The sequence below is a fragment of the Capra hircus genome, chromosome 2 (assembly GCF_001704415.2).
Source record: "Capra hircus breed San Clemente chromosome 2, ASM170441v1, whole genome shotgun sequence".
Lineage (NCBI taxonomy): Eukaryota > Metazoa > Chordata > Mammalia > Artiodactyla > Bovidae > Capra > Capra hircus.
In genome coordinates, this window is record NC_030809.1 from 50787958 (window position 1) to 51353320 (window position 565363).

The following is a 565363-nucleotide window of genomic DNA, read 5'->3' on the forward strand; positions in this document are numbered from 1 at the left end:
GGCCTCCCTGTCCATCACCAACTCCATTCAGCTCCATGGACTCACATCCATCAAGTCAGTGATGCCATCTAGCCATCTCATCCTCTCGTCGCCTTCTCCTCCTGCCCCCAATACCTCCCAGCATCAGAGTCTTTTCCAATGAGTCAACTCTTCGAGTGAGGTGGCCAAAGTACTGGAGTATATGTAAAATAGATGGCCAATGGGAATTTGCTGTATGACTCAGGGAAATCAAAGTGGGGCATAGCATAGTAAATAAATCACAGCCACTATGATGAGTCAATTTGGTTTGGTATATTAATACTTTCTTTAAAAAGACAAAAATTTTTTTAAAAAGAAAATTGTAATACATTTAAGAAAGCTTTTTTTTTTCATTCAAATGGACATTTTTCAGTCATGCCCTAAATCCCCTAGTTGTAACTAGTCCTTCATTCATCTATAATGGTTGATAGATAAAATAGGACAGTAATGGCTGTCTCAGCTATTTTTGTGCGTAATTTGTCATTTCTTCTATTGGAAGCTCCCACTCCCTGAATGCTGCATTGATTAGACTACATTCAGAGTACCAGGTTCATTAGAAGATAGATGCACATTTTGTGAAGTCTGAAGACTACACATTCCAAAGGCTTTTTAAAGAAAAAAACAAAACAAAACAAAACTCACCAGTATGAAAAAAGTTTCAAAAAAATATTTATTCAGAATAAAAATCACAACAAATTACAGATGAAAAAAGTTACAAGCAACAGACATCACCAAATTGAGAAAAATATCATGATGTTTTAAATTAATTGCTTAGCATATCTTTACAATACTTTATCCTACATATCTTGACTGTATACTCTTTTTTCTTCATATGAAAATGATTTTGTCACATTTTGTTCTATAGACTTAAAAGATAGTTCAGTCTTTTCACTAGCAGAGTTGATTGAAATTTATTTTTTATTATTGATAGTTTAGAAGAGCTTCTTTCCAGTCAACAACTCATTATTGGGAAAGCCACATTCATTTTTAAGACAGTGAACAAATTTGGGAAAATCTCTATCAAATTTGTTTAACATATACAGAACAAGATGTGGGACTTTTCAATTCTAGTTCTGGATCCATACATTTCAAACATCATCTACTCCATCAACTGCACACTTCTGTGCTGGGACCCAAAGTATCCATTTGCTGATTGGTCTCTGTCTATCCACCTTTGTGTCACAATATCAAGTGACCCAGGTGATGGTAGGCCTTCGAACAGCTGGAATAGATGCTACTGTTACAATGGGTTGCAATACCTATGAACCACATAAACTTATTCCAGTTAATTAACTCAACTTCCCCTGAGCCAGGGGGCTCCCCTGACAGCTCAGTTGGTAAAGAATCCACCTGCAATGCAGGAAACACTGGTTTGATTCCTGTTTGGGGAAGATCTCCTGGAGAAGGGATAGGCTACCCACTCTAGTATTCTTGGACTTCCCTGTGGCTCAGCTGGTAAAGAATCCATCTGCAATGTGGGAGACCTGGATTTGATCCCTGGGTTGGGAAGATCCCCTGGAGAAGGGAAAGGCTACCCACTCCAGTATTCTGGCCTGGAGAATTCGATGGACCAGTCCATGGGGTTCACAAAGAGTTGGATGAGACTGAAGGACTTTCACTTTCACTTTTCCCCTTAGCCAGATTCCCAAAATGCTTGTAATCACTTCAGTGCTGTTGGACGCAATGAAAATTATGACGGAAGGAAAGTTAGAATAAAAAGACAGCAATCTTTTGAGATAAAAATATTTTATATTTGAAACTGACAGAAACATAATAGCAAGTGAACATACTTCTAGGACCCCTCTTGTGCTGGAAGAGGCTCCAAGTTTGTTTCCTGGTGTTATGCCCACGGTCCAAATCCCCGGAACTGAGAGAACAAGACATCCACAGCAATGCAAACGCAAAAAGGGAATTTATTGCTAGCTCGAGCCAGGGCCCCGGCCATATCCAACACAGTGGAATAGAGCCCGAGCCCCGAGCCCTGGATTACAGCAGTATTTATAGGTTTAGGACAAAGGGAACTGGCAAGGTTGGATTGGTTATAAGGGTTTCTTTGCATCTACTAATTGGCTAGATTTTCGCATGCACGGGCTTTCTTAGGAGATTTCTATCCTTGTCCGGATTGGCACAGACCAGGCTACGGGGAGCATGCTGACAGGCTAAGTCCTCCCGTCACTGGCGGGAGGTAATTTTGATCCCGCCTGGGCAGTGTCTCAGCTGTTTCCGGGATGCTTGCTCCAGCCTATTTTAGTCATGGCCTCTATCAGGCCTCAACATTCCCTCCTTGTCCTTTGATCATGAAGAGGAATCCTCCTCTCCATTCACTGCCTGGTATTGTTGTCTTAATACCATTACCTGAACTGTACTGATACGTTCTCTTACGAAGGTTATTAATCTGTTTAAAATACATGGGCCGAAGGTAAGAATGAGTAGGAGTATAATGAGCGGTCTGAGCAAGGTAGAAATTAGTGTTGTTAGCCAAGGAGATTGATGGAACCAGGACTCGAACCATCCCTGTTGGGCTTCTTGCTCTCTCTTGCGCAGTGCTAATCTTTCTCTCACTTTTGCCATAGACTCTTTTACCACCCTAGTGTGGTCTGCATATAAGCAACATTTTTTTCTTAAGGCCGCACATAATCCGCCTTGTTGCAGGAAGATCAAATCTAGGCCCCTCCTGTTCTGCAAAACCACTTCTGATAGTGAAGTAAGGGACTTTTCAAGGTGGCTGATTGAGCTTTTTAATCTTTCGATATCAAGATCAATGGCTGCTCTTAGGCTAGAATAGTGTTGATTCTTCATTATTAAAGAGGATATCCCAGTTCCTGCCCCGGCTGCCCCTAACACCAGTAGGACTGTGAGGGTTAAGGCTGAGACTGGCTCTCTCTTAGACCGGTGTGAAGCCTCTAGTTTCGGGAGGATTTCATTATTGGAGTGATAGAACAGTCGGGGGACTAATAGTACCAATACACAGAAATCTTTGGAATTATTTAACACCCGCCCATGAACACAAGGGGCTAAGCCTGTGGAGCAGGCCCACCAGTTGTCCTGGGGAGGCACCAGGTACCTGTTTGTCACTGTAGAATTTATAGACTTGCAGAGGTGTTGATAGGTTTGGGGGACATTTTCTATGCAAAGGCCCCCCGCCGGTTACTTGTTGGAGGGTTAATCTGGCGTTTCCTTGAATGCGAAGATCTCCTGACTCTGGGGAGCCAGAGGCAAACTGAAAAAGGCATCTTTCAAGTCCAAGATTGTATACCAAACATAGTCTGGTGACAAGCTGCTCAGGAGGGTATATAGGTTAGGGACAGTGGGATGAATGTCACCACCCGTTTGTTGACTTCACGAAGATCCTGGTCTGGTCTAAAGTCTGTTCCCCCCGGGCTTTTTCACAGGTAATAGGGGAGTATTCCATGGGGACCGGCACTTTTTGAGAATTCCTGCCTTTAGGAGGCGCTGTATGTGTGGCATAATTCCTTGCCGGGCCTCCTGGCTCATGGGATACTGTTTCACCCTCACAGGAGTAGCATTTGCTTTTAATTCAACAACAATGGGAGGTCTTTGTTTAGCCAGTCCTACTCCCACTATCTCTGCCCAGGCCAGAGGGTATTTCTGAATCCACTGTTGTATAGCAGGATCCACAGCTGCAGGGGGCTTTGGTGAATATAGTCTGTATTTATCTCTCAGTGCCAGGGATAAAACATGAATTGGTTGTCCAAGCCTGTCTGTGACTGATATCCCCCCAGAGTCAAAGTGAATTGGCGCACTGACTTTGGCCAATAGGTCTCTTCTTAATAAAGGGGCCGGACATTCCTGGATCACCAGAAATGAGTGGGACACCCGTTGGGCTCCCAAGTCCACTTTTCGTTTAGTAGTCCAGTAATATCTCTTTGTCCCGGTGGCTCTCTGGACCAAGCTAGTCTTTTTTGGACATCGGCCCAAATTTTTGATTGAGAACTGAGTACTGGGCTCCCGTATCCACCATGAAGCTGACCAGTTTCCCCTCCACGTTAATAGCTACTGCCCTGACCCCCCTAGTCGCTATCTTTTCCTGCATATAAGACGCGAGTCCCCGATGGAGATTTTTCCTTTCTGGTAGTCTTTCTCCTCAGGTCTCTTTTGGGGCACTCATTTTTCTAATGTCCCTGCTCTTTGCAGTAGGCGCATTGGTCTCTCTTTAGGGCCTGTCTATCTGGTTTCTCCCCTCCTCCTGACTGGGTGTCTCTAGTTCTCTGGGAATCGGGCCACGTTCTCGTCCCCGCAAAAAGGATTTGAGCCAGTTCTTTTTGATTCCTCCGGTTCTCCTCAGCTCTATATTCCCTCTCTTCCCGTCTGATCTTTTCTGCATATTCCCTTTCCTCCCGTCTAATTCGTTCCTCCCTTTCCTCAGGGGTCTCTCTGTTATTGAACACCTTTTCAGCTGCCCTTACCAGATCCTGTATTGTCTGTTCTCCCAGCCTCTCTATCTTCTGCAACTTCCTCCTGGAATCCGGAGCTGCCTGATTAACAAAGGCTAGTAAAACTGCTGCACGTGACTCGTCAGCCTGAGGGTCCACGGGCATATACTGCCTGAAAGCCTCCATTAACCTCTCTAAAAAGGCTGCCGGGCTCTCATTTGGCTCCTGCCTTACTTGATTTACTTTAGCCAAATTAGGTGGTCTCCTGGTGGCTGCCCAGAGGCCATCCATCAGAGTCCGGCGGTACACTCGGAGATGCTCCCTACCTTCAGCGCGTTCAAAATCCCAGTTCGGTCGCAATAAGGGGAACTTCTTTGACCAGGTGGGGCTGCATTGTGGGGCTTCCATCCACTCCTAAGACATGTTTTCATGCCTCCGACAAAATTCGTTTCTGCTCCTCCATAGTAAAAAGCACCTGCAACAGCTGCTGACCATCATCCCAAGTAGGGTTATGAGTAAACAGGATAGAATCTAAAAGATCAATAAGGCCTTGGGGTTTTTCAGAAAAAGAGGGGTTTTGAGCTTTTCAGTTATATAAGTCGCTCGTAGAGAAGGGCCAGTATTGGTAGGTCCATTCCCCGTCAGGATTTGCCAGCCCAACATGGACAGGAAGCGCCCAAACGGTGGACGAAGGTGCCTCTCGGCTCCCATAGTCGGACGAGTCTCCGCCCCCTCAGGTCCTTCAGCGTGTTCCCTGGGCTGGCCCCGCCTCCTGCTGCGGAGCCGAGGGTTCTGGGTTCCCCCTTTGTTCTCCGGAGGACACCTGAGGTACCTGTGGGAGCAAGGGTGGCGGGATATATGGGGGAGGCGAGATTTCAGTGTCTAAATCAATCAGACTAGGGTATAGAGAAGATTGCTGGAGTGTCGGTTTTTTGCAGCTCTCCCGTGCCTCACAGTCTTCTTCCTGGGGGGCCTCCACGACCAGGACCTGTGGAACAGAAGCACTGGGGGGGGGGGTTGTGACTAAAGAGTTTCAGCCAAACTGGAGGGTCTTCTACTAAATTTTCCCAGACCAGGACGTAAGGAGCTTGGTCTGGATGGCCCCAAGGGTCAGGAGCCATTATTCTTTCTTTAACAGCCTGGATGACCAGCAGGCTGAAAGTTCCCTCTGGCGGCCAGCCAACCTGAAATGTCAGCCACTCGGATGAGCATAGGGTTCTTAGCTTCCTCTTCTTTACTAGCATTGATAGATTCTGAGCCTTGGATTTAAAATCGGAAAAATGGTCAGTCATTACAGATAGTGCTGTAGAATAACTCTGACCCATGACGGCAACACCCACAATAAGCACACAAAAAGCAAGCATGGCGCCGGCACACAGATTCAAACGACAGACAGTAGACGAACAAATATCAGCCGAAAACACTGAACTAGGTTTATCCCAGGTTGTTGTTGTCCTGTTCCCCAAAGTTACCTTACCGAAGGGTGTTCACTGCCCACCAGACTCAGGATCGGGAGAAACGTTTTCCCCCGTTCCTTTACAGAATGGCTCACAGAACCAGCTGCCTTCCAGCTCGAATGCTGGGCCTCGGACTTATGCTGCCCGGGCGACTCTTTCGCCCCCTGACCTGATGCCGGCGTCCAGATATACTTCCTCCTAGTGAGGCTTCCCTTATGCCTGGAAGATGTTGTTCTTCTCAGTCAGGGGATCCTGGATGAGCCCCCAAATGTTATGCCCAAGGTCCAAATCCCCAGAACTGAGAGAACAAGACATCCACGGCAATGCAAACACAAAAAGGGAATTTATTGCTAGCTCGAGCTAGGGCTCTGGCCACATCCAACACAGTGGAATAGAGCCAGAGCCCCGAGCCCTGGATTACAGTAGTATTTATAGGTTTAGGACAAAGACAGGGAACTGGCAAGGTTGGATTGGTTACAAGGGTTTCTTTGCATCTACTAATTGGCTAGATTTTCGAGCGTGTGGGCTTTCTTAGGAGATTTCTATCCTTGTCCGGATTGGCACAGACCAGGCTATGGGGAGCATGCTGACAGGCTGAGTCCTCCTGTCACCGGTGGGAGGTAATTTTGATTCTGCCTGGGCAGTGTCTCAGCTGTTTCTGGGATGCTTGCTCCGGCCTATTTTAGCCATGGCCTCTATCAGGCCTCAACACTGGGATCTGGCTTTGGGTTTAGATTTGAATGCTATGCTTCAGGAGGAGTACATTCACTGAAAGGAGGTAACAGAGGATGGTGAAGAGTCAGGACACCTTGCCTTATGATAAGCAGCTGTTGCAGCTAGGGGTCATGTTAAAATCTTGGAATAGACAATTCAAGTGGTTTCCGAGTCTGTCTTTAGTCCTTGTAGTTTTGTTGAGGTGAAAGAAGTATTTCAACTCAATATAAGGAATCACTATCTAATGTTAGGCCAGTTTCAACACAGAATCGACCAACTTGTGAAAAAAATGAGCTCAAGAAGGGGCTAAATGAGAACCAGTCAGAAATCCTCTGAAGGGGAGACCCCAGTTTGGGGCTGGTGACAAGCATAGGGAGTGCAGTATGAAAGAAGCTAACCTTTACACACTTATCTGAGATTTTAGGATGACTTTGCTGTTAATTCTATTTGAATCCTCAGCCTCAGGTTTAATGCCTGATATATACAGAGTTTTAAAGATAGATGGGACTGCTTTTAAGGTCAGAGAAAAACGTTTGGCCTTTTTTTTTTTTTTTTCAAACCTAAGGGCAGCAAGAATGATCCATTTAGCTCTTTCTATGCTTTTTTGTTTAAAGTTAGATTGTAAGATGGTGGTTAATTAATACAGGATATTAAATGTTGCAGATATGTGATTGCTGGGTATAGAGCAAGTTATACAAAGAGAACATCATGTGGGATCCTTTGGGATCCCTGTTCTTCCAGTAGGTACAAGAATAGGAACTTGTTTCTTTTGTGGTGTATGTGTGGGGTTATCAGTTCTTTGGAGCAGCTGAGCAACGGTGTGTGTGATGGGTCAGAGGAACAATGAGTCAGGGCTTTTTGTGACCCCTGACAGAACACAACTGAAACTGCCTTGAGGAAAAGGGGGAGGGGGTGGATTCATTGCTTTCAAGGGTAGAGTTTACTTAGACATATTTGCCTCCTAACTCTCGAAAGATAGCATCCCCGCCCCCTCAGGTTTCCTTCCTTAAAGTTGACTTTGTCCAAATGCATTGGTGGTACTTATATCTACATTTGGTGGCTTATATCCTTCTAAATTAGTTATCCTAGTTGGAAGGACTTCTTTTTCTGAACTGATTCAGCAAAAGTTCCAGATTGAATTTCTGGACCAATAAGCCCATTGCAGTACCAACCACTGTGGTCTGGAATATGATGACTGGCCAGTTCTGGGGAGTGAGGGTGGGAGGTGTCAGTATTCTGGAACCACCACAAAGACTCCTGGGCCCGGGGGGTAGGGCGGAGGGAAATGAATAACTGTTATCAGAGAAGGGGAAAAAATGGATAATACTGACAGTACACACTCAAAAATCCCTCAATAAAGATATCTGTTATTTGGGGAAAAAATGTTTTGGGTTGTAGTTTAACTGTAAAAGCGTGCAAATCTTTCCCTTATCTGGATAGATTTCATGCATGGGGGATAAGAGTCTTAACATTTCCGCATTTTTACTCTTTCCTTTAAGCGGGACTGAGTCACTGAAGACGCTGCAAAAAAAGTAAACAGAAAGCTTAAAGTATTAATACGGTAATTTTTAATTTGAGTGCCCTCTTTAGACAAAGTAGCTGGGAGCGCTTTCATCAATCCATTTTAAATCGTGACCACACCCCGTGTAGGTGACATGACTATTACCGTCTTGCCCTTGCGGTTGGGGAAATCGAGGCATGACATTCCTCCATTTAGCCTTCCGGGGGCATTTCGGAAGAGTCCAGCCTGCCTGATATCAGAGGGTCTCCTTCCTCCGCTGCGCCTCTCGGAACCCTCATGTCCTCCGGCGTCGCACAAGGAGAGCAGCTCAGGCTCCGCCGCAGCCTCGGGATTCGTCCTTCTCCTGGCTGCACCCGCCCCGCTCTCCTGCACCTTCCCCGGGAACGTCCAACTGGACAAGGTCTGGAGTCTCTCCCGTCCTCTCCCCTCACCCCTCCCGTTGCCCTCCCTCTGGTCCACGACGTGCAGGAAGCCCCCAGCCCAGTGCCCTGCAGGGAGGTGCGGGCACATGTCGCCCAGGCGTCCAGCGGGAGGGGCGCCGGCGACGCCGGAGGTGAGCGGCCCGCACCCTTCGTCCCCGAGGGCCCGGGCGCCGGGGCAGGGAAGGGCACCGGGCACGCCGGGCGCGAGGAAGGTGGCGGCGCGAGGGAGGCTGGGCGAGCCCGCCGGGAGCGGCGAGAGGGGGCCACGCGGGCGGGCCGGCGCGCGGCTCGCGGGCGACGCCTGGAGAGCGAGCGGCGGGGAGCCGGGCGCTGCTGGGCCGCTCGGGGACGCGCCGCGCCCGGGCCGCGGAGCTCGGCGTGAACCTCCCCGGGATGCCCGGACCCCCGGGTGCCCTCCCGAGAGCGGGCGGAAGACATGGCTTCGCGCGTCCCCGCCGCCGCTGACTCGACAGAATCGGCGGGCCGCGCGAGGGGCGCGGCGTAACCCGGGGGTGGGCGGTGGCGCGGAGCCTCCCGGGGAGCTCGGGGCGTCGCTGGGAGCGAAGGAGGATGCCAACACAAAGGCAAGCCGAGACCCAGCCCGTTGCGCAGGGCGGCGGGAAGAGCCGCTGAGGGGCGCGCCGGGCGCGCTCGGCACCGCGCTGCGTCTCTCGTCGCTGCCTCTGCTTGCCGGGTCGGAGACGGCCGCGCAGGGTCCCTCGGTCCCGTGGCAGCGGCCGCCGCAGCCGGGAGCTGCATGCGACGCGCGGCGGCGCCCGCGGCCGCCTGCTTTCCCCGCGGCGCGCGCGGACCGGCTGGAGGGCGCTGGGGCCGCGGGTCCGGGCATCTGCCGGGGCGCCCAGTCGCCCGGCGGCCCCATCCCCACCCGCAGCCGGCGGCGGTAGGCGCCGAGCTCCAGGTGAGTGTGCGGCCCTCGCCCGGCCTTTGCTCCGCAAGCCGGACGACGGGAGGTGGCTTTGTTTTCCTCCCTTGCGCCCCGGCGCGGTCATTCATTTGACATTTCGGCTTCCGCTGCCCCGAGACGCGGGTGAGAGGCACCGGGACGTGTTTCAGGTTTGATCCTCCCAGGGAGCTGAGACTTTTGGGTCCATCTGAGCATCTCTTGAGGGAGCAGAGGCTTCATTTTCTTCTGGTTTGGAATGTGTTGTGAACATCCTCTGCCGCGGCTTGGGGCCTGGAGGAAACTGGGGCTACAGATTTAGACGTAGACGTTTTGGAGGACGTGCAGCTGCAGAGGTCTGGCTCTTACATGCCTTGTGTTTTTCTCTATTAGCAGAGCTCAGGTGTTTTCCCTTGCTTATCATTATTAATTTAGGAACATCTTTACAGGCACTTTTGTTTCTTTTAGAGTTGGAAGTCTTTGGAGACAATACAGAGCTCACAGTTACAGGGGATCAAGCGCTGTTGAACTTGGAGAAGGCAGGCATCGTCAACCGTTGTAGGTAGAGGGTAGAAGTGGACCTTAGGCAAACTTCTCTGGGGTCCTTTAGCCCTCTCAGTACGATTTCTGCTTTCACTGTCTTGGAGTCAAGCAAAATGAATTCTCATTGCACGTATACCTTTGTCAAAGTGTGAAACTTGTCTTTTTTTTTTTTTTTAATAGTTTTCTATAGTTTTTAATTTGGAGGAAAAAGATTTAAACATAATTAGTAGAGTGAACCTGGTGAAATTTCATGATTTCGTATTGTCTCATAAGTATGGTTTTCATTTTACTATTTCTCCTATTCCCTCAAGGGCTCATTTCTTCTGTTGCCTAGAGAGAGCTCCACTGCACCCCTCCCCACCCCCCAACAGATGGCTGTATGTTCTGAGAGGTTATCTTTAAAATGACACTCACATTACCTATAAACAAGAAAGGAGCAGTTGTTAGGCTTATCCTTGGAGTTATTAAAGCAAGAACCCTAATCTGGATGGGGATGCTATTGATGGTGTGAAAATCTGGAGTTTGCTAATCTGTTTGGGCCTCAGAAGATTCCTGCAGGGATTGTTTATACAGTGTGGGAGACAGATGGCATTCCCAGCAGACAAGAGAAGCCCAGCATAAAGAGTCATTGTATTCTTCAAAAATTATCCACTTCCCTGTTGGGAGATGGGGTACAGTGGGGAAGACATAGTTTTCATCTCCCAAAGAAGACATTATAACCGTATCATCCAGCAGCTTGACTAGTGAGTTTCTTTTTTTTAACATTTAAAAAGTCTTTATTGAGCTTTTTGTTTTGATTATTCCTTTGGCACATTTTGGCCTCAATTTTTGTTATGTGAAGCAGTTTAAACAGTTATATTAACAAAAATGTCTTTGAATTTAAGATTATCGTACTGCTTGGAAAAACAGTAGTTCTTGAGTACAAATGGCCCCTTGTACTTATAGTGTCCCCTACCCGGAAGGACTTTAGTCCAACCTGCATGAATTCAAAAGGAATTTCTTCTACTACCTCCATGACAGGTGGTTTCCTGACTGCCAGCGTTTGTCCCCAGATTCTCAGCTGTGGGTAGTACTCTACTTTTATAAGACTTAACAGCCTAAGACTGTTGGGTCATCAGTCTTTTGCTTAGTCCCCTACACTTAGCCAAAGCCTAAGATTTTTGCTTTAGCAGTGAGCTCTATCACAGCATTGAACAACCTTGGGCAGTGAATCATTCTGAGTGACTGTGAAGTCTGTGAAGAAGTTAAAGTCATTCTGAACATTTGTGATAAGCCATCTGGAGCATCTCTGCTCCTACCATCATTATAGATTCTTTACGGGCTGTAGATTCCAGCTAGATTGCAAAATTGGTCTGCCCTTTGTATGCATGTGAGGGAAAATATTCCAATAAATTCATAGTCACTAGCTACAGGACTAAATTTTATGAAGAACATGAGCGATGTTTGACTCTTTGAAACAGGAAGTATGGGGTAAAAGTAAGCATTGGCTCTGTTTAGCCTGGAAACTGATCTTGGGGAAAAAAATATATATATTTCTTTACTTTTTTCCAAAGCCTTCTGCACCACTGATTTCAGCAAAAGGCAAAGGAACTAAGGTTGTTACCTGTAGCTGAGGACAGATACCCTAGCTATTTTTTCTGGATGAATGTGTGTTGCTGGAGAGGTGGCTTTTGGGCTCTGCATGTGCCTTGGCATCAAAAAAGGGTCTAACATTCAAATTTGGATTGTTAAATGTGCGGTTGATATCTGTGTACCTTCTCAGTAGGTTGCTTCCTCTCTTGTGAAGTATTCCTTTATGAGAAACCCAAGGCACCAGGCCTGGGATTTGCTGGGCCCCTGGCCTGCATCCACATTCTTGTGTGTTACTGCGTTCTTTCCTGAGTAAAAATGGAACCAGTTTTACACAAATAGGGAATGCAGGGTGGAGTGAAAACCTTTCCAGCTCCATTGTGGAAAGGCAGGCCTGGCCTGGAGAGAGGACTGCATTTGAAGTGTATTTGGTTGACATAGCATAGGCAGAATTGCTTCCTTACACACAGGATGGCCTTTGTGTGGGAAAATGAATGAGAGATTAGACGTGTGACCACACCTTCTCAGTTGGTTTATTCCTATTGCCCCATCTGAATCATCAAATGCATCCCCTTTCATATTTAAAAGTGCCCTGGTTTGGATGATAAATTGTATGGTCACCCTGGATTTTCAGGAATCTTCACTATTTTCTTCACCACCTTCTTCTGACTTCAGATTTTGAGTCCGGCTTTATTTCAGTCTTTAATTTGTTAAATGCAAAGATTAAAAAAAGTAAAAAAAATTAAACAAAAAAATGCTTGAAGAAAAAAAGAAATAATAAAAATGATGAAAGATGAAGGAATGAGGTATTCGGTTGCCTGTCATCTATTTACACATACAAGAAACAAAAGTTTTATGCTTGAGGTGTTAAGTGTCTACTTTGGCTCTGCTGCTGCTGGTGCTGCTAAGTCGCTTCAGTCGTGTCCGACTCTGTGCGACCCCATAGACGGCAGCCCACCAGGCTCCCCCGTCCCTGGGATTCTCCAGGCAAGAACACTGGAGTGGGTTGCCATTTCCTTCTCCAGTGCATGAAAGTGAAAAGTGAAATTGAAGTCGCTCAGTCATGTCTGACTCTTCGCGACCCCATGGACTGCAGCCTACTAGGCTCCTCTGTCCATGGGATTTTCCAGGCAAGAGTACTGGAGTGGGGTGCCATCGCCTTCTCTGACTTTGGGTCTAAGCCCATGCTATTATTGTCTTTGAGCACAATGAGAATTAACACCTGTTTACCTAGGGCTGACACGAATTGGGACAACTCCTATGATTCGGGACAGCAGCTTCAACAAAACCTGTTTGCAGACCTAATGGCTGCATGGCTTTTGCAGATTGGAATGCAAGTTTCAAGGGCGTCCCAGGTGGCATTAATGATAAAGAACCCACCTGCCAATGCAGGAGGCTTAAGAGACTCAGCTTCTATCCCTGAGTTGGGAAGATCCCCTGGAGGGGAGCATAGCAACCTATTCCACTTGCCTGGAGAATCCCATGGATAGAGGAGCTTGGTGGGCTACAGTCTATAGGACCACAGAGTTGTCATGACTGAAACGACTTAGCACGTGTGCAAATTTCAAGATATGGTGTTTGGTCAACTTCTTGGAATTCACTGAGAGACCAAAACACATGTGTTGTTGTGAAGACTTTGACTCCACATTCTCCTAGTTTCCAAGCCCTCTGGGCCATGAGAATAATAGAAGAGCCTTTGTTTTCTGCCCTCTCTTCTGACAAGAGTCTTGGGTTTGGGTCTCAGCTTTTCAGACAAAAGGCTTGCAGAGAAGAATGTGATGTGCCCTCTCACCACATGAACATTCTCACAGGACTGGAGATTGTGCAGGTGACCTGATGGGGCTTTGAGTTTGAACACTAGATATATGGAGCTTGTGGCATGTAATTTTACAATAATGGCTGTGCTTCTTTGCTAAAGAATTGCCTGTTTGAAAGAGTTCGTTCGCAGTGCTGGCCAGTAGGTGTTACAAATAATTATGGCTGTCACTTTTTCCACACCCACTCCACTGAAATCCTCAAAAGCTTGGTCAGCATGCTTGAATAAGAAGAAATGTATGTATCTTCTTTATAAGTGGTAAGACTGTATAGTTATTTTTGTTCAGACAAGGACACTCTTGAGAGTAAAGTGAAAAGTGAAGTCACCCAGTCGTGTCTGACTCTTCGCAACCCCATGGACTATAGCCTGCCAGGTTCCTCCGTCCATGGGATTTTCCAGGCAAGAACACTGGAGTGGGTTGCCATTTCCTTCTCCAGGGGATCTTCCCAACCCAGGGATCGAACCTGGGTCTCCCACACTGCAGGCAGACTTTTTACCGTCTGAGCTACCAAGGAAGCCCCTTGAGAGTGAAAAGAGGTACTAACTGGAAGGGGCACCATATCAAACAGTTTATACTGTTGTGTCAGGAAAGTTATGTTGGATGATTGTTTTAACTATTACCTAAGTCATTAGCTTTTCTATGAAGAATATCTATATGGTAGAAGAATGTCCTTAACTTCTAGATTCGTTCAACATATGTTTAATGTGTGCATTTGTATACGTATATGTGTATATACACAGACATTGCCCATATATCTATAGATATTGTATTATGGGATTGAAATTAACTGCTTAAGAAGACCTAGTCATTTGGAAAACTGTGACTTTCATCATTCCTTTCATAGACTGACTTTTAACTAAAAAAAAGAAGTCCAGCCTCTCCACACTTTAAGTCATCTTCTGACCTTGTGCAGTTCTCTTGCTTAAATCATTTGATGGTTCTCCATTTTCTGTTTAATTCTCAAGTAAGATCCACAGACAGATTGGTGGTTAGAGAGGAAAAGCAATGAAAAAATTTTACTTACTCCCTCATTCATTTATTCATTCAACTATTAATACTGTTTATTGAGCACCTTCCATGAATCTAGATGCTGAATGGATAAAACAAAGATCCCTGCCCTTATGAAGTTTTCATTTTATTGAGGATGAAGACGTGGGAGTGGGAGATGCACAATAAGCCAAATAAGTAAGTGAATTATATAGCATTCTAGAAGGAGGTAATGCTTTGGAAGAAAGTAGAATAGATAAATTAGTTGAGTAGCCTTCATGAAGAAACCTTCAGCAAAGACTTAAAGGAAGTGAAAGAAGTTGCTCATACAGATACCAGAGGGGAGTGTTTCAGGCAGAGAGAACAGTCAGTGTGAAGGAGTGAAGGTGAGAATATGTTTGGATGTGTTCAAAGATTAGTGAGAAAACCAACACAAGAGGGTGGAGTGATGGGGGGGACGTGGAAATGTGAATCAGAAAGATGATGTAGGAGTAGCAGAGCATGTAGGATCTTGAGATGTGAGAGTGACTATAAATCCAGCAGAGATCCCATTAGGTTCTTAAAAGGTATTCTGGTATTAATTGTGTTTGTGCTCTGAAGACTTGCATTTCATATATGGTGCACTTCATCTTAGGTATTATACTTTTTATGTCATTTGCTCATTGTTTACTTGTTAAAATAGCATAGTTTATTGTTGCTGGTCTTAAGTTGTATCTCCATTGCGCAAAAATAGATCAGAGGCTCAAAAGTGGCTCATTGCAGTGTGAAAATAGTGATGAAAACAGTAATGAAAATGCTTCAGTTCAAAATGTCACAAACATACTTAGAGAACTAAATCCCATTCCAAATATAAAACGTGAATCTGTATGTGTAAAAACAAGGGAGTTTGTGACAGGAATGATTTCAAAACAGTAGCTGAAATGGAAAATTATAAAAAAAGCGAAGGGAAATAAGATGATGACTATTTCAAAACTGCTTTTTTATTGGGTTTGCCATCCATTTGCTCCTAGTCCTCAGTCATCGCCTGTTGTGAAACTTTTTCTGTGAAGCCATGGATGTTTTGGTGTCATTTTCAAACAAAGCACAGTGGCTTCTCTGTTAGACCATTCAAGTTTCCCAGGACAAGAACCCAATGATATTTTCCATTACAAAATTAATGTGTTAAACTTCTAACAGTAGGAAAGAGATTAAAACTTTAGTAGCATCATTAAGTGATCCTTGTAACAAAAGTAAGTATAAGTCATTTTATTGAAGAGATACTTGGAAAACAGTTGGAAAGTTAAAGACAAACATTATCCGCAGAGAGAAACCAGAAGTTATTGTCAGAATTCCTTTGTCAAATGACACAGTTGGCTGTTGCATATTATCAGTGGAGTAGAGTGTGAAAGAGTGATTACTATCAAGTACACACTAGCAGATATTTCACTTTATGGATGGATGAAACCACTGATGTCATGCAGAGAATGAATCAGCTTTTGGCATTTGTTCAGGGAGGAACACTTGGTGATGCTTTGTTCATTTATCACTGAAAACTCGTGGTATAGAGGAAGAGGTTTTTCTTTTGGTTAACCATTATATATGAGAGAGAAAAAGTCCTCAGGAAGCAGAACTGACAGAGCATTAGGTTCATGTACAGAGAAGAAGGTTGTGACTTCATGAAGAAAAGAAGTTGTACCTAGAACCCAATCTACATGTTCTTCCATTCACAGTGAAGATGTAGTACCTTCTGATCTTGAGGAACTACTGAAAGAAAGTGAAAACTGGGTAAATTATGGCCCATGTGTATCTGTGTGTGCTGTGCAAAGTGATGGACAAGGAGTATAAAGCTGCTTCTCTGCACTAATGTACTCTGGCTGTTTAGGGGAAAGGTGCTCATATGGTATTTTACCTGTGCTCTAAGATATCTGCAGAGCAAGAAAGATGTTTCTTTATGACATCACAATTAGAAATGATTTCTCTTATATCAAGTGTCACGCCTCAGTACTCTGCTCTGCCCACATGGAACCATGTCAGGGACAGGGAAGAAAGGGAGAATTGCTAACAAAACAATCTGCTACAATCATGGGGACTAAGACATATTTTTTTCATTAGAAAGAGTTAGAAGTCCACATTGGCTATAAAGAGTTAAGAAAGTAATATTTTCAGTAATGGACAGTCCTTTAAATCAGAAGCGTATTACCTTTCGGTGACCTATTAGAAGAATAAGAGCACAAAGAAATAGAACTTAGCTCCAATAAAGTTGATGGGGTGAGAATACAAGTGTATATGTATATAACTTTTGAGAGCATGTAGAGAACCACAGTGGGAGGAACCCAGGCTTTAAGGATTTTGTTAAGATGCTGGATGGCCAGGAGTGCAGGTAAAAGGAGGTGGAGAAGCCTGACAGTTGCACTTGACCTTTCTTATACTTTTGCCTTTAGGCTTGGCTTCATTTCAGACAGATGGACTTGATACTTGACTTCATTTTTAGAACAGGATTTGTATTGCCCCTGATGTAACCTAGAAAAAAAATTAATGTTCTCTAGTGTTTTAGGATTCTTTGCATAGGACTCCACTCATTCCTCCCCTCCTCCCTCCCTGCCTCTTCCCAACCCTCCTGTCGTCTCCCTTCTCTTCTCCTCTACCTCTGTCTCTTCTTTTGTTCTTTCCCTCTTCAAGCTGTTGAGTTGGTGTCTTGAAACTGGGAGATGCTTTGAGGGCTTATGTTCTTTCCATGTCTTTGGGCAGATATGTGTGCTATCCAGGGCAAGAAGGATCAGGGCTCTAGGGCAGTTCTATTCCTTGTTCAGCTAACCCACTCTAATATGGAGTATCCAGTTATAGCACACACTTAAATTTGAACCCGCTTCCTTAAGTAAAGATCTGTTTCCCAGGGAGTTCCCTGATGGCCCAGTGGTTAGGGTTCTAGGCGTTCACTGCCTTGGCTAGAGTTCAGTCCCTGGTTGGGGAACTGAGATCCTGCAAGCCTGGTGGCAAGGCCAAAAAAAAAAAAAGCAATTCTTTTCTTTATTTATTTGGATTTTAATAAAGATGGAGTCATTGTCTTTTGTCTGATAACTCTTCTATAGTGATGGCCATTATTTCATTCTAGGACAGAAGTCATTCATGCATTATTCATTGAATAAACATTGAGAGCCTTATATGCACCAGGCTGTCTTCTGAGGGATAGGTTAAAAGAGGTCAATACTCAGACATGGCCCTGACCAGATAAGACAGAGAACTGAGTTAGGAAATAGGCAACAGCAACAGAGATATGAATAAACAAAGGACCATGTAATTGCAAAGCAAATGTGGCAGAAATTGTAAAGGTGAACATTTTTACCTTCAGTTCAGTTCAGTTCAGTCGCTCAGTCGTGTCAGACTCTTTGCAGCCCCATGAATCGCAGCACGCCAGGCCTCCTTGTCCATCACCAACTCCCGGAGTTCACTCAAACTCACGTCCATCGAGTCGGTGATGCCATCCAGCCATCTCATCCTCTGTCGTCCCCTTCTCCTCCTGCCCCCAATCCCTCCCAGCATCAGAGTCTTTTCCAGTGAGTCAGCTCTTCTCATGAGGTGGCCAAAGTACTGGAGTTTTAGCTTTAGCATCATTCCTCCCAAAGAACACCCAGGGCTGATCTTCTTTAGAATGGACTAGTTGGATCTCCTTGTAGTCCAAGGGACTCTCAAGAGTCTTCTCCAACACCACAGTTCAAAAGCATCAATTCTTTGGTGCTCAGTTTTCTTTATAGTCCAACTCTCACATCCATACATGACCACAGGAAAAACCATAGCTTTGACTAGATGGACCTTTGTTGGCAAAGTAATATCTCTGCTTTTCAATTTTTACCTTAGGGTGGTGGTATTTGGGCTACTTTTATGTTAACTTCTGAACTTTATGGTCTTCTGAATGTATTTTTGAAATATTTTGTAAGTAGAAAATGAAAAAAAAAAACACATTGTTGGAAGGGTCTTAAATGCTTTGTAGAGGAGGAGCTGGCTAGAGAAGGAGGTGTAAGTGGGACTTCTTTTCTAGGCAGGCAAGACCTGGAGTGTAATTCATCACTTGTCTGTGTGAGAGGGATGAGGCTAATTTGGACAGGGCTCAGAGAAGAGTTGTACAGCTGATTGACTGATCGACGGCTGAGTTGAAAATAAGACCTACGAGACGTCTCAAAGAACCAGGGATGTAGAACAGCTGTGGAATTTAACCCCATGCCATGACTTAGGATCTCTTTTTCTTGCGTTTATACACCATCCACTTCTACATTTCCACATTCTCTCCACTCATTTCTCTTGTTCAGCATCAGGCAAGGGCACGATGCAGGTTAGAATTACGTGTTAGCGGAAAATTGGAATTTTGTTCTCTAGTTGAAGAAACATGGGAAAGGACCTGAAGGGCAAATGAGTTCAACCTTCTTCCAAAGAGGTATCTCTTCAGTGTTGTTAATAGGTGGTCATCAAATTCTTACAGACCATTTTCATACTTGTTCCACCTAGAATGGGGTGGTGGCAGGTGGGGCACTCTTGTCTGCTTCAGTTAGGCAGGTCTTCTTTCCATTCCATAGATGCCCTAGCTCATCTCCACCTCAGTACTTTTACCACAGGAAGTACTTCCCATCTGGAACACCCACCAATTCTACCTGCTTTTCTGCGTGTCGTTTAAAAATTGTGTTTTGCATCATTGCTTCCTCCCCACCCCCTGTCTTACCCTTATGAAGAATATGGCATTTCTGGAAGTAAATGTAGCTTCCTTTGTTGTGACTGGGAGTAAGACTGGGAGTAGAGTGAGTATCCTACTCTGGGAGGGGATTGAGGACAGTGTGTTTAGTTTAATATCTATGCCCTAGATGCTGATATGCCCCACTCTTGGCAATCACTCTCTTATAGCAATTAAGATCTTAATCATCTGCTGTTTTAAGTGATGCACTACTTACTTTGTTTGCTATTAATGTTTTTGCTAACTAGATTTAAGTACTTTGAAGATATGAGAACTTGGCTGATACCTCTGTATAGTGCCCAGTATTGATCATGAAATGAATACATATACAATAATCAATGGCTAATGGCTGAAGAGACCATGTGTTGTTTTTTTTTCATGAACCATTATGGAAACCTGTCATTTATATAAATCAGATATTAAATTGGTACAGACACTAAAAGATGAGCATTTTTGTAGTTCTAAAATGGCAGAAAGTCAAGTCTTGGAGGTCGGTTCATTGAGATAATTCCCATCTCAGAAAACTCTTCCTTTGTAAGCCTTCTAACTCCTTGCTATTCAGAGTGTAGTCTACAGACTACACTGGTGCAGTGACATCAGCATCACCCAGAAGCCAGGCCTACTGAGTCAGAATCTGCATTTTAACAAGATCTTCAGATATGTTCTATACACAGTAAGATTTGAGAAGCATTTTATTTTTAACACAAACTTCAGAAATTTAAGAGGAGCATTTATCTTCAAACAGATGTGAGTCTGGAAATGACGATTTCATTGGTCTGTGGATGAGGTCCTCAGTGTTTTCTGTCATGTGGCTTGGAATTACACTGCTTCTTGCCAGGCCGGAAAATGCCTCTGCAGGAATGCCCCAGGGTAATTTAAGTATGAGAGTGGTTCTTAGATGTTAGATGTGATGATTACAGGAACTTGAAGCATTTTGGAGTGAGAAACTCGGAGAGCTTGGCAAAGGTAGAGGAACATGGCCATGAAACCTGAAACCAATGGTGAGGGAAGAGGTCTTCCCTTTATGATTAGAAAGTGAAAGTGAAAGTGAAGTTGCTCAGTCGTGTCCGACTCTTTGCGACCCCATGGACTGTAGCCCACCAGGCTCCTCTGTCCATGGGATTTTCCAGGCAAGAATACTGGAGTGGGTTGCCATTTCCTTCTCCTTATGATTAGAAGCAACTTCCAACTCTCTGGACTTCAGGTCTGTTCTTCCCCTCCCACCCCTCCAGAGCCAGGCGGGCACGAATGAAATGGCTTAAAGTGCTGTGCATGGAAACCTTGTGGAATGGAGAGGTATTCTTCATCAGAGGAGAAGGAGGTGTCACTACTCAGCTTACCCAGTTGTTGCCACATGGGAATTTGTGTTCAGCAAATAAAGCTAAAAATCTAAGTTTGTATATACAAAACCTCTTTGAGTGTAATATGTTGGTAATTAAAATGTTTTTAGAACAGCTCAGTCCAAACAAAATTCATATGCTGCCTGCATCTGTTTTGTAACCCCTCTTCTAGAGCAACAAAACATATGTGGTGATGTGAATATCTGACCTTTTTAGTTTAGGACACCAAACATGGTAGAGGCATTTTGGTTCTAGTAAGGACCACTTTGGATCTTTACTAAGTAAAAGCAATAAAAAGACATGAAGAAGGGAGTTGTACTTGCTTTGATGACCTGGTTTATCAATAAAATACATGTCTAGAGAACACAAGGGGGCTTCCCTTGTGGCTCAGGTGGGTAAAGTGTCTGCCTACAATGTGGGAGACCCAGATTTGATCCCTGGGTCAGGAAGTTTCCCTGGAGAAGGAAATGGCAACCCACTCCAGTATTCTTGCCTGGAAAATCCCATGGACGGAGGAGCCCAGTTGGCTGCACTCCATGGTGTCTCAAAGAGTCGGACACTACTGAGCAACTTCACTTCACTTCAAAGGATATCAGTAACTAATGGTGTTTGGAGGAAAGTGATGCAAGTTATGACCAACCTAGACAGCATACTAAAAAGCAGAGATATTACTTTGCTAACAAAGGTCAAGGCTATGATTTTTCCAGTAGTCACGTGTGGATGTGAGAGTTGGACTATAAAGAAAGCTGAGTACCGAAAAATTGATGCTTTTTAACCGTGGTGTTGGAGGACTCTTGAGAGTCCCCTGGACTGTAAGGAGATTTAACCAGTCCATCCTAAAGGAAATCAGTCCTGAATATTCATTAGAAGGACTGATGTTGAAGCTAAAACTCCAATACTTTGGCCACCTGATGCGAAGAGCTGACTCATTTGAAAAGACCCTGATGCTGGGAAAGACTGAAGGTGGGAGAAGGGGACGACAGGATGAGACGGTTAGGATGGCATCACTGACTCAATGGACATGAATTTGAGCAAGCTCTGGGAGTTGGTGATGGACAGGGAGGCCTGGCGTGCTACAGTCCATGGGTTACAAGGAGCTGGACACGAGTGAGCGACTGAACTGAACTGATGCTTAAAGGCATATAACTTAGGTTCTATAAAATCTGAAGGAGAAGTGAACATGGGACAGTGGTGAAGATATGAGGTCATGGAGATTTCTTGGCACCCTCAACCTAGGATCACACAGTGCAACAGAGCTGGGAGACTGGACCACAACTTGGAACTTTTTGTGCTAGAGAGAAGTGTGACTGGAGATAGAATTAGAGTTAATTTATCTTTAGCATTTGGTTGTTGAATATGGGTGGTGGCTAATATTTAGTTTGCTGGAATTGAGTTTTCAAATAAAGTTCATGTTAAAATTAGCAGTTTATGTATTTTGACAGTAAAAATAGGTGTGAGAATCAAAATTCTTTCAAAGATTTATTAATTCTGTTTCTTGTTAAAAATTAAATTTCTTAACGATTAGTACTATTTATTATTTATCTTTACATTATTATCATCTTTACATGTAGTACAGTCTAGGTCAATGATCTGTAGTGATTATAAGACAAAATATGGTTTATTTTCTGTCTTGGAGAATCATTCTGGAGGTATTCATTTTCCTCACTGATTAAAAAAAATAATGGCTTTGTTTGAGATACAATTCACATACCATGAAATCCGTCATTTGAAATTGTACCATATAGTGGGTTTAGTGTATTTACAAAGTTATGCAATCAACACCACCCTATAATATCAGAACCTGTTACCCTCAGAAGAAGACAAGTATCCTTAGCAGTCACTCCTCATCTCACCTGCCTCCAGCCCCTGGCAACCATCTCTCCAGTTTTCATGTGTTTAGATTTGCCTCTTGTAGACATTTCATAAAAGTGGAATTATATAATATGTAGCCTTTTGAGACTAGCATCTTTAACATAGCATAATATTTTCAAAATTTATTCATATTGTAGCATGTGTTAGCATGCTTTTCTTATGTATAGCCAAAAAAAATTGTGTTGTATGGATATACCACATTTTGTTTATCCATTTATCAGTTGATGGGTGTTTGAGATGTCCTCAATTTTTGGCTATTATGAATAATTCTGCTATGAATGTTTGTGTAAAAGTTTTTGTGTGGATTGTTGTTGTTGTTGTTCAGTCGTTCAGTTATGTCTGACTCTTTGTGATCCCATGGACTGCAGTATGCCAGGCTTTGCTGTCCTTCACCATTTCCTGGAGTTTGCTCAAATTCATATCCATTGAGTCTATGTTGCCATTCCAACCATCTCATCCTCTGCCGTCCCCTTCTCCTCTTACCTTCAGTCTTTCCCAGCATCAGTGCCTCTTCCAATGAGTTGGCTTTTTGCATCAGGTGGCCAAAATATTGGAGCTTCAGTTTTAGCATCAGTCCTTCCAATGACTATTCAGGATTGGTTTCCTTTCAGATTGACTGGTTTGATCTCCTTGTAGTCCAAGGGACTCTCAAAAGTTTTCTCCAACACCACAGTTCAAAAGCAAGTTCTTTGGGGGTCAGCCTTGTTTATGGTCCAACTCTCACATAAATACATGACTGCTGGAAAAACCACAGCTTTGACTAGGTGGATTTTGTTGGCAAAGTAATATCTCTGCTTTTTAATATGCTGTCTAGGTTTGTCATAGCTTTTCTTTCAAGGAGCAAGCGTCTTTTAATTTCATGGCTGCAGTCACCATCTGCAGTGATTTTGGAGCCCAAGAAAATAAAGTCTGTCACTGTTTTCATACTTTTCACATCTATTTGCCATGAATTGATGGGACCGGATGCCACGATCTTTGTTTTTTGAATGTTGAATTTTAAGCCAGCTTTTTGACTCTCCTCTTTCACCTTCATCAAGAAGCTCTTTAGTTCCTCTTCACTTTCTGCCTTTAGGGTGGTGTCATCTGCATATCTGAGGTTATTGATATTTCTCCCAGCAATCTTGATTCCAGCTTGTGCTTCATCCAGCCCGGCATTTCTCATGATGTACTCTGCATATAAGTTAAATAAGCAGGGTAACAATATACAGCCTTGATGTATATTGTGTGGATATATGTTTTCAATTCTCTTGAGTGTACACCTTGGAGTGGAATTACTGGGTCATATGGTAGCTCTATATGTTTATCATTTTAGGATCTGCCAAACAGTTTTCCAAAGTGAATGTACCATTTTACATTTTAAGCAGCAATGTCTGAGGGTTCCAATTTTTCTATATAATCACCAACACTTATTATTACTTTTTTAATTTAGCCACTCTGGTGGGTATGAAATGGTATTTCATTGTGGTTTTGATTTGCTTTTCTGTATGACTCACAATGTTGAGCATCTTTTTGTGTGATTTTTGGCCATTTGTGTATATTCCTTGGAGAAGGATCTATTCACATCCTTTGTAATTTTATAATAAGGTTATTTATTTGTAAATTTTTGTGTTGTATAATTTCTTTTTTTTTTTTGACATTCTGGATTCTAGAGCCTAGTGAGATGTACGACTTGAAAAATTTTTTCTATTCTGTGGATTGCCTTTTCACTCTTTTGATAGTGTCATTTGAAGCACAAACTTTGTAATTTTGATAAAGCTCTATTATCTTTTATTTTTCTTTTGGTACATGTCTATCCTTGTTGATTTCCTAATTGTTCTATCCAGTATGGAAAATGGAGTATTGACATCTTCAACTATTGTTGTTAAATTGTTTATTTCTCCCTTCAGCTCTGTCAGTTTCTGCCTATGTATTTTGTAGCCCCTTATAACATATATGTTCATAATCTTTCTTTATGTCCTCCTTTTGAATTGACTTACTTATCATTATAAAATATGCTTTCTCTCTGGTTACCATTTTTGTTTTAGAGTCTGTTTTGCCTGTTATCAACATTGTCACAGTAATTCTTGTTTGTTATGTTTCCACGATATATCTTTTTTTCATCCTTTTACTTTTACCTACTTGTGTCTTTGAATCTAAATTTTAAAACAGCATATAGCTGAATCATTTGAAAAATTTTTTCTGCTAATTTCTGCCTTTTGTAAGTGTTTAACTAGAATGTTTGACTTGAGTGTTTATTTACATTGAATGTAATTGCTGTTTATCAGATGGATATATTCACCTTGTTTGCTATTGGGTTTCTTTGTGTTAGGTCTTTTTTGTTCCTCAATTCCTCTGTTACCTGTCTATATTAAATATGTATGTTTTCTAGTGTACCATTTAAATTTTCTTGTTGTTGCTTTTCTGGAGAAGATAATTTTCATAGACTTTTATTCTGTCATTCCTGATGATATTGTTGATTATTTTTGAATTATTGTCTTAGTTGTTGCCTGGGGTTTACAGTGAAATTCTTAATTTAAACAATTTGATTAATTTAAAACAAGCTGATCAATTTCAACTTAATTTCGAAAGTATATGAAAGCTTTACTTCAGTATGGGTCAATTCCTTGCTTTATACGTTTTAAGCCCATCATTACCATTTCTATAATTATTGTCTTATGCAGTTGTTTTTAAATAGAAAAGGATTATTAAAAAATACATTCATTCTGTATTTTGTATTTAACTATGTGGTTAGCTTTACCAGTTCTCTTTGTGTCTTCAGATGGATTTGATTTAATATTTAGCGATTTTTCATTTCAGCCTAAGAGCTCCATTTAATATTTCTTATAAGACAGATTTGATAGTGACAGATTCTTTCTGGTTTTGCTTATCTTAATTTTTGAAGGATAATTATGTGGGCTATAGAAGTCTTGGTTAACTTAAAAAAAATTCCCTGCTTTGAATATGTCATTTTGATGCCCTCTGGCCTTCATAGTGTTTGATGAGAAGTCAACCGTTAATCTTATTGAGAATTCTTTGCTTGTGATGAGATTTTTTCTGGCTGTCCTCAGATTTCTCTGTCTTCTGACATTTTGACTATGATGTGTCTTGATGTGGATTCTTTTTAGTTATCCTACTCGAGTTTATTGAGCTTCTTGGATGTATAAAAAAATGTTTTCATCAAATTTGGGGAGTCTTTGGCCATTGTTTCTTCAGATATTCTTTCTGTTTCTTTCCTTTCCTTCTGGAATTCCCAGAATGCATGGATTGATACAGTATCTGAAGTTTCACAGGCCTCTGAAGCTCTGTTAGTTTTTTTTCACTCTTTTTCTGTTCCTAAATCTGGATAATCTTAATAAACATATCTTGAAGGTCACTAATTCTTTCTTCTCCCAATTAAAATCTGCTATTGAACCCCTCTATTGAATTTTCCATTTCCAATATTGTACTTTTAAACACCAGAATTTTAATCTAGTTCTTTTTAAAAATAATTTTTATCTCTATATTGATATTCTTTGTTTGGTGAAACATTGTTTTAAAATTATCCATTAATTCGTTAAATATGGTTTCCTTTAATTATTTGAACATAGTTTTAGTAATTTAAAATCATTGTCTAGGATGTCCCAAATTTGGGCTTCTTAGGGACATATTTTTTTTAATCTGCTTTATTTCATGTGTATTGACCATGCTTTTCTGTTTACTTGTGTATGTTTTCAGTTTTTGTTGAAAAATGGGAATTTCGAATAATATCACATGACAACACTGAAGATCAAAATTTCCTCCCTCTCTAAGATTTGGTGTTTTTGCTTTTTGTTGCTGTTGTTGGTTTGCTTACTGACGTTCCTGAATGAATTCTGTAGTATACATTCTTTGTCACATGTGGCTACTGAAACTTTTGCTTGATTCCCTTAGTGGTTGATTAATGATTAGAAAGGTTTTCCTCAAATACCTGAAACCAGTGAGTGTCCTGTGAGTGAGTACCTGTGAGTGTCCAGGAGTCTCTGCCAGAGATGTGGGTCGGTGGTTGCCTGCTGGGCACCACCAGTCGGGGTACTGAGTGCAGCAGTGTGTGCATGGGACCTTTTGAAGGAGGTCGCCATTATCGTCATTACCTCCACCATAGTTCAGTCTCAGCTCAACAACAGGGAGGGAACACAGCCCCGCCCATTAAAAGAAAATTGGGTTAGATTTGCTGAGCATGGCCCCACCCTTTAGAACAAGACTCAGTTTCCCTCAGAGTCAGTCTCTCCCATTAGGAAGTTTCTATGAGCCTCTTATCCTTATCCCTTATAAGGCAGACAGAATGAAAATCATAGTCACAGAAAACTAACCAATGTGATCACATGGACCACAGCCTTATCTAACTCAATGAAACTATGAGCCATGCTGTGTGGGGTCACCCAAGAAGGACGGGTCATGGTGGAGAGTTCTGACAAAACGTGGTCCACTGTATAAGGGGATGGCAAACCACTTCAGTATTCTTGCCTTGAGAACCCCATGAACAGTATGAAAAGGCAAAAGATACACCACTGAAAGATGAACTCCCCAGGTCAGTAGGTGCCCAATATTCTACTGGAGAAGAGTGGAGAAATATATCCAGAAAGAATGACAAGACAGAGCCAAAGCAACATCCAGTTGTGGATGTGACTGGTGATGGAAGTGAAGTCCAGTGTGGTCAAGAGCAATATGGCATAGGAACCTGTAATGTTAGGTCCATGTATCAAGGCAAATTGGAAGTGGTAAAACAGGAGATGACAAGAGTGAACATTGACATTTTAGGAATCAGTGAACTAAAATGGACTGGAATGGGCAAATTTAACTCAGATGACCATTATATCTACTACTGCGGGCAGGAATTCCTTAGAAGAAATGGAGTAGCCATCATAATCAACAAAAGGGTCAGAAATGCAGCACTTGGATGCAGTCTCAAAAATGACAGAATGATCTCTGTTCATTTCCAAGGCAAACCTTTCAGTATCACAGTAATCCAAGTCTATGCCCAACCAGTAACGCTGAAGAAGCTGAAGTTGAGCGGTTCTGAGAAGACCTATAAGACCTTCTAGGACTAACTCCCAAAAAAGATGTCCTTTTCGTCATAGGGGACTGGAAAGCAAAAGTAGGAAGTCAAGAGATACCGGGAGTAACAGGCAAATTTGGTCTTGGAGTACAAAATGAAGCAGGGCAAAGGCTAACAGAATTTTCCCAAGAGAACGGCACTGATCATAGCAACGCCCTCTTCCAATGACACAAGAGAAGACTACACATGGACATCACCTGATTGTCAATACTGATATCAAATTGATTATTTTATTTGTAGCCAGAGGTAGAGAAGTTCTATACGGCTAGCATAAATAAGATCGGGAGCTGACCATGGCTCAGATCATGAACTCCTTATTGCAAAATTCAGACTTAAATTGAAGAAAGTACAGAAAACCACTAGACCATCCAGGTATGACTTAAATCAAATCCCTTACAATTATACAGTGGAAGTGACAAATAGATTCACGGGATTAGATCTGATAAACAGAGTGCCTGATGAACTATGGACAGAGGTTCGTGACATTGTACAGGAGACAGGGAGCAAGACCATCCCCAAGAAAAAGAAATGCAAAGAAGCAAAATGGCTGTCTGAGGATGCCTTACAAATAGCTATGAAAAGAAGAGAGGCAAAAGGCGAAAGAGGAAAGGAAAATTATACCTATGTGAATGCAGAGTTCCAAAGAATAGCAAGGAGAGATAAGAAAGCCTTTCTCAGTGATCAATGCAGAGAAATAGAGGAAAATGACAGAATGGGAAAGACTAGAGATCTCTTCAAGAAAATGAGAGATACCAAGGGAACATTTCATGCAAAGATGGGCTCGATAAAGGACAGAAATGGTCTGGACCTAACAGAAGCAGAAGATATTAAGAAGAGATGGCAAGAAAACACAGAAGAACTATACAAAAAAGATCTTCATGACCCAGATAACCACAATGGTGTGATCACTCACCTAGAACCAGACATCCTGGAATGTGAAGTCAAGTGGGCCTTAGGAAGCATCATTACGAAGAAAGCTAGTAGAGGTGATGGAATTCCAGTTGAGCTATTTCAAATCCTAAAAGATGATGCTTTGAAAGTGCTACACTCAATATGCCAGAAAATTTGGAAAACTCAGCAGTGGCCACAGGATTGGAAAGGTCAGTTTACATTCCAGTCCCAAAGAAGGGCAATGCCAAAGAATGTTCAAACTACTGCACAATTGCATTCATATGACAGGTTAGCAAATTAATGCTCAAAATTCTCCAAGCAAGGCTTCAACAGTACGTGAACTGTGAACTTGCAGATGTTCAAGCTGGTTTTAGAAAAGGCAGAGGAACCAGAGATCAGATTGCCAACATCCATTGGACCATCAAAAAAGCAGGAGAGTTCCAGAAAAACATCTACTACTGCTTTATTGACTATGCCAAAATCTTTGACTGTGTGCATCACAATAAACTGTGGAAAATTCTACATGAGATGGGAATACCAGGCCATCTTACCTGCCTCCTGAGAAATCTGTATGCAGGTCAAGAAACAACAGTTAGAACTGGGCATGGAACAATGGACTAGTTCCACATCAGGAAAGGAGCATGTCAAGCCTGTATATTGTCACCCTGCTTATTTAACTTATATGCAGTGTATATCATGTGAAATGCTGCGCTGGATGAAGCACAAGCTGGAATCAAGATTGCTGGGAGAAATATCAATAACCTCAGATATGCAGATAACACTACCCCAATGGCAGAAAGTGAAGAAGAGCTATAAAGCCTCTTGATGAAAGTGAAAGAGGAGAGTGAAGAAGCTGGCTTAAAACTCAACATTCAGAAAACTAAGATCATGGCATCCAGGCCTATCACTTCATGGCAAATAGATGGGGAAACAATGGAAACTGTGAAAGACTATTTTTTTGTGCTCCAAAATCACTGCAGATGGTGACTGCAGCCATGAGACTAAATGGCTCCTTGGGAGAAAAGCTATAATCAACATAGACAGCATATTAAAAAGCAGGGACATTACTTTTCCAAGAAAGGTCTGTCTAGTCAAAGCTATGGTTTTTCCAGTGATCATGTATGGATGTGAGTGTTGGACCATAAAGAAAGCTGAGCACCAAAAAATTGATGCTTTTGAACTGTGGTGTCGGAGAAGACTCTTGAGAGTCCCTTGTACTGTACAGAGATCCAACCAGTCAGTCTTAAGGGAAATCCATCCTGAATATTCATTGGAAGGACTGATGCTGAAGCTGAAACTCCAATACTTTGGCCACCTGATGTGAAGAGCTGACCCATTGGAAAAGACCCTAATGCTGGGAAAGATTGAAGGCAGGAGAAGAAGGGAACGATAGAGGATGAGATTGGATGAGCTTGGATGAGATTGGATGGCATCACCAATTGAATGCACATCAGTCTGGTGGGAGTTGGTGACGCACAGGGAGGTCTGGTGTGCTGCAATCCATGGTGTTGCAGAGTCGGACATGATGAGTGACTGAACTGAACTGAACTGAATAAGTATCTCTGTCTTTGCTAAGAGCTCTATGTGCATGTAGGGGCACACCTTCAGTAAGTAGCCAAGTAGTTGACAACTCTGCCTTAGCCTTCACTTCCTGTATGCACAGAGCCTCAAGGTCAGCCAGAGAAAGAATGGGGTCTTTTCAGGTGTTTCTTGGCCATGTGTATAGTGCTACACATGAATGTGGCCTTTTCAATCATAAACAGTATGTTGGAGCTTTTCAGATTCTTCTCTGGACATTTAATTCTCCAAATCTCTCTTTTAAGTTTTTAAGCCAGCTTCTCTTTTCCTCCAGCTGGTATTGCTGCCATAGACATCTGCATTATCAAACAATTGCAGCTATCGTTTTCAACAAATGCTGTGGTGCTAGAGTTTTTTCCATTTAGTGAGCTCTGAATTACATCCAGTAAACACAAGCCTTGGGAATAGGGCTTTTCAACATAACTTCCAGGTCAAGTAGTGACAGGTTACTGGCATAGAGCCATTTCATGGAACTCCAAACACAATTTGCCCTCCCCGTTGCCTGCTAGAGTACTGTTTTTTGCAGTCACTGTGACTGCAAGGATGCTGATTTTAAAGTATATTGCGATGCTGGGGAGAGAGTGATGGAAATAGGGAAAATGAAAATGCCACTAAGTTCTCTGTTTTTATTGTGACACAACCATTTTTTGTGACTTAATCATTCTCATAGTGTGGTAATCCTATTGTTGATTTCCAGAATTGTGAAAAAATGGAGTTTTACAATTTTTTTTTGCCAGTGTTCTCATTGTTTTTATGGAGGATTAGGTTTTTGGAGGTCCTTACTTAGCCATTCTGGAAGTGAATTTTACAGCTGCCTGCTACTCTTCTGATGTTATTTGATTGGCTTCTTTCTTACTTTCAAGATTGTCAAACTTAATTTTTGTTATCTTTTTTTCTTTGTTATCTTTGTTTTGCTCACTTCTCCCTTAGGTACACACTTTAAAAAAATCCATGTGTAGATTAAAGGAATTCAGTTCAGTTCAGTCACTCAGTCGTGTCCAACTTTTTGCGACCCCGTGGACTGCAGCATGCCAGGTCTCCCTGTCCATCGCCGACTCCTGGAGTTTAGTGAAGCTTGTGTGCGTTGAGTCGGTGATATCATCCAACCATCTCATCCTCTCCCCTTCTTCTCCTGCCTTCAATCTTTCCCAGCATCCAGAAATTACTTGAGGTTAAATACACATAACAATTTTCCATCTTAATTAATCATTCTTAAGTGAAAACTCAGTAATATAAAGTACATTGACATTTTTATGCAAACAATCTCCAGAGTGCTTTTCATTTTGAAAAACTGAAAATCTATATCCATTAAACAAAGCTCCCTATTTCTCCCTCTCCACCTAGCTCCTGACAAACACCATTCCATTTGTCTGTATGAATTTGATTATTCCAGGTATCTCATATAAGTGGAGTTATATAGTATTTATGTTTTTGTGGCTGGCTTATTTCATCTATCTTAATGTTTTCAAGGCTCATCCACATTGTACATGTGTCAGAATTTCTTTACTTTCTGAGGTTGAATAATATTCTGTTGTATGGATATATTTTGTTTGTACATTCATCCATCAATAAACACTTGAGTTGTTTATACCTTTTTGCTATTATGAATAGTGCTGCTGTGTATATAGGTGTACAGACATCCCTTTTGAGACCCTGGCTTCAATTCTCTTGAGTGTGTAATTTTATTTTTTCTTTTGAATGGAAGCATCTATAGAGATATCCAAATTAATAGTTTTTTACTGACTATCTCAAATTTTGCTATATAATACAGTTTCATTAGGCACAGCTAAATATTATTTTCTGATTCTACTCAGACACCACTATCTCCCATTTTTAAGCTGCTCAGTTAAAAAAATTTTAAATGACCTGAAGCCATGTCAGGGGCTAGGATCTAAACTGCAAACTTAAATGGAATCCAACTTCTAATTCCTAGTTGAAATCTAGAATTTCTGTGTTTTTAAATTATTATATGTTTAAAGAAAGAAGGATGTAGGGATAAGAATCACTGTATTTTCTTTTGAATAAGCAAACAACACAGCATCGTGGTCTGAATTTCACTGATAAATAAGTAAGCTCTTGGGAAAATATGTTTAGGGATAGAAAGTATCAGACGATTCTTAGACAAAGTTTATTTCCGTAATTTTTCTTGGTTTTTCCACTAGTGTTTTTTTGGACTCTTTTGTTTTCTTCCAGTTGATTTTATTCATAGATCTAGTCTCCATTTTTCTATAGGTGGAGGTACATGAAACTAAGTACTGTGAGTCTTTAAATTGGCTAATTGAAACTTCTAGGAACCAATGTTTCATATAATAACTAACATAACACTGCATTTATATATATATAGGGGAGATTTAGTTGCTCAGTTATGTCTGACTCTTTGTGACCCCATGGACTGTAGCCCACCAGGCTCCTCTGTCCATGGGATTTCCCTGGCAAGAATACTGAAGTGAGTTGCCATTTCCTTCTCCTTCTCCATGTATAAGGATTCCCAGTTTTTGAAGAAACACATGATTTGACCTTGAATGAAATTCTAACAAATCCTTAGATAAATTTCGAAATGAAAGCTAATAAGAGAGAGAGAGAACAAGTGAAGTAAAATATCAAAATCTCCAATTAAAATAATTAAACATTTCTAAAGGAAGTGTGTTTTAAAATGATACATCTTACTAATTGTTTTATTTTTAGATATGTGTAATATTAAAGTGAAATGAAAGATTTACTGGGTGACTGTGGTATATAAGATTTAAAATTTGTTTTTCTCAAATAAATTTTGGGGGAAATGAAATATTCCATTTCTCAGTTTTCCGAATGTGAGAAGATTTTGTTTAGTGTTTTCTGTTCAATTCTCATTGAAGGAGGGATGAAACTAATTTAGAAATAGACTTATTGAGGCATCTTACCACTGATAATTTTATTGTATAAGGTAAGAAAATCTTTCACTTTTTTGCTAAAGAATGTATGCAGTTAGTTCCAGGAGATCTTTCTGACAATAGCCCTATCAAAGTTAGAGAATTAATCCTGGTTGAATATGTAGAAATTACAGAAATATCCCATTTCTGAACTTTCCATCTGCTTTTCTTACAGAAGTGGATTCTGTAGCCTTGTTGCTCAGCTGCCCTACAGGTTGTCTCAGATGCTGCTATTGCTGCTGCTAAGTCGTGTCCAACTCTGTGCCACCCCATAGACGGCAGCCTACCAGGCTTCCCCATCCCTGGGATTCTCTAGGCAAGAATACTGGAGTGCGTTGCCATTTCCTTCTCCAGTGCATGAAAGTGAAAAGTCAAAGTGAAGTTGCTCAGTCGTGTCCGACTCTTCGTGACCCCATGGACTGCAGCCTACCAGCTCCTCCGTCCATGGGATTTTCCAGGCAAGAGTACTGGAGTGGGGTGCCATTGCCTTCTCCAGATGACAGAAGACCAACTATTTTACTGTGACAAACAAGGATCACTAGTTTACAACTTTTTTCAGTTAGCAGTATCCTCTTTCTTAATCCCTAGCTCCCAATTGCTAAGCCACTGCCTCATCTTTTATATAATATCAGCATCTCACTTCTGTTACCAGTTTCTAAGATAGAGTATGAGCTAAGCTGTTGTAAAGGACACTTCCCCAAAACAAAGGCTCTAAAGCTAGAAGCTCGTTGCTGGTAACATTTTCTTTAATATTTCTCTTTTATTTTGACTTGAGGTAGTGTTTTGGAAAAACTTCATTCCTTTCCCTCCATGTGTCTCCTTTTCTTTCACACATAACACTTTGGACACCTCTACTTACTAAATATTTGGAGGTTCCCCCTCCCCAACAAGCAATTCTCTGGGACACCAGTGGGGTGTCTTATGGCTTAAGTCAGTTCTCACACTATGTACCTGGAGACAGCATCAGATCCCACAGGCTAAGGGCTCAGTCCCATGACTCTGCTCCTCAGTTTGCATTCTAAGGGCAAGAAGTAGGTCCCCAAGTTACTCACAACTTCTGTTCAACTTGGCTACAAATCAGAGGTTCCTATTAACCTCCTTCCACCTTGGATTAGATTAATTTGCTAGGGCAGCTCACAGAACTCAGGGAAATAGTTACTTTTGTTTGCCAGTTTATTAGAAGATGTGGAAAAAGATACAGATGAACAGGGGCTTCTCAGGTGCCACTAGAGGTAAAGAACCCACCTGTCAATGCAGGAGACTTAAGAGATGCGGGTTCGATCCCTGGGTTGGGAAGATCCCCTGGAGAAGGAAATGGCAATCTACTCCAGTATTCTTGCCTAGAGAATCCCATGGACAGAAGAGCCTGGTCAGCTACAGTCCATGGGGTCACACAGAATCAGACACGACTGAAAAGACTTAGCATGGATGAGCATTCAGATGAAGAGATATATAGGGTGAGGGCTAGGAGGGTCCTGAGGGCAGATTTTTATGGAGGCTTTATCATGTAGGTGTGATAGGTCATTAACTCCATTTTTAGCCATTCTGCCTTCTCAAAAGAATGGGAAGCAGAGCTGATAATTTCAAGCTTCTAATCATGGCTGTTCTTTCTGGTGACCAGCCCTCACCCTGGAGCTCACCCAGAGTCACCTCATTAGAACAAAAGGTGGACTTCCCTGGTGGCTCAGACGGTAAAGTGTCTGTCTACAATGCGGGAGACCTGGGTTCAAGCCCTGGGTTGGGAAGATCCCCTGGAGATGAAATGGAAATCCACTCCAGTAGTATTGCCTGGAAAATCCCGTGGACAGAGGAGCATGGTAGGCTACAGTCTATGGGGTCGCAAAGAGTCAGACACGACTGAGCGACTTCACTTCACCTCACACCTGGAAATTATTAGGGTTCAGGAGCCCTATGTCAGGAACCAGGGCCAGAGACTACTGTATATGTGTTTTCTATTATTTCACAGGTAGATAGTGGTCTAGGATGGATAGGCACTTTGAACATTGCTCATTTATTTTGGTAGCCTGCCATCCCTTAGGGAAATGGCAGCCCACTCCAGTGTTCTTGCTGGGAGAATCCCAGGGACGGGGGCACCTGGTGGACTGCCGTCTCTGGGGTCGCACAGAGTCGGACATGACTGAAGTGACTTAACAGCAGCAGCATCCCTTAAGGTGCTGTCATCATCTGCATGGTTGAAGCTGCCTCAGTTCCACACTTGTGTTCCAGCCTGAGAGAAGGCAGAGAAGCTCATGACATGGAAAGTGCGTGTATCACCTCCACTCATGAGGAAACTTAGCTCACCAGTGAGAACCACTGGTGAGAGCTTGGTCCATGACTGTGCCAAACTAAATGGGGGCTGGATGGCTATGTGCCCAGCTACACTTTTGTTACAGGGTTTGGGGCAGTGCCTGGCAATCTGCCACAGTTACTTAACTTCTCTGAGTCTTAGTTTTCACACCTCTAAAATGGTGACAGTAATTGTATCTACCTCAGAGGGTTGTCTTAGGGTTAGGTAAGGTGTAATACATATAAATTATTTTTTCAGTTTCTAGTACATAAAATATATTCGGTAAACATTAATTACGAAGATATTTTTAAAATAAGAGTAAGTGTTGCTTTCTTGTTTTTCAGTGGTTTTGGTGGTGGTTTAGTTGCTGAGTTGTGTCCGACTCTTGCGATCCCATGAACTGTAGTCTGCCAGGCTCCTCTGTCCTTGGGATTCTCTAGGCAAGAATACTGGAGTGGGTTACCATTTCCTTCTCCAAGGGATCTTCCTGACCCAGAAATCGAACCTGGGTCTCCTGCATTGCAGGCAGATGATTTACCAACTGAGCTATGAGGGAAGCCAGAACTCTTAAGCAATGATTATTTTACTTCAGGAAAATACACTATTTTATCTGAAATGATAAAAGATACTTAGCTAAATAGATGAAGACCACAGGTATTTTAGCTTATTTTTTAAAGTATTATTATTTTAAAAAAAGTTATGTATTTGGTTGCATCAGGATCTTTGCTGTAGCATGAGGGATCTTTTGTCCCTGGGCACGGGCTTCTCTGCAGTTGTGGCGTGTAGGCTTGGTTGCCCCTCAGCATGTGGGGTCTTAGTTCCCCGACCAGGGATCGAACCTGCATCCCCTGCACTAGCAAGCAGATTCTTAACCACTGGACCACCAGGGAAGTCCCCTAAAAAGTATTATTTATGGAATAGTATTTCATGCTATTTCTTAGAATAGCTTTAATGTAGATAACACGTAAGTAGGTTTTGAGGTAAGTAGTCCATTAGAGTCCACTTAATTTTGCTTGCACAAATTTTAGTTAGATTTTTCTTTTAAAATGGGTCATCGCTAGAAGCAGTTCATTTATTTGGCAGGATATTCTTAGCATATGGATTTACTGCAAAAGTGAGAATTCTAAAACGCTTCTTTAATTTTAAAACTTGTTTTCCTGATATTTGCTGGGGGAAATAAACTATAAAACTGCTTAAATTTTATTTAAAGAAAATAAATTTTATTTATTATTAATATTTTGAAATATATATAAAAGTAGTTTTTAAACAGCTTGATTTTGAAAGTAGGGAATGTAATTCAACATATCACAGTATAATATAGTATTGTGACTATTGGAATGTACTATGTATCATTTGCCCTTGCTAGCTTGAAAGAAATGTTTAATTCTATAACAGATTTATCTTTAATTGTTCACAGCCAGTTGTTACTATTTTTGAATAAAGAAAGTAAACTTTATTTTGAATTTTGGTTTCCTTATTATTAATTTTACCCTGTCAGTTGTTGAAGATCATTCATTAACATATTTGAAGCTGTTCTTAGCAGGAAGCAGTTTTTGGTCAGAAAATAAAGATTAAAAAGTGAGGAGTCAGTTTTTGAGGGATTTTCCTTAGTTTTGTGAAATCAAATGTTAATTTGGTTACAGTAATGTCTGTTTCCATTGGAAGTGAGTTTTAAAGTTGAGAAAGCTGACCTTTAATTCTCTTTGCTCGTTTAATCCTCTACTTTCTTTGATGATAAGGACATAAGAAATAAAAAAAGTGAAGAACTTTTTTTTGAAAATCTCTAAAATGTGTTCATTTGTTCCCTAAGAATTCTTGCTTGGTTTGCTATTTCTTGGGGCCGAGTGCCAAAAGAGAATATGTGTGCCATCTGCTTTGTCATCATCAATGTAGATTAAATTCCTCCAATTTAGGTTGTGTTCCCAGTGATTTAACAGGAAGCTTTGGTGCTTTTTATTCTTGGTCTTTGGATTCACTGGCTTATTTTGTGGGTGAGTTGAAGATGACCTTTACATGCAGGAAGATGCATGAGGTTACGCAGCTATCCGTCTTGTAAACACTTAGGCTGGACTTTGTTATTAACTGGGTGGGAAGCACTGGACTAAAGGCAGCTTTGAATTTTACTGCAGGATTTCCCTAACTTTCTCTGAAGAAACAGTTGAAATCTTGCTTTGAAACAAATTGAAAGCACAGAAATTACCACATAGCTCTTAATGTATTTGCTACTGAATGACTCTGTTCATTAAACTTTTGATGCTTTATTTTATTTTTAAGTATACCTTTTATTATGACCTATATACATTTGGAATATTGAATGCATAGGTCAGAGATAACTGTAATTATTACGAGCCTCCAAGGAGAAGTTTATACTGGAAATTTCTATCGTAAGGGACATGAAGAGGTTAAGGAACATAAACTTATGGAGAAAATAAGACTGAGGGGGAATAAAAAAAATTAATAATGTTTAAATTAAAATTTTTTTTCTTTTTCCTTCAACCTTTAACTTTTTGAAAATTACTAACTATAAAAACTTGAAATAAAAAGCAAGACACTCATATACTCTTTGTCATCAGTTAACGTCCTATCTCGTTCTATTCTCTCTGTGTGTGTATGTGTGTATGTGTTAGTTGCTCAGTTGTGTCTGATTCTTTGCGACTCCATGGACTGTAGCCCACGAGGCTCCTTTGTCCATGGAATTCTCCAGGCTAGAATACTGGAGTGGGTTGCCATTCGCTTCTCTAGGAGATCTTCCCCACCCAGGGATCAAACCTGAGTCTTCTGCATTGCAGGCATGAGCCACCAGGGAAGCCCATTCTCTTTCTACATTTGTGTATATTTTTCTGAACTTTTCAAAGATAAGTTGTAGATACCATGACACATCACTCTAAATACTTTCTTGTTTCCTAAGAATAAAGACATTCTCTTACGACCTCTAATATTATCATCACTGTTTTACCTAAGAGACTTAACCTTTATGTTGAAATTATCCACAACTTTTAAAATATTCAGGATGCAATAAAGTTTCATGTATTACATTTGATTGTTATGTCCCTTCCTTTTGTTTTGTTTTATGATTTGATTGTTTTGAAGAGCTTAGACCAGTTGTAGAATATTCCACATTCTGTATTTGTCTGCTTGTTTCCCAGTTTTTAGATTCAGGTTAAGCATTTTTAGCAAGAAGACAGCTGAGGCGATGCCATTTACTCATCTTGCCAGGAGGCAGCTGAGGTCTGATCATTCTTCTGCTGGCTATTGTGGAATGGAGTCACTTGGGTAGGTGGTGCCCACCATAGCTGTTCATGTGTAAGTGCGTTTATGGTTAGTTACTTGGGCTTGCTCTTCTCCCTTTCTCCTCTCCCAGCAGCAGGCCCAGGCTGTGGGGCCAGAGAGGCCTGAGCTGGGCAGTGGGTACCAGTCTTTCCAGAGGCCAGAGCAGGGCCCAAGGGGAGTAGGGCAGGATGCAGGGCTGATGGTGATTCCAAAACAGCCTGCCTAGCTTCTTAATGTGTGCAGAGCTGCCCTATCAAAATCTGAAGACATTTTATGCTAGGTCTTCGTTTGCTTTTAAAACAAGAACTAGAAGGAAATAAGGGCTTCCCTGGTGGCTCAGACAGTAGAGAATCCGCCAGCAATGCGAGAGACCTGGGTTGGGAAGATTCCTGGGAGGAGGGCATGGCAATCCACTCCAGTATTCTTGCCTGGAGAATCCCCATAGACAGAGGAGCCTGGCAGGCTACAGTCCATGGGGTCACAAAGAATCAAACACGACTGAGCAGCTAAGCACATATTTTATATAAAGTACATTTATGATTAGTACATAATTCGTGAGATCATTCTTGGTATCATGCGAATATCCTATTTCTTTTTTTTAACCTTTTATTTTATATTGGAGTATAGATGATTAACAATGTTGTGCAAATATCCTGTTTCTAAAAATTTTCTCCGAATTGCGTGTAACATTCATAGGTCATTCTTGCCTGAATCAATTACACTGGGGAGTGCAAAGGGATTATTTTCTAATTCTATTGTTCTCATTCATCTAGCAGCTGACATTCTTCAAGAAGAACTTCTCTCACAACCTTCCCCCCATTTATATGTATTTATGGATTTTTAGAAGTAAATGTTTTATGATTGATTATACTTTTAGATGCACCAGTTGTTCTAAATCTGGTGCCCCTTCAGACTGGCTTCTTTGTTCTTTACACATGACTCCTGTACTATTTGAGCACTTCTCTGCTTTGGGGAATGAATATTTTAAGTGAGTAAAATAAAGTTAATACTGTTTATTTTATAATAAAGTAAATAAAAATATCCTGGATATTTAAAATGATTTCCTCTATTTGAGTTCTCCCATGGAATGTTCTGCTTCCCTGTAGTTTAGTGATGTGTGCATAACTTTGATTTGTTGAAGATTGTAAAGGATATCAAGAAACAAGTTTTTGGTGTATTTGGCAAAGCTGGTCCCTTTCTAATTTATGATTCTGAATGAAAACTTCTGAGTGCTACCTCCTGGGACCCTCTGTGGTCCCATAGATGCAAAATAATGTGGATACTTAAAGGGGACAGCCCTCCTCATATGTATATCTGCTCTTTCACCCCCCACCCCATATACTTTGGAAATATACTGTTGCCCGTTTTCCATTATCTTCATTTCAGTTATGTCTGACTCTTTGTGACTCCATGAACTATAGCGTGCCAGGCTTCCTTGTCCATCCCCAACTCTGGGAGCTTGCTAAAACTCGTGTCCGTTGAGTTGGTGATGCCATCCAACCATCTCATCCTCTGTCATCTCCTTCTCCTCGTGTCTTCAATCTTTCCCAGCATCAGGGTCTTTTCCAGTGAGTCAGTTCTTCACATCAGGCGGCCAAAGTATTGGAGTTTCAGCTTCAGCATCAGTCCTTCCAATAAATGTTCAGGATGGATTTCCTTTAGGATTGACTGGTTGGATCTCCTTGCAGTCCAGGGGACTCTCAAGAGTCTTCTATGCTTTTAACCATAGTTCAAAAGCATCAATTCTTCTGCACTCAGCTTTCTTTATATTCCAACTCTCACATCCATACCTGACTACTGGAAAAACCATAGCTTTGACTAGATGGACCTTTCTTGGAAAAGTAATGTCTGTGCTTTTTAATATGCTGTCTAGGTTGGTCATAGCTTTTCTTCCAAGGAGTAAGCTTCTTTTAATTTCATGGCTGCAGTCACCATCTGCAGTGATTTTGGAGCACAAGAAAATAAAGTCTGTCACTGTTTTCATTGTTTCGCCATCTATTTGCCATGAAGTGATGGGAGCAGATACCATGATCTTCGTTTTTTGAATGTTGAGTTTAAGCCAGCTTTTTGACTCTCCTCTTTCACCCTCATCAAGAAGCTCTTTAGTTTCTCTTCGCTTTCTGCCTTTGGGGTGGTGTCATCTGCATATCTAAGGTTATTGATATTTCTCCTGGAAATCTTGATTCCAGCTTGTGCTTCATCCAGTCCAGCGTTTCTCATCATGTACTCTGCATAGAAGTTAAATAAGCAGGGTGACAATATACAGCACTGACATACTCCTTTCCCAATTTGGAATCAGTCTGTTGTTCCATGTCCAGTTCTAACTGTTGCTTCTTAACCTGATAATGCATCCATTATCTTACCCATATTTTGATTGGAAAAACCTCTACTGCTTCTGTGCCATCCACTTTACCTCCTTTTTCTATTTCCAACCTCTCTTTATGCATGACCACTGAATTTGCCATTGAAAACAGTTGAAATAAATAATTAACTCATACAGAGAAAATATCATTAAATTTTAAGTACTAGGACTTTATCAATGGTGGTTTTTCAAAGTATAGTGAAATTGAATCTTTATATAAAGTTCTGATGTAAGTGACTTTACTTCTATATACTTTTAAAGTATGTAGACTTTAAAGTACTTGTTGGAGAAGACTCTTGAGAGTGCCTTGGACTGCAAGGAGATCAAACCAGTCAATCCTAAAGGAAATAAACCCTGAATAGTCCTTAGAAGGACTGATGCTGTAGCTGAAGCTCCAGTACTTTGGCCACCTGATGTGAAGAACTGACTTATTGGAAAAGTTCCTGATGCTGAGAAAAATTGAAAGCAAAAGAGGTGGCAAAGGATGAGATTGTTAGATAGCATCATCAACTGAATGAACATGAATTTGAGCAAACTCTAGCAGATAGTGGAGGACAGAGGAGCCTGGTGTGCTGCAGTCCATGGGGTCTCAAAGAGTCAGACACAATTTTGTGACTAAACAACAGCAACAATAAATACTTTCTGTAAAGCTCAGTTCTCCAGGTCAGGGTTGGGTAGCAGAGGCATATGGGATCTCATTGAAGCAACAGTTGCTGAGACCTATGCTCCAACAGGATGGGCCCTGCACTTCAGCACCATCTGGATGCTTGGTAGAACTGCAGACCCATAGATTTCGTTATGGTCTTGTTTGCTCAGGATCTGCATTCTGACACTATCTCAAGTGGTTCATATGCAAATTAGGTTTGGGAAGCACTGGGAATCATTTTTGTGAGACTTATCCTCTGTACCTTAACTGGTTGAGTGATCAAGACTCATATTGTGAAGTACGCCTGCAGATACTCGATAGCATATTTAGGAAAGTTATCTTACAGTGAAAGCGTTTTGGATATTTATTGTAAACTCTTGCATTGGTACAGTTTTTAGATAGTAACTTTTCCACACTGTTCTTTCTGGGAAGACTGAAAGAGATGTTTGTTTCCCAAAGACCAAGAAAATTATTTTTTAAAACTGATGTTTTTAAAAGGTGATTTTCTTAGTCATGGGCTAGAATGCTCGAATACTTCCCTCCCTTTTTCTGCTTTATATATATTTTTTGTACTGTATTACTAGGTGCTTACATTTTTTAATTCATGCTTCAAAGTGAAGGGAAAGCTCAATGAAGAAAGGCTTTAGGATGCCTTGGTGTATGCCTCCTAACTTTGCTGGGCTCTCTAAGCAGTGTGGGATGGCCTGTTGGTTCTATGACACTGGAGGGTTGGGGCTGAGGGGTCCACTTACTGCATATCCCCATGGGAAGTAATCAGCTGAATACGAGATGTAGATAACTCTCCATAGACCAGCATTAGCTTTAGTAATGTTGATGACAACTTGATATAAGTATTTTTATATAATTTTCTTAGATGTCCAGATCTTTCACTGTATCTGGGGTGACAGTGAAGGAGTTGACCCTCTTCTACTTGTACGAGGCTCCCTCACATCCCTAGATATTTCTGAGTGATGGATGAGTCAGATGTGACTCTGATAAGCTAATAAATGTTCTGTTGAAACGAATACCTCAAGCCAATGGTAGACTGCAGGTACATCTTACTGGCCCCTCAGGTGGACGGTCCACTGGGAACTGCTGGATGGAGGGCGGCAGTATGGTGCAATGAAGAGGCATTGGATTTGGGATTAGGGGGATGTAGGTTTGAATCTCAGTTTATTAGTTTTATGAACTAGAACCAGTTATTTAATCTCTGATTTTTGAGTTCCATAATTATAAAAGTAGGGTTGACTCATACCCCCTAAGGTTGTTGTGAGGCCCTTCTGAGATATATTATGAGCCTAATACCATGTCCCATGCCCATTGAATGGTATTTATGCATTATAGTATACATTTGGAATATTAGGTAGATGTTTCAGTTTTTTTCATGCCAGTCTCAGCTAAACTGTATAGCTTATGGTAATTTTGTCCATCAAATATATTTCCAAGTGATTCTGGAAATATATTTGAGCGTTCGTCATCTTTTGTTATTACCACCATTGCAGATGTTGGCTTTCAGAGGCACAGTGTTTTCAGCCTGGCAGGTTCATTAGATGGATCATAGCTAGCAGGGATTACATGTCCAGAGAGCTGAGAATCTTCCATTTTACATGCAGGATACACTAGCATGTAGTCAGAGTTGGGAAGAAAAGAGGATGTGTATAAAGCAATTTCATTGACTTGGGATGAAAAGAGCTTTGGTGAATTAGACATGTTTGGATGTGGAGTTCTTTTTCATGAGGAACACTGTGAAATGTGACGCTTGATTGCAGAAAGTGTGCTCATGTAACCCCTGGAAAGGCAAGATTTCTTTACAGTTTGGAAAGGATGTAAGGTTCAATATAAAGCTCTATAACTGAATTCAGAACTCTGCTTACATTAGGAAGCTAGAAAAAGTGGCACAAAATCCCTGATTCTTCTGTGTTCTCACTGTGGCTGACTGTATAGCCTCTTCCTTCTCTCCTCTCTCTCTCCCTGAGTCTGAGCCCACGCTCCAAGTTTGATGATTTTAATATTGATGTAGTGTCTTGATTGTTTTTGAGTAGTTGCTGTTTGGAAAATGTTAGTTTTCTTAATCAGATTTAAGAAAATTAGCAACAAATAGCTGTTGTTTCATTTAAATTACTTTTATTTTTCTGTAAAATGGGGATAAGAATAGTAGCTGTTTTCACACCATTACTATCTTCCCCATAGGATAAGTGTTAATCGCTCAGTCGTGTCCTACTCTGTGACCTCCATGAACTTGTCCAGCTCTTTGTGACCCCACGGACTGTAGCCCATCAGGCTTCTTTGTCCACAGGATTCTCCAGGCAAGAATACTGGAGTGGGTTGCCATTTCCTTCTCCAGGGGATCTTCCCTACCCAGGGATTGAACCCAGACCTCCCGCATTGTGGGCAGATTCTTTACCATTTGAGCTTCCCCAGGAAGCCCTCCTCATAGGATAAATGAGGTAATATATAAAGTGCTTAGAATAGTACTTGGCACACAGTAAGCAATTTTATAATAATGTTGCTGCTGCTGCTGCTGCGAAGTCGCTTCAGTTGTGTCCGACTCGGTGCGACCCCATGGACTGCAGCCCACCAGGCTCCTCTGTCCATGGGATTTTCCAGGCAAGAGTTCTGGAGTGGGGTGCCATTGCCTTCTCTGTATAATAATGTTCAGTTCAGTTCAGTCGCTCAGTCGTGTCTGACTCCTTGCAACCCCATGAATCACAGCATGCCAGGCCTCCTTGTCCATCACCAACTCCCGGAGTTCACTCAGACTCACGTCCATCGAGTCAGTGATGCCATCCGGCCATCTCATCCTCTGTTGTCCCCTTCTCCTCCTGCCCCCAATCCCTGCCAGCTTCAGAGTCTTTTCCAATGAGTCAACTCTTCGCATGAGGTGGCCAAAGTACTGGAGTTTCAGCTTTAGCATCATTCCCTCCAAGGAAATCCCAGGGCTGATCTCCTTCAGAATGGACCGGTTGGATCTCCTTGCAGTCCAAGGGACTCTCAAGAGTCTTCTCCAACACTACAGTTCAAAAGCATCAATTCTTCGGCTCTCGGCCTTCTTCACAGTCCAACTCTCACATCTATACATGACCACAGGAAAAACCATAGCCTTGACTAGACAGACATTAGTTGGCAAATATTATTATTAATTTTTGTTACTAGTTTCTCTCTAGTTACAGAATGGAAATGTTCATTGTGAAAAATGTAAAATTAAACAATGAAAGTCACCATAAATTCTTCACTTAATGAAAACTAATGTTGACATTTTAGTATATCTTCCCAGTCTTAATTTTTCCCTATATACATGTTTTACATGGGAAACCAAAACTACTTTGGCTTGAAACCCATCTTTTTAAAAAATTATTTTATTGAAATATAGTTGATTTATAATATTGTGTTAACTTTTACTGCATAGCAAAGTGATTCAGTTATACATATTTATGTGTATGTATATATGGCTTCCCATGTGGTGCTAGTGGTAAAGAACCCGCCTGCCAGTGCAGAAGATGTAAGAGACATGGGTTCAATCCCTGGGTCGGGAAGATCCCCTGAAGGAGGTTATGGCAACCCACTCCGGTCTTCTTGTCTGGAGAATCCCATGGAGAGAGGGGCCTTGTGGGCTGTAGTCCATAGGATTGCAAGGAGTTGGACATTACTGAAGTGACTTAGAATGCATACATATGTGTGTATATATATATGTATATATATATATGTATATATATATATACACACACACACATATTTTTGGGTATTCTTTTCCATTATGGTTTATCAAAAGATACTAAATATAAATCCAAGACCTTGTTTGAAACCCACCTTTTTTCTTATTATATTATTAATATTTTTTCATGTTGTTGAATATTCTTCTATTACATGATTTTATTGGCATTTTTTTTGTCCTAAAATTTGTTTCTTCTACTGTTTTCAATTTTTCATTTACTAAGACAAATATTTTAGCGCATATTTTAGCTACAGTAAAATTGAGAGGAAAGCACAGAGGTTCCTCTTATAGCTCCTGCTCTCACATGTGCTTAGCTTTGTCCATAATCAACATCACTGTTGGTATTGTATATTCGTGTGCTTGGGCAAATGTATAATGATGTATATCCATCATTATAATATCACTGCCCTAAAAATCCTCTGTGTTCCACTTGTTCATCTGCCCCCCTCCCACAACCATTGATCTCTTTGTCTCCATAATTGTGCCTTTCGAGAATGTCACATAGACTTTCATTTTATATATATATAAAGTTGCACTGGGTCTTAGTTGTGGCCTGCAAACTCTTAGTTGTAGTATGTGGGATCTAGTTTCCTGACTGGGGTTTGAACCCAGGCCCCCTGCATTGGGAGCATGGAGTCTTAGCCACTGGACCACCGAGGAAGTCCCCCTCCATGACTTTTCATGGGTTACTAGCTCATTTCTTTTTAGCACAAAATGATATTCCGTTGTCTGGATGTACCACAGTCTATCCATTCACCTACTAAAGGACAACTTGGTTGCTTCCAAGTTTGGGCAGTCATGAATAAAACTGCTATGAGGATCCTTGTCCAGGTTTTTATGTAGATACCAGTTCTCAACTCCTTTGGATAAATACCAAGGAGCATGATTGTTCAGTCATATAAAGAGCTGTTTAGTTTTATAAGAAACCACCAAACTTTTGTATAGCACATGGAACTCTACTCAATGTTATGTGCCACCCTGGATGGGAGGGGTGTTTGGAGGAGAATGGGTACATGAATGTGTATGGGGGAGTCCCTTCCCTGTTCACCTGAAGCTACCACAACATTGTTAGTTGGCTATGCTGCTGCTGCTAAGTCACGTCAGTCGTGTCCGACTCTGTGTGACCCCATAGATGGTACCCAACAGGCTCCTCTGTCCCTGGGATTCTCCAGGCAAGAATGCTAGAGTGGGTTGCTATTTCCTTCTCCAATGCATGAAAGTGAAAAGTGAAAGTGAAGTCGCTCAGTCATGTCCCACTCTTAGCAACCCCATGGACTGTAGCATACCCTCCTCCTCCATCCATGTGATTCTCCAGGCGAGAGTACTGGAGTGGGTTGCCATATACCCCAATACAAAATAAAAAGTTTGAAGTTTGAAGGAAAAAAAGGAACCACCAAACTGTTTCTAAAGTGACTGTACCATTTTACATTTCAGCCAGCATTGAATGAGAGTTTTGGTTGCCCCATATCCTCAAGGCATTCAGTATTGTCAGTGTTCTGGATTTTGGCCATTTTAATAGATGTGTAGTGGTATCTCATTATTGTAGTCTTTCATTATTTATAAATAATTCTCTAGTGAATTTTTTTTCCTTGGACTAAGTCCTTGAAAGAAGAATTGCTGCATCAAAGGCTATATAAAGCTGACTTCCAAGGAAGTTCCACAACTTTATATTCCCACTTAGAATATATGAAACCTGGTTTTCATTTCTTTAAATGATGAAAATTGAATTTAAAAAATTGTCAATTTGGTAGATAAATATCATTTTTGTATAAAATTCTGAAGGATTTTATGTGGATACTAAACTTTTTTATGTTTAGAGACTATTATTCTGATACTGCTTGTCTGTGTCTTTTGCACATTTTTTTGGGGGGGGTTATTGATTTGTAAATAGCTTTTTGTTTTTTAAGGCTATCAACTTCTAGTCAGTGATATTGCCAATATTTCCCCCAGTTTTTAATTTGACTTTTAAGTTTGTTCAAAATGTTTTGATAGAGATTTTCATTTTTTTGTTAGTCAAATTGATCATTTTTTTTCCTTTACGGTTTCTGCCTCTGAGTTATGCTCAGGATGTCTGCTTCCACACCAAGGTTATTTATATAATCATCAATGTTTTAGTTCAGTTCTTTATTCACATTTGTTTCACAGATCTTTACTGAATATCTTACATGATGGTTATAAGTCAATTGTGTGGAAAAAAAAAATCCTCACCCTTGTGAAGTTTCAGTCTAGTAGATAATAGACCTTAATTTATGAAGGAGAGGTACGTGGTAATATAGAAATGTCTGGTGAAGGTAACTGACCTGCTTGGGAAGGTCCAGGATGGCTTTTCTTAGGAAGTGACCTCAAGCTAAACTCTGAAGTAAGATTAGAGTTAAATCACAATAAGGAGGTGATGGAGGAAGGCATTTTGGGCCCTGGCTGAGGCCATTGTTGCTGAAGCACAGAGATCAAGAGGAAGTGTGATTGTGTCAAGTTTATGGTTGGAGAGGAAACCAGACTCTGAAGCCAGACTGTGTATAGACTTCCAAGTCTTTTTGTGGATTTGGGTCTTTTATTGGAAGAGCAGTGGAAAGCTACTAATGCAATTTACACAGAATGTTTAAAGTAAATGACATGATGATTTCTTTTTTTTTTTAATTAACTTTTGAGTCCTTTTGGAGTTTATAGGCGTACCTTAAAGATACTGCATGTTAGCTTCCAGAACACCAGAGTAAATCAAATCCTGCTATAAAGCAAGTCACATGAATTTTTAAAATTTCTCAGTGCATATAAAAGTAATGTTTACACTATAGCATAGTCTATTAAGTGTGTAGTAGTAGTATGTCTAAAATAATAATGCACATACCTTAATTAAAAATACTTCATTGCTAAAAATGCTAACAATCATCTGAGCTTTCAGCAAATTGTAATCTTTTTGTTAGAGGGTCTTACTTTGATGCTGATGGCTGCTGACTGATCAGGGTGGTGGTTGCTGAAGGTTGGAGTGTCTGTGGCAATTTCTTCTTATTTTTCCCCTCTTAATTTTTGGTTGCACTGAGACTTTGTTGTTGCTCATGGGCTTTCTCTAGTTGCAGAGAGCAGGAGCTACTCTCTAGCTGTGGTTCATGGGCTTTTCATTGTGCTGCCTCCTCTTGTTGTGAAGTGCGGGCTGTGAGACTTGTGGGCTCCACGTACAGGCCCAGGAGTTGTGGTGCACAAGCTTAGTTGCCCTGCGGTATACGGAATTTTCCTGGACCACAGACTGAACCATTGTCCCCTCCATTGCAAGGCAGATTCTTAACCACTGGACTACCAAGTGCTCAGCCATTCAGTCATGCATGACTCTTGGCGGCCACATGGACTGTAACCTGCCAGGCTCCTCTGTCCATGGGATTTTCCAGGCGAGAGTACTGGACCACCAAGGAAGCCCAATTTCTTAAATTAAGACAACAGTGAACTCTGCCACATCGACTGCCTCTTCCTTTCACAGACAGTTTCTCTGTAGCATGCACTGCTGTTCGATAGCATTTTACCCACACCAGAACTTCTTTCAAAACTGGAGCTAATCCTCTCAAACCCTGCTACTGCTTTATCAACTAAGTTTTTATAATATTCTGAATCTGTTGTCATTTCGCCAGTCTTCATAGCATCTTCATGAGGAGTGGATTCCATCTTAATAAACTGCTCTCTGCTCATCCATAAGAAGCAACTCTTTATTCAAATCTTTTCATGAGATTGTAGCAGTTCTGTTGCATCGTCAAGCTCCACTACTAATTCTAGCTCTCTTGCTGTTTCCACTGTATCTGCAGTTACTTCCTTCCCTGAGTCTTGAACTCTTCAAAGTCATCTGTCACAGTTGGAGTCAGCTTCTTCCAAACTCCTGTTAATGTTGATATTTTGTCCTTTTCCTGTGACTCACAAATTTTCTTAATGCCACCTGGAATGGGAAATCCATTCCAGGGGTTTTGAATTTAGTTCGCCTTGATCTGACACAGGAAGAGCACTATCTGTGGCAGCTACAGCCTTATGAAATGTATTTCTTAAGTTATAAGACTTGAAAGTCAGAATTACTCCTTGTCCATTGGCTGCAGAATGGCTGTTGCATTTGTGTAGTTGCTAAGTCATGTCCAACTCTTTTGTGACCCCATGGACTGTAGCCTGGCAGGCTCTTCTGTCCATGGGATTTCCCAGGCAAGAATACTGAGATGGGTTGCCATTTCCTTCTCTAGGGGATCTTCCTGACCCAGGGATCGAACCCAAATCTCCCGTGTCTCCTGCATTGGTAGGTGGTGTCTTTACCACTAAGCCACCTGGGAAGCCCTGGAATGTTGCATTAGCAGGCATGAAAACATTTAATTTCACTGTACAGTTCCATCAGAGCTCTTGGGGGACCAGGTTCATTGTCAATAAGCAGTAATATTTTGGAAAGAATCTTTCTTTCTTTTTTTGGGTGGGTAGTAAGTCTCAACAGTGGGCTTAATATAGTCAGTAAACCATGTTGTGAACAGATGTGCTGTCATCTAGACTTTCTTGTTTCATTTGCAGAGCACTGGCAGGGTAGTCTTAGCCTAACTCCTAAGGGCCCTAGGATTTTCAGAATAGTAAATAAGCATTGGCTTCAACTTCAGCTGCATTAGCCCTTAATAGGAGAGTCAGCCTGTTTATTGAAGCTTTGAAGCCAGAAATTGACTTCTCCTCTTTAGCTATGAATATTCTAGATGGTATCTTCTTCCAATGTAAGGCTAGTTTGTCTACACTGAAAATCTGTTGCTTATTGTAGCCACTTTCGTTCATTATCTAAGCTAGATCTTCTGGATAACTTGCTTCAGATTCTACATCATCACTTGCTGCTTTACCTTGCACTCTTATATTATAGACATGGCTTTTCCCCTTAAATTTCATGAACCAACCTCTGCTAACTTCAGCTCTTTTTCTGCAGCTTCCTCCCCTCTGTTGTTCTTCATAGACTTGAAGAGAGTTAGGGCTTTGTTCTGAATTAGGCTTTGGATTAAGGGAGTGTGGTGGCTGGTTTGGTCTTCTATCCAGACCACTGAAACTTTATATCAGCAATAACACTGCTTTGCTTTTTCATCATTTGTGTGTTCAGTGGAGTAGCACTTGTAATCTCCTTCAAGAACTTTGTCTTTGTGTTCACAACTTGCCTAGCTGTTTGGCACAAGAGGCCTAGCTTTTGGCCTGTCTCAGCTTTTGACACATCTTCCTCATTAAGTTTTATCATTACTAGTTTCTGATTTAAAATAAGAGACACGTGACTCTTATTGTCACTTGAACACTTAGGGACCATTGAAACGTTGTTAAGTGGTCTAATTTCATATTGTTGTGTCTCAGAAAAGAGGTTTGCCCAGGGAGAGGGAGTGAGACAGAGGAATGGCCCATCAGTGGAGCAGTCAGAACACACACGTATTTATCGATTAAGTTCACCATGTCTTTTATGGGCATAGTTCATGGTTCCCCCAAACAATTACAATAGTGGCATCAAATATCACTGATCACAGATCACGATAACAAATACAGTAATAACGGAAATCTTTGAAAAATTGTTAGGACTATTAAAGTGTGACACAGACACAAAGTGAACAAATGCTGTTGGAAAAATGGTGCCAATAGACTTGCTCAAGGCAGGGTTGCCACAAATCTTCAATTTGTAAAAAATGCAATATCTACTAAGTGCAATAAAGCAAGATGTGCCTGTATTTTTATGGAGTCTGTGAATTTTCTTTCCAAGTAGTTAATCATAATCTCTGTGCCTATTATTATTATTATTGTTATTATTTTATTATCCCATTCTTCCTTTTCCCATTGATCTGAACTGTATTGTATCCTCTAATCAAATTTTATTTATAACTTGTGCCTTTTATGCTGTGAGATGTTTTGATAGAACCATATTGGTTTTTCTCCTTTATTTAGTCTTATATGAGAGGAAGTCAGTTCATTCTTAATGTAAGCCTTATTTATCTTTATTCTTGGTATTCTTATTCTGGGTTTACCTTTTAGGTTTTATAATCTCCTTTTGGGCTTTAAGCTAGAGGGTTGAATGCTATGTGCTGTGTTACCATGGTCTCTATTTTTTGTGGATCTGTTGTCCAAAACAGGAATTTTCTGATTCTTTGTCCTTGTTATCTTTTTATATGGCTGAGAATTTATTCTTGGATGATCTGAAAACATTGCAAATAATTTCCAAGCAAGAAGTTTTGTATACCAGAGACTACTTGGTTATTGTTCTACTGAACTTCTACAATGATTGACTTCCTTTTTATGGATCAAAGTTCCTCTCAACCTCACTGCATTCTGGGAAGTGTAGTTTGTGAGCATTAAAGTGGAATTGGTATGAAAAAAGAAGTATTGGTGTAAGAGAGTAGCTTCCAGCTCCTTAGAAAGCAGTTTGAGGGAGAAGTTTGTTCCCTTCATGTGCAAAGCCCAGATTGGAGTTGCAGGGGGCAAATGTATTTGGAGATGAAATTCTGATTATTCCCTCTTTCTTCAGTTTAGATTGCAAATCAAATGGGGGTTAGTTAGGAGATGTTTCTCCAGTTTAAAAAAATTAATTAATTAACTTTTGACTGAGCTAGGTCTTCATTGCTGCACTCAGGCTTTCTCTAGTTGTCTAGTTGGGGCAAGCAGGGGCTACTCTCTAGCTGCGGTGTGCAGGCTTCTTATTGAAGTGGCTTCTCTTATTGTGGAGCATTGGCTCTGGGGTGTGGGGGCTTCAGTTGTTGTGGACATATGCTCAGTAGTTGTGGCTCCTGGACTTAAGAGCTCAGTTTCAATAGTTGTGGTACACAGGCTGAGCTGTCCTGAGGCACGTGGAATCTTCCTGGATCAGGGGTCAACCCATGTCCCCTGCATTAGCAGGCAGAGTCTTATCCACTGTCTCACCAGGAAAGTCCTCTGCCATTGTTTTGATAAGCCACTGAGAACATTTGTAGAGCTTCCAGGACCATAAAAATGTCATTGAGAAGACAGTGAGACAAGGAGTGTAGATCAAGAGTTGCTTAATTTTTGCCATGGTAATTAAGAAGTCTTTTAAAAAATCTTCCCACCTCCCTCTGAGATGTCTGCGAGGTACCCTTCCTAGTGAACCACTCTGTGGCTTCTGTCCATTTGGGGCTGGGTCATTTGAGTGAGATGTTGCGGTTACTACTGAAGAGATTTTACTGGAAATTACAACTGTCATGTAAATGTGTTCTGAAGCTTGTGTGGGTTGGATATTGTTCGGGGCTCAAGTTAAAGGTGCATGCATATGTGCTCAGTGGTGTCCGACTCTTTGTGACCCCATGGACTGTAGCCTGCCAGGTTCCTCTGTCCGTGGAGTTTTCCAGGCAAGATACTGGAGTGGGTTGCCATTTCCTACTCCAGGGTGTCTTCCTGACCCAGGGATTGAACTCACGTCTCTTGCATATGCTGCACTGATAGGTGGATTCTTTACCACTGTGCCACATAGAAAGCCTTTCATGTTAAGGGTACCTTTGTTTAAAAACGCATGTGTATATGGGGCATCAATTTGGTTCTCTTTGGTCCAGTGAGTCATCAGCCTGTAGACTTCTCCAGACTGTTGTTTTGCAAATCAGAGTTAAATGCAGATGTCTTCTAGACCAACAATTTGGAACAATTTTCTGCCACTTTTTCTTGGTCACTGTTTTACCCTGCTGAAGAGCCTGATGGCAGTTGTGTTGTGCCTTGGAGTATAATATTGTGGCAGGGTGTAATGCAAACATTTATTACCATTTGTGATGCTCTATTTACTTGTTTTTTATCTAGCTCCTCCTTTGTCTTTAAACAGTGGACACATCTGTTTTGTTCTCCATTGTGTGCCCAGAGCCTAGTGTAGTATCAGACATGAGTCTGATGCTTCATTCATATTTGCTGGGTGAATGAAGAACTTGAGTGAGTTTCAGTACCTTCAGTTATGGGGGAGTTATAAACTTGTTTCTGACTTTCTTTGGCTAACCCACAACTTCAATTAACTGGATCTCAAAACTCTTTTAGGTATAGTAGAATTACTGTATGTAATCCATACTGTTGAGCAGAATTTGAACAAAATGGTGTTCCTGAAGAAGAATCATTATTTGCATGTGAAATACATTTTCTGATGACTTACAAAAACAATTGTTAGCTTCTAGCTTACCTAAATTTGATTCCTAGAAAGCAGCTATATTGTTGTCATTCAGTTGCTAAGTCTTGTCTGACTCTGTGACCCCGTGGACTGCAGCACACCAGGCTTCCCTGTCCTTCACTATCTACTAGCGTTTGCTCAAACTCATGACCCTTGAGTCAGTGATGCCATCCAGTCATCTCATCCTCTGTCAGCCCCTTCTCCTCCTGCCCTCACTTTTTTGCAGCATCAGGGTCTTTTCCAGTGAGTTGACTCTTCACATTAGGTGGTCATATTGTTGGAGCTTCGGCTTCAGCATCAGTCCTCCCAATGAATATTCAGGACTGATTTCCTTTAGGATTGACTGGTTTGATCTCCTTGCAGTCCAAGGGACTCTCAAGAGTCTTCTCCAGCACCAGTGTTCAAAAGCATTGATTTAAAGAAACTGTTGGCTCAGATGGTAAAGAAACTGCCTGCAATGCAGGAGACCCAGGTTTGATTCCTGGGTCAGGAAGATCCTCTGGAAAAGGGCATGGTGAACCAGTCCAGTATTCTTGCCTGGAGAACTCTGGTACCGAGTAGCCTGGTGGGCTATATAGTCCATGGGGTCACAAAGAATTGGACACAGCTGAGAGACTTCACTTCATAGAAAACATAAAAGCCCATGAGAAGGAATGGGATTTTCATCCCTTTGGCCCTACCACATTTAACCTTCCTGGGACTTGGAGCATAACCATCTCCCGTCTGGGACCTTGACCAAGCTAGGTTAATAGGATGTTTTGGTAAGGTGGGATGGAGATTTGGAGTTTTAGGTCTGGCATTATGTTGAGAGGGTCCCAGAGACTTCAGTCTCAGCTGAATCTGGAAATTCCTTTTCCCTGATTCTCTGAAATGGAAAGAATATCCCCTTCACTACCATTCTGGCCTCTAATCTGCTCCTCCTGAAGGAGAAATGGAATGGAATGGAATGGTGGAGACTCTGGGCCCGCAGCAGAGGAGGGTGAGAGGGAGTCTGGGGCTCTGACCGAGGAGTGAAGACACTTCAAAAACCACAAGGAAGCAGAAGAGAGGAAGGACTTCCCTGTGCCTCTGAAAGTGGTCATGTCTGGAAATGGTGATTTAGGGAATAATAAAATAACTCTTTGTACCAGCCTTTGAACTCTGTGCTTCATTTTTTAGTACTAAGAATTCTCTGCTAATAGGCTGTATTTCTGTTTTCTCTGAAGCTGTGGGTTTTCTCTGACTTTCTCTGTCTGAGTGAGACAGTAGAGGCTATCTGGACATTTTGAGGAGAGTGAAGAAAATAAGAAAGAAATAGCTATCATGGAAGTAGACCAGAGAGCTGCCTAGGGAGCACTTAGGAGGATTTCCAGGCAGCTGAGGGCCTGATGGCTACTTTGGGGAATACAAATGTGTCTGGCACAAATCCGGTTGGTCAGCATCACATTCTCCAAGAAGCCTTCTTTGACCATAAATCTTCAAGTCTGATTTATGGCTTAAATATCTCTTCCTGGTACTGTTCCATCAGTCTGGCCATATTTTATAATTCCTATCATTTTTTGGCTGAAATATTAGTTTCTTGTATCTCTCCTTAAGGATAGGTCATGCCTTGTTCTGTCTTTGCCTGTAGGACATTTTTTTTATAATAATCATTCATTATTTTTCAATATGTATTTATTTTTGTCTCTGTTGGGTCTTTGTTGCTGTGCATGAAGTTTCTCTAGTTATGGCGAGCAGGGGCTACTCTTCATTGTGATGCCCGGGTTTCTCATCATGGTGGCTTCTCTCTAGGTGCATGGGCTTCAGTAGTTGCAGCACGTGGGCTCAGTAGTTGTGGTGTATGGCCTTAGTTGCCACCTGCATGCGGGATCTTCCTGAATCAGGGATCTAACCGGTGTCCCCTGCATTGCAAGACAGATTTTTAACCACTGGACCACCAGGGAAGCCCACCTATAGGACTTTTTTCTATGTCCATCTCATGAGGCTCTGGGTAATATTTGAATTAACTCAGATAAGTAAGAGAAGGGTTAGGAGTGGTTCAGAATGGTATATGGTTATGAAAGCTGGAGAGTAATGTCAAATGGAAAAAATAATACACTTCAGTAATGAGTTTGCTGTCCATTGTTCAAGGGAAATAACTCATGGATGGTGGGAGTTCCCCGCAAGTTGTTGAGCACTGTTCCTGAGGGATTTGGGGCAGGAGGTAGTTTTATAGAGAGTTAGAGGAGGTAGCAGAGAAGCAAGGAATGATTGGCTGGGAGGTTGAGTATTTCCTTATAAGGCTGGTAGATTCAATTTTCTAAGGTAAGGGAAGCTAGTTAAAGCTAAGTTGGAGAATTGTGATTGATGTATGTTAGGGTTTCTTGACAGATGTTTTCTGTAAGTGCAGGCTGACTTAGGTTTAGATTTGTGATGTGGGCAGGACCTCTGAGTTGATCTCTGTTTTCAGTATATGAATTAACTTTACAGTGAAGCATGTCAAGAAAGAGTGATAGTCAACAGTAAAAAAATTTTATGAAAAAGAAATTCAAGAATGAGAGTTATTGCTTATACATTGAGGGAGGTCACCAGTGACCATGGAGAAGAGGGTTTCCGGCAGGCTTTGAATCCTGAAGTCAGATTGCAGAAGTTTATGAAAGGAATACACGAATGTGAGCTAAGTGACTTCAGTCGTGTCTGACTCTTCGTGACCCTGTGAACTGTAGCCCGCCAGGCTGCTCTGTCCATGGAATTCTCCAGGCGAGAATACTGGAGTGGGTTGCCATGCCCTCCTCTAGGGGATCTTCCCAACCCAGGGATCAAACCCGCTTCTGTCTCCTACATTGGCAGGCAGGTTCTTTACCACTAGCACCATCTGGGAAGCCCAAGGAATTTTTCCTCAGAATTTAGTGTAATTTTCAATTCATATTGGTTCTCTTACAAAGCAGGAAATAATTATTATATATCTAAGTTTAAGAGAAATTCATTATCATGCTTACCATTTAAACAAAATTACTGGATACTCTGTTTAGTATAGTACTGCGGAAATGTAAATCTTTATATAGTGTGGGGAAAATGTACACACATATAAAAAAGCATATTGAATTCAAGCATTTGTGTATTCTGATTCATCATCTGAAATAGTTTTAGCAATAAACAGAAGCCAACTTTTGTTAGGTGGAGTCCACAAATATCAGTCTTTTTAATTCCTAGCGTGAATTGATTCAAAATAGTTGTGTTTTCTGTAGTCTGTCACTTTTTAACAATAGCTTGAACATTTTTGATCTTTTAAGATCTTATATAAATGTTTGTAAAAAATAGCATCTAATTATAAAAATTGTAAAAAAAAAAAAAAAAAAAGAAAAGCATCTAACTTCCTGCCCCTGCCCTTGGCTATACGAGTTATTGTGTTTCTTCCTAGTAAAATGAAGTGGGTGTGTCTCTTGGTTGTTTTCATGGTGAGACTTATGTTTTTGGTCTCTGTGGTATTGCATTTCTTTGACTCTTGCTTAACTTACTCAGTGGATAGAGTAAGTTAACTTAACTCTTCATCTTAACTTACCCAGAAGATAGAGCTGGTCTGCTGTGATGGAGATGAGAACATTTGGGTTTTATTGGATTTCCTAGTTGCCCTTGCAGACAATGGACTTTTCACTGGGCAGAAAGCCAAATACTTAGATTTTATCCTAATTGAATATTTTGATGTTGAGCACTGTCTTGCTTATGTGCAAGCAATAAGGCATGACAGATTTAAAATCTTTATTGATTTTACTAGAAATTCTTTTTAGTCATTAATTTTCTTGGTTGTAAATAAAGTTCCTTTAGCATCTTGTTGTAATTGACTGTATTTGGTCTTAAGGTGTAACAGATTACCAAGGCAGAAGGTAAGAACTGGGTGTTCTTGATCAAGCATACACGTTCATGAAAAAGATTGTTTAAATATTAGATAACTAATAAATAATGGTACATTCTTACAGTGGAATTCTGTCTTGCAGTTAAAAGTCATGCTGTGGAGAAAAACTTACTGTCACAAAATGGTCTCTACAATATATTTTTAAAGCAAGAAAAGTAGTAACAACATAGTAGTATAAATTATATCATGATCTCATTTTTATGCCTATTTACCTGTGTATTTATGAATAGAAAAGAACAGTCTGGAAGGATATATGCCAGAACAATAGTGATTATCTCTGATTGCTAGAAATAAGAGTGGCTTGCCAGCTAATAACATTTATAGAGACTAAAAATTAGTGATACATGAAAGGAAAAGCTATTTTATTATTTAAAGAACTTAAACATGAAAACTTCATGTCTGTAGTATTCTTAATTTCCTTTTTTATTTAGCTCACTTCTACTTCATAGAGATACATCTAGAGTGACAGAAAGCAACTTCCCAATTGTGATTCAGTTTAGAGAGGAGTTACGTCACTGTTAGAACTGGAATTTAAGTGGGATCGAACAATAAAACTGATGATAAGGACCAGGAAGTGAAGTCTAGATGGAGAATGCTAAGCAAGAGTTTGCATCTTAGCAGTCTGTCTACCTCTGCACGGCCAGGGTGCTAACCCAGAGGTGAGTAAATCAGACTAGAGTCAGAGTCCAGCCTGAGATTACGAATGAGATACAGTTCAGATAGGTAAGCAGGGAGGGAAGGTCAGAATACTGCACCTCTCAAATAGAACTGACAAATCTTTTACTACTGAAAACTCAAGCATTGGGCAAGCCTCAGAGGTCAGTGTAGCCCAGCAGGTTACATTGTCATCATTCCTTTAAGGTTCTTCGCTCACTAGGGAAGCCTGTCAACTAAACCCTGACAAATGACTGTCCCTTCAAACTGCTGAATCATGCCTTCTCTTGCCTTTCCTTGGCAGCTAATGTACCTTGTGAGAAATAGCCCATGGGCTGGTTCAAACTACAGTAGTATAATATTGCCTGAAACAAAGCAGGTCATCTGGTAAATATGTTTTACTTATCATTTCTTGTTCAGTCTTACTGGGAAAGTGTCTGTAGAAGCAACATTTAAGAAAATTGCTTGTGTTATAATCTGCCTGCATAGATAGAACATTTAACCAGTGTTTTTTTTTTTTTTTTTCCTTTTGTAAGGAAAAAACTATAAAAGTAAGTTTTAGTCAGAGTAGTTTTCTATCTACAGGTATGACTTTGATGTATACATTGAAAGATGTGGAGATGTTAAAAATATGTGAAAGTGGTAAAAAGCAGAGAATAGAGTTTTAATGGGCAAAATTGAGTTTAGGTTAATGAAGTATTCTCTGAAACCATTGAAATGTACAATATGAGGATAAATATTACAAATATGTTAAGGGATAGAAGAAATAACATTGTTTATGTTCAGTCACTAAGTTGAGTCCGACTCTGTGATGTCATGGATGCCAGGCTTCCCTGTCCTTCACTGTGTCCTGGAGTTTGCTCAAATTCATGTCTATTGAGACAGTGATGCTAACCAGCCATCTTACCCTCTGCAACCCCCTTCTCCTTCTGCCCTCAGTCTTTCCCACTATCAGGATCTATTCCAATGAGTCGGCTCTTTGCATCAGGTGGCCAAAGTATTGGAGCTTCAGCTTTAGCATCAGTCCTTTCAATGAATATTCAGGGTGATTTCCTTTAGGATTGATTGGTTTGATCTCCTTGAAATCTAAAGGACTCTCAAGAGTCTTCCCCAGCACCACAGTTCAAAAGCATCAGTTCTTCGGCACTCAGCCTTCTTTATGATGCAGCTCTCATATCCATACGTGACTACTGGAAAAATCATTGCTTTGACTATATGCACCTTTGTTTGCAAAGTGATGTCTCTGTTTTTAATATCCTGTCTACGTTTGTTGTGCTATAGTCCATGGGGTCACAAATAGTCAGATACAAGTGGGCAACTGAACAATAGCAACAACTAGGTTTGTCATTGCTTTCCTTCCAAGGAGCAAGCATCTTCTAATTTCAGGGCCACAGTGATTTTGGAGCCCAAGAACATAAAAGCTGTCCCTGCTTTCATTTTTTTCCCTTCTATTTGCCCTGAAGTGATGGAACCGGATGCCATGATCTTCATCTTCTTTTTTTGAATGTGGAGGTTTAAGCCAGCTTTTTTACTCTCATCTTTCACCCTCATCAAAGGATCTTTAATTCTTCCTCGTTTTCTGCCATTAGAGTGATATCATCTGCATACCTGAGGTTCTTAATATTTCTCCCAGCAAACTTGATTCCAGCTTGTGCTTCATCCAGCTGGGTATTTTGCATGATGTACTCTGCGAAATGTACTCTGTACTCAACTTATAGAAGTTAAATAAGCAGGATGACAATATACAGTCTTGTCATACTGCTTTCCCAATTTTGAACCAGTCAGTTGTTCCATGTCCTGTTCTAACTGTTGTTTCTTGACTCACATACAGGTTTATCAGGAGACAGATAAGATGGTCTGATACTCCTGTCTCTAAGAATTTCCCCCAGTTTGTTGTGATTCACATAGTCAAAAGCTTTAGTGTAGTCAATGAAGCAGCTCAGTTCATTTTAGTGGCTCAGTCACGTCCGACTTTTTGCAACCCCATGAACTGCAGCATGCCAGGCCTCCCTGTCCATCACCAACTCCCAGAGTCCACCCAAACCCATGTCCATTGTGTTGGTGATGCCATCCAATCATCCCATCCTCTGTCGTCCCGTTTTCCTCCTGCCCTCAGTCTTTCCCAGCATCAGGGTCTTTTCAAATGAGTCAGCTCTTCGCATCAGGTGGCCAAAGTATTGGAGTTTCAGCTTCTACATTAGTCCTTCCAATGAACACCCAGGACTGATCTCCTTTAGGATGGACTGGTTGGATCTTCTTGCAGTCCAAGGGACTCTCAAGAGTCTTCTCCCACACCACAGTTCAAAAGCATTAATTCTTCGACGCTCAGCTTTCTTTATAATCCAACTCTCACATCCATACATGACCACTGGAAAAACAATAGCCTTGACTAGACGAATCTTTGTTGATAAAGTAATGTCTCTGCTTTTTAATAAGCTGTCTAGGTTGGTCATAACTTTCCTTCCAAGGAGTATGTGTCTTTTAATTTCATGGCTGCAGTCACCATCTGCAGTGATTTTGGAGCCCAGAAAAATAAAGTCAGCCACTGTTTCCCCATCTATTTACCATGAAGTGATGGGACCGGATGCCATGAAGCAGAAGTAGATGTTTTTCTGGAATTCTCTTGCTTTTTCTATGATCCAGTGAATGTCAGCAATTTGATCTCTAGTACTTGTGCTTTTTCTAAACCCAGATTGCACATCTGGAAGTTCTTGGTTCATGTACTGCTGAAGCTTACTTAGCTTTAAGGATTTTGAACATAGCCTTATTAGCATGTGAAATGAGTACAATTGTATGGGAACTTTGAGCATTTGTTGGGATTGCCCCTCTTTGGGACTGGAATGAAAACTGACCTTTTCCAGTCCTGTGGCCACTGCTGAGTTTTCCAAATTTGCTGACATTTGGAGTGTAGCACTTTAACAGCATCGTCTTTTAGATTTTAAATAGCTCAGCTGGAATTACTGTTACATGTGGTTCAAAAACAGGTAAAACCAAACTATATTGTTTGGGGATGTATTCAGAAGTATAAAAACAATAAAGAAAAAAAGGACATCTTTTTCCTAAAACTAATGCTAATGACACTTGGAAGAAGGAAAGATTTGTGATCAGTAAGAGGTTCCTGGCTACTGACATTGCTCTTTTTGACTCAAATGGCAATTACACAGGTGCTTGTTTTATAATTATTTGTTATGGTGCATATTTATATCTTATGCGTTTTCTGTATCTGTTATGTTTTCCAATAGAAAGACTTTAAAAAGCATGTAATCACTACTGTAGTAAGTATGGTCTCAGATTTAAAGGGCTTTTGTGTTTGTGTTATGAATTGAATCAATCATGTCTCCACCCTTAAATGCATATATTGAAGTCCTAACCCCCAGTTGTGCTGTCCTTAGTCACTCAGTCATGTCCGACTCTTTGCTACCTCGTGAGCTGTGGCCTGTCAGACACCTCTGTCCATGGGGATTCTCCAGGCAAGAATTCTGGAGTAGGTTGCCATTTCCTCCTCCAGGGGATCATCCCAACACAGGGATTGAGCCCATGTCTCCTGTGTCTCCTGTATTGGCAAGCAGATTCTTTACCTCCGAAGCACCTGGGTAGCCCTGTACAGCAATATAATTCCACTCAGTTGGCCTTCAGTTGCTGGTGTAGAGATTAGTTTCCTCGCAGCCCTCAGAGCTAGGCATGATCACGTGACAAAATCTGGCCAGTGGGGAAAGGGTGTGCTCTCCATTTCTTTTTCTCCTTCTTGCTGACTGGGATATGCTGAGAATCGAAATTAACCGTTTGGAATTAGAAGCAGAAGCTCTTCCTGCCTGGCCTGGTTACCTCTGGACTGTTAAATGTTAAGCCACAGATATGGCTCTTATTTAAGCCACTTTCCTTTTCAGTTTCTGTGTAATAGCACCTGACTCTATATCCCGAGCTAACATACTCCAGTAGATAGAGGTAGGTGAGGGCCCTAGGTCTCTCACCAGTGCCCCCTACTCCCAGATATGGACACAAATGTTGATTTGTAAGAGGGCATAAAAATACACCTAGCACCTATTTTGTAAGTTTAATAGAGTCTATGTCTCTGCCTTTTCAGGTGTTGCTCCCTTTGCTTACGAGGTTCCCTTGAGGAAAATATGATAATATTGTACAGGCAGAATTCAGTTAAACTGAGAGTTAGCATTGGGCAACCAAAATCTTCCAGGAAACTGTCGCTGAGTGCAGAATCCAGCCTGAGGCTGGGTTTCTGAGTCCAGCCTTGTGAATGTGCTAGGTTATACTCCTTCATGGAATTGTGGGGTACCCTGGAAATATTTATAGACAGTGCACAAGTCTTGAACATCTCAAATTTCAAGAATAAAAACTGATGTCTTATGTCCACTTTGATAGCAGACAATCTCAGCTCGTGAGTAGAGGTAAAGATTATTGGAAAACTTACTGTCTTTTAATGAGGCCCTTTGATAAATTGGCTCTTCCTATTATATTGTAAAGGAAATTTCAGACCACATAATAGTAGCTATCGTACTTTCCTGATACTTAGCTTCTTGCTGTGTTGTCTCCTGCTCATTCTCTGAAGTCATAGATATTTCCTTCTCCCTAGAATCCTCATAGATTTGGATTTTTCTTGGCATCTCCTGTTTTAGAGTTTGTTTTTATTTTTTGTTGATTTTTTTTTTGGTGTATGTCTTTCTACTGTATGACAACTTCTGCTGTACAGGATGCATTCAAACACCCAGAGAAAGCATTTTATTTAGGTGCTTAATCAATGTTCAGTACATTTTATCCCTTCTCAGGTTGAACTTTCATAGCTGGCTACCTTGAAGGTCAATGGCCTTTCTCATGTCCAGTCTGGAGCTGACACCTTTAAATCAGGCACCAAACCCTGGTCCAGATAGTTTTAGGCAGATTGCAGCATACATTTTACAAAGGTTGAAAGCTTGTGTGGAAGAAACTCTATCTCTACCCTGTCCTTGAATGGAGAGCAGACACCAAGCGTCTGTGACTCTTGTCCAGTCTTTCCTTGATGCCTGAAACAGAACAGTGACATAAAGGTTGTAAACCAGATATTCTGGTAAAAGCCTGACAAATGTAGTTAATTAAATCCGCTCAACTAATGTTTATAGAGCATCTGCTAGACACAGTGCTAGACTAGTCATGAAGTCTTCCAAAGAGCTGAATTTAGTGGAGAGACGTAGAAACAAACGATGACAACAGCCGGATGAGAAAACAGCTGTTTGCTTCTCTGCAAGGCGTTGGTTAATGAGGACAAAGAACTGGCAAGTGGCACTGGGGGGAGGCCATCAACAAATCTAACCACAGACAGAGTTTGTATCTGAGTTGAAGTAGTATTCTACAGCCTTTATTTGCACAAAAAATAACTATAATAGGAGTTTAACTTACAAAGATATACAATTCTGTCTTGTCCTTGAACTTCTTATAGAATTACACATGAAAAACTCCTTGTAATCAAGATAATGTGGATTTAAAGAGCCCACCTTAACTAGAGTATAAGAACTATGTGTTTATGTTAGTTGAAAATATCATTGATATAGCCTAATAGTTGGAAACTTTTGTCTCTGTAGTTTTGCTTCAGTAAATGATTTTTTGATGCTAGAGTTCCCTGGGAGGAGTCTGTAGCATTTAACTTGGAGGATTTAGTAGCTCTCTTGGGTGCCATAGGATTAACAATTTATTAAGTGGTTTTTGATTACCCTCAATTCTTAGGATTCAGTGATGCATCCAGTTAAGGACTTGGGAACAAGGGATTGTGGAACTCTCAGGATTGCCCTCTGAGAGTTAAATGGAGCAGAGACAGAATGACTGCAGACCTGCCAGGTGGATTGGCTGTATGAGCATGGTTGAAAAGAATGTGTCAGGGCAGGTGGGGTTGGTCAGGTGTCAAAGAACAGAAGAATGGCCAAGGATGAGCTGCCCTGGCATAGACACAGATGCATTAAACTACTTTAAATGAATGTTGATTAAACATTCAAGTCATAAATTCTTCTTAGTCCAACTCCATTTTCTTTGTCAAAACTCTTATGTGTTAATCAGGACTTTCTTTTGTTTGTAAGAGAGAGAAATCCACCTCAAAATGGCTCAAGAAAAGGAGGGAATTCACTGTCTCTCCTAAATGAAAAGTTCAAGGAGGCTCCTGGTTGACTCTCATGTTTAACGATATTGTCAGACAGTGTCTCTCTCCATCTCTTTGTTCTGCTCACCGTTTGGTTTCATCTTCAGTCAGTGCTCTCTCCTTCAGGTGGCTTTCTGCGTCTCCCAGCTCATATTCTCATGGTTTAGCACTCTCACTAGTTACTGGGGCAGTTTGAGCCCCATGACTGGCCAGACCTAAGACATGTGCCCACCCAGCCATCCAAACCTTAGATTCTCTTAATAGGAATGAAGTGTTCCCAGAAGTAATCAAGAGTAAAGAGGAATACATTTGGATTGGTAGAGATGGCAGTTTTCCTCTGTTGCTCTATTATTTTATTTCCGTGGGATGTGCCTGTAGAAAGAAATGCGTTTGCCTCTGTGTTAATTGTTGACAGTTTTCCCCCATAAATTAATACAGTGACTTTTTTGTGTGTGTGTATGTGTTTACACTCATGCACCCCCTCCACCACACACACAACACATAGGGATCTTATGAATTACAATAAGGTGAATTTACCCCTGAGAGAAGGGTCTACTCTGAATGTGGCAACCAGGCAATCAGACTCCAGAGTTTTCCAGACTGATGTAGTAAGTCTGGTCCTGGACAAATGAAGTCTGAGGTCTGAAACCCTGTGGAGGTCTCCTTTCCCTTGCTGTTTTCCCTTACTTTTTCCTTTTGAATTCCCACACCATTTACCACTTTGCGTGTGTGGTATGCCAGTTTTTAAAAAGGGCACGATAACAGAAAGATGGGAATTGCCACAACAGGTCAGGCCTGCCGTGCAGCCAACTTTGTATTTAATGTAAATATTCTCTAGAGACCTCTGATTTGACTTGCTCTTTGAGAAGCAGTACTATTATTTTTCCTGTTTCTACTTCATGCCTTGCAAATATGACTCAGGATGGAAATCATTTCCAGAAATGGTACCTGTGGAATCAGGAAGTAATTTTGCAACAGTGGGCTGAGACTTTCTGGGTGTTTGTTAGCCGGAGTTGTTAGAGGGGAGAGTGGGGGTGAGGCTGAGGGGGAGTTGGTGTGCAAGCTGGGAGAGAAGGGGGTGGTGACTGTTCATCCCTAGCATCTCCCTGTTTCTCCCCTTCCTGTCCCTGTGACAGTGGAGAACTCCTGTTTCTCAGCTCAAGAACAAACGGGACTTCACTAACCACTCTTGCCTGCCCCAGATGGTAAACATCTTCACCTGGTCTTTCAAGGTCCCACGAGGCTTAGGATGGAGGCCAGCTATAGGTGGGTGATTCATCCTTCTGGGGACTGAGTGGAGGATTGCCCTGTGTTAGGGCTTGGGTGAGGGGCAGGTTGTGCTTCTGGTCATTCTTGGTGGAGCTGTGCATTCTTTTGAGGGAAACCACTGTCTTTCCTTTCAGGCTGGCTTCAGTGTCTTGTGCCTGCTCTGAATGCTCTTGAGGTAGCAGCTTTGCCCCCTTCATATCTGTTTCCCTTCCGCCTAGTAGCATCTAGCATCCTGAAATCTGGGGGCATGGAGCTGCTGGGGTGACGGATGACAGGAATGCTAAGGCTTTCCAGGTATTTTATTATCAATTTACCTGGCTTTCTGAAGAAACGTCACTAACAGCATCTTAGAATATGAAGAGTAGCACACAAAGGTCAAATTAAATACTGAGGAGAGCAACATAAAAGCGAAATTTCTGTCATCATGTGTGCTATCAATAGAAATATTAATAGTTTACCTATGTGTAGAGCATTTAATTTGGGTAATTCCTTTTTATGTACATTTTACATGAATATGTATGATAACATTTCTAGATTTATCTTTTGGGGCTGATCATTAACATGTATCTTGAGTGTTTTATGTAGGAAATAATTTTTTTTGAGACTTGGATTTGATCCCTGGGTCAGAAAGATCCCCTGGAGGAGGGCATGGCAACTCACTCCAGTATTCTTGCCTGGAAAATCCCATGGACAGAGGAGCCTGGTGGGCTCTAGTCAATGGGGTGGGCCACAACTAACGCTTTCACACTTTCATGTGCATCTTAATTTGTAACACTCTTCACTTGTAGATTTGTATTTAACCCTTAATGTCTAAAATAGTTTCTGACTCTAGCAATATTTGATTACCAGAATTTGGGAAACATGGACTGATGCAAAAATAATAATAAAACTCTCTGAAATACTACCTTCCAGTATATTCAGTTCCTCATAGGCTTTCTTGCATAAGCTGTACCTACAATGAGTCCTCCATGCTTTCCAATTCCAGTTTCTTCTCTGGAGAAAGTACTTAAAGACTCTTGTGAGGCAGTTGGACTGACAAATTCTAGAATTTTAAGATTTCCCCCAATCCTTTGCTCTTTTTTTTCTTTTTCTTTTTTTATTGAAGGGTAATTGCTTTACGGAATTTTGTTGTTTTCTGTCAAACCTCAACATGAATCAGCCATGGATATACATATATTCCCTCCCTTTTGAACCTCCCTCCCATCTCCCTCCCCATCCCACCTCTCTAGGTGGAAACAGAGCCCCTGTTTGAGTTTTCTGAGCCATACAGCAAATTCCTGTTGGCTATCTATTTTACATATGATAGTGTAAGGTTCCATGTTACTCTTTCCATACAGCTTAGGCTCTCCTCCCCTCTCCCCATGTCCATAAATCTATTCTCTATGTCTGTTTCTCCATTGCTTCCCTGTAAATAAATTCTTCAGTACAATTTTTCTAGATTCTGTATATGTACTTTAGAATATGATATTTATTTCTCTTTCTGATGCGCTTCACTCTGTATAATAGGTTCTAGGTTCATCCACCTCATCAGAACTGACTCAAATGCATTCTTTTTTATCGCTGAGTAATATTCCATTGTGTATATGCACCACAGCTTCTTTATCCATTCGTCTGTCGATGGACATCTAAGTTGCTTCCATGTTATAGCTATTGTAAATAGTGCTGCAATGAAAAGCGGAATACCTGTGTCTTTTTCAGTTTTGGTTTCCTCAGGGTATATGCCTAGGAGTGGGATTGCTGGGTCATATGGTGGTTTTATTCCTAGTTTTTTTAAGGAATCTCCATACCATCTTCCATAGTGGCTGTATCAATTTACATTCCCACCAACAGTGCAAGAGGGTTCCCTTTTCTCCACACCCTCTCCAGCATTTATTGTTTGTAGACTTTTTGTTGATGGCCATTCTGACCACTGTGAGGTGATATCTCGTTGTGGTTTTGATTTGCATTTCTCTAATAATGAGTGATGTTGAGCATCTTTCTGTATGTCTGCTTTGGAGAAATGTCTGTTTAGGTCTTTTTCCCACTTTTTGATTGGGTTGTTTGTTTTTCTGGCATTGAGTTGTATGAGCTGCTTGTATATTTTGGAAATTACTCCTTTTTCTGTTGATTTGCTTTGATTTTCTCCCATTCTGAGGGTTGTATTTTCACCTTACTTGTAGTTTCCTTTGCTGTGCAAAAGCTTTTAAGTTTAATCAGATCCCACTTGTTTACTTTTATTTTTATTTCCGTTTACTCTAGGAGGTGAGTCATAGAGGATCTTGCTTTGACTTATGTCACTGAGTGTTCTGCCTACGTTTTCCTATAAGAGTTTTATAGTTTCTGGTCTTACATTTAGGTCTTTAATCCATTTTGAGTTTATCTTTGTGTATGGTGTTTAAGAAGTGTTCTAATTTCATAGTTTTACATGTAGCTGTCCAGTTTTCCCAGCAGCATTTATTGAAGAGGCTGTCTTTGCCCCTTTGTATATTCTTGCCTCCTTTGCCAAAAATAAGGTACCCATAGATGCATGAGTTTATGTCTAGGCTGTCTATTTTGTTCCATTGGTCTGTATTTCTGTTTTTGTGCCAGCACCATACTCTCTAGATGACTGTAGCTTTGTAGTATAATCTGAAGTCAGGAAGGTTGATTCCTCCAGCTCCATTTTTATTTCTCAAGACCGCTTTGGCTATTCAGGGTCTTTTGTGTTTCCATATGAATTGTGAAATTTTTTGTTGTAGTTCTGTGAAAAATGCCATTGGTAATTTGATAGGGATTACATTGAATCTGTAGATTGCATTTGATAGTATAGTCATTTTCACAATATTGATTCTTCCTGCCCAAGACATGGATTATCTCTCCATCTGTTTATGTTGTCTTTGATTTCTTTCATCAGTGTCTTATAATTTTCAGTGTACAGTTCTTTTGCCTCCTTCAGTTCAGTTCAGTTCAGTCGCTCAGTTGTGTCCGACTCTTTGTGACCCCATGAATCGCAGCATGCCAGGCCTCTCTGTTCATCACCATCTCCCGGAGTTCACTCAGACTCACGTCCATCGAGTCAGTGATGCCATCCAGCCCTCTCATCCTGGGTTGTCCCATTCTCCTCCTGCCCCCAATCTCTCCCAGCATCAGAGTCTTTTCCAGTGAGTCAGTTCTTCGCATGAGGTGTCCAAAGTACTGGGACTTCAGCTTTAGCATCATTCCCTCCAAAGAAATCCCAGGGTTGATCTCACTCAGAATGGACTGGTTGGATCTCCTTGCAGTCCAAGGGACCCTCAAGAGTCTTCTCCAACACCACAGTTCAAACACATCAATTTTTCGGTGCTCAGCCTTCTTCACAGTCCAACTCTCACATCCATGCATGACCACAGGAAAAACCATAGCCTTGACTAGACGGACAGGTAAGTTTATTCATAGATATTTAATTCTTTTTGTTGTAGTGGTGAATGGGATTGATTCCTTCATTTCTCTTTCTGATTTTTCATGGTCATTATATAGAAATGCAAGTGATTTCTGTGTATTGATTTTTTATCCTGAAACTTTGCTAAATTCACTGATTAGTAATTTTCTGATACTTTCTTTAGGGTTTTTTATGTACAGTATCATGTCATCTGCAAACAGTGAGAGCTTACTTCTTCTTTTCCCATATGTATTCTTTTATTTCTTTTTCTTCTCTGATTGCTGTAGCTAGGACTTCCAGAACTAAGTTGAGTAATAGTAGTGAAAGTGGACACCCTTGTCTTGTTCCTGATCTTAGGGGGAATGCTTTCAGTTTTTCACTGTTGAGAATAATGTTTGCTGTAAGCTTATCATACATGGTCTTTACTATGTTGAGGTAGGTTCCTTCTGTGTCCATTTTTTGGAAGAGTTCTAATCATAAATGAGTGTTGAATTTTGTTAAAGGCTTTTTCTGCATCTATTGAGATTATCATATGATTTTTATCCTTCAATTTGTTAATATGATATATCACATTGACTAATTTGTGTATATTGAAGAATCCTTGCGTTCCTGGAATAAACCCAACTTGATCATGGTATATGAGCTTTTTGATGTGTTGCTGAATTCTGTTTGCTAAAATTTTGTTGAGGATTTTTGCATCTGTGTTTACCAGTGCTGTTGGCCTGTAGTTTTCCTTTTTTTGTTGTCTTTGTCTGGTTTTTGGTATCAGGGTGATGGTGGCCTCAGAATGAGTTTGGAAGTGTTCCTTTCTCTGCAATTTTTTGAAAGAGTTTTAGAAGGATAGGCATTAGCTCTTCTCTAAATGTTTGCTAGAATTCTCCTGTGAAGCCACCTGGTCCTGGGCTTTTGTTTTTTGGGAAATTTTTTTTTTTAAAATCACAATTTCTATTTCAGTGCTTGTTAATTGGGTTGTTCATAATTTCTATTTCTTCCTGGTTCAGTCTTGGAAGATTGAACTTTTCTAAGAATCTGTCCATTTCTTCCAGGTTATCCATTTTATTGCCATGTAGTTGTTCATAACAGTCTCTTATAATCCTTTGTAGTTCTGCATTGTCTATTGTAACCTCTCCTTTTTCATTTCTAATTTTGTTGATTTGATTCTTCTTTCTTTTTTTCTTGATGAGTGGCTAAAGACTCATCAATTTTGTCAATTTTGACAAAAGATTGTCAATTTTGTTTATCTTCTCAAAGAACCAGCATTTAGTTTTGTTAAGCTTTACTATTGTTTCTTTCAGTTCTTTTTCATTTATTTCTACTTGGATCTTTATGATTTATTTCCTTCTTCTAATTTTGGGGTTTTTTTGTTCTTCCTTTTCCAGTTGTTTTAGGTGCAAAATTAGGTTGTCTGATGTTTTCCTTGTTTCTTGAGGTAGGATTGTAGTGCTGTAAACTTTCCTCTTAGAACTGCTTTTGCTGCATCCCATAGTTTTTGAGTTGTCGTGTTTTCATTGTCATTTGTTTCTAGAAATTTTTTTATTTCCCTTTTGATTTCTTCAGTAACATATTGGTTATTTAGAAACGTGTTGTTTAATCTCCATGTGTTTGTGTTTCGTACAGTTTTTTTCTTGTAATTGATACCTAATCTCATAGCATTGTGGTCAGAGAAGACGTTTGATATGATTTCAGTTTTTTTAAATTTACTGAGGTTTGATTTGTGACCCAGGATATGGTCTATCCTGGAGAATGTTCCATGTGCACTTGAGAAGAAGATGTGTTCTGCATTTGGATAGAATGTTCTGAAGATATCAATGAAACCCATCTCATCTAATGTATCATTTAATTAAGACTTGTGTTTACTTATTAATTTTCTGTTTTGATCATCTGTCCATTGGTGTGAGTGGGGTGTTAAAGTCTCCTACTATAATTGTGTTACTGTCAATTTCTCCTTTTATATCAGTTAGTGTTTGTCATACTGAGGTGCTGCTATGTTAGGTGCATAGATATTTATAATTGCTATGTCTTCCTCTTGGATTGGCCCCTTGATCATTATGTAGTGTCTTTCCTTATCTCTTGTAATCTTTATTTTAAGGTCTATTTTGTCTGATATGAGGATTGCTATTCCAGCTTTCTTTTGCTTCCCATTTGCATGGAGTATGTTTTTCCATCCACTCACTTTCAGTCTATATGTATCTTTAGGTCTGAAGTGGATTTCTTGTAGACAGGATATATATGGGTGTTGTGTTTGTATCCATTCAGCCAGTCTGTGTCTCTTGGTTGGAGCATTTAATCTATTTACATTTAAAGTAATTATTGATATATATGTTCCTATTGCCATTTTCTTAATTGCTTGGGGTTGATTTTGTAGATCTTTTTCTTCTCTTGTATTTCTTGACTATATAAGTCCCTTTAATATTTGTTGTAAAACTGGTTTGGTGGTACTGGATTCTCTTAACTTATGCTTGTCTGAAAAGTTCTTTCTTTCTCCATCAATTTTGAATGAGATCCTTGCTGGGTACAGTAATCTTGGTTGTAGATTTTTTCCTTTCAGAACTTTAAATATATCCTGCCATTCCCTTCTGGCCTGCAGAGTTTCTGCTGAAACATGAGCTGTTAAATGTATGCAGTTTCCCTTGTATGTTACATGTTGTTTTTCCCTTGCTGCTTTTAATATTCTTTCTTTGTGTTTAGTCTTTGTTAGTTTGATTAATATGTGTCTTGGCATCTTTCTCCTTGGGCTTATCCTGTACTGGACTCTTTGTGCCTCTTGGACTTGATTGACTACTTCCGTTTCCATGTTGGGGAAATTTTCAACTATAATCCCTTCAAAAAGTTTCTCATACTCTTTCTCTTTCTCTTCCTCTTCTGGGACCCCTATAATTTGAATGTTGGTGCATTTGATATTTTCCCAGATGTCTCTGAGACTGTCCTCAGCTCTTTTCATTCTTTTTACTTTATTCTGTTGTTCAGAAGTTATTTCCACCATTTTATCTTCCAGCTCACTGATTCGTTCTTCTGCTTCAGATATTCTGCTATTGATTCCTTCTGGAGTGTTTTTAATTTCTGTAATTGTATTGTTTGTCTTTGCATGTTTATTCTCTAGTTCTTTTAGGTCTTTGTTAATTGATTCTTGCATTTTCTTCATTTTGTTTTCAAGGTTTTTGATTATCTTTACTATCATTATTCTGAATTCTTTTTCAGGTAGTTTGCCTATTTCATCATTTATTTGGACATCTGTGTTTCTAGTTTGTTCCTTCATTTGTGTAGTATTTCTCTGCTTTTTCATTATTATTTTTATTTTTTAAAATTTTGTTTGAGGTCTCCTTTTCCCAGGCTTCAAGGTTGAATTCTTTCTTCTTTTTGCTTTCTGCCCTCCTAAGGTTGGTCTAGTGGTTTGTATAAGCTTTGTATAGGGTGAGATTTGTGCTGAGTTTTTGTTTGTTTTTCCTCTGATGGGCAAGGCTGAGTGAGGTGGTAATCCTGTCTGCTGATGATTGGGTTTGTATTTTTGTTTTGTTTGTTGTTTAGATGAAGCATCCTGCACAGGGTGGTTGGGTGATGTTGTGTCTTGTATTCCAGTGGTTTCCTTTGTGTGAGTTCTCACTATTTGATGCCCTCTTGGGTTACTTCTCTGGTAGTCTAGGGTGTCGGAGTCAGTGCTCCCACTCCAAAGGCTCAGGACTTGATCTCTGGTCAGGAAGGAAGATTCCACAAATGGTTTGTTATGGTATTAAGTGAGATTAAAACAAATATCCAAAAATGAGAAACCAAAGATGAACCTCAGACAAATAGCAGTTATAAAATCAGTTAAATAATAATTAAAATAATGGAATATATTAAAAAAATATAGTCAAATGTATAGCAAAGTCAAAACAGTCCAACAAAAATAAAGTACAATAGATTGACCCAGAAAACAAAGGAAATTAAAAATTATATATACCAGTTTAGAACAAAACTACCTAAAGCACAAACTGGAAAACAAAACCAAAGCAAGGTGCCAAGTAGGGGATAAAGCAATGAAAACCAAACTAACAAATATGTTGAGAGGAAAGGAAAGAAAGAACAGTTATGCAAAGCTAAAAAAAGTTAGATGAAGAAGATTTATATACATTAAGGATTAACTGCAAGGGGAAAAGAATAGTAGGAAAGGCAAACAAAGGAATAAATGTAGAAAAAAATATAATAGATTCTAAAACTTTAAAGGTTAAAATTATAAAAAATAGAAAAGAGAAAAAAAATGGAAGAAGGAAGAAAGAAAAAAGGAATAAAAAGGAAAACTCTACAGAACTGCAAAAGCCCAATGTAGATGCAGAGGTTTATAACAACAATAAAAAGTGTGACTTAATATACAGATATACATATATACCCATAAACAAAATCAAAAGAGTCCAACATAAATAATGTACAATAGATTGACTCGGTGAACAAAGGGCACCAAAAATTATGTCTACCAGAATAAAACTATCTAAAGCACAAACTGGAAAACAAAACTAAAGCAAGGTGCCAATTGGGCAATAAAGCAATGAAAATAAAACTAACAAATATGTTTAGAGGAAAGGAATGAAAGAAAAGAAGGAAAGAAAACATATGCAAAGTTAAATAGAGATGGTTAAAGAAAATTTATATACATTAAAGATTAACTGCAAGGGGAAAAGAAGAATAGGAAAAGCAAACAAAGGAATTCGCTCAGTCGTGTAAACGACTCTTTGCGACCCCATGGACTGTAGACTACCAGGCTTTTCCCTGTGGGATTTTCCAGGCAAGAATATTGGAGTACGTTGCCATTTCCTTCTCCAGGAGATTTTCCCAACCCAGGGATTGAACCTGGGTCTTCTGCATTGTAGGCAGACGCTTTACTGTCTGAGCCACCAGGGAAGTCAAACAAGGGAATAAATGTAGAAAACAAATAATAGGTTTAAAAAATTGAGAATTAAAATTTAAAAAAAGAGAGAAAAAAAAGGAAAACTCCCCAGAACTGCAAAAGCCCAACGTAGAGGCAGAGGTTTATAACAACAATAAAAAATGTGGCTGAGGAAAAAAGGAAAAAAAAAAAAAAAGCTCGAAAGCTTAATTAGATTTTATAGTGCCAATAAAATTGACAACTACAACAGAGGGGGAAAAAAGGAGAAAAAAAATCCAAAAGAATCTACCAGCTGAGCCACCAGGGAAGCCCAAAGAATCTACCGAACACGTCGAAACATAAGGATAATAAATGTTTTTCTTGAGTCACTGCTGTCACAGTCCTTTCCCTCTGGGAGTCACATTCCACCTCACCTCCCTAGGATGTCCTCTAACACTGTGCTCATCTCTGGACCTGCTGTGGGGGCAGCTTAGATTCTAATTTGGTCCTACTCCTCTGTGTTTTTGCCTCCAATGTCCACAGCTATCAGAAGTAGTGAGTTTTCTTTTGTGGGAGCTCTCAATGATCGTTTATATGTACTATAGTCACAGAGTCTGCCTAGTTGATTATGTGTATTTAATCTGCAGCTTGTATAGCTGGTGAGAGGGTTTTGGGTCTTCCTTTGTCGTACTGCCTCAGGGTTTCAATTGTGGTTTTATTTCCACCTCTGCATGGGGGTCATCCATTGGGGTTTGCTCCTGAGGCTGCCCTGGAGGACTTGGATTTGCCTCTGTGAGGGCCAGGTGTGGAGGTGGTGCAGCTGCTTGGATCACAGGGGTTCTGGCAGCACCAGGTACTCAGGGAAGTTGACGGCTAGGGCAGCAGGAAATACAGTGCTCTAGAAGGGTGTGGCAACCAGTATTGGCCATTACGCTCCAGAATTCTTCCCTGCAGAACCCCCTACTCATTCTTAATTTGACAGAAATATTTTTAGTTACTTGCCTTTACCAAATATTTCTAAAGCATTTAACTTGGTTTCCATGGATACAACCAGTCTTTCTTTATGGGCTTGAATTTCTATGGTTTACATAATATTAAATTAAATTATATAATTATAATGACAAGTAGAACTGGCGTAAGCAGGTCAGGAACAAACACAGTTGGCTTTTAGGGGCACACAACTTAACTGGTCAAAGCAGAGGCAAAGAGGAAGGCTGGAGGGCAGCCCCCTGGGAGGTCCAAGGGCATTAGTGTGTTTCACGGAGGAAATGAAGAGCATTGGCTATGTGAGATGATTGGTTAAGTGAAGCCTGGGTTAGAGGAGGTTGGTAAGAGAGATTTTAATGTAAAGATACTGATGGATGGAAGAACACAGATGAGCTGAGGGTAGTTTTATGTAGTTTCTTTGTTTTTTCCTTCCTGGTTCCTGGTACCCTCTGTTATATAATTAGGGTGACCAATCATTTCTTTGTGGGATCATCCCAAGTGTAATGGTTAAAAATATTGTACTTCCTCGTAGTTGTTTCTATTTTTTGTTTCAGGAATACGTATGATAAAAGAAGATGATATTTGAGATTTAGTTACCTCGTTGTTGTTGTTCAGTTACTAAATCATGCCTGACTCTTGCAACACCATAGACTGTGGCCTGCCAGGCTCCTCTGTCCACAGGATTTCCCAGGCAAGAATACTGAAGTGGGTTGCCATTTCCTTCTCCAGGGGATCTTCCCAACCCAAGGACTGAAGCTGCCTCTCCTACTTTGGCAGGTGGGTTATTTACCACTGAGCCACCAAGGAAGCTTACTAATCTCTACAAGCCATTTAAAAATTGTAAAATATGATAATTTAATATACATATACCTAGTGAATTAATTACTACAGTCAAGCTAGTTAATATACCACCTCCTCACATAGCTCTTTTTTTGTGATGAGAGCACCTGAAATACTCTCTTAGCACATGTCCAATATTCAGCACAGTGTTAGCAACTATAGTCATCATGCTGTACATAAGATCTCTAGATTTATTCATCCTAAATAACTGGAGCTTTATACCCTTTGACTAACATTTCCTTATTTCTCCTCTTCATCCCCACGACCCTAACCCCTGGTAACCACCATTCTATACTCTGCTCCTACGAATTTGTTCTACATTCCACAAAAGTGAGATCATGGAGTATTTGTCTTTCTGTGCCTGGCTTATTTCATTCAGCATAATGTCCTTTCCGTTCAGTTCAGTTCAGTCGTTCAGTCGTGTCCAACTCTTTGCAACCCCATGAATCACAGCATGCCAGGCCTCCCTGTCCATCACCACCTCCCAGAATTCACTCAAACTCATGTCCATTGAGTCGGTGATGCCATCCAGCCCTCTCATCCTCTGTCGTCTCCTTCTCCTCCTGCCCCCAATTCCTCCCAGCATCAGGGACTTTTCCAGTGAGTCAGCTCTTCGCATGAGGTGGCCAAAGTACTGGAGATTCATCTTCAGCATCAGTCCTTCCAATGAACACCCAGGACTAATCTCCTTTAGGATGGACTGTCTGGATCTCCTTGCAGTCCAAGGGACTCTCAAGAGTCTTCTCCAACACCACAGTTGAAAAGCATCAATTCTTCAGTGCTCAGCTTTCTTTCCAGTCCAACTCTCACATCCATACATGACCACTGGAAAAACCATAGCCTTGACTAGACAGACCTTTGTTGGCAAAATAATGTCTCTGCTTTTGAATATGCTATCTAGTTTGGTCATAACTTTCCTTCCAAGGAGTAAGCATCTTTTAATTTCATGGCTGCAATCACCATCTGCAGTGATTTTGGATAAAGTCTGACACTGTTTCCACTATTTCCCCATCTATTTGCCATGAAGTGATGGGACCAGATGCCATGATCTTAGTTTTCTGAATGTTGAGCTTTAAGCCAACTTTTTCATTCTCCTCTTTCACTTTCATCAAGAGGCTTTTTAGTTCTCTTCATTTTCTTCCATAAGGGTGGTGTCATCTGCATATCTGAGGTTATTGATATTTCTTCCATCAGTCTTGACCAGCTTGTGCTTCTTCCAGCTCAGCATTTCTCATGATGTACTCTGCATATAAGTTAAATAAGCAGGGTGACAATATACAGCCTTGACGTACTCCTTTTCCTATTTGGAACCAGTCTGTTGTTCCATGTCTAGTTCTAACTGTTGCTTCCTGACCTGCATATAGGTTTCTCAGGAGGCAAGTCAGGTGGTCTGGTATTCCCATCTCTTTCAGAATTTTCCACAGTTTATTGTGATCCACACAGTCAAAGGCTTTCGCATAGTCAATAAAGCAGAAATAGATGTTTTTCTGGAACTCTCTTGCTTTTTCCATGATCTAGTGGATGTTGGCAATTTGATCTCTGGTTCCTCTGCCTTTTCTAAAACCAGCTTGAACATCTGGAAGTTCACAGTTCACGTACTGCTGAAGCCTGTCTTGGAGAATTTTGAGCATTACTTTACTAGCGTGAGAGATGAGGGCAATTGTGTGGTAGTTTGAACATTCTTTGGCATTGTCTTTCTTTGGGATTGGAATGAAAACTGACCTTTTCCAGTCCTATGGCCACTGCTGAGTTTTCCAAATTTGCTGGCATATTGAGTGTAGTACTTTCACAGCATCATCTTCCAGGATTTGAAATAGTTCAATTGGAATTCCATCACCTCCTCTAGCTTTGTTCATAATGATGCTTTCTAAGGCCTATTTGACTTCACATTCCAGGATGTCTGGCTCTAGGTGAGTGATCATACCATCATGATTATCTGGGTCGTGAAGCTCTTTTTTGTACAGTTCTTCTGTGCATTCTTGCCACCTCTTCTTAATATCTTCTGCTTCTGTTAGGTCCATACCATTTCTGTTCTTATCGAGCCCATCTTTGCATGAAATGTTCCCTTGATATCTCTAATTTTCTTGAAGAGATCTCTAATGTTTCCCATTCTGTTGTTTTCCTCTATTTCTTTGCATTGATCGCTGAAGAAGGCTTTCTTATCTCTCTTTGCTATTCTTTGGAACTCTGCATTCAGATGCTTATATCTTTCCTTTTCTCCTTTGCTTTTCACTTCTCTTCTTTCACAGCTATTTGTAAGGCCTCCCCAGATAGCCATTTTGCTTTTTTGCATTTCTTTTCCATGGGGATGGTCTTGATCCGTCTCCCGTATAATGTCACAAACCTCCCTCCGTAGTTCATCCGGCACTCTTATCAATCTAGTCCTGTAAATCTATTTCTCACTTCCACTGTATAATCATAAGGAATTTGATTTAGGTCATACCTGAATGGTCTAGTAGTTTCCCCCACTTTCTTTAATTTAAGTCTGAATTTGGCAATAAGGAGTTCATGATCTGAGCCATAGTCAGCTTCCAGTCTTGTTTTTACTGACTGTATAGAGCTTCTCCATCTTTGGCTGCAAAGAATATAATTAGATTTTGGTGTTGACCATCTGGTCATGTCCATTTGTAGAGTCTTCTCTTGTATTGTTGGAAGAGGGTGTTTTCTATGACCAGTGCTTTCTCTTGGCAAAACTCTATTAGCCTTTGCCCTGCTTCATTCCGTACTTCAGGGCCAAATGTGCCTGTTACTCCAGGTGTTTCTTGACTTCCTCCTTTTGCATTCCAGCCCCCTATAATGAAAAGGACATCTTTTTTGGGTGGTAGTTCTAAAAGGTCTTGTAGGTCTTCATAGAACCGTTCAACTTCAGCTTCTTCAGCGTTACTGGTTGGGGCATAGCCTTGGATTACCATGATATTGAATGGTTTGCCTTGGAGACGAACAGAGATCATTCTATCGTTTTTGAGATTGCATCCAAGTACTGCATTTTGGACTCTTTTGTTCACGATGATGGCTACTCCATTTCTTCTAAGGGATTCCTGCCCGCAGTAGTAGATATAATGGTCATCTGAGTTAAATTCACCCATTCCAGTCCATTTTAGTTTGCTGATTCCTAGAATTTCAATGTTCACTCTTGCCATCTCCTGTTTGACCGCTTCCAATTTGCCTTGATTCATGGACCTGACATTCGAGGTTTCTATGCAGTATTGCTCTTTACAGCATTGGACTTTGCTTCTGTCACCAGTCATACCCATAACTGGGTATTGTTTTTGCTTTGGCTCCATCCCTTCATTCTTTCTGGAGTTATTTCTCCACTGACCTCCAGTAGCATATTGGACACCTACTAACCTGGGGAGTTCCTCTTTCAGTATCCTATCATTTTGCCTTTTCATTCTGTTCATGGGGTTCTCAAGGCAAGAAAACCGAAGTGGTTTGCCATTCCCTTCTCCAGTGGCCCACATTCTGTCAGACCACTGCACCATGACTTGCCCGTCTTGGGTGGCCCCACACAGCATGGCTTAGTTTCATTGAGTTAGACAAGGCTGTGGTCAAATTGGCTAGTTTTCTGTGATTATGGTTTCAGTGTGTCTGCCCTCTGATGCCCTTTAGCAACACCTACTGTCTTACTTGGGTTTCTCTTACCTTGGACGTGGAGTATCTTGGCTGCTCCAGCTAAGTGCTGCCACTGTTTGTTACTTTGGACGAGGGCTATCTCCTCATGGCCACCCCATGAAACTAATGTCCTTTAGTTTCATCCGTATCATAAATGACAGATTTCCTTCATTTTAAATTCTGTGGTAATATTCCATTATACATATCCTGTTTTTACTGTTTTCTATAATGGCTGTAGCAATTTACATTCCCACCAACAATGTGCAAGGGTTCCCTTTTCTCAACATCCTCACCAATGTTTATCTTTTATCTCTTTGATAAGAGATATTCACTCAGGTGTGAGGGATCTCATTGTGGTTATAATTTACATTTTGCTGATGATTAGTGATGTTGAGCCTCTTTATAAACGTATTGGCCATTTTTACGTCATCTGAGAAATGTCTCTTCAGATCCTTTGTCAAATTTCAAACCAGGTTTCTTTCTATCAAGTTGAGTTCCTTATGTATATATATTTTAGATATTAAGTCCTTATCAGATGTGTTATTTGGAAATATTTTCTCCCATTCTGTAGGTTGTCTCTTTACTCTGTTGTTTCCTTTGCTGCACAGAAAACTTTTAGTTTGATGCAGTCCTCTATCAGCCACTTAAGGACTGAAGCTGCCTCTCCTACTTTGGCACGTGGGTTCTTTACCACTGAGCCACCAAAGAAGCTCACTAGTCTCTTCAAGAGTAGGATGCTCAGTTGCATCCCACTCTTTGCAACCGCATGAACTGTAGTCTGCCAGGCTCATCTGTCCATGGAGTTTTCAGGCAAGGATACTGGAGTGGATTACCATTTCCTACTTTAGAAGATCTTTCCCACCCAGGGATTGAACCCAGAAGTTCCTTAGGCACAAATATATTCCTTCTCTCCTATACTTGATTATTACTATGTTCTGAACAATTTCATTCATGGTTACAGATTAGCATCATAACTTAAAGATTAATGAGTAGATCATTAATGTTGTTCCTGTGAAAGTCGCTCAGTTGTGTCTGACTCTTTGCAACCTCATGGACTGTAGCCTGCCAGGTTCCCCTGTCTGTGGGGATTCCCAGGCAAGAATACTAGAGTGGGTTGTTATTCCCTTCTCCAGGGGATCTTCCTGACACAGGGATTGAACTCTGGTCTCTTGCTTTGCAGGCAGATTCTTTACCATCTGAGTCACCAGGGAAGCCCCAGGTCATTAATGGATAGAGCAAATAGTTGCTTTTTCAATTTTTTGAAGTCTTAAAGACATAGCAATTATGGTGATAAAAATATGTTAAAATATTTGTTGACTAACATTTTACACAAAATTCTTGCATGTTTTCTGCCATCCAAGCGGTAAGACTTCCTATGAGGAGGGATGGCAGGGGATGTGACCCCTACTTTGCATGTTTATAGAATGAGCCTCAGAGGTTAAGTGATTCACCTAAGGTCCTACAGTGGTTGAGTTCCTCAGACAAGAACTTAGGAGTGTTCAGAGTTTCTGTAACAATCCATTTCGTTCCAGCTTGAGACTCTAGGGTACTTCTAGACTTGTGCTGATATTCATGCCATTTGGACAATAGTTCCTTGCTTTTAGGACAAAAAATAAAAATAAAAAAATGAGTAGGCTCTTCCTTTTCAGACTACTACTTCTCATTGTTGGAAGGACTTGGTTTCTTTGTTCAGAGATATATTTTCCACTTTCAAAGAACACTTTGGCACTAAGGAACCTGTTGTGGCAGTGGGCTGATTTGGTGCAGAGCAACAGCTGTTACCCAGGCAGGTTACTCAGCTTTTCTTTCTGGTAAGCTTTGATTAGAAGCTTGCAAGCTGGTTTCTGTTCTTTCTCACATTGCCAGGCTTTTCTTCATATAAAAGCGAAGGGACCTGAGAGTAAAACTGACACAAGCAAAAAGAAAAGTGTCAGAACATGTTTGCTCATGATTCCTTTGTGTAGTTTTACAAACTCAAAGTTTTCAACAAGACAAAAGTCTTTTTCTCTTTTTTAATGCTCAAGGTTGGGGGTGGAGGGGCACTGACTAACTCTGGATTAACTGTGCTATGAGGTGATTGCCTAATAGAATGTGATCCAAGTTGGAGCCACAACTTTCCCCTAAAGGTAATGTGGGTAATCCTGTAGAACTTCTTTGCAGTAACTTCTCTGAGAATTATGGAATGTGTGGGTACCTTCTTCGCTGCCAGAATGAATCTGAGGCTGCTGTGCTGGCTTTTTTTATTGACTATAACTAGAACTTCTTAGAACTGCCTGTGTCAGATTCTCTTGGGGTGGGGCCTAGGATTCTTAATTTTTAACGAGCTCAAGTGTTCATAGATATTCTAAAATTTGACAACTGCTTGCTCCTTTCTCACCCCCCTTGTTAGTCATTATCACGAGCAGTTGAGATACACTCAGACAGGTCACTTTGTGGAAGTGGCATGGAGGACGCCAGGGAGGGACCTCTATATGGTAGAGAAGAAACAAATGAAACTCTTGGCCATCTCTTTCGGACTCCTCAGTCTTTCTACTGAGTGCCATTCAGCCACACCTCAGCTGGGCTGTTCTCCACCCTGGCTCTGGCCGTCCCTGGTTTTATGAGAAATCTTTTCATAATTATATTTATCTGTGTCCTGTCTTGTCTGCTTGGTAGGCCAAGAACTCTGCCACGTCCTGATCCTAGATTTGGTCAGTTTTTCCATCTTTGCATCGAGCTAGCTGTCTTTAGGTTGGGTGTTTGAATTCCTCCGGAATCTATTGCCTTCCACTCACAGCCTTTCAGTCTTCCCACCTCCAACCCTGACTGCATAAATACATAGCACATTCTCCATTCCCAGCAGATTTTCCCAGTATCTTTCCTTGTTTTTGTTTATGTCTAGGAGTACAGTCTCCTGGAAATTCTATAATGGTGTTAAGGTGTTCAGGTTCTTCCACTGAAGCTGATTTATGGTGTGTGGTAACTCAGCTTTTTCCTAGGAGCAGGAAGCCTGTGATATGGAGAGAGAAAGCAGAATAGTTTTCTTCTTTCTTCTTAGATAGGAATGACTTTAGGCAAAATTAAATAGGAATTGATTTTTGTCCTCTCCCTCCTTTTCACTAGTTCCATTTTCTTGGCTTCTGTGTTTGGAGTTAGATGATCTAGCTATGAGATGAGTGTTGTGTGTCCCACACATTAGATGGATGATTTGTGGGGAGTTCTGGGCCTGTTCAATTATAGGCCATCAAAGACCCAGTGAGTTTCAGAAGCTTCTGTCTTGGTTAAATCAATGCTCAGTTTATTCATGTAGTATGATAGCCACTTGGCAGACTAATACTGGAGGTAACGACTTGCAGCTCTCAGTTTCTATCCAGAAGATTGGATTTTGTGCCTCTTGAAAATCATTTGCCATGTAACTGCTTTTCCCTCTTCAAGATGAGGTTAGTCCTGGGTTGGGGTAAAGGCACCAAATGACAAACTCTAGTAGATATCAAGAAATTATTTTTTCTCATTGTTCCTTTTTTTGCCTATCAATAGAAAAATTCTGGAAATTGATGCGGACATAGATGCAGAGACAGTAGGAGTTTTGTGAGGCTGAGCATGCTAGCTTTTAAAATTTATGAATTTAGACACATTCTCTGGAAAGTGAGTGCCTAGTGACATTTCTGATCTTTCTAGTCTAGCTCTCTCATGTAGTCCTGTGACCCCCAACAGTCGTCCCTTATGCAGAATGCTGCCACAGCTGTCACAGTTCAGAGTGGCAAACCATGCAGCTAGGTGAACCAAGAAGACTGATGGGCTCAGAATTGGACAAAGCCAGAGGTTTTGCATACATTTTATAGAAGCATCAAAGTGGTGTCATATTGTAATAGAGTGTAGCTGAGTGCAGCCTCCTTAGCACTCAGTGGTTCCTGTGTGTCATTCCACACCCCAACCCTATTACCAGGCAAAGGTTACCTCCTGCAGGACCATTAGTGGTCTTGCTCAGCCATTGGTCGGTGCTGCAGTGGGTCCTGCCCACAAGCAACCAGCTGTCAGTGAGCGACTGAGTGAGTACATTCAATCAGTGTAGGTGGAGTGGTGGTCTGTGGAGTGGTGGTCATCAGGAGGAGAGTGAGGTAAGAGGCGGATTCCAGCCTTCTCCCCTTCCAGCTTACCCCGTCTTGGGCCAGGGAGTGAACTGAGAGGCCCAGGGAACAGGCTCAGGGCTCTGTCCTGCAGGGCTCCAGAGCCCTCACCAAAGCCACCCACTGGCTGGGCCCAGGCCTTGAGGCAGTGGTGAAACTCTCACTCATCCCTGTCTCTACCACCTAATAGCAGCAGCAGTCTGCATAGGACACAGTCTGCAGGACCTCTTCAGGGTTTGGGTCCTGCTTGGGTCCTGAGCACCTGGCTCCCTCAGTGATGACAGCTGGCCAGGGCCTGGGGACCTGGTCCTAAAGGGACCACCAACTGAGATCTGCCTCCTCTTAGCCAGGACCTGGACTTTGGAGGGTGAAAGCTGAGCCTTGGGACTTTGCCCTTTCATGTCAGAACAGAGAATAACATTTGGTGGAGATTTACAGGAACATTATTACCTGACTATGACCTGATCACAAGAACAAAGGCTCTGACACCAAGAAGTCTGCAATAACTGACTTAACCGCACCCCTCCTTCACCTTTGCTATAAAAGGGCTTTACGGAAAGCTTTTGGGGAGTTTGGGGTTTTTAAGGTATGAGTCACCCGTTTCCTCTCATGGCCCTGCAGTAAACCTTTCTCTGTTCCAAACGTCATCATTTTGATATTGTTTGGCCTCAGTGTGCATCGGGCACAGAAACTTGTGTTTTGGTAACAATATCAGGTTACTATTCCATGAGCTCTGTTAATCACTGACTTATTCAATGCGTCCTCTGTATCCAACCCTGGCCACTTAGAAAAATAGAGCTTGAGCTTTTAGAATGTCATACAGTTCCTAAGGGTTTACTTTACCTTTCCAGATTGTTCTAAAGTGCTCCCAAATTATGAATTAGCAATCATCCATTTTTTCCCCTCTGAAATTATTCTTCGAGAGGTGTTAGAGTGGAAAGAAATTGGATTAAAATTTTCATAGTCTAGTGATTCCCCTGGAGGTAGTTGGATCTTTCTTTTAACAAACAATGCTTGTTAACTCAAATCTCTAATTGATGACGTGAATCATAATGAAATGACCAATTTCTGGCATTCTGGACAAAAGCAGAGTGACAACATAATTTATGACTGTTTGTCTTTAAGGTCCTATTTTCCAAGCTGTTTCTGCTTCTTGAACTTTTCTTCTGCTCTTTCAAACTTATGTCATCTCTGCATTTCCAAAGTGACTACTGATTAGGAACAGGTGAGGTGGGAGAGGGGATGAATAGCCACAAATAGGGTTGATTTTTCCACAGGAATTGGACCTACAAAGGTTGATGGTAAGGGGGTGTACAGTATACTCACGTGTAGGCTCTAAGTGCAGTGTGCCTGAGACTTTAATTAGATTGCCCTGGAATTTGCCTTTAGCCAGTCTCTTTTATCTTTCAGTGTGTCACAAAAGGCATTACACCAAACTCAACCAACCTCTGCCATGACAGGTAAATTTGATGTCAGACAGTATAAAATTTCTAAACACTGATATATTTGAAATTTTGTCCTTCCTGTGCATAGGGAAGTACTGTTGGCAGTACTGTTCCAAAGTACCATTGGAAGCAGTACTTAAGATAATAACAAAACCAGCATGGTAAACAGTCTGTTTCTCACAGTGGTGGCAAGGACCAACCCATGTTTGTTTTAGTACTGATCCTGATTTTGTGTTTCTTCAATTGGAGTCATTACCCATGTTCTGAAAGCAGCCCTGATTTTTACAGACTGGAATATCTATTTTTCCTGTTCTGGGAGTACTGTGAAAAATTAAGCCTTAAATGTGGCTTTTTAGAAGCTAGTTTGTTTAGCAGTTGAAGAAGCGTGTTTTTAGTTATATTGACAGTTTGTTTTCTTTTTAGTCATTTTGTTGTACAAATCTGTGTAGATTGAAGGAGACGGTATTACTTGGGAGTTAGTGGCTTTGTTAAGTTAGTATTTGCCATTTCAAAAATTCCCCCATTTAGTTGTGAGGAGCTTTGTGGCAGTTGAAATAGAATTTGATTTTGGTATCTTGCTTGTAGCAAGATGGTTTTCCCCTAAAACGATCTGAAGCAAGAAGAGCACAAAAAGTGCCCTGTTCATCCCGGTTAACCCTACCCAGCCAGGTGGAGCCACCAGGGGAGGCAGTGAGCACCATCTTGTTTCAAAGTAGGGACTGACGATGGAAATGCTGTCTGAAGCTGAGGCAGGGGGTTGTGTTAGTAGGCTCTTGGGAGCTACTTTTAGCTCTTTGAAAAATTTATATCTCCGAGCCCCAAATCTCCCTCCTACGTCACAGCAGCTGGCCTACATTCCCCAGAATATGCAGCCTCTCTTCTGATATTTTATGGGAGGTGGAGTGAGGCATAGGAGAATAGGAGAGGATTTAGCCATCATTTCAACCCCTGTTCCATTTCTAACGCTGCAAAGATTCTTCTGTGGTCTTTGAGAGTATTATTTAAAGAAAAGAAAAATAACAGATGCTCCCATGATGTTTCACACTCCCTGAACTGAGATCTCAGAATATGTTGCCACTAATAATTTATTCCCGTTTATTAATACTGACATATGAGTGGTTAGTGTGTGTGGTAGGGAAGAGCTGAATAATTTAAGAACAAAGCAGAGTAAAGATTTTTTATGGCACAAGGACAGGAGGCTCTGACACATATTAAAGACTCATTTATAGCCAGACTGAACCTTTCCTGTGGTCAGGAAATACACCTGGGAAGTAGGAGAATAACTAGCTGGATATTAACGTTTGTATGTACTACTTTTCAATTGTCTGATCTCGTTTAGTCTAGGACACAGAGAAGGGACTTGTTAGCAGGTTCATATTATCAGTGAAAGCAAATGAAATCAGAATTCTGGGAATAGTGTGTGATAGTAAATTGAAGAGCAAGAATAAAAAAATAAATAAAATCCCCTAACCAGCTGATAACTCATGAACAGTATCAAGATAGAAGATGCACTGGGTTAGACAGTTCATGGGAATAAGGATATAAATTATGTACAATAATCGTTTTGCACAAGGCTAGTGTTATATTTCAGCCTAAAGCAAAATTTGGTTTCTTGTTCTTCATGCAAAGTAAAAATGGAAGAGACTGTAAAGGTTTCATCTGAGGCATTTCATCAATTTCTGGAATCTAAGTATTGACATTATACTGTTTGATAGTAGGGTGAGCTGAGCCAGAAACAAGGCAGCCTAATTTAAGGTGACAGTAACGACTACCTGGGCTTCCCTGGTGGCTCAGTGGTAACAAATTCGCCTGCCAAGGCAGGAGATGTGGGTTTGATCCCTGGGTTGTTGGGAAGATCTGGAGAATGCAATGGCAACCCACTCCAGTATTCTTGCCTGGGAAATCCCTTGGACTTGGCAATTTAACTTTTCTCAAAATATGTGGTGGTTGAACAAAGTTATATAACATGTATTTTCCTCCAAGGGGAGCCTGGTAGGCTACAGTACACGGGGTCACAAAAGAGTCAGACACAACATGACAACTGAAAACAAAGCAGACTAACTTGCCTAATTAAACACATTACTGATGGAGAATCAAGAATGAAATTACATCTATATGTTCCTTTTCTGGTGCCAGGACAAGGATACATACGATCTTGCTGAAATTAAGGAATAGGAGCCTTTCTGTCTCATAGTGAAGTGAAGTCTCTCAGTCGTGTCCGACTCTTTGTGACCCCATGGACTGTAGCCTACTAGGCTCCTCCATCCATGGGATTTTCCAGGCAATAGTCCTGGAGTGGGTTGCCATTTCCTTCTCCAGGGGATCTTCCCAACCCAGGGATCGAACCCGGATCTACCACATTGTAGACAGACGCTTTACTGTCTGAGCCACCAGGGAAGCTCTTCTGTCTCATAACCTGCACATTAAAGGTGGAAAGGGAAGTGAGATACATACAAGGTGAGAAAAAAGAAGAGAGACAAATTGTCTCTTGGGTGCTGTGATTCAAAATAATTTAAAAAGCAATTTTTATCTCTGGTGGTTGAGGCTGCTTCATATTATGGCAGGGCCATGTCAGTGATAGACACGAGTGTGCTAGAAACAGTATTTTGGAAGCAAATAGAGGCCATTGATTGGTAATTCCCAACCAGTGTAGGGAGCTTGCTCACAGTTTCTCTAGGGAGGGGTAGGTGGCATCAGTTTGCACATTTTCACAACATTACCATTTATTTGTTTACCAAAAGATTGGCCAGCCTCCCAGTTCCTGGTTTCCAGGAAGAATTAACACACACTAGTGAAGCATCATATCTTAGTCTCCAGACTAACATGGTTAAGATGCAGTTGAAGTTTTATCCAAGGTAAAAAAAAAAATAGTAAGAAGGCATCCAGTTGGGTTTGTCTCCACACCAGATATGCTATGGGCCTGTTAAAGTTATAGCTAGAGAAAATATATGTTATCCACCTTTTTTCAACCTCTACATATTTTGAATGTATTTCTTTTTAAACAAGATGTTTTGGGGAGTAGCCTAGACAGGAGGGTTCACTAAGCTGTGCCAAGTTTACCAAACTCATCTCTGCTTCTTCCTCTCTCTCTTGTTTTCCTCCTGTTTGTCCTCCTATCTTTCCTTCTCTTTATTAGTGTTACTATAAGTAAAATAAAGTGTGGAGATATATGTAGATTATAGCAAGATAATGGCATTGTGGCCAAAATGGAGGGATGTGACCTGGGTCTTCATGATAGGTGCCTGACACAGTACTGGGTGTTGCCAGTATAGTAATAGATACGTCAGAAGTGGCCCCTCCACAAGGAGCTTATAATGTATCTAAGGAAGGAGACTATTACAAAACAAAGGTCAGTAAATATGATGTAATGATGAGAGGGCTATGGTGTCTTCTGTTGGATCTGATGGACACACAGGGAGGATTTCTCCAAAAAGATGATCTTAAGCTGCTATCTGGAGGCTAATAGTTAGCTAGGTTATTGTTAGGAAGCTATCGAGTGTGCCAGGTACAAGGCTTAGCATGTGTATAGACTCAGAATTGAGAGAGAATGTGTTTTCTTCATAGACTCAAAAAACATTAAACACAGTAAGGCATTTCTAAGGTAGAAGCTAAGCTGCTATAACAGAATCAGCCCATGTTATGGTAGCTCAGACAAGCTCTGCTCTGAAGGTCATTCTGGAACTCAGGTTTTTTTTTTTCTTGATCAGTCACTTCACAATGAAAAAATATTTTTGGTGTCCCTTCTATTTAGTGAACCACTCTGTACAGAGTTTCTCAGAGTTAGAAAGAAGTCTGCTATTGGAATACATGTCAAGGGGAATGGAAGCTGGTCTTAAGATCCAGGGATAATCTCTCAAAGGAAGTGAGAACTGAAATAAAAGTTGGCCATATGAAGGTTAGAAGTTGGAAAAGTTCCAGGGAGAGGGAAGAACATATGCACAGAACTCATGGTAAGAGGGAATATGGTGTATTTAAGGAACTGAAAAACGCTGGCTATAGTTAGTTAGCAAATAGTTTCAGGTGTTTACAACAGAGAGGCCACTAATTATAATAACTCAAGCAAGGTTGAAGTTTATATACCTCCCATAGAATGGTCAGGATTTGGTACAGTAGCTTCTAGAGGAGGGTGGATACCTGAATAGGATCTTGGTAATGCTAAGAGGGGTGAGTTCTTGATTTCGGGAACTTGAACTATTAACTATATATCTCATCATCTCACTGTATTTTAAAGTAAATTACAGGACAGCTTCACAAACTATGGTAAGGAATTCAGGATTTATCCAAAGGTAATTGTGAAACCCATGGAAAGAAGGGAATTAAGTTTGTAATTTGAAAAGGTGGCTCTTGTTTTAATGCTCTGAATGAATATGTGGGCAAGATGGAAGGCTGCAAGTCTGGTAGGCTATTGCTGTAATTCAGGTGAGAAAGGATGTGGTGATATGGACTCTGTAAGGATAGATATCTATTAGGCATAATGTAGTTAGTAGGCAGGATATCATGGAGGAGAGTTTAGCAGAAGTTATTTTAATCTGTTGCTATCCACACCTGAAATTCATAGCATTATATAAATCCCCCAAAGTTTAAATGTTCATCAGTTTAGTTCAGTTGCTCAGTCGTGTCCGACTCTTTGTGACTCCATGAATCGCAGCACACCAGGCCTCCCTGTCCATCACCAACTCCCGGAGTTCACTCAGACTCACATCCATTGAGTCAGTGATGCCATCCGGCCATCTCATCCTCTGTTGTCCCCTTCTCCTCCTGCCCCCAATCCCTCCCAGCATCACAGTCTTTTCCAGTGAGTCAACTCTTCACATGAGGTGGCCAAAGTACTGGAGTTTCAGCTTTAGCATCAGTCCTTCCAAAGAAATCCCAGGGCTGATCTCCTTCAGAATGGACCGGTTGGATCTCCTTGCAGTCCAAGGGACTCTCAAGAGTCTTCTCCAACACCACAGTTCAAAAGCATCAATTCTTCGGCGCTCAGCCTTCTTCACAGTCCAACTCTCACATCCATACATGACCACAGGAAAAACCATAGCCTTGACTAGACAGACCTTAGTTGGCAAAGTAATGTCTCTACTTTTGAATATGCTATCTAGGTTCATAATTTTATTTAATGAGAAGTTGCAAAGTCCAATATTTACTCAGGCTTGAGAATAGGACAACGAATTGAATAAAACAGGCCTGTTATAGTGGTTGGAGGTTATGGGAATAGCACATGTCCTCTCTGAAGGAGACATGTCTGTTCAGTTCCAAGTGTTGCCATTTGTCATTGTTGCCAGATCTTCTAATTTTTTCCCTTTTCTCTAAAGACTTTTGGATCATTATACAAAATTGTCTCTTTTTTAAATGTTGACATCTAAGTAAAAATTAAACAAACATACAAGCAAAGTACTGTGCAGACTAAGATGGTAAGGACCAAGCAGAAAATATCTGTCAACAGGATTTGGTTTGTACTGATTCGTTTTTGTGCTTAGTTCTTCTTGTTTTTTTTTTCCCTTAAAAATTATATTAGTTGGTGTAGGGTAGGCTGCTGTAACAAAGAAATCCAGTAAAATAGTGCCCAAAAGAACAGAGACGTTTGTTTCTCATTTGACAGTTCCAGTTTGTTTGGACAGGTGGCTGGACATTATTGCTCTTCATGATCATTTAGGTTCTTCCCAAATTGTTGTTTCGCCATCCCCAAGTGTAGTGTTGTTCATCTACATGGTTAAAATTGGGTCATCATGCCTGGATTCCAGTCCTCATAAAGAGAGAAAGAGAGCATGAATGAGGCATGCCCATTGTCTTAAATCTGGCTATGTGTTCATAAAAACTCTTAGTGTATGTGTGTGTGTATATATATATATATATATATATATATATTCCTAGCGTACTTCCCTATTAATTTTGTAATCCTTTTAAACTTTTGAACCTAGCATATAGGTTATTATTTTTATTTGACAGATATAGAAATGAGGTTCAAATAGGTTGTTACTTGCCCAAGATCATAAAGAGAATTAGTGGCAGGACTAGAATAGATCTTGGCTGAGTTTTTAGTAATAATAAAATGCCTTTTAGATGGATTTATAATAAATATTTAAAATATAACTCAACTTGTTTGAGTTCCTATTACCAAATAAAATTTAGTCATTTGTCAAAGTGTGATGAGAAATGGCAAAAATACATAATTTTCCTTCTGGATGTGTTATCATATTCCCTTTCCAAATTACCATCCTTAATCACTCCTGGCATCAGATGAGGGGAATCTACAAAAGCCAACAGCCAGTTGAGTGCTTAGAGGGATGGTTTTGCTTTGGCAGTACCAGAAAATTCTTTTGTCTTAAATGTTACAATTTAATTATGTGCAGGAACATTGATTCCTTATGGTGTGATTTCTGCATGTGGTTATAACCCTCAACCTCATTCAATTTTTATTTCTGAGAAAACTCTTAAGAGAGTGTCTTCACTAGAGTTGTTCTCGTTAGTCAAATCAGTCTTCTAGTTCTGGGTAACCATAGCTGCCTGCACAGATAAGTAATATCTTATCCCACAGTTTTTGAGGCATTTCACTAATACAGATCAGAGACACAACAGAGTTTCTAGATACTTGACCGTCCTCTTTCATTTTTACTCAAGTCATTGAATGAAACATTTAAATAGTGAATTTGGAGTTCCAGAGAAGAATGAAAAGTTGTTGGAATATGAAATTCTCTCTTTTCTGACTTATTAGAATTAGGAAAAGAACCAGGCATGACCACATAATTGTGACTGCTCTGATGAAGAGTGGGCAGAACAATGAAGCAGTGATGTGTTGACAATGCCTTGGATGTGCACAATAGAAAAGCCTTCTTTTTTGTTTTGTTTTGTTGTGCTTTTTGAAGGAGCATCGTGTTCTGGTCAGTGGAGCCTAGGATTATAATGCTAGGATACCAGGGTTCTAGTCTTAGTGTTTTTTCCACTGACTCTCCACACTAACTTATGGAAATCTATTAGCTTTTGGTTGCCTCAGGCAACAGGTTGTTTTTAAATGGGGGAGGCTGAGTGTGTTCTGCCTCCCATAGAGGACAAAATGGTGGTAATTAAAAAGTAATATGCTTAACTTTGTTTTCCATTAATTAGTCAATTTCCAATCATGTAGGCACCAATATTGCCTTAATATTTAATTAATTGCTTGGTAATACATTGGATCATTTAAAGTGATTTATTTAAAAGTCTTATGTCATTTTTATTAGGGAAGATTTGGCATATACATCTCCTTAAGATGTAGGTGAACATTAATCAAAGATACCATCAGTTTCATCATCAACATCTATTGAGCCCTTGCTGTGGGACTCATTTTTTAAAAGAGGAAAATGAAACTTTGAGAGGAAGGTAATTCACTCAACCTTTTATGGTCTCTATAAACAAAAAATTAAGGAATCTTTATCAATATCTTTTTTAAAAAAATGTTGAAATACTAAAAAGTGGAAGCCTAAGAGTCGTCACGTCCTTGAACTTTCTTTAAGCATTAAATTAGAGGACTGCCTGTGAAATTTTAACCTGGACATAAAAATCATTTGATGTTTCTTAAAAATTTCCACTGAAATACTTCTATGAGAATTGTAAACTCCCGGAAGCTTGAAATACAGTTCAAAAGTGTGTTGAGAGTGTGAAGTTTCTCTGAAAGGCCTTGGTTTTAATAGTCACGCAGATGTGGCATTCTAGCTTACACATACTTCTCACTTTTAACATAGAAACGCTATTTCACATCACTTCACTTCAAGTAGACTTGGAAATTCTGAGAGCGTTTTCCTGGCATTCACAGTGTTCTTAGCATTGCCTCAACCCTTCTAGGTGAGCTTCCACGTTTGGTGAGAACGGCTTCACACTGTGGACAGTGCCTGGGTTAAAAATGAAAGGGTTGAAATAGTTCACTGATGTTCACAGAGACATCTCTGAAGCATTGTGAAGAGAATATTTTACAATTATCTCCGTTAGACGTTTTCTGCATAAAGTCAGTCGTGAGTTGGCAGCTAATCATGGGTGTTTCTTTCTGGTGCTCACTTTTCACAGTAGTGGTCGGATAGAAGGGAGACTGTGCAGGATTGGAGGAAGTGCTTGGAAATGACAGGCTTGGGTCTCATTCTGTCCCACTGCTTTCTAGCTTTGTGAGCTTGGGCCAGTTAATATTTTACCTGCAAGAGAATGTCAGTTCTCCACATGTAAAATGGAATGGTAACATCTAATCTACTGCATGAGATTGCTGAGAAGATGGAATCCGGCTTTTCTTCTTGCCCTTGTTCCTGTCCAGTGTGTTCATTTGCCCCATGTTCGTTGGATTTTGGCAGGAGTATGAGCAGCATTAAGGAATGGTTGAGAAACTTGCTTTAATTTTAAACTCTCAACTGTACATCCTAAATCCATACTGTTCTATGTTTTAGCTAGTTTTGTGCTGCTCTAGGTGTGTTTTTCTGACCTTGTAATTTTTTCTAATCTATGGTGAATTATTACTCATGTATTTCCTCCTGTGAGACCTGGTTGAATTTCCTCAGACCTACCTTGTCTCCTTGTCTTTGTTCTGCTTTCTTATGGGGCATGGATGCACATCCACCATTAAAAGCTACAGTTGAAAAACCTGTTTTGAGTATTGTATTACAAAACAACCTAAGCCATTCTGGTTATGTACAACTATTAGACTTATTTGTAAAACATCACTAACCTCCAATACTTAGGAGTAGCTTTCTTACTGGGTAATAATGAAAGCAAGTTTCAGACTTCATTTCATTGCACATAAAGATGTTTGTTAGCGAGACTATACAAAAGAGCTGCACCACCTGTTCTGTAAGCTCTGTGAATCCCCAGCAGTCTCTCATTTTTTGGTGATTTTCAGTTGTACTTTGCACGATAGGTTTTCCTGGGGTCTATCGCAACAATATTCTAGCAAGAATACTTTGTTAGCTAGCTACCTACTGTTGGTATGGACAGGAATCCGGTGAAACAGAGGCTGTCCATAGGGCCTTGAAGAATCAAGCCTAAGGTGCTAGTCTTAATGTCATGGTCTAATGGACAGGGAGGCCTGGCATGCTGCGATTCATGGGGTCACAAAGAGTCAGACACAACTGAGCGAATGAACTGAACTGAACTGATAAGCTCATAGGTTTTTATTTTTGGTAATGTTAATAATTTGACATCTACAGGAAAATTGCAAAGATAATACAGAGTTTTCATATTCCCCTTATCTGATTTCTCCTTTTGTTAAACCTTCCACATTACCATGATCTAGTCGTTGAAGAAGTGAAGTCAAGTGAAAGTTGCTTAATCGTGTCCAACTCTTTGCAACCCCATGGACTATACAGTCCAGTCCATGGAATTCTCTAGGCCAGAATATTGGCGTGGGCAGCCTTTGCCTTCTCCAGGGGATCTTCCCAACCCAGAATCAAACCCAGGTCTCCTGCATTGCAGGTGGATTCTTTACCAGCTGAGCTATCAGGGACTGAGTATGAACACTGGCATACCAATGTTAACTAAACTCCAGACTTTCTCCCACTGATATCCTGTTCTAATTCTAGAATCCAATCCAGAATACCACACTGCACTTAATTGTTATATTTTTGAGCTCATCTTCAGCACCACTAACTTGACAGTGGAATCTTGTCTCTAACATCTAAAGACCTACGATCAAAATTACTGATTTTGATTGAAGAGGAAGGTAGAGTGCTTCTTTTGAGTCAGTGTCAGTTGACTGCCGTAAGAATGTACAGTACCAATTAAGATGGGAGATTAAACTTAACACACACATACACTTCATATTGTTTTGCTATAATATTTAAAAGTAAATTCTAGATAATATAACACTTAGCTTATGCTCAAGTTTGGTTTAAGTTAATACATGTCATAAGTTATTGGCAAGAAGAAATCTTTGGTTCTTTTAAAAATTATAACATTTTCCACCCTAATATAAAAAGTAGTATCTTTGTTCACTTGTAAGACTTACAGAAAATATAGAAGAGCATAAAAAAGTAAATATGCCTAATTCACATAATTCTCATCATTCTGACTTTCTTGGCTTGAATGTAAAATGTTTCCCTTCAATCCGATTACTCCCGACACTGGTGAAAAACAAGGAAACTGGCAGAATACCCGTGGCCTGTGAATCTGCATCTCTCTTTCTCTGAGTGTTTCAGGGAAGCTTTTGCCTTTTTGCCATCAGGAGTGGGCTGGGTTGATCTCAAGAACTGAGGAACAATCAGACAAAATGCTTCCTAGCATGAATTACTCCTTTTTTAAAGCAGAGTTTATTGTGGGATTTTACACTCATGTGTTTTCAAGAAATAAGAAGGTGCATAAATGTTCTTCAGAACATAGACTGATTAAGATGCTGATATCACAGCTGAACCAAACTGCCGATGATCTTTCTTTCCTGTTTGTTTGGTTTTGGAGGGAAGGTGGTACAGTTGTTGAGTTACTGACAGGGTTGTGGGAGAAATTGTTGATAGTGATTTTGCATGTCTGCTATACTGGTGAACCTGTGAAAGTGGACCTGGGTGGCAGAGAAAAATCAGTTTCACATGAAGTGGGAGTTTTAATCCTGAATCCACCACCTGCTAAGGGTTTGAGAACAGACAGGAACTTAGCCTCTTCCCACCTTATTTCCTCTCCCTACTCTGGTATTCTTGCCCATAGAATCCCATGGACAGAGGAGCCTGGTGGACTACACAGCCCAAGGGGTCGCAAAGAGTAGGCCATGACTGGGCATCTGAGCATAGCACAGGGATGATGATAAATGCCTCAGAAGACTGAAGGCTGCATTAACTGAGATGGTGTATAAAGCACTTATGTAAATTATTGATATTAAATATGTTTTCTGTTTCTTTTTGATGGTTGTAAATGGAATCAGTCCTAGTTCGGAGGCAGACATCTACTGGGCTCCTTCTCTGTGCCTAAGATAGGGGCATGGCACTAGGGACACAGAGAAATGACATATCCTGGTATTCAGGGTGCTGCAGGTAGTAGTGGAGACATAAGCTGACACATGGGATGCTATGGGACAGGCAGAGTGGGAAGACTGGGGAGCCAGAGAGGCATGACCAGGAGAGGCAGAAATACAGAGAGGACAAGAGGTAGACACGCAGGCAGCAGGCAACAAGCCAAGGCTCGTCTGACATTACTAAATGAGAACTCTCTAAGGGACTTCTCTGAGATGATACGCAGAAGCCTTTTGTTTTAAAGTAAGGCATTACCATTTCGGTCTTAAATTTGGTTTTAATTTAACTTAAGGAAATTTAATTTAAAAGGTAGCACTATATCATTATTACATGATTAAGAGAAAGTAACTGTAGCAATGAAACAAGGTAATTAACAAATGAAATGAAAACAAAACAATGAATGAAATTGTTTTGAAAACAAATGAAAGGTAAAACAAAACAAGGCAATTAACTTCTAGTCTGATACGATACTTGCCAAAGATTCTAAAGCCAAATTTATGCTCCTTGTTGAAATGGGAGATGAGCAAGTGTTGATTTATTCACAGCATCAAAGAGAGACTTTATTTCAGTAGAACTATTGGAATTTGCTGTCGTTGTTCAGTTGTTCACTTGTGTCTGACTCTCTGCAACCCCGTGGACTGCAGCACACCAGGCTTCCCTGTCCTTCACCGTCTCCCGGAGCTTGCTCAAACTCATGTCTATTGAGTCAGGGATGCCATGCAACCATCTCATCCTCTGTTGTCCCCTTCTCCTCCTGCCTTCAACCGTTCCAGCATCAGGGCCTTTTAAATGAGCTGGCTCTTCACATCTGGTGGCTGAAGTATTGGAGCTTCAGCTACAGCATCAGTCCTTCCAATGAGTATCCAGGATTGATTTCCTTCCGGATTGACTTTATCTCCTTGTAGTCCTAGGGACTCTCAAGAGTCTTCTCCAACACCACAGTTAAAAAGCATCAATTCTTTGGTGCTCAGCTTTCCTTATGGTCCAACTCTCACGTCCATACATGACTACTGAAAAAACCATAGCTTTGACTAAATGGGCCTTTAAAATCCTTCTGTTGTATGTGTGTCAATGTAGTTCAAAAGTGCTTCAGAATAAATAGCATGATCCCTGCCTAATTTTCTTCTTAGAGCCTATTGTTTCAGGTGGGGCTTCCCTGTAGCTCAGATGGTAAAGAATCTTCCTGCAGTGCAGGAGACCTGGGTTCAATCCCCAGGTTGGGAAGATCCCCTGGAGAAGGGAATGGCAACCCACTCCAGTATTCTTGCTTGGAGAATCCCACAGACAGAGGAGCCTGGTGGGCTACATACAGTCCACGGGGTCATAGGAGTTGGATACAACTGAGTGACTAACACTTCTACATAAGGAATAAACACCTCTGTATTAGTTATTTAGAACTTCAAGTATTACTATAGAAATCCACACCAGAGAATTTCATTACCCTAAGGGATGCTGGGTATAAGTTTTCATCCATGAAATGAATGCCTCTTGTATAAATGAGCTATGGGAAGCCTGGGAGTCACCACTGGGTCAGCGACCCCAGAGTGCTGGTTTGTCCTGCCATCAGGATGCCCTGATGTCTTTCTGGGAGTGTCTCTTGTCTTAGTAGGAAATACCACAGGGAGAATGTGGGACTTCCTTGAATTGCAAAACAAGTCTGGTGACTGCTCAGTAATAAGTGTACCTCTGGCCTAATTTAGTTTGTAACTTGATTTTATAACATATTCCCTGTAAAGAAGCTCATGAGGAATGGAATATATAGCTGGTACCTAGCTTAACTGATTCTTACTAAAAGACTCCAGCCTTTTCCAAACAGGGCATCTTGCAGAAACTTTCTTACTCTCTGGTTCAGTGTGATTTGATACCGAATCTATTACCAAGCAGCACATTCCGAATTTTAGAAAAGACAGCCCTTGGGAAAGCTATATTTGCATAGTTCTGGCTTATTTTTCTAACAGTCTGGGGTTAGGTCAGTATTTCTCAAATTATCTGTGCAGAAGGGCCAGTTTTTCTTTTTTTAAAATTTTAATTGTCAATACATTATGGGCTGATACTATGAATTACTAACTAGCAAAATAAAACAGGAACCATACATATAAAATATAAGCCCAAACTTTTTATTATTAGATTCAACAGACAAAATGACATTTCAGTAAACAATAGTAAATGTAACATAGGAAAAAAAGAAAATTACAAAAATTACAGGGCTGATGACATGCTACTCATAAGGCATAATGTCTACCTAAAGTGTTTTAGGTTTTGATTTGATAACACTCATAGTAGAGAAACCATTCTTGTAAAGCCTATGTCGACAGGAAAGGAAGACTAGATTTTTAAAGCAATTTTAGCAAGCTCAGGATATTTATTTAAATCTTTTATCCAAGGTGAAGCAAGTCATCCTATTATTTTCAAACTGATCTTGCATTCTTTTATCCGTCGCTGATTTCAGCAATTCTGTAGTAAATAATTGGCCTCTTGAAGAAAGAAATGATTTCTGAGTTTTATACACTGTTGGGTTATAGTTGATCACAAGTGTGAAAGTGTTAACATGTTGTGATGTAGACCTAGTGTATGTTCCTGGCATGCAGCTTGTGCCACATGTGACCCTTCCTGTTAGTTTAATGGTGCTCTAACTGGTCTATGAGTTGTCCAGCGAGAAAAGTCCACTGACTACAAGCTTGGATTTCAGGGCAGTGTCAAGATGCTAGCAGTTTCTGACTGCTTACTTCCATTTCTGTGCTTATTTCATAGACCAGTAGCAAACCATTGACCAATAGTCTTCAAGTATTATTCTTGAATAATACACATTCTTCAAGTATTATTCTATCTCTCTATTGTATGATTTATTTTTTCTCTTCTTCTGTGCCTATCCAAATCCTCCTTGGTAAGCCAGACTCTCAGAATCTCGTTTTTGTGGCTTCTTACTATGTTCATTTGTTCTATACATTCAGATTTAATTATATACTGGTTTTCATTGTCTTCTAGTTGTTTTTTTGCTACTATTTTCTCATTAACAGTATTATAAGCACTCTGAGAATGGAGATTTAGCATTGTGCTGAAAATGCTTATTAAATATTCTTTAGGTGGACTGCTGTAACGGGTAAAAAACAACCATTTGGTAGACTTGAACATTTAAAGACGGCAAAGTTTACGTATAAAGTATAGAATGATATGTGATATGCTCTTATATCTTCACCGTTATCTATGCTTAAAATATGTATGCAGTGTTTAGATTTAAAGAACAAAGGTGAAATGGGTAAAAGGGGACAAAAGGTACAGACCTGCACGTACAAGTCCTGGGTGTGTAATGTACAGCATGATGACTATAGTTAATAGTACTGTAATGTGGATTTGGAAGTTGCTAAGAGAGTATATCTGAAAATTCGTGGAACAAAAATTTGTAACTATGTATAGTGATGGATGTTAATTAGACTTATAGTGATCATTTTGCAATAAATACAGACCTTGAGTCATTATGCTGTACACCTGAAACTAATGCCAGTTTTTATGTCAGTTATGTGCCAGTTAAAAAAAGAGAATGAAGGACAATAATAGTGGAATGGATTGTCTTATAGGTTTTGGTTTGTTTTCTTGGTCTGAGACACTGTTAATTATAGATTAAAAAGTAAAAACAGTTGAAGATTTAGGAATTTTGTATCTAAGTAACATAAAATACTGCAAGAAGGTTACAGAGTGGTGGTCCTCAAACTTACTTTATTTGGCCCATATTATCTTTAAAAACTGGGATATGTCACATGAAAAAAAAATCTATATTTCTAGCATCTTTTTAAAAAAATTCCTAATGTTTGGCCCCATGGGTAAGACTGGCAGTTGCTGGCTGCTTGTTTTCTAGGTTTCTACCAGTGTCTTCACAATCCCCATCTTTCTCATGAGGTGTGTTTCTAGCTGGCTCAATTTTCCTTACCTGCCTAGCCCTTTGGGGGTATGGAAGCTTGTACATACAGAATAATGTATCAGAACCTCTCCTGCTTCACAGATTGTCTAGTGAGCAGCCTGTGGTGAGGGAACCAATCAGGTTGCTGTATTAGTGATGTCATAACCCATGTTACCCTGATTTTCAGGGCCTGCTCTGAATGATTGCTGTTCTCTTTACCCTGCCTTTCACGCTCCTTCCCCTCTATTCCCCTACTGACCTTTCTAGAAACCTTCATGTATCATCCTCTGTCTACTTGCCTCTTACAGCTTTATTCTTTGAAGTATACAGTTTTCTCATGCAATGCTAACCTTACGAAACAGTGACTTCCTTATTCTGGCATCGTCTTTCCCGTTTGTTTCTTCAGTTGCACTTATACTCTGTAATCATAAACTTCTGTATGTGTTTACTTATTTAATACCGAGCTGTAAGCTCTATGACTGGCCGTCTCTGCTTGTTCATCATGGGGTTTTCAACCATTGCTATTGTGTGTGGCATGTATCAGGCACTCACGTATTTGTTGGATAAATGAAATGAAGGTATTGGCGCAGTAGGCTTGAGGGTGGGTTGTGGAATTAATTTGCACCTCTGCAATGTGCAATATGGCAGCCAGTCCTGCTTTAAAAACCCATTTCTTTTGAATTATTTCAGAAAATGAATGGAAGTATTGATTGATGTTTTAATAAGCTTATTAATTACAGTCTGGTACTTGTGATTTCACATTTGGGAATGCAGTAATACTTTAAATTCTAAAAATAATTTATTTATTGTACCTGTATTATCACAGATCAGAGTCTAATTTTTTGAGATTTTCAGGAGGATAGGAGAGAAGTTCTTACTATTAATTGCTTGTGGTTATAATTCTGAGGGGAAAAATAAGTCACTATTAAATTAGTTTCATAATAATTAAAACTGCAGTGCTACATAATTACTGCAACTGCTTGTCCATAAGCTCTTTGGGGTTTTTTAGTCACACAATTAAAAAAAATAGATGCCTAAGTTTTAAAAATATCTCCATATTTGTGGAAAGTACTACTAAAATCCCACTTAAAAATATTTAAAAGTCTTTAGTGTGGAGGGCTGGAAGGGTTTTTTAAAAAATATATTATAAAGTACTGTGTAACAAAGAGAATCTTTTAAAAGAAAATGTTAAAATTCTGTTTAACCCTTTAACATTTTCTATATTTATTTTTATATTTATTAAGCCAGAAACTAATTTAAACATTTAACAGTTTATTTTTTGTCCTGATTTTGGTAGAAATATGTCTTACAGGTAATAACTGGTTATTTGAAAACTCAAGATAAAAATATTCATAAAAATAAATCCTTAGGAAATCATGGAGTTCTCTTCGGAGATGGGGAAGATGGAGGAAAAGTGAAAGAAGCAAGTGCTCCTTCTCTGATAAGATGTCTTTAGGGGATGAGGGGATGGAGGGCAAAGAGGCAGAAGGAGGAAGATGGAGAGGCTCATTCTGGGGTAATTTGCATACCCTCATATACCAGTGGGAGGCTGGGATGAAGGAATTAAATCTGCTGAAGAACCAAAATACTGTTTCTTATTATACCCCCACCTACTCATCCTACACATAACCCTCCACACACACTGATGCTTTTTATAATCCATGAATTTTGAAAGTCAAAACACTTCACACTCGTCAGCTGCAGCAAGAATCCAGTAGCTTTCTTTTTCAGGCTCTTCAATTGTGATCTTATAGAAAATGTTTACTGGTTTAGTTTTATAGTTTGTATTTTAGCTGCATCACAGGGAAGGGTGGAGATATTTAGCTTGTTTGTCTTGAATATCCCCGGAGACTGATGGATGCAAGTTTCTATGTTTGACACAGGGTGGCTTATTAACTGTTCTTTTCTCCCCTCTGCACTTGTAGTTAAAGAGTCGAAAGCAGGTTAGAAAAAGGAGGTCAGGAGATTTAACAGAAGAAAAGTCAGGTAACATATTTATGTCTCTTTCCATTTTTCAGAAAGCAGTACTCTTTCAGTTGCAGAGGGATAAAAAAAAAATACCTGCTTGTTTAAAGGAGTCCATCTTTTTTCTCCCTAATACTCAAACTGTATAAATGGTGTAAGCAAACAGTACTTAAACCACACTAGCCTATTATAAAATCTCCCAGGAGAGTTTAAAATGATGGACCCAGGGCTCCAGGGCATGTTGCAGTCAAAGAGGAATGTTAATGTCACAGGAGAAAAGTAGCTGGATGCACATTTTGGTTGACTTTTCTTAAACCATCTGACCATTCCCTGGTGGTGGACCATTCCTTATTTGTAGTTCCACTGGGGGAAGACAAATCTTCATGTCCTTTCTCTTGACTGTGAGTCTTCAGGTATGTTTAATGTTTAGGTAAGTTTTAGAATTGGTTGTTTAGAATTCAAAATGTGTTTTTTCCATAGGAATAATATTTTAATTCAGTGATGGAAATGCAGTGCAGTGGAAAGAGTCCTGGAACGTGCAGCCAGATTTTGGAGTTAGACGTTGTATGTCCTCTAAGCCAAGGTTTCTCAACCTCGCTACTGTTGATATTTTGGACTGCTTAATTATTTGTCATGGGAGTTGTCCTGTGTGTTCATTATTGACTGTTTATCCCTGGCTTCTACCCACTATATATCAGTATCAGTCACTCCAGTCATGACAATCGAAAATGTTCCCAGACATTGCCAAATGTACCCTGGAGGGCAAAGTCACCTCTGGTTGAGAACCACTGCTCTAAATGTATGAGCTAGACCTTGGTCAGATTTTATAAGACCCTCTGAGCCTGTTTTTCTCTCTAAGTCAGGTATGACTTATTTCAAGAGTGATAGTGAATGGTTTTGAATGTAGTCTATCCATGTGTGTCTCTCTATGCGTATATAAACCCATGCACATATATTAAATTTAATGTATGCACACATAAATAGATTTCCTAGTGTTGAGCCATTGTTTTATTTCTGGAATAAAATTTATTGATACATTGTTATTTAAAACAATCTCTGTATTAGATTTTTTAATATGATATTTAAAATGTTTTATACCTGGAGTCATAGGGAGTTTGACCTGTGGCAATGTTTCTCAAAATATGGTTTATGTGCCAGCACCAAGTACTGGCAGAATGTGACTTCCTCTTAGGTAGTTTGCAGATGAATATTTAAAAAATTGTAATAGGCATGGAATTATTTTAATTAGTTTTGACAAATGATACTAGTTTTCCATTTATGTATGATAGTGGTGGAAATTTATCTTTTAGAGTAGCCAATCAGTTTAAATGAATGTTAAGTGATACTTAAATGTACTATAGGTGATATCTGAATATGTTAAAAGTTGTGAAGATGGTACTGGAGTGATTGAGGTTTGGGAAACACTGGCCTGTGAAGTAGTGTGTATATGTGTATGTGTGTATGTTGTAGGGGATGGTGCTAGAGAAGAGGGGAGGGGTGGCAAGAAGAGCTCTAGATGTAGCCTTGTCTGCTATGTTTTGCAGGTCCTGTGAGCCTTGTAAATGCTCAGAAGCTTCCCATATAGGGGTTATCAGTTCTTCAAAGGCTAAATAGAGTTTACTTATAAAGCTATTAGAAGCATCCCATTTTTTAGAGGTAGTATTTTTTTTAAATGACTTTTCAAATTTCTACCAGAATTATTGGTCTCTGCAGTAGTGCTTATTTTAAAGTGACATCAGATCATGTTACCTCTTTGTTCTCCTCACAGAACGTGAACAAGTCAAGTAGTTTCAGTTTTTTTCCCCTTTGACCCATGTGACTCTGTCCTTTCCTGACCACTTCATTAAAAGTTGAACCTCTTTCCTTGTCTCTCTCCACGAGTCATGTTTATTTTTCTTTTGGTCCCTATCACTGCGTGACATACTACATATTGATTTCTCTTTATCCCTCAACATCCCCCCTCCCTCTGCTCAGAGAGCTCTACAGTGGGAGGGACTTCATTTATTTGTTGACTGTGATACACCCAGGGCTTGGCATATAGAAGATCCTCCATAAGTATTTGTTGAATGATTGGTATATTTATATTTTCCCAGATTGGGTTAGAGTTTCAAATTTATTGGTAAAAATCCAAAACAGTCTCTTTCTCTTTTTTAGTGTTGCTTATTTCTGTTTTTCTTCTTTTTAAAAACCAGGCTAACCTGTGGTTTTGTGGTCTATTGGTCTCTTCAATGTATCATCTTTTGCTTTATTAAACAAGTTAGGTTGTTTTTTCTTTCCTTAATTGCTATTTAGTCCATATTCTTTCTTTTTGTTATCTTGGTGTTTAAAAATTATTTTAAAAGTTCTTTTTAAACTATAAAGCCTTGTTAATGTAATATTTTATTCTTTATTTTAATATTTATTGTGGATCAGTCTTTTATAGCCTATCTAAGGCAAAATGTAGCCAAACACCAATACATAAGTCTCTACAGTCAGCAGCCATTCATCAGGCAGCAGTGTAAAGAGAGTGACTGAACTTTCACAGGTACTGGTAGAACTCTGCTATGTTCACACTTATTCTAACTTTGTCATCTTGAATAACTTGTTTAATCTCTCTGAACTCAGTGGATAAAACTGTGGATAGCAATAATAGTTGCGAAATCTTGTGAAGAGTAAATGAGAATATATATATAAGAAGCATGGTTCCTAAATGTAAAACATATGTTCAAAACCTCCTCCAGTATTTGAGTGCAGATACATAAAGCAAGAGAGTTCCAGAAAAACATCTATTTCTGCTTTATTGACTATGCCGAAGCCTTTGACTGTGTGGATCACAATAAACTGTGGAAAATTCTGAAAGAGATGGGAATACCAGACCACCTGACCTGCCTCCTGAGAAACCTGTATGCAGGTCAGAAAGCAACAGTTAGAACTGGACATGGAACAACAGACTGGTTCCAAATAGGAAAAGGAGTACGTTAAGGCTGTCTATTGTCACCCTGCTTATTTAACTTATATGCAGAGTACATCATGAGAAATGCTGGGCTGGAAGAAGCACAAGCTGGAATCAAGATTGCCAGGAGAAATATCAATAACCTCAGATATGTGGATGACACCACCCTTATAGCAGAAAGTGAAGAAGAACTAAAGAGCCTCTTGATGAAAGTGAAAGAGGAGAGTGAAAAAGTTGGCTTAAAGCTCAACATTCAGAAAACAAAGATCATGGCATCCTGTCCCATCACTTCTTGGCAAATAGATGGGGAAACAGTGGAAACAGTGTCAGACTTTATTTTTTTGGGCTCCAAAATCACTGCAGATGGTGACTGCAGCCATGAAATTAAAAGACGCTTACTTCTTGGAAGGAAAGTTATGACTAACCTAGACAACATATTAAAAAGCAGAGACATTACTTTGTCATCAAATATCCATCAGTCAAAGCTATGGTTTTTCCAGTGGTCATGTATGGATGTGAGAGTTGGACTATAAAGAAAGCTGAGCACCAAAAAATTGATGCTTTTGAACTGTGGTGTTGGAGAAGACTCTTAAGAGTCCCTTTGACTGCAAGGAGATCCAACCAGTCCATCCTAAAGGAAATCAGTCCGGAATGTTCGTTGAAAGGACTGATGCTGAAGCTGAAACTGCAATACTTTGGCCACCTGTTGAGAAGAGTTGACTCATTTGAAAAGACCCTGATGCTGGGAAAGATTGAAGGCAGGAGGAGAAGGGGACGACAGAGGATGAGATGGTTGGATGGTATCACCTACTCAATGGACATGAGTTTGAGTAAACTCCGGTAGTTGGTGATGGACAGGGAAGCCTGGCGTGGTGTGATTCATGGGGTCACAAAGAGTCGGACACAACTGAGTGACTGAACTGAACTGAACATAATGTTTGATCATATACTCCATCCCAAAGAACTCACAAATAAATAATTCAAGTCAAGTAAAAGAGATATGTCAGAGAGAAAAGAGAGTGAACTTGAATTCTTATAAGGTGAAGGCTGGTGTGGAGGAAGAAAGGGAGAATTATGCTCTTGGTGGAAGGATAACACAATATAGACTGTAATGTGATGCAGAGGTTTGTGGACCCATGGGCATGGATCTATAAGCATTCCCCTGAAGCCCATGCATTTGCCTGGTGGGTAGACAGAGGAAGAGGAAGGGGCATTAACTGCTAAGATGATCATGTGAGACAGCCTTGCTGCCAGGAGTCTCTGGCCTGGAGGGACTGAATGAATTAGTCAGGTAGAAGAAGCATCCAGTAGGTGAGCCCAGGAGAGTGTAGACTGCATCTCTGTGATTGGGGGGTGGCCATACCAGAGTACCGGCACACTGCTTAGCCAGGCATAGCATGGGCTCTGACATTTTGAATCAAACAAGCATGGGCTACTCCCAAATTAGAAACATCTGTGATTGGTTTGCCAGCAGGAATCATTGGGTTTGCTCTGCTATGGAAGGCTCACGAAGAGCAGAGCAAAGCCTAAGGAGGGAAAAGTACTTAAAATTATTGGGTATAATTTAATAAACTTACTAAACACTGCTTATGGTGAAATCTTTGTGTTGTATTTCTGTCCCTATGAGATGGGCAGAATTAGTCTTCAGCAGAGGCTTGGTTGGTAATATCAGTTCCCTTACTTACCCTTTCTTTCTTTTTTTCCCTCCCAGTTCTTCTGGGCTGTGCTCTCAATGTAACTATTACAGGAGACAGCCTCCTGCAGTAGCAGAATACTGGCTTTCTTCTTTCCCTGCTTCCCCTTCCTTCTGCTGTTTGCCACCTGGATGGAGGAGAACACCATGGTGGGAAGTGGTGGGATCACTTGGTGGCATTAGGATAGTAGGTTTTTTTCCCCTTGCCCCTGACTCCTCTGCTCCTCTTCCTCTCTTTCAGCTCTTAAATGATACTGAAGACACTGAACAGTTTAATCTCCTGCCCTCTGTACTTCAGGAACACACTTGTGCCCTGAGAACTGGGCAAGAGGCCCTTCCTTCCCACGGGGCAAGGAGTCCACAGGGTCAAGCAATATATCTACCTGGACCCCATGCCTGAACTTGCCCTGCCTTCTGAAATACCCTCTGGGAACTCTGGGTACTGAATTTCCTGCTTCAAAGCCTCAAACCTGCTTCTAGAGCCTGTTTGACCTCTGTGGATTTCCTACTATGGGCAGACTGGGAAGTCACTGTGCATACACTTAGGCTCAAGGGGTGTCTAGGATGTCTTTGCAGAAGGTGTGAATAGAGGCTGATGAACTGGCTCAGTGCCCACAAGTATGCCTGAGTGAGTCCACTTATGTTGGATTGAGCTGGTGTCCTGTTTGACACCACATTCTGGCTGGAATTCTCAATTCAGACCTGTCCTTTCAAGCCATTATGAGGGTTAAGGTAGGAGAATAAAACATATTCATTAGCTTAATTTATAGCCTTTAAATATTTAGACAGATGTAAGGAGGTGAGCCAGCCTCCATTTGTAGTTTTGCTCTGAACCCTGCAGCTGTTAACAGTGGACCTGCATAAGAGCGTGGCTCCAGCCCGCATACCACTGCCTGTTGGTGTTGGCAGCATCAAGGCTGTGTAAAGATCATGCCCCCTCCACCCAACATAAGCTCCACTAGGCAGGGACCATCACTGCTCCAGCTCTCCATTGTTTCTTAGAACAATGCCTGGCACATACTTGTTGAATGAAAGAAGGAATAGTCATGAGATCTGAGCAGCAGTGGAAGGGAGGGAGTTATTCAGCAGTGAAAGGGATGAGAAGGGAAGTTCCCTTCATTGTCTCCCTTCATCATAGGGGTGAAGTTATGTGTAACAGACAAAAGAATCAGCTGTTGCTCTTCAGTATCCTCTTCCTCTTCCTCTTCCTCTTGGAACATAAAAAGTTTCAGTATTTTTTGTATCATTTAGGGAGCCTCAGTTAAGTGAATTTGATGATGTGTTCTTGTAACATATTCAGTTCAGTTCAGTTTAGTTGCTCAGTTGTGTCCGACTCTTTGCGACCCTATGAATCGCAGCATGCCCGGCCTCCCTGTCCATCACCAACTCCCAGAGTTCACTCAAACTCACGTCCATTGAGTCGGTGATGCCACCAGCCATCTCATCCTCTGTCATCCCCTTCTCCTCCTGCCCCCAATCCCTCCCAGCATCACAGTCTTTTCCAATGAGTCAACTCTTCTCATGAGGTAGCCAAAGTACTGGAGTTTCAGCTTTAGCATCAGTCCTTCCAAAGAAATCCCAGGGCTGATCTCCTTCAGAATGGACAGGTTGGATCTCCTTGCAGTCCAAGGGACTCTCAAGAGTCTTCTCCAACACCACAGTTCAAAAGCATCAATTCTTTGGCGCTCAGCTTTCTTCACAGTCCAACTCTCGCATCCATACATGACTACCGGAAAAACCATAGTCTTAACTAGATGGACCTTTGTTGGCAAAGTAACGTTTCTGCTTTTCAATATGCTGTCTAGGTTGGTCATAACTTTCCTTCCAAGGAGTAAGCGTCTTTTAATTTCATGGCTGCAATCACCATCACTATAGCATATTTTCTCTCTGAGAGAAGGAAACTTCACAATAACGTCCGGATTCACGTTTTCACTGTAAATATCCATTATAGAATGGTATGTAGTTCAGTTAATTTGGAAGGAAGGAAGGGTGGAAGTGAGGAAAGAAGGAAGGAAGGAGCAAAACAAACATAGACAATCCCTCTGACTACCAGAGTTCGTTAATGAAGACAAATAGATAGGGCATATTATAAAACCACTGTGTTTTTACTGATCTTTGAGACTAAATTTTAAAGCAAAATAGGAATATTATATTTTTTGACTATTTTTAAATGTAAGTCCTAATGCTCATTTTGAACGTATTTTCAAGATCAATAAACCTGTGGAAGTTAGATTCAAGGAAAACTATGTGAAGGTTGCTTGTTCAGGGTGACTTGAGTGAGTAAGTTTGCTTGTAATCTAAATCGTTTGTGGGGTTGAGGGGTTGAGGGAGTGCTAGAAGAGAATGGGAAGTGGGATTCATCCTGTGTGATGGTCTTTATTGAGGAAAGTACAGTAGCTGAAACTTAGTAAGATGGTATATATACTAATCTTACTTCTGGCTTCAGAAAATTATGCAACAACTCTTTCTATGTAATACTCAAGAAATGTGGAAGAATTCACATTTCCAAACCAGAAGATATCATTTTCCTTTTATATTTAATTAGAAGTAAGCATAAGTCACTTAATGTTTTGACCTATGATGGTACTTGTGTGTTTAAATATTGAGAATCTTTTACATTTTAAAGGAACATTAAAAAAAAATCTAAAGCAGGAGAAATCCTGTGCTCTTATGAATATAAATACAAAACACATGGAGGATTTAGACTGCTAGTGCTAATTTGAGAATTGGTAGTTTGTTCCTAAAAAATGATTTTTTTCTACTGTTCTGGCATCGCTTCCAACTATCTCTTTAATGCCATGCAAAATTTGAAAGGAGAGTTTCACAGAAAAGAAAACATAAGTTAGTCACCTTTTATAACTTATAATTTTAAAAAGTTATTCTATTTTATGGTTTTCTTAAAAGAGATTAAAAAAATGTGTTTCTGCCCCTGCTGGATTATTTTTTATTACAGGAAAATCTGTATAGTGTTACTTTAATTACCGATTTCTGCACAAGGATATCAAAATAAGTAGGTGGTTTCATTATACTGTTGTTTGTGCTCATTTTATCTTTCCTCCTTATCCATCTCTACATTTATATTTCAAAGAGAAAAATCTTTACTTTTGGAAAATGGCTTAACTGAACCCATTAGGGCAGGAAAATGAAGGATTTTCTTGCTATTGGAAATTTGCCCCCATCTGTGGGCATTGTGTCCTTCAAGCCAAGTGTGCCTTGACCTTAGTTTCTGAAGTGTTGGGTCCAGGGTAGGTGACTGTCCTGTTGACAGAGAAAGGGTGGAGGACAGAAAGAAGTAGCAGCCGGGGATGTGGACAAGAAATGGAGGTGTGGAGGGGACAGTGGCCATCCTTCATTTGGGTACAGTCCAGGTAAGTCATTCCCAGTTCTTCTGAGACAACACTTTTTTGGGTTTAGAAAAGCATGTATTTCTACTATTGAGTATTTATTAAAGCTGAGATTATTTAACCTAAGGAACTAAATGGTATAGTGATAAAATGGTGTTAAGTATGCTTTTTTTTTCTTTTAAATATCTTTGTTTGACAAAATATAAAGGTACTTTATGTCAGTATGCAGGATGTTTTTGGAATTTTATTGTTCTGTGAAACACAAAGTCTACTGTTCACTCTTCTAATAGCAGCAATAATACTTTATTATTTTCTTAGCCATGGAAATTGTTTCTATTATTTGAAATGCTCACATATTTTAATTAATTTTGGAATATTTCATGTATGTATTTGTATGTATGTTATTTATGTATCTATATATTAAGGAGGTCAAACTGCTTCTAATGCCTGTGTTGTCTTTAGGGTATGGGATGGGGAATTGGGTTTTCAGGTTGCTTTATCTTGAGTTATATCAAGTTATGTGCTGTTTTTTCTTCTTTCTAAAAGTTGGTAATTTAAAGTGCTGGATCTTAGTTAAAAAACTTGAAGAAAGGAAGTTTTATAGTTCTTTAGATGGTTTTCACATGTAATTTTCACTGTTTGGAATCATTTGAGAATTTCAGATGACTTTCTCATTCCATTATGAGCAAGGAGTTTACTGTATCTGTTTTGTTTTTGAGGAAGGACTTTTTATTTTTATTTTTAAAAAATTTTTATTTTTACTTTATTTTACTTTACACTACTGTATTGGTTTTGCCATACATTGACATGAATCCACCACGAGTGTACATGTGTTCCCAAACATGAACCCCCCCTCCCACCTCCCTCCCCATAACATCTCTCTGGGTCATCACCGTGCACCAGCCCCAAGCATGCTGTATCCTGCGTCGGACATAGACTGGCGATTCGATTCTTACATGATAGTATACATGTTACAATGCCATTCTCCCAAATCATCCCACCCTCTCCCTCTCCCTCTGACATTTTAAAAAATGCTTAAGGTTTAAATAAAACATACAGTAGAACTTGAAATAAAATGGAATCTTAGAAATAATATAAATTGGCAAGTTATCCTGTCTGTTGTCATACAATTATAGAAAATAGTAGAAATGTAATTAACACACAGGTGAACTTCATTGTAACAATGTCAGGTCTCTCTGAAAGGGTATGCAGCTTAATCCTTAACTCAGAATGATTAAGAATAATGAAGTTAAGGGAAATAAAACCTTTGAGAAAAGGAATTTTTTGGATTTCCTTGAGTTCTTTAGAGGTGTTGGGCATTTTGTTAACACTGATGTTTAGTGTATATCGACTACTTAAAAAAATTTAATTCTTGTCCATTTAAAAGAATACATGCTTTTTAATATCTTGTTGAGTCTAAGATTGAGAAATAAGCCCTAGAATTCAGTGGAATGTGAAAAGTTAGAGTGAAGGACTCTCAATTTGACTTTGAGAAGGTTTTGCCCTTATTTCTAGCAGTAAAGATAAAAGATGTCTGAAACTGCCTGTGGATTCTAATAATAAACCCAGAATCATTTTCCAAGTTAAGCCCCTATCAAAATAGGTTATTTTCTTCTGCATTCCCAAGTATTTTCAGGATCTCTTGCTTTGAAACCTTTAAATGCAAATAGCATTATTTGCATTTATTTGTCTAATGTGTTTAAATTAGCAAACTAGGATTGATTTAAAAAATTAAGACTGCCTAATGCTGGCAAAGGTGCAGTGAAATATCCTTCAGTCAGAATGAATTCAAGCTTTTTCTTGAAAGCGGTTTGTCAGTACAGCATCAGAACTTTAACTGTGACCTTTAAATTCTACTTCTGGGTTCCTATTCTAAGAAATAATCAGAAATACATACAAACTTTATGCAGAAAGATGTTCACCGTAATATTATTCATAAAAATGAACAAAAAGAGGACCTTTGGGCTATTCCAGTAAATGGGAATGGCTAGAAAAATTATGTAGTCATGCAATAATTATTTGTATATCTAAACTGACACATGCTGAAAAGTTTGCATTAAATGAGAAAACACTTATGCTAAACCGTTGAGGAGAAAAACGCAGGTTGTAAGATTAATACAACTTCCCTTTATTAGGGAGTGACAGTAGCTCTTGACGTTCCCAGTATGTCTACCTTCTTGATGAGTTGAGGCACTGTCATTGCTGAATAATGGCTTTGTGATTCACTCAGTCAAGTCAGGAACCACTCATTTCCAATTTATGCTGCCAGATATTAAGCTGGTCCTTGAGATACAAATGAAGAGCCTAAAATCTCTAGTGTCTGAATGCAAACTTGATATTCACTCATAAATGTTTACTAATAATCAGCGGTTGTTCGTTGTTGTTTAGTCACTCAGTTGTACCTGACTCTTTGTGACCCCATGAACTGCAGCATGCCAGGCTTTCTGTCCTTCGCTCTTTCCCACAGTTTGCTCAAATGCATGTCCATTGAGTTGGTGATGCCATCCAGTCATCTCATCCTCTGTCACCTGCTTCTCCTCCTGCCCTCGGTCTTTCCCAGCATCAGGGTCTTTTCCATTGAGTTGGCTCTTCACATCAGGTGGCCGAAGTATTGGAACTTCAACTTCAGCATCAGTCCTTCCAATGTGTACTCAGACTTGATTTCCTCTAGGCTTCACTGGTTTGATCTCCTCGCTCTCCAAGGGACTCTCAAGAGTCTTCTCCATAACCACAGTTCAAAAGCATCAATTCTTCGGTGCTCAGCCTTCTTTATGGTCCAGCTCTCACATCCATGCATGACCGCTGGAAAAACCATAGCTTTCAGTATACTGACCTTTGTTGGCAAAGTAATGTCTCTGCTTTTTAATATGCTGTCTAGATTTGTCATAGCTTTTTTTCCAAGGAGCAAGTGTGTTTTAATTTCATGGCTGCAGTCACCATCTGCAGTGATTTTGGAGCCCAAGAAAATAAAATCTGCCACTGTTTCAATTTTCCCCCATTTATTTGCCGTGAAGTGATGGGACCGGATGCCATGTTCTTCGTTTCTTGAATGTTGCATTTTAAGCCAGCTTTTTCACTCCCCTCTTTCACCCTCATCAAGAGGCTCTTTAGTTCTTCTTCACTTTTTGCCATGAGGGAGGTGTCATCTGCATATCTGAGGTTATTGATATTTCTCCTGGCAGTCTTGATTCCAGCTTGTGCTTCATCCAGCCTGACATTTCGCATGATGTACTTTGCATATAAGGATGTTCTCAGGTGGCTCAGTGGTAAAGAATCCGCCTGCAATGCTGAAGACCCCAGAGATGTGGGTTCGATCCCTGGATCTGGAAGATCTTCTGGAGCAGGAAATGGCAGCCTACTCCAGTATTCTTGCCTGGAGAATCCCATGGGCAGAGGAGCCTGGCAGGCTGCAGTCCATAGGGTTGCAAAGAGTTGGACAGAACTAAGCATGCATGCACACACTCTGCGTGTCAGTTAGATAAGCATGATGACAGTATACAGCCTTGACATACTCCTTTCCCCATTTTGAACCAGTCTGTTGTTCCATGTGTGGTTCTAACTGTTGCTTCCTGACCTGCATACAGGTTTCTCAGGAGGCAGGAAAGGTGGTCTGGTATTCCCATCTCTTGAAGAATTTCCCACAGTTTGTTGTGATCCACACAGTCAAAGGCTTTGGCATAGTCAATGAAGCAGAAGTAGATGTTTTTTTTTCTGGAACTCCATTGCTATTTCTATAGTCCAACGGATGTTGGCAATTTGATCTCTGGTTCAGCCTTTCATAATGTCTGGCAAATGGCAGGTACTCAATAAATGCTTGGAAAAAATGAGTTACTGTGATACAGAATAGTTGAAGAAACATCATCCAAATGTTAACATCAGGTTAACATTTGAGTGACATACAAAACACATGGCCTTCTCAGTGCCATAGCTCTTGAGGGGGTAAATTTTAGGGAGAATACTTACTCTGTCTTACAGGCCAGTTAGGTTACATATTATTTCATACCTACTGTCTTGCAAGGACTTAATAAATTTGAGACTAATTATAAAGCAAAATAAGCTCCTTGGAGGAAAAGTCAAGGCATATCTGGGTTGGAAATTTGATGATTTTTAACTCCAGTGGGAGTTCAGGGGCAAATGAAGAGTGACTAAGGACTTAAGATTTGGGGGCAAACATGCTATAAAAGGAGAAGGCAATGGCACCCCACTCCAGTACTCTTGCCTGGAAAATCCCATGGATGGAGGAGCCTGGTAGGCTGCAGTGCGTGGGGTCACTAAGAGTCAGGAACAACTGAGCGACTTCATTTTCACTTTTCACTTTCATGCACTGGAGAAGGAAATGGCAACCCACTCCAGTGTTCTTGCCTGGAGAATCCCAGGGACGGGGGAGCCTGGTGGGCTGCCGTCTATGGGGCTGCACAGTCGGACACGACTGAAGTGACTTAGCAGTAGCAGTAATGCTATGAAAAGAATATGAGTGTGACAAGTATAAAAAATACTTGATATACTTGATACACTATATTAGTCATACTGATAGAGTGTAAATGTATGAGAATTACTATATATGTACATGTGTGTATGTAAAAATGTATTCCATATATGTATATGTAAACATATATATGTATGTATGGAAAAGTTAATCAGCATTTCTCATAATCATCACCAGTATATTGCAGTGGTCATTGATTAAAAAGAAAAATTATTCAAAACATCAATAAATATTCTCTGAGTTTTATGTTTCAGAACTGTACTAGTTTCTGGGGCTGTCATGGCCCATGGGGTTTGTATTTTTTTAGTGATTCAGGACATACACATACACACTCACACATAATTAAAGTTAAAAAAAAATATGTGCAAGCACCTGCTATTTCAGCTAGTTTTTTTGTTTTTAAGTTAGTCTAGAATTAGTCTTTTAAATCTGTAGATGCTGCCATTGAGAATTCCTGTGTGCCCTCAAGCATGGGTGGTGGAAGGCACATGATTTTATAATTAAAATTTCCTTGTATTATAAATAAAAAGTCATATTGGGAAAGGTAGAGGACATACATCTTCCTTTCCTGCTGTAAAACCTTCAGTGGCTTTTCTTGCCTGAGGAATAAAGTCCCAAATCCTCTTTCTCTCTTTTTTTAAGCTCTATAGTCTATTTCCACTTTATGCAAACTATTTAGCATTGTGAACTGTGTGCTGTAGCCAAACTGGCCTTCCCTCGATCTCCTGTCCCTGTGTTTCTGCTAAATATGATGCTAGCTGCCATGTGTCTCTTAGTCTCCTGCTCTAAGAGACTTAACCTGTTTTATCTTGTAAAATCCTAAGGTGACTAAAAGATAGTCGCTATTGCCCTCATTTGGGTTGAGTATTTTGTCCAAAGTCATGCAGCTAGTGTCAGAGCCTTAATATAAAGCCAGCTTCTTGGATCACAGTTGCCTGGGCTGGTGCCATCCTGCCTTTGCCCAGCACCTGGAAAGGACTGCCCTTCTCTCTCTGTCTCTGCATGTCTAAATCCTACTTGTTCTTCAGGTCCAGTTTATATGAATGTTCTTCCTTAAATATTTTTCATAAGTGGCCTCTCCCTCCTTTGACCAGCTGTCACTCTTTTTATCTCCTTAGAGGCATACATCATCTTTTACATTATATCATTGTTACTATACACATCTTATCTTCCCACCAACTCACAAACTGAGTATATAGAATGATATATGTTGTATTCTGTCAACTTTTATTGGTCATCTACAGTGTGCCTGGTATCATGCTGCACCTTTCCATGCATTTACCTTATTTAACCCTCCCAGTAGTGCTGAGCAGAAAGCATCTACATTTTACAGAAGATTAAAGTGGGCAAGCACTGGAGGTCGCAGAGCATGTGCAAAGCCAATATTTGTAACCTGAGTGTTGACTTTGAATCTAGAGTTATTTCCTCCACATACAGAAGCCTTATGGAATCTTCAGTAGAGAGACTTGCATCTTGGAAACATGCACCAGAATATATGGAATGAATAAACATGAGTCACTTTAGCTGTCACCTGAAGGAAGTTTTGCATACAAAGATATACTGGGAAGTTGTAGTAACATTAAACTTTTGGATTTCATATATTCAGTTCTGTACTGGATATCTTAAATGTCCAAGACTATCTTGGACTTGCTCCTATCCACCACTCTGTTGGCATGCCCTTCCCTCATGTGCTTGGTTTCTGTAAATGGCAACACCATCTACCCAGTTGGACCAAGACATCTGGGAACTTGTTCCTAAACTTGTCCCTTCCGTAACTGCCCTCGTTCTCTCTCCTATCTAACAGAATATTGAATTCTGGAAATTCTGCCTTTTAAATATCTATACTGTCTTTTCTGTCGTTTGGGGTCATTACGACTGTCTTCAGGTTTTCTTCCCTCAATACCATCCTCCACACTTCTACTAGAATGCTATTTCTAATATGGAAATCTGATCACCTCATCAGTGGAAAATTCCTATTTTGGTAGCCCCCTGCTGCCAACTTGTCACCATGGCATATGTATTTTTTTTATGATCGGGATGCCAATTCTCTGTCCAGCCTCAGCTTGGCTTACTCAGGCCATTTTCCAGGACAAGTCTTGCTCTCAGATGTCCATGACTTTGGGCTTGGAATGTCTCTCCCTACCTGATGAATTCCTAAACATCCTTAAGGACTGAACACAAAAGCAATGACTTTTGTGAGGCATCGCTGAAGCCATGGACTGGGGAAAAGAGGGGTGTTATGGGAGGATTAGTCCCTACCTCCTCTAACCAACTCAATTCTAACTTAGAGTTTAATTGTAATATATTTGCTTACATGCTTGTTTTCCTTTGTTAGATAATGAGCAGCTGGTCTTTGTACTCTAGGTCTAGGTATATAACCACTGAACAGTCATAAATGCTTATAGAGGGAAACTAATTCTGAATAATAAGTTAATAACCTTCTCCCCCACCCTTCCCATATTTAGGAGCTAATGTTGGCTATTGTATAAATCTGCTTGTAATCTCACTGACTTAAAAGTATTGAAAGCACCAAGAAAATGCTCTTCCTCTAGTCTCTCGCCTGAATTATGGCCAATTAGACCTTTGAATTGGAGAAGGAAATGGCAGTACACTCCAGTATTCTTGCCTGGAGAATCCATGGACAGAGAAGCCGGATGGCTACAGTCCATGGGGTCACAAAGAGTTAGACATGACTGGGTGACTGAGCAACAGACCTTTGAATATTCATCGGAAGGACTGAAGCTCAAGCTCCAGTATTTTGGCCACCTGATGCGAAGAGCCAACTCATTTGAAAAGCCCCTGAGGCAGTGAAAGACTGAAAGCAAAAGGAGAAGCAGATGATAGAGGATGAGACAGTTTGATAGTATAACCAACTCAGTGGATGTGAATTGAAGCAAACTCCAGGAGATAGTGAAGGACAGGGAAGCCTGGCATGCTGCAGTTCATGGGGTCACAAAGAGTCGGGCATAACTTAGCGACTGAACAAGACCTTTGACAGGCAAAAGAAACATATATTTTTAAAAAGGAAATGGACAGTACCTAGTACACTGACTTCCCTGATTGACTCTTTGAAAGATAATTGGATTGAGAACTCAGATACTCAGAGACCCAATGTTTAAAAATAAAGTATTTCTATTAGTAGCAAAGACATAGCTGAATTTTTATTTATTATCTTATCTATTTCTGAACTTATTAGAAACATTCAAGCAGATTTTTCTGAAATATCTTGAATGTACTTATTTTAATCTACCATCTCTATTTCTGCTTCAACTTTACGGCAGAGTTTCTGTCATTTTTCTTTTTTTTTTTTTTGAAGAGTCAAGATCTTTGTCAAGGTCATAGCTCTGCTCTCTAGCATCACAAATTTGAAAAGTTTTTGTTGTTTGTGTCAGTAAAATGTATCTATTGAATTTTTTAACTGAAATTTTGTTCCAGAAGGGCAGTTTCTCTGACACCTTCAAAAATAAGTAATACAAGATTAAAGATGATGAGGATCCAAAAAGTGTGGCAACATTAAATTGCTGCTATTGATGTTAATTGCTTTTGAATGCATTTTTTTCCACCCAAATTTTCTTTCAAAGAGAATACTTTGGTAACACCCTTAAATTACCACATCAGAAAGAAAAATACACTTCATCTCTGTTCCCCCTACCCCTCATCCCCACCCTTTCATCCTCAATCCTTTGTCTTCTGGCTGAGGATGAAGTTGCTGTAGAGTTTAATAATCTCAGTTTGATAATGCAGTCTTTAACAGGCCTGACGCCTAATGGACTATTTAGTCTTCTGTAAACTGTTCTCAGGTTTGGCCATATCTCTGGACATCTTCCTCAGTGGTTTGTGGGAGTAATTTACTTACATTGGAGCTTTTTAGTGAGGGGCAGGAAAGTCACCATAGTTCTGTCCAATGGCCTTGCATCATGGAAACTGGTAGTCTGGGAAAACGCCAGCCCGTCTGCTGCCTGCCAGGTAACAAAGGCACAATGGCTTTCTGACCAGTGTGTACCAGTGTGTACCTGTTGTTTCTGGGACATTCTGTGCTCATCCTCACATTTTGTAACAAATATTACTCTCAAACACAAACATTTGTTTTACTGTATTTACATTGCAACATTTTTGGTTGTTAGTTTTTCTTAAGAGATTTGCATCTTTATTTTAAGCATTAAATCATAGTGTATATCATTTCAAATGGTCATGTATGTTTTGAAATCACGATTTTATTTTAGGCTTGAAATTTAAAATTTCCACCTAGATTCCGATATTTAACCTCTACCTATTTGAAAAAGTTATTCATGAAATTGTCTCTCAGTTCTATTTGGATCATATTAACTTTATTTTTTTTCCACTTTATTTATTTTTTTGAAGGCTAATTACTTTATAATATTGTATTGGTTTTGTCATACATTGACATGAATCCACCACGGGTGTACATGTGTTCCCCATCCTGAACCCCGCTCCATCTCCCTCCCCATTCCATCCCTCCAGTGCGCCAGCCCTGAGCACCCTGTATTACGCATTGAACCTGGACTGGTGATCCATTTCACATGTGATAATATACATGTTTCGATGCCATTCTCCCAAAGCATCCCACCCTCACCCTATCCCATAGAGTACAAAAGACTGTTCTATACATCTGTGTCTCTTTTGCTGTCTCGCATAAAGGGTTATCATTACCATCTTTCTAAATTCCATATATATGCATTAGTATACTATATTGGTGTTTTTCTTTCTGGATCATATTAACTTTAAGTGAAATCTTAGAAGAGCTAATCCGGAATCATAGTGCATTTATTTCTTGTAATTATGTTTACCTTGGAAGCCAGTTGTACACTTGGAGTAAATTTGTTTTATTTATTGTACCAATATATGGACAGTTAGCATACTAAAGAGTTTGGAATTGAGACAATTTGCAAATGGTATTTAGATGATTTACTATGTGAAGTAATATCAGCTGTCTGATAACATCTTGAGAATTAGTCTTGGTTGATTGTGGTTGGTTTTCTTGCATTATAGACACAGTTCTTGGTTAATAAACAAATCAGTCAGAAGGCTAAAGCTTTTCTCTCTCTTTTTCTTTGGCTGCACAACGTGGCTTGTGGGTTCTTAGTTTCCCAGCCAGGGATGGAACCCAGGCCTCAACAATGAAAGTGAGTCTTAACAACTGGACTGCTAAGGAATTCCCTAAAGCTTCTCTTTTTTTAAAAAAACTTTGTGTAATATTCCATTGTATTTTAAATTTATTAAGTATAGGGATTACCTAGGCTTGGAGTGCAGTAGGAGTAGAATAAACCCTGTTTTTTTTGGTAGTCTAGGCACTGTGCACTTTTCTTACAGCTGTATTGAGGTATAGTTTATCATAAAACTCATTCTATATAATTCAATAGTCTTTAGTTAATTTACAGAGCTGTACAGGCATCACCACAATCTAGTTTTAGAACATTTTCATCACCATAAAACTCCTCATGCCCATTTGTAGTTAATCATTTCCCCTATCTTCAGCCCTTGGCAGCAAATATTCTACTTTCTGTATTTCTAGATTTGCTTTTTTTGACTATCTCATGTGAGTGGAATCATACAATATGTGTTGGTTTGGTTTGGGCTTTTTTCCCTTAGCGTATTTCTGAGGTTCATTCATGTTGCAGTACCAACTCCAGTGTTCTTGCCTGGAGAATCCCACGGACAGAGGAGCCTGGTGGGCTGCCGTCTATGGGGTCGCCCAGAGTCGGACACAACTGAAGCGACTTAGCAGCAGCAGCAGCATGTTGCAGTAATAATCAGTACTTTATTCCTTATATTGCTGAATAGTATTCTATTGTGTGGCATATCATATATTAACTATTCACCAGCATGGACATTTGAGTTGTTTTCCACTTTTTGGCTATTATGAATAATGCTGTTATGAACATTCCTATACAGCTTTTATATGCACATATATTTTAATTTCTGTTGAGTTGACACCCAGGTGTGCTCTTGCTGGGTTATATAGTAAATGAATACTTATATTTAAAATTTGGACTATTTGTCAAAGTGGTTGCACCATTTTGCATTCCCACCAGCTGCATATGGAGGTTCTTATTGGAATAAATTGTTAACAAATGCTTTGAAGGAATTCTCTGCATTGAATGAGAGCAGATTTGTGAATAAATTTTGTTTGTGGGCACGTTTATCACCTGTCATTGCTGGGCAACAGGTGCGTGTGTCATGCACCTCAGTCATGTCTGACTCTTTGCAACCCCATGAACTGTAGCCCATCAGGCTCCTCTGTCCATGGGACTTTCCAGGCAAGAATACTGGAGTGGGTTTGCCATTTCCTCCACTAGAAAATCTTCCTGACCCAGGGATCAAACGTGTGTCTCTTAGATTGGCGGGTGGATTCTTTACCACTGAGCCCCTTGGGAAGCCTGGACAACAGGTGAGGGAGTATGAAACAGGGAAGAAAGAGCAAAAATAATAAAGAGAGAGAGGAATGCCCCCATCCTTCAGCCTTTGAACAAATACTGTTTAATTTTGTTTGTTTGTTTTATTTGGTTTTGGCTGAGATGTTCTTAGAGCTTATCAAGAGTAGTTAAATAAAATCCTTGCAAGGAGGGCCTAGTCTAGAGAGTGAATGGGATGTTCCAGGCAGTTGGATACCTATGTCTTTTGTGTGTTTGTGTGTCTTTTTTCTTCAGTTTTATGGAGATATAATTGATATACAACACTGTGTACATTTAAGATGTACAACATAAAGGTTTGACAATCATGAAATTATTACCGTAATAAGTTCAATAAATTTAGTGAACATCCATCATCTCATGTAGATAAAAAATAAAAGAACAAGAAAAAAAATTTTTTTCCTTGTAATGGGAACTCCTAGGATTTATTCTCTTTGTTGTTGTTCAGTCACTCAGTCGTGTCCTACTCTTTGCGACCCCATGGACTGCAGCACGCCAGGCTTCCCTGTCCTTCACCATCTCCCTGAGTTTGCTCAAACTCAGGTTCATTGAGTCTATGATGTCATCCAACCATCTCATTCTCTGTCACCCCCTTGTCCTCCTGCCTTCAGTCTTTCTCAGCATCAGAGTCTTTTCCCAATGAGTTGGGTCTTCACATCAGGTGGCCAAAGTATTGGAGCTTCAGCTCCAGCATCAGTCCTTCCAGTGAATATTCAGGGTTGATTTGCCTTAGGATTGACTGGTTTGATTAGCTTGATTTATTCTCTTAACAACTTTCATATATACCATACAGCAGTGTTAATTATATTAATCATGTTGGACATTATATCCATGGTACTTTCTTATCTTATATCTGGAAGTTTATACGTTTTGACCATCTTCATCTACCTGTATTTATTTCCTTATTTATTTGGCATCTTCCTCAGTGGGCTGAGTGTGAGAAAGAAGGGCTGCTGCTAACTCCTCCTTCTCTGCTGTGGTTGTAGTGGAGTCTGGAGGCGACAGAATGAGAGAAAGAGCTATTGTGTGGAGTCAGCCCTGGCTGTGAAGTGTGTCTCTGCCCTTACTTGTAAGTCCTTTGGCTCTCTTAATTCTCAGCCACCTCCTTCCCCTGGACTGCCTCGCTCTTCTTTCCTTGTAATCTTCTCTGCAGATGAACTTCAGTTACAGTAACAAAGGTTAGAGTATCACTCAACTATTAGAAGAAGGAAACAGTACATTTCTGTTCTTTACCTTTTGCTCTGCCATCTCTCCAGTGTTTCTGTGGATTATTTGCTAGTTTACAAGACCTACTTCCCAAGGTTGGGGGCCAAGTGTGTGGGCCCTCCTGGATTCCTGAAAGGGCAGTGGCAAGCTCGAGTGTGTAAAGTGTTCACTGGCTTTTTGGTCTATTCCTTCCACATCCCAAGGCTATTTTCTTTTGAAATTTTTTTAGTTTAATGGTTTGAAAGAAAGGATTTGGATTAAATATGTTGATTCTATGGAACTTTCTTTACTGTGTGATTCCATGAAGTGGGTTCTTTTGCTCTCTCTCCTGATCACGTATTAGTCCCTCTTGAAATTAGCTGTATACTTCTGCTGCTGCTGCTGCTGCCAAGTCACTTCAGTCGTGTCCGACTCTGTGCGACGCCATAGATGGCAGCCCACCAGGCTCCCCCATCCCTGGGATTCTCCAGGCAAGAACGCTGGAATGGGTTGCCATTTCCTTCTCCAGTGCATCAAAGTGAAAAGTGAAAGTGAAGTCGCTCAGTCGTGTCCAACTCTTACACCACTGAATTATAAGTGTCTTTGAGAATAAATAGCTTTGAGGACCATAGATGATAGGATGGTTATATCTCCCTCTTTGAGCCCTTGAGAAACCTTCTTATAGCTTCTCACAAAGCATGAAAACAAAGCACCGTTTTGAAAAGTATGTTTAGTATACCCTTCTAGGAGCCTACTAGTTTATAATATTATACTGTCTTTTGATTAACAAAGCAACACAATATCAGGGACTCACTGTCTCTGTAAATTTCATGTTTCTTGAGGACAACTCCCAGTATAATTACACCTTAAAAAAAAAAGAATTTAAATAAAATTACAAGAATAGAAGTTACTACCTTTATTTTACATAAAATTCTAAACTAATGTTTCAGTTCAGTGCTGTTCAGTTGCTTAGTAGTGTCTGACTCTTTGCGACCCTGTGGACTTCAGCATGCCAGGCTTCCCTGTCCATCACCAACTCCCAGAGCCTACTCAAACTCCTGTCCATCGCGTCAGTGATGCCATCCAACCATTTATCCTCTGTTGTCCCCTTCTCCTCCTGCCTTCAATCTTTCCCAGCATCAGGGCCTTTTCCAATGAGTTGGTTCTTCACATCAGGTGGCCAACATATTGGAGTTTCAGCTTCAGCATCAGTCCTTTCAACGAACATTCTGGACTGATTTCCTTTAGGATTGACAGGTTGGATCTCCTTGGAGTCCAAGGGACTCTCAAGAATCTTCTCCAGCACTGAAGTTCAAAAGCTTCAATTTTTTGGTGCTCAGCTTACTTACTATGTGTAGGTACTAAGTTTTGTACTGTACCTCGAGAATGATATCATTTAGTTTTCACAACATTCGAAATGGATTAGATGCTACTTTGACTTTAAATGTCATGGTTATTGTAGAAAATAGGAAAATCTTGAAAAATAAAGAGGCAAAATGTATTAGCAATCCAGCCATTTAGAGGTAACATATTAGAAAAATTAACTTTGCTCCTTTTTCCTCTGGGGTTTATATGGATGCAGGAGTTTTTTAATGTGGTGTGTGTATGTGTATTCTCTGTGATAAACTTAGGACCTTAATGTATGTGTTGTCTTGAAATAAGCGTTTTATTATTTTAACTATCTGTAGTGTTATGAACACTTCCCCATGCCATTACATTCTTCTATAATATCATTTTAATAGTTTCCCCTGCTTATTGTAAAGGGAATAAAGCTCATTGTTATTTAGTCCATCAATTCAGAAATATAAAGAAACAGAATAATGGTTTTGTATTTATGTTTTGAGACTTTTTTCCTTTCTTGATCTCCTTTAAAAGAGCTATTTTTACATTTGGCTTTTTTTTTTTTTTTGAATGTGGGAGGAGATATTTGTCAGAATTATGATCTGACATGCCTTAACTCTTCCTGGTGTTTATTCTAAGCAGGGAATTGGGTGTTTTGTTATTTTGAATGTAAGAAGGGATTTGATTCTGTTCCTTATAATACACCCTTGAGAGATGGGATTATATTAGAGAACATGAGCAAACTGACTTTCATGCATATACTATTGCTCAATGTGGTAATGGTAGTCTTAGTGGATATTTCCCAATCTTAGAATGTGTACGTGCACGTTCCCATTTTAAAGACGAAACATAGTAAATGGGGTTTCACAAACATTATGGTCCTTGAAACTATTCCATTTGTTAATTTGTAGTTCTCAGACTATACCTTTTTTAAAAAAACAAAACGAAACAAAAACTAAGTCTTATTTACATTTTACTAGCCAGCTAATATAAAAATACAAGTGTCGTGAAAGATCCAAGGATTTCAGTTAAAGCTGGTGCATTTTGGATAGATGTTACTGCTCTGTACTCCTGAGAATACCACCTAGTAAATACACTGATCTAATAGAATTGTGGTTTTATATGGAAATTTTTATCTCCTAACAGTATCAAATTATTTAAGTCATGCATTTATAGTTATACTACAGTTTTGAGGTGACTAAATTCGTCCAACATTTGGTCCGTATCTTAGAAGACATTTATGTCAAATTCCCTGACAAGATGTTGCCTAGCGTGGGATTGTAATTTTAAGACAATTATTTGGAGACCATTTCTGCAGGTGTGGTGATGGAATAAGCCACTTTCTTTCCCTGGCGGGTGGCATGCAATTCTACTTCAGGGCTAAGGTCTCAACATCAGCATATTGGTACATTAATGAGCAAAATCTGTATAGTGTTAAATTTTTCTAAGAATAAACACGTGGCCTTTGTTCATGAGCTAATCTGAACATTATCATCAGAGACTGATGATGTAATAATAGTTACCTTTCATGGCACCACTTCGGCAATAATAGCTGTTTATTTAAATTTTCTGTTTGAGGATTTAATATTAGCTCTACTTTCCTAATGAGGATACAAGTAGAAGTAAAGCTGCTAAATTTTTCTGAACTTATATTTGGAATCACATGAACCAGGGTGGACACTGAGTTTTCTATTCTTGTTTAATAGTTACTTTGGATGCTGGGTCCCAGTCTTTGTTACCAAGTTAAAATATCATTCCATTCATTAAACCTGTCTAAAAATAGGGCAGAGTATGCATTAATAATTAAGGGTGCTTCATCCCACGTGTTTTCTTCCCCTTTCTGTCCCTTCCAGAAGAAGGCTGCCACCCACACCCTGGGCCCTGAGAGGATGCTCAGTGTTGCTGCTGAGTTTATTTTTCTGTTATGAACACTCATTTGTGTAACGCTGGCAGAGTGCACAGGCTTGAGGCTTTTCCAGAATCATAGTTTTTCTCTGAGCCTAGGGGGATTGCATCTGCAGTGTATGATGGTGCGAAGCTTGGCCACCCTCCCTGTACTCTGACATAATGAGAAGCTCTGTCTGATTGCTCAATCCTGCTGGCCAACATTAAAGTCGGGAAACAGGCAAGCAACTCAGAGGGAGGCTCTGGAGAGCTCTGAAAATACCATTTAGTTTGCTAACAGAAATGTTTGATCCCGTGTGAGGTCTTCTGGTAGAGCTTCAAGAGCATTTTCTCACTTTCTGAATTGCTCTTTGCCCTTCTTTTTAAGTTGTTTCTTTCTCTTTCTTTCTCTCCTTTCTTTTCCTGCTCCCTCCCTCCTCTTTCATTTTTCTTTCTCTTTTTTGCTCTCTCCCTTCTTTTCTTTTTCTCTTCCTTCCTTCCTTCATTCTTTCCTTCCCCTTCCCTTCTTTTCCTTTCTTCCCTCTTTCTCCCCCTACCCTCCCCTTTACAAGATGACAAAAGGCTGCAGTAACTGAGATCTGAGTGGATTCTGCCCATCAAAGAAGTCAAATCATCACAGGGACAATGGTGCCAGAATCTGAATCTAGAATACAAGCGCACCTTCTATGAAATTTACAAGTTTTGTCATGTTTTGTGTGATATAGGTGGGGAAATTATAGATGCTGTATTCGGTATTGCTAAGAGACAGGATAGAGTGGTATGATGGAAGACATCCAGTTCTTAAGTGATTCAGGGATTTGTCTTCCCTGTGTTTAGAGAGTTTCTACTTTCTACTCTTTTTACTGACCTTGTAGTTTCTTCTTTTTCTAAGTATCTTCCTCTGTCATATTGTTTTAATCACCTTTTTCTTCCTAAAACTCCTTTTTTCTTTTTAAGATTAGTTTTTACAACCTCTGCTGTTATGGTAGTGAGCCGTCCGTCTCCTTCCTTTCCTGAATATCGCTCCATGGCCACTTCCCTTCCCAGTCTGTTTCCCAGACACATCTTCCTCATTCCCCTGTCTCGTGCTCATGTTCTCTGCTCTTTGTCCTTGGCCTCATCTCTTTTTCCTCCCTGCTCTCAACTCTGTGCTCTGCTCCCAGTTCAGTTTCTCTATGCCTCCTCTTCTGGAGCCCTCCCCTTCCTCGCATCACAGATATCTCAGACTCCACATGTACCCAGTGGAACTCAACATTTTTTTGTTTTTCAAATGCTTTTTCTCTTGTGACCCTGCTTTTTAGAAAACTGGGGGTTGTCTGGACTCTTCCTCTTCATAGTAACCAAAGCTAATTATTCACTATGCCCTAATGACTCTTCCTCCTAATAACTGATAGCTGATCTCTGTCCTCTCCTTTCCCCTCTCACCCTTCTGTGCTGGGTGAGTCAGACCCACATCACTTTTTACTTAGAATCATGCAGTAGAACTGCTCACAGCTTCCAGTCTTGTCGTCCACCCGAAGAACAGCCAGAGAACTGTGTACCACACTGAGTGTATAACTTTCATTCTTGAATGCCTTAGTTGTTCCCATAGTTTTCAAGATGAAGTTGAAATTCTTGAGGATACATTGAAAGCCCTCTATGATATGCCTTCCTCATGCTTTATCAGCTTCCTGAGTTGGTATTCTGCCACACACTTCTTAGTCCCTCAAACATGATCACACATGCACACACATATGGACACAAACAGAGGTGCACAAATATACACTCGTCTTATCTTCCCTTGGAGATGAACTCTGCTCTGTCCTCCTTATGCTGTTCTCTTACTCCTTTCCTTTGCTTGTTGCTTTGGTGCCCTTCCTGCTTGTTCTTCCTCTGCTTGTTCACCTGCATGTCTTCTTGTGGTCCTTCTCTAAGACCCAAAGTAGGCACCATCTCTTTTGGAGGAAGTGACCTAACATTTTGAGTAGTATTCTGTGCTTTGGTGCACCTATCACAGCTCTGATGTAACATTTACCATTCTGCCCTGTAGTTATTTTTGTGCTTGTTTGCTTCTTAACTGGACTAACTAAATTAATTGAGGTCACACATCTCTTCATTCATTCCATTCATTCAACAAGGATTTGAGTGCCCTCTGTGTGTGAGGCACTGGTCTAGATGCAGCTTCATTTGTAGCTCTAGGTCAGGTACCAAAAGTGTAGTGGGTGGAAAATAGTAGGGTATGGGACTGCCATCTGGAAAAATGATTTTCATTTTCAAAATATAAAATGTTCTGGGTAAATGTACTAAACTGTTAGCAGTGGTTAACTTTGGCTGTGGGATTACTGATTACTTATACTTTTTTCTTTACCTTTCTTATTTGCATTGAGCATGTGTTACTTTCAGAGTAAAGCCTTTAAAATAATAGGAAAAAACAATATTACAAGGGAAAGTATTCATCAATTATCTATTTTAAATGAAGGAAGTAGATTACAAAATAATATATACAAAAGGAGCACAGCTTTGCTTTATGTATGTTGGAAAAGAGGCCTTAGTAATAAATCATAAGTATTTAGTCAGATGATCTTCAACATGGGTGCCAAGGCTACTCATTAGGGAAAGGACAGTCTTTTTTTTTAATGAACAGTGTTGAGAAAACTAGATATTCGCATGCGAAAAGATGAAGATGGATGGTCACCTTATACCATATACCAAAATTAACTCAAAATGGATTAAAGTCTTAAATGTAAAGTCCTAAAACTATGAAGCTCCTAGAAGAAAACATAGAGGAAAATCTTCCTGACATTGGATTTGGCAATGATTTTTTTTTTTTTTTTTTTTGGGTAGGACACCAAAAGCACAGACAACAGAAGCAAAAATAGACAAGTGGGATGACACCAAACTTAGAAACGTATGTGCAGCAAAGAAAACAGCAGAGTGAAAAGGCCATCTACAAAATGGGGTAAAATGGCCTGATCGCTTTTTCCAGAATTTTCTTGCCTGCTTCTCTTGTTTCTCCTCACACATATGGTTGTCAGTCGTCACTGTGTATTAGAATTATCTGGGCAACTTTAAAACAAAACACTACAGATGCTGAGGCCCCATTCCAGGACCCAGTTTTTATTGGCTTGAGTTTCTTCAGGGAATCGCCTTCCTTGGGATCACCTGTTCCTCAATCCCCCAGCTGATTTTTATATGCAGCCAGGATAAGAACCACTGCCTTACACACATCCTGTGCTTTGTATATGAAGGAATGTCTTATACTTCTTTGAACTCAAGCATTGATCCTAACAAACATCAAATAATCACCACTCCAAAATTTGGAGGTTAGTTGCAAGTGTCTGTTAGGGAAATGCAAAGCCTCCAAATGCCATTTCAAAGTTATAATGTGATTGGCCTTCTTACCGGAATCCCTGTGCTATTTTATCCAGAAGGAGTACAGGTTTGTTGCTAAGAAATATTGATAACTTGCTTAACAGTGATATCTATAATTCTTCATAATCATTACCCAGTTGAGGATTTGTGCTTTCCACAATTGCATAGACTACCAGATGTGAACAGTTGGTCTCTGCTATTCAATTTATAAAGAAAGATTTATAAAATTAATGAATAACTGCTATGCCCAGCAAGTGCTTTCTGTATACTGTTTAAAAGCATTACATGAAGCACCTTAGGATGTCTCATGTAATAGCCACAAGACCCTATGACCCATGCTATTACCTTGTTACAGGTGAGAGGCTGAGTCCCAGGCTCTCAGTGTGTGTGCAGTCGAATGTAGGATGATGACAATAGGAAACTGTAGAGTCAAAAATTAGAACAGTAGGATTTTCAAAAGTTAAAATTTGTGTATATTTTTTGAAAAACTAGGTTAACAAGAGCAACAGGCCTAGTATCTCATTTTTGCTTCAAAGAAAAAATTATCTTTTGAGGTTAAAATTAGCCTACCTTAAAAAATATCTTCTAGTTAAGCACTTACTGATTTCAGAAGAGTAATTAGTAGCATTCTGCATTTTGCTGCCTAATAGGTAATTCTGAAGGGGTTTGTAGTTGAAGGGCTTTTTATAATGAACTCTTGATTTGCATACAAGGCCTATTTTGTGAAACTAAACATCTGGCTGAATGCTGAATTGGCATGAAACTTTATAAATGTTAAGAACATCTATTAAGAGTTTACTAAGTGACAGGTACTGTGTACTTCACATGTGTTATTTAATTCATCCTTACAAAGACTCAGAGGTTGTGGGTACAGTTACTTCTGTTTGGCCAGTAAGAAAGCTGGGACTCAGCGAGGTGGGAGCTTTGCTTACAGCCACAGAGCTCATAAATTGCTGAGTTGGAACTCAAACCAGGGCTGCCAGTCTTCAAAACACATGTTTTAAACCATTATATTAATTCAACATATATTCATATGTTAAGAAAGCCTTGAGTGTGGGAATGGAGAACAGAATTGTAAACTCACTGGGTCTCTTCCTTTTTGAAACAAGTGGTTAATTTTTATAATGTGAAAAGTGGAAATTATCTATTATTTACAAAAGGGTTTGACTCTATGACTGAGATAGCTTTGAAGGTCTTTATGATTGCTAAGATTTTATGAAAATTGAGTCCTAGTGAATATACAAGATTACTATTTGCACAATGATAAGAAAATTTGGGCAGATCATTTTCTTTAAAAGTACCTCGCTTACTCTGAGGCCAGTTATCTGATAACGTATCTGTGAGAGGCAGCATGCCTGGGTTTATACCCTGAATCCACGCTGTAAAATGGGGGTTCTTTTCCTTACCCCTTAAGGCTGTTGTGAGAGTTCAAAGGGTTAGTCTTGTAGAGCACTAGGGCAGTTCGAGGCACATAGTTTATCCTCAACACACTCAACTTTTAAAGAATGTGGAGGACAAAGAAGGCCTTTGTGAAAGGAAAGTGTATGTCCGAGTTTATGCATTAAAATAAAAGCACGTGTGTTGAGGCAATAGGTGCGATGTTAAACCCCATCCATTGGCACGTCTAAATTTGGAACAGTGATGACATAATTATCTAGTTTCTCACTAAAAAGCAGATAGAAACAGCATGCTAGAAGAGGGAGTGGCTGGTTGACTGAAAACAGGTTCAGAGGCAGCAGACCAGAAAACTAAAAAGTGAAGGAATTCCAGAAGCAAAATAATTTGAGGTTATCTAATGTATGGACAAGCAATTCTGAGTAGGCCTCTTAAGAGAGACAGGAATTAACACCCGCTGTGGTTGAAGGACCGAATTTTAGGTAGAGTGGTTCTGGATCATTAACTTGGGAAATGCTAGATAAGAGACATTGTTTTTTTTGATTTCCTTGTAACATGATCAGGTATGTGGGAAAGGAAGAGAAAAAGCCTTGTCTGTTATCTTCTTGAAATAGTAATACTTTCTTCTGATTGCAGATGAATGAAAAGTACGAGAATAACAAATTAACCTACCAGTTCTATCACTGTTCTGGTGTATATCCAGATAGTCCATTTTTAAGGAACACACACTCACACAGATAAGCGCATACACATATGTGCTATATGTGTGTGTGTATATAAAATGTACATGAAGGATATATGTACACATATCCACATATATTATACATATAAAATATATTTAAATTATAAAATATATTTTATGGATATATATACATACTAATGTATGTATAGAAAATACACATTTTCAGAAACATACATACATATATAATTTAAAAATATATAATATATATATAATTAAGGAACATACACTCCTATATTTTATATGCATACATATAAAATATTCATTTTTAAAGAAATATATATATACATATGTATATACATATAGTAGTCCCTGGAGGTTAAAGTCAAAGCACCCATAAAAAAATCCTTTGACTCAATCATAAAGAAGAGTGTAGAAGAGTTTTGTGTGTTACATGGGGCAGAGGCTTTTATGTAGATGAAATCTGGAGAACTACTGAGTTGGATGAAAGGAAGGTATGTATCTGCTGTGGCATCAGGTGCTCTTGTATGGAGAATTTTAAAATGTTCTAGTTGACCTCCAGGATTCACTCTTTTTTTTTTTTTTTTTTTTTTACTACCAATATTGTGTTGCTTTTGTATATTTTAACAGATTTATTGTGTGTAATTTTATCTTAAGAAAAAATTGAATTCTAAAATCAGGATATAAATAAATTCATATGTAGTGCATTCCCAAAATAAATGTGGTATAGTTGAAAACTCTGGGGTCATGGTATAGCACTGTTTTGCACAGTTTAAAAATTTTGAACTTAATTATAGTTGAAACATTTTCCATATCCATAAATATTTTTAGCAGACATTTTTAGTATTCTGTCTTGAATGTTCCATAATTTCTTTACTTTAAGTGTTAAGGTTGTTTCCAGATTTTGATTCTATATATCATGTAATGAATATAAAGGCACTCACATTTTAATGTACATCTTTGGGGAAATTTTCTATTTATGGAATTATGGGTCAAAAATATATAATTTTAAGGCAAAGAATTTGACATTTATTTCTAAATTCCCTTTCTGTAGGGTGTACTGTTTTCCTGCCCTTCATTCCTGCTGTTACTGATATTTTAAAACTACTTAACTCATTGTTTTCATGGAGTTAATTTAAGCTCTGGCCAGAAATAAGTTATTTTTTTTCTATTCTGATCCTGCAATTAATACAACTCATGCTCCAAAATGGAGGAACCAAAGAAATGAAGAAGATCAAGGCTTTGGATTGCAAGTCTGGGAGGATGATTGGAAGCTACCTAACATGATTTTTATGATCTGGACAGACTGGTAATGTGGTGATTACTGATATGACTCTTCCTGGATCCTGGAAATCTATACTTGGGTAAAGATAATTGCAGGACCAAGAAGTTAAAGAGAGGGGAACAGCAATATTACAGTAGATTTAAAGTACAGAAAGCCTGCTTGGATTGATTTAAATTGTATGTGTTCAGTGCTGTTCAACAACATTGCTGCAGTTAAAGCAAATGAGCTTCTGGGTGGGCACCTGGGAACCTGTAGTCACTGTGACTGGAATGAAGGTCACGCATTCTCTGTGCTGTACGAAAGCTCCAGCGTCTAGTCGTGGAAAGTAGCTCATTCCTTTTTCTGTACCTCTCATTTCATTCCAGTTTCCTACTCTTTCTTTCGGTATGGTTGTATGATTTATCAGTTATAGTCCATGGTTCATTAGGTTTGATGCCTGTTAATTATCGGCCCTTAAATTACTACTTATGTGTAGCTAACATGTGAAAGATACTAATGAAAAATTAAGTACCGTCAAGATGGGTGAAACACTGATGTTCTGCTCTTGTTTTTGTTTTTTTTCCAATATGAGTCGGCCATAGATATACATGTGTCCCCCTGATCCTGAACCCCCTCATCCCAAATCCCTCCCCACCCTATCCCTCTATGTTGTCCCAGAGCACTGACTTCAGGTGCCCTGCTTCATGCATCACTGGCCTTCTGTTTTACATATGGTAACATACATGTTTCAATGCTGTTCTCTTAGGCACAGATTAGGTATGTTATGGACTGAATTATGCCCCTTCAAAATTTACAGGTGAAGTTCTAACCTTCATTACCTCAGAATGGAATGTATTTGGAGATAGGGTTTTAAAACAGATAATTAAATTCAAATGAGGTTATTAAGGTGGGCCTTGACCCATATGAAAAGCGTCCTTATAATAAGAGGAGATTAGGACACAGGCACGCAAAGGAAAGACTGTGTGAAGACGGAGAAGGTGACCGTCTATAAGCCAAGGAGGCTGGCCTGCAAGAGCGAATGCTCCTGCTCTTGATCTCAGTTTTCTGCCCTCCAAAACTGTGAGAAGATAAATTTCTGTTGTTTAAGACACTTCGTCTGTGGCATTTTGTTGTGGCAGCCAAGCAAACTAATACAGTATATCATAAACATTTGTTGAATTAATGATAGTCTTTTTTTTTTAATGATAGTCTTTTGAATTCCTCTGCTGACTTTAAAAAATAATAACTGTTAATGAATGACTTCGACTGGGTTGTGACATTTTCTTGATAAAACTTTTCAATATGGTGAGGCAATGACCTTCCTTATTCTACAGAAGTTTAAATAAACCTTACAAGTGGGGATCCAATTAGGAAGCGGTAGATAAGCTGATGCTTTCTCACAGAAGGGCCCTTACGTAGCTTTAGGTTACTGAACTTTGTGCTTCAAAGACCCTCCCCTCTGTTCAAGTTCAATATATGTTTCATTAATATGTTTGTACTTTTTTCCTCCCTGAATTTCTTCTGGCTACTAGCCTGCTTTTATTTATGAATCTGTTTTCCTAAGTTAGTGGCTTCAACTTGGAAACCTTAAATTGAAATGTAATGAGAATTAATTTTATTCTTAAAGGCATTGACTTACGTTTTAGATCATTGACTTTACGTTTTAGATTGTTTAGGTACCTAGACAAAGGAAATGATAAGCATTTGAAATAACATGTGAAAGCACTGATTTCTTTTCCTGACTTTGTTTATGAATTTTTTCTATCTTCACTTCCAAAAGATCAGAGTGATATGAGAGTGTTTTGCATATCCTCACCAGTGTGTTTGAATGTTTTTTCAGTTGGTGTTGGGCTCTGAGACTGTGCTGTCCTCTTCTGCTTCAGGGAGCATCTCCATGGTGGGCACTTACCTGATGTGCTCATGTGTCTGATACACTGGCCTGTGGACTCCCTGATGGTGAGGATGCTGTCCTGTTGAAATTGCAGATCTCCCTTGACTCTGCCAAGTGCCTTGCATGTAATACGTACTTGCTGTGCACTTGAATGAGTGAATGATATACTTGCCAGATGTGAAAATACTTCTGGGTCACCAAAGTGAGTCACTTGTAAATTGCTTCTTAAAGATTCTATAGACTAGCCAAGTTGCCTGAAATTGTTTAGAAGTGTTATACAACTGCATATGCTCAGAATAATTTCAGGTTCAGATAAAAATGAGGTGCTTTAAACTTGGAAGGTTTAGGGCTTCTTTGGTAGCTCAACTGGTAGAGAATCTGCCTGCAATGCAGGAGACCCTGGTTTGATTCCTGGGTCAGGAAGATTCCCCTGGAGAAAGGATAGGCTACCCACTCCAGTATTCTTGGCTTCCCTGGTGGCTCAGATGGTAAAGAATCTGCCTGCTTGCGGGAGACCTGGGTTCGATCCCTGGGTAGGGAAGATCCCCTGGAAGAGGGCATGGCAACCCACTCCAGTATTTTTGCCTGGAGTGTTTTTGCCACGGACAGAGGAGCCTAGTGGGTACAGTCCATGGGGTTGCAAAGAGTCGGACATGGCTGAGCAACTAAGCACAGCACACAAACTTGGAAGGTTAAGCAACCAACCTAAAGACATTTTGTAAACTTACCTGGATTGGGATTTATGAAGAACATGCAAGATAATGCTATACTTACAATGAAATATTTTAAGAATGAAAAAAATTTAGCTCAGTGCTCGTAAGATCATCTTTCATATTCTCTAATAGCAGCTATACTTTCTGTCAATTTTGATCCTCATTTTAGTGGTTGGTTGGCTCTTGTGGCTGGCTCTTGCACCCAAGTGTCTAGATTTCTTTTCTGCTTCATCATTCAGTAGCAAAAACTTTAAGAAAGACTGAAATGATGATTTGACCTCCATCACTAAAATACTACTTCTTTAAGTTACACCTATCCCCTCCTTTCTAATATAATGTTTCCATAGCCAGTGAGGAAAAATGATGACATGATTATGTTTGTTTTCTTCTGAGACCACCCTTTTGCCCATAATACAGTTGGGGCAGCTTTTTGCTGTGGCTGCTAACAAACCCTTGCCTTTATGTACTGTGGCTGTTAGATTCATTGTAATGGAGTTTCCAGGACAGGTGAAAATATGGGCCCCAAACAGATTCCAGCTGGCAGGATACTTAGCTGAAATCCTACTTCTGTGCTGACTGTGAGTCTGTGATTTTATTTACAAATGTTTATTTCAGTCTTGTTCAATTTCTTGGAAATATGTCTGTCTCTAGATATATTTTTATAGTATTGGCTGCATTCCAACATGGTGGTTAAGGTGGGTCAGCCTTGAACAAAAGTGGTTGATAGCTCAATTTTATACCTAAATTCCAGAGAAAAAAGGGGAGCAAGGAAGAGAAACCAAAGAATTATTCTAGCTCAACCTGGGCAAACTCACCTTAGCATGCAGTCTCTAAAGCTTGAACAGAACATCATCTAGGGCAAAATTCTTAATTAAATGAATGAACTCTGCAGCTGTCAGACTGGCTACCTGTATCGAGCATTTGAAAATACACTGGACTCTGTGCCAGTAAGTTATTAATATTAACATTATGATTCTATTTCCCAAGGTGTTAGACTAATACTCTGTGACTCTAGTAATGCAACTTAAGGCAACTGATATATGTTATACTATTATTAGAATTTATAACGCTGTTAATAGTTCTTTTACTGTTCATTTTCAGTTCAGTTCAGTCGCTAGTCATGTCCGACTCTTTGAGACCCCATAAATAGCAGCATGCCAGGCCTCCCTGTCCATCAACAACTCCCGGAGTTCACTCAGACTCACATCCATCAAATCAGTGATGCCATCTAGCCATCTCATCCTCGGTCATCCCCATCTTCTCCTGCCCCCAATCCCTCCCAGCATCAAAGTCTTTTCCAATGAGTCAACTCTTCTCATGATGTGGCCAAAGTACTGGAGTTTCAGCTTTAGCATCATTCCTTCCAAAGAAATCCCAGGGCTGATCTCCTTCAGAATGGACTGGTTGGATCTCCTTGCAGTCCAAGGGACTCTCAAGAGTCTTCTCCAACACCACAGTTCAAAAGCATCAATTCTTCATCGCTCAGCCTTCTTCATAGTCCAACTCTCACATCCATACATGACCACTGGAAAAACCATAGCCTTGACTAGATGGACCTTAGTCTGCAAAGTAATGTCTCTGCTTTTGAATATGCTATCTAGGTTGCTCATAACTTTTCTTCCAAGGAGTAAATGTCTTTTAATTTCATGGCTGCAATCACCATCTGCAGTGATTTTGGAGCCCCCAAAATTAAAGTCTGACACTGTTTCTCCATCTATTTCCCATGGAGTGATGGGACCAGATGCCATGATCTTCATTTTCTGGATGTTGAGCTTTAAGCCAACTTTTTCACTCTCTTCTTTTACTTTCATCAAGAGGCTTTTTAGTGTCTCTTCACTTTCTGCCATAAGGGTGGTGTCATCTGCATATCTGAGGTTATTGATATTTCTCCCGGCAATCTTGGTTCCAGCTTGTGTTTCTTCCAGTCCTCATGATGTACTCAGCGTTTCTCATGATGTACTCTGCATATAAATTAAATAAACAGGGTGACAACATACAGCCTTGACGTACTACTTTTCCTATTTGGAACCAGTCTGTTGTTCCATGTCCAGTTCTAACTGTTGCTTCCTGGCCTGCATACAGATTTCTCAAGAGGCAGGTTAGGTGGTCTGGTATTTCCATCTCTTTCAGAATTTTCCACAGTTTACTGTGATCCACACAGTCAAAGGCTTTGGCATAGTCAATAAAGCAGAAATAGATGTTTTTCTGGAACTCTCTTGCTTTTTCCATGATCCAGCGGATGTTGGCAATTTGATTTCTGGTTCCTCTGCCTTTTCTAAAACCAGCTTGAACATCAGGGAGTTCATGGTTCACGTATTGCTGAAGCCTGGCTTGGATAATTTTGGGCATTACTTTACTAGCGTGTGAGATGAGTGCAGTTGGGCGGTAGTTTGAGCATTCTTTGGCTTTGCCTTTCTTTGAAATTGGAATGAAAACTGACCTTTCCAGTCCTGTGGCCGCTGCTGAGTTTTCCAAATTTGCTGGCATATTGAGTGCAGCACTTTCACAGCATCATCTTTCAGGATTTGAAATAGCTCGATTGGAATTCCATCACCTCCACTAGCTTTGTTTGTAGTGATGCTTTCTAAGGCCCACTTGACTTCACATTCCAAGATGTCTGGTTCTAGATGAGTGATCACACCATCATGATTATCTGGGTCATGAAGATCCCTTTTTGTACAGTTCTGTGTATTCTTCCCATTTCTTCTTAATATCTTCTGCTTCTGTTAGGTCCATACCATTTCTGTCCTTTATTGAACTCATTTTGCATGAAATATTCCCTTGATATCTCTCATTTTCTTGAAGAGGTCTCTAGTCTTTCCCATTCTGTTGTTTTTCTCTATTTCTTTGCATTGATTGCTGAAGAAGGCTTTCTTATCTCTTCTTGCTATTCTTTGGAACTCTGCATTCAGATGCTTATATCTTTCCTTTTCTTCTTTGCTTTTCGCTTCTCTTCTTTTCACAGCTATTTGTAAGGCCTCTGCAGACAGCCATTTTGCTTTTTTGCATTTCTTTTCCATGGGGATGGTCTTGATCCCTGTCTCCTGTACAATGTTACGAACCTCATTCCATAGTTCATCAGGCAGTCTATCTATCAGATCTAGGCCCTTAAATCTATTTCTCACTTCCACTGTAGAATCATAAAGGATTTGATTTAGGTCATACCTGAATGGTCTAACAGTTTTCCCTGCTTTCTTCAATTTAAGTCTGAATTTGGCAATAAGGAGTTCATGATCTGAGCCACAGTCAGCTCCCGGTCTTGTTTTTGTTGACCGTATAGAGCTTCTCCATCTTTGGCTGCAGAGAATATAATCAGTCTGATTTCGATGTTGACCATCTGTTGATGTCCATGTGTAGAGTCTTTTCTTGTGTTGTTGGAAGAGGGTGTTTGCTATGACCAGTGCGTTATCTTGGCAAAACTCTATTAGTCTTTGCCCTACTTCATTCTGTATTCCAAGGCCAAATTTGCCTGTTACCCCAGGTGTTTCTTGAATTCCTACTTTTGCATTCCAGTCCCCTGTAATGAAAGGACATCTTTTTTGGGTGTTAGTTCTAAAAGGTCTTGTAGGTCTTTATAGAACTGTTCAACTTCAGCTTCTTCAGTGTTACTGGTTGGGGCATAGACTTGGATAACTGTGATGTTGAATGGTTTGGCTTGGAAATGAACAGAGATCATTATGTCGTTTTTGAGATTGCATCCAAGTACTGCATTTCAGACTCTTCTGTTGACGATGATGGCTACTCCATTTCTTCTGAAGCATTCCTGCCTGCAGTAGTAGATATAATGGTCATCTGAGTTAAATTCACCCATTCCAGTCCATTTTAGTTCGCTGATTCCTAGAATGTCACGGGTCATGGTGGAGAGGTCTGACAGAATGTGGTCCACTGGAGAAGGGAATGGCAAACCACTTCAGTATTCTTGCCTTGAGAACCCCATGAACAGTATGAAAAGGCAAAATGATAGGATACTGAAAGAGGTACTCCCCAGGTCAGTAGGTGCCCAATATCCTACTGAAGGTCAGTGGAGAAATAAATCCAGAAAGAATGAAGGGATGGAGCCAAAGCAAAAATAATACCCAGCTATGGATGTGACTGGTGATAGAAGCAAGGTCCAATGCTGTAAAGAGCAATATTGCATAGGAACCTGGAATGTCAGGTCTATGAATCAAAGCAAATTGGAAGTGTTCATTTTAGTCATCATGAGACATTTTTGGTTAATAGTTATTGAGAAAATAGTGTCAGTGACCATGGGTCCACCTGCTTCCAACACTGTATCAACATTTCCATCTGGGACTTTTATTTCTAATATTTAAAATCATACCTTTAGAGTTGAGAGTATTTTAAGAGCTCCTATAATCCAACATCCTCATATTATAGATGAAAAAGCTGGAGCCTAGAGAGGTTAAGTCATCTACCAGCAGTCCTGAACAGCTAATTAGCAGCATAACTATGATAGAAAGCCCAGGTATATTCCTAAGAAGTCAGGAAGAATTGAGGTTTGTTTTTTTTTTTTTCCTTTTGGAATGGGAAATTTTAAGAACACTATCACTTTCTCTACACTGGTTTCCCAATAGCATCCCATCTTTGTATGCTATTTTCTCCAGACTCTGACATATAAACTAGCTTTATTTCTTTCTTCTAAGTATTATAAAAAACAGGAGGGAATTTTGGGGTGTCTACATGTACGAAGCACCAAGTAAGTAGCCTTGGAGGAATGGGTTACGTGTAAGGCAACCCTGGTCTTAAGGATTTACCAGGAGGCTTGCCCTTCTCTACTCTGAAGTGGAGAAAGGGTCACAATTGCAGCAGAGGGTGAAAACTTTCAGACTTGGTTCTGTAGCCTAAAGGCAGTGATAAGCAGCAAACAGTGAAATTGTTCGTTGAATCCAGGACACACAACATAAGCCTGGAGTGGAGGAAGAAGCATGAGCTTGCCACTGCCAGGGATGGGAGGACCCTGCCTGGATCCCACTATGGTGAATTAGGGCATGAATGGATGAATTGAAAGAGATTTTATCCAAAGAGATTTAACCAAGGAGATGAACCAGAGCCATTTTCAGGAGAATCCTTGATTTCTGGGACTACACTTTTCAAGCCCATTGGGCAGTAAAGAAAAGGAATATGGTTTGTGAGTTTGGCAGCTGGGAGGGGAGGCATAGAATAGAGAGGAGCACAGATGTGAATGGCGAACTCCCTTTAAGTGATGTCCTGCAGGCATTTGGGTGGGCAGAAGAAGGAATCTAGTCCAGAGCAACTGAGCTGAGGGCAATCAATAGAAAGATTTTTAGAAGGTTCTTCATCACCTCAGTGGTAATAAAAACAGAATGGATGATTATCGTGAACCAGAAGCTGTACTGAATGCTTTTTCATGGTATATCTCATAATCCTCCAACAACTTAATGAAGCAACTGCCATTATTATTTCCTGTGTTAGAGATGAGGACATGCAACCATTGAGTAAGCCATCTTATTCAAAGTTTTGTTGCCCTGTCTCTGAAGAGATATCTGAAACCGGGAAATGTGATCCCAAAGCTTGGAGCCCTAACCATTATACTTTCCTGCCTGTTTAACTGTAACTACAGTGTTACGATCACATCTGGACAATGAACAGATCCTTAATTTCATTAAATATCTTGGTCTCATAAATGTTATAATGTTTTCCCCTACGAGGATTCAACAACTTCCACACAAGGCCCACATATTACAGTTAGTGGATATGTCCTGCTCTCCTACCTATTTTTTCTTGTAGTTTATTTTTTGAAGAAATCGAGGTATTTGTTCTATTAAGAGTTTCTCACAGGATTTTGCTGACTGCATTCCTTGCGACCAGTTTAATATGGTCCCCTGTGCCCTGTATCACTTGTAAATTGGTAGTTGGTTCTGAAGTCTTGAACAGATCTAGGGTGATTTATTTTTTGGGGGGGTGGGGAGGGAGGGGCAGGACTACTTGGTACTTTGGAGGAGGTGGTGTGTTCTCATGTGACAGATTCTGAGGAAAAAGGAATGTGTTAACTCCAAGGTCGGAGAAGGCAATGGCGAACTGTGGAGTGGCGAACCCACTCCACTGTTCTTGCCTGGAGAATCCCAGGGATGGTGGAACCTTGCCGGGAGCCAGCGTGGAGAATCCCACCCATGGCAAAGGTCATGAGGAAGAGGCCTGACAGGGCAAAGGCGAGATCAGGCCTCGAGGAACCCCTGCCTCCCAGACTTTCTCGAGCATCTACCCCAAAACCAGGGTCTGTCTGCCTTATTGTATTATGCCTTTTACCAACTCTTCTGACATTAACAGGGGGCTATCCCCTGCCACCTTTCTCTGGAAAAAGTTAACTTAGAGCTCCAGTTAATAAGTCTCCTGGGCGTAACAAGAGTGTTTCTGTCCAAAAACTCCTCTGATGGCTCTCTAGCCAGCCTGACAAGTTTATCCGGACTCTCACAACCACACGTGTGATTGTTCACAGCCTCCCAACCGTGAGAGGCACGAGATGCTCTAAACTTTCTAAATACGGAGCCTTTCGAGAAGTTAGAAGTTATTAGTGTAGTATTAGTGGATTGTTAGAATAGTACTGGTGGAGGGTTTCATTGTTGAGCCAATATTTGCTGCTAAGTCTCCATATCCCTTGTCCCTTATATATATTAATTGATATAACTGCCATATGGAAAAAATGAGTAATAACCTTTGATATTAATCGTGTTAAACCTTAGGCTAGTAAATTCTTTTCTTGATTATAGCCCACTACACCCTTATCCTATAGGAATGTAACCTTATCTAGTGCTTTCAGAGAGTGGCACCTGACTTAAGAAAAATCACCTTTGGAGAAAATAAGTTTTCTGGTTGACTAATCATCATCAGAAAGGGTCATAAAATGTTAGCAGGCCTCTTGGCCAGAAGATGATGTAAATCACCTGAGAACTTTGTATATCGGAAGGAATGCAGAAAGAAAGTGTGGTCTCAGTAAGGTTCAGGACTGCTGACCCTGCATAACTTTGTATTATCCGTTGATCTCTATGTACAACTTAAAGTATAAAAGCTTCCCTGGAAAGAAAAGAGAGGGACCAGTTTCTTGGAAATCTGGCTCCCCCTGTGTCTTCTTTCCTTTCTCTCCTTTTCAGGCTAATTCCTGTCTGGAGCACAGAGGCTTGCCGCGTCTACTTATTTGCCTGGGCTTCTAAGACCTGAACGGGAAGGCACTCTGCATCTTTACTCCCTCGGGAGACCGGGAAGGCGCCTGCGGCCTATGTAGATGGTGCAAGTCCCTTGTCTCAGGGCTTTATTAGCTTCCTGTGTGAACCAAGGAATTTCAGGCTCTTTTCTCCTCTATTTTCTCCACTACACTATTCTTTCCTAATCTCTCTTTCTATCTCTAAATAAATAATCTTATCTAATTGCCAACGCCATCCATGCTTCGGATACCTGGATCCAACCGGGGCTGGACCCTGGCAGAACTTGGTGGGCTGCCATCTGTGGCGTCGCACAGAATCAGACAAGACTGATGTGACTTAGCAGCAGCAGCAGCATCAGCAGCAACTCCAAGGTGGAATGTGTATCTCCAAGGTGCTATCCGTATTCTTGGGGAAAATGTTCTCACTCCTTGGTGGAAAATCTGGAAAACCTTCATCTTACTCCACCAGGCTGGGTTGAATACCCTGCCGTTGTGCTTCCATGACAAATGGTCTCATAGCGCTTATCAAATGAAATTGTCCACCTCTGTGTCTGTCTTCTCTGTTTCATTGTGTGCTCTTCAAGGGACTGTGTGTTTCTTGAACTTTGTAACACAGAGCATAATGCCTGATATGTAAGCACACAAGATTTGTTAAGTCCATTGAATAAATAAATGAATGGGGATAAATGCATTCTTGAGGCAGTTTCAGCCTGTGGTTATTGCTGCAGTTGGCCAGTGGTCAATATTATCAGTGTTTGGGCCTATAGAAGGGCTTGGAAATAAGGAAAATAAGAATGCTTCTTTTAGTTCAATTATGAAATCAATACTGTGTCTTGTGGAAGTTGCTTACCCTTTAAAATACCAGTCTAAAAAGTAATTGGTTAATTAAAGAGGAACCTTTATTTTCTTGAAGTAAGTTATCAAGTTGTAGCTATAGGCAAAATCAGACTATGTTTGCTAGTTGAAGCTGTGGCATACCCAGTGACATTTAACAGAAAATGGAAGTTAGGAAAAGCAGGCTGGCTTTACAGTCATATAAGATGGTCCCACCAGAAGGGCTCCATGATTGGGGTGAAGTGCTCTGTAGCTGCTGTCTTGAAATTCTGGATGATTTTACATTTGAGTGTGTGTTTTTGTAAGTGAAGTCTGATGGGACAACTGAGCATGACCAAGAGCATGGAGCCCAACCTCCCTGGGACAGGTGCTTGGGTGTCTACTTCACCTCCTGGTACCGTGGTCCAGGCCTGCTTCTGTCTTGATTGGGTGAGAGTGTAGATGCAGAGAGGGTCAGGGTCCAAATATACACATGCCTTGGTGTCTTGGTATAAAGCATGGTGGCGGACATTCCCACCCTGGGCTGGCAGAACCATAGTGACTCATTGGGGTTTTGAACCCCTTCAGTCAGTTCAGTTGCTTAGTCGTGTCTGACTCTGCAAATCCATGACTGCAGCACACCAGGTTTCCCTGTCCATTACCAACTCTTGGAGCTTGCTCAAACTCATGTCCATTGAGTCAGTAATGCCATCCAGCCATTTCATTCTCTGTTGTCCCTTTCTCCTCCTGCCTTCAATCTTTCCCAGCATCAGGGTCTTTTCCAGTGAGTTAGTTCTTTGCATCAGGTGGCCAAAATATTGGAGTTTCAGCTTCAGCATCAGTCCTTCCAGTGAATATTCAGGACTGATTTCCATAGGATTGACTGGTTGGATCTCCTTGCAGTCCAAGGACTCTTAAGAGTCTTCTCCAGCACCGCAGTTCAAAAGCATCAATTCTTCGGTGCTCAGCTTTCATATAGTCCAACTCTCACATGACTACTGGAAGAAGCATAGCTCTGACTAGATGGACCTTTGTTGGCAAAGTAACGTCTCTGCTTTTTAATATGCTGTCTAGGTTGGTCATAACTTTTCTTCCAAGGAGTAAGTTTCTTTTAATTTCATGGCTGCAGTCACTGTATGCAATGATTTTGGAGCCCCAAAAATAAAGTCTCTCGCTGCTCCACTGTTTCCCCATCTATTTGCCATGAAGTGATGCGGCCAGATGCCATGATCTTAGTTTTCTGAATATTGAGCTTTAAGCCAATTTTTTCACTCTCCTCTTTCACTTTCATCAAGAGGCTCTTTAGTTCCTCTTCACTTTCTGCCATAAGGGTGGTGCTATCTGCATATCCGAGGTTATTGATATTTCTCTCACCAATCTTGATTCCATCTTATGTTTCATCCAGCCTGGCATTTCGTATGATGTACTCTGCAGATAAGTAAATAAGCAGGGTGACAATATACTGGAACCAGTCTGTTGTTCCATGTCCAGTTCTAACTGTTGCTTCTTAACCTGCATACAGATTTCTAGGAGCCAGGTCAGGAGGTCTGGTAGAAGAAGAAGTTTCTTCTCTTGGAAGAAGTTTCCACAGTTTGTTGTGATCCACACAGTTAAAGGCTTTCAGTTCAGTTCAGTTCAGTCACTCAGTCATGTCCGACTCTGCGACCCCATGAATCGCAGCACTCCAGGTCTCCCTGTCCATCACCATCTCCCGGAGTTCACTCCGACTCACGTCCATCGAGTCCATGATGCCATCCAGCCATCTCATCCTCTGTCGTCCCCTTCTCCTCCTGCCCCTAATCCCTCCCAGCATCAAAGTCTTTTCCAATGAGTCAACTCTTCTCATGAGGTGTCCAAAGTACTGGAGCTTCAGCTTTAGCATCATTCCTTCCAAAGAAATCCCAGGGTTGATCTCCTTGTAAATAAAGCAGAACTAGATGTTTTTCTGGAACTCTCTTGCTTTTTGGATAATCCAGCAGATGTTGACAATTTGATCTCTGGTTCCTCTGCCTTTTCAAAATCCAGCTTGAACATCTAGAAGTTCATGGTTCACATACTGTTGAAGCCTGGCTTGGAGAATTTTGAGCGTTCCTTTGCTAGCGTGTGAGATGAGTGCAATTGTGTGGTAGTTTGAACATTTTTTGGCATTGCCTTTCTTTGGGATTGGAATGAAAATTGACCTTTTCCAGTCCTGTGGCCACTGCTGAGTTTTCCAAATTTGCTGGCATATTGAGTGCAACAAGAGTGAACCCCTTGCCCAGTCCCAATCCAGGTACTGAGTGTGCTCAGACTCAGGGGTTGCAGTTCTTTGGGATGGCCTATCCACCGTGGGTTGGGCACATGCCCCACTGCAAGGGCAGATGCCTGTTTGACTTCACTTCACTTCACTTCACAGCCCTGGCTCCAACCTTTTCAGTCCAGCTAGGGAGGGACCTGGTAGCAGAGGGAACCTGCCATCTGGTGGGGTGCACACTTATGCCAAGTTATGGGACCAAGGCTCTTGTGTGCCTGTGATGATCTGTACTGGCCCTGTTAATATCTCTTTACTGATGGAAGCAGATTTTAAGTGGCAAATTAAATAACACCATGATGGGTTGAGGAGGAAAAGAGGGAAGGAGGGAGGGAAAAAGAGAGACTGGAAGAGGGGGAGATTTTGTATTTTGGAATGTTCCTGGCACTTTTATCCCACTTTTTGAACTATGAACTGCACATTTTCCTTTTGGATTGAGCTCTGCGAATTATGTAGCTAAGCCTGAAAGGGCAGTTAGAAGCCATGTGGAATGAGGGGGGCTTCGACATGGCACAGCTAGCTCTCCATGGGGATGGAGTGTGGCCAGCTGATGTGGATTCTTGTAGGAATGACATTTCCTTAGCTGTCTTGTCTGAGGTACATTTTGTAAGGACATCTAAGTCCCCTTTGCTTTGATTTCAGTGCTTACCAAAGCAATCTTATGACTACGATTTGTCTTTCATGAGCTTAGCTATGGGAGAGAATAGAGTGCTCAGGTGAACTTTAAATGTTTTAGTACCTAATATCCAACAGTTTTCTAATATCTAATAAAGATAGTTATTATTATCATTATTATTTGTTAATCATACTTACTGGCATTTTAATTTTCTGTATTGGTCCAGAAGCTTGTTTTATGAAAGCTCATCTTTGAAAATGCATCCAGCTTGGTGGAGTGCCGCCTGTGTTTTTGAGTTTGTAAGCCTGAGGGCTGGGACTTGAAACTGAGGGTCAGTTAATCCTGGAAAGGAGCAAGATACTGGGATGTCTTTTAGGAGATATTCTCCTGAGTTTGAGGACTTTCCAGGTGGCTCAGTGGGAAAGAATCTACATGCCAATGTAGAAGCTGCAGGAGCTGTGGGTTCTGTCCTTGAGTTGGAAAGATCCCCTGGAGGAGAAAATGGCAACCCACTCCAGTATTCTTGCCAGGATAATCCCATGGACAGAGGAACCTGGCAGGCTACAGTCCAGGGGTTTGCAGAATGTCGGACATGACTGAAGCAACTCAGCACTGCTCCTGATTTCCACTGTAAGTGAGTCCACAATATCCCAATGTGGCTGGGCACATATGTGCTTATTTTTCCAGAGCATATATATTCTTGGCATAAATCATGTCTGTGAAGCTTACTCAGGTATTGAAGAAAACCAGCATAACTGCACCTCTTGTGGCAGCACCTAATCAGCTTGTGCCTTCTTTAATAGGATGAAATTAATATGTAATTGGAAGGGTCAGGGAATCCAAGCTAAAATCGTAATGTTCTAATTTTAGAAGGAGAAACCAGTTTGTGGTCTTCAAAAGATCTTTTAAAAAACATTTGCTGGCAAACACCTGCTTTACCATATGCCACGAGTACTTAAGAAATCCTGAAAACAGAGATGGGTTTTTACAGAAGAGTTTAATTATGAATGCAAAACCTTCCTGAAACTTGTTAATAAAAGCTTTTCAGTGTCTACTGACTACAGGTGATAAGGTGATGACTGGAAAGGCTGCAAAGGGCTAAAATTAAATCCTTTATTTCCTTCTAATTAAAATGTTGCCTCTCCAATCCATATGGAAAAGATTTCTTGAGTACAGGTACTAAAGTAGTACAATGTACATTTGTCTTTGTACAAATTTATAATGTGCAGAGTCATGGTTGAGCTAAGAATGGAGGGGAAGCGTGACGAAGGGTTAGACGTTTTGCTTATGTAGCCAACAGACAGTAGAAAGGATGTTTTAGGTTGGATTTATGGTGGTGAGGGACCTCAAACTTGCTTAAGCAAGAGAAGAGTATTTTTTACTCATAACTGAAAACTTCAGGCATACGACTAGGCACGGCATGATGCATTGCAGATGTCGAGTGATGTGTCTCACCTTTCAGTTCTGTCCTATCCAGCTTTCCATCCTCCCTATTCAGTGATTCCTGCTCCCTGAGGAAAAGCTGGGGGCTGGATTCTGACTGAGTACTATTGCCAAGCCTTGTATGATGTGCACGTACATCCCAGAACCCCTCACTGTGGCTGGCAGATGGGATGTGTTAACGACCTCTGGAATCCTTGGCCCCACCCTTGGGACCTGGGGGAGATCTCATCCAATTCTGGTGGATTGAGACAGTGGGTCACTAAACAGAAATTAAGCTTTTATCATACATGGAATAGTCCAGAACCAACATTTATTCCTCACTTCAGTGGATCTGTACCAGGATACGTGTATGAGGATAATAAAATACAAAGTACTGTGTGGAGGAGGGAGGGTGGAAGGAGAAAGAAATCTTATGTTGGGGAAGTTGGGAAAGCTTTGTGAGCAGGATCTCCAGACTGATTTGGCTAGAAACATGGAAAGATGTTTCAAAAAGAGCCCTCTCTCTCACTGGGAGGAATACAGAAAGCACATGGCTGAGGTGAGGACTGGGTTGGGGAAGAATGCACAGACTGGAAGATAGGTATTTTGAGGGGAGTAATAGTTGGTGTGGCAGGAAAATTTTGGGGGGGTCGTATTAAGAAAGGTTCTCAATGCTGGGTCGTTGCATTTCATTTAGTAGGCAGTTGGGAGAGTCCTTCAGGTATTTCTAAGCATGAATGATGAGCAAATAGAGTTGTGTTAAGACAGACTAGGAGGAGATCAGGTTGTCCAGTGACAGGGAGATGAGATGGGAGAATATCTTAGTCCTTTAGGAAAGAGGAATGGAAAGCCAGGGCAAGATTGAGAAGAAAATAATGGAGTGGGAGAAAGAGTCAAAGATAACTCAGAGCTCTTAAGGCAGTTTCTATTTAAAGAAATAAGGTTGTCTAGAGAGTGAGCTCAGAGAAGGCAATGGCAACCCACTCCAGTACTCTTGCCTGGAAAATCCCATGGACGGAGGAGGCTGCAGTCCATGGGGTTGCTAAGAGTTGGACACGACTCAGTGACTTCACTTTCACTTTTCACTTTCATGCATTGGAGAAGGTAATGGCAACCCACTCCAGCGCTCTTGCCTGGAGAATCCCAGGGATGGCAGCGCCTGGTGGGCTGCCGTCTATGGGTTCGCACAGAGTTGGACACAACTGAAGCGACTTAGCAGCAGCAGCAGCAGCAGAGAGTGAGCTGGTGGAGGAAGAAGAGACAGACTCTGAGTTTGCCCTTGGAAATACTGAGTGCAGTGTTAATACAGTGTAATGTACTTGGCTATGCATTGTATGGAGACTTGCCAGTGGAGCAGAATGAGTAGCTATGGCTCAGTGACCCAGTGAATTTTTTTTCCTCTTAGGCCACTCTGTTTGGCATCTGGGATCTTAGTTCGCCAACAAGGGATTGACCCTATGCCCCCTACATTGGGAATGCAGAGTCTTAACCACTGGACCGCTGGGAAAGTCCTGACTCAGTGACTATCAATCGGAGGTAGTCTGATAAATATATTGGGGCAATTTCAATTGTGATTGTGCTACTGACATTTGAGACGTCCCTGCGCTAGCAAGAGCTTTTCCACCTGGTTGTCAGTTGCACTTCTTGTTGAGAAGATTGAGAACTTACTGATGATTGTAGTCAGTGCGCATGCAATCCTGTTGGCAAGCATGAATTATTTCTCACGGTTTTGTCTGTAACAGAGGGCCAAATAGTATGCCAAGGGGTGCTGGTACTTTGGGAATTTTATTCCCGGTTTCCTTTTGAGAGATATGAGGGAGACATATGGCTGAGATGGAGCTGGAAGTGACCTGAAAAGCTCCGGGTTTACTTCCTTATTCTATCACCAACTTGTATGCACTTTTTTCCCCCTTAGGCCCACAGTGGTCAGTTTTTTGCACTGTTGCTTCTTTATTCACTACATACGAAAAGGAGAAGGTGGCTTTGTACTTGAGTAATAGTGGCCTAGTGGAATGAGTTTATGCTCTACTGTTGTGGCCAATTCTCAGTATTTGAGGCTTGTATGTACCCTTCTTTTTGCTCTGATACTGGCTGTGTTGCTTCTCACCAACTGGGGTTCCAACATGTGTTCTAATAGGTGTTGCTTGACTCCACCTTTCCCTAGGAATGAAATTTATTAACCATCAAGTTTGTTATAAAAGAGCCTCTCTTCTATATAGTACAGTTTAGGGGTCATCTTTGCCATAGCCTTGGCTGCGAGCTGTTCTTACAGGATGCTATGAATGAGTCTCTATTTGGCAATACAGATCATTACAGAATTTTCCAAATATGGAGCAAGTGGCAACAAAGCCTGCTTTCTAATATCTTAGACGGCCCTGTTCCCCTTGCAGGGCTGGGTTACTTCTTTTGTTATGAATTGGCTCTCCTCTGGTACTTCTGGCATAATTTTTTTCATACTATTCTTCTATGAAAATGTTTATGGAAATTATGTGTAAAAAGCAACTGTTGAGAGTAAAGTTAAAACAGATAGTGATAATAACAAAAACAATAATTATTTCCCCTTGACATACCTTTTTTACCCATTCTGGTTATTGGGTATAAGCAACAGGATATTCAGTCTTACTTTAAAGAACTTTATGGCCAGACCACAGTGTCTGCAAAACTACGGGGCAATGTAAGATCTTTGTGCATGATTGAACAATAGGAAACATGAGGATGTTATATACCAGCAGCAAGCAGACGTGTCTTTGGAAATGCATCCATTTTCACGGGAGCCATAGTGTGTTGCCCAGGGATTGCAGTGGGATGTTTTGTCCTCCCGCTTCTGTCTGTCTAAATCTGACTCCTCTTCAGAGCCTAGCCTAGGTCAGGTGTTCCCTTTGTCTGGAACCTCTCTGTCACCAAGGAAACGCTGATTTCACTGTTTTAAACTTCTTTATGTTTCTTGCAGATTAGTGACTGAGTCACTGGAGACTTGTGTGCTCTGTGAAGTGCTCAGCTCCTGCAAGACAGGGGTGGTCCTCAGCTCCCCACCCTTCCAAACTGTCAGGGCATGCAGTGGGAGCTTAGCATCTTTCTGTCAGTTTTACTCAAATTTCACTTCAAAGAGTATGAAGCATTCATTCAGATTTCTTCTTTCTGCAACAAGCATTTGAAAAGAATTAAAGAAAAATCAATTAATTGCATATATAGACTTTATTTTAAAATATGGCACTATTGAAAATGAAATTTCCTGGAACATTTTAGAGGATTTTGATGATAAATGCATTCTGCATGCCATTTAGAATTTTCCTCCTGAAACACTTGAAAGCTGAGAAAGCAGAGCAGGGTTTTCTTTATTTTAAAAGATGCTTACTCCTTGGAAGAAAAGTTATGACCAACCTAGATAGCATATTCAAAAGCAGAGACATTATTTTGCCGACTAAGGTCCGTCTAGTCAAGGCTATTGTTTTTCCTGTGGTCATGTATGGATGTGAGAGTTGGACTGTGAAGAAGGCTGAGTGCCAAAGAATTGATGCTTTTGAACTGTGGTGTTGGAGAAGACTCTTGAGAGTCCCTTGGACTGCAAGGAGATCCAACCAGTCCAGTCTGAAGGAGATCAGCCCTGGGATTTCTTTGGAAGGAATGATGCTAAAGCTGAAACTCCACTATTTTGGCCACCTCATGCGAAGAGTTGACTCATTGGAAAAGACTCTGATGCTGGGAGGGATTAGGGGCAGGAGGAGAAGGGGACGACAGAGGATGAGATGACTGGATGGCATCACTGACTTGATGGATGTGAGTCTGAGTGAACTCCGGGAGTTGTTGATGGACAGGGAGGCCTGGCGTGCTGCGATTCATGGGGTTGCAAAGAGTCGGACACAACTGAGCGACTGAACTGAACTGAACTGAAAAGGCATATAAAATTTCCTGTAAATGGCCTATTAATTTTTAACTTTAATAAGGAAATTGAGTTTGATTTTTTTAATAGTAGCAATTTGATGATTTGAATGGATTAAAATGCCTATTAGATAACTGTTGGAAAAATATTCATTACAACTTTCTTCCACACATTAAAGTTGACTAATTTCTTCTTTTCATGTATCCACTTAGCTTTTGCTTTTAATGAGCTGAGGACATGATATAATTTCTAACTAGATTTTTTGTATTTCTTTTAGGGTGAAAAAGCTCAGTCTTCTTCGGTTCAGAATTCCAGTTTCCTAAACACTCAAATTTTAGGCTATTGTTCCTTCTTTTCTGAGTTTATCAGTAATCAAATTAGATAATAGACACAATATGAAATCAATGAGAGCTTTGGATGAAATGTAGAGTAATTAATGTATTTTTAGACATTTTAGGTGTTTATAGTGTCTTGTGGTATAAAAATAGATCTAATTGATAGTTATTAAGAAATTTTTTCATAATGGCTCTGAGAAGGATTAGAAAATAATACCCAGTTTGGCACAAGGATGCACTGAAATGCTTCCATTCATACATTGATGGTGAGAAGATAAATTAGGAAATATAATTTTAGAAAACACTCTTCAGATATGTGCCCTGCTTATCTTACGTGTGTTCTTCAGTGGTACCTTTTTATAAATTGCATTTATAAGATGTCTCAAATATAAGCAAAAATGAGGCAGTGTTAGTGAAATGTTAACCAATCATTGAATATTAATACCTAACATATTTTGAGAGAGAACTTCATGCGAGGAACTCTTTTGCCTGGATCATCTTATTTATTTGTCCCATCAACCTAATGGTAGATGTGCTACTCTTGCCTGCCTCTCCCCCCCCCCCCCCGCCTTTTTTTCCTCCCTCTGATGAAGAAGCAGAGGCACAGAGACATTATGCAACTTGCTGAAGTGATAGGGCCAGAACTGGAAGTCAGGTTGTTTGACTTTAGGGTCATTATACCACATGGGGTTTCCTGTGTTAGGAAAATATGTTGAGAGGTCCTATCCTGGACAGACATGGTGAGGGATGAAGGGTCCTAGGTTGGGAGAATGTGGGATGGAGTGTGAAGACCAGGGCAGAATGAGGAGGGTCCTGAGATCCACTGTGGGTTTACTTAAATACTTTTTTCTATAGTAGCACCTGGGTTTGCTTTCTGAAACCATGCTTCTTCCAGTTGCAGGGTGGGCGTATGACCAAGTCTGGGTCAATTACGGAAGGTCTTGCACCTCTCAGACCACAGTGATTGGCTCAGGGATGAGCAGAGAACCCAACTGAGGCTGATTGGAACTGATAAGTGTTCATTCTGGAAATTTTATTGGGAATCTTTAGAAAGAATAAAACTTGGAAGATATAAGCCTGGAGCAGCCAGAAGGCATTAGACCCTGGTAGAAAATGAGGATCAGAGAGAAAAGCAGAGGTGAGAGATGGAGAAAAAGAGATCAAGCTCTAATGCTGTCTTGTGGATCCAACTATGTCTGAAGATATGACGTATGACATATCCATCCATAGAGTTTTCAGTTACGTGAGCCTCCTTTCTTCCCCCTTCCCTCTCATCTCCCTTCTCCTTCCCCCTCATTTCTCTGCTCCCCTCTGATAGTTATTAAGTATCCTCCCCTCTGCTCCCATTATTTACTGCTGAAAGAGTTATAGCACAAAAGGTGAATAGAGTTAGGACCTCTCCAACCTGGACAGCCCCTCAGTGAAGTCCCTTGTCTGAAGGAGGAACTGTTCAACTGCATCAGGGGTAGCAAACTAGGTGGGTAGAGGCTGTGTTGCCCAGGGTCTTCTGAGCCTCTCAGAGAAAACCACTGAGAAGAGACTTAGGTCATTGAGGCTCTTCAGAAGGCAGAACTATGGGGCAATGGACCCCGAGTGGACTGCTGTGCATCAGAGAACTTTGTTAAGCTGTGAGATGCATTAGTGATAAGTCCCTTCTCCCTATGCCATGGGGTTGAGGCTATGGGGCAGGAGTATGATACATACCATGTTTTTTATTGTATACTAAATACACTCTGAAAAAAGGGCCACTGCTTCAAAAGCCTGGATATTAGATTGATTACTTTGTCTTATGAACTTGTGGGAAGAAATAAGAAATCATAGCAAATGCTTTCATCAAAACTTATCTGTCTTGGCCTGATCTATTTCATCCTGTGATGCATCTTAACAAATAGTCAGCAATGGAAACAGGGTGAGAAATTTTTGATACTTCTTTCTATTCTCAGATGTGAAATGACAGATAGTTTTCTGTATAAACTTTGTCTCTTTTTAAGAGATGTGTACCTCCTTTACAAGTCATGAAGTAGATGTTGGTATAAATTGGTACCACTAAAGACCTCTTCCCTTTAGTGAGATTTTCCAAATTAGTATCCAAAGATGAGAAGGCTTTTCTTGACTTGGTATGAAAACAATATTATTAGAGTAAAATGCACACTAATCCTAGTAAATAGGTTAATTTCCCTCAATTTGTGGCTTAATGATAGATTTAGTATCTACCTACCTGTGTTTCTGCTTCTGCCCAAAGTCAAGCCTTTGTCATAGCTAATGTGTCTGTTCTTAAATTTTTCTGTTATTGTTAAATTGATAAATGATACATGTCAATAAATAGTCATCTCATTTTTATTAAGAGGTAAATGTAGAGTCTTTATTATACATTGAGTGAAACTATATCTTTTAAATTATGAATTCAGTTGTCAATAACCAGAATCACTAGCTTAAAGGCCCAAAAGATTTTTAAGATGCATCCTCAATGAATGACTATTTATAGTGAGATGATATTACTCAATTTTATATAGTTTATTTTATAGGAGGATTACACTCCAATGTAAAGGTTTTATGCAACAAATTTATTTCTCTGGCTCTTGAAGTTGGTTCTGGAAAGATTCTGGCTGCATTGTAATAGGCAAAATTACATACCCTCACCCACACTTTCTGGTGATGTGCCATTTTCTAAAAGTGTCCTGCCTGTTCTGAAATGAATATCAATAGCTGAAAGTAGTTGGAGAATGTTAACTTAGCTTGTGTTTTTTTTTTTTTTAAATTTTAAAATCTTTAATTCTTACATGCGTTCCCAAACATGAACCCCCTCCCACCTCCCTCCCCATAACATCTCTCTGGGTCATCCCCATGCACCAGCCCCAAGCATGCTGTATCCTGCGTCAGACATAGACTGGCGATTTGATTCTTACATGATAGTATACATGTTAGAATGCCATTCCCCCAAATCATCCCACCCTCTCCCTCACCCTCTGAGTCCAAAAGTACGTTATACACATCTGTGTCTTTTTTGCTGTCTTGCATACAGGGTCGTCATTGCCATCTTTCTAAATTCCATATATATGTGTTAGTATACTGTATTGGTGTTTTTCTTTCTGGCTTACTTCACTCTGTATAATCGGCTCCAGTTTCATCCATCTCATCAGAACTGATTCAAATGAATTCTTTTTAACGGCTGAGTAATACTCCATTGTGTATATGTACCACAGCTTTCTTATCCATTCATCTGCTGATGGACATCTAGGTTGCTTCCATGTCCTGGCTATTATAAACAGTGCTGCGATGAACATTGGGGTACATGTGTCTCTTTCAATTCTGGTTTCCTTGGTGTGTATGCCCAGAAGTGGGATTGCTGGGTCATAAGGTAGTTCTATTTGCAATTTTTTAAGGAATCTCCACACTGTTCTCCATAATGGCTGTACTAGTTTGCATTCCCACCAACAGTGTAAGAGGGTTCCCTTTTCTCCACACCCTCTCCAGCATTTATTGCTTGCAGATTTTTGGATCACAGCCATTCTGACTGGTGTGAAGTGGTACCTCATTGTGGTTTTGATTTGCATTTCTCTAATAATGAGTGATGTTGAGCATCTTTTCATGTGTTTGTTAGCCATCCGTATGTCTTCTTTGGAGAAATGTCTATTTAGTTCTTTGGCCCATTTTTTGATTGGGTCGTTTATTTTTCTGGAATTGAGCTGCATAAGTTGCTTGTATATTTTTGAGATTAGTTGTTTGTCAGTTGCTTCATTTGCTATTATTTTCTCCCATTCAGAAGGCTGTCTTTTCACCTTGCTTATATTTTCCTTTGTTGTGCAGAAGCTTTTAATTTTAATTAGATCCCATTTGTTTATTTTTGCTTTTATTTCCAGAATTCTGGGAGGTGGATCATAGAGGATCCTGCTGTGACTTATGTCGGAGAGTGTTTTGCCTATGTTCTCCTCTAGGAGTTTTATAGTTTCTGATCTTACATTTAGATCTTTAATCCATTTTGAGTTTATTTTTGTGTGGGGTGTTAGAAAGTGATCTAGTTTCATTCTTTTACAAGTGGTTAACCAGTTTTCCCAGCACCACTTGTTAAAGAGATTGTCTTTACTCCATTGTATATTCTTGCCTCCTTTGTCAAAGATAAGGTGTCCATATGTGTGTGGATTTATCTCTGGGCTTTCTATTTTGTTCCATTGATCTATATGTCTGTCTTTGTGCCAGTACCATACTGTTTTGATGACTGTGGCTTTGTAGTAGAGCCTGAAGTCAGGCAAGTTGATTCCTCCAGTTCCATTCTTCTTTCTCAAGATTGCTTTGGCAATTCGAGGTTTTTTGTATTTCCATACAAATCTTGAAATTATTTGTTCTAGTTCTGTGAAAAATCTTGCTGGTAGCTTGATAGGGATTGCATTGAATTTGTAAATTGCTTTGGGTAGTATACTCATTTTCACTATATTGATTCTTCCGATCCATGAACATGGTATATTCCTCCATCTATTAGTGTCCTCTTTGATTTCTTTCATCAGTGTTTTATAGTTTTCTATATATAGGTCTTTAGTTTCTTTAGGTAGATATATTCCTAAGTATTTTATTCTTTTCGTTGCAATGGTGAATGGAATTGTTTCCTTAATTTCTTTTTCTACTTTCTCATTATTCGTGTATAGGAATGCAAGGGATTTCTGTGTGTTGATTTTATATCCTGCAACTTTACTATATTCATTGATTAGCTCTAGTAATTTTCTGGTGGAGTCTTTAGGGTTTTCTATGTAGAGGATCATGTCATCTGCAAACAGTGAAAGTTTTACTTCTTCTTTTCCAATTTGGATTCCTGTTATTTCTTTTTCTGCTCTGATTGCTGTGGCCAAAACTTCCAGAACTATGTTGAATAGTAGCAGTGAAAGTGGGCACCCTTGTCTTGTTCCTGACTTTAGGGGAAATGCTTTCAATTTTTCACCATTGAGGATAATGTTTGCTGTGGGTTTGTCATATATAGCTTATATTATGTTGAGGTATGTTCCTTCTATTCCTGCTTTCTGGAGAGTTTTTATCATAAATGAATGTTGAATTTTGTCAAAGGCCTTCTCTGCATCTATTGAGATAATCATATGGCTTTTATTTTTCAATTTGTTAATGTGGTGAATTACATTGATTGATTTGCGGATATTGAAGAATCCTTGCATCCCTGGGGTAAAGCCCACTTGGTCATGGTGTATGATCTTTTTAATGTGTTGTTGGATTCTGATTGCTATAATTTTGTTGAGGATTTTTGCATCTATGTTCATCAGTGATATTGGCCTGTAGTTTTCTTTTTTTGTGACATCTTTGTCAGGTTTTGGTATTAGGGTGATGGTGGCCTCATAGAATGAGTTTGGAAGTTTACCTTCCTCTGCAATTTTCTGGAAGAGTTTGAGTAGGATAGGTGTTAGCTCTTCTGTAAATTTTTGGTAGAATTCAGCTGTGAAGCCGTCTGGACCTGGGCTTTTGTTTGCTGGAAGATTTCTGATTACAGTTTCAATTTCTGTGCTTGTGATGGGTCTGTTAAGATTTTCTATTTCTTCCTGGTTCAGTTTTGGAAAATTGTACTTTTCTAAGAATTTGTCCATTTATTCCACGTTGTCCATTTTATTGGCATACAACTGCTGATAGTAGTCTCTTATGATCCTTTGTATTTCTGTGTTGTCCGTTGTGATCTCTCCATTTTCATTTCTAATTTTATTGATTTGATTTTTCTCTCTTTGCTTCTTGATGAGTCTGGCTAATGGCTTGTCAATTTTATTTATCCTTTCAAAGAACCAGGTTTTGGTTTTGTTGAGTTTTGCTATGGTCTCTTTTGTTTCTTTTGCATTTATTTCTGCCCTAATTTTTTAAGATTTCTTTCCTTCTACCAACTCTGGGGTTCTCCAATTCTTCCTTTTCTAGTTGCTTTAGTTGTAGAGTTAGGTTATTTATTTGACTTTTTTCTTGTTTCTTGAGGTATGCCTGTATTGCTATGAACTTTCCTCTTAGCACTGCGTTTATAGTGTCCCACAGGTTTTGGGTTGTTGTGTTTTCATTTTCATTAGTTTCTATGCATATTTTGACTTCTTTTTTTATTTATTCTGTGATTTGTTGGTTATTCAGAAGTGTGTTGTTCAACCTCCATATGTTGGAATTTTTAATAGTTTTTCTCCTGTAATTGAGATCTAATCTTACTGCATTATGGTCAGAAAAGATGCTTGGAATGATTTTGATTTTTTTGGATTTATCAAGTTTAGATTTATGGCCCAGGATGTGATCTATCCTGGAGAACGTTCCATGAGCACTTGAAAAAAAGGTGAAATTCATTGTTTTGGGGTGAAATGTCCTATAGATATCAATTAGGTCTAACTGATCAAATGTATCATTTAAAGTTTGCGTTTCTTTGTTAATTTTCTGTTTAGTTGATCTGTCCATAGGTGTGAGTGGGGTATTAAAGTCTCCCACTATTATTGTTATTGTTGATTTCCCCTTTCATACTTGTTAGCATTTGTCTTACATATTGCGGTGCTCCTATATTGGGTGCATATATATTTATAATTGTTATATCTTCTTCTTGGATTGATCCTTTGATCATTATGTAGTGGCCTTCTTTGTCTCTTTTCACAGCGTTTGTTTTAAAGTCTATTTTATCGGATATGAATATTGCCACTCCTGCTTTCTTTTGGTCTCTGTTTGCGTGGTATATCTTTTTCCAGCCCTTCACTTTCAGTCTGTATGTGTCCCTTGTTTTGAGGTGGGTCTCTTGTAAGCAGCATAAAGAGGGGTCTTGTTTTTGTATCCATTTGGCCAGTCTTTGCCTTTTGGGTGGGGCGTTAAACCCATTTATGTTTAAGGTAATTATTGATAAGTATGATCCCATTACCATTTACTTTATTGTTTTGGGTTCGGGTTTATACACCCTTTTCGTGTTTCCTGTCTAGAGAATATCCTTTAGAATTTGTTGGAGAGCTGGTTTGGTGGTGCTGAATTCTCTCAGCTTTTGCTTGTCTTTAAAGCTTTTGATTTCTCCTTCGTATTTGAATGAGATCCTTGCTGGGTACAGTAATCTGGGCTGTAGGTTGTCTTTCATCACTTTAAGTATGTCTTGCCATTCCCTCCTGGCCTGAAGAGTTTCTATTGAAAGATCAGCTGTTATCCTTATGGGAATCCCCTTGTGTGTTATTTGTTATTTTTCCCTTGCTGCTTTTAATATTTGTTCTTTGTGTTTGATATTTGTTAATTTGTTAATATGTGCCTTGGGGTGTTTCGTCTTGGGTTTATCCTATTTGGAACTCTCTGTGTTTCTTGGACTTGGGTGATTATTTCCTTCCCCATTTTAGGGAAGTTTTCAACTATTATCTTCTCAAGGATTTTCTCATGATCTTTCTTTCTGTCTTCTTCTCCTGGGACTCCTATAATTCGAATGTTGGAGCGTTTCATATTGTCCTGGAGGTCTCTGAGATTGTCCTCATTTCTTTTAATTCATTTTTTTTTTGTTTCCTCTCTGATTCATTTATTTCTACCATTCTATCTTCTGTTTTACTAATCCTATCTTCTGCCTCCGTTATTCTACTATTTGTTGCCTCCAGAGTGTTTCTGATCTCATTTATTGCGTTATTCATTATATTTTGACTCTTTTTTATTTCTTCTAGGTCCTTGTTAAACCTTTCTTGTATCTTCTCAATCCTTGTCTCTAGGCTATTTATCTGTGATTCCATTTTGATTTCAAGATTTTGGATCATTTTCACTATCAATATTCGGAATTCCTTCTCAGGTAGATTCCCTATCTCTTCCTCTTTTGTTTGGTTTGGTGGGCAACTCTCCTGTTCCTTTACCTGCTGAGTATTCCTCTCTCTTCATCTTGGTTATATTGCTGCGTTTGGGGTGGCCTTTTTATATTCTGGTAATTTGTGGAGTTCTCTTTATTATGGAGCTTCCTCACTGTGGGTGGGGTTCTATCAGTGGCTTGTCAAGGTTTCCTGGTTAGGGAGGCTTGTGTTGGAGTTCTGGTGGGTGGAGCTGGGTTTCTTCTCTCTGGAGTGCAGTGGAGTGACCAGTAATGGGTTATGAGACATCAAAGGTTTTGGAATAATTTTGAGCTGCCTGTATATTGAAGCTCAGGGGAGTGTTCCTGTGTTGCTGGAGAATTTGCGTGGTATGTCTTGTTTTGGAACTTGTTGGCCCTTGGGTGGAGCTTGGTTTTTGGTGTAGGTATGAAGGCATTTGATGAGCTCCTATTGCTTAATGTTCCCTGAATTCAAGAGTTCTCTAATGTTTTCAGGCTTTGGATTTAAGCCACCTGCTTCTGGTTTTCAGTTTTATTTTTACAGTAGCCTCTGGGCTTCTCCATCTATACAGCACCGATGATAAAACATCTAGGTTAAAGATGAAAAGTTTCTCCACATTGAGGGACACTCAGAGAGGTTCACTGAGTTACAAGGAGAAGAGAAGATGGAGGGGGTAGTTAGAGGTAACTGGAATGAGATGCAGTGAGATCAAAAGAGGCGAGAGCAAGCTAGCCAGTAGTCACTTCCTTATGTGCGCTCTATAGTCTGGACCGCTCAGAGGTATTTATGGAGTTATACGGGAAAGAGGAGAGGGAGGAAGTAGACAGAGGTGACCAGGAGGATAAGAGAGAGGAATGAGAAGGAGAGAGACAAATCCTGCCAGTAACCAGTTCCTTAGGTGTTCTCCACCGTCTGGAACACACAGAGATTCACAGAGTTGGATTGAGAAGAGATAGGGGAGAAAAGAGGCAGAGGCCACCTGGTGGAGAAAGGAGGAGAGAGTGGTCAAGCCAGTAATCTCGCTCTCAGGTAAACTTGGGTAGTGAAGTTTGGGTTTTTAAATGTACAAAATTGACAACAAAAACCTAAGAGCAAAGATTAAAAATCTAGAGTAGAGGTTGGATTTTCAAAAATACAATATTAAAGAAAAGAAGCAGAAGGAAAAAGGAAGAAAGAAAAAAAAGAGAGAGAGAGGAAAAAAAAAACAAGAATTATTAAAAAAAAAAAAACAAACCACCAACAACCATCCAAAGACTATATATGGTGTTTGCCTTAAAAAAAAAAAAAAAGTCTTTTTTTTTTCTAAATAGTAATAGTAGGTTATAGAAATAAAAATTAGAGGAGAATTAGAAGACTTAACAATTTTAAAAAGTTAGAAAAAAAAGAAAGAAAAAAAAAAAAGGAATGATTTTAAAAATAGTAAAAATATATCTGGCCCTTCTCTGATGTTGTGAGCCGTGTGGGATCACTTCCAAGGTGGTTCCCTCTGTTTAACTTCTTCTGTTTGCTGGTTTTTTAGGCTCACTAGTTCAGTCGCGCTGTGGGGAGGGGGGATGCTGCAAACAAATAGCACTGTCGTGTCACACAGTGTCTCAGCTCCGCTTGACCTGTCCCTTCTCGCGGCGCACAAACCGCTCCGGCTCTACGATGCTCAGCCGGGAACCGTCTGGGGCCGGCCCTAGGCTGCGTGCACTTCCCCGGTCCAAGCCGCTCAGGTTCGGCGCTCAGGCAGCCCTCAGAGGCACAGATTCAGCTGGGACTGTGCTTTGTGCCCTTCCCAGGTCCGAGTAGCTCAGGAGTTTTGCGAGCGCGATCGCCGCGACTTGTCACCTTTTCTGCCGCTGCTGCTCAGCTTTCTGGGTGGACCGCTGGCGCCCCCCATAAGGCAGATGGTGACTGTCCAGCACCGCCAGAAGTCTTAGCAAAGAAGCCTGCTTGCAGTTAGGTAAGTAAAGTCTCTCCGGGTCTGCAATTGCCTCTTTCCAGTCCTTATGGCTCTGGCTGCCTGTCCCCGGCGGGGGATGGTCTGCAGCCGGCTTTTTCCGTTCCGTCCTTTGTTCTGTGCTCGGTCCTGGCGGTGTCTTATGTTTGAGCTTTTCGGGCGGTAGCTATCCCACAGTCTGGTTTGCTAGCCCAAGTTAGATCGTTCTGGTTGCGTGGAGCGTTCCTGACCGATTCTTACAAAGCACTGCAGCCCGCGCGTCCCTGCCCTGCCCCCACTAGCTTGTGGTGGATGCAGGCGTCTGTGCTGCTTTTCCGCTGGGGGAGTTACTGTTGGGCTTGTAATCTGTTGGTTTTAATTATTTATTTATTTTTCCCTTCCTGTTATGTTGCCCTCTGTGTTTCCAAGGCTTGCCACAGACTCGGCAGGGAGAGTGTTTCCTGGTGTTTGGAAACCTCTCTTCTTAAAATTCCCTTCCCGGGACGGGCTTCCCTTCGTGGGATGGAGCTCCTTCCCCACCTTTGTCTCCTTTTTCGTCTTTTATATTTTTTCCTTCCTGTTTTTGAAGACAATGGTCTGCTTTTCTGGTTGCCTGATGTCCTCTGCCAGCCTACAGAAGTTGTTTTGTGGAGTTTGCTCAGCGTTGAAATGTTCTTTTGAGGAATTTGTGAGGGAGAAAGTGGTCTTCCCATCCTATTCCTCCGCCATCTTTACAGTTCCCTATCTAGCTTGTGTTAATGAGAGGCAATTGGTTTCCTAGATTGTGTCTTGTTTCCACGTGAATTTTCCAAATGATTTCTGTTTTTTTTCTTTTTTAAACAGAATATTCTACACTAACACATCCAGACTTGATACTGCACTGGTTGACATTGGTATCAATATTTATTTTAAAGCCTGATGTAAAATTTGATCTATAGAAAGTTTTCAGACATGGTTTGATACCAGGTTGTAGTTTTAATCATCTACTTCAGGGTATTTTTCACTAATAAAACTCTTTGTGAATGTGGTCCTCTTCCAAAATTTCTATTTTTAAACTTCAGGGTTTGGGTATAGGTTACCTGGATGGGTGATTTTAAAAGTCAGTGGTCATCTTGAATACTGGCTTCTAAACTTTTAAAATTTTGAACATGGATCAATTAAAATTTTATATGTGATATACTGTTACCACTGTGTAACCACATATATAAATTAATTTATGCTTGTTTCTGTTATGTACATTCTCTTTCATGGATCACAGTCTTGTTGTGAAGGGCCTTGTGTAACTCAGTGAAGCTATGAGCCATGCTGTGCAGGGCTACCCAAGATAGAAAGGTCAGAGTGAAGAGTTCTGACAAAATGTGGTCCACTGGAGGAGAAAATGGCAACCCACTCCAGTATTCTTGCCTGGAGAATCCCGTAGACAATATGAAAATGCAAAAAGATATGACGCCAGAGGATGAGCCCCCCAGGTCAGAAGGTGTCCATTATGCTCCTGGGCAAGAGTGGAGGGCAAGTACTAATAGCTCTAGAAAGAGTGATGTGGCTGGGCCAAAGGTGAAATGACAGTTGTGGATGTGTTAGGGATGAAACTAAAGTCTGATGCTGTAAAGAACAATATTGCATAGGAACCTGGAATGTTAAGTCTGTGAATCAAGGTAAATTGAGCATAGTCAACCAGGAGATGGCAAGATTGAACATCAACATCTTAGGAATCAGTGAACTAAAATGGACAGGATTGGGTGAATTTAATTCAGATAACCATTATATCTACTACTGTGGGCAAGAATCCCTTAGAAGCAATACAATCAACAAGAGGCTGAAATGCAGTACTTGATTGCAACCTCTATATTGATAGAATGATCTTGCTTCATTTCCAAGGCAAACCATTTAACATTACAGTTATCCAAGTGTATGCCCCAATCACTGATGTCAAAGAAGCTGAAGTTGACCAATTCTGTAAAGACCTACAACACCTAGAACTAACACCAAAAAATATGTCCTTTTCAACATAGGGGATTGGAATGCAAAAGTAGGAAGTCAAGAGATAACCTGGAGTAACAGGTAAGTTTGGGCTTAGAGTCCAAAATGAAACAGGGCAAAGGCTAACAGAGGTTTGGCAAGAGCTCTTTTCCAACAACCTAAGAGACGGCTCTACACTTGGACATTACCAGATGGTCAATACTGACATAAGATTGACTATATTCTTTGCAGCTAAAGATGGAGAAGCTCTATAGAGTCAGCAAAAACAAGACCTGGAGCTCACTGGCTCAGATCAAGAACCCCTTATTGCAAAATTCAGACTTAAATTGAAGAAAGTAGGGAAAACCACTAGGCCGTTCAGGTATGACCTAAGTAAAATCCCTTATGATTATACAGTGGAGGTGACAAATTTCAAGGGATTAGATCTGGGAGAGCGCCAAAGAACCATAGATGGAGGTTTCTAACATTGTACAAGTGGTGGTGACCAAAACCATCCTCAAGAAAAAGAAATGCAAAAAGGCAAAGTGGTTGTCTGAGGAGGCCTTACAAATAGCTGAAGAAAGAAGAGAAGTGAAAGGCAAGAGAGAAAGCCAAAGATATACCCAACTGAATGCAGAGTTCAAGAGAATATCAAGGAGAGATGAGAAAGCCTTGTTAAATGAACAATGCAAAGAAATAGAGGAAAACAATATAATTAGAAGGACTAGAGATTTCTTCAAGAAAATCAGAGATATCAAAGGAACATTTCATGGAAGGATGGGCACGATAAAGGACAGAAATGGTAAGGACCTAACAGAAGCAGAAGATTTTAAGAATGGGTGACAAGAATACACAGAAGGACTATACAAAAAAGATCTTAATGACTTGCTTTAGGAAGCATTACAGCGAATAAAGCTAGTGGAGGTGATGGAATTCCAGCTGAACTATTTCAAATCCTAAAAGATGATGGTGTTAAAGTGCTGCACTCAATATGTCAACAAATTTGGACAACTCATAAGTGGCCACAGGATTGGAAAAGGTCAGTTTTCACTCTAATCTCAAGGAAAGGCAATGCCGATGAATGTTCAAACTATCATAGAGATGTATTCATTTCACATGCTAGTAAGCTTATGCTCAAAATCCTTCAAGTTAGGCTTCAGCAGTACATGAACTGAGAACTTCCTGGTGTACAAGCTGGGTTTAAAAAAGGCAGAGGTACTAGAGATCAAATTGCCAACATTCATTGGATCATGAAGAAAGCAAAAGAGTTACGGAAAAACATCTACGTCTGCTTCATTGATTGCGCCAAAGCCGTTGGCTGTGTAGATCACAACAAACTGGAAAATTCTGAAAGAGATGGGAGTATCAGACCCTTTACTTGTCTCTTGAGAAACCTGTCAATGGGTCAAGAACCAACAGTTAGAACTAGACCTGGAAGAACTCCTGGTTCAGAATTGGGAAAGGAGTATGACAATGTTGTATATTGTCACCCTGCTTACTTAGCTTCTATGCAGAATACATTGTGCAAAATGCTGGACTGGATGACTCAGAAGCTGGAATCAAGATTGCAGGGATAAATATCAACAACCTCAGATATGCAGATGATACTACTCTAATGGCGGAAAGTGAAGAGGAACTACAGAGCCTCTTGATGAGGCTGAAAGAGGAGAGTGAAAAAGCTGACTTGAAAAACATTAAAAAAACTAAGATCATGGCATCCGGTCCCATCACTTCATGGCAAATAGAAGGGGAAAAGTGGAAGCAGTGACAGATTTTATATTCTTATATTCAGTGACAGATTTTATATTCCAAAATGACTATGGATGATGACTGCAGCCATGAACTTAAGAGACACTTGCTCCTTGGAAGGAAACCTATGACCAACCTAGTAGTAGTAGTTTAGTCGCTAAGTCATGTCTGACTCTTGCGACCCCATGGACTTTAGCCTGCCAGGCTCCTCTGTCAATGGGATTCTCCAGGCAAGAACACTGGAGTAGGTTGCCATTTCCTTCTCCAGGGGATCTTCACGACCCAGGAATCGAATCTGTGACTCCTGCATTGCAGGCAGATTCTTTACTGACTGAGCTATGAGGGAAGCCCCATGACCAACCTAGATAGCATGAAAAACAGACATCACTTTGCCGACAAAAGTCTGTATAGTTAAAGCTATGATTTTTCCAGTAGTCACTTTCAGTATGAGAGTTGGACCATGAGGAAGGCTGAGTGCCAAAAAATTCATGCTTTTGAATTGTGATGCTGGAGAAGACTCTTGCGAGTCCCTTGGACTACAAAGAGACTAAAGGAAATCAACTATGAGTATTCATTGGAAGGACTGATGCTGAAACTGAAGCTCCAGTACTTTGGCCACCTAATATGAATAGTTGCCTGTTGACTCATCAGGAAAAGTCCCTGATGCTGGGAAAGATTGAAGGCAAATGGAGAAGGGGACAGCAGAGGATGAGATAGTTAGATAGCATCACCAATTCAATGGACATGAATTTCAGCAAATTCCAGGAGATAGTGGAGGACAGAGGAATCAGTCATGCTACAGTCCATGACTGTAGTCCGTGGGATTGTAAAGCGTCGGACCCGACCTAGCAACTGAAGAAAAACAACAAGATTATGTATATTATGTAATGGACAAGAGCTAGAAATCAGAGGGATTTTTACGAATAAAGATAAATTTGAATATTTTATTCTTGAGCCCAGTGTACCCCACTTTGGAGACCACTGATTTAGAAAGCAGAAGATTATTCAGTGTACTCACATGGCTCCTTTTGAGTCATAGCCTAATTCGAGTGATTTTTAGTAAACTTTAGAATGATATGACTTGAATTTCACTTTTGTTTGCAGTCACTTGCTATCAGTTATCTATTAAGGGGATATGGTTACCAGTTTATGAAGACAAGGTCCTAAATTTTTATTATAAAATATGTGAGACATACAAAAAGTATAACCAAGGCCCATATTTTTATTGAATACCTGGGAAAATAAAACACTACCTTCTTCCTGCAGAACCATCCACTCTTTTGAATTTGTTATTTCTTTTTTTCCATGAAACTGTAGACCTATGTTTGGTCCTAAACAATGAGTTATTGTTTGGCTTGTTTTTAATTTTCTGCAATACATACTTATAATATGTTGCATGTATTTCTCTATAGCCTCCCCCATACATGTTGATTTTGGATAACTAGTTTGTTCATTCCCACAGCTGTATGATATTTTAAAGTTTGAAAATGCCACAGTTTATTCTTCTATAAGTGACATTTAGTTTGTTTCTTTTTTTCCCCCATTACAAATAATCCTGGTGGGATTTTTAAAATGAAAATCCACTAGTATTTTTTGGAATATACCTAGGAGTAGAATTGCTATGTTGCAAAGCATGCACCCCTTCATATTTATAATACTCAAAACCAGAGTATATGGGAATTCTTCTTGCTCCTTATACTTGTTAACACTTGGTATCATTAGACTATTTAAGTTTTGCCAATTTGATGGATGTGAAATAATATTTATCTTTTTATCATATGTTTATTGGCTATTTACATTTTATTTTTGTAAAGTACTTACATATTTTATTCAGTTTTCTATTTTTTTTCTTACCAAGTTTTCTCTGCTAGTGTCATATTTGTATACACCCCCCACCCCCCCCCCACACACAGTGATTCAATGACCGTCAATAAAAATAAAAGATCTTTGCTTTTGCTCTCACATCTGGCCCTGGTTTGGTATCAAATCAGACCCCTCCCATTTAGAAAATTCATTTCTTCTTCTGTAAAGTAACATTACAGTGCAAGTAAGCTGTCATTCACTTACTAAAAGACATTTCAGGCAACCAAAAGGCTCTCTAGGCGATAACTCAGATAAATGCAGGAAAACCCAAAGTCTAGCCTTTTTGTGATTCTCTTTTGAATACCTGCAGGCTTGGTCTAGACATGTGTGTCTTGATTTGTGCATGTCATCCTCTCCCTTGTTTCTTTCCTCCCCAAGTCCAGTTCCCAGTGTTACAGACCTTGCCTTCCTGAGATTTAGATTGAAAAAAGACCTTATGCCTTCATACAGTTTGCAAGTCTGGGTGTCGAAGTGGAGGCATTCAGAACAAGCAGTGAAGTGGAATAGCTTCAAGCAGTGCTACTCTAAGTGCGGTGTGCAGCCAGGCAGCTCCTCTAACACTTGGGGATTGATAAGAAATGCAGACTCTGGCTCCACCCTAATCCTACTGAATCAGAAATTGTGTCTTGACAAGTGAAGTTTGAGAAGTTTTGCTTTCAACAATAGAGTTTCAGTAAAGGCTGATCTGCCTCAGAAGGAACCCTCTCCTCTCCTAGTTTTCTTTCAGAGTAACTGAAGCTTGGGAATGGGTGGGTGTTGATAAAGCTGTACACATGCCAAACAACTTGAGGCTCTACCAATGAGATATTCCTTTTAGTTCATTTGCTTAATTCAAATGTTCTTCTTTAAAGAAACAACTAGGAGAATGAAGGGGTTACCAGTCATTTGTATGTTGATAATTATTTGACTTTGTTGCTATCTGCTATTTTATAAGGAAATGAAAGTTGTTTCTTTTTTTAGCAAGAGAAGAATAGGGGATAGTCTTAGGCCTGGACTGGAAGTCTAGGGAAGCATGAAATTTATTCAGTAAGAAGAAGACATAGGAGGTGGGATAAAAGGAGCATCAAGGATTTTGCTCACAAATGGAAAGGACCTTCTCTTTTCTTGCTTCTGTGTTGTAATAATTTGTATTGCCAAAACCCAATATTATTATTTAAAAATTTTCAAGTTTAACCTAGAAAGTTAATTACCATTTCTGACATTATTTCTATTCATCAGTTTCATATTGACTACCCTTATGGGCATATAGCAGACTGGAGATACATATACACCACAGGCATTTCCTCACTTTGAGCCCATAGGACCTAGGAAGAGAGTGGTCACTTATTGAAATCAAATTTTAACAAGCATCAGTTCAGTTCAGTTCAGTCACTCAGTCGTGTCCGACTCTTCGCGACCCTCGCAACACGCCAGGCCTCCCTGTCCATCACCATCTCCCGGAGTTCACTCAGACTCACGTCCATTGAGTTAGTAATGCCATCCAGCCATCTCATCCTCTGTCATCCCCTTCTCCTCCTGCCCCCAATCCCTCCCAGCATCAGAGTCTTTTCCAATGAGTCAACTCTTCGCATGAGGTGGCCAAAGTACTGGAGTTTCAGCTTTAGCATCATTCCTTCCAAAGAAATCCCAGGGCTGATCTCCTTCAGACTGGACTGGTTGGATCTCCTTGCAGTCCAAGGGACTCTCAAGAGTCTTCTCCAACACCACAGTTCAAAAGTATCAATTCTTTGGCGCTCAGCTTTCTTCACAGTCCAACTCTCACATTCATACATGACCATAGGAAAAACCATAGCCTTGACTAGATGGACCTTAGTCGGCAAAGTAATGTCTCTGCTTTTGAATATGCTATCTAGGTTGGTCATAACGTGGGAAGTCCAATAATAAAAGTATTCAACTGAGCCTCAGTGTCTTCCTATCTCACAAGATTGCTGTGAGGATTTAATGGGATCTGCAAAAAGGCCCAGAGAAAGGTCTTGATAAATAGTAGGTCCTCCTCCCGTCCTCTCCCTGCCACATCCCATATCGCTCATCCTTCCCTTTCACCTCATTCCAGGCAGTTTGATTCCAGAGTCTATAGAAGTTATACTAACAGGTTAGTACTAAGAATAGTAGTTATGGTATAATATTTATAGTGTGCAGAGATAAGGAGGGGAGAGACATTTGAAACTCCAAGTGAATGGCTTAAAGAATACATATGCATAGTTTTTCTAAATCTTGAAGATGAGCATCACCTTCATTTAAATTCTAATAATTTGCAACTTGCTGAAGACAAGAGCTAGGCTGAAATTTAGCCTAAACCATTGCCTTAGGAAGCCCTAATGTGAGCTTTATGAAGCCAAGCTGACTTTATGAGGTCAAGCTGGCATCAGCTATAATTTGTTATGTCCCAGCAGGAGGCTCAGAGTTACCAGGTGACACAACAGTGTGCTGTGTTCAGTACTAGTGTGAGTGCTAGTCTAACCAGACTGAAAACCAACGGACTTGGCATCATCAGAGATCAGAAAGACGTTAAAGATCAGAAAAAAAACATGTCAAGCAAAATTGGAAAGACTCTTCCTAGTAGCTCCCTCTACCTCTAGCTTTCCAGATCAAAGCATACAGGCCCACAGTACTTTTCTGGCTCACCGTACTCTTCTGTGTGTGTGTGTGTGTGTGTTTTGTGGACGTGCCGCCCGACATGTGGGATCTTAATTCTCCAACCAGAGATGGAACCGGTTCCCCCTGCAGTGGAAACTTGGAGCCTTAACCACTGGGTCACCAGGGAAGTCCTTCACCTTACTCTTTTACCTCTTTTCCTCTGGCCATTCAGTTATCTCACCAGGATGACTGTTTGCCCTCTTTCCGGCTGACCAAATCATAGCCATCAATTAAGCGCTCTATCAGATCCATCTTCCCTTTACTCTGTGAGCTCTTCCTGACAGTTTCAAATGTTCACCCCCCTTGCAAACTTCAGAAGTGTTTTGTGTTGGGTCCTCAAGTTCCCTGAGGGCTGAGGATCTTATAATTTCCTGTTTTTAGTTTTTTCTTTCTCACAAGTGATGGTTTCCTAATGTAAAAGGTAACCCTTGGTAGCTAAACTCCTACCATCTGAATCCAGGGGCAGAATAGATTTGGACAACTTTCAGGAGAAGGAAATACTTGGAGGATAGTCACAGGGGTGTAAATATTTTCTTCTTGGTTATCTTGGGCTGCCAACTTGAGGTCTCCAGAGGTTGGGAAGAAATGCATGCAGTCAGCTCCTGAGAGCCTGCTCCAGTGAGAGCCAGCTCCTTTTAGCACACAACTTAAATCATTAAGCCAACTCATTATCCAGATTTCAGGAGCCAAATATTGGCAGATATGAATAACATGCTTCCTTTCACTGTCCAATTTATGGACAAGGTAGGGCATCATTTGTTCTTGTTCATTGGATTCTTTTAGTGTGTAGGTGTGGTGAAGATAATTCTTATCCTTTAGATGAAATTTCTAGTTACTAAAAAATATTTTTACAGGCTTCTATGTTAGAGAGCCAATGAAGAGGTTATGGGATTGGATCTTAGCAAAATTTATAGCTGTTTGGACAGCCTGTGAAAGTGATTCTTTGAAAAACTGTGTGCATAGCAGATGTTCAATAAATATTGGCCAGATGATTGATCTAAGGAAGAAGCCAAAGAAACAGGAATAATTCCTTTGTATCCAGTAGAATATTTAGTAGAGTTACACAGATAAAGTAATGTAAATCAAGAAATTGCAAAGCTTCATTTTTATTTAGTGTCCTCTTAGATCAGTGGTCAACCTGAATGGCCGTGGATTTGCCTGACACAGGAAACATGAGTTTGTTCAAGCTTAATATAAATATAGGTGTTTGTAAAGAAAGTGTTCTAATCTTTGTCGTGGAAAGATAAAAGATAAGGCAGGTTCCTGAAGACAAGGTTAGGTTTAAAAGCAGAGGAATAAATAGTGAATTTAAGAGCACCCTGAAAATCATGGCATCAGTTTGGGCCCATTTTGTCCTGTGCACATGGTTATTTTTTTAACCTTTCCTTATTTTGAAAGAATAAAGTCACCAAATCCAGCATTATTTTGACCATGTGAATTTGCCTTCCTAATTAAAGCTAATTACTGCTTCACTGATAATCCAGATAAGAAAGTTAGAGCTTGGTGCCTTTAATAAACACTACTGAATTTAGAAAAAGACTAGATTAGCCAAAATCTTATTTTATAACTTGAAATTCTAAAAAGCAATAGAAAATCAGCCCCTTAGCATTTCCCGAAATATTCCAATCCATCTGCTTAAAAAAATTACTGCCAACTACTTTAATGTGTTAGTTAGAAATAAAACATGTTCACTCTTAAAGCTGTGAACTCCTTTACCTTCCATTGAGGTGTATATAGAACCACCTCTGCAGGAGGGTGTTAGGATTCCAGGCAAATGCGTGCATTACCACCCCCTCCTTTAAGTGAACGTTTTAGAAATGTGTAATCTTATCTTATTTTTGGAGGTTTCTCATCCCCTTGCCTAACTGGCGCATAAACAATAGTTGTGGCATTAACCTTTTGCCCTCCTAGAATGCTTATGGCTTTGAGCTTGGCCAACGAGATAATTACAGACTGTGTGTTTTCCTCTTGTTTGTAAAATCTTGGGAATAATACTTCAGGTTTTCCTTTGGCTTTTTCCATTTCTTGATTGTTGGGTAATTTTATAATGGAAAGTGGATTAAATCTTGAGGTTAGTTATCAATAACCCATCATTTGATGTCTTGCAAGGAAATAAGATCTGCTTTAGTTTTGGTGGAGCCCTCACTGTTAAAACTTAACACAGCTGAAACACTGATGGTACTTAGGCTGTAACTCTAAGTCCCAGCAATGTTATTTTACTGTGGCTCTAAACTAAAAATTTTTCTTTTCTATATAATGTATGCAATTTTTCAGGTGGGAGTACTGAAGTATGTTTAAAAGTGAAAAATGAGGCAATAACAGCTGGGGCTACCGTGGCAGCATATGCTTTCTTGGGTGCCATTTTCTTAATGTTTCATGTTGGAAGATCCAACATGAAATTGGAAGCAGCAGAGAAGATAAGGGCCCCCAAAGTGGGTGGCAATTTTAATGTACCCCTCTCCTGAAGTATTGGTAAAAGAGCTTCTGGAAAAAAAGAAAAAGGAAGGACTGGAGAGAGGAAGGGAGGAAAGAAGGAAGGAAGGGAGATAGATTTCAAGGCAAAATAAAAGGACCTGACTTCTCATAGGTGGAGGAGGGAGGAAGGGGAAGTACTCTGTTTCTTTACATGAAACTACCAGCACAGTTTGATTGTATTTTTGGGGTCAAAATGAAGTGCAGATAATGAATATTGCTAGTTGGTTCCCTGGGCCTCCCTGGTATCTCAGATGGTAAAGAATCTGCCTGCAATTGAGAGAGACCTGGGTTCGATCCCTGGCTTGGGACAATCTTCTGGAGGAGGGCATGGCAACCCACTTCAGTAGTCTTGCCCGGGGAATCTCCATGGACACAGGAGCCTGGTAGGCTACAGTCCATGGGGTTGTAGAGTCGGATACAACTGAGCCACTAAGCAGGGTACAGGTAGCTCAGTTGCCTCTGGATTTTCAGAGGAAGAGGGTCACTGGACAAGAACTACCGCCTAATTGCAGCAGTATAAAATGTACAGTGTCTTATGGTGAGGCGAATTGTTGCAAAGAACCATTGTCTAGTAGAATTCAGAGGAGATCAGGTTGAAAGCTCAATTAAGTCACCTTGGAAATGATTTCACCTTATACAATAGGATATTATATAAGCAAGTTTAAAACAGTGGTAAACAATATTAGCTATTTCTTTACAAATTATTTCCGCTATAGTCATAACATAGACTGGTATCAGTCTATATTAGTATTCTGGAGAAGCCCAGCCTCAGTTTTGAACTTTCATTTCTATTAAAATTTCTATCTTACATTTTGCTTTTTTTCCTGTCAGGGTGGTGGTTGTGAAGGAGAGGAGCATACGGCCTGACTTGCATGAAGAATCTACTTCGGATTCATTTCAGTCTATTGCCAAACATCCCAGGCACTCAGGCATCGCTGTTAGTTTTTAGAGACTTTGCCTCTTAGTTAGTAACCCATGCTAACAATTGTAATTAATAGAACAGATGTCTTTTACAAGAACCACTGCTGCTTTTCTTATGTTCTAATCTCACAAGAGAGGTGAGACACCCTTTCTGTACACACAGGGCTACTGGTGTGATTGCTGGTGATCAACTATGGAAGGCAGAATTGTGTTATTACATACCCTTGTGACTAACTGCTACTTGGCGACTATAGAACTTCCAAGTTGAACTTCTTCCAGGGCTCAGAAGCCTTGGACTTAGTATCACTGGAAGAATGGGAGAATTTGCATTTTTTTCTTGTGCTAGTGTGAGTAGGGGGCATCGCTCTTTTGTTTGGAAGTCTCCCGGGAACAGGGGATAGAGAGCAGTGAGACAGTGAGAGCTGCTTTCCCCCATCTGCTGCTCTTACCTATTTGTTTCGTCTGTTTGCATCACTCCCGTAAGGCTTTCCCTTTCATTTTATTTCCTAATCTTTTCATTCGTTCACTTGGGGGTCTCCTTAGAGTCTACATTTCTAATGTTGTTGAGATAAGGAATACAGTTGTTTTGACCTGACTTACTTCCAGTAATACTCAGGATTGTTAAGCATAATGAATGATCATTTTATTTTGTTCAGTGCCTCTTTTTCTTTCTCGTGGTGGTGGTGGTTTGGAGATATATTAATTTGATGGTGGTGGTAATAGTTTAGTTACTAAGTTGTGTCTGACTCTTGTGACCCCATGGATGGTAGCCGACCAGGCTCCACTGTCCGGGCAAGGATACTGGAGTGGGTTGCCATTTCCTTGTCCAGGGGATCTTCCCAGTCCAGGGATTGAACCTTCATTTCCTGTATTGCAAGCAGATTGTTTACTACTGAGCCACCAGGAAAGCCCATATAAATTTATCACTTACTTAAAAATTCAGTACATTCTTCTCCAGGGTGTCTTCCTAACCCAGGGACTGAACCCAGGTCTCCTGCATTGCAGGCAGTGTTCTGCATTGCAGGCAAATTCTTTACCAACTGAGCCACCAGGTATGCCATTTTATAAATAAATGGTCTTAAAGGAAGACCTGTTAATAAATAAGAACCTGTTCTGGTTATATTTCTGGGACATAGTGAAAACTTAAAATCTTAAGTTTTATGATTCTCTTCAGCTAAGACCTGATTAAAGCATAACCAGGAATTGGCCATCTGGAAAGCACTATTAATGGAGCCAGAAATGTCATTGTCATCTTGAATTATATAATAGAATTTGCCCTGAAGAAAAATATAGTGGGTTGAGTAGAATCCAAAGTTTATGAAAAAGTCTGGTGTCCCTCATTCTATTCTTTCTTTGGGCATTTTGCATATCATTTCTAATTATCAATAATTCTTCAGTCACTCATGTGCAGAATTTATCATTTAATTTCTGTAGTTCTGTGCTGCTTGTTATTTATTTAATATTGTTTGCTTAACTGGATTGTAAGCTTCTAGAGAATATGAACCAAGTTTTCTATTTTTTTCTTCTGTATATTCTACAGTGCCTAACATGGTATACTGGACATAAAATAAATGCTTAATGAACGCCTAGTACTTAGTCACCTGGATATATGGTTATTAGGTCAACATGTTTCCATTCTTGTCTTCTTCATCATCTGGTTTCATAATTTTCACTCTGGAGTTTTTAAAAGGCATGTATCATTTATTTTAGTACCTAACAATATAGGTCACAGATTTTCATCCATTGTTGGTGCCATGAAGTATTGATGTAACAGATATTCCTAGCATTAAAATACCTTTACTTCAGAGATTGGGTAACTCAGTTATATAATATAATATAATATAATAGAACTTGTAGAGGACATGGGAAAGGGAAACAGTTCCCCGTATGTTAAGGCTTTAAAGATTTGGGAGTACTATCCCTTTTGATTCTTTGGGTCAAATACTCTGTGTTTTATTGATAAACAATTTGGCTTATTGTGGCATGCTTCTTAAGCATAGACTCTTGTTCTTGGCCTTTTCAGATTTTGTGGTAGTAGTGCTTTTTAAAAGTTCGTTGTGAGGGAAAGGAAAACGCAGTGGGAGACAGACATGGTTATTCTGATTTATAAATGAGACACAGATATAAATTTATAGAGTTAGGAGATGTCTTAGCTTTTATAGGTAAGATAAATCAAGGACCAGTGTGGTTAAGTGACTTAGGTAAGGTTACTGGCTCAGAGGGTAAAGCATCTGCCTGTGATGCGAAATACCCCAGTTCCCGATCCCTGGGTTGGGAAGATCCCCTGGAGAAGGAAATGGCAACCCACTCCAGTATTCTTGCCTGGAGAATCCCATGGACAGAGGAGCCTGGTGGCCTACAGTCCATGGGGTCGCAAATAGTCGGACATGACTGAGCAACTACACTTACTTACAGTTAGTGCAAGTCAACATAGGTCAGGGTAGGTTAAGATACTCAATTTAGTTCTGACTCTCCAATGCAGTTTATTCTGGAGATAGATAACTGAGAAACTAATATATTCTTAAAAGTGTACTTTTTTTTTAATGAAGTGTTTGAGAAGATCTTTCATATGCTAGTATTATATACAAAGTGAAAGTGAAGTCGCTCAGTCCGACTCTTTGCGACCCCATGGACTGTAGCCCACCAGGCTCCTCCATGGGATTCTCCAGGCAAGAGTACTGGAGTGGGTTGCCATTTCCTTCTCCAGGGGATCTTCCTGACCCAGGGATCGAACCCAGGTCTCCCGCATTGCAGGCAGACGCTTTAACCTCTGAGCCACCAGGGAAGCAAGGTGACCTCAAATAGAACATAGTTGAGAGGTAGAAATACTATGCACTGGGGCTTGTAGTTGAAAAACCTGGGTCCTAATTCTAGGTCTATTAATTACAAACAGTGACCTTGGATCAGAAATCACACAGCACTCAGAAAATCTACTGGTGTTATTTAAAAATGATAGAATTGGATGAGGTTTTCTCTGAGAGCCCTTTCAATTCTAAAGTGAAGTGAAAGTGTTAGTCACTCAGTCATGTCTGACTCTTTGCAATCCTATGGGTTGTAGCCTGCAAGGCTCCTCTGTCCATGGAATTCTCCAGGCAAGAATAGTGGAGTGGCTAGCCATTCTCTTCTCCAGAGGGTGTTCCCAACCCAGGAATTGAATTCAGGTCTCCTGAATTGCAGGCAGATTCTTTACCTTCTGAGCCATCAAGGAAGCCCTTTATTTCTAAATTTCTGTGTAAAAATGAAGCAAAAACAAGCACTTGGAACTTGACATGATCAAAGCTTTATGAAATCAGAGTAAAGACTGACATTTCTAGTGTCTTACCCAACGTGTCAGTAGCTCAACATTAGAATTTATTTCTTGATTCTATACCAAATCTATTCATTAGGCACGGTTGATGCTTTTCCAGATGATTTCTATTTCTTTGGCTTAATTTGGATCTCTGGTTTTGAGCTTGTTGCCAGAATAGGAATACTGTGAATAGACACAAAGGAACCAATGAACTTATTGTTTAGAAATCGTTTGGCTCTTCCAAATGAACAGTCCGTGTACATGGTAGGTGCGTTGTTATATTAAAGAATAAAGAAAACTTAGGTTGTTTAAATTTGAAGCATCTTTTATTGAAAGGGCTATAACTTATCCATGGGTTTTGCTTGATTGAATTAGTGTGTTTTTCCTGGTAAACTTCCCTTGTTTTACATTCTGTAGGACAGCAAATCCAGTGTTTCTTAGCCATGCTCACTCTTATTCAAAGATAGTATTCCAGGAGGGGAACAGGAAGGTCGTCTGGCCATATTTAAGTGTCATTTTACCTTGTCCTGTGCCCTGGGATATGGTCACTCTTACTTGCTGGTTGTCGTAATCTCCAGTAATCAGTCTTTCACCACTCCAAGCTCCAAGTGTGTCTGCAGTGCCTGTGGCCCTGATAGTTCCTCTTCTTTCCTCAGAGAACAGCTGGTCAGTCATGACTCCCAAAGAACAATTTGTAGTCTGTGTTCAGGGTGCTTTGGAAAGACTCTGTGGCAAAGCCAATGTGAAGCCAGTGGGATGACAATATTTTCCTTACTAGGTGAAGGAGATAATGACTGTAGTATAAGCTCATAGCATAAGGTCTGGCGCATTTTAAGTGCTCAGTAAATAATGCTTTTATTCTGTTTCATAATTTTGCTTCTAGGTTTGTAGCTCTCAGGCTATCAGAAAGCGTCTGTGTGAAGTCGCTTCAGTCGTGTCCGACTCTTGCGACCCTATGGACTGTAGCCCACCAGGCTCCTTAGTCCTTGGGATATTCCAGGCAAGAATACTGGCGTGGGTTGCCATGCCCTTCTCCGGGGGATCTTCCTGACCCAGGGATTGAAACTGAACCTCCTGCAACTCCTGCATTGCAGGCAGAGTCTTCACCATTGAGCCACCGGGGAAGTCTAAACAGAAAGCAGGCCCATGCATTTTGTTAAGACCTGGGGAAGAGCTTTCAGAATATTTGACTTAGATTGAGTTTTAATAGAGTGTCTTCTGTTATTTGACTTAAAAAAAGAAAACTAACATGTTCTGTGACTTTAGTAGCCCTAAATTGGGGATTAGCAATTAAGGGGCTTAATTTGTACTGAAGGCTTTGATATCTAGAGATAATTCAGGCTCCTTCTCAAAATGTGGGTGTATGTGTGAACTGTGAGAAATGAAGTCTTTCTTTTGAAATTTACATGATGTTTTAGGATGAGAAAACACTGGGAGTCAAAAATACTAGATCCAAATGCACATACTTAAAGTTAAATGGCTCAATATTTTTTGGTTACAAATGGTGGTTTAAAATTTTTGTGTTATTTATATATTTATTTAACAAAATATAGTTGATTTGGGATAATTGGGCAAGCTACATTATTGTTTTTTGAATTTCTTTTACTTCTCTAATTTGAGTAATATAACAATTTTTTAATTTTATATTTCAAGTTCCTAGTGTTAAATATTACTGTGATCTTCATTAAAGGTGTATTCAAATTTAGTTAATAAAGATTTGTTTTTAAATATCAAAGAAGACATTTTTCCCAAAGGAATGCCATGATTAAATGCCACAATTTATAAACAATGCAGAATTTATATTTAACAGTTACTTTATAGGATCCTATATTTAAAAAGCTATCTATACCATCACTTTTTTATACTTTTGAATTTTGGAATACTTTAAAAATGCTTTTGTTACCATAAAGTCATGAAGGATATAATGACGTATATATACAAATATATAAGCGTATGTAAGACCGCAACTTTTACTGAACTTTGTTTTACAAATTCTAACCAATGCAATTATCCCAGGAAAATAAAATAGGAAGATATCAGAAGTCACCATTATTTGTAAATGATATGATTGACTACTTAAAAAAATGACCAATAAAGTAAAAATAATTTATTAAAATTAAAGGGCCTATGTTTAATCCCAATAAGAATCAAATAAATGCAAATTTAAAAAATGAACTTTGACAGAAATATAGATCAATGGAACAAAATAGAAAGCCCAGGGATAAATCCATGCACCTATGGACACCTTATCTTTGACAAAGGAGGTGAGAATATACAATGGAGAAAAGACAATCTCTTTAACAAATGGTGCTGGGAAAACTGGTCAACCACTTGTAAAAGAATGAAACTAGAACACTTTCTAACACCATACACAAAAATAAACTCAAAATGGAGTAAAGATCTAAACATAAGGCCAGAAACTATAAAACTCCTAGAGGAAAACATAGGCAAAACATCTCTGACATAAATCACAGCAGGATCCTCTATGACCCACCTCCCAGAATAATGGAAATAAAAAAAATAAACAAATGGGACCTATTAAACTTAAAAGTTTTTGCACCACAGAGGAAACTATAAGCAGTGAAAAGATAACCTTCAGAATGGGAGAAAATAACAACAAATGAAGCAACTGATAAAGAATTAACCTCAAAAATGTACAAAGCAGCTCCTGCAGCTCAATGCCAGAAAATAAACGGCCCAATCAAAAAAATGGGCCAAAGAACTAAACAGACATTTCTCCAAAGAAGACATACAGATGGCTAACAAACACATGAAAAGATGTTCAACATCACTCATTATCAGAGAAATGCAAATCAAATCACAATGAGGTATCATCTCACGCCAGTCAGAATGGCTGCTATCAAAAAAGTCTACAAATAGTGAGTGCTGGAGAGGGTGCAGAGAAAAAGGAACCCTCTTACACTGTTGGTGGGAATGCAAACTAGTACAGCCAGTATGGAGAACAGTGTGGAGATTCCTTAAGAAACCGAAAATAGAACTGCCCATATGACCCAGCAATCCCACTGTTGGGCATACACACCGAGGAAACCAGAATTGAAAGAGACACGCATACCCCAATATTCATCGCAGCACTGTTTACAATAGCCAGAACATGGACGCAACCTAGATGTCCATTAGCAGACGAATGGATAAGAAAGCTGTGGTACGTATGCACAATAGAATATTACTCAGCCATTAAAAAGAACATATTTAAATTAGTTCTAATGAGGTGGATGAACTGGAGCCTATTATACAGAGTGAAGTAAGTCAGAAAGAAAAACACCAATACAGTATGCTAACGCGTATATATGGAATTTAGAAAGATGGTAACGATGACACTATAGGCGAGATAGCAAAAGAGACACAGATATATAGAACTCTGTGGGACCCTGTGGGAGAAGGCGAGGGTGGGATGATTTGAGAGGGTAGTGTTGAAACGTGTCTATTATCATATGTGAAGCAGATTGCCGGTCCGTGTTTGATGCATGAGACAGGGTGCTCAGGGCTGGTGCACTGGGATGACGCTGGAGGATGGGATGGGGAGGGAGGTGGGAGGGGATCTCTAGATGGGGAACACATGTGCTCCCGTGGCTGATTCATGTTGATGTTTGGCAAAAACCAGTACAATATGGTAAAGTAATTAACCTCCAATTAAAGTAAATGAATTAATTAAAAAATGAACTTTGTTTTCACTTTCAGATGGGCACTATCTAATATAATGAGTGAATATTTATTTTGTCCTTATTGTGTATCAGGTGTTGTAGCGACTCATTTAATCCTTAAAAATAACCCTTTGTTGTAGGTATAATGATACAGTCTCTGTTTCACAGAAATCTGCAGAGATGTTCACTTTCCAGAGGTCATAGAGTTAGTCCACGGCAGAGCTAAAATTTGAACCTGGCTGTAGAACTCTTCCTCTGAACTGTTCCCTTACTCACTAAACTATTGCCATGGTTGATGACATTCAGTATCGGTGAAGGTTTCTGGAAGGAAAATAGTCACCTCAACTGCATTTCAAGTGTGAGGAATGTTTATTGCAACCTCTTTTTGGAAAAAAAAAAAAAAGCACTCTTCAACACCTTAGAATCCAAAAGTTCTATTTTTAATAATTTATCCTAATAGTCAGTTAAGTGTGTGTTAATGAATGTGAGAAGATGTATTTACACTGTGGTTTACAGCAATGAGAAAACGACCATCTCAAGTGAATTATTTAACAAAATTATGAAATATTACATGATAGAATGTTATATGGCTATTAAAAAAGATGATATAGTGCTGTGTTTATTAACATGAATGTCCACATTAGAATTTGTATGAAAAGAACATATTGCAAAACAGTTTGTGCTCTACAGTATGATCTCATCTCATCTATATATTTAAATAGCTATTCATGTGTTTACAGACTAGAATATTAGTGGGCTGGCATCATTGGGTGCTGGCATTATAGATGATATTTATCTTTTTCTTTTCTCATCTTTTTTGAAATTTTATATTGAGCATGTGTCATTTATATGATTGGGAAAAAAAGCCCTAAAAAGTATTTCTTTTCCTTATTCCCTTAACTCTTATTTTCTTGTGATAAAATTAGGTTGGCACGTTTTACTTTGGTGTCGTACTTTCTGAATGCGAGGCAGTATTTTATGTGAGCTTTTCCTGAAGCTCCATGTCACAGTTTGGTTTTTGAAGTTTCGACTTCCAAGGTTCTCTATTCCTTACTCTAAAACTGCCACCAAGGTCTAGATGTGCTGTCGTTAGGTGGGGCTAATGAGCTCTGGATGTGCACTAAACTCGGGAGCCCACCCTAGTTGACTTGAGCTTCCTGATTTAAATGTAGCTTTTCCATAACAATTTATATAAAGATAGAACTCTGTTAAAATAACTAAATATAAGCTATTACTAAACATTAAAGCAGATAATATCTTAAAGCTGCATTTAAAGTAAATTAATGTCATTAATAATCCTGAATCTTTTGTCAAACAGTCAAACATTTCCTTTGTGATCATATATGCAGATCCTGATTAGAATGTTCTTAAATTTTAGCTTGGTGTAAAAACATCACAGAACGTGTATTCTATTGCATACCCCACACTGGGTTTGGACTTGGCTAGTAATGCCCTGCTTTTGAACAATTTTTTTTTTTTACTTAGACTTTGGGTATATATGATTAAAACTAATTTAATTGGCTATACTCTTTCAAAATCTTCTTTTGAAGTAATTGATTATCCAGTAGATTGTAGCATCACACCAGTTGGATATCCTAAAATTTTATGATGTAATAGAAAAAAGAATTCATGACTAGTTTCTTACAGGTAGTCTTAGTGATTTGGTGTTGTCAGTCATAAAAGTCTGTTTTCTTAAAGGGGAATGGAGTCTACCCTCACCTCTCTTGCGTGAGTGAATTCATTTGCTTATAAATTGTGGTTTCTGTGGGCAGAGTAATATAAATTAAAGTCTTCCTGACTTCCCTAAACATATTGCTTAGAATAGAACTAATTACTGTTAAAAGCAAATTTACCAGAAAATAGGCTCATTATTGGAGGTCACAATTTTATCATGGATCCTCACTGGTCTCGTGGATGAGGCTTAGTTGTGTTTTTATATTCCCTCTCCAGGAACTGACTTACTGCAGTCATAGGATTATCTCATTGGCCTGTGGCCCACTGGTAAGCCCTGCTCTGAAAATATACCAGGATGTGTTTATTGGCCCATGTTTTTTTCCTTAGAGCTTTGGGGTCATCAGTGTGGATTAGGCTTTTGACTTTGTGAATCTTTGGTTGCGATGCTATTAATGGGAAATTTAGAAACAAATCAATGGCCTATTTCTAGTATCTGAGTTGTGCTGAATGACAAGAGTTCTGGGCGTAAACGTTATCCCTGGCTTGCTTCCCTTGGCTTTTCTTCACTGACTTCTTTTTAGCATGTTGAATTGTACTACAACATGCCATGAAGAACTTTGGGAATAAGAATAAGAATGAACATGAATAAAAAAGGTTTTGTGTTATTTTTTTATTGTTTAAATGATTATGTTGCTCTAAATTTTATGGGAAGTAAAATTAAATTTTAGAAAGACTATAATCTCTCATTTGACTTCTGGTTCTTTTAAAATTAGTTTAATAAACTTGGATATACTTGGAGAGAGAGCATCTCAGTTATTAAACTTGGAACTGTATAGAGATGAGCTGGCACTTTCTTACATCAGTTCAGTTCAGTTCAGTCGCTCAGTCGTGTCCGACTCTCTGCGACCCCACGAATCGCAGCACGCCAGGCCTCCCTGTCCGTCACCAACTCCCGGAGTTCACTCAAACTCATGTCCATTGAGTCGGTGATGCCATCCAGCCATCTCATCCTCTGTCGTCCCCTTCTCCTCCTGCCCCCAATCCCTCCCAGCATCAGAGGCTTTTCCAATGAGTCAACTCTTCACATGAGGTGGCCAAAGTATTGGAGTTTCAGCTTCAGCATCATTCCTTCTGAAGAACACCCAGGACTGATGTCCTTTAGAATGGACCAGTTGGATCTCCTGGCAGTCCAAGGGATTCTCAAGAGTCTTCTCCAGCACCACAGTTCAAAAGCTCAATTCTTCACTGCTCAGCTTTCTTCACAGTCTAACTCTCACATCCATACATGACCACTTGAAAAACCATAGCCTTGACTAGATGGACCTTAGTCGGCAAAGTAATGTCTCTGCTTTTCAATTTGCCATCTAGGTTGGTCATAACTTTCCTTCCAAGGAGCAAGCATCTTTCAGTTTCATGGCTGCAATCACATCTGCAGTGACTTTGGAGCCCCCCCCAAAATAAAGTCTGACACTGTTTCCACTGTTTCTCCATCTATTTCCCATGAAGTGATGGGACCAGATGCCATGATCTTCGTTTTCTGAATGTTGAGCTTTAAGCCAACTTTTTCACTCTCCTCTTTCACTTTCATTAAGAGGCTTTTTAGCTCCTCTTTACTTTCTGCCATAAGGGTGGTGTCATCTGCATATCTGAGATTATTGATATTTCTCCCAGCAATCTTGATTCCAGCTTGTGCTTCTTCCAGTCCAGCGTTTCTCATGATGTACTCTGCATAGAAGTTAAATAAGCAGGGTGACAATATACAGCCTTGACGTACTCCTTTTCCTATTTGGAACCAGTCTGTTGTTCCATGTCCAGTTCTAACTGTTGCTTCCTGACCTGCATATAGGTTTCTCAAGAGGCAGGTCAGGTGGTCTGGTATTCCCATCTCTTTCAGAATTTTCCCCAGTTTATTGTGATCCACACAGTCAAAGGCTTTGGCATAGTCACTAAAGCAGAAATAGATGTTTTTTGGGAACTCTCTTGCTTTTTCCATGATCCAGCAGATGTTGGCAATTTGATCTCTGGTTCCTCTGCCTTTTCTAAAACTAGCTTGAACACCTGGAAGTTCATGGTTCACATGTTGCTGAACCCTGGCTTGGAGAATTTTGAGCATTACTTTACTAGCGTGTGAGATGATTGCAATTGTGTGGTAGTTTGAGCATTCTTAACATCAGTAGCTTTCAAATTTCAGCGTTCATCAACACCAACTGAGAAACATGTGAACAATCTGATTCATGGGCCCCATCCCATGGTGGGTTAGGATTTAGGTTGATGTCTAGAATGGTAGACACATTCTGTGATTGTTGTATTTCTGATAACTCCCTCTCCTGTCTGCCTTCTTCCTCATATTAATCTCCCAGAGAAAATGTTCTTCATGCTTAATCCCTGCAGTCTTCCCCTTTTGGTTCTCCCCTCACCACCCCCAGCTGTATTGAAATATAACTGACACATAACATTGTGTAAATTTAGGTGTATAACATGTTGATTTGATATATATTGAAAATGATTAATTACCACTGTAGCTAGCTAACACTTCCATCATGTGATATAATTACCGTTTCTTTTTTGTGGTGGTAAAATTTACTATCCTTTTATAAAATTTCATATATAATCACTGTGCTATATATTAGATTCTCAAAACTACTTATTTATTTTATAGCTGGAAATTTGTACATATATCTCCCTTCCCATCATCATGTATTTTTCTTATCTTTTTTTCCCTGCCCCTCTCTGTTTTTTTTTTTAAGTCAACTCAGATTCTTTGGACTTGCCAGTTTTCCCCTCCCTGCTTCCCCCATTATCTAGGTTTTGTAACTAAGTGGTAGGATATCTCCAGTTTATTGTCTAGGATTCCTAAGTTTGTGACTTTTAGGATTTGAAATAGCTCAACTGGAATTCCATCACCTCCTCTAGCTTTGTTTGTAGTGATGTTTCCTAAGGCCCACTTCACTTCACATTCCAGGATGTCTGGCTCTAGGTGGGTGATCACACCATTGTGATTATCTGGGTCATGAAGATCTTTTTTGTATAGTTCTTCTGTGTATTCTTGCCATCTCTTCTTAATATCTTCTGCTTCTGTTAGGTCCATACCATTTCTGTCATTTATTGAGCCCATCTTTGCATGAAATGTCCTCTTGGTATCTCTAATTTTCTTGAAGAGATCTCTAGTCTTTCCCATTCTGTTGTTTCCTTTATTTCTTTGCATTGATCACTGAGGAAGTCTTTCTTATCTCTCCTTGCTATTCTTTGGAACTCTGCATTCAAATGGGTATATCTTTCCTTTTCTCCTTTGCTTTTCCCATTTCTTCTTTTGACAGCTATTTGTAAGGCCTCCTCAGAGAGCCATTTTGCTTTTTTGCATTTCTTTTTCTTGGGGTTGATCGTGATCCCTGCCTCCTGTACAATGTCCCTAACCTCCATCCATAGTTCATCAGGCACTCTATCAGATCTACTCCCTTAAATCCTTTTCTCACTTCCATTGTATAATTGTAAGGGATTTGATTTAGGTCATACCTGAATGATCTAGTGGTTTTCCCTATGGCGTGCTGTGGTCCATGGGGTTGCAGAGAGTTGGACATGACTGAGTGACTAAACTGAACTGAACTGAAGTCTGTGACAGAAACCTAACCTAACTTACCTAACCAAAAAGAGAAAAAAAGAAAAGTGGCAGAAGGGCCCAGGGGTGGGGAGCCTGTTCTCAGGCACAGTGGATTGAGGCTGGAGTCAAAACATAGCTATCTCCTTGGGTCTCAGCCCAGCTGACCACCAGTGTCTCCATACCTCCAGAAGGCAAGGAGGAGAATACTTTCCTCTTTGAGTAGGACAGAAAGAGTTGAGAAGTGCTGATACTTGTGATTCAAAATCTTTTCTTTATCCCAGTTACTTGTATATCACAACAGAAAGATTGATCATGGCAGAGAGTGAGTTTTTGGTTTACACTGGGATCTTTCTTTTAAGAAAAGAATTAGATTAATGAGGTAATGAATAAATGCCTAGTGTTTTGAGCTTTTTCCCTCAATTACAACCAGTTATAATTGATTTATATTTTAATGAGATTTTATGTTTGAAACTATAAAGCCATGATACTTTTATAAATTTAATAGTGTTACATTTTAAGCAAAAGTAAATATTTATAAACTGAATGGATTTTTCTTTGAATAGATTTTTATCTATTAGTTAAAATGCAGCTTCTTGTAGCATATTGAATTTGGAGTAGGAATCCAATTTCTAAAAATTTAATAAGTTAAAATAATTTAACTCATTGAAACTAATGATTTTTTCAGCCTCTTTAGAAAAAAGTTGGCAATTTTACTTAAAGTTATAGAACTTTATCTGATATATAATCTAACTAAAATGGTCCTATAATTATTTTGTAAGAATTGTCTATTCTATTGAGAGGATTCCACCAACTTAAACCTTGCTTCAAACCATATTTGTTTCACTTCCATTGAATAGTTTCCATGTCACTGATACTGCACTGGACATCTTGGTGAAACTAATAGGAAGGAAAAGAAGTGGAAAAGACCACGTTGCTTTGTGTAAGAACTTAATGACATGTCATTCTGAAGTTGGCTGGAGAGCTGTTAGGGTCCCTGAGGATTAGTTGTATACATCAAGGCATTTGAGCAGAAGAAAGCTGGTAGTTTAGACAGGCAAACTTCCCAGACTTGACATCACAAATTTCCTTCTTCCTCCCTGTATATTCAAGGTAAGAAGCCAGCACTGTTTTCCTTTTAACATATATTGAAATGCCATGAAAACCAATCCCAACATTGGCATGGGAGTTAGAAACCTTACATCTCTGCTTACCACAGAATTTTTATGTACAAACTTTCATGTGCTTGCTTAAGGACAGTCCTAAAACATATTCATTATTCTTTTAAAAAATGAATGAGTGAGAGGAGAAGAGCAAAAAGGATCTGATTTTTCTGATTTGTCCTGTTCTGGCATGGCTCCTATCAGCAAAGCCACTCTGTGGGGCCTCTTTTTCATGCCTTCACATTACATGGTTGTCAGAGTCCGTGGAGACTGTCTTGAGAGAGGGAACTTGCTGCTCCTTAACAATATTATGGTTTTATGAAGTTGACTTATAATAAATCTGTGGCTCATAAAAAATGAGTAAATAATGACTTTCTGTGTCTGCAAAGCTTATAGTAGGTGGGCAAAAAATGAGAGTGAGAAGGCATTGTGAAGCATGACAGGTCAGCTCTAGAACTCTCCTTTGGCAGCCGGAGGCTCCTTGACACCTGCATTTAAGGCACTGATTTTAAACCTTGTAAATAGAAGATTTCTTCCCTACCCCCAAACAATCTTGTGGGTAACCATAGGTACCACATGATGTGGCTTAGGTATAGTTGCCACAAGGAGCTGTGACATATAGGAAGAGAACCAGGCTTTAAAGACCTAAGTGTGGGCCTCAGCAGTGTCATCCACTAGCATGGTACTCTCATCTGGAGATGCAGTCTGAATTTACAGCTCCATCATCGAGTGGTTAATGGAGCGGGAAATGGCAACCCACTCCAGTGTTCTTCCCTGGAGACTCCTAGGGACGGGGGAGCCTGGTGGGCTGCCGTCTATGGGGTCGCACAGAGTCGGACACGACTGAAGTGACTTAGCAGCAGCAGCAGTAGCAGCAGCAGCAGTAGCAGCAGCAGCAGCAGCAGCAGCATAGGGTGGTTATGGAGATAACGTAGAGTGAGTGTGGTAGCATAGCATACACAAGAGATCCCAGAGAAGCAGGAGTCTTAAAGTGACTCCATTTACACTGGGGAAGCCGGATTTCATAGGGATTAGGGGAAAGGGTTTAAGCTCCACAAACAAAAGGTCAAATTATGGAAATCAGTTAAACTTATGTATAACATTTAGGTTTTTAAAAAATAATATTTATTTATTATTTTGTTGCTGCGCCACATGCTGTCTAGTTGTGGCGGCTGGGGACTACTCTCCAGCTGTGGCACGTGGGCTTCTCATTGTGGTGGCTTCGCTTGTTGGAGCAAAGGCTCTAGGGTGCATGGGCTTTAGTAGTTGTGGCCTAAAGGCTTAGTTGCCCTGCAGTATGTGGGATCGTTGTGGACCAGGGGTTGAACTGCTGTCCCTTGCACTGCAAGGCAGTTTCTTATCTACTGAACCACAAGGAAAGTCCCAACATTTACTTTATAATTACAATTCAGTTCAGTTCAGTCGCTCAGTTGTTTCCAACTCTTTGCCATCCCACGAACTTTAGCATACCAGGCTCTCCTGTCATCACCAACGCACGGAGCTTGCTCAAACTCATGTCCATTGAGTTGGTGATGCCATCCCACCATCTCATCCTCTGTGGTCCCCTTCTCCTCCCGCCTTCAATCTTTCCCAGCGTCAGGGTCTTTTCCAGTGAGTCAGTTCTTCGCATCAGGTAGCCAAAGTATTGGAATTTCAGCTTTACCATCAGTCCTTCCAATGAATATTCAGGACTGATTTCCTATAGGATGGACTGATTGGATCTCCTTGCAGTCCAAGGGACTCTCAAGAATTTTCTCCAACACTACAGTTCAAAAGCATCAGTTCTTTGATGCTCAGTTTTCTTTATAATCCAACTCTCACATCCATACATGACCACTGGAAACACCATAGCTTTGACTAGATGGACCTTTGTGGGCAAAGGTCTTATGCTGTCTAGGTTGGTCATTTTCTTCCAAGGAGTAAGTGTCTTTTAATTTCATGGCTGCAGTCATCATCTGCAGTGAATTTGGAGCCCCCAAAATAAAGTCGCTCACTGTTTCCATTGATTCCCTGTCTATTTGCCTTGAAGTGATGGGACTGGATGCCATGATCTTAGTTTTTTGAATGTTGAGTTTTAAGCCAGCTTTTTCACTCTCTTGTTTCACTTTCATCAAGAGGATCTTTAGTTCCTCTTCAATTTCTGCCATAAGGGTGATGTCATCTGCATATCTGAGGTTATTGATATTTCTCCTGGCAATCTTGATTCCAGCTTGTGCTTCATCCAGCCCGGGTTTTGCATGGTGTACTCTGCATATAAGTTAAATAAGCAGGGTGACAATATACAACCTTGACATACTCCTTTCCCAATTTGGAAACAGTCTGTGGTTCCATGTCTGATTCTAACTGTTGCTTCTTGACCTGCATAGAGATTTCTCAGGAGGCATGTCAAGTGATCTGATATTCCCATCTCCTTAAGAATTTTCCATAGTTTGTTGTGATCTACACAGTCAAAGGCTTTGGCATAATTAGTAAAGCAGAAATCGATGTTTTTCTGGCATTGTCTTGCTTTTTGTATGATCCAACATGATCCAGTACAGCTTTTTCTATAATCACAAACATGGCCTACTTACTAGAGTGAAAAAAGGAAAAGTGAAGTGTTGATATTTTTAGAGGGTTGGGCAAGTTAATTTTTTCAAAAAAAATTGTATAATACATAATACGGTATTTGTCAAGCCTCTTGATGAAAGTGAAAGAGGAGAGTGAAAAAGGTGACTTAAAACTCAACATTCTGAAAACTAAAGATCATGGCATCTGATCTCGTCACTTAATGGCAAATAGATGCGGAAGCAATGGAAACAGTGAGAGACTTTATTTTTGGGGCTCCAAAATCACTGCAGATGGTGACTACAGCCATGAAATTAAAAGGTGCTTGCTCCTTGGTAGAAAAGCTATGACCAACCTAGACAGCGTATGAAAAAACAGAGACACTGCTTTGCCCACAAAGGTCCGTCTAGTCAAAGCTATGGGTTATTCCAGCAGTCATGTATAGATGTGAGAGTTGGAGCATAAGAAAGCTAAGTGCTGAAGAACTGATGCTTTTGAACTGTGGTGTTGGAGGAGACTCTTGAGAGTCCCTTGGACTGCAAGGGGATCCAACCAATCAATCCTAAAGGAAATCAATCCTGAATATTCACTGGAAGAACTGATGGTGAAGCTGAAGCTCCAATACTTTGATCACCTGATGCAAAGAACTGACTCATTGGAAAAGACCCTGATGCTGGGAAAGATTGAAAGCAGGAGGAGAAGGGGTGACAGAGGATGAGATGGTTGGATGACATCACCAACTCAATGGACATAAGTTTGAGCAAGCTCCAGGAGTTGGCGATGGACAGGGAAGCCTGGTGTGCTGAAGTCTATGGTGTCTCAAAGAGTCGGGAATGCCTGAGCGACTGTACTGACGGACTGACCCAATCATGAAAGTCATATTATAAGCACTGTGCCAGATTGCTATCAGCCTTCCCATGGCCTCTTTTTAATCTTATGACATTCAAATTGCTCTTAAAATTTTCTCCTTCAGTTATCAACTATTCTAACTTTGCCAGACCCTTCATTATCAGTGGTTTAGCATATAATTCTAGTTCTTTAAAATCATTTAAATCGACTTTTATGAAATTCTGAGTCTTTTATTAGTTCATGCAGTTTCTCTTTGTATCAATTTATTGTTAGAACATCTGAATTTCAGTGAGGGACCAACTGAAAGAGATAAGTGGCAGGGATCAACTTTAAATGAATGGAGACCGATATAAAAAGTCTTCAGTTTATTGTTTTGTGAAATTTTTGCTTTCTTCTTCAGTTTCTTAATAGTGTGTGCCTGGATAAAGAATGCCTAGGTAAAAAGGATTTTTTTCTTTGTCAAAAAATACTGGAGACTATAGTGCTATGAGAATGTTGGTAGTCCTTTTGGGAACAGTTTCAAAACAGTTTTTATCTTAATACTTGAATCAAAATTAAGCTTGGTATCAATAAGCAGGGTCATGATACTGAATACAACTATTTGCTTATCCTCACACTACATGTTCATTTAAGTTTTTGGTTCTTCCAGATCATTCTATATACAATGGAAATCTTGTGTATTGGTATTTCATTATTATTTTATTTTTAATTGAAGTAATAGATGATTTACAAAGTTTTAGGTATATACCATAGTGGTTCAATATTTTTATAGGTTACACACCACTTAAAGTTATTACAATACAATGGCTGTATTTCCTTTTACTGTATAATATATTCTTGAAGCTTATTTATTTTATACATAGTAGTTTGTGTTTCAATCCCTTACCTATGTCTTGCCATTCCCCACGTCCCTCTCTCCACTGATTGCCACTAGTTTGTCCTCTATATCTGTGAGTTTATTTTGTTTTAATAATTTGGTTCATTTTTTAGATTCCACATATAGATGATAATATATAGTATTAGTGTTTTTTGGATGGCTATTGTGACTAAATCTAAAGAAAATTCAACATGTATTCATAGTGTTGTTTAATTATTTTATATTCTTATTTTCTCATTAGTAGAAGGCAACTCTATCCATTCATATATTTGAAAAATATTTCTAAAAATTGCTATTTTATAGAAGATATAGCATGTAAGAGAAACAGTAATTTGTCCTCAAAGAGTTTTATAATCTGGCAAGACATGAATATTTATAATTAGATTCTGAGGCATTGTGAAGTACCCGTGATACGAATGGTATACAAGAGACCACTAGAATTCAGTAGTAGGAATGTTGCCTTCTGTCTCTGTGCTCTTCAAGATGAAAGTGATCCTAAGGCCTTGAAGATGGAGTAGGTGCAGGAGGTGGAGAGGATGGCATGAGCAATGCTGGGCACGCTATGAGCATTCTCATGAGGAACAGATAGTTACCCTTCCATGGAGGAACTTTGTAAAGGGCTTTGTGTTTGTTTATGGTAGTGTAAAGAAATCCACTAAAACCACCTTCCCTTCTCCACCGTGAACCCCCAGAAACACCACTAAAATCCACGCTGTTCTCACCTTTCACCTGGTGCAATGGCCTGCTAACTTCAGGTCTCAGCCTAAACAGTTTAATTGTCACTACCTGTGAGAGGCTTGTCTACTCACCCGGCCTAAACCAGGTCCCACTCCTGCCCCTTTTTTCACTTCTCTTGTAGCCCTTTAATTATGTATTTTATTTGATTGGGAGTATTGTCACTGAAAGAGTGCTACAGGGAGAGAGTAGATGGATTGTCTGGGGGAAATTACAAGCATTGGAGAGGTCTTTTAAGAAGTGATGGCCAGGACTTCCCTGGTGGTCCAGTGGTTAAGATTGCATGCTTCCATTGCAGAGGACGTGAGTTTACTCCCTAGTTAGGGTATTAAGATCTCACAGACCAAGTAGTGTGACGAAAAATAAAAATAAATACATAAAAAATATGCTAAAGTCATTAAAAACTTTACAAAAAGAAATGATGGCCTAGATTTGGTCTGATGTGAACTTGACTTAGTGCTGTTGTGGCAATGGGAACGGAAGAAAATACCTGTGGAGCATAGAGTATTTGTAGTTAATCTCAAAACAGTTAAACCAAATCTTAATTATTTTCTCTTACTTATCTGGCTGCATATCCATTGGTTTAATACTAAATCAACAGCTTGAATGTTCTGTTGGACTCAGTCTTCAAAATTAACAACTTCCGAAACTTAAAATTATGTCTATTTGTGTCTACTCCTTTTCCAGATTTGGTGGGCTATTATTACATTGTGGATCATAACATATTTGCTAAACTTGAGGGGAGAAGAGCTTTTTTCTAAAAGGCAGCAGCCTGGAGGAAAATTGCGTTTCCTGATTCTTCATGACCCAGTTAATTGCATTGGTGTGATCACTCACCTAGAGCCAGATATCCTGGAATGTGAAGTAAAGTGGGCCTTAGGAAGCATCACTACAAATAAAGCTAGTGGAGGTGATGGAATTCCAGTTGAGCTATTTCAAATCCTAAAAGATGATGCTGTCAAAGTGCTGCACTCAATATGTCAGCAAATTTGGAAAACTCAGCAGTGGCCACAGGACTGGAAAAGATCAGATTTCATTCCAGTCCTAAAGAAAGGCAATGACACAGAATGCTCAAACTACTGCACAATTGCACTCATCTCACACGCTAGTAAAGTAATGCTCAAAATTCTCCAAGCCAGGGTTCAGCAGTACGTGAACCGTGAACTTCCGGATGTTCAAGCTGGTTTTAGAAAAGGCAGAGGAACCAGAGATCAAATTGCCAGCATCCGTTGGATCATCAAAAAAGCAAGAGAATTCCAGAAAAACATTATTTTCTGCTTTAGTGACTATGCCTAAGCCTTTAACTGTGTGGATCACAATAAACTGTGGGAAATTCTGAAAGAGATAGGAATACCAGACCACCTGACCTGCCTCTTGAGAAACCTGTATGCAGGTCAGGAAGCAATAGGTAGAACTGGACATGGAACAACAGACTGGTTCCAAATAGGAAAAGGAGTATGTCAAGGCTGTATATTGTCACCCTGCTTATTTAACTTCTATGCAGAGTACATCCTGAGAAACACTGGGCTGGAAGAAGCACAAGCTGGAATCAAGATTGCTGGGAGAAATATCAATAACCTCAGATATGCAGATGACACCACCCATATGGCAGAAAGCAAAGAAGAACTAAAGAGCCTCTTGATGAAAGTGAAAGAGGAGACAGAAAAGGTTGGCTTAAAGCTCAACATTCAGAAAACGAAGATCATGGCATCTGGTCCCATCACTTCAAGGCAAATTGATGGGGAAACAATGGAAACAATGAGAGACTTTATTTTTTTGGGCTCCAAAATCTCTGCAAATGGTGATTGCAGCCATGAAACTAAAAGACACTCCTTGGAAGGAAAGTTATGACCAACCTAGACGGCATGTTAAAAAGCAGAGACATTACTTAGCCAACAAAGATCTGTCTAGTCAAGGCTATGGTTTTTCCAGTGGTCATGTATGGATGTGAGTTGGACTATAAAGAGTGCTGAGCACCGAAGAATTGATGCTTTTGAACTGTGGTGTTGGAGAAGACTCTTGAGAGTCCCTTGGACTGCAAGGAGATCCAACCAGTCCATCCTAAAGGAGATCAGTCCTGGGTGTTCATTGGAAGGACTGATGTTGAAGCTGACACTCCAATACTTTGGCCACCTGATGCAAAGAGCTGACTCATTTCAAAAGACTTTGATGCTGGGAAAGATTGAGGGCACAAGGAGAAGGGGACAACAGAGGATGAAGTGGTTGGATGGCATAGCCAACTCAATGGACATGAGTTTGGGTAGGCTCTGAGAGTTGGTGATGGACAGGGAGGCCTGGCATGCTGCAGTTCATGGTGTCACAAAGAGTCAGACACGACTGAGTGACTGAACGAACTGAACTGATACTTTAACACCTGAAAAGAGGACATGAGGGGCAGCTTCAGTCACTGCAAGCTCTCTGTTGAATGCCCTGAAATCATTTATTGGTAGACTGTATAGGAGGGATTTTTCTGATCTTAATGATTTTATTAGCACTTTCTTGCTGAGTAAGCTAGCATTGGGTTACGGTTATATATGATAAACAATGAATAATGAGTATTCTTTCTCTTAGCAAGTAGGCACAGTGAAGAGCTACTGGGGTGAGGTCTTAGTTGAGAATTTGGTGATAACTTTTTTCATCTCCAGCTTCCCTGGTGGCTCAGCTGGTTAAGAATCTGCCTGCAATGGAGGAGACCTGGGCTCGATCTCTGTGTTGGAAAGATCCCCTGGAGAAGGGAACAGCTCCCCAAACAGTATTATAGCCTGGAGAATTCCATGGACTGTATAGTCCATGGGGTTGCAGAAAGTCAGACATGACTGAGAGACTTTCATTTCTTCATCTCAGGTGATACCTTGCCTTGTGGGGACTAATGGCTTACTGTTTTCTCTTCCCAGGCCTCTCACATCTCTGCATATTGCAGACACATTATGTATTTTTTAGTGTCTCTTGACATAAATATAATTCACCCCACTTTGTTTTCCTCATTTATATAGTAAAACACAAATAGAGTTTGAAGTATAATATATGTATATGTTTCGTGTATGCATATGCATGTGGTGTATTTGAAGAAATTTGAAGGGTTAACAAAAATGTTAGTCATTATTATTTTTTTTTTCAGTCTAAGAAGTTAAAATCTGAGGGTGCATTTCCAATCTGTAAACATCTTTTCATAATGAATATTTTCAGTGTTTGCTGTTTAGGTGAAGTTTAATAAATTGACCTCCAGATTCATTAACAAATATATTTTAAATAAAAACACTTGTTTAATGTATTTGTCATGTGCTGCTGTCTTTATCTTCTAAACAAAATCTGCTGCTTTTGGAAATGAAGCTGTATATACTAAGGCGTTTTGCAATTTGTGTAGTAATTATAACTCTCTTGACCTCTGGAATAAAGGTGATTTTGTTTTTGATTGTTGTTTAAGCAGATGTCTGTTAATGTGAGAGAGCAACCTATTCAGACCTAATCATAATTAGAAGAGGAGGGTGTTTCCCCCCCCCCACCCAGGGAGTGTTATATCGTGTTAAATTGTGTCATTTGGGAATGGGACATAGAGCCTCAGAAGAGGCTCACAGTGGGGTGGACTGTTTAAGGAGCTTTAAGGGACCAGCTATCTTTTTAATAAATATGGTGACTACTAATCAGTTTCCCTTACCATTAGCTTCATCTACTAAAGGTTTTCATGGATTACAGTTCAAAGAAAATTTGTCTTTCTTATTTCAAAAAGCATAGGTATGAAACCAAGATACCAGTGAAGAATTCTTAGATATCAATAGAAAATATGAAGCGGTCATTACCTGTTGTTTGAGTAACACTGATTTTCCCATAAGAGAACATTGCATTGAATACAGTAGTTATAAACTAAAATTTTAACTATAGAGTAGTTTAAGTTTTAAAATTTTTATGCAACTTTGATTTCTTTTATGCAAATTGATTTCTACATGGTATTTGATCTTGTTTATTATGGAGACATGAACTCAAAAAATACACTGCTTTTATTATAAGGGAAAAATGAAGTTTTCCAAAGCAGGTTTGGTAATGATTACAGTGATTAGCCTCATTGTAATCTCAGCATTTTGGTTTTATTTCTTTCCCACTAATCTATGTTATATAGAGTAAAACATCTGAGTGAAGTTTTTAAACACTGAGCTGATTCTTTTAGAAATATATCGGCATAGTCAATTGTAACTAATAAATTCTAGGACTATTACTAAGCAGAAACTTGCATTTGAGTATTTGTTTTGTCTCTGGCCTCATAATAACCAGCAGCTCAGGCCCACCTTCACAAGAGTCTTTGGGACACAGTTACTGAGATGTATTGCTTTTATTTTAAACACCCAAAGTAGTATTGATTTTTCTCAGCCTCATCAATGCCTCTGGGATTCTGTTTGCACTTAGATTAAAAATCCAGAATTGAGTCTTAATTGGCTCCCTCACTTTTATCCCCTATATTCAATATGTCATGAAGTTTTGGGGCTCTTTCTTTGAAATATTCCTGATTTACTGTGTTATTGCTTTGAAATATTGATGTTACATGAACTGAATTATATTCTTACTGAAATCTATTCTTAACACTCAGTGCCAGATGTCTTAACTAATCAGTTAGCTTTTAACTGTTTTCCTCATCTCTGTTTTCTTACTTTTAAAATCAGTCCTTCAAAAGCTTTCAGATTAACTTTCTCATGCTTAAATTTCATATTTTGGTTCCTCTGCTTAAGATCCTGGAATGGCTCCCTGCTCACTGGTGAGGTTCCAATTAAATTACTTCACATTCTTTGCCCAAGTTTCTTTTGATCTTCTCTTCTTTCCCTTGTCTCACATCACACTATATGCAGCGACTGGCTTGAAAACGCTGGCTCTAAAAGTTCCTTGAAAGTGGGTGGTTTGGAAGTTGGAATTACCTTTGTTTTTAAATAGAAACAATTCCTTAAGAACTGTGGTTGAGTTCCTTTTAGAATTCAAAATGTAAATATATTTTTGTGTATGGTGTTAGAAAGTGTTCTAGTTTCATTCTTTTACAAGTGGTTGACCAGTTTTCCCAGCACCACTTGTTAAAGAGATTGTCTTTTCTCCATTGTATATTCTTGCCTCCTTTGTCAAAGATTAGGTGTCCATAGGTGCATGGATTTATCTCTGGGCTTTCTATTTTGTTCCACTGATCTATATTTCTGTCTTTCTGCCAGTACCATAGTGTCTTGATGACTGTAGCTTTGTGGTATAGCCTGAAGTCAGGCAGGATTATTCCTGCAGTTCCATCCTTTTTTCTCAAGATTGCTTTGGCTATTCGAGGTTTTTTGTATTTCCATACAAATTGTTAAATTATTTGTTCTAGTTCTGTGAAAAATACTGTTGGTAGCTTGATAGGGATTTCATTGAATCTATAGATTGCTTTGGGTAGTATACTCATTTTCACTATATTGATTCATCCAATCCATGAACATGGTATATTTCTTGAAGATCTAAATGTAAGACCAGAAACTATAAAAATCATAGAGGAAAACATAGGCAAAACACTCTCTGACATATATCACAGCAGAATCCTCTATGACCCACATCCCAGAGTAATGGGAATAAAAGCAAAAATAAACAGGGCCTAATTAAACTTAAAGCTTTTGCACAACAAAGGAAACTACAAGCAAGGTGAAAAGACAGCCTTCTGAATGGGAGAAAATAATAGCAAACGAAGCAATTGACAAAGAATTAATCTCAAAAATATACAAGCAACTCCTGCAGCCCAATCCCAGAAAAATATATGACCCAATCAAAAAATGGGCCAAAGAACTAAACAGACATTTCTCCAAAGAAGACATACAGATGGCTAACAAACACATGAAAAGATGCTCAACATCACTCATTATCAGAGAAATGCAAATCAAAACCACAATGAGGTATCATCTCATGCCAGTCAGAATGGCTGCTATCCAAAAATCTACAAACAATAAATGCTGGAGAGGGTGTGGAGAAAAGGGAACCCTCTTACACTGTTGGTGGGAATGCAAACTAGTACAGCCATTATGGAGAACAGTGTGGAGATTCCTTAAAAAACTGGAAATAGAACTGCCATACGCCCCAGCAATCCCACTGCTGGGCATACACACTGAGGAAACCAGAATGGAAAGAGACACGTGTACCCCAATGTTCATTGCAGCACTGTTTACAATAGCCAGAACATGGAAGCAACCTAGATGCCCATCAGCAGATGAATGGTTAAGAAAGCTGTGGTACATATAAACAATGGAATATTACTCAGCCATTAAAAAGAACACATTTGAATCAGTTCTAATGAGGTGGATGAAACTGGAGCCTATTATACAGAGTGAAGTAAGCCAGACAGAAAAACACCAATACAGTATTCTAACACATATATATGGCATTTAGAAAGATGGTACTGATAACCCTATTTGTGAGACAGCAAAAGAGACACAGATATCTGAAGAACTTCTGGTTTTCATTTTGTTTCTCCCTCTCATATCCTCTTCCTTGCCTGCTTCTCCATAACCATCCTTCCAGTTAGGATGTATGAATGTTTTTCATACATTTCTTCTAATCCTTTAAGCCTTACCTCAGATCTCCTTCAGCCAATCTTTGTCTTGCAGATCTTAAGGTTTCTCATTGAAAACAGAGATGACAGCATTTTTCAAACTTAATTCATATTATTTTGGTGTCTCACTTGAGATGATAGAAGTGAAAATGTTTTGGAAAATGTACAATATTTTATAAATATTCCTGTCACTTCCTGATGCCCCATGAGCATTTACTAGTTCTATCACATACTTGGGGGACAAATTGTACATGTACATGAAGTGTCATTAATACCAGGTTGAATTCTTTCATATGTGAATTACTTGATTTTTCCTCTCAAAGTTCTTGAAGAGTAAGGGCCATGGTACATGCCTCAGGGAAAGATAAGAAAGAATTTGAAAGGAAACCTTACTCTCTTTATTGTTTGGTACACTCTATAGTTTTATGCCAGTCATAGATGCTTCATACTTTTTTTTTTTTTTGCAGGGTTCAGTTAGGCTAGCAAATTCACACATTTCTAGCTTGTTTTTGCTTTTCCACTAAAAATAAATATGTTATTTATTCATTTTTTTGACCTATTGTTTTCTCTCTTTGTAAAAATGAAACTTCACACGGCAGGGATTTGATCTTTTGCTCCATTTTATCTTTAATGCCTTTCACAAGGGAGGTACTCAATAAAAGTTTGTTGAATGTGTGAATAAATGAATGAACCCAATAATGATGAGAAAATCAAATTTCAACCTTTATCTCTGGCTGGAGGACCAGAGAGTGGCCCTTGTCAGGCCGTTGCCATAGGGCTAAGACTTGGGCTTCAGAGTAGCTTTTCCTCATTGCCTACAAGGCTCTTTTTTTTCTTTTTATTTTTGGGACTATGCTTTGAATAATTGAGGGTGCTGATAATCTACTCTGCCAATAATTGGGAGGATTAAGGGAGTATTAAAATCAGTACTACTTGGTATAATTAAAGTAGAATGTCATCACATAACATTTTTAATATTAATAGTTAAACACAATTGAGCACTTATATGCCAGGCACTGTTCTAAATGTTCTACCTGTACTGATTCATTTAGTTTTCTCCAAAATTCTATGTTGCAACCAGGTGTTACTATGTCTCTCTTATACTGATGGGAAGATGTAAGCACAGAGAGTTAAAATAAATTTTCCAGGATGACAGAGCAACTTAATAGTAGAGAGATGACTGAAACCCATAATCAGAGTTTGGAACTTATTCTTTCTTCCATTGTGTTTTACCTTTCTCTCTGATTAAATAGAGGTCATTAAAAAATAAAATAGTTTTCGTATACATCCCTTTCCCCCTTGTTTTTGAGAGTAGAGGAATTTTCAGGTGTTTTTTGTTGTGGCTTAAATCAGTAAAAGTTCTGGCCTATTCCTTCCAGGGAAATAGCTTAGTTACATACAGCCTGCATTTTCTATTTGACTACAATGTGTTAGGAGTTAATTATTTATAGTGCTTGTTGAAGCTGATGTGGTGCTGAGCTCACTCTGGGTTTACAGACAAAGAATGGCCTCTTGAAATTCACTAAAATGAAAATTTCATGAAACCTCACATTAGAGGGTGACCTGAATTTTAGGCTTCATGGATTTGAAGTTGTGTAACAGTTATGGGTTATATGATGTCAGAGTTACTATATACCACATCAGAAATCAAGAGCTAAATTTATGAAGAGGAGTATTAATTATTTTTTTTAATTTTTATTTTTACTTTATTTTACTTTACAATTCTGTATTGGTTTTGCCATACATTGACATGAATCCACCACGGGTGTACATGCGATCCCAAACATGAACCCCTCTCCCACCTCCCTCCCTACAACATCCCTCTGGGTCATCCCTGTGCACCAGCCCCAAGCATGCTGTATCCTGCGTCGGACATAGACTGGTGATTCGATTCTTACATGATAGTATACATGTTTCAGTGCCATTCTCCCAAATCATCCCACCCTCTCCCTCTCCCTCTGTGTCCAAAAGTCTGTTATACACATCTGTGTCTTTTTTGCTGTCTTGCATACAGAGTCATCATTGCCATCTTTCTAAATTCCATATATATGTGTTAGTATACTGTATTGGTGTTTTTCTTTCTGGCTTACTTCACTCTGTATAATCTGCTCCAGTTTCAACCTAGATGTCCATCAGCAGATGAATGGATAAGAAAGCTGTGGTACATATACACAATGGAGTATTACTCAGCCGTTAAAAAGAATACATTTGAATCAGTTCTGATGAGATGGATGAAACTGGAGTATTAATTTAAATTTATGAAGAGGAGTATTAGTTTCTCTCTTCACTTTATTTCTGTCATTTTTACACAGGACAACTTGCCCACCAATCCCAGTGATTTTTTAAATTCAAGTATAGTGCTAAAAGTTTGAGATCAACTTTCTCACATAAATTAATTGAATAAATATATTTGCAAGTACTGTGACCTTGGCAGTGGTAGAATTTTCCCCTTCACCCAAGTGTTTGTGAAAATGGATGAGGGGATGGGAAAAATTACGGAATTCTCCTCTTTTCTTCCCTCAGAGTAGGTATCCAAGATTATTAATTATTAATGTAACCATTGAACCCAGGATTACATTTTTTTTTTAATGGAAGTTCTTGGACATTCTAGAACACCTTATAGGAGTGGTCTTTTGAAAAAATGTAGTATGTTGAAGAGGCCAGCACGCACTGGGGATGCAGAGTAGATGTTGAATCCATAAATCTATTGGTGAATGAAGCAGTCATGAAAGAGGTAGTGAAGAAGAGAGCCATATTCATTCTATGTAGAGCCTATGGCTCTTCATAGAGCCATACATAATTTCATGGCTACAGTCAACCATCTGCAGTGATTTTGGAGCCCAAGAAAATAAAGTCTGTCACTGGTTCCATTGTTTCCCCCTCTATTTGCCATGAAGTGATAGGACCAGATGCCATGATCTTCATTTTTTGAATAAAGTACAGAGGTCTTGGAAAGAATCTCTGTCAGAGTCTGGCAATAGAGAAGAAAATGGGTATTTATGACTAGACTCAAAGTGAACCAGCAGGGGGCTGAATCTAAGTTCAAACAGGAAAGGCTTTGTCCTTTTAGATGGGAGCCAAAGGAAATAACTTAATCATGATCTAGATGGTAGAAATATTGTGGATCAGCTAGAAATCAGGGGTGGCAAAGGACAGGCCCAGAAAAGGGGCTCAAGGTGTTAAGTCAAGAATATCTAGGAGATAGTAAGGAGTGTCTCCTAGGAACTTAATGGGTATCTTGGAGAAGGATGCTCATTGGTCACTGATCTGCTTATTTAACATTTATTGATACCTACTTTGTACTACCTACTGGTCCAAGTTCGGAAAGGAGTACGTCAAGGCTGTGTATTGTCTTGCTACTTATTTAACTTATATGCAGAATACATCATGTGAAATGCTGGGCTGGATGAAGCGTAAACTGGAATCAAGATTGCTGGGAGAAATAGCAATAACCTCAGATATGCAGATGACACCACCCTTATGGCAGAAAGCAAATAAGAACTAAAGAGCCCTTTGATGTAAAGTAAAAAAAAGTAAAAAAGTATAAAAAGGAGAGTGAAAAAGTTGGCTTAAAACTCACCATTCAAAAAATGAAGATCATGGCATCCTGTCTCATCACTTCATGGCAAATAGATGGGGAAATAATGGAAACAGTGACAAACTTTATTTTCTTGGGCTCCAAAATCACTGCAGATGGTGACTGCAGCCATGAGATTAAAAGATGCTTGCTTGGAAGAAAAGCTGTGACCAATTTAGACAGCGTATTAAAAAGCAGAAACATTACTTTGCAAGCAGAGGTCTATCGGGTCAAAGCTATGGCTTTTCCAGTAGTCATGTATGGATGTGAGAGTTGGACTGTGAAGAAAGCTGAGCACAGAAGAATTGATGCTTTTGAACTGGGTTGTTGGAGAAGACTCTTGAGAGACTGTTGTACTGCAAGGAGATCCAACTAGTCAATCCTAAAGGAAATCAGTCCTGAATATTCATTGGAAGGGCTGATGCTGAAACTGAAGCTCCAATACTGTGGCTGCCTGATGTGAAGAACTGACTCACTGGAAAAGATCCTGATGGGAAAAATTGAAGGCAGGAGGAGAAGGGGATGACAGAAGATAAGATGATTGGATGGCATTACCAGCTTGATGGACATGAGTTTGAGCAAGGTCTAGTAGTTGGTGCTGGACGGGGAAGCCTGGTGTGCTGCAGTCCATGGGGCGGCAAAGAATTGGACACAACTGAGCGACTGAACTGAGGCACTGTTGGAAACGCTGCGGATGAAGCTGTGAGCAAACAGATGCATTTGTGAAACTTACATTCTTTTTTTAATAAAATTCTCAGCTTTATTGAGGTATAATTGATAATACAGTTGTAAGCTATTCATTGTTTACATCATGATGATTTCTGAGAAGGCAATGCCACCCCACTCTAGTACTCTTGCCTGGAAAATCCCATGGATGGAGGAGCCTGGAAGGCTGCAGTCCATGGGGTCGCTGAGGGTAGGACACAATTGAACGATTCACTTTCATGCATTGGAGAAGGAAATGGCAACCCACTCCAGTGTTCTTGCCTGGAGAATCCCAGGGACGAGGGAGCCTGGTGGGCTGCTGTCTATGGGGTCGCACAGAGTCGGACACGACTGAAGTGACTTAGCAGCAGCAGGATGATGATTTGATATTCGTGTACATTGTGAAAGGATTCCTACCATCAAGTTAATGAAGACCTTCATCACCTCATTTATTATTTTTTTGATAAGTACATTTGAATTCTGCTCTATTCAGTTCAGTTTAGTAGCTCAGTCGTGTCCTACTCTTTGCGACCCCATGACCGCAGCACGCTAGGCCTCCCTGTCCATCACCAACTCCCGGAGTTCACCCAAACTCATGTCCATCGAGTCAGTGATGCCATCCAGCCATCTCATCCTCTGTCATCCCCTTCTCCTCCTGCCCCCAATCCCTCCCAGCATCAAAGTCTTTTCCAATGAGGCAACTCTTCACGTGAGGTGGCCAAAGCATTGGAGTTTCAGCTTCAGCATCAGTCCTGCCAATGAGCACCCAGGACTGATCTCCTTTAGGATGGACTGGTTGCATCTCCTTGCAGTCCAAGGGACTCTCAAGAGTCTTCTCCAACACCATAGTTCAAAAGCATCAATTCTTTAGTGCTCAGCTTTCTTCATAGTCCAATTCCCACATCCATACATGACCACTGGAAAAACCATAGACCTGACTAGATGGACCTTTGTTGGCAAAGTAATGTCTCTGCTTTTGAAAATGCTGTCTAGGTTAATTATAACTTTCCTTCCAAGGAGTAAGTGTCTTTTAATTTCATGGCTGCAATCACCATCTGCAGTGATTTTGGAGCCCCCCAAAATAAAGTCTGATACTGTTTCCACTGTCTCCCCATCTATTTGCCATGAAGTGATGGGACCAGGTGCAATGATCTTCGTTTTCTGAATGTTGAGCTTTAAGCCAACTTTTTCACTCTCCTCTTTCACTTTCATCAAGAGGCTTTTTAGTTCCTCTTCACTTTCTGCCATAAGGGTGGTGTCATCTGCATATCTGCGGTTACTGATATTTCTCCTGGCAATCTTGATTCCAGCTTGTGCTTCTTCCAGTCCAGCGTTTCTCATGATGTACTCTGCATAGAAGTTAAATAAGCAGGGTGACAATATACAGCCTTGACGTACTCCTTTTCCTATCTGCTCTCTTAGCAAATTTCAATTATGTAATATGGTGTCATTAACTGTAGTCATTCATCATTCCCTTTGGCTTCTCAAACCTTATTCATCTGAAAATTGAGAGTTTGTAGCCTTTACCAACCTCCCCATTATTCCCATCTTGCAGCCCATGGTAACCCCTCTTTTGGTTTGTTCTAGGTGTTTGACTTTTCTTTTTAAATTAGATTCCACATATAAGTGAGATAATACATTTCTTTCTCTGACTTATTTCACTTAGTATGATGCTTCATTGTTCAGCTATGTTGTTCCAAACATCAGGATTTTCTTCTTTCTCACACCTGGATAATATTCCCTTGTATGTATTGCATACATATATCAATATTGCAACTTCTTTATCCATTTATTCATAATGACATTTAGGTTGTCTACATATTTTGGCTATTGCAAATAAAATGACAGTGAACATGGGAGTATAGATGTCTCTTTGAGATCCTGTTTTCATTTCTTTTGGATATATACCCAGAAGTGGAATTGCTGTATCATTGTTGTTGTTGTTCAGTTGCCTAGTCATGTTCAAGTCTTGGTGACCCCATGGACAGCAGCAAGCCAGGCCTCCCTGTTCCTCAACATCTCCCCGAATTTGCCCAAGTTCATGTTCATTGCATCGGTGATGCTGTCCAGCCATCTCATCCTTTGATGCCCTGTTCTCTTTCTGCCCTCAATCTTTCCTACCATCAGGGACTTTTCCAACAAGTTGTCTGTTCACATTAGATGACCAAAATACTGGAGCTTTAGCTTTGGCATCAGTCCTTCCAGTGAATATTCAGGGTTGATCTCCCTTAAGATTGACTGATTTGATCTCATATCATATGGTAGTTCTATTTTTAATATTTTGAAAAATCTCCATATGGTTTTCCATAATGGCTGTACTGATTTGCATTTCCTCCAACAGTGCAGGAGAGTTTCCTTTTCTCCACGTCCTAGCCAACATTTGTTATTTGTTTCGTTTTTGATGGTAGCCATTCTGACAGGTATGAGGGAATATCTCATTGTGGTTTTGATTTGCATTTCCCTGATGATTAGTAATTTTGAGCATTTTTTCTTGTGCCACCTGTATGTGTTCTTTGGAAAAATGTCTATTCAGATCTTCTGCCTATATTCTGATTAGGTTGTTTTTTTTTTTTTGATATTGAGTTGCATAAGCTCTTTGTATATTTTGGCTCCTTATCAGTTTATTTAGCTCCTTATCAGTATATGTCATCTCTTCATATTTAGCTCCTTATCAGTCATATCATTTACAAATATTTTCTTCCGTTCAGTAGGTTGTCCTTTTGTTTCATCAGTGATTTCCTTTACTGTGCCAAACTTTTAAGTTTAGTTAGATACCATTTATTTACTTTTGCTTTTGTTTCCTTTGCCTTAGGAAACAGAACCAAAAAAATATTGCAATGATTTATATCAAAGAAATTTTGATCTGTGTTTTCTTCTAGGAGTTTTATGGTTTCAGGTCTTCAAGTTTTTAATCCATTTTTAGTTGATTTTTTGTGTATGGTGCAAGGTAGTGGTCCAGTTGCATTCTTTTCACATGGTTGCCCAGTTTTTCCAGTCACCTTTTATTGAGAAGACTATTCTTTCCCCAAGCTTACCTTCTTGTGGGGGAAAATACACAAGAACGAAATAAGTGCATGGTACTCTGTGGTACATCAGATCATAGTAATTGCTTTTGAGAAAAGTAAAGCAAGGAAGGAAGGGTGGGAAATGCTTGGATGTTGCAGTTTTAAATGGAATGGTCAACTATATGTAAGTGAGGAGGTAACATTTGGGCAAGTTCCTGAAGAAGGATTTGGTGGATTTTATTCCTATGAGAAGGAAATTGAGCACATGAACTTGTCCTCACTGGTGTATTTCAACTCCGTTTAACATGGGTCAAAATTTTCTGTCTTGCTATTTTAAAATTTAATTGCATCAACAAAAAAATATGTGAGTTGGGTGAAGGAGAGGAGGATGCTATTTCTGAAGGAGGAAGGATAGACATAAAAGGGATGGTAGGGAAAGCCCCTTCTTAATTGCTTTGAGGACACTGTGCCCAGTAGTGAAATTGAGGCCACAGGTGTTTGATGACCTTTACCATCATGTGACCTCAGTCTATGGAAGTTGTTTCTGACATCATCAGTTGACAGTAGAGTAGTAAGTTTCATTTTGACAGCAGATTATTGCGTGGGTTAGGCTTTAAAAAACACTCATAAAGTCATTGTCTGGGAAGCTTAAATGTAATTCCTTGCATTGTAGTGCTAATGCTTTGTATGTGTTTATCTCTACAGCTTTGTAGGAAGTCAGTCTCAGAGAGGCAGACGGGATGGCTAGCTCAGCCCGGGAGCACCTGCTTTTTGTAAGGCGTCGAAATCCTCAGATGCGGTACACCCTGAGTCCAGAGAACCTCCAGAGCCTGGCTGCCCAGAGCTCCATGACCGAGAATATGACCCTACAGCGGGCCAACAGTGACACAGATCTGGTGACCTCTGAGAGCCGCTCCAGCTTGACGGCCAGCATGTATGAGTACACGCTGGGGCAAGCCCAGAACCTCATCATCTTCTGGGACATTAAAGAGGAGGTGGATCCCAGTGATTGGATAGGACTGTATCACATAGGTGAGTCAGATGAACTGGACTTGCTTGTGGCTTAGTGCATACATTTTGCTCTGACATTATACTATTCTGTTGTTTCTCTTGGGAAGAAATTCACATACATAAATTAGAACAGCCATATCCTGGGAATTTTTTCTTCTTCTTTGGGGTAGGGGAATCAACAATCATAAATACCTTTGCTGATATGAATTCTGTGCTTAATTTCTACCCTAATTAAATGTCAGAACCTGCAGTATTTTCTTTTTAAAACTTCACTTTACCCTTGATCATTAGCTGCATTTTGGAAAGAGGTGACTATAAACATTTACTAATATTTTTAAACCAATGAAAAAGATGTTCGAATTTAGATTACTGATATAAAAAATGTTCTGTATTTTCAGATGGTTGAATTACATTAAGAATAACTTGCAGCTTAAAGTATCTTTTTATTTCAAAATTCCGTGATGTGTCCTAGATCAATTAGGTAAAGAAAGTGTCATAGTCTTCTAACAAATGACTTAGAAATAGGTTGCTATTTGTTTTAATAAAAGTGTCCCAACCCTGTTTAGCTGATTTGCATCTCTTTTCATAGGTGAGTGCATGATGAATAAGCATGTCCCAGAAAATATAATATCTGTTACTTGAGTTAAAAGCAAAAGTAAAACCTACTAAACAGTCATAAAGAAATCTAAATCAAATCTAGTAAGAAAATCTTAACATTCCCCCAAACTGGAGAGCTTTATCACTGAATGAAGGGAGTTCTTTAAAAAAAAAAAATTAACAACAGATGTCTTATCAGAAGACATTGTTCCTTTCAATGTAGATTATAAACCAAGCACTGTGTGTGTGTGTGTGTGTGTGTGTGTGTGTGTGTGTGTGTGTGTGTGTGTGTGTGAACAGAGTGGGAGTAGGGTGGGAAAAACTAGTTTATGCACTGCTTCTCTACCAGGGGCACTTTGCCTACTTCCTCTACGGGACATTTGGCAGTGTTTGCCGATGTTTTTGTTTGGCAAAACTGGATAGGGGAAATGGGAGATCAGTGATGCTGCCAAACATCCTACAATGCAGAGGACACCCCCTCGCAACAAAGAATTATCTATCCTCACATGTCAGCACACTGTTGAGAAACCCTAGTTGAGGCAAAGTAATATCGTTGCTGAAATTCCATTAAAATGTTAAACCCATTGCACTTTGTTTCTCTGGACAATTTTGTATTGACTAAAATAAAATTGACTTGTATTTACTTATGTAAATTTTATTGCTGAATCATGCTAGATAGCAAGAAATGGAAACAAAAATTCAATGAATTTTAATTTTTCTGTTTCCTCTTATGACAAAAAGAAAAAGGGGAGGAAAAGTCTTCAGAGTTCAGCATTTTCTCTGGTGTGTTTAAATATATGTTTATAGTGAGGGAGAAACATGATTTAAAAATTATATGTTTATATCTAATATCTATTCTGTTCACAAAAGAATATTGCAGTTTTGATGTGACTTTAGAGATAACTGTTGTGGTTTTGATGTAATTTTGCCCTTTTAGATTTTATGAAACATTTTTTTTTTCACTTTTCTCATACTTTTTCCTTTTTTTCTCACTTAAGATTTTGTAATGCTTAATATGAAGCTATAAATAGCATATTGTGTTTTCTTAGATGATTTTTTTATGTGACATTTTTTGGGATACACTTTTATTTTCTTGCATAGGGTGGTTCCTCTTTTTGTGTGTGAATACCTTAATTTGTGGGCTTCCCTGGTGGCTCAGAGGTTAAAGCGTCTGCCTGCGATGCGGGAGACCCGGGTTCGATCCCTGGTTTGGGAAGATCCCCTGGAGAAGGAAATGGCAACCCACTCCAATACTCTTGCCTGGAGAATCCCATGGATGGAGGAGTCTGGTGGGCTACAGTCCACGGGGTCTCAAAGAGTCGGACACGACTGAGCAACTTCACTCACTCACTGGTGGCTTAGTGGTAAAGAGTCTGCTTGCCAAAGCAGGGGAAGTGGCTTTGATCCCTGGGTCAGGATGATTTTCTGGAGAAGGAAAGGCATCCCATTCTAGTACTCTTGCCTGGGAAATCCCATGGACAGAAGAGCCTGATGGCTACAGTCCATGGGGTTGCAAAAGAAATGGAGACTATTAAGTGACTAAACAACCACAACAATTTAATCTGTAAGATGCTAGAATCACTTAAGACAGTGTAAACAACAATAACACTTTAATCTGTAAGATGCTAGAATCACTTAAGACAGTGATTCCCATTACTTTATAGTTTTCCCCCCACCGTCTTTGTTTCTTGTTTTATTTCCTTATCTATATTTAACTGAGAAGGAACTAAGGAAAGGAAGGCCAAATTTATCTTATTCCCAACTGACCGAAGTCACAAAATCTTGGTGTTGTATTTGTTTCACTTTCTAGAGTATAGATCAGAGGTCTAAATCGAGAATTAGCCCAAGGATATAGCTAGGAAAATATTTTGGCAAATATATCTCTTGAAAAGTGCTATTCTTCTTTAATTTCAAGTTTTCTCAGTGTCTTTCTCACATATCATCATGATATTTTTGCTTCCCTGTATGTAATGTGTCTCTTTTTTTCCCCTTTGGCTACTTTCAACATTTTTTTCTTTATCTTGGTTTTCAGCTGTTTGTCTATAATGTACCTAGGTGTGATTTTCTTTTTATTTATATTGGTTGGGATTCTTTAAGCTTTTTAAGTAAATGTTTTTAATGAAAATTGTGAAAAGTTTGGTCATGAATTCTTTGGATATTTTTTTCTTTTTTCTGAGAACTTATTTTTCTGAGACTTCAGTTACACATATGTTACATGTTGTTCTTTAAGGTTCTGAGGCTCTGGTTAATTTTTCTTTAATCTCTTTAGTATTTGGATTCAACCTAGTTTGCCAACTTTTCTTTTTGTTTTTCTTCATTCTCCTGTTAGGCCTGTTCAGTGGACTTAAAAATTTCAGTTATTTGACTTTTCATTGATAGACTATGCATTTCCCTTCTTATAGTTTTAATTTCTTTTATGAGAGTCTGATATATCTTAACTCTATTAGACCATATCTTTTTTCATTTATTTGAATTGATTTGAATACATCTGCTTTAAATTCTCTGCTATATCCAATCTTAGAGGGGGGCTTGTCTAAGAGTCTGTTTTTATTGTCTGTTTTTCTGTTGACTGTGAGTCTCATTTTCCTGTTTCTTTGCATTTTTTCACTTTAGAGTGGACATTGAGGATTCTATATTGTAGAAATTCTGAGTTCTGTGGCATACATTTAATTTTAACGTTTATTTTTATTCTGATTGGATGATTTATCTCCCTGAACTTACTAGCTATGATTTAAAACTTGGTTAGAATGTATCTGTGAAAAGCCTAATATAGTTATCTAGCTCTTCTAACTTAATGGGATTCAGTCTTCAGGTTTAGTCTCCTTTATGGATTTTGTTAGGACTTGATTTGGGGCTTTGTTAGAGTAGGTCTATTGTGGGCTTTACTCTAGGACTTTGTGCTTATTCCTAAGTAATGGTATTTATGATGTCTTAGCCAGATGCCTGGAACATTGACCATTCTCTCTGGCTTGGCTGTAATTCCAGTGTTCTCCAGAACTGCTTGACTACTTTAATTCCATTGCACTCTCAGCTCTGGAGCAGCTACTCTCTGGAAAGCCTTGGTAGTCTCACCCTGCACATATGCAGCCCAGACCATGGCCAAAGGCTTGTGGGGGATCCCCACATGGACCTTTGGCCTTTATTCCCTCATCACTCTTTCCAGTGCCTTGCCTGCAGATTCTAGCCACTTCAGTTGACCCAAACTCTGATTGCTGCCTCCTTAGCTCGTTAGAACTGTCATGAACTGTAGCTCCCTTTGCTGCACTCAGGAAATTGTTCCTCGGATAAGATCAGGATGATCATGGAGTCACATTATAAGTTTCCCTTCTCTCTGGGATTTTAGTCTATTGTGCAGTGTCATAAAATAACTGCTTACTATTTTTGCAGTCGTTTCATTAGGAAGACAAGTCTGGAACTTCGTTTCATTAGGAAGACAAGTCTGGAACTAATTACTACCATATGGCCTGGAGCAGAAGTTTCTCCCCTACTTTTGATTTAGGATGGGTAATAAGAGGTTCCACTTAATTTTCCCATCTAGCCATTTCCAGAGAACTCTGAATAAATAATAAATGGTAGTTTGAGTCCCCTATGTTTGTCTCCTTAGTATATTTTCAAATAGTTTTAGATCCCTAGCGTGGAAGAGGGGTGAGGACTTAGTGCCCTCAGACCTCTTAAAAGGATGGATGAACACAGAGACAAGCATTCAGGAACAGAAGTATCATGTAGGTAGAATGAGATATGTGGCACTTTCAGACACACTGTTGGTTTTTAACAGGTCTTGAAGGCAATGGCACCCTACTCCAGTACTCTTGCCTGGAAAATCTCATGGGGTAGGCTGCAGTCCATGGGGTTGCTAAGAGTTGGACACGACTGAGCAACTTCACTTTCACTTCTCACTTCCATGCACATGGAAGGAAATGGCAACCCACTCCAGTGTTCTTGCCTGGAGACTCCCAGGAACGGGGGAGCCTGGTGGGCTACCGTCTATGGAGTTGCACAGAGTCGGACATGACTGAAACGACTTAGCAGCAGTAGCAGCCTCAATAAATGACTTTAAAAGGCCCAGGTACTAACATCTGAAATATTAAGCATGGGTCATTTATATAGTTGCAGAACCACCCGTGTGTTTAAAAGAAAGATTGACTTATCTGGGACCTCAAAGTGAGAGTAAGAGGCCTTGATTTAAGGAGAGATAGCCCTTTCTCCCCTGGGGCTAGTCCATCTCACTCTGTATGGATTATTTTGACCTCTAGACTGGAGACAGCCTCACTTCTGTGACAACTTGGCCATCCCATGTGGTAAGGGAGGGATGGCAGCTCTATGGTCTTTAACTGACAGCCATTTCCTGATTCCTGCTTCATTATGGGTTTAGGAGGTGGGCAGCAAGCCCTTGATTTCAGGGCGAGTAGGCCCTCTCTAGACTTAAGAAAGGGCTAAACTGATGTGGCTGTCCAAGCAGTGAGTAGCCTAAGAGTGCACATGTGACCCAGTTCTGGCCAGCAATGTGTAAAGGGAAGACTTTGGGGCAACTTCCTTTTCCAAGGAAAAGCCAGAGCCTCATGAAGAGAGTCTTTAGCCCCCACTTTCTCTTGTGCTTGGGACTCTGGTGAAAGGATGTGACATCTTGACTAGTTATAGACATGTAACCACCATAAGTTATCAGTCAAGAAGATTAAGAGCCGAGGATTACAGAGAAGAAAGAAAGAGCTTGGACTGGCACTCCAAAGGAAAAAATCTTCCCCTGTGTTTAAGTCATCAGTAGCACGCCTTTCTTGTACCAGCAGTCATTCCTAACTGAGCCGCCGGGATGGCTATTAAGATGAGAAAGGAAAAAAGAGGAACACAACTGCTGTCAAAGGCAAGATGAAGAGTTGAGTGGGCTACCTCTGTAGTTACTGCTTCCGAGATGGTTTGGGCTGCTTTAATATAGCTAAAAACCACTTGGTTGTTTCAAAAGAAGTAACAAAAGTTTGACATAAAATTTTCAAAGTAGTAGCTCCAACCCATGTGGAAATTTTCAAAAGTTTAATAAAATCAATGATATGATGGGAAAAATCTTCCAAATGAGTATTTAATAATTTGAAAATATGCAAAAACAGTTTTCTTGGCCCCTGTTAAAGGGAGATAGGGTAGATGATGGATTTAGAGAAGACCTGAAAGTAAAGGATGAATGCAGGGCTAGGATGGGAAAAGAGTGTTGGCGTCTGTCTTAGTGATGTCCTGAATTTAAGGCTGTCGTGACTAAAGGCATATGCATAATATGTTCTCTCTTGGGCTGTGTGAGATAAGTTTTGTAAACGCACATACAGCAGGAATATCTTCAGGTTTCTATACCTCTTAGCAGGAAGCAGCCACTCCTTTTCAGCTGTGTCCTGAGAAGCCGGATTGTTTCCTAGCAACATCTAGTTTTATTTGTGGAACTGAGAGATGGTCTCTATAGAAATAAGTCCCAAAGGGGAAGGCTTTGGGTGGAATATAGGGCTGGGGAGGTGTGGCTTGTTGGCGCAGTGTGCATTTTGATTGTTGTTTCTCTTGGCTTACGTTTTCTTCCTACCTAGAAGTGTGATTTGTTTTTGTTTAGCTAATTGCTAATGTTTTGCACTGTTCCGTTTGCTCTGAATGACTTTTAGCACTACTAATCTGGAGGGAAAACATGTCCTTCTGGATCAGAAATAAGAATCTTTAGACACTTTGGCCAATGTAGAGATCCTATTGGGAATACAAAGAAAAAAAGTTGAAAATGTCAAATCACTATCTGGGGAAACTTTGACTGTGAACATTGTTCTTAAAACAGAAGCTAATTATATTTCCTCCCTCCAGAAAGTCTCATGTACACCCAGGATTTCCAGAGATGATCGCAATGTACCTATAGCCTTGAATCTCCAAATTATAGCCATGAATACCTTGCAGATAGCTTCCAGAAATCACTAGATTTATAATTTGTCTCCAAAATTAGAATTGACCCCTCACAAATTTAATAGTGCTACTCATTGCCTCCTCCTAAACTCTCCAAATAAAAAGAGCCAAATGCTTTTATTGTGTAAGAACTCTTGGGCAATCAGCACAAACAGCTTTCTATGAAAAATCAAATGGACACTTTTTAAAGAGAGGCAGAAAATACTAAATTTGTTTCAGGCTCACTATTAAATTCCCCTTAACCTTTTATCTTGTGCTTGTTTTTTGGATTCTTCAAAACAAAAACACTCAAGAAGCTTTATTTGCCATTTCTCATGTGCAGGCCACTTCAGGTACATGGACTGAACTGTTTGAACTGATCTGTGACTCAGTAAGAAACTTACTATAGAATGTAAATCAATGTGGAAGCTTCCTTCATTGAGAAGATTTGGCTGAAAAAAAATCATCTAAACTAAATAATGGGCTTACTGATGTAGGTATTTCACATTCTGGATCAGCTTATTCTCTTGTCATGGATCAGTAACAAAAAGATAATTTACCAACATTAAATTGGTAAATTTAATGGACTGTCCTTTGAGTATACCTCTCAGCATCTATGTTGATTGTATCTCTAAAGACAGTTGTTTAGTTACTAAATTGTGTCCGACTCTCTGTGACCCCATGAACTGCAGCATGCCAGGCTTTCCTGTCCTTCATTATATCCTGGAGTTTGCTTAAACTCATGTCTGTTGAGTCAGTGATGCCATCCAACTGTCTCATCCTCTGTCACCCCTTCTCTTGTCCTCAGTCTTTCCCAACATGGGGGTCTCTGCCAGTGAGTTGGCTTTTCGCATCAGGTGACCAAAGTATTGGAGCTTCAGCTTCAGCATCAGTCCTTCAAATGAATATTCAGGGTTGATTTGGATTGACTGATTTGATCTTGCAGTCCAAGGGACTCTCAAGAGTCTTCTCTTGAAATAAAATTGCAATAATGATCCAAGGCATTAGGATCATGTATTTTTGAGCTCTGAGATCCCAAAGCTTAAGCTTGTGTTTTATAGATAAGAAAGACTAAGGTCCAGTATGGTGAAACCATGCTGGTAGTTGGGTGCAGTCAAGACTGGGCTTAAGTGTCCTGTGAACCAGTCTTCATTTTTCTTCTTGTGTGTTGAAAAATATAGTCCAGTGTTTTTAAACCTTTAGCTAATTGTTACTTTCTTGATTTTCACAGTGTTGGATTACCATTTGTACTATTTATCCTTTTCCTTAAACCATCTGATTAAAGAAAATGAACTGGTTATCTACCCTGACCTTGTTGTTCTAAGCCACAGGGTTTGGGAGAGATTTGTTGTGTTAGCTGTTTTTCTTTCTAACATGCATTAGCTGTTAATAAATAACTTTTGTGTGTGGGCTGCCCACCCAGGATTGTCACATGCAGCACAGTTTGAGGAATTCTGAGGTTATCAGTGGTTAAGAGCACAGGCTCTGCAGTCAGACAGACTAGTAAATTCAAGTCTACTTACTAGCTTGGGAGAATTGTGTAATGTTTTTAAATCTCAGGTTCCTCATCTTTGAAAAAAAAAAAGAGGATGAAGAAAAATACTAGTATTATGAGAATTAAATGAGATAATGCATATAATATTCTTAGCAAAGTGCCTGGGCCCTTTGTAAGAGCTTACTGATTGTAAACTATCATCCTTATGTTGGCTACTGTTAATAATAGTGAAACCATTTTCTTGGTAGTTTAAAGCAGCAGATGAATTTAGCCACTGAGTCCAGAAGAAGGGATTTTCAGATTAAAGTGACATACTAGGTTACTTCTACTTACAGAAAACAAAATCCATTCTTTTGAGCTTGAGCTATGGGGATTATAAAAAGCACCTAAAACATGACTGTTAAATAATGCAGTATATTAATTTGAGTATTATGTAGGTTCTAAACCAGCATGATTTCCAAGGCGATAGAAAAACTGCAGTTTAATCTGAAATTCAATCATGTGGAATAATTTATGCATTAGGTATTTAGTTGCCAGAGTAGCTATCAAATACACTTAAGAGTATTTGTTCATGACTATTGTAGAACATGCTGCTATGAACATTGAGGTGCATATATCTTTTAAAATTAGTGTTTATATACTTAGGAGTGGAACTGATGGATCATAGGGTAGTTCTATTTTTAGTTTTTTGAGGAACCACCATAGTGTTTTCCCTAGTGGCTGGACCAATTTACATTCCTACCAATAGTTTGGGAGGGTTCCTTTTTCTCTACATCCTCACCAGCATTTTTGTTTTCTTGATGATAGTTCTGACAGGTGTGAGGTGATACCTCCTTGTGGTTTTGATGTACATTTCTCTGATAATTAGCGATGTTTACCATCTTTTCATGTGCCAGGTGGCCATCTGTGTAGTTTTCTCTTAACGATTTTATTCAAAAGATTATTTTTGGTATTCATTTATTTGTTTGCTCAACAATGTTAGGAGTTTACTGTGTAGCAGGCATCTGAAAAGAATTTTAAAATATCTATATTTAAGATATTATAGTGCTGTCATTCTAGTTTTTTCCCAATTATTATACAATATATTGGCCTTTAGATTGCTGTTTCCTTACCCATGGATTCCATCTTTAATATGGAATGCACTGTATGTTTAAATACAAATAAATTTACTCCCTGAACTTTCCTGCTTCAAACACTCACTTTTTTGGCCATGTTTTCAAACCATGCATCTTCCACTCTAAGCAAACTTGGATGTTTTTCTGAAAACTGTGAGTTTCACATGAAGAATGTCTGTACTGTTTTTGATATTCAGAAATATATACCTGTATATTCATTATATAACTATTACACTTCTGGTATGAAAAAGTGCTGTTATGTGATTATCGATAGATCAAGGAATGATCATCTTTTTATTCTACAAAAAGAAGAACAATTTTTTAGACTATAGTTACATCATTAAGCTGTAATATAGAAGCAGATATGTTATTGAAAGACTAACCTAAAAAAATCTTGAAATTTCCAACAGAAAATTTACGTTAATTAATAGGATTCTAAGTATTAAATGTGTGTCTTTTTAAAGCATCCAAATAGATAGGTTTTTCTGTAAGTGTAAGTCCTGTGGCATATTTTTGATGTAATTAAACATTTCATGTGAAAAGGGAAAGCCTTAAGAATTCAGTGAACATCTGAAGGAGGTTAAATTCTTACTTTGGGGCTGTGTAACAGCCATTTTTTTCTTTGTTCACTTTAACTGCCAAAATCTGTCATTCCTGAGCCATTTCAAGGGGATAAACAAGGTGAATATTGCTATGCACATGACCCACTGCAAATGCTGATTTGAGCAGGGGTACAGTCAGCATATGTCAGCTGACTTAGAATTTTCTAGTGCATCACGTAATTCATTGCCTGAATGGAGTGCTATGAAAATAACAAAATTTCTTCTAGAAATTATTATTATTACTTGTTAGTCTTTGTAACTTGGAGAAGGCAATGACACCCCACTCTTGCCTGGAAAATCCCATGGACGGCCAGTCCATGGGGTCGCGAACAGTCAGACACGACTGAGCGACTTCACTTTCACTTTTCACTTTGATGCATTGGAGAAGGAAATGGCAACCCACTCCAGTGTTCTTGCCTGGAGAATCCCCGGGACGGGGGAGCCTGGTGGGCTGCCGTCTACGGGGTCACACAGAGTCAGACACGACTGAAGTGACTTAGCAGCAGTAGCCGTAGCAGTCTTTGTAACTATGGCAATATCGCTAAGATAAGCAGCCATATTATCATCCTTACGTATAGAACCCTGGAATTCCTCATCCTACATAAGTTTAATTCAAATGTGAGGAAACCTTGTTACTTATTTAAGAAAACTGAATGCTAGTACTGAAGTGAAGTTAACACTCACTCACTCGTCATGCTCAGTTGTGTCTCTGTGACTCCATGGACTGTAGCTCCCCAAACTCCTCTATTCATGGGCTTTTCCAGGCAAGTATACTGGAGCAGGTTGGCATTTTTTCCTCCAGGTGATATTCCTGACTGAGGGATTGAACCCATATCTCCTGTATCTCCTACACGGCAGGCAGATTTTTTACTGCTGAACTACCGGGAAAGCCCGAAGTGATAGTGAAGTAGTTTTTTTTTTTTTTTTTGTCATTGGGAATCATTAAAACATATTATTCACCTATTAAAATTTATTTTGAAAGTTACAGTCATTAGTTCAGTTCAGTTCAGTCGCTCAGTTGTGTCCAACTCTTTGCAACCTAATGGACTGCAGCACGCCAGGCTTCCCTGTCCATCATCAACTCCTAGAGCTTACTCAAACTCATGTCCATCAAGTTGTTTGATGCCATCCAACCGTCTCATCCTGTCTTCCATTTCTCCTCCTGCCTTCAATCTTTCCCAGCATCAGAGTCTTTTCTAATGAGTCAGATCTTTGCATCAGGCGGCAAAGTATTGGAGTTTCAGCTTCAACATCATTCCTTCCAATGAATATTCAGGATTGATTTCCTTTAGGATGGACTGGTTTGATCTCCTTATAGTCCAAGGAACTCTCAAGAGTCTTCTCCAAGACCATAGTTCAAAAGCATCAATTCTTCGGTGGTCGGCTTTCTTTATAGTCCAACTCTCATAACCATACATGACTACTGGAAAAAACATAGCTTTGACTACATGGACCTTTGTCGGCAATGTAATACCTCTGCTTTTTATTATGCTGCCTGGTTGGTCATAAGTTTTCTTCCAAGGAGCAAGCATCTTTTAATTTCATGGCTGCAGTCATCATCTGCAGTGATTTTGGAGTCCTCAAAAATAAAGTCTGCCACTGTTTCCACTGTTTCCCCTTCTGTTTGCCATAAAGTGATGGGACCAGATGCCATGATCTTAGTTTTCTGAATTTTGAGCTTTAAGCTAACTTTTTCCCTGTCCTCTTTCACTTTCATCAAGAGGCTCTTTAGTTCTTCTCTTTCTGCCATAATGGTGGTGTCATCGGCATATCTGAGTTTATTGATATTTCTTCTTGTAGTCTTAATGCCAGCTTGTGCTTCATCTAGCCTGGCATTTCGCATGATGTACTCTGCATATGAGTTAAATAAGCAGGGTGACAATATACAGTATTAGGTACAGTTACAGAGATTTTAGATTTACAAAGGAAATAAGTGATCATTTACTTCACTGGTCTCGTTTCATAAATGGGAAGCTAAGGTCTCAGATGGATTAAGTAACATACTTGTGGTTATGGTTGTTCACATGTTTATATGTTACATAGCATATTAACAAGTTTATGTATAAAGGTTATATATGTTTATGTTATATATATGGCTTCCCAGGTGGCACTAGTTGTAAAGAATCCGCCTGCCAGTGCGGGAGACATAAGAAACATGGGTTTGATCCCTGGATCTGGAAGGTTCATGGAGGAAGCAATGGCAACCCACTTCAGTATCCTTGCTTGGAGAATCCCATGGTCAGAGAAGCCTGACAGTCTACAGTCCATAGGGTTGCAAAGAGTTGGACGTGACTGAAGGGACCTAGCACTCAGCACTCAACACTCATGGTTACTCATGGATATAGTCAGGAAAAATAGTGTCTGTAAGAATCTCCTCCACAGTGGAGTTGCATTTTAAAGATAGTTAGGTTATAAAGTCAAATCCTGCAGGTGATTTTTGAGTATAGTCAAGATCAATCTTGAAAAAACCCCTAGGAAGGCAATGAGACTTACAAAAGTATTGAGTGCTGCTAGCTTTACTTCCAATATTGGAACAAACTCCCATTTTATCTTGAGTGTCAGAGAAGAAGTTTCCTTGTGTTTCAGTTCAGTTCAGTTCAGTTCAGTCACTTGGTCCTGTCTGAGTCTTTGCAACCCCATGGAATGCAGCATGCTAGGCCTCCCTGTCTATCACCAACTCCTGGAGTTTCCTCAAACTCCTGTTCATTGAGTCAGTGATGCAATCCAACCATCTCATCCTCTGTCATCCCTCCTACCTTCAATCTTTCCTGGCATCAGGGTCTTTTCAAATGAGTCAGTTCTTTGCATCAGGTGGCCAAAGTATTGGAGTTTCAGCTTCAGCATCAGTTCTTACAATGAATATTAAGACTGATTTCCTTTAGGATGGATTGGTTGGATCTCCTTACAGTCCAAGGGACTCGCAGGAGTCTTCTCCAATACCACAGTTCAAAAGCATCAATTCTTTAGAGATCAGCTTTCTTCATAAAGTCCATCTCTCACATCCATACATGACTACTGGAAAAACCATAGTTTTGACTAGACGGACCATTGTTGACAAAGTAATGTCTCTGCTTTTTAATATGCTGTCTATGTTTAATTTAGTCCATGACACATTTTTCATATCAGAAGTTTCACCTTTCATCTACCACACACAGGTTTCATGTATATCTCAAATAGTTGCTATTGGAATGGTTTTCTAAAGGCAGATGTGACCAACACCCGAAAGTTTCCATGAGCTGAAATATTTCAACAAAATTTTTTTAATGTCTCTATGAAGAAAGGGATAGGGAGAAATAATGACATATGTGGAGAATTCTTATTTTTAAGAGGTTACAATAGTCTCTCTCTCCCTGTTGTTTGCCAAAATTGTGCACATGCAAGTCAGTGATAACTCTTAAAAGTCAGACACTGAGCTGTTTGTCAGTCCTCACCTGCTGCCTTACGGGCTGTCTACTACCCCCAGTTTTCGAAGCTGCTTCTTCATTGGCTGTGAAACTGTCCCAGCTTCCCCAGTTTTCTGGCAATTCTTCTTTTCCTCTTTACTGAAACTCCCTTTCCCCTCATATCCTCTAAATATTCTTTAGGCTTTATTATGAAGTCTCTTCTTTTTAATATATTGTCCTTGAATGGTGTGATTTACTCCCAGTCGAAGCAGAAAGCTTCATTTCTAATAAGGGTGCCTGGAACCATCTCTTCCTGGCTCATGAGAGCCAGTTCTGCATATCTCTTCCCAGTTCCTCCTGTAGTTAGCATGAAGGCAGCTGTGATGAGAGCAGTTACATCACAGGAAGGGGCAAATATTTGAAATTAGAGCTTCCTCCCACTTACCCAGAGCTAGTTTGCCAGCACACCACTAGTTAAGTCCCAACCTCTTTTTAAAACTCCCAAGATTACTTCTCTCTGAATATCCTACTCATTTCTCACACTCAGCTTGTTCAAAACAATTTGACTGACATGCCACTTAAGTTCTTCTTCATTTTCCTATTTTTGTTAGTGGAAATGCTATTTATATGTTTTAGTTTTAATTTAGTAATGATTCTTGGCACTGTCACCTCATTTTTTTTTTAACCACATCACCAGGCATTGTGGAATCTTAGTTCTCCAACCAGGGATCAAACCTGCATCCCTTTGCATTGGAAGCACAGAGTTTTAACCACTGGACCACCAGGGAGGTCCTATACTGTCACCTCTTGAGTCTCATTTTGTTTAGGCCTTTATTATTAGCTGCATAAGTAATCTGCTCAGTCTGACATTCTCTAGTCCAATCCATGTTCCATAGTACTACCAAACATTTAATAAATGTAAGTTTATTTTTGCCAAGCATTAAGCTAAGTGCTTTACACGTCTTACCTCATTTAATTCTTAAAACGACCCTATGGAGTAAGTGTATCAGTTGGGATTTGTCCATGATTAAGAAGAGCCAAACAAATCTAGCCCTTCCCTGAACAAATGACTGTGGCCAGGAGACTGGCATATGGAAATTGTCCTCTAAACCACCCAGGTTCCACCTGGAGGTAGGGGTGGGATCGTGCTGCAAAAGCTGCACTGCCGAGAATGGGGCGAGAGATGGATGCTGGGCAGTGCAGCAGATGTCTAGCTGAGGCAGTTATTAGTATTTTCATTTTATAGCCCAAATAATAGACCAATAATTTAATTAACTTTTTCAAGCTGTTTTCAATTAGAATAAGGAGAAGTTGAAATTTTTCTGACTTTGTAGCTTATGCTCTATTATCTTTTGTCATAAACCTCCCAACGTACATAATAGACACTAGAGATCAAGTGTTTAGGCTACCAAGTTGGATAGTCCTGTGTTTAAATCTCTGCTTTACCACTTGCTTCCTGTGTAATGAACAGGTTACATACCCTCCCTGATAACAGTAGCAATCTCATAGGAAATAATAAAATCCCCAGTAGAATTTTTCTGCATATGTATAAGGTGCTATACCTAGGACTTGGTTTAATAAGAGTATAAGAAGTATTGAATGTAATGATATTGATAATGATGAAACTGGATATTTGAGCCAGGCAAAGAGCACATTTTTTCTGTTTCCATTTGCTGGCTATACTGCCAAGTACCTCCCATTACTTTTGGATAAAGTATTTGTTGAATTAAAAAATAAAATTGAACACTGTATGTAGGAAATGTGATGACTGCAATTGTACTTCAGTTGATGAATAGCCTCATTAGTGCAAGGATCTTAATATAGAACTAGTTTTGTATCAGTCTCAGCAGAGGCCCCCAGGTGAAAGATGATGGCCACATCCACATTCCAACGTGAAATGCTTGACCACCCAAACAGCACTTAGGAACGAGGTGATCCAGAATCATTCTTGTGACCCTTACCTGGCCACCCAGATGTTCAGAGTTGTTAATCTGATGAAGGGTTTCTTCTAGGAGCATTGTCTATGCACTGGGGAGCCTGTTCCTTCTCTCTGACAGGTAATGTGCTTCCTTCCACCAGAAATCAATTGAGAAGGATGTCAGAGGAACTGCTCTAAGAGGCTCACAAGTGTCCTCTGCAGTGTGAGGGACACAGCAGACTGCTGTCTGGCCTCTCCTGAGGCCTCTACAGGTAAAAACCTGTGCTGGACCTCTGAGTGAGGAGGGCTTGCTGGCAATGGCCTGCATGGCCTGAGTTGTTGGCACAAGAATGCATGTTTCTTATGAATCAGGAGTGGAGTCTGCCCACAACAGGGCTGGAGTGGGGTCATTGTCACATCTGCTCAAAGAACTCGATCGAAAGCTGCTGTCTCCCAGGGGCTACCAAAGAGAATGGGACCAAAGACCTTGGCAAGAAGAGGCCAAGTGTGTTCATGGAGTCCCAGCACTGGGGGGAAGAGGACTGTTAGTGACCACATCAAGGAAATTGCAGGTGAGAATCTTCAGGTTTCCCTGGTGGCTCAGATGGTAAAGAATCCGCCTGCAATGTGGGAGACCTGGGTTTGATCCCTGGATTGGGAAGATACCCCAGAGAAGGGAATGGCTACCCACTCCAGTATTCTGGCCTGGAGAATTCTATTGACTTGACTATACAATCCATGGGGTCACAAAGAGTCAGACATGACCGGGGACTTTCACACACATCTTCAGAAACGGGGTATCTTTTCAGAACCCAGGAAGGTCCCCTTGAGAGAGAGCTACTCCAAGTTTGCTGAGTACGAGCACCAGGCTGTGGCCATACCAGCTCAGTCAGACCTCCTTTCCCTCCTGTCCTCTCTTCTTTCCACCTTACTGTTACCCTGATAATCAGAAACTGATGGGAAACAATCCACATGGTGGAATCTAGCCATGCTTCCTTTTCTCTCTGAAGGTTTTCTGCCTGAAGCAGGCTTACGTGAAGAGAGAAGAGGTAATTAACTGAAGCTAGAAATTTTACTTCTGACACAGGACTAGACATTTTATTTGCAGAAGTGAATATTTTTGTGACTTGATGTGACCAAAGAACTTTTCATTATCTCAGGATGACCAGAAAGGTGAAGGGGCCTATTCTCATTCCATCCAGTGGTGAGCAAAGAACTAGTCCCCCAGAGCAGATGAGGACAAGCAGCAGGGTATAAGAATAGAGCTAAGTTGTATCCAATGAGTCTTGCTTGCTCAATGTAATAGCTCATTGACTACCCAGTTACAAAATTTATGTTGAAAAATACGGGCTTCAGTTCAGTTCAGTCACTCAGTCATGTCCGACTCTTTGTGACCTCATGGACTGCAGCATGCCAGGCTTCCCTACCTATCACCAACTCCTGGAGCTTGCTCAAACTCATGTCCATTGAGTCTATGATGCAATCCAGTCATCCCCTTCTCTGTCATCCCCTTCTCTTCCTGCCTTCAATCATTTCCCAGCATCATGGTCTTTTCCAATGAGTCAGTTCTTTGCATCAGGTGGCCAAAATATCGGAGTTTCAGCTTCAGCTTCAGTCTTTCCAATGAATATTCAAGCCTGATCTCCTTTAGGATGGACTGGTTGGATCTCCTTGCAGTCCAAGGGACTCTCAAGAGTCTTCTCCAACACCACAGTTCAAAAGCATCAATTCTTTGGCACTCAGTTTTCTTTATGGCCCAACTCTCACATCCATATATGACTACTGGAAAAACCATAGCTTTGAGGGGGAGAAGACACTTTGAGATTTGATTTTCAAGTTGCAAACTGTGATAAGACTGAAGGTTACAGAGATGTTATAGGCGTGGTTTTATGCCGAGGGTCAGAGGTGAAATTGAGCTGACTGGAACCAGGTAAAGTGGGATGGAAAATGGTACTGTTGGGGAAAATGCCTTCCTCTGATCTCTTGCTTCTAAGCCAAGCTGATTGACAGCTCTGCTCCAGTCCCCTGGAGAGAGCCACTTTTGAAGAAAATATGCATGTGGCATCAGGCTCTGAACTATTTGTGGAAAAGCAAAGCATTTCACTCAAAAGCAGAAAAGAAGAGAGAATCAGGGGACCATGTTCTTGGTGCTTTGGTGAGATACAGCTGGGTGCGGAGGTGAAGTGCAGAGCAGTGCTCATCGCCAACAACAGACCAGAAGCTGAGGCAGGTCTGTCTCCGTTGTTCTCAGGGCATAAAGCCCAGGGAGACTAAGATGAGGCCACCTGTTGCTGAACGGCCTCAGCATTCCTATAGAGACCAGCATGAACTGACAGGTGAGAGAAGTGAGGGATGGTGTGGGCAGTCAGTGTAGTGATGGTAAACCTCAAAGGATGAAGGGAGAGCTCCAAATTAGAGTGAAAAAGAAGGCAGAATTCAGGCTAAGATTTCAGTCTCCCTTCCAGTTTATCCATGATACTATGTTTAGAGTGCTTTTATATTTAGAGAGTTCTTTCGGGCACGTTTCCTATAATTTTTATGGCAACCGACCACTTAATTTTAACTGTGCCACCTGATGGTGGAAACTAGATGAGGAAACGCAATAGGTTAAGTTGCTTATCCAAGAGATAGATGGTAACAAATTTGATTAAAATTGTCTTATGATTTCCCAATTCCAAGAGCTCTCTCCAGTGTACCAGCCTTTACTGCTGTGTTAACAACTAAGGTGAGAGGATGTTATATAGTTTATGGACTGTTTTAAAAATTTTAATAGTGGTGTGCTTCTTTTTAAGTCTGCCTTGCTATTTTTAGCAAGGATACTGCCTTTTCATTAATGGACTATGATACACTTACTTAGGTAAAAAGAGTAGAAATTAAAAAGCACCAAGTAAACAGTGCTGCTGAGATGTGGCAATAATTATGAAGGGGCCAGTGCTCATGTATGTTTAGGAACCACTACCCTAAAGACTTTTGCCCAAAACACAGAGCTTATAATTCGGTTACATCCTCTGAATGTTTTTGCTTGAATTGTCTCATGTGACTCATTCCCAACTTCACAATTAGCTTATAAACTATTTGTGGGCAGGGACCATGTCTTTTATAATATAGATGTTATGGGTTGAATTATGTCTCCTGAAAATTTATATGCTGAGGACCTAACTGTAGTACTCAGAATATGACTTTATTTACAGAGAGGGTCTTCACAGAGGTAATCAAGTTAGAATTAAGGTCATTAGGATTGACCTTAATCTAATATGACTGCTGTCCTTGTGAAAAGGGGAAATTTGGATCAAGACATGCTATTCAGGGGCAATGCCATGTAAATATGAAGACAGTCATCTACAAGCTAAGGTGAGAGGCCTGGAGCAGATCCTGCCCTCACAGTGCTCAGAAGTCTGTTAGCACCTCGATTTTGGACTTCCGGCCTCTAGAACTGAGATAATACATTTCTGTTGAGAATATCCCATTTGTGGTACTTTGTTATGATGACCCTAGGAAATGAATACAGTCGGTATTTGCTTAAATGCTGGGAATGTAACTAAGCAAGAATTCTTAAAGTGAAAAACATAATCTTCCAATGTAATTCTGATCAAAAGTGAGTTTTGAATTGAAAATGCCTTCTCAAGAGCTTTAAGGCCTTCTCAGGCTGCCCTTTCTCTCTCTTTCTACTTCAACAATGTCCCCCTCCAGTCCCACCCCAGCACCATCATATCATGAGTCTGGGCATCCTTTGGTGTGTCTCCTTTTATGTAAGGTCTCCTAGATGCCTGGACTTTGGCACCCTGTGTAATGCAAAGGGCTGTCCTCCTTTCCACAAGCCTTATTATTGAACCCGGATTGCTTTTTTTAAACTTCCACTGCTCTGTAGTTTTTTTTCTTCTTCTTCTTCTAGCCAGAAAAAAGTTATCTTTAGAAATGGTAGCACCCACTTAAAAGAAAGAACACTATTTGAATTCACCACGGAGTCTGGTCCTTAATTAAAAGATGCTGCTGCCTCCTGCTGAGCTATTGCCTTGTATGGCATTTGGAGCTCCAGAGTCTGTATTTATCTGGATGGGCTGTTGTTATCACAGTTTTCAGCATCCTGTATCTTTACCATTGGTGGGTCTGTGCCTTCTGCTCTATTCTATGAGGTCACAGACTAGCCATGCCTTAATCATTTTTGGATCCCTAGTTCCAGTACCAAATTCAAATTCAATATGAGTTTGTTGAATCAAAGAGCATTTTAAAGAGAAAAACTGATTCTGTGTCCTATAGATTGTATTTCAATTTGACATACAATTGAATTCAGTGATGTATTGCACTTGAAGTGTTCTTCTAGAATTCAGGTTCAGAATATTGTTGATTTAGAGAATACTTTTAGTTGTGGACTGGATTTTCAAGATTTTTTGGCTCCTGTATTCCTAGGAAACTTTAGAAATTGTTTTCAATGGCTTAGGTACGTATCTGGACCTAAACACAGCAGATGGACTTAAATATTGAATAATTCCCTGTCTTTTCCCATAATTTCTCAAAAATCTATTTCTATGAGTTAGATTGGATATATATGATCATTTTCTAGAATCCAGTCTAAATTTAAGCCACTCTCTCAATTTTTAAGTTCTGTTCTCTGTGACTGAATGTTAAAAAATTTTTTTGGCTGTCAGTATGTATACTGACAAATTGGTCCTCTTGGATGATATATTTCTTATCACTTTTAGGACTATGTCCAAACTGTACTGTTGCTATTTACCAATTAAATATTTCCCCCCAAATGTGTTATGTGCATTTTTATTTTGAAGAGTGAGACAGTAGAATGATGATGATATTTACAAATCCTTGCATCTAGAAATGAGAACACTTGGAAGAGCAACAAGAGTATTTATATCTTTTCATGATCCAATCATGCAGGATAACACTGCCATCCTACATTGTGGGATAAATCTGTGCTGGCTTCTCAAGAGGGAGCAGCTATTTTGAGGAGTCCTTTGCTGCTCTGGGAGAAATGTTTAACTAAATGGTATTTGTTGCCTATATACCAACCTCAGGTTAATCAACCTCAAATTCTGCCAAGCCAGGGAATTCACTGTAGCAGATCTTTCATGATTCTCGTGCCAGATTTTGTGGATAATACACAGTCTTTGCCTTTAAGGGATTTATTGTGTGTTGGGCTCGGGATGGTGGCTTAGGTTCAAGGCAGAAGCTCTTGTATTAGGATGTTAGCTCTGGTATTATGTGCTTCTTCTACATCTTATTCTAGCAGCATGACACTTTTCATTCCTGCCTGCTTGCCAGAGGGCTCCTTACTTAACTTCACCGTGGCAACAGGATATAGAAGTAGCACAAGCTTGACAAAATGGCCAGGAATCCTTTCTGAGCCTTTAGCTTAAACCTGAAGGAAACCCTTAAGTCAGCGCAGGAGGCTTTCTGGAATTTTTTTTTTTTTTTTTTTGATGCAGCTCATTAGTTAAGAGATTCTGGGAATTTATAAACTCTGGCCAGGTTTGAGCATGGTTGATTGGCCCAATGCATCAGACTGAAGTAGTGCTCTCACAATGGAGGGTAGATGGAGCAATGTCTTGGTGCTATCCAGGTTTTGTTTCGTGGAGCATTTCCTGTAAGAAGACCTCAGGAGTTGGGTTAGGTATGACCTAGATAGAGAACCTTAAAATACAAACTTTAGATTCTAAAGGGATCTTTGTTTCACTTGTGCATTTTAGTCAACAAAAAACCAATACAGTATTGTAAAGTAAAATAAAGTAAAAATAAAAATTAAGAAGACAAAAAAACAGAGGTTCATAGACTTACTCTAGTTATCATGGCCAATCAGTGGCAATATAGGGCTAGCAATCAGATCTTCTGTCTTGTTTTCTGTGGTTTGTGTTGTCTGTTTTGCCCAGAGTCTTTCCTAATTCTAGAATTAGGAAATATAGCATCTGAGTCTTGAGTGAGCCCAGCTAGTTGCTCAGCTAATTGCTTTGCATTAGCGTATTGCCTGGCTCTCTCTTTAAAAAATACCCTCTGATTTGTAGTGTTCATAGATTTCTATCACATAAAGATCTTCCACCATGGCCAATTTCAAGCTATCTAACAACCAGCTTTCCAGGTTTCAGAAACTATGAACAACCAGCTCCAATACACTACCAGTTGTATTCTTCTGCCTGTTCTTTTTGGCATTACTGGTGGCATATCAATGATCAATGCTTTGTGAGATAGCTAGGCCCCTTGAGCTAATTGGAGATAAAAGACTAAGATAAGAGCCCATTTTATTGATTCAGTTCAGTTCAGTCATGTCCGACTGTTTGCAACCCCATGAATCACAGCACGCCAGGCCTCCCTGTCCATCACCAACTCCCGGAGTTCACTCAGACTCGCGTCCATCGAGTCAGTGATGCCATCCAGCCATCTCATCCTCGGTCATCCCCTTCTTCTCCTTCCCCCAGTCCCTCCCAGCATCAAAGTCTTTTCCAGTGAGTCAACTCTTCGCATGAGGTGGCCAGGCTGAAACTCCAGTACTTTGGCCACCTCATGCGAAGAGTTGACTCATTAGAAAAGACTTTGATGCTGGGAGGGATTAGGGGGCAGGAGAAGAAGGGGATGACCGAGGATGAGATAGCTCAGTTAAAATAAGTCCAACACTCCCTGGATTTTAATCTCTTCATAAGACTTTGTAGTCCTCTTGAGTTAATGTTTGATAGTAAATGCTTAGTGCTAAGAGGGAATGTTTCTTTTGGTTCCTCAGCATTTTGAAATAATCAAGTGGAATTTACATTTTGCTATTCAAAAGGTTTTGCATCTTGAGCGAAAGTCCAGTGGAAGGTGAGGAACCCCTCCCATCCGCCTAGTCAGTCAGTCATTTATTTCATTGAATGATATATATTTGACTATTACCACTGCAGTCAAATTTAATTATAGCACTTTTAAGTCTAATTATAGCATCTAGCTGTTTTGAGTTCAGAGACTCTGGGGATGTGGATAAGATACTGAGGACAATACATGATAATCAGGACAGCTTAGAGAATAGCAGATTCTGTAGAACCAGGGAGGGGGCATGTGGGCTCAGTCCTGACTGACTCTGTGACTGCATGGACTGTAGCCCGCCAGGCTCCTCTGTCCATAGAGCTCTTCAGGCAAGAATACTAGAGTGGATTGCCATTGCCTTCTCCAGGGGATCTTCTGAACCCAGAGATCGAACTCTAGTCTCCTGCATCTCCTGCATTAGCAGATGGATTCTTTATCATTGAACCTCCTGGGAAGCCTTTAGAACCAAAAGGGCCCTAAAGAGAATAGAAAATTTGTAAACTATAGATGAGGAAACTGAGAAACTGATGGAAACCTGCAAGTAAATATCCACATAGCTGTTAAGAGGCATTGCCTTAGATTGAAACCTGTGATTCTTTATATCCCATTCAGTGTTCTTCTTATTAAATCATTATGACTGTTTTTTTTCCTCACATTCAGAACATGGACAAAAATATAGTTTATGTCACTAGCCTCTGACTTCAGATTAAATAAATCTTAAATTTTCTCTATGCTCTTTGTTCCCATTAAGAAATAGAAAGTGAATTGGAGTACTGATTTGGAGGAACTCATTTGGACTCATTTAAGCCCTTCATCTTGGACTTCTCTGGTGGCTCAGGCAGTAAGGAATCTGCCTGCAATGCAGGAGACCCAGGTTCGATCCCTGGGTCGGGAAGATCCCCTGGAGAAGGGAATGACTACCCACTCCAGTATTCTTGCCTGGAAGAATCCCATAGACAGAGGAGCCTGGCGGGCTACAGTCCACGGGGTCACAAAGAGTCGACACAACTGAGCGACTTTCACTTTCAGCCCTACAACTTGTGGTACATGAGTTGTCAGTGAGAGAACTCAGAAGGTGATGGATGATGTGAACTTTGAGGCTTTTCAAAAGAACCATTAAAGGATTTTTATGTATTCAGAGTGAAACCTTCAGTATTGAGATAGAGAATAACCTGTCTGGTTTGCACAGAGAGGAGCACTTGGCTCTGATTTAAATCCAACAAGCATTTAAATGCTTACCATGTGCCAAGCAGTGTGCTAGGCACTAGGAATAAACAGATGAATAAAACATCAGCTTTGTTTCATAAGAACATATAGCATGTGGGAGAGGGGATGTGAACAAATAACTTCAGTATAACCTTCTAAGTGCAGTACATACACAGAGCACACAATGGCAGAAGGCTCCATTTCAGTATATGCTTTCATGTATTAACGTAGGCTTAGTAGGAAGAGCAATGAGCAAGGAGTCCAGCAGTTAGGTTTTAGTCGAGGCACTGTACTGCCTGACTGTATGACCTGGTTTAAATCACTTAGCATCTCTCTCTGTGTTAGGGAAAGGAAGAATCATGGTGAACTTCTAAAAGGTTATTGGGAGGATTAAACAAATGACTGTGGAAGTGTTTGAAAGTACTGTCTGCCACATACATGCAATATAGTCATTTTGGAAATGTAACATTTTTGTACCAGAAAGCTCATATTCTTTGAGCTCTCCTTGTAAGCATTCATTATGAAGTATTTATTGTACACCTGCTTGGTGCTAGGCATCCGTCTCCATCCTGGGATATAGCAGTGAATAAGACAGAGTGGATCTCTTTTTGTGGAGCTTATATTTTAGAGAGGAAAGACAGCAAATAACTGAGCAATAAAATATCAGTATTATTAAGTACATTGCGAATAGAAAATCAGGGTAATCTGATAGGAATGATCGGATAGATTTATACTGGGAGTCAAAAAAGGCCTCTCTGAAAAGTGACACTTATAAGCTGAATGACAAGAAGGAAAAGGCCATGCCAATGTCAGAGATTGGAAATTTATAGGCAGAGGGAATAGTTGTAGCATAATTCGTAAACAGGAATGAGCTTGGCAGGTTTCAGTAACAGAAAGAGGGCCAGTGTGGCTGGAGCAGAGTAATAAGGGGGACATGAGCCATGATGGGGGTTAGACAGACAGAAGTTGGATCACAGAGAACTTTATAAGCCAGCATAAGGAGTTTGGGTTTTATTCTAAGTATAGGGGAGACCAGTGAGGGATTTTAAGAAGCAAAGAAAAAAGTTTGATTTCTTAGATCACTTTAGCACTGGAGGAGAATGAATTGTAGGTCACAGTCTTGTAGCAGTGAAGGTGACAGAGAGTATGGGCTGATAGTGGAGAAACTGATGGAAGTAGAATGTGTATAGGGTGCGTTGAAGATGGTATCAACAGAATCCTCATGACTCAGACAAGGTGTGCTGTGGGAAAGCGAAGAGGCTCCAAAGACCCTCCAAACTTTCCTGTCTGCTCAAGCCATGTTTACTGGGTGCTGGGAAATGAGAGATTTAGGAAAAGATTTTGAAGACTCTCTATTCCTTCATTATCCTAGCAGAGATGGCAGAAAGAAGTGTGACTAATGCTTTGGGCAGATAAGTAAACATTCGTGAAGGAAAGTCATAGGGAGAATCATGTTTTTTGACTATTGGAGTTCATAGAACAGGACTACTCTAGCACCATGTGCCTCCCCACCTATCAACAAATATTTCAAAAATCAGCTTTATCTAAAGTGGATACTGCAAGTTGCTGCAGCCTTCAATTGTAAGGGAGCTGTTTATTGTATGGATGCAGACAGAAAACTTTCCCTAAAACTTAATTGCATGTGGCCAAAACCTAATATAACATGGTTGGGCAGCCACAGCCAGTAAATGGTTCTATTGTACATTATCAAAGTCAAATGGCACCTACCTAAAACATTAATCTTAGGTGAATATAAAGCCCAAACTATACTGTTGTAACATAATTTTAGAAGAAAGACAAGATGCTATAGAAAATATTGACAGTATGGTGCTGAATTAGGACAATGTGCTTGATATACGACCTGTGAAAACTTAAAAAAGTGCCTGGCTTACAATCTGGTTATACATATTAAGATGGGAGACAGACCTGTTCCTGTTTTTTAAATTTACTAGAAAAGATCTGAGTCTTATTACCTTTTGCCATTCTTCTTCCCTGTTACTTCCTTATACCTTCTGGTCTTATAGCCATTGTTATCTTCCCTGCAAAGAATGTATTTTCCAGAATGTTTTGGTTCATTTCCTTGAGAGCTTTTAAGCTTTAGAATTTTTTTACTAACAAGAGATAGCTGTAAAGCTTTAGGGAAATGAGTCAGTCTCCTAAAATAAATCACGTAAGTTGCTGAGGACTTGGTAATAAAGTCACATTTGCAGAAATGAGCTGCATAGTATAAATGTCTTTTGGAAAGGACATCTAGAAAATTATGGCATCTTGAAGACTTGAAGGTTTACACTTATGGAAACTCTTTAACTTCATGAGATGAATTTTTAATGGCAGGGTCTACCTTTCCTTAAAGTAGTTTATATGTAATCCCAGTGTGTGTGGAAAACAGAAGCCTTTAGTGATCTGTTACACTGTTAGTATGATAATATTCCTCAAAACATATTTATGAAACATTTTCTTGCACTTTACATCAACTATCAAATAAAGAATGAAAATGCATTTAGTTGAGCATCATTTTGGTAGCCAGTGGCTGTTTTGTACTTACTAGCTGTCTCTTTGCCTGTGATTCTACCTAAACTGGAGCAGTTAAAGCTGGTTATTAGTTGGGAGAGTGACAAAAGAATAAAAAACCCTAAGACAAAGAGACTTATTTGTTGGTAATTCTTACTTTATATGATTTACAAATATTTAAGTTTCCCTCATAAGTACTTATTTGGTCTCCCAAGTTATATTTTCAGCCATAAAAATTTTGTCTGTTCTGTTACAGTTTGCTTTTTCTAGAGTTGGGGTGAGGGTTCCAGGCCACTGTCAAAGATATACTTTGGTAATTTGTATTTGGAACCATGAAAAATACATTATTCAATATGCTGCTTTATTCATTCTGAAAAAAGCCATGAAATGATTGACAGGGAAACATTATGGAGCATAGTATCTCTCAGGGGGACTGAACAATCAAAGCAGAAGTAGCCGAAGTAACCTGTGCTGGGCAGGTGCTTTGTGCGTGACTTTTAGGGCTGAAAGCCTCTACTTGTATTCTCATGTTGGGCACTAGTTATAAAGTTTCCTTTTGAATATAAAATAAAAAATATGCTGCCTGCAAACCACCCCCTCCCAAATTAAATCCAAGGTCTGTTAAATGGTCAGGTACTAAATAGAGGCTTGATTATTGAATTTCTGATGAAAGCTTGCTATTTCCTTTTAGTAATTTAAGGTTTTTGTGGCAAGTTTCTCTCCTTGGGATGCTTGCCTAGTTGTCACTGGTACTCCCTCCATTTGATGATTTCATAAACAGTTACCATCCTTTGATTCAATATTTTCACTCATCTGGGCAATTTTGTTTTCTATTGGAAATTACATTGATGAATAAGTATTGCCGTTAACAAAATTCTTTTTTGCTAAGATACAAATAAAGCTCTTTAAATGTTCATTTCATTTAAAAGTATCTGTGAATGTATATTCATATCTGTGTGTATAAAATATTTTATTGTTACCTGAAAGGTATATTGCTACCTGACGTGATACTTTGAAATATTAGGTGAGAGGAGGGGATGATTAATATTTTTAAAGCTAGAGTTTTTAAGGAGAAATTTTATTTAAAAACTGCTACAAGAATATTGTATTTTTTGTAAAAATTACAAAGAATACACATTTTTTCCCTTTCTCCACCAAAGCACTATTAATGATGGATTATGTGTAATAATGCACATGAACACATATACATATAGATGCAAAAATAAACTTTTAAACAAAAAATATATCTTGCTAGATATAGTCTTCTGTAAATTGCTTTTATTTCCACTTTGCAGTGCATCTTGGACATCCACCAACCTTGGTATTGTTTTTAACTTCTTTGTAATATTCATTGATATACTTGTACCATAATTTATTAATCATTAGTCTATTGAGGGTTATTTGGGTTGGTGCCAAAATTTAGTATTGCAAATAGTACTGCAAGAAATATTCTTACACTTATGTTTTTGAGCATCTGCATCAGTATTTCTAAAAAATTACTTTTTAGGCGTTGAATTGCTAGGCAATGAATGTGCACATTTAATTTGAGGGATACTGCAAAATATACTCCCAGAAACATTGTATCATTTCACTAAAGCCTATTATCGGCTATGAAATGAAATTAGAAATCACTCAAATGATAGCAGGTACAAGCCTGCTGAAAGATTAAGGTGTGCATCACAAATAAAGTTGTATACCTTTTTAGGTTTCATGGAAATTTTAAAATTGTATTTTAAGTAGACACTAGTTGAATATAAGAATAGAAAATTATTTTAAACTTTGTATTTACATTTCCTGAGAATGCAGGTTAGTGGCTCAGAGAGAGGGCAAAAGAGTTACCATTCAGCCTTGGAAAATGATGGAGGGGGCATCTGTCAGGAAGATGCTATCTGGGATAAGATATATTTAGTGAGATTTTCATGATTTTTAAGTAAACATGGCTGGGATTGAGTCCAAGAAAATCTTTGTGCTAGGACAATACAACTCTTTAAGCTATGGAATAGAAGTAGAATAACAGAATTTCCTGTGCATGTTTGGTTTATAAAAATAGCGTCTTTGAAAGTCCATTTTCAAGTTTCAAATATCCCGTGCTTCTGAACTATTTCTAGGCTATCCTGTTTCAGTCAAAGGCCTTGATTTTAATACAATGCACAAGCTTATCTTTTCACTCGACAGCAAAAATGCTGTATCTTTTTCAGAGGTATGCAGGCATTAGTCATGTGCTCTACTCTCCTTCCCCGCAACTTGAAAATCTGTTCCTTCCTCTGTCTGTCCCATTTCCTTACTGATGTATGTAACAGGAGTGATGCAATTTCTCCTGCAATGTTGGCAGTTAAAATTAGGTTATCCTTTTTGGAAAGGCATCAAGAATCCCACAGTGAAGATTACAAAAGCAACAAACACTATTTACTGTGATCAGAAAGATTGTTAAAAATCTGAGATTTGGTTCTTAGATTTATGAAAAAGTTCCTGAGAAACACCTTAGGGAGAAAGCCAATTAATTTCTTATTAGACAAATTCTCCATACTTCCAGATCCTAGCATTTTTTATTATTCTAGGTGGTTCCCAGTTATCCATTACTCTTGCAGTTCAATTATTTATAATATAATATTGAGTTCCTACTGTATTAGCGTCTTCTCCAGGAGTTTATTTAAATCTCCAGAGAATTTTCCTTGTACTGAAAACTTGGCAGTATCCAGTGCCACTATTTGCTTGCCTTGAAAATGTCAGTAGACACAGCATTAAAAGGCTATTGAACCTTTTATTCAAAGATGTGTTAACATTTGCTTATAACTTGAAGTATCCTTTTGAGAACAGTTGGGCCTGCAAGTTCAAACATCTTTCAGTCTTACGTAGGAGACTATGTGGTTAGAACATCAGCACTGATGTTCAGTAAGTCTGGATTTGAGTTTTATCGTTGTCACCTGCTGGCAGCTTGGACCTGGGCGCATTATATAAATTACGCTTTCATCCTCTGTCCGATGGGCACCGTAAATCTTATGGGACTGGAGAAAAAAAATCAATAAATGTAAAGTGCATATATCACTGTACTTGACTTCAAGGAAGAGCTTGATCATAAGTTGCTGTTCTTATAGTTGGCAACTTAAAATTGTGGAAACTTAAAATAGGGCTTCTTAGAGTTTTTTTTTACCAGAAAAGTTCTACTTCAGGCAGTGGTTGATAAGTAACACTGGCCTCTAAAGTATAGCCCAAGGTGGTCTGCTACTGAGATGGAATTATTTGTGTGTTGTTTACATTGAACATGAAATATCATGAATTACAAGGCTTTCTAAGAATTTTATAGTGTTAGCTCTTATGCTTATGTCTTTGATCCATTTTGAGGTATTTTTTGTATGTGGTATAAGGTAATAGCCCAAATTTATTCTTTCATATGTAGATACCCAGTTTTCCCTTTTGTTCAAAAGACTGTTTTGTCCCCATTAAGTGGCAAACATTTGAAAAAGAATACTTGCAAATCCATTTTTATTTCTCTTAGAAAGTTATTTTGGTATAATGAATTTTGGAATTATAAAAGCTGAGCTTAGATCTAGCGCTGCTACTAACTATATGATCTGGGGTAAGTTAGATGATTTTTCCGATCCAGGATATTAGATGGATCATCCATCTGTCTGGCTCCTGTGTCTACTTTTAGATGGTCTGAACTCTCTCATGGACTAAAGGATGGTGCTTATTGACTCACTATAGTTACAAAGCCAGCCCCAAGTTTAGGTAAAGGATGGAGGAAAGTATATTATTCTTAGTTAAGTTATGGCAAAATTTAGTTTCCCTTTATCTAATTAATTTGTCTTATACCTTAGGTAATGAAAGAGATAGAAAACAAATAGTTCTGTATAGTTCTTACTCTTATTATCTGTATTATTTTTTTCTGGAGTCATTTTCTAGATATGTAAGTCTTGTGTGCTAACAGTGATATTTTCATGTCTTCCTTTTCATTATTTACTGTTGTTTCAGTATTGATTTCTATTGCTCTTTTATTTATTTCATGTTTTCCAGAAATATTTCTGAAACCTACTGTTGTCATTTTTGTATTTTGTTAGGGGAAATGATTAATTCTTTTTCATTAACTTTTCCTAATTCTGAGATTTATAAACTACTATTTTGATTTTTAGAGATAGAATATGTTGTGTTTCATTGCTCACGAAACAATAACAGATCTCCTTTCCCAAGTCCTTGACTTGAACATTTACATTTGCTATTAAAAGAATAAATTTCTTTTATATGATACAGTTCTTTAAGCTTCTGTACATAGCATTTTAATTGATGAGTTTAAAATTTAAAATCAAAGAGCTAGAAGGATCCTTAAGGATTATATAACCCTGACCCAGAAAATAGATTTCATCTTACTATATGAACTGAATAGTAGAAGTTACATAAAGTACTATGTTTAGTGAAATATAGACTTCATTCTGTAAAGAGTTGTATAAGCAATTAGCATGACTAGGAGATAAAGGACAATATTATTCCATTTATTATATTCTATTACCAATCTTAATATAATCTATTTTACAGATAATAACTGAGTCTGGAAAAGATAATTATTTGAACAAATTTACATAGCATATCTATAAATGGCTTAGATAGTGTCCTTCCAAAATTCATGTCTGCCTGAATCCTGAGACTATGACCTTATTTGGAAATTAGATCTTAGGTATCATTAATTAAGATAAAACTATATTGGATTAAGGTGGATCTTAAATCCAATGACTGGTGTCCTTAAAAGAAGAGGAGAGGTCAGTCAAAGACATGGAGAAGACATCCAGGTGAAAACAGAGGCAGAAGTTGCAGTGGTGCAGCCACAGGCAAGGAACACCAAGGATTGCCAGGAACTACCACAGCTAGAAGAGGCAAGCGAGTCGGGCTTTCTGAACAAATAGATTTCAAGCTTTTTGCCTCTGGAACTATGAGAGAATAACTTTCTCTCAGTTTGTGATGCTTTCTTATAGCAGTCCTAGGAAGCTAATATAATATCTGGAGCTAGAATATATATCTTCTTATTCTGGTCCTCTTTTTTTTTTTTGTACATTTCTTCTGTGTATTCTTGCCACCTCTTCTTAATATCTTCTGCTTCAGTTAGGTCCCTACCATTTCTGTCCTTTATTGAGCCCATCTTTGCATGAAATATTCCCTTGGTAGCTCTAATTTTCTTGAAGAGATCTCTGGTCTTTCCCATTCTATTGTTTTCCTCTATTTCTTTGCATTGATCACTGAGGAAGGCTTTCTTATCTCTCCTTGCTATTCTTTGGAACTCTGCAGTCAGATGCTTATATCTTTCCTTTTCTCGTTTGCTTTTCGCTTCTCTTCTTTTCACAGCTATTTGTAAGGCCTCCCCAGACAGCCATTTTGCTTTTTTGCATTTCTTTTCCATGGGGATGGTCTTGATCCCTGTCTCCTGTACAATGTCAGGAACCTCTGTCCATAGTTCATCAGGCACTCTGTCTATCAGATTTAGTCCCTTAAATCTATTTCTCACTTCTACTGTATAATCATAAGGGATTTGATTTAGGTCATACCAGAATGGTCTAGTGGTTTTCCCTACTTTCTTCAATTAAGGTCTGAATTTGGCAATAAGGAGTTCTTGATCTGAGCCACAGTCAGCTCCCGGTCTTGTTTTTGCTGACTGTATAGAGCTTCTCCATCTCAATAGACTGTGGAAAATTCAGAAAGAGATGGAAATACCAGACCACCTGACCTGCCTCTTGAGATTTCTGTATGCAGGTCAGGAAGCAACAGTTAGAACTGGACATGGAACAACAGACTGGTTCCAAATAGGAAAAGGAGTATGTCAAGGCTGTATATTGTCACCCTGCTTATTTAACTTCTATGCAGAGTACATCATGAGAAACGCTGGGCTGGAAGAAGCACAAGCTGGAATCAAGATTGCCGGGAGAAATATCAATAACCTCAGATATGCAGATGACACCACCCTTATGGCAGAAAGTGAAGAGGAACTAAAAAGCCTCTTGATGAAAGTGAAAGAGGAGAGTGAAAAAGTTGGCCTAAACCTCAACATTCAGAAAATTAAGATCATGGCAGCTGGTCCCATCACTTCATGGGAAATAGGTGGGAAAACAGTGGAAAGAGTGTCAGACTTTATTTTTTGGGGCTCCAAAATCACTGCAGATGGTGATTGCAGCCGTGAAATTAAAAGACACTTACTCTTTGGAAGGAAAGTTATGACCAACCTAGATAGCATATTGAAAAGCAGAGACATTACTTTGCCAGCAAAGGTCCATCTAGTTAAGGCTATGGTTTTTCTAGTGGACATGTATGGATGTGAGAGTTGGACTGTGAAGAAGGCTGAGCACTGAAGAATTGATGCTTTTGAACTGTGGTGTTGGAGAAGACTCTTGAGAGTCCCTTGGACTGCAAGGAGATCCAACCAGTCCATCCTAAAGGAGATCAGCCCTGGGATTTCTTTGGAAGGACTGATGCTAAAGCTGAAACTCCAGTACTTTGGCCACCTCATGCAAAGAGTTCACTCATTGCAAAAGACCCTGATGCTGGGAGGGATTGGGGGCAGGAGGAGAAGGGGACGACAGAGGATGAGATGGCTGGATGGCATCACCAACTCGATGGACATGAGTTTGAGTGAACTCCGGGAGTTAGTTATGGACAAGGAGGCCTGGCGGGCTGTGATTCATGGTGTCACAAAGAGTCGGACACGACTGAGTGACTGTACTGAACTGAACTGAACTGATTCTGGTCCTCAGAAGTCCAGTGCACTATGAGAGAGAAAGCACATAAGAATTAAAGCTCAAAAATGAAAACTCTATAGGATTACACTGGGTTCCAGTGTGAGATCTGACAATCTAAAACATACATTCATAAGAATTAAATATTATAATGATAACAATACTCATTCAGTACAAAAATGGCACAAGGGTGTTCTTGATCGAGTTCTGTATCAGTCAGGGTCCATGAAGAATGGAGATGGCCATCTAAGTTTAGGTAATTTGAAGATCCTTTGATACAGGGACTGTTTACAAGGGTAAGAGCAGGGCGTAGGGAAATCTCAGGGGGTGACATATGGTTAGTAACAGTGGAGTGTATACTATTACCAACTAGGCTTGAAGATGCAAGAAGAGGGGGCCATTACCAGAACTTGGAGACAAAAAGAGCCAGGTGGAGACAGTCACCTGGTAGGAACCATATAACCTGCCGAGGAGCTGTATATTTAGGACTGGGGGTTTAATATCCTGACTTTCCTCTTTTCCCTCCTTTCTGTCTCTTGTTGATACTGCCTATTGACTAAATCCAATTTCAATCTTGAAAGCAGTGGAGTTCAGTGATGTAGTCAATACAAGTCAGTGTCCCAGGGCAGAGAGTAGATTGAAAAGGGTGCAGAGTGGATGGGAGTAGGAGTGAGGTAAGTGGAAGATAATCTATCACCAATGCCAATGCGTGTAAGAATATCACAATGTGGAATTTCCTAGACAACATACAAAGTTCAAATCAGAAAGTTCTCTGGTCTAAATACTTGGTCCATTCACCACAAATAAAAACAACATTCTTGCCTATTGTGAAGTCTTAATCCATTTTTGTCCAAGTGTCTTGTTTCTTATACTGATAGGTTTTGTAGCAATGTGTATTTGTTTCCAGAAGAGTGAATGCATTGGCCCCAGTAGGCATTAAGTATGAGAGTGTTGTATTAATTAAAAAAAAACAACAAGATTTTAGATGGCATTATTTTCCCCAGGAGGCTAAAAATGCATTCACAGGAAAATGTAATCCCTGCCATGTTATGAATTAATGGAAGTATAATTTGTTTTACAGATAAGAAAATCAAGGCACAGAATAGATTAATAACCTGCTCGGGGTCACTTCTAGTGTGTTTAGTATTCCATGCAGTGACTTGTTCTGCTCAGTGTGAGAGGTGATCAGCGGCTGCTGAGAAGTCATGATATGCGATAGTTTAGGGGAGTAGAAGGAATTCTGACCTGAATGTAAAAGTAATTCCCTCAGAATTAGACTTAAAGTTGCCATATTGATCATGCCAAGTCATCTTAAAGAACTTGTCAAGTTCTCAGGTCTTTAAATCACTGAAGTTTCTACTGAAGAGCATAGATTTCAAAAACTGATGGCCTGGATTTAAATTTTGGCTTGGCCACATTTTCTCTGTGACATTGGGTAAGTTACACAGCTTCTTTGAGTCTCAGGTACCTCATAAAAAAAAAATGGGTGCCGTGGTAGGGTCTACCTCATGGAGTTGTAAGGAAAATATCATGAGCTAATGAATAAAAGTACTTCATAAAATACCTGACACTAAGAAAGTACTGAATAATTAAGTATTATTATTCTAATTCCAATATTCCATTATTATTCTGGCTATGCTAGAAATAAGGTTTTAAAAAATCCAAAGAGGTGATGAAAAATCAGAAGGCGTCTCAGAAGCATAGAGTGAGCAGTGTAGTCCTTGGCAGTGTCCATCCATTCACTGTCCAGGGAGAGGATGTGCTGGCTCAAGATGAGGGCTGTGTGGTCCCAAGGGCCAGATGTGCGTGTATCAGATGGGAGTAGCCAGAGACTTTTAAACATCTGAAGTTGTTCCCCTACTTTTGATTTCTTGCTACCAAACTTCTACTGATAAGTTGACTTTCTGTGTAGTTTTCCTAGAAGACCAGAAGATGCAGAAATTAGACCCCCTTCAAGCTGCTTTTTTCTTTGTCAACGTAGTCTGCAGTTCTGATTCTAACTAACTTCTAGGAGCCTCACAAGATCAAACTTCTTGCAGAGCCAGGAGGAAGATCCACAATAGTGGGAATTTCAAGTCACAGTCTCAAACTGTAGTCCTCAGGCTGTTTGTAGGTATATGTAGTAAAGAGTCCCCTGATCAAGTCAGTTTAAGATACCACGGATTTCAGAAGCCTTCTGGGAGTATTTATATTGATATTTGCCAATGAATGTTATGAACCTCCACGGGGCAGCGTGTTGTGTCTATCTTATTTGACCAGGACCTGCTTTTCCTAGTAGCTTCTCAAAGCACTAAGGTTTCTCAAGATGCACTTTAGAAAATGGTGCACTAAGGAAATGTCTCTCCGTAAGGCTTCTTGGTAGTACATCCATTTGCCAGCAATAGACAGTTCCACCGTACAACAGTTAATTTCATGCATGGAATGTTCTTCAGTTAATGGCATGAGGTCACTGTGCCATATGGAGAGAGAAACCAGACACAGATGAAAAATTTGTCACGAATGGCCCATGAAGTGACTAATTCACAACAGATTGTACTTCAATCACAATTTATTATATACCAATCTATCCATGCTTCCAGTTCTAGGAACTTGCTTTCCTATTGCCTAGAAAGGTTTATACTTCTGGTGAGTTTTTCACAGGGGTGCTTTTCACCACAGCAGTAGCCATGCCCCCAGTGCTAGTCTTCCCAGCCAACAGGAGCCAACATATAACATATAATAATAAAAAAGCAGCTCTGTGGATGGTGACTCTTGAGTCTGAGAAATAAACATAAGTAGTAACCCTAATGGTTTCACTTCTGCAAAACTGCCAGAATATTTTGCTTTTGATACACGGAAAAATTCAGTCCTCATTACATTTTTCTAGGTTTCTTGTATATTGAATATCATACATATGATTAGATGCTATAAATACATCAAGGAAAAAAGAAAATAGGTGTATGTTTAAAGCCCATAGGTAAGGATCAGATAGTATAGCGTGGTAGTGAAACCCATTTACTCTGAAGCCAGGCATCCTAATTGAAGTGTGCCCCTGCTACTAACCAGCTGTGTGCCTGTGGACACATTATGCAACCTCTTTGTGCCTCAGTTTCACCATCTATAATATGGGAATAATAATAGCATCTAAGTGGATGACAGATAATACACACTATATAAAGTGTCAAATCCATATACCTAAAGAAAGTCATGAAAAAGCAAAAAACTAGTCTTTAGAAAATGACTTTTCTGTAAATAAGAATAATGAAATTGTATTTTAAGGAATGTTTCTTCATAGCTCAGCATTCGTAAACTCTATTTAATTGAAACAAATGAAGGCTTTGATTTTGATAAAAATTATCTACTGCTGCTACTTTTTAGTGAAATAACAAAGTTGCTGAATGATATCCCCAAACTCACAGCAAGGAAGACATATGCTCTAATCTGACCTGTTATTCTCTTGCCTGTCTCGTACACTGTACGCACTTTAGTGGTCTCTCCTCTGCTGTAGGCTGAAATGCAGCCATAAGATACTGATTCCTGGGGACATGAAGCATCTTCTCAGGGGTTTATTTTTTACAAAGAATTTTAAACTTTGTGTTTTTGCTCCTGGGATCATCTGCCTCTTCAGGACCCAGCACCCCTGTGCTCAGTTGCTCAGTCGTGTTCAACTCTTTGTGACCCCATGGATCGTATAGCCTGCCAGGCTCCTTTGTCCATGGAATTTTCCAGGCAAGAATACTGGAGTGTGTTGCCATTTCCTTCTCCAAAGTATTTATATTTAAACATATTGTGACTCATTAGGATCACCAGTTTACAGCATTTGTGCTTATAATGTTGCTGTCACCATGTAATACTGCTTTAATTGTCTGAACTTATGAGAAAGATAAAAGGTAAGCTTAATGTGCTTGTGCCAAGAAAGGGCCCAAAACAAAAATTTCGCAGTATCTTTAATAAAGAAAAATGAGAAGAACTGAGTCATCACCCAGCATCATGCATTATTTTCACAATTAACTCAACATAACTTTTGCTTTAGTAGTCAGTGTTATGATCTCATTATAGTTACAGCAAACACCATCATCGATCACAGTAAGTGAGCTTTGTTAATTAGAATTTTATTTGTTTTCTAGTTTTGCTTGTATTTAATGTATAATTTTTTGTTTTATAACTTTGTTTGGCACTATTGGCGTTTAGTTATATATTTGTGTATATTTAATATTATAGTAAAAAGAACTTATCTATGCTAGGAGTCATGCCAGAATTTTTTTTTTCTCTTTATATAAAGAATCCATTCATTAGTTGTATTTGAAAAACACTGCCTAGGAAGGAGATGGTCTTGGCCCCAAGGCCTTCATTTTTCTTGAAAAGAGATTCAGAACATAGAAGGTTGAGATTTCTCCTGCCTTTTTCTAACTTGCAGTGCTGGAGTACCCAGCTTACCAACCAAGACAGATCAACACTGTGTAAAGTGACTGCAGGAAAAGCTAATTCAGACAGGTGCTATCTTTCTTTATATTGTTGTTAATTTCTCTGCTCCTTTTAAATCATCAAAAATTTTCCTTTTATTTGTTTGCTCCTCTGCAAGCATTTTCCGGCAAGCTCTTGCATAAGCACCATTGCACATTCCTTCTCTGTGCCCAGGACATAGAGACTAACTCCCCAATCTTGCTCAGTCTTTTGCTCCAGTGTTACTTCCTGAATGCATTCTATCCTGCTTTCCTGTTCTGAAGCCTCTAACCGGTTCTACTGTTTCCCCCAAACACTTTACACCTTCCAATACACTCCCTAACTTTCCTTATGTCTACTGTTTATCACTCTCTTCTGTCTCTTGCTACAATGTAAGTTCCATGAAGGCAGGAGTTTTTGTTATTGTTGTTTAGTTCATGCACGTATTCCAGAATTGTTTCTGGCGTGAAATAGGCAGTCAGTAAGTGAATTTTGTCATTCTACTTTCTCCTTAGTCCAATTCTTCATAAGGTTGTAGCCCATGTTTCTTCTTTCCAAACAGTTTCCAGGATGGGGGTAGCACATTTGTATATGTTAGTGGAAAGAAGTTCAGGATACACAGCTCTGCATTGTCCTGACATTTTCCACAGTAAGTGAGGTATTTTATAGTAAATGAAACATATTTGGCAGATATTTAGAGATTGACTTCTCATCAGATTAGTTTCCTTTGGGCTAATTTAAAATAAATGATTAAGAAAACAAAATTCATCTACTATATCTGTTATTTTAGTCCAGGTAAGTTACATTTCAATAAAATACTTCGCATTAGTATTGGACTTGGGAATTTGAAAAGCATTGGATAAAACTTTCTAGTTTTTTTATTTTTTTTCCACAACCGTGGCTAGGCTCAACAGGTATTTTCAGTACTCCTTCACTGAAGTTCAGAATAATGAACTAACCCTAGATCAGAGAAATGATCTTCTAAGACCTTGCAGGTAGGTCTTCAGAGTCCCACCTAGGTGACTAGTGTGCTTTTTTTCTAGCAGGTTATGTTTGCTTAGTTGCTTAGTTGTGTCCGACTCTTTGTGGCCCCATGGACTGTAGACTGCCGGGCTCCTCTGTCCATGAGGATTCTCCAGGCAAGAATACTAGAGTGGGTTGCCATGTCCTCCTCCAGGGAATCTTCCCAACCCAGGGAAGGTCTTCCACATTGTAAGTGGATTCTTTACCATCTGAGCCACCAGGGAAGCCCATAAATGATCTTCTAAGGCCTGAAGCTAGGTCTTTAGAGTCCCACCTAGGTGAACAGTGTGCTTTTTTTCTAGCAGGCTATAGTATCAGCTTATAGGCTATTAAGGGAGAGGGGTAACTAGTAATATAGGATCTCAGGAAGGTGTTTTACAGGATGAAATATTTATTTCTCTCTACTGAGATCATATTAAAAGATTTGCTTCAATTCCATTTTCAGTGGTTTATGGAATACTCTTCATTAACTATAACTTTTATATTGTGATTAAGTAAATAAGCTGTTTGTAAGGCAGAGAAGACATTTACATCTTAATAAGATTCCATGTGATTTATTGCATATAAGTTACAGAAAAGAAACCAACAGGTGAGTCAAGAGATTTATTGTTAATACCAGGAAGTTATTGAGAAATGCAGAGAAAAATAAAACAGATTAAACACAGGTATTTAGAATAAGTGATTAATATTTTATAAAGCATGCAAAAGAAATTAATCAACTGGTAGCTTAGAATTTTTTTAACTCTTAGCTAGGGACATTGTAAGGAAACATTGTAAAAAGTACAGGGTACATCAAGTGTTCTTTTCATCATTTTATTGTGTAAGTACATATAAATTTGTATTCTCTTTTTGCTTCTTCACAACCCTTATAAGTAACCCTTATAAGAACTCTTCCGTTTTTCTACTTGCCAACTTGTGAATTTTTTTAACACGAAGAAATATATATTAGTGATTTTATTCAATGTAGCCAGTGCCGCCTCTGGCCTGTAAAAGTTGGGACCAAAACTTAATCATTTTTGTGTCTTGGGATCTAGCACATATTTGGTCCATGGAAGAGGCTCAGTGACTGTTTCTTGTCTAGTGAATGAGAAAGCTTAATGAGAAGTACTAAATGAAATAATTAGAACCTCAGTTGGGGAGATCCAGGTTTAATTTCTTTCTGGTTTTATACAGATAGAAGAATTAGGAAATACAACATCTGAGTTTTGAGTGGGCCCATACTCAACTAGTTGCTTTGTATGAGTTACATCATCTGTTCCTCACCAATCTCTTGAAATTGTACAATTTCCATCTCCATTTTACCCATGAGGATTTTGAAGGATAGAGGTGTAAAATTATATGTCCAAAGTCACACAGCAATAAGTGATAGAAACAGGACTTGAACACAGGGGATATATTTAACTATTGAACTAAACTTCTTCACCTTTGTCATCAAATAAAAGGAGGATAAACTTTCTAGTTTCACTTATTAAAGATTTTCAATGAATGGTATATATACAGTGTGAAAGCTGGATATTCAATAATTAGATTTGTTGTAAAGCAATTATCCTTCAGTTAAAAACTGAGTACATTTGATTGGTTGGAATACTCATCTTCCATCTCACTCGTCAACCGATAGCAGTCTAGCTCCAGAACCCAACACTGGACTGTTTCTGCTCCCACTAAACTCACTGGGGACCTCGTCATTGCCAAGTGCAGTGACATTTTCAGGCTTTATCCTTTCATCTTTGCAGTATTTGATAATGTTGATCTTACATTTTCTTTCTTGAAAATAAGTCCATTCTTCCCTAGTTACCTGTCTATGTTTATTTCTGTTCCTTCCTTTACTGCTTCTTTTCACCTTACGGACTGGTGTTCCTAGGCTATCTTCTTCAAATTTTGCTCTGAAACTCTGAACAATCTCCTCCATTTCTTCCATAGCTTCAGCTAACATCTATACATTTAGACCACCAATCCATTTAGTCCTGAGTGCTTTTACTGTATTTCCAGTGTTGATTTGACATCTTGACTGGAATGGGCCCAGATCCCTCAAACTTACTATTGCTTGAACTGAACTTGCCTCCATCTTGGTCCTGCAACCAGCCCCCTTCTTTTTTTCTCTAATATTGCTAGTGGCAGTTCAGCAATAATGTTACTGAGTTTAGTTCAACTCAGAAATTTGGGACTTATTGTTGAAATTTTCTTCATTATTCTATCCATTTAGCCTGGTCAGCGCCTCTTCATCTTACCTATTTATACTGTGTACCCCCACTACCTCTGTTTTTATTCAGATCCTTGTCATCTTTCCCCTTACTTTCCATCCAGGAACTCTGACTGATGTTCCTACTACCAGTCTCTTCCTGCTGCAGTTCCTCCTCCATACTGCCTCTAGAGTCATCTGTCTTATAAAAAACATAATTTGATTCCTGATCATGAAGGTTAAGCTCAGGAAAAAGGTAGAAAATACAGGGAATATAAAGAATAAAATAAAAATTACTTGTAGTCCTGCTATCATCTGCAATAGAATTCTTAAATATTGAAGCCAATTATATTTTTTAAATATGGCATGATCATGTCAACCACCCTGGTTTAAGACCATCTTAGTGAAGCAAGATGGAAGTGCAGTTTCCATATGACTCAACCTCTGTAGATCTCTTTTTAGTGCCAGATTATTTATAAATGAATACAAAATATACATTGCTGCCAACAGAGAACATACTCCCCCAATCAAATATACAGACTCTCCTTCCATCCTTTTGGGCTTCATCAACTTTCTCTTGACTACAGTGATTTGCAAAATTTGAAAGTGTCTCTAGTTTCTAATTTTATTTAAAATAGTTGTGTTAAAATATTTTATCACAAAATATTTTGCCACATTTGAATGACCATGTAACAGAGGCCTTCTTTGGATTAAGTGATCTAGTCATATGGCTCAAAAGTTTCTTTAAATTTAAAAGGGTATAGATTAAAAGTCTCTCTTTAACCTCTCCTGCTTTTCCAAATGTCTCCTTTCCTCCCAATGGGTATTGTGATTGTTCAGTTGCTAAATAGTGTCCAACTCTTTGTGATCTCATGGACTTCAGCACACCAGTCTCCTCTGTCCTCCATTCTCTCCTGGAGATGAGTAGGTGATGCTGTCTAACCATCTTATCCTCTGCTGCCCCCTTCTCCTTTTGCCTTCAATCTTTTGCAGCATCAGGATCTTTTCAAGTGAGTTGGCTCTTCATATCAGGTGGCCAAAGTATTTGAGCTTCAGCTTTAGTAACAATCCTTCCAATGAATATTCAGGGTTAATTTCCTTTAATTTGAACTCCCTGCAGTCCAAGAGTCCAAGGCATTCTCAAGCATCTTCTCCAGCACAAATTTGAAAGCATCAGTTCTTCAGTGCTCAGCACGCTTTATGGTGCAACTCTCACATATGTACCTGACTACTGGAAAACCTATAGCTTTGACTATATGGACCTGTGTTGACCATGTGATATCACTGCTCTTGAATATGCTGTCTAGGTTTGCCGTAGCTTTCCTTCCAAGGAACAAGCATATTTTCATTTCATGGCTCTAGTCACCATCCAAGTGATTTTGGAGCCCTCGAAAATAAAGTCTGTCGCTCTTTCTACTTTTCCAATTCTATTTGCTATGAACTGATGGGACCAGATACTAGGATCTTTATTTTTTGAATGTTGAGTTTCAAGCCAGCTTTTTCACTCTCCTTTTCTACCCTCATCAAGAGGCTCTTTAGTTCCACTTCAGTTTCTGCCATTAGAGTGGTATCATCTGCATATCTGAGGTTGTGGATATTTCTCCCAGCAATCTTGATTCCAGCTTGTGATTCATCCAGCCCAGCATTTTGCATGATATACTCTGCATATAAGTTAAATATACAGGGTGACAGAATACAGCCTTGTCTTACTCCTTTGCCAATTTTGTTTTTGTTTTTTGTTTTGTTTTTTTTTTTAATTTTTTTCCCCCGTCGGGCAATATTTATTTATTTATTTTTTTAATTTTAAAATCTTTAATTCTTACATGCGTCCTTTGCCAATTTTGAACTGGTTTGTTGTTCCATGTCTGGTTCTGAATGTTTCTTCTTGATCCACATACAGGTTTCTCAGGAGACTGGTAAAGTAGTCTCATCTTCCCATAGCTCTAAGAATTTTCCACAGTTTGTTGTGATCCACGCAGTCAAAGGCTTTAGCATAGTCAGTGAAGCAAGTAGATGTTTTTCTGGAGTTCCCTTGCTTTCTGTATAATCCAACAAATGTTAGCTATTTGATCTCTGGTTCCTCTGCCTCTTTGAAACCCAGCTTGTACATCTGGAAGTTCTCAGTTCACCCACTACTGAAACCTAGCTTGAAGGATTTTGGAAAATCCCTGGACAGAGGAACCTGGCAGGCTACAGTGCATGGGGTTGCAAAGAGTCAGACACGACTGAGTGACTTCACTTTCTTTCTTTCCTCTGCCTCTTCGAAATGCAGCTTGTACATCTGGAAGCTCTCGGTTCACCCACTACTGAAGCCTAACTTGAAGAATTTTGAGCATAACCTCGCTAGCATGTAAGATGAGTGGAATTGTATGGTACTTTGAACATTCTTTGGCATTGCCCTTCTTTGGAATGAAAATGGAAACTGAACTTTTCCAGTCCTGTGGTCACTGCTGAGGTTTTCAAATTTGCTGACATATTGAGTGCAGCACTTTTAGGATTTGAAATAGCTCAACTGGAATTCCATCATTTCCGCTAGTTTTGATTGCAGTAATACTCCCCAAGGCCCACTTGACTTCAGACTCTACGATGTCCAGCTTTAGGTGAGTGACCACACCATGTTGATTATCTGGATCATTAGGACCTTGTGTGTTTCTTCTGTGTATTCTTGCCACCTCTTCTTTTTCTCTTCTGCTTCTGTTATGTCCTTATTGTTTCTGTCCTTTATCATGCCCATCCTTTAGTGAAATGTTCCCTTGATATCTTCAGTTTTCTTGGTAATCTCTAGTATTTCCCATTCCATTGTTTTCCCTTATTTCTTTGCACTGTTCATTTAAGAAGGCCTTCTATCTCTCCTTGATTTTCTCTGGAACTCTGAATTTAGCTGGGTATAGCCTTTCCTTTCTCCTTTGCCTTTCACTTCTCTTGTTTCCTCAGCTATTTGTAAAGCCTCGTTATTCTGGTTCTAACCACTTTGCCTTATTGCATTTCTTCTTTGGGATGGTTTTGGTTACTGCCTCCTATGCAGTGTTATGAACCCTCATTCATAGTTCTTCAGGCACTCTATCTATTATATCTAATTCCTTGGATCTATTTGCCACCTCCACTGTATAATCATAAGAGATTTGATTTAGGTCACACCTGAATGGCCTAGTGGTTTTCCCTATTTTCTTCAACTTAAGCCTGAATTTTGCAATAAGGAACTCATGGTCTGAGCCACAGTCAGATCCAGGACTTGTTTTTGCTGATTATATAGAGCTTCTTCAACTTGGGTTGCAAAGAACATAATCAATCTGTTAATTGTTATGTTAAATAATTATGTTAAATAATAACCTGTTACTATTTTAGTTATATTAATTAATGTAATTAATCATATTAATCATGTTGTGATGCCCATGTATAGTCATCTTTTGGGTTGTTGTAAAAGGATGTTTGCTATGACCAACGTATTTTCTACACAGAATTCGGTTAGCCTTTGCCTTGCTTCATTTTATACTCCAAGGCCAAACTTGCTTGTTATTACAGGTATCTCTTGTCTTCCTATTTTTGCATTCTAATCTCCAGTGATGAAAAGGACATCTTTTTTTGGTGTTAGTTCTAGAAAGTGGTGTAAGTTGTCATAGAACCAGTCAACTTAAGCTTCTTTGGCATCAGTGGTTGAGGCACAGACTTGGATTACTGTGATGTTGAATGGTTTCCCTTGGAAACAAACCGAGATCATAGGGTTGGTTTTGAACTCAAACCCAAGGAATGCATTTTGGATTCTTTTTGTTGACTATGAGGGTGTCCCTGGTGGCTCAGATGGTAAAGGATCTGCCTGAAATGCAGGAGATGTGGGTTTGATCCATGGGTTGGGAAGATCCCCTGGAGAAGGGAATGACTACCCACTCTAGTATTCTTGCCTGGAGAATTCCATGGACAGAGGAGCCTGGAGGGCTGTCGTCCATGGAGTTGCAAAAAGTGAGATGCTACTGAGCAACTGACACTTTTACTTTCTGAGGGCTACTACATTTCTTCTAAGAGATTCTTGCCCACAGTAGTAGATAAAATGGTCATCTGAATTAAAGTCACACAATCCCGTCCATTTTATTTCACTGATTGCTAAGATGTTAATATTCAACCTTTCCATCTCCTGCTTGACCATGACCAATTTACCTTGATTCATGGACCTAACATTCCAGGTTCCTATGCAATATCATTCTTTACAGCATCAGACTTAACTTTCACCCAGACACATCCACAACAGCATCATTTCCACTTTGGCCCCACTGCGTCATTCTTTCTGGAGCTATTAGTAATCTTAAGCCCTCTGCTCTTCCCTAGTGGCACACTGGATACCTTCTGACCCGGGGGACTTTTCTTCTGGTGTCATGTCTTTTGCCTTTTCATGCTATTCATGGGGTTCTCCAGTCAAGAATACTGGAGTGGGTTGCTGTTTCCTCCTCCCATGGACCACATATTGCCAGAACTATCCACTATGACCTATCCGTCTTGATGGCCCTGCATAGTGCTTATTAGTTTTAGCTTTATCATTCTTTTATATGTGGATATCTGGCTATCTCAGAAGCATTTGTTGAAGAGACCGTTCTTTCCCCATTATATAGTCTTAAGTATCCTTGTGTGTGTTAGTAGCTCAGTCATGTCTGGTTCTTTGTGACCCCACAAACCGTAGCCCACCAGGCTTCTCTTGTTCTTTCCCCGTTATATAGTCTTAAGTATCCTTGTGTGTGTTAGTTGCTCAGCCGTGTCCGATTCTTTGTGACCGCACGAACTGTAGCCTGCCAGGCTTCTCTGTCCATGGAATTCTTCAGGCAAGAATACTGGAGTGAATTGTCATTTCCCTTCTTCAGAGGATCTTCCTGACCCAGGGATCGAACCCTGGTCTCCTGCATTGCAGGCAGATTCTTTACCGTTTGAGCTACAGGGAAGTCCTTAAGTATCCTTATTAAAAATCAACTGACCATAAATGTATGGGATTATTTCTGTACTCTCAGTTCTGTTCTGTTCATCTGTATATCTATCCTTATGCCAGTACCATGCTGTTTTGATTACTGTAGCTTTGTAGTAACTTATCAACTGAGAAGTACAAAGTCTCCAACTTTGGTCTTTTTTCTAGATTGTTTTGACTGTTCTGGGCCCCTTGAAATTCTAAATGAATTTTAAATCAGTCTTATCATTTATTTAAGAAAAATCAATTGGACTTTTGATAGTTACTGCATTGAATCTGTATGTCTTCTTTAATTTCTTTAAGCAATATTATATATATTTCAGTGTACACGTAAGTCTTTCACCTACTAGTGTAAACTTATTCTTAGATATTTTATCCTTCTGGATGCTCTTGTAAATGGAATTGCTTTCTTATTTTTTGGATGTTTCTTGCTAGCATGTAGAAAGAAAACTCAACTTTTTCATTCTTTTAACTTTGCTGGATTTATTAGCTCTAGTATTTTTCTTGTGGATTCTTTAAGATTTTCTATATAAGAACATGTTACCATGGATAGTTTTATTTCTTTTTCAATTTAGATGTCTTTTATTTCTCTTTCTTGCCTAATTCTGTGTCTAGAACTTTCAGTACCATGTTGAATAGAACATTGTCCTTATCATAGGTCCTTATCTTAGTCCTGATCTTAAGGAGAAGGTTTTCAGTCTTTCACCAGTGCATATGATGTTAGCTGTGTGTTTTTCATAAATGCCTTTCTATTCCTAGTTTGTTAAGTATGTTTATCATAAGAATGTTAGATTGTTTCGCATATATTTTTACTGTATCAGTTGAGATATCAGGTGGTTTTCCTCTTTTCATATTTTTTCATATGGTGTATTTCATTGATTGATGTTTGCATATTAACTACTTTTGCATCCCTGGGATAAATCCCACTTGGCCGCAGTGTATAATCCTTTTAATATGGCGCTAGGTGCAATTTATGATACATTTACTGTTATGCCACTTTTAATTAGTCCTTTGAGAATGTGATGAATGCTGTGGGCTCTCTTTACAGGGGAAAATAAAATGTATGCATACATACAAAGTTTACTTTCTATTATGGCTTTCAGTATCTTCAAAAATCTACCCTTAATGATCCAAGGATTTGAGGTTTAGAAGAATTGTTTAAGATCCTAAAGCAAGTTTGCTCCTAATCATAAAGGGGAATACTGGTTCATTCATTTACCTCTTTTTAATCTTAACTCTTAAGGAACTTCATTATTTTGTTTTGTTTAAGGTTATGTTTACTTTTATTTCATTTTAAACTAGTTAAAAATTAATGTCAGCCATGTTCTGTATTAGATAGCATACTCTTGGCAGTTTAGGAAAGTTCACTTTTTAATATTACACTAAGCTTCCAAATCATGGTTTAGTGTAAGGATTAGTGTAAGGATTAGAGCCTTAGTGTAAGGATATTGCCATACTAATGACCCCTCCAACCCCATCTGAGTCTGGTTTCTGGGAAACTCTTGCCCTCCTGGTAGGAGGTAAGTGTCTGCTTCCTGACTTCCCAGAATATCTCTTTTACTTTTACTAATTTTGACATAAGAAATATTTTCTGCCTATTAATAGACTGGAATCTGTCCCTTGGTAATCCCTTATACCATGATAAGCTAGTGAACACCTTGAAAATTCCATTGTTGATTCATTTTTAGTGGACATTGTGTATGGACATTTGCTATACTGGTTTACAACTTGTTCACAACAAAGGTGCAGAAGCATTATGAAATGAAGATAACAATTTAATAGAAACTGCTGTCATAGTCCCCATGGTCAGAAGGGTATGTTGTACTTAATTGCTTTTTCATTAGAAGGGATGAGTTTGTGATGAGTGATCTTTACAATAAGTGACAATTTCAGTTCAGTTCAGTCGCTCAGTCGTGTCTGACTCTTTGTGACCCCATGAATCGCAGCATGCCAGGCCTCCCTGTCCATCACCAACTTCCGGAGTTCACTCAGACTCAGGTCCATCGAGTCAGTGATGCCATCCAGCCATCTCATCCTCTGTCATCCCCTTCTCCTTCTGCCCCCAATCCCTCCCAGCATCAGTCTTTTCCAATGAGTCAACTCTTCGCATGAGGTGGCCAAAGTACTGGAGTTTCAGCTTCAGCATCATCCCTTCCAAAGAAATCCCAGGACTTATCTGCTTCAAATGCAAGATAGGAAAAAAGACACAGATGTGTATAATGGACTTTTGGACTCAGAGGGAGAGGGAGAGGGTGGGATGATTTGGGAGAATGGCATTCTAACATGTATACTATCATGTAAGAATTGAATCGCCAGTCTATGTCTGACGCAGGATACAGCATGCTTGGGGCTGGTGCATGGGGATGACCCAGAGAGATGTTATGGGGAGGGAGGTGGGAGGGGGGTTCATGTTTGGGAACGCATGTAAGAATTAAAGATTTTAAAATTTAAAAAATAAAAAACTAAAAAGTATTAAAAAAAAATGGACTGGTTGGATCTCCTTGCAGTCCAAGGGACTCTCAAGAGTCTTCTCCAACACCACAGTTCAAAAGCATCAATTCTTCAGCACTCAGCTTTCTTCACAGTCCAACTCTCACATCCATACATGACCATTGGAAAAACCATAGCGTTGACTAGACGGACCTTTGTTGGCAAAGTAATATCTCTGATTTTCAACATGCTATCTAGGTTGGTCATACTCTTCTTCCAAGGAGTAAACATCTTTTAATTTCATGGCTGCAGTCATCATCTGCAGTGATTTTGGAGCCCCCCAAAGTAAAGTCTGACACTGTTTCCACTGTTTCCCCATCTATTTCCCATGAAGTGATGGGACCAGCTGCCATGATCTTCGTTTTCTGAATGTTGAGCTTTAAGCCAACTTTTTCACTCTCCACTTTCACTTTCATCAATAACCATGTGTTACTATCAGTGAAGTCTGCTGTCAAAAAACATTGTCTATAAAGGACTTTTTAGTTCCCTAAGGATCATGCTTAAAGCATATATGCTTCCTGAAAGTGACAACTCATTGAACTGAGAAGGCCGATAGGAATAACTTAATGTAATCTTCAAGGGATCCTTGTGAGGATAAGCGGTTCTGAATGATAGAGTAAGGATCTTCAGAAGTCTTCTCAGAAATATAATGAGAACATTGAAGAGAATTTTCAAAATTAACTTTTCTGGCATTCTGAAAATCAGCTGAATGTTTTGAAGTACAAGAGGAGCATTTGTTCAAGAAACAGGATGCATCTCAACTAGAATAACAGGTTTTGGCTTCCCAATGTTTTAACTTACCTTATTTCGAACTCCCTAGGCCAAGCTGCACAGTAGCTTTGAAAACCAAAAGCTTTATGACCAAGGTGACTTAGAAAACCAACAGCTTGACAGCTACAAACACGAGCAGCATGGGTTCCCAGCTCCCTGCAAAGCCTCATACTTAGAGAATTGCCACTGCTTGATGTATCTGGCTGCTCTATGGAAAGGCCCAATTCATGGAACTTCTCTTTATTTAACCTAGAAGCAGCAGCAGCAGCAGCAGAGCTTACTCAGAGCAGATCACAGTATCTCCAAGATATTCATCAAAAAATAATCACTGAGCTTCCCTAGTGGCTCAGACAGTAAAGAATCTGCCTGTAATGTGGGAGACCTGGGTTCGATCCCTGGGTTAGAAAGATCCCTGGGAGGAGGGCATGGCAACCTGCTTCAGTATTCTTGCCTGGAGAATTCCTCTGGACAGAGGAGCCTGGTGGGCTGCAGTTCATGGTGTCATAAAGAGTCAGACATGACTGAGCAACTAAGTACACACAGCAATCACTGGTAACTGTTTAACATAACTGCTTGAGTTGGTGATACTGCTAGGGCATGCAAATGACTGGCTGAAAAAATGTAAAAGAATAATATTCAGAACTTTGAAAAACCTGCATATATTCTAGATGATATATCTAGGGACACACATATACAGGACTGTGTTATACCCAGCAAAGACCTGAGGAGGCTTTCATTTTTCTCATCTCTCTGATGTCAAGTCTTTGTGCAAACAGCAAGTAAAGGCTGAGGCAGAGTGGTAAGAGGCTTGAGTGCTCAAAGTGTGATCCATCATATACATAGAGCCCATTAGCAAAGTCTGGTTTCAGCAGTATGTGAGCTGAGAACTTCCAGATGTACAAGCTGAGTTTCAAAGAGGCAGAGGAACCAGAGACCAAATTGCCAACATTTGTTGGATGATAGAGACAGCAAGGGAATTCCAGAAGAACATCTCCTTCACCGACTATGCTAAAGCCTTTTGACTGTGTGGATCACAACAAACTGTGGAACATTCTTAAAGAGATGTGAGTACTAAACCACTTTAACTGTCTCCTGAGAAACCTGTATGTGGGTCAAGAAGCAACAGAACTGGACATGGAACCACATGTTACAAGCCCTGTTTATTACTATTGCACTAGGTGTATATTTCACATTATTACAAGCCTCAGAATACTATGAAGCACCTTTTACCATCTCAGATGGAGTTTATGGCTCAACCTTCTTCATAGCTACAGGTTTCCACGGCTTCCACGGCTTCCACATCATTATTGGATCTACTTCCCTAATTGTCTGCTTCTTCCGCCAACTAAAATTCCATTTTACCTCCAACCACCACTTCGGCTTTGAAGCTGCCGCTTGATATTGACATTTCATAGACATAGTATGACTTTTCCTCTATGTATCTATTTATTGATGAAGCTCATATTCTTTTAGTATTAACTAGTATAACTGACTTCTAATCAGTTAGTTTCGGTCTAATCCGAAAAAGAATAATAAACTTAATATTAGCCCTCCTAGCCAATCTCACGCTAGCTCTACTACGTATTATCACTGCATTCTGACTCCCCCAACTAAATGTGTATTCACATTTACTGGTTCAAAATTGGGCAAGGAGTTTGACCAGGCTGTATATTGTCACCATGCTTATTTAACATCTATGCAGAGTACATCATGGGAAATGCCTGATGGGATAAATCACATGCTGGAATAAGATTGCCAGGAGAAATATCAACAGCCTCAAATATACCGATGATACCACTCTAATGGCAGAAAGTGAACTGGAACTAAACAGCCTCTTGGTGAGGGTGAAAGAGGAGAGTGAAAAATTTGGCTTAAAACTAAACGTTCAAAATCTAAGATCATGGCATTTGGTTCCATAACTTCATGGCAAATAGGAATGGGAAGAAGTGGAATCAGTGACAGATTTTATTTTCTTGAGCTCCAAGAAATCACTGTGGACAGTGACTTCAGCCTTGAAATTAAACGACTCTTGCTCCTTGGAAGGAAAGTTATGACAAACCGAGGCAGTGTGTTCAAAAGCAGAGACATCACTTTGCTGACAAAAGTCCTATAGTCAAAGATACGGTTTTTCCAGTAGCCATGTACTGGTGTGATAGTTGGACCATAAAGAAGGCTGATCACCGAAGAATTGATGCTTTCAAATTATGCTGGAGGAGGCTCTTGAGAGTGCCTTGGACTGCAAGGAGATCAAAACAGTCAATCCTGAAGTAAACCAACCCGGAATCGTTATTGGAAGGACTGATGCTAAAGTGCCAATACTTTGGCCACCTGATGTGAAGAGCCAGCTCATTGGAAAAGACCCTGATTCTGGGAAAGATTGAGGGCAGGAGAAGAAGGGGGCAACAGGATGAGGTGGTTGGATGGCGTGACCAACTCAGTAGACATGAGTTTGAGCAAACTCCGTGAGATAATGAAGGACAGAGGAGCCTGGTGTGTTGCAGTCTATTGGGTCACAAAGATTGGTCATGACTCAGCAACTGGAAAACAACAGCAGTACCTTTTAACTTGCTCGATGGTCTCCCGTATTTCTTGTAAATTTGAAGTTTATGCAAAGGTCTTGACTAGCATTGATTTCAGTCATTAGTGTGCTATAATACTCCACAATTCATTCAATCAAAAGATACATTAAATCCTTAACATCTGGTTTTCCCATTCTTCCTGATGCTAAGGTTGATTTGCGGGTTCAGATTATGACACCTTAATGTCCTCATTAGAAAGTTTCCCATTGATGTGTCATATAATATTTTTGCTTAGGTTTGTTTCTTAGGTGTTAGAAAATTGTATATTTTCTAATAATTTTATTCCTTTGCATTTATTTCCTGGGATGCTTATGTAAGATGCATGTTCCCCCATCAGCTTCAGCATCTTTGTTACTCTGAAATACAGTTCATACTGAAAATGTCAAGGTAATTGCTTAATTCTTTGATTTCAGTGACTGTTTAAAAAATGCATGACATAAGTGGCCTAGTTATTTCCAGTTGTGTTTAAGAGGTTTACTTCTTTTTGGTGAGTGGCTATGCATATTTTAATATTGTTGTGAGCTCATGTGTTTAAAAAATGTATGTTTTAATGGGTGTAGCTTTTAAAAAAATATTCAAATCGTACCGTTTAGGCCAATGGTAAAATTATGTAAGAAAGTGTTTGAAGAGCAGTGTTATATTTTATCCTTTCACTGTCTCTGTAGGTAACCATTTGTGGTGGCTTTGTTTTTTTATCTGTATATTTTTTCATAAATGAGAACAAATGTGTGTGTGTGTATATTCAGCATGCTATATCTATTATCTGTATCACACTGTACTATTTTGACTCTATGCAATGGAATTTATGATAAAGTATCCATCTGAAATGCAGGAAACCTGGGTTTGATGGACAGAGAAACCTGGTGGACTACAGTCCATGGGGTCGCAAAAGTTGGACACAACTTAGTGACTAAACCATCATCACCACCACCAATGGGACTTAAGGCAACTTAGCCAAAATTACCAAAAGATGACATGACAGAGTCCAGATTTAAACCCAGCAGGCTGACTCCTGACATTGGGCCCTTAGCTGTTCTGCTATACTTATATCAGTCTCACTGACCCATAGCCCCAGAGAGGAGGAATATGTTGACTTTGCTGCTCTCAGAGTAATGAGTAGAAAAGTAATCTGAACACAAATTAGCAATGGAAGCTGGTTTTCAGAGACCTGTATAAATGCTATGTGAGAATGCATCTGAATAGACTCTTCCCAAGAGAAAAAATTTCTTCATTTTCTTTTCCATTTGCTCTTTTGTATTTTGCTTGTTTGTTTGGTTCACAATTTCTACTTTTAATTTAGCCATATTGATTTAATCTGCTGTCAAGAAGTGGGGAGAAAAGCTTATTCTAAGCCATTTCAGATGTTACAGTTGTTATTGCATGATCAGTTTGTAAAATGGAAGCTTTTCCTCATTTGTGAATTAACTGTTCTTATGCCATTTAGAAGAATTTACACCAGGATAATTTTTAGCACCACAAATCAGGAATATAATTCTTCCAAATATATAAACTTAAGCACATAAAGAACTAAAAGTAGCCATAATATGTTTCTTCTTAGGTTGTATTTGAGACTCTCCTCTCTCTTTAAGGTCTTAATTATTTATTCATTGTTTTAGCACTGAATGTCCAAGCTACTGAATGTATAGCTTCAACTTAGTTTCTGTTTTATTTAGAGAGTGATGTTATTAAAACTTCTTGATCTGCTTATGAAATTTGAGCATCTTCAAAGAGTTTTTTAAATATAGTTTTATTTATTTTTTGCTCTGCTGGCTCTTCATTACTATGAGGGCTTTTTTCTAGTTGCAGAAAGTAGGGGCTCCTCTCTGGTTGTGCACGGGCTTCTCATTGCAGTGGTTTTTCTTGTTGTGGAGCAGGGGCTTTAGGTGTGTGGGCTTCAGTAGTTGTAACTCCTGGATTCTAGAGCATAGGTTCAGTAGTTGTGACTCATGGGCTTAGTTGCTTCGAGGCATGTGGGATCTTCCTGGATCAGGGATCCAACCTGTGCTCCTGCATTGGATTCTTTACCACTGAACCATCAGGTAATCCACAAATAGTAGTTTTTATAGAGTTTGTAACTTATGTTTTCCCCTAAAGATGAGAAACTATTAGAATTTATATTTTGTTGTCAGATTCTTCTTATTTACTTGTCAGTCAATATAAGGAGATTATTTAGATGTTGCTTTCTGTCTGTTCAACTCTTAGTATCTCTTCAAATTTTTACTGGTTGCTCCAAAATCCATATAGTTAGAGACCAATAAGTTATAAAGTGAGGCTTTCCTGTTGGCTTAGGTGGTAAAGAATCCATCCACCTGCAATGCAGGAGACTCAGGTTCCATCCCTGGTTGAGAAGGTCCCCTGGATAAGGAAATGGCAACCCACTCCAGTAGTCTTGCCTGGAAAGTCCAGTGGACAGAGGAACCTGTCCATGGGGTTGAAAAGAATCAGACTTGACTGAGCCACTAACAACAACAACAAAAAATTATAAAATGTTTCATACTTACGATGTTTAAAGCAAAGTCTGAGGGAAATAAAGAAACTTGGATAGAGTTCAGTTCAGTTGCTCAGCTGTGTCCGACTCTTTGCAACTGTAGCACTGCAGCATGCAAGGCTTCCCTGTCCTTCACCATCTCCCCGAGCTTGTTCAAACTCATGTCCATTGAGACAGTGTTGCCATCCAACCACCTTGTCCTCTGTCGTCCCCTTCTCCTCCTTCCTTTAATCTTTCCCAGCATCAGGGTCTTTTCTAATGAGTCAGCTCTTCGCATCAGGTGGCCAAGTATTGTAGCTTCAGCTTCAACATTAGTCCTACCAAAGAATATTCAGGACTGATTTCCTTTAGGATTGACTGTTTTGATCTCCTTGCAGTCCAAGGGACTCTCAACAGTCTTCTCCAACACCACCAGTCAAAACCATCAATTCTTCAGTGCTCAGCCTTCTTAATGGTCCACCTCTCACATCCATACATGACTATTGGAAAAACCATAGCTTTGACTAGACTATTTTACCTTTGTTGGTAAAATAATGTCCCTGCTTTTTAATATGCTGTCTAGGTTTGTCATAATTTTCCTTCCAAGGAGCAAGCGTTTTTTAATTTCATGGCTGCAGTCACCATCTGCAGTGATTTTGGAGCCCAAGAAAATAAAGTCTGTCAGTGTTTCCATTGTTTCCCCATCTATTTGCCATGAAGTGATAGGACTGGATGCCATGATCTTAGTTTTCTGAATGGTGAGTTTTCAGCCAGCTTTTTCACTTCCCTCTTTCACTTTCATCAAGAGGCCCTTTAGTTCCTCTTTGCTTTCTGCTGTAAGGGTAGTGTTTTCTGCATATCTGCATATCATATTTCTCCTGGCAATCTTGATTCCATCTTGTGCTTCATCCAGCCTGGCATTTCGCATGATATACTCTGCATTTAAGTTACATAAGTAGGGTGACAATATACATCCTTGGTATCCTCCTTTCCCAATTTGAAACCAGTCTGTTGTTCCATGTCTGGTTCTAACTGTTGCTTCTTGACCTGCATACAGATTTCTCAGGAGGAAGGTAAGGTGATCTGGTATTCCCATCTCTTGAAGAATTTTCCACAGTTTGTTGTAATCCACACAGTCACAGGCTTTGGTGTAGCAATAAAGCAGAAGTAGATGTTTTTCTGGAATTCTCTTGCTTTTTCTATGATCCAATGGATGTTGATAATTTGATCTCTGGTTCCTCTGTCTTTTCTAAATCCATCTTGAACATCTTCAAGTTCTTGGTTCATGTACTGTTGAAGACTAGCTTGGAGAATTTTGAGCATCACTTTGCTAGGATGTGAGTTGAGTGCAATTGTGTGGTAGTTTGAACGTTCTTTGGCATTGCCTTTCTTTGGGATTGGAATGAAAACTGACCTTTTCCAGTCCTGTGGCCACTGATGAGTTTTCCAAATTTGCTGACATATTGAGTGCAGCACTTCCAAAGCATCATCTTTTAGGATTTGAAATAGCTCAACTGGAATTCCATCACCTCCACTAGCTTTGAGTAGTGATGCTTCCTAAGGCCCACTTGACTTCACATTCTGGGATGATTGGCTCGAGGTGAGTGATCACACTATCATGGTTATCTGGGATAGAGAATCAGTTCTTATTCATTTAATCAAAAATGTATATTGCATGTTTCCCAGCACTGGATAATTCTTGGAATATGATGATTAAGAAAGTATCTTCTGTGTTCTTATCTCAAAGAACACAGACTGATAGGGTGGATTGAATATGACAGTGTATCCACATAGACCAGATTTTCTGACATTGATGAAAGAGGACACATTGAAAAACAGAGCTTAAGTGAAAATACTTTGCATAATAGCTGACATATAATGGACCATATAAATGAAAAAAAAATGTAATCTTGATGAAAAATGCAAAACTTGTATTTTCAATAAAATTTATTCAAGGTTTTTTTTATTTTTTAAGAGAAACTGGAAATATGTATGGTCTTGAATGTTTAGTTATTGATTTTACTATGATTTTTCTGTTGGGTTATATGTGTGCACACACCTATGTGTTTATAGTAGAAGGTAGAGTGGCACTGAAATAGCCTGGGAATCTGAATTCTTCTGAATTTATGTTTGATTTAAATTGATGTCATAATTCCATTCGGAGCAGATTTCTTTGAGTTGTTGAATATTCAGTACTTGGAGTTTTAAATATAATTTTAAACTCGAGTCAAAACTAGTTTTCATGTGACAGCTTTTGCTTCGATTTTTTTTTTTTTACAGTTTCTTTATCAGATATATCTTGAATTTGTGTTTTTTCTCCTGAAGGTGTTTTTGTGATGGATGATACTTGTGGTTTTTAGTATCTTGAGACAAGGTTTATGGATAATGTGGGTTAGCTACAAGGTCACCTTTTTTGGCCAACTCCATTTGATAAATGACAACTCCTTTTGAATGAGTACTTAATAAATTCACGCTATAAGTAATATCTTCAAGTGTCAGGATAGATAGATTTGTAAGGGAAACTTCATTTTTAAGTTTATTACTATTTCAGTATTTCTCTGTCACATTAGGCCAGATTGAAGCCTCTCTTTTCTAATCATTAAAGTAATGCAAGTTCCTTCTGAAAAGTTAGACATTTAAGTCTGCCTGCATGCATGTGTGTGTGCTCAGTCATGTTTGACTCTTTGCAACTCCATGTACGATAGCCTGCTAGGCTCCTCTGTCCGGGTTCTCTAGCAAGAATACTGGAGCGGATTGCCATTTCCTCCTCTAGGGAATTTTCCCAATCCAGGAATCTACCTCGAGTCTCCTGTTTCTCCTGCATTGACAGGTGAGTTCTTTACCATTGAGCCACCTGGGTAGCCCCTTAAGTCTTCCTGCCAAACAATAACTACTCTGAATATTTTGAATATTCCTTCTATAACTTTACTTTTATAAATTTCATGTGTGTGTTTAAGGTCAATTAACCAGAGATCAAATTGCCAACATCTGCATCAAAAAAGCAAGAGAGTTCCAGAAAAACATCTATTTCTGCTTTATTGACTATGCCAAAGCCTTTGACTGTGTGGATCACAATAAACTGAAAGAGATGGGAATACCAGACCACCTGACCTGCCTCTTGAGAAACCTACATGCAGGTTAGGAAGCAACAGTTAGAACCGGACATGGAACAACAGGCTGGTTCCAAATAGGAAAAGGAATATGTCAAGGCTGTATATTGTCACCCTGCTTATTTAACTTATATGCAGAGTACATCATGAGAAATGCTGGGCTGGAAGAAGCACAAGCTGGAATCAAGATTGCCAGGAGAAATATCAACAACTTCAGATATGCAGATGACACCACTCTTATGGCAGAAAGTGAAGAGGAACTAAAAAGCCTCTTGATGAAAGTGAAAGTGGAGAATGAAAAAGTTGGCTTAAAGCTCAACATTCAGAAAATGAAGATCATGGCATCTGGTCCCATCACTTCATGGGAAATAGATGGGGAAACAGTGGAAACAGTGTCAGACTTTATTTTGGGGGGCTCCAAAATCACTGCAGATGATGACTGCAGCCATGAAATTAAAAGACACTTGCTCCTTGGAAGAAAAGTTATGACCAACCTAGATAGCATGTTGAAAAGCAGAGACATTACTTTGCCAACAAAGGTCTGCCTAGTCAAGGCTATAGTTTTTCCAGTGGTCATGTATGGATGTGAGAGTTGGACTGTGAAGAAAGCTGAGTGCCGAAGAATTGATGCTTTTGAACTGTGGTGTTGGAGAAGACTCTTGAGAGTCCCTTGGATGCCAAGGCACTCTGAAGGAGATCAGCCCTGGGATTTCTTTGGAGGGAATGATGCTGAAGCTGAAACTCCAGTACTTTGGCCACCTCATGCGAAGAGTTGACTCATTGGAAGAGAGTCTGATGCTGGGAGGGATTAGGGGCAGGAGAAGAAGGGGACGACCAAGGATGAGATGGCTGGATGGCATCACTAACTCGATGGACGTGAGTCTGAGTGAACTCCGGGAGCTGGTGATGGACAGGGAGGCTTGGCGTGCTGCGATTCATGGGGTCGCAAAGAGTCAGACATGACTGAGCGCCTGAACTGAGCTGAACTGAAGCTCATATTATGCATATAACTCTGGGCTTCCTGCATAGCTCAACTGGTAAAGAATCTTCCTACAATGCAGGAGACCTCTGTTCGATTCCTGGGTTGGAAAGATCCTTTGGAGAAGTGATAGGCTACCCACTCCAGTATTCTTGGGCTTCCCTTGTGGCTCAGCTCGTAAAGAATCTGCCTGCAATGTGGGAAACCTGGTTTCAATCCTTGGGTTGGAAAGATACCCTGGAGAAGGGAAAGGCTACCCACTCCAATATTCTGTCATGGAGAATTCCATGGACTATATAGTCCATGGGGGTCGCAAAGAGTTGGACACAATGAGCGACTTTCACATACATATAACTCTGCAGTACCTTTTCCCACATATTATTAATATATTATAAATGCTTCCCATGTCATTAAAAATTATTTGGGAACATAGTGTAATAACTACATAATATTCTATAAAATGGCTGTGTCATATTTTACCTATTCATCTTTTTGTATACTTTTCTAGTTTCAAATTATTGCAGTTCATGAGACAATGACCACTGAATTTATATAATCTCTGATGCCACATATTTCTTGACCATACATCTTATTTTGCTCATTAAAACATTTTTTCATATATAAAATAATCTGTAATTTTCTGTTATTTATGGTATCCCCCACCTTGTACTGAAGGAATTCTTCTGTGCTGTACTGAATGTATTCTTTACTGAAGGAAGTTGTTAAATTTAAAAAACAAAAGCTTTTTTCGAAGAGATTATTTACGATGTTTATACATAAACTCTAAAACAGATTAGAAGGTAAAATGACAAATCCTGATGATAGCTACTCATAATGGAAATGCTTACAGATCCTTAAATATAGTTTGGTAGGAAAGGGCGGCAGTGAATCAAGTTGTTACAGTTTGTTCCAGGAAAGGCATTTTGGATGAATGCCATCTATTTTTACAAATACGTCTTGTGATTTTAGTTTTATTTTAGTTTATCTACTCTACTTTCCCAAACAGATTGCTGAAGCTGAAGCAAATGTATGTAGTACAATAAAAGGAATTGACATAATTTTAATTTCTTTAGTAAAAGGCAGTTCTTTGTCTCCAACATTGTTGCTTGAATTTTAATGAAAATACTAAACTGAAGCCTGGTTGAGTCATGTTAGATACATTGGCTCCAAGTGACTTCTGAGGTTAGTTCATCTAGCCAACCACTTTCCTAGTGAATGTCATTAATCTACTTAATATTCATATTTGTCACCAAATAAAATTCTGAAAACTTCTTCAAATAATCCAATGATTTGGCGTATTCTCTATTGAGAATAAAGGCAACACTTGAATCTGAGAGTTTGCCAATAGTGAGTGAGTACTCTGTGCCAGGCACACTGTCTCCTTGCTTTTTATAGCTTTACCATCCTCTCAAAATTGTGCTGGTTGTACATTGTTATTATCCCCATTTTATAAATGGGGATGAGCGAGCTAAAGTTTGTGGAAGGTTACTCATTGGGCCAGTGTCACACAGCTAACAGGCATCCGTTTTGGCAGCAGAACCAGTGCTTTTCTGTGCTGCCTTCAAGCTGTCAGAAAGTTCTTAGTCATATAAACTCTCTAAATGAAAAAATGTCTTAAATTGGATTAAAAATGTTAAGTAAACAGAGTTAACAAATTTAGTGTGTGACATAACTTCTAAGCAACACAGAACAAACTTAGATATTTAAAGATGGCTTTATTCTCTTTTTAAAAGGGAGCATAATTACTTTGGAGCAAAAAAAAAAAAACAAACAAAACAAAACCACCCTCATTTTTCACTCTTCCTGGCTAGAAATCTTGACAGCTAGGAGTACAGTTGCAATTATTGTGAGTCTGTCTGTTGTGTGTACAGATTCATGCTCCCAAGTTCTCCATTCCCACCTTTTATAAATACCATATTTAACTGGGAAGAGGAAAAGTTATTTTTGGCAATATTCGTAGAGCAAAAGTAGCAACTCAGGGGGCATGAAGGAATATACTGACCTGAAACAGAAACTGTAGGAATATGCCTAGCGTTTAGGTTCAATTCTGTTTAGAATGTGAGTCTTCAATAAGAGAATTATTATTCAGATTTTACTAGGAGACAGGAAAACTGCAAAATGAGATCTCTGTCTATGTAAATATTTATTACTGAAATAATATACTGATATTTTGTGCTTATTACTGTTGTTATAGCCAAAAATAGCACTTAGATAGCTGTTTAGATATAATTAGATAGCTGATAGGGACCCAATGCTAAGAGGACCAGGCTGCTTTCTTGAGAACAGCCTGAAACAATAGTTTCATGTCAACAAAGATTCACAGATATGATATCTATATAGTAGATGTGATAAAAGTTCATCACTGAATTCTCAAATATTAAAACTCAGGGGTTTCTTTGCAAGTTGAAAGACACACATTTACCGTGAGTGAAACAAGGACTGCTTTTTGCCCCTGAAAGTAAACTTCTAGGAGTTTTACTAAAATATTGTTCTAAGAGGTGGTACAAGCTAAAAGAAAAGATGGTCAATTCAATGTAACACCTAGATTGATGCGTTGCTGACAGACTCAGAGTGAGTTATTATGAAAAGTTAAAGATGTTAGTTCAGACATTCATTCAATAAATTATTTCTGGCCCCTAACCTTTGGAAATGGTGTTATAGAAAGCCACTTTTTTATCAAACCCTGGGCTAGGAGGCTCCCAAACATGACCGATTCTTCCATCTAGAGTTTACCAGAGTTTCTCAAATTACCTGTGGTTAGTCAGATCTATCACAGACACTGATCATTTGTAAAATAGAATAAAAATCTAAAAGAATGAAATGGAGTAAAAAATAAGATCCACAAAATATAAGCCCACGTTTTTATTATTGTATTGAACAGACTTAAAATTACTCTTGACAAATTTCTGTAAAAGCTTCTGAAGGCTCATATGTGATTTCTGTACTTTTCTGAGGTCATTAACAGCCAGCTTATGAGCCAGTGCTGACCCATGGCCCATATTTTGAGGAACACTGTTCTAGATTTGAATGCAGACAAAAACTTTTTTTTCTCATGTTAGTGTCCCTTCCTGTCTCTTCATTTTCCCTGTACTTGTTTGTCTTCTTTGTATATAGTTTTCCTCTTAAGATGGATTGGAAATAATTAACATGAGGATTGTTAGGGTAGGGAACACTGCAAAGGTACAAAGAAGCATATTTCTTTTTGAGTTTTTAACTAAAACAAATTCACAAAATCAAACGTGACATTTACATACATGTATACCTCACATACACATACACATACACATACACATACACATACACGGTCTATTTGATTTTGAGATTACAGGTCAGTGTGGTTTAAGGACCACTGGTACCAGAGTTAGCTCAAGTAATGGTGTAACAATGAAGACTCCTAACATCCTATGTCCACTGAATCAGAATTTCTCTGATTTGCTCTGTGAAATTTAGTCTGAAGTTTAAACATGAGCCTCACCAGGTGATTCTAGTACACAATGGAATTTGAGTTGTACTCTTTCAGGGTTTTTGGAAATCTGTGTGTTAGAGTCTGCATTATCATACACTATGGTGATATATTAAAATGCCAATTCTGAAATGTCCACTAATGTGAATATATTGGAGTCTCTATATAGGTGCTTTCAGCAGAGAATCTCCAGGATATTATCGGATTCATTGCTATCTCAAGTGTGTGTGTGTGTGTGTGTGTGTGTGTGTGTGTGTGTGTGTGTTACTTGCTTAGTGTGTCCGACTCTGTGTGACCCTATGGACTGTAGCCCACCAGGCTTCTCTGTCCATGGGATTCTCCAGGCAAGAATACTGGAGTGGATTGCCACGCCGTCCTCCAATTGCAAGCATTAACAAAGCCTTATTGAAAAAGCGTATGTTCTCATTTTATAGACAGAAACACACAACACACATGAATATAATAATTCTGCATCCCTCTCTGTTGTAGTAATTGCATCTTTTTCATTTTATTTTCAGAGCTTACATGCCTAAAATCTATTCTTTAATTCACCTTGCTTTGTAATAATACAATTTTATTTGGAATAAGAACTAGCATAGCAACAGAATCCAGTAAGCATGTAATTAACTGGTTATTATGAATTGAATGAGACTTATGGGATTGTATATAATTGTATATAATATGTTAATATTTATTTTAAAAACACTTGTCTTTACATTAATCTGAACTTAATACAAAATATATTGATAAGGAAAAATACTACATTTTTAGGTGTTATTACCAAATTCACCCATATGGAAAAAAAGTATATTCTTAGTGCTCCAAAATACACATCAGTCAAATAAAAGAGATTCCACTGTAGCTATATCTTTAGTTCATTAGTGGAAATGACTTTTTTTTTTTTTTGAAGAAACACTTATTTGTTTATGCCTTTCAGAGTTTTAGGCACATTATACTGTGTGTGTGTATTTGTCAGAAAAGTAAGGGTCATTTATTCTTGTTTATGAAAGCAGAGAATCAGAATCCTTGTATTTTGACTTGAATGGGCATTGATAAAGAGATTTCCTTATTCATTTAGGATAAGAAAATCAGTTCTTTGGGGACTTTACTCTTTTCCTAAGCATAATGATAATTTCCCAGGTAAAACTGCAAAACCCTAAGAAAGTAACAGGCCCATACTTACCTTTACTGAACTGTGAGTAACCCAGGAATGTTGTGGATGTGAAATTATGCAGGTTATTGAAAAATCTTCCTTTGAGCCTTTCAACCTTGCCATGTGTGCCCTGATCAAATTACTCCACCTCTCCAAACTGTTTCCTCGTATTAGGGATAGCAACACCTCTCAGAATTGCTGGGAGAACTCTTATCAGTTAATGATTCTGAAATATCAGCACAGTTCTTGGCACTGGTGAGTGGTAGGTAGTTATTTCTGGGAATTATATAGCAGTGCAGAATGTGTGGATAAGCTTTGATGTCATGTAAACCCTAGCTTTGAAATTCAGCTGGTTTCTTGCTATGTAAATAACAGCAAGTAATTCAATCTATCCCCCATTTAATTTGTGAAATAGGGATTGTAGTGACAATTCCAGATTATTTTGAGGATTAAATGAGAGAGTGTGTGCCTGGCACAGAGAAGTTTCTTAATAGATAACAGATGATAGCTATTATTATTTTTATTGTATTTTATTGCTACCAATTTCTAAGCTAAATTAAAAAAATATATATATGAAAACATGTTTCATATACATGTCTACTTGAGTTTAGATTTGAGGGTTCTCCCTCTGATCTTTTAGCAGCTGTCTCACTTTAAAATTTATTTTCAAAAGCTTTCTGATTTATACACAAGCCAATGTGTATTTCCATTGGAAGATTTTGGGAATCGGAAAACAGAATGATGATGAAATGAGCATTTATCTGGCTGCTTTATGAACACAATGTTGACGAGAAAGCAGGCAGTTCAAATTGTAGCAGATAGCAGACACTTGCTGCAAGACTTCAATAATGCATATGAGTGATGTCGGACTCAGGCATGCAAAAGGCATAAACACAAAGGAAAATCATAATGGGCTTTTCAGGAAAGGGGTTGTTGCTTCCTGATGTGCTAACCTGAATTCTGTTTTGTGCTTTGGTGCCAGCATAAAGATAGCTGGCAGAGACACTGTTGAATTTTTCCATTGCCAATTTGTATTATAATCTGAGAATTGTGTTTTGCTCTTCTCTACTTTACTTTTAATAAATATTCTGTGAACTTTGGGGAAGTAAGCTACTTTAGTTAAGTAATGCCTTTAATCACTTAATTTAATTTATGTGGTTAATGCATTCAGCAGCCACGAATCACAGTTCCACCCACAGCATCCTTGCTTAGAATGCTGAGAACTGTGATCATCAATTGGCCTTTCAGAATGAGAGCTTAGGAAAGAGGAAAGGGACAGTTTCCATTCCCTTATTCTTAAGGTTCCTTTTCTCTCCCTATACACTGATGCTGAAAATGTCCAATCTGTTCTCTTTCCATGGCCTCATCTTTCCCCCATCCTATGTGCTCTAGTCATATTGGTCTTCCTTCAGTCTTTGAAAAGGTCATGTTGTTGGATAGACCTAGAGAGTGTCATGCTGAGGGAAGTAAGTCAGACAAAGAAGGAGAGATATCATGTGACATCCCTTGTATGTGGCATCTAAAAAGTTTCTTACAAAACAGAAAGAGACTCACAGACTTCAAAATGAATTTATGGTTGTAAGGGTGGGGATGGGGAGGCATAGAGACTCTGGGAAGTTCATGTACACACTGCTATATTTAAAATGGATAGCCAACAAGGACCTATTGTATAGCACATGGAACTCTGCTCAATGTTATGTGCCAGCCTGGTGGGAGGAGGGTTTGCAGGGGGAAATGGATACATATATATGTATGGCTGGGGCTTTCCTGGTGGCTCAGATGGTAAAGAATCTGCCTGCAATGCGGGAGACCTGGGTCCGATCCCTGGGTCGGGAAAATCCCTTGGAGGAGGGCATGTCAACCCCCTCCAGTATTCTTGCCTGGGGAATCCCTATGGACAGAGGAGCCTGGTTGGCTATAGTCCATGGGGTCACAAAGAGTCGGACACAACTGAGCGACTAAGCTCACATATATGTATGGCTGAGTTCCTTTGCTGCTCACCTGAAACTACCACAACATTATTAACTGGCTATACCCCAATACAAAATAAAAAGTTTAAAGCTTGGGGGAAAAAAGGAGAAAATAAGTGAATAAACAATTTGCAGAAAAAGAAAAGGTCATGTTGCTTCCCATCTGACGGCCTCTACACAACTCTTGACTATCTGGAAAGAGCTCTCTCTCTTCTTCCATCCCCTCTCCCATTCCTAGTCATCCTTCAAGATTTAGTCCACACACCAACTCCTTGAGGAAGCTTTCTCTTATTCTCTGACCTGGGTCATGTCCTCAGCTCAGCCATTTCCTTACCACCTTCTCTTTTGCCTTAGTAGCATGTATCATAATAACAACTAAAGAATTTATGTTTGTTATTTTATGTTTCTCTCTCTTTCTAAAATAGAAGCTCTGCAAGAAAGAGCAGGAGCTATGTTTGCCTTGTTCACATATGTTTCCCAGTGCCTGGTGCCATGTGATAACATAACAGGCAAAAATGCTAAGGTATTATATGGATTCAAAATTGACATTAATATGCTTTACCATTTTATTTGTTGCTTTTTTTTTTTTGGTGTTTTCTTCAAAGGTGTGGTGAGGAAAGAATGGCATATGTAACTTTCAAGGTCTAACACTATTCTCCTTTGGTTGTATCTTCTTGTTACAGTAAATTACTGTGAGTGAAGAGGTACTGGCTATGAAAGAGTGTGTGTGATGGCCTTAAGACTAAGCTGTAACAGTCATCTTATCTCCCTTGCTCCATTCTATAAGTTCCTTTCTTGATCAACTTGAGGAAATCTATATTCCATTATGACAAAGGCTTGTGCTGTGAGGAAGAAGATTTCCTTTACATAGGAAAATAACCTGTCACCCATGAATGTCGGTGACACATGGATGGACCAGAACCTAGAGTTCAGCTAAAGTGGCATATCTGGCAAATGTTACAATATTGGGAAGGCAAAGAATAATGGCTTAGAAGGCCAGAGTGATGGGAGCATCAGGTGGGTCCAGGGACCTGAGAGTGAGTGGAGGTAAGGGTTAAACAGACTTGGGATGAAAACAAAAGTGCTGACATTGTTGAGAAGACTTGTTCATAGGCTGTAGCCATCTTTCATGCCAACAATAGGAAACATATTCATCTTTTCTAGCTTACTTTTTCTAATCTCCTAATGGTGACTGAGGCTGCCTTGGGCCTGTTGGCCACCTATTAATCAGTGAGGACACTGGCATTTTCACAGTGTTATTTGAGGGAGGCGGTGTATTGTAAAAGCTTGGGTTTGGGTCTGTTCAGATCTGACTTTAATCCTGGCTGTTACCACTTCTTCTCTGTAAGTCTCAGTTTCCTCATCTGTGAAAAGTGAAGAGGTAGTCACTTCAGTTGTGTCCAGCTCTTTTCAACCCCATGACTGTAGCCCGTCAGTCTTCTCTGTTCATGGAATTCTCCAGGCAGGAATACTGGAGTGGTTAGCCATTCCCTTTTCCAGGGGTCTTCCCTGACCCAGAGATTGAACCTTGGTCTCCTGCATTGCAGGCAGATTCTTTACCATCAGAGCCACCAGGAATGCCCTTCCTCATCTGTAAAATGGACCTAATATCACCGTTGACCTCAGTTTTAGAGCATGGTTTAGAGCATTCATTAGAGACTATTTTTTAAAGCATTTACTATGGTTCCTGGTACAGAGTAGGCATTCCATACCTGCTTGCTATTATTGCTAGGACACACCCAGAAGTCCACAATGATTTGTCTTAAGATGTGACTGGGTTTGCATGTCCAGTAGAGCCTGGGCAGGGTGGTAGTGGTTCTGGAATGCCAAGCTTGCTGTGATCACTCAGTCTATTCCAGAAACAGTCCAAAGTTCTGAAGCTTCATGGCAAACTAAGTCTCAGTAGAAAGGAAATTACAGCCACCAAATGTAGCATGGAGCTTAAATCTAGTCTGGCCCACTTCACAGCAAAGCATGTGACAAATGAGGCATCTCATCTTGCTTTCCTGGAAGTTTTGCTGGAAAGAGATGGTCTTGTAGCCTTTGATTGCATTCACCCAATTCAGCCACTACTTCAAAGCTGCAACAACCGCCCAGTGGGCACACAGTTTTATGAAGCCCATTTCTCCACTGAAGAACAACACATCTGACTAGAGAGTCTCCCACCACAACTGCTTCCTAGGGTAAGATAGCAGCATCAGCTAAATTGGTGACTGTATCTATTTTTGCTTTAGAAATAGGGTCTGAAAATAACCTCTGGATTGATAACCACATTTAGGGGTTTTCATGAAAGCAACTTGATATATGAAAAAGTTTTAGTACTTGTTTACAATTTGAAATCACAAATCCACAAACTCCATTCTGGATTGGCTAGGATGCTGTGAGCCTATTTCAGTAACTTAAATGAAGGCTGTATCTGCTTAATGATAACAGTAAATTAGAGTTCCCAATATAGTGGCCACTCTTTTCAGAGTAAATCAAACAGAAACCCCCCTCTCTGTGATAACAGCTTATTGACATCAGGCCACTGAGTGCGCGAGTGTGTGTGTGTGTGTGTGTGTGTGTGTGTGTGTGTGTGTGTGTGTGTGTGTGTGTGTGTGTGTGTATACCCACAGAACTCTTTGGAATTCTCCCATGGAAAAGCAAAGGAAGGAAGTGAGGGGAGGATGGGGCGATTGTATCCTGTGCTTGACAGGGGTGTGGCCACGGCTGCCTCAGCCTCCGGGACACTGGTTCATGATTGTTTTTTCACTTTGGACGCCTGAACAGTGATAAGTCTTGATGAAAGGCAGTGGCAGCTCTCAGTTCATAGCTGGACAGAAGTCTCCTTAGCGGCCTGCCTGAGTCCCGCTCAGTATTTCATTTCTAGAACTTCGGGGGAAGAAGAGCAGCGAGAGCTTCAGGAGTGGACCTGCAGCTCTCTCCCCACCACATTAGGACTCCAGACCCTCTTAGACTTCGGTTCTGGCCACTCCTATGAATGAAATTGCCAATGGGTAGGCTAGGTGCATTGTTTTAAGGAAAATGAAATGTTTCTTCCTGCTGCTTCCTAAATCTGATTTGAAATGATGGAGTCTGCCCTGGTGAAAGCAGAGATGAACTCTTTGGAATTTTTTGAGGTAAGGTATTAGAAAGTTCTATGAAATGAATTCCACTCTCTGATTTCCATGTCCAACTGCTTGGGATTTACAGTTCTCTCTGCCTTTCTTTTTGAAAAATTCTTAATACTGTCTGCTCTCAGCTTGGTTAGGAACAATTATTAACAAATTATCTGGTGCACTTATCACATTTAGTCATTTGACATCTCAACATAAGAGACCAGTGCTGGGATTAAAGCTTTTGGGAAACTTTTACATACATTTATACAGTCCCCTCAATGTGAATTTCCTAGAGTTTCACTGGTTTTATATGAATTATTTTACTGGGATGTTAAGTACAGGTTCTACCTACAAGAATGCTTTGAAAATGGCATTAGACTGAGTCAAAATAGATTTCATGACCGGTCATCTGCCTCTGGAATAATAGTGTTTTTGATGGATCTAAAAACTCTTTGGGAATGAGATGTTGAAACCGATTGATTTGTAATGTAATATTTTTGTGGGAAAGCATTCATATGAATTCACATTCTAGAGAGTAATGATTTAACAATATTACAAGAAAATTTTAACTCAAGAATAAAACCATGTTTTTAAAAAATATTTTCTTGTGGCATCTGTGGCAGACTGGCCCAGTTTTCTATAGACCTTCTGAATCTGCTTTAATTGTTTAGAAACTGAAATGAAGGCAGGGCAAAATTTCAATTCTATTTTAATTTTTTCAAATGAAAAAATTTATTTTTTTGGCTATGTACCAAAAATGGCTCTCAAAGGGGTTGGGGATGTTATTTTTTATTGCCATATAGCATACTTAGCATTTAGTGCCTGAGAGCCAGGGATCCTTAACTATTTCTATAATGTACTGGACAGATACTTATGAAGAATTATCCTCTAGAATGCCAGGAGCATCCTTATTGAATAACATGCTCAGTTTAATGAAAAGGAAATTGATGATGTAGTAAAGATTCAGGTGAGCAATCTAATTTCTGGGAAGGTTATCAGTCTTCTGATAAAGCCATTTTGGGGCAGGACCCAAGGGAGTAGCCCCTTCCTCAAAATTATTCTTTAGAATCAGTAGCAGTAACTGTTCCAGAAAGATTGCTCCCACATGTTTCTAATTTATATTTTCAGAACTCGTTTGGATTAACTCCGACAAGTATCTGGTTCACTTCAATAAGGGCAATAGCCTTCTTTAAATAAAGTTATCTATTACAGTTTCCAGTCCTTATTATAAGTTCTTTTTACTGAGCTTCTTAAGATCAAAGTAGTAATTTACCCTGAACCAAAGGATGGTTTGGTACTAAACGTTATATTTTATGGTGGTACATTTCCCAGGATCTTCAGTTATCATGTCCGGTGTAAAAGAGACATCCTGGAGGATCTAGAGTTTGCTTTTAAACTTCATTTAGTATTAGAAGGAATTATCTATGAGTGAGAGCTTAGTGTATTCATAAAAAATAATCAGAGGAAAGAAAAGGAGGATATGTAGTCAAAACAGTGTGATTTCTGGTGACTTTTTAGGCACACAGTGGGTGACAGAGATTCCTAAGTTGAAACTGTATTCAGTCTTGGATTTACTGTGTATAGAGATGAGGGTGCCTCTGCCTGTTTGTTTCTTTCTTTCTTTCTTTTTAATACTTAATTGGCTGTGCTGGGTCTTTTAGTTGTAGCCTGTGGGAACTAGTTCCCTGATCAGAGATCAAACATAGACCCCTTGCATTGAGAGTACAGAGTATTAGCCACTGGACCACCAGGGAAGTCCCTACCTGACTTTTTTTAAAGCCAGGCTTAAAGTTCATTGAAAGAGCTTTCAGCTTTGAGTGACTCTCTGTCCAAGAACTAAGCAGATACTCTATGTGGGAGAATGTGCTCCATGGCATAGTACATGGCATAATGTGCTATTAATATCACTGTACTTTTGCTTTGCCTGATTATTTGGCATCCTTTGCCTAAGAAAGAAAAATTTCCAAAAACATATAAATAAGTATGCTTTTTTGCTTTAAGTGTATTTTTGAAAAATCAGAATAAAATAGTTTCTTTAAAGGAAATACATTTAAAAAGTTAAAACTAAATAAAGTTGGGAAATTGTGCTTTCTGAGTATTAAAGACATAGCTCTTTTTAAAAAGGATGAAATAGATTTAGAAACCTAGACATGTGGCTCCTAGTATGTACCAGTTTCACATTCTATACATATGTCCTCCCTACAGAGTTCTGAGCTAGGAATGGTCCTATCATTTTATGGAAGAAAGAAATGGAGTATTTGCAATTTTAAGACTTGCCCAAGGTCATACAGTAAATGGGAAAAATGCACTTTAAACTTAGGTCTGCTATTTTATGAAGTTCTAGGATCTTAGCATCACCTAGCAGCCACAGTCTGGTAACACGGTTAACAAGCAGTATACTACTTTCATTGCACCTGTAATAAATGGTAGGTACCTAAAAAAAAAAAAAAAAAAACTTCTGTTGGTGAATAGAGGGTCCTTGTGGACTAACTGCTAGTGACATATTAAATATGCTGCATTAAGGGTTTTATTGAATTACTAAGTGATGGAGAATCAGAATTTTCTGTGTTGGCTGATTAAGGTTGAATGTGGGGATAGTTGGATTTTCAGGAGATGTCTGAATAAAAAGGGGAAAGGAGGAGAATGGTGGACTTAGTGAAGGTGATGGTTGGGCTTGGAGAGAGTTTAGAGGCGGATGAGTCACCTCCCAGGGTCACTGGTGCACAATCCTCTCTATCCTTGTACAATGTACTCTGTACACTGTAGCCAGAAGGATTTTTTTTATTAGATGCAGATCATGTCACTTCCCTGCTTTGAATTCTTCAGTGACTTTCCATTATCCTCCAAGTGAAATCCAGACTCTTCACTGTGGTCTAGATAGATGGTGTGGCATAACATTGAGAAGTGTGGCTTCTGGAGCAAGACAGCCTGGGTTCATGCTGCACGTACTAGTTTTGGGATTTGTAGTGCATTTCTTAACTTTGTGCCTTCAGTTCAGTTCAGTCGCTCAGCCGTGTCCGACTCTTTCCGACCCCATGAATCGCAGCATGCCAGGCCTCCCTGTCCACCACCATCTCCCGGAGTTCACTCAGACTCACGTCCATCGAGTCTGTGATGCCATCCAGCCATCTCATCCTCTGTCGTCCCCTTCTCCTCCTGCCCCCAATCTCTCCGAGCATCAGAGTCTTTTCCAATGAGTCAACTCTTCGCATGAGGTGGCCAAATACTGGAGCTTCAGCTTTAGCATCATTCCTTCCAAAGAAATCCCAGGGTTGATCTCCTTCAGAATGGACTGGTTGGATCTCCTTGCAGTCCAAGGGACTCTCAAGAGTCTTTTCCAATACCACAGTTGAAAAGCATCAATTCTTCAGTGCTCAGCCTTCTTCACAGTCCAACTCTCACATCCATACATGACCACAGGCAAAACCATAGCCTTGACTAGGCAGACCTTAGTCAGCAAAGTAATGTCTCTGCTTTTGAATATACTGTCTAGGTTGGTCATAACTTTTCTTCCAAGGAGTAAGCGTCTTTTAATTTCATGGCTGCAGTCACCATCTGCAGTGATTTTGGAGCCCCCAAAAATAAAGTCTGACACTGTTTTCACTGTTTCTCCATCTATTTTCCAGGAAGTGATGGGACCAGATGCCATGATCTTCACTTTCTGAATGTTGAGCTTTAAGCCAACTTTTTCACTCTCCTCTTTCACTTTCATCAAGAAGCTTAGCTCCTCTTCACTTTCTGCCATAAGGGTGGTGTCATCTGCATATCTGAGGTTATTGATATTTCTCCCGGCAATCTTGATTCCAGCTTGTGCTTCTTCCAGTCCAGCGTTTCTCATGATGTATTCTGCATATAAGTTAAATAAGCAGGGTGACAATATACTGCCTTGACGTACTCCTTTTTCTACTTGGAACCAGTCTGTTGTTCCATGTCCAGTTCTAACTGTTGCTTCCTGACCTGCATACAGATTTCTCAAGAGGCAGGTCAGGTGGTCTGGTATTCCCATCTCTTTCAGAATTTTCCACAGTTTATTGTGATCCACACAGTCAAAGGCTTTGACATAGTCAATAAAGCAGAAATAGATGTTTTTCTGGAACTCTCTTGCTTTTTCCATGATCCAGTGGATGCTGGCAATTTGATCTCTGGTTTCTCTGCCTTTTCTAAAACCAGCTTGAACATCAGGGAGTTCACAGTTCATGTATTGCTGAAGCCTGGCTTGGAGAATTTTGAGCATTACTTTACTAGCATGTGAGATGAGTGCAATTGTGTGGTAGTTTGAGCATTCTTTGGCATTGCCTTTCTTTGGGATTGGAATGAAAACTGACCTTTTCCAGTTCTGTGGCCACTGCTGAGTTTTCCAAATTTGCTGGCATATTGAGTGCAATACTTTCACAGCATCATCTTTCAGGATTTGAAATAGCTCAACTAGAATTCCATCACCTCCACTAGCTTTGTTCGTAGTGATGCTTTCTAAGGCCCACTTGACTTCACATTCCAAGATGTCTGGCTCTAGATGAGTGATCACATCATCATGATTATCTGGGTCATGAAGATCTTTTTTGTACCGTTCTTCCATGTATTCTTGCCACCTCTTCTTAATATCTTCTGCTTCTGTTAGGTCCAGACCATTTCTGTCCTTTATCGAGCCCATCTTTGCATGAAATATTCCTTTGGTATCTCTAATTTTCTTGAAGAGATCTCTAGTCTTTCCCATTCTGTTGTTTTCCTCTATTTCTTTGCATTGATCAGTGAAGAAGGCTTTCTTATCTCTTCTTGCTATTCTTTGGAACTCTGCATTCAGATGCTTATATCTTTCCTTTTCTCCTTTGCTTTTCACCTCTCTTCTTTTCACAGCTATTTGTAAGGCCTCCCCAGACAGCCATTTTGCTTTTTTGCATTTCTTTTCCGTGGGGATGGTCTTGATCCCTGTCTCCTGTACAATGTCACGAACCTCATACCATAGTTCATCAGGCAGTCTATCCATCAGATCTAGACCCTTAAATCTATTTCTCACTTCCACTGTATAATCATAAGGGATTTGATTCCTTAGTTTCCCTATTGTTAAAAATCTCGTAATGATACCTCAAAGGATTGTTAGAGGTTGCAATGAGTTAATAAGGCAACACAGTAGAACAGTGCCCAGTGCAAGGTAAGCTCTCTAGTGTTTATTACTGTTCATGTCTGTAAGCTGGCCCTGCCTACCTCTCCTATCTCATCTTCTCCTACTCTCTGCCTCATCATTCACTCTGCATCGCTTTATTGTTCCTGGGAACATGGAGGGCTTGTCTTGTTTCAGGGTGCTTGGATTTTCCTTTGTTGCACATTTCCCAGTTGAAAACATTCTCACTTCATTCATGGCCCTGTTCAAATGTTTCCCTCAACAGCCTATGGAAAATAGTATTCTTCCGCCAACCTCACTCCCCTCCCGCTCCCTGGCTGTATTTCTTCAAGTCGTGTTACCACCACCTGACTTCGCATTACATCTACTACACTACCTGGCATGCACATTATTTTGTGTTTGATTATTCCTCTCTTTCCCCACTGGACCAGTCTCCACAAGGACAGGGACTTTGACTCTCCTATTCCCCCTCAAATCCCTGTCACTTAGAATACGGCCTGCCAGAAAGGGTTTGCTCAGTAGATATCAGTTCAGTTCAGTAGCTCAGTTGTGTCCAACTCTTTGCAGCCCCATCAACCACAGCACACCAGGCCTCCCTGTCCAGCACCAACTCCCGGAGTCCACCCAAACCCATGTCCATTGAGTCAGTGATGCCATCCAACCATCTCATCCTCTGTTGTCCCCTTCTCCTCTGGCCCTCAATCTTTCCCAGCATCAGGGTCTTTCCAAATGAGTCAGCTTTCCACACCAGGTGGCCAAAGTATTAGAGTCTCAGCTTCAACATCAGTCCTTCCAATGAACACCCAGGGCTGATCTTTAGGATGGACTGGTTGGATCTCCTTGCAGTCCAAGGGACTCTCAAGAGTCTTCTCCCACACCACAGTTCAAAAGCATTAATTCTTTAGCGCTCAGCTTTCTTTCAGTAAATATGTGTTGAATTAATTTTGAATTTCATTTCCACCATCACTTCTGTAATTGTTTTCTTTCTGTTTTTAGACCTTAAAGTCTCCCTTCTAACTTTTGTTAGCCTGTCATCATCTTGCCTCTAATTACGGACCTTTAGAAAAATATAATTTACCTACTGTTTCTCATGAAAGTTCTTTAATAATAGGAAGTCTTGCTTTAACCTGTCAGCTTTAGTACCAGGAAGGGGATTGTGGTATTTCAGTATCATTGTTATATAACATTCCTAAAGTGGATCTTGTGCCAAGGTGTTTACCAAGATACCATATGCTGACCATGCTTGACCCTTTAAAGGAGTTTAGGCTTACATTCTCACTGTAAAAGTATAATTGCTGCAGGAAATATAGCCACGCAAACTGTTGGGGGAAATTATGTACTGACAGCAGTGTATACTTCACTTTTAAGTCTCAAATTTTACAGACTGCCTAAAGTGAAAGTGAAGTGAAAGTAAAGTCGCTCAGTCATGTCCTACTCTTTGTGACCCCGTGGACTGTAGCCCACCAGGCTCCTCCGTCCGTGGGATTCTCCAGGCAAGAATACTGGAGTGGGTTGCCATTTCCTTCTCCAGGGAATCTTCCTGACCCAGGGATCGAACTCAGGTCTCCCACATTGCAGGCAGATGCTCTGAGCCACTAGGGAAGCCCCACAGAGTGCCTAATTCCTGCTTATATTTCTAACATGAAATTGACTAAAACCATTACAAATTGCATATTCTTTTTTAACAATTATATTTATTATAAATTTTTATAATAGCCAAATAAAATAGAGTATTTTATGTAAGTGAAAGAGAAGAGTGAAAAAGTTGGCTTAAAGCTCAACATTCAGAAAACAAAGATCATGGCATCCGGTCCCATCACTTCATGGGAAATAGATGGGGAAACAGAGGAAACAGTGTCAGACTTTATTTTTTGGAGCTCCAAAATCACCGCAGATGGTGACTGCAGCCATGAAATTAAAAGACGCTTACTCCTTGGAAGAAAAGTTATGACCAACCTAGATAGCATATTCAAAAGCAGGGACATTACTTTGCCAACTAAGGTCCGTCTAGTCAAGGCTATGGTTTTTCCTGTGGTCATGTATGGATGTGAGAGTTGGACTGTGAAGAAGGCTGAGCGTCGAAGAATTGATGCTTTTGAACTGTGGTGTTGGAGAAGACTCTTGAGAGTCCCTTGGACTGCAAGGAGATCCAACCAGTCCATTCTAAAGGAGATCAACCCTGGGATTTCTTTGGAAGGAATGATGCTGAAGCTGAAACTCCAGTACTTTGGGCACCTCATGCGAGGAGTTGACTCATTGGAAAAGACTCTGATGCTGGAAGGGATTGAGGGCAGTAGGAGAAGGGGACGACCGAGGATGAGATGGCTGGATGGCATCACAGACTCGATGGACATGAGTCTGAGTGAACTCCGGGAGATGATGATGGACAGGGAGGCCTGGCGTGCTGCGATTCATGGGGTCGCAAAGAGTCGGACATGGCTGAGCGACTGAACTGAACTGAACTGAACTGAAACTTTTAGTGATTTTTTTCATTTGATATATTATCAAGGAATTTGAGTTTCCTATAGGAAAAGATTCAGCTGAGGAAAAAGATAAATTTTAATTTAGAAATGCTCTGAAAGTCTTCATCAGGAAAAAATCTTGTTTGATATGTTTCAAAGACCTTTGCAAGAAATTGATCATGTGTTCTGAGAAAAGCTAATTCATCTTTTTGTGCATTGGTGTGACAGACTGTAAGATATAAACAGAGTTGAATGTCAACTAGGCGTATCAGTGTGATTGAATTAATACAAAATTATTGTTATAAAGATTGAGAGTTTAAGTAAATTGACCTTGTTAAGTTAGTGTAATAGAACTTAGCAATATTGTCCTTGGTTTTCTCTATTTTGGAAAAGACAGAGATCTCTATAAAAAAGGTTTTATGCATCCCTTGCTGAGAATTTTATTTCCTCCTTTGTATATTTTAACAGTATAATACTGATATTCACTTAATGCTATATCATCATAATTAAAAGAATATGTGAAGAAATCTCATATTTAACTAAATATGAGCACCTACTATGTGCCAGATATTGTTCCAGCTACTTAATATGCATCAGTGTACAGAATAGACAAAAGTTCTTGACCTCTTGGGGTTTACCTCCGGAGAAAAAGACAATATACAAATATATAGATTATATAGTGTGTTAGATAGTGATAGGGTTTTGGAAAGGAAATTGAGTATGTTAAGATACTCCAGGAATGCTAGAGGCAATCAGGGTAGATTTCATTGAGATGGTTATGTGCAAGCAAAAAAAAAAAAAAAAGATTTAAGGAGAGGACTGATCCATATGGATATATGGGGGGAAAGTTTCAGACAAATAGATCCTGAGGCAGAATCCTGAACAGAACTTCGAGGATACTGTAGAGGAGGAAAACAACTTTCCTCTATTCTCTTAGGTTTGGCTACCAGGCCTGCAGATTAGACTGACAGAAGACAGATTAAGAGGAGAAAGGATATACAAATTTTAATTGTTAAAATTTTTATTTCTACTTACATGAAGCCTTCTTGTATATGAAGAGCAGAAAGAGTGATTGAACTTGGGCTTATATGCTACTTTAACAAAGGGCAATAAATTGTGGAGAAGTAACTAGACTGAGCGACTTCACTTTCACTTTTCACTTTCATGCTTTGGAGAAGGAAATGGCAACACACTCCAGAATTCTTGCCTGGAGAATCCCAGGGACGGGGGAGCCTGGTGGGCTGCTGTCTATGGGGTCGCATAGAGTCGGACACAACTGAAGCGACTTAGCAGCAGCAGCAGCAACTAGACAGAGACTAGGGGTTGGCTTTTAAGGGTGGTAAATTGTGGGAAGGTAAATATATGGGGGGAACTACTGGAAGATAAGGTTATCTTCCAGTAGCCTTTTTTAGGAAGCCTTGTTATGCAGACTGAAGCTAGTTCCTTCTCTTTTGGTTAGTAGTGATTGAGTTATTTTACTCTTTCTAGTATGGAAGAGGGAGACTTTAGAGCTGAAAATGTGGGTCTTGCTTTTAGATTTAAAGAAGAGAGCAGAAAACTAATTACTTTCAGCTCAAAGTGGCCTGTTTTGGCATGGTGTACTCGGATCCCCTTCACTATCAGGGAGTCCATTGTGGCTGGAGTGGATAGAGTGGGTACAGGGGCAGAGTAGGGAAAGATGAACTCAGAGCTGTAATTTTTTGAGGGGTGGAGACCGGGGCTGCCAGGTCCTGTAGGACACTGTTCACCTCTGTAAAAACTTTGAATTTTACTCTGAAAGAAATAGGGATCCTTTTTTCACATGTAGACATTATGCAGGCATGCGTGTCTGACTCTTTGCAATCCCATGGACTGTAGCCCGCCAGGCTCCCCTGTCCATGGGATTCTCCAGGCAAGAATACTGGAGTGGGTTGCCATTTCCTTCTCCAGGGGATCCTTCCTCACCCAGAGATTGAACCTGTGTCTCCTGTGTGTCCTGCATTGGCAGGCGAGTCTTTAACCACTGTGCCACCTGGGATGCCTGTGTTTAAAATGAATTCTTCTATAAACCCTCTCTGACTGAAACTCTTGGGAGGTATTTGCTGAAATGAGTCCAAATATTTCTTCTCACTGATCTGTTGGTGGTTCCCTCACTCCTTCCTTGTCAAAATGAGGGTTTAACTGACTAGTTTAGGATCAGGTATTTTATATAGGATGTTGCTTAGCAGGGCCTCCAGCCTCTGCCCAGCATGTATGGAGGTCTGAATGTTGAGGAGACCTCAGGGGTATGCTTTAGGACTTGGTTATAAATTATGTCACCCAGCATGGATCTACTGAAACATGGAATTTGGATTGAGCTCTACCACTCCTGGTGAGGCCTCCTGTAGAGACAACAGTAACACACCTCTCTCATACTGTGGGTATGTATGGCATCGAGTCAGTATATGCACCCCACTCCACTCCCCCATCCCCATGCCAAATGCTCCCTTGTTTCCTTGCAGGCAGTGAGACACGGACTTCAGTGCAAACATCCCCAAGGGCAGACCTTTCCCTCTTGCAAGCGTATCTTCTCAGCCCCTGTTGTTTTTTCTGTCCTGTAATGTGCTACTGTCTTTTTCTCTCATCTCCAACACATTATAACCAGCAAAACTTTCTGATCTCTCTAAGAAAAATGCCATTCAAGTGGTTCCAAAGCCATAGTCACCAGTGGGGACATTCTCATTTGATAACATGATATCATCATTGCAGTCTCTAAATATGTCTGATATACACACTTTTTTATTTTTTCCCCCCTCGGAGAGGGTGTTAGTATACAGAATTGGGAATCTAGGGACATCGGGTTAAAAATGAGGGTTTGATCCCTGGGTTGGGAAGATCCCCTGGAGTAAGTAATGGCAACCCACTCCACTATCCTTGCCTGGAAAATTCCATGGATAGAGGAGCTTGGTGGGCTATGGTTCATAGGGTCCCAAAGAGTCAGACATGACTGAGCACACACATGCACTCCTGTAAAGCTTACTAGACCATCACAGAGAAAGCGTCTTAGAAAATGTCCCAGCTAAGGAAAGTCTAAGAAGATAAGGTGATTAAATGTATTATGGTATCCTTGATAGAATCTTGGAACAGAAAAAAAAAAAGGCATCATTTTAAAACTAAGAAAACCTGAAAGTATGGATATTAATCAAAAATAACATGTCAATATTGGCTCATCAATTGTGACAAATGTCTCCTGTGAATGTAAGATGAAGATGTTAATAATAGTGCTAATAGAGGGAATCAGGTTTGTGCATCTGCAAACTATCTAAACTACATTTGTAAGTTTTCTATAGACTTAAATCTACCCTAAAATAAAGTATAAAATTAAAATAAAGTCAACAATATAGTGCCATCAAACAAGAAAATGGACAGAATTGAGATTTTCACCACATAAAAATTGGTAAAAGCACTGTAACAAAAGCATCCAGAATGTACATTCTGAGGCAAGACTGCTTAACCTCTGTTTCACTCACATATTTTATACAGCTAATATAGTTGTCTGTGTTTCCAGTGACCCTGCCAAGAAGTAGCCCAGTGGCTTGTGTATCTTGCAGGCCTTAGTAGATAGCACAGCCAGTTTTTATTATAAGAGGCTGACAGGGGCTGTGGTGTCCTACTGCTAGCCAATACTGGCCACATTAATCAGAAAGTGCTTATTTTAAAGGTGAGCCCCTGCACTGTTTGTCTTGATAGAGAGACTTCAATTACCTTGCCTCTGGGACTCTTGGGTTAAAAGATTATTGTTGGTTCTCTTTCTTGTTTACTCATGTGATAAAAGTAAAATCTTCGTACAGAGCACAGGCATCACACATACTACCGGATGAGACCATGGCAGATGCTATAATGGAGATCTACCACAGCCAGTCTGACTTCTCTCTTACTAATATATCTCATTAAAATAAACCCAGGTAAAATGCTAAACCATATGGAACACCAGGAGAGAAGTACTAGTGAGGATTTATTCAAAAAGAGATAGAGAGAGAATGTAATACGTGGTCATTTAATTTGATATATTTCCACAGAATTTTCAGTTGCTAGGGTTTTTGACTTGAGGCTTTTTTAATGTGCTACAATTCAGGTTTTTATGAGTATAGTCCCCTATTCTATATAATAGGTCATCCTTGTTCATCTATTTCATATATAGCAGTGTGTATATTCAATGTCTTGTAAGAACAAAATGGAAAGAATCTAAAAAACATATATGCACATATATATGTATAACATATAAAGAGAATCACTTTGCTGTATACATGAAAATAACAAAATATTGTAAATCAAATATGCTTCAATAAAAATATAAAATTCAAAAAAAAATGTAAAGTGTGCCGATTCATGAGGCAGTTTGTTAGGGAATTCTCATAGCACTTAATAAGATTGGTGCTCTCTTTGGTACCATCAGTGGTAAAGAGTCACCCCTTCCCTGCAGTTTAGTTCAAATCTCAGTCATTATCAGAGCTTTCCTCTCACATAACTTGCCTAGCAATTGCAGGTAAATTTGTAGAGTTTTAACAGTCACACAGGCCTTGTGAAGCTGTGTTTTTGCCCAGGTCTAGAATGGTCATTTTGTTTCAAGTTATATTAATAGTTTAGGATTGCTTTCTAAATCCCAAATCCTACACAAGGCAGCTAATTTCTGAGTGTAGCTAGAATAAATTGAGGCTCCTTTATGATCTTATCTCAGGATGGAGGGATATTCAGTTTGTATCCTAAAGTAATTTTATATCAATTTAGATGTTTATGACATTTTATGAGAAAATACAGGGAGCAATTGCTTTAGAGCAAAAGAAAACTTGTAAGCATCATTTTTCATCTCTGGCACAGTCTGTCACATGGCATCTTTCTCACAAAATTTCTCATCTTTTTTCAATCCCCCTAGATTGGCTGATAGAAGTGTGAGGACTTTGAATACTTTTTTTGTTCCTGTTTTATCTCCAGTACTATATGGAGGTTTTAGAAATATTAATATAGACATAGAAACATTTTCAAATCCAGATTATATTTGGATATGTTTGATATGTCTGGTCATATCGCCTATGTATATTTTTATTATCTTCCAAACCTATTCATAGGACATTTTCTGGAATCCGAAAATCATACAGAAAAAATTAATCTTTAAAATATTACTTTCACACTGATCTCTCTGTGTGAAATATTATGGGGAAGGAAGAGTTTGGTGCATGAAAGACTTTATGCTTATGTTATTTTAGGTCTTAATGGCATTTTAAAAGAATTTATTTTTTAAAATTAATCTTTACAATAATATAGTAATTTAATATAATTAACCTTCCTTTCCAAGGAAGAAAAGGAGAAATGGATTGAAATAGCTTAATGACTGGCTTAAATGTGTAGATCTCCAAAAGTATAGCTCCATATTCATCTCCCAAAGACGTTTCAAGCTTGAGAGACCAGCCCCATATTCATTATACACAGTCACGGGGAATGCTGATCATTCCTCTTTGGTTCTCCTTTAATACTTTGTAAAGTATGCACACCTCTATCCCAGCAGTTTTAGTATTGCATTGTACCTTACATGCCAGTCTTTTCCTACTACACTGCCATCTCCTTATGGCAGGAGATGGGGTGTTGGCTTTCATAGTAGTCGGTCAGTAAAAACCATTCAAGTGAAGGAAGGAAAGGAAAGAGGAAGGAATGACCTGACAAATGAGAGGAAAGTGATTAGTGAGATGTGCATGGCAGATGTGATTGCTCAGTTTCCCTGGAGATTACCATGGAACAAGTTTTTTCCACGTGAGGTATTTTTGTAGTACTGTATCAGAAACAACTGAATGAGGTGTTTACTAAAATTCAGTTTCCTGAAACCTGACTCAAACCTACTAACTAGAAATCTGTGTTTTGGAGGATCCCAGGGTATTCACTGTGAGCAATGGAGTTAGGAAATCATTGCCCTGGAGGATCAGTTAGCTAAAGGGAAAGGTGCAGGCATGCTCAGTCATGTCCGACTCTTTGCAACCCCATGGACTGTAGCCTGCCAGACTCCTCTGTCCACGGCATTTTCCAGGCAAGAATACTGGAGTGGGTTACGATTTCCTCCTCTGGGGATCTTCCCAACCCAGGGCTTGAACCCACGTCTCCCGTGGCTCCTGCATTGGCAGGTGGATTCTTTACCACTGAGCCACTTGGGAAGCAAATGTGTAGGAGATGTTGGTAAATCAGCTTATATAGAGATTTTGTTTAAGACAAGGTAAAATCATGTGGTTTTCATTAAGGGAAAGAGACTGTATCTCATCTAATTAACAAAATCTGAGAATGTTCTCTGAGCTACTGTACTCTATAAGTAATAAAAAAGAGAATTAGTTTTGTGTGGTGTAATCATATACGCCTGCTCCTTTATTCCTGGGCCCAAATACTTTGTTTTTCCCTTGGAGAAACAGACTTAACATAAGTAGTTCTAGTATTAAAAACAAAATTAACAGGAGTAGCCCTAAAGAGTACAGCTGATCTTTGAACAACATGGGTTTCAATTACTTAGGTCTACTAATACTTGATTTTTTTTCAGTATAAATACTGCAGTTCCACACGATCCATGGATGGTTGAATCTGTGGATGTGAAACTACCTGTGGATAAGGAGGAACCCATTGAATATGCAGAGAGCTGACTACAGGTTGAGTTTTGACAGCAGAGAGGGGCAGTTTGCCTAACCCCTGCTTTTGTTGTAGTTCCAGTTCAGTCGCTCAGTTGTGTCCGACTCTTTGTGACCCCATGAACCGCAGCACACCAAACCTCCCTGTCCATCACCAACTCCCAGAGTTCCCCCAAACCCATGTCCATTGAGTCAGTGATGCCATCCTACCATCTCATCCTCTGTCGTCCCCTTCTCCTGCTGTCAATCTTTCCCAGCATCAGGGTCTTCTCTAATGAGTCAGCTCTTCACATCAGGTGGCCAAAGTTTTGGAGTTTCAGCTTCAGCATCAGTCCTTCCAATGAATATTCAGGACTGATTTCCTTTAGGATGGACCGGTTGGATCTCCTTGCAATCCAAGGGACTCTTAAGAGTCTTCTCCAATACCACAGTTCAAAACCATGAATTCTTCAGCACTCAGCTTTCTTCACAGTCCAACTCTCACATTCATAAATGACCACTGGAAAAACCATAGCCTTGACTAGACGGGCCTTTGTTGGCAAAGTAATGTCTCTGCTTTTCAATGTGCTGTCTAGGTTGGTTATAAATTTCCTTCCAAGGAGTAAATGTCTTTTAATTTCATGGCTGCAGTCACCATCTACAGTGCTTTTGGAGCCCCCCAAAATAAAGTCAGCCACTGTTTCCACTGTTTCCCCATCTCTTTGCCATGAAGTGATGGGACCGGATGCCATGATCTTAGTTTTCTGAATGTTGAGTTTTAAGCCAACTTTTTCACTCTCCTCTTTCACTTTCATCAAGAGGCTCTTTAGTTCTTCACTTTCTGCCATAAGGGTGGTGTCATCTGCATATCTGAGCTTATTGATATTCTCCTGGCAATCTTGATTCCAGCCTGTGCTTCCTCCAGGCCAGCGTTTCTCATGATGTACTCTGCATGTAAGTTAAATAAGCAGGGTGACAATATACAGCCTTGACGTACTCCTTTTCCTGTTTAGAACAAGTCTGTTGTTCCATGTCTAATTCTAACTGTTGCTTCCTCACCTGCATACAGATTTCTCAAGAGGCAGGTCAGGTGGTCTGGTATCCCCATCTCTTTCAGAATTTTCCACAATTTATTGTGATCCACACAGTCAAAGGCTTTGGCATAGTCAAGAAAGCAGACATAGATGTTTTTCTGGAAGTCTCTTGCTTTTTTGATGATCCATCGGATGTTGGCAATTTGATCTCTGGCTCTTCCTTTGTTGAAGGGCTAACTGTAATTTTAAAAATACTAAGTGAAATCAGAAGGAAAAGACAGATGTGTATAAGGGCGGGGGGGGGGGGGGGGGGGGGGGGGGGGGGGGGGGGGGGGGGGGGGGGGGGGGGGGGGGGGGGGGGGGGGGGGGGCTGGGAAGCATGTAAAATTAAAATAAAAAAAAAAAAAAAAAAACTAAGTGAAATCAGTTGGGAAAGTATCATGGATTGCTAAAATAAGGCAAGAATAAATATTTTCAAGAGTTTTCTTGAATATGATCCCACAATATTCACAAAGAGGTATGAAAATTTTATTAGAAGGATTTTAGGGCTTTTGGGGTGTGCACTATGCCTTTATATTTAGAGAAAATGTACTACCAACTAGATTTATAAGATAACAAAGAATATATAAGAGCTGTGAGTGGACAAGCTTTATATAAACTCTGCCAAACAAAATTACATTTAGAGAAGATATTTAGGTACATGCATTAAACATATCCAATGTTTAATGTTTAATGTTTTTATGATTATATTCCAGCTAGAAAGTTACCTAAATATACAGAATATACACTCCAAGAATATAAACTCCATTGTAATTGTAATAGACACTTTAATCTTGGTAGGAAGGAAAATAAGAATGAAATGAGAAAAGCAGCAAGGAAGTCAGTGGTCAAGGAGCAAAAGCAGGAAAATACACCTCATGGAGGCTGATGCGTTTCTAGGTTAGGAGGAATAATCTAATGGTCAAAGTGAGAGAAGGTGCTGATAGAAGTGTTTGAGTCAAGGGCACCACCATTATTGCCTAGAACTCTGGGCAAGAAGGCAAGAAATAGATATGGGTACCAGAAAAGATGGCAGTAGGGAGATGGAGAAACCAGGGAGATTGGGCCTCATATTGTCCATGTTCTGGATGTCATAGAACAAATGGTACCTTGCTCTAAGTCATAGGGTAGAAATTAGAGGATATGAGGACAGATATCCTCAGATATCTGTGGGACAGATCTGCACAGTTCTTAAGAGAAATGGGGAAGGGAAGTGGCCAAGCAAAAACAAAACAATTGATAATTGACTTTAAAGAGCAATGACATTTATTTGATCTATCAGAATCTTTGTTGAATTAATGGAAGAAATAGATGCATATATTATGTATATATGATACATCTAAGAAATTTAGAACCCTTTCTTTGGTATAGTACTTTATACTCAATTATTTTTCTTCTTTGGAGTAGGGGCATTTAAGAAAGATTCAATTGCCTAAAATAGATGTTAAATGAGGGTAAAGAAAAACAAGTTACACAATCTGGGAAAAAATATTCTGTCCTCAGATATCCATGAAAAGTAGATCTGAGCAGAGAAACACAGTCACTAAGAAGATGTTCTTTGGCTAGGTGAGAACGAATTGCAACCTAATTGAAGGTGTTTACCTACTTTAAAAAGTTATAGTCTGAAGGACAAATTAAAATCAGTGTTCTTGAAACAAAGACAAAGGATGAGTCATTCTATTTAGTTTTTAGAATGGTGCCGCCAAGGCTGGCCAGAGCTCTGCTGTCTTGTAGCAGAGGGAGCTGGAGCCGTGGAGGTTGTGAACACTACTGTAAAATCCTATGACCCTACTCTGTGACCCTACACTGGCTTATTTCTAGGAGTTTTATATCTTTAGTTAAGAGTAACTGTCACTCTATGACAAGAGTGCTACTATCTGTCAGGGATGATTAATTATCAGAAATATAATCTCATCACAGAAAAATTTCCATGTAGAATAGCCAGAATATTAACCAACTTGGGTAACTTCTGCGTGACAGACACTATGCGTGGTAGGGAATAAGACCTTCCCCATGAAGGTTTACAGGATTGTTTCTCACTGTAACACTTGGGGCTTAAAAAAAAAAAAAAAAGAGCAGACCCATCAAGCATCTGCTCTGGGCCTTTTCTTCCTAATTCTGATTCATTTCTCATCATATATGGGATGTTTGAGTTCCTTATGAGTCTGAATGATCATGGTACATTTTCAACATCTTGCTTCCAGAGACTGGCCTTTATTTCTTTAAATATCATAAATTTAACCAAATGGAGTTGTCCACATTGCCTATAAACCAAAGATAGGAGCTAAAGTCAGAGATATTTGGTTTATGCTAACCCCATGAGCTGGTAGGTGATTTGAACGCCTTACTCTAGGTCTCTTTCTTGGTTAAGGGTCTGAGGAGGCAGCACCTGTAACTCATTCTCCCTTATTTCTGGCTTCTGAGACCAAGGGAGGATATTCACGCAGTGCCGTATTTCTACTTCGAAGTGAATAGTAATAGGCAAAGACAAAGTTACTAGTGGCTCTTCTTGGAACAGGAGATGCTGGTACTGGTTCTCTGACACGATTCTTCTCCAGGGAACATGTAAAGGCTTGTGTCAAGCCCCAGGAATCACTTCTGTGTGGCGATGAGTCCTCTTATGATAATTCTCATCTCATTACCCCCACCCTCCCCTCTGTTTCTGCTCTTCAGCCCTCCGTCTCCCTAGGGTTGATATGTCAGAAGTGTGTACTTGGTTTGGCTTAACTGATGGCTTGGGGTGAAAACGTTTAGTAATAGTAGAAGTGCCAATCCTCTTACAGTGAGGTCACACTTTAAGAAGTATAATTTTGTGAAAGTCGCATTTTATCATTGTGATCCTAAAATGAGTTTTATTATTGCCTGTCTTTCTTGAGGCCTCAAGAGGAAACTGACACAACAGTGTTTTCAGAAAATTTCTCGTGTGCGTCGCTGTCTGGCATTTTGAACAGTGGGATGGACACCTTCTACTCCCTGGGCGTGTGTTCTGCTCCTCTCAGGGTCCAGCTTCCTGAAGCCTTCCATGTGACCAACAGCTAGCTCAGTACATCTGTTTGTGAAAACATGAGAGTCTCTGTTCCTATGCAAGCAACTTTGCCCATTAAAGTATGTTTTAGAGAAGAAGCTACCTTTGTTGTCTAAACTGGAGAAGTGATGCAGTCTCAGTGATTCTGGTTCAAGTCAGGCCTCATGGGTCTAAGTCACTGAATGACTTTCAGGATGGTAATTGTGTCTGTTAGGAATTGTGTTCGGCCACAAGTAACAGAAACCCAACCACGGGGGCTTAAATAATTAGGAATTTATTTCTGCCTCAGTAGCAAGACGTCTGAGGGCCATTCAGGGTTCAAAGTATCATCATGGATGTTTCTAGCTTCTTTCTCTGTCATCCTTAGCTTGTGGCTCTCATCTAAGAAGAGAGGAGGTTGGAGGGGGAGAGCAAAAAGATTATTGAGTGTCCTCTTATCAATCTTAATAATTATAGCTCCCCCAGAAGTCCCACCCAGTAGAATTCAACCCACATGCACTGGCCACATGCCACCCTTAGCTGCATTTAAGGGTAACTATTTTAACTGTGTACATTGTTACCTTTGACAGAATTGGGGTTCAGTTGACAAGGAAGAGGCTCAAGGGAGAGGCAGTGAGCAGCATCTGCCCCGAGGAGCCTCATGCCATCTTTCAAATCCAGTTTTAGGTGATACTTGAGTGCCTAATTAAAATTAAAAGCTTCTGCACAACAAAGGAAACTATAAACAAGGTGAAAAGACAGCCTTCAGAATAGGAGAAAATGATAGCAAATGAAGCAACTGACAAAGAATTAATCTCAAAAATATACAAGCAACTCCTGCAGCTCAATTCCAGAAAAATAAGTGACCCAGTCAAAAAATGGGCCAAAGAACTAAACAGACATGTCTCCAAAGAAGACATACAGATGGCTAATAAACACTTGAAAAGATGTTCAACATCACTCATTATCAGAGAAATGCGAATCAAAACCACAGTGAGGTACCATTTCATGCCAGTCAGAAAGGCTGCTATCCAAAAGTCTACAAGCAATAATTGCTGGAGAGAGTGTGGAGAAAAGGGAACCCTCTTACACTGTTGGTGGGAATGCAAACTAGTATAGCCACTATGGAGAACAGTATGGAGATTCCTTAAAAAACTGGAAATAGAACTGCCATATGACCCAGCAATCCCACTGCTGGGCATACACACGGAGGAAATCAGAATTGAAAGAGACACCTGTACCCCATTGTTCATCGCAGCACTGTTTATAATAGCCAGGACATGGAAGCAACCTAGATGTCCATCAGCAGATGAATGGATAAGAAAGCTGTGGTACATATACACAATGGAGTATTACTCAGCCATTAAAAAGAATACATTTGAATCAGTTCTAATGAGGTGGATGAAACTGGAGCCTATTATACAGAGTGCAGTAAGTCAGAATGAAAAACACCAATACAGTATACCAACACATATATATGGAATTTAGAAAGATGGTAATGATAACCCTGTATGTGAGACAGCAAAAGAGAGACAAATGTATAGAACAATCTTGAACTCTGGGAGAGAATGAGGATGGGATGATTTGGGAGAATGGCATTGAAACATGTATAATATCATATGTGAAATGAATCACCAGTCCAGGTTCGATGCATGATACAGGATGCTCGGGGCTGGTGAACTGGGATGACCCAGAGGGATGGGATGGGGAGGGAGATGGGAGGGGGGTTCAGGATGGGGAACATGTGTATACCCGTGGCAGATTCATGTTGATGTATAGCAAAACCAATACAATATTATAAAGTAATTAGCCTCCAATTAAAATAAATAAATTTATATTTAAAAATATCAGTGTGATTGTATTTCTGTGATGGAATGGAATGGATTGCCTTGTGTTGTTTTTCTTAGAGGAGGTGACACTGCTTCTTGGCCTTTCATTATAAAGAATCTTTGACTTATGCTGTTTTGATTACAGACAGCAGAAAGGACCACTCCTCCCAGACCTCTTTGACTTCTCAATGTCAGTGGACATTGAGACACTGGACATTAAAACCAGTGGACTCCAAGGGAAACCACAGACAGAAATCCCTCAGAGCTGGATTATCCGACCCCCTCATGTGGACCACCTTCTGTTTCTTTTATGCTCTTAAGAATTGAGGTTTTTATTCTTAGGACTATTCCCTTGGACTTTGAACCTGTTTTCTATCTTTCCTGTTTTAGTGGATCACTGACTTCACCCTGTCTGCTTAATTCCAGCTCTCAGTTAAAGTGTACGGCCTAATCTTCCCTCCTAGGAAAGAGGTTTGGGGATGAAAATGAGGTGCATCTAACTTTAAGAGCCAGTGTCTCTGCACACACACTTGTGTACCTGTAAAACTCTGAATGGTCCCTTTGTCACATCCTTAGTTTCATTTCCTATTCCAGGACCTTAGGGCCGAGCTTCAGCCTAGTGTGAGGTGAGCAAGTTAAAGAACATGAATCCCTTCTGCCTTCATGGTGGGGCAGAGCCTGGGGCAGCCAGAGCACCCCTACTGTCAACTTATGTGGTCAATGTCTCTTTCATGTACCCCAGTGTATCCTACAAATATGACCATTTTCTTAGTGCCATGAAGTCAGAGAGCTTAGAGAGGATGCTGCTTTCAGGCCTGTTCTTTGGATCTGTCCTTTCTGTCCTTCTTCCTCTTTCCTTCTTATATGTTGTATCAAGGTAACCCACTGCTGACCATTGTGAACAATTATCTCAGCCATCGTGCTGACTTGCTTGGTATTTCCTGAACACTATCCATGGCAAACCTGTGCTGTGTCTTAACTCAGTTTCCTAGCTTAATATCCCCTCTCTTAACCCCATCTTGATTCTCTTATGTTCTATCAGCTTAGCTCTTTATTTATTTATATATATTTTTACAAAGGACAGGAGCTCACCCAATCTCTTTTTATGTGTCATCTCATTGCTGGTTGATGAACAGTCATACTCTTTGTTCTTTGTAGATTTGTCTTTTGGCACTTTAGTGATCAAACTGGCTAAGCCCAGACATGACATTTACTTTCCACCCGCCCACTCTTCTCCCTAGTTCTCTCTTGTAAATGCAAGTCATTCAGTTCAGTTCAGTTCAGTCACTCAGTTGTGTCCAACTCTTTGTGACCCCATGAATTGGAGCACGCCAGACCTCCCTGTCCATCACCAACTCCCGGAGTTCACTCAAACTCATGTCCATTGAGTCGGTGATGCCATCCAGCCGTCTCATCCTCTGTCATCCCCTTTTCCTCCTGCCCCCAATCCCTCCCAGCATCCGAGTCTTTTCCAATGAGGCAACTCTTCGCATGAGGTGGCCAAAGTACTGGAGTTTCAGCTTTAGAATCGTTCCTTCCAAAGAACACCCAGGACTGATCTTTAGAATGGACAGGTTGGATCTCCTTGCAGTCCAAGGGACTCTCAAGAGTCTTCTCCAACACCACAGTTCAAAAGCATTAATTCTTTGGTGCTCAGCCTTCTTCACAGTCCAACTCTCACATCCATACATGACCACTGGAAAAACATTAGGCTTCACTAGATGGACCTTTGTTGGCAAAGTAATGCCTCTGCTTTTGAATACGCTGTCTAGGTTGGTCATAACTTTCCTTCCAAGGAGTAAGCGTCTTTTAATTTCATGGCTGCAATCACCATCTGCAGTGATTTTGAAGCCCAAAAATATAAAGTGTGATGCAAGTCGTTAAGTAAGTCATTATGAATCAGTTCATTTCAGTCACTCAGTTGTGTCCTACTCTTTGTGACCCCATGAACTGCAGCACGCCAGCCTTCTCTGCCATCACCAACTCTGGAGCTCACTCATACTCACGTCCATCTAGTCGGTGATGCCATCGAAACATCTCATCCTTTGTCATCTGCTTTTCCTCCTGCTTTGAATCTTGTCCAGCATTAGAGACTTTTCCATGAGTCAGTTCTTTGTGTCAGTTGGCCAGAGTATTGGAGTTTCAGCTCCACCATCAGTCCTTCCAATGAATATTCATGACTGATTTCCTTTAGGACTGACTGATTGGATTTCCTTGCAATCCAAGGGACTCTCAAGAGTCTTCTCCAACACCACAGTTCAAAAGTATCAGTTCTTTGGTGCTAGCTTTCTTTATAGTTCAACTCTCACATGCATACATGACTACTGGAAAAACAATAGCTTTGACTAGATGGACCTTTGTTGGCAAAGTAATGTCTCTGCTTTTTAATATGCTGTCTAGGCTGCTCATAGATTTTCTTCCAAGGACCAAGCGTCTTTTAATTTCATGGCTGCAGTCACCATATGTAGTGATTTTGGAACCTAAAAAAAATTAAGTCTGTCACTGTTTCCATTGTTTCCCTATCTACTTGCCATGAAGTGATGAGACCGGATGCCATGATCTAAGTTTTCTGAATGTTGAGTTTTAAGACAGCTTTTTCACCCTCCTTTTTCACTTCTATTAAGAGGCTCTTTCATTCTTCTTTGCTTTCTGCCATAAGAGTGGTATCATCTGCATATCTGAGATTATTGGTATTTCTCTTGACAATCTTGATTCCAGCTTGTGCTTCATCCAGCCCAGCGTTTCTCATGATGTACTCTGCATAGAAGTTAAATAAGCAGAGTGACAATATACAGCCTTGATACTCCTTTCCTGATTTGGAACCAGTCTCTTGTTCCATGACTAGTTCTATGTGTTACTTCTTGACCTGCATACAGATTTCTCAGGAGGCAGGTCAGGTGGTCTGGTATTCCCATCTCTTTCAGAATTTTCCACAGTTTGTTGTGATCCACACAGTCAAAGGCTTTGGCGTAGTCAATAAAGCAGAGGTAGATATTTTTCTGGAACTCTCTTGCTTTTTTGATGATGCAACGGATGTTGGCAATTTGATCTCTGGTTCCTCTGCTTTTTCTAAGTCCAGCTTGAATATCTGGAAGTTCAAGTTTCACGTACTGTTGATGCCTGGCTTGGAGGATTTGAGCATTCCTTTGCTAGAGTGTGAGATGAGTGCAGTTGTGCAGTAGTTTGAACATTCTTTGGCCTTGCATTTCTTTGGGATTGGAATGAAAACTGACCTTTTCCAGTCCTGTGGCCACTGCTGAGCTTTCCAAATTTGTTGGCATATTGAGTGTGGCACATTCACAGCATCATCTTTTAGGATTTGAAATAGCTCAACTGGAATTCCATCACTTCCACTAGCTTTGTTCGTAGTAATGCTTCCTAAGGCCCACTTGACTTCACATTCCAGGATGTCTGGCTCTAGGTGAGTGATCGTAGCATTGTGATTATCTGGGTCTTAAAGATCTTTTTTGTATAGTTCTTCTGTGTATTCTTGCCACCTCTTCTTAATATGTTCTGCTTCTGTTAGGACCATAATATTTCTGTCCTTTATTGTGCCCATCTTTGCATGGAATGTTCCCTTGGTATCTCTAATTTTCTTGAAGAGATCTCTAGTCTTTCCCATTCTATTGTTTACCTCTATTTCTTTGCATTGATCGCTGAGGAAGGCTTTCTTATCTCTTCTTGCTATTCTTTGGAACTCTGCATTCACATGGGTATAGCTTTCCTTTTCTCCTTTGCCTTTAGCTTCTTTTCTTTTCTCAGCTCTTTGTAAGGCCTCCTCAGACAACCATTTTGCCTCTTTGCATTTTTTTTCCCTTGGGGATGGTCTTCATCACTGTCTCCTGTGCAATGTCATGAACCTCTGTCCGTAGTTCGTCAGGCACTCTGTTATCAGATCTAATCCATTGAATCTGTTTGTCACTTCCACTGTCAAATTGTAAGGGATTTGATTTAGGTCATAACTGAATGGTCTAGTGATTTTTCCTACTTTCTTCAATTTACACTTGAATTTGGCAATAAGGAGTTCATGGTCTGAGCCACTGTCAGCTCCCGGTCTTGTTTTCTCTGACTGTATAGAGCTTCTCTATCTTTGCCTGCAAAGAATATAATCAATATGATTTTGGTATTGACCATCTAGTAATGTCCATGGATAGAGTCTTCTCTTGTATTGTTGGAAGAGGGTGTTGGAAGAGGGTGTTTGTTAAGACCAGTGCGTTCTCTTAGCAAAACTCTGTTAGCCTTTGTCCTGCTTCATTCTGTACTTCAAGGCCAGATTTGCCTGTTACTCCAGGTACCTCTTGCCTGTTACTCCAGGTACCTCTTGCCTGTTACTCCAGGTACCTCTTGATTTCCTACTTTAGCATTCCAGTGCCCTATAATGCACTGCCGACCCTTAGCCCCACAGGAGGCACTCAAACACTCAACGACAGGTCTGGCTCCGTCTCTGTGGGGTGTCCTGGTATGCACAAGATTTTAGTTAGAGTTCTCCGAGCATTTCTATCACGTATGGGGTTTGATTCTAAATGCAGTTTCACCCCTCCTACCATTTTGCTTGGGCTTCTCCTTTGCCCTTGGATGTGGGATATATTTTTTTGGTGGTATCCAACATTCTCCTGTTGGTGATTGTTCACCAGTGAGTTGTAATTTTTGAGTTCTCACAGGAGAAGATGAGCTCATGTTCTTCTACTCTGCCATCTTAAATAATCAACCGTCATTAACAATAGTGTTCATTAATATTTCCCTCTTTACTTTTTTCCATTTAGTTTAGAAATCATACTACATCTTTGAGCTAAGGAAAGACAAAGAAGTTATAATTATAAGCTTAAAAAGTGTTTATTTGGTTTTTCCAGATGAGAATTCTCCAGCCAACTTCTGGGATTCTAAAAACAGGGGTGTGACTGGAACACAAAAAGGACAAATTGTATGGAGAATTGAGCCTGGGCCCTATTTCATGGAGCGTAAGTACCTAAGTGTTAACATAAGTTTGTATTTGAACATTTCAGAAATATGCAGAAATCTATGAAGGCTTTTATGAATTTTATTGTAAAAGCTTTTGATTCTTATTTATAAATGTATGCCATGTCACCCCAAACTGTAAAATATATTCTTTTGGGAAATACTCATTAGAGAAAGTTACTATGGTTTGAAAAAAGTGTATGTATGTCTCTAGGTGTGTGTGTATAACATATATCTGATGAATGTATGGTATATAAATTCTGTATCTTTGACAAAGGAGGCAAGAATATACAAGAGAGAAAAGACAATCTCTTTAACAAGTGGTGCTGGGAAAACTGGTCAACCACTTGTAAAAGAATGAAACTAGAACACTTTCTAACACCATACACCAAAATAAACTCAAAATGGATTAAAGATCTAAATGTAAGACCAGAAACTATAAAACTCCTAGAGGAGAACATAGACAAAACACTCTCCTATATAAATCACAGCAGGATCCTCTATGACCCACTTCCCAGAATACTGGAAATAAAAGCAAAAATAAACAAATGGGACCTAATTAAAATTAAAAGCTTCTGCACAACAAGGAAACTATAAGCAAGGTGAAAAAACAGCCTTCAGAATGGGAGAAAATAATAGCAAATGAAGCAACTGACAAACAACTAACCTCCAAAATATACAAGCAACTCCCGCAGCTCAATTCCGGAAAAATAAACGACCCAATCAAAAACTGGGCCAAAGAGCTTAACAGACATATCTCCAAAGAAGACATACAGATGGCTAACAAACACATGAAAAGATGCTCAACATCACTCATTATCAGAGAAATGCATTCATTTATAATTAATACTATATTAATTTCAAAGGGCAGAAAGGATAATTCAAGATTTCAGTTAATTTAAGAATTTTATTTGCCTCTAGGATACTTCACTACTATTTTTCCCAACAGAAGAATAAGTTTTGCTTTTGGGTCTTGGTCTTTCCAAGTGTAGATGAGATGATCTGGGGCACATTACCATAAAGGTCATTTACTAGGGATCAGAGATTGGCTGCAAATAACCATTACCCAGTTGATTTGATGTTATATTTATTTATAAACACATCCTATATGCAGTACTTCTATATAGTTTAATATATATATACATAGACACATGTATACATATAAATGATTTACTGGTCTGTCCAAGTTAACTTATACGTATACAGAATTTATTTTTCTGCAGTAGAGAAAAAACTGAGCTCTTTAAAATGTTTCTGAGCTGTTTAACTCCATAGTAAGAATTAAGTTTTCTATATGGAATTTAATACAAGAAAGAGAGAGAATATAGTACCAGAGATACTGGTACTTAAGAATGGTAGCTCAGTTCAGTTAAGTTGCTCAGTCATGTCTGACTCTTTGCAACTCCATGGACTGCAGCACGCCTGGCTTCCCTGTCCATCAACAACTCCCGGAGGCTACAAAACTCATGTCCATTGCATCGGTGATGCCATCCAACCATCTCATCCTCTCCTAGCTAATACAACATGTACAAAAAAGTCTCAGAGATTCACCAAAATGTGAACAATGGGTTGTATCTGAGAGGTGACATTATGGGTGATTTGTTTTTATTGCCTGTTTCTCATCTTTACTTTCTGACACTGGTCCAGCTGCTGTCTCTAAGTAATGAGAAGCATAAGTGATAAAAAGAATATGGTAAAAAATGGAATGGGAAGTAGCTGGCTTTACTCTCAATGTGATTCCTCCTTTGAAAAGATCCCTGGGTTTAAGAGGCTGATCAACTGAGAAATATTGCCAATTGAACTTCAGGGAAAGCCTTCCTGTTTGCTCTAATGCTGAAGACTTCTAGGAATGATTGCCTTTTGGTGGAGTGTGCAGATTCACATTATGGGGCTCATGTGAACACCTGGGAAGAGGTCAGTACCACATGCTGCTGTAATTTGGAACATTATGAGTTTAAAAAAAAAAAAACCCATTTACAAAATATCCCACTTGCCATGATTGATTTTCTTTCTCCATGGAGTGTGAATTAGAGATTTGTAATGTCCTGGCTGATTAGGATATAGTGAGCATCTCTGTCTTGACAAATGTCTTTCTTTACATCTCACTGTTAATGTTCAGCAGAAGTGGGCTTGACGTTGAAGTTAGGAATTGGGAATGCTTTTGGTTTTCTCCTCTACTTTAGCATTTCCATGTTAATTCCTCACACAGTGAGGGTATTGTGCAGCATGATTGTGAAACTGGAAATATTCATTAATACCTTTGTAAGGACTGAGTAAAGCTGTATAAGTTAAAGTGAAAGTGAATAGGAAGTACAGAAAGATTTGGAAGTACAGAAAGTAAGAAAGTTTATCTTCATTCATCAGAATGGGGTCTCCCCCAGGACATGTTTCTATCCCTTTGAAATCCATTCAATGTAAAAATCTCAGGTGGTATTTATATCAGTGCTTAGAAGTGTAGTCCCTGTCTTTTAGACATCATTTTTTAATTTTTTTATTCCATATCTGGCTTGAGCAGATCTAAGGGGACTTCCCAGCATAATGAAGTTTTGCATGAATCTCTGGAGATAATGGTGTGAAATGTAAAAAAAAAAAAAAAAAAATTGGGATTGGGGAATGGGTTAACCACATCTATGTTTTCAACCTCTGATCTTGAAAACTTATGACGTTAAAAACTTTTGCTTTCATCTTCAGAAAGAACATTTATCTTTAGCTAATCAGAAGCCCAAGTAAAGTAAAATTCTCTGAAAATTGACTTAAGTTTGTGGGCAAACCTGGATTTGAGCACATTTAGGCTGTTTCTGAAAGTAAAGATGGCTTTTGTTTATCAGGATAAACCTCCAGAGGAGGCAGGTGACCCAGACTTACAGGGCCCACTGGGATGAATTTGAAGGACAAAGACAGGTTTAATTTTAGGTAAATGACCTTCCTAGACATTGGAGAGGAGGATCAGCTTCATGTGCACTCACTTGTCACTGTCAAAATTCCTCAAATGAGGTTATGCTCATGGAAAATGAATGGATCACCTGTGCAATGTATATTCTTGAGTTTTGACATCTAAGAGGCAAATAGATGGGAAGACAGTGGAAACAGTGTCAGACTTCATTTTTTTGTGCTCCAAATCACTGCAGATGGTGATTGCAGCCATGAAATTAAAAGACGCTTACTCCTTGGAAGGAAAGTTATGACCAACCTAGATAGCATATTGAAAAGCAGAGACATTACTTTGCCAACAAAGGCCCGTCTAGTGAAGGCTATGGTTTTTCCAGTAGTCATGTATGGATGTGAGAGTTGGACTGTGAAGAAAGCTGAGTGCTGAAGAATTGATGCTTTTGAACTGTGATGTTGGAGAAGACTCTTGAGAGTCCCTTGGATTGCAAGGAGATCCAACAGTCCATTCTAAAGGAGATCAGTCCTGGGTGTTCTTTGGAAGGAATGATGCTAAAGCTGAAATTCCAGTACTTTGGCCACCTCGTGTGAAGAGTTGACTCATCGGAAAAGACTCTGATGCTGGAGGGATTAGGGGCAGGAGGAAAAGGGGATGACAGAGGATGAGATGGCTGGATGGCATTACTGACTTGATGAATGTGATTTTGAGTGAACTCCGGGAGTTGGTGATGGACAGGGAGGCCTGGCGTGCTGCGATTCATGGGGTTGCAAAGAGTCGGCCACGACTGAGTGACTGAACTGAACTGAAGAGGTTTCAAAAATTGTCTTGGCATTTTAAAACATCTATTTTATTCTGTGTAGTCTTTCATAGACTTTAGTCATTCATTCATTCAGACCTGCTTTTTGTCCTTCCTTCATCCCTTCCATTTATTTGTTCATTATGTCCCCAGCCCTCATGAAGTATTTGGTTAAGTCCAACTTTTTGCCAGGCACCATTGAAGAACTCACTAAATCCTGGATCAGTATAAGCTTAGAAATAGTCAACTACACTGCTGTGTACTGAACTGAACTGCTTTGTGATCATTAATGATAACAGAACATTGTTATTTGTATAAGTTATCTAATATTTTCACATATCTTATCTGTCTCAGCCCTGGGAAGTAGATAGGATTAGGAAGCTGTGCAGTATGGATGCATATGGCTTGTGTAAGTGATAGCCTCACATCTGATTGGCATTAAAGTTTGAAACAGAACCTTTGTGGGTGGCTTTTTCATGGATGAGGGGAAAGGGGAGAGCCTCTTTATTTGTATTGTCGGAGCCCCTGCGATAACTTTCTCCTTTGCTAAGTCTTTTCAACCAACATCAGAAGGGCCTCTTCGCCCCTTAGAGAGATTTTGGCTCTTTTCATGCTCTACGCGCATACTTTATGTTTTAGTTCCAGTGACTTCTCTCATCCTGTTAGGATGTGCTGCATTTCACTGATGCAGTATGGCTTTGATATTCAAGATTGTTTTTCTGAGCTTAAGCAGGGGAAGCCCTGGTTCTTTCAGGCTGCTGCTGTTGCTTAGTCACTAAGTCTGGTCTGACTCTTTTGTGACCCCGTGGACTGTGACCTGCCAGACTCCTCTGTCCATGGGATTTCCCAGGCAGGAGTACTGGAGTGGGTTGTCATTTCCTTCTCCAGGGCGTCTTTCGCACCTAGTACTCTTTACTGTTGAGCCATGAGGGAAGCCTTCTGGCTGCATTTGCTCCCATTAAAGACGATGATGCTGTAACATAACCAAGTGAGAACGTCGCTAGAACTATGGGTGAATTTTGTCAAAAGCATGAGAATTGGAATGTGTTTACTCTTTTTCAATTTGTGGCCTCTGAATAAAAGAGCCTATCAACAGAAATCATAATATTAAGACTTTATTAGAAGGACAAAGGCAGTGGTTAAACTCTTGTTTTCTGAATTAGCTTGATTTTTAAAAATTATTCCATTTTAATGAGATAGAAATGACTGAATGACATTTCTATCCGTCTTTATGGTTCAAAATAGTCAGCTTCTAAAACTTGAGGGACATCCAGGTTTTCTAAAAAGGAGCAAGCTATTAATTACTAGCTAAGGAAATATTGAAGTTATTTAATGTGGTAGATGATGTTTCAAAGATCCTAGTCTTGAAACAAAATCATTTCTTACAGAAAGTGGCCTGTAAACCTTTTTTTCAAAGAAAGCTTGAAATGGAATCTTATACTAATGCCTAGAGTTAATGTAGCTGAGCTGAGATTTTTTAAAAAAATAAGGTTTGAACAGATAACAGATGAAAAGAGTATAATGTTAAAAAGACAAAAAATGAAAGTAATCTCTCCCAACTTCATGCCCCAGTTACCAATTTCCCCTTCCCGAAGACAACCACTTTTACCAGTTTTACCTGAGCTTTCTAAAATACTTCATTTATATATAAACTCAGAAGTGTATTCTTTCTTTAAACAAATGGTAGAATGATTGCTTTAAAATGCAATGTCATCATGGCATGATTACAGAAACTCCTTTACTTGGGAACAGGTTTAAGTTCTTTCCGCTTTCCCAACCACTCCCAACAAGTACATAGTGTCATCTTTGGACAGTGATCACCCTTCCATCTGTGGGGGACATGGAGTTGAGATGTCCTTGCTCTGGGGGACATTTTCATTTGTATTTATGGAAGCTGGTAAATTAAAATTTTGAAAATAAGAGGGCTTCTTTGTCTTATCAGCACTTAGAGGCTGCTAAAACTCATTTTCATAACTTTATGAATAAACATGTCCAGAAGATTTTTAAAAGGGGCCAAAAAATGTTTCCATGAGCCATGACTGGCTTCAGCTGTTCAGAGGGGACCTGAGAGAGAGGAAGATGCCAGTTTCCTCTGAGGTGAGATCTGGCCCACCTGACTGTAAGTCCTTATAGGTTAAAGTGGGAGGCCTCACTCTTCTCCTGGCTTACTGTCTCTGAGGCAACATGTTTAATGATGTGATTTTTTGGAAGAAAATATTTTTGCCTTTTATAATCCAAAGGAACCACATAAAATATATGTACATAGAAATGTATATATTTCCTTCTCCAGAGTTTGAGGCAATTAGGGGTTTCCCAAATGGTGGCACTAGTGGTAAAGAATCCAAATGCAGTGCAGGAGACACAAGAGATGAGGGTTCAATCCTCAGGTCAGGAAGATCCCCTGGAGGAAGACATGGTAACTCATTCCAATATTCTTGCCTGGAGAATCCCATGGACAGAGGAGCCTAGCAGGCTACAGTCCATGGGTTCGCACAGAGTCAGACACGACTGAGGTAACTTAGCATGCTGGAGTGATGTAGCTGCCACAGCAGGCTGTGGACAAACCCTTCTCAGGTAGAATGCTCCTTAGTTCATATCCTCCAGCTTTACTGCCTGTGAGCTGGGCTGGCCCTGTGACCAGTGGCTCCTGTCCTATCTGATGCTCTGTCATCATGCCTGGATTTGCTTTCACGTCTTCTTGCATCTGTTTCTCAGGAATAACTTTCTGTTTCCCCTTGCAGTTGGAGGTTAAAATAGTAGCTAAAATAGAAACATGAACACCAACTTCTCTCATCTACCCTCTTAAGTGTTCTCCCCAGTTACCTCTTCTCAAAACTAAAATGTTCAGAGACGTTTATCAAAATGCTGCTCTCGCTTCCTCAAGAGGGGATGTTGTTTAGTTGCATCATTTTTAATACTCTTGAATGACCTCCTCAAACACTACATAATATGTGAAGGTGAAACCTCCCACTCAGCATGAAACGTTCCTGTATTTTAGGGGCAGAAGGCTTCACTGCTGTCCTGCTGAAGGAGGTGGCTAGTTTCAGTCCAGGTGCAAACAGCTAGTTCTGTCTTGTACTGGGTTTTTCTCCCTGGCAATTAGCTTATGCATTTGGTTTTGTAACAAGTGATCTGTGTAAGTCCCCATGTCTTTACACCGAATCTTAGAGCATTATAAAGCTATCAGTTCTGTGGTTTTTGGTGACCGTGTCCACAAAATCTGCTGTGCACAGTTCAGAATGAGTTTATTTTATAGTTTCAGGAATTATAATTTACCTCAGGGGTTGGAGATTGTTGTTTTAGCAGGGAATAAAATAGCACTTAAAATGAGTCAGCTGGCAAAGCTGGTTTGGTTATCAACATTCTACAGATAAAAATAAGCAGCTACTTTTTCTGTCTGTTAGTTTCCTAGTCTCTTACCTCAGTTCAGTTCAGTCACTCCGTTGTGTCTAACTCTTTGCGGCACCATGGACTGCAGTACACCAGACCTCCCTGTCCATCACCAACTCCCAGAGCCTACTCAAGCTCATGTCCATTGAGTCAGTGATGCCATCCAACCATCTCATCCTCTGTTGTTCCTTTCTCCTGCCACCTTCAATCTCTCCCAGCATCAGGGTCTTTTCCAGGGAGTCAGTTCTTTGCATCAGGTGGCCAAAGTATTGGAGCTGCAGCTTCAGCATCAATCCTTCTAATGAATATTCAGGACTGATTTCCTTTAGGATGGACTGGTGGGATCTCCTTGCAATCCAAGGGACTCTCAAGAGTCTTCTCCAACACCGCAGTTCAAAAGCATCAATTCTTCGGCTCTTAGCTTTTTTTATGGTCCAACTCTCACATCCATACATAACTACTGGACAAGCCATAGCTCTCACTAGACAGATCTTTGTTGGCAAAGTAATGTCTCTGCTTTTTAATATGCTGTCTAGGTTAGTCATAGCTTTTCTTCCAAGGAGCAAGTGTCTTTTAATTTCATGGCGGCCGCCGCCATCTTGGGGGCGCCAAGTCCAATCACTCCATCAGTGATTTTGGAGCCCCCCAAAATGAGGTCTGTCCTGTTTCCATTGTTTCCCCATCTATTTCCCATGAAGTGATGGGACCAGATGCCATGATCTTTGTTTTCTGAATGTTGAGTTTTAAGCCAACTTTTTCACTGTCCTCTTTCACTTTCATCAAGAGGCTCTTTAGTTCTTCACTTTCTGCCATAAGGGTGGTGTCATCTGCATATCTGAGGTTATTGATATTTCTCCCGGCAATCTTGATTCTAGCTTGTGCTTCATCCAGCCTAGTATTTCACTTGATGTACTTGCATATACATTAAATAAGCAAGGTGACAATATACAGCCTTGACATACTCCTTTCCCGATTTGGAAGCAGTCTGTTGTTACATGTCTGGTTCTAACTCTGCCACTTGACCTGCATACAGATTTCTCAGGAGGAAGGTCTGATATTCCCATCTCATGAAGAATTTTCCACAGTTTGTTGTGATCCACACAGTCAAAGGCTTTGGTATAGTCAATAAAGCAGAAATAGATGTTTTTTTGGAGCTCTGTTACCTAGCTGACTGTTTAAACTTCACAAAAGAGGAGGTGATGTCCTAACTTGAGAGGCAGGGGGTAGATATCTTGTAAAAATGTACTTCTCTTTATTGAAAAACAAGCTGCTCACTCACTGGCTATTGATTGGATCTGTGAGGCACTGCTGCAGGCAGATTCACATGTTTCCAGCATGTAGAACATGATACTAATGAGCTCATGCCCACAGAATTCCCACCTTTTGCCGAGGTTGTCTCACTTTGACAGGTCTTGTGTGTATGACTTAGCTTTGTTCTTGCAGAATACATGCTATCATTTTTGGAGAAAACAAATGGGAGAGTGATTTGCTGAACTGTGGTGTTGGAGAAGACTCTTGAGAGTCCCTTGGACTGAAAGGAGATCCAACCAGTCCATCCTAAAGGAAATCAGTCCTGAATATTCATTGCAAGGACTGATGCTGAAACTGAAGCTCCTATATTTTAGCCTCATGATGTGAACAGCTGACTTCTTAGAAAAGACCCTGATGCTGGGAAAGATTGAGGGCAGGAGAAGAAGGGGACAACAGAGAATGAGATGGTTGGATGGTGTCACTGACTCTATGGTCATGAGTTTGAGCAAGCTCCGGGAGTTGGCGATGTATAAGGAAGCCTGGCATGCTGCAGTCCATGGGGTTGCAAAGATTTGGACACGACTGAGTGATTGAATTGGAGAAGGCAATGGCACCCCACTCCAGTACTCTTGCCTGGAAAATCACATGGATGGAGGAGCCTGGTAGGCTGCAGTCCATGGGGTCGCTTGGAGTTGGATACAACTGAGCCCCTTCACTTTTACTTTTCACTTTCATGCATTGGAGAAGGAAATGGCAACCTACTCCAGTGTTCTTGCCTGGAGAATCCCAGGGACGGAGGAACCTGGTAGGCTGCCGTCTATGGGGTCGCACAGAGTTGGACGTGACTGAAGCGACTTAGCAGCAGCAGCAGCAGCAGAGTGACTGAATTGAACTGAACACAATTATTACTGTTTCTGAGATCATTAAAACCCAGTGTTAGTGCTCAGTCAAGTCATTTAGGGTTCCCAGGGAATTCCTGCCAAGGTCATCTTGCTGGCCCTCCAGTCAGCATGCTCATCCCTGGTTCCCTGCTCTTGCTGCTCCTCACTCCTCTCTCTCTCCTCGTTTTTCTCAGCTGAACATTTGATTCTGTTTGTTCTGTGAGACCTGTCTGACTCCACCATGCCCTCACGAATCTTCTCCACAGTCTCTACCCTTGGACTCCGGTACTCTGCCTTTTCAGTGCTTGTCTTCTGGATTTTGTCATCTTAACAGCTGCACCATAAAACACCTGCTAGACCAGACTCCTCTCTCTGATTCCTTCATACTGTCTAACATAGTGCTGGGCATGGTTAAAAGCTTTTGCTTGATAATGCCAACTGCATTCTGAATTACTGTATTGTGATTAATGTACATGGAAAGATTCTATATTTTACCCCATGATAAACCTTTTTTTTTTTTTTTTCAGATTTAGTGTTTTTTAGCTGATGGGAAATATAGTATTAGATTTGTATATATAATATTCCTATAAAGACCTAAAATAGGGTTTTTCTTTAATTATTGTATCTTTTTCTTAAAATAAGCAAACCAAATACTCTGTACAAGGACATTTGGTGCAATTAGTAAAGTTATTGCAAGATTAACTTCCTGAGGGAATCACATTGAGCAGCCCCTTTTTAATAATCCAGGGGACTCAGCTGAGAGAGGAATCCCACTCTGGTAGGCTAGGACTCTCCTCTGGGCTCTGCCCTTCAGCACTATTGCCTCTGTTAAGTGAAACCTTGGGAAAAAGACATCTCACAGTTACACTTCAGTGTTTCACATGCTCTGTATACAGAAAATTTCATTGACTCTCAGTTCTACTCTTTGACATACATTGGCTTCATGGTAATTGTACTTAGTTTCCAAAAGCAATAATTGGCATTTGTAGTCTTGTTATCAAGTCCACATTATATAATATATAAATACATATATATACAGGCACATATATATGTATAGATCTGTAGTTTAATATATATACACATAGACATACATACCTGTGGAGATATAGATGTATATTTACTGGTGGTTCCTCAGTCTGATCCTTGTCTAGTGACTGCGTTGAACTCACTTCGGGAAAAGATTATTTTTTTTGGTTGGCTGGTGGAAGTGATGAAATTTCAGTTGAGCTATTTCAAATCGTAAAAGATGATGATGATGCACTCAATATGCCAGCAAATTTGGAAAACTCAGCAGTGGCCACAGGACTGGAAAAGATCAGTTTTCATTCCAATCCCAAAGAAACCAATGCCAAAGAATATTCAAACTACCACACAATTGCACTCATCTCACACACTAACAAAATAATGCTCAAAATTCACCAATACATGAACTTCAGCAATACATGAACTGAGAATTTCCAGATGTTCAAGCTGGTTTTAGAAAAGGCAGAGGAACCAGAGATCAAATTACCAACATCCGTTGGATTGTAGAAAAAGCAAGAGAGTTCCAGAAAAACATCTGCTTCACTGACTATGCCAAGCCATTGACTGTGTGGATCACAACAAACTGTGGAAAATTCTTCAAGAGATGGGAATACGAGACCTTCCTCCTGAGGAATCTGTATGCTGGTCAAGAAGCAACAGTTAGAACCAGACATGGGACAACGACTGATTCCAAATTGTGAAAGGAGTACATCAAGGCTGTATATTGTTACTCTGCTTAATTAACTTATATGCAGAGTACATCATGAGAAATGCTGGGCTGGATGAAGCACAAGCTGGAATCAAGATTGCCAGGAGGAGTATCAGTAACCTCAGATAAGCAGAGAACACCACCCTTATGGCAGAAAGTGAAGAATTAAAGAGCCTCTTGATGAAAGTGAAAGAGGACAGTGAAAAAGTTGGCTTAAAACTCAACATTCAGAAAACTAAGATCATGGCATCTGGACCCATCACTTCATAGCAATAGATTGTGAAACAATAGAAACAGTGAGAGGCCTCATTTTGGGGGACTCCAAAATCACCACAAATGGTGACTGCAGCCATGAAATTAAAAGACTCTTGCTCCTTGGGAGAAAAGCTATGACCAACCTGGATAGCATATTAAAAAGCAGAGACATTACTTTGCCAACAAAGATTCATCTAGTGAAAGCTAGGGTTTTTCCAGTAGTCATATATGGATGTGAGAGTTGGACCATAAAGAAAGCTGAGTGCCAAAGAAATGATGTTTTTGAACTGTGATGTTGGGGAAGACTCTTGAGAGTCCCTTGGACTGCAAGGAGATCTAATCAGTCCATCCTAAAGGAAATCAGTCCTGAATATTCACTGGAAGGACTGATGCTGAAGCTGAAACTCTAATACTTTGGCCACCTGATGCGAAGAACTGACTCGTTTGAAAAGACCCTGATGCTGGGAAAGATTGAAGGCAGGAGGAGAAGGGGATGACAGAGAGATGGTTGGATGGCCATCACTGACTCAATGGACATGATTTTGAGTAAGCTCTGGGAGTTGGTGATGGATAGGGAAGCCTGGCGTGCTGCAGTCCATGGTGTCGCAAAGAGTCGGACATGACTGAGTGGCTGAATTGAAATGTGCCAGGTCTTAGTTGTGGCATGTGGGATCTTGTTCCCTGACCAGGGATAGAACCCAGGCCCCCTGCATTGGGAATACACAGTCTTAACTACTGGATCACCAGGGAAGTCCCAGAAAATTGAAATAATATAGGTTTCCAGGTTTTCTCACTGCAGAGTCACCTACAGGTTTCCTTCATACTTCTTAGTCTGTTTCTTTCTATTTCCATTGACAGCTGCTGTCTGACTTTATTGTAGAGGATAGGAGTGAAGGCTTTGGAATGGAACAGATGGGGTTTGAATCCTGACTCTGTCATTTTCTCTTTGACCATTAGCAAACCTCAACGTGGTTTAAAAAATTATTTTATTCTTAATTGAATGATAATTGCTTTGCAGTATTGTGTTGATTTCTGCCAAACATCAACATGAGTAAGCCATAGGTATACCTATGCCCCCTCCCTCCTGAACCTCCCTCCCCATGCCACACCTCTAGGCAGTTGCAGAGCCCTGGTTTGAGTTACCTGATCTGTACTATGGGGACAGGAATTTCTGCCTCCTGATGTGAGGGGTAAATAATAACAGGTGCAGAGGTCCAACCTGCATTTTGTCCATCAGGCGCTGCTCTGTTCTTATCTCTATACTGTATTTGGCATATTGTTTTTATGCATTGTTTTTCTAATATATTTGGGCTGTTCTTAGAAATTTTCAGAGAGGCCTATAAAATCAAACAAAACGCGGTATAATCTATTGCCTCTGACTGGAAAAGGAGGGGTCATTCAGAGTCCTTAACGTGATTTGCCTCGAAGCAGCCTGTTGGATTTCCTCAGGTGAGGCCCAAAGGACTTGTTTCTGTGTTTAAATTATTGTTTTTCTCCAATCAACTTGCAGCCGAGATAAAAATCTGTTTCAAGTATTACCACGGCATCAGTGGAGCCCTGCGAGCCACGACCCCTTGCATCACGGTGAAGAATCCAGCTGTGATGGTGAGTGCCCCTCCATGCCCACTTCCTCAAGCCTCAGTTCCAGGGGCCTTGGTTTCTATTTTTGCCTCTGAAGCTCTGGCAAGTTTATGGGAAACAATGAAAAAGGAAACACATAACAGCGTGGGCGCCGTTTTGGGAAAGGAAATAACTTACAGGATGGCTTAACTAACTCCATAATACAAATCAGTGGGAAAATATGGCTTGATTAATAATTCTGTATATAGTCAACTCTCTAGGGAACCTTCTCATGAAGGATATTAGTGAGTGGCCATCATGGAAAGTTTTTTAAACTTTGTTGGGGTGGATGATTGGTAGGAAATGGTGGCATTGCATCTTATGTGAATTTAGTTTCCATGAACTCAGTGGGTAAAAGAGAGGGAAAAAAAAGCAATTTAAATAATGAGTGAGTCTACCTTCCAGTCAGCTTAGTAAGCTTCACTGCAAAGAGAGTGTGAGATGGGGATTGTGAATGTGCTATTCCTTTGGAAGGTCTTAGTGCCAAATCCCTCTTGTTGCTGAGTTGAGCTCTAGTGCCTACAGGTACCACACATATTTTCAGTATGGCTACTCAACAGAAGCCAACCTCTTTACTGGTCCTCAATTAAGGAAGCAAATTTCTAGTTTAGCTTTGGAGGAAACTGTGTTGGACTTTTGAAGGAGAGTATGTCCTTTTCCAATATGGTACTTTCTTAAGAATTACTTTTCACAATTTTGTGATTTTTCACTTTACCAACTAACTTTAGAATCTAACAGTTTCACAAAGTGCATTCCACTGTATATGGATGGTTGGATTGAGATAGCTGTCCCAGGTGGCACTAGTGGTAAGGAACCCACCTGGCATTATAGGAGACGTAAGAGACATGGATTTGATCCCTGGGTCAGGAAGATCACCTGGGGGAGGAAATGACAACCCATTCCATTATTCTTACCTAGAGAATCCCACGGACAGAGGAGCTTGGCGGGCTATAGTCCATAGTATCACAAAGAACTGGACATGACTGAAGCGACGCAGCACACATGGGCTTAGATAGTTTGGGGAGATTCTTAGGGTCCCAGATATGTAAATTATTGCAGTCCTTATAAGTCATAAATAAAAATCAGGTCATGAAAATTCAGAGGAAAAATATCAATCCCATAGTATAAAATCTTCATAATATTATATATGTGTGTGTACACGTTTACAGATGTGTGTCTTTTTGGAAATAGGTAAGTGGACAGGTTTACTCCCTGAAATTCAGGAAGTAATTTCTACAGATGGCCTTTTGAAATTGTGTGACCCACCAAAGCCATATCAAGCAGTCTTTCCCTTTCGTTAATTCATTCAAACAGATATTCACTGGGTGGCTCTAAGTGTCAGGCTTATACTCACCACTAGGAATGAAATGATAAGCAAAAACACAGCTGTCTTGTTTGGTAGGGCTTGAGAGACACATCAGTTAAATTGTATTTATTTGAGTGATAATTACTGCTAGTGACAGTAAAGTGAGGCTATGAGAGCATATACTAGCAAGATTCATCCTGATCAGGAAGATCTTGGAAGGCTTCCCTGAAGAAGGCAGGTTTACAGGACAATCTGAAGGATGAATAGAAGTTACTTAGGTGAAAAGGGGGAGGGAAGAGCATTTGAGATAGAGGGAACAATATGTGTAAAATTTTCAGTATCTAAGTACTCTGCTCACATTTGAATTATATTTGAGTTTCTATTTGAAGTGAACAAAGTATAGAACATTAAAAATAACCCACATTTACTATATAAGACTTTGAAGGTTCACAGAGAGAATAACAATTGTTGACTAGAAAATCTGTAGTCATGTCACATAGTAATAAGCACTGGAACACGCTGTAATTAATATTCTCAAAAAATTACAAAACTGGAAAAGTGGGGCTGTATATAATAAAACTTTTGAAAGCTTAACTGTGTGTGAAATTAAATAATAGCTTCCAAACATGACTTTCTGGATTCAGATTTTCTTAGACTTGAGCAATTTCCATGATCAGATATCACTGATGGCAGGGGGAGCTTAGAGCCTGATGAGCATTGATCTCATTTCATTGATTTTGCATTGAGATTATTCTGTCAAAGCCTGTGGACAGTTGGAGATAATTAATTTGGTTCAGACAGATTTTAGACCAGCTTAAAAGCTTCACAGATACAATACTCACAATGATAATAGAACATTTTGGTTCAAAGACTGACTAATGGAATTGATGGTCAATAGATTTCTGACCACGCTTGAGATGTTGGGTCTGTATCCATTATTGAGAGGCTGTGCCATTGGGCATTTCATTGTGGGCTGAGCACTGGGTTTCTATGACAGCATGATGGTCACCTAGGTATATGACCTGTGTGTAGGTATTGTGATTGACTGACGACATTAATATTCACAAACCCCTTTCAGTATGATTATTCCACAATCAGATACAAAGAATAGTTGGGCGGTAGAAACCACATTTTAATTCTTGGTGGCCCTAAAATTGGGAGGTTGATTGGCTCTCAGCAAGCATCTGTGGTTTATTATATTGTGTTATATCCATCTGACTCATCATTCCCAGGTTAAATAGAGCAAAGACAGCATCAAACTGGCCAGACAGCATCGCTGTCTGCTTTTTCCTGCCTTCACCATCCCCACACTGCTGGACTACAAAGTGGTGAATAGCAAGGTAGTATGGACTACAACTGAGACAGACACAGCAACATATGTCCCTCCTGTGCTAGGCATCTCACTTGCCAGGGTCCAGCCCCTGGTGGATCCAGGGTAATTTGAAGGGGAGATGGAGTCGGCGTCCTAGGAAAAAGCTATTTAATTAGAAATATAAAGAGAGATTAGAAAAGGATAGTGTAGTAGGAAATAGTAGTGGAGAAAAAGAGGCTGAATAACTTGGTTTACGTGGAAAACCAATAAAACTCTAAGACAAGGAATTTGCACCATCTACATAGGCCACCGGTGCCTGCTTGAATAGCAGAGGGTTCCCCACCTTGGGCTCCCTCTCGCGTGGGTCTTAGAAGCCAGGGCAAGTAAGTAGACATGGCGAGCCTCCATGCTCCAGATGGGAATTCAGCCAGAAAAGAAGAGAATGAGAAAAGACCACACAGGGGAAACCAGTCTTTCCAGGAACTGGTCTGTTTTCTTTATTTTTCAGGTTCGCTTATATACTTTTTGTTATACATAGGGATGAATACAGAGTCAAGTGGGGTCAGCAGACCTGACCTTTATCAAAATCAGGTGCTTCATATAAATATATACAAAGGTCTTAGGGGTTTTACATCATCTTCTGGCCATGAGGCCTGCTGACATTTTATGGCCCTTTCTGATAACGGTCAGTCAACCAGAAAACTTATTTTTTCCAGGGGTGATTTTTTCTTAAAATCTTCGGAGGCGCCACCCTCCAAAGGTACCAGATAAAGTTGCATTCCTATAGGGTGAGGTTGTAGTGGGTTACAATTAAGAAAGGAATTTACTTAGCCTAAGGTTTAACATGATTAATCTTAAAGGTTAATACTTATTTCTCCTATATACTAGTTATATATTCATTAACGTGTATAAGGGCAGGGGATTTAGCAGCAAACATTGGCCCAATAAATGAAAGGCCCTTCATCAATATAATTCCTAGTCAACCCACTATGCTAGTAATTTCTAACTTCCCCAAAGAATCTGTCTTTAGAAAGTTTAAAACATCTCATGCCTCTCATGGTTGGAAGGCTGTAAACAATCACATGTGGCCAGATGAACCTGTTCAGGCAGGCTAGAGAACCTTCATAGGAGTTTGTAAGTTGAAACACTCTTGTCACGCCCAGGAATTTTTATTAACTGGAGCTGTAGGTTAACTCCTTCTCCAAGAGAGGTGGTGGGGGACAGCACCCCATAAAGTCAGAGGTGTAGGTGAGAGCATAAAGCAGTAAAGTAGGCAGACTCTGGTTTGGGGGGTAGATGCTCAGGAACAGGGGGTTTCCTGAGGCTCGATCCCGCCTTTGTGTATGCTGTGCCTCCTTCCTCATGACCTTTGCCATGGGTGGAGTTCCTGACACTGGCTCCCGGCATCTCACAAATCATGGCCTTCCCTCAAATGGACCACACTGCCCAGAGAGATGTGCCCCCTCTGAAAACATGATGTCTTTTCATGCCAAGTGAGATCAATGGGACTCTGAAAAGATTCATAGTCTCATCATTCAACGCCTACTCAAAATGTTTTAAGATGTTATTGAAACTAAGGAAAATGCCCTCGAATTCTCCTTTTAAATATGTTCCCTGTCTGGCAAAAGGCTAATATGAAATAATTCTCACATAATTCATAGGCAAACAGTATCCTTTACCAGGACTCTGGCGAATGCTCATATGAGCTAATACTCAGAGAATTCAACTTTATCATTCATGACAATGAAGCCAGGAAAGACCAAAGCTGACCACCACATATAGTGACATCAGTAATAATAAACACATCTGAACTGTGTTTAGAGAGAGGATTTTAAATAAACTCCCTTCATAGATTTAACCCAGGAAAGCTCATAAGCAACACTGTTAATTCTATTGAAACAATGCATGGTAGTGAGTGATGGTCACTTTTATTTGTTCCTGAAGTGAAGGATTTCCTGTTCCAAGTGACACACATCACTGTGTACTCTGATGAATGAAAATGATGTCAAAGTACACATGACAGAGAAGACACATTTTTTAAAAAAAAATCTTGATTCATTCCAAAAGGATATGTGATAAAGGAGACCATATGATTAGGATGGAAGCTCATTTCCTTCCCTGTAGAGTTTCTCAGTTACTTCTTTCAAGACTATTTGCAATTGGATGGAATGAAGGAAATATGTCTGGATAGTACTCTAGTCTATTACAAATGACATGTGAATCAGGAAGTAGTTAAGTGTCATACAGGATAGTCTTGACTAAGGTACAGACAGTAGTCATGAGGGACTTCCCTGGTGGTCCAGGGTTTGAGAATCTGCCTTCCAATGGAGAGGATGCAGGTTCAATCCCTGGTTGGGGAACTAAGATCCCACGAGTCACAACTGCTGAGCCGATGAGCTCTAGAGCCTATGCTCCCCAACAGGAGAAGCCTGTGGCCATAAGGAAGACCCACCACAGCGCCCCCCCCCCCAGAAAAGAGAAAGAAAGTCAGAGGTGAAACTAACTGGCTAGAATTACCTAGCAGGGTGGAGAGTTTTTAATTATACTTGAAGCTTCCCTGGTGGCTCAGATGGTAAAGAATCTATCTATAGTGCAGGAGACCTGGGTTTGATCCCTGGAGAAGGGAATGGCAACCCACTCCAGTATTCTTGCTTGGGATATCCCATGGACAGAGGAGCCTGGCAGGCTACAGTCTATGTGATCACAAGGAGTTGGAAAAGACTGAGTGACTGAGTACATAAAGCACACAGAAAGAAGAAATCTATTTTTCATTATTTGAATGGAATTTAGTTTCAAGTTCCTCAACTTTGCTTAGATTAGTGAAAGTTATATTTCTTGGTAATGTATGATTTTTAAAGGAGGTGGGGAGCGCCACAAAGATAAGATGGAAGAGTTTAATCTAACCTTCAGAATTAAAATGTGGTTTCTATTTCTTAACTATTCAAAATATATTCTGCCTTCAGTTCTGTTTCTTACAGTATTGCAGATTTCTATTTTAAAGAACCACAAAACATTTTTTTCCTAAAAAATTTTTTCCTTTTTTTTTTTTTAACCATCAGTTGAGCACTAATTATACATGAATTGAGAGAAAGACTTAATCTGCTCCATGGTCTATAAATGAGTGAGATATAACTTACTCAGAAGCTTTTAGGAAAAGCTTTACAATGCGATAATAATACAATAGGATTGCAAGTTCTTATTGTTGCTAATTGTAATAGGGTGTGTCATATGCCAGTAGCATAATAAAATAGGAGCCTATGAGGGTGATGGGAGATCTACATAGTCACTCAGAAATATTTAGCAGGAGGAGATAATTCTACCTATATATAAATGAATTTGATATAAATCACCTGTTTAGTTTATTCTAGGTTTTCCTAATTGGAAGAAATTCGATGTTTGATTTTTAACTTAAGGGCATGTTTTAATACTATAATAGCAATATAAGTACATTTACTACATATCAACTATATTCTTAACAAAGAAATAAAAAGACATGAAGTAGGTTGATTCCTATCCCAGGGAATTTAAAAGTTCATGTTGGTTACATTTTGGGTAAAGATTAAATTTAGGTATGACCTTTTCTGTCATCTTTTGAGAATTTGCTTTTGTGTGTTGATGTCAAGTTTTATAGCAAATGAAGTCATGTACTACAATACATGTTTGATACAAAAATCATCATATTTGCAAATATATGTGGTTCCCTAGGAAGGTAATGGCAACCCACTCCAGTACTCTTGCCTAGAAAATCCCATGGACAGAGGAGCCTGGTGGGCTGCAGTCCATGGGGTCGCTAAGAGTTGGACACGACTGAGCGACTTCACTTTCAATTTTCACTTTCATGCATTGGAGAAGGAAATGGCAACCCACTCCAGTGGTCTTGCCTGGAGAATCCCAGGGGCGGAGAAGCCTTGTGAGCTTCTGTCTATGGGGTCACATAGAATCAGACACGACTGACGTGACTTAGCAACTTAGCAGCAGGAAGGTATTATATTCCTTTGAAACTTCAGATATGTGTTTTTTTCTCTGCAGATGGGGGCAGAAGGCATGGAAGGAGGGGCTTCAGGAAATCAGCATTCTCGGAAGCTTGTTAGCTTTACTTTGTCAGGTAAGGATATCTTTAAACACTATGTCCAGTTTGCAAGTGTGCAATTCAAACTTAGAAACAGTTGTTTCTTTCTATAGTCTCTTAAATATGATATGCAAAGTATTTTTTGGTAATATTTATTTCTGGAAATTCAAGCATATTTCTTACCAAGGTAAAATTAAATTATTGGTATATATTCAGAAATTATTTCTTCTAGGAAGTTTTCTGGTGATAAAAAGACTGTTACTTAAGAAAAACTGTAATGCAATATGTGCTAATCCCACTATAGAGCTTTGATAATTGAAAACAATTTGTGCTTACCTCATTTAGAGAAAGGAAAAATTTAGAGACAAGGAATAAAAAAAACCCCAAGAGATACTCCTATTTCTATGGAGAAATACATATAAATATTGGAAAATTAAGAAAACAATATTTTATTGTTTATTTTCTAGTTAGTAAAATATTCTGATTGTTGTATATTTATCATACAACTAAAGCACTCCTTTTCAGCTTGTGAGTTGGAATTCCTTTGTGGTTTATAAGGAAGCTAATTTAGTTGAAACTAGCAATTAAAAGTGAAAGTGAAGTTGCTCAGTCATGTCCGACTCTTTGTGACCCCGTGAACTGTAGCCCACCAGGCTCCTCCACCCATGGGATTCTCCAGGCAAGAATACTGAAGTGGGTTGCCATTTCCTTCTCCAGGGGATCTTCCCTACCTAGGGATTGAACCCAGTTCTCCCACATTGCAGGCAGACGCTTTAACCTCTGAGCCACCAGGAAGCAATTAAAAAAAGAATAGAAAAAAATTAGAGTTTAAACACCAAAGGGAAATGTTTTTCATAGAACACCAGTTTCTACAAACTGAAAATCTTCACACAAAAAATATACACACATGTATATGTGTAAAATGAGTTTCAGTATAATGGATTTCATACAGATGTCACTGTCAAAAGAAGTTTGAAGGCCAATGCTTTAAAAAAAATTGGCAGTTTTTAAAAGGTTAAGAATCTATAAATTGCTTTCGGTAGTATACTCATTTTCACTATATTGATTCTTCTGATCCATGAACATGGTATATTTCTCCATCTATTAGTGTCCTCTTTGATTTCTTTCACCAGTGTTTTATAGTTTTCTATATATAGGTCTTTAGTTTTTTTAGGTAGATATATTCCTAAGTATTTTATTATTTTCGTTGCAATAGTGAATGGAATTGTTTCCTTAATTTCTCTTTCTATTTTCTCATTATTAGTGTATAGGAATGCAAGGGATTTCTGTGTGTTGATTTTATATCCTGCAACTTTACTATATTCATTGATTAGCTCTAGTAATTTTCTGGTGGAGTCTTTAGGGTTTTCTCTGTAGAGGATCATGTCATCTGCAAACAATGAGAGTTTTACTTCTTCTTTTCCAATTTGAATTCCTTTTATTTCTTTTTCTGCTCCGATTGCTGTGGCCCTGTGGCGGATACATGTTGATGTATGGCAAAACCAATACAATATTGTAAAGTAATTAATCTCCAATTAAAATAAATAAATTTATATTAAAAAATAAAAAATAATAAAATAAAAGGTCAAGAATCCCCTTCACGGATCACAGGCTTGTGGCAAAAGGGCTTGTGAAATGAAGCTATGAGCCATGCTGCGCAGGGCCACCAAAGATGTATGGGTCATAGTGAAGAGCTTTGACAAAATGTGGTCCACTGGAAGAGGAAATGGCAACCTACTCCAGTATTCTTGCCGTGAGAACTCCATGGACAGAATGAAAAGACAAAAAGATACAACACTGGATGATGAGTCCCCCTGCCCCAAGGTCACAAGATGTCCAATATGCTACTGGAGAAGAGAGGATGGCAATTACTAAGAGCTCAATAAAGAATGAAATGGCAGGGGACAAAGCAGAAATGGTTCTCAGTTGAAGATGTGTCTGGTAGTGAAAGTAAAGTCTGATGCTGTAAAGAACAATATTGCACAGGAAGCTGGAATGTTAGATCCATGAATCAAGGTAAATCGGGCATAGTCAGGCAAGAGATGGCAAGAGTGAACATCAACATCTTAGGAATCAGTGAATTAAAGTGGATGGGAACAGGCAAATTTAATTCAGATGACCATTATATCTACTACTGTGGGCAAGAATCCCTTAGAAGAAATGGAGTAACCCTCATGGTCAACAAAAGAGTTCAAAATGCAGTACTTGGGTGCAACTGCAAGAACAACATCATGATCTCAGTTTGTTTCCAAGTCAAAATATTCAACATCACAGTAATTCAAGTCTGTGCCCCAACCACTGATGCCAAAGAAGTTGAAGTTGACCAGTTATGAAGGTCTACAAGACCTTGTAGAACTAACACCAAAGAAAGATGTCCATGAAAAGATGTCTATGAAAGATTCCATCACAGGGGATTAGAATGCAAAAGTTAGGAGATATCTGGAAAAACAGGAAAGTTTGGGCATGGAGTACAAAATGAACCAGGGCAAAGACTAACAGAGTTTTGTCAAGAAAACATGCTCATCATAACAAACACCATTTTCCAGCCACCCAAGAGACAACTCTACACATGGATATCACCAGATGGTCAATACTGAAATGAGATATTTATGTTCTTTGCAGCTGAAGTTGGAGAAGCTCTAAACAGTCAGCAAAAACAAGACTGGGAGCTGACTGTGCCTTCGATCTTAAGCTCCTTATTGCAAAATTCAGGCTTAAATTGCAGAAAGTAGGGAAAACGACTAGGCTACTCAGGTATGAACTAGATCAAATCCCTTATTATACAGTGGAGGTGACAAACAGATTCAAGGAATTAGATCCGGTAAGCAAAGTGCCCAGAGAACCATGGATGCATGTGTGTAACATTGTACAGGTGGCAGTGACCAAAACCATCTCAAAGAAAAAGAAATGCAAAAAGACAAAGTGGTTGTCTAAGCAGACTTTACAAATAGCTGAGGAAAGAAGAAAAACAAAAGACAAGGGAGAAAGGGAAAGATACACCCAACTGAATGCAGAGTTCCCGAGAATATCAAAGAGAGACATGAAGGCCTTCGTAAATGAACAATGCAAATAAGTAAAGGAAAACAGCAGAATGGGAAGGACTAGTGATCTCTTCAAGAAAATTGGAAGTACCAAGGGAACATTTCATGCAAAGATGGGCACAATAAAGGACAGAAACAGCAAGCACCTAACAGAGGCAGAAGAGATGAAGAAGAGGTTGCAAGAATACACAAATGAACTATACAAGAAAGGTCCTAATGACCCAGATAACCATGATAGTGTGGGCACTCACCTAAAGCTGGAGATCCTGGAGTGTGAAGACAAATGGGCCTTAGGAAGCATTACTGCAAACAAATCTAGTGGAGATGATGGAATTCCAGTTGAGCTATTTCAAATCCTAAAAGATGATGCTGTTAAAATCCTGTACTCTCAGTATGTCAACAAATTTGGAAAATTCAGCAGTGGCCACAGGACTGGAAAAGTTTTCATTGCAATCCCAAAGAAGGGCAATGCCAAAGAATGTATGAAGTAGCATACAATTGCACTCCTTTCACATGCTAGCAAGGTTCCACTCAAAATCCTTCAAGCTAGGCTTCAGCAATGCATGAACCAGATGTACAACCTGGGTTTCAAAAAGACAGAGGAACCAGAGTTCAACTTGCCAACATTCATGGATCATGGAGAAAGCAAGGGAGTTCTAGAAAATCATCTATTTCTGCCTCACTGACTATGCTAAAGCCTTTGACTATATGGATCACAAGAAACTGGAAAATTCTTTAAAAGATGGGAATACTAGACCACTTAACCTGTCTCCTAGGAAACCTGTATGCAGGTAAAGAAGCAACAGTTAAAACCGGACATAGAAAAATGGACTGGTTCCAAATTGGGGAAGGAGTATGACAAGGCTGTATATTGTCACCCTGCTTATTTAACTTATATACAGAGTACATCATTCAAAATACCGAGCTGGATGAGTCATAAGATGGAATTCAGATTGCTGGGAGAAATATGAACATCCTCAAGTATGCAGATAACACCATTCTTATGGCAGGAAGTGAAGAAAAACTGAAGAACCTTTTGATGAAAGAGGAGAGAGGAAAAAGCTGGGTTGAAACTCAGCACTCAAAAAACTACGATCATGGCATCTAGTCCCATCAGTTCAGTTCAGTCGCTCAGTCGTGTCTGACTCTTTGTGGCCCCATGGACTGCAGCATGCCAGGCCTCCCTGTTCATCACCAACTCCTAGAGTTTACTCAAACTCATGTCCATTGAGACAGTGATGCCATCTCCAACCATCTCATCCTCTGTCATCCCCTTCTCTTCCTGCCTTCAGTCTTTCCCAGCATCAGGCTCTTTTCAAATGAGTAAGTTCTTTGCATCAGGTGCCAAAGTATTGGAGTTTCAGCTTCAGCATCAGTCCTTCCAATGAATATTCAGGACTGATTTCCTTTAGGATGGACTGGTTGGATCTCCTTGCAGTCCAAGGGACTCTCAAGAGTCTTTTCCAACACCACAATTCAAAAGCATCAATTCTTCGGTTCTCAGCTTTCTTCATAGTCCAACTCTCACATCCATACATGACTACTGGAAAAACCCTAGCTTTCACTAGATAGACCTTTGTTGGCAAAGTAATGTCTCTGCTTTCTAATATGCTGTCTAGGTTGGTCATAACTTTTCTTCCAAGGAGTAAGCATCTTTTAATTTCATGGCTGCAGTCATCATCTACAGTGATTTTGGAGCCCCCAAAAATAAAGTCTGCCACCGTTTCCGCTGTTTCTCCATCTATTTGCCATGAAGTGATGGGACCAGATGCTATAATCTTAGTTTTCTGAATGCTGAGCTTTAAGACAACTTCTTCACTGTCCTCTTTCACTTTCATCAAAAGACTCTTTAGTTCTTCACTTTCTGCCATAAGGGTGGTGTCATCTGCATATCTGAGGTTATTGATATTTCTCCCTACAATCTTGCTTCCAGCTTGTGCTTCTTCCAGCCCAGCGTTTCTCATGATGTACTCTGCATATAAGTTAAATAAGCAGGATGACAATAAACAGCCTTGACATCCTCCTTTCCTGATTTGAAACCAGTCTGTTCCACATCTGGTTCTAACTGTTGCTTCTTGACCTGCATACAGATTTCTCAGTAGGCAGGTCAGGTGGTCTGGTATTCCCATCTCTTTCAGAATTTTCCACCGTTTGTTGTGATCCACACAGTCAAAGGCTTTGGCATAGTCAATAAAGCAGAGGTAGATGTTTTTCTGGAACTTTCTTGCTTTTTCAATGATCCAGTGGATGTTCACGATTTGATCTCTGGTTCCTCTGCCTTTTCTAATTCCATCTTAAACATCTGGAAGGTCACAGTTCATGTACTGTTGAAGCCCGGCTTGGAGAATTTTGAGCATGACTTTGCTAGCGTGTGAGATGAGTGCAATTGTGCGGTAGTTTGAGCATTCTTTGGCATTGCCTTTCTTTGGAATTGGAATGAAACCTGACCTTTTCCAGTCCTGTGGCCACTGCTTGTTTTCCAAATTTGCTGACATATTGAGTGCCGCACTTTAACAGCATCATCATTTAGGATTTGAAATAACTCAACTGGAATTCCATCACCTCCACTAGCCTTGTTCGTAGTGATGCTTCCTAAAGTCCAATTGACTTTGCATTCCAGGATACCTGGCTCTAGGTGAGTGGTCACACCATCATGATTATCTGGGTCATGAAGACAATCCTATCCCTAGTCCCATCACTTCATGTCAAATAGATGGGGGTAAAGTGGAACCAGTGACAGATTTTATTTTCTTGATCACCAAAATGACTGTGGACTGTGACTGCAGCCATGAAATTAAAAGATGCTTTCTCCTTGGAAGGAAAGTTATAACTAACATACTAAAATGAAGGGATGTCAATTTGCTGACTAAAGTCTGTATAGGTAAAGCTATGGTTTTTCCTGTCATCATTTGAAAGTTGGACCATAAAGAGGACTGAGCACCAAAAAATGAATGCTTTTGAATTGTGTTGCTAGAGAATACTCCTGATTTTTTTCTGGACTGCAGAAGCAAACCAGGCAATCCTAAAGGAGATCAACATTTAGTATTCATTGGAAGGACTATTGCTGAAGCTGAAGCGCCAGTACTTTGGCCACCTGATTCTAACAGCTGAAAAGACCTTGATGCTAGAAGACTGAACACAAAAGAATTGTGTGGCAGAGGATGAGATGGTTATATAGCATCACTGATTCAGTGGACATGAATTTGAGCAAACTCCAGAAGATAGTGGAGGACAAGGGAGCCTGGTGTGCTGCAGTGCGTGGGTTTGCAAGGAGTAGGACACAACTTAGCAACTGTGCAACAACAACAAAGGTGAAGCGAACTCTCAGTTCAGTTCAGTTGCTTAGTCATGTCCAACTCTTTGTGACCTCATGGACTGCAGCACGCCAGGCCTCCCTGTCCATCACCAACTCCTGGAGCTTACCCAAACTCATGTCCATCGAGTTGGTGATGCCATCCAACCATCTCATCCTCTGTTATCCCCTTCTCCTTCAGCCTTCAATCTTTCCCAGCATCAGGGTCTTTTCAAATGAGTTAGTTCTTTAGGTAGCCAAAGTATTGGAGTTTCAGTTTCAGCATCATTCCTTCCAATGAATAGTCAGGACTGATTTCCTTTAGGATGGACTAGTTTGATCTCCTTGCAGTCCAAGGGACTCTCAAGTGTTTTCTCTAACACCACAGTTCAAAAGCATCAGTTCTTCAGTGTGCAGCAGCAGCAGCGGCAGCTTTCTTTATAGTCCAACTCTCACATCCATATATGACTACTGATTAAGGAAATCAATATTTGAAATGGACTTTTGAAACAGACAACTGTACTGAAGCACATGTAAGATAAATTCTAACAGATGTGTCTCACCATAAGATGTTTTCATTCTTTTCCATTGATGTAGTACTTCTGAAATTTAAATTATCAATAGATTCACTTTTTCTTCACTGCAGAAAATGTTATTCATGAAAATTGACACTTTTAATAGTGAAAGTTAGGAGGCTGATCTTGAAAACATGCATCCATGGATGCATGATTATCATGTATGATGGAAGCTCATGTGTTAGCTCATTACTGGCCCAAGGCCATTGTAGTATCCATTTCTGATCTAGCATGTTCCTTCTCCTCCCCATATGAAGTTACTTACTCTAACTACCTTTTTGCATTGGTTCTCTGGTAAATCTCAGAGGCTATTCTATTATGTTATTATTCAATAAATAGTTAAAATTTGACCAACAGATACATTTTCGTTGGAATCCTCAGGGTTTTAAAAATCTAAGTATACCACAGCCTGTGATAAACTCATCACCCCCCTTATCTGTCTTCCTTTTGAATATATTTCAGTTCTCTACCTGTGCTTAAGGGTTCTAGGGGAGGGGTGCAGGTGGGTTGCAGGAACAAAAATGAATCCTTCCTTTACAGATGAAGAACAGCTTCACAAACCTCCATGGCCCAGAAAACTTAGTTTGCCCATACCACAGTTTTCTTATTTTAGAATAATTGCTCTAAGCTTTCAAGTGATCAATATTTTTGTGAACATGACTCACACATATTGATTTTGACCGCAGAGGGGATGTTAATTAACCCACCATTCGAGAAGGACCAGATGAGAGCTAAAAATCCCAAGACATTTTCCTGAAAAGCAGAAAATAAGCTTTGGGGCATAGCCAGATGCTTTTTCTTTATATACAACTTTTTTACAACATCCACCGCAGTACACATGAAGGCTGGCTATCTAAAATCTGTTTTATTTCCTACCGTGTGATCAAGTATTTGCAGATAATATACAGAAATGTCTAAAAAGTATAGAAGATGAAAGCAATTTTACAATGGTAATTCTAAATAATTCATCTGGTGTAGCATATTGACAGTGGATGACAGTATTTATGGAGAGCATTTAAGCTCTGTAGAATATCTTTCTGCAAATATTCTGCTCTTGATTATCTGTGAATAAGTAGGAACACAAATAATTGAACTCTACAGATAAAGCAAAAACTGTTTTCTGATGAAAGTCTTAAACCTCTTCTCCAAGTAAGAAGTTAAAGATATTTAACCTGTCATACCTTTTATGCATATTTATGAGCAATAAAATATGTAAAACATAAAAGAGGAAGTCAAGATATGGATAAAGTGAACTGTATAATTAGGCTACAAATAACTGGTGGTTTATTATGTTTATTAATGAAGACTTATTTGTATAGTGTCTCTTGTAGAAAAAGGTTAACAGTGACATCTTTCATCACTGTGGCTTAATCTTCTGGTGGATGCTGTGTTTTCAAAGGAGTGTTTTGCATGAATAATTTAGCTCTGTCAGACTTCATGACAGCCATTTCTGTACATGTACTTGTTTACTGCAAAGAAATCCCTTCTTGAAAAGTAAAAATTCCTTTAACAGCTAAAGAATATCATTCCTTTGTCTTTGAGTCTGAGGCAAGCCCAACAATAAGGATAAGAAAATATTCAAATTGTATTTTTTCTCAAAGTTACCAAATAAAACCAAGTGAAAACATGTAGCATTATTAAATTGACAGTAAGATACAAGTGCTGTATTAATAATGATTCCATTGTAGGACTTGCCAGAGATGGGATCCATGAGGCTAATGAGATTACAGCAGCTTCTCTGAAGTGCCTGTCTAGTTATTTGCTCAATCTTTCCCTTCTCCCATGGGCTTTTAGATCAAAGATCTTACTATCTTCCACGCAGTGTTCTTAACATAAGGTCCTCTTGGTTGAGTCTTTCAAGCTTTTCTGACGTGTTAGACTGCCTCCCTCTGCTGCCAGTTATGAGACATTAAACAGTCCTGGTCTGTTTTCATCACGTGTTATCTAGGCCGCAAGGTTGTTTTTTTTTTTTTTTTTGGCCATTGGTAAACTTTTTCCAGGGAGCACTCCTTGGAGAATATGATGCTATGGGCAACCCCAGGCCAATTCTGTCCTTCTGAGAAAGGCTTTGTATTTCAGGAATGGTGGACTTGAGTAGGATGACCCTGGTGACCTTTTAAAAAATGTGAAGTTACTCTATAGGGTTTCTTCCCCAGCTGATTCGGGTCATTCAGAGGTCTCTGAGGGGCTTCCTAGGTGGCTCAGTGGTCAAGAACCCACCTGTCAATGCAGGAGACATCCCCCGAGGGCTTCCTCGGTAGCTCAAATGGTGAAGAATTTACCTGCAATGCAGGAGATCTGGGTTTGATCCTTGGGCTGGGAAAATCCTCTGGAGGAGGGCATGGCAACCCACTCCATTATTCTTGCCTGGAGAATCCCATGGACATAGGAATCCAGCAGACTACAGTCCATAGCGTCGCAAAGCATCAGATGTCACTGAAGCAACTTAGCACACACACACAAGGTCTTTGAGGGTTCAGAGCCTATCCACAGAATTCTTTTTCTGAATCAGTGGTCAGGACTTCCCTACACTGATCATAACTGTATAAAGTTACCTAGAAACTGTCTATTCTCCACAAGCTTTCAAGAGCACTTAGCTCTCAAGCCAGCCTTATCCTAACTGATATTCTCAGAAAGGCATTGGGGATCCTGTGAAGCCAGCTTTATTTCCTGACATTTTTGCATCCTGTAGCTTGACCATTTTAAAAAGTGTTAGTCTCTTCACTAACCAGACGTTAGCCAGAAATTTTAGCAGCTCACATTGTGTGAAATAACAATGGTGAGTCTAAAATGAGTTATGGGACTTTTAACAAATATTTAACTTACTTAACAGGCTACTGAAAAAATAACCTCACAGTTATTTAATATAGCAGATATCAATCAAATTTTAGAAATATTTCTGGTCTCTTTTTCATCTAACATTCATTTGTAGAATATATGTGGCATTTTATATATGGTACAGCTGAATGTGTGCTCTGAAGTTTCATCCCCAATTAAACTCAAGTCTCTACATTTTGTATATTTATGTAGAAGATTCACTTTTATCTCATGAAAGGACATATTGGTTTTCTTTTTAAATACAGTATTTACTAAGGATTTCTCTTAAGACATTGTGTGAAGTGCTGGTTGCCAAACTACATAGAAAAAGGTGGTGAAGCTGCACACATTAGAATCAAAATGGTACCCAGGAAAGTCATTTGAGGTATATAAGGTGGTGATACAAGTTTGGCTTCATTCTGCAGCCTGTTAGAGGACCCTTTGCTGGAGTTAGTCATAACCTACTTGCCCTCACTTATCTAAGCAATCATAGAGTGATTAGTTTTGTTATTGTTTTGCTGAATTAGAGTTTTTCTGTTTTTCTGTTTAGAGTTTCCTGTGTAATTATTTAAGAATGAAATGCCATTGATCTGCTTGTTCTAATCAGAGTATTTGAATCTGTTATCTTCTGTCCCTTTCCTCTCCCTCTCTCTTTCCTTCCCTTCTTCCTCCTCTCTTTGTTTCTTTAAAGACCTTAGGGCAGTTGGGCTAAAGAAAGGGATGTTCTTCAATCCTGACCCTTATCTTAAGATGTCCATTCAGCCAGGGAAGAAGAGCAGTTTCCCCACCTGTGCCCACCATGGGCAGGAGAGGAGGTCTACTATCATCAGTAACACCACTAACCCAATTTGGCACCGAGAGGTAAGATGATCGTCAGAGACGTTCTGCTTGACAAGAAGTTGGCCAACTCCATCTCTCTCCACTGGTCTCTGTATCATTCAGCTGCTCATGGGTGTGGGTAAGATGGCTAAGGTGTCTAGAAGTTCTGTTAGAAAAAGAGTACAATAAAAATGAGATATTCCCTTCTAACCAGGGGTGAATCCAGGGTTAAGCAAATGAGGGACTTCCCTCAGATGCATTATTTATAGGGTTCAAAAGACTCAATGATAAAAATTAATATTTCAGTGCAATATTTTTTTAAAGAAATCAAAATCAAGGCAAAAACTAATGATGGACAAAATATCAAAATTTTGTAAGGACAGCATCAGTAACAGTGCCTTGCAGAGCCATATGGGAGCCTGAGGCAGAAGGAAAAGTCAGTAATATTGATCCCATTTTTATTTAAAAATTTTTATATTTTGTTCTAGCACATACTCAATATAAATTAAAGGAATTTCTCTCCCTACAGGCTTTGGCAAATGTTTTTTTTTATTTCTAGATTTTGGTTAATTACACGAGGCAGTTGAGGAGTTGTCATCCTGGGGGAAGGCAGATTGTGCTGATGGTACTTCAGACTTTCTCATAACTACAATATGCTACCAGTCATTGCAGTGTGCCATATTAGTGAAATCAACCCAGGGTTTTCCCCTTGGAAATATTTTTTTGTCACAGACTGAACAGAGACGTTTTTTCTCTTCTAGTGAGCAAAGTGTGAGTTCTACCATTTCTCAGGGAATCAAGACACAGTTCACATACTAGTTTTAATGAGTGTTTCTGAAACTGAAAGTACGAGTCGCTCAGTCATGTCTGACTCTGCGACCCCATGGACAATACAGTCCATGGAATTCTCCAGGTCAGAATACTAGAGTGGGTAGCCTTTCCCTTCTCCAGCAGATTTTCCTGACCCAGGAATCAAACCGGGGTCTCTTGCATTGCAGGTGGATTCTTTACCAACTGAGCTAAGACAAACGTATATTGGCATGGGAGTTGCACAGTTAATTAAATCACTCCCTAAATGTTTAATGACAATAATATGTTCTAACAATGCTAAACAGTATTTCATTGGAGAGAGAGTTTCAAGAGTTCCAAAACCAATTGGAGAAAAGCTGTGGCTGTCTGAGACTTGCCAGCACAGCAAGATGTTTCTCTTGGGCAGTTTTCATGGTTATGTTAGTGGCTAAATATTGTCAGTTTTTTAATTTCTGGTTTGAAATACTGTCTCCAGATAGTGAATAACTCTTAAAGGAATACCACTTAATGTAACACATTAGAAGGTTAGATGATTGCAAGATGATCACTTAGAAGGCAAAGAGTGGAGATAGTAATGATATTAGCAATAACTTTGTTTTTCTAACATTTGATATTCACAGAGTTCTTAGCCATGTTACCAGTGCAGGCTGATAAAGGGGTGTGTAAGGGATGATATTCTCATCTCTCTATTTTTGTGATTAATAAACGAAAGCTTAAAATGTTCATGTAACTAGCTATTCAGGGGCAGAAGTAGTACTTAAATTCTGCTGTCTTATTCTAAGCAAGTGCTTTTTCCATTAAGCAGATTGCTAAACTTCATGGCGCTTTGGGGAAATTAAATTGTTATGACTATATAAACATAGTGACCCCTGAGTGTAAAGCTGGCTGGCACTAGTCAGACGTCATTGTTGTTGCCTAGATACTACCAGGAACAGAGACAAATGGTTCAGGTTAGATTTCTGGCTCCATCATTCACTTTTTCTGAGACACTCATCATAAAAAGAAACACTTTATCTTTGTAATATATGTGAAAGTGTTTGCAAATGAGTAAAGCAGGTTATTTTTCTTTTATATCCTTATTAATATCTGATCCAGTTTTTTCCAATGGCATTCTGAAAACAACAAAGCTTATCTTAACCTCATACTTTTATTTTTCTATCCCAGGAGAAATGTCTCTGTGTGCCTTTTAAATTAAGTAACTCCTATTTGAACATCGTTTTATTTTGCTGTAAACCAGGGAAATCATAATATTCCTTAGGTGCTTCTGTTTTAACCACTAAGTGAAGGACGATGATGTCCAATTTCAAAATACCATGGGATTAGGAATTAAGTTTGCTGTTAATCAGAGTATTGGTTAATTCTAAGCCACCATATAACAGGATATTAAATATTAAGGAGTTAGAATAAATGTGGTGAGCACTAAAATTGTATTGTGCATTATTTAATATTTGATGGCATCTCCTCAAACTATTCAACCCGGAAGAGTTGGATGATTGAAGGTGCTTCCTTTGTCATCTAGATCCAAACTGTTGCTTTTTAATCTTTGTGACTGTTCATGATTCTGAGTGAATAAAAGATTGACAATTGTTGCAGATTTTTCTGGCAATGTAGACTCTCTATGTCATTAGAATTTAAGAGATACTATTTTTTCTTATAGTAATGTATATTAATAAAATGATATACATAATTTTGTATTTCTTTTTTGACTGTGTTATGTTTTGTTTCCAGAAATACTCCTTTTTTGCACTCCTTACTGACGTCTTAGAGATTGAAATTAAAGACAAGTTTGCTAAGAGCCGGCCTATCATTAAGCGTTTCCTGGGGAAGCTCACCATCCCAGTCCAGAGGCTACTGGAGCGGCAAGCCATTGGGTAATCAGGGATCCTGTTGCAAGTAGTTTCCACTGAAGCAACTGAAATGATACTTTGAAGTCCTAGGGCTTTTCTCACTGATAAGAAGTGGTAACATACTTCTTTTAAAAATGAAAGTGCTGGCATATGCCTTAAAATGTGCAGGATAAAAAGGACCTTATTTTCATGTATCTTTTTTGAGTTATCTATCCTTCCCAAGATGTACCTACTATTCGCATTTCAGCGTAAAATGTCACAGTGCTCAATTGATTTTTTAGTATATTGAAGTCTTGCTATAACAGCCTCTCCCTAGAACAGGATGCCAGTATCGGGTTGACACCTCCCAATCCTGATTAACCCTATCCAGAGATTTTTGTTATGCCTAAGATACCAAAACCACCTTATTTTAGGGCCATTTAAAACAGAGCCTAGACTCTGAGATGGTGTGGAGCTCTAAGACATGTGCTTAGAGCTCTAAGACATTCATTTAGGTAACTAGAAATTACTCACTGAGAGAATTTTAAAATGTGGTTTGACATCTGTCTCCTTTCTGTTAGCTTTTTGTAAGCTGTGAATCAAGTAGTTGAGAAATCATAACATGCCTCCATTCTGTATTATAAACGGTGTATATATTTTTACATGGTAAGTACCAGCAAACTCAGTAACACAGCTGCTCTGAGGTAGCACTACGGGGCATCCTTTTCATTTTAGAAGAACATTATGAATGCATGATAACAGTGGTGGTAGTCAGCAGTATCAGCGATAAACAGTAGCTGTAGTTGTGGTAGCAGCAATAATAAACAAAAGTAAACAAAAAAAAAGATGGTATGGCCCTATTCTACGTCAGGAGTTAAGTAAATTACACTCATCTGCTTCTATAATCTTGACAACTCTGCGAGGTGAACAGTGTTGTTATACCCATTTCAGAGATGAGGAATCTGAGGCTAGCAAGCCAGTGGTAGAGCTGGGATTTGAGCAGATCAGTCTGTCCCAGAATCTCGACTTCTCTGCCACATTTTAAGGCTGGCAGTGATGGAATATTCATCCAGCTGAGAGGTTGATCATTCATAGGCACTTTGCAGCTAATTAACTGTCCTCTTAGTATTTTGACAAGTCACGATTTTTTCAGACATTAGTTTCCTTGTTTGAAAAATAGTCTTTAGACCAAATGATCTCAAAGACCCCTTCGACATCTGAAATTAAAGAGATTCTAATGGAATCTAATTCTCTGTCCATTAGAGGCAATGGTTGAGCCAGACCACGTAAAGTAGAAATATTATGCTGAAATTCTAGCAGCCTGGTTTAACTTGATAAAACAGGGAAATTGCAGTCATTTTTAAGGGCAGCAATTATTGCTTCTAGTGGAGGTAATACTCTTTTGTTGTTGTTGTTCAGTTGCTAAGTCATGTCCGGCTCTTTGCCACACCATGGACTGCAGCATGCCAGGCTCCTCTGTCCTCCACTATCTTCTGGAGTTTGCTCAAATTCATGTCCATTGAGTCAGTGATACTGTCTAACTGTCTCATCCTCTGTTGCCTCTTCTACCTTTGCCTTCAGTCTTTCCCAGCATCAGGGTCTTTTCCAATGAGTTGGCTCTTAGCATCAGGTGGCCAAAGTACTGGAGCTTCAGCTTTGGGAAGTTTTAAAAAATTATTTTTAGGATTGACGGAAAATGAAAAATTATAATTGGTGAGAATTAACTATTGGGCCTATCATATAATTTATATAATATCTGTGATTTTTGACAGAAGTGTCCATTTATGTATACCCATAAGAATGATCAAGGAAAAATAAAGCCTTATTAGTGCTTGAATCTCCTGTTAACTTGCTGACTTTCATTCAGTCTTTTAAAGAATGGATACATAATACTGCCTGGCATAGATTCTGTGTGTACTGGAAGGAAGTCCAGTATGAATTTGCGATATGCCAGAATTATGAAATATTTCCACACAAGTTTTATTAAAAGCATTGCCTGATACTTAGGGATTTGCTTTATTAAATAAATATGATACTACATATTAGTGTATCTGCTCTTAGCATCTAAATATATTTTTAATCTGATTATTACTTTCTATCAAGTAATTGATACATCTTGAAAAATAATGAGTTTTCTTTACTTATGTGTTTTGTAGACTGCAACTCTCTGAAGTAATTGAAGTTTCATATGGCAAAATTTTATAGGATGAGCTGAAACTCCTTACTGATTACCTATTTCAAGAGTACTGGTTTGAATGTGACATTTTTTTCAGAGAGTGGCTTGCATTCTGTCCAAAAAGCACATCACTTTCCCATGCTTTGTCATTTGCTCTGATTACACTAGTGAGAAAATGCCTGTCAGGCAGTGGGAGTTCTTTGGCACTTACTCTTTATAATTATCTACCATAATAATGTATAATATAGGGTACACAATTATCTATCACAGGAAAGAGGCAGGATGAGCCAGATGAAACTGAGGAAGAATAAGAACCAGGTGAACCCCCTGGCAGTCGCTCAGCCAGGATGAAACCCCCTGACTTGGAGTTTCTGAATAGGGAGTCTTTCCTATACTTAGAGATGGGAGAGTTGAGTATCTTGTCGGTTTGGGTGAAAAACAGCACTAATACCTATTAAAAAAATCTTTTTTCAAAGTAAAGAGTCTCATTTGTTAAATTTACTCAACAAATATGTGGATGTGTATACATATAGTATCTACTGAATGTTAAGCACTGTTTTGGGTATTGGGAATATGATAATGAGCAAAAGAATGGATCCCATTCTTAGAATCCCTGCTAAACATTTACTTCCTAGCTAAAATCCATCACTTTTTAAAGTCTTCATCATCAACACCAACACTTTACTTTTATTACCCAAAGAGGAGGAGAGGAGAGTCAATTTAATTTTAGCAAAGAAGGGAAAATTTTATTATTCCAAGACTGAATGTCCAAAGAGATGGATGAGGACCACATTGTTGAGAGCAGGTTCAGGTAGTTTGCTGCTGGGTTCATGGGTTAGTGGACAAAGGTGGAGCATCTCTGCATGTCAGGCACTGTCTAAAGGCTGGAAGACAGCAGTCAAGGAAAAAGACATCACTTCTGTTATGCAGGTTATAGTCATTGTAGAATTATTAGAACATTGTAATGTAATAGCATTTAACATACTTGTATCATCTAATAGTTAATGCCAAAACATCACTTTACAGGAAAAAATTTTCTTAAAATACCAGCTTAAGTACACAAAACATTGTGATGTCAATTGTATTGGGATGAGCCATGAGTAAATATCACTAAAATCCATGCTACTTAAAGCAGCCAAGGATTATGGAACATGCTCATAAAATGAGATATGATCTGGGGCCTACAGAGCAGGGGCTTCTATGTCATAAATATGTGTGTTCTAATCATGGTTCTGTCACTTAATTGTTGTCTGGCCTTGGGCAAATTACCTATCCTCCCTGTGCCTCAACTTCCTTTTCTAGAAAACAGGGCCACCACCTGACTCACAGGGAGGATCGAAGGCGATGATGCATGCAAAGCCCTTATTAGGGTGTTAGCACTCAGATAGGGGAAACAAAGCATTTTAAGAGCATCAATCAAATATTTATTACAAAATTTATAGGGAAGAAAAAGTAAAAAGTAAAGGAAACAATCTTATTGTTTTAAGAAATTCTTTGTATTAAGCCAAAGAAATTCATAAGAGCTGAGCTGGGATTTTACGTTAGCATGTGTTCTTTTAAACAGATAACGTCTATTTAAAATTATGCCGAGGAGGTAGAGAACAAGGGAAATTGTCATGTAGATTAGTAATTAATAGGGACCAGAGGCTCTGAACTCTACAGTGGTTCAAGTATTAGGTGGAGGCCTTGTGTTTTCCTCCTAAAGTTGCCATTAGAGGGCAGTGTGAGAACAGAGATGGTGTGATTTGGGCCTATCCCTCTGATTATTTTCCTTAATTAAGAATGCATCAGATTCAGAATGAAAGTTACTTGCAGACAAGGAGATGATGTAATCGTATTTGACTTTGGAAATAAACACGGAGTTGAAAAATATCATCTGTTTCATCCTCAAGGAAGCTGATAGCCTGAGCCTGGAGCTAAGATGGAGCAGAGGCTAGGCAGGTCCGGTTGCGTGGGCCCCTCCAGTCCACCTGCCAGCATGGCAACAAGTCCCCACCAGGTGGTGCAGCCAGCTTCTCCAACCGTCCCATCAGTATCGCTCACAAGTTGCCCAGAGAATCAGTGATAGTCACCCCCACCAAGTGAGGGCCAAAGAGCGAGCCCCTTACTCTACAAATGAGAAAGGGGAGGTGCGGCAGCCTCCTGCCCCTCGCACAGCGGGAGCAGGTACCAGAGCCTGGCCTGTTCTCACACGGCTCTCTCCTAGCTCCCCACTCCTGTTCTTCAGAATGTAGCAGCTCTGTGCCCTCCATGTGATGACCTTTACCTCTGTTTGCCTTTTCTTTTGTCCATGCCACATGGCATATCTTAGTTCCCCAAACAGGGGTCAAACCCCTGCCCTTTACAGTGGAAGCACGGAGTTGTAACCACTGGACTACCAGGGAATTCCCTGTGCCTGTCTTTTTAGAGGGGCTTCCCTGGTAAGAAATTGCCTGCAATGTGGGAGCCCCGGTTCAATCCCTGGGTCTGGAGGACCCCCTGGAGAAAGTATTCTTGCCTCATGCTAAATGCTAAGGACCCTGGCCCTCTATTCATTTACATTTAAGTCAGGAAACACTCACAATTTTAGGCCTTTTCCAGCTTCTTGATGGCTTTTAAAATGTTCTTTTCCTGATCACTATTAGCTGTGAGAGAACAAATCAGTGCCCTTTAAAAAATCATAACAACATTATATTGCATTTTGTATTGTATTGCATTTACTAATAATTTTCCTTGTGACAAGATTCCCTTTTATCCCTGGGTTTATAAGTATTCATTTATACAAATGAATAATATTATGTTGACTCTAACATGCCTTTTCATTTTCTCATGAGTATGAAAGTTTTAAGAGAAATATGTGGGGTTTAGAGGGTGGCCTGTAGGAAGAAGATGAAGCCTGACAGCAGAGTAGTAGGATGAAAGAACCGTTTCTATTCTTGCAGTGACCAGATGCTCAGCTACAACCTTGGCAGAAGGCTCCCAGCTGACCATGTGAGTGGGTACCTCCAGTTCAGAGTGGAGGTCACATCTTCTGTGCATGAAGGTGAGATATCTGTGTAAATACATCACTGTAGGTAGAACTTGTTAAATCTTACTCTGTTGCCAGTTTACATTTGAATCTTACTCTGTTGTCAGTTTACATTTGAATAGAATTGTTTGTGTCCTGTTCTGAACATAAAATAGCTATTGAATGATAGCTAAAGTTTTCCAAGCAGATATGAAAGCCTGTTTATATAAAAAGAAAAATCTCTGTTTTTGGAAACTGGGATGTGGAATTTTCAGCAGTAGTGAACATATAAAACCTCATGTGTCATGCTGACCAGCAATATATATACCTGTTTAGTAGTGAGCAGTGAATCTTAGCAAGTTGGTGATAACTGTGAAACAGTCCCCAGCCTTTCTGACACCAGGGACTGGTCTCATGGAAGACAGTTTTTCCACAGACCAGGGATATGGGAGATGGCTTTGTGATAATTCAAGTGCATTCCATTTATTATGCTGCAACTGACAGAAAGCAGAGCTCAGGCATAATGTGAGTGATGTGGAGAGGCTGTAAATGCAGATGAGGCTTCACTCACTTGCCTGCCGCTCACCTTCTGCCATGCGGACTTTTCCAGTGTGTGCCTCTGGGGCTGGGGACCCTTGCTGTGAAGAGTCCTCGATGGGATGACTAAATTCTTTGAACTGATTGGCGGCAAAGAATTAGGATATTAAAAGTTAATTCATAATAACGCCTTTGTTTTCATCAATGCTGTTTTCTCCTTCAGATGCCTCTCCAGAAGCTGTTGGCACAATACTTGGAGTCAGTTCTGTGAACGGAGACCTAGGAAGCCCTTCTGATGAGGAGGACACGCCAGGGGCCCATCACGACAGCCCAGTTTGTTCCAATGGACCCGTTTCTGAGGAAAGTGCTGATGGGACGCCCAAGCATTCTCTCAGGACTAGTTCTACTCTGGAAATAGACACAGAAGAATTAACTTCTACTTCTTCAAGGACCTCACCTCCCAGAGGACGTCAGGATTCACTCAATGATTATTTAGATGCTATTGAACACAATGGCCATTCTAGGTCAGGTGCAGCTGCTTGCTCGGAGAGGTCCGTGGGAGCCTCTCCGAAGCTAAGGAGTAGTTTTCCCACTGACACAAGACTCAATGCAATGCTTCATATTGACTCAGATGAAGAAGACCATGAGTTCCAGCAAGACCTGGGCTATCCATCCTCCTTGGAGGAGGAAGGAGGCTTGATCATGTTTAGCAGGGCATCAAGAACTGATGATGGGAGCCTGACATCTCAGACAAAGCCAGAGGACAACCCAGTGGAGACTGAGGAAGCCTCCATTAATGAAGCTGCTTCCTTTGAGGATAAGCTGGGAAACCTTCCAGAGCTTGCGGAGACCTCTTTACCCTCAGGCCCGGTCCCACATGAAAGTGAGAATGGCCCAGAGTCTCAACCGAGTGTGGACCAGGGCAGCACTGAATTGTGTGGCTCTCAGGAGGTGGATCAGCCCACAAGTGGGGCCGACACGGGCACTTCTGACACGTCCGGGGGGAGCCGAAGAGCCGTCAGTGAGACAGAGTCCCTCGATCAGGGGTCTGAGCCTTCCCAGGTGTCCTCAGAAACAGAGCCCAGCGACCCTGCCAGGACAGAGAGCGTGAGTGAGGCCAGCACTAGGCCTGAGGGAGAGAGTGACCTGGAAGGGGCCGACAGCTCCTGCAATGAGAGCGTTACCACACAGCTCTCCTCGGTGGAGACACGGTGCTCATCTCTTGAGAGCGCACGGTTCCCTGAAACTCCAGCCTTTTCTTCTCAGGAGGAGGAAGATGGAGCCTGTGCAGCAGAGCCCGCCAGCAGCGGCCCTGCCGAAGGGTCCCAGGATTCCATATGCACTCCTGGTTCCTTACCTGTGGTGCAGGTGCCCAGTGGAGAGGAGGAAGGGCCAGGATCAGAACCGGCCACTGTACCTGACCAGGAGGAGGTGGGGGAGGTCTGGCAGCGGAGGGAGAGCCTGGAGGGAGCTGCTGCTGCTGCTGAGAGCCAGCCCCAAGAAGAGGGAGCTGCTCGGGATACCCCAGGGGCTTGTGAAGGGGCCACTGCCCAGGAGGAGGGCGCGATTGGAGGTAGGATGTAGAAGACAAGGTGGCCTGTGTCTCAGGCATACCTGCTCAGAGGGTTGTCCCTCAGTGTAAATTATGCTGCAGGTCAAATGTTAGCTGAATTCTTCACCTTCGGGTTCAACAGCTTTTTTTTTTTTTTTTTTTGAATGGGTCTTCTACTGCTGAAATAAGAGGGCTGTCAAATAATGAACTTCAAGGCTCTGTATGAATGTGGGCACCTGCTTTCCCTAGGAAAGTGGCCTGTTGGGTGGGGGAGCCTGTGGTCCACACAGCCCTGGAGGCCTAGAGTGCCTAAGGGCAGATACAGGAGCAAACTGCACGTGTGCGTGCTGCGCACCATTGCATTCATGTGCCCAGGGCTCGGCTCTGTCATCTGGGCAGTGTGAAGAAGCGTTTAATAAGGAATTTCTAGGTGTGTAGATACCAAGCCAGACAGGCTGACAGCATCTACCAGTATTATCTGTGAGGTTTTCTGGAACATCTTAAGTCACTCTTTATTGCACGAAGCTTCAAAGCAGAAGGTTCATGTGTGCTTGGCGTCAAAAGTCATTTTTTGCCTTCTGCAGTATAAGAAATGTCTACTAAGTTAGGTGATGTGTTCTGACACGTGGAAAATATGCTGTTTGAGTGTCTGAGGATGCAAGTTTACATGTAAAATTTGCTTTCTGTCTCAGTGAATGTGGATTGGTAGAATGATTCCTTCAAACTGTTTTATTATAGATGCATCAGAAAGTCCGAGGATAATTTCATATGCCTAAATAGCATAGACTCAGAAATAGAAATGATTTTCTTATCCTACAATTTGTTTGCTACTTAAAGTATCCCCTTTTTTCTTCCTCCATATATTTTTTTCTCCATTCATTATCTTGAGATCACTGTGTGACCCTAAAGCATTGGTGCATGACTAGGACCGAGGCCAGCATGGGAAAAGGCAGAGGAGGGGAGGGATGGGAATTGTGGTTGGCCCCAGGATTTATGTAGAGTTTTTTTTTTTTAACAAGGGCTGTTTTGACACTGAAGGGGAAAACAATACCCAGGTAACTGTTTACCTTTAATCCTAGGTTGTCAATCCAACGGCCACCAGCCACTGCGATCGCTGCCTTCAGTTCGCCAGGATGTTAGCCGGTACCAGAGGGTGGATGAGGCTCTCCCACCAAGTGAGGAACTGCTAACTAAAGGGCTTACCTTGACCAAAGGGTGCAAGGGTGATAGGACCCATGGGAATTAAAGGATAGATGCCCAGGACCCCAGAAGAAGGGAGCTGGCAGCTGCCACTCGACTGAGCAGATACAGTCTGGAAAGTGCTTAGCTGTCGACTCCCGACTGGCACTGTTCCACCTGATGAAAGGGCAGCTGGGGAAAGTAAATAAAGGGAAATAAATCCAGATGTTATGGACAACTGGGTATACAATAGAAAAACTTTAAATTTGCCTATTGACAGCATGAATTTTAAATTATTACACAAATATTCAATTATTGTATAATTAATTATTACACAAATATTTCAATTATTACACATATAGAGATTGTAACAAATAGGTAGAATCTTTTAGAAAAGCTTTAGCTCCATGTGTTATACTGTTTTTTATTTATTTGTAACATTTTAAGTCATTAAGTACAGGGTCCTGGTTGTTCTCTTTGGGATATCCAGAGAAGTGTTATTAATTTCAGAAGTTACTATTTTTTTTGGAGTATGATGATTATCTGGGGATTTGAAAGATATTTCATTTCCTTCACTTTCAAGAAACACATAGCACTTAAAGGAGACATGGGTGAGGACTAGGGATGCTAGGAAAGTTATGCAACCTAAATTCAGAGAGCTGAGTGATGCCCATGGCCAGTCATTGGCTGGATATAATTTAAACTCTATTCAAGTTTCTATAATCCCTTAAGGCAATATTATTCTGTGAGAGCAAAGCATTTTGGTAAACAATGATATTAATAATAGTAAATACTGCATTTAAGAACATACTGGAAAATACATCTTTCTGCCTTATTGCTTTTCGTTCTGATTCACGTCTCTGTTCACTCTCTTATATGTGATCATGGCAAGAAGCTGATCCTTTTGGCCCTCTGTGCTTTAAAAATGGTAGGACATAAGAGGGGAGAGATAGTATGCATTTAAAAGGCTAAAATGCTGAGTGGTTAGTTTGGGCGAATTCTGACAAAAGAGCTGAAAGATCCTATATGCAATTTGTAGAAATATTGAATTGATCATTTGGAAATACTGTTGTGCACAAATTCTCCCCTTGTTCATATATGTGGGTAACTGAGGGTGATTATTCATAGGAAACATATTTTAAGCAGTTTTAAAAAATAAGCCAAGAGATTAATTAACCATGTGTTATCTTAAGCAGGTTGGAGGTGGGGGAGGGAAACTTCCTTATTACTTACCCTTGCAGAAAACATTAGGGGCAGAAAAGAAAAATATTCCTGGGTGATATATAGATGTAATTGGAGAAAGTTGAATTAGAAACATCAGCAGAGAATTGTGGGAGAACTTGCTTACATGCATATGTGGATTAATAATAAATAATTGGAGTTTCAGGCACCTGGACATGAGGCATGGCGTTGCATCAGTGTATGGATAAATGGCACCCTCCTGGCCGCCTCTGAGGAGATCGGGTGCATTCAGGGTAGTTTGGCTGTAGACTGCTGGCTACATCTGATTTCTGTTGGACTCATAATTTGGTCTCTAGATTGTATTTAAGAAGGACAGGTACTTTCCTGCTAAAATTACATCCACTCTTCGTGCTGTTTCCATGCATTTGTTTCAACACTGGTGTTTGCATTACACAGATGTAATACTAAAATTTTAGGGTTTAAAGAAGTTAACAGTTGGTTGTTCATTTTAATAACTTAATATATCCAAAATGAGAAAAGCACCTTAGTAGTATATCCAATTTAATGAGAAACTGATGAACAGGAGGAAAATTCTTGAGTTGTTCCTTCTTATGTATTATTATTAACTTGCAAATGTGGGGTTTTGCACTACAGTGAAGCAGTTATAGATTATGTGTGACCATACCTGATTACTGTTCAAACTCTGTCCCCACACTGCTTTGCTCTCTCCTATTCCCAGTCTGTCTCATCTGCTGACAGTTTATTTAGTCACTTGGTTGCCTGTGTTATCTGTCTGTCCTGTCCTGGCCAGTTCTCTGCCTTCCTTTCCTCACTGGGCAGCTCTGCTGCTAGCGGTCTCTGGCCATGCTTCTAACTTAGAGCTATGGCATTCTGCATTCACATATTGTCTCATAGGAGTCTCAACTAAGGGGATCCACTTGGAGTGTGCAGATTGGTCGGTCTCTTAAATGACCTGGCTTAATTATTTTAAGGTTAGGGTTATACTTTTAACATTACTTATAGTACCTGGGGGTTTCCCAGGTGGTGCTAGTGGTAAAGAACTTGTCTGCTAATGTAGGAGATGTAAGAGACACATAGGTTTGATCTCTGGGTTGGGAAGATCCCAGAGGAGGGCATGTCAACCCACTCCAATATTCTTGCCTGGAGAATCCCCACAGACAGAGGAGCCTGGTGGGCTCAGAGGGTCACAGAGAATTGGTCATGACTGAAGCAACTTAGAATGCATGCATGCATTGTAATGCCTAAAACTTATGCAGTGCTTTACAGTTTACAGTGCATCTTGAATGTTTTTGAAAAAAATTCTTAGTAACAATTTTGTGAAGTAGGTCAAGAAAGTCTTATCTGTAACTTATAGATCAATGGGTAAAAATCAACTGACCTGATTCTTTATAGATGGAGAAAGCAAAGCCCAGATAAGTTAAGTAACTTAAGATTTTGCCGGGGTCCAGCCCCGGTGGATCCAGGGTGATTTGAAGGTGGGGGGACGGAGTCGGCGTCTTTGGAAAAATACATATTTAATCACAGATATAGAGAGATTAGAAATGGATAGTGCAGTAGGAAGATTAGTGGAGAAAAGGAGGCTGAATAACTTGGATTACATGGAATAGCATCCATGCTCCAGATGGGAATTCAGCCAGAAAACCGGGAGCAAGAAAGAAGCGACATGGGGGAATCAGTCTTTCCGGAAACTGATCCAATTTCTTTATTTTTGGGTTTGCTTATATACCTTTTGTTACACATAGGGATGAATACAGAGTCACGCGGGGGTCATCAGTCCTGACCTTTATCAAAATCAGGTGCTTCACATAAATGTATAAAAAAAGGTCTTAGGAATATTACATCATCTTCTGGCCATGAGTGAGACCTGCTGACATTTTATGATCCTTTCTTTCTGATAACCAAAAAACTTATTTCTTCCAAGGGTGTTTTTTCTTAAACCAGGCACCACCCTCCAAATAAAGTTACATTCCTATAGGGTGAGGGTGTAGTGAGTTACAATCAAGAAAGGAATTTATTTAACCCAAGGTTAACATGATTAGTCTTAAAGGTTAATACTTATTTCTCCTATATGCTTAAAGGTTAATACTTATTTCTCCTATATGTTAGTTATATTCATTATAAGGGTAGGGAACATGGAGATTTAGCAGCAAACATCAGTCCAACAACTGAAAATCCTTTCACCAATGCTCCCCTTAAGATCTATTTAGTCTTAAGATATGATAAAGTTACATTCTTACATAGCAAGGACACAGTGATTTATAACAAAGCACAGTGATCTATTACAAAAGAGAAAATCCATTAACTCAAAAAGTCTAGTATTGCTAACATCAAAAACTACTGTATTTCCTTTTCTATATTCCAAATACATTGATTAATATATTCCCAGGTGCCTAAGGATATGGAGGCCTGGCGGCAATCATTGACTCAACAAGAAGAAAAAGCCCTATGCTAATTAAGACTCTCAAAATACTCCAAAATTCTCTGTGCTGTTTATGGTTGAGAGGTAGTAAACAATCATGTGGCAGGAGTATGGATAATCCTGTCACACAAGCTAGTCTGTCAGCAGAGAGGTTTGACCTGAGACATCCTTGTCCCACCCAGAGCAGGGAATTAGCAGCAATTATTGACACAACAAATGAAAAACCCTTCACCAATATAATTCCTAACCAACCCACTATACTAATAATTTCTAATTCCCCAAAAGAGTTTGCCTTTAGTAAGTCTAAAACATCTCGTGCCTCTCAGATTGGGAGGCTGTAAACAATCACATGTGGCCGGACAAACCTATACAGGTGGGCTAGATAACCTTCAGAGCAGTCCGTAAGCTGAAACAGTCTTGTCACACCCAAGAATTTTTATTGCCTTGGAGCTGCACATTTACTCCTTCTCCGAGAGAAACGGTTATGGGGGAGAGCCCCCCGTAAAGTCAGAGGTGTAGGTGAGAGCATAAAACAGACTCTGGTTTTGGGGTTAGATGCTCGGCAACAGGGGGTTTCCTGAGGCTTGATCACGCCTTTGCGTATGCCAAGCCTCCTTTCTCATGACCCTGCCATGGGCGGAGTTCCTCACGCTGGCCCCTGGCAAGATTTCATACCAATAAAAGTTGAGATGGGCTTCCCTGGTGGCTCAGAGTGTAAAAAATCTGCCTGCAATGCAGGAGACCCGGTTTCAATCCCTGGGTTGGGAAGATCCCCTGGAGAAGGGAATAGCAACCCATTCCAGTATTCTTGCCTGGAGAATTCTATGGACAGAGGAGCCTGGTGAACCCCTGTCCATGAGTCGCAAGAGTCAAACATGACTGAGCAGCTAACACACACAAAAGTTGAGACAGAGTCTCAAACATTTTTTCCTCCTCTATGATTTAAGATTATAATGATAGGGACCATTGTGTAGGTAGATGAAAGTAAATTCTGAAAGCTTGGTTAGTGGCAAAGTGGTGACATATTTTGGTATTAGGCACAGGCAACAGCTGAAATTAGTTAGAGAGTTTGGGCACTGCTCTGAAACTTTATTATATTGTGTTTTGAGGGCAGACCTAGGAAGACTGAAAAGATGCTTAGCTTTCTTTTCTTTCCAGGATGAAGTTACTTAGCAGAGCCTTTCCCTGGGTTCACATAGAAGAAAAGCAGTGACAGTAACAGTATTAGCAACTATCTTTTGGTGCAGATGGGTTTGGTCTGTTTGATCTGTGTTGGACTCAGAAGCATTTTTTCCTCTGTGTATATCATTATCCCCACACCTGCAGGACGGGGTACTGAAGCATGATCCCCTCATTCTTGGCTCTTTTTCCTTCTTTCTTATTATTATTGTTGCTATTTTAGCTTATATTTGCCTTAAAAATATGTGTGTACTAAAATACAGTGAGGAAACCATCCAATAGAGCTTGCTTCTCTCTGAAGATTTGCAAACTCAATTAAGGGGATACAGAGATGTCCTTGCTATGCTTCTTCACTCTTACAGCTGACTGTGTGGTCATCTATATGTCAGGGTTATAACTTAGTTTCCGAACATCTGTTTGATCTCATTTTATGTAAAGCAGGTTTCCTGCTTTGTTTGCTTCTTCCAGCCTTATTCCTCCTATCTCAGGATCAGGGAGCAGATCTTGGACTTAGTACAAAGACTGCCTCAGCTGTAATAATGATCTACTGATTGGTTCTCAAACTCTTATTTTTGCGTTAGGCCACGGACCCTGTGCTGTGACCTTACAGGCTATATAACCCCAACTACTGGTTGAGAGACATTCCAGTAAGCCGCATGGCACTCTTGAGAGCCTTGCAGGGAAGCTGGTTGAGTTGAATATGTACTGAGTGCCTTAAGAATCTGCTGTATCTTATTCTGAGATGATTGATAGGCTGGCAGCTGGAGGCCATTCAGGGCTGAAGCCCACTCAGATGTTATCAGCATGACAAATCTTGGTCTTTTTAACGTTAAGATGAATGAGAGAAAAAGAATGGTCAGCTCAGCCCCTTCTGAAAAGCTATTTTATTTTTCTCTTATTGCCTCCAGTATAATTGTGACTTAACCCATGGCTGCACTGGAGACAATAGGAAGCTGTTGAAAAATATTTTTCGCCAAAAAGGGTAGGAATAGGAATAGATTCAGGATGAATAATTCACTGATGAACAGTGGACTCTTATAGAATCTAGATTAGTGTATTACTTATATGGTGGATTCAAATGGGTAGCCCTGGAAAGACACAGGGGAATGGTTACCATTTTTTTTATGTGGTTGTTCACTTTTGTTATTAGAACATCCTTTGAAATAAAGGTTTAAAAGAAGGCAGTGAATCTGAAAAGTACAATTCATCTTATAGAATCTCTACTCTGTTTAAAGCTAGGGGCTCTTAGTCTCTAGAACCTTAAAGTTATTTTTGAGAAAAAAAATTCATGCTTTTAATCTAAAAAGCTTCTTCCTTAAAAACTGAATATTAAGAGATTTGAGATTTTTAATTTTTTTTAACTTTTTACTCGAACATAACATGCATGCAGAAAAGAGCCTATTCCGCCTGCTAAATTCCCACAAACTGAGCCCACTTGGGCAACCAGCACCATACTGCTTGTTCTCTGTGCCCCCTTGCAGTCTCTAACTCACACTGCCAAAGGGCAGGGGCACCTACTGTCTTGACTCCCAAAAGCATGGACAAGTTTAAATTACTTTTGTACTTTATACAAATGGCATCATAATTCCTTGATTGTTTCAATAAGGAAAAATTTGTAGCATCTATTACAAAGTCTAATTATTTCCTTAAAAGTACCGTTAGTTCATTATAACTTTGTCATCTCACCATTTTGGTGAGGATACCATGATTATTATCATTTGTGTAGTGAGCTTATAAGTTTACTTCACAACACTCAGGTGTTTCATTTTTCTAAATCCAGTTATCATGAAGTCAGGCCCTGCTCACAGTCCTCTCACCACTTTGATTCATGTAGACAGTTCGGTCCTGGCTTCCCTGAGATGTGACTCATCCTGTCTAGACATTGATTCTTCCCAGCCTCAGCATTCACTGAGATGCGTTCATGTCTTCGTCTGATCACCTGGGTGGTCCACTGGAGACCAAGGTCTAGTGTGAAAGGAGCGAGGAAGAAGAATGATGAGATGAAGCGCGGCCTTACGATTGACCCCTGCTCCATGCCCATATGGGCTGATTCCCAAAGTTGAAACTATCTATGACCTCACCTGCTCTACCTTCCTGCCTCTGGGATAGACGCTGTGACAGCGGCTTGGTGCAGATTTTGATGCTTTCTAATTCTGCAACTTCCCCTTATTGTCCAGCTATTTAAAGGGGGATATTATTAATATATTTGAATTTCAGGGTATCTAAGTGTCCCATTGCTCCTGGATCTCAGTTTGGAGTATTTAGACTGAAATTTTGTTTCTTGTGAGCCTGTACTTCATGACCTCTGAGAAGTCCAGCATCAGCTCCATGGGTTTGTACAATGAATTAGCTACATTTTAAAGTTTTATTAATTTGTGTGGGTGTTCCTTAAATTTTAGTGTACTTAGGAACCACCTGGGAAGGTTATTAAACATGTAGATAATTGAATGCTGGCTTCAGATAGTCTGATTCTGAACAGCTGGGATATCTCCTGGGAATCTGCATTTACATTGATCCTTGCAGTGATTCTGACAAATACTTTCAGAGCCTCATACCTTGAGAAGCATTTCTCTACATAATAGTTTTCAAACCTTTTTATTGCCATGAAGCTCTTTATGGAAATGAAGTCTTATGTGGAAGACCAAAATGCACAAAAGATAATATTGGAGCTGCAGTGACCAAAGTGCAGTTAGCAGGTGGTTTTCAGGACCCCAGAGCCTCTGGACAAAAAGTATGAATGGATTTAGAGTCTGTATTGGAAATTCTGGCCTAGACATAAGATGGTGCTAGGTCCTTACTGAACCTAATGTAGTAAAATGCATGTCATTTGCCGACTTATGTTATTTTAGATATGAAAGGAACCTTAGCAATGCTTACTTCTGTCCTCTAGTTTTTCAGGTAAAGAAACTGTGGTCCATAGAGGTGTAGTAATTTGCTGAACGTCACATAGCAAAAGTGTGACAAAGCCATGGCTAGATACAGGCTTTCTATTTACTAATCTAGTTCAACACATGCGTGTGCACACACAAACACACACAGCATACTGATTATACACCCCAGTTTATAGTGTGGCAAGACAGGGAAGTAAATGCTAAGATCCCAGTCTTCTAACCCTGCTTGTCTGATTTGAGTATTAGCTGTGAATGAAACTTATGTCTGACAACGTGTTCTCATTTGCTTTCTTAACCAAGAACAAACCAGGCCTCATGTGAAAACGTATATTAAAGCAACCATACCTCTGCCTCCTGAAAAGTAATTTTGATATATAATGATAGAGGACTGACCTTCCTATAGGCACCTCTGCTGTCTTTGCCTGGATGGAAGGGTATCAACTACTTGGGTAAGCGTGGATGTGTAGTTCACGAATATGCCAATAGCATAACAGTCTTTCCCAATTCAATGCCAAGAGTCCACTAAAGACCAGTAAATAGCATTTCTCTTTATGGGGATTTAGGTAAGAACTTCAATGCAAAGATATGATATTTGATAGGGAGAGTCATAATGTACATCCAGCATCCCATATTCTAAGAAAGCAAATTTTTGGAAATTGTATTCTTTTTTTTAATAAATTTATTTATTTTAATTGGAGGCTAATTACATTACAATATTGTAGTGGTTTTGCCCTACATTGACATGAATCCGCCTCGGGTGTACATGTGTTCCCCATCCTGACCCCCCCTCGCACCTCCCTCCCCATCCCATCCCTCTGGGTCATCCCAGGGCACCAGCCCTGAGCACCCCGTCTCATGCATCAAACCTGGACTAGTGATCTGTTTCACATATGATAATATACATGTTTCAATGCCATTCTCCCAAATCATCCCACCCTCACCCTCTCCCACAGAGTCCTTCTTCCCATTGTATAGAAATATCTTTACTGAAATACAAAGTAAGGTTATTCCTGACCTTTGTGGAAAGTGAATACAAGATTCATTCTTTTTTATAGCTATACTTTATTTAAATTATTTGTTCATTTGTTACATGCTGTGTGCAAGGTACAGTGGTGAATATCTTTGGAGATTACCCCTTTCCCTCAAAGCCATTCCCCTCCATTTTGCTACCCATATGGGCCTCATATAGGTCATGTTTCATGGGGTAAATTCTTATGTAGTTTATTCAAGGGAAAAGGTCCACCTTTGAAGTTAATTTTTTATTTTCTTTTGTCAGAAAATGGAAAGTATGCAACAGTGTGTTTTCTTTTCTAACTCAAATGCCAGAAAACTTGGAGCCAAATTTTAGTTACAACCTCATCTTGGGAGCTTGGCAGCATATTTCTCTCTCTCTGTCTGCTTCCTTTCGTTGGTTTCTATTCTGTTTTTATTCCTAATTGACCTAGTCTACATTTTTAAAAAATTGGAAGCTAATGTAAACATTCTTGGGGGGAAGGAATGGACATTTGTTTCCATATGCGTTTGATTTGACGTACAGCATGTGCTTGAATCATCCTGGCTCTGATGAGAGAGGAATGCAGTGGGAATACTTGTTCTCAGAATCTTGGAGCTGGGAAACTATGTGAAGAGCAGAGCAAAACAATGGAATGGATCAAAGGGTTTGAAGAATGGTTCCTGAGCGTGCTTTTATGTCCTTACCGTTTGACCGCACGTGGCAGGCTGAGCATGCGGTCTTTTGCAACTGTCCTACTGATGAGATTGTAGCTGTCCCCAGATAATGCAGGTTTGGCAGCCTGCTTCGTCATGAGTCCGTGTCACCTTGGAGCATGAGCGACATGGAGTTGTCTGTTGTCTTGTGTTCTGCTTTTCCTCAGCCCAAGTTTTCTTTCCCTTGCCATATGTCATAAGTTATGACAGGCTGAGAGCAACTAAAGGAAGTCTTTCCAATTCCAGCTGAGGCCGCCCTCAGTGGTCTTCTGGTGCTGGCTGGTCCACCATGCCCGGCTCTGCGGTCCTAAAGACTTTGTTGGAATACGTGTTTCACTCACCTACAGAGTAAATGCTGTAGCTGGTCAGGAGCAAGCATGCTTTCCCCTTGGTCTCTAGTTTTAGACCCATGTTTTCTGTTGATAAACTATGTGATCACATGGAGAGTTTTGATATTAACAGAGCTGTTCAAGAGAAAGGTGCTCATTAATTTCAAAACATATTTGCCAGAGAAATAGCATTATATAAAGAACTTTCCTGGTTAAAGAATAGATCTCTGCTGTTTTAATATATTCCTATATAAATTACCCTTCCCAACTGCAGTCAACTTAAAAATTATTGCCTTTTGTAAAGATCACCTCATGATCTGCTTATTTTAATAGGAAAATGGCCTCTTAGAGAATTCACAGAGGTGGGATGTCTGGCCTTGAAGACCAGTCTGGTTGCTGTGTTTATTGAATGTGCTCTTATATGTTTATTAGCAAAGACTAATACATTTAATGAGATTGCTTAAACATAAAATTCAATAATCTTTTAAAACATGGTATTTATTTGAGGTTGGAAACAAGTCATTAACCTTGCTCTGGAAATATATTCCTCTTTGGGAAAGTGCAAATGGAAATTCATAGATAATGATACTGTTTGATGACTAGGATAGCAATTTCTTCTGAAGACTACATCTACTAAAATTGTGTATAAATGTGCATGTGGAAATTTCCAGCTATGAATCTTTCTTCCAAGTTGGGGAAAAAAACAGAAAAAACATTTTTTTTTTGGTGAAAATAAACATCAATACCAATTTTGATGTGAATATCTAAAATATTATGATACCAGCTAGAATTTTTTTAATGCTGGTACTTATATGTAAAGGATGAGCATTGGAGGCAGATCAAGGGGGATCCCCCATGATCAGGAGTGTTTTAAGGGCTTGGTTATGCACTCAGGAGCTGTTTACTGACTGGTGAAACACATTCTGGTGTAGACTAGGGGTGGGGGGTGGTTGCTGGATTATGCAGCCAGGTATATGTTGTTGGCCCCAAATTATAGCATGTCAGAGAGAGAAACACGTGCTGCTTAATGAGCCACATCAGTGGCTTCAGTTGCTCCTCCTAATCCCTCTCCGTGCATTACTGCTGTTTAGACTGGGAGGCGCGCATTGACAGCCACGGCAGGATCTTCTATGTGGATCACGTAAACAGAACCACGACGTGGCAGCGGCCCACAGCTCCCCCTGCCCCGCAGGTGCTGCAGAGGTCCAACTCCATACAGCAAATGGAGCAGCTGAACCGGCGGTGAGGATGGGCAGTTTTGTGGTTGGGCTAATTTTTACATGTGCGAAATGGAAAACGCGGTTGCCTCTTTGATCTTTGGGTGTCCTGTCATTAAGGCGGAGCTATGGCCTCTCTTGATTCATAGACTTCATTGACTGTCTGTCTCTTGGTTGAAAAGTATTAAGCGCACACATCCACAGCTTGCTTGGAAACTATAGAGAGGAAATAAGTAATCAACCAAGGCATTGATTTTTAGTACAATGGAGCATATATATTTGTCATTTGAAGCCAAATAGCTTTTTAAATATCTAGAATCTTCATTTGTGATGCATCTTTATTATTTGCCTAAGCTTTTAAACCTATCCTTCTTTTACAAAAATGAATTGCTATGGAACAAAAGTTGTTCTTAAAAATATGGGAATTTAGTTTTCTTTGATTAAAGGCCACAATTTAAAATAAAAAAGTTTTATTAATTTGTTAGGAAAATGTTCCACAAACTTTGAACAGAAGACATTAAGTTCAATGATTTTCTTAACAGATGGCCCAGAAGGTAGAGGGATGAGTTTGGGGGAGGAAATGGCCCAGGCTGGGAAGCTGGTGAAAACGTCTGAGTTCTGGGGCAGCAGTGAGCCCCGTGTGTTCGAGGCTGCTGTGATCTAACTCTAGGCTCCTGATTTTAGATACCAGAGTATCCGCAGAACCATGACCAACGAGAGGCCTGAGGAAAATAGCAATGCTATTGATGGGGCCGGGGAGGAAGCCGAGTTTCACCAAGCCAGTGCAGGTAAGAGCCTGCAGGTTGGTTTGTTTTGTAATCTCACAAAAGTAGAAAACAAAATAAGTAAGGGTTTCCAAGAAATGAGGCTTTCTTTAAAAGGATTTCTGATCTTCATTAAGATCGAGTAATCCAACTCAAAAAGTCAAATTCACTAGACACCTCTTCTAATTTTTGACTTTTTATTTAGTACTAAGAATCACAAAACCAAATAGAATATAAATTACTTTAAATCTCTGGATCTGTGCAGTAGTGAATAAAGAAAAGAATCTGATCACCTGAAATCTGATCACCTGAGATGCAACCTGCATTAATCTCAGGATGCATTAAAATGTTAATAATGACTATGAACATTACTGAGTTCCATTTTAGTGTGATGAAGAGCAGTTGAGTTTTACACATGAATTTACAGATACAAAAAAAAAATCTTGAGGATTAAAATAATAGTAGATGATATAGGTGCTCTTTTAAAATATAGATGCAAGTGAATAAGTATGTTTCCACCAGGTGCAAAGCTTTCCCTGAACGCCTTTGTGGTCTGCCCTGTCTAGATTTCCGACGGGAGAGCGTCCTGCCCCACTCTACCTCCAGATCCAGGCTCACGTTGCTGTTACAGTCTCCCCCCGTGAAGTTCCTCATCAGCCCAGAGTTCTTCACCGTGCTGCATTCTAACCCTGTGAGTAGCCAGTCTGAGAGGATGTGAGCAAAAAAGCAATAGGCCAAAGGAAATTATCCTCATTTGTGTATTGACAGTAAGAATGGAAATAGCTGATGTTTACCAAGTGCCATGTGTTCCAGCTCAGCATTAAGTACTACCCATGTCTTGAGCCATTTAGCCCAAACATAGAAACCTATGTGTTCAATAAAACTTCTGTCTTTTCCTGATAAAGAAACCAAGGTACATAAGGGGTGAAATAACTTGCTCAAGAGATTGTTAGGGTTAAAAATCCCAGAGATGCTGACTCTCTGTACTCTTAATGACCACTTTATTTTTCCTGCACAAATATAACCAAATATCTGAGCACTGACAACAGGCATTCGTTAGCTTGGGCTTTGAGATCATGATTACGGGCTCCCCAAAAGAACAAAGGAATATAAAATGTTACATTGCTGTAATCTGAAAAAATAAATCAATAAATAGAGGAATATTTTAAAATATATAAAATGTGTATGGGAGATCATGGTATATTTTTTTATGCCGAGAGAGTAGTGGTGTTTGCAGCAATTGAAATAGCACACGCATGGACCCTAGGGCTCAGAAGGGGGCAGAGGGGCTGCTGTGTGGTGATAGAAAGAATGAGTGGTGTGGTATTACACTGGACATTGGAAAGTCAGCAAGATCTGGATCATAGATCTGCCTTTGGGGCATGGCAGGGGATTTAGATTCTATTCTGAGATCAGAGTGACATTCTTGGATTTGGAGGCTGTAGAAAGGCAATAGTGGAAGGTTTAAAAGACTGATAGTTTTAAAGATTGAGTAGGAATTTGCCCTAGAAATAAGACAGGCCAGAGCTCTCTAGGTAGAAAGAGTATCATTTACAAACTAAGAGATTCATAAAGTTGCAGGCTGTCTAAGTAATTTGTAGAACTATTGAAACTGAATTATTAGTGCAGCAGTTTGGTATTGCTGGTATGTGGAAAGCATAGGACACTAGCAAAAGTCAGATTTGAAAGGTGGGCAGAAGCCAGGTTGTTGTTGTTAAGTTGCCCAGTCATGTCTGATTTTTTGCAACCCCATGGACTGCAGCATGCAAGGCCACCTTGTCCCTAACCATCTCCTGGAGTTTGCCCAAGTTCATGTCCATTGCATTGGTGATGCCATCTAGCCATCTCATCCTCTGACACCCTCTTCTCCTTCTGCCCTCAGTCTTTCCCAGCATCAGGGACTTTTCCAATGAGTTAGTTGTTTGCATCAGGTGACCAAAATACCAGAGCTTCATTTTTAGCATCAGTCCTTCCAGTGAGTATTTAGGGTTGATTTCCTTTAAAATTTTCTGGTTTGATCACCTCGCTGTCCAAGGGAATTTCCAGTCTTCTCCAGCACCAGAGTTCAAAGGCATCAATTCTTTGGCACTCTGCCTTCTTTATGGTCCAGCTCTTACAACTGACCACTGGGAAGACCATAGCCTTGACTATATGGACCTTTGCTGGCAGGATGATATGTATTTTTTTCAGAAGCTAGGTTACAGGAATCTAAACTCATATATGGAACAATTCTAGGAGATTGAAGGCTTTCATATAAAGAAGAATGAATAACATATAGAGTTGTCACTGTAAAACAATAAGTCATGCTGTGGTGGGAAGAGCTTTGAACTTGGAATCAAGTAACACAAGTTTTCCTTTGCTTGTTCATTTACTTATGCCTTCGTTCAACCAATATTTATTAAATCCCCATAATTTGCCTAGTACATTCCAGACTCTCAGGCAGAGTGGTAAACAAGACAAGAGTAGACTAAATATGAACTAGTGAACAAAAAGATAATTCAGGCAGTGAAATGTGTCATGAGGCAACTGAAACAGTATAGATGACTGGGCTAGGGTGAGTAGGGGGCCAGGCTATTGGAGATGCTGGTTTAGATCAGGTGGATGGAAAGACTTCTCCAAGATGTTATAAAATTTCAAGAAGCTAGGAAGGTAAAGGTCTTAGAGAAGAACTTTCCTTGCCAAGCAAGAGCAAAGGCTTGAGGACAGGAATGAGTTTGATGTAGTACATGGTATAATCAGAGGGGTGAGCAGGGCTTCAAAATGTAGGGCTTGTGTAATCTGGCAAGGAGTTTGGGTTTCATTCTAAGTGGGTTTTATTCCTAAAGGAGTTCATATGGGGATATAGTTTTGATTTTTTTTTTTAAAGTTTCTTCTACCTGCTATGTTGAAAATAAGTTTTAAAAGGCAAACTTGTCATCCGGGAATAAGTGAAAAGGCCCTGTGGTGAGACATGGAAAGGACGTGGACTAGTACAGTAGCAGTAGAGATGGTGAGAATGTATCTTGGAGAAAGAGCTGATACTTTTCACATACTTTTGTCAATGAGGTCAGCACCTTCTTTGTTGAGCCAGATAATAGTTTTTGAATATTGGATTTATTTTTGTTCATTTTCTTTGTGTGTATGTGTGCTATTTGCAGTGTTAACAGCACAATTTGAACTTTATTCCATATTATTAGCATTTTATTTTCTTCATCAATTTCTTAAATCTAGAACTTATGTTTAGAAACTGGCAGCCAGCAAACGTTTTCTGGAAAGGGCCAGAGCATAAATATCTTCAGCTTTTGGGCCAAGGGCAGCATGTACATGAATGGATGTGATTATATTCCAATGAAACTTTGTTTGCAAACATAGCCAGCCAGTCTATAAGTCTCTAGTTTACTCATTTCTAGTCTAGACAGCCCATAAAACAGTATTAAGACTTGGTTTGCACTTACTGATTTCTGTAGTGTTAATATTCCCACTGTGGCCAATTTCAAGCTACCATCTTTTTTGTTGTGTGATTTCTGTTTTGTTATATATATTCATTTTTTGTATTTTCTTGATTTCACGTATTATGTGATAACATACCATGTTTGTTCTTGTCTTATTTCACTAAACCTAATACTCTCTAGGTCCATCCACATTGTTGAAAATGGCAGAATTTCATTATTTATTATGGCTGGGTAATTGTGTCTTCTTTAGCTGTTCATCCGTTGATGGAAACTGGTTTCTTCCGTATCTTGGCTATTGTAAATAATACTGTTGTAAAGATTGGGGTGCATGTGTCTTTTCAAATTAGTGTTTTTTCCCAGATGTATACCCAGGAGTAGAATCGCTGGATCATATGGTAGTTCTATTTTTAGTTTTTTTGCGAAACCTTCATACTCTTTTCCACAGTGGCTGTGCCAATTTACATTCCCACCAACAGTGGGCAACAGTTCCCTTCTTTCTACGTCCTCACCAACATTTTTTATTTGTAGATATTTTGATAATAGCCATTCAGACAGGTAGGAGATAATATCTCATTCTACTTTTGATTTACATTTCTCTTATGATTAGTGATGTTGAACACTGTTAGCTATCTATAAGTATTGTAAAAATTGTAAGTAAAAATTCTATTTAGGTCATCTGCATGGTTTTTAATTGGGTTGTTTATACTTTTTGATACTGAGTTGTGTGATCTGATTATATAATTTACATTCTAATCAAGGATATTAACCCATTGTCAGTCATATTATTTGTAAATATTTTCTCCCACTTAGTAGGTTTCCTTTGCTATGCAAAAGCTTTTAAGCTCAGTTAGGTCCCATTTGTTTATTTTTGCTTTTGTTTCTTTTGCTTTAGGAGACATCCAAAAAATATATATTGCTATGATTTAGGTCGAAGAGTGTTCTGCATTTGTTCTCTTCTAGGAGTTTTATGATTTGATGTCTTGCATCTAAGTTTTTAATCCATTTTGAGTTTAGTTTTGTATGTGGTATGAGGAAATGTTCTAATCTCATTCATTAACATGTAGGTGTCCAGGTTTCTCAGCACCACTTATTGAAGATATTGTTTTTTCTCCACTGTATACTCTTGCCTCCTTTGTCATAGATTAATTGACTTGAAGTATGTGGGTTTATTTTTGGCTTCCTGTTCTGTTCCATTTATCTGTGTGTCTGTTTTCGTGCCCAGTACCATACTGTTTTTGGAAAAGACCCTGATGCTGGGAGGGATTGGGGGCAGGAGGAGAAGGGGGCAACAGAGGATGAGATGGCTGGATGGCATCACTGACTCGATGGACGTGAGTCTGAGTGAACTCCGGGAGTTGGTGATGGACAGAGAGGCCTGGTGTGCTGCAATTCATGGGGTCGCAAAGAGTCGGACACGACTGAGCAACTGAACTGAACTGCACTGAACGACACAGTTTTGATTACTATAGCTTTATGTATACTCTGAAGTCAGGGATCATGGTCACTCTAGCTTTGTTCTTTTTTCTCAAGATTGATTTGGCAATTCATGGTCTTTTGTGCTTCTGTACAAATTTTAGGATTTTTTTTTCTAGTTCTATGTAAAATGCCATGGGTATTTCATACGGATTGCATTAAAACTGTAGATTGCCTTGAGTAGTATGGACATTTTAACAGTATTAGTTCTTCCAACCCAAGGATACAGAGGATCTTTCCTTTTCTAAACATTTCAGTTTCCTTTATCAATGTTTTATAGTTTTAAGGACATAAGTCTTTCACATCCTTGGTTAAGTATATTCTAGATATTTTATTCTTTTTGAGGCAATTTTAAACAGAATTGTTTTTTTTTTTTGTTTTTGCTTTCTCTGTTAACTCATTATTAGTGAATAATAGAAAAGCAACAGATTTCTGTATTTTAATCTTGTATCTTATGACTCTGCTGAATTCATTTACTAGCTCTAATAGTTCATTGGTGGATACCTAGTCATTTTTATTGAAAAGAACAAAAATTAAGTAGATACATAGTTGCCATAGTTCTAAAGGAAAACTTGAGGAACAAAATACTGTTTTTTGTTTGTGTGTGTCTGTGTATGTGTGTTTGTTTTTACTATTTTTGCATTGTAGTTGCTTTAAGATATATTCTACTGCCCTCTGCTGGTTATGATCAGATTGCTTCCAAAATTGTCTTAAACCATTTCCCCTGGTAACTCAAGATTTAATTCTTAGTGTCATGTCATTGATATTTGGGATGACTGTGTTTGTCTAATAATTATCAAACATACATACATTTTATTATATGCAACTAAATAATTTTTCCAACATACATGCCAAATGATTATTTTACACTGGATGAGGTATCCATTCCCTTCTCCGGGGAATCTTGCCAATCCAGAGATTGAACCCAGGTCTCTTGCATTGCAAGCAGATTCTTTACCATCTGAGCCACCAGGAAAGCTCTAAATAATTACTACTTTAGCTTTTAATATGTTCTAGAAATACCTTAATTCTATCATATAAGCTCCTTTCTACTTAATGAAAAAAAGTATTGTTCTAAAATACTCAAATATATTCTTATAAGTCAGAAACTTGTGCTATTGCAAAAATAGATGAATTGATAATTACAGTTAGTTTTATCAATAAGTTTCCCTCCATTTTACTTCTTAGCCAGATGAGAAAAATATAAAGTCCCTATGATTAAAAATATTGTGAAGATAAACTGCATAAAACAAGACTATTTCCATATAATATCATATATCTTATGGAAACGATATTACTTGATTTTGTTTATAATAAATTTTGTTTAGTGAATAATATATACAGATGCTCACATCTACTTCCTTGTGAGCCTTTGTATACATTTACTATGGCAGCAGTGATAATGTTTTCCAAGCATGAATTCAGAATACCTATTCCTGATGAAGGATTTCTGGAAAATGAAAGATTTTATTTAGCAATAATATACTAACCTGTGTTATTGGAAATAACAGATTTAGAGTAAAGTAAGACTGGGCCAGGTAATCCTGGACATACGATCACTGTAACACTTAAAAAACCTGCTCCCAAAAAAGGAGGTTTGATTATTACTTGCATTGATTGTGATTAATTAATTGATAAGTTGGTTGATTGATAAGACATATAATTTTCTTATTCTGTTGCCAAATAGCAATAATTTCCTCTCGGTTCTTCTCGATATTTTTCACTTCTAACTCTTCAAACACTTAACCATACAAAACACATTAAGCTCTAAGGAGTGTAATTTTAATGAAATTCCACAAAGAAATTCAGTTAATACTCAGTTGATCATTCATCTAACTGTGCAGTGTTTATTTATTTACAGAATGATAAGAAACAACCAAGAGGATTGGGAAAGGGAGTTTTGGAATAGAGAAGGGATAACCAAAATGGACATTTTAAATCACATTGATGGGCAAGAAAACTTTACATCCTTTAGGTATCATTTAAAGGGGCTCTGCTTACTATTTACAGTTGTCAAATCACCTTAACCCGTGTGAATCCACAAGCAGCATCTTCCAAGGTGAGATCACTCTGTGCAAGAAGTTTTATCATGACCCTGCTATGAAATAAGTCCACTTTTGTTTCAGGTAGCAGATCAGATCCCTTTACTGCATCTTGTTCTGCAAGACCAAAGCAAAACAGCAACTCAAATTCAAAAAAAGGATCCCTTTCCAGTTAGACCCACTACACCAGAAGGGAGAATAAAGATGTCTCTTTTCTTTTCACACACAGGTTTCTCCTGTCAGCTTCCATGAAGGCTCTTTCTACCTAATCCTACCTGTTTAGTGTTTCTCAGCTCTTTAGTAGGGCTTCCCTGGTGGCTCAGAGGGTAAAGCGTCTGCTTGCAATGTCGGGAGACCTGGGTTCGATTCCTGGGTTGGGAAGATCCCCTGGAGAAGAAAATGGCAACCCACTCCAGTACCCTTGCCTGGAAAATCCCATGGACAGAGAAGCCTGGTAGGCTACAGTCCATGGGGTCGCAAAGAGTTGGACACGACTGAGCGACCTCACTCACTCACTCTTCACTTAGCTCTTTAGTTGGTGTTAGTCGCTCAATCGTGCCGACTTCACTTCACTTAGCACATAATTAATAAGAGGTATGAGACCCTTCTTCTCTTAATAGAAGGTGGAATGCTTGCCCAAGATCTTCAAAGACTGAAAAGTAGAAAACAGTTTTACTAATGTTAGAACACAGTGTAGGCATAATCCCTTATATATTCTTGTACTTAGTTCAGCTCTATGGTTTTACAGTGATTTTTACCTCTTCGATGCACTTTTACACCCTTTGTTCCACCAGATTTGAATCCCACATGCCTATGAAGAAATCAGGGCAGTTACTATTATCCCATCATAGAGCTGAGCAAATTAAGGCAGAGATTAAATGACTTTCTTTGTCTCTATCCATGAGCTGTGATTAGAAACCTCACCATAGTTCTGTATGAACTGGAGTATAAATATCTTTTCTGAATAAGTACACTTCTGGTCATATATATGTATATACTATATATAATGTACATTTTAAAATAATACTGTAAATATTGAATAAACATAAAATACATATCAAAAATAGAACAGATGGATATGTATATAAGCATAGGTATGTGTGCTTGGTCGCTCAGTCATGTTCGACTCTTTGTGACCCCACGGACTGCAGCCTGATAGGCTCCTTTGTCCATGGGGAGTCTCTATGCAAGAATACTGGAGTGGGTTGCCATGCCCTCCTCCAGGGGATCTTTCCAACCCAGGGACTGAACCCAGGTCTCCCGGACTGCAGGCATATTCTTTACCAACTGAGCCACCAGGGAAGCCTGTATATAAATACAGACATGTATAAATATGTTATACATACACATATATAAACATACTTAAGTAAACATATATATGTGAGTAAGTTTGTATGTAATTTCTTTATAAACATGTAGCCAGAGTCTAGAGGGATGTTCCTGTTTGCCTTATGTGTTTTATGTAGACCCTAATAATCATGTGCATATTATTCAGACTTGAAAAAGCCATGATTCTAAAGGTTGTTTGCTAGATACTGATGAGAGAAGTCTTTCTTATACTTAAATTTACTTTGGTAGATGCTTTTTGCAAAGATCAGTTGAACTTGGCACTATATTACACATCTCACTGAGTGGAGAGGTGGAAGATGAAAGGACATAATTAATTATAAGACCAGCCTTAAGACTCCTGTGCTTAAAGAGCTGTCCAACCCCAGGGGATTGCTTCCTGCCCGAGGCTGGGATGGGTTCCTTCACCTAATTACTACTACTTCTTGCCCTAATGCAGTTCTGCTGCTTTTCTTTAGCAGAGTGAGGAGCCTTTCTGGTGCCCCAGATAAAGAATCAGGATGTGGCCTATTTACTTATTTTAATGCGGGGTGGGGGGGAGGGTTCAGGGAGGGTGACAAGAGATACATCTGTTTAGATATCTGACAGAATTCTCCCACAATATTTTGTTCCCAAAGAAACTTATTAGGGAGCGTGACTTGAAAGTTCATTACTGTCACCGTCACAGAGGCTAGTGTTATCTCTGGCCTCTATGCTTGCAATGGCTTGTGTGAAAATAAATCAGCAACATGCAGCCAAATACAGAAAACAGATGCCTTGTTGATTGTGCATAAGACTCCAAGGCAGGGTCAGCCACAGGCTAAACTATTAGTTAGCTAATGTTAGTCTCTGACAGCCTCCGACTTCTTTTATTAGTCTCCTTCTCTGCTTTCATGGTATCACTTTCTTATTCTCTTATGCTCTAATTGGCCCAGAGCCCCTGCGTGGGCCTGCCTGCTTTGGCAGTGCTCTGTACTCTGAACCTTGTAATTTTTCACAGCCGTCAAACCTCCTCTCCTTTAGACTGTCAGGTGGAAATGTGATCTCAAATACTTTCTTCTCAGGTGTACTAAGGAACTAGTACACTAGGATTTGAGTAGAGTTTAATGTGCCTGACCTTCCTGCCTTCCATTTTCATAGGGGAAAAATAATTTCCATACAAAGCAAAAGGTTAATGATAGCAAATCAGTCAGAATAACTGTAGAAAAGTTACTTTGTGCAGTGTGAGTTATACATCAGTCATGGTGACCAACACATCTCAATGGCTTAAGCTAACAGAGGTCTATTTCTCATTCCAAATTGAGTTGTCAGGGTTCTCTGATCCCTGGAGTCCTTCAGAAACCCAGGAACCCAAACTGAGAGCAGCCACCATTTCAGACATGGCCAGCTGCTGTGCTCACCATGCCAAAGGAAAGAAAGCTCTTGAAGGCACTCGCATTGGCAATGAATTGTCCCACCCAGACGCGACACATTCTGAGGGTCTCTGGAAAGACAGGAACATTGTTGACTATCCTTACTTATTCAACTTTTATTCTCAATAACCAGCACAGTTAGTGTTTATTAAGGTGAAGTTATTTCCAGAGAGTCTGATTTCTTTGGGGTTTACCTTGGTCTGTCTGAAAGAAAATAAATAACAAAACTCATAACGTAAAGCCTGTAGGCCTCCACACTCAGTCTGATATCCCTGGGATGCTGAGGTGGGAGGAACCCAAAGCCCTTTGAATCTACCTGAGGAGAATAGCATTCCGGGGGAGATTCTCACGGTGGGTCAGGTTCATGAATGTCACATTCCTTCAGGGAAATAGCCTATACAGTTGCTCCTTTTCCACTGCTTGGCACATTGTACTGTGTTGAGTATCTGTTGACTAACTCATGAGGACAGCCCATGGCTTATGGTCTTTTTTTTTTTTTTTTTTTTCTTTTCTGGACTCTTCTTTAAGTATCAGAAGATGACACTGATGACATTTTACAGAGCAATCACTTTTTTATGTGTGCTGGTATAATGGGGTTTTATTAAATGTGTATTTCAATCATGTAAATTTAGCCATATATAAGTAATTTGTGTATATGAATATGTGTGTGTGTGTGTGTACAGGAAAAATAGAGAAGAAAAAAAGATTTAAAAAAATACTAAGATATACAGTCTAAGTAATTCTGCTTGCTATTCTATTTACTGAGATTATGCTTTTAAGCGCAAGTAAGATGAAAAACTCTAATCTACTGTGGTCTCAGTTGAATATGACTCTCAGTGAGAACTACTCAGCCTATTGGATGCATTTCTAATATTCAGATTTATGGCCATTTTTCTATACAACTTGGCTCCTGACTATATGCCAACTGTTTCATTGGCATAGACCCAAAGAGCCAGAGACCTTGTGCTGGAGGAAATCCTGGCTATATTGGGGCTCTCTGTGAGGTGGTATATTTGTTTCCTGAATGGTGTAATTTTGACTGTGTGGGCTTTGCCTAAAACCATCTTTAAGGTCTTACATCTCCTGTAGAATGAAACTCCACAGCGTTCTTGTTCCTTAGAAAACTAGATTCATTAGTGAAGACTCCCTGACTTTCTGTAGTCTATTTTAAGTTAATCAAAATTATTTTGCTTTGTCTCCTAATGTGGGTCTAGAGTTACATTGAATCTGATATACCATCCGAAGATTAAATATGTCCATGGGAGTTTATGTGTTGCTTTTGCACGTCACAAAGCAGATTAACATGACTTTCCCATCCTTCTCTCCAGAGTGCCTACCGCATGTTTACAAACAACACATGTTTGAAGCACATGATCACCAAAGTCCGGCGGGACACCCACCACTTTGAGCGCTACCAGCATAACCGGGACCTCGTGGGATTCCTCAACATGTTTGCAAACAAACAACTGGAGCTTCCAAGGGGCTGGGAAATGAAACACGATCATCAGGGCAAGGTAACTTGTAGGAGTGGCCGTGGGGAAGCCGCCACATGACTGTGCAATCTTGTGACTTTGGCACTTGGCTCTACCCATCAGGTGAGGGCTGAAAGTCCTTTGTGAGGGGAAAAATTCCATCTCCTGCTTCAAGGGAAACCTGGACAAACAGATTGTTTGTTACCATCAGCAGTTGCTACCCTCTTTTGAAGTGGTATATGCAGTGTATGGGAGTCAGGGCACTTGATGGGCAAAACACCCACTTTGCATGGACATTCTTTGAACTGTAATCTCTCACCATTTTCTACTGTTTAGATAAGAGGTTTCTTAGGCAATGATACTTCCCTCTCCTAGCTGTGTTGTGGATAGTTGAATACAAGTTGTGGCATTGTTTGGAGAAGGTGGCTAGGAGGTTGCTAAGCAACAACACAAGGTGTGTCTGTGACACCATCCAGGTTTGGGCCTTAGTCTTGTTGGTTCAAAACCCTGATTTTGTTAGCATGTTAAACAAGATTCAAAGATTGATTAATTTCTGATGAGAAATACTTAACTCTCGCACAGGCCAGGTAACCACATCTGCACTTCCTTCTTAGACAAATGAATCAGAAAGCTGGGTAACTATCAAGAGGTTGTCTTATGAGTAAGAAATCAAAGTGAGAAAGTTAGTAATTCTTATTAAGGTGTTTCTCAGCCAAGATTTTGTTTATTTGACTCTTGTTCAGCATGTACTAGGAGCCATGAACTGTTTAAGTTCTTTATGTTTAAGCTCTCCACAATAACTCTAAGTTAACTCTAACTCTAATAACAACAGTAAGAGAGTACTGTTGTTATTATTGCTATTTACATATGCAGAGTTCAGGTGCAGAATGGTTCAGTGACTTGCCCAGTGACTAGGGATGGGTAATATCTGAGCTGGGCTCTAACCCATGCAGTCTGGTTCAAGGGTCCTTGCTCCTAACCACCCTATTATGCTCTCCAAGTATCGAGAAACCAACCGACAGTTTTCCTGTCTGTAAAAATACTTGAAATACATGACTTGTAGTGTGGGGAGGATTACGTTGACAAAATATTTACAATAACTGTACCTGACTTTTTCACTCAACAAATATTTATTGAACACCTGTGCAAAACAGAGCAGCCAACAGCTCCATAGAATTGCCTTTCTGATGGAAAGAGATGGCCAATGGACAAGTAAATACCAGACTCGCTAAGAGCTGATTAAAGTTTTGATTTAAAGAAAAGCAGGATATGGGGTCTAGGAAAAGGCAGGAGTGGAGAGTTATTTTATAGAGGGTGTCTGAGGAAGGACTCACAAATTAACCTCTGCATGCACACAGACGTAAATTAAGTGAGAAATAAACCATACCAGGGAAAAGCATTCAAGGTGAGTGGAATGTGGAAAGTACTCAATGCATTCCATTCTTCCCTAAAGTACCCTCTAGGAAAAATACCACAGTGTATCTTGCTCATCCCAAACTCAGTTTCCAGCAATCTTATCTGAGAACTTAGCAGCAGTCAAAATTGATATTACAAATTGCATGGATACATTTTAATGCGTGGGAGGAACCCTCAGACTTTCGCTGAAACTACTGACCTGAGTTTTGTAAAATTTTTAGTAAACCTCTAATTCTCAGCCCAGAGAAGATTAGAAGGTAAGCATGAAGTTCAGAATAGATGAAAGAGAATGGATTTGTAATTAGGTCCCTAAACCACAGGTAGAATAGTGGTATATCAGTTAGGTGGGATGGCAGGGAAGCCTTTCCAGGACACGGGGAACCTGCAGGGACACTTAGCAGTTCCCGTGCTCTCTCTTTCCCGAGGAGGATGTCACTTTGCTGGTGCCGAGTGTTTGTAAACATTCTACTAAATGGAAATGCGCAGGTAGTCCAAGAAAGGGCGATGGAAAATACTGATGGTATTATACCTGCATGTATAAGAGCATTAGCAGACCAAGAATCAGCTCTGCTCTCAACTCTGACAGTTTTTTTCCTGATGTCATGGGGTTCTATACTCATTAGAAAACCACAGGTCCAGGGGAAAACCCAAGCTGAGATAATGCTGCATGTATTTCTGTTCTGTGCAGAGACTTAACATGTTAAGTCATTTTGTATCCTTAGCTGAAGGGAATCGGGAACTTATCATGCAGACCTGGAAGGGAAGTTTCCCTTCTTGCCAGTCATAACTTGCCAGACATGCTTCAGGAGAGAGCTTCTTATTAATAACACCTGAACCTTGAGAAGAGTTTAAGTTGAACTTAGAATACTATTTAAGATATGATGTATTCTTAAGAACGAGTTCTGTCTCATAGCTTTTATAAAAGTTTCGATGGTTAAACAGAGGTAAACATTATCTCAACTGTGTGGGTAACATAACCATCTATCCTCTTTCCTGAGGGTTTGGACTCATGTGGGGTTTCAGCCTAAAGTTGTAAGCATTGTTAAGAGCATTGAGTGTGAGTTGGGAGATAGCTGACCTCACAGGTTGCTGGTGACTTTCCTTTTCAATGATGTGTGGCACGGAAGATGTGGAAGGACCCCTGGCCTTGTGGACAGAATGAATTACCAGACAGGCCTGAAAGATGATCACTTTAGCCTGATTCCTCTGCTTTGTGCATTTAGACTTTAATGAGATTTTTAGCTAAGCTGGATACCTTAATGAAAGCAGGTGTATCTCCCTGTGCTTCCCATCATCCTTTCTTTACAAATGACTGACTTCCAGTAAACAAAAATAGCTTTAAAGAACATCTGGGAGAGGCTCTTGCTGTGGCTGTACTTTAAAAATCATAGCTCCCATCCTTTGCCGTTAACAGGTTTTCTACTAGCCTGAAATTTTAACTACCCCTTTTTGATGTATTGCTTTACCTCTATAATGTTTAAAGGGAGTAAACTTTTTTCCCATTTAATATAGCATCAGAAGCTATTAAATACTATGAGTTTTTTTCCCCAGAGTGATGACTAATTTCTAGAATTGACATGGAATAGAATGACCAAATCCTCACCTGCATGAAAAGACATGGTTCTTATGAGAAATGTTGTCAAATATAGCTGCTCAGGACTATGAAATTTGGCTCCATCTTCTTTTCTCAAGTGCACCATCTTCCTGTGTTTTCATTAATTTTGCCATTCACCACACTTCCGAATGCCTGCCATAAGCATGCCACTGTGATAACTATGCTGCAAGCTCACAGTGTAGTATTATGTAGTGTGTGCCACTAGATAGGTGCTGGATGTGGCTATGCATTTAGATTAATTCCTTCCATTCTCAATGCAACCTTGTACATAACTGCTATTTTTAATCCATAGTTTTTGGAAGAGGAAACTGAAGCGCAGCATGGCTCAGTGAGCTCACCAAGATCCTATAATTAGTGTGTGGTAGAATTGGATTTGACTTAGTCCATCCAGATCCAGAGTCTGTGCTGTCACCCTGCCTCTCACCAGGGAGGAGGTGAATACACATCTTCTAGCTCTTACAGGGAAGGCAGTAAACGGTGCTCTGGGAGCATGTGGCATGGTCTCCTACCATGGTTGAGAGTGTGGGGGCTTTCATACACACCATTGAAGGGCAGCAGAGTGGCTGGATTGCTCTTGCCTCTCTAGGCATAAGTGAGTCCCCACAGTCCCTCTTGCACTGTTTCATGATGCCTATACCTATGTGTCTCATGGTGCTGCTGTTAACTTGTTTTGTCTTCCCAAGCAGATGATCCCCTCCTTGAGAGTTCTTCTGTTTATTTTTTTAAATTACTCCCTCTTCAACCCCAGAGCCATTTGTATAGAAGATTCTCAAAACAGGTTTGATGAAGGAATGAAAATTTGTCATCTGTAGATTCCTAGTTTTTCGGTGATATCTGCTTTGGACAAACAAGCAAGCTTCCAGGCTCTCTCCCCATTGCCACTTGCTCCTCCTTCTGTGCACTCACTGGAAATAGCTCCTAGGATTTGCCTGGTTTGACCTTTCTTATTCCATGTGTTGTCTTGGATTTTTCACATTGCATGTTTGAACAGGGTAGTGATTATGCTGTACTACAGTTTAGCTGTCTCCAGTTTGGAAGAGACTTTTCTTCTAATTACTTAAGGCCAAGGGTTTAAGTTGGCTGAGATTTCACAAAATTCTAGATCTGTGTGCTGTTAGGGGGAGTTCTAGGGTGAAAAATGTCCTTGACTTGCATGAAAGCAGAGAAGTAAAATATTCTTTTAACATTGACTATGAATTAAAGAGTAAGAACAACTATCAGGCCTTCTGGGTAAGATGATAACGATGGTGGTAGCAGTGATGACACCTACATTTATTGGGCTCAATCCATGTGCCAGGCACTTAACTAGGTATTTGTGCATGGATTATTTTATTTCAACCTCATGGCAGTTTCTGAGGTGGGTATTATCATTATTGTTCACATTTTAATTGAAATTTGTGTGTGTGCATGCGTCTGCTAAGCCGCTTCAGTTATGTCTGATTCTTTGCGATCCTATGGACCGTAGCCCACCAGGCTCCTCTGTCTATGGGATTCTGCAGGCAAGAATACTGGAATGGGTTGCCATGTCCTCCTCCAGGGTACCTTCCTGACCCAGGGATCAAATCCACATCCCTTATGTCTCCTGCATCAACAGTCAGGTTCTTAGAATGTGTGTATAATAAGCAAGTGAGGAATTCAGGATTCTGACTTTAGGAAGGTGTCTCTTAACCACTGCACTCTATCGGGAGGGATTATCTTTGAAAATGAGATATACTTTATCATTCCGAGGAAGAAGAGTTATAGTCCAGGTGTTGGGATTACTGGTATCCTTCAAAGCTGAGTCATACAAATAGGTTTTGATTAGATTATAGGTATTTTATCAGATGACACTCCACCAGAAACACATTCATGACTTCATGCTTAAATACCATAGATCTAGGAGCTAAAAAGGGAAGCCTAGTCTTCCTCTAATTCAACCTAATAGGTGTGGGATTTCTCTTGCTGGAGAGAATGTTTTAAAATTATATTATGGTGATGGTTGCACAATCCTATGTGTATACTGAAAACAGTGGATTGTACTGTTCAAATGGGTGAATTGTATAGTATCTGGGTTATATCTCAATAAAACTATTTTTAAAAAGCAGTAGGTTAAATTAGAGGAAGACTAGGTTTCCCTTTTTAGCTCCTAGATTTTATAGGTCTTTGATTCTTTAGTCTTAAGGATTAGATGATATAGTTCTACTTTTAATTACATTTGGAAAGGTATCTTATTCACAATTCCACACTGTGTTTTAATTAGTATTTTATTTCACTACTTGATTTTCTTAATTATTTTTATCCTAGCAATTAATCCAAGTTTTATTTTATTCAGGATAGTCCTCTATCCTGAGACTATGATTAACATCTGTATATACATATCTGTTGAACCTAAAGTCTAGGATTTCAACTAACATACAGGACACATTTTGACTTGTCTTATTTGAAACAAAACATTTAAGCAAAGAAAGTAGGCCAGTATAGAAAGAAAATCTCTTCTTTCTTCTATTGTAATAATTCTTAAACTTTTGTACACTCTCAGGACTGTGGAAAAAAAGGGTAATTTGGGATCTGGGTTACAGTGTTGATATAAACTTTTTATATTTATGCAAGAAATATGCGTCAGTAGTATTACAATGTGACTTGGTTAAAATGCTTCTGATTCTTGGCTGGGTTTGATCATTAGTATGTGCTCATGGGGATAATATATCTGTAGACGATTATGAGTTTTAATAAGGAAAACCAAATGTTACTTAACATAGTAGTGTCCGTTCTTTCTGCCTTACTTTTATTCTTTCCTCCTTTCTTCTTTCTTTTCTTCCTCCCTCCCTTCTTCACTCCTTTCTCTTCTTCCTTCCCATTGTTAATTTGAAGAATTTGAGGAAATTATGCTGCAGTGGGTCAGGATTCCTGGATCTATCACTGTCTGATCTACTTCTACAAACCTCAGTTTTCTCTAAAGTGAGCGTTAGCAACCTGTCCTGTCCAGCTCCTGGGGCTGTGGTTGGCATCCACTTAGATAATCATGGGATAACAAATGGAAGAAAAACAATTAGGATTATAATTAACACAATTTACTCAGTAATTGACTTATTACTTATAGTGTAGAAAATAAAAGCAGTACAATTACAAATCTCTATGGAGTTTTATTACTTAGTTTTGGGGAAAAAATATGGATTATGCAGACACCTACAGAATAAAATGGACCACATGGCACACTAAGTCAGGAATGCTACTCACCTGGTTATTCCTACCCAGTCACTAAAATCTTGATTTAATGATTAGGTAGAAGCAAAACTCTATCTAGAACAATAATTAAACAGTTTCAATTTAGACTTTTATGAAAATGATAAAGATTTGTTATTGATGGCTGAATCCTTATCTAATGGGAGATACACAGTGACTTATCAAAGATGCAGTGTAGAACTAGTGTAGTGTCCCATGCCTGCTGTTAACAGCCTGCTGATCTCCCTTAACCAAGGTGGTCCAAGAAAATGATTTTGCCACAATAGGGGTCACTTTACTGTTCTTGCTCCTTTTGTCCATATTGTTCTTGACCAGTGCAGGGTAGTCTGCCCGCAAGTGTTTGCTTCTGCCTGAAACCTGTATAATGACCCAGAGCATTATCAGTTTCTCTACGAGTCCTCTGTTATTGTGGTCTCTCTGCTAGATTTGTCTCTTGCTAGATTACTGGTCTTCTTCTGTGGTGGTTACATACTCTGTAAGCTATGGTCATGAAGATAGCATTTTAGAAACATCCTTCACAAGAGAAGTAGCTTTCTTCTTAGAACCAGAACTGAAATCAGATCCATGCATTTGCACGGAATCATGCCCTTTCAGTGTAAAGCCACTAGGCACCCTCCCCAAGACTGTTCTACTTCAGTGCCTCTGATCTGTGTTATGAAAACACAGAATAGGCATCACGCACTAGTATAGATGCAGAATGATATTTCTGGAATGGAAAACCTGGAGAGTTCATAGTAAAGACTGGCTTTGAACTGAACCCTAAATGATAAGTAGGATTTTTATAAAATTAGATTGTGAGGGAGAGAAAACAGGGCCTGGGAAATGAAGGAAAACACCTAACGTAAAGAAATGGAAAAAAGAACACATCCTGAGTGGGTATGTTTGGTTCCTTTGAAGAAGGAATGGGACAATGTTGAGAAACCCTGTATTAGACACAAGCACACACACACAGAGCCGATGGTATAAGATCCAATACAAAACCCAGCAGGCTCACGACTCAAGACTCAAGAAAATGCCCATGTTCCTACTCAGTCAGGCCAAAGCAGGTCCCTCTTACTCAGACTTTTGACCTTCAACGATTTTATGAGGCCCACCCACATTGGAGGGCTTCCCAGGTAGCTCAAATGGTCAAGAATTGCCTGCAACTCAGGAGACCTGGGTTTGATCCCTGGGTCGGGAAGATCCCCCGAAGGAGGGCATGGCAACCCACTCTGGTATTCTTGCCTGGAGAATCCCATGAACAGAGGAGCCTGGAGGGCTACATTCCATGGGGTCGCAAAGAGTCAGACAGGACTGAGTGACTAACACTCTCATTTACACCCACATTGGGGAGGACCGTCTGTTTAACTCAGGCTACTGATTGAAAGGTATCTCTTCCAGAAACACCAACAGACACATCCAGAATATTGTTTGGCACCCACTGGCCCAGTTAACACAAAATTAACCGTCACAGATCAATATCAGTGAAGTAAAATCTGTTGAAGCACTATTGCAGAGAGTTAAGGATAACAGAGAGAATGATACAAAAGACATGGACAGTTAGAAAGTTATGACAAAGCTTGATATTTCCTAAGTTTATATAGTGAACTTATTGTTTGGTTTAGTTTTTGGAAAAAGTTTATTTATTTTTTGTCTCCCCTTTCAGATGGCAAATATGGAATAACCCTTTTTCCTGCTTCTTTGTTTTGTACTGTCAAACAGTAGAGTACTGTGGGGCACTCTCACAGGTGCTTTCCCCAGATCATTCTACCTGAGCCTAAATTGAAATGCTAAGAAACTTTGGACTTTAAAAAAAAGTGATATAAATGTTATGGGTTCTTTAAAGAAAGATGTAAAATGGTAACCATCTGTCTACTTAATGTGAAGCATCCTTTCCCAAAGGTTTCTAAAGCCAAGCTTTGTAACTCTAGGACGTTGTGACTTTGGATGTCAGATTGGGGAGTTGAGTATCAGCATGGTCTGAATATTCACCTTAGCAAATGGAATGACCATGGCAAGTAGCAGTTATGGTTAGGATAGATTTTTAGAAGAGAGAAGATATTTGTACCATGAAAGTTACCACGGTCCTAGCCTGCCTAAGGATTCTCATTTTACCATATTCTAATAGCCTATGTGGCTAGAGAAGTTGCCCAAGTGATGACATAGACTTTGGTTTTAATCCTATATGAAGCTCATGGCCACAGTTTATTAGGTCAGGTTCATCTTAATGAGTATAATGCAACTTAATATGTGGAGGTTTCAAGTGAATCCCAAAAGTCTTTTAGCTGAGTAAGTTCTACACTTAGAAAACTATGTTTTTCTTTCTTTTTTTGTGTCTATTAGAGCACTGCATTTCTTATTTTTGTGGTACATCTCTTTAATTACTTTGAAACAACTAACAACTTTATGGTGGTGATCTGGTTTCAGTCAGTCAGTCAGTCAGTTCAGTCACTCAGTCGTGTCCGACTCTCTGCGACCTCATGAATCGCAGCACGCCAGGCCTCCCTGTCCATCACCAACTCCCGGAGTTTACCCAAACTGATGTCCATCGAGTCGGTGATGCCATCCAGCCATCTCATCTTCTGTTGTCCCCTTCTCCTTCTGCCCCCAATCCCTCCCAGCATCACAGTCTTTTCCAATGAGTCATTTCTTCGCATGAGGTGGCCAAAGTATTGGAGTTTCAGCTTTAGCATCAGTCCTTCCAAAGAACACCCAGGACTAATTTCCTTTAGAATGGACTGGTTGGATGTCCTTGCAGTCCAAGGGACTCTCAAGAGTCTTCTCCAACACCACAATTCAAAAGCATCAATTCTTTGGTGCTCAGCTTTCTTCACAGTCCGACTCTCACATCCATACATGACCACTGGAAAAACCATAGGCTTGACTAGACGGACGGGTGATCTGGTTTAATCACCTCCAATTACATAGCATTCCAAGTAGAAATGAAATTAACCTTTAAATAGCACACTTTAGAGGATCTCTTGCTAATTTGTAAGGGGTACAAACTTGTTAGACCAAAAAGTAACCCATGCAAATGCACATAGCGGCTGAAATGAAGAATCTTCTGAGGCTGTATACCTTTCTGAATGAGAGAATAGAGCAGAGTTTGGTTTTGCGAATGTATTTTTTAATAAAATGCTAGTACCATGGAGTCTTGAAGGAACTGCTCAAGTATGAAGATGGCCTTTGCCTTTTGCTTTTAAAGAGTTGTCCTCTGACCAGCATTGGATCTTTATAAAAAAATGTGGTATATTATCTTCAGATTTCATGGTAATGCCCTTCTGTATTACCTAAAATGTACTGATTTGGATAACTTCATTCTTGGTTTTCTGTAGTGGTAAATGCTTAGCAACCAGCTCCTCAGGGGTGGTGGGGAAGAGGGCTGATCTGTAGCATTTGCCATTTTCCATGGTGTAAATTCTCTCACCATAGCCAGTTTCAGGCTGTCAGCATCATCATCAACCAGCTACCATAATTCCTTGAAATTTCACCATGAGTTCATGGAATCTGGTCCAAGCCATCCCCAGCATGTCACTGGCTTCCCTGTATTATATGTCTTAACACCTAAATACCACCACTCCCAACACATAAAATCTGCTTCCCCCCTTCCCCGCCCTGCCTTGAGCTAACATTTATACATGAAGTATGGGGAATGTTTTACTTATCCACATCTACTAACTGATCAGCTGTTTCCAGAACTCTAATCCAGTGCCTTGTGTCCCTGTTTTTCTCTTCTATTGACTTTAGCTCTCTGATTATAACAATTTAACAAAATAACTTTCTTTAACTTTTTTGTGATTGATACAGATGCCATGAGATATTTAGGACCACTCATTCCTTCAAATGAACCAAATGGTAGAAGATGTTAGCATGACTGTTTTTTACTTATAATAAACTATGTCATTCAGGTCTTTTCATCTATCATTTGGTAACAGAGATCTGTCTGGGATATAATATAGAGAAAATAATACCATGTTTATTCCTTATAATTGGGGAAATGCTAGAGAGGGGACCAGGAGCTGAGAGGAGATTTATATTTTAGAAGGGAGAGAATGTGCGGGTAAATTAAAATCTTTATAGAAATTAGATTACAATTAACTTTTTTAAGATTTTATAGAGTTGATAAACTAGAAGTTAGAACAGATTCAGTATGTAGCACTTCTAATCTTTAAATTGTTGTTCTTTTAGGGAAAGAAAGAAGATCTGATGTCTTTCTGTAGCATAGTTACAAGTGCTTTTTGTTTTATTTTGTTTACATGGTCTTTTAATATGGATTCCTGGTTTGGCAAAATGTTAACTGGAAACAAATTCAAACTTCTGTGACTTAGATTTGTTGAGCCTGAGGTTGGTATTTCTTCACAAATACTGATGGCTTTTTCTTTTCTTAAAATAATAGAAACTTAAAAAAAGAATTGTGTAAAGAGAGAAGTATATTTTGTTTGGCCTCACTAAAATACCACTTGGCTCCAACCAGCTCATATTTTCTGACTCTGACCATGCCCTGAAGCAGTGAAAGGGTAGACGTTTTTAAAATGAGATTTGAATTTGGATATTTGCATTCCTTTCAGTTTTTTTTTTTATTATATTGTTAGTTCTAGCTGGTCCAGCACGGGGAAGCTTGAGTGGATTTCCTTAATGAAACTTAACAGTAGAGACTCTATGTTATCAAAATTTGCTTAGCTAGTGGCTAATCTGAAAAAGATTCATTTTGGGATACAATTGCTTTTTCGATGTCTGCATTCTCAACATACTGTTTACTCAGGCAGTATTTATTAATACCTGGTAGAAAATTTCATAAGTAAAAGCAGACCACTCAAGAATGATGACATAAAAAGTGACCCAAATTAAATTAAAAAAAGAAGAAAAAAAGTAGTCAGTTTTGTTACTGACTTGAGCTACTTAGGATATCCTGTGGGAACGCAATCTACTTTTGTGACATAATTGATTTGTGCATCACAAATAGAAATGGCAAGCCTAAACTTTGGGTGGTATTTGTTTATGCATTCCCCTTCATGTTAAAGTAGAAAACATTTTCCACAACTCAGTTGGGATTTGAGTCATCTCCTTTGTGTGGATGTAGCAAAGCACTGTCCAGGATCACACAGTTAACAGAGAGAGCACCGCGCATGCTCAGAGAAGCTGCCCTCAGCCAGAGCTAGTGCACTAGCCGTGGCTTCCATACAGGTCTTAATACGGACTTTCCCCCAAGTATCTGGCAGACTTAAAAAACTCATGTAAACAATATACACATTCCATCTTCTCTGAATCTGAGCCCCTTGTGGAATACAGACTAGCACCTCTCGCCACCCACAGCGCTGTCTCCAGCAGGGGAGCAGTCCGTGGACTGTGCGGAGGAAGCACCGTTTGCTGTCCAGCATCAGCAGTGGGCTTGTCAGTGCTGAATGTTATTGTCGGCCTAATTCAATAAATATGTAAATATTTCTCTAAACTCAAGTACTGTGTGAGGTGTGAGGAGAGTGAGAAGAACATCAAAAGGAAAAACAGGAGGAAGAAAGAATGGGGAAAAAAAGAGGAGAAATAAGATGAGAGGGGAAGGAGGCACTGCTCACTGGGCTTTGGAGTCAGGAAGATGGATTCAAATCTCAGCTTTATACTTTCCCAGCCCTACGTTTCACTTAAACCTCGAACCATTACCCAACTGTATTGAAGGTGAACAACAGTAAGACATCATCACTTATGAAATAATGAAAAATCTTATTTATAATGGTGGTGGCTGGCTTTTGTGTTCATCTGTGCTGAGACAGTGCATCAGTTAGGATTTGGTTTGGCTACCCTGTGACAGAAACCTATCCGAAGTTTAAAATGCAAGATTTTATTCTCATATATGAAGTTCAGAGGTAGGCAGCCTGTAGGTTTTAGGGTGGTTCCTTATGTTGTAAGAGCCTAGCTCCTTACAGTGTTTTTGCTTAGCCACTCAGTCTTACTAAAGCCAAACTCTTCAAGGTTCAGTACGGCTGCTGGAGCTCTGTATGGTTCACATCTTTGTTTTAGGAAGCTAAATGGATGAAGAACAGAAGGAGGACTTCACCTTGTGAAAATCTCCTTGTAAGGAGGTTGTCTGGAAGTATCACGTGGCACACTGTTTACATCTCATTGGCCAGAACTTAATCTAGGCCATACAGAGCTAGAAGGAGCCTGGGAAGTACAGTTTTACTGGTTCTCCATTTTTTTGAGCTTGGTGTATAGACTGTAGGGAGAAAAATTATGATCTTTAGAAAAATGTCTCAGAAGTTAAAACTGTTATTAGTAATAATAATAGTAATAATAGTAAGTCACATTTAAGGGGTCACAGAGACTATGTTCAAAAATTTATATGAACCATCTCATTTTACCTTTCTTTGATGTAGGCATTACTGTCCCTATTTAACAGAAAAGAAATTGTGGTTTAAAGAAGTTAAGTAGTTTGCCCAAGGTTATGTCACTAGTAAGTGGTGGAGTTAGGGCTCAGACCCAGGCTTGTCTTTCTGGATCGCAAGCATTTAATCACTACTTTGTCTTCAACTTCTCAGGTTTTAACTTGGTAGTTTATACATGTCCATTTGAGATATTTTGAAACCTTCTATCTTATTTGTGGTTTTGTAGTCTTCAGTTCTCCACGTGTTTTACCCCACACACACACACACACTTCTCTCATTTATTTTTCTCAAACTTGTCAGTCTTTCTATGCTTATGTTAAAAAAAAATGTGATTTTTAATACTTGGTTAGTTCATTGTCATTTGTCTTCTTGTATTTTGGTCAAGAGTCTGCTATTCAAGTTTTTGGAAGTTTATTTTCTGAGCACTCTCTTTCTCCCAGACATAACCCTAAAAGCTATCAGAGAGAACAGGGTGAGTAAGGAGTCCCTACCCTGAAGGCATTCACAGCATAATTCTTTAGAGAATGGATTTTAGACAAGCCTCTTAACATCAAATTATACTGTGACACTCCATGTAAATCACAACTGACCTAGATGTACACACCCATTTGTCCTTACAATTACAAGTGCATCATTGTTACCTCTAAATGGCCACCTGCACCTTCAAAACATGCCTAAGAAATTAGGTAGAGTAAGTAGGCAATTCTATTTTCATACTCTTTGCATATTCCCCTTAGTATGGTTCATATTATTGTTGTAAGTAATAAGAGCTTAATCTTCTTAAAGAGGATGTGAAATTGATATGATATTATTTTGAAATGTCTACTTATAAAAATAATTGAATTTCTATTTTATGACATTTTAAATAGTAGCAGAAGTAATATCCAGATGTTGATTAGAAGCTCAAATCAAACAGGAACTGGTGTTACGTTTGAGACCAGAGCCTATCAGTACAAACTTGTGTAGGGTTTACAATTGATGTACTTTTTTTTAACAGGATCAGAGAAGTAAAACATTCCACCTGGTAGGTCATGAAAAAAGGGAACATTACCCAGGGATATAAGGTTGATGACACCATCTCCTACACGACTTCCATTTAATCTAATCTTTGTACCTAGAAATCAAACATTGAGAAAAGGGCCAACAGGATTCTGGTTCTGGTTATTTCTCTGCTTTGTTTCTTCTAGTGCACTTTCTGCTTAAAGTTATTTTTTAAGGAAGTCATTTTCTGCCTGTTTGGGAGCTACTTACAAATTATTGTGCCCTGTTTCCTAATTCTGTATCTACAGAAACATTTTGTTTCATAATGGAAAGGTGATTTTTTTAATTGGCATAAATATACCATCTGCCCCTGGGATTTATCTAGATGTATTATTTCCTAGTCTTTAAGGTATAATACTTTGTTAAAGGAGCTCCATCAATTTGAGTTGTCAGTTCTATTTTGCTCATTTAGGTTATTTGACATATAGCTTGTGTCCTGACATTTTAATCAGTAATGAGTTTCCAGGCTTTCCTAAAAGTCGTTTTTATCTTTGATGACCTAATTAACTTTACCTGGTCATGGAAAACTTACATTTTCAATTGTCCTTGAGATAATGGGCTTCATTATTGCTTTGAATGAATTTTTCTTTGAAAACTTACTACCATTTGGTTCTTACTGATAATGAAAAATAGCTCTTGGGAAGAGCGTTAGAATTAAAAAGGATTTTTAAAGACCTTTCTACATTGCTTGCAGACTTTCCTGCGAAACTGAGGGAAATGGCTTATGCTCATTCATGATTTCATGTCACTAGGGATTCTGCAGTAAATGTGTCAGACATGGTTTCCTCCCTCCTGTCACATTATGGGGGAGAAATGTTTGTTATGAATGAGGGAGAGAGGGAGACATGTTTTTATAAGAAATCTGTAGCCCAGAGAACTTAAGTGATTTGCCCAGAGTCATTGAACGTGATAGAATTTAGATGTGTGACTGATGATTAAACTGGAAGAGCAAATAAGAAGACTTTAAAGAGTCTTAGAAAAGTGACCAAAGGGTTGGAATTTGTTGTTGTTGTTGTTGTTGTAGATAACAGGTAGCCAGTAGAGGGTTTGGATTGGAGTGGAGATATAGTCAAAGCTTTTAGGAAAATATATTCTCATAGTGAGGTGCCAGTTCAGTGAATCAAGGTTGTTAGAGATGTGAAATAACTAATAGACTATTAATAATTTTACATTTAAGAGAAAGTCCTGAAATAATGGAATGAATGGTAGCCAGGCTGGGATGGGAGAAATAGAGGAGACTCTATATTGGGAAAATGGGGGGAGGACTTGGTAGCTGATTCCATAAAAGGAAAAGAGAAGTCAATGATGTTTGAAAGAACTTGGTAATATCCATAACAGTATGCACTTAGCATCAATTAAGAGAAGCCCAAATGTCCAATCAGGTGATTTTTTTTCCAAGATCCTGACTTTGATAACTGTCTCTTAAGAGTATTTCCTAAACACAGGGACCATGTTCCTTCCTGCTCTCTTCACTCTGAATTCAGTCTAAGCGTCGCTTCCTGTGTTCTGGTCTGTCCTGAGGGAGGAAGGAGTAATTCTCCCAAAGATTTGAAGTTATGAGAAAACAGAGCTAAGGTTATTGCTCCAAAGTGGGTCTCTTCCTGAATGGTGAAACGATAGGACAAGTCTGTAGCATGTATGGACTGTTCACTCAGTGGATTGCTTCCTAGGCATTTTTTGTTGACCACAACTCCCGAACCACCACTTTCATCGATCCCCGACTCCCGCTTCAGAGCAGCAGACCCACGAGCGCACTGGTGCATCGGCAACACCTGACCCGGCAGCGCAGCCACAGCGCAGGCGAGGTGAGTCCCAGCTGCAGCAACTGACCTGTTGGTTGGTAGGAATGCAGGATGTGGGATTTATTGAATTCCGCTGGCTCTTTCTTATTGCTTTGTTTTTCTAGTTTGAGACTATCATTTGGAGGCTGAAAACTACTGGAATGTTGACAGGGCTTCTCTGGAAACAGAACCTAAATTGCAAGTTTAAAAGTAAGACATTAGAGGAAAGGTTGAAGAAATTAGATTTTTTTTTTTTTAAAGTTCAGTGTGGGTGATGAGAGAAGATTCATAATGCAACAGTGTTCAAGAGAGGGTGATGGGGAGCCCTTTGGCATACCTGGTAGCAACTTCATAGGAAGAAATGAACATAGCTTTTGCTCCGTCACTCAGTCATGTCTGACTTTTGCGACTGTAGCCTGGCAGGCTTCTCTGTCCCTGAGATTTTAATTGGGGATTAAAATTGGATTAAAGGTAGGGAAGTCTCTTAAGTGAGGATTGCTGGATTAGATGAAAATCTCCGGCCTAGGCTATGAGGTTGTGATTCTCTCTAATCTTCTTTAAAATTAGGGTGTATATGAGAGTTGATTTCTATACATGAAATGCCCAGAGAAAATGGGCAGAATTTAAAGCTCTACTGTACTCTACTTTGCTGGTTTGCAGTGACCCTTGGTAACCACATGAGGGCTCTCCAATAACCTAACCAAAAAAGAACAGAAAAAAGGAATACTCTCTTTCTGTTTCCCTTTTTCGGTTGCAGATTAAATAAATAAAAGAGGAATGTTTTATGTCAAATATTTTCTCCTCAGTACAAGACAAGAGGGCAGTAGAGGGTGAGATGGTTAGGTAGCATCACCAACTAACTCAATGAACATGAATTCGAGCAAACTCCAGGAGATAGTGAAGGACAGAAGAGCCTGATCTGCTATACACAGCACATGGAGTTGCAAGAGTCAGACATGGCTTAGTGACTGAACAACAGCAACGATAGACTTATGCTCTGAATGTCATGTATCATCACGTTATATACATTGTTTCTAAAATTCCCTTAGACAAGTAGAATTAAGATTCTTTTCCTGCATTCCTTTTCCAGGTTTTGTCTATGAGCATATCATCTCTTCAGTATTATATTGTATGTCAAATATTTTTGTAGCTTCTATTATAAGAAAAGATTATGAATGCAATAAATAACTGGATTTGATTTAGCAGAATTCCACTCTTGGAATTTCCCCTCATGATTTACATACTGGCTCTAAGGATCATATGTGTTTGCTGGTTAAAAGTGCAGACATAGACGAGTACACACAAGAAGCTCATATAAAAATGATACATCAATATATTGCAGGATGAGGTATGCACAAAAATATGTATGTTTTATGAGTAGCTAATAAATCTCTACCTGGCTGTCATCTAAACCATTAGTGGTAACCTGGACGATGCTGATACATTCACCTAAAAAGCAGTATAGACCTCTCACCTTTGGACTTTGTACATCATATGTAGCATAGTAGGGCCGTGCCTGGTTTTATCACACAACCTGTGCCCTTTAGACACTTGCCTTATCTCCACTTCACCATATGATGCTGACTGTTCAGTCTGATCAGAACAATGTGCAAGAGATTAGTAACTTTATTTATATTTTCTTTCAACTCCTCTGCCTCAGAATTTTAGTTATTTTCATGGTCTAGTAATAAGGATGCTAAGGTCCACCTTAAAATTTGAATGAAAATTTTTCTTCTTATGGATGGAAACTGAGCAGTGGGACTAAGATGACCCTATAAAGTCTCAGCATTTAGCCCCAGCATTGTTAAACCTTTGAGGTAAATGTGCCTTCTGGCCCAGCTGTTGGAAGCACGCACATCCTGTAGTAACTGCACATCTATCATGCCTTGCCCACAGTTTGACGGTCTGGTTTGAGGAAGCAGGGTGTCAAGAAGAACTTTGGCTATTCTAGGAAATGATGACAAAAGGCACCCTACTGACAGAATGGAAAGTGTATATTGGTAGATTGAAACGATAAGTTTGGTGAATGATGAACAAGATAGAGTCAATGACCAAAATCTCCCCCAAGAGGAGATTTCATTGGCTTCATATATATATATTGGCTTCATTTCTCAAAGCCAATAACTCAAGAGAAGGGCAGTGGGAAAATTCTAGTTACATTCACAAGTCTTCCAGCCATTCTCTTAGACTCATTTAGCAAATATTCCAGGTAGTAGAAATTTGGATATCTCTTCCTTCCAAAAAATGAATACTTATTGAACACTAGTAGTGTAGAAACTTGGTTAATGTGAGGTATACACAAAAATGACATGTGTCCCTGAGTTCTTACTAAGGAGAGAATATATAAAACTAACTATAATCCAGATGAATAACAATACAATTGAAAAATGCTTTATAGACTGTTAATAATGGCAGCTGCTTTAATGTCCCCCAAGTGCTATGGCAGTCAGAGAAGGTGGCATTTGACATCAGCTTGAAGGGAAGGGAAAGCTTTATTGAGGAGAGGCTGTTTGAACTGCACTTTGAAGAATGAGTGAGAACATTTTGAAGAATAAACAGGCAGTGAAGGACGGGGACAATGTTTCCACTTTAGGGCCTTTAGAAAAACCCTCACCAAACACCTGACTGAAGCAGTGTGATAAAATGATTATGAGGCTTTGAGTGGGTAGGAGTAGAAACTGTATTTTAAAAGTACTGATTTACTAAGTAGTGCTGGAAAACTGGACAGCTACGTATAAAAGAATGAAATTTGAACACTTCCTAAAAACATACACAAAGATAAACTCAAAGAAACTGTAAAACTCTTAGAGGAAAACATACATAAAACACTCTTTGACATAAATCATAGCAGATCCTCTATGACCCACCTCCTAGAGTAATGGGAATAAAAACAAACAAGCAGGGCCTAATTAAACTTAAAAGTTTTTGCACAGCGAAGGAAACTATGAACAAGGTGAAAAGAAAATGCTCACAATGACAGAAAATAATAGCAAGTGAAAAAACTGACAAAGGATTAATCTCCAAAATATACAAGCAACTCATTCAACTCAATACCAGAAAAACAAACAGCCCAATCCAAAGGGGGGCAGAAGTCCTAAACAGACATTTCTCCAAAGAAGATATACAGATGGCTAACAAATACATGAACAGATGCTCAATATCACTCATTATTAGAGAAATGCAAATCAGAACTACAATGAGTATTACCTTACACCAGTCAGAATGGCCATCATCAAAAACTCTGCAAACAATAAATGCTGGAGAGGGTATAGAGAAGAGGGAATCCTCTTGCACTGTTGGTGGGAATGCAAATTGATACAGCCACTATGAAGAACAGTATAATTAGTTCAGTCGCTCAACATGTCTGACTCTTTGCAACCCCATGGACTGCAGCAGGCCAGGCTTCCCTGTCCATCGCCAACTCCCAGAGCTTACTCAAACTCATGTGCATCGATCGGTGATGCCATCCAGCTATCTCATCCTCTGTTGTCTCCTTCTCCTCCCGCCTTCAATCTTTCCCAGCATCAGGGCCTTTTCCAGTGAGTCAGTTCTTTGCATCGGGTGGCCAAAGTATTGGGGTTTCAGCTTCAGCATCAGTTCTTCCAATGAATATTCAGGACTGATTTCCTTTAGGATGGACTGGTTGGATCTCCTTGCAGTCCAAGGTACTCTCAAGAGTCTTCTCCAACACCACAGTTCAAAAGCATCAATTCTTTGGCACTCAGCTTTGTTTATAGTCCAACTCTCATATCCATACATGACTACTGAGAAAACCATAGCTTTGCCTAGAGATACCTTTGTTGGCAAAGTAATGTCTCTGCTTTTGAATATACTGTCTAGGTTGGTCATAACCTTTCTTCCAAGAGGCAAGTGTCTTTTAATTTCGTGGCTGCAGTTACCATCTGCAGTGATTTTGGAGCCCAAGAAAATAAAGTCTCTCACTGTTTCCATTGTTTCCCCATCTATTTGCCATGAAGTGATGAGACCGATGCCATGATCTTAGTTTTCTGAATGTTGAGTTTTAAGCCAACTTTTTCACTCTCCCCTTTCACTTTCATCAAGAGGCTTTTTAGTTCTTCTCTTTCTGCCATTAGGGTGGTGTCATCTGCATATCTAAGGTTATTGATATTTCTCCCAGTAATCTTGATTCCAGTTTGTGCTTCATCCAGCTTAGCATTTCTCATGATGTACTCTGCATATAAGTTAAATAAGCAGGATGACAATATATAGCCTTGACATCCTCCTTTCCCAATTTGGAACCAGTCTGTTGTACCATGTCCGGTTCTAACTGTTGCTTCTTGACCTGCATACAGTATAGAGATTCCTTAAAAAACTAGGAATAAAACTACCATATGACCCAATAATCCCACTACTGACCATGTACCCTAAGGAAACTATAATTGAAAAAGACTCATGTACCCCACTGTTCATCACAACACTGTTTACAATAGCTAAGACATGGAAACAATTAGATGTCCATTGACAGATAAATGGATAAAAAAGTCGTGGTACATATACAGAGCAGAATATTACTCAGACATAAAAAGGAACATGCTTGACTCAGTTCTAGTTAGGTGGATGAACCTAAAGCCTGTACAGAGTGAAATAAATCAGAAAGAAAAAGACAGATATCACATATTGACACATATATATGGAATCTAGAAAGATGGTACTGATGAACCTATCTGCAGGGCAGCAGTGGAGACGCAGACATAGAGAAGAGATTTGTGGACCTGAGAGGGGAAGGACAGGGTGGGATGAATTGAGAGAGCAGCTTTGAGACATCTACATTGCCATATGTAAAATTAGATGGCCAGTGGAAATTTACTGTAGGATGCAGGGAGCTCAAATCTGGTGCTCTCTAATAACCCAGAAAGTAGAATGGGGTGGGAGGTGGGAGGGAGGCTCAGGAGGAGGGGACATACCTACACCTGTGGTTGATTCATGTTGATCTATGGCAGAAGCTAACACAATATTGTAAGTTGGAGAATGACCATTCTCCAATTAAAAATAAGTTAACTAAATTTTTAAAATATAAAAATAAAACAAAAAATCATTAAAAAAATAAATGTACAAATTTATAAATCCACAAAGTTATTTTGCCTCTTGTTCTCTTAACTCTCTCATATGATTGTTCTACTGTTGTCATGAAATACTTTTGTAACGTGGGGGGAAAATGCTCAAACAGAAGCTAAAGCAGTGTTAGAGTTTTCTGGTAAGACTATTAACAGGCATTTTTGTATATATGAGTTTCTAAGTCTATAGTAGGTGAAAAAACTAATTTGGGTTGGGGAAACCCTATTTAGCTCCTCCACACCTGCTATGATTAGCTCACTGGTGTGGGAGGTTCAAACCAGAAAGAGCTGTTGCTCTGGGTGCACTAATAAGCACGTAAAATTGCTTCTGAGGTGATAATACCCAACTCGGAAACCCTCACAAAGACTGCTGCTCTTCAGCTCCTCCTCTGCTGAGGCAAGGGATTCCCTGATTTGCTCGGCCAAAAGAAGGTATATCCTGGCACTGCCTCAGTGAATTCTGTGGCACCCAAGTGTTCTCCCTGATATATTGTTGCAGATCTGTGTTCTGTCAGGTAGAAGTTATTTCAGAGGAACATGTATTCAGCATCCACATCCCCACAGGCATATTGAGCTCCTTCTGTATGCTTGGTCAGTAGTCACAGCCCTGGCCCCTCTCAGGGACATGGATACCCCAACTCCTCCCCTCAATTCAGCAACTGAAGCAGAGCTTTTGAGAGTCCTATGTCCGCTCTTCAAGCTAGCCTCTGTTCTGATCATACTTAGCAATGCTTGTTGTCAGTATTCTGAACAACTTGGCTTAGGATACCGTTGTAAAGTATTCTGGGATTTAGTGTAGAACATAAACACTGCTTGTGTTTGCAGGTAGGAGAAGATTCTCGACATGCAGGACCACCAGTTCTTCCCAGGCCATCGAGCACGTTCAATACAGTCAGCAGGCCGCAGTACCAGGACATGGTTCCAGTGGGTATGTCATCTCTTCCCCACAGTCTTAACGTTGCTTTCATGTCAGTGTGTACCATGCATTCTCTGCTGATTCTTCCCTGCTGTCAGCCTGCTGCCTTTGCTCTGTACCGAGGAACAGTTGCATTATCCCTAAAAAACTGATTTGAGTATCAAACACTTATGTCTTATAAAATCCTGTAGGCTGAGAATTTTTATACTACTCTGCCTTTTCCATGTGAAGTCTTTATGCTAGACTCTTGAAGTTAAGGAAAAATAGGTTGTTAAAGCAACTGGATTGTGTGGCCATTTTAAATTAAGCATTTGGACAAACAGATATTTATTTACTATATATCCAATACTTGAGACAGAGTTTAAATGGTGTGTGAGCCTGTAGTAGTAATGATGGCACATTCTTAAGGGGTTTTGTGGCAAATTCAAGACAGCAAAAGCACAAAAATTGTGAAGTAAATATAAATGAATACAGGCCAGTAGGCCTAAAGAACAGTTTGAGTTGTTAGTAAAATGAAGAGGTTGAAGTAGATCAGTTTTCAAACCTGGAGCCCCTAAGGTAGATGGAATGGATAGGCTGGCAAATGGGCTGTTCCATCTTCAATTTGAGCAGCTCTTCATTTGTCTGGTTTTATCTTAAAATTTTTATTTTTTAAAGAAAGATTTACCATGAAATATAATGCAGTGCACATGGCCTAAGGAAGTTTGAGAACCACTGATAGAAAAAATTCTGAGTAGAAATAAAATAGTCTATATTTTATTGTATAATTACTAATTTGATGCTAAATACTACACATAGAATTTTTAAGTACTATAAAATTGTAGTTTAAAAATTATCTAGTCTCTGATCTTAGATGAAATATAAAAATCTAGTGATAAGATTTCAACTATAAAAGTGTGTTTATTATTTATATGTGGTGAAAAGTGCAGTTAGGACACGTTGAGTTTGATAATGAGATTCCATTTTAGCAGATAGTATTTTTTAAAATTTCATTCAAAATTTAACTAAAATAAGCATGATGTAGTTAAAATTTGAAGTGGCAGATGACCAGAGAATTGTGTTTCTTTTGACTGATGTTTTTAAGTAAGGCATGTTTCTTGATCGTATTTATGAATACAAGAGTAGTAACTGAACTAGAATCTCTGGTGTTTGAGGATCCAGATACTCAGTTCTGTGATTTAAATGTATCTGTATTTCGGATTAGAAGTAGAAATGTAATGAAGATGAATTATCTTAAGTAGGTAAGTTAGTTTTCTTGATAAAAGAATATGAGCAGAGCCTTTAATAAATGTTAATTACATTTAAAATTTCTATAGACATTAGCCAACCTTAACTAAGATATTGATTTTCCTTTTAAAATATTATGTACATAATTGATGATGCTGGTTGTATTGTAGCTGTTGGTGTAGTTGATTTGGTAAAGAGCTACCCTGTGACTTAGTGGCATTTATTTCCACCTAGAATTTGGGAATGGCTTGCCTCTGCATTTTAGTAGTTGCTGTTGGCAACTCTTGTATTTTAGCAACTCTGGCTCTGCCTCTTTACCCTCGTAGGTGGCTGACATTTAATCAGAAGATGGTTTTCCATTTCTAGCAGTTGCTTATGAGGTTGATTTTAGTAAGAAGTAGCAATAAGTCTCAGTGTCTAGAATCAGTAGTAGTATCAGTATCTAGAATCTTGCTGACAATCTCATCTTGCAATTTGATAATAAATATGGCTCATCAAATGAGTTTAATGAGTGTGTAAATCAATCATACCTAACATCTAAGTCCAATACTCATACAGCAGGCCAGACACAAGTTGGAATTTAGTTATCTATAGTGGTTCTAAGGGCTTCCCTGGTAGCTCAGATGGTAAAGAATCCACCTGCAATGCAGGAAGCCCTGGTTTGATTCCTGGGGTGGGATGATCTGCTGGAGAAGGGATAGGCTACCCACTCCAGTATTCTTGGGCTTCCCTGGTGGCTCAGACAGTAAAAAATCTGCCTGCAATGCGGGAGACCTGGATTCAATCCCTAGGTTAGGAAGATCCCCTGGAGGAGGGCATGGCAACCCACTCCAGTATTCTTGTCTGGAGAATCCCCATGGACAGAGTAGCCTGGTGGGCTACAGTCCATGGGATCTCAAAGAGTCAGACATAACTGAGCAACCAAGCACAGCACAGCACAGGGGCTCTGAACTATGACTCTGAATACAGGAAATATTAATCAGGAAAACAAAAGAAGTCTGGATTTATGTGAATAAAACTAACAACAGATTTGAAAATATTGTTACATACTATATATATTTATTTATTTATTTATATAAATATATATTTATATATTTATTTATTTATATAAATATATATTTATATATTTATTTATTTATATAAATATATATTTATATATTTATTTATATATATATTTTTTCCAGCTTACAATGACAAGATTGTTGCATTTCTGCGCCAGCCCAACATCTTTGAAATTCTGCAGGAACGTCAACCTGATCTTACCAGGAATCACTCACTCAGGTAACCAAAATATTGGTATTTAATTCAAGTTGCATAAGCCCCAACCATTAAATCTTCAGTAACACTGATAATCATCTTGGAAATTCACTTTTGCTTTCTGGCATTCTGAACAAAGGCATCTTGTGCACAAATACTTTGTCACCAATATCAGATCAGTGCAGTCCTGGCTTTTCGCTGTTAAGTATGAGAATTGAATGAATTTGACTAAAGAACCTAGAACCATCTTTAAAGAATATAAAAAAACAAACAAACAAACAAAATTTCACAGCCAAGAATGCATCCTAGATGTGTAGATTATAATGAATATAATAAGACACTAACTATTTGGATGTAACGTGAATAAGCAAAAGTAGCATAATGTTTATTGAACTGAGACATAAAATCTTAGACTTGGTACTGACATTTTTCCGTAATAAAAACACAGTGGAGCTCAAAGAAGAAATCTGATCTTCTCCAGAGTCTAGCATTCCCCTGTATGACCCCTCTCTTCTAAACAACTCTTCAGTGTATCATGCTTCAAACCCAATTTTACTTTCCTGAATACATGCTGTTCCTTTTCCCTGGCAAGCTCTTCTGAGTGTGGCAAGATCTTTCCTTTTAAATTCAGTGTAAGAGGCCCCTCCTTGAAGCCTTTCGGCTCCATGGTGGACTCTCACTCTCGTGATGTAGTCTAGTCTTTCTCAACTTTGGTGTGCTTAGCATCAGAGAGGTGGAGATGGAAAGAATTGGGAGTTTCTGCTGAAATCCTACATAACTCAAAGCCCATTTAGTCTATATGCCACTTTTAATGGCAAAAACATGTTTGCCCAGTGGGGCCATCCTGGTCCATGACAGCAGCTCTCAAATACTGTTCCACTAAGCTGTGTTGAACTGTTTTTGTCAGTATTACTGGGGAGTTTTATAAAGTCCAAAATGCCAGGTCTTGCTTCCCCCAACTTATCTTTCTTCTCTGAATTTATGCCCTCTATCCTCCCATGCCCTGACCAGAAATTTAGTTCAGGAGGTCTAGGTAAAGTTCAAGCATTTAATTTCCTAAAACTTCTCCACATGATTTCAATGGCACATCCAGATATAATAGCCTCTGGTCTAGACACTGATTTGATCGCTAATTATTTAATGTATCAAGCTGTCCTTCCTACTATTTTGGTTATATGACTTTTGTGCTTTGACTTTTCAAGTCCTTATGCTTTATTTTCCAATTAGATTATAAGCTATTTGCAAATAGGGATCTTATCCAATTCATTATTTCTCCTTCCTTACTGCTAAAATATCTAGTAACATTTTGCAAATATAGTGAATGTACATAGATGTTTATATGGAGATAAATTACCAAATATCCTTCTTATGATGTTCTTAGTCTCTCGTATCTTAAAAGTCATCATTAAAACTTTCTAAAGTTTCTAAAGGCTAAAACTTCACATAATTTCAAGTATGATACTACTAATGTTGCTTATATAGAAATCCTGGTTTCACATAGTTAACTAACATCTAACTCAGGTATCAGTGTTTTCCCCAACTTGACAAGCATGCTGTTCTCGGTCAGGAAAAATTTTAAAAATTATACAAGCTGTCATTTTGTATATTTTATATTATAGCATCTACTCAGCAACCCATAGGCCTCTAGAGAGTCTTCTGTAAAAATAACTTTGCAGAAATGAGCCCCTCAGTTCTATAATGAGAGATCTTAGAGGTTCTGGGCTGCAAAGCAAAACAAACAAACATACAAACAAAATCCCTCCTCTTTTGCAAATCAGAAAATAGGGAGAACTCTGTTTTCTCTCTTTACCATCTTCAGCTCCAACCTGCTCCTCCCCTTGTAGTCAATATTCATTCCTCTGAAAGAACCCTGTCCCAACAAAAAAGAACAAGAAAAAGGAAACTCACAAAATTTTCCACTTTTGCTCTGCAACTCCGCATTATTATTAATTTAACATATCTTAAGATCTCTATTGTCAGAGAAATAAGATGATATAATCTACCTGAACAAGGCAATACACATTACCATTAATTTGACTGAACCTTAACAGGTCCTAACAGGAAAAACCTACAGGCCCCACTGGAAGATTCCAGTTTTGTTTTATTCCTTCTGCTTTTTAGAGTCTTTAAAGTCTCTAATCTCCTAAAAATTGCTGAAGGTTTTTATTTAGTGACACCTGGGGTCCTCAATTAAGGACAATCTCATGTGATAATCTATTGCTAAGATATTGTTTGATAGATTTTAAAATATTTCCATCTTATTTCAAAACATTAATAAATTTCCATTTATACTGTCTATAACTGTTTATAGAATTTGACCATAGAAAGCTTGAGCAGTCATGACAAGTAGGAAGAAGCAGGAACTTCAATCAATGGAATAATGTTGCTCATAGAGTGTGTGTCACTATGGCTTTTAGCCTGAAAATCTGTTGATAGTTCAGCACTTTGCTTATCATAACTACATGATGGGGAAGTTTGTACATCTGAAGGAACACTCTGTTTCAAATCGTTAAAAACTGCATTGTAAGGAACATTCCCACAAATGAAGGCGGGGAAGCTGGGGTTCTTTAATCTCATATTTCAGTCATACATTTGATAAGAGATTTATGCATGGAATGGAACTGCTGAGTCATGGCTCAAAAGTAGCAAAGGTAACTGTGAGCCTGTCCTGAGCTGTGTGTACATTGTTCCTCATCAGTGGCACAGATAAAAATATTCCTTCTTATTTTCTCCATAATATAATGAGGAAATAAGTGTCAGTCTTTGGGAAATTCAAATAGGTACACCTCTGTGCTTTGTGTTTTTTTCATTTTTCTCGTATGATTCCTTGCCCTCCAGAAGATAGCAAGCAATTTGTTTAGTTTGTATCCATACACAGCTTTCTCTTCCTTAAGACGTACCTTGAGTACCTTTTCCTGTAGAATGGTTATGGGTTTTCATCATTGGGATATAGCTTTTGCTTTCAATTGCTATTTTTAAAATTCTGCTTCCTCTAACTTCATCTGTCAAGCAAATGTACATACTACCAAGTTGTTTTCTCTCTCTTTTTTAATCTCAGAAGAGATCTATTTGCTCAGAAAACTCAACATCCAAAAGTTGTAGTTCCATCAGATGGATTGTGTCTCATTGGATTACTACATTGGTTCTTAGTGAAAGAGAGTAATCCTACTAAGAAGCTCTATAACTTTCAAATAAAGACTGATACAAAATGTTCTAAGATATTATCCAAAGACAATCTGTTAATTAAAAACACAACCTTTTAAGAATATTTTATAGATGAATGGAATGCATGCAAAGTCAATAAAATTTTGGTGTTGGTACTTGTACAATATTGTATTATGAACAAGGAACCAAGTACTGTAAAACTGACTTAAGAGTTGAGAATTCCCTTTTGTGTAACAGTTGAATTTAACCAGTAGATCTACTCCCTACTAACCCAGCTTTCCTCAAACATTGATGATAATTATTTCGAACTATAGGTCAATTCCCTCCATGAGTATGTTCTTTGAAAAATTTCCTTCCTGTGAGAATAATCTATGATGCTTTTTTTCTGTTCTAAATAAATTGGGCCATTTCCTATTTATGTCACTAGTAAATCAATAAATTGGAAGTCAAGAAATTCTGAGCTACAAAAGGCAAATGAATATGTGTCCCAGGGTTCACCAGAATAGAAGCAAACGCAGACTCTGACCTTCTGTTTCTTCCCATAACCCTATTTTAAGGGCCCTGGAATTTCATTATTGTTCAAATTATATGGTTAATTTTGTTTTCATTTTTAAAAACAGTGCATGCCATTGTGAAATTATCAAATAATACAGAATTTTGTGAAATAAAAAGTTAAAATTTCTGAAAGCTACCTTTCTTAAACCCCAGTGTTCAAAATTTCTAATCTATTTTTTGTTCAGTTTTCTAACAGGTGAGTTTTTCTGCATTTAATATTGGCTAGAATATTAATCTCACTTAACATCTGATGTACTTGTTCAAAATAGCATAGATTTCCCCTTGCCAATCCTTATGCATTTCCTGTTACGACCTGCCTAGCTCTCTCATCATTTTCTCCTCATTTGTTTACTGTTCTTTCAGATGTCTGGAACCAACGTGACAAATTTCTGAACTTTGTTGTACCAAGTTATATGTAACAGGAAATCTCCATTGAGACTTTTTTTCTTATGAAAAAATTACATAGCTTAACTATTGAATTTTTTAAAAATACTTAAGATAATTCACTGACAACCACATAATGTTATTGGAGAGTCCTGTTTCCCAACTGGGAGATCAGCATTAATAATGACACTTAGAAAGTAGTAAAATATAGATCTTAAGAGTTCAGGGTCAAAAAGACCTGGTTTGAATTCTGGCTCTGTGGTTTACTCACCAGACTTTGAATGAGGCATTTAGCTCCTCCAAGTCATAGTTTCCTCATCTGGATGGGGATAGGAGTTTCTAACTTGCAGTGTCCTTTTGAAGATTAAATGAGATAGTATATTTACTGTGCTGATACTATGTAAGCAATAGAAAGGATATAGTAAATTTAAGTAATATTATATTAGTAGCCCGTCCTTCACTTCTTGATTATATCACAAGGACTCAGTTCAAAGTAATTTCCCCTAAATTTGCTGGTTTTCTAAACCACTCTTCTTAAGATGGATCATATGTATAAGTGCCATCGTATAATTCTGTGGGCGTAGTTAAAATACAGGAATGTTCTCTTGCCTTCCATCACTAATTTCTATGTTGGACAGCTTTCTAGTGCTGCGCTTACTCTATGTTCTTTAGGAAACTTTGTTCTAAAATTTTTTACATGTAAGCAATGAAACCAGCCTTGACTGCTCCACATCTGCACAGAGGAATGAGTCTTCTGGTTCAAGATTCAGTACAAATTACTGAGGGCCAAACATCATGGCAGAGTCATTGACATAACATTTTAGAAGTCATCCAAAGGTGAATTATACTCATTTTCTCAGGCAGTAATCTTCTTGTAGATCTAATGAGAGGGTTGAAATATAGTTACCTAGGATAGTAAGGAACACAGATCCTTAGTCCTAGATCTCTATTCCACAGCTTCTGCAGAAGAAATAATTGCTACTTATGTTTTATGCAAATGGATGTTCCAATTTGTAGTAGTGTATAGATTTTTGACATGTACATCAAAATGTACATAATTGTCTAGTTTTCACACTTTCCCTATGTGGAATTTCATAACTATTAATTTTAAAATAACTAGACAGTCAATCATTTAAGGTTAAGAAAGACCCCAAAGAAAAATTCTCATAGCCAAGATTAGCTTAGATCCTTTTAAAGTATTATACCCAGGTATTTGTTAAATTTTTCCATAAATAAAGTTCTTAAATATATTCATCTACTGGATATTTCTCCAAAGCATTATATTTTCTGGCTAACAAAGGATTCAGTTAGGGTTTTCAAACCATTTTCTTGCATAAAGAATAACCATGTTTTAGGTATGTGTGTTCTATTGTTGATTTTTGCTATATTTGGTTGCACATATCAAAAAAGAGTTCAGCAGAATGGCATCCTTCTTCAGTAGCTCATCAGATGTAGTCTCTGTGTGGACCAAAGTACAGTGTCAGGAAGGATTCTATCCTCAATGCTTTCCCTAAACCCAAGAGAATAATAAAACATTTCTTTAATCATAGAGAACAATGTATTACTATTTCTGATATTAAAAATGGATTTTAATGAAATCTGATTTTTATATCTACATTTAATTGCAAAATTATTAGTGAATCTTACAAAGCGAATAAAATATACATAGCCTCTATGTTAATAATGTATTTTTTGTCTTTCTCAATGAATTTGAATAGTTATGGAAACTGTCTTCAGAAAAATTAATTTGGTTAAAATTAAAATGCCCTTATTTCAAGCACATTGTCCTACATACAAATGGATACTATTAATACATCCCATTGAATAAGTTATTGCTGTCTGTACCTTGAAGGTACATTTTATAGTAAACATTCTTGCAGACCCATCAGAGTGCCATTATACGAAAAATCAGGTATCATATGTGTCTGAATTTTATATTTACAATAAAAATGGTATAATATTACCATCTGTGCTTAAAATGTTTAAAAACAACTTTTATTTTCCCAGCATATGTTTTCTTACACTTATATTCCAAATCAAGTATAAGCTACATGGAATCAAGTTGTATTTTACTCATTTTATAAGTTCTTACTTCTCATAGTACCTCATATCTTTTATTGTATAAAGTGGGTGTTTAAGAAAATGTGATAAATTAATCAATTTCATAGCAGTATATTTGGGACTTAATGATAGCCCCTAAAATTATTCACCTCAAAGGGGTAAGTAACTACATTTCCAGTGTTCAAGATCACATATATAAAGATATAGAATCCCTCTTTTTAATAAATCAATTTATATATCTTTGTATATTCCAATAATTACTTTACATCCCAGGAAATGGTAGCATAACAATTATTTATTTTAGAAACTTGGCTAAAATTCTCTAGCATGTAGCATTATTTTAAGTATTAAGATGAAATTTTGAATAATGTTATTAACCTTTAAAATTACATTGGGAGTTTGATGGACATTTTTAAAAAGTTTAAGTTACTTTGCATATGATTAAGATATTTACAGTTTTCCATTTTTTCTTCTACAGGTATAATTTTTCATGCATTCAACCTTTGCATTTCTTACAATGCATTTTTCTTATTTATTTATTTATATAGGCACTGAATGTTTTGTGTCTAGGTTTTCCAAAAGTATTTTATGTTTTTGTTTCTGAGTGGACTTTTTTTATAGTTTTCTAAATAATGACTGCCAAATCTAGAAAACTTCTAGTACAATTTTCTGGAAATTGGTGTCTCAAGTTATTTTTTTCGTTTACCTTGACATTTTATATCATTGTCTAAAAAATACTGCTGTATCCTTGTCTGCTCCTTTACATACTGTTTTACAGACTTATCCATTCTAATGTTAATGGGTTATATTGTAACCCATTTGTTTTTTCTTTCATATATATATTTTAAAATAAAATATATGCCTATATAACATAGTTTCAATTCCTGAATATCTTTTCAGTTAAAACTCTTGTATCAAATACATAATAAATTATTATAATTAATAAGAAAATATAAACCTCTAGCTATACATTTTAGCATAACCTAGATATTCTTCAGAATAATGATGGATTTAGGGTACAAGCTGTTAAGAATGTCTGACTAAGGTGTCTTATAGCCACATGTTTTTTGCATGTAATAACTAAATTCCTTTTGTTGGTGTTAAAATAGTTTTGCTTTATTTTGCTTTACTGAGAATAATGTTTACCATTGTCTGTTAAATTATGAGGATTTTAAGCCCTTCATGTGTATTATCTCTTTGGTCCTCACAGCATTAATTTCAGTATTACAGAGAGGCCAGAGTCTTATCTAGTGCATATCATAGAGGTACTCAATAGGTATCTGTGGAATTAACCAAGATAAATACAAAGATTAAAACAACTTGCCAACAATAGAAGCAGAAAAAGGAATATATGACCAGACATCTAATTTGGCTCTATTTTCAATAGATCATTCTGTCTGTTGAAAAAGAATAAATAATTATGAGACCTATCTGATAATATACTCAATATTTTGAAATTTTTGCATGCTCCTATATAATAGTTCTATGCTAAGCCTTTTATTTGCATTTGTTCATTGAATCCTTTTCACCAACCTATGAGGCAAATACTGTAACTATGCTTATTTCAAGATGAGAAAACAAGCAGAGAGAGTTAAGTAACTCTCTGAATTCTTAGCACAGAGCTGATTTATATCCACTTACAACAAATATTGCTTCTAAATATATGACTAATTGATTTCACCTCTGTATGTCCATAAGCATTGTGAGATAATAATAGATCCGTATTTTCAAACCTTACCTATGTAATGGGAAGTAGAAAGAAGAGTTGACCTTTCTACTCCTTGGTTCTTACCTCAAGCCAGACCATGCCCTGTGACTGTAATCAGAAATATGAATCATTAGTACTGATTTTCCTTTCTTGGCATTACTCCATCAGAAAAGTCATGAGGATTTCTCTAAAATTGCCTTGAGGCAATTTTTCACAACATATGTATTTTTGAAGGTTTACTAAACTGTATACAGAAACCTTCTGTTTACAGAAGAAGAAGGTGTCAGAGGATGAGATGGCTGGATGGCATCACCGATGCAATGGACATGAACTTGGGCAAACTTCAGGAAATAGTGAGGGACAGAGAGGCCTGGCATGCTGCAATCCATGGGGTTGCAAAGAATCAGACACGACTGGGCGACTGAACAACAGCAACAACATCATACAGGAAACATGTGTGCAGAGTCTGAAATCCAGAGAGTGTTGCGGTTTAGAGGCATTGGTGCTTCTGATTGTTTTTGATCACGTGCCCTACTTTAACTACACCAAAATGTTGGTTGGTTTCAGTGAGGCTATTTTCTGTGGGAATTCCAGTCTTGAGACTATGTTCCTTGTCCTCAAATGATCTTCTGCTTGAGTTGATTTTCTGGGGTGATTCTACGCATTGGGAGGAAGTGGTTACCAAGGTCTGAATTCGACAGGCATCTGAGAGACAGTAATAGCCAGCGACTTTTCCCTGAGATGTCACTATATATATAGTCTAGTATCTGTATGAATCTCTTAGTTATATAACAGTTGTGTTTTCTTGTGCAGAAGTTGTCATTACCTGTTTTGTATTTCCTGCAGTGGGTTCTGTTTTAGTAAATAGTGTTAGCTTTCTGGTTCTCTTTTCTCCACCACAACAAAAAATGGTATAAAGATAAGTTTATTCCAAATACTGAATAGACTCAGGGAAATTTGTTTGGAGCCAAATGTATTTTGGTATTAACGGATCATTTGCCTGGTTTTATTTTGCTAAGCCCGTCTTATGTGCACAGCATAGTGTTGGTTACTGGAAGGCACAGAGATAAAGGAGGAAGGGCTTTTGCCCTCCAGAATCGCACGACTCAGAAGGAACTGAAGTTATAACTGAGTGGCTGTGTGAGAAAGTGCAGTGCTGGAGGAAGTGCTAGAGTGTGTTGTAAATGGTACAGTGAGCAACATGCCCATGAGGAAATGGTCCAATGATAAAATGTTCTTTGAATATAATCTTGCATGCTCAGTCACTCAGTCGTGTCTGACTCTTTGCAACCCCATAGACTGTAGCCCACCAGGCTCCTCTGTCCATGGGATTTTTCCAGGCAAGGATACTGGAGTGGGTTGCCATTTCCTCCTCCAGGGGATCTTCCCAACCCAGGGATTGAACCTGTGTCTCCTGTATTGTAGGCAGATTCTTTACCACCGAGCCACCAGGGAAGCCAATATAATCTTCATTCTCATTATAAACCGCTAAGATTGAATAGAATTTCTTCATTAAGGTGAAGGCAATAAAGAAAGAAATTAGAGGATTACCACAGATTTACTCTAACTCTGTAAATTTATAAAATAAATGAGTAAATATATTAATGTAACTTTTAAAAGTCCTTCTAATCAGAGTCATGTGAATCTTCAACAATATTTCTCAAACTTGTTATGATTATTTCAGACACTGGATGGACTCATGGAAATTTTTTAGGATCCAATCTGTTATTTTCCATCCTAAAAGGAAAACAAACATTTCAGATCTACAATAGTGATTTTTAACCATGTGTATTTAGTGAAACGTAAAATGTGTACAAATATAAAACATGCATAAACTCCATATCCTTACAGCTTTATAAGCTATAAAGCCAAAAGAAATATAAGTTAAGTAAAAACAAAAAATATAACATTTGAGTTAATGATATTGCGAGAAGATTTTGTTTTGCAGAAGCCAAATCACCAATGTTGAGACCAGTGTCAGTGGAAAGATATATTTGTGCTTTTTGTTTCACTTGTGTTTGACTTGATTCTTTTGATTTTTGTGTCTAATGGTCTATCACATGCATCTGTGGCATTATCTTGGTCATAATTTTTCTTGTTTAACAAATAGTTTGCTTTTATCTATGTGATGAGCCAATTCACTTGTGTACCCCCAAGTATAATACTGAAGAAAATATATCATTAAACATATCCTGTGATGATTCTACTGCCATTTTTCTACTTATAAACTATTTATAAACTTTTGTTCTTAGAAAAAATCATAACATATGCTTTATTTAGCATTTTTAAGTCCATTTATTTTGTTTTCTCTTTAGCCTATGGCAATTTACATATACATTACCTTGCCTTATTTCATTATTATCATTTAATCTGCAATTTAATACTACCAAAGAAAAGTTTTGTCTTTTTAAATGGTGAAAGAATTGCGTGTTTGTAGCAGACAGGTACAGCTATCGTATTTAACATCAAGCCCTGCTCATCAACACTCTAAAAGTTCACCTCTGATCACTTGGCAACAAGTGTCTTGTTAATGCAAACATGGGAGTTGAAGTCACTTTGTAATGTTTAGTCATAAATGTCATCCAGCTTGTCCAAAATATGCTTACCTCATATTAGCAGTTTTAATCATCAAAGTGGAAACACAGCATTTAAAAATTCTCCTAGTATTCAAGATTATGTCTGTAGATTTCTAGTAGGCAATGATGCCAGTTTAAGAAATGCTGGACTAAAGAATATTGGGCAAATACCTGATAACCAAGGAATCGTTCCTGTTTTTCCCCCCATCAGAAAAGATTGGTGATATTTCTGAGGATAACTACCCACTTTTTTCTCTTCCTCAGCCTTGATCTTCTTTCTTGACAGTAAACCAATGCCTTCTTTGTTTTTACATGAAAAAAACTCTATGAAGGAGTTAATAGAAGAGAAGGCCTAAACAGGGCTCAGTTAAATGAATGGAATAACTTAAATATATTCATGTCATGCTGGCATTGCCCATGGATTCTCTCTCTTCCACTGCACCATGAACTCTTTGAGAAAGGGGCAGTGTCTTGCATCCTATTTGATTCCCAGTATATGATACCATGCCTAGCACATAGTAGGTACTCAGAAATTGTTTGCTGAATGAATGAATATTGGCATGAATTTGGGCCAACTCTGGGAGATGGTGAAGGACAGGGAAGCCTGGTGCTGCGGTCCATGGGGTCGCAAAGAGTCGGACACGACTTGGCGACTGAATAACAGTGATATGATGTATATCAAATAACACGTTCCAGTGCCTTGTTCCTGGAAGCATATGACCCGTCTCTTGTCATTGTGATAAATTAGCTGGCCCTGTAGAGAGCTAGTCTCAGCCTGCCTCTGGTATGTTCTTAGTCACTTAGTTGTGTCCAACTTTTGCAGCCGCATGAACTGTAGCCCGCCAGGCTCCTCTGTTTATGGGGATTCTCCAGGCAAGTACACTGGAGTGGGTTGCCATTTCTTCCTCCAAGGGACCTTCCCAACCCAGGGATCAAACCCAGGTGTCCCGCATTGCAGGTGGATTCTTTACTGTCTGAGCCAGCAGGGAAGCCACACCTCTATATTTTCTGGCCTAAAGAATCAGGCAGTTGTCTTCACTGCCTCATAGTTAATATCTGGAAAGTGATGAGAAGTTTCCCAATTGGCATATTTCCTCCACTGTCTTTCGCTTTCTTTCCCTCACCCTGTCATCTTTCTGACTCGGGAAGCTATGATCTCTTCCTTATCCACAGGATATCATAGGATGCACACAAGCAACAGTCAAGAGCATGCTGTCTTTTTCATCACTCAACCCGTTCTGTGTGGTTCCAGTTAAATGAGTAGAAGAGAGAGTTCAGCCTGTTTGTTTTCTGGCTTTGTTGTTTGCCTAGTCCATTGTGGTGATAGACTAGAGGTAGCTTTTTTTTCTGCAAGATCACAACATATTGTTAGTCACGCTTATAAGAGTACTTCTTTGGTCAAGTTCATTTTTTTTCCAAGATAATTTTTTTCTGATTTACCTTTCTTTAAACCAACTTTTATATCTCTTATCAAAATACCAGTTACCTGATAATGGGCCTTGGTTTCCATCATGTGCTTCAGACATATGATTATAACACTAGAGGGAAAATGTTCTGCTTGGTTTGAGACTTCAGACTGAAATAACCATAAGCAGAGAAGACAGGCTGACTTTTCTTTTCTGGTAGTTCCTTTATATATATGCCTTCCATTCACCTATATGTATATCTGTATCTGTATTTCCAGTAGCTAGCTGCTATATAGTATATATAATATGGTTATAATATTATATAAAATTAGGTAAAACATAATGTTTATACTGGCAATAAAAGGCAGAAAAGTTGAAAATATCAAACATTAGGTGCTTCATGTACTAACACATTATTTAAAATGGATCTAAGCAGAAGAAGCCTAGGACTAAACTCAGTTTATCATTCCCAGTAAGCTATGTGGTTAAGAGCACACATTAGGGAATTTTTCATCTCAACAGTTGAACCTTGTCATCACCTCATTACTTTCAAGCCTACAGGTAAATTAGAATTTGAAATTTGGGATTATAAAAATTAATTAGAACTTTATGAAACTATCAAATAGGAAAACAAGATACTCTATAGAAAATAACTAAATCTAAACAAATATTTATATCAGATATTGATACTTTATTTCATAGTATACAGAAATCAGAATATATCATCATTTAGCACTTAGAGTAAAATTGTGTATTTGTGTTGACTGTATATTCCTATCAAAAGCAATGCTTTCAGTACCCAGTTTATGTTCTTATTTTTTGTCTTCTTGTCAAAATTGATATAGTGTACTTTGAAATGGCATAATGTAAATGAATGGAAACAACCAAAAAAAATTTTTATTGAATTTATATTCATATAAAGAATTGAGATTAACAAAACAGTGACTCTTCAAACAAATGAACGCTGGTGTTATCACATGTCTCTATAATAAATAATGGTCCAAAATTGTGTTTGGTATGTGTATATATAAGTATATACACATTTGCAAGAGTGTACATATAGTCTGTTTCACCAACTGTAGTAACTGAAGATGTTTTAGGTTTCAGTTATTTGAAAGAGCCACATGCTTTTATAGCGAATATATAATTTACAGATAGTACCTACTTCCAAGTAGAAATGTGCTCATCATGCATAATATAGAGGTATATCCCCAGGAAAATAAATGAATATCATATTTGGAATAACAAGAAATCAATCGGAATGGTCCAGACTGTTGCTTATAGTCAAGCCCGCAACAAGGGTTTAACTCAAAGCAGAGACTGAATTTTATTGGTTGGTTGGTACTGCTACCTATAGTAGTATTTGAGTAGCAAAAGATGAGAACAATTAAATATTTTTTTTATCATTGTTAGAAATGGGTGATGTTGATGCTCATGAGGGTCCTCCTTGAAGACAAGGACCACGTTTTACTTGGATGCGTATTCCTAGGGCACAAATAGCTACCACACAATAGGTACCAAAAAAATGTGGTGACCATTCTTTTTTAAAGAAATGGTGCCTTAAGTACTGAATTATGTCGCCAACGTTTACTACACATATTTGAACTCTTTATTTGCTTGAATAGGGAGAAGATCCAATTTATCCGAACTGAAGGGACTCCAGGATTGGTGCGTCTTTCAAGTGATGCAGACCTTGTCATGCTGCTGAGGTATGTAACGCCTTTTCAAAGCAGGAAATCTCCTATCTATCATCAGGCATTCTGGAGTGCTTTAGAAAGTAATGTGCTAGTATTGGCAGCCAGTCAGTGCTTCTTCTATTCTAAAAGACTTGAGGAATACTCGTGATGGAGATACAGGATACTGACTTAGTGATAAGTCATTTCAGATTTCATTTCTTATCACTGGAATCAGTTTGATTTTTGTTTTACCCTGCTGGCAGAGGATGCAGTATTAGGAAAGGGAAAGAGACCAATGAGTAGAATGTCCCATCACAGAATGAGGCAGAAGGTTATACCTCACTTACCGCATGAGAGTAAAAGAGAGGTTGTATTTGTATTTTCTCCAAAATTTTTTTCTCAGAATGTCTTTTGTCCCCTTTTGCTGATTTGATGTCATTTATTTACTTTATGGCTTTGAGAATTTAAATTTGGGAAATCAGAGAAGGAAGTTGAAATTTGGTCACTGGTACTCACTGCCAACTTATCTTGATAGACGTTCATAAAACTGACCAATTATATTTTCTTTTTTAATGGTTAGATGGGCTTTGATTTTGAACTTTAGGGGAGTTTAGAATGGAAACCTGGCAAGTTTTTAAGAAACTTTTTCAGTTTTGATTATTTTTCAAATGTAGGAGACCAGAGTAAAATAATATTTTGCTTTACCTAGTGGTTGGGACACCCACTATTATAATCTCCATAGAATTAAAGGGAAGTCATGCTGGGCCATTATCAAGCAATGTTTTATTTATTCCAAAGTAGTACTAGTCTCATTCATATTATTCATGAGAATCTTAACTCTAACCATTTATACTGCATGCTTGATTGCTGCCATATTTGTAAAACTTAAGCCAAAAACTCATTTTCTTTTACTCTGCAGTTGGAATGTAACTCAAAGGGATATAACCATTTTTCATGGATATTTTCCTTCATTGTATCATGAACATGACCTATTTGGTGGATAGGGGTCACTTCTCAGGCTAGATGCTAACCCTCAACTGTGGTGTTTAGGCAGTTCTGAAAGCAGGATGTGACATGCTAGATATTCATGAAGATTCTTGGTCAGTTAATGTGGAATATGATGTTTCTACCATAGTTTCGTTGTTGATAATATAGCAAGTTTTATTGCAAAATTCTGGCTGAGATAGGACTCTTTTGATTCATTATAGAAGTCTGTGGCTTTTTTATTTAAAGAATTCTACTGTTGGAATTAGTAAAAACAAAAATGACTACAAAACAGAAATCATAATTATTGTACACCTTCTCTTGGTTAAGTAACGTTTAATGATACAGCCCTAAATATTTTGAGTTACAACATAGTTTATAATATTTGTATGTTGGTAAGCACTATAATTTGCATGAGTTTCTATGTGTTATGTGGTTGAATTTTAAAATATTTGAAAACTGATTTGTATATAGAGAAAGACTACATTTTTTTCACCTTTAGGAAAACAGACATGTTTTCTGAAGTTAATGAGCCTTTGGAGAAACATGAGAAATTTACTTATATATTAATAGCTTTATAATTATTGCATATATATAATAAATGATATTTAATTCTAGACTTTTACTTCATTTGGATTAGCAAATAAATGATTTTACACTGTAACAATATATTACATGTGCATGCTTAATAAATAATATTTAATGATTATTGAAACATTTTGGGATACTCTCATTTCTTTATTGTTTATTTTGCTTTGGAGTTTGAGTCATTTCCATCAGTTACTATAAACTCAGGCAGTGGATTTGTTCGTTACATAGATGGAATCTCTTATGTCTGTTTTTATACTTTGTTTGTTTGTTTTTTCTTTCTATTTAAAAATATTTTCTTGGGTGAACTTTGTAGAACATGAATTATTTTTTAATAAAAAATATTTTTATTAATGTATAATTGATTTGTGTGCGTGCGTGCTGAGTTGCTTCAGTTGTGTCCTACTCTTTGTGACCCTATGGACTATCGCCCTCCTGGTTCCTATGTCCATGGGATTCTCCAGACAAGAATACTGGAGTGGGTTGCCATGCCCTTCTCCAGGACATCTTTCCAATCCAGGGATCGAAACCATGTCTCCTACAACTCCTGCATTGCAGGCATATTCTTTACCACTGAGCCACTAGGGAAGCCCATAATTGATTTTTACAAAACTATATTAGTTTGAGGTGTACAATGTAATGATTCAATGATTTCATTTATTGTATTCCATTTAAAATTATTATAAAAATATTGGCCAGATTTTTTGTGCTGTACTTTATATCCTCGTATCGATTTATTTTTTTACGTATATACATTTTCTGTTTCTTAAAAAAGAAAGTCATGCTTGATACAAATGGACTTGAATATCAGCAAGCTGCAATATAGAGATGATACAGCTCCAGGAAATTATTCATTTCAAAATAAACCCATGTAAAGTTTTTTCCAATATAGCTATTATAAACTTAAGAATTTTAAAATAACTTTTTTGTATTTGTTATTGGTTATTCTATTTTGGCATTAGTGGTAAAGAACCTGCCTGCCAGTGCAGAAGACATAAGCAACATGGGTTTGATCCCTGCATCCGGAAGATGCCCTGGAGGAGGAAATGGCAACTCACTCCAGTTCTTGCCTGGAGAATCTCATGGACAGAGGAGCCTGGTGGGCTACAGTCCATGGGGTCATAAAAGAGTCAGACATGACTGAAGCAACTTAGCATGCATTCTATTTCATATATTCTGTTAAATTATAAAAAGTATACAGAGCTTATATAGGAAATGATTGATAAATTTGGCTACATTGGAATTGTTCATTTATGTAATGAAAGACATCACATATAAAGACATAAAGAAAGGCACCAAACTAGAAGACTATGTTCACATGATACAAAACAAAGATATCATGAATACATAAAGCATGCTTTTAAATCAATTTGAAAGAAAATAACCCAAAAGAAAAATGAATAAAGGATATAAAAAGGCACTTCAAAAGAATCGAAGCATGAATAGCCAATAAACTCATGGAAAGATGATAGTAATCATAAAATGCAGTTTCAAATAATGAGACACTATTTCACGTTATTCAATTGAAAAAATTAAAAAGTGATAATACCAAGTGAGAAATGGGAACTCCATACTGTCTGTATTTGGTGGTATTGCAGTTCTACAACCTCTTCAAAGAACAATTTGACAGTATGTTGTATGGATAGAAAACCTACACTAATGACTGAGCAAACTCTGCTTTTAGACATATACCATATGTATACTTGGAGAAGGAAATGGCAACCCACTCCAGTACTCTTTCCTGGAAAATTCCATGGACAGAGGAGCCTTGTAGGCTACAATTCATGGGGTTGCAAAGAGTCGGACACGACTGAGCGGCTTCACTTCACTTCATATGTATACTAAGAAACTCTGTTATATGTATACAAGACGATACATACAGTATAATCATTGTACCATTATTGATAAAAGCACACAGGTAGGGGAAAAGTCAGCAGTTGTCAAGAAAGTTATGGATAAATAAACAGATACATTCATAGATAGGGCTTCCCTGGTGGCGCAGCGGTTAAGAATCCTCCTGCTATACAGGAGCCACAGGAGATGGGGGTTTGATCCCAGAGTCAGGAATATTCCCTGGAGGAGGACACAGCAACCCACTCCAGTATTCTTGCCTGAAGAACCCCAGGGACAGAGAAGCTTGGTGGGCTACTGTCCATAGCATTGCAAAGAGTCGAATTCGACAGAAGGGCCTGAGCATATGCACAAACATGCATAGAATGGACTGTATATTACATGGCAAGTAGAAATAGTAAAGTAGATCCCTTATATAGTAACACAGATGGATATCAGAAATATATTGTTGAGTGAAATAGTTTAAGAATGTAATATACTTATAAATTATTTATATAATTTCTAGTAACACATAAGGCAAAACTATATATTTTTCCTGTATACATATGTTGAAAATTTAAAATTCTGGAAGGATATGTTAAAATCATGATAGAGGAGCTCAAAAGGGGCTTCCTATATAATAAGAACATATACAGCTGTATAGATACAGCTATATATAGGTATATTCACCTCTATAAGTATGTATATATGTTTGAAGCAAAAGATAATAGTATAAATATGTGTTAATCCTGGATGATATGTATTGAGTGTTTTTATATTGTTCTCTGTCTCTGTGTTAAATTTTTCAAGTAGAAAATGTTCTCTCTTGGTATGAAAGTTTTCCACATATTGGTTGTATTTAAAGGAAATGATAGGTGTCATGGAGCAACGGGACACAGATATAGATGTTCAAGGAGAGGGTGCTAATTGCTACTCTTAATTTTGGTGTGAGTTTTTAAACCTTTGTGGTATCAACTGTTTTATGTGGCATTTTTCCTTAGCAATCAACTTAAAATTCACATTATCCTAATGGTTATTGATTCATTGAGAAAGAGAATTGATTGTTTTGGGGCTTAATTTGGTATTACAAATACAGTTACTTATTGCTTCTTTTTCTAAATCTTTTGACCTTTATAGTTTAAAAGTGTATAGATGGCTTAACAATATGGTATCTAAAAATGCTTTTACTATAGTGGTTTATAGTGGTTTAACAGACATGTGCAGATGAATAAAGACCAGAAAAGAACTATCAAGATGTTATTGTATTGTTATTAATATAGCCCAGAGTTTCAGCCTAAAAATTACTAACATTTCAGGCTGGATATGTCTTTGTTGCAGGGCACTCTTCTGTGCATTGTAAGATGTTTATCAGCATTCTGACTCCCACTCATTAGATGCCAAAAGTACTCCCTTCTCAGTTACCACAACCAAAAATGTCCTCAGACATTGTCCAATGTTCTCAGAGAGTACAGGGAAGGGCAGAATTGCCTCAGTTGAAAGCCATTTCTATAATCCTCAGGAGTTCTTTCCTTAAATCTCTGAAGACTAAACTGCTGCCACCTTTTCTCAATGTTTTCTGAAAACAAATTTAACAGATTTCTCGATTTGACTAACTTTAAAAAAAGCCACTTCTACCTCTTAATTAAAAAGCGCAAGTACTCTTAATTAGATCGTTGATTCTATTTTGTCAAGTGTTTGTATATTTGACAATCAACATTATGTTTCTTTATTATAGCAGTTAATTAAAGTCTAGGATTTCAAGATCTCAGATTACTGATTACTATCTTCTAGGAGAGTATTAGAAATAAAAACTGCACTATGGAGCAGAAAGAAGACACTAGATTGAATAAGATCAAAATCCTCACATTTGAAAAATATTATAAAGTCAGAGTAAATAGGAAAGCTAATTATTTAGCAGTTGTAATTATTTTCAAGGTGTTTTATTATATTTTGCTTTTAATTCTCCAATGAAATCCTGAGTTCTTTGAAGGCCAAGATCCTGTTCTATATGTCTTGGAATGAAGATATAGAACATACTTTGTGTATTAATTATGGGTCCTCAGTAAACATCATCTCTTGTGTTTGAATCTTATTCTCAAATGTAAAAATAAAAAATCCAGTCTATTTTCAAATGAACACGCAAACTCAAACGCACTTATTTAAGTGACACAATAGAAATTATGTTGTCCAAAGCTGATGGGAAAACAGGTAAATAACCGCAGGTTTCACAAAAGCTGCAAACAGCCAGCGTTTTGTCCCAACGATTACCTACAGGAGAAAGGGGACGGATGCTTTCTTTGGGATGTGAACTGGACCTCAGATGGAACAAGCCAAAGGGAGAGGTCAGCTTACTCATTGCAGAAACAAAGCGTTTACCCGTATCTTTGGCTGAAGTATGCATTTTGTTTCTTGTCTTTCCCCAGTTTATTTGAAGAAGAGATAATGTCATATGTGCCTCCACATGCCTTACTCCATCCCAGCTACTGTCAGTCCCCACGTGGCTCCCCTGTGTCCTCTCCCCAGAACTCACCAGGTGAGTCCACCTGCTGCGTGCAGTGAATTCTCTAAGGAAGGAGCCCTGAAGTCAAATGTTCTGTCCTCATAAAGGACAGTAAGGGAACACTTTGGGTACATCTGTAGTGTTAACACGGGTTTCTGGGGCACTTCCTGTCTCTGAAAATGGCTTGTTTCCATGGGGAAACATTTTGACAGGAAGATAATGACATTCCAAAATAGGATAAATATTAACAGTATGAAATACACTGATGCAGAATTTACTTTTGTTATGTCATGTGGCGTCTACTATGACTTAGAAAAAATTGAGCACAAAATACTGTGTTAGCTTTTTGGATTTAAAAAATTCTAGTTAGGAGATTGATTCAGTGAATAATAAAAAGAAATCTCCAGTTCCAAGAAATAATACAGAATTAAAATTAGCCAGTTTAATGGTCTTAGATAATTTTTTCCCTTCAGTACTCACTAATTGCATTAGATAGGAAGACCAGAGATTCATGGACAGGTAGAACATGTTGATAAATGAAATAAACTAAAAAATTTAAGTTTAAATTCTTTTTGAAAGAGGTATGATGTAAACAGAAGAATGAATGAATGAACGAATAAAAAGTAGATAATGCAGCTTATAAATGAGTATTTTTTTAAGGAAAGTAGTCATGATGTTGATGAAACATCAGCTATATTTATCCTTATTATAAGCTATATGTTGTCCACACCATAGCAGCTATCAGAATTTAAAACTATTTTAATAGAAATCCAAACTCTGTCTGTGCCACTAAAAGTTGCTTTGTGTTCTTTGACATATAACTTTTGTTTTCATATATTGGTATCATAATGAAGCTACAGACTAACTGAATACCATAAACAGGAAAAGGTCTATTAATTTGTTCATTTAACAGAGATAATGAGCATCCAGCTATGATCCAAGCACTGAATTAGACCCTGGTGCTACAAAGATGAATAGTACCGTCTCTGCCTTTGAAAATTCACGGTGGGGCAGTGAGTCAACAAGTGACTGAAAGCTCTGTGGTTAGTCCTGTAATGAAGAGATGTATTGGGAACACAGATGTGGGAATGACTCTTCCTTCAAGGTGTGGGGGTGGGGAGTTTAGGGAAAGGTGGATACAACAGGTGTGAAGGGAAGCCTTGAAGAATGATGAATAGGATTTTACCAGGTGGTCCGAAAGAACGAGGACATTGTAAGTAAAGAAGTAGCAAAAGCTAAACCACAGAAACATAAAGCAGTTTAGGACAAATTAATACATACAAGTGAAGGCAAGTTCTCAGAGGTCAGGTTGGGAAAATAGGCTAGAGTTGGTTGGTTACTGAAGCCTCACTTTGTACTCCATGTGGAACCACTGAAAATTTACAAACAGAAGAGCAGAACTGGCTTTACAAAGTTCAGTTTGGTGGCCATGCACAGAATGTATTAGAATATGAGAGACTAGAGTTAGAGAATCCATCTGGGAAGCTGTTGCAGTAATTCGGGCGACACGATAAAGGGATGGACTATAGGGCTTCCCAGGTGGCGCTAGGTTCTTTACCAGAACCTGCCTGTGAATGCAGAGATGTAAGAGAAGTGGGTTTGATCCCTGGGTCAGGAAGATCCCCTGGAGGAGGGGATGGCAACCCACTCCAGTATCCTTTCCTGGAGAATCCCGTGGACAGAGGAGCCTGATGGGCTACAGTCCATAAGATCGCAAAGAGTTGGACATGACTGAAGCGACTTAGCATGCAATGGTGATGGAGAAAAGGAAGTTAATTCAAAGACTATGTTGGATCTACGTAGATTCTAGAACTTTGAGTCTAGGCGGGCATGAGTGAAGACAGATTCTGAGGTCCTCACCACATGGACTGCCTGGCAGATGGTAATGCCATTTACCGAGAAAGGGAAAAGGTTAGACTGAAGGGGGGAGGGGATTAAAGGAAACTGATTTGGGACATGTTTTATTGAGGAATCTTTGGACCACCCAACTGGAGATGCCCAGAGACAGCTGGAGAAACAGTCTTGGAGCTCAGGAGAGGTTAGCAGTTAGGAATACAGGTTTACTGGTGGCAGTTGCAGCCCACAGGGTAGATTAGAAGAACTAGGGAGGACAGGTCAGTGGAAAACAAGAGGAAATAAAGGACGGTGACGTGAGCAGCTCCAGTATCCAAGAAGGTGCTGAGGATGCAAGTGAGAGAGTCAGTGGATTTTGGAAGAGAATCAGGAACATCTTTTCAGGGAAGCCAGGTTTCAAGGAGGAAGGACTGGCTCCCAGGGCCAGGTGCTCAGAGGAGTCAAGAAGGATGAGGCCTGAGAAGAGGCTATTAGATTTAAAGATCATGAAGTTTTATATGACATTTCCCAGAGCAGTTTCCATGAATTAATAGGTCATAAACTGGAATGTTACCAGTTACAGGATGATAGGAGATGTGAAGTAGAAAAAGGGGGTAAAAAATACTCTTTCCATTAAACATGGAAGTGAAAATAAAGCAAAATAAGGCAATGCTTAGAAGGAGAAGAATTAAGGGAAGGATTTTAGGATGTGGAAGTAGAGTGTTTGTGTATGTGTTAAGGTCAGATATTGTGGGTGGGAGGAAAGTGGTTTGTTGAATGGGGTGAAGAAGCAGCAACATTTAGCAAGCACAGGCCTGCGGGAAGGCAGAACACTGGAGACAAAAGCACAGGCCAACTTTAGAACAAAGTAGGGACCCTGTTTTGACGATACAGGATGGGGAAAAAATTGTATGACTCTAGGGGTAAGTTAAAGGAGTAGGAGAAAGATTAATGGAATTCGTTACTGGCCTTGGTCATTTACCAACCGTGTGTGACTTTGGGCAGTTTACTGTCTTTCCTGAATTTGAATTTCTTTTTTTTAATATGGAAATAATAACAATCACCTCCCATAGTTATCTGGAGAAGAACACCTTGCCTGGTACCTAGAACATGACAAGCATCCAATAAATGTTAGTTTATCCCTCTTTCTTTCTTTCTGGAAGTTGAGAAGTATAATTTGTTAATATTTGAACCACTAATAACTGGTTTGTATGAATCTACTTATTCCTGATTTACTGAACTAGCTGCCTAGAGTTTTAATCATTCTGACTGGTCTTAATCTTAGCTGGAACCTAAGGGGATGTTTAAATGTTTAAATGTGTTGTCCCTTCACTTCATGCTTTATGGTTAAATTAATGAAGCTCTTTGGAGTATTGCTCATTCCAGTCAAAGCTCTCCTTTCCAGACCTTTACTGTGGCCCCATCCTCCCAGAGAAAAAGGTAGATCTCTAGATTCTGTCCCTTTTGGGCCCTACAAAGGCATATTCTCTCAATGACGAATTTGGCATTCTTGAGACTATGAACATTCTAAATGGTGACTGTTTCTTCTTTTTATATAGCATCACAAATGTACATGCGTAATTCATGTTGGCAATAAATGCATTCTGGAAGCAGATTGAGAGTTATACAATTTCCAAACATATCTAAATTGCTTGCAGTGTTTGTGGTGGTTTTAATTTTCAGGAAGAATCATCTCCATATTTTGGCCTACTCACTCTCAGTGGGCTTTATTTGATCTTGAAGTTGGGATGTACTGCCTGATATCAACGGAAGTAACTATAACTAATTCCACATGATACGAAGGCAAGACTAGCCTCATTTACCCTGTGGAAGAATCTCTGTTTCTTTGAGTAAAATAGCCTCTTCTTCGACCAATACTCCTGAAGTTCTTATGAAAACATTTCAAATGGATTTTTGAAAGTTGTCTTATACTCTTTCTTATGACTAGAATTTCATCCCTTTTAGTGGTGTGAGAAATAATATTGTGAAAATTATGACAGTCATAAATTTTAATGATCTTTCGGAACGCCTAGGAACCTGCTAAACTTTCCACGCTTTTCCGCATTCCAAGCACATTTACATGTCTTTTCAAGTGCAGGGGAGAGAGGGCTTTGGAAACTTTGACTCACTGCTTTTTGCAGCTGTTATAGTGTTCACCTAAAGTTGTCAAAATTTTGGAATGTGAAGGTTTGTTTTTCTAGGTCCATTATAGTGCCAGTCCTGACCTTAGTTATGCCAGAAGGAAAAGACCTTTCCAATTACCGTATGGTTTATTATGCCAAATATAGGACCCAGAAGTTTATTTCAGAACTTTTTGTAGCTGCACATTTCTAGGAATTTAAATGCAAGAACACCTCATTTATCTGATATTGTTGGAGATGAGCTCACTTATGTGAATTTTCCACGTGACCAAAGCTATAATGTTGAACATCAGAGAATTCGTTTCACCTACCGTTTGCTGAGACTTTTTAATCAGTACATTATATCTCTCCCTGCTTCCCTATCCTCAGTGCCTTGAGGCTGTTTCATATTTGAGGGCATCTTCAGACAGAGCTGTTATTACTTGACTGGAACTGGAACCTCTGAGAGCTAGTAGAGCACCAGGTCATGCTCAAGGGAAGTAACCAGACCGAAGAGCACTGAAGAGCCGTGTGGGTCGCTCCTGAAGGCTGTCTTGAGGGCAGTTACTTCTCCCAACACACAGTGCAGCTCCTTAAGGACCCTCTTTCCCCGTTTCCCTCCAAAGTCATATCACCCCAGCTTTTGCTTGTCTTGTCAGCTCTTTTCACGAATATCCATCCTTCTCTTCCCTTCTCTCCCCCTCCTTTCTCCCTGACTTCTTTTCCTGTTTCTCTCTGCCTCTCTCTCTCCCCCTTCTCCCTCCTTCCCTCTTGTCTTCCTTCCACCTTTCCTTTGCCCTCTCCCTTCCCTCCTTTCCCTCATAGTCTCTGAAGTAGCTTTATACTTGTTTTTAGAAAAGTAGTTTTATCCTTGCTTTTGTTTTAGTATCCTAGCTTTCTACTTGGAGAAGGAAATGGCAACCCACTCCAGTGTTCTTGCCTGGAAAATCCCAAAGACAGGGGAGCCTGATGGGCTGCCATCTATGGGGTCGCACAGAGTCAGACACGACTGAAGCGACGTAGCCGCAGCAGATTTCTACTTGTTTTAGCTGTATATTTGTGGGGCTTTATGCTCAGCCCCACAAAGATGATCTAGGAACCAAACAATACAAATGAAGGAAGCTCTTCATTAGTGGGTGGGGATGGGGGGTAAGATTCCAAAGACTGAAGGAGAACCAAATACTACTATCTTTGTCACAATAGGCAGGTGGTTTTATTTTTGTGTTTCTGTTTGGTGTTCTCAGAGGATGCCAGTCCCTGGCATGCCCTCCAGCCTCGCTCTTTTAATAAACTGCTTTTAATTTGCTAACATTTGAAAAATCAGATATGATTGTTTGTTTTTTTTTAATGGTATGTAAGTAGAGTCATCAACAAGGTCAAAACAGTGATGTGAGGGCCTTTCATTACTCGCAGAGAATAAAGCAAAAATGCTAGGACTGCCTTGCTTGTGCTCTGTACCAGCTACTTTTGAGTTTTTTCTTAATTCCATTGTTGTTCTATGTTCCAGAAGATAGAGTTTTCCAGAAATTATTTTAGTGCCTGACAGTTTATTCTCATTCATTAACAGGGAATTATAAAAAAGAAAACCATAGCATTTATTGTTTTTAGAAAGTGAACAGAAAAGAAATGCGCTTCTGAGGCATCCCAGTTCAGAAGCCTGGAACCATGCTGAACTGGGCTGAGCTTCACCCTTCCACCACAGACCAAGACCATCAGAGCATTCCGGGTTCTGGGTGTCACACCCAGCGTCAAAGAAGACCCAGACTTCTTAGCAGTTTGATACCAAGATTTCTCTTAGTATCACCTAGAAAAGAAATCCTCTGTCTTTAAGTTTGTATAGGATTGTGCAGTTTTGTAAGAGTCTATGGAAGTAATATTAACAGCATTATATGGGAGTGCTTTAGAACTGCTTAGCAAGGTTTTTTTTTTTTCAAATCTTACATCTGTTACTGAAATTTTTCCTGCAAATAATTAACATAATACTGACTCTTCATAAAATCAGCCTTTTATTTGATCACTTCTTGTATGCAGTGTTGATCTTTTGTATCTGACTTCCTTTTTTAAGACCATGAAGACTATGACATGACTCTCTCTAAGTGAATCATATCCTAGAACTTCCCTTGCAGTTATGATTCTTATTCAGTTCTGTGAGCTCACTCTCCAAGATACTTTTTTCTTTATTTCCAAAGTGGAAGTAATATTGTTTCTGCCATGGATTTTTTTGGCAGTTGCACCTGACTTGCATTAAGAATTTGACAAGGGCCAGCAGCATAATTTACTGTAATTTTAAAACCATGATGTAATGTGTAAATGATTTTTTCATAATAGAACTATTAGCAAAAGAATATTTGCGTTCAACAGTTTCTGTCTCCAGAGTCTCCATAATTGAATTCCTTTACCTAGAGCTTAAATGGAGTTAGAGCTAATTTTTATTAAGTGTCTGTGTTGATATTGACGGAATGCATTATGGCATTTCCCACATCCTTTTAAACATCTCAAATTATTTGGCAGTAGAATATGTGCTGTTTTTAAAAAGTAATCAGCCCTTAAAGAATTGTGTTTCTTTTGTGTCTGGAAAGATTTTCAGTCTTTTGTTCCTCTTTTTCCTCTTCCCTATAAATGTCTGTGCTCTTGAAAGCTGATTCATCATGGCTGCTTTCTGAGCTGTCTGGGTTTACTAGTCTGTAGCCACAACAGCTTTATTCCGCCACGACTTGTGCTGCAGGGCTCTGCTGCTCAGCTGTCCAAGAGAGGAGACTAGAGTTCACACAGATTGTGTTCCTTCATGTTGCAGAGGATGTCTTACAAATACATGGGACGTACCCCCACTTTGTCCCTGGATGGTGCCCAGGGATTTCATTGGTTAGTTTTGACCTTCTTGTGGGAGATAATGGTTCTCAGCCTTGGCTGCATGTGGGAATCATCTGGAGACCTGCATGACACACGTATGTCTATGTCTTATCCCCACCGATTCTCATGTAGTTATGTCCTGGTTGTGGCCTGAACATTGGGTTTTTTAAAAAGCATCCTCAGTGATTCTGATATACATTCAAGACTGAGAACTACTGCCTAGGAGCCTTCTGTATCCCAGGCCTTTTAAGGTCAAGTTTATTTGTTTCCTTTATGGCATAGCTTTTTGGTAAGATTCATAATTATGCCAATAGAACTCTGCACATATTACTAATCAATAGATGATTTTATAAAATTCCATTCTCCAAATCCCACTGCATTTCCCCATGTGTTTAGTATTCACCTTTATGCAGATAATTGCAATAACAACATTTACATGGGGCTGCTGATGCAGCAGGCCCTGCATGAAGTGATGTACCACACAGACACTGACTCATTTAATCCCCAAGTGTGGCCTGGATCTCACACCGAAACTCCAGTACTATGTTTTCAAGTGCTGATAGGGTATATCCACTTCCAGCATAGTATGTATAAAGCCTCACATGCCCCCGCCCCCGGCCCCCGGCCCCGGCCTCCAGCATCAGTCAGAACGGGCTCAGATCCTAAATCTACCATTCACTGGCATATGCCTTCAGCTTCCTTAGTTACAAAGTGGTGGTGACGGTAGTAAAAACAATGCCTGCTTCTTAGGCTTGTGAGGATTTCCCAAGATCCGCTTTGTGAAGTGAATGATCCCTATTGCATAGCAGACACAACAAATGACAACTCCTATTACTGTTTAAAAGGTTTTTTATTACCACGTGAGCTTCCTATTTCTCTTCCTTACTTATCTATGGTTACCAGTTCTTATTTCACATTGTAAAAGCACCTCTGAGTCACCACAGTCCATCCCCTCAGGGGGATGTCCTCATCCCCTCAGGCTTCTGTTTCCGCAACTACTCCTAACTGGATCTCCTCCCTCGTCTTTCCTCCTTCCTGTCCTTAATCTACTCAACACCCTTTGAAAATCATTTCTGAAAGAAAGCATCACTTGTTTGTTATTTCCTTGCTCAAGAACCTAAAAAGGGTTCCCCCTGCTTGCTGAATCATGCTCACACTTCTTGGCTAGATTTTTAAAAAGTCTCATAATTTGGTATCAAACTTCTGACCAATGTAATATTCTACTTTCCAGCATTCCCCATCTGCTCTAGGTTAGTGGGGTCTCCACAGTGTCTTCTGAACATGCAGGCAATGCTTATTCCAGCTCTTGCTGCCCTGCCTCAGTATAGCCTATGGGTTCTCCCATGTTTATAAAGCCATATAACATTTTGATCTCTGTTTATCCTCACTTACTATTACTTTTCTGTAACACTGGTCTCAAATGCATTGTCACTGAAAGGCTGTGGCACAGTGGGGAGCACGGGCTTCACCTCACGGGGCAACTGTCCTCCTAGGGAAATGCAAGCCAGTTGTTACAAAAGTCCCTAGATAATTTTCAGGAGAAATCAGATTTTTTTTTTTAACTTGAAATCTCCTAAATTTTAAATGTAGACAGTTAATTTAAAAATATTACATGGCAAACAAAATAGATCGATAAGGCCAGGTACAGCTCGGCCATACCCAAGCTATAGTTTTATTTTCTTGTTTTTATGAATATTTTTTAAAATAAATAGTTTTATTTTTTAGTTTTATAGTTTTACTTTTTATTTTATAGGGCTGGGCTATAGTTTTATTCCTTCTGCTTTATAGGAGTTTGTATACCATCTAGTTTAGGACTTAACCATTCTCTAGTTGTTTGATATGTACTATTTCTGTCTTCCCAACCAAGATATCCACTCCAGCAACCTGACCTTGTTCATTTTGAGCATCTGTTGCTGAACAGTATTAGCAAAAATAATCATCATTTAGTTGATTCATGCATAAGGATATATGTAAGGAGCTTACATGGTGTGTAATGTAAGACACATCACAAGTTTTGATTTCATGTGTCTTTTATTGTGTTGTGAAATTTAGTGGAAATTTCCCGTATTTTTGTCATGGTGGCTGATTCCCATATTCATCATCAGTTTTGCATCCTGGCTTGTCAGTTAATCACAGTGTAACACAGAATCAGATTTTTTTAATGGAAAGGGGAACAAACTATGTTGCTTTTATATTTTATTAATTATGCTTGCTGTGGAATGACATGTGAAACATCTTTAGATAATCTGTAGGTAATCACAGTACTTGGCACATAGTAAGAACACAACAAATCGTAGTATTTTTACTCTACACAACCAGGAGACGTGGGCTTTCTGCAGTTATGGCTGAATTTTGTTTCAGATCAGTATTATTCTGCCCTATAGTATGAAATGTATGTAATTATGTGTCTACAGTATTTCTTAGTTACACTATAGTGCATATCAAAAATAAGTTTTTGAAGGTTTTTCGTCAAGTATGGAAACTCGCTGTTCTTGCTTTGTGTACCACGTACTTTCACATTGTAACTTCCTGTCTAACTGCCATGATACCATCTCACCATTAGACATGAGTAATTCTGTTTGACTTATATTAATTTGGGCTGAAAAGAGGAACATACTTGACTAACACATAGGCACCATTAATTCTTCAAACAGAATTGCTATTCTCAACCAAAAGGCTACAGGGAAGACATCTAAGACATCTTAAGATCCTGGCTAAGCCCTGTGATGTCCTTCAACTTGGAGAGGTGAAAGTGCAGGAACCCGAAAGTATAGCCTCCTTTTACTTGTTAACTGTGGTCTCAGCCACATGGTAATATTCTTTTTCATGGTGATGTGATGAACGTCAAGTCCACTCCCTGTCTCTTTGTGGTTTGCTGTAGGTACTCAGCGTGCCAATGCCCGTGCTCCAGCCCCTTACAAGCGAGACTTTGAAGCCAAACTAAGGAACTTTTACAGGAAGTTAGAGACTAAAGGATATGGACAAGGCCCAGGGAAATTAAAGTAAGTCAAAATGCTACAAACCCCAGGATTGGTAGATGGTAATAGGATGCAACGCTTTGGGGATTGTAGGAAATAGACTGTGGTTTGGGATGACCAGAATCTGTTTAGTTAACATAATTATTTTGGTGTATATAAATCACAGTATCACCTAAAACATAGTTGTTGAATTAAGCACAATTAAACTTAAGGTTTTAAAGCAGATAGGAAAGTGACAATCATGCTTCATGTAAAAATATAAGCAAAATTAAAAGCTGATTTATTTTGTTCTCTTGAAAAGTACCTCTTTGTTGACTGTTTACATGTTCACTAGACATAAGGCTGTCACAGAGTCCTGTGTTGCACATCACTGCCTGGCTGATTAGAGTATATAGTGCCACCACTGCTTAGCTCTGTTTTCTTCCATGAAATAAGCTTCACCTCCCTTTAAATGGGGAAATTGAAAGATCATCAGGTTGTTTGGCCCAGAATTAAGTGAATTTCCCACTTACCCATATTCCCTTCAGCCCCACCCCCACCCCATCTCATGTCTCCACTAAAGATCAGTATGCCACTTGAGAGAGGACAGAGAAGGAGGTCTTACTGTAGCACCACCATGAGCTGGGTGTGCTAGAAAAAACGCCCAGCCCAACAGCTGCACAGCTCACTGCCCCCGTGCAGGGCTTGCTCCACTGAACTCGCAGGTTCCCCTTTCATCACCTTCAAAAAACATCAACCTTCTCCAAACACTGTATGTCTCTGAGCTTCACTTATGAAAATCTTGATGATCAAACTTTCATGCCTTTGGCTTCCCTGTCATCTCCCTTTCCATTACTATTTGCATTAAGGGCAAATTTACACCTGTTTAAAAATGACTTAAATTGCCATTGTCATAAGTAGATTAATCAACTGCAAGTGTCATTCATTTTTATCTGTCACCTAGAGAGTTTCAAGGTTCACCTAATTTTAAAGTTAGAAAAATTTATGTAAACTCCTCTTTTTTACACTAAGAATTCGTCTTTCTTGTTCTCACTGTCGTCTTTCTAGCTACTTAAGAATTGAATTCCTGGTCTAGGTGCATTCGTTACATAGAATGCTTAAAACATGACCTCCTAGGTTTAATCTTCCTTTCATAAACAAAAGTTTTGTAAGTGTGTGTGTTGATTTTAATCATTTTCCTCCCGGGATAAATGAATTTGACCGCCAGAACTTTTGCATTGTTTTTACAGGTCTTAGGTAGGATGCTCTATTTACCAATGATTCTCTGATGTAACTTTTGTTAATGCTATCAAGAGTTAAAGACAGACATGTGCTTTATTGCAGACAGCAATGATAGTAAGTCATCCCACTTTTCACGTAGTTGTGGTAAATGGAAATTAAATAGCAAGTGCTCAGTTCTGGAAAGATAAGGATTAGGAAATCATCTGTATTTTTTCAAATTGTCTCTTCACGGACAGGTTAATTATCAGAAGAGATCACTTGCTCGAAGATGCTTTTAATCAAATTATGGGCTACTCCAGAAAAGACCTGCAGAGAAATAAGCTGTACGTCACATTCGTCGGAGAGGAAGGGTGAGTAGCACAGAGAAGTGGCCTCTGAAGCGTGGGCTGCGGCTGCAGGCGGATGTTTCCCCACAACGTCCCCTGTGGTTGCCTAAAACAGGAAATCCTTCTGGCAGGAAATGCTGTTCTCATACACTTAAACCTTTCAGCTATTTTTTAAAGCTTCCCCTGGTTTTTAAATCATTTGACATAGCGATTCTTCGGTAAAAGCTCATAACTACAGATCATTTTTAAGAGCAGAATCTTAGTTTCGTTTCTTCTCTCTTTAACTCTTTCTCTGAAAAGGAAAATGTGCTTATTTTAAAAATTGAAGTAGAGTTGATTTATAGTGTTATATTAGTCTCTGCTGTAGAGCAAAGTGATTCAGTTATATATATGTACATTCTTTTTGAAATTGTTTTCCATTATGGTTTATCCCAGGATATTGAATATAGTGCCCTGTGCTATACAGTAGGATCTTGTTGTCTATCCATTCTATATTTAATGGTTTGCATCTGCTAATCCCAAATTCCCACTCCATCCCTCCCCCAACTCCTCCCCTTCAGAAACCATGAGTCTGTTTTCTATGTCTGTGAGTCTGTTTCTGTTTTGTAGATAAGTTCGTCTGTGTCATCTTTTAGATTCCACGTATAAGTGACATCGTATGGCATTTGTTTTTTTCTTTCTGATTTACTTCACTTAGTATATAATCTCTAGGTCGGTCCATGTTGCTACAAATGGCATAATCTCTTTTTATGGCTGAGTATTATTCCATTGTATATACGTGCCACGTCTTCTTTATCCATTCATCTGTTGACGGACATTTGGTTGTTTCCATATCTTGGCTATTGTGAATAGTGCTGCTGTGAACATAGGGAGCATGTATCTTTTCAAATTAGAGGTTTGTCTGGTTATAAGCCCAGAAGTGGGATTGCTGAATCATATGGTAACTCTAGTTTTGGTTCTTTTGTGAAACCCTCATACTATTTTCCATGATGGCTTCACCATTTTACATTTCCACCAACAATATAAGAAGGTTCAAGACATGGACTTTGAGAGAAAAAGCAAGAAATTGCCTTTTAACATCTATGATCTTGTTATGTGCACTGGAATGCAAAGTAAATCATACTTCACCTGCCAAAAAAGTTCAGTTTTAGAATCACGATTCAGAAACCAGTGTTTGCTAGAGGGAGGGGATGTGAGCATGGGGGAATGGGTGAAATAGACAAAGGGTATTAAGAAGTGCAGACTTCCAGTTGTAAAATAAATAAGTCACAGGATGTAATATATAGCAAGGAATATTGTCAGTAACAGTGTAATAGCTTTCTGTGCTGATGAGATGGTAACTAGACTCACGGTGGTTTGGTGGTTATCATACAGTGTATAAAAATATGGAATCACTATGTTGTACATCTGACACTGATATTGTATGTCAACTATACTTTGATTAAAAAGAGAGACAAAAAGAAAAGAGCGGGAAAAATCCTCCTATTCTACCTGGGTACTTCCCCAGCAGTAACTTTTAGGCCTTAGTTCTTATTTTTCTGTCCCCACTTTTTCTCTTTCTTTGGCACACCTACCAAAATAACTACCTACCATAAAGAGACCCTAGCCTTCTATGACTCTTCCATGAGTGTGCTCGTGGAGATATAGTTAGGAAATGAATGCAGTGAAGACTCCTACACAGTGTTTATTCCATTCAAACAGGCATACCAGTGGTTTTATGACTCTTCAAAAGATGGCAGCTCTTGTCTCTCCTAGAGTCATTCCTCTTTCCTCATTTCAGGTTTAGGTTTGGAGTCTTAGCACCTTCTTTGTAGACATCACTAATGTGAGTTTTAAAAATATCACATGAGTGCTGAAATTCCAGTTGTCTTCTCTTTAACTGCTTAACTCCTATTGATTTGGATCATTCTAAGGCTACAAGCTCAGTCTTGCCCAGAAATAAAGTGGATTATGGAATCTTAATAATATTCAACAAATTCAGCCATGTGGTTTTTGGTTGATGAAATGGAGCTGTCAAAGTATAAAATAATTTTCATGTGCTAGTCGAACTAGATAATAGCAAAATTAAAATTCAAAATTAGGCCTCTTGTCTTCCATACAGGATTCTTAGACCAATATTAGGATTTAGGCAAAACTCCTGAGCTCTGGGCTTCCTTGGTGGCTCAGATGGTAAAGAATCTGCCTGCAAGGTGGGAGGCCCCAATTCAATCCCTGGGTTGGGAAGATTCCCTGGAGAAGGGAATGGCAACCCACTCCAGTATTCTTGCCTGGAAAATTCCATGGACAGAGGAGTCTGCCATGCTACAGTCCATGGGACTGTAGAGCAGGACATGACATTTTCACTTCACTTCTTGAACTCTAATCTCTGAATTTTTTCCTACCCATGGGTCTTTTCACTATTTCAGCTAGTGACTGATAATTTATCTTGCTTAATGTAGTGTCTCCCAGCTGTGCCTAGATTAAAATAAAATATTAGATGGGAAAACAATATAATGTGAGAAAGTCTGAAAAGCTTGCCTGAGTCTTGAGCCTTTTGTTGCCGACGAGCCTTAGTGGACTTCTAGCTTTTGTTAGTTGCCTTAAAGATGCAGGTGCACAGTTGAAAATGAAGGCAAATGTTTTTAGCCTAATCACAGGTATGCATGGGATTCCAAGTATTTCCTTACTAACCAGCCTAGTTTGGATAAGAATACTTTTCCTCCCTCAGAGCTCCAGCTGTCTTCCATAATTGTTAGACCACAGTTTGTTGAGATCTCAGAGATGCAGTCATGAGTCTTTGGAAGTGCTGTTGCTTAGGTTTGAATAGAACAGACGCTTATCATGCTTTATCATCTTAAAACTGTCTCCCCATGATCTGGACTGACATCCGTTCCTAGGAGGAGGCCCAGACAGAGTGGGGATTGAAACCTCTTTATTTAATTGCTACTAATGTCCAAGTATTTCCTGCCTCTATTACCTGTCTTCTTCTTGTAACCCCAGAAGAAAAATAAGACAGAAGATATTTTGAGGTGTGACCTTAGCCCTCAGGGGCAATCTCTGCATAAGGCTTATTGAGGCTGGAATAGGGCCAGGTTATTTCTGATATCATGCTTTATCATGTCAGTATCATACATATGTATTATTAGATATCAAATTTATTTTGCTATTAAGTCATTAGGAATACATCATATGTTTTGCAAGATTAACTCAAAACAAAATTAAGAAGTTATTTTAGCCTTTGCCATCTTATTACATTAAAATTAAAGATCATAACATTTCTTTCTGGTTTCTAATAAATACCCAAAGAGAAAAGCTTCCTAGGTTTTTCTGTGGAATTCTGGAATGGAGCTGAAAATTTTCTGTCCCTTTTCCTTCATTAATTTTAATGTCCTCAAAATGTGTTATTTTGGAAGTTTTTCATGTTTAGCTCTAGTAATGGGTATTAAAAAAGAATATACAACTAGTGTGTAGATGTTGGCTTTTAATACTGTTCTTTACTAAAGGGGACTAGAGCTCCTTGTAGAAATGGATGATTCTCGGACTGGGGCAGGAATTGTACAAGACAGTGTCTGAAGCATCTTGTACCAGAAAGTATAGGGAAACTCAAAACAATTCACAGTGATGTCAAAGGGACACAAGAACCATATGAAAGAACTCCCAGTGGTCAAAGCTGGAACAATTTGAGCAACAAAATGAAGTAGTATTGGATTAGAACCCTGAAGTATAAGATAAATATATGTTGATATAAATATACAGTTGAATAACTAAATGAAGGAGGATAGACAAATCTCCTCTGCAGAAGATTTCCAAATAATTTTCTGCATAATTCAGTGCTCCTTATGAGTTGTACATAGTGACTTCCTTCCAAACAGTACCCTATGAAAAGGGGTGGGAAAGAAGTAAGCCTATAGTGGAGAAGCCTTACAAACACACAGGCAGGTGATCAAGGCTAAAATCAAAAAATGACAGTGATATATCCTGTTGATAGTATATATCCTTGGTATGATGCGATGAGAATGACACTACCTTTATTGTCTTCCTCCCCAAAACATGTAACACCAGTCTAATCAGAAGAAAAATATCAGATAAATCCAAACTGAAGGACATTCTACCATATTACCTTACCAGTGCCCCTTAAAGCTGTCAAGGTCATCAAAAACCAGAAGCCCCTAAGAAGTGCTTAAGATGAGCCTAAGGAAACATAGCAATTAAATGTTGTATGGTACCCTGAATGGGATCCTGGAACAGAAAAGGGATATTAGGCAAAAATGAAAAAAGTCTGAATGACGTGTGAGTTTTAGTTAATAATCTATCAATATCAGTTCATTAACTGTAACAAATATAGTATACTTGTGTAAAATGTTGTTAACAGGGAAACTAGGTGTGAGGTGGTATGAGAATTCTCCCTACTGTCTTTGTAACCTTTCTATAAATCAAAAACTATTCTAAAAAGATCACTTAGTAAAAGAAAGCATAGAGACAGGATTTAGGGAGATTCAGAAACTGTTTCCCTGAACAAGTTTTCTTATTTTGTTGTTGCGTGATGGGGTTCACCAGGTAATTTTGGTATATGTATGCTTCCTTTTGCACTTGAGGTCAGTAGAGTAGTAAGTCTATAGAGAGAGTTAATTCTGTGGAAAGTCCAAATTAGTAGAGGTATTGGTATGTATAGAGTATTATTTTATGTTGCTAAAGTCAACTTTGTTATCTATGAGGGAATAATATGTTGCAATTTCTATTGATACCATCTCACTGATAGTATTTTCTACCTGTCATGATCAGGGTCTTTATTTACAATAGATTAGTGAGGGCATAAAGAGAAAGGATTTATCTTTCCAGAATAATGTGTCTGCCTACTCTCCAAAAAAGTGTGAATTAGCAGATTCACTCAGAGACTTCAGTTCTGCTCTAAGATGTTTCTTTGTGTAGGTGTTGACACATGATATATAGATTTTTCCTGAAATGGAAGAGCTGAGTCAAGAGAAATTGATGAGAAGTGTCATAGTCGTAAATGTATAGGACAGCTACGAATTCCATGTGAGGTAGAATTAACCCCAGAATATTAGAGATACCTGTATTCAATTAAAAATGCAAAAAATAATTCTAGAGCCTTTTTATGTAGTTATGCTAGTTGACAAGTGATTAGTATATCTCACTAAATTAATGTCATGTTATGCTTGGCTTTTTATGAAATACAGTCAATTTCTAAGCAAACAATGTGATTTAATTTGGTCAGAGCTGGAGATTTTGTTCTAGTCATTTAAATTTCCACCCAGCTTAAGTTGGTTATCTGCTCTTGCAAAGTGGGGAGTAGGAGAAAACAGCAGTGGAGGAATGACTTGGAAACTGGGTCGTCTGGACTGAGTGTGGCAGGAAATTGCATGGTCTGCTTGCCTCTTGGGCTTCTGTCTGCCCAGACATTGCTTCTTTAAGAGGGGAGCCATAGTGCTGCATATTCTTCAGTGTATTATTTTCTTCTGAATTAAAAGTTTCAGCAACTAAAGCTTGTTGGTGTCAGAAGTTAGCTACGTAGACTATTGTGTTCACATAGGACATCCTGGGCCATTCACTTCTTTTTCTTTTTATTGAAGTAGAGTTGATTTATAATAGTGTGTTAGTTTCAGGTTTACATTCACTTCTTAGTACCCAAAACAAGTAAGGAAATAATGGCCTGGGTCAAAAGAGGATGTTTACACTGTGATTGCCTCTGTTTTTTTGTCCTCCATGGCCAACTCTATAAAAGGCACCTTTCTTTAAGAAAGAATGAGTTCATTATATGCAAGATGCCTTCTATATGACATTACTCATCCGTCTTGCAAAGCCATACTTGGACTAGGGAGGGGGTGTGTGCAAACAGTTTTAGTTTGGGGATTTAAGTACAGGTGAGCTCTTCCTATGGTATTTGTACTTAGGCAAATGCACGAAACTAGGGGGGAATGAGATCTGAAAGGTTTTTTTGAGTCCCTACTTATAAAATAACCAGCAGCTCTTACATCTGACTGATCTAGAAGTTGTTTTGGGTCCTGGCCTTGACCAATGTTTCCTCAAATATTTGTAAGGCTTCAAGTAAAACTAAGGTGTTGCTTGTTTTTGTCTAAAGGGAGATATTTGCAGGATAACCTAACCCAAACCATGCTGAAGAAAGGTGCTTCTATTTCTAGGCTTTGGCTTGGTATCTCCAGGTAAAACTTTGTCATATTAATTGCTCACAAAATCCCTGCTCACCTATCACTTCTTTAGTGGCTCAAGAACTAATGCCTTGCTGCTACAAATGTGAGAGTGAATCAGAAGGTGTGTAGACCATGTGTGCCTGAACCAGCTTGTAAGAAAGAAAACCTTTCTGTCTTCCAGAAAACGTGTAGGAAATGACAGTCAGACTTCCCAATGCCACTGTCCTCTTTCATTTTATAGTCTGCTTCCTTTGGGATACTTTGTTTTTGGTAATTTTTAGTTGAACATAAAGAACCAGAGAATAAAATTATTTAAGAAATATTGGATGCCACTAACAACTTGGGTGGTGTCAGCCCAGCAACGTGATGGTGTTTAAAATGCCTTATCAGCATTTCATGGGGCTGAAGACCCACCCTAAAGACATCTGTGCTTATTCCAAAATGCCCTCAGATGCAGCTGTTGTGTGGCTACACACCCGTTGTCCGGAGTTTCTGTATTTCCGTGCCAAGTCTTTAGCTATGGAACCAACCTAACTGGCAAAACAGGAATGTAACAAATGATCCCTGTGATATGAGTCATAGTAACTATTTATATGGAAGAGGTTGCTAAGACATTACAGGAAGCACATGCATAAGGTATCTTACTGGGACAGGTCTTATTGAATTAGGTAGACGTATGTAATTTGTAATCAACAACCTGCTCTCAGATATGTGGTTCTAAATTTCAGATTATAATCAAATCAAACTTTAAAAATGTCTTCACTTTAGAGTAACTCTATCAGTGCTGCTGGAGTTTAAAAAAAAAAAAAAAAAAAAAAGAGCAGATAAAAGCCTGACCAGTTGAGGAAGATACATTTTCCTCCTAGACCGAGATACATTGCCTCCAGGCCAGGGCTCATGGCTTCCTGCTTAGTAGCTGTGACCACTCCTGAAGATTTCATACACCCTAGGATATTATTGTGATTTTACCTTTTCTTGAAATGATCTTCACTAAAGAAGAGGATTTAGAGTAAGCTAGGGTTTTTAATAAAGTAACATTTTCCTCCTACTTTCTTCTGTAACAGAGGTTGGCAAACTTTTACCGTAAAGAGCCATATAGTAAGGATTTTCAGCTTTTCAGGCCATTCCATGTTGTACCTCTCATTTTGCCATTACCTACTCACTTTGCCATCATAACAGCCCCAGACAACACATAAACAAATGAGCATGGCTGTGTTCCAATAAAAGTTTTTTACAAAGTGAGGGCCTGGACCAGACTTGGCCTGCAAGTCACAGTTTTCCGACCTCTCCTCTATAAGCAATGTTGTGTTTAGTCCTGATGAACGTTTTAAATATATTGAAGAGTGGACTGTAAAGAGTAATGAACATCACACGCAGGGTCAGGAAACCTGTGTCAAGGCCTGGATCCTCCACTGCAGCTTTCATTTGATACAAGTCAGTGATTTCCTTCAGCCCCAGTCATCTCCTCAGTGAGGTGAGCGGATGGACAAAATGACCACTAAGATACTTTTGATTGGCATTCTCTGTTTCTGAAAAGACACAGGGCTCGGCTGATGTAATTCATCATCAGTAGGAAATTTAGAGAGAAGTTTTGCGTCCACAGGGATCTAGGTAGACTAGAATCATGAATTCAGTCTCACAAAGTGAAATTTAGTATGGCAAGTATTAATATTAGTGTCTAGTGCTTAGGTTTTAAAAAGATAGAGCGACGTGCAGACAGGGTGGGAGAGTCCTAGTTTAAAGCAACATAGGTGAAAGGTTTGAGCTGATGACTAGCTTGTGATGAGTCAACAAAGTAAAGTGACTGCCCACAAGGCAGGGTGATATTAAGCTGCAGTAGTGGAGAAAAGTGTCCAAGAAGAGAGGTCAAGAGCCGTAAGTTTTTGCTGACAAGACCACACCTTGAGTATTGTGATCAGTAGAGACACACCCCTTAGGTCAAACTTTGACACTTGGAGAGTGTTCAGAGCAGAGGACCAACATGACAAGGAAATTCCGTGCCCTGCCTTGAGAGGAGGTTGTTCATGAGTGAGGAGGGGACAGGCACCAGGAGTATAGACACTGCTGGACTTAGAATCTTGTAGAAAATGACGTAAAAATAAAACTTTGCATCTTTAGCATCTAGATTAGTACCCCAAACCTAATAGGCACTCACATATTTGTTGAAGGAGAGCCTCTAAATGTGTCAAGAATGTTCAAGTGGAAGAAGTAATCTACTTGTTCTTGGTGATGTCAGAGACCAGAACTAGGACAGTGGAAAGATACCACCAGAAGCTGCCTTGGCCTATTACATAGACTGATATTTTTTATTTTAATATTTACATGTTTATTTTCATGTGTGTTAGAAAAGAAATAAAGCTAACACATCACAATTCTAAAATATTGTGTAAGACAAGGCTACATTGGAAAAGCAAGTAAAGCTGGAAATATTAAGTAAATAGTAGTGCGTATATATTCAGATATGGCAAAAATTAAGAACTTAGTATGTGGATAGCTGATGTCTGTTTTAAGAAAATTCTATTAAACTTTCAACTAAGATATATGAAGGCCTTTTAATTTTCCTTACTATTATTACAGCTCCCTCTTCTAGCTATAATAAGATCCTTTTCTCTATCACACAATTCCATACCACACATGTGGAATTTTTTCTTTGTCATAAAAAAATACAGAAGTGGCCATTGAAGGAAATTCCATAGAGGGAAAAAAATAGAGTGAACAAAGGCAGTCTTATTAAATCCCACCTTATCCATTGCTTTCATTCCCCCTTCAGAATTCCTTCCTGTCTTTGAACCCTTATGTTTTTTTTACCATAGGGTAGATAGATGTACTTTACATTTTTCATTTTAAAGTGAGCATATCAAATTGCTTTATTACATACTCCTCTTTGGTGCTTTTTTTGTTCTCAGCATTGTTTGCCGCTTGTCAGTCCTCAAACCTCACACAATCATTTCTCAGATTTTACTTTGACCCTGATGTCTTTGTAAGTAAAATGGAAATTACACTGTTGTTCAGGTGCTAGAATTTCAGCCTCTTCTCAACTACCTTCCCAAGGAAGCTTTAGGCACCCTCACTTTTCTTGTCTATAATTTTCCTTGGTGTTTTATAATTTAAAATTTTCATCTGAACCCTATCATTCCATCTTTTGCCTCTGATCTCCCTAGGAGGCCTTATATCTGTAATATCCTCTCACCAATTCACTAAAGTCTCCTTTTGCCCCCATTTAAAAGTGTTTTGGAAAAACATGAGGACTCCATGTTCCCGTGGATGTATCTAACTGATGCCCTCAGGTTTAACCTGCTTAAATAAGGCATTCCCAACTGCAATCTCTCTCCCCATGGCCTGGCTCTGGGCGCTTAAGTTATTTACCTTTTGATACATGATTTAATGACTACACCACCACCACCAAACTTGATAATTAGACTTCCTGTTTTACAGAAAGTTGAGCATTATGTAAAATGTGCCTAATAAATAGAAAAAAAAATAATGACTGCTCTTTTTGTGAATTTTTTAAAGGCTGGATTACAGTGGACCTTCCAGAGAGTTTTTCTTCCTGGTATCCAGAGAACTCTTTAACCCATATTATGGCTTATTTGAATATTCAGCCAATGACACATACACAGTACAAATAAGTCCCATGTCTGCCTTTGTAGACAATCACCATGAATGGTAAGTATTCTTCTCCCCAAATTTTTCTTTAGCTGATTTTCTGTGATATTAGTTTTTATAAGCACCTAAACTTAAAAAAAAAAAAAAAGTGGTTTTTTTTTTTTGTTTTTTTTAGAAAATCATATTTTCCGTTAAATATCTCATTTGACTCTTGTTTGCATTATCAAATTTAACATACAGGCACTTTCCCATCTAGGAATAGAGTATGTTCTGTAAGACCAATTTTAAGTGAGTTGGGTAGAATCCAAAAGGTTTTTTCCTGAGAGAACGTTACAGATGATGTTAGGTTCTTAGCAAGACCCTAAATCCTTGTGTGAAGCTTTGGGTGACTCTGAGCTGTGACAGGGGACTGGTGGGGGTGAGTAGGGCAGAATCCTGACCCAAAGGACAAGCAGCTTCTAGAACAGTCCTTGGGGAAGTGGCTAACATGTAGGGAGGGGCAGAGCAGCTGGGCCTGTTGGTTTTCTAATGGGAGGGAAGACAGGAAGACAGAGTGGCTTAGAAGAACCGATGGTGGCAGAGAATCCTGGCAGGCAAGCAGGAGTGTAGGGTCACAGCAGTGGCCACTTATCCCAGTCACCATTTCAAGTTTGTTGCCAAGAATTGCCCTGCTCCTAATTTTTCACACAAAATCAAGTAAAGCTGGTATAGGATTCCCATCTGGGAATTATTTATTCTTAAAACCTCAAATTGCACTCTGTGACATTTTTTACATGCCTGCATTTATAGTCTTGAAGTATCTATATAACTCGTTTGCTTGTTTCTGTTCATTTTCACTATAGTAACACAAAAAAGAACGAGAATAAGAATCATGGAAAAAATTTCTTTGAGTCATGAGGTTAATATTGGTGGGTGGAGGGCATTAAGGTTTAGGACTTATTCTTCAAAATAACTTCTGTTTAACTACAATTAGAAGTCCTCCTAAGAGTAGCTATGGCAGTTATGCTAACCTAAGTGGAAATAAAGAAAAACAAAGCTGCTGGATATTCATCTTAAGATGGTTGCCTAACACTAAAATTATAGCTGGACGCTATGAACCTCAGTGTGGATTTACACTTTCAGAAGGCATCAGGCTTTCAAAAGGCTAGAAACTTGAATATTTTTGAAAAAGAAAATATATGTACATCTCAGCAAATCCAGTCATGACAGATATATTTAATAAAGTTTCCGAAGTGATTCAGAATAGAATTGAACACTGAAATTTTAGAGAACAGACTGTCCCATGAGGAAACTCCCTCAAATGTACACATGCATAATTCTTGGATGGTGACAGTTACTGTTAAGAGAGGGGTTTGAGAGAGAATAGAAGTAGGAACTTTCTCATTCCGAGACCGGGCTTTTCCTCAAAAGGGAATTGCTACTACTAGGTTTGCACTAGAGAAATCCCGCTAATATTCATGCGCACAAACTACAAGGGGACATTTTCCCCACCATTACTGGTCTCATTCTGTCAACATTTCTTACAAATGATTTAAGGAAATTTCACTGTCATGCTAACAGGGATTTCATGTAGAGTGCTACATGCTGGACATCACTGATATGGGGAGAAGGTGCAGCAGTATCTCTCTGAATATCAGATAGAAACAGATTTCTTCTATAAGTAGATGTGAAAATCAACCAGTGAAGACATAGCCCACAGTGCATACAAATTCTCATGAACCTGGAAGGCAGTTCATCTTAGAAAATCTTAGGGGGTTAGAACTGGAAGGCATTCTTGAGAGGAAACAGAACCATTTAGAAACTGCTCCAAGACATGTAAACCATCTCCTGCTTTTCCTTCACAGGTTCCGGTTCAGCGGGAGGATCCTTGGTCTTGCACTAATTCACCAGTATTTGTTGGATGCCTTCTTCACACGGCCCTTTTATAAGGCTCTTCTCAGAATGTACGAGCATTTTTATTGCTTGTGTAATTTGCATGTAAAGAATGAAGTATTTCCTTTATCCAAAAGAATCTTTTGTCAAGGTCATGTTTTGACTCACTATCTCAAATCTATTATTATTTACTTAATAGTGGTTTAGACTTCTGAAACTAATCAACTAATCTAATTTCAAATATGGTTACTGGATTTTTCCAGCTTCTGATCCTTTATTCCTGTCTTGTTCCCAAAGGCTTAGTTTTGCTCTACTCTGAGTAACTGATTCTCATTTGTTGCTATACATGTTTCTTCAAAACAGTTATACTTTAAATACAGTGCTGAAATTCCTGTGGTATTAATGCCAATTATTAATAGAATAGTTGTGGGTTAGTCTTGGTGACTCATAGCCCCCCATCTTTCACAAAATGCCTTTTACATTTTGCCTTAAGCAAACGTTCAACTGCTTATTCTTGGTTCAAATTTTCACTCTCCTTTTTTAACATTTGTTTGTTAGAGGTGGGCCATATTTTTCAAGTCCCATATTTTTCTTGAAATCTCTCTATATGCAAGGCAGTAATTTATGATGGCAGATGAAACTTTAGCATTCACAGAACTTTTTCTTCATTGTTACCACAGTGAAAGATTGCAATTATTGTAAAATGTAGAGCCAACAGTTTCTGTCCTGTAATCAGTAGTCATTTGTAGTAGCTCGAACTTGCAATGAGAAAGTGCAGCATGATTGCCTGGTTCTGACCAGCTCATTCCCTAACCAAGGCCATGTATCCATGTATCTGCTTTCTGTAAGCCTGCTGCTGCTAAGTCACTTCAATTGTGTCTGACTCTGTGTGACCCCATAGACGGCAACCTACCAGGCTCCTCTGTCCCTGGGATTCTCCAGGCAAGAACACTGGAGTGGATTGCCATTTCCTTCTCCAATGCATGAAAGTGAAAAGTGAAAGTGAAGTCGCTCAGTCCTGTCCGACTCTTCACAACCTCACGGACTGCAGCCTACCAGGCTCCTCTGCCCATGGGGTTTTCCAGGCAAGAGTACTAGACCTCAACTGAAAGTATTTCTAATGGATTCTTAAAGAGGGCCAGTAGGAAGACTTTTGCCATTGTCTCTTTTGATATATAGGCCAATGAAGCTCTCAGCACCTGGACACTGACCTTCTGTCTCTCTGGTTCTTCTGGCCCATTTGCATCTTTCCATTTCATTGCCTTATCGTTCATCCTTCCCATTTAAACTTCCTGAAAGAATAGTCTATACTGACTGTTGACATGCCCTCAACACACTTCAGTCTAGCTTTTTTCCCACCAATAACCTATGGAAGCTTTTAAAGAATGTTTTTTAGTCTCTATTTTAATAGACCACTCTGTTGCTTTTGATAGTATTGATCCCTCCCAGACCCATCCATTTTTCTTGAGTTCTTCCTTTTCTGGTGTCCATGACACTATGCTCTCTGGGTTCACCTTTTACTTTTATGCCTCCTTTGTGGGTGTCCTGACTTGCCCTTTAACCTTGGTGTTCCTGAAGCTTCCATTCTGGTTCCCCTTCTTTTCTCTCTCTATATATGTTCTCATGGGAAATCTCTTCAGCTGTCTCATCTACTGACTCTCCAGTCCACACCCTTGGATATGATCTCTCTTGAGTTGTAAGCTCAAGCAGTCAATATTTTACTTAATGTCTCTTCTTGTATGTCTCACAGGCACCTCAAAACCAACATGGTTAAAACTAGATTCATCAATTTCTCCTGACCTAAAAATATACCTTCCCCTGTGTGCCTAGTCATAGTTCATAGTGCCAACATTCTCAAATCACTGTGGTCAGAAATTGGGAGTCACCCTTAAACAGGGGTAGTTTCTTCTCTTCCCCACCTCCTGCCCCATTCCCACGGTACAGGTCACGAATCTTTCAGGTTGTTTTTCCTGCCAAGCTTATGGCCTTAGGAATTTTTCAACTAGTGGCCCTCAAGACTGGCAGTGAATCAGAGTTATCTTGTAACTTGAGTTCATTTGCTGTCTCATTTTAGATATGCTTCTTTTTACCCACCCACTAAAATGGTTTACTCATTTCCACATTTGCCTCCTAAATAATTCTAAAGTTCATCTTCTCTACCCTAATATTCCTGCCTGGAAAATTCCATGGACAGAGGAGCCTGGTGTCCAGGAGGTTGCAGAGTCAGGCACGATCGAACACATACCCAGTCTACCCTGATAGCTGTGCTCTAACTAAAATCTTTATCTTACATTGGACAGGTTACTGTAGTGGTCTCTTAATTGGTTTCCACCCAATGATACCTACCCCCCACCCCCCATTATAAGTAAATCCTCTATCCTGCCACTTCCGGATAAACAATTTAAAGTCACACCTCATATCTGATCATGTCATTGCCTGTTTTAAAACCTTTCAGTAGTTCTGAATCACCAAGCTCCTTAGAATGACACTCAAGACCAGCTTCTAGATACATTTCTGGCCTCACTCTCTGGACATTCTGTCTTACGGTTAGCTCTTCTGGCGCTGCCCATATGCTTGGAATATCTGTATACTCCATCCCTTTGTGCTTCGTTCAGGTTGTCTTCTCCTGCCTCTCTTTTCTCCCTTTCTCCTTTTTGTTCATTCTCCTTTACCTCTTTAGCTTGAAACATCCTAAAGACTTTAATATATGTATCATCTACTCCAAAAAGCTTCTTCTAAATCTCCAGGTCATGATTATGTAGCTTGGTTGTTTATATCAGATATTATAGCTTCACCACTTGGCACTTACAGTGCTTGATTAGTAATCTATTTAAAATCTGTCTGAAGATTAGTTTTGATCTTCAAATGTTTACATGGATTAGGTTGAGCTGTGTCTTAAATCAACTGTACAGAGTAAACTGAAGATGTCATTTGTTGCTGGAGAAAATGTAATAGCATTGTGGGAAGGGGGAAGGAGTAGAATTTGCACTGGACAAAAAATCAGATCGAAACAGCTTTTCCCCAGCCACTTTTTTTTTTCCCCCAGCCACTTTTGATCTTGACTTAATTACTGATTTGCAGTTTTCTCATCTTAAAAATGAGAAAATGTTTTTTAAAACGTTGATCTGATTTCAAGCTCTGTCCCAGCTACCTACTGGCTGTGTGACATCAGGCAACTTATATAACATTCCTGAGCTGAGTTTCTTATCAGTAAAATTGAGATAAGTATTCCTACTCTGTAACATTTTGGTGGAGACCCTATATGTGAAAACATTATGGAACCAATAAAATATTATATCGAAATTTGTTTGTCTTACTAAATGAAAAATATAATCAGAAAAATCAAGTCAGTCTCCAGGTCAAAATAAATGTCTTGCACGTTTGCTGTGGGAGGTCCTAGTATCTACCTTACGTACCTTTTTTAACTTTAACTGAAGTGTAACATACATATAAAAAAGTGCACAAATAATGTGTTATCCACCCTAGGCTATTACTGATCACCTTAAATCAACTTATCTACTTGTGTCTTTGTTTCTCTAATGGTCTACATTAGCTCCTTGAGGGCAGTAACTGTTTATCAAGTAGCTATTAAGATGTTTGGCACATAATTGGTGTCTCATACATGTGTAGACTGAACTAAACAAAATCATCTTTGAAACTGGGCTGAGGGGAGGAAATTCCAAAACAATAAAGCAAATCAGTTGCTACCACATTTACAACAGGGACATGTAATAGTAGCTCCACCTCATGTAGAACATCTCTCAGCGATGAAGAAAGAAGAGAGAAATATAGAAAACTATTAAAACTGTAGAGCAATCTGTGGCTTTCAGGTTTCAGAATCATAGAAAGAGTAAAAACCATGAGGAAAAAAGGGATATATGTGAATGTGGACCATAGATTCTAGTCTTTGGGGGGGGGTGGGGGGGCGGAAAGCTTTGGGGGAAAAAAGTTATAAAGTACAGTATAGAAATGTACAAAGAATTGCTAATTAGGAAAATGATAATTTGAAATAGTTTAACCTAGCCAAAGAATACTGAACCCAAGTTGTCAACCCAAGTCCCAGTTTTACCTCTGGCATTGTTTGTGGGTGGCTGTGCAAACAGCAGCCACTCTTTGTACCTCCAGTTCTGTGTCTGTAAAAGATAAAACAAATTGAATGATTCCTAAGGCATTTTACATATCAGGATTTTAAAATGTTATGCATTTCTGAATTATTTCACTGCTTTGGTTACTGACTTTGACAAAACACATTCCAGAAATCACTGCCTATTTCGTTGATACTATACTTATCACTGATTCTCAGTGTGTTTCTTCACGACTCTGGGTTTTGCTAATATCCATGCCTACGTATTTGTTTCTCTTTGTCCTCTCAGTCTCTGTGACCTGAGTGATCTAGAATACCTTGATGAAGAGTTCCATCAGAGCCTGCAATGGATGAAAGACAACGACATCCATGACATCCTGGACCTCACGTTCACTGTGAACGAAGAAGTTTTTGGGCAGGTCTGTGTGTGAATAATGGTGATTGTGTGTGGTAATTGAAGACTGTTGGTTGGCAAAGGATTAATTCAGTGGCTAAAATCAAATGTTTATTTATTTGTGACTGGTTGGGTGGTTTAAACCCAGATTTATGTATAGTTATAATAATCTTGGTTACAAAGGTTATTATAATGCCAGCTTCAGATTAAGATGTTTTAATTTATAGATAGTAATAACTATTTGTGTGTTGTAAGCAATCTTCTTTTTATTTCCAACTAAAATATCCTCATAAGATATTAGAATGTACCTGATATAAAATATAGTTGTTAAAAATCCATGCTACCTCAGAGTTGAATATTAAAATATTCAATTAGCACTTGTACTTAACTCTCATTCATGGTTAAGAACTAAAATGGATTGTTTTGAAGCTAGGGGAAAGTAAACACTATTTTGGTGAAGGCTTGAAAACACTTCTTTTTTTTTAATTGATAAAAGAGTTGGTTAAAAGATTTCTTTCAGAAATTGTATACTGGTTCGTAAGTAATATTCTTAGTTAGACATTAATACCTGGCTGGTCTCCTGAATTTCATACTTTGAAACTAGGTCTCAAGTTAACATTTGCTTGAATGTATTTCTGCTTCCTTAAGGTAAACCTTTACCTAAATATTTGCTTTCTATATGTAGTTGATTCTGAATCCTAAAGAAATTTGTGATAATGTCTTGTCAGACATTCAAATAGCAGTGTCACAGAATTTGAAACCTCTTCATTTTCATTTAGAAGATTTATTTGTGGATTTAAAGCTTAACCTGGAGCACTTGTGGCACATATATATTTAGCCACAGAGGCGCTCAGGCATCAACTCATTGCCCATTTTCCCTGAGCACCACTGTACGCCCAACTCTGTGCTGGTGCTGACCTCCAGCTTGTAAGATGTTCCCACGGCTGGGACAGGTAGGGGCTGATTCCAGCTCATTGGTAGCAGTAGTCTTACGTCATCAAACATATTGCTTTATGGTCAGCCTTTTTGTTTTTTAATCGCAGATTACGGAACGAGAATTAAAACCAGGGGGTGCCAACATCCCAGTCACAGAGAAGAACAAGAAAGAGTACATTGAGAGGATGGTGAAATGGAGGATTGAGAGGGGTGTCGTGCAGCAGACAGAAAGCTTAGTGCGTGGCTTCTATGAGGTAAAGACAACCAGCTATAGTGGGGTTCTCGGCTGACCCCAGTTATACCTTGGTCCATCTCATTCTACTTCATATGTGTGTCATATTCTCATTTCTCTTTTGTTGTATTTACTGTTGCTCATTCAATTTAAACACTTAAATAATTTTTCCTATATGTTTCAAGAATACACAAAATTTTATTGCCCTGTTACAAGAAATCATTGAAATAAAATAACCTGAATTCAAATAGCATTTGAGAGTTTAATGACCACTAATAACATTTAAGTCATGCATCTTACTCATGCTTAGATGCAGGTAATCAAATCTCGTGCCTGATATGTGAAATGATAGTATCTGAGGGTCCGAATGAGTTGTTGCAAGTATTTCATGTGACTTCTTTTGTGAAAAAGCCCCCATAGCTAAAATAAAAATAAACTATGAAAATGACTAGAGCACTAGATCTTCTCCAAGAGGAAAAAAAAAAAGAAAAGAATTCACTAGTGACCAATTATAAAACAAAAATTCTGTTGAAAATTTCATCAACCTTGTACTAAAAATATATTTATAGAGAACTTTACAGTTTTCAAAGTGCCTCCACAGAATACATCCATGTATTCCCAACACTCCTTGTGCCCTCCTGTTTTGATGAAGTGTAACTGTAGCTGAGGCTTCTCTATGTTCTTAAGCCATGTCCTGTGTTCTTTTTATTCCACAGGTGGTGGATGCCAGGCTGGTATCTGTTTTTGATGCAAGAGAACTAGAACTGGTCATCGCAGGCACAGCTGAAATAGACCTAAGTGATTGGAGAAACAACACAGAATATAGAGGAGGTGAAATTTGACTTATTGATGGCTGGATTTTGTTTCCGACTAAAGGGAGGCAAGTGGTTCAGCACGTGGATCCAGATCCAGGACAAGCAGAGGCACTTGCACTGTAATCATAGGTCTGACACACTCTCCTCTGAGACCATGGGCAAGTACATGCCCTTCTTCCCCTAGCTGTCTCATCTGTCAAGTGGAAGGAGGACTGTTTATGCACCATTTGAGGATGTCATAAGTCTTAATTGTTGGTGAAGAAATGTGACCATAGGAACAGTAATTAATTGTTTTATGGTGTTGTTAGTGAAGCATCAAGGAGCTAATATCCGACGGGTTAAACTCCACCTATTCTGTCTTCATTCCCAAGCCTGAAGAGGCACACCTCTTAACTTCTTAATGAGCAAACATAGTTTTTCTGCATTTCACTTGAACTACTTACCAGTTGTAATTCACAGTTGAAACTCATGAATAGAATAAGATACAGTTCTCAGATTTCAAATTTATTGAACAAGCCCTTTTAGAATTCAAGCATTAGGTTCAACCAAAAAGGAAACTGCTGTAAGATTAGCTTAAAACTGCGTGCGTGCCCAGTGTCTTCAATTATGTTTGACTCTTTGTGACCCTACCCTTTGTAGCCTATAAGGCTCCTCTGTCCATGGGATTTCTCAGGCCAGAATACTGGAGTGGGTTGCCATACCCTTTTCCAGGGGATCTTTCCCACCCAGGGATCAAACCCACATCTCCTCCATCTCCTGCATTGCAGGTGGATTCTTTACTGCTGAGCCACTGGGGAAGCAGCTTAAAACTGGACACGCCACCAGATAGGAAGCTTTGGGGCTGGCATTTCTATAGATCAGTACAAGTTTTCAATTAACAGTTGGCATTGAAGCCATTTTAATTTGATTGCTGAATCAATACACTTGGAAAGGGACCTGATGCTAACCCAGAGTTAGTTTTATTCAATACTTTCAAGCAAAGAACAAATATATTTTCTGAAATTTATTGTAGTGTTATTAAGTCTTCAGAAAGTCATGAAAAATGACAGTTGGGTTTTGCTTTTGTCTTTTAACTTAGAATGTAAGAGGAGAGCAGTAATTATGAACTTGGAGAGTGAAGAATACAAGCTTTAAGTCACTGAATTAATCACTTAGCAGACTAAAATTAGAGCTGAGCAGTTCTCCAGTTATCGGTAAATTGAAACAGAGATTTAAAGGAAAAAAACCTTACAACTATGGAGTAAAAATATACCTTAACATTGGCTCAGTTGCTTTTCTTTTGGCTTCTGCTTGGCTCTTCCAGTCCATCACTATTGCCCTGGGCTGGCTTTGCCTGCCCATTTCTCTGAAAGGCAGGATTAAACTGCAGTGTCCATTGCTGCTATTTCTGAAGTCCAGTTGCTGTGATAGGTCTTTACCAACTGGCCCTCTGTATAATCCACATAGGCCTTGGCTGTTATACCTTTAACTAAACCAGTTTCATTCACTAAAATACAATTTCTCCAACATGCTGCATAACTTATGTGTTACCATAAATACTATTAGCTCATTCTTTTACCCACCATGCACTGCCCCAGGAGAGTCTAATAACATTCAATCATATCAGCCAGTTTTGTGTTTACATAGGATAGACTTTTATTCTCTGTGTATGACGAATCAAGTACCTATTTCTTTGCTTATTGTCAATCTTATCAAATAAAATCCTTCGGAAGAGAGTGCTGGGGGGAGGGAGGGGCAGGAAAAGGGCAAGATACCCAGTTGCCATGTTTGCTTACCCAGCTAGTTGGCACTGAATGAAGGGGCGGCTTTGCTGCCATTTGCCATATGTTCACAGGGCAGCTGTTTGTAGAGAATACGACGAGATACTTTCACTCTTCCGCCTTTTCTAAATGGTTTTGGCACAGACAGCAAAGGAGAGGCATAAAAGGGCCAGTTCAAAGGGTCAGAAAACTTTAAAGCTATAAAGAGCCAATGCACTTATTTTATAGATGACAAAACTCTTTTCTCAGCACAAATAGCTAATCTTTGCCAAAGGCAGGACAATGAGCCTCTGGATTTCCGTGGCCAGTCTAGTTGTATTTACCCTTCATTTGGTTCCCTTTCTTCTCCAAAGGGCATCACTGACCAAATGGTAAACAGTTTAAGGCAAGAGTCCCCTCAAAACCCATGTGAGAAAAAATTCAAAGGAAAATGGTTTCAACCCACCTTCTCTTCAGGACTAACTGCTACTGATTCAGAATTAGAGTAGCTCTCTCTGCACACTGAATGTGTCAGTCAGCTGGTCTGAATCACTAACTGTGCCATGATCTTTGTCGGCCTTCTCTCTGAACTTAATTTTTCTCCACTGAGTTTTTGAAATCCACTGCTACTCCCTTAATCCTCCTGTGGGATGATACTATTGACATTTTATTAAACTCTACTACAGTATGGAATAAAAGTAACATTTAGGTTGATGATTATTTGAAATTTACTCGTTGAAGGAATGAAAGTAGTATAATTATTTTCCCTTTTTGTTAACAAAAAGTAATTTGATTTTAAAATATGAACATTATATATAGTTTTAAAATGGTTTGTAATATATGTTTATTTATAATTATTTGATTTATGTCTCTCTCTTTACCAGAAGCCCTGGGAGGGTGTATTTTCTTTGCTATTGTACCCTCAACCCTGAGACATAGTTCAGTGCTTGGCATAGTGGTTTGTTGTTCAGCGCACAGTTGTATCCAAATCTTTGTGACCTCGTGGACTGCAGCACACAAGGCTTCCCTGTCTTTCACTATCTCCTGAAGTTTGCTCAGACTCCTGTAGAGAATTATTTCTTGAATGAAGGAATGAAAGGTTCAAGCATTTCCAATACCAGCAACTATGTTTTTCAAAAATGATGTGGTTAACGATAACTCACTTGTTCTGTCCGCTAGTTTCATTTAGTGACTTCTAAATGGAAACAGATTCCTTGGTTCCATTTAGTGTTTTGTTTTACTTTTGACACTCATCTGATCACATTAACAGTATTATTCCTTGGTCTAAAATTGTAAATAACCTTTAAAGAATCCAAGATGATGATTTATGTCTGGGAGTCTTTTGTTGACATACCAGTGTCATAGTGACTTAAGATAGAAAACTCAAAGTAATACTAGCTTTCATGATTCGTTTGATAGGCTATCATGACAATCACATTGTAATTCGGTGGTTCTGGGCTGCAGTGGAAAGATTCAACAATGAACAACGACTGAGGTTGTTACAGGTAAGATGCCTTTAGTTAATCTTTTTATGCATTAATTATTGTTGGAATTTCATATTTTTAATAATGGATAAGTATACTCAATAAATATATCCCATGTTTATCTGCATATTCTGAGTACACTGTTTTCAGGCTCTTCTGATTGCATGGTTCTTTGGTTCCATCACTGTGCAGAACATCTCTAACTAGTCCAAGCATCTCATTAGAGCTGTGAGGAAGTACCGACTGCCATCCAAGAGTCCTCAGAACAACATCCACCTTCAGGGCAGTTAGATCCCTTCATCCAGAGGCCCTCCAAGTACTCTGCAGGCCAGCATCTCTGGCAGCAGAAAGAGATAATCTTCAGTCTCATTTATCAAGAAATGATCCAGTTCCTTGATAGAGAGTCCCTTCTTTTCTTCCATCTAGCTTTCCACAAATTTGAGATAACATTGAAGTTTAAGAATACTGGGAAAACTAACTCATTATTTTCTTATGATGTTATAGTTATACAGAGAAATTCTTTATTGATTGCAGCTAAAGAAATATCAGACATAAGGAAGCCTTTTGTTTGCTCAGACAATATCTTACAGGTAGTCTGGATCTTAGCTCCTTTGGATTACAGATCTGAGTCTCAGATTTGCAGGCCTATAAATTCTTTTTGATTTTCATTCACCTCAAATTGATCAGGGACTGATGCTAAGTAGACAGGTTAATTGACATGTCCACTTTATTAATCTCTAATGGAAAGTATCCATGGTATAAGCTTCTAAGTTAAAGGATGTATAGGATGCTGTATTTTCTACAAACCGTCCACATCCCCTTTCCCTTTATAATGCACTGTCCTTCCTTGGGATTCTCCAGCTCTCTGTCAGAATTCTCACATTATAGTTATTCTGTCTCTATGGTTTTATCTTTTGAGCTTTACCACCAGTGAGCAGCATGCTGCTCTTCCCCAGGACCTCTGTATATGAATGACCTCTTTCCTAGAGACTGGTCTCTTGGCTTCACCTTCTCCTTCTGTTTTCTTGGGTTGCTAGTTTGTTACAGGCACATCCAGCATTCCCTATGAAGGATTTGCTTCTCTCCGAGGCAGTAATGGCCCAAGAAGATTCTGTGTGGAGAAATGGGGGAAAATCACTGCTCTTCCCAGGTAAAGTAGAAAGCATTTCTTTACTGTCACTACAGTGCTCTAGGGGGGGAACTTTAGCTTAAGTGTGTGTTGACTTATTGCCGTTTTTATGTTGAAAGTTTGGAAGAGTAGAAAAAGCTTTTAGAATGAATTGATCTCGGATTACCTTTCTAAATGATGGAAAGAAAGATATTCCCGATCATACTTGAAGTACATATGTACATACTTTAAAATACAAAACACAACAGAACCAAAGCATTTGTTAGTGATAGGAGAAGCAGTGTTGTCATACTTGTAGTTCTAATTTATGTTTCAGAAGCTCTAGTTTTAAGTTTATCATTGGTAGCTATTTTGAATCCCTTCACTAAAAATGACCATTGTGGTTTCTAAGGACAATTAAATCATGTAAATATGTCTCTTCTATCTGTCATACATGCCTTACCACCTTGTGAATGCTCTCTGCATTGTACTCTCATTCATAATAAAATGATATATTTCCTTGAGTGGAAAAAATTGCTTTTCTGCTGCTGCTAGTAAATATAAAAGACTAGTAAGGCAGCATCTGTGAATTTAAAAACTGGGTTGAATGGAGCAAACTGGAACTGAAGCAGAAGAAAAGCAGGGAGCAAATAAAGAGGAAGAGAGAAGAGTTAGTTTCAGAACTCCTATATCAGTCAGCAGTAATATATTGAATTTTTGAGTAAAAAGGATTTCAGATTGCCTCTCATTTTACTAATAATGAAACTGCGTTCTGGGGAGGTTAAATCTTCCCAAGTGATATTAAGTTCCCGATGATGTTATCCTGAGTTTAAGTACAGTCAGCCATCTATATCCATGAGTTCTGCATCTACGAATTCAGCCAACCACAGATTCCCAACAACTACAGGTCAAATATATTTTTTTGAAAAGTTTCCATAAAGTTACAGAAAACAAAAGTTGAATTTGCTACATGCTGGAAACCATTACTTAGCGTTTACATTATACTAGGTTTTCAAGCAATCTAGAGATGACTTGCTTCCCAGATGGCTCAGTGATAAGGAATCCACCTGCCAGCGCAGGAGATGCAAGAGACATGGGTTCAGTCCCTGGGTCGGGAAGATCCCTTGGAGTAGGAAATGGCAACCCACCCTAGTGTTCTTGCCTGGAAAATTCCATGGACAGAAGAGCCTGGCATGCTACAGTCCATGGAGTCACAAAGAGTCATACACAACTGAACGCAAGATGATTTAAAGTATACAGGAAGACATGCATAGGTTAGATGCAAATAATATGCCATTTTATATTTGAGCATCCATGGATTTTGGTATCTCTGAGGGAGTTCTGGAACCATCCCCTGGGGATACCAAGACAATTGTACAGATGACTTTGAGAAACTTATTAAGAAGACTGACTTCTTAGCAGTTGTAAGGCACTGGTTTTTAAGAATAGCATTCTAAGCATAAACATGTAAAAAAGTGGTGCTGAAAATACAGATACAGAGAATAAAGCTCACTCAGGGCTGACCTGAGCCACCTCTTTGGGTACATCTCAATTTGTGAACAGAGGTGCTTGCATGTAAACATCTAAGTATTAGCTGGCTGACTTGGTGTTCCAAATGTAAAAGATTTAATTTCATTATTTAAAGAAGAATTTTATTTTATTTTCCTTATGTCTAAAACATGGCTTTTCTTGCTTAAACCACATTTGCAACACAAAAGCAGGTTTACACTCTCTGAGTAGGGCCTTTCACCTTTCTGAGAAACTCAAGGATGCATTAAAGAGGCACGAAAGGACAGATGAATTGTGTTCTTTCTCTTGAAATCTGTTTTTGTAAAGATTTGCTTTTGTAAAGTAGATGGAATAAACTGTAATAGTAGGAAGATATATCAGCTGTTCATATTTAATCACTGAAATTTTCACCAAACCTGGTGAGCAGAGAAAGGCAATTTGGTGTAAACAACAAACTCTAGCTTCAGAGACTAAGCTCTACCCCAGTTCTGTTACTTGCCTGCAGTGTAGTCTTCGAGAACTTGCTTAATCTTTCTGAACCTCTGTTTCCTCATCTACATTGTAGGTCAGTAATTCTGAAGATTAAATGAAACCATGCATATAAAACATTTACTGCTGACCCCGGCCCAGCTGATGATGGCTGCCATTATGACTTCTGCCATCATCATCTGTAATATATGTCAGGCTGCAGCTTATTGGAAAGAGTGCAGGGCTGGAAGTTAGAAGACCTGGAGTTCTTGGGAGGTTGGGATTTCTTGCCCACCTCTGCCACCAGCTGACTCTGGGACCAGAAAAGACCACTTGATCTCTCAGCCTGTTTCTCCACCTTTAAATGGCCAGGGAAGGGGTGGTCTGTTAGGTTCAGTTCATCAATAAGTAGCACTGACAGTTTGCTGAAGAATCTTGGGGGTCAGGCCATATTTACTTGTCTACTTCCCCCGGAGTTCCAGGAAGTTCATATACTTGACTCATCATAAATGGTGGGGTTCTTCATAGCATTGCATACATACAGTTGGGTAACAGGCATTGTTGTTTCTTCCTTTCGTCATTGTGACCTGACACTCTAGGTTCTAGATTCTAGTTCTACCCAGATTGTAAAAGTCATACATAAAGATGATATGAGGCACATCAGGCAAGCAGACCATTCTCATACCTTGCCTGTAACAGGCTCTAATGTTTTAAGTCCAGTGGGAGGAAAGAGCTACTTGACTATTCTACTTCACCAGTTCATCAACTTACATAGTTCATCAACTTACATAGCCTTGTTAGGAGATATGAGTGCAGATTTAAGCCCTTTGATACACTAGTTATGTGATCCTAAGAGCCTGGATCCATCTCTGAAGAGTAGAAATAACAATGCCATGCTCAAGGAGTATTTGTGACAAGTGGGTGAGAATAATGTGCATGAAAGTCCTTAAGGATAGTATGTTTTCTTTGTTCTTTTAAACCTTTTATTATGATTCTTCTGGGAGCCACCATACTGCTGAAACTATTAAAATCTGCTTCACAAAAGTGGTACATTGGAAGAAAAACATAAAAGGAGAACTTCAACTCATGACCATACAGTTTTATCAGAAGCGATTTCTTCACTGATAACTGTCATCATGAAATGTGGCATGTTAAGTGCCAAAAAGATCTGTAAGATTGGCTCTGGTCTAAAGAGATGGTATATATGACTGAGCCCATTTTTCCCTACTATCAGCACAGATACACTAAAACCATCATTCCTGCTGTTTCCTCCTAGGTGTAAGTTGTAGAACTAAAGAACTGGTCTGTACCAAGCTATTCAACCCCCATGTATTTCTTTTTCTTATTTGTGAGATGATGTCTAACATTAAAAATGTGACATTGTACACACTGGATACAAAATGAATGGATATGCTTCTTCCTTAGAATGTGTATTCCCTAGGAAGTCTGGCATCATCTTGTGTCAGGCAGGGGAGGTTGTGCCCTGGAGAAGTGGAAGTGGAGGTGGATGTAAAGGATAAGGACAGGCAGCCCCAGCAGAAGGGAGGGCATCTTATTCTAGACATGGATGATTGAGGGCCTTTCAGCCTTTCAAGGAAGCAAATGAGTCTCATTCTCTTCTCAGACTTCCTAGTTCTCATTGCAGTAGCAGTAAATAATGCTACTCACAACGTGGGCCAAAAAAGTGTATTAAAGTATATAGGGGTGTCTCTGAAGCCGGAACAAGTTGAATCCGTGGCTCTCTTTTTCTGTCTTTTGGTAATAAAGTAACTAGAGACCAGATGGTAAATAATGATGGAGGCAGCCCGGTGTCTCTGTGGAGGTGTCTAACTTGAGCACATTACTGTACTTCCTGCTTCCTCGTTGGTAGTTAGCTCTGTATTTTGCATTTCTGTAGATTTCCTGTCCCCTGTGCTCTGATGGGCTTCAGTTCAGTTCAGTTCAGTCACTCAGTCGTGTCCGACTCTTTGGAGACTGTAAATTCACTTTATGACAAATGCTCTCTTAAACATTCTGAAAAACAGGCTGCTCACGTGCCCGCAGGAAAATGCAGGTCAGATCCTCTCTCCCAGGGTGGTGTGGACTTTATATGTTCTTCCCAGAGGCTCTTGCCCAGTAGGCAGTGGGAGAGCTGCTGTCATAATGGGGGAGTGTTTGGTTTTGCCAAAGGAGGGAAACACTCATTTTAGAAAATGGTTGTGTCTGGAGATGATTATAAATACAATGCTGACCCAAATTAAAAAATAAAAAGTAATAGTTAATTATGAAATGAGTGTCTCAGGGAGACAGCTTTTCCAGTGGAATAGAACTTTAAAAGATAAAATAATTTTTAAAGATAAATATTTTTCATTAAAGTTTTTAATTGATGTATACTTGATAATGCAATATTATGTAAGTTACAAGTATATAATATAGTGGTTCACAATTTTAAAGATTATTCTCCATTTATTGTTATTATAAATTTTTGGCTATATTCCCAGTGTTGTACAATATATCCTTAGAGCTTATTTTTTACATAAGTTTGTACCTCTTACTCCCTAACCCCGTATTGCTAGACATTTTTTCACTTTTTAATCTTCCGTAAAGAAAACTGAAAAGTGTTAGTTATTCAGTCATGTCTGACTCTTTGTGATCCCATGGACTGTAGCCTGCCAGGCTCCTGTCCATGGGATTCTCCAGGCAAGAATACTGGAGTGGGTAGCCATTCCTTTCTCCAAGGGATCTTCCCAACCCAGGGACTGAACCTGGGTCTCCCACATTGCAGGCAGATTCTTTACCATTTGAGCCACCAGGAAAGACCCAAGTAAAGAAAAATTTTCACAGAAATGCCAAGAAGTTAAAAATAAAAGATGGGTATATAATATAAATATATATAGTAATATATAATAAAATATATAATAAAATTAGTACATATTATAGTATATCATTAATATTCTATAATATAATTAATAAATATTATAGTAATATATAATAAAATATATAAAGATATATTTTTAGAGATATATAAAGATATAGTAATATTAAAGAAATTAAAGTAAAATTAAAGAGTAGTAATATATAATAAAATATATAAAGATATATTTTCAGAGATAACCTCTAAACATACTTCTCCTCATTTGTACACAACATACACATACATGACACACATTTAAAAACAAGATACGATCAGAGCTTATATACTGTTTATGACCTGCTTTTTGTTTCTCAAACATCACTAATCATGAACATCTTCCAGTGTCATGAAATATTGCTTTACAGTGTCATCAGTAATTCAGCCCTTCCTCCTCTAGTACAGATAGCATCGTCTACTGGCAAACTGAACTGTAAACTAGGAAACAGGAAAGTAAGTGAGGAGCTCGTGTCACTCTCTTTAATTAAAAAAAAGTTCAGAACAAGAGACAGACACTGTAAAGATCCCTTGGTGCCCCCTCTTTTTTGTACATGTCTTGAGGCATCCCTCCCTGGTCTCCCAACTCCCTACCACATGCTGGTCAGCTGAGGGGCCTTGGTTGAGAGGAAGTTGGCAGAAGACTCTCCTACAATAAAGTTGTCTGCTCCATGGTTTAATCTCTTATATAAGGCCATCTCCCACCCTTTCCCTTTCTTCCTTCTTACTCAATTCATGCTCTCTAGTAATAATATTTTAAGGTTTTATTGTATCCTGCCATTGAATCAGCATGTGCTAACAAAGATATACCCATGATGACTAGGAATATTACTTTATTAAAGATGCTTAAATATGCTATACCTTTTGGATTGGTCTTTACCTTGGAAAATGGATAAAATGTTCATAAAGCATACTTTGTCTAAAAAAAGAACTGCAGTACATAATGTAAAATACTATTGAAATAATTTGTAGTTCCTAAATGGAGTAAAAGTATTGATAGTTTTCATTGTTGCTTTCAATAGAACTGAGCCTTTCAAGTCACAACAGCTGTAAATCATAAAGTATGTGTTTGTGAATGACAAACATTACTGCGGATAAGGAATTGGTCATCCCCTTCTCTGTGGCTTCAAGACCAAAAACTAATTTGGGCTCATCTCTTTCCACCACCATAGTCTACCGCACAAGCCCCTCTCCACAAGGCTATTGCCATAGCCTGCTGTCTACATGACTATTTCTGTTATATACACACTATAGTTCATTCTGTGCTCAGCAACCAAAGTGAGCTGAAATCTCCATATCACCTCCCTCCCCTACTTTTACCCATCAATGGCTTCAAGTCATTAATCCAGACCCCTTGCTGAGGACTAACTACCAGGGGAGTGGCCTGGTCTGGCCTACTACCCCAACCTCCACTCATACACTCTCCCCTCACCTGCTGCAGCCACCAGCCTCCTCCTTGTTCCTCAAATTTACCAAACTTAACTCTGCCTTAAGACTCTAGAACTTGCTGCCCCATCTCTTTTCTGCTGGTTCTGCATGTGACTGGCTTTGTCATCCCTAAGGACTCAGCTCAGTGCTCAGAAAGGCCCTCCAGGCTTCTGCTCCCAGTGTACCTATCATTCTGTCTTATCTTATTTACTGTATAGGACTTACTTCAGTTCTGTCATTGTATACCTACTGACTATCTCCCCTCTCTAGGATCTAACCCTGTGAGAACAAGGAGCTTATTTGAATTGAATGTGGCTTTGCCTGTCATGCCAAACCGTAGCACATAATATTTTTGATAAGCTCTTAAGTTTAACATATGACTCTGGACCATTCCAGACAAGATATGCCAAAATCACTTTTATGTCTTTATACCCTCATCTAAACAATTGGGATAGGCACTAGTAATTACATTACTAAGTTGTTCTGGAGATGAAGTGAGATGTTTTGTTGTTTTTCAGTTGCTAAGTCATGTCTGACTCTCTGCCACCCCATGGACTGCAGCATGCCAGGCTTCCCTGTCCTTCACTATCTCCCAGAGTTTGCTCAAATTCATGTCCACTGAGTCAGTGATGCCGTTAACCATCTCATCCTCTGCTACTCTCTTCTCCTTCTGCCTTCAGTCTTTTCCCAACATCAGGGTCTTTTCTGATGACTCAGCTTTTTGCATCAGGTGGCCAAAGTGTTGGAGCTTCAGCTTCAGCATCAATCCCTCCAATAAGTATTCAGGGTTGATTTTCTTTAGAACTGACTGATTTGATCTCCTTGCAGTCCAAGGGACTCTCAAGAGGCTTCTCTAGTATCACAGTTCAAAAGCATCAATTCTTTGGCACTCAGCCTTCTTTATGGTCCAGCTCTCACATCCATACATGACTACTGGAAAAACCATAGCTTTGACTATATGAACCTTTGTTGGCGAACTGATGTCTTTGCCTTTTTTTTTTTTTTTTGTATTTTTTAAAAAATTTTAATTGGAGGCTAATTACTTTACAATATTGTGGTGGTTTTTGCCATACATTCACATGAATCAGCCATGGGTGTACATGTGTTCCCCATCCTGACCCTCCCTCCCACCTCCCTCCCCATCCCATCCCTCAGGGTCATCCCAGTGCACCAGCCCTGAGCACCCTGCTTCATGCATCGAACCTGGACTGGCGATCTATTTCACATATGCTGATATACATGTTTCAATGCTATTCTCTCAAATCATCCCACCCTCGCCTTCTCCCACCGAGTCCAACAGTCTGTTCTTTACATCTGTGTCTCTTTTGCTGTCTCTCATATAGGGTCATCGTTTCTATCTTTCTAATTCTATATATATGCGTTAATATACTGTATTGGTGTTTTTCTTTCTGACTTACTTTGCTCTGTGTAATAGGCGTCTTTGCTTTTTAATATGCTATCTAGTTTTGCCATCACTTACAATGGGCAAAGTGCTTAAAATGGTGCCTAACATATCATTCAGAAGGCAATGGCACCCCACTCTAGTAATCCGGCCTGGAAAATCCCATGGACAGAGGAGCCTGGAAGGCTGCAGTCCATGGGGTTGCTGAGGGTCGAACACGACTGAGCAACTTCACTTTCACTTTTCACTTTCATGTATTGGAGAAGGAAATGACAACCCACTCCAGTGTTCTTGCCTGGAGAATCTCAAGGACGGGGGAGCCTGGTGGGCTGCCGTCTATGGGGTCACAAAGAGTCGGACACGACTGAAGTGACTTAGCAGCAACACATCGTTCAATTAATTCAGATGTTTTGACTGTTGTCACTAATCCCTATCCTTCAGAGCTCACCTGGCATTTTACAGTTTTTAGATATTTAAGAAATGTGCTGTATCCAGCCAGGATGTTTGTATTTTGTTTGAGTTCTCAATTGGAACTACTCCTTACTGGGTTTTCTTCTGTTGGGTTTAAATTCTTACATTTGAAAAGTATGTACTCTTCATCTTTTCTCAGGGCTACCCACAGGTGAGACATGGCCTGCTTACCAGACACAGTTTGAAGAGTTTCTTCTGCTGATTATTCCCCATGCAGGAATTCCCACTGTGGGAACATTCTACACTCTATTTATAGATCCAGTTCATTTTAACCCAGGCAACCTAATAAGACTTGAGAATAAGATATTAGCTAGTAATCTAATTCCTTTAATAAGCCTTTAGATGCTAATTACCTTGTGGGAGATATAAGTTGATCTCTTGTCAACATGGACTTTAAAACCTAGAGAAGGGACTAACAGATATTTCAATGAACAGATAACCAACATCATTGCCAGATGGTGTATCACACACGGGTAGTGGGTGTAGTAAGTGCCATAGAATTCCTTTCCGTTGTTTCACATTTACTGAACACCTGGTAAGAGTTAGGGTTGTGCTGTGCCACCAGGATTGCACAAATACTTGTGAACTTGTCTTAGTGAGAATTCCTGCCCTAAATCCCATGGTCTAAGAAAATGTTAGTGGGGATAAAAGAGAAATTGTGAATATTTATAAAAGTCATGATAAAAGTTATAGCTTTATTTGTGTTAATAAATTTAGGCTAACAAAGCAATCACTGAATTACTTCAGTTGAATTGGTCACTCCGTGTGATTGGGAACTGTATTTCTCATGCCAGTTACAAGCTCTAAATTCATCATCTTCATCCTTCTCCATTTCCTCTATTGCCTGTTGTGTTTAATAGCACCTCTGCCACCTCATGCTCCACACCCACTCACTAGCTGCCTTTAATGCATGGAATGAATGGAAAAGGTTTCTGCATTCACATCCAGTCTGGGCTCCTGTCACTCACGCACTTGAGTTCTCAAGTTTCCTGCAGTGCTTCCTCTCGCTTCTGGGCAGTCTGCTGGGAACGTCCTTCTCTTTGTTGTTGAACCAGAAAAACCCTACACACCTTCAAATCCTTCAAGGCTTGGCACAAATAGTGTCCTCTCTAAAGCCTTTCTTGACTCCACAGAGCAGACTCGTTACTCGTTGTATGCAGGGTCACTAATAGCCCATAGGAATCTTTTTGGAGTAGACAGAGGTTTCTTATAGTTTTCTGGAGAAAAGCAGCCCTGAGCTAGGGATTGTGAGTTGGTGAGCAGAGTCAAAGGCAGGCTGCATTTCAGACCCCTAGTATAGAGCACAGACTGCGTAACCTTTGGCAGGTTCCATTTGCCTGCGCATTTTGTTGTCAGAATATAAACATCTTGTAGGCAGAGACCAGACTATTCATCCTCATACACAAAGGGACAGCTCAACGTCTGGCATGCAGTATGACCTCAGAACTTGTTTGTTCAAATAAATGAAATGTAAATTGAAAAATTAATTTTTATTCATCAGGGCACTTTGTATAGGAATGCCAAGCTTTCAAATATGGGGCCTTCAAGAGGGTACATAATCAAAGAGAGTCTGAAGGTGCGGGGTCCCTGGAGAACCTAAGAAGAGAGCCCCTCTTTACCACCTCACAGCCCAGCTCCTGGCCGACTCTGCCCCTTCATCTGGGCTGCCCTGCCAGCAAGACTGCCTGAACACCTGATTCCCTTGTGGGGAAGCCAGGCTCAGATGGGGAGAATTTGAGCTTGACAAGTAAACTTGGTCAGGAATGCTCCTATTTCCACAGAAATCATGACATTAAAGTGTGATATTCTAATATTCTTTTAGGGATTTTCCAGAATGCTTTTAAGTATTTGTTTTTGATTTATTAATTACTCGATGAAAAGGTTGAAATAGGAGTAGGGAAACAAATCAGAAGGATTAGGCACCACTGCCAATTGAAAAGAGAATACTGACAAAGCACATTCTAAATGATAATGCAAATAAAAAGGATTTATTAGATTTATATACATTTTATTTCTAGGGCTGTATCTACTAGATAAAATGAAGCCCATGGTTTTCTCATTCTCTGTTTAGAATCTTGATTCTAATTTCTTCTTTGCCTCATATTTTGAGTCCTTATAAGCTTCCAAAAGTCACTTCTGGGAGAATCAATTTATAAATGCATACACATACAGAAACACATTGATCAATTAATCAATCTATGAAACCAGATATAATTGTGATTCTTTGGGCTCATTGGATTTGGATAATCGACTTGTCTATATCTATAGGAAAGAAAAGAGGGTTAAGCATATGACCTCCTGGTTAACATTTAAAGAATCCAGAAAGCACCAAGAGATCTATTAAGTCAGACCAGATGTCTGGAGGGCTTTTAAATCTTCTTTATATTAATGCCAGCATGATTTCCCAAAGACTAGTTCAGACCTGCCCTCCTTGAGTGGTTCTGCCTGCGTAGAGTAAAATGAGGTAAACTCATTATAGCCTTAGTGTGGCTGGCTTTGAAAGATTTGAAAAATGTTCTTTTATTGAGACTGAATAACTGGATGTGCTTTTGTTGCCAATATCAACATAGTCCAAGGGCCCTTCTGTTATTTTCTGCTAGAGTTTTCTTAGGACATGGAATGGGGTGGGAGAGGGGTTGTGAGAAGCCTCAGAGGATTGTGTTTTGTTTTGCTTTTTTTTTCCCCTGTTCTTGGCTCACACAGCAAGTTGATGGTAAATATTGGGCAATTTATTTAACCACATGATTCCTCAATTTCCTTATTAGCAATGCTGTCTTGTTTATAAGGAGTTTTGAAATTTTTGCAAGCACAGAAAACTCTGCTGAGAATAGCCAATATAGATATCTTATTTCTAATGTAATTGATGTCTCTCCAATAGTGGAGCCTACCTGCGTCAGACTCATTTAGACTGATAGTTAAAAAGCAGATCCCTAGGCCCACCCCAGACCTTCTAAAGTAGAATTTCAGAGGGTGCACCTAAAATCTCCATTGTAAACAAGTTTCTTGGATGATTCTGGTGAATTCCCCCTATATCTCTCTGAATCTCTCTGCTTTGTGGTGAGCCTGAGATAGAACTTGTTGGTTAGAGCACCTGAAAAATCCCCTGGTATCTCCCAGACTTTTCTGAACTGACCAAATCTGGACCATTTTCCCTGAAGCTCCTGTATGTTTTGATTGAGTCATTCATTTAAAAAATATTTGAAGCTTTATTTTTCTAATATCTGTCCTCAAAATGTGTGTAATCTGGTAAGGTGTTGAGGACCAGCAGTTTAAAATCATGAAGTAGGATGAAATGAACACTCAGGCTTCCAAAACTGAAAAAACCAAAGCATTACTTTCCCTGCTTTCAGTTTAATGTTGGACTTCCCCTAGGAACCCAAGGTTGTGGTCTATTCTTGATTTGACTTCGGGGGAACCATTTAATCTTTCTACAGTTTCCCCCTCAACAATACATACTTTCTCCATCCTCATGAAACAGTTTCCATAGGAGCTGTTCAGTTTATTCAGAAGGAAAGTTCTGTTATGGTAACTATATATTGTGCAACCAGGTGCAATTTAGGAATCCATGATAGCTTTAGGTTAAGGATCAATGATGGTGATTATGTCTTGTGACTGAAGAGGATCAAAAAAGTTGTCCAGTCCTTCCTTTTGTGTTGAGAACTGAATAAAAAATATGAGTATCCAGGCTTATGGATTTACTGAATAAGTTACTGAACAGCAGAGACATTCAGAGTTCCTGTTTCTTGCTCAGAAACCTGGGAGGATGAAAGGACTGCTGTTGACTCCCAGCTTCGCACCACTGCCCTTGATAGGGGTGATGCTGCTATATTACACTTATTACACTGAAATACCTCTTCATAGGCTACGCTACTACATTTAGACCTGTAGCAGTTTTCCAAAGCTGCATCACCAATTACCACCAATTTAGCAGCTTAAAACAACATGGTTACTATGTCACTGTTTCTGTAATCAGGAGTCCGAGCACGATTGAGCCAGGTCTTCTGCTCAGCATCTGAAAGCTGAGATCAAAATGTCGGCTGGATTGCATTCTCATCTGGAAGCTCAACTAGGGAAGGACCTGCTTCCAAACTCCCTTAGGTTGTTGGTAGAGTTTATTCCTTGCATCTACAGAATTCATGGCAGTCTACCTCTTCAAATCCAGCAACAGTGAGACTCTCTGATTTCTAGATGCTCTTTTAAAGTCTCACCTAATTAGGTCAGGCCCAAGTTCAGGATTATCACCCTTTTAATTAACTTAAAATCAACTGATGTGAGACTTAATTGTATCTTCAATACATCTTCACCCTTGCCATATTCTATTGGTTACAAATTACAGGTCCCCTGTCATACTTAAAAGATCAGGATTATACAAAGGCATGGGTCATGGCAGATCATATTAGAATTCTTCATACCACAAGACCACAGTGAATTAAACTTCATCATTCAATCCAAGTATGCATAAGAAGTTAATTGGAGGATTCAAACATTACTGTTTATGAATTGTCATCCTCATGTATTTGATTATTTTGTTAATTCTTGATGAGGTAAAATTAACCTTCAGTTAAGAGAAATTATTTGGTTATCAAGAGGGAAGAAACAGGCTTAACAGGCATGTGATAGACATACTACACCTACAGTCCTGTCTTGTCCTAAGAAACCATGATTAGTAATAATTGGGCTTCCCTAATGGCTCAGACATGGAACAAGAGACTGGTTCCAAATAGGAAAAGGAGTACATCAAGGATGTAATGTTGTCACCCTGCTTATTTAACTTATATGCAGAGTACATCATGAGAAATGCTGGGCTGGAAGAGGCACAAACTGAAATCAAGATTGCCAGGAGAAATATCAATAACCTCAGATATGCAGATAACACCACCCTTATGGCAGAAAGTGAAGAGGAACTAAAAAGCCTCTTGATGAAAGTGAAAGAGGAGAGTGAAAAAGTTGGCTTAAAGCTCAACATTCAGAAAATGAAGATCATGGCATCTGGTCCCATCACTTCATGGCAAATAGATGGGAAAACAGTGGAAACAGTGTCAGACTTTATTTTTCTGAGCTCCAAAATCACTGCAGATGGTGATTACAGCCATGAAATTAAAAGACGCCTACTCCTTGGAAGGAGTTATGACCAACCTAGATAGTATATTGAAAAGCAGAGATATTACTTTGCCAACGGTTTTTCCAGTGTTCATGTATGGATGTGAGAGTTGGACTGTGAAGAAAGCTGAGTGCTGAAGAATTGATGCTTTTGAACTGTGGTGTTGGAGAAGACTCTTGAGGGTTCCTTGGAGTGCAAGGAGATCCAACCAGTCCATTCTAAAGGAGATCAGTCCTGGGTGTTCATTGGAAGGACTGATGCTGAAGCTGAAACTCCAATACTTTGGCCACCTCATGCGAAGAGTGATTCATTGGAAAAGACCCTGATGCTGGGAGGGAATGGGGGAAGGAGGAGAAGGGGACGACAGAGGATGAGATGGCTGGATAGCAAAACTGACTCGATGGGCATGAGTTTGAGTGAGCTCCAGGAGTTGGTGATGGACAGGCAGGCCTGGCATGCTGTGATTCATGAGATCACAAAGAGTCAGACATGACTGAGCGACTGAACTAAACTTAACTGAATGGCTCAGAATAGCCTGTCTGCAATGTAAGAGACCCAGGTTCAATCCCTAGGTCAGCAAGATCCCCTGGAGAAGGGAATGGCTACCCACTCCTGTATTCTGGCCTGGAGAATTGCCTGGACTACTGACCATAGGATCACAGAGTTGGACATGACTGAGCAACTAACACTTTCACTTCAGGGATTATTGCTTAACTAGAGAAAGGGTTTACTTGAATTATTTTATTTCCTAGTTTCCCCAATATGATTCAGTTCACAAAAATGAATTCATACATATCTATTTGAGACTACACCTATATAAAATGAGTTACTCTTTTAAGAGTTGTCCCAAAAGTTGATCTATCATACTCTTTGGTACACTAGCACTACCAAAAGCAAAAAAAGACAGGGAACAACTTCTGGTAGGCGTAAACATTAGAGATTATCTTTTCAACATTTCTTATCACAGCACCATGCTGAAGAAAGACAATATATTAAAAATGGATAGCAGGTAATCAGGTTAATATTGCTGTATAAATAAAATGCATAACTAAACACTGGGTTGGCCAAAAAGTTCATTCTAATATTTCCATGTGATGTTACAGAAAACGCTGACAAAACCTTTTGGCCAACTCAATAAAAAGGTGAACAGGCTAGAAGAGATTCAGTTCAGTTCAGTTCAGTCACTCAGTCGTGTCCGAGTCTTTGCAACCCCATGAATTGCAGCACACCAGGCCTCCCTGTCCATCACCAACTCCCAGAGTTCACCCAAACTCATGTCCATCGAGCTGGTGATGCCATCCAGCCGTCTCATCCTCTCTCGTCCCCTTCTCCTCCTGCTGCCTACCCCTCTCAACATCAGGGTCTTTTCCAATGAGTCAACTCTTTGCATGAGGTGGCCATAGTATTGGAGTTTCAGCTTCAACATCAGTCCTTCCAGTGAACACCCAGGACTGATCTCCTTTAGGATGGACTGGTTGGATCTCCTTGCAGTCCAAGGGACTCTCAAAAGTCTTGTCCAGCACCACAGTTCAAAAGCATCAATTCTTCGGCACTCAGCTTTCTTCACAGTCCAACTCTCACATCCATACATGAACACTGGAAAAACCATAGCCTTGACTACATGGACCTTTGTTGGTGAAGTAATATCTCTGCTTTTCAATATACTATCTAGGTTGGTCATAACGTTTCTTCCAAGGAGTAAGTGTCTTTTAATTTCATGGCTGCAATCACCATCTGCAGTAATTTTGGAGCTCAGAAATATAAAGTCTGACACTGTTTCCACTGATTCCCCATCTATTTCCCATGAAATGATGGGACCAGATGCCATGATCTTCGTTTTCTGAATGTTGAGCTTTAAGCCAACTTTTTCACTCTCCTCTTTCACTTTCATCAAGAGGCTTTTTAGTTTCTCTTCACTTTCTGCCATAAAGGTGGTATCATCTGCATATCTGAGGTTATTGATATTTCTCCTGGCAATCTTGATTCCAGCTTGTGCTTCTTCCAGCCCAGTGTTTCTCATGATGTATTCTGCATGTAAGTTAAATAAGCAGGGTGACAACATTACATCCTTGATGTACTCCTTTTCCTATTTGGAACCAGTCTGTTGTTCCATGTCCAGTTCTAACTGTTGCTTCCTGACCTGCATATAGATTTCTCAAGAGACAGGTCAGGTGGTCTTGTATTCCCATCTCTTTCAGAATTTTCCAGAGTTTATTGTGATTCACATAGTCAAAGGCTTTGGCATAGTCAATAAAGCAGAAATAGATGTTTTTCTGGAACTCTCTTCCTTTTTCCATGATCCAGCAGATGTATGGCAATTTAGTGAGAGATAATACAAGAGTAAATCTCTTTATTTTGAAGTATTTCTTATAAGTCAATAAGAAATCCTAAAACTTTATGTGATAAATTTATTTCACACTCATAAGATAACTGTTATAAAAAAAATAATAAGTGTTGGAGAGGATATAGAAAAATTGGAACCCATGTTCATTGCAATACTTTTTTACAATAGTCAAAATGTAAAAATAACTCAAGTGTCAGTCAATGGTTGAATGGATTAACCAAACATAGTATATACAAACAATGGAATATTATTCAGCTAGGAAAAAAAGGAAATTGCAGCTTATGCTATAACATGACCTGGAAAATGCTAAGTGAAATAAGCCAATCACAGGGGATGAATATTGTATGATTCCACTTATATGAGGTACTTAGAGTAGTCAAATTCATAGAGACAGGAAATAGATTGGTGGTTGCTTCCATTGGGGTGGAAGAAAATGGGAGTTAATGTTAAATGGGTACAGATTTTCAGTTTGGAAAGGGAAAGAATTTCTAGAGATGGATAATGGTGATGGTTGCAGAACAATGTGAATGTACTTAATGCTACAGAACTGTACTTGACAGTGGTTATCAATGTGATGTGATGTGTGTTTATCAAAATAAAAATTTTTGAAGAAAAAATAAATGGGCAAAGTAGATGAACATGTAGATCACGAAACGGGAAATGTTACAAATAAGCTGACTTGGGGAAAGAGTCTCAGCCTTGTTAGTAGCCAGTGAAGTGAAAATGTTTAAATTTCATCTAAAAGAAGTACCATCTTTAGTCTAATGGTATAATGACTCTTCACACAAAGCCTGGGTGATCTATCATACATCAGCCTGGATGATAATTATATTCAAACTGTACTTCATTTCTTTGCTTCTTCCTCCCCTTTCCCTATAACAGATTTAAAGTTTTCAGTTAGTATTTTTATACCAGTGTTTTACACAAGATAGATATTTAAACCATTTCTAACACTTTCACTACACTAGTTCAGTTTCTTTAAAAAAAGTAAAATGTTCTTCTTGAGACCCAAGTTAAGGCTCTGATGTAAGAAGGTATAATATGTACTATGTTAAATGCAATTTTGAAATAGTTTATGAAAAACTATTTGATTGCAAAGATTGATTACATGATTTTTCCCCAATATATTCTAGAGTCTGTAATATCAAGAACTTGTAAACTCTGAGCCAGTTCTATTTCTGTATGCTAAAATTGGTACAGACAGTCCCAGACCCAGGAAGGTTTGACTTAGAATTTTTTGACTTTATAGTGGTTTGAAAATGATATGAGGCCTTTCTGGTGGCTCAGAGGTAAAGAACCTGCCTGCCAATGCAGGGGTCGTGGGTTCAGTCCCTGGGTCAGGAAGATTTCCTGGCGAGCTGCAGTCGATAGGGTCACAAATAGCTGAACATGACTGAACACGCACACACAAAAGTGATACACTTTCAGTAGAAATCGAATTTTTAGTTTTCGAAAGTCATCATCTTTTCCTAGGCTAACAATATTCAGTGCTATACTTCTTCATGATGCTGGACAGCATCAGCGAACCTCAGCTCCTAGTCAGCCATGTGATCACCAGGGTAAAAAAAAAAAAAAAGGTACACATACAACCATTCCATACCCATACAAACATCCTGTAACTCAATAAATTACATGAGATATTCAACTCTTTATTATAGAAAAGGCTTTGTGTTAGATGATGTTGCCCAACTGTAGGCCAGTGTAAGTGTTCTGAGCATGTACAAGGTAGTCTAGGCTAAGCTGTGATGTTCAGTTAGTTAGGTGTATCACATGCTTTTTTGGCTTATGATATTTTCAGTTTATGAGGGGTTTATCAGTATATAACCTCATTGTAAGCTGAGGAAGACCTGATTTTTCTAATATGACAGTGCCCTTTGTGTTAATGTTTTTAATAAGCTATGTGGCCACACACCTGCTTTATTTATTATCTCTTTGTTATCTCAGTTTCCACGAGTCATGATTATCCTTTGGCAATTTAATGAAGGCAATTAGAGTAAATGTTTTTGATGGTAATGAAATGTAGCTAAAAATGCACCTCTTATTAATTGGTCAAACACTGTGAGCCAGGCATTGAATTAAGTGTGTTTCTGTGATTTCATTTAATTCTCATATCCTCTGAGACAAATAACAGTGTTTCTATGATTTCATCTAATCCTCATATCCTTCTGAAACAAATAATATGATTCTCATTTTATAAATGAGAAATTGAGTGGCAGGTTTTTAATAATTCACTGCAAATCACACAGCTGGTCGGTAATGCTGAAATTCAAACTCAAGTTTCTCCAACTGCAAACCTCTGATCTTCCCACAATACTGTACTGCAGCTAGGAGTATAACTATATTTATCTCTTAAATATTGAAGTTATTTATAAGAATAAAAGGTTAAAACCGTGTGATTTTGTAATAACAGCCTGTTAGTGATCACAGCTCCTAAAATTCCATATTAATTCAGGAGCAGTTTTTAAAAGCAAAGTTGTTTAGCTCCTGCAAACAAACTGTTGTACCTTCCAAATAAAATGCTTCCTATTTCATGTCAAAAGTGCAGATTTGCTTCCCGATAAGACGTGCTATTTGGAGGTTGTCTATTTTTTTATTGTGATTCAGGTGCAAATAACAGGAAAGCATATTTTTTCCTATCTTGGCCAAAGGGGAGGTATTTCTAAAAAAGAATGTAACATAATGATTTAAATGGCCATTATTTTGCATCATGAATTAGGAGAAATCAGATTATAGCACAGGAGTCAAAGAAGTAACAATGGTCTACTGACTACGATAGGAAAGTCCAGCCAGGGAATTTCCCAAAGCTCTAAGCCATGAGGTCTTCAGAGACACTCAGTGCTCTTCCCTGACCAACAAAATGAAAAAATGCAAAACCATTGACTTTTTAAGAAACATTCAGGCAAATGCCAACTCTGAAAACAAATTACTTTGCAAGAGCTTATCTTCATGACTTTTAGCAGGGCTGTGGTGGTGGGGGGGAACCTAACATCAAACGAAATAAAAATACAAATTTGTCTTTGTAATTCTTAGACAACTAAACAAATAGTAATATATATGTCATATAGATTTTAAATGATTGTTAAAATGTAAAGAAATAATTTTTAAAGATATTATTTCCCTTAAAAGAATTCAGTTCTGAATCGTTCAAGTCAAAACATTTTCAAAGTATTTCCAAAAGGAGTGTGAAAATTGGCAACAAACCAATTTGAATATGAAAGTCAAGCATGCACAGACACCAGAAGAAAGGATCTCATTTCACTCAAAGCATTCTGAACTCTGTACTGCTTCTTCTGTTTGCAGAGCTCACACTTGTTTTAACCGTCTGGATCTCCCTCCATACCCATCCTTCTCCATGCTTTATGAAAAACTCTTGACAGCAGTTGAAGAGACCAGTACCTTTGGACTTGAGTGACCTGGAGGCAAAATGCCCAGCCTTGTGTAGACAGGCAATTCCGGAAGCTGCCTTCCTGAAGAATGGCTGAACGTTGGAAGTTTCGAGAGTCGCTTCCATTAGAGTAAAGCTGAATGCTGTTATTTTCCAGGAACGGATGCTCTGCCGCATTTGGGTACTGGATAGTGATGATGATCCTCTTGGAAGGATTTGGGTGAGCTTGATGCCCAGGGAACCACCCAACAGTCTTTCAATCAACAGTTCTTGACTGCCAAACTTTTTTCCATTTGTTATGTTCCAAGACAAAGATGAACCTGTACACGATCAGCTCCATGGTAACTTTCAGAGACTCAGGAGAATCATGAAACTTACCTTTGAACATGGTTCAAGCCAAACTGGCAGCACTTGGCCCAATCTCCAAATTAGTGCAAGTTAAATAGTATAATAAAAACAAATATATTTCCTGAAAATACATTCATTTAAGCCCTAAGTTATAACAGAATATTCATTTTCTTGCTTATGAGTACCTGCATGGTGTGTACTATAGGTTTCAGCTTTCATGGGACACAAGTGGAAAATGAAACCAAGTCAATATGAGGTAACCTTTAAGATTTGCAATAAGGTGGTCTGTGACAATGTATATGCAAAGTGATATGTGTGTAATTATGGCTGAAGACAAACTGTTATACAATGAATTACTAATGACAGATTTTATGCTTTATAATGCATGAAAACAATTTTAAAATAATTAGCAATTAATCACAGCGTATCAGGAAAAAAGTACACAGTGAGTTCTGTTTATTTTTTATAGTTTCATTATATTTATGTTCTCTAAGATGTAGATAAGAATCTACCTATCATACTATATGTATCATCTGTTCCATTTTCATATTCCATGCTTATTCGGGCATCATGCTTGTATGTATCCTTTTAAGCACTCTCAAGGGAACAAAAGGGCCTTTTATTTTTATAAAGGTACAAAAAATTCCCCAAAATATTTTGCACTGAATGTACCAAAGTTGAAGGGACATTATAATATGACTAACAACAACTCCATCACTTGACAAGTATAATAGAAAATAGCTTCTAAATCCAACTTTCTTCACAGTGCCATGTCTACCACTACAAGGACTGTGCATCTAAGTAATAATTTTTTAAGACTCACTATATGTGATAGTATGATATGCATTTATTTAAAATGCATTAGACTCTTCCATCCATCAAATACTTTACAGGATGGCATTTAATACAGATATTTCGTATTTCCCCCACTGCTTTTTATTTGTACAGCATCATTAAACACTAAGCTCAGTTAGGGAGCCATCAGCAACACCCAAGAGATCAGCTCTCTTTAGTAATAAGAATTCCATTTTCCCTCATCAGTGAAGACATCACAAATTGAAAGTCTCAGTACTATATTTCTAAGTCTGCATTTTCACTGATGCATAATTTTCTTATCAATATTAAGAAACAGTTTTTCTATAATATCTCATAAACTGCATGACATCACTAGTGTTGTCTCTACTTAGTTTATCAGAGGGTGTTTTCATTTTTATTACTTTGGGGTTACTCACCATCATGGTTTATTTCTTGACTTATGGCCGCAACTAACCAGGTGTTCGATATAATTAAGTTAAATTGAGGGTAATAAAAGCATTGGAGTAAACATTTGGTTTGCCAGCCTATGGTATTACAGGCATTGCCCAAACACTTCTTTGAGAACAACATTTATAGTAGCCATGGAATTCCTGTTATAGGATGTTAGCAATCTTATGTTTTATAGAGGTCAAATGCATGATTTTCATAGATCGTTGATGATGGTAAGAACCGATTACACTGTTGGTTAAACTACATTTACTATGGGGACCCTCAAGAGGAATACTACTTGTTGTATTCCTACACTAAAGGCAGGTACTGCAGTGTGGAGAAACATTCTGGGAAAAAAGGTTACAACAATCTGGAAGTAAGAAGGAAAGATTTATCTGTGTACTATAATTGTATTGGAAAGAAAGGGAAAAAAAAAGCTTAACTGGAAATGTTAGTTTGTACTTACTTATCATGAATATAAGTATATATTTAATTTTACAAACTATTTTTACTTGTTTGTATTTTTTTCATTATAAGGGAAAATAGTATAACATACTTTTTAAAAAACACATTTTTGATGGTATATAAGATGTTTCAGAGCTGGCATTCCCTAAGTAGCTGATAGAAGGTTTCAAAAATACAGCATTTCTTTCAAAACTATTTTCATAGACCATGTTAGTTTGAATTTTGGTTTGTGACACTTTGTTGTCATTGTCTGCATTATTAGGTAAGCGATTTGAAATAAAATATATCTCTTTAATTATTTATTTCCAAATACCAGTATAATCATTAATTGTTACCATTCTCAGAATTGGAAATTATCCAAGATGTACCTATTACATCAGAATACCATGATAACGGATCTCTTATTTTTCATTTGTATCAACAAAAGAATCTGATAATAACTATTTAAAACATTAAATAACATTTCCACAGAATAAATTCAACTTTAATATACTCTACAAATAGAAATATCCATAAATATTTTCTTCTGGACTATGAACCTAGATAATTTGGCTGTCTGGTCTTGTTTTCTTTAAAATGCTCATAAATGATGCATATAGTATACCATTTTATAAAAGACAGTCATGATGCATCAAATGTATGTGGACATCTCTTAGGTGAGAGAAGAGGCATTGGCAGTCACTCTGTGCCAGCTGCTATGGTTGATGGTTGAGCTACAAGATTCAGAATCTGTCCTCAAGAAGCTTACAGTCTAGTGGAATACATACCAAGGTTCAGAAAATATTTTAAGTAAAATTTGATATGTTCTACAATCAAGAGAACAGCTTGTTCCATCTGGGAGTTGGAACTCCCAGAGTGACGACTTCATATGTGGGAGATACTGTGGCTAAAAAAATATATATATAAATGCTCTTTCTGTTGATACCTAATGGCATATAATAGTATGATGATACTGGTCAAGTGTGGAAGAAGGAAGTGGAGTGGAGAAGGAAATGTAACCCACTCCAGTATTCTTTCCTGGGATATCCCATGGACAGAAGAGCCTGGCAGGCTACGGTCCCTGGGGTCACAAAAGAGATACAGCTGAGTGTGCACACACATGCATGCACATGGAAGCCTGGAGCCTATTTACACACATGGTTTAAAGTGTGAAGGTGAGGACCTGAACCATGGTGGACCAACCCAAGGATCTTCAAGTTATCCCCAAAATGACACAGTTAAGTTCAATAGTTTCCCTGTTTCTTTTCATCTGCACTGTGGTGTATTAGGTTGGTACAAAAGTAACTATGGTTTCGGACCCTGAATTTTAAGTCATTGTAGCTAGGCTCAGATACATCTTTATTAATCAAAATAGGAACCATCACAGTCAACACACTTTTTCCAATGAGAAATAAGTTTGTTTATTCCTGTAGCATAAAAATCCATCCTTCAAAATTTGATGAACTCTTGGAAAGCATTTTCCCTGAAAAAAAAATTGTTGAGATGCTTGAAGAAGTGGTGGTCAGTTGGTGAGATGTCAGATGAATGCAGCAGATGAGACAAAACCTCATAGCCCAATTTGTTCAACTTTTGAAGTGTTGCTTGTATGACCTGCTGTTGGGTGTTGTGGAGAAGAATTGGGCCTTTTCTGTTGACCAGTGCTGGCTGCAGGCATTGCAGTTTTTGGTGTGTCTGATCGATTTGCTGATCATACTTCTCGAATGTAATGGTTTCGCCAGGATTCAGAAAGCTGTAGTGGATCAGACCAGCATCAGACCACCAAACAGTGACCATGGCCCTTTATTTGGTACAAGTTTGGCTTTAGTAAGTGCTTTGGAATTCCTTCTTGGTCCACCCACTGCACTGGTCATTGCTGGTTGTTGTGTAAAATCCACTTTTTGTAGCATGTCACAATCTGGTCAAAAAATGGTTCATTGTTGTATAGAATAAGAGAAGATAACACTTGAAAAATGATGTTTTTTTTTGATTGGTGGTCAGTTCATGAGGCACCCACTTACTGAGCTTTTTCATCTTTCCAGTTTGCTTCAAATGCCCCGACAATCATAGAATTTTTGACTTGGGCAACTTCTCATGTAGTTCTAAGAGGATCAGCTTCAGTGCTTCTCTCCATTGGTCATTGTCAACTTCCAGTGGCCAGCCACTGCATTCCTTATCTTCAAGGCTCTTGTCTCCTTTGCCAAACTTCTTGAACGACCACTGCACTATATGTTCATTAACAGTTCCCGGGCTAAATGCATTGTTGATGTTGCGAGTTGTCTCCACTGCTTTACCACCTATTTTGAACTTAAATAAGAAAATTGCTTGAATTTACCTTTTGTCTAACATAATTTCCATAGCCTAAAATACATATGAAATAAACAGCAAGTAATAATTCATTAGCAAAAAACATAAAGCAAGAAATGGACATTAAAATGATGTAGAACATAACCACATTTAAGAGTGTATTCCAGCATCAAATGGCAAAGTTCAGAAATGCAAAACCAAAGTTACATTTGCACCAACCTAATACCTTTGCTTTGCAGTGTTAAAAATCCCAATTCCTGAGACCATCCACCTCTGGGGTCAAAATGTTTTTCCTTGTGCAAAAAAAAAAAATTAAAGAATCTTAGCCAAAGAAGTGTGATTGCAATTTTCTAGCATCTGTTACTTTGTAATTAAGGAAAAGTTCTGTAATAAATGAAGGAAAATTTGTTTCTCTTGTATAACAATCAAGTTTTAAAAAACTGCATTCAAATGATTAACAGTAATGGTGGAATATATTTAAATAGTGCTTTAGAGTGTCTCAGTGCTTTCAGGTGCTTAGTTTGTCTTGATCTGATGGAGTAGAAGGTATCAAGTCCTGTCTGCATTGAGGCTGATTTTCACAAGTGGCTTGTGAGCTCAGTTTCAGTACTTCACAGCTACAGTTCCAGGTTTCATCTTGAGAAATGTGGACACTAATATGTATACCAGCCTATTCCAGTTTCACTGAAATTTGCAAGCTGCTTGTCTGCCCAAACTCTCATTTTTTCAAACACTCTTAAAAACATGACACCTTCTGAAAAATCCTTGAAGAAATTAGCATATTCATAGAAAAAACTCCCAATATCCTTAATGTTTCCATTTTACTATGTATTATGAGAAATTAAAAACAAAATGCAAAATTTGATTGCTTTTGGTGGATTTCTATATTATAGTAAGTTTAGTTTTCTCAAATATTATTTGGAAGCAAGATAATGAAACAGCACTTTAATCAGAAGCCTGATTTTATTTTTTAATTTTAAACAAGGATGGATCTAGAAAACTCTGATAGCTGAGTTCCAATGATATGGGTGAAGGGATCACTGCAGGTTCTTTTCCTCTTTGTCTTCCTCACATTGATTCAACTTTTTTTCCTCCTTCTGCACAAATTATGACTTGATCACTTCTAACTAAGGCAAACATATGATAATGAGTCTTTCCAATCCAACCCAGTTTTGGAAACTACCACTGAAGATGAAATGATGCTACACCATCATTACAAACTACTTACACACTGCATAGTACAAATACAAAAAAAGACCATGGCCTCACCCTCAAACTGAATCTGACTTTCAGGCCCTTTGGTGTTCTTACCTGCTTTCTGATTTAATTTTAGAGTGAAAATGCTCTAAATCTTAGACACAGACACCTTACTTCTATGAAATTGAGTTTAAATTAATGAGAATGTCACTTTCACTTAGGTTCTAATTTTGCGAAGCCTATATTGCCTTTCTAATTCGATTGTGTTTTCTAGCTAGATTTGCCTGTCTCACATGGAAGCAAAGGGATGTCAGAGACATCAAGCTTTCTAAATTGTGGCTTAAGGCCAACCACTTGCTGCCCACTAGAAGGATGATAGAAACAAAAAAATCAGAAAAGGTGCAACCAGTAGTGGTGACCACCCCCCACCCCTGCCAAGAATGTAATGCTAATTATGGACCAACTGTCAAGATTCAGGAGTGGTAACTGCATTCCAAGGAGCTGGCACAGAGGATATGTTGAACATGTGTGCCCTACCCATATCCGAAACAATCAATAGCACTGTTGCAGGGAGAAAGTTAAAACAAGGGTGAAAGGATCACCTTATGGCTTGGCGGCTGTGGGTAGAAACACATACTTTGGTTTCTGACTTTGAGAAAAAGAATTTTGTGCTGCCCAATGAGAGCACTGCTTGGTAATCAACCTAGTGGATTCCCTTATTTCAGTAGGGTGATAACATTTTTCTGTATTGCAAAACAGAATTTAGTCCAAAAGTATTAAAGGTAACCATAGCTTAATTAGGAGATCCAACGATTTAGCATTAAATTGGGTTGTGGATTACTTGTAACTTAATTGTTGTTACTATAATTGAACTTTAGGGGAAAAGAGAGCACATGTTGCTTGACACATTTCTTTGTTTAATTTGTTTTTTAGCAGACATTCTTTGATGTTACAGTCACTTCCAAAACATTTTTCATGGTTTCTAATGGTAACTTATGTGTTCCCTGGTCATGTATAAGCAAAAAACCTAAGAATTGGGTTACTGAATTGCAAATAGAGATCTAATCTGCAATTCCAATCTAATCTAATCTGTATTTCCAATTTTTCAAGAAATTAATTGAGGCTGAAATAGATTTGCTTAGATTTAATCTATAAGGTAGTTTATTTGGCTTTCATGATCAAACAGTTCAGCAGAACTGGAAGGCCCTAGTTGTATGGTTTCTGGGAAACATAGGAAAATTAAACTTATACATGAAATTTTTATGTGGAATGGCCTTGGGCAGGTGTTATCTTTCTATCCAATTTTCTTTTAGGATATTACAACCCTGAGCAATGTTGATAGGTAAGGTGTATGATTTAAGCTGAATCAAATATTACTGATGCAGCTAAGGAATCAGTAAACTTCTGGTTACCATCACCTTCTATAAGAAAGGATGGATAATGTTCAAGAAATACCTTGGAAGGACTAACCAGGAAACACACAAAACTGAATGTTCCTTTAGGACCTTAATGCTCTAAAAGATGGTATTACAACCTATTTTTCTTTATATGGTATCATAAGTAAAAATTGAGGCTGTTAATATGTTGGAAGGTGCATATTATCACATGTTTTTATAATAGGGATGCAGGCATTCCAAAGTAAATGAATAAAGATACATGCATCTCTCTTGCCTCTTACTGAAAGTATTAATCTAATTTTATACTAATGATTACTTTTTAATATTTAGGCTCTGTAAAAAGAAAAAAAGCCACATTTATGTCCAAGATTTCAGTGGAGCACAGATGGTGTATTTTTTTAAGCCTTCAAATTTCTTTTCACAAATTCCACCCATTGTGTCTATTATACCATGTCACAATTAATAGCTATGTTTCTATTTTTCTTGAGTTGATTTAAGCCTCATATTTATTCAATGTTACTTTTAATAGAGAACAATAATGGGAACTATTTGCTATTGACATTGAGATTATACAGCTCTCATTTTACCTTATATTTAAATTTCATCTTTTTTTCTCCAAGCAAATAATACAGACTGTTGACATCCTAGAAATGAATCATGGGTGGTCTTAAATGGAGCCTGGGACTCTGAAATGTAGACTTGTTTGTTTTCTGGAAAGTCTGTATTCTTATCCTTACCTGAACCCCTGACTTTTGTGTTGTATTTTTTTATGATTCTGAAATGCTTTGAGGGAAAGATATTTTATGTGTACAACTTGTTTTATTTTCATACTGATCTCTATTTTTGTTTAAAACCATGTTGCATCATGAAATCACTTAATCCAAAATAAATCTTCTTTAAAAAAATAGATTATGATTTTTCTGTGATACATTTGGGGAGGAAAAAAACTCAAGAGGAAAGAGAGCAGAGTAGGGATAAAGGTCTCGTGGGATTAGTGTACAGCTTTGTGGATACAGGAAGTTCTCTTTTCATGATATTTATAATTAGGAATCTATTTTGTTTATCCCTAAAAGATTATTTTACTATTTGGTAGTGCATAAATTAATGTTAAAGGAATGAATTAACACAAATCATAATCTCTTAAGTCACATGAGTTGAGACTGTTTGCTAAACCATCTTGGTTGAATGCTTATTTCATAACCACATATGCACACCTCCGCCACCACTACCACCCACATCAGTCTAATTGAGGGGTGACATATTCACAAGCCTACAGGGGCCAGACAAATAAAACAATATTAAGACAAGCATCTAGGTGGGTGTATTTATTGAGTGCAACTAGCTGGGTGTAAGCAATGGAAAATGGTGGGTTTGCCTAAAGGAGGCATTGTAATCCTTTGCTCCAGCAGATTCTACTCACATGAAATTCAGGTCAGTGTTGAAAGATTTAGGTCAGTTTTTATTTGTCAGGAGGAACTCAGAAATCTAAAACTTTAGATTTCTAAAATTGTAGTATTTCTAGGTCTCTTTAATACTGGGTGAAAGTGAAAGCATTAGTGACTCTTTGTGACCCCAGGGACTGTAGCCCACCAGGCTTCTGTTCATGGAATTCTCCAGGCAAGAACACTGGAGTGGGTAGCCATTCCCTTCTCCAGGGGATCTTCCCAACCCAGGGATCAAACCTGGGTCTCTTGCATTACAGGCAGATTCTTCACCAACTGAGCCATCAGGGCAGCCCCTTAATACTGGGTGGCTCAAAGCAAATAAGTCTGTAGGTTGCATTTACCTTGCAGGTCTTCCAGTTTGGAACACTTGATTTACTCTAATTTTATTTTATGACTGGCTGGTAATATAAGTGAACTGACCAAATAAATACTACTGAGACATGGCAGTTAATAGGAGATATGGGGAAAGGCGAATATATGCTGGAAGGGTAGATAGTCACTAAATGATATACTTGAAAATGATGTGTGCTTACCAGTATCTTTTTGAAAACCAATTTGTGTTCATTCATTTAAGTTGAGAATCTATGTCAAGTTTTTGTGAAAAGGATGTGCCATTAAACTCATGTATTTTAAACTAGAAGTGAATTTCCTATATCACATAAGCAATTAAAGCAAAGACTCATCTTCTATAACTAACTGAAGTTTGATATTGTCATTGAAAGAGAAGAGCAAGAGATTAACCTATGACACTGACTTCATGGTTATTGTGTCATAATGTTCTCTCTATAAACCTTTGACCTCACTGTGCTTTCATTATGATAAATTTATCTACCTTCATTATATTCTTTTAAGAAAACATGAAACTCACTTGGTGAATGTTTTCAGTTCAGTTCAGTTCAGTCGCTCAGTCATGTCCGACTCTGCGACCCCATGAATCGCAGCACGCCAGGCCTCCCCGTCCATCACCATCACCCGGAGTTCACTCAACCAACCATATCCATCGAGTCGGTGGTGCCATCCAGCCATCTCATCCTCTGTCATCCCCTTCTCCTCCTGCCCCCAGTCCCTCCCAATATCAGAGTCTTTTCCAATGAGTCAACTCTTCGCATGAGGTGCCCAAAGTACTGGAGTTTCAGCTTTAGCATCATTCCTTCCAAAGAAATCCCATGGCTGATCTCCTTCAGAATGGACTGGTTGGATCTCCTTGCACTCCAAGGCACTCTCAAGAGTCTTCTCCAACACCATAGTTCAAAAGCATCAATTCTTCGGCACTCAGCTTTCTTCACAGTCCAACTCTCACATCCATACATGACCACTGGAAAAACCATAGCCTTGACTAGATGGACCTTTGTTTTAACAATGCACAATTCCCACTATCATTGTAATCACCTACAGGAAGTCTTTCTTGATTTTTTAAAAAAATTTCATCCTTTACCCAGAAAGCATTTAACCCCTTTATCAAGGATTGGAAAAAAGTTTTCTTCGTACTTTCCCCTATTTATTGATCAAAAAATGTTACCTATTAATGACATTTTTTCCCCTTTAAATACTTTCTTCTAAACAGATATTAGGCTGACTCATATAGCATTTGTCAACCATCGTAAACTTTGGAGTAACAATAAGTTGAAATGGAAAAGAAAGGCAGAAAAGCAAAATGGCTGTCTGCAGAGGCCTTACGACTAGCTGTGAAAAGAAGAGAAGCAAAAAGCCAAGGGGGAAACCTGAATGCAGAGCTCCAAAGAAGAGCACAGAGAGATAAGAAAGCCTTCCTCAGCGATCAATGCAAAGAAATAGGGGAAAACAACAGAATGGGAAAGACTAGAGATCTCTTCAAGAAAATTAGAGATACCAAGGGAACATTTCATGCAAGGATGGGCTCGATAAGGACAGAAATGGTATGGACCTAACAGAAGCAGAAGATATTAAGAAGAGGTGGCAAGAATACACAAAAGAACTGTACAAAAAAGATCTTCACAACCAAGATAATCATGATGGTGTGATCACTCACCTAAGCCAGACATCCTGGCATGTGAAGTCAAGTGGGCCTTAGGAAGCATCACTACGAACAAAGCTAGTGCAGGTGATGGAATTCCAGTTGAGCTATTTCAAATCCTGAAAGATGATGCTGTGAAAGTGCTGCACTCAATATGCCAGCAAATTTGGAAAACTCAGCAGTGGCCATAGGAATGGAAAAGGTCAGTTTCCATTCCAGTCCCAAAGAAAGGCAATGCAAAAGAATGCTCAAACTACCGCACAGTTGCACTCATCTCACATGCTAGTAAAGTAATGCTCAAAATTCTCCAAGCCAGAATTCAGCAATACATGAACTGGGAACTTCCAGATGTTCAAGCCAGTTTTAGAAAAGGCAGAGGAACCAGAGATCAAATTGCCAACAACTGCTGGATCATCAAAAAAGCAAGAGAGTTCCAGAAAAACATATATTTCTGCTTTATTGACTATGCCAAAGCCTTTGACTATGTGAATCACAATAAACTGTGGAAAATTCTGAAAGAGATGGGAATACCAGACCACCTGACCTGTCTCTTGAGAAATCTATATGCAGGTCAGGAAGCAACAGTTAGAACTGGACATGGAACAGACTGGTTCCAAATAGGAAAAGGAGTACATCAAAGCTGTATATTGTCACCCTGCTTATTTAACTTATATGCAGAGTACATCATGAGAAACATTGTTCTGGAAGAAGCACAAGCTGGAATCAAGATTGCCAGGAGAAATATCAATAACCTCAGATATGCAGATGACACCACCCTTATGGCAGAAAGTGAAGAGGAACTAAAAAGCCTCTTGATGAAAGTGAAAGTGGAGAGTGAAAAAGTTGGTTTAAAGCTCAACATTCAGAAAACGAAGATCATGGCATCCGGTCCCATCACTTCATGGGAAATAGATGGGGAATCAGTGGAAACAGTGTCAGACTTTATTTTTTTAGTCCCCAAAATCACTGCAGATGGTGATTGCAGCCATGAAATTAAAAGACGCCTACTCCTTGGAAGGAAAGTTATGACCAACCTAGATAGCATATTGAAAAGCAGAGATATTACTTCACCAACAAAGGTCCGTCTAGTCAAGGCTATGGTTTTTCCAGTGTTCATGTATGGATGTGAGAGTTAGACTGTGAAGAAAGCTGAGTGCCAAAGAATTGATGCTTTTGAACTGTGGTGTTGGAGAAGACTCTTGGGAGTCCCTTGGACTGCAAGGAGATCCAACCAGTCCATCCTGGAGGAGATCAGTCCTGGGTGTTCTTCAGAAGGACTGATGTAGAAGCTGAAACTGCAATACTTTGGCCACCTCGTGCGAAGAGTTGACTCATTGGAAAAGACCCTGATGCTGGGAGGGATTGGGGGCAGGAGGAGAAAGGGACGACAGAGGATGAGATGTTTGGATGGCATCACTAACTCAATGGACATGAGTTTGAGTGAACTCCGGGAGTTGGTGATGGACAGGGAGGCCTGGCGTGCTGCGATTCATGGGGTTGCAAAGCGTCAGACACAACTGAGCGACTGAACTGAACTGTAGTTGAAATGAGAATATCTAATAATGATACATTGTATATATTGATAGAAATGAAATTCACATTTTATTTGCCCAGTTATTATAGGTCATGTCAAAAGATGTTTAGCTGATGTCTAGTTTAATGAACTAAAAAGAAAAGCCAGCAATTTCCAAACCATAAATCTCTGTCAAATATATATTTCTTTGATAATTTATAATATTGTTATAAAATACTACCTCTTGCAACACTACATTCTTGGACATAATAATAATTCATGTCTATCTGGTATTTAGTTGGCATTGGAAAATGGAACTCAAACCCAAACTCTTGAGCCTTGTCATGACACTACCAACACATGCTCTCCCTACCTCTCACAGAACAAAACAACAGAACAAACCATTTTAAGTTTGCTAAGAAACTATTCACCAATTAGGGAAGATTTACTATTATTCCAGTTTCAATCAGGAAACCATATCAACATTTCTTAAATGTTGCATCAAATCACCAGTAGTGACAGAGGATGCTCCAAATATGGAAATGTAGCTTGAAGTCAGCTCCATCAACACAAAATCATATGTATGTTTCATTTACTTTCAAGTAAAACTTTATATATCATCAGACTTGGATTTAATTTGAAAATATGGATTTTTCCCATTAGCTTTAATAACAACTGCTTGCCCACTGCCCCAGATATAAAAGAAATGTGATGACCCAGTACTTTACCACTTTAATTTTGTCTGTTCCTTGGCCAGACATTGGGTAACTTGGGGTATGCACTCATTGGTTTGAAAAGCAATGTCTATATCATCAGAATCTCTTCCTCATACAATACTACTGATGATTTGGAGCTAAAATGTTTGGGTTTGTTTTCTCTCATCTGCAATTAAACTGTCTGTTATAACACTCAAAATGATGTTTAAGGAGGAATGAAGATAATAGGCTGTCTGAATCTTGGAACCAAGCAAGAATGCCAGTAGTTTTGTGGTGGGAGTATATGCACAGATCTTTACTAACCAGCCACACAGTTTGGGTGTGGTGATGGTTGTACACGTACACACTAGTAAACTAATGATTCCTAGCTGACTTTGACCTGTCCTGAGTTAAGGTCTTTAGTTAAGGTATAAATCATATATATTTAAAATCATATTTTTGAAGTTAGCACTTACTGACTCTGGGAAACATACAAGATGAGCCTGGTGCATCTTATAGTGCTGGAAAGTAAGAAAATACTTAAAAAAAAAAATAAAAAGACTTGCAATGGGAGTGTGTCAAAGGGATATAGGAGCCAACCAAAAAAGCTGGAACAATTTGAGCAAAAAAAGTAGTATTGAATTAAAATACAACATATAAATATCCATAAGTCCACATTGATAATAAATACTTGAATAATTAATAAATGAAGAAGAGAGAAATCATCCATGCAGGAGAATTCCAAGTAATTTATGTAGATACTCCACCTTTAAATGTTGGTTGCTCATAATAACTCCCTTCCACAGAGCACAGTGCAGAATAGGGAAGGGAGAGAAGAGAAACTTTAAAGTGAAACCTCCTGATCAACACTACCTCAGCCAGGTGACCAAGCCAATATATCAATGGTTATAAATCATGTGGGTTGTATATTCCCTTGATATGATATGATAAAAATAACACTTTTCCTCTGTGGTCTTTCCCAAACCTATAACTGCAGTTCAACCATTAGAAAAACAGACAAATTCCAATATAAGGACATTATAAAAAATACCTGGCCTGTATTTCTTAAAACTATCAAGGTTATCAAAAACAGGAAAACCCTGAGAAACAGAGAAATAGTCACTCAAAGAGGAGCTTAATGAGACATAATGGTATGTATCCTGGATAGGATGCTGCTGCTGCTGCTGCTAAGTCACTTCAGTCATGTCCGACTCTGTGCAACCCCATAGATGGCAGCTCACCAGGCTCCCCCATCCCTGGGATTCCCCAGGCAAGAACACTGGAGTGGGTTGCCATTTCCTTCTCCAATGCATGAAAGTGAAAAGTGAAAGTGAAGTCTCTCAGTCGTGTCCGACCCTCAGTGACCCCATGGACTGCAGCCTTCCAGGCTCCTCCACCCACGGGATTTTCCAGGCAAGAGTTTAAGAGTGGGGTGCCATTGCCTTATCCCCTGGATAGGATACTGGAAAAAGGACATCATCTAAATACCAAGGAGAAATGAATAAATCATGGACTTTAGTTAATAATAATGTATCACTATCATGAACTCACCAAACATTCTTGCTATATTAATAAATAGGATGTTGATGAGAACATTAGGCTTATTCTTGAATAAAAGAGTGAAAATTCTGGTCCCAAGTCTTAGGGAATGGTGTGAAGCAGTGGCTTTCCCACTTGGGTATCATGTAGCAATAAAATTCAGCCCCATATAGGGCTCCAGAATCACTGCAGATGGTGATTGCAGCCATGAAATTAAAAGACACTTACTCCTTGGAAGAAAAGTTATGACCAACCTAGGTAGCATGTTGAAAAGCAGAGATATTATTTTGCCAACAAAGGTCTGTCTAGTCAAGGCTATGGTTTTTCCAGTGGTCATGTATGGATGTGAGAGTTAGACTGTGAAGAAATCTGAGTGCCGAAGAATTGATGCTTTTGAACTGTGGTGTTGGAGAAGACTCTTGAAAGTCCCTTGGACTGCAAGGAGATCCAACCAGTCCATTCTGAAGGAGATCAGCCCTGGGATTTCTTTGGAAGGAATGATGCTGAAGCTGAAACTCTGGTACTTTGGCCACCTCATGTGAAGAGTTGACTCATTGGAAAAGACTCTGATGCTGAGAGAGATTGGAGGCAGGAGGAGAAGGGGACGACAGAGGATGAGATGGCTGGATGGCATCACTAACTCGATGGACGTGAGTCTGAGTGAACTCCGGGAGTTGTTGATGGACAGGGAGGCCTGGCGTTCTGCGATTCATGGGGTTGCAAAGAGTCGGACACAACTGAGCGACTGAACTGAACTGAACTGATACAACCCAAAAGAAAAATGTGGTTAGTGATGGCAGGGAAATGATTTAGTGTTATGAACTTTACATGTAGTTGAACATTTGCTAACAATTTGCAAGTATCATACACTCTTACAGTTATTATCATAAAATGTAATACATTTTAATACCCACATGAAGAGAAAAGCAATCTCAGAATGAGGAACTATTATTTAAATAAATTAATGTTTATTAATATTCAAGTTGGATTATGTTATTTATCTGGATGATGGTTGCAGGATGTATATATTTATTTAGATTTTATCAAGCTATACACTTAAAATAGGATCAATTCTTATATGTAAGTTACAGGCCAATTAAAAAATGTTTTAAAGAAAGCAAATTTGTTTTAAAAGGAAAAACGTATGGTCTTTGACATATGATAAATCAATGTCCATATTCTGGCTCTCTGTATTCTGTTTAATGACCTTGGGTAATCTCACCAATCTGAGTCTCACTTTTTTCATTTGTAAAATAGAACAAAATTCCTTTCTCATGCAGTACTTTTATGTGAAATGAGATAATCTGTATTGAGCCCATTGCTGTGCACCTGGCAAATGCTTAGTATATTGACTTCCCTTTCCTCTCCACCCCAGTATACTGGCCTCAAAGTTTCTTACCACCAGCTCTTAGGCCTAGTTTTAGGGAAAGGATGACTGACTTAACCTTGGTCCCGGAAGTTATCCAGCCTTCCCTGGGCCAGATTACCAACTCGCCTATTCCTCAAATCTTTGGCAACTGGGAACATTCACATGTCTGCCCATCCATTCATCCATCCATCGTCCATCCATCCATCTATCCATCCATTGACTCAATATTTATTGAATTGCTACTATGTTCCAGGCACCATGATAGGTGCTGGGGAAACACTGCTGAATAAAGCAGTCACGATTCCTGTCTGTTGGGAGTTTACAGTCTCATGGGGAAGACAGGCAGTAAGCAAATAAATCCATAATTATTAATTACTATAAAAAGTGCTGTAAAGAACAGGGCGCAGCAATGGACAGGTGAGAACTGGAGGTGGAAGAGAAGTCAGTCACTGGAAGATCAGAGGGAAAGCTTCTGCAGTATCCTATCATTGAAGTCTTATAACATCCCAAATAATTACAGAGTACACATAAAAGACATAATCACCACCAAAGTGAATCTTCTCACATATGAATGCTTGTTGTAACATCTATTCTGCTCCTCAGAAGAGTTGTTTGCATACTTCCTGTTTCTTAGAAGTTAGATACCGGGTAAGTAGCTTTTTGCTATAGTAATACAAACTCATTATTTTGTAAGCTGTTACAGATTTAATTTATTCTGACTTTTCCTAATAAACTTTGTTGTACTTGCAGGCAACCAAAGAATGGATGATTGTAAATGTCTCTTAATAAAAATTTTTCCAGCTAATAAACAAGGAAAATAAAATATGTTTAAAAAACTCATCTGTATAATATAATGAGTCACGAAGATGGGACACAAAGGGAAATAAAAATGAGAACGAGTAACATACTACTTGGGATGTAGTGCAGTATACTGAGCAGGACATTGGATTTGTCATCTGAGTTCAAATTTTGTCTGCATTTCTAGCTGTGTGACCTTAAGCCAGTCATTCAACTTCTCTGAGCCTGAGCTGCCTCACATGAAAACCAAGAATAATAATGGTGACCTCAAGGCAGGTGGTAAGAATTAAATGAAATGATATATACTTAGCATTTTGCATGAAGAAGTATTGCCATGCTTTATTTAGAACATTCCTGTCATTTCACTACAAAACTTAAATCCTGTGTACTTAGGTAGTCTCACCACAGAAGTTTCAGCTTTTAAAAGTAGGTACATTCCTTGCTCTTAAGTTTCTTTCTCAAACCTTGGCTGTTGGTTTGGAATTCTTAGTCTCTGTGCTCAATCTTGTTTCTTTAGGTGACAAATCATTCCTGATTTTCCTAATTCTCACCCAGAATGACCTCAGGCAATCCAGGGAATAAACATGGCCAGGCCGGTTGGGGAGAAGTGAACACTGAGCTTGAGGTGACACCAGGGCTCCTGGCGCTGCCTCCTCCGGGGGCTCAGCCTGCCTTGCCGTCTGGCCTTTGGGCTCTCCTTTCCTCTCCATTGTTCATGGTTGCTTTGTTGTTGGGCTTCCTGTAATGTCTCAGTAAACGACGAGTGGGAGAGGAGAGAACAATAGTCAGATGATTTTGCTCTCTGGATCGTCCTCTCTCTCAGGGGTGGCCCAGACAAGTCTACAGTCTGCAGTTCTAGGCTGAGCCCTCACCTCACTTGGGAAAGTCACTCTCAGAGTCCATTCTCATTTGTAACATGGAACAGCTCTAGCCTTGCTTACAGTAAATGCAGGGTTGTTGAAGCTCAGACAAAATATTGTGTGTGAAAGCTCTCTATTCACTCTAAAATGCTGTCCAGACTTCAGGTGCTATTAATACTAGTCTATCCTGTGCCACGTTCACATGCATGACTGGCTGGGAAGCTTCTTATACCTGCTCAGGACTGAGCTGCAAGAAGGGGATTTTTCTAGGTCAACCAGTAATGGAAAATGTCTCAAAAGTATTGCCTATTTTTACTTTGAAAGGGCAACCTTCTCAGAGATAGGCTTTTAATAGTGAGAAGAACTCCAGGCTTGGAAGATTAAAAGATAATTTAAAACTACATAAAACTAATCTATTTTGATGCGTTGTGTAATTTATTTGGGCAAATATATAGGTGCTGTTGGCCAAAGTTAAACTGAGCAAGTCTCATTGAAGTGATGAGAACTGATCAAATCTTTGTTCTGCAATTTCCTGTTCTTAGCAAGCAGAGAAAAAAATACACCCTAGGTAAGAGACAGGAAGAAATAAAGACAAATGAGTTTGTCTCTGCAGCTTCTCCCAAATACACCCTCAAAAACCTCATATTTTAAAAGATGCACCCCCAAATTAGGTTTGCAAGAAGTAGGTTATCATTGGTCATTACATCTGCCTGTTTTTCAGTGCCTCAACTTATTCTCAAGGTAAGGTGTGCTGATGAATGGTTTTCTGTTGACTTCTCCTGTAAACAGACCTTTCCTCTGAGAAGTTAAATGTGGAAATATCCAGATCCAAGACCCCTAAACTCAAACCTGGACAAAGAGCATGAGAGGGAAAAAGTAATGGATTACTGCGCCCATATGTTTTTGCTAAATTATTTCGAGACACTGCTTCAAAGGATCCTTAATCTAAGGTAGTATTTCAATTGTAGAAAATGCTTTTCCTAGTCAAAATTAATTTAAGCCCCTCTTAATCTGAGTTAGCATGAAATTGGGAGATCTGTAGAGCCTAACTTGTCTTTGTACTTCTCACTTTTGAAATCTAGCAAGAAAATGAGCGGAATAAAAATGTTTTATAATTTGCTTGCCAAATTTTAAAGGGCAGAACCATTCCACGTCCTAGGAGCTCAAACAGAAAAGCATTATATTTTATATACCACATTAAATAATAAAGAAAAGTAACCTAACAGGAACCAGTTTCAAAATCCTTTCTGGATAATTTGGTACATTTGAAATCTAGTGTGCTTTTCTTGCCTTTCTTAAGCACTCTATAAAACAAGATACTCTCAAATGTGTTAGAACATTTCTGTTTTGATTGGCTCAGAATGACTGGAGGTCCTTGAAATGACTTATAATGAACTAAGCACATGGCATGGTGTCATAAGTCATTCTCTTCAGAGCCTCTTGCTTGTTTTATAGAAATTACATAACTGGGAAGTAACACATGAAAATCCTATACTGTGCTGGTTGAAAGTTGGATCATAATTCCAAAATGTAGGTAAAAGTTTAGAGTAGAAGGCCAAAAGTTATTTTCATCTTTCAAAATGGTAAACATTTAAATTTATTTGTGTAGTTACTTGTTTTCTATAGTAGATAAAGTAAAGGGTAAGTTTATTTTACTTTTTCTTTCCTTTAATTAATCTTGGTTCACTTATGGAATTTCAGAAAGGCTGATGTTGAAAGAGGTCAGGATTGAAGTTAACTAAAAAACCAGTTTTTGGTAGAATAGTCAGAGTTATTAATTGTAAGCATTAAGCATCTTTGGATGTTTGAAGTTGAAAAGGAATATTATTTAAAGCATACTGTGCAGCTCATAGAACAGAGATCCCAGCTGGAGAGTCAGTGTCAGGACAAGATAACCAGGAATAATAGCCAGATTCACAGAAGTAGATTGTTCAGGTGAAGACACCACTGCTGCCGAAATACAGGATTCTACAGCAATATGTGCTATTGACACAACTTATGGTGGACTAACGAGGGGCATTAGAGCTACTGCTTCTAGGACTTTATCTCCTTGCCACTTCTGCTTCCGTTATAAAGTTGTGTCTGGCCCCAGCCTCACTTTCTCCAGATTCTAAGGCTCAGTGTGTTCAGGTAATTTGATAGGAGCTAAGGTAATTGCTTCTGATCTAGCTGCAAGGGAGGCTGGAAACATGAGTATGTGGCACTTCCACTTCTACAAACTCAGAAGGAGAGGAATTCTTAAAACACTGGAGGGGTTGAGATACAAGGTGACAGCAGAGTGACAAGTGTCCCAAAGCTGAGAGAGCAAACTGGCCACGGTTAGCACAGTAGTTCTCCATCTCCAGTTCTCCAGCTTTCTACACTCGAAACTTACTAAAGATTTCAAAGAGGTTTTGCTTGTACAGGTGATTTCTATTAATATTTATCATATGTATGAATTAAGAGGAATTTTAAAAAGATGTAATATTTTAACAACTACATATCAATAAGAACAATTATGTCAACATCAGTTTAGTCAGTTCAGTTCAGCCGCTCAGTCGTGTCCGACTCTTTGCGACCTCATGAATCACAGCACGCCAGGCCTCCCTGTCCATCACTAACTCTCGGAGTCCACCCAAACCCATGTCCATTGAGTCAGTGATGCCATCCAGCCATCTCATCCTCTGTCGTCCCCTTCTCCTCCTGCCCCCAATCCCTCCCAGCATCAGAGTCTTTTCCAATGAGTCAACTTTTCACATGAGGTGGCCAAAGTATTGGAGTTTCAGCTTCAACATCAGTCCTTCCAATGAACACCCAGGACTGATCTCCTTTAGGATGGACTGGTTGCATCTCCTTTCAGTCTAAGGGACTCTCAAGAGTCTTCTCCAACACCACAGTTCAAAAGAATCAACTCTTCGGCGCTCAGCTTTCTTCACAGTCCAACTCTCACATCCATACATGACCACTGGAAAAACCATGGCCTTGACTAGACGGACCTTTGTTGACAAGGTAATATCTCTGCTTTTGAATGTGCTATCTAGGTTGGTCATAACTTTCCTTCCAAGGAGAAAGCGTCTTTTAATTTCATGGCGGCAATCACCATCTGCAGTGATTTTGGAGCCCCCCCAAATAAAGTCTGACACTGCTTCCAGTGTTTCTCCATCTATTTCCCATGAAGTGATGGGACCAGATGCCGTGATCTTAGTTTTCTGAATGTTGAGCTTTAAGCCAACTTTTTCACTCTCCTCCTTCACTTTTGTCAAGAGGCTTTTTAGTTCCTCTTCACTTTCTGCCATAAGGGTGGTGTCATCTGCATATCTAGGGTTACTGATATTTCTCCTGGCAATCTTGATTCCAGCTTGTGCTTCTTTCAGCCCAGCATTTCTCATGATGTACCCTGCATATGTTAAATAAGCAGGGTTAAAATCTACAGTCTTGACGTACCCCTTTTCCTATATTTTATGAAAAATAGCTATACTACCCAAAACAAAGGAAGTGATAAGGATGGTATTATTTTACACGTTTGCAATTTGTCTGATTTCTAGCTTAATAGGAAGTGGTTGGATTCTCACAACTGCTTCTCCATTAACCTTTTGGTTAATGGATTACAGATTACATTCTGTAATCTCTGGAAAACTAAACCATACACTTGTGAAAGAATAAGAGAGAAAAGGGTAAATATCATCTTAATATTAGTATGAAAATAGTTTTGACATTGGAGACTCCTTAAAAGGTACTGGGGTCTCCCTAACACAGTTTGAGAATTGTTAGATGAAAGATTTGCTTTGTGATTGTAATTAGGTGATATATAATATATTGAAGCACACAATTCTCTGGATCCTGTTCTACATCTACATATATATTTTTATCCAAGACTTGGAAATTTTGCTTGAAGGTTGACAGGATAGAACCTGTATCAAATTATTATTATTATGATATTTTTAATAGACAGCAAAAATAATAGCAGGACTCTATTTTGGTTGTTCAATGGGGTTTTGTCCTTTCCTTTGATCTCACAGGTTATTTCCAACTCTAATTTCTGACTCTATAGTTCCCTAAATTTGCATATTATAAGCAATGACAGATTCATTTACTTTTTTTAAACAACCTTGTTATTTTAGAACAGGTTTAGATTTACAGACAGTAAAGAATCTGCCTGCAATGCAGGAGACTCAAGTTTGATCCCTGGGTCCGGAAGATCCCCTGGAGAAGGGAATGGCTACCCACTCCAGTATTCTTGCCTGGAAAATTCCACGGACAGAGGAACTGGCAGGCTATAGTCCATGGGGCTGCAAAGGGTGGGACATGACTGAATGACTAACACTTAGATTTACATAATCATTGCAACGATAGTCCAGAGTGTACCGCACAACCAGTCTCCTATGATAGTGTCTTACACCTGTAAGACACATTTTGACATATTAGTGATTAATTTATTACTGTTAACTAAAGTTCATAGTCTATTCTGATTTTCTTATCTATCTCTTGTTTAGTGTCATTTTTCTGCTCCAAGATTCCATCTAGGACACCACGTTATGTTTAGTCATCATTCCTCTTAGGTTCCATTTGATTGTGACAGTTTCTCAGACTTACCTGTGTTTTGATGACCTTGACAGTTTTGAGAAGTATTTTGTAGGCCAAGTATTTTGTAGGATGTCTCTCAACTGTGATTTGTCTGATGTTTTTCTCATGGTTGGACTGGGTTATGGGTTTTGTGGAAGAAGATCACAGAGGCAACATGTCATTTGCATTACATCAAATAATGGGTGTGTATTATCAAAATGGCTTACAACTATGGTGTTAACTTTGATCCCCTGGCTTGATGTACTATTTTTCATGGTCTTCACCATAAAGTTGCTCTTTTCTTCTTAATTTCCATACTGTGCTCTTTGCAAGAAAGTCATTATGCACAGCCCATACTTAAGAAGTGGAGAGTTAGACTCTGCCAACTTGAGGGTGGAGTGGCTACATAAACTGTACATAATTCTGCATGAGAGGTTTGTCTATTCTTTCCCATTTATTTATTCAATCATTTATATTTATATGTACTCACAGATATTTACTTTATACTTTGGTATATAATCCACTGGTACTGCTTTTATTATATAGCTCAAATTGTTCTAGCTTTAGTCACTGGGGGCTTGTCCCGTTGGCTCCTGAATCCCTCATCAAATACCATTGTGTGGTCGCTTGTTTGTTGGTTGGTTGGTTTGCACTTCCTTCTTTCTCATGCTACAGTGTTCCAGGCGCAGCTGTGTGTTTCCTGCCCCAGTCCTAGAAGCATCAATTTCTCCAAAGAGCTTTGTTTCCTTTTGTTGAAGAACAGTGTTAGAAACCAAGACACGAGTGAGAGGAGTACTTACTGCTCTTGGGGTGTCATTGCTTTTATGTGCTCTCAGCTGACAGAGCAAGAAGACATGTGTCCTAACCCACGTACACACAGATATCTATAAATAAATCTATATGTAAACATCTGCATCTATATTAAACTAAACATTAGTTCATACCAATATCTCTAACTCTAATCCATTGCACATGGAATCATTCTACACCCTTCTCCTCTTGTATTTGTTATATACTTGTAAAATTATTTTAACAGTGAAGGACTTTTGGAATGGAGGTATGAGTGGAAACAAAAGAATGAAAAGAGCCAGAACTCTAGTGACTAAAGTGAATTAAACATCCAAGAACCTGTACTCTATTGTTCACAGCTACAGTTATATAGTATCCACAGTAAAAGGCCTTACACAGAGTAAGCTTAAATCTTGTTACTACTCCACGAGTAACTCAGGTTACAGTTATATAGTATATAACTTCCTTGTCTCTTGAAGTTTCTTAACTTTAAAGCAGGCAAATATAGCACTTTACTCATAGGAGTGTGAGGAGTAAATGTTTACCAAAAGAGCAAATTTAGAACAGGGCCAGGATCAGAATTTATGACCAATTGTTACTATATACACTATGGGTAAGCATATTATAATTTATACTTTACAGATGAAGAAAGTGAGGCATAGGGATGATATAACCTGCTCAAAATCTCATAGTTAGTAAACTACAGACCCACTTTCTCATAAACTATGCCCTTTAAAGGGTTTCTGAACAGCTCTATATGTATATCTTTTATTACATTAAGATATAAAGTGCCAGTCTGTAAATCTAAAGGGAAGGCTAACTACTGAAAACACTCAAGGATGCTTTGAATAGTCTCAGTGTCTCTTATATGAATTCATTGTCACATGGATCATTCTAGCCCCCTCCTCTTGCATTTATTATACTTGTGTATCTAGTAATCATCATTATCATTTCCCACATTACCAACATTTTCATGCCAGGAAAGGACTCGGCTAGTGGAGTAGATAAGCCTTCTCAGTGCTTATGCTGTCAGCTTTAGCCAGTTGAGGCAAAGGTTAAAAGTTAGCTCTGCCTTATCTATACATGTGCCTTCTTGTTATAAGAGACTTGCTTAGTGAAAGATTCCTGGAAGCTTTACTATTTCTTACCTGTCATGTGTTCTGGGGAATGTGACACCAGGTCAAGATTCACGGAATATGCAGCTGGTAAAAGAAGTGTCTTAGAAGTACAAAAGGAGACGCTTTGTTGGACAGAACCTGTAGACATTTATCTACTCAAGTCAAGTCAAGTCAATGACAATTTTACACTCTATATTTACTTGCTCCACTCCATATCTCTTCCCCTTTGAACACTATGACTCTAATTCTTTTGTCTTGCATAACCCTCTCTCTGGACGTCACTATTTGTTGAACTTACAGTTTCATTTTGAGCCTGGTGTCACCGCCAGGTAGATTCTGAAGAGGGAAGCAGCTACCTCGCTCTCCCCTTTCCTTATAACCATGTCGCCCCCACTCCCCTCCCCATTTCTCTCTCTTAGCATCAGTTAGAAGATTTGAGGAAAATCATAAGTATCTTATAACATTATTTGACAAATATTCGTTTAGGACCTACTATGTCTCAGGGATTTTGCTAGTCGCAAGATGCAGTGTTGAGCCTGATACACATAGTCCTCATCCTCAGGGAGCCTGAAGACCACTGGAAAGTAACATCAGCTTGTATGAAGTGGGGGCTTCCTCTTGTCAGGCACTGGGCTCTCTGTGTGCCCTTTCACACTGAAATCTCCTGGAAGCAGCTATTCCGACTGTCCTCATTCTGCAGGGGAGAAGACTGAGGATTGCCCAAGGCCACACACCTGGGAATGGTGGAGCTGGGACTTGAGTGCAGGTCTGTCTGATGTCACACACGTAACCACAAGTTCGTCTTCTCGCCTGCCCTCTCTCTGTCTCTCTCTCTCTCTCACACACACACACACACTGACACAATCACACACCCACCCTCAGGAAGCAGGACCTCAGAGTTTGGTGTGTTTGTGGCTGGATAGAAGCTCTTTTCCAACTTTGCTGCAGTTTCTACTGAATACTTTGATTTGCAAATATAAAGGACTCTCTGAAGCACAGCCTTAAACAAATTGTGGTAGACAGCTGGGAGAGGACAGCTGCAGACAGAAAAATGTGGCCGGATGCCCCAGGCGCGGGAGGAAGAGATGTGCAGTGAGGCGGCTGCGAGCAGAGGAAGCAGTGATAAGCAGAGGTAAACTGGATTGACAGATTAGACCACCTGGCCCCCAGACCACAGTGGAAGAAGGCCTTAAATACTTTAGCATGCCCTGTCTTTATCAGGTTATACAAATGCAACTAGATTATAAGTATGTTTTTCTTTGCCTATATTATTCAAGTGATTAGTCAAGTAAGTTTAAAAATCCTCTTTCTTCCTGGAGAATGTCTGACATAATGAGGTAGAAAGACCTCAGGATTAAAAATAAGGAGCCGTAAATTCTTGTCCAGATGAATGCCAATAGTCTAATTGTATGATCTTCTGCAAGTTACTGAACTTCTCTCATTCTAGGTACTCTTTCTTCTAATATAAGGAAATAGGACTACTGAACCGTAAGGGTTTTTGAAGTTCCTAACTGCTGCGGTGCCATGATGTACCAAGAACCTACACTGTGTCTACTGCATTAAACAATTTAAGATTCAGAGGCAATTAGCAAACGTGTGTCTAGCCCTTTGGACTTGTGCTGTCCAACTGGAGCTGCTAGCCACATGTGGCTATGGAACACTTGTAATGTGATGGAACTATAATTCTATGTCACTTTAAATAAATTTGAAATCAGAAAGTGGTGCTGTATTCAGTTACTGAAAACTTTTACATTTGAAACAAGGTAAGGATATGAGTCTTTTTTCAGTGGTTCCCTGAGCTCAGTTGGTAAAGAATCCATCTGCAATGCAGGAAACCCGTTTGATTCCTGGGTCAGGGAGATCCCCTGGAGAAGGGACAGGCTACCCACTCCAGTATTCTTGGACTTCCCTGGTGGCTCAGTTGGTTAAGAATCTGCCTGCAATGTGGGAGAACTGGCTCAAATCCTGGGTTGGGTAGCTTCCCTGGAGAAGGGAACAGCTACCCACTTCATTATTCTTACCTGGAGACTTCCATGGCAGAGGAGCAATGCAGGCTACAGTCCATGGGGTTACAAACAGTGGACATGACTGAGCAACTTCCACTTTCACTTTCTTTCAAATTTTGTACAATGTAAATACAGATCAAGTGTTTCTGATGAAAATTTAGCATCTAAATTGAGATGTATTGTACATGTAAAATACACCAGATTTAAGACAATATAAAAAAAGGATGTAAAATATCTCCAGGAGATCTTCCTGACCCAGGGATCGAACTTGGATCTCCCATGTTGCAGGCAGATACTTGACAGTCTGAGCCACCAGAAAGTCAAACCAAAATACCTCATTAATCATTTCTCATGTTGAAATGACAGACAATATTTTAGATATATGGGATTAGGTAAATGTATTACTAAAATTAATTTTATCTATTTTTTACTTTTAATGTGATCATGCCCCTTCATAAATCACAGGCTTTTTATGGTGAAGGGGTTGCATAACTCAGTGCAGCTATGAGCTATGGCTTGCAAGGCCACCCAAGACGGATGGGTCATAGTGAAGAGTTCTGACAAAATGTAGTCCACTGGAGGGGAAAATGGCAAACCACTCCAGTGTTCTTAACACAAGAATCCCATAAACAGTATGAAGGCAAAAAGATGATACCAGAAGATGAGCCCCCCAGGTCTGAAGGTGTCCAATATGCTACTGGGAAGAGTGGAGGGCAATTACTAATAGCTCCAGAAAGAAAGAAGTGACTGGGCCAAAGTGGAAACGATGCTCATTTGTGGATGTGTCTGGTGGTGAAAGTAAAGCCTGATGCTGGGCAAGATTCTCTTAGAAGAAATGGAGTAGCCCTCATAGTCAACAGAAGAGTTCAAACTGCAGTACTTGGATACAATCTCAAAAATGACAAAATGATCTCAGTTTGTTTCCAAGGCAAATCATTCAATATCACAGAAATCCAAGCCTATGCCCCAACCAGTAATTCTAAAGAAGCTGAAGTTGAACAGTTCTGTGAAGAGCTACAACAACTTCTAGAACTAACACCAAAAAAGGATGTCCTTTTCATCATAAAGGACTGGAATGCAGAAGTAGGAAGTCAATAGATATCCAGAATAACAGGCACGTTTGGCCTTGGAATACAAAATGAAGAAGGGCAAAGGCTAACAGAGTTTTGTCACAAGAACATACTGGTCATAGCAGGCACTCTCTCCTAACAACACAAGACGACTCTACACATGGACATCACCAGATGATCAATACCAAAATCAGATTAATTATATTCTTTGCAGCCAAAGATGTAGAAGCTGTATACAGTCAGCAAAAACAAGGTCTGGAGCTCACTCTGGCTCAGATCATCAGCTCCTTATTGCAAAATTCAGGCTTAAATTGAAGAAAGTATGGAAAACCACTAGGTCATTCAGGTATCACCTAAATCAAATCCCTTATGATTATACAGTGGAGAAGATGAATAGATTCAAGGGATTAGTTCTGGTAGGCAGAGTTTCTGAAGAACTATGGATGGAGGTTTGTAAATTGTATAGGAGGCAGTGACCAAAACCATCCCTAAGAAAAAGAAATGCAAGAAGGCAAAGTGTTGTCTGAGGAGGCTTTATAAATAGCTGAGGAAAGATGAGAAGTGAAAGTCAAGGGAGAAAGGAAAAGATATACCCAACTGAAAGCATAATTCTAGAGAATATCAAGGAGAGATAAGAAGGCCTTCTTAAATGAACAATGCAAAGACACAGAGAAAAATAATGGAATGGGAAAGACTAGAATCTCTTCAAGAAAAGTGGAGATATCAAGGGAATATTTCATGCAAGGATAGGCACAAAAAATGACAGAAACAGTAAGGACCTAACAGAAGCAGAAGAGAGTAAGAAGAGGTGACAAGAATACACAGAAGAACTATACAAAAAAGGTCTTCATGACCGTGATAACCACGATGGTGTGGTCACTCACCAAGAGCCAGATATCCTGGAGGGCGAAGTCAAGTAGGGAACCAAGCTAGTGGAAATGATGGAATTCCCCCTGAGCTATTTCAAATCCTAAAAGATGATGTTGTTAAAGAGCTGCACAAAATACGGTAGCAAATTCTGAAAACTCAGCAGTGGCCATAGGACTGGAGAAGGTGTTTTCACTCCAATCTCAAAGAAGGGCAATGCCAAAGAATGTTCAAAGTACCATAGAGTTGCACTCATTTCACATGTTAGTAAGGTTATGCTCAAAATCCTTCAAGCTAGGCTTCAGTAGTATGTGAGGTGAGAACTTCCAAATGCATAATCTCAGTTTAGAAAAGGCAGAGGAACTAAAGATCAAACAGTCAACATTGGCTGGATCATAGAGAAAGCAAGGGAATTACAGGTAAACATCTACTTCTTCATTGGTTATGCTAATGCCTTTGACTGTGTGGATCACAACAAACTGCAGAAAATTCTTAAAGTGATGGGAATACCAGACCACTTGACCTATCTCCTGAGAAACCTGAATGCGGGTCAAGAAGTAACACTTAGAACCAAACATGGGACAATGGACGGGTTCAAAATTGGGAAAGGCTATATGTTGTCAAGCTGCTTATTTAACTTACATGCAGGGTATATCATACTGACATGTGGTCAGCATGTAGTGACTGACCTGTGTGATTGGGGAGGGTCACTTTCCCTGGAGAGAATGTGGTGAGTGTGCTGGCATGATCAAAGACCTCCATCCCTTGTCACTTCTTCGGGTTCCCTTGGAGTGACTGAGGAGCACCGCTGTGTTAGTTTCCTAGGGCTGCCATAACAAATACCATAGGCTTGTTGGCTTAAATGACAGAAATAAGTTTTCTCACAGTTCTTGAGATGGTTTCAGTTTCTTCTGAGGCCTCTCCCCTTGCCTTACAGATGATCACCTTCTCACTGTGTCCTCCGGTGGTCAGCCTTTAGTCTGTGTAGTCTGTGTCATAATCCATTTTTCAAAAGTTTTTTTTTTTTTGTAAATTGAGGTATAATTGACTTATAATATTAGTTTCAGCTGTACAACATAAGATTTGATATTTGTATATATTGCCAAATGATCACCACAATAAATGTAGTTAACATCTGTCACCTACAGTTCAGTTCAGTCGCTCAGTCGTGTCCGACTCTCTGCAACCCCATGAATCGCAGCACGCCAGGCCTCCCTGTCCATCACCATCACCCGGAGTTCACTCAGATTCACGTCCATCGAGTCAGTGATGCCATCCAGTCATCTCATCCTCGGTCGTCCCCTTCTTCTCCTGCCCCCAATCCCTCCCATCATCAGAGTCTTTTCCAATGAGTCAACTCTTTGCATGAGGTGGCCAAAGTACTGGAGCTTCAGCTTTAGCATCATTCCTTCCAAAGAAATCCCATGGCTGATCTCCTTCAGAATGGACTGGTTGGACCTCCTTGCAATCCAAGGGACTCTCAAGAGTCCTCTCCAACACCACAGTTCAAAAGCATCAATTCTTCGGCACTCAACCTTCTTCACAGTCCAACTCTCACATCCATACCTGACTACTGGAAAAACCATAGCCTACAAAAAAGTCTTTTTCTAGTTATGGGAACTTTTAAGATATACTCAATTGGCAACTCTTAAATATGCAATATAGTATAATACGGTGACTATAGTCACCATGGTGTATATTACATCCCCATGACTTATTTATTTTATAAGCTTGTGCCTTTTGACCCCCTTCACTTTTTTCCCTTATTCTCCAGTCCCTGCCTATGGCAATGATCAGTCTGTTTCCTGTATCTACAAACTTTGTGTGTGAGTGTGTGTGTGTGTTGTTTTGTATTTAATTCCATATGTCAGTGAGATAATACAGTATTTTCTTTGTCTGTCTGACTTATTTCTATTAGAATAATGCCCTCAATGTCTGTTTATATTGGATAAATGGCAAGATTTCATCATTTTTATGGCTGAATCATATTCTGTTGTGTGTGTGTGTGTATGTATATATACACAAATATATGGGTATATATATATTTTTTTCTTTATCCAGTCATCTATTGATGGACATTTAGGTTGTTTCACTATTTTGACTATTGTAAATAATACTGCAATGAACATGGAGTGCATATATCTTTTCCACTTAATGTTTTCATTTTCTTCAGATAAATACCAGGAAGTGACATTTCTGGATCACAAGGCAGTTCTGTTTCTAATTTTCAGGGGAACCCCAATAGCTCCATCACCAATTTACATTCCCACCTACAGGGTACAAGTGTTCCTTTTTCTCCCCATTCTTACCAACATTTTTTTTTATAATAAGTATTCTGAGAAGTGTGAGATGATATTGCATTATGGTTTTTATTTGTATTTCCCTGATGATTAATGATATTGAGTATTTTTTTCATGTACACGTTGGCGATCTGTATGTCTTCTTTGGAAAAGTGTATATTCAGATTGCCGTTTTAAAATCAGACTGGATTTTTTCTGCTATTGAGTTCTATGAGTTCTTTATGTATTTTGGATATTAACCCCTTATCAGATATATGATTTGAAAATGTTTTTCCCATTCAGTAGGCTGCCTTTTCATTTTTGCTGAGGTGTAATCTTTTCATCTTGGATTCTGACCCACCTGTATGCTCTTGCCTGCCTGCTCAATCACTTAGTTGTGTTCGACTCTGTCACCCCATGGACTATAAAAGCCCTATCTCCAAACTGTGTCACATTCTGAGGTACTGGGGGCTAGGACCTCAACGCATCAGTTTGGTGGAAACACATTCAGCCCATAACAATCACCATCTCTTGTCAGTGTGTGGTGTTCAAGGATCAGTTTATTGAACTGTGTGGTCAGCGGCAGTGACCACAGAATGACCAGGAGGTCACATGGGGATTTCCCACTCGAAGGATAAAGGCAAGGACATGCACCTTTGACATGACTATAAATGACTTTAGCAAATAAGGTAGGATGAAGGGTGTTTTGACTTCTGAGTTTTACTGCAAAATCACAGATGGTACAGTCTGTTCCTCAATACCAGGAATCTCTTGTTCCTTGTACCACAGAGCCTGAGACCAAGTAAGCATAGCTGAATGCTCTTGACATAAGATGATTCAGCAGGTAAAGAGTCTGACTGCAATGCAGGAGTCACAGGAGACATGGGTTCAATCCCTGAGTTGGGAAGATCCCCTGGAGAAGGAAATGGCAACCCTCTTCAGCATTCTTGCTTGGAGAATCCCATGGACAGAGAAACCTGGTGGGCTACAATCCACAGGGTTGCAAAGAGTCAGATACGACTGAGCAACTAAGCACACAAATGCTAGCCGGCAAATCTGACCCCAAGAAGCAAGGGTTAACAATCTATTTAGGGGAATAAGAGAAACACAAGGAACAAGTTTCAGTCCTGCACCTAGGAAGAGAGGGCAAAGAGATGATCAGGCTGGGAGTAGAAAGCAGAAATCAGTAAAGATTTGTGATTTCTGGAAGGTGTAACTTCTTCAAGTTGGAAATTTATGAATAGGTGCTGGTGAGGAGGATGGTGAAAAGCTGGAGCCTAGGCAGAGGTAGAAAAAAACAAGACATGAAAAGACTTACCAGCCTAGCAGGGATTGGTTAGAGCAGAGGGCTTGTGACCACAAGGAAGCTTGGTTTAAAGCAGTGATGGGAGAGGGAAAGGTCTGCAGTGTAAAGGGATGTGGTAAGATGGGATTAGTGACAGAAGGGAAGATAGACTGAGTGTGAGGAGACTGCTAAGAGCTGGCTATTGATCAAATGTCGACAGTGAGGAGGTCCAGAATTAAACACACAGACACACACACACACAAGCATAGACAAAACAGAAATCACCACCATACTGCAGGCATGAGATTTCTGTAGGTTACTGGCCCAGTGCTAAGCCTTCTAGGAACCGCCCCGTGTTCCTAAAAGAAAAGATGGAAACAACAGTCTCACTGCTTTTTTATTCTTAGATAATGATAGCTGAAAAATCCATTTCAGCATGCAGCTTTATTTTTTCTCCATCTTAACTTTAGGCTTGTCAGTCCAACTGTTAGCAACAAGAAAGTATATAGATGAAGGCAATGTTCTCCAAGTGACAAGCTTTAGGGAATAGACACATTAAACTGGGATGAGTCAGTTAAGTAACAAGAAGAGTTCTGTGAGTTATTTTATGTACTTATCTTGGGAAAAATACAGTATGGAAGAGGAAATGGATGGCTTGATGGAAATTTGCTTGGAGAAATCTGTTAAAAAATGATTCCCCTCCCGGTATATGTTCCCAATGTTGTTGATGCTCAGTCACTAAGTTGTGGACTCTTTACAAGCTAATGGACTGTAGACTTTGGGGCTCCTCTATCCATGGGATTTCCCAGGCAAGGATACTGGATTGGGTTGCCATTTGCTTTTCCAGAGGATCTTTCCAGATCAGGGATCGAACCTGTCTCTTCTGCATTGACAGGCAGACTTTACCACTGAGCCACCAGGTTAGCCCTATTTTTCCAATAGTCTTCTACAATTATTAAAATGCCCTTCAACTTTGTCTTCCACGAGACTTGCACATTTTTCTTTCTCTTGAATATATAACAAATCCTGAGTAGCTTGCTGAGGGGCTTTCATCTTTTCCCTTAGCACCCTAAATGCATAAACAGTCATTCATCTTATTTGGACTCTCCTTACACTGACTTCAGCCACGCCTCAGAAGACCTCAATTCGCTGGAGCGGACTTGAGAGGTGGAGCCCACGTTCCATAAATCCCCAAGCGATGTTGATGCTTGCCAAGTTATAGCAAACTGGAGCCTCCACTGGCCGAGTGTGTTCAGGTGATAAGGAAGATGACTGGGAACAGTCTGAAAACAGGCACAGAAGTTTGGGAATGAGTCCGAAGCAGCGACTAATTTTGCTTTTTCCCGGTCCCTAGTTTGCCGATACTCAGTCCTTGTGGATTGACCACTCTGAAGGCCGGGATGCGCTCGGTTGGAGTTACAGCCGGTTGCGCGGTCAGGCTACCGCCCACCTCACTCTTTGCTCGCCGGAATTGCTGGAGCGCCCCACCTGCTGTGCAGCTCCGCCTAGCCTCCTAAGGCCGGCGCCTGCCGCACCCCCTCACCGCTGAGCCCTGCCCCGCAGCACGCGCTGTAGGCCGGCGCTCCGCCCCTCCCGTCACGTGACAGCCCAGCCCTCCGCGTGCGCTTGGATTGGTTCTCGAGACCCAGGGGGTGGGTTCTAGTCTACAGCCCTGCCCCGCAACGCGGCTGCAGTTTTCAAACCTCAACTGTACGCTCCCGTCACCGTCTTCGCCGCCGTAGTCGGGAGCCACCTCACTGGGGAGGTCAGGTCACAACTGTTAGCCGTTGTCCGGAAGGGTAAAAGTGGGTCCTGCCACGCTCGGAGCTGCGCGGCACCTCAAAGGGCTAGAGCTGGAGAACGTGTCCTGTCGTGGCCACCTGCGTGGGGCCGGATTGGAGCCCCCTTGGAGGGGGCAGCCCCGGGAGAACCTGCTGCGGCCCGAGCGGTCAGTGTCTTCCGCTTCGCGCGTCCTCGGTCCTGCTGGGTTTGGCGGGTAGGCTGGGGGCTGCGACTCCAAACCCCCAAGCAGCCCCCTTTACTGGTGGAAAGGAGACCCAGATCGTGGGAGGGGTCCCGAGGAGGGATGCCAGCAGTGTGGGCGGATCCGGGGTCGGCTTAGACCTCCGGTCTGGGGAAGATGGGCTCAGACACCGTCGTCCCCGGGTGGCCCGACTGCTCCGGACCCCTTGCCGCATTCCGGCTGGAGTCCTGCTTCCCTGGTTCCTTTGGGTGCGGCGCTCGGGACGGCGGCTGGACCTCCCAGTACCTTTCTCAGCCAGGTCCGTGTGTGTGTGTGTGTGTGTGTGCTTGTGTGTGTGTGTGTGTGGCCCGGTCTCTTCCCGGGTCTCATTCCGCGGGAACCCCTTCGCCACCGGCTCGCTCGCGTCCTTTCCACGTCGCGTCGACGTGGTCCCTTTGGACCACGAGTGGGACTCCCACTCTGGTCCCTTCCGAGTTCACAGCTGGGGTGTGGGGCCCAGGACGTGTTCACATCTGGACTCATGGACACATCCTGCTCACAGCTGCCTTTCGTCGGGAGAAAGTTTTTGCTCATCTTGTGGGACATTTTCAGTTACTACTTATGAACAGATTTTTTTTAAGTCAGTGAATAGAGAAGTCGAGTTGCAGTTGTTTCCGTGATTTCCTGCGATCTGGTTTTATTTTGACGCCATGTAATACAACTGCGTGACGGCTACGGTTTTGACATTTACTCAACTCTTTGTTTTATATAGGGAAAGCGCTTTATTTGAGTTCTCTTAGAGACGAAGCTGAAAGAGACTGTGGGCAGCTAGTAGCTGATGTTAGTTCTTCCTCTGGCTGTGATGGGACAGAGGCCTTCCAACATCAATCTGCAAATTGAAATTAAGGAAAAGAAAACATTTTAAAGCCACATATTGATAAGATTTCAGTTATATTAGGTCTGTGTCACATTCGCTGATTGTTTTGCCAGCGTGTAATGCTTACATCTCTGGTACTGATGATGTGCGGTGATGTGTGATACCTTGATTGCCCTTATAGATTCTCAAGAGTTTGAGAATGTGTGCCCTGAAACAGCATGGTCTACTGAGATGGCTGGGCAAGTGGCAGCATATATAACCTGGCATTTTGAGCCTGGGCCCACAATCTTATTAAAAGATGATAAACCTACTTTGTCGTTGATTCACCACTGGTTTTATAGTAAATTGTCCAGAAGTAGTTTTCAGCAACTTCCAAAGTGTTTGTTTTACAAATATTAAACCACATGCCCATAAAATGCTGTGTGTTTGAAAAAGTTGGTCCACAGAAACAGTGTCCTAGTTTAAAACTCCTCTTCTTTCCCCTTCACCCTCCTCTGAGCAGATGTTCAGTTTTTAATTTTTTTTTCTGTTTTAATAGCTGAAGTTATTAGTAGCTGCTTTATTCTTGAGGTACCTATCATACATTTTACATCACTTTTCTAAAATATGGACTTGAAATTAAGGTGAGCTATATTTACATGGCAAGATATTCAAGTTTTAAAAGTAAAAATTGTGTTATCGAAGTCCTTTCATTTTTGTGTGTGGACAGAATAGTTGTAGATTCTCTTGGGCTCATTGAAAACAGAATTACCGGTTGGCTAAGATAGAATCCGGCTTCCCTTATAGCTTCAGTTGGTAAAGAATCCACCTGCAATGCAGGAGACCATGGTTCAATTCCTGGGTAGGGAAGATCCCCTGGAAAAGGGATAGTCTACTCACTCCAGGATTCTTGGGCTTCCCTGGTGGCTCAGCTAGTAAAGAATCTACCCGCAGTGCGGGAGACCTGGGCTCAATCCCTCGGTTGGGAAGATCCCCTGGAGAAGGGAGGTGACCCACTCCAGGATCCTGGCCTGGAGAATTCCATGGACTGTGTAGTCCATGGGGTCACAAAGAGTCAGAGGCGACTGAGCAACTTTCACTTAAGATAGAATCAGTTTTCAGGAAAGTTAAGACTTGACTAATTGATCACTGTGCCAGAATATTAATAGCAAAGCTGAAGAAGATACATGCATTTGATGGCATGTTTCCAATCAAACAATTCTATCTTTAAACTTGCACTGAGAGTTTTTTTACTAGTGTTAAGTAAACATTTAAATACATTTAAATGCTTGGTTTTTGAAGCTGTTTGATAATTATAAGAGAGAATTTCTTTATCAAAATTTCCCTGTTTTTACTTACAGACCCAATTTTAAATGCAGGAATCAAGGAAATCCATTGCTGACACTTTCACTTGATCCTAAAATTGTCTTACAATTGCATGTATACTATATTGCAGTGTGTATTGGCAGCTAAGTAGGACAGTGCTACTAGATGTATTGCTTTTAAAGGATTTGGGGGTTTTTTTTGTTTTTTTTTTTATGAATTCTTTGTGTTCTGTGGGGATTGGTTGTGTCAAAAACATTAACAATCATTTATGTACTTACTTTCCACTTGTGAAAACTAAATGTTTTAGTTATTTTAGTATTTTACAATTTTGATGATTAAAATTAAAATTTTGATGACTTAAAATTCAGTGATTTTAAGTATTTTGTATTCTACAATAGACTTTTATCAAAGGATTTCTTTGACTATTTCAGTTAACAAATGTTTGTAAGAATTAAGTTACATATGTTTATATAAATATAAATGTGACAAGTGTAATTTTCAGGACATGCTTTATGAACTTTTGATTTTTTTGATTTATTTATTTATCATTTTCCCCCAAAATACATGTAACCTTGAACTTCAGGACCACTCTAACATCTAAACTAGTGAGTTTCTTTTCATTTATATGCAGCATGTGTTGTGGTGTCCTAGACCCTTTGCAACTTCTTTAAAAGAGGGACTAGTTAATATTTTTAGCATTTAAAAATTTTAATATTAACAGTGAAATGACAGTTTCATCTTTAATCCTAGGATCATATTTCATTTTGCATTGCAATACTTACTGAATAAACAGTACTTCAGAGATGCTATAAGTAAACAGTACTTTATTTTGCAACAGAAACTTAATTTTCCATCTGATGAATGAAAAGCACCGTATGTTTGTTGGCCCACTATATTTCCGTTCTCAACATCTTTCCATCCTGGTTCACGATTATAGGGTTTAACTCTCCTTCTGAAGGTGGAAGAGATAACACCTGGCCTTACTGAAGTGACACAGAATCAGGTCTAAGGTCATTACCTGGGACTTTAGCCCTTGGATAGTGTTTACTAGACTGGTTAGACTAGAGTCAGTTAGCTGGCTTCTTGTTGTGATTTTTCAAAGGATTAAATTCTTGGATTATACTTTCTAGTCTTTAAAAAAAAACAAACAAACCGATGAACCTGTTAGTAGAATACTCAGAGGAATGGTCTCTTCCGTGAAACTGAAAATCATCATCGTCCCTTTCCCTACACCAATACCTTTGCTTCTAATCAATGACTAATTAGAAATGGATTCTTCTGCCACACTAGCAGAAAGTTCTTTATTTTGATGGATTCTAGATAAATAAATCTCCAGTTCCTCTGTTTCATAGGGAAAACTTGGTAGCTGTAAATGCTCTTGCAGAAAGAAAAAGCTTTTTTTCCCTGTAATCTTGTGCCTTACTTTGCTTTACATTGCCTTTCAGATGTCTTCATGAGGATCTTAATTTATCAGTCCTTTTGCAGGACAAGTATCTGGATTTCCTGATTGAAATAGTTCTTAAAATATTGATGTTCTTAGCTGAAGTAGGGGTATAATAACATGTGGCTACCTAGTCTGGAAAGATAGGTAAATGCAAAATAAATGATCTGTTGGTATTATATTATAATACATGATATTATAATTTTATCCATGTTTCCAGACTTCATGGCTATCCTGTTTAAAACTGAAGTTCTCTGATAGCAATTTAAAATATTTCTTATTTTATTTAGCCAAATATTGAATTAAGCAGAGATTAGCTGCATTTGAAGCCCCAATATTATAATTTCAAAATGGATCTCAAATTCTGCTAAACCCTTGAAGATGTGAGATGTACCTAAAAATTCTTGCTGTATCTCTTAATTCTTAAGAAATATTAAGTTAATATAAACTTAATATTCAATATTATGTTCAGTTCATCAGACATTTAAAATAATTCCTACCAGGTGCCAGACACCATGCTGGGAGTTTAGGCAAGAAAGCAAATGGTTGTTATCCTTTAGACACTAAATATAATTGCAGTCTAACATGTTACATGTTGAGGTAAAGAGGTATGTCAAGGGTCCTCCTGTTTGAAGCATAAAGTACAGGCATTAAAGACAACCTGTGGGTTTTAGGCAAAGCTTCCTGGGGGAGATGACATTCTTTGTTGAGGTAAGAAGATTAAATAAAAAGTTAACCATTTAAGGAAAGGTAGAAAGGATGTTCAGACAGAAAAGTGTAACAGAGATGTGGAGGCAAAATTTGAGATACAAGTGTGGCAGGAAATGAAGCTGGCCACGAAGGGGTTTGTGTGTCTTGGTGTCAGGGTTTGAACTAGGTACCAAGGAGCTAATGCAGGGATCAAAGCAGACAATTTAATTCTCTAGATGTTTTTATTTATTGTCATATGATGTGTTAGATTTTATGAAACATTTTTATAAGATAACTTTGAGGTGAATATCATGATGAGCATTTTTAAATAGAGCCATTTAGAGGTTTATAAGGGTTTTTTTAAAATCTTATTATTGATCACATCATATTTGCTTTCTCCCTTCTAGTAAACTTAGTTCCAGATAAAGCCTAACATTTTCCCTCTTCCTTCCTTCACCGATCCCATCTGAATTCTTCTTATAATTATTGTAATGAGAGTTAATGAAGAAAAAAAATCTCTACAAATAAACGAGATTCCACTATTCCTGGCAGTACTGTGTAATTGGAAGCTTTATTGTATCTTGCCTTCTTCTATTATCCTCTTACTGTTTTTAGTGCCTGATTATGCCTATAATTGTGTACCTACTCACACATACACACATACAACTAAATCCCTTGAGATTTTTTTTTTAAGTGTAGCCTAATAAAGCATTATGGGCTTCCCATGTGGCTCTAGTGGTAAAGAACCCACCTGCTAATGCAGGAGATGTAAGAAACAGGAGTTCGATTCCCGAGTCAGGAAGATCCCCTGGAGGAGGGTATGACAGCCCTCTCCAGTATTCTTGCCTGGAGAATCCTATGGACAGAAGAGCCTAGTGGGCTACAGTCTATAGGGTCCCAAAGAGTCAGACATCACTGAAACAACTTAGCACACATGCAGGGAGTAAAGTTCTTTAAAGGGATACATTGGTAATTTGGGCTTCCCTGGTGGCTCAGACAATAAAGAATTTGCCTGCAATGCCAGAGACACCAGTTCGATCCATGGGTTAGGAAGATCCCTCGGAGAAGGGAATGGCTACCTACTCCAGTATTCTTGCCTGGAGAATTCCATGGACAGAGGAGCCTTGCAGACTACAGTCCATGGGGTCACAAAGGACTGGACACAACTGAGTAACTAGCACAGATTATTGGTAATTTAGAATCGGTTATAGATTGTGAATTATGGAAGAAAGCAAGAAAAGGTCAGTGATTGCTTGTTAGAGTTAAAGAAAATTTCGTGAGAAATTTAGGAAGATGCAAGACAGAAAATTAACTGATAACCTTCGTGTACCCAAGAATTAAATCTTACGTAAAGGGTAGCATGGTGTTTGTGGAGGGATTGGTGGACAAAGGTGACATTCTTGCTCTGTTATATACAAAATTGGCCAAAGGATAGGAAATAGAAAAATATTTAGGCTGTGGCAGCTGGTGCAAGTGCTGTAAATAGAAGGAAGATATGATTTATGGCATGCTGTATGGATCCCTAAAGCAGTTTGTAATATAGGTGTATTAGCAGTCTGTAGGTAAGTTTAAAGTCTAACCTTCAGAAATGTGTTTTTCCTTTTTTTCTGGGACATAGTTTGTGTTTCCAGCATGTTGAGAGCCAGAGTGAAATGTAACACAATTCAAAAAAATGATTTTTGAACCAGCATGTGTTTTAAAAACTGCTGATTGTCCAGTGCTGCTTTCAGCTGCATTTATAGCCATACAAATATACAAATATCCATAGGTCATTCATCCATTGTGATGACCAACAGTACATGTGAGGGGAAAAAGTTTGTTAGGGTAAAAGACTAAGCATACTCCAATGTCTAGTATTAGGAAATGCTATTAAGTAGCTTGATTATTAGGCCCTGTTTATATTATCATGATTTATTCCAGTCCTAAAAAAACACTAGCTTTTATTTGCCTTCTAATAACTAAATAGGTATTATAAAACTTAATGCCTGTTAGTATAATATTTAAATATCACACTTTGGGTTTTTTTTAAGAGGGATCCTGAGGTGAATTTGAATTTTCACAAGTAATATAATAATAAAGGCATATATCTTAAGGTTACAAATTATTATTTATTATATAGAACTTTGATGTTAATTCAGAATTTATAAAATTCTTTTTCCTGGGTGGTATTAAACAGGGTATTGATTCTTGCTTAGTATTTACCCTAAATGCCTGTATGATCTTTGCAGAAGAATGGACCTGTTACTTGCATAATGAACACCATCTGCTCTAAATAAATGCAGAGAAAACATTGAGGCCTTAAAAAATCTGAGCAATAATGGCTCATGTACTTCAGCCAATAAACCCTTAGTGTGTAAAGAGACGTTTTACTGTTGCACATGGGTTAGTTTCTGCATTTAGAGTCTAGTCATATATATTCACAGCCATCTTTTTTAGCCAAAGGCATTTGTTGGTTTTTTGTCTATCCTAGCTTGATATAGATAACTTAAACAAAGGAGAGTATAAATACTGCCATAATTTCACAATCCAAAGATAACCACTGTTAATATATTGTCATAGTTTCCTGTATTTTCATCTATTTGGTTTTATATTGAACAATATTATTGAAAACAGATTTGAAAATTATATATAACAAACATATATATTTATAACAAAATTAACATATTGTATATAAAGTTTTATCTTCCTTTTTTCATTATATGAGTTAAAATATTTGAAAGCACACTTTTTATTAGGTATATAATATCCTGTTATTTAGGTATATTTAACCATTTCCTTATTGTTAAACTTTGGGATGCATTCACTCTGAAAGCTTTTTGGTTTTTTTCCACTATTATAAATCATGCTTCATTAAGCATGTCTTTGACAACATCTAAGATTCATATTGATTCTTTTGAAACTTGAGAACAGAAAATAATTATAAAATATATGTCTGTTTTACCAGATTCTTATGAATAGATTGCTTTTTAGCTGATGTATTACAGCATAAGATAAACATCTTAGATTCTAGAATCTAGATAAGGTGAACATCTTAGAATTAAGAGCCTACACTCTGTCTCTATGGGTAAATTTGCTGTGTTCTTGTGATCATGATTCCTAAGGCCTGATGTGGAACAGTGTTGGGAATGTAGCCCAATTTGTATCTTTGATACAGGTATATCCCTTCTTTCTGTATATATGCTAATAACATAAATATGATCATAAGCATACACATCTATAGACTTGTAAATTTAGGGAAAAAAATCTTAAAGCCCAAGAATGACCTGAAGAAAAAAACACTAAGCATAGAAATTGGTAACCATATTGATTTTTCAGAGAGGAATATGTGAACAGTGAAACTGAATGCCATCAGAACTAAGGTATATAAATAGTTCATCAAAACGGAATAAAAAAGACAGATTTTAAGAACTAGTTTAAGCTAACTTGGAGTGAGAGTTTTGTATATGGAGAGAGGGTAAGCTATCAGTGGCAGGGACTGTCACTGGAGATCTTTCAGAGAGTACTAACAGTATTTGTTTATTGAACTCCATGATGTGCTTTCATGACTAGCGCTGCACCAGTGTCATTCTTCATGAGTTTGTATTTTAATTTTTAGTATTTAGGGCACTGCAAGATAGATTCTATGATTCATCCATACTTTAGGGGCAGCAGAATTGCAGCTTTCCTCGCTAGTAATCAGGAGAAATGCAAAGTAAATCTCAGAACTGTCTGAATGGGGCATATGTTGGCAAGGAAATGATAAGCTCTCCTCCCCAGGGCTAGTGGGATGAAAAGAAGGGACCAACTCTGTCTGTGATTAATTGTTTTTAATTCAAACAAAAGAATAAGATTGAAACCTCCAAGCGTTTGTTATATTTGCATCCCTTCCGATACATTTGAAATACTACTTTCTTTTTTAAAAGTAGCTGTATTACTTTGCTAGGCTGCTGTAACAAAGAACTGTAGATAGGGTGACTTAAGCAACTTGAAATTAACTTTCTTACAATTCTGGAGAATAGAATTTTGAGATCAAGGTGTCAACAGGCTTGGCTTCTCTGAGGCATTTCCTCTGGCTTGTGAATGGCCTTCTTCCCTGTGTCTTCATCTGGTCTTCCCCTGTGTGTTTCTGTATCCTAATCACAATTTTTTAATGAAGATACTTAACTTGGTGTATTGCTTTAAGGCCCACCCTAATGGCCTCATTTTAATTTAATTACCCATTTAAAGGCCCTTTCTCCTAATACAGTCACTTTCTGAGGTACTAGGGGATTAGGACTTTAAGGTAGGAATTTTGAAGGGAGGGACATAATTCACCTCAGAACAGCAGCAAAGATAAATGCCTCATAACTGGTATGATGGATAAATGGGATTCAGACTCAGATGCGGCTCAATCCAAATGTTATTTTCAGAGTGGTACTCTGCTAATTTTGGAACACTAGAGATGTACCTCAAAACTAGTTAGGTCTGTTTTTCCAAAGGCCAAGAGAAAAAAAATGCCGACTTAAAACCAGGGAAATACAGAAACTGAAAACACTGCCCTCTAATCACACTGTTCACTTGCTAAGTTGAATATAGGTGGCATTTGAATGTAGGAAGGTATAGAACATGTCAAGTAGGAAATAAACGGAGGAAAAACGTGACAGAGAAGGAAAAAAGCTTAGGGATTCTTGTAAGAGTGTGCTAGAAGAATAATACTGGATCTCTATTACATAGCCATAGTAGAAGGAAGTATCTAAAAATATGTAGTTTGTCATTATATGAATTCAGTTAATGTGAAATAGTAGTTTTAATATTAAAACTGAATACTTGTAAATATCATAAAAGTTCCAGATAAATATGAGCTTCAGATACAGATTAGAACTCCAGAATAGGGCTTTATGTGTACTTGCTCACTCATCCAACAAAATTATACAGCTCTTCATACTCTGTTCTGGGTTCTGAATCTAAGACCCATGAAGCAAGTCTATTTCTTTTAGTGACTCAGATGTCAGTAATATAACTCACAACATGTGATTAGCCACTGTATTTGTTTGCCCATGTAAAATTAAATTTAAAATGAATAATTGTTTTTCTATGTTAAATTATCATTATGTGCAGATAACAACTTTAAAGAATCAAAGTTTTAAAATGAAATTGAATGATTATATTACAATATTAACTTTTTAAAAGAATTTGGTAGGTCTTACAGGCATTTTCAGTAGTTTTATTCTGAAATGAAATTCAGTAACATAGGTGATACCAATTTATGTGTCTGGTCTTTGGTTTTTCTTTTTATGGGGTAGAATATGCTTTTAAATCTTCTTCCGTCTTTTTCTTTTTTTTTTTTTTTTTGGTTGTACCTTATAGCTATATTTGGAGCTGTACAGTATAACGCATATCCTGTCTGAGATAACATTTTTTTCCCCTTAATCGCATATAAGTTATACCCTGCGTCTCCTCTTTTTTTAAACAGATAAAAATAAGTGACTGAAGAAGCCTATCTGGGAGTCATCATGTTGAGGAGAAGATTTGATTGCCGAAGTATTTCGGGCATGCTAACTACCACTCCTCAAACCCCAATTAAAGTGGAAAACTTTAATAATTTTTATACACTTACATCTAAAGAACTGGGAAGGTAAGGAAACTTTTGGTGTGTGTGTGTTTAAAATCACAGGATTTCTTTGTCTATATGTTTATAAAACTCACTTGATTATTATTTAGCAATGATTAGAAAGAAAAGTCCTCATCTCTGCTGATATATACAGGGATCTAGTCTTAAGTGACCTGGAAATCAAATCCATGGAGGGTTACTGAGCCTGTATGATATATTGCACCTCACCTCATAGCCCATGGTGGGAAGTCAGGGCTTTTACTTGAGTTTGTCCAAGGGAAGAGGCAGCGTAGCATAGTGGACTGTCACATCCAAATTTGGGGTTAGCCATTTGCTATTTGATCTCAAATTACTGTTCCTCTCAGTTCTGTAGTTTCCTCATCTGAGAAGTGGGAATGAAGGTAATCGTATATATTTTATATGGTTGTTGTGAGTCTTAAACAAGTTAATATTTATAAAATAGTAGAATGCTATAAAGTTTTTGTTGAATAGCTTTTCTAATTCTCAGGATATTGTGCCAGACTAAAAAAATGTGGAGATTCTCCTCCTCTTTTCTAAACAAAATGAATTAATTCATATTTGATAATATAATTCCATATGACAATGCATGTTCTGTAAGTAAAACCTGTATTTATTTACACTGATACTGATCCGTTTTTGTTTAACGAAGGTGTAAATTCCTTCAGGCCGAGGAGTGACCTGAGATTATGAGACCTAAATTTAACACTACCATTTGAATATATATGAAAATTACAAAAGATATACCAAATAATTTGTTATGTATTCAGCATTTTGAGCTTTAAATTTAAACACTTAACAAAGGGAGGATGGTGATCATTTTCTGTCTTTAGTTTGATTTTTATGTTGAAATAGTAAAAGCCCATGTTTGTGTTGATGGATGCACAGTAAAATAGTATGAATGATTTTTTGTCTTTGATAATGTCAATGTGAAAACAAAAATTGACTGAAACATGGCAAGTAATTCTGTTCTTGGTGGTCTTTTATGTCAAAGATGAAGGCAAGTCCTGGCTTTTTCACTTGTCAGATATTGGGAGCAGTCTTTCTTTTACAAAATAAGGGTGATAATATCTATGTCATCAGACTAAGAACCAAATATGAAGGCATATTTATTTCATAATTCCAGGCATATTTATTTATTTAATTTTGTGCATAAAATATTTGGGCCTTTTAATGGTTTATGAAAAGATATAGTTTTTAAAACCTTTCATGGTATTTTTAAGAAATAGTTTAGTTCTAAGTCTGTAATTATTTCTCTTTGCATTATACAGGAAAGAGTAAGTGTTCTTTAGTTGACTGTAGCTCATTACTCATTAAATAGTCATAGAGTCTTTGCTTTGGAAGAACTTCAATGGTCAGTGGCCTTCTAATATAATTTTTATGCAGTGCAGCAATTTTTCCTGTAATTTTCCTGATAAGTTTTTTTATCCAGCCTCAATTTAAATGTCTCAGGAATAGGGAACTCACTTCCTCAGAATATGTCTGTTCCATCTTGTGGGCACTTAGGCACAGAATTCTGTTTTCTGCTAATCTCTACCTGATATACATGGTTCCCCTTTTGTAGCTGCATATAATATCCATGTAAAAATCCTTTAGAGATTTGAATGTAGCTAAATGTTATCAGTTTCTTTAGATGCTCATTTTATGACCTGATTTCCAGACAGTGTTCCTTGATCCATGTATCCTCTGCTGGATCACTTTGTAGCTTTTTATCCTCAGTCTTAAAATGAAACAGTCAAGAATGGATGCAATATTGTTAATATCTTACCATCTGGAATACAACAAAACTGTATTGAGATAGCCTGTGTGGGAGCTAGAAAGACTGATTTTTTTTCTTTAATGGTTTTGGAGAACATAAACTTTGGGAACAATGTTAATAATTTGAAATTGTTTTGTAAATGGGGTGCCATCATAAATAACAATCATAAACTTGACTCAGTTTATAACATTTTAGAGCAAAAACTCATGATAAACTCTGATGAAAACAAATTCAGATTCCTAATATTTCATCTTTTAATAACTTCATAAAAGAGACCTTTTTTCTTTTATTTGATATGGCCTAATGAGTCACCTGGTAAATATTGATATGTCTCATTAATAAACCTTGATAAATTGAAGTCATGACCTTTCATCTGCCATGAACTTGCTTTAAATTCTTTCAATATTTTACCAATTTTGATACTATCCCACACTTTGCAAAGTGAAAATTAGGATCATAATCTTGTTTCTTCTGAGGCTTATACATTTTGAAACATACAAACATAATAATTCTAGCACGTGATGATTACAAAATTATCTTTATAAATCAGTTTTTAAATTAGTTTTAAGATGTTTAATGTTTTATAATTTTTCTTTAAACAAATGAGAATAAGATATGTAAAAGTTAGCAGTTAATTTTTGACTGTTCTCAAAAAGCTTTGCATTGTTCCTGTTTTTTAACATGTTGGGTAAGTTTTTTCCACCCCTCCCCCAACTGAATCAAGGTTTCATAGGACTTGTGGTTAGAAGGGTGAGGCAGATGCAGAAATAAACGTCAGCTTCTTTTGTGGCTTACCCTCCCCCCTCCTTTCACATTTTATTGTCTGTTCTAGAATGTAGAAGAGTAACTAACTAGACCTTTTAGCTGCTGGGAAATCTAGTTAGCCTTGCCCTTTTAGGTTATACATTAAGTACTATTGTTAAGGTTTTAAATTTTCCTAAATGTTTCTGTTAAATTTCATGTAGGGACATTATGTGTTAAGTATTATTTTATGCGTGTGCTTAGGCTCTCAGTCGGGTCCGACTCTGTGCAACACCATGGACTGTGTAGCCCACCAGGCTTCCCTGTCCATGGGAGTCTCCAGGCGAGAATACTGAGGCGGGTTTCCATTTCCTTCCCCAGGGGATCTTCCTGACCCAGGGGTTGGAACCCACGTTTTATACCTCCTGCGTTGGCAGGCAGATATTTTACCACTAGTGCCACCTGGGAAGCCCTGACTATTGTTTTGGATACTTCTAAATGACAATTAGCATTTTAGAATGGAAAACAAATACTTGGTTTTTTCCCCGAAGTCATCTGATAATTATGGTAAAAATATCTGAAGATCCTCTGGAGAAGAGAATGGCTACCCACTGTAGTATTCTTGCCTGGAGAATTCCATGGACAAAGGAGCCTGGTGGGTTACAGTCCTTGGGATCACAAAGTGTCAGACACGACTGAGCGATTGACACACATAAATGAATATGTGTGTAAAATTTTGAGTCTCAAAGAAGGTTTAAAAATGTGAATGCTTTAAGTACAGTATACATAATAGCACAATGTATGGTACTGTACTAGGTCTATAACTCTTGCATTCATTCAACAGATATTTCAGTTTCTATTATGTGTTAGTGAAGTGTAGATTTTATGATTAGTAATTAGGACAGATAGGGTTTCTGCCCTCATAGGGCTTTTATTTAGCGATGAACGTTGGCAAATAAGTAATTACCAATATTGTTTGGTCATCTTTGCCCTGCATTAACAAGTACTATTCTAGTAAGCCTCATGAGAATACCTGAAACAGTTAAAGTGTTATTTAATTTTGCTCTTTGTTTCTGAGAGAATTCTGGCTTGTAGATATAATTATAAAATTATAGCAGAACTTAATTGTTACAGCTGGTACTGTAAACTATTCAGATGGACTAATTGGCTAACTAGCCTTTGTTTCCTAAATTTTACAAGGTGAATTTCTTCATAAAACTTAAAATTTCCTTTTTGTTTTAGACAAATTTTCACTTCTGAATCTAAATAAGAATTGGCAGAAGTGAATCTACTTCTTTAAAAAAGAAAACTATCTTAAAGGAAGGAATTATTTTGTAGTGGTCAGAATAGAAAGCTAGGATTTCACATCCTGCAATTGAAGTCATGGCAGTCCATTTCCATATATGACCTTTCATGAGTATTTAATCTTAGTCTGACTCAATTTATCCAGTATAAAATCTATAAACATGGACACTTTGAATATAAAACAAAGGGACTGATTGAGTTTTTTTGTGAGCTCATTGAAATGCTTTGGTTTGTATTCCTTTTGCATATGGTGAGAAAATACAAATTAAACATTCTCAAATCTTAAATGAAAAATTCTATCACAAATAAGTTTATGCAGGCAAATTTTCTGAGTTGATATTTATTTTGATATATGTAAAAGAATCAAATTATAGCTTCAGCACTTTCTTAAAAAAATTTTTTTTGCATTAGTAGCTATACCTTTTCATCTTAATTTCCGATCAGTGCTTTTCATTGGCACCAATTTTGAGGAAATTGAGAATATAAAGAGTAGGGATCTTTGTCATCCTGCCCTTGACAATAGTAAATAAAAATGCATACGCAGTTTATTCTGTCCCTGACTTCTACCCCAAATCAAAAGTATATTAAAAATAGGTTTTTATTTATACCTGATTTATTGCTATTCAGTGAGTCATTTGAGCCTTAGGATAGAAGTTCTTAATTTTAGAAACCATGAACCAGGCTTAGGAACTTTATGGATAGTCTTTGAAATCTAAAAACCCTGTGGAATTATATGTAAAACTTTCTTTTTAAAGGCATGTGTACATTTTCTGGGTAGGCAGTCAATAATTTTTATTAGTTTCTTAAAACAATCTGACTCAAAATAGCTGAGTCTTCGGGAAACAAGATTTGGGAAAACTGTAGGCTTAGAATACACAGGCTTCCCTTGTGGCTCAGCTGGTAAAGAATCTGCCTGCAATGTGGGAGACTTGAGTTCAGTCCCTGGGTTGGGAAGATCCCCTGGAAAAGAGAAGGCTACCCACTCCAGTATTCTGGCCTAGAGTTCCATGGCCCGTGTATAGTCCATGGGGTCTCCAAGAGTCGGACACTACTGAGCAACTTTCACAATCTTTACTTTAGAATGCATAGGTTTGCCAGAGTCTTTCAAAAATTAGCTGAAATGTTGAACACTGTTATTGGATAGAGCTAAAACATGCTTCTTCCTGAAACGATAAACATGACTTTAATAATGTGTTTGTACATAGCTTTTGATAACCATGAATTTTCTTAGTTAATCATGAAGTGTCTTTGGATACTTTCCGTAAAACATGTACACTTTTGATATCTGTTACAAGCTTTGTGGACTACTGAGCAATACTAACAGATACTCTGGTAAATCAACTGACAAATTGTGATAGAAAGCTTCAAAGGTTGGCAAAAGTGATGTTGAAAGGCAAAATGTTTACGCTAGTAGAAGTAAATAAGATGAATACCCATTTTTGCATTTAATTTTTTTTGTTTGAAGGAAAGCTAAAATTTTTAACAGAGGGGAATAGACGAAGATACATATCTTCTCTGGAGTCTGCCAGACAGAATAATATTTACTCTATAGGATTGTTATCATACTTAAACAAAATAACTCATATCTAGAGTATGGCATGGAGTTGGTGGGCAAATGAGATCTCTCCCTACAATGGTAATGTATCATGTTAATGATATGATGGTGAAGAATAAATATAATTATGTCTTATATTACATTTGCCATTTGTATTTTTGTGTGATGATACTATAAATGTTATAAAAGTACATGTAGTGTTTGATTGGATTAAGAGAGCAAAGGTAAATTCCTAATGGCATGGATGTTTGAAGGATCGATAAAGTTATAAAAGTATCTGTGTTATACTAACTTTTGTTCTTACTTTTCCCCCAGAGGAAAATTTGCTGTGGTTAGACAATGTATATCAAAATCTACTGGACAAGAATATGCTGCAAAATTTCTAAAAAAGAGAAGAAGAGGACAGGACTGTCGAGCAGAGATTCTACATGAAATTGCAGTACTTGAATTGGCAAAATCTTGTCCCCATGTGATTAATCTTCATGAAGTCTATGAAAATACAAGTGAAATCATTTTGATATTGGAATAGTAAGTATACTCTTTAAAAAATTGAAGTAAGTTTATAGTACCTATTTGAATTGGTGGGTAAGGTGCTTGAAATGTCAAGAACAAAAATGATAAAAGTATAACAAGAACTTGTAAAGATTCCTGTTAATAAAGTATTAGAGGAACATAGTATATATTCATATATTTTCAGAAAACTTATAGTGTGTAGCCTCACACAGATACCCCAAAATGAATTAAACAGCATTCAGAAAAGAAATGACAATACAATGTTTATAGGGTATAGTGAAATTGAGTATACTTTCATTGCCAGTGGCACAGAAAATAGAAGTTTTCTGCAAAACAGTCTGATGGGCAGATAGGATTGAAATAATTTGTATATTCATTTATTTGAAAAGCACATCCAGTGAAGTTACCCAAGGAGAATTTAAAGGTAAACTTGCATGAATGAAAGGTAAACCATGTAGTTTGATTTTAATCTTCTGCATGTTAACTTTATTGTGTTATGGGAGTTTTTTAAATGATATTCTCGACTTCCTTACTAATTTCTAAACTGTGCTTTAGAAAGCTGTAAAAGACAAATGTAGATATAAATAGTATATAGTACATAGATTTATGCGACAGTGTAACTGTACTAAAGTACTACTATCACATCCACTCACAGATGCACAACATATATACAAGCACATAAGCAAAAAAACATAAATACTCCCAATTTCTGATTTCTTAGTTGAGTTCCTTCAAGGGGCAAACTTTTCAATAGAGAGGAAGGGTAGAAATACATCTGAGTTTACCTTTCAGGACAATAATGATATAAGTGGCTTCTCTGATTACAGAGAGATTTTTTCTCTCTGTAGTCACTGCTCTGGGTGCCGTGTTTTTACAAAGGGTCTGTTAGTCTGCTGCTCCTCACTGCTTTCCATTTATGCTTCCAGTTTCTGCTAACTTCTGCTTCTTATGTTATCGCTTCTCCTCCTTTTAACTCCTCTTCATTTTCTGCTTACCATGGCTTCATCTTTGGAAAGCTGTGGTAAATTATGGTAAAGAGCATTCCCTCTTTTGTGGGAAAAATGGCAGTCCTACAAAAGGCACTGGTCAGCTGGTCAAACTGAGAGGTAGAGACAGTGTGATTGGCTGACAGTCACAGTGTGTGTTTGATCTCGTTACTGAAATAAACAAACCCTTAGGATACTTTTCCTGGTATAAAAATAACATCTATTTATTGTGTTAGATTTAGAACCTATAGAAAATAGAAATCATTTGTAAACAGTCTATTCCTCTATTTTGAAATTATTTTATTTTTCTATGTATGTATACTTTCAGAAACAAAATCGTGATCTATTAAGTGTATGGTATTATAACCCTTTTTTTCCACTTAAGAATATGTTGTGTGCATTTATATATATATATAAGAAATATAGTGTTTCTAAAAATGAATTTTAATTTAGCAAAGACTTTTAAAGTTGACTTCATAATCAGCGTTTAACAAGCAGCCCCCAAATTCAGAAAGGCTGGATGTTGGCTGGATTTGGAATTAATATTTGTTGACTCATTATAATAATAGCTAATATTTATTGAATATTTACTATGTGTCAAACACTGTATTAAATACTACAGGTGATCTGCTTTGATTCTTATAACATCTGTTGTACTCAGTACTTTATGTGACTTAACTGGAAGCCAGTGAAGTTAGAGCTGTCATTTTTTGTCGTGTATCACTATGTATCAGTAGAAGAAACAGAAGCATGTTTTGTCCCAGCTCAGGGGACTAGTCAGGCAGAGTCTGAATAGAAGTCAGGCTGCCTTGTTTTAGTGGGTACTTCCACAGGCAGCCTGTCCTCTTATGTCTAGGCACTGGGAAGTGCTTTACATACGTTTTCTCAAGTAGTTTTCTTTTATTTTAGTTTGAATTTTAGAATTAATGAGGATTCTGTCTATTGAATTAACTTTAGAGAGTGTAATGTCAGTGTTGGTATATAAATAATTATGAAGTGTTCAAGAAGGAATTTTTCATCTAAGCATTTTATGCTGCCGTATACTGCTGTACACTGAAGAATTTAGATCTCTCTGATATTTCCCATAGTTTTGGGTATTTTCCGTATTTTAATAGTGGCTAGGAATCCATATTCCATACAATTTTCTTTTAATTTTTAATTATTTGGCCTGATTTCTTATCAGATGTGTCTTATAAAGGGCCTAGCAAAGAACTTATTCTAAGAGAATCTGAAGTATCTCTTCATTTTCTTATCTGCTTACAATTGCATTATTAACCTTATCTGTAGTGTCCTTACAGGAATATATTTTGACCACTTGTTTTGAGAAGATTCATTTCATTAAAGCTGAATAACATAACCAGAAAGGGAAGAAGTGAGGTATCCTAAGTAGCTTGGCTTGTGGAGTCCCTCTTCCCTAAGGAGACCTTGAGCAGGGTTATGACAAATAAACAATTGATGTGTAAACTGAGGGGCCACATGTGTAGTCTGAATATTAGCTATTCATAAAGATCAGTTTCTTTTTTAGATGAATGAATTTCTAACATTGTCTTCGGTACCTAACTTTGGAGGTCACTACTACAATGTTTTATAGCGAAGTAAATTTTTCATACTCAGATTGTCTTTACTATGAAATCTTGAAGTCAGATCTTGAAGTTCGTTTCTCATAAACTTTCTGGGAGTTTGGGGGGCTGGAAGTCATTGAGATATGAAGTAAACATTATTGAAGCATTACCACATGTGCCTTAGCAGCTGTCCCACAGATTTCTCTGAAATACTGTAAAGTGTGAAGCAACAAAGCCCTGCAGCTTCTAATTGGCATGCTCTGTACAGATGCCCTGATAGCCTGGTTACCTCTGCAAGTGTGAAGGGTCAGTCCTATGACTTTCAATGAGACTCAGATTTGTGACCACTGATTCTTTTTCCTTCTTGTGACCCCAGATATATATGACATACTTCTTCCTCTTGACAGTCACCAAGACTAATGAATTGTACTTTCAGCTGCTCTGAAGAATGACTGTTTATTCCATTATTCACTCATTCAATAGACACTTACTGTGTACCTTCTATGTGTCAGACACTCTTCTTGTTGCTGTGGATACAGGAGTGAACCAAAGGGGGGAAAATAGTGTTCTGTGAAATAAATGAGTTTCTGATTTATCATATAGAGTAGGCTTTACTTGAGATGTTCCCAAACATACCTGATAAGTTTTTATTAATAACCATCTAGATTTTTTTTGGATGATTTCTGACAGTTTTTATTTCATTCATTTAGACTTAGTCCTTAGGAAAAAAGGACTAAATCAGTTCAGTTATATCTCTGTTTTACAAATAAGGAAGCTCAAATAAGTGATTGACCCTAAATTACATTCCTGGCAAATAGCAGATTTATGATTTAAATTTCAATCATTTGATTCCAAATCTAGGAATTTTCCATTATGCATTTGTTGGCATTCTTTAGATATTCAGTTCTTATAAACAAAGAAAAAATTGGGGTTCTGGCCCCAACTATTCTTTGTAAAGCTGCAACGCAGGATATTGGTTAAGAATGTAGATTTTCATCCATATTATACAGATTCAGATTCTGCCCTCTCACATAATTTCACCTCTTTGTACTTATTTCTTTATCTGCAAAATGGGAATGATACCCATGATTCACATGATTGCTTTGAGAATCAAAATATCTATCTATATACAGATGACAGGTATGTTTACATATAATGAATAAATGAGTAAAATAGAGCAGAGCTGAGCTCATAGGTAAATACTAGCACCCAGACTTTAAATTATTCTTGTCATTTATTTTATTTCTTAAACATCCCTCCCAGCACCATCTACCACCCCCTATCAAATGTGTATGTATAGAGAGATTAAAGTTTAGGTGGCCATATCTTTTACTTAAAGGTATATAGTATTTAAAAGTTGTCATTTTTAGATCAATGATTTTTCAAGTTTCTATTCTTTGAATTCTATTTCAGTGCTGCAGGTGGAGAAATTTTCAATTTGTGTTTACCTGAGTTGGCTGAAATGGTTTCTGAAAATGACATTATCAGACTCATTAAACAAATACTTGAAGGAGTTCATTACCTACATCAGAATAACATTGTACACCTTGATCTAAAGGTAATGTAATGTAGTTTTAAGTACCACTACATCTCTCTTCCTTCTCTGCTCTTGCTTTGCACAACTCACTGTAAACTGGTATTGAGAGGAAACAGTAGGTCATGCTTGTCTAGACTGTGCATGTGCTAGGTGGACTTACTTCTGTATTGACTGATAGAAGACTGCATTTGTGAGCAGCTCAGATATTAATCACTGGGCTTTTAAAAACCATCATTACATATGTTCTAATGCTACCGTCATGTCATTGCATCCTGTTCTTATTGCCACATCTTGGACTTTTTGTCTTATAAAACCGTCTATCTCTGAAATACTTAATTTTTAGCTACCTCTTGAAGATAACCTGCTGGTCCTTACTCCTTTGCTCCCATTATGCTCATTCATCTTTCTCTTGAGGCTTTTAGTCTCTTGGCTTTTCCTTTCTCCACACCCCACCCCAGACCATTCAGGCCCCTTCCCAAACCCTGAGCTAACACTTCAGCCTCTTGTTTTACTATCCTTTCTCCTTATCCTTCCTCTCTAGCCATACAAAAACCTTGAAATCTGAATCAAATTGTCTCTCATTGTTTGAACACTGGACTCTTCCCTTCCTGGATGATCTCCTTTTCATATACCCTCCCATGCCTCTTTCTATCTCAGGTCCAATCCTGGGAATAGTCAGACACAGAACCATACCACTGTACTGAACCATTAGCTCTTTCTGGGTGTAAACACATTTTTATTTGGTCATGCCTTCTTCCATGCTATTCCCTAGACCACTTTTCTCACTGGCATGCTTCTGTTTAGCCTTCAGGATTCATCTTAAGCATCATCTCTACTGCAAAGCTTTCTTGGACTTTTTTATGGGCAGAATTAAGCAATCTTTACTACTGAGTATTCTGTATATCATAATCAGTTAATCAATGTATCCATCTTTTTTTATTTAAACCAAGAATACTCTTGAAGTGTATTTTTTTCTTTATTTATCATTGACTATATAGCTCCTCCTAAGTAGTAGTTTAGTAAATGTTTAGTGGATGACTCAATAAATGTTTAATCGCTAAACAAATTCTACTTAAGTTACCTCTGATTTGAGTTTAGTATTCTTTTCTTGTTTTGTATTATTTATCATTTCTTGTTGTGCTTTATTAGCCACAGAATATATTATTGAGCAGCATATATCCTCTTGGGGACATAAAAATTGTAGATTTTGGAATGTCTCGAAAAATAGGAAATGCATGTGAACTCCGGGAAATCATGGGAACACCAGAATACTTGGGTAAGAATTTCCTTTATTTTATATACCACTTTGAAATTTATTAATAAGTGATACCTATATAGAACTATTTTAGGGCATGTAACTCCAAGATCTATTTGGTTCAAGGATTTTAGTGCATTGAAATTCAGTTTTGACACATTTAAATGAATTGTAGTGAACTGAGACAATCACAGTTTGCAGGACATTGGACATATAAGTTAAAAGTTTAATGTTTGTGTGTAAAAGCTTTGTACATAAAGAAAAATAGGTAAAAAGGAAGTTAGGAAGCAGAAGAAAATGAAAAAATACGAAAACTGAATCAGTGTTACTGCATTTGAAGCCTTTTTGTTTAATAGATGTCACTTTTACTTCTGTCCTAGTGAGGTTTTTGGTGAGAGTTGTAAAAGGAGGATTTTGAAAAAGAAGGGGGTTAAGTAGAATCTGTTATTAGATAATCTAGGAATATTGTACTAAATCAACAAATTAGATCATGGAGATGAAAGATGTTTTTAAGTCCTGTAAAGCAGCACATAAATGGTAAAGTATTTTAATTTGTAGTTACAGTCTTTTTATACTTTTTTCTTGTTGCTCATATTGATATCCCTATGCAGGCATTGAAAAGATACAAGTAAACAGAACAGGTGCTACTCAGCAATGGAGCTGACTTTCCCAAAATGAAAAACAACAAATTACTAACTTCTGAATGCTGATAGAGGCTACAGTGTCCTAGAATAATGATTGTGATTATAGATAATATAGCTCACAGAAGTATGTGAAACGTAGCAGGTGGTGCATGCAGGCTGACAATATATATGACTCACAGGCTTTATTAACCAGACTGTTATGCTTGCAAAAGTTATGAAATCATACTGTGAAACTAAAAAGTTATTCAAGTATAGATACTAGTTTGGACTCTACTAATTTGAAATTTATAGTAATGTTCAGAAAGTATAGAGAATTTATGTTGTAACAGTAAATATTTTTGGTGGGGGGTGGGCAAAGGAGGAGACAGTGGAAAATTAATTGCTTAGGAAACTAGGTTTTACATAGTTTAAAAGGGATATTTAATCTATTTGAAAATCTAAAATACTTCCAGGAAGCTGGTTTGTTCATAGTGTCATTTTTGAATGCATATGAGTCCATTTACCCTGAGAAGAAAAACTGAAATCATTCTAATAAAGTAACTCAAACTAATTCCTAACAGAGTAATAAAACTAAAATTGTAAAAAGAATTTAGCTTCTAACATTTTACTTCTTCATAGTTGCTTTTTCTGAGGTTAATCTTAATTGTTTTTTTTAAAAAATACTGCATAACTACTGGTTACTCCCAGAATATAATTGGTGCTTTTGAACCATCTGGTTATATAATTTTCTCAACATTAGGTATATCTAAATGTCCAATCACAGGATAAGAAATACTGTGTTAAGTTTCTACTGATATATTGGTAATTCTTTAAAATTAAATCCAGTTTACTGCAAAGCAATTTTCATGTTTTTAGATTTGTCAGTATTGAGTTTGAATTTTATTTTCTCTTTCAGCTCCAGAAATCCTGAACTACGATCCCATTACCACAGCAACAGATATGTGGTAAGATTTTGTTAGTTACTTGTATTCCTTTTTTAAGAGCGGGTTAGTACATATGCTGTGGTTCTTTGGTTCAAAATGTAAATAGTAAGGCTATCTTTAAAAGATTTTATTTGACTATCATTATTATGCCACAGGAAAACATTTACCTGTTCATTCTTTTTAATAACACTTTGGCTCTGAGCCAAAGTACAGGAATAAACAGGAAAATCCCTTTCCTGGAGGAAGACTCCTTCTGGTAAAAGAACAAAATAGTCACAGTACTGTGCTATATGTTCTATAATAAAGATAGAATACTATTTAATAACCATGAAAGAAGCAGCAGACAAGCACCAGATGGGAGACATATGATCTAGGTCTAGAACTAGAGAGATATTTACTCAGTAGAAAAATGAGATTAGATCCATTTAAAAGTTTAGTTTTATAAGAGTATATTTCTTGGGTATTGTGAGTTTATATGGTTGACACAGACAGAATATTATGGGGTAGAGATGGCATTGATACCAGAACTTTACTTGAGACCACAGTGGCAGACTGACTCCATCAGAACAAGAGGAAGAGTTTAGTTTGCCATGTAGGGGGATGAAACGGATTTGCTAAGAAAAAAGGGTCCTATGGCTAAATAAGTGGGTGAAATAGGTGCTATATATGTATTGTCTTTTTCTGGTTCCTGAACACAGGAGTTGTCATTAACATATTTATGGTTCTAAAAGTTTTGCAATTAAAAAGCAATCTGTCTGCCCAATACGGTGCTTTACCAAACCTGCAGCCTCTGTTTGTATGGAATCCTATTTATGTCTCACGGATCATTACTGTGTCATTGAACACCATTTGGGAAATGCCACTCAGGATAGCTTTGTGTACTTGATAAACAGGTATCTGTGTGAAGGGCAGACTGTAGATATAATGATACGTATTTAATACATTATTTTTATATAACATACATGTGTATTCCCTCAGTCTTTTTCTGTGAGGCAGACTTTGAGACAGCATAATTATTTCAGCTTAAATAGTATACTGTGGGAACTTTAAAAAGCAGTTTAAAATCTGTAGTTTAACTGCACAAGATTTAAGGACAGGAATATGTCAAGAATCAATTTTACTTTATATACATATTTTAAGATTAACACACATTTTAAGTTCCCATCTTCTCAGTCATTTGTTTTTTCAGGAATGTTGGTGTAATAGCATATATGTTGTTAACTCACACATCCCCATTTGTGGGAGAAGATAATCAGGAAACATACCTCAATATTTCTCAAGTTAATGTAGATTATTCGGAAGAAACTTTTTCATCAGTTTCACAGCTGGCCACAGACTTCATCCAGAGCCTTTTAGTGAAAAATCCAGAGTAAGTAATATTAATTTACTCAAATACTATTACAAAATAAATTATATACAACTATTAAGAAAGATACATTCTAAAACAGTATAAAATTATTAGATATATGCTCTCTCAAGTTTCAGGTAAAATGGGAAGAGAGGTGGTATAAGAGATCATTAAATGACAGATCCATGACTTCAAACATAGGAAATACAAAATATATAACAGGAAATCTTGAAATGGAGAGAGATTTGGGGTTGTCTCTCTGTCAACCTGCTACTGTCCTCTGAAATTCCTTAAAATGATTGTAGTAGAACTGATGGCTCAGCAGTAAAGAATCCACTGCAATGTATGAGGTACAGGAGACCTGGGTTCAGTCCCAGGGTCAGGAAGATCCCATGGAGGAAGAAATGGCAACCCACTCCAGTATTCTGGAAAATCCCATGGACAGAGGAGCCTGGTGGGCTATAGTCTATGGGGTCACAAAGAGTCAGGCACAACTGAGCAACTGAACACACACACCAGAGATTTATAATATACATGGCTGGTTATGATGAGACTTTGTTATGAATTATTTATAGTGAAATAACCATAGTTGTATATCAAGTTCAAATACTGATTGTCAAATTTTTAAGGGCCAGATACTCTTTGCCTACTAAAGAAGGAACTTGAAAGTATGTCTTAAAACTCTTACCTCGCTCATTGGCGACTTCAAAGCAGGAAAAGAAAAAGCTGACCTCCTTTTCTTTACCAGGATAAGTCCTGAATGTGTGTACTCAGTTGCTCAGTCCTGTCCGACTCTTTGCAACCCCGTGGACTGTAGCCCACCAGGCTCCTCTGTCTATGGGATTTTCCAGGCAGGAATACTGGAGTGAATTGCCATTTCTTCCTCCGGGGGATCTTCCCAACCCAGGGATGGAACCTATGTCTCCTGCATTGCTGGCGAATTCTTTACTGCTGAGCCACCTGGGAAGCCTCCGGATCAGCCCTATTTACCTTAAAATGCCTTGGCGGCATGTAACTCAGAAGCTGTGATATACTGTCTTGGGCTGGGATCCTGGTTTTGTTACTTGTCAAGTCTTCTCGCTCTGACAGTTACTTAATCTTCTGGAGGATTCACTTTCCTTATTTGCTTAAGAAGAAAACCTACAGTCAATGCAAGTCTTAACAAACCCTGACCAGCTCTATTTTGGGCTTCCCAGGTGGTGCTCTTGGTAAAGAACCTGCCTGCCAGTGCAGGAGACACAAGAGTCGCGGTTCGATCCCCGGGTCAGGAGATCCCCTGGAGGAGGGCATGGCAACCCACTCCAGTATTCTTGCCTGGAGAATCCTGTGGACAGAGGAGCCTGGCGGGCTACCATTCATAGATGGTTATTTAATAGAAATAGTGATTATTCTATGTGTTTATGGTTTTAAACTATTTAGTTTTCTTAAATATTTTTCACTTAGACTCTAAAATTTCTGTAATGAGCACCTTAATTTTTTATAACCATAAAAATGGAACATAAAAACAAAGACTAAGGAAACCTACGTTCCAATAATAATGGTGGTTATGTTAAGGTTGAGGTTTTCTTTCTTTCTGAAATATTGTGACATTTGAACATGGTGCTTTCACAAGAGAAAACAAAATTTAAAAAGTAAAAATATTAGATAAACATCTTTGAAGAGTAGTCTCTGTTTTCAAGATTTAACTGTTACTACTTTTTAAGAATAAAGTAATTAATAATAGAGATTATAATTTACTTACATGTATTTTCCTTCAAAGGGTTTATAAACCCAAGAGTCTTTATAATTTTACTGATTTTTATTTGCAAGCCTAAAATATGTTCCCAAGTGTTTTGACTAGATAGTCCTGTCTGTAAGCTTCATGATAAATTGAATTTTCAGTACCTGTCAGACTTAAACAAACTGTAGGTGTTCCACTTTTCTTATTATTATTCCATCCTGTACTATGGGTGTGTATTATTTTCAGAATAAATTTTAAAAAGCCTATAATGTACTGAACTACAGACATTTCCAACCCGATTTTTAGATCTCAATCTTTTCTCGGTGCTTTCGTTCAAAGGAAAAGACCGACAGCCGAAATCTGCCTTTCTCACTCTTGGCTACAGCAGTGGGACTTTGGAAACTTGTTTCACCCTGAAGAAACCTCCAGTTCCTCTCAAAGTCAGGATCATCCAGTAAGGTCCTCTGAGGACAGGACTCACAGGCCCTCTTGTAATGGCACCTGCAGTGACCGGGAAGACAAAGAGAATATCCCGGAGGACAGCAGCACGGTGTCCAAGAGATTCCGCTTTGACGACTCGCTGCCCAGCCCCCACGAGCTTGTGTCTGATTTGCTCTGTTAGCACTTTCCTCCTCACCCCATTTGAACTGAGTCTGGAATCTGAAATCCACTCCAGTGTGAGATTGTGGTTTGTAGCTTCATATATGGCATGTTTATATTGTAAATGCACTTTTGCATTGAAGAATTTAGGGAAATGTTTGAATGCTAAATTAGTAGTGACTAGCACAATTTCATTCCCTATACTGAGATATCAACTCTTCAAAAAATATTTAAATATATAACAAAAATAAAATTGTACTTGTGAGTTTACATGTTAATGAAAGAGTTTGGGTTCAAATGAATTTATCAGAATATCTTCCATATCAGGAAAAAAGTGATTTGGGTTATATTATGGTTGATGTAAACTAAACAAAATGAAGACATTTGAATTTAATAGATTCTCCAAGGTAAGCCCTATACCATGCCTCTATTGACAGAATTTTGTTTAGGATAACAGTTTCAAGTTTAAATAAAAATATAGCTATTCTATAGATGCTTGAGATATTTAACACTTGAAAATGCTTCTCAATCATGGATATTTTGAAACTGCATTACATATGATCTGTTATATGAGACAGGTCCTTTAACCAGAGCAGAGGAGGGGTTAGAAACTGGATTAGGGATATTCTGTAGAAGGCAATGGCACCCCACTCCGGTACTCTTGCCTGGAAAATCCCGTGGACAGAGGAGCCTGGAAGGCTCCAGTCCATGGGGTCGCTGAGGATCGGACACGACTGAGCAACTTCACTTTCACTTTCATGCATTGGAGAAGGAAATGGCAACCCACTCCAGTGTTCTTGCCTGGAGATTCCCAGGGATGGGGGAGCCTAGTGGGCTGGTGTCTCTGGGGTCGCACAGAGTTGGACACGACTGAAGCGACTTAGCAGCAGCAGTATACAAGTTAAAACAGAGAAAAGAAGAGCATGGCATCATTTTTAACTCAAATGTCTTTTGCCCACTCTTACCATACTTCAGATTTAACAAGGTCTGAAAGATGGAGAATAGAAGCTATACAAGTGCAGAGGGTTTTCATCTCCAGATTCTCTAGAGTAGAAGATACTTAGATGAAACTGAATGTGCTCTATTTTCAGTCAATGAAACATATTGAATATAGAAGAAAGTACTGACAGACTTACACAACTTGCAGAATTTTTAAGTATCTTCTGAGTCTTGGAGTACAGGCCAATCATTCGGAGTTGTAAAAGTATGCATAAAACATATCATAGCACAGTAGGACTGCTAGCACAATGCCAGTCAGCTGCAGCAAGGTGAATGTGATCATAGAACAGGATGACATCAAGCTCTTCTAGAGTTGTGAAGAACTCTTCCTAGTGTGTGACAAGGCTCAGCAGAGTGGCCTTTAATGGTGTTTCATTGGGGCCACTGCAAGTAATATTCCAAGGACAGCAGAATTATGGGAGGCTGGTGACTATGTCAGTCCTAAGGGGGTGGGGATTGACTCCCATTGGGTAATCTTTGACGACTTTCCACCTGGAGACTAAGCTCATGTTATCAAGTTAAGGTAACTATAACTTTGCAACCATGATACTGTGTCAAAAGAAATTCAGTTTTGTCAAAAGAAATCCTTGAATTTTTTCCCTTTGAATTATATGTTATTCTAGAAAAACTTCTTGAAATTTTGTGAGATTCCAAATAACTTAAAAACTTTTAAATAACCATCAGATTGCTTTATTTAGATAAATGGAGAATTCCTATTACATCTTCAACATTTCTTGAAGGAAAAGTTATTTCTGCTTGTGTGTGTGTATATGTGTAAATGTGTTTGTATAGATGTATGTATATATGTATAGATAGATGAAATAAGTCCTTAAACAACTTTCTGTTAGAGATTCTTCCCTCCAGTATATTGCACTCAGCTCAGGTGTTGAAGAAGCTCTCATCTTAAGACATGTAAATATACATTTAACTTCCTTAAGAAGTAGTTATCGGTTCAGTAATCTAGTCACTGCAGACTTCTATATATCTAAGACTGATGAGATTTTCCTGAATCATTGGTTGTCCATTTATTTGCCTTCAGTATTAAGCTAATGCTGGTAAAGTTTAGTAAGTCATTGGAGAAAGAGCAAATTATTACTTTCACAAAAGACCATATTATATTTTTTAATTTTCAGAGGAATTATGCCATACCAAAAATCAAGCAATGTTTGAATTTTGAATTATAAACTGTTTCTTAAAAAGTATTTTATGCACGTTTACTTTTATTCTGAGGAATCTTAAAATAGTTTATCTGCTTCCCCTTAGTTAATAGAATACACAGGGTTATAAATTTCCATACATTTTTCCCTACCAATTTTCATTGTAAAGCAACTAGTTGTTACCCAAACAGTATAAAAGTTCAATTTTTTCATAAAGATGAACTTAAAAGTTTCTCTGATTGATATATGAGAATAAACCAATTTTTAGAGGAACTTATTCACAAATAACTATTACTTAACTAAATTTTTTTCTTGATAATTATAAAATGATTCATACTTTCTTCCCGCAAGATTGAAAGCAAGTGTTAATCAAAACGGTTGATATATGTCATTGAAGTGGGAATATGGATATCCCCTCAGAGGTGAATAGATGTCAGTAATCATCTGAAGATTAATGTTATATTGTGATGAGTTTATAAAGTATAATTTGCTTTTTGGTTAGGATCTTTGGATCAATGGGATTAAAAATAGAAGAGGTGTAGCTGACAATCATGTGTCAGTTCAACTTTTTTCCCCCATACTAAAATTAACCTAACTCTGAGCAGTAAAATTATCACGGCACTTTAAAGAAAGTAAGCAGGACCTGTTCTCCAGGTTGTAATGAGATAAGGCACCTGTGCCAGAATATAAATCAGCACACTGCTTCCTTCATCAAGAAAGTCGTGTTATAAAAGAAATAGCCAATTAGTGACATAATAGGTTTCCATTCTGGCACAAGTTCTTTCTTTCATTTTGAATGAGTCACAAATCATTCATAGACCAAAATTTGAATAGCCTTTCTGTAAGTAACATTTATAACTGTTGATATTTTATAACTGTTTACATTTCCTCTGTTTATATTTGAATTTTCAGTTTGACATCTGACTTGGAAACTTGTCCTTATTCATTGTTGTGTAAGCAATTGTACTTTAATTTTGAATTGTATTAAAATAAGTTATCTGACTTCCAATTTGGGGAATTACTTTTAGTTTATAATTTTATGAAAGTTTAAAAAACTTTAAACTCAAGTATAAATTTCACACAAATTACAACTGCCGTCCATCTCAACTTTTATTCAGTAATCATGTTGCTTAAGGCATATTGCCTACAATTGTTTTGAATACTCTAGTAAAAAAAAAAATTACATCAACTTAATGATCCTTTTGGTTACAAATTAAAAAGCATTTTTTTTAACATTTGTGGTTGTCTTTTGCTTTAAAGTACTTCTAAATTCGTTATTCCTAAATGCTAACGTCCTTGCCTGGAGTCTCTAGTCTTTGACCCACATCGTCTTTGAACTCCTTTTCTAATACAGCTGTGTTTATTAGACCCAGTCTGTTGGATAAAGCACATAAATTTGAAAACAAGAAGGGCTATTCACTTCTTCTAAGTAATAATACTTTTGAAAAATGTCAATGTATGGCAGTGCACTGTGTTGCATAGAGATGAGTAAAATCACCATGTAAGAAATATGAAATGTGATGAGAAAAATGATGTGCAGACTTGACAATTCGTAGGAAGGAGGTATTGAGAAAAATTTGGAACTTTTTTTCAGTTGTGTGAGCACCTTCAGGTTCCATATCTTCTTCTTCTGACACACAGCCACTCCCTAGTTTTTCTCTTTAGCCCCTTTTCCTCCTAGTCACTGAAGTTACATGTGTTATCTTTGTTCGGATATAAGTATCCTCAAATGTAAGCTGATGTAAGTAACTAAGTAAAAAAAAAAAAAAAACTAAGTAAATTGATGATCATATTCTCCCTTTCTGTATTACCTCCTCACCTGAACTTCCTGGATTCATGTTATCTCCCTTAGTTAGAGGTGAGGTGAGGTGAAGTCGCTCAGTCGTGTCCGACTCTTTGCGACCCCATAGATTGTAGCCTACCAGGCTCCTCCATCTATGGGATTTTCCAGGCAAGAGTACTGGAGTGGGTTGCCATTTCCTTCTCCAGAGGATCTTCCCAACCGAGGGATCGAACCCGGGTCTCCCACATTATAGGCAGACGCTTTACCGTCTGAGCCACTCTCTAGGTGTCATTCTAAAAATTTTGTTCTCTTACTGCACCTCTTTTTATTAATTATTAATTTCTATCAATGATATTTCTTTATATATTTTGTAGTCATTTCCTTTCAGCTCATACTGGTAAAAATTATTACATTTATATCTAGACTGTCTAGATCATGCAGAAAAATGTCAACAAAATTTTTCTATAAAGGGCCAGTTATTAAATCTTTTAAGCTTTGCAAGCCATACAATGCCTTGTCACAACTACTGAATTCTGTTCTAGGAGTATGAACTGTTCAAGAATATCTCTAATATGCAAGGGTGGGTGCAAATGTGGTCAGCATCAAATGAATAATATCACATTTAGATTCCATGCCAACTCCATGCCGTGGTCGACTTTCAGAATAAGCAAAAAAAAGGGATTGTTTTATAATTAGTCGAAAGGATTCCACCCTCTGTGGTTCACCACTGGAATTTAAATTTCGTGATTGTAATACTCCTTTGAAAGGCCAAAAGAAAGATATGTGCTAATTATACCAATATTTCTAGCCAGATGGTAAAATGCAAGTGGGTCACCAATTACAGATACAGTTGTAAGTTGTACAGGCACTCTAGTTATACTGAGTAAACAAATAAGTGCAAAATGTATGTGGAAAAAATTAGAAGACAGTATTATTGAACAAAGAAAGATTCTCCATGTCACAGATATATCTTCCTCTATTAATCAATCACTATGAGTAAATTTATGAGGCTTCCTGGTTTTAACTGAATTCACTGCCTATACAGTCACAGGAAATCAAATTTTAGAAATGAAAACATTGCAATTTACTTGTTTCTTCTTTTGAAAGAAGTTGTTAGCCCAATTTATTAAGAACGTGATTGGTTTCTTAATTGGGATTTGCACAAAAAGGCTTCTGAAATAAATGAATATTTAAGTAATCACAGACTAAAGACCGTTGAAAACAAGCTATAAAGGGAGAAAAAGAGCTGTGCCATTTATTTAGGGGCCTTTTTGGCTGCTTTAACCTGTGTGAACATCAATTACTTCTTCAACAAAACAGCAGTAATCAGCTGTTTGCTTCTTTGATTAGTTCTGGTCCTAATTCATTTAATACTAATGATTAAGCATGGGATACTGCAAATAAACCTGTCTCCTTTATTCCCAGAAATAGAATAACTACAATGGCCAGTGGCTGAGGCCATTTTTATCATCAAATTTGTAAGAGATTTAATTACTTAGGCTTTGCTCCCCTGTCCCAAACAGCATGCAACATTGTATCTAAGTATCTGTTGAATTTTTGAAGATCTTTATGGTATGTAAATAGGTGGTGTGTGTTTATATAAAAATATTGCCTGTGAAGATATCTATTCAGAGATATATAAGATGTTAATTAAAAGAGGAAGAATATAGTTTACTAAGGGCCCAAATTAGGGATACCAAGGGAACATTTCATGCAAAGATGGACACAATAAAGGACAGAAATGGTATGGACTTTAACAGAAGCAAAAGATATTAAGAAGAGGTGGCAAGAATACACAGAGGAACTATACAAAAAAGATCTTCACGACCCAGATAATCACGATGGTGTGATCACTCACCTACAGCCAGACATCCTGGAATGCAAAGTCAAGTGGACCTAAGGAAGCATCACTACAAACAAAGCTAGTGGAAGCTATTTCAAATCCTAAAAGATGATGCTGTTAAAGTGCTGCACTCAATATGCCAGCAAATTTGGAAAACGCAGCAGTGGCCACAGGACTGGAAAAGGTGTTTTCATTCCAATCCCAAAGAAAGACAAAGCCAAAGAATGTTCAGACTACCACACAATTGCATTCATCTCACATGCTAGCAAAGTGATGCTCAAAATTCTCCAAGCCAGGCTTCAACAGTATGTGATCAACTTCCAGATGTTCAAGCTGGATTTAGAAAAGGCAGAAGAACCAGAGATCAAATTGTCAGCATCAGTTGGATCATTGAAAAAGCAAGAGAGTTCCAGAAAAACATCTGCTTTATTGACTATGCCAAAGCCTTTGACTGTGTGGATCACAACAAACTATGGAAAATTCTTAAAGAGATGGGAATACCAGACAACCTGACCTGCCTCTTGAGAAATCTGTATACAGATTAGGAGGCAAAAGTTAGAACTGGACATGGAACAACAGACTTATTCCAAATAGGAAAAGAGTATGTCAAGGCTGTAAACTGTTACCCTGCTTATTTAACTTATATGCAGAGTATATCATGAGATGCTGGGCTGGATGAAGCACAAGTTAAAAGTTGCTGGGAGAAATATCAATAACCTCATATATACAGATGACACCACTGTTATAGCAGAAAGTGGAGAAGAACTAAAGTGTCTCTTGATGAAAGAGGAGAGTGAAAAAATTGGCTTACAACTCAACATTCAGAAAACTAAGATCATGACATTTGGTCCCATCACCTCATGGCAAATAGATGGGGAAACAGCAGAAACAGTGACAGACTTTATTTTGGGGGGGGCTCCAAAATCACTGCAGATGGTAATTGCAACCATGAAATTAAAAGACGCACGGTCCTTGGAAGAAAAGTTATAACCAACCAAGAGAGCATATTAAAAATCAGAGACATTACTTTGCCAACAAAGGTCCATCTAGTTAATGCTATGGTTTTTCTAGTAGTCATGTATGGATGTGAGAGTTGGACAGTAAAGAAAGCTGAGCACCGAAGAACTGATGCTTTTGAACTGTGGTGTTGGAGGAGACTCTTGAGAGTCCCTTCGACAGTAAGGCGATCCAACCAGTCCATCCTAAAGGAAATCAGTCCTGAATATTCATTGGAAGGACTGATGGTGAAGCTGAAACTCCAATACTTTGGCCACCTGATGTGAAGAACTGACTCATTTGAAAAGACTCTGATTCTGGGAAAGATTGAAGGTAGGCGGAGAAAGGGATGACAGAGGATGAGATGGTTGGATGGCATCACGAACTCAATGGACATGAGTCTGAATAAACTCTGGGAGTTGGTGATGGGTAGGGAGGCCTGGTGTGCTGTAGTCCATGGGGTCGTAAAAAGTCAGACACGACTGAGTGACTGAATTGACTGACTGACTGAAGGGCACACATGAGTTGAGAATTATATTTGACCCTTTTATTCATGCTGTTTCATTTAATCTTTACAACTCTGCAAATTGAATACAGTTGGCCCTCTGTTATCCACTGGTTCTGCATCCATGGATACAACCAACAGCAGATGGAAAATATTTGAAAAAAATTCCAGAAATTTTCCAAAAGCAGAATTTGTGTTCTGACAATTGTATTAGGTCTTATAAGAAATCTTATGGTTTAAAGTACATTGAAGGCTGTGCATAGGTTTGTTACATGAAAATATTATATTTTTTATAGGGGAATAAGCCATCTGCAGATTTTACTATTCTCAATTCTCCTGGAATCAATCTTTCACAGATACTGAGGGATGATTGTATTTCTTTCATTTTGTAGATTTCCTCAAACTGAGTCTCAGGTTAAGCAATTTTTCAATTACCTAATTATCACATGTGGGGATTTGAGCTCAAGTCCACCTGGGTTCAAATGCCTTCTTTGCCCTTTCTATCACACCAGATTGGAATTAAATTTTCCAGTATTAAATTTTTTAAAAAACAGGAGAAAGTGATTAGAATCTGCATCATTTAGGAAAAGATTAAATTTTAATTTACACATGCTAGATTAAAAACTGAAAATGTATCATAAAGTCAATTAAAGTTAGGACTGAATCATCTAAGTCATAGTATTTATTTAGTGCTTGCTAAGTAGGAAAGACTAGTTAAATATTTATTTGACTGTGCCGCAGCAAATGGGATCTTTAGTTGCAGCATGTGGAACCTAGTTCTCTGATGAGGGATTGAACCCAGGCTGCTACAGTGGGAGCACAGGATCTTAGCTACTGGACCACCAGAAAAGTCCTAAAAGCTGCTTCTTAAATAGACTTCATAAGAAGACCTTCTTCAGGCAGAATGGGCCCTGAGACACAAAATGCCAGATTCATTGAAGGGACCAAAAAAATCTCCAGAGAGAGGTGAGACAAGGGGCTGGAGAGGAGGGCAGCTGCTGGGGCAGGCCTTTTACTTGAAAGTCATGAGATGTCAGTTTTAAATGAGAGTTTCACATCAGTTCAGTTCAGTCCAGTCGCTCAGTCGTATCCCATGAGTCGCAGCACGCCAGGCCTCCCTGTCCATCACCAATTCCCGGAGTTCACTCAGACTCACGTCCATCGAGTCAGTGATGCCACCCAGCCATCTCATCCTCTGTCGTTCCCTTCTCCTCCTGCCGCCAATCCCTCCCAGCATCAGAGTCTTTTCCATAATCTTTTTAAAAATATGAATTTGACTGCACTGAGTCTTAGTTGCTGATGCAGGATCTTTTAGTTTAGGCATGTGGGATTCCAGTTCCCTGAACCGGGATCAAATCCTGGGCCCCTGTATTGGGAACACAAGAGTCTTAGCCACTGGAACACTAGGGAAGTTCCAGTTTCACATAATCTTAATTCATGTTTTTTCGTTGTTTGGACACTGTGTGGAGACTATTTAAAGGAAGTAATTTGAAAGCAGAGACCTACTTGGGAGAATTATTTCAGTCACCCTGGTAACAAATGGTAGTGGCTGAAGAAGCTGGGAGAAATGGACAGATTTGAGTGAGATTTGAGATTTAGAACTGCTGCTGCTGCTGCTGCTAAGTCGCTTCAGTCGTGTCCGACTCTGTGCGACCCCATAGACAGCAGCCCACCAGGCTCCCCCATCCCTGGGATTCTCCAGGCAAGAACGCTGGAGTGGGTTGCCATTTCCTTCTCCAATGCATTGAAGTGAAAAGTGAAAGTGAAGTCGCTCAGTCGTGCTTGACTCTTAGCGACCCCATGGACTGCAGCCTTCCAGGCTCCTCTGTCCATGGGGTTTTCCAGGCAAGAGTACTGGAGTGGGGTGCCATTGCCTTCTCCTGTGCTAGCCAGGAGGAAATAAACAAGTCTGCAGCCCCTACTCCTGGAGTCTTCTTCCAGCCTCTTGGCGCGCACCGTGCCTTTCATGGGTTCAGCAGTGTGCACAGTGAGATAGGCGAGACAGCTGGCACTGTGAGCAGGATCAGCAGTACAGTAACCTTTTCAATGGCAATCGATTTAGTAATAGAGTTAACAGTGGAGGAGGAGCGTGTTTGAGAGGAAAACGAGTTTGGCTTTGGAATGTGTTGCTCGATTTGCCTGTGGCTGGCCATAAAGCCAAGGTGTTATCCTTGCAAAGCTGACTGAATGAGGTGGGCCAGTGAAATTGAACAATGCCCTTCAGTGCCTTCCGCAATGCAGCTGTCCATATTAGAGTCATATTAACCTGCAGTGAAGTCACATCTTCAGTAAGTCACGGTTTGGGAGAAGGAGAGAGGTAATATAGGATGAAGAGAACTGATTGGATGAAGAGTGGAATGAATTCAGAGAGGCGTGCTTCTTTTTTTGGGGGGGTAGCATACCCACCATTTCTATCAACAGAGATAGGAGCATAAGACACTTGGGTGTTTATGGGTTGCCCTGCCAGAGTGGTGGTAGGTAAACCTGTCTCTCCTTCTGTAAGCACCTCATTTCCTTCTTTATGCTCCCCCTCCCAATTCCTTTAAGGCTTTGTACTCACGTTTTCTCCCTCTTATGAAAATTGCATCTCAGATAGGAATATATTCATGCAAAAGTGAAAATGACTAATATAAACTTTAAAAGTCATCCCTAGTGGCAAATTATATTTTCTGAAAAATAACCACAGAAATATTTACGGTTGCTCCCCTACCCCAGCCCCACTGTGTGATTGTAGGAATAGGTGAGTTGTCTAAAATGCCTGTGAAAATTAAACAACAAACAAAGGCCATCTAAATTAAACTGGCTATACTGCATTTATTCTTAGAATGGTTAGAAATGGAAATAACCTCTATATGTGAGATTTATATAGAGTTTTTGTCAAAATGATTGCAAATGTAAATAAATCTTTTTCCAGTTCCTGGATAAGGAAGCTCATATTTATTTTGAATTATAGTAAAAGCCTGTGAGTTAAATTAATTTCTCTCAAAAATAACTCTTTCACTCAGGAAGAATAGTCTAACTCTATTCTTAAAAAGGCAGGGATCTAAGAGTGAACCATCTAAAACTTGACCAGAGACTGTAGCAATTATCTCCCGTGACTGTAAGAACATTTCAAACACGTTTAAAGAAATTTGATACGAAAGAGTGCTTTGCAGTCAGGCAAACTCTCTTGCCAAAAATATTGTGGGTCCTTATTGGTACATTTAAATTATGAAAAATGAGCCAATGTCTGAATATTTTCCACAATGCGCTGAGTACTCTTTTTAAATAACAGCTTTATTGAAACATAATTTTCATACCAAATGGTTCACCTATTTAAAATGTGCAATTCAATGATTTTTAATATATTTATTAAAATATATCAACCGTCACCACCGTCTAATTCCAGAACATTTTCATCTCCCCACAAGAAAACCCGAACTTCCCAGCTCTAGGCAACTGCTAAACTACCTTATGTCTCTGCATGTTTGCCTAGTCTATACATTTCATATAAATGGAATCAAAAAATGATCTTTTGTGACTAGCTTCTTTCACTTAGCATCGCTTTCATCCATATGGTCATATATATCAGCACTGCATTCCTTTTCATTGCTGAATAATATTCTTCTGTATGGATATATCACATTTTGCTTACCCATTCATCAGTTATTGAACATTTACCTTTTTACTTTTTGGCTGTTAAAAATAATGTTGCTAATACAAGTTTTTGTGTGGATATATATTTTCAAAGCTTTGTGTGGATATATATTTTCATTTTTCTTGAGTATATAAGTAGGAATAGAAATGCTGGGTCATATGGTAACTCGATGCTTAAACTTTGAGGAACCACCGTGTTTTCCAAAGTGATTATATCAATTTACATTCCCACCAACAGTATGTGGGTTCCAGTTTCTCCATATCCTTCCCTATACTTGTTACTGTCCTTTTGATAATTGACATCCTAGTGAGTATAAAGTTACAATTCTTATGGTTTAGATTTTGACTTCCTTGTATGGATGTGAGAGTTGGACTGTGAAGAAGCCTGAGCACCAAAGAATTGATGCTTTTAAACTGTGGTGTTGGAGAAGACTCTTGAGAGTCCCTTGGACTGCAAGGAGATCCAACCAGTCCATTCTGAAGGAGATCAGCCCTGGGATTTCTTTGGAAGGAAAGATGCCAAAGCTGAAACTCCAGTACTTTGGCCACCTCATGTGAAGAGTTGACTCATTGGAAAAGACTCTGATGCTGGGAGGGATTGGTGGCAGGAGGAGAAGGGGACGACAGAGGATGAGATGGCTGGATGGCATCACTGACTCGACGGACGCAAGTCTGAGTGAACTCTGGGAGTTGGTGATGGACAGGGAGGCCTGGCGTACTGTGATTCATGGGGTCGCAAAGAGTCGGACACAACTGAGTGACTGAACTGAATTGAACTGAATGACTAATGATGTTGAGCATCTTGTCATGTGCTTACTAGCCATTGGTATATCTTCTTTGAAGAAATGTCTATTTAAATCTTGTGCCCATCTAAAAATTGGACTATATTTATCTTTCACTGTTGATTTTTAGTTTCTACATAATTGAGATTCAAACAAGTCTCCTTAATTTCTAAGGAACTGCATCAAAGAAAATAAATATAAGATAAATATTTTGTGTCAGCATCAAAACTGAGACAGATACATATGTGTGCAAATAAATATAATGTATAATACTTTCATGTTTTAAGCAATGAAAGCTCATTACTTGAAATAACAGAGCACTTAGAGTATACAAATATACTAATGAATGTGCAAAATATACAATAACAAGAAACAAAGTTAAGCAAAATGACCTTGGATAATTCTATGATACATTATGTGAAAAGACATGCACATGCATACACACACAGTATAATCTCAACTACATTAAAAATATACATACAGGAAAAAGTCAAGAAAAAGTTGCCAGTATACTAATCATATTGGCACATGGGTGGTGGAGTGATAGATGATATTTCTTCATGCTTCCTGGTTATCTACAATAAGCATGCATTTCTTTTATAATCAGGTATTTGATAGGGGAAGGAGCAAAGCTGCTTCAGCAAAAAATGTAAAACTAAAATATTATATTGTCCTTAAACTCTGATGATTTTGGAAGTTCTTCATGACACTTTATTATATATCTTTTTGAGTAATGCCAGGAAGTTAGTCATCTTAGCGACAAAATCCCACAGCCATTTATCTTGGACTTTATTCTTCCAAGACTTTAAGATACTTCTTGGAGGGTAGCTTGGCACACTGAAACATTTCCTTGTTCACAAACAATACTTTACAGTATTAACACATTCCACCACCTTGAAAGGTCTGTTAAATCCTGATCAAGGACAATTTTTGTTTGCCTTTTTTTTGTTTGTTTGCTTCATATATTATTGAAAGAGCTGCCTATCAAGCTTTGAAAAACATATGTTGTGCTTCCATAACCCTGCAGTTTCTTTCATCTCAGAGGCCAGGGATATTCCCATGATGTAGGCAGGCCATGGGTCTCTGGCCACAATTCTTGCAACTGCTATCATTTCAAGGCAAACCACTAATTGCTGAGGAATTCTCTGGGAGCTAAAAAAGAACTTTGCTTCCCTGTATACTTCTGGAGCTCTCCAGCATATTTCTCTTGTTCTCAGGCCCCCACTTTTCATTATACATGACAGTTCTCATTCCCTGCTCTCCATGTGAATGTATTTTAAGGCAAAACTACTTTTGAAAAACAGAATATTCTGGTGGGTTTAGATTCGTAGCGACAGAGTACTGTTGTCACCAAACTGTGGACACATCTCCAAAACTGTTGTTTGTAAATGTGACAACAATTTTGCTAAAAATAAGGACCTTCTTTGCGATTTATAGAGGTATGGATAGAGAAGCTAGTGTTGTCCTTTATTTTTCAAATGCCCTTTCATTTCCTGCTGTGTGCTGATGTTTCAAAGCCTCCACATGAATTAAAGTTCCAATGAGATTTGCCATAGTGGTTTCTTGGGAATGTCCATAAATATTTTTTTGCTTTGGTTTTTGTTCTCAGCAGAAAATGTTGCTTGTGATTATCCCTTTTCTAAATTATATCTCTCCTTAAAATCTGAAAAAAATTAGCTTTTGTCTTTTCCAGGAGGCAAACATTTTTTTTCCCCCAGACCTGCTCAGGACTGAGGGGTTTTATTACTTTAGGGAACATGGAGCTAGAGTTTTCAATTACTGATTTGACAAAAAGCATCAGTAAACTTACCAACATTTTCCTGGATTAAGTCAACTTTTCTTACATTTTTACTGTAAGTGATCATTGTTTTTAACCAGGTTAATTATTTTACCACATAATGTGGTCACTGTTCCTCATGCTCAGGCTCTGAATAAATAAATCAGGCCCTTCCTTGTATTGAGGCACTCATCTCCTGGCTTTAGCAACATTTACCAATTTACTCAGTGACCTTCATCTGTCTAGGCACTTAAGAGTTTGGTAGCATTTAAACAACCTTAAAGAAAAGAGAAGAATTATGGAATTCAAAAAGGATCCCTTGAAGCCTAACCCCTGCTGGGATCTGGGTCACAAAGCAGTGAGTATATTGTTCCCCAAGGCTTGGCAATATTAAATAATGGTGAACGAAGCCTCTTCTTCCACTGATTTTTCTTTTTTTTAACAAAAAGATTCCATTAAGACACACACACACACAAAGTAGGAATGCAAGGGTATTTCCAAGTTCATTTCCTTTCCAAGGACTGCACTCTTTATTCCCTGGGGAACATGAGCAAGTAGAGCAATGTGGGTGGTTGTTGACTGATTTTGCTGTTGGACGTCCTCCTCTGGCTGGGCACAAAGACCTGAGCAGGAGGCTTCAGATATACCAATCAGATGATGAACCAGTGGATGGGAATTATAGCTAAAGTTTACTTGTTTTGCCATGTGTATTTCAAATTCTATTTTTGCCACTCCTTCTCTCATTTAAATCTCACAATCCCTGGAAGGAGTAGATATTATTGTTATTCCTTTTTTCCTGGAGTTAGTGAGTTGGCCAAGGTTATGCAGCCAGTGAGGGGCAGTGACAGGAATTTAGTGCATCCACCCTTTATACCAATGAGCGTTGGCTTTCTACCCCTATTATTTTGGACTCAGTTACAAAAGTACCTACATCTGTCAGCTCTTCCTATTATTTCCACGTGCTTCCCACGGATAGGAGTGCAAGTTTGCAAATCTCAGCTCTTTGTCCACTGAAATAGTGTAAAACCACTATATTATACAAAATGTCTGTGTGTTTACAGTGTCTTCAACAAATATTACACTCTAAATTACTTGAAATTGAAATGATATAAACTAGTAAAATATAAATTTTAATAAAGTTACTATCACAGAGATTTCAGGGTGAATACTAGGTATCTATTTGCTTTAATAGCATTTAGAACTTTATCCATATTTAAGAAGTCTTGCATCATAGTTTATACACTTTTTAATAAAAAATTGCATTATAATTTATAATTTTTATTAAAGTGGTAAGTGGATTCACCTTAGAAAATACAGAAAAACAAAAATTGAAAAATAATGAAAAATAATTAGATCCCTTGTTTAGGTATAACCACTATAAGGATGATGATTCTTTTACTTAATAAATCACAAATGTATTATTGCCACAAAATACATTTAATGATTATATTCTATATTATTGTATGGATATAGTATCTTTTATTTAACCAATATCCTATTTTTGGACATTTAATTTTTTTTAACTTCATTATTGAAAACAATACAGCAATTATTCTTATGGGAAAATCTTTGTGTACATTCATTGTTATTTCCTTTGAATATAATTTCTTAAATGTAGAATTTTAAAGTAAAAGAATACATAGAGTATTGGGAATTTTTCCCTTATGGGAAAACTGAACTAATATTTTAAGGTCCAACAGCTAAGTGAGAGTGCCTCTTACTCTATCCTTGCCAACCCTGAGTATTTTCAGTTTTCAAGATATTACCAATATTATAGAAATATTATATTTTAATTTTCATATATCATTATGAGGCCAGGCATCTTTTCATGGTTTATCAGCCACTTGTATTTCTATTTTTACTACATTTTGAGAAGCAATATTTAACAAAATTTGGGCCAGTCTAAGGGACATCAAATATTGTGATGATAGGTTAACAAAAAATCTTTAGATTCTTATTTTGGGGGAGTCTGCTTCCTTTATGCAGATGCCGCAGGTATAGAATTTTGGGTTGGGGGAGTCAAACCTTAAAATTCAACACCAAGCTATGGCTTTGGTCAGCTTGGTGTGCTTTTCTGCTCTGATGGCCGTGCACATGGGCACTACGTGAACATCTGAAAATAAAATATACAAATGATTAATCAGACCCAAAGTAGACCTTTTCCTGACCTGACTCAAAACTAAAATGCTGAATTGATAGTTATTTGTGGCTACAAAAATATTATTGGCAAATAATCTGGGGCTATCAAATTCAATTCCATGTGTAACTAAATTAAAGACCCACATCCTTTTCTCCAAGGAGATTGGTATACCAAATGTCTTTGATGTTCAATAGTATTAAACAGGATTCTAGCCAATGAACGAAGTTTCTATTTGTGTCAAGGGTGATAAGCATGAAGAGTGATAATATTAGTGTTTTCTATCTAACAACTTAGTAATTGAACAGAGATAGTGGGAAAATTCCTGCCAAACAAATACAAATGTTCTGTCCTGAGAAAGTGAGTTATAGTTTTGTGGCATCTTAAAGGATCCAAAACAAATGCAAAACAAAAATACTTCAGATGGTGGCAATTATAGGTAGAAAGTTCCATGGAATCGTGCATATGTTTTGGGTCAAAAAAAACACAAAAAACAAAAACCTGTTTCTGAATAGGCAAAGTAATGCCAGGATTATTCCCTCTTGTGTGCTTTCTAGGATTTGGAAATCATCGTTTGAATTGGTATATCTGCTTTCAGCCCTTACCCAGTGCTGCAGGCTCACACACATGCACACTCTTCAGTCAGGTTTGCAGTTCCTTAGCCATAAATTCCTCAAGGTACCAGACTTTGCATGTCCCAACTCCAACACCTAGTCTGGTACAGGGCAGTTGCTCACCAAGTGTGGGTCATGGAACAAAAGCACAAACTTACCAAAATGCCCCAGGATAAAGCATTCTGGCAGATCATCCTGGCATCATCCGCTCCACTGTCAGATGAGAAGACCAAGGCTGATAGAGCTGAGACTTATCCAAGGTTGTATAATTACTGACAGAGCCAAGACCTGAGCTCACATCTCCTGGTCCTAGAATTATGTTCTTTCAACTATTGAAGAAAACCAGCTTCTGCATTTTTAAGCCTCCAGTCACTATCATAAAAGTAGATTTATTAATATTATAAAGGTTATTTTTTCCATTCTGTATTTATTTATACCTTCTCTCATTTCGCAGATAATTCAAAGCAACTGATGAATGCACACCCTACTCCAGTACTCTCTTGCCTGGAAAATCCCCTGGAGACAGAAGCCTGGCAGGCTTCAGTCCTTGGGGTCGCTAAGAGTCAGACATGACTGAGCAACCTCACTTTCGCTTTTCACTTTCGTGCATTGGAGAAGGAAATGGCCACCCACTCCAGTGTTCTTGCCTGGAGAATCCCAGAGATAGGGAAGCCTGGTGGGCTGCTGTCTTTGGGGTTGCAGAGTCAGACACGACTGAAGCGACTTAGCAGCAGCAGCAGCAGCAGATGAATGTACAGTGAGGGAGAGAAAAAAGATTATGCACTGGGAAAATATACATCAAGATTATAATAGCTAATGTTTCATGAAGTACTATGTGCCAAACATTGTTCTAAGTGCTTTACGTAAATTAACTCATTTAACACATACAATGACTCTGTGAGGTAGTTACTACTGTTTTATAATTGTACAATCGTAGGAAATGAAGCACAGAGAATTCCAGTAATTTTCTCAGGTCACAAAGCTAATATGTGATGAAACCTGGCTATAAATCTAAGTAGTCGTGCCCTCAGAGCCAAGCTAGTGCTCCTTTTAGATATCCTTGGGGTCTGTAATTTACCAACTTCTATCTTCAGATCCCTGCCCTGGAGAGCCATGCCTGTACATCTGCTTTCACATGTGGTTCTGAGAACCAAACTACAGGCTCCTCTCTCAGAATTATTACACTTCCACTTTGATAGACACATATTTATTGAGATCAGCATGTGGTGAGATTTTTTTAGTTGTGCTCAGGAGGAAGCTTGATTCATAGCAACTCTGGGTCCAAATTTTGAGCTCCCTTATTTACTGGTTGGGGCTTCCCTGGTGGCTCAGACAGTAAAGAATCTGCCTAGTGCAGGAGAAGGAAAGTTATGACCAACCTAGATAGCATATTCAAAAGCAGAGACATTACTTTGCCAACAAAGGTCCATTTAGTCAAGGCTATGGTTTTTCCAGTAGTCATGTATGGATGTGAGAGTTGGACTGTGAAGAAAGCTGAGCACCGAAGAATTGATGCTTTTGAACTGTGGTGTTGGAGAAGACTCTTGAGAGTCCCTTGGACTGCAAGGAGATCCACCCAGTCCATTCTAAAGGAGATCTGAACATTCCCTGTTCTCAGAATCTATAATTCTCTAGGCAAGAACACTGGATTGGGTGGCCATTCCCTTCCCTAGGGAATCTTCCCAACCCAGGGATTGAACCTAGGTCTCCTGCATTCAGTTCAGTTCAGTCGCTCAGTCGTGTCCGACTCTTTGCGACCCCATGAATTGCAGCACACCAGGCCTCCCTGTCCATCACCAACTCCCAGAGTTCACTCAGACTCACATCCATCGAGTCTGTGATGCCATCCAGCCATCTCATCCTCTGTCGTCCCCTTCTCCTCCTGCCCCCAATCCCTCCCAGCATCAGAGTCTTTTCCAATGAGTCAACTCTTCGCATAAGGTGGCCAAAGTACTGGAGTTTCAGCTTTAGCCTCATTCCTTTCAAAGAAATCCCAGGGCTGATCTCCCAGAACTCCCTGGCAGCTCTCTCTGTAATTCTGAGAACACCCAGACTCCCACACAGGAGCCTGGCGGGCTGCAGTCCATGGGGGAGCAAAGAGTCAGACACGACTGAGTGACTAACACTTGTGTGATCTTGGGCAAGGCGCCTATATTCTTTGTGCTTCAGTTTTCTCATCTGTTGCATTTTGACAATATTACTATCATATGTTCAGTGGAGCATTAAATTTGACTGTGGATGAAAAGCACTTGACACAGTATTTGGCATACAGTAGTAATTGATATTGCTGCTGCTGCTAAGTCACTTCAGTCGTGTCCGACTCTGTGCGACTCCATAGACGGCAGCCCACCAGGCTCCCCCGTCCTTGGGATTCTCCAGGCAAGAACATTGGAGTGGGTTGCCATTTCCTTCTCCAATGCATGAAAGTGAAAAGTGAAAGTGAAGTCGCGCAGTCATGTCCAACTCTTCGTGACCCCATGGACTGCAGCCTACCAGGCTCCTTCGTCCATGGGATTTTCCAGGCAAGAGTACTGGAGTGGGTTGCCATTGCTTTCTCCAAATTGATATTAGCTCTTATAATTCATTATAAGAAAATATAGCACTTTTAAATCTCTACAGCTAGGCCCCAGTGTGGTCACTTTCTCAGAGAATAATCTGGATCATCAGGACTAAGAAAATAAAATCAGGTCTAGGTAATATAACCACTGACTATTTGTAGTTTAGGGTCAATTAAACCTGAGCTTTTGATTCAATTGGCTGACTTAAATTTGGAAATACTAGCTCATCCAGACTCAGGTATAATTTGTCTTTTGAATTTTTATAGCTATAGGCTTTCTAGATTTGTTTATTGTTTGAAATGTAAATTTTTAGAGTATAATGCTAATCATAGAAATTAGAAATTGTAGAAATGTGTAAAGGGGAAAAGTCATCAATAACCTCATCTTCTAACAAATGTGAAAATTGAATAAATCATAATTATCAGTTGTGTCACACTGTTGTCAGTGGCTCAGCGTGGACATCTTTTGTTTTGTTTATGTATCACTGTATAATGTAATGAATAGCAAAAGACCCTGTGCCCTGTCAGGAGCTACAGGGCAGGAACTGACCTCTATCTATTTGTATTTTCCCTATTCCTCCTAACCTCATGCCTTGCTGCCAGCGAGAACTGCTACTGCTGCTGCTAAGTCACTTCAGTCACGTCTGATTCTTTGCGACCCCATGGACTGCAGCTCACCAGGCTCCTCCATCCATGGATTCCAGCAAGAACACTGGAGTGGGCCATTCCTTCTCCAATGCATGAAAGTGAAAGTGAAGTGGCTCAGTCGTGTCCGGACCTAGCGCCCATGGACTGCAGCCCACCAGGCTCCTCCATCCATGGGATTTTCCAGGCAAGAGTACTGGAGTGGGGTGCCATTGCCTTCTCCACCAGAGAGAACTACTGTCCCACATTTTTGTGTTTATCACCACTTTGTTTCTTAGTTTTGTCACACACACACAAGCATGCACATGTATACCTACATGTGCCTAAATAATGTAATATTTTGTTTAGCTTGTTTTCATATATTTATTAAGATCCATCTATGTTGCCTTAGTATGACTCATCTACTCATTTAAAATTTTTAAATATTTTATCATGTGCCTACGTGCACGCTAAGTCGCTTTAGTCGTGTCCGTCCCTTTGCAACCCTATGGACTGTAGCCCAACAGGCTCCAATTTCCACGGGGTTCTCCAGGCAAGAATACTGGAGTGGATCCCCAGGCCTTCCTCTAGAGGATTTTCATGACCCAGGGATCAAACCTACGTCCCCTGTGACTCCTGAACTACAAGCTGATTCTTTACCACTGAGCCACCAGGGAAGCCCATTATGTCCCTATACCACAACTTATTTAACCTTTCTTTTGTTAATGGAATTAGGAGATATATGTCTTCCAGTCTTTAAAAAATGTTTTTTAATGTTAAGATAAAATGCCAAACACAATGTTGCTTCTGTCTTCTGCCCACCTTGTACTAGTCAGTATATTTAAGAACTTTGTCATTTTGTTTAATTTTAGAGAGAATAACATTTTTTGCAGTGGATGTATCACAATTTGCATGTGTGCCTGCCTGCTAAGTTGATTCATTTCTATCGAACTTTTTGCAACTCTGTAGATGCTTGCTCCTTGGAAGAAAAGCTGTGACCAACCTAGACAGCATATTAAAAACCACAGGCATTATTTTGCTGACAAAGGTCCATCTAGTCAAAGCTATGGTTTTTCCAGTAGTCATGTATAGATGTGAGAGTTGGACTATAAAGAAAGCTGAGCACCGAAGAATTGTTGCTTTTGAACTGTAGTGCTGGAAAAGAGTCTTGAGAGTCCCTTGGACTGCAAGGAGATCCAACCAGTCCATCCTAAAGGAAATCATTCCTGAATATTCATTAGAAGGACTGATATTGAAGCTGAAACTCCAATACTTAGGCCACCTGATGCTAAGAGCTGACTCATTGGAAAAGACCTTGATGCTGTGAAAGACTGAAGGCAGGAGGAGAAGGGGACAACAGAGGATGAGATGGTTGGGTGGCATCACTGACTCGATGGACATGAATACTGAGCAAGCTCTGGGAGTTGGTGATGGACAGGGAGGATATGGGGTCACAAAGAGTTGGACATGACTGAGGACTGAACTGTAGCCCACCAGGCTCCTCTGTTTATAGGATTCTCCGGGCAAGAATACTAAAATGGGTTACCATGCCCTCTTCCAGGGGATCTTCCTGACCCAGGGATTGAACCCTGGTCTCTTTATGTCTCCTGCATTGGCAGGCAGGTTCTTTACCACTAGCACCATCTAGAAAGCCCGTATCATAATTTATTTAACTATATTTTGATTTCCAGGCATTTTAGATTGTATCTTATCTTGGCTAACAAAATTACCATATAAACAAATATTATTGGATGTAAATTTGTTGGCGAATTTTGTGTCATTTCCTGGAAATGATTTTTGGAAGTGGAAGCATTGAGTCAGATACACAAACATTGTCAAACTCTTGTCATGTAAGGTAACATAGTCACAAGTTCCAGGGGCAGGGCAGGGCCATCTCTGGGACAGCTTTCAGCCCTCCCCTGAAGGTAAACTGAACCAAGCTTGGAGATGAAAGGGATGAGAGCTGCTGTTACAGCCAGGTCACCCATATACTCTGGAGAGAATGAGCATGATGAAGACATTGTTAAACTGCAATTATTGGCTCCTTTATATTATTACCAGGCTCAGCTGTAATCTTTTCTAGTTGGTAGCCCTAACTTAACCCAAGATGATCAACCCTTCTTGTCTCATCTTCATAATAATAACATTTGACATTTAAATTGAGTCTCTGTGCTCTATTTTAAGAGCTTTATCTGTACTAAATCATCATAAACCTCTGCAGCTGTTATTGCTGCTAATCCCATTTTACAGATGAGCAAATTCAACGGCAATTGCCTTGATTCACACAGCTCACTGTGTATGTGTACTTATTTTTATATAGGAGCTAATAGCCTGTGACTTGTAGCTCTCTTCCAAAGGTGGAAAGTGAATTTAGGTTCTTACCACCAGGAATCAGTAAGGCCAGTAAGAATGCTTTTCCTTGGCAATGTTCACCATGTCCAATGGGGTTTAAACAATAGGAAGTATATGCTCTCCCTAAACAAGAAGTACAGAGGTAGGGTTGAAGGAAGGGTTAATCCAGCTGCTCAGTCATGTCAAGGTTCCTTTTATTAGGGAGGAAAACCTTTCCCAAAGCCTCTAAGCAGTGTTTTCTATTTTTTTAAAAAAACTTGATCCCTGCACCAATCACTGGCTGAGGGGAATGGTAGGGCATGAGTCATCCCTGGGCCTGAGCCGATCTGCTATGGGCACACTGCTGCCTGAGCTCTGAATGAGGGCACTGGTCTGTCAGCACAGGGGGATGAGAGGAGGGCAAGGGGACCTGCCTCCTGAGGCACACACCTTCACAGAGTGCAGAAGGGAAGCCATCCAACACACTTAGAAGAGACAGTTCTCCAACGGATCCCAGGGATATCTCCGGCCACAGGAAAACACTAGGCCCTGGGACCATTCATTGGTGCCATGGAAACAGACTTCACAGCTGCTCCTTGGCCGCATCCAGGGTGCAGCGCAGGGGCATGGTGTCCCCACAGCCCAGTGAAGCATCGCTGGGAGTGGTGTTTGCTTTCCTCCTTATCAGCACAGCTCAAAGGATCCATGCGGTAAACAATTCTCAACAACTTCGAAGATAATATTTTTTCACAAGGAAGGACGAAGTTCTTGTCATGGCCCAAATATGCACCTTTTCTGATAAGGCAACTTTTATATTGACTGGAATTTTTTTTTGAAGTCTGTTTGCATTTTTCCCAGAATAACCTATTTTACTAAGAGTCAAGCACGTGACATCTAATTTATCTCCTGAGAACAGAGGCCAAGCTGAGTCACCCACACAGGAACTCAAATCTTCACTGCTTGTGGCTACAGGAGGCGGAGCAGGAGCCTAAGCTCAGAGCTCTCTGCTCCCGCTCCCACAGCATCAGCCCATGTCAGCGTCCGACTCTGGATGCTCGACTCGTGTGTCATAGGTGAGTGTCATAGTTACTAAACAAGTCATCCCTGCATCAGCATTCCCATTGCCATTGGACCATTTCCATGTTCATTTCTCAAGAAAAGTAGGAATGTTTAGCCTGGAGGTTCAATCAGCTAGTCACACATATTGAAGCCGTGTTCTTTCTTTCTGAACATCCAAACAAGGGAGAGCAGACTCCTCATTGTTAATCAGTGACCCAACAACGGGCTGTCTGCTGGGGGGGACTTCTGTCTGCAGCAATGGCCTGGCCACGCTTCTGGCACAACCAGGGACAGGCAGCCTTGAACTGACTGGCATGTTAAAAATACAAAAGGAGGCAAGCGGCAGGGACCACCTCTGGTTCTGACTTCAGCTCACATCACTGTGTCTCTTGCCTCCACTGCCATTTCTGCTTTTCCCCTGTGGATCAAAGTCCCAGGAGCGATTACCCCTCAGCAAGTTCAATGGCGCCCTGTGTACAGCTGGGGTCCTCCTTGAAGTTTGAGCCAGAAGGTGTTTTATGTGTAAATACAACCTTATGAAGAGTCCAACACGTTTCTGATAACTCCTAATAAATGGTCCTGTAGGTCAGCAGAGTCAAGGATGAGGTTAGATGGGGAAGTTTAGGTTTGGGGCAGTATTAAGGGCTTTTAGGCCCATTTGATCACAGAGGTGCCCCCACAGTCGCTGCTCTGTGGCATTATCTATCTTCAGTCTCTGGCCGCTTTCACAGGCCTCCGCCAGGACCTGGCTGAATCACTCAGGTGCTGCAGCATCCGAGAAAGTCTTTCCTTGTGTCAGTCACCCATAAAGAAAGCTGAGGGAGGCACTGGAAACAGTGTTCTTGTCTCTGTCGCCCCTCCCCTCACCCTACAAGTACTGCTTTGCACTTTTCTTTGCTGCTTTGTATTGAGAAATCCACATAGTGCCCTGCTGGCAGGTCTAAGATAATTCCTCTAATTGAAAGTGAGAGGTTATCTGCTTTGCTTAGTTTAGCATGAGTCACTGGTATGCCTGAAAAATGAAGTCCTAGCCTCTGTTATTGACACTGGAAACTGCACAAAAGGGATAAATCCCTGCCGTTGAGGACACACATCGTGAGCCTCACACCGGTGGTGCCCTGGCTATGCAGGGCAATGAAAAGAAAGTCAGATCCCTAGGGTGAAGGTGATCATGAAAACCCCAGATTTTATTAGAGAGGTCTTTGGGGAGCATAACATATTGAACTTTAATATTATGGACTTGAAGGAAAAGATTTCCTTTGTAGTAGGAAGCCTCTGTTATGTTTTGGAGGAATTTTCCAGTAAATCATATAACAGCTGCTTTACTGTACAGGCCTTGAAATTTTATCCTTTCATTGGTTACATACTCTTTGGCTTTTGGAAACCTCACATGTGTCTCTCTACCAGTAATATTTTGTTCCCAAAATATCATCTCCTGGGGAGGATTTAATAAAGGCTGACCCAACAAGAAATGTTTCTGAGAAAACCTTTTGGATATCTTTGGCTAAGTATCATGTCCTATTTAAGTACATCTCTATGTAAGATTCCATGGACAGAGGAACCTGGCTGGCTACAGTCCATGGGGTCGTAAAGAGTCGGCCATGACTGAGCACATCAGCACTATGTAAGATTATTACTAAAAATCCAAAAGACCATCCTACAGCGATAATGATTTTGTGACAGTGTTCACCATCTTGTTATAGAAAAGAGTTTTGTATGTGAGTATGGAAACAGTAACTTTACTGGATGCTAGAAGTGGTATATGGTCTGTGTGTGTGTGTGTGTGTGTTGGAGCAGTGGAAAGACATGATGAGACAAAGCCTTGGCAGAAACGTGACCAGTGGAAACTCTCTCCTTCAAATTGCTGATGGAAGATTCCCTTGACAGAGGAGAAAAAGCCCTCCAATAGGGATAGAAACAGATAACTTGCTTAGTGCCACTTTACTGAAATGAGCCTGTAATTTTCTAGATTTATTCCACATGAAAATCACCTGGAAGGTACATGATACAGAACAGAGTCGTGATGTATTGATTTCTAGAAGAGGCTCCTGGTCAATAAGGATTGAAAAATAGAAAAAAAAAATAGACTAGAAACTCACCAAACATGATTTTAGTTTCTAGGACAAGAATTATCATTGAAATCCTTTATGAAAGGAAGATTCCCACTGATAGGACAAGACAGAATTGGTGGGGGAGAGGGAGGAGCAAAAGACTTTGCTCTGAGAAGCCCACTGGACACTGGTCTCAGTGTGTTATTAGGCAGAAATATAGGAGCTAGTCAATGAAAGCATTTTCAAGATTTTTCAGTGATAAATTAGAAAGAATACGAGCAGGAGAAAAGAAAAGACTTGAAGACGGATCATAGGAACTATCAGAACTGAAGCACATAGAGTAAAAACTGGGGTGAGGGGGAGTGGGTGGAGCCTCAGAGGCCTTTGGAATAGATCCAGCAATATATGTGTGTGCATACATACAAACACATAAGATTTACTCTTTGTGTTGTACATTCTGTGAAAAATATATAATTACATATATTCACCATTATGGTATCAAGTTTTTATTTTTGTAATTAGAGAAAAGCTTATAAAAACAAAAATAATGATTATTACACACACTATAGTGATAGGTATTTCATTGACTCTAGTAGGCTTAATTTACTGTAAAGGCTATGGCTTAATTTCACTGAAAGTAGACTAACTCTGAGTGTTCATTTCTATTTATTTCTTCTACTAATAATACCAGTTTTAACCTAGAAATATATCCTCTTTCCCTGTTAATTTATATGTGTATCCTTTGGGTCTGAGAAGGCAATTAATTTCATTGAGGTCATTCTTCTCTAAAATATAGAACAAATGGAATATTTTTGCTTCTGTTCAATTACATGTCTAAAACTATGCCAGGTATATTTGGGGGATATCAGGCCTGGGAAGGTCAGGGGAGACTGTAGAGGAAGTGGTCTTTGAACATGGTAAAGAAGAGAGAATAGTATTCAAGCAAACAATAATGTTAATACCTTGAAAGTTGACATTATATGAATTCTTATAGCAATTCATTATATGAATTGTTTTTTTAAAAATAGACCATTTGGATGCTTGAGCAAACACTTAATTGATGGAGTACATTTGAATTTGCTTGGAATAAAGTTAAATAAAAAAGGATATAGAAGAAAAGTAAGCTCAGTCAAAATATTGTTGTTTTTTAGTCACTAAGTCACATCCAACTCTTTGTGACCCTGTGAACTATAACCACCAAGCTCCTCTGTCCATGGGATTTCCCGGGCCAGAATACTAGAGTGGGTTGCCATTTCTTTCTCCAGGGGATCTTTCCAACCCAGGGATTGAACTCAGGTCTCCTGCTTGGCGGGTAGGTTCTTTACCACTGGGCCACCTGGGAAGTCCCAATTGAAATATGGAGGATCACAACCTGAGTAGAAGTTCTATGTTGCACAATATAGAGACTGTATAGGGAAGAGAGTGGTGGGAGACAAGACTGGATTGGTAAAGAGGAAGGAATTGGAAGATAGTCTTCTGAAACAGAATCTGATGACATCAAACCCCAAGATGGAGCTGTTCTGCATCATTTTAGTGTTGTTGTTGTTGTTGTTTTTTGCTTGTAAGAGTGTGTATAGGATAGACTTCTAAGGGATTCCTGCCCACAGTAGCAGATATAATGGTCATCTGAGTTAAATTCACCCATTCCAGTCCATTTTAGTTCACTGATTCCTAAAATGTCGACGTTCACTCTTGCCATCTCCTGTTTGACCCCTTCCAATTTGCCTTGATTCATGGACCTAACGTTCCAGGTTCCTATGCAGTATTGCTCTTTACAGCATCAGACCTTGCTTCTATCACCAGTCACATCCACAACTGGGTATTGTTTTTGCTTTGGCTCCATCCTTTCGTTCTTTCTGGAGTTATTTCTCCACTGATCTCCAGTAGCATATGGGGCATCTACCGACCCAGGGAGTTCCCCTTTCAGTATCCTATCATTTTTGCCTTTTCATACTGTTCATGGGGAAGAATACTGAAGTGGTTTGCCATTCCCTTCTCCAGTGGACTACATTCCATTAGACCTCTCCACCATGACCTGTCCGTCTTGGGTGGCCCCACATGGCATGGCTTAGTTGCATTGAGTTAGACATGGCTGCAGTCTGTGTGATCAGATTGGCTAGTTTTCTATGATTATGGTTTCAGTGTGTCTGCCCTCTGATGCCCTTTCACAACACCTACCGTCTTATTTGGGTTTCTCTTACCTTGGACGTGGGGTATCTCTACACGGCTGCTCCAGCAAAATGCAGCTGCTGCTCCTTACCTTGGAGGAGGTTGCCCATCCTGACCTTGAACGTGGAGTAGCTCCTTTCCACCCTCCTGCACCCATGCAGCCGCTGCTCCTTGGACATGGAGTTGCTCCTCTCAGCCACCGCCCCGACCTTGGCCGGGGGGGGTAGCTCTTCTGGGCCGGCGCCCCTGGCCTCGGACGTGGGATAGTTCCTTTTGGCCATTCCTGCGCCGTCGCAGCCTGGCACTCTTGGTCGACCCCTGACCTTGGGCGTGGGGTAGCTCCTCTTGGCTGCATGGTCTGTCGCAGCTGCTGTGCTTCTGGATCATCGAAAAAGCAAGAGAGTTCCAGAAAAACATCTACTTCTGCTTTATTGACTATGCCAAAGCCTTTGACTGTGTGGATCACAATAACCTGTGGAAAATTCTGAAAGAGATGGGCATACCAGACCACCTGACCTGCCTCTTGAGAAACTTATATGCAGGTCAGGAAGCAACAGTTAGAGCTGGACATGGAAAAACAGACTGGTTCCAAATAGGAAAAGGAGTACGTCAAGGCTGTATATTGTCACCCTGCTTATTTAACTTCTATGCAGTGTACGTCATAAGAAACTCTGGGCTGGAAGAAGCACAAACTGGAATCAAGATTTCTGAGAGAAATAACTTCAGATATGCAGATGACACCACCCTTATGGCAGAAAGTGAAGAGGAACTAAAAAACCTATTGATGAAAGTGAAAGAGGAGAGTGAAAAAGTTGGCTTAAAGCTCAACATTCAGAAAACGAAGATCATGGCATCTGGTCCCATCACTTCATGGTAAATAGATCGGGAAACAGTGTCAGACTTTATTTTTTTTCTGAGCTCCAATATCACTGCAGATGGTGATGGCCGCCGTGAAATTAAAAGACACTTACTCTTTGGAAGGAAAGTTATACCAATCTGGACAGCATATTAAAAAGCAGAGACATTACTTTGCCAACAAAGGCCCATCTAGTCAAAGCAATGGTTTTTCCAGTAGTCACCTATGGATGTGAGAGTTGGACTGTGAAGAAAGTTGAGCACCAAAGAATTGATGCTTTTGAACTGTGGTGTTGGAGAAAACTCTTGAGAGTTCCTTGGACTGCAAGGAGATCCAACCAGTCCATCTTAAAGGAGATCAGTCCGGGTGTTCATTGGAAGGACTGATGCTGAAGCTGAAACTCCAATACTCTGGCCACCTCATGTGAAGATTTGACTCATTGGAAAAGACTCTGATGCTGGGAGGGATTGGGGGGCAGGAGGAGAAGGGGATGACAGAGGATGAGATGGCTGGATGGCATCACCAACTCGATGGACATGAGTTTGAGTAAACTCCGGGAGTTGGTGATGGACAGGGAGGCCTGGCATGCTGCGATTCATGGGGTCGCAGAGTTGGACATGACTGAGCAACTGAACTGAACTGATGGGATAGACTAGGGACCAAAACCAAACACCAAACAAACAAAAGAAAACCAACCAACCAAAGAGACCCAATTTAAAGACTCATACAGTTACATGAGTGTTTGGAGTGTAGATTTTAAAAGTGGCAGTAGGATTAGAAAAAATAAATGATCTATAAGACTTTCTATGGAAAAGTAATGATAGAAACTGACAGGATTTGGAGGACAAGGAGAAAACCAAGATGAACTCAAGATACTAAGTACAGACTGCAGAAAAAATAAAAAAATTGGGACGAGAAGGTCAGTTTTGTTTCTGCAGCTCTGGACAGAATTACATTAAAAGGGAAAATTCATGTGGATCATTAGACATAGATATGTGTTCAAGTGACAGAGCACATAGAAGGGGACACAGACTTGGGATCCATAAGCCTTAAGGTGATAAAGAAGCTTTAAGAGTAGATGAACCATTGGTCTGAGATCTGAGGGGTGAGGGGACCCTCTGAGCTTTAAGGAATATCTACAAATGGATGGACAAGCAAAGAAGAGCCTAAAAAGCATGAAAGAACTAAAACAAGGCTGAGCAGTCACACAAGATCACAAAGGAGAGCATTTTAAGCAGGAAGCAATTAGCAACATCACATTCTGAATAGTGGTGGTGGTAGTTTAGTCACTAAGTCATATCTGACTCTTGAGACCCCGTGGACTGTAGCCCTCCAGACTCCTCTGTCCATGGGGCTCTCCAGGCAAGAATACTGGATGGGTCACCATTTCCTTCTCCAATTCTGAATAGTAGTTAAGAAAAATGAAATGTGGGTCAAGTTCAATTAATGATACTAGTCTAGTTGAATGGACTGAGAAAATAGAAGCCAGAGTATAGAAGATTTTCAAAGAGATCAAGTGGCAAGAATTGGAAAATGGATTAAGTGGGTAAAGACCACCCATTTAAGGAATTGTATATGAAAGGAGGGAGAAATGGTGTAGAATTTAGAAGATAATATCAATTAAATGTTTGAGTCAGCAGCTAAGAGATATCTGAATGTTTTTCTGCATTTATTTATTTATTTTTTTAATTAAATTTTTATTTTTACTGTCACCCTTGCCTGAGTATTCTTTAAGAAATAATTACCATACCACTCATTTAAAAATAATGTTGCTTCCATTATAATACTTAGTATTTGAAGGCACATTCCTGTATTGTTTGTTTGAGGAACATGGAACCTTGTCTAGGTGCTCCTTAAAGGGAATGGGGCCAGCCTAAAACAGAGCCACATTGCACGTGGATCACATCACAGAGTTGCTCTGTGATTTAGTTGTCCTAAATCCTAAAGATTTAGGACAATGACTTTCTTGTATTATGGTTTGACACTTGGGGAAGAGGTGATTTATTTCATGGGTGAGTCTTTATCCACCATGACCTTGAAGAGCCTCCTTATTCCAGCTTCAGCACCCTTTTATTCTGCAGTTTTAATAATAAATAATGATAGGAACAGTCTCATTGCTGCCTCTGTGTATGCTGAAGGGGGAGAGTTCAAGCCCTGAGCTTTTGAAGTGGGAGCACTGACTCCAAGACCCTAGACTACCGGAGAACTAACCCTAGGGAGTATCAAATAGTGAGACTCACACAAAGGAAACCACCTGAATACAAGACCCAGCATCACCCAACCACCAGTAGCACCCTGTGCAGGGTGCCTCCTCTAAACAACAAATGAAACAAAAATTCAAACCCAGTCATCAGCAGACAGGATTACCACCTCACTCAGCCTTGACCATCAGAAGAAAAACAAGCAAACAAGCAAAAACTCAGCACAAATCTCACTCTATACAAAGCTTACACAAACTACTGGACCAACCTTAGAAGGGTAGACCAAAAGGAAGAAAGAATTCAACCTTGAAGTCTGGGAAAAGGAGGCCTCAAACACAATACATTAAAAAAAAAATAATGAAAAGACAGAGAAATACTACACAAATGGACAAACTAGAAACACAGAAGTCCAAATAAATGAAGAGGAAATAGGCAAACTACCCGAAAAAGAATTTAGAATAATGATAGTAAAGATGGTCAAAAACCTTAGAAACAAAATGGAGAAAATGCAAGAATCAATTAACAAAGACCTAGAAATTAAAGAATAAGCATTCAGAGACAGACAATCTGATTACTGAAATTAAAAATACTTTAGAAGGAATCCGGAGAAGGTGACGGCATCCCACTCCAGTACTCTTGCCTGGAAAATCCCATGGACAGAAAAGCCTGGTCGGCTACAGTCTATGGGGTCACGAAGAGTCGGACACGACTGAGCGACCTCACTTCCACTTTTCATTTTCATGCATTGGAGAAGGACATGGCAACCCACTCCAGTGTTCTTGCCTGGAGAATCCCAGGGATGGCGGAGCTTGGTGGGCTGTCGTCTATGGGGTCGCACAGAGTCAGACATGACTGAAGCGACTTAGCAGCAGCAGCAGCAGCAGCAGCATAGAAGGAACCAATAGCACAATATCTGAAGCAGAAAAACGAATCAGTGAGCTGGGAGATAAAATGGTGAAAATAACTTCTGAAGAGCAGAATAAAGTAAAAAGAATGAAAAGAACTGAAGATAGTCTCCGAGACCTCTGGGACAATATCAAAAGCACAAACATTCGAATTATAGGGGTCCCAGAAGAAGAAGAAAAAAAGAAAGGAAATGAGAAAATTTTTGAAGAGATTATAGTTGAAATTTTCCCCACCATGGAAAAGGAAATAGTCAATCGAGTCCAAGTGGCACAGAGTCCCACACAGGATAAACCCAAGGAGAAACACACTAAGACACATACTAATCAAACTAACAAAGACTAAACACCAAGAAAGAATATTGAAAGCAGCAAGGGAGAAGCAACAAGTAACATACAAGGGAAACCCCATACACTTAACAGCTGATCTTTCAGCAGAAACTCTGCAGACTAGAAGAGAATGGCAGGATATAATTAAAGAACTGAAAGGGAAAAATCTACAACCAAGATTACGGTACACAACAAGGATCTCATTCAAAACTGATGGAGAAATAAAAAACTTCAAGCACAAGTTAAGAGAATTCAGTACCACCAAACCAGCTTTACAACAAATGTTAAAGAGACTTATATAGTCAAGAAATACAAGAGAAGAAAAAAAGATCTACAAAATCAACCCCAAACAATTAAGAAAATGGCAATAGGAACATCAGTTCAGTTCAGTCACTTAGTCGTGTGCAACTCTTTGCAACCCCATGAACCACAGCACTTCAGGCCTCCCTGTCCTTCACCAGCTCCCAGAGTTCACCCAAACTCATGTCCATTGAATCAGTGATTTGATCCAACTATCTCATCCTCTGTCATCCCCTTCCAAAGTATTAGAGGTTCAGCTTCAACATTAGCCCTTCCAGTGAACACCCAGGACTGATTTCCTTTAGGAGGACTGTTTGGATCTCCTTGCAGTCCAAGGGACTCTCAAGAGTCTTCTCCAACACCGCAGTTCAAAAGCATCAATTCTTCAGTGCTCTGCTTTCTGTATAGTCCAACTCTTAACATTCATCCATGACTAGTGGAAAAACCATAGCCTTGACTAGACGGACCTTTGTTATATCAATAATTACTTTAAATGTAAATGGATTAAATGCCTCAAACAAAAGACATAGACTGGCTGAATGGATACAAAGACAAGACCCATATATATGCTGTTTACGAGAAACCCACTAAAGACCTCAAGACACATATAGACTGAAAGTGAGAGGATGGAAAAATATGTTCCATGCAAATGGGAAGCAAAAGAAAGCTACAGTAGCAGTCCTCATATCAGACAAAATAGACCTTAAAATAAAGATTACAAGAGATAAGCAAGGAAGCTACATAACGATCAAGGGATCAATCCAAGAGGAAGACATAACAATTATAAATATCTATGCACCCCAAATAGGAGAACCTCAATACATAAGACAAACACTAACAGACATAAAAGGAGAAATTGTCAGTAGCACAATAATAGTAGGAGACTTTAAAACCCCACTCACAGCAATGGACAAATCATCAAAACAGAAAATTAATAAGGAAACACAAGTCTTAGTTAAATGGTACATTAGATGAGATGGATTTCATTGAAATCTTCAAGACATTCCATCCAAATGCAGAAGAATAAACCTTCTTCTCAAGTACACATGGAACAGTCTCCAGGATACACGACATCTTGTGTCACAAATCAAACCTCAGTAAATTTAAGAAAATTGAAATCGTATCAAGCATTTTCTCTGATGACAATGCTATGAGACTAGACATCAATTGCGAGAAAAAAACTGTTAGAAACACAAACACATGGAGATTAAACAACACGTTTCTAAATAACCAACATGTTACTGAAGAAATCAAAAGGGAAATAAAAAAATTTCTAGAAACAAATGACAATGAAAACATGACAACTCAAAAACTATGGGATGCAGCAAAAGCAGTTCTAAGAGGGAAGCTTATAGTGCAATACAATCCTACCTCAAGAAACAGGAAAAACATTGAATAGACAACCTAATTTTACCTAAAACAACTGGAAAAAGAAGAACAAAAAGCCCACAAAACCAGTAGAAGGAAAGAATAAAGATCTGAGCAGAAATAAATGAAAAAGAAAGAAACAAGGGTAAAGATTAATAAAAGTAAAAGCTTTTCCTTTGAGAAGATAAACAAAATTGACAAACCTTTAGCCAGACTCAAGGAAAAAAGAGAGAAGAATCAAATCAACAAAATGAGAAATGAAAAAGGAGAGGTAACACCAGACAATGCAGAAACACAAAGGATTATGAGACTATTATGAACAACTATATGGCAATAGAATGGAAAACCTGGAAGAATGGAAGAAATGGACAGATTCTTAGATAATTTCAATCTCCCAAGACTGAACCAGGAAGAAACAGAAATTATGAACAACCCAATTATAAGCACTGAAATTGAAGTTGTGATTGAAAATCTCCCAAAAACAAAAGCCCAGGACCAAATGGTTTCACAGGAGAATTTTATTAAACATTTAGAGAATAGATAATGCCTATCCTTCTAAAACTTTTTCAAAGAATTGCAGAGGAAGGAACACTTCCAAACTCATTCTATGAGGACAATCACCGTGACAACAAAACCAGACACAGACAACACAAAAAGAGAAAACTACAGGCCAACATCACTGATAAATCGATGCAAAAATCCTCAACAAAATTTTAGCAAACAGAATTCAGAAACACATCAAAAAGTTCATACACCATGATCAAGTTGGGTTTATTCCAGGAATGCAAGGATTCTTCAATATATACAAATAAATTAATGTGATATACCATATTAACAATTGAAAGATAAAAACCATATGATAATAGATGCAGAAAAAGCCTTTGACAAAATTCAGCACCCATTTATGATTAAAACTCTTCAGAAAATGGGCATAGAAGGAAATTGCCTCAACATAGTAAAGGCCATATATGATAAGCCTACAGCAAACATTATTCTCAATGGTGAAAAACTGAAAGCATTCTTAAGATCAGGAACAAGACAAGGGTGTCTACTTTCACCACTATTATTCAACATAGTTCTGGAAGTCCTAGCTACAGCAATCAAAGAAGAAAAAGAAATAAAAGGAATCTAGTCCGGAAAAGAAGTAAAGCTCTCACTGTTTGCAGATGACATGATACTGTACATAGAAAACCCTAAAGATAGTTATTGGAAAATTACTAGAGCTAATCAGTGAATTTAGCAAAGTTGCAGATTACAAAATCAATACACAGAAATCACTTGCATTTCTATATACTAACAATGAAAAATCAGAAAGAGAAATTAGGGAATCAATCCTATTCACCATTGCAACAAAAAGAATTAAATATCTAGGAATAAACTTACCTAAGGAGACAAAAGAACTGTACAAAGAAAATTATAAGACACTAATGAAAGAAATCAAAGATGACATATGCAGATGGAGAGATATTCCATGTTCCTGGGTAGGAAGAATCAATATTTTGAAAATGACTATACAAGCAAATGCAATCTACAGATTCAGTGTGATCCTTATAAAATTACCACTGGCATTTTTCACAGACTAGAACAAAAAAATTCACAATTTATATGGAAACACAAAAGACCCTGAATAGCCATAGCAGTCTTGAGAAAGAAGAGTGGAGCTGGAGGAATCAACCTTCCTGACTTCATATTATACTACAAAGCTACGGTCATCAAGACAGTATGGTACTGACACAAAAACAGAAACATAGACCAATGGAAATAGAAAGCCCAGAAATAATCCCATACACTTATGGATGCCTTATTTTTGACAAAGGAGGCAAGAATATAAAATGGGGCAAAGACAGCCTCTTCAATAAACGGTGCTACATGTAAAACAATGAAATTAGAACATTTCCTAACACCACACACAAACATAAACTCAAAATGGATTAAAGACCTAAATGTAAGCCCAGAAACTATAAAACTCTTAGAGGAAAACATCAGCAAAACACTCGATGACATAAATCAAAGCAAGATCCTCTATGACCCACCTCCTAGAGTAATGGAAATAAAAACTAAAGTAAACAAGTGGGACCTGATTAAACTTAAAAGCTTTTGCACAGCAAAGGAAACTATAAGCAAGGTGAAAAAACAACCCTCAGAATGGGAGAAAATAATAGCAAATGAAACAACTGACAGAGGATTAATTTTCAAAATATACAAGCAGCTCATACAACTCAATGCCAGGAAACGAACGGTCCAATCAAAAAGTGGGGAAAAGACCTAAACAGACATTTCTCCAAGGAAGACATACAGATGGCTTACAAACACATGAAAAGATGCTCAACATCGCTCATTATTGGAGAAACGCAAATCAAAACCACGATGAGATGTCACCGCACACTGGTCAGAATGGCCATCATCAAAAAGTTCTACAAACAGTAGAGGCTTGGAGAGGGTGTGGAGGAAAGGGAACACTCCTGCACTGTTGATGGGAATGTAAATTGATACAGCCACTACGGAAGATGGTATGGAGATTCCTTAAAATACTGGGAATAAAATCACCATATGACCCAGAAATCTCACTCCTAGGCACATACCCTGCGGAAACCAGGGTTGAAAAAGACACATGTATCCCATTGCTCATTGCAGCACTATTTACAATAGCTAGAACATGGAAGCAACCTAAATGTCCATCGACAGATGAATGAATAAAGAAGTTGTGGTATATATACACAGCCATAAAAAGGAATGCATTTGAGTCAGTTCTGATGAGGTGGATGAACCTAGAATTTATTATATAGAGTGAAGTGAGTCAGAAAGAAAAAGAAAAATATCGTGATCTAACGTATGTATATGGAATCTAGAAAAATGGTACTGAAGAATTTATTTACAGGGCAGCAGTGGAGAAACAGATATAGAGAATAGACTTATGGACATGGGGAGAGGGGAGGAGAGGGTAAGCTGTATGGAAAAAGTAACCTAGAAACTTACATTACCATATGTGAAATAGATAGCCATGGGAATTTGTTGTATGGCTCAGGAAACTCAAACAGGGGCTCTGTATCAACCTAGAGGGGTGGGATGGGGAGGGAAATGGGAGGGAGGTTCAAAAGGGAGGGGATATATGTATACCTATGGCTAATTCACGTTGAGGTTTGACAGAAAACAACAAAATTCTGTAAAGCAATTATCCTTCAATAAAAAAGAAAAATAATGATAAAATTTCATTGTCTGTTTCCATTCTATGTATGTAAAAATGGAGTCATAAATGCCAACTCTCAGAGTTTTACAGTGTCACATTACCACTCATACTTTTCTTTACTGTTAATAAGATTTGACAAAGAGGTTTAAAAAAAATGGCTTGCTGGTGATGAAAGTATTTATCATATATTCTGCTGTATTTTATCTGTGAGTGATAATCATTACATCATGGTAACTAATCTGTTCCAAATGAAAGTGAATACTCATCAAAAATCATGGCAGAGATACCAGAGTATATGGTACAAATGTAAGCGTAATATGCTATGCTTTTGGGTTCTTTCTTTTTATGAATCTATGGTTTAAATAGAAGAGATAAATTTCAGATGTTGTCCTCAGAATGGTCTAAACTACCTACACAGTTAATGTGCATGAGTTTCATTGTCAAGCTGCATACCACAAAGTAAACTGAATGAAAACTGACATGGAAATACATCTAAACACAGCCTACCTCATGTAGAGCACTATGACATATATTAAAGTTAAGCACTACAAAATATGACATAATATCAACTGTGCCTTTTAAGAACCTACCTGGCTGGGGAGAGACGGGTAAATGAAAGGGTTAAGTAGGAATGCCAGGCATGAATTGCCAGATGATTGAATTGGGTAAATGTTAGAGGTGTTTGGAGAGGTGAGTTTATTTAGGTCGGGAATATCTCTTGGAAAAAGGAGGATCTGAACTGGACCTTCATGGGAGTGGGGAGGTGGAATTTACATTTGTGGAGGGAAAGGGGAAGTCATTCCTCCAGGGATAGCAGTCCTCAGCAGACTTCCAATGCCACCTCTCTGCTCTCCTGACTCACGAGCCCATATTTATGAGTGGTTGATCACTTGGAAAGGTCCTATATATATCCTTGTCCTGTAGAGCACAGGACAATATAGCTGCGATGCAGCTCAGGTCACATTCTGTACACAACCCCAGCACTTGACCAATGCCTCATAGTATGCAATCTGTGAATATATGATTTACAGTGTTGTTTTATAGAGCATTTCACATGGAAGGAGAGGGAGACCCAGGGAACTTGGAATGCTTTTTTCCCTAGGAGCTAAGCTAGATGCTTTCCCTACAATATCTGAATCAACTCCACAATTCTAAAAGGTTGTGATTTCAATTTAGAGAAAAGAAAATAATAGTTCAGAAAGGCAAAGTAATGTTTGCCTTCACCACCAGTGGAGATGAAGTTAGGGTTTATTTTGGAGATATGATTGTCATGTAACATTGGTTTAAGTTGTTCAGCATAATGATTTGATATATGTCTGAAATGATCACTTCCATACATTTAATTAACATGATCCAAAGTCAGGATTCACAGCAGTTTGATTTCATAAAATCACCTCTTTTCCTATACTAGATTACTTCTCTATGAATAGAAAAGATATTTTTTCCCCCTTCAATTACCAGAAGCATTTCAGTGTTGAAGTTACAGAAAGGAGGACTTATTAAATTAGTTACAAGGTCAAAGAAAGTATTTGGTAGGCTGAGAGTTGTTGGATCAGGCTCATATTCAACCTTTGATCAGGAAAAGAGGACACTTTAGAGTATGTTCCTTGGAAAGATTACCAAAGTAAATAAAGGGAAAGTTTTCTAGCTGCCCCAAGCAATCATGAAAACACTACATATCTATGTGATTACCTAGCAAAGTTGAAGAGCATTTTATTGGGCAAATAAAAAGCCCAGAATGAAGTCAGTGCCAATAACCTTTAAGTCACCTGAAAAACACTGAACGTGATGAAGTCCAGCACGTTCCCAGCGTCCACAGACATAAGGTCCAGAGTCAAAGCTTTTGACACTTCAGATTACAATGAGTATATTACCAGAATTCCTTGGGAGGAAGAACTGATGCTTCTCTAAATAAAAATGGCCCGATTTCTGTATTATCGCTTCACTTTGCCCAAGAGAAAAATGATTAAGATGTCACTGGAAAATATAGCATATAATAAACATATATGAATAGCTTTTCAGCAAAACCTGGTTTAACAGAGAAATTGGGTTACTTTCCAAACATGTGTAATTTATTTTACTGTTAAGATATGATTAATTTCTCAATGATTGCAAGAATATCAAAATTTTTAATATTCTATGATTCTATGGTAAAAGAGTAATTGTGTAGCTGTATATATCTCCCTCTAGTGTTCAAAGAAACCAAGTGCCATCACTTTGTGTTTTTCCAGATCTGGTTGTGATTAGTCGAAGGTCAACGTGTAGCAATAAAGCAGCATCGTTATTTGTTTTTATGGGAATTGGTCCATATATAGCTCGGTATTTTCACAAACAAATACCACATGCATGAATTGTCAACCAAATGTCATAGGATTCTTTTGTATCTAAGATATCCATTATAACTCTTTGTTCTTGCATAACTCTCTGTTAAAGGATTGACAGAGTATGTAATTTTTAAATTCCTAGTTTTCAGAAAGAGAATATGAGAGCCTTGGGGCTTGATCCTTGGACCACCTTTCTTTCTTGTTTCTGTTGGCTCTGTTTTACTCGATTCCTTTTAATCTCACGGCTTTAGTTACCATCTGCCTATGGCTGAGCTTCTAATCTGTTCCTTGCCCAGAGCTATACCCAGAGTTGTATAGCTTTCAGTTTCCTCAGTGTCTCACTTGGATGGCTAATGGGCATCTTACATTTACTGTGTTTGAAAACCCACTGGTTTTTTTTTTTTTTTCTTGCACTGTCCAGCATGTATCTCCCTGCCCCTGCTTTCCCCCTTTCAGTTAAATGTACTACCATCTACCAAGAAGCTCAGACCAAAACAAACAAGTAGCCAGACAAACAAAAAAAACCCAGTCATTTCAGCCTAGTCTTATTACTTACCTCTTGTCTATCAGAAAGTCCTATTGGGTTTTTCTCCCAAATGTTTCCCTTCTCTCCATATCCACTACTTTCTCCAAATTCGAGCACCATTGTTACTTCCCTGACCTTCCCCAGTAAAAGTGTTAGTTGTGTCTGACTCTCTGTGACCCCTCCAGGCTCCTCTGTGCATGGAATTCTCCAGACAATACTGGAGTGGGTTGCCATTCCCTTCTCCAGGGGATCTTGCCAACCCAAGGATCGAACCTAGGTCTCCTGCCTTGCAGGGAGATACTTTACTGTTGGAGTCCCCAGGGAAGTCAAGACCCCAAGAGGCTCTTAACTGGCCTTCCTGCTCCCACTCCCACCCCATCTCAATTCATAGTTTCTCCACCTGTTTAGAATAAGATCCTTCTTCACTGTGTTCCTGGCCCTCTTCAGGCCCTCGAATATGTCACATTCATCTTCACGTTCGAGTTCATCCATCACCTGGGAAACTCACTCCTGACATCTTTGAAAGGCTAGTTCCTTCTTGTCATTCAAGTCTTAGTTTAAATGTCTCCTCCTCAGAGAGAATTTCCTTGACTGCAAGTCTGTCTCATTACCCTGTTTCATTTTCTTTTTGTACTTTCACCATCTGAAATAAGTGATTGATTAATATACCTATTTTGTCGTGCTAGCTGTCTCTTTTTGTTTATGAGAACAGGAGCCAAGGTCTTGGCTGCCCCACTGTCTCCCTCAAGCCTAGAACAGTCCCTGGCCCATAGCTGGTGTTCAACACACATTTGTCCACTGGGCAAGATGAGGATGAGTACAGGTTCATAAGGAGAAAAGGGCATGGGCAGAGAATATTATGGTATTCTGAGCTCTGCTTTAAGTTGTACACTTGATTTTCTCAGCCTCACACCACGCCCCACAACCATAAAAAGATGTCACACTTCCTCAAAAAGAACATGTGTAACTCACACTCCTTCCATTTACACATGTTACAGTTTCAGAAGTGGAAGATGAAAAGATGAGTAGTAACAAATAACTTAAGTCAGGACTCAGCAGCATAAACTTACATAATATATTTGAAAGGAAAATAAATATCTTCTCATAAAAGATTCCCTTAAAACCAGAACAAATTTGGGCATAAAATCCTTAAGCAAGCATTTGTTCATGTCTAATAAAATCATTTTAGCAAAAAAAAAAATACTCCAAAACCATCAAAGAAAACACAAAGTCATAAAGGCAACTGATCTTGACACTCCAGGAACCAAAGTATCAGCAAGTCAACTTCTCTTCTTCATGTGGTCTTTCATATTTGGTTAAACTGAAGTAACCAGCTTCTATTCCCAGATACCTTCTCTTAAATGGACTTCCATCTTTGTAGATTAGTAAGTCAAAAGCCTATAGATCATGCTACCCAAATTAAGCACTAAGTAATTGCACGATGCAGTCTTTCAAGGAGACAAATAACAGGAGTGATAAAGTGTCTTTCTGTAACTTTTGAGGAGTCCTATGGTACAACACATCTAATCAAAAACTTATTCCTAATATTTTTGGAAATATGTCAGGGTTTTGAGCCTGCCTTAACCTGAATGGTGAGGACAGAGATTATATCTCAGCTACAGTCTACTTGGTGACATTACTGACTGCTATGAGAACTGCCATGGGAATTCAGTGCCAGGAGCCACATTCCTCTTGCTTCACACGGATCACGTGTGTGCTGTGTGTTAAGTCACTTCAGTCACATTCAACTCTTTGCGACCCGATGGACTGCAGCTTGTCAGGCCCCTCTGTCCATGGGACTCTCCAGGCAAGAATACTGGAGTGGGCTGCCATGCCCTCCTCCAGGGGATCTTCCTGACCCAGGGACTGAACCTGCATCTTCTGTATAGACATGTGGGTTCTTTATTACTAGTGTCACTGGGTCACAGTGTGGCAAATACAAAAAAAAAACCTCTCTTTGCCAAGTTTTAAAAAAGTATTTCTTTCCATGATTCTGGCAAGGTGCACAACAGAAGATAAATTTAGAAACAGAATTCATCAGATGAGAGATTGACCCCAATGGGGAGCTAGAAATGAAGGCAATGTAGAAAGTCAGATTTCCCTGATGCTTCTTTCAATTATGGTCTTTGAGTTTGGGGTGAACGGACCATGAGACAGCAGAACACCGAAGAAGAAAAATTTGCACATGGGGAAAGGGTTAATTGCTGACTTTTCCAGGTTCACCTCTGTCTAGATGATTGCTGTAATTCCTTGTCTCTCGCTGGCCTGTAGACAAGTACCCTCCATGAAGCAATCCAGTTGGTACAGGGATTCTACCGATTACCCTAATTCCTTCTACACACCTGGGAGCTATTGGGTTTAGTTCTTTTGTCAGCACGTAGAGTGTTCACTCGGAGAAGGCAATGGCACCCCACTCCAGTACTCTTGCCTGGAAAATCCCATGGACGGAGGAGCCTGGTAGGCTGCAGTCCATGGAGTCGCAAAGAGTTAGACACGACTGAGCGACTTCACTTTCAATTTTCACTTTCATGCATTGGAGAAGGAAATGGCACCCCACTCCAGTGTTCTTGCCTGGGGAATCCCATGGACAGAGGAGCTTGGTGGGCTATAGTCCATAGGGTCACAAAGAGTTGGACAAGACTGAAGCAACTTAGCAGGCACATACAGGGTGGTTACTAAATCAATGACACCTCTGTGTGTCTCTTGGTTACTACCGGTGCTGTGAGCACTTAAAAGTTTTGTTTTTGGTTTGTTTCTCATGTTCTTTCTACTTTTTTTTGGCTTCTCTTTGGCTGACTCAACCTTCCATTAATCTATGAATATTCAGATCTTTTCATTGTGCCCTGGGGCTATGAAAGCATCCTACACCTTTCCCCAGTCTCTGAACTTTACTGAAGTTTGTCTCTCCCTGAAGATGTTTTTCCTATGTGGGGTTTTCAATTCTTCCACATTCCAAGTTCAGGACAAGAGGTCCTCAGCATTTATTCTCTGTTTTCTAGTAAAAAAAAAAATTCTTACTAATTTTAGGTTTATAGCACCTGCTCTTCTTGTCTCTTGCTTCATTCATTGAGGACTTGCTCATGGTTTTCCTTTCCACTCTGCTACTTCAACATTCAGGGGAACAAAAACAGTTTTAGCAACTTAGTTCCTTGATCACCCATGGCCAGAGTCCTTTACTTCCATCATCCGTGTCTATGGCTATGGGGACCTTGTCAATACCTGGAATTGCTTGATTTCTGAAATGACAGTCAGTAGTCAACACCCTCATTCCTATCCTTTCTGCTTTGATGGTTAGTCCCTCCCAGTGTGTTACCCTCACAAAGACCACCACCTAGTCTATTCAACAGCCCTTTCTCCTCTACTCATTTTAGGTTCAAGATTATTTCAACTTCACTCTTATCAGATGCCCCATTCTTTTGCTCTGTTGTTGTTGGAGGTCATTGAGAGCATGTGACTACCAGTTGACCCATAAGGTGGACCCAGGCAATCAGAGGCTCTCCACCCCCTTCCCTGTCCTTGAAACGTATGTTCTTCTGTTCTCACAGTGGGAGCTGTTTGCAAAGACACAGTCTTATAGAGCAATATGTTGTTGAGACTACTTGGACCATATCTATGTGACTGAACCCCATTAATGCCTCTATATAAACTGAAGATACTGGCAGGTATGTGCAGAGATCTATGCATCTTGCGAGCACCTAAGACAAGTCTCATGTGTAAGTTCCCTGGTTTATTAAGCCTGGCACCTGCCAATCTTGAATGGCCTGTCTTCCTCTTTCTTTAGTCTGTCTGTGAGTCAAAAGTTATCCTGCTGACATACCCGCCTGGGAAATGTGTTTTTCTTTTCTGAGCCTGAGCGTGGTCTGTTAAACATCTTTGGAGTGTAGATTTCTGTCACTAATTCAGAGGCTTCGGCTTCATCTGGGCCTTTCATAAATTTCCTCGATCGCTTCTGTTCTCTTCCCTTTTTCTGCCAAGTAGTCATTTCAAAACTTCTCCATTCCACTTAAGTTTTCCTTTAACCCCTGACACCTACTTTCCATCTAGTTCTTTTCAAGTGATTTTACTTTCTACATCACAAAGAAAATGAAACTCAGTTTTGGAAATGCCCCCCAACTACACACCAGCAAACTGGTGTGTAATCAACACCCGCACCCACAACACCCACATCTCCATTCATCCTTCCTCCTTTTATGAGTGTCCCTACAAGGTGTCTCTTCATCTGGAAGTAATTCTATCTCCTTTTAACTTTTTCCTTCATCTTCATCCTCTCCCTTACTATTTTCATAAAATAGAAGCAAAGCACTCCTGTTTGAAAAAATAAGGTCCTTGTATCCATGCCTTCCCACAATCCCCACTCTATCTCTCTTGTTCATAACACAAACGTTTGTCTAAACTGACAGTCTCCCCCGCTTCATTCTCCCACCTCTGGTATCTGGACCCACATCCCCCTGAAATCCCTTTGCCACATTCGCCACTGACTTCTGTATTGCTTTATCCAGTGGATACTTTTGAATCTATGTGCCAAAGCATTTGACAGTGTTGACCAAATTCTCCTTCTTGAAATATTTTTCTCTTTGGTTTTCATGAGTCTATATTCTCAGTTTTCAATTTTCTTTGGCCACTTCTCAGTTCTCTTTCCCAGGTTTCCTTCTGTCTAACATTGTTTGCTTTTTTAATACTAGATTCTCCTCTGTTCTTGCTCTATACACTCCCTGGGTCATCTCATCTATGGATGAATGGATTGAATGTCACTCATATGATAGAGTCTCAAGTCCATGTCCTTAGTTCCAAAACTATCTTCTGAGCTTTCACTACTATGTATAATGAGTTGTGTGTGATTCTTTGTGACCCCATGGACAATAGCCCACAAGGCTCCTCTGTCCATGGACTCTTCTAGGCAAGAATACTGGAGTGGGTTGCCACATCCTACCCCAGGGGATGTTCCCAACTCAGGGATGGCACCTGTGTCTCTTGCATCTCCTACACTGATAGGCATATTCTTTGCCACTGTGTCACCTTGGAACCCCCCAACCATGTACATTATCTACTGGCCGTATGTGCTGTTGCGTGTCCTGCAGGTATCTCGCAGTTGCCATGTCCCTCACTGGACTCATCACTTTCTCTTTAAAGCCCACTTCTCTTCCTCTTTTCTCTACCTCATCATTCCATACGGGTATACACAGCAGTAAAATGATCCTCAACATTATTTCTCCATTTTAAGCATCCACATTCTAATGAAACTGCCTCCTAAATATCTCTTGAATTTGTCTACTTCTCTCTTTTACTTTCATTATGAGCCCAGTTCTAGCCATCATCATCTCCTGCGAACTCTCCTAATACCCTCCTATCAGGACCCCTTCTTGCCTTCACCTTACCTTTCCCTCTTCACTATAATGAAGCCAGTGTGCTCTTTCAGAAATGCAAATAGGATCCTGTCATTTCTCCTCATCCTCCTCCTCATTTGGCTTCAATTTTCTTCTTTGGTAACAAAAGAATTTAGTCATTGTAAAATACACATAACACAATTTATATTTTTTAACCATTTTTAAGTGTACAGTTCAGTGGCATTAAGTACATTCACATTGTACACCGATCACTGCCATTCATCTTTGAAACTTTTTTCATCTTGCAAAATGGAAGCTCTGTACCCTTTGCTAAATAGTATCTCATTCCCTCTACTCATAACCCCTGACAACTACCATTCTGTTTATATAAATTGACTAAATACCTTATGTGGGTAGAATCATAGCATATTTGTGCTTCCGTGACTAATTTTAGTTAGCATAATGCCTTTGTAGTTCATCCATATTGTAGCATGTGTCAGAATTTCCTTTCATGATAAGTCTGAATATATAACGATTGTGGCCATCAATAGTGAATTAAGAAATTGTGGAGAAACTGCCACAGAACACTATGCAACGTCAAAACGAATGAGTGCATGATATGGATCCATCTCTGAGATATATTGTGAGTAGGAAAAGAAAACTACAGAATAGATTGTGTCTATTCTGTATGCAAGAATTGGTACAAATGAGAGAGATATATATGTTTGCGTATAGACATTTCTCAAGGTCTGCCAAAGAAACTAGTAACACTGGTTGTCTCTGGAGAGGTGAAAGATGGGTCCGGAATGCTAGGGAGACATATTTTTGTGTAAAATTTTGCTCTATTTGAGAATTTTCATGTGCCTGTATAACTTTTAAAAATAAATACTAGTATGCACATGATGAAAAATTTCCCATTGTATTACCACATTTTGTTTACTCATTCATCCTTTAATAGACACTTGGGTTTCCTCCACCTTTTGGATTATTGTGCATAATGCTGCTATAACATATGTACACATATGTTTGTGCTTTCAATTCTTTTAGGAAAATAGCAGAAGTGGAATTGATGGATCATATGGTAATTCTATTTTTAATTTTTTAAGGAACTGCCATATCATTTTCCATAATGATTGCATCATTTTGCATTCCCACCAACAGTGTGAAAGTGTTCCAATTTTTCCATATCTTCTATATCCAAGTGTTTCATCTTTCCATATCTCATGGTTTTGATTTGCATTTTTCTGATGGTTAGTGATGTCAAGCATCTTTTCAGATGTTTATAGGCCATTTGTAAATCTCATTTTGGTAAATTGAATCCTTTACCATTAAAAAAAAATCAGATTGTTACTGTTGAGTTTTAGAAATTCTCTATATATTCTGGCTATTAATCCCTATCAGATGTGTGATTTGCAAATATTTGCTTCCTTCTGTTGGGTATATTTTCACTCTGTTGATAGTGTCTTTTGATGGACAAAGGTTTTACATTTTGATGAAGTCTAGTTTGTCTATTTTTTCTTTTGTTGCTTATGCAATTGGTTTCACATCCAAGAAACCATTTCCAAATCCAATACCATAAAGATTTTTCTCTATGTTGTCTTTTAAAAATTTCACATTTTTAGCTGTTACATTCAGGACGATGATCCATTTTTAGTTAATTTTTGTATATAGTGTTAGGCCAACTTCATTCTTTAACATGTAAATATCCAGTTTTCCCAGCTCTATCTGTTGTACACTGTTTTGATTCTGTAGTTTTGTACTAAATGTCAATATCATGAAGTGTGAGTCCTTCAATTTTGTTCTTTTTCAAGAGTATTCTAGCTCTTCTAGGTACCTTGAAATTCCTTATGAATTTTAAGATGAGATCTTATTTCTGAACAAAACAATTTTCTGTGGCAGTCATTTGTCCCTGAAGTCTAAACTCCATACCACTGTTACCAGGGGCTTCCCAGGTGGTGCTAGTAGTGAAGAACCCACCTGCCAATACAGGAGATGTAAGAGACATGGTTCAATCCCTGGGTTGGGAAGATCCCCTGGAGGAGAAAATGGCAACTCACTCCAGTCTTCTTGACTAGAGAATCCCATGGACGGAGGAGCCTGGTGGGCTACAGTCTATAGGGTTGCAAAGAGTTAGACATGGCTGAAGCGACTTAGCACATACATGCACTCTTACCCAGTCCAAGCTCATACCGTTCACCACATGACAAGCCAATAGAGACAAAAGTTGTTGGGGCAAGGTAGCAACTTTATTTGGAAAGCCAGCAGACAGAGAAGATGGTGGATTAGTGTTGCAAAGAAACATCTTAACCAAGTTAGAATTCAAGTCTTATTTATACTCACAGGTGAGAGGGTGTTGCTGGTTGTTGCAAATTTCATGGTGTCAGAATTCTTTGTTCTTGCAGCTGTCCAGGTAGATAAGGTCATGATGCTCCTGGAAAGCTCTCACAACAAATGTTATTTTCTGTTCTGCAACATTTTTTTTTTCACTCTCTGTATGAATGAAACTGTTACACCTTTACAGGTCAGAGCCTTGAGAATGGGCTATCCTGTGCATTTCAGGCTATAGACAATATTCTTAACTTGTAGCGAAGACACTAGAACACAAAAGTTAAAAGAAACAGATCCAAAATGGAGTTAGATTTGTTCTTCATTATTACGTCCTGTTTTAGAGAGGCCTTTAAAATACAGCACCTGCCTGTCACCTCAGCTTCATCTCCAGATTTTCTCTAAATTGCTCATCAACTCTCCAAACTTTCAGAACTACTTTCAGTTCTTCCAACAGCCATCCACCCTTGTTTAGGGCCTTTTATTACATGCTGTGTGGTAAGTTGCTTCAGTCCTGTCTGACTATGACTCTATGGATTGCAGCCGGCCAGGCTCCTCTGTCCATGGGATTCTCCAGGCAAGAATACTGGAGTGGGTTTACATGCCCTCCTCCAGGGGATCTTCCCGACCCAAGGATGCATCTCTTAAGTCTCCTGCATTGTCAGATGGGTTCTTTACCACTTGTGCCACCGTGGAAGGCTCTCTCTCTCTCTCTCTCTCTCTCTGTATGTGTGTGTGTGTGTGTATGGATGTGTCAGTTCAGTTCAGTTCAGTCACTAGTTGTGTCCGACTCTTTGCGAACCCATGAACTGCAGCACACCAGACCTCCTTGTCCATCACCAACTCCCAGAGTCCACCCAAACCCATGTCCATTCTGTCAGTGATGCCATCCAACCATTTCATCCTCTGTCCTCCCCTTCTCCTCCTGCTCTCAATCTTTCCCAGCATCAGGGTCTTTTCAAATGAGTCAGCTATTCGCATCAGGTGGACAAAGTATTGGAGTTTCAGCTTCAATGGCAGGCCCTTCAATGAACACCCAGGACTAATCTCCTTTAGAATGGACTGGTTGGATCTCCTTGTAGTCCAAGGGACTTTTAAGAGTCTTCTCCAACACCACAGTTCAAAAGCATCAATTCTTCTGTGCTCAGCTTTCTTTATAGTCCAACTCTCACATCCATATATGACCACTGGAAAACCCATAGCCTTGACTAGACAGACCTTTGTTGGCAAAGTAATGTCTCTGCTTTCTAATACACTGTCTAGGTTGGTTACAGCTTTCCTTCTAAGGAGGAAGCGTCTTTTAATTTCATGGCTGCAGTCACCATCTGCAGTGATTTTGGAGCTCAGAAAAATAGTCTGATACTGTTTCCACTGATTCCCCATCTATTTTCCATGAAGTGATGGGACTGGATGCCATGATCTTTGTTTTCTGAATGTTGAGCTTTAAGCCAACTTTTTCACTCTCCTCTTTCACTTTCATCAAGAGGCTTTTTAGTTCTTCTTCACTTTCCGCCATAAGGGTGGTGTCATCTGCATATCTGAGGTTATTGATATTTCTCCTGGCAATCTTGACTCCAGCTTGTGCTTCTTCTAGCCCAGTGTTTCTCATGGTGTACTCTGCATAGAAGTTAAATAAGCAGGGTGACAATATTCCGCCTTGACGTATTCCTTTTCCTATTTGGAACCACTCTGTTGTTCCATGTCCAGGTCTAACTGTTGCTTCCTGACCTGGATACAGGTTTCTCAAGAGGCAGGTCAGGTGGTCTGGTATTCCCATCTCTTTCAAAAATTTTCAGTTTACTGTGATCCACAGAGTCAAAGGCTTTGGTATAGTCAGTAAAGCAGAAGTAGATGTTTTTCTGGAACTCTCATGCTTTTTTGATGATCCAGTGGATGTTGGCAATTTGATCTCTGGTTCCTCTGCCTTTTTAAAAACCAGTTTGAACATCTGGATGTTCACAATTCACATATTGTTGAAGCCTGGCTTGGGGAATTTTGAGCATTACTTTACTAGCGTGTGAGATGAGTACAGTTGTGCAGTAGTTTGAGCATTCTTTGGCACTGCCTTTTTTGGGATTGGAATGTATGTGTGTATATATATATATATATACACATGTGTGTGTGTGTGTGTGTGTGTATATATATATATATATATATAATCTGCTTTCTGTCTTTCAACACAGTTTGGCTCTGCACTTTTCACATCCCTTCCACATTTTCAGGAGTAAACTAAGAAGTTTGTATTTTGTGTTCTCCTTGAGGACTGCAATTCCATGTTGTCAGCACTGCATTTTAACTGCTTATTTCAACTCCCCTAGCCTGTGCTGAAGGGATGGCGCCTTGGTAACTTTGTACTCCTAGTGCCAAGCACAGCATCTTTCATGCAGTAGACTATCCAGGAATGTTGATTGAAATGAATTCTTGATGGCTCTTTTTCTGGTATTTCTTCCAAGGGATAGTTTTGTAGTGTGTGGGAAAAGTCAACAAGGGGAGTTGGAAACCCATGGAAAATAGAAGAAAGGTGTTTACTTGTTCTAGACTTTGCATGCTTTGTTCTCCTACTTTGGCCCACATCAGCAGTGAAATCTGCAATCATTTCATTCCATGAGTAGTCCTCTGAGACCTTCTAGGCACAAAGTTAAATAGGAAAATAGGAGTTAAGGCAGGGACCTGGAGCACCCAGCTATGTTAGGAGGT

The 565363-nt window shown here is 39.1% G+C and overlaps 2 protein-coding genes across 4 annotated transcripts; both read left to right on the forward strand.

The window, feature by feature from the left end:
• On the forward strand, positions 9353 to 461338 carry HECW2 (HECT, C2 and WW domain containing E3 ubiquitin protein ligase 2). 3 transcript variants are annotated; one of them, XM_018061392.1, is made up of 29 exons: positions 9353 to 9446; positions 204326 to 204652; positions 296429 to 296536; positions 309237 to 309331; positions 315994 to 316069; positions 326450 to 326619; positions 329116 to 329258; positions 334311 to 334411; positions 335136 to 336485; positions 337544 to 337639; positions 348463 to 348613; positions 349273 to 349376; positions 349919 to 350043; positions 360365 to 360550; positions 375829 to 375963; positions 381840 to 381942; positions 384342 to 384438; positions 397895 to 397978; positions 403771 to 403880; positions 413532 to 413652; positions 415086 to 415199; positions 424838 to 424990; positions 426775 to 426873; positions 431176 to 431305; positions 432324 to 432470; positions 433165 to 433279; positions 436422 to 436507; positions 437524 to 437636; positions 456505 to 461338. In XM_018061392.1, exons 2-29 carry the CDS (start codon positions 204361 to 204363, stop codon positions 456614 to 456616), a joined length of 4716 nt encoding a protein of 1571 aa, XP_017916881.1. In that variant the 5' UTR covers positions 9353 to 9446; positions 204326 to 204360; the 3' UTR covers positions 456617 to 461338. The 3 variants fall into 3 exon arrangements, with proteins under 3 accessions (XP_017916881.1, XP_017916889.1, XP_017916893.1); XM_018061400.1 differs by lacking the exon at positions 9353 to 9446 and adding an exon at positions 9548 to 9601; XM_018061404.1 differs by lacking the exons at positions 9353 to 9446; positions 204326 to 204652 and adding an exon at positions 271165 to 271516.
• Positions 489379 to 516329, forward strand: STK17B (serine/threonine kinase 17b). Its single transcript, XM_005676292.3, has 8 exons — positions 489379 to 489640; positions 499400 to 499561; positions 505231 to 505443; positions 509390 to 509534; positions 510663 to 510789; positions 512308 to 512356; positions 513525 to 513704; positions 515743 to 516329. The coding sequence occupies exons 2-8, from the start codon at positions 499440 to 499442 to the stop codon at positions 516023 to 516025; spliced, it is 1119 nt and encodes a 372-aa protein (XP_005676349.2). The 5' UTR covers positions 489379 to 489640; positions 499400 to 499439; the 3' UTR covers positions 516026 to 516329.

What these genes read in the sequence shown, in the direction of transcription:
- HECW2 (XM_018061392.1), top strand. Translation starts at nt 204,361, where the DNA reads ATGGCTAGCTCAGCCCGGGAGCACCTGCTTTTTGTAAGGCGTCGAAAT. An exon ending in CCAGGACATGGTTCCAGTGG is followed by an intron (nt 381,943 to 384,341) that starts GTATGTCATCTC and finishes TATTTTTTCCAG; the next exon opens with CTTACAATGACAAGATTGTT. An exon ending in TAGTGCGTGGCTTCTATGAG is followed by an intron (nt 432,471 to 433,164) that starts GTAAAGACAACC and finishes TTTATTCCACAG; the next exon opens with GTGGTGGATGCCAGGCTGGT.
- STK17B (XM_005676292.3), top strand. Translation starts at nt 499,440, where the DNA reads ATGTTGAGGAGAAGATTTGATTGCCGAAGTATTTCGGGCATGCTAACT. An exon ending in TTGTACACCTTGATCTAAAG is followed by an intron (nt 509,535 to 510,662) that starts GTAATGTAATGT and finishes GTGCTTTATTAG; the next exon opens with CCACAGAATATATTATTGAG. An exon ending in GGGAACACCAGAATACTTGG is followed by an intron (nt 510,790 to 512,307) that starts GTAAGAATTTCC and finishes TTTCTCTTTCAG; the next exon opens with CTCCAGAAATCCTGAACTAC.